The 532,532-nt window shown below is 42.0% G+C and overlaps 4 protein-coding genes and 1 long non-coding RNA gene across 8 annotated transcripts; 2 read left to right on the top strand and 3 right to left on the bottom strand.

Annotated features, from left to right (window-relative positions):
- Positions 1–43,067: 43,067 nt before the first annotated feature.
- Positions 43,068–51,596, top strand: CTSL (cathepsin L). The gene is made up of 8 exons (XM_074953158.1): positions 43,068–43,218; positions 45,652–45,787; positions 46,889–47,011; positions 47,098–47,253; positions 47,469–47,693; positions 49,428–49,596; positions 49,987–50,104; positions 51,214–51,596. The coding sequence occupies exons 2-8, from the start codon at positions 45,662–45,664 to the stop codon at positions 51,311–51,313; spliced, it is 1,017 nt and encodes a 338-aa protein (XP_074809259.1). The 5' UTR covers positions 43,068–43,218; positions 45,652–45,661; the 3' UTR covers positions 51,314–51,596.
- Positions 51,597–69,945: 18,349 nt separating this feature from the next.
- Positions 69,946–114,099, bottom strand: LOC141988227 (fructose-1,6-bisphosphatase isozyme 2). The gene is made up of 7 exons (XM_074954059.1): positions 113,779–114,099; positions 108,726–108,888; positions 107,519–107,611; positions 82,742–82,882; positions 81,235–81,372; positions 75,582–75,701; positions 69,946–70,680 (listed from the first exon to the last, which is right to left on the bottom strand). The coding sequence occupies exons 1-7, from the start codon at positions 113,949–113,951 to the stop codon at positions 70,486–70,488; spliced, it is 1,023 nt and encodes a 340-aa protein (XP_074810160.1). The 5' UTR covers positions 113,952–114,099; the 3' UTR covers positions 69,946–70,485.
- A 4,117-nt stretch (positions 114,100–118,216) lies between these two features.
- LOC141987635 (fructose-1,6-bisphosphatase 1) lies at positions 118,217–137,457 on the bottom strand. Of its 2 annotated transcripts, none has more exons than XM_074953156.1 (7): positions 137,160–137,457; positions 131,342–131,504; positions 128,999–129,091; positions 126,907–127,047; positions 125,418–125,555; positions 121,994–122,113; positions 118,217–119,200 (listed from the first exon to the last, which is right to left on the bottom strand). In XM_074953156.1, the coding sequence occupies exons 1-7, from the start codon at positions 137,327–137,329 to the stop codon at positions 119,009–119,011; spliced, it is 1,017 nt and encodes a 338-aa protein (XP_074809257.1). In that variant the 5' UTR covers positions 137,330–137,457; the 3' UTR covers positions 118,217–119,008. The 2 variants fall into 2 exon arrangements, with proteins under 2 accessions (XP_074809257.1, XP_074809258.1); XM_074953157.1 differs by lacking the exon at positions 137,160–137,457 and adding an exon at positions 136,989–137,106.
- On the top strand, positions 136,905–515,891 carry AOPEP (aminopeptidase O (putative)). 3 transcript variants are annotated; one of them, XM_074953152.1, is made up of 22 exons: positions 136,905–137,122; positions 138,447–138,511; positions 160,067–160,135; positions 177,045–177,149; positions 188,667–188,889; positions 191,627–191,747; positions 213,615–214,566; positions 224,866–225,032; positions 233,972–234,128; positions 243,412–243,660; positions 327,835–328,024; positions 329,460–329,566; positions 355,344–355,446; positions 355,567–355,674; positions 362,466–362,509; positions 382,922–382,982; positions 407,695–407,757; positions 408,419–408,502; positions 482,788–482,904; positions 508,522–508,608; positions 511,944–512,088; positions 515,755–515,891. In XM_074953152.1, exons 7-21 carry the CDS (start codon positions 213,764–213,766, stop codon positions 512,082–512,084), a joined length of 2,481 nt encoding a protein of 826 aa, XP_074809253.1. In that variant the 5' UTR covers positions 136,905–137,122; positions 138,447–138,511; positions 160,067–160,135; positions 177,045–177,149; positions 188,667–188,889; positions 191,627–191,747; positions 213,615–213,763; the 3' UTR covers positions 512,085–512,088; positions 515,755–515,891. The 3 variants fall into 3 exon arrangements, with proteins under 3 accessions (XP_074809253.1, XP_074809254.1, XP_074809255.1); XM_074953153.1 differs by lacking the exons at positions 188,667–188,889; positions 191,627–191,747; XM_074953154.1 differs by lacking the exons at positions 160,067–160,135; positions 188,667–188,889; positions 191,627–191,747.
- On the bottom strand, positions 210,537–229,817 carry LOC141987636 (uncharacterized). Its single transcript, XR_012639592.1, has 3 exons — positions 229,754–229,817; positions 212,124–212,305; positions 210,537–210,960 (listed from the first exon to the last, which is right to left on the bottom strand). It is a non-coding gene; the product is annotated as an uncharacterized LOC141987636 (long non-coding RNA).
- Positions 515,892–532,532: the final 16,641 nt, after the last annotated feature.

Genomic DNA, 532,532 nt, shown 5'->3' with positions numbered 1-532,532 from the left:
TCTTTTGCAAAACAACAAACGAAGCAATTTTCCCTTTAGTCTCCTTTTTGTTTGCACAGTGGAGACTAAAATAGAAAGTACAAGTCATCATAAAAAGAATCCCAGTCTTATTTATTATCGTCCAGTTGGCAAGTAGGGGGAACAAACACTAGTTAACGTCCCTTTTTATTAACGATAGCAGTTTTTCTAAATCCACGTTGCATCACTGGGTGAATTAGAGAGCTCTAGTACTTTAAAAATATGTAAATGTTTGTATTTTGTCTCTGCCTTTGCAATATATAGTTATTTTTATGAAGTTCTGCATTATCCACAGAGTTTGGAAGCTGAATGTTATGTATAAAGTAAGGTGTTTAACACAGGTGTTTAATTTACTAGCTAGGTGTATAACACTTCTGGGGCTAGGTGATACAGTGGGGTAGTGCACTAGTCTTCTGTCTGGAGACATGAGTGCAGCTATAGAATTGTGTCACAGGTAAATTATTGATGAACTCATCTTCAGCCTTGTCGCTGTCACTGAAAAGAGTTTGTAAGTATACATACACCAGTAGAGCTATATCAGCAAACTCCACCATCCCAATCCCTGGAGAGACAGCTTATACTGGCAAAAGGACTTTTTTTGCCAATATAATTGCATCTACACTTGGGTTTTGCTGGCATAGCTATGTCAGTTGAGGCTGTGATATTTTTCCACATTCCTGACTGACCTATACCAGCAAAAAATTTAAATATAACTCAAGCCTTAGATGCTAGTATATCTCAAGACCACTGTTAACCTCAGCACAGCCATAAGCAACATTGCAAGTAAGCAGAGAGGTGCATTCATGTAGGAGAGCTGCCTGCATTATTATGCCTGATCCTTTGCCAGTGATATTAGTCCCTCATACTAATGATCTCTTGGTGTTTCCCTTGCAAACCCCTTCTTTTAGAAGTTTAATATTCAACCATACCAGTTTGTTGTACGCTGAAAATGAACTTAGATGGTGCCAGATTCAGAGGTGATGTAAGACAGTCTACCCTGGGGTAACTTACACACAGGCAGCCTAGCCTGAGCATGTATAGAGAGAGGTCCTCTAACTTATCGCTTTGTACAACTTCCTATTAGTTGCTTTTCCTCTGTATTGCCATTTCTTGGAGTCCTTCAACATATTTAAGTTGTATACCTGTTTAAACTCCCTTGCAGCCATGTAAATGTGTAACTTACACAGTCTTTACACACCACCTATGAGTATGGCTCAACATCTCAGGCTTTTTGGAATTTATTTGGAGAATCTGAAGAAAAACAGTTAGCTCCCTTTTGTGTTAAAGTACAAAATCGAAACCAAAATTATTTCCCCTAAAATAATAGAGTTCTTGGGACTCAGAATCCTATTTGCTTGTTGCAAATTTCATTATGGCCATTAATATCTGTTGTGTACTAGCTACTTTACCTCCTTAGGAAAAAATAAACTGAGTTAATTCATTAAGCAAAGTACGTGCACTTGTGGCCACATTAGCAATACTATTTCCATTCATCTACAGAAGAAGAGAAATTTTGTACATAGAAGAAAACTACACCACTGCTCTCCACCCTCACCACTACAAAATTTATGGTCAAGATTTTAAAAAAAGTGCCCAGAGTTAGGCTCCTTAATCCATAAGTCTACACTTTCAAGTCACATTCCTACTTATCCTCCTTTGCCAAGCTTCATGTTGTCTCCTGTCTCCTTCGCTCCGCCAGTGCTCCCATTCTCATTCCTCCATTTATCAGAGTCTGATACAATTGCTTCCATGCCCTCCATGCAATCCCTCTGCATGGTACAACCTCCCTGGCCTTGTTTGCAAGGCCTATCCTGTCTGCATCGGACCCACTTCTACTGTGTTAGGAATCAAGTTGACTTGTATATAAATTGCTTGTTGTTATTCACCTAGCCTCACGCTCTACATGTTTGTCCATAAATTGCTCCTTGGGGAAGGAATCCTCTTTTTTTTTCCCTCACATGTTTTGACAGTGTCTAGCACACAGGCACTACTCATAATAAATAATATTTAGGCCCCTAAAAGTTCTGATTTTCAGAAGTGCTGAACACACAAGGACTTCAGTAGTTGCTGCTGGCTCTTCAATGCTGACCTTTATTGAAGTGCCTAAAGTAGATTTAGCAACCTAACTTGGGGCACAACACTTTAAAAAATATTTAACCTATATTTCTATGAGCACCATCACTCCTTGTCGTGTGTGTGTGTGTATATATATATATAATCACACATGGGAGTTATGGCAGACTGAAGTAGCATATGGGAAATGTCCTCCCCACTCTATTATTAGAGTTGATTATTTATATATTGTTATGCTTCTGTTAATTTCATCCTCTAGTTTTCCTAGTATGACTTATTTATCTCTCTCATTCAAGCCCTGATCCTGGAACTCCAGGAAGTCAATAGGCCTCCACGTGGGAGCAGAAGTTTGCCTACTGAGTCAGTTGCAGGATTGGGGCTTGAGGCTGTTTTTACCCTATGGAAACTATACTGGCATAGCTATGTTGGCATAACCCTGTAGTGTAGACAAAGCCTGTGACACAGATGGGCTTTTTCTGTCAATGTTGGAACACCACCTCCCAGAATGGAGTTAACTACATTGATGGGAAAGGATTCTTCAGTCAACATAGCTGAGTCTACACAGGGGTTAGTTTGGCATAGTTATACTGGTGAGGGGTGTGTTTAAAACAAAAACACAATCCTGACCAATGTACATATGCCATAATTTTTAAGTGTGGAATCTCTGAAGGGGCAGGGAGTTGTCTGACTTGTCGTCATGGGCAGTGCCAAGCACAGATGTGATGAACAGTTAATAACAGTATTAGTATTAGGCTAACCTTACAAGATACTGAGCGCCATCAACTCCAAATTCTTTGTTGAGAGATGGGGATGTGCATTCTGCACCTTGTAGAATCAGGCGTTTAGCGGGCTGTTAGTTATGTGGGGGGAGATTTTTTGTGTATCTATTGGCTAACATGGGGTAGAGTTTGGAGGAAAGCTAATCTTGGATAAAAGTATGGCTGTTTCCCTCAGTTGATTTCAGATTTTTTTAAAAAATGTTTTTATGGGCTTATACTTTATCTTGCTGAACCAGCCAGCTTTGTGCAGACAGGATATTTTCCTTTATTTCACCAAGCCCTTAGGTCCTGGCAATGGTGTGTTTCCATTTCCTGTGGACATAGCTCTGGGAGCATGCATCCATGGTCATCATGATGAATCTCTGGAATTTGCTTATTGCATCATTCCAAGTGCAAAAGTTGGTAGTTAGGAAAGTAATAGAAGTGAATCACAGTCATCAGATAGCAGTGGTCTGAATTACTTTCTGTAAATCATGTGCTGAATTAGTAATATTCAAAAAGGTATTGCTTCATAGTGCATTGTCCTGGAACTGCATTTTTTGACAGACTTGCTTAGTAAAGCAGTGCCAATGGATTGTATCTTCTTCACTTACTATTTTATTTCATTGCCATTGATTTTTCTTTTTCAAGTGAGCTCTGGTTTATAATACTAAAAATTATCTTTAAATTTGCAGATCATAACAATTAATACGTGTTGGATTTAATTTAAACATTAAACCATTACTTTGTGCTAAGTCATGTTGCCATAGTTACTGTAACTTGCAACCATCTTCTTTATAAATATTTGATCAGATTGTTCCTTACAGGTTTCAGAGTAGCAGTCGTGTTAGTCTGTAGTCACAAAAAGAACAGGAGGACTTGTGGCACCTTAGGGACTAACAGATTTATTTGAGCATAAGCTTTCATGAGCTACAGCTCACTTCATCGGATGCATTCAGTGAAGTGAGCTGTAGCTCATGAAAGCTTATGCTCAAATAAATTTGTTAGTCTCTGAGGTGCCACAAGTCCTCCTTTTCTTTTTGTTCCTTACAGTTAATTTTTATTACCTGAGGTCCTTGTTTTATATTTTTATTAGGAAGAAAGATTTCCCAAAGCAAAATCCATTTCTGTACAAGTCTGGCAAGTGTGCCTGCTCTGTAAATGACACATAATTTCAACTAATTTTGTGATTGTGCTTTATTAGCCAGATTCATATTTTGAATCATTGAAATCTAAAGCCTGGTATAATACATCTGTAGAGTGCAAAAAAGTGGCATTTTTATCCATAATTTATATCGAGAGGAGAAGCTGGGTGGTCTTGCTCAGTTTTAAGGCATGAGAATAAAGAAATGAAGATGTGAGGACACAATTTCACGAGTACACATGTCTACACAAATAATTAATATGATGTGTAGTTTAGTCTCTAACTGTTCTGCAAATATTTTAAATCAAAAGAAAAAATGCTCCTATTAATAGAAACACTGCTTCATTCATACAGAGAGTGCAGAGCTGTCCTGCCTTCTGCTTTTTTTTTATTTTACCAAGTTACCTCAATGGGTATTTTAAGTTTACAAATCACTCCAAGATTTTCTCTTATTGGTGCCTTACTCATATTTTGGATAGTGAGAGGGAATTGGTTAGGTGGTTTCCAGATCTTGTAGCCCCATGTCAGAACTGCTGAAGAAAGATTCAAATTCCAGTAGAAGTAGCTTCAGAATAGTTTATAATCTTTCATAAGGAAAGTGCTTTGAAGGATTGTTTCTGATCTGCACTGAACTGGTCTGCATGCTGTATGGATGTGCAGTTGGAGAAGGATCAGAATTCTTCTCTTTCACTACACCACTATAAATTCAGAGTACTCCATTGAACTCAGTGATTTTGCAACAGAGGGCAGAACTTTGGCTCATAGTTTTTACAATGGAAAAACTGCACTGACTCTGAATCACTCATTTAGAATATTTAAAAGTGCAGCTTTAGTTTTAAGACTTGTATTGTATGATTCATAATAAATAACCCAACTCTATATAGTTGAATCCTGCTAATGAAATACCTGAAGATGGATATTGAAGAGTACTTTATGTACTCATAATCCATTGTAATCAATGAACAAATGTGTTTGTAAAGCACAATATTAATGTAAGGTAAGCAAAGATCTTCATTCATCCACTAGCCCAATTTTCATTTTGCTTTCAAAATAAATAATCCAGGCAACAACCCGAATTTACAACACAGTTATTCCAGGGCCAAGATATATTCCAGACATTCTTGCTGTTATAAATGTTCCTATTTAATGAATGCATGAGAATTTGGATACTGAAGTATCTCACTGAGCATGTAGATATGCAAGAAAGCAAGCATTTCAGGCATAACCATTTTCTCTATGTAATCAACTTTTTGGAGATGTTGCTTTTGGGCCATGCAGCACTGCCCTGCACAGGGAGCTACAGGAAGCTCTGGTTAGTACTTCTGGTCACTTGCTAACCAAGCCAACCCACTGCCTTAAGGGTACAGTCTCCACTCTTGTAGTGCCTGATCTTACTCCCTATGGGAGTTTTGCTTAGTTTTGAAAGAAGTCCTGTTAATCCTCTTCAGTACCTGCAAATTATGCCCTCAAGTAATTGTGAGGACTGGAGAAAAAACAGGAGCATCCAGAAGGTCACCAAAATGAGGTCATTTTGGATGGAGGTGAGAAAAGACTTTTCTTCTTGAGCTATGGCAGTTTTAAATAATCAGCTGATACAACCCACAAACTGAAAGCAGCCACATGTTTTAGACTCCTTGTAACTCTGATGATTGAAAGAGAATTGTGAAATACTTTTTAAAAAGTGTATTTAACACATTTAAAATATGCCAGATTATCAGCAAAGGTACAGAACCAATTTACCTTAAATTACAGTCCAGTATGGGCAGTGACAGTGTGAACTTCCACACAGGAATGTACCTCAAAGCCAACAGGGAGTCGGAAATGTCTTGCATACATTTGTGTAGAGCAGTCTGGAATTGTGTGGTGGTGTAGGTAGGCATGGCAAGGAGTTCCGACTGCTTCATGTTCAGAGGAATTCATGCAGGTGTTTAGGCCTTCCACGTCCCTTGTCATGTTGCATTTTGAGCATCTCAGTAAATACAGATTTTAAGAATAAATTGCATTTACTGTTTAAAACAGTTAATACACTTATCTCTGAGTCCTGTGCATGGGCTCTCCGGAGCTGGAAAACCCACGGGGGAAAATTGGTGGGTGCTCTGCACCCACGGGCACCTCCCTGCCCCAGCTCACCTCCACCTCCTCCCCTGAGCACGCCTTCCCCACTTCTCCCCCTAGCTCCCAGCACTTGCTGCCGTGAAACAGCTGTTTCACGGCGTAACAAGCTGTGGGAAGGAGGGGGGAGGAGCGGGAATGCAGCATGCTCAGGGGAGGAGGCGGGGCTGGGGTGGGGATTTGGGGAAGGGGTTCAATAGGGGCAGGAAGGGGGCAGAGTTGGGGTGGAGACTGGGGAAGGGGTTAGAATGGGGGCAGGGCAGGGGCGCAAGCACCCCCTAGCACCATGAGAAGTTGGTGCCTATGGCCCTGTGTGAGGCTGCAAAGGTGGAACGGTCATGAAGGGGGTCTCGCCCTGCATTTTTGTGCATGACAAAAGGAGTCTCTTTTCTGGCTCCAAATAGGCCCAATTGAGGGTCTTGCTGAGAGGAGCAATTAAGTCCCATGTCAACATGGACCCACTGGCCCGAAGTCTCCACACAGGTGACGTGAAAGTGCAGCAGTTACAATTGCAGGCACAGAAAAACTGCGTTCCACAGGCTGGGAGTGTGAATTCTATGGCTCCTACTCATCGGTTCCCCTCACACAGTCGAAGCAGAAAGGGGTGAATTACTCACCTGCTGCTATTAGGTTAGTTAATTTCTCTAAAGATAACGTTTTCTGTTGTAAATAGTAAAATCCACCTGTTAATCGACTGAGATACTCAAAACGCAACATGTCTACACCATGAAAGTAAAACTGCATGTATTTCTAAGGATACTGTGATTACAAAGAACACGACACTTCCATGGTTAAACATCCAAACGGTACACTTGGTAATTATGACAATAGCTTTTAAATATTTTTCTATGTAAAAGTTCACACTGGGTGCTTAAAATGACTCTATGGTCAATAAATGTCTGACAAATACACCAAAAGAACCCACCATGTCCTGACCCTGTATATCAGGCGCCCAGGGCAAAACATACTTTGATACAAATGGCCACTCGGTCTCTGACTGAGTCATGCAGCAGCCGTTTAGAGCCACCACTGCAACACATGGTTGCGTTTATAATTAACAGGATTAAACACCGGAATGTTTTATGTCCTGCTACTTTGCCATTTGCTGCTGAGCAAAGTGTAATGATAAAATTTTTTAAATCAATCCATTAAACGGTTCACTACAGCTTAGCTTTGGTTAGGAACATTAAATAGAAGCACATGTGAGAGGTGAGTGACATCTCAGAATGTATGAAATATACTATATAGACCAGCCTTGTGTGTTCTTTGTGTATAACTGTGAGATTCCCTGCTGAACTATACTTATGTACATTAGAAGTGCGAGAAGTGGGAACCAGAAGATCTGAGTTCTACTCCTTCCTCTGTCACAGACTTGTAACGTGGCTTTTGGAAAGTCAGGTTTTTAAGAGAGACCCTGCCCAGCTGCCTTTTCCTATGGGAGCAGTTAGTCAAATCTTCCCACTTGGATGGTTGTGTATCCAGTATGCCGGCACTGCCATGTACTTACCCACCCAAACGTAGCATCTTTTTATGGGTTCACATTGTATCTGCAGAAAAGAGGCTGCTTTTTGAAAAGCTTGAGTGACATCCTAGCCTCACGTTAGTCAATTAGAGTTTTGCCACTGATGTCAGTGTGGACAAGATTTTACTTCTGGGTCCTAATCCTTCTGGGTCTTGATCCCTATGGGTCTCATTACTCCTTAGCTGTAAAATCCAGTTCACAATAATTTAGAGGTTTAAAACGTCTTAATTCCTGGCTGTTTGTAAAGCCCTCCGAGATCCCGTGTTATAGAATTGCGAAGTATCTTTCCCAAGTCCCCGTCTCTCTTAGCTCTGAAAGGTTGTGTAGTGCTCTAGTACCACTTTTTAACCCCGAGGTGGAGATGTTTCCATAGTGGACGAAGTTGTTTGTAAAGTTCTTTGGGGCCTTTCACAAGGGTTCTCTAATCCGTATCTCTAATTCACTGTAGTTGATTTGTCAGAGCTGCGCTTATGAGTTGGACAAGAGTTGGGAGGATATGAAAGGATAATGAATGGGCGCAGATGTGAAAAGTGGTGGTTTTTAAGGGGTCTGAATTTCCTTTGATAACAAGGGGCAAATTTTCAAAGGGACCTCAACCCAGCCTCTAACTTTGCACCTGCAAGTGCTGGGGCAACCAAAAGTCGGATTTGCATGTGCTTTAATTGATTTGCACCCACAAATGCCTTCTGCACTGGAAAGCAGTGTTGGGCTGTGCACTAAATCTTAAACCTGCACATTTAAAGACCATTCTTCAAAATCTGACACTACAATTGAGCCAGTTAGAGTGTGCCTTAGAGCCACAGCCATGCACTGGAGTGGAGAATGAGCTATGGCACCCAAGTAAGAGCCCTGGGGAGTGCTACCACTGTGTATTTCTCTCCAAACCCAACCAGTAGAGTTGGCAGGGCCCATGTTACTGTCGCCTCCTTAAATCTCATAATGTCACTTTGGGGCAGCTCAAGGCCTATCCAGGAGTAATCTTTGCACTGTGCCCACCCCACTGTAAAAGGGAATTAGGAGGAGAGCAGCCCAGTGAACCTGTTCACTACCCACACAGCGCCCAGTGCAATCTGATCCAAATCGCAGTTTAGACCATATGGTTGGTTAGAATATTTTCCTATATTTTTTCTGCATATCAGTGATCTAGGTGGGTCAAGTTACTCTGCTAAAGTTACTGTCACAGGCTTTGCAGTAGAGTAAATGATTAGAGTAAATGATGGCCTGCCACGAGACAGAGGCACATGACTGAAGTGAATGAGTTTAAATGTTTGCTTTGCAAAGCTGTTCTCCAAGAAATGTGGAATATCTCAAGTAATTCTGCTGATGCTGTTAAAGTGACATGTGTGTGATGCCTTCTGAGTCACTATGTTGTCACTTTTGACTGCTTGTTGCTAGGCATAGCATTGCAAAACAACCCCTATATTCTGATCACAGTGATGAATATTTCCATAATTATTATTTCTGTTGCAGTAGCCCCTGAGGACCCCAGAAAGGGATCAGGGCCCCATTGTGCTAGGCACTGGACAAACAAATAACATAAACAGTCCCTGCCCCAGATTGCTCACAAGCTAAAAATTAGAAAATGCATAATGAGGCATAAACTCACTAAAGGGCTGTGAAGAGAAGGTAACAAGACAGGTGCATTTCTAGAAATTATTAGTCCATAGTGATGTATAATCAGGGAACTGGCAATTTTCACAGCTGAGAAACAAATTCACAGCTTCCTGGAGTATAAGTCCAGAAGGGTATATTAGGTCATCTAGTCTGATCTCCTGTATATAACAGGCCATTAAATTGCATCCAGCTCTTCCTCAAGAGGAGTTCCTGTGGCTGCTCCACTGTAGGTGTCGGTGCGCCCCTGCGCCATTGTTCGTAGATTTTTACAGCAGTACCTGTATCGGCCATGCATGTGCGGAGCCTGCCTCACATACCAGTCTTGTCTTAATAGTGCACATGCGTGGCCGAACTCCTCAGTTCCTTCTCCACCATCCCGAGCCGGAGTCAGACCTACAGCAGACTCGTTAAAATTTTTTCTCTTATCCATTCTACGTCCTTTTTTCCCCTTACTTTAGCACTTTAGTTACTAGATAAGTTAATGGTTTTTAAAAAAATTTCGTTCCCGCTTGTTCCTCTCAGCCACCAGCTGACGCTAATATGCCTGGCTCCCCAGGATTTAAGTGGTGCACTACATGCAGGGACGCCATCCCTATCTCGGATGGTCACTTCAAGTGTATAAAATGTACTTCACTCCATGAAAGACTCAAGAACGACATTACTGTCTCCCGGTATCCAAACCCCTGCAAATAGGAAGAGACAATATAGATACCAACCTTATCAACTTCCATGCTACCCAATGTATACTCAACAAAGACCATATGAACAACAACATCCGTGACCAAGATATCAATGTCACTGCACCAATTCATCGGCTCCATGTCAACCCCATTCCACTAATCAGCAAATTTGAAGATGTGACCGACTGACGGTATAGAAAACATCATTCCTACTTCAGTGCCCATTTCCCCCCCATCCCTTTTCAGGGACCCCTCTCACAAACAACTGCTCCACCAAGAGGTGCATCACCTCCTCCAATTAGGAGCAGTACAACCGGCGCCTGACCAACAGAGAGGAAAAGGGTTCTACTCCCATTACTTTTTAACACAAAAGAAAACTGAGGGATGGTGACCCATTCTCGACCTCAGATGCCTCAATTAATTCTTTAAATAAAATTTTTAAAAAATACAAAATGGTGACTCCTGCGAGCATAATTCCAGCACTGGAGCAGGGAGATTGGATTTTCAGCCCTCGACCTGCAGGATGCTTATGTTCCTGTGACCATACATCCTGCCCACAGATGTTTTATTCACTTCATTCTGGGCTCACAACACTACCAGTACAGGGTACTACCTTTCAGCCTCTCGACTGCCCCTCGTGTCTTTTTCCAAACTCCTCACAGTTATAACAACTCATCTCAGAAGGCAGCGAATCATAATTTTTACTTACCTTGACAACTGCCTTTTTAAAGCCAGGACCCTCCAAGAAGCCATTCAATCCACACAATGGACAGTCCAATGTTTCCATGTTCTTGGCCTGCAAAAGAACAAAGAAAATCTTCACTCACTCCCACCCAACAACTGGAGTTCATAGCAGCACATTTTGACTCATGCAAAAGAATAGCATCTCTCCCACTCCACCTTTTTAGCACTATCAACCTTTTCGTTCCCAAGCTGTGCAACAGTTCACAAGTGGCTGCACGAGCTTGCCTACAACTCTGAGGCCACATGGCCTCTTGCACTTTGTAGTCAGGAACACTCACCTCTTCATGAGGTGTTTCCAAAGCCGGATTCCACTGTCTACAGATCAAGTAAGTGTCCATGGTCTGAACAAACTTTTATACATACCTCCCAGAGTCTAGGACTCCCTCCACTGGTGGACATTGCCTCACAACCTTTGCTACGGGTCCCCTTTCTACAGGACGTCCCATCGGTTGTCTTACTACAGACACATCCCTTACAGTATAGGGAGTACACATGCCCCAATACACTAGCCAGGGTCTTTTGTCTCCTGCCGAGACGACCTTCACATCAATGTCTAGAACTCTGAACGATACGCAATGCCTGCCTCCAATTGCTCCTTTCATACAAAACCAACATGTCAGGATAATGACCGACAGCATTGCCTACACCTTCTATGTAAACAGGCAACGTGAGGGGGGGCGTGATCCCACTCCCTTTGAACAGAAGCAATGAAACGATGGAATTGGTGTCTCGGACACAATGTCTGAATATCAGCTGCATACTTACCTGGCTCTCTCAATACCACTGTGACGACTTCAGCAGAAGATTTCCCATAGACCACGAATGGGAACTAAACGAGGAGATAGTACTAGACATATTCCACATGTGGGGATACCCAACCACAGACCTTTTTGCAACTGCAGCAAACAAGAAATGCCCAAGATTTTGTTCCAGAGTGGGACTAGGCAAACACTCCTCGGGGGATACGTTCATGTTCCCATGGAACACCGACCTAATGTATGCATTTCCCCGATACCACTCATACACAAATTATTGATAACAATACGAACACACCAAGCCAGGGTCCTAATGATAGCCCCACATGGCCCAGACAGGCATGATACCCCTTCCTTACCAAGATGTCGCTTTCCGCACCCATCTCACTACCCTCTGCCCGAATCTCTGGTCCCAACAACAGGGTCTACTACTCCACCCCAATTTAACCATGTTACATCTCAAGGTTTGGCTCCTTCATGGTTCTCTCATGCCGAGCGAACTTGCTCGGAACAGGTTCAAAATGTACTCCTCCTTAGCACAACAAATTCTACATGCACCACCTACCTTTATAACTGGACAAGATTTACACACTGGTGGGCTGTCACAAACGCCGCTCCTTTTTTCCGTGCCTCTCCCACTAATCCTCGACTATCTATTAGAGATTAAATTCTCTGGACTCTCCCTGAGTCCCATCAAACTCCACTTGACTGCAATTAGTGTTCTATGATGCCATCGATGATAGGACTATTTTTGCTCATCCCATTACTAAGTGATTGCTTAAGGGACCCCAAACCCTATATCCAGACATCAAACTGCCTAATCCATCTTGGGACCTCCTCTTAGTTTTAACATGCCTAACCCAAAACCATTTGAACCATTAGCCACATGTTCCCTCCTACATCTCTCTATGAAAACAGCATTTCTGGTAGCGATTGCCTGTGTGAGATGCACAAGAGAAATTGTAGCACTCATGGCACATCCGCTGTGCACCATATTTTTAAGGACAAAGTCACCCTATGCTTATTTCCTGAAATTCCCCAAAGGTGCACTCATCTTTCCGTGTCAATGAGCCTATCCATCTCCCTATCTTTTCCAAAACCACATGCAAATTCCTTTGAATCTATGATGCACACTTTGGACATGTGCAGATCTTTGTCCTCCTACTTCGACAGGACTAAAACCTTTAGGCGTTCCGACAAGCTATTCGTCCCCATTGCAGAATGCTCTAAGGGTTCATTTATCTGTAACCACCTACTTTCTAACTGGATCTAGAGTTGCATTTGTCTCTGTTATCAACTACAGAACGTGACTCCTCCTACCTTTATCAGGACTCGCTCCACCAGATCCATGGTGGCCTCAGTGACCTTTCTACATAACGTCCCCCTTTAAGGACATGTCCAGAGCTGCCATTTGGGCTTTTGAAAACACGTTTGCAAAACATTATGCTCTTACACAGGGACCCATCACCGATACACGTGTGGGCAGAGCTGTTCTATCTACTGCATTCCTTCCAGATCTGAAATCCCTACCTCCTTGAGAGATGCTGCTTTTCAGGCACCTACAGTGGAGCACCCACAGGTGTAGCCAGACAGACAGCCCTCCCCCCCCCCCCCTCATACCAGCATTGCTGGGAAACGGAAGCCAAAACCACAGGGCACTTAACATGAATTCCAGCACAGCCTTTGAAGCTGTGAGAAGCACAGGTGTGCTGCTACAATGTGCCTCTGGGAACATATACAACGACTGGGCTCACAGCAGGCAGAGGCGCTGTGACAGACATGGCTCTTAGCCCCTACTAAAACAGCATGATGCGCACACACCAACATCCTAGGTGGGAAAATATTTACCCTAATAAAAGGAATGTCCGGTAGTTGACACTTATTGTTTCTCTCCCTTGCAAGTGTAAACTACTCTTGCGAGAGCTGGCGTCACCCAGATAGACCAGCCCCAATTTGGCACAAGAAAGGAGAAAGAGAATAAAGGAGTACAGAGGTATAAGTAGGGGACCTACAGCACCATGATTTTTGAGTGCTTTTCACTATCTATCTGCTGGTCAGATAAGTGACAGCCTCCCAAGGCTTCTGCAGCTAAGAGGGTCCCTAAGCCTTGTCCCTTATTCGTCTTTCCGCGGAATTGAGTGACCGATCCTGGCTTGGCACCGCTGGAATCGAGAGATGCAAGGAGGGTAAGAAGCACCCACACCTGATCTATCTTTAGTGTACACATATTTTGAAATAGAGCTCTATACTTTGTTTTCTTTCTTTGGGATTGTAGCTTCAGTTTTGTAACTTGTTTGTGTGTGTAACATCTCTCCATTTAAATAAGTAGGCACTAGCAATTTTGTAACCACATGATTAGAATCTAGTTTAATAAATTTTGGTAACCATTTGTGCATAAGCCTGACTTGTTTCTCTGGTTTACTGTAAAGCAGCCAACACAATTAAAGAACCTCAGCCGTTTTGGCTATAAAGCCTGGCCATTAGGTGAGAGTACTAAGAGCCTAGCGTTGAGTTGTGCCGCCTCCACGGGGCAAACTCTTGGGGCACCTGTCAGTCAATCCTGACTGCCTGCTGCGAAGGAGCTCTGAGCTCTAGCAGTTAAAGTCACGGGTGTCGAGAGGCTCTTAGTGCTGCCATTGGGGCACCTGTCAGTGTTGACTGCCCGCTGCGAAGGAGCTCTGAGCTCTAGCAGTTAAAGTCATGGGTGGTTAGGACCTTGGGGCATCCGTCAGCCTAGCCCGGGCTGCCCGCCGCGAAGGGACAGTGCGTCCTAGCGGTTAAAGTCACGGATGGTATAAAACGGGCATAGCTGGCACCTCACCAAACATCTCTGGCCATCGGCTAACAACAGGGACACCTCTTGAAGAAGAGGAGGTTACTCACCTGTGCAGTAACTGACGTTCTTCGAGATGAGTGTCCCTGTGGGTGCTCCACTCCATACCTTCCTCCCCTCTACTTTGGAGCTGGGCAGCCCACCTCCCTGGTTTTCCAATAAGCCTGTCCTGCCGCTCTGAACAGCATGGTAAGGGGGTGGGGGGCAGGGGAGGGGTGGATAAGGGGCAGGAGGTTCCGGGGGGCAGTCAGGGGACAGGAAGCGGGTGGGGCACCAGAGGGGGTGGGGAGTCCTGGGGGGGGGGACAGGGAGTGGGAGGGGGTCCTGGGAGGGGACAAGGAGCAGGGGGGTTGGATGGGTTGGTGGTTCTGAGGGGGGCAGTCAGGGGGTGGGAAGTGGGAGGGGGGCGGGAGCCAGGCTGTTTGGGGAGGCACAGCCTTCCCGACCCAGCCCTCCATACCGTTTCACAACCCCAATGTGGCTCTCGGGCCAAAAAGTTTGCCAACCCCTGCTTTAAACAATTGTGGATGCTTGGCATGGTGGATGTTACACAGGCATCCCCATGAAATATAAGATTAGAGTCAGGGTTCTGATCCTGGCCATCAAGGCTCTTAATGGGAAACTCCCATAGGAATAGCCTCTCCCACCCATGCAGTAACTTCCATGGCAGATAATTCCATCATTCCTGCAGCGTGTATCAAGGTGCTCTTTGTCCTCTGACCACCCCTTCCCAGGACCCCCAACCCCTAAGCGTCCCCTGGACTCCACCCCATCTAACCCCCCTGCTCCTTGTCGCCCGACGGCCCCTAACCACCCCCCCAGGAACCCACCCCCATCCAACCCCCCGTTCCCCATCCCCTGACCGCCCCCCCACCAGAACCTCCACCCCATCCAACTGCCCCCTGCTCCCTGTCCCCTGACTGCTCCCTCCTGGGACCCCACCCCCTATCCAACAGCTCCCTGTCCCCTGTCTGCCCCGCCGGAACCCCCTGCCCCTTATCCAACCCCCTGGCCCCAGCCCCCTTACCATGCTGCTCACAGCAGCATGTCTGGGAGCCGCACTTCCCGGCCGGAGCCAGACGTCCTGCCCTGCAGGAGTGCCCCAGAGCGCTGCCTGCGCAGCTCGCTGAGGCTGCGGGGGAGGGGAGGGGCTGGGGGCTAGCTCAGGGGCCCGGCAGGACGGTCGGGCCATAGTTTGCCCACCTCTGGCTTAAAGGGTGGGCTGAACATTTTGAACTAGCTGAATATGTCAGGACTGCTGGTGTTGTTTTCAGCTATAGTATGTTGCAACAGTTGAGCCTGGAAGTTATAAATGAATGTGGATCACTGCAGCCAAATCATCATCAAACAGGCCTATGCGCTCAGCTGCTTGGAGAAGAAAGTACTGCTCACAGCTGTTGTTGTTTGGGAGTGTGGGAAGACCCTGAGGCTGTGAACTGCAGTCCTGCTCTCTGCTGTAAATCCTTACTGAAGAGTGACCTTCATTTGTGTGTGAATGTTAAAAGGAGTGTGGATTAGCAAAGTTCCGATGTATGTGTAAGCACATTAAGTTAAGGAGGAGATGTAATCTACAACAGTGGTTCTCAACCAGGCGTAAGTGTAGCAGGTACAGTTTTACAACAGGCTACACATAAAAAGCACTAGCGAAGCCAGTACAAGCTAAAATTTCATACAGACAGTGACTGTTTACTGCTCTATATAATATACCCTGAAATGTAAGTACAATATTTATGTTCCAGTTGATTTATTTTATAATTATATGGTAAAAATGAGAAAGCAATTTTTTCAGGAATAGTGTGCTGTGACACTTTTGTATGTTTAGGTCTGATTTTTGTAAGCAACTAGTTTTTAAATGAGGTGAAACTTGGGCGTACTCAAGACAAATCAGGTACCTGAAAGGGGTACAGTAGTCTAGAAAGGTTGAAAGCCTCTGGCCTAGAAGCTATAACTGGGCAAGAGGAGTTCCTGGTCCCAGGTACAGGCTGTTCATGATAGAATCATAGAACTGAAAGGGACCTCAAGAGGTCATCTAGTCCAGTCCCCTGCACTCAAGGCAGGACTAAGTATTATCTAGACCATCCCTGACAGGTGTTTGTCCAACCTGCTCTTAAAAATCCCCAGTGATGAAGATTCCACAACCTCCCTAGGCAATTTATTCCAGTGCTTAACAGCCCTGACAGTTAGGAAGTTTTTCCTAATGTCCAACCTAAACCGCCCTTGCTGCAATTTAAACCCATTGCTTCTTGTCCTATCCTCAGAGGTTAAGAAGAACAATTTTTCTCCCTCCTCCTTGTAGAAACCTTTTATGTGCTTGAAAACGGTTATCCTGTCTCCTCTGTCTTTTCTTCTCCAGACTAAACAAACCCAATTTTTTCAATCTACCCTCATAGGTCATGTTTTCTAGACCTTTAAGCATTTTTGTTGCTCTTCTCTGGACTTTCTCCAATTTGTCCACATCTTTCCTGAAATGTGGCGCCCAGAACTAGACACAATACTCCAGTTGAGGCCTAATCAGCGCAGAGTAGAGCGGAAGAATTACTTCTTGTGTATTGCTTACAATATTCCTGCTAGTGCATCCCAGAATGATGTTTGCTTTTTTTGCAACAGCATTACACTGTTGACTCATATTTACCTTGTGATCACTATGACCCCCAAATCCCTTTCCGCAGTACTCCTTCCTAGCAGTCATTTCCCATTTTGTATGTGTGCAACTGATTGAGCCTTCCTAAGTGGAGTACTTTGCATTTGTCCTTATTGAATTTCATCCTGTTTACTTCAGACCATTTCTCCAGTTTGTCCAGATCATTTTGAATTTTAATCCTATCCTCCAAAGCACTTGCCAACCCTTCCCAGCTTGGTATTATCCGCAAACTTTATAAGTGTACTCTATGCCATTATCTAAATCATTGATGAAGATATTAAACAGAACCGGACCCAGAACAGATCCCTGCAGGACCCACTCGCTACAGTCATGCATGACTAGTCTAGCATGACTGTAAACCACTGATAACTACTCTCTGGGAATGATTTTCCAACCAGTTTTGCACCCACCTTATAGTAGCTCCATCTAGGTTGCATTTCCCTAGTTTGTTTGAGAAGATCATGCGAGACAGTATCAAAAGCCTTACTAAAGTCTAGATATATTACATCTACCGCTTCCCCGCCCCCATCCACAAGGCTTGTTACCCTGTCAAAGAAAGTGATCAGGTTGGTTTGACACGATTTGTTCTTGACAAATCCATGCTGTCTGTTATTTACCACCTTATTATCTTCTAGGCATTTGCAAATTGTTTGCTTAATTATTTGCTCCATTATCTTTCCGGGTGCAGAAGTTAAGCTGCCCTGTCTGTAATTCCCCAGGTTGTCCTTATTTCCCTTTTTATAGATGGGTACTATATTTGCCCTTTTCCAGTCTTCTGGAATGTCTCCGGTCTTCCATGACTTTTCAAAGATAATTGCTAATGGCTCAGATATCTCCTCAGTCAGCTCCTTGAGTATTCTAGGATGCATTTCATCAGACTCTGGTGATTTGAAGACATCTAACTTGTCTAAGTAATTTTTGACTTGTTCTTTCCCTATTTTAGACTCTGACAACATGTCACTAATGGCCAGGAACAACCCAGCACTGGGGTCTTTATTGCTAGAGCAAGAATGTTAGATGATCACATTGCTTGAATCATCACCCCACATTCCATTACTTTACAAATATGTATGCATAAATGCTCATCCATCCTATGTGGAACCGGGTGAGTGCTTCCAAAAGTGATTTTAGTTCAAGTAGCATTACAAGGGGAAGCACTTACTCTGCTGCAAACTGCCACAACACGACTGAGACTATCCTATTTTTCACTGCCAACAAGCAGATCAGTAGCCAAGAAGGTTCCCTAGAAAAACTGTTGTGCCTGCCAGTTGAAGGGAGGTGTAAGGAAGAAAGAATTGGAGGAATTCTCGCCTCTATCCATTCCATTCTATCAGGAAGGTTCAGTCATTTACATTTCCTTGTCTTCCACCTCACCCAGCTGTTTCACAATTCTATTACTGGACCCGCCTTGGATGTCTCACTGACAGAAAGAATAATACCTCGCTCACACGGCACAACCAGCAGGAAATCTTCCCGTCTTCAGCAGAAAATGAGTCAGAGCAAAAGAGAACCGGGCAGAGAGAAAGGAAACATGAAGCTGTAGCAGGGCAGGCAAATGCAGATTTCTTACAGGTGGCAGGGCTTATCTGCACACCAGTAAAACCATGTCAAGGGACCCGGTTCCCCCACAGTTCAAATCTGAAGTATACACTGGATCTGTTTGGATTATCTAAAGCTTCAGCATCAGCACCATTTGGAAATACAGCTAAGGACCTGTCCTCACTACAAAATAGAATGGCTTGGTAACTGGAGCGTCCTCTACACCTAAAAGTTAGATCAACCTAGCTATGTTACTCAGGCCTGTGAAAAATTTCGAGTCCTGTGTGATATAGTTAAGTCATCCTAACCCCCAGTGTAGAAGCAGCGAGGTCGACGGTGGATTACTTACACTGATGGAAAAACCCCTTCCAACGATGTAGGAAGCTATCTACGTGACAGTGCTACGGCTGCAGCACCATAGCTGTGCTGCTCTAACCACTGTAGTATAGACATACCCTAGTCACCTACAGGCCTCTGCTTGTAGTGTAGAGGGGCTGATGGAGATCTACAGTGTGTGTGCAAGGATTGCAGGATCAGGCCCAATGGGGCATTTTTTTTGCTGATGATTAACTGGTTTTATTCTTCTTTCTGTGACTTCAATTAAAAAATAAATAAACTTGATTAGATGAGTGGTCTGTCTGTTTTGGAAAGCACTGAGTCTGAGGGATTAAGACTATGAGCTTTTTGGGGTATATCCTGAAATCGCATCATTAAAAGATTAAAGATCCTGCCAGAAATGTTCACCAAAACAAGCAGAGTTTCTGTTCAGTATTTGATCAACAATCGAATCATGCCCTGGATTACACAAGTAGTGGTGCCGGTCTGCAAATACAGCTCAGTTTCCTAATCAAATATACACAAATTTTGGTAACATAGAGCTGCTCAATTTTTTTTCAATACAAAAATGTTCATGGTATTCAAAATGTTTTGGATTTTTCATTGAATTGGAACATTTTGGTTTTGATTCAAACTGGAAAATTTGTTACAATTCAATTAGAACAAAAACTAAAAATTCCCATTCCGCTGATACAAAAATGAGAGATTTCTGCAAGGGAAACTTCAGGGCTATTTTCTCCTCTTTACTTACTATGATGGGTTTTCTCATTGGGGAGGTGATTTTGCCCCTCTAATTTTAGTAAGCCCTATATATCCAAAATGCCTGCTAGCTATTGTGTTTTCCTTTGATTTGATGAAAGTTTAGTTCTCCTCTGGGGTCTCCTCTGGGCTTTATCTTTGTTGTTTCACGGTTTACTAGTAAACAAATGTACAATGTATGTTTTGTACATATGATGAACTCTGAGTTTTGTTAGTCTATTTATTAAATCTCTAATGGGACAAGAAAGTCCATTTTTTTGTGCTAATTAGTGGAGTTCCACAGTAAGTATTGTATAAACCTGACTAGATGGAAAAGTTGATCTCATTTAATTTGCCTTTTCCCTCTAGTTATCAACAATGTCTTTTTCCTTAACTTCCTTTATTACAGCAGGACAGCTGGCATGTCCTCTACCCCTCTCCTTCCAGGATTTTATGGTGACTGTAATACACACACACATCTTTTTGTAGAAGTATCTGGTGTCTGCCACCTGAGGGCACTGCCTAGGTCTGTGGACTTCTCTAGACCATTACACCAGTGGAAACCCCTAATAGAGACATTATACATTTGCAGATTTCCCTCATCTAGACAAGCTCTGTCATGATTATTCTTGATTTGCTCTGACTGTCCTATTATTTGCCAGGTTGGGTGTGATGATGGATTTTCACAGTGATGTTGATGTCTGAGGATTTAGCAAACACTATAAGTGAACATGTATATGCAAGATCAAGCCAATACAAGAACTGCAAACCCTGTTACAAGTGGGACAAGATTGTCCATGACCATTGCAGGCTGCTGTGTCCTTGCATTGCACTGTTCATGTTTTTCACATAAAATGTTAATATGCTTTGTTTCAAAGCAGTTAACAGTAACATGACAAATCTGCCACCACCATGCTTTGTCATGGGCTATTCCTTCCCAGTTTCTGGGGTCAACCTGATATCCTTTAAAGTTTTTCTTCAGTGTGTCTTTATATCATTTGTACTGGGCAATATGAGAATGGTTGCCTTGCTTTAGCTGACCATAAAATATGGCCTTGGGTATTCAAGTCAGCCATATGAAAAAAATGCCAGATTAACGCAGTTGCACTTTTATGAACATGTTTTGAATGCTAGGCATCTGACAATGATTAAGGATTTCAATATTGGGAATTTTGTCCCCCCATCTGAGCTGTAAATAGACTGGAGACAATGCTTATGGACCTGATCATTTCCTAATGTGGTGGTGATATTTTGTCCACGTCTACAACCATACAGAAGTGTTGTAAGCATGACTGTCTGATAGACATTTTTCTTAGCGCTTATTTTGACACTCCTATCATTCCATAGGCAGTGTAATAGCATTCCAAGTGCAGAGCTGGTGTTGACTGTGTGATGGGTAACCTTATCAGTTGTGGCATTCTGTGACAGCATAGTCCCTCGGTAGCAAAACTTCTCCGTGGACTTAAGAGGAACATTGTTGACCTTCATAATGAGTAGACATGCGAAACCCTGGCACAGGTTGATACAGTATTTCATTTTTCTTTAGGCTGATTGTAAAATCAGAATGATTAACTGCACGAGTGAAATGATCAGTAATAAATTGAATGTCCTCAATCAGTGCACAGTCACCTGCAAATAAAAGCTCCTTTGTGAGTAAATCTGCCACTTTTGTGTCATCATGGAAGAGTTGCAGATTGAACAATTCCCCATCAGTGCAGAACTGGATGAATATTCCTCTGTCGTTGTCATGAAATGCAGCCATAAGCATAGCCAAAAAAAGGATGGAAAGGAGTGTGGGAGCCAGCACACAACCTTCATTTGTGCCATTGGTGACCAGAAAAAGGTCTGGTATCTCACCATTTTCCACCACTCTGGCCATCGTCGTATCATGGAAGGACTGAATGACAGAAATAAACCTTGCAGGGCACCCAAAGGTGAACAAAACTTTGCAGAGTCCCTGACAATTTAAAGAGTCAAAAGCTTTAGTAAGCCAATGAATACCACATAAAGACCATGGTTTTTGCTTGCAGCACTTTTCCTGAAGCCGATAGACTGTGAAGCTCATGTCTATAGTGCCCTGTCCTGACCAAAATCCACACTGAGACTTGGAGAGGATGATTTCCACAAGACAGGTGTTAAATCTATTCTATTTTCCCAGCAACAGACAGTAGGAAAATGCCTAGTGATTATCATAGTTTATTCTCTCACTCTTATGTTTACGGAGTGGACAACATTGGCATCCTTGAAATCCTGTGGCACCAACTCTAGCTCCCAGATAATGCAGAAGAGCCATGTGAGGTGCCTTGCAGTATGGTAGCCATGTGCTTTTCTCTGCTGGAATGCCATCCGGTCCTGGTTCTTTCCCTCCCTTGTGACACCTACTTGATTCCTGGGCGTGACACTTGGTTAACAACAGACTGCCCTGGCCTCCTAGATTTCTGTTGACTCATGTTTAATTGTGAGGATGTCCTTCCTCTTGTGAATGTTTTGAATCAATATTGAATCAAATTGACCTGCATGAGTAGTTGGTGAGGTTTGTTTTCAAAATCATGTTACTGTTAAAATGGTCTATGTAGTTGTATTCTACCTAGTGGCAGTCCGTGTTCAATTTCTCATCATGTTCTCACTCTGTTGGCAGTATTGGCTAGGAATAATGCTGACCTTGCTCTCTGGCTGGTAAAGGAGTGGTGGTGGTTTTCTGGATCCCATGGACTATTCTGTTGTCCTTTTGAAGCGGGAGGGATGGTGGCCACAACACATCTTGGAGGTGGACATGTAAAATAGTTTAAGGGACACCAGAAACCCTCCCCTAAAAAACTGAATACAAAATATCAAAAAATAGAAACAGGGGTAAAAACAGAAAAAGAAAAAGGAGAGAAAAAAACAGTAAATGTAGTGTTTCTCTATTTTGCAGACCAGTTTATATAACTGTTACTGGTAGCTAACGAAGCACTGTATCAATACTGAGGAGGAATCGAAGGTCAAACAGGGTGAGGGTTTGAGGTCTTGCAAGAAAACTGATTCCATGAACTGTCTGGTATCTGACTGTCTCTACCCCAGAGCTGAAAATAGCCCTTTCTTCCATTTTCTTAATCCAACCTAGAACCAAACCTATAGAAGCAGATACAGATCAGGGGAGTCCAATCTAAACCTCTCCATCTCTATCCCCTGACATTCAAATGGGTTTGGGGTCCTATCACTGGTTACCATCAGAGTGAAATATGCTAAAGTGCTGTTTTAGGGTGGGGGAGAGGATGGTTGGGTGGTGAAATACCCAAATTAGCTCCGAAGAAGTTAAAACCTCAATTTTGTGTGATTCAAAATACTCATATCCAGGTAGGATCATGTCTATTTCTTTACCCTCATTACAACATCCTTTTTTAGGAGACAAAAATTTGTAATGTTCATCAAGTTGACTACTGTTTAGTAGGGAATCTAATATAGCTGAGAAATGAGATTAAACAGATTTATACCCCCAGATGATGATCTAACAGGGATTCCTAGAGAACCCTGTTCCATGACACACTGAGTGACCTCGATTTCCATTGACCATAATGGAAGATGAGGGTGGCTCAGCACCTCCAATTGTGACAGGGACTTCTTAGGGAGAAACAACCAACACAGATAGCTTGGCAAGAGGAGTTACCTTCAATTTTATTGCCATTTCTTTCCAACAAGCGTAAGGATGATGTTGGGCTTTACATAAATTCTGTGCACTGTAGGGATTACTGGCAAAAAGGAGGGGTAAGCAAGATTACACAAAAGTGAGATGAATTCTCATTTGACAGCCACCGTAACTGTGCGGTCATGGGCAGAGAGAAGGGAGCAGGTTGCCGCCTGCTGCCACCTGACAGGATTTCAGCTACCATACCCTGTGTTTTTCAGTCAGTTGAACATCAGATTTGACCTATGCAGACATTTCCTTCTTGCAGAGAGGTGTATTTGAAGGACTCAATTCAGCAGCACAGACTAGATGATGACAAATCTGTTTCATGGCAACTTCTGAGGTTTCAACATTTGTTTTTGTTCCATATTGGAATGAAAACAAAACCTTAGGAATGTTTTTGGTAGACTGGAATTGTGTGGGAAGTGTGGGTGTTTGTTTTCTACAGCCAAGTCCTTAGGGCATTGGTTTGGGACATGGGAGACTGAAGTTCAAGTCTCAGCTCTGCACCAGAGTAGAGTTTTTTCCTCCTGTGCCAGGGCCCTAAGCACCAGGCTCTAAAGAGTGTCAGTCAGCTTCCTCTTCTGTACAATGAGATAGGGAAGTGTTATCTCTAAGAGATGTTGTGAGACTGAATTTAATTAATGTTTGTAAAGCTTATTGAGGTCCTCGGATGGCAGGTATTGCATTAGTGCCATTATCATTGATTATCATAATTCTGCTTCTGCCCCTGCGTTGAATCAGGAAAGACTGCAGCTACCTCCAAAGTACTGTACAGGATGTGCAGCTTCACCTAGAGTCCTACAGCATTGTGGAAAAGATGTGCAGAAACTGTACAGTTTCTAACACCGTAAGGGCCTGGCCTCTAGGAGCTACTGTAATAAAAGTAACAATGAGAGACAGACCACCATGAGATTTGGCTGGGACAATTTACAGAGCATCAAGGGAATGAAAAGAAGAAAATTGGTGCTATTTGCCTTATTAAATGTTTCTAGGAATGACTTGCACATAGGACCGAGACAGCTGTATCTCTTTCAACCTACTCTGATCTGAGACATTCTTCCTACCAGATGTTTCTAGGCTAACACCATTTGGATTTGTTGTTTTGTTTCCAGCTAGTAAGGAAAAGAGCCTAATTTTTCTGATGATTCAGCAGCAGTGCAGGTGCTGCTTTTTTAACCAATGCAAAGAGCAAACCATAAAAATCCAACCCCCTTCACAAACCAAGGGCCCAATCTTGCATTTCTTGCACATGGAACATGCCAGTTGGCTTCATGACTATTCTCTGGAATGCTTCCATAGGTTTCTTTCCTGAAAATCACAGAATTAAAAAAACATAATAATGCTGATCATTCTGTAACTGAAATGGAAAATGCTTTATCCAGTACAACAGCTAAGCTTCTTCATTAAAAGGACATTCTCCAGCCCCAATCCTCACCCTCAGAGCCCAAGGCCAACATAATTTAATTGAGGTTAAATTTAGGTGTCCTTACGCCAGAAGCAACAAACACAGGGACTGCAATGCCTGAACAGGTCCGTGCAGAGATCTATCTTCTGAGGAGCATGAGATGAGGAAGTGTGTGTGTTACACCAGTGCTTTGAGACCTACACTGGTTCTCCAGTTCAAGTTTCTGGTGTTGATGCTATCTCAGACACAGCTTTCCCTAGGTACTTCACCACAAGCAGCTACAGTTATGTACTTTTACATCTAGCAGCTCTCTGGCAGAGGGATGAGCTTTTCACTAGCACCCCCAAGTCTCTGGACCACCCTCCCAAAGGAGATCAGGAAGAGTCCTACCCACTCCATCTTCGGATCATGCTACAAGACTCACCCTCAGTAAAGCATCCACAGAGAACCAGAGCAAAAGAGAACTTGGCAGTGTGCCCACTAATCAGTAGCTAAAACAAAGGCTGGGGATCAGGCTGTTCAGATACCACTGTTTTGCTCTTGTACAGCAATTAAATACCAGGTACAGGCACATTGGGTATCCTCTCAGCTGGAGAGACGGACTGAGCTCTGTTTATGGTGAACTTTTTTTGACATAATACACTTGATTATTGGAAGAAACTACAGCACCTCAGCTTTTCTTCCAGCAATAGGAAATGAGTAGGTGAATTTTTGTGTAATGGTATTTATGCACTCATGATGCAGCCTCCTCGTGGCTTTAGTTACTAGTATGACGATTGTTCTTGCACTGTCTGTTGCCAGGCTTCTGAAGTAAGGGTGTGTGTGTGTGTGTGTGTGTGTGTGTGTGTGGCTCACTTGTACAACCCATGAAGTCATCTCAACTTTAAATGTTCATAATATAGCAAATGTAATAACACAAAGAGAGAAAGTGATTTAATGTTTACTTCTAGGTACTTGGACTCTGCCATGCACGGTAAAATTAACAACAGAGGGGTTTTCTGCTATTTTATAGAGGTCATTAGAGGTAGAGAGAACCAAACAGAATTTGAAGTCAAAGCACTCAGGAAGTGAGCTACTGGGTAGCTATTTATTCCTATACAAATACTGTCTCTTAAGCAGAATCCTTCTCAAAAGGAGCAATTTGGTTATTTAGTTTATCCCACTTTGTATAGGGTCTAGAAAGTATAACATCTTGGACAGTTTTGGATTCGATGATCATAAGTCTGCACTTTGCTTCTTCCTTTTTAAAGGTTTCAGAGTAGCAGCCGTGTTAGTCTGTATTCGCAAAAAGAAAAGGAGGACTTGTGGCACCTTAGAGACTAACAAATTTATTTGAGCATAAGCTTTTGTGAGCTACAGCTCACTTCATCGGATGCATGCAGTGGAAAATACAATGGGGAGATTTATATTACACACAGAGAACATGAAACAATGGGTGTTACCATACACACTGGAACGAGAGTGATCACTTAAGGTGAGCTATTACCAGCAGGAGAGTGGGGTGGGGGGGACCTTTTGTGGTGATAATCAAGGTGGGCCATTTCCAGCAGTTGACAAGAACATCTGAGGAACAGTGTGGGGTGGGGAGCGGAATAAACAAGGGGAAATAGTTTTACTTTGTGTAATGGCCCATCCACTCCCAGTCTCTATTCAAGCCTAAGTTAATTGTATCCAGTTTGCAAATTAATTCTTGATGTCTGATTTGTGTCCATTTATCTTCTTACGTAGAGACTGTCCAGTTTGGCCAATGTATATGGCAGAGGGGCATCTACCAATGTGATATATGCCATCATGTGCCAGCAATGCCCCTCTGCTATGTACATTGGTCAAACTGGACAGTCTCTACATAAAAGAATAAATGGACACAAATCAGACGTCAAGAACTACAACATTCAAAAATCAGTTGGAGAACACTTCAATCTCTTTGGTCACTCAATTACAGATCTAAAAGTTGTAATTCTTCAACAAAAAAACTTCAAAAACAGACTCCAAGGAGAGATTGAATTGGAATTAATTTGCAAACTGGATACACTTAACTTAGGCTTGAATAAAGACTGGGAGTGAATGGGTCATTACACAAAGTAAAACTATTTCCCCTTGTTTATTCCGCTCCCCCCCACCCCACCCCACCCCCACTGTTCCTCAGATGTTCTTGTCAATTGCTGGAAATGGCCAACCTTGATTATCACTACAAAAGGTCCATCCCCCCCCCTTTCCCCCCGTGGTCCCCCCCCCCCCCCCGCTCTCCTGCTGGTAATAGCTCACCTTAAGTGATCACTCTCGTTCCACAGTGTATGGTAACACCCATTGTTTCATGTTCTCTATGTATATAAATCTCCCCACTGTATTTTTCACTGAATACATCCGATGAAGTGGGCTGTAGCTCACGAAAGCTTATGCTCAAATAAATTAGTTAGTCTCTAAGGTGCCACAAGTACTCCTTTCCCTTTTTAAAGCATCTCTGGACATGCTAGAACCCCTGTCTAGTCAGATATAATGGGAAAGCACTCACCGTGTAGAGGTGGGGATTGGTGGTGCTGTGCTGTGGGGAAAGGAAGCTGTGTGGTATGTTCTCCACCCACCATAGACCTGTTCAGCCCCTCCATTAATTCTACACCACACCTGAGTTCTAGGGAGCTGGAGAGAGAATGTTGTGTGGCCTAAGGACAATGCTGTATTGGTGAGTAGCCTCTCTCCACAGCATGTTCCCAAGGAAAAACATCAGAACTACTGATGCAACTTCCACTCCTTCTCCAGGCTAGCCACACTCCCAGAATGAAGTATTGGTGATTGCCAGGCAGGTCCCTCCATTGGCTGCTCTGGATCTGTGCAGATGATGATGTCACTGCTGAGGGAAAGCCAAGAACAGCACAATGGCAACTGGGAACCGCAAGTACAATGTCAGATTTACATGTTTTTTTCTATGCATCTTAGGCTATATCCCCCACCCCTACTCACACATCCACTGGCCCACCCCTCCCCAGGGAATGTTGTGATGTACAGGTAACTCTACAACAACCCTACAACTTCATGGGTCTGTATGGCGTTACACATGGAAGGGACTATATGGCTGTGTTCTAGGATTAGTTCACTCATGAGCTTCCCTCTGCAGTAGGGAGAAGGGGAAACAAACCCTCTGACCTGCTCTAATTCCCAGTAGCTACCACCAATGAACTACACAGGCCTGCTGCATCTTTTGAATTTCACAGTTTATGTATTGCTGTAAGCTAAACTGACTGCATTTCCTGAGTACCTCAAATTCTCATTATCCTTGGGGATCACATGCTTAGTGAAAGTCTGGTACATTTCTGGTTAATGTGGTTTCCAGAAAGAGCCTACAGTTACTATGAACTGCAAGCTCCAGCTAAGGCGAATGACAAAATATTTAGTTATCTCTGCAATTACAGCCAACTGGCAGAAAAAAAATGATGGCAAATTTGCAAATGACCAAGCTACAGTGATCAAGTGACCTCTCTCCAACCATTCTTTGTAAAGCAAAGGTCAGAGAAGGCCGGAACAGAAAGTCATTCACAACTCAAAGCACCTGTGATGTTGTTTAAGAAAAACTGCTACAGACTCTTCAAGACAATGAAACCTATCAGCATTTGAAAGAAACTGAAGAACTCAACAATCTGAATACATAGAGTGCTTAAGTTCTCATGCTCTCAAATGGGAGATGACAGCTACCTCGTAGAAATAAATGTTTTTGATTTCTACAATGGGAAAGAGAAATTTCTGTCGATTAAAGGGAGATGTATTTTTTGCATTTCCTTCATTATTTGTAAATAAAATAAAAAGATAAAACAATACTTTTGCACAGGGCTTGGAGTGCATATTTCCAATGTGTTTTCCAATACTTGCATTTTTTCATGTTACGTAGGGGGAATAAAATAGTTTTTAATCAGTGATGGGTGTATAATGTAGTATGGTGTTTAAAAATCTATTATTTTTAATTGGAAACATTTTTTTTTACAGCCCATATTTTCAAATAGGCATGTACTCAAGTTTACTTTAGGTATGCAAATCCCCCAATGCATGCACACAAGGTGAATTTGCATGTACGCATGTTAGAGTACATGCACAGGTATGTGGTTGCCTAATGCCTAGACCCCAACTGGCATCCGCTTATTGAGGTGTTTGTGCACCTATACCAGGTGTGTCTCACCTTTGCTTTGCAAAGACTGTTTGCAGCCTGTTGGGGTAGTTGCTGTTCAAATACATAAAAAGACAAAGTCCCTACTGGAGGGGTGGGCAGGGACGATAAGAAATAAAGAGATCCCTGCAGCTTAGAAAAAAAGTAAAGATAAACTAGAGGAGTAGAATATCAACATGGAGCTTTCAAATAAGGAATATTCCATATTCTCCCAGGCTTCTGTAAAGGTATCTCTGCATTTGAGTATCTCTTTAAAAAAATACATTTTGAAGACCAATATTTGTTCACCCTACTTAAAGTTAGTACAGTGGCTGGGTACAGTACAAACCCAATGACAGAACACGTGTATTAGTTAAGTAGATGAGTCATCCAACAAGGTTGTGTAAAGATTTTTGTCCCAGCTATTTTAGAACACTCATCTGAGAAAAATGATTTAAGGCAGTAGATCGGAGACTGAAACGAGAAGCCCATACATTAAGGACTGCACTGGGAAGCAAAGATCTGCTAGGAGCAGTCTATCACTCTACATTTTTTCTCTCTTTTTGAACTGGTCAAGAAAGAAAGCAGCATAGACTTTTTCATTAATTAAATGTTTAAAGGCGACAGCAGCATAGTTCAGCAGTCTGCACACAGGGCTGGGAGCACGGATCACCTGAGTTCCACCAATGCTGACTCTAGTGCTGACTTACTGTGTGACTGGGTGGGCAAGTCTGCATCAGTTTGTCCACCTGTAAAATTGAGAAAACAACATATCTACCACTCAACATTCTTGTAAGGATTATTTCTTGAGCAGCAATACTGTGCTGGGAGCCATGCAGGACATGTAAGAAGATACAGTCCCTGTCCCAAGGAAGTTACACTCCAGTATAGACACAGATAAGACAGCCCCGACTTGTCTATCAGGTTCCAAAAGGAGTTTGAGGTGGAGTATGAGACTTTCAGAGGTCATCTTTGTGACTTTAATGTTTGCAATGTGATATGAAGCGCTGCATGAGTTCATTGAAATTATGATTGCCATATTAAAGAGAAAAGCTAGCAAGTCAATACTGTGGTGTATACAGCTATGTAAACTCATATTTGCTACAATTCAGTTTTATGTGTACTACACCTTTAAGTGGAAGGAGTTTCCCAGCCAACCTGCTGGGAGGCAGTGCTGCAAGCCAGTTGAGCATGGCTGCTGTGGAGTACACCGTATCTCAGTGGGGTGCGTTCTCTCACTCATAGGGAGGTTTATATTTGTTTTCTTTAATCTGAAATAAAAGCCACGCATACTAAAAGGGCAAATGTTGCAATTTGCTATGGAACGTATAACAAATATCAGAGTCATAGCTAGTTGCAACCAGATTTATTTCAACATGACCACTGCTCCTGGGAGAGCTCTGTCAACACACATGCATTTGGATGGTGAGAGACACAACTTCATTTTGTCCCCTACTCGCTTTCTGCGGCCTACTTCCCCTCTTTCCCGTGGGTGCTTGACCCCCAATCTGTCCCTGGCCCTGCCCCCACTCCACCCCTTCCATGAGGCCCCTGCCCCAACTCTGCCCCCTCCCTGCCCCTATTCCAACTCCTTCCCCAAATCCCCACCCGAGCCCCGCCTCCTTCCCTCATTGTGCCACGTTCCCACTCCACCCCCTCCCTCCTGGAGTGTGCTAACACTGCCAAACAGCTGTTTGGTGGCAGCTGGGCGGAAAGCGCTGGGAGGTTGGCGGAGGAGTGGGGATGTGGCATGCTCAGGGGAGGAGTGGAGCAAGAAGTGCAGAGCACCCACTAATTTTTCCCTGTGGGTGCTCCAGTCCCGGAGTACCCAAAGAGTCGGCACCTATGCTCTGAGGCTCTATCCGTACTAGCTAACGATGTAACTATTATATACGCTCTCATCTGACTTGCTTACAAGACACATGGTTGTGGTATATTCACCCAGATGCTTTTTTCAAAACACAACCATCTGTCAATTATGTTTGTACATCCACATCTACCATATGGACTCTGTTTGTATTCTGGAAAAATTGGGGTGGTTGTCCCATAGGGTATGTCTACACTGCAGCTGGGACCATGCTTCCCAACATGGGTAGACAGACCCATGCTAGCTGTGCTTTACCTAGGGTGCTAAAAATAGGATGGGGCAGCTCAGTCTAGCTGCCTGAGTACTTAGAGGGTCTGGGGTTGGTGGGTGGAGGGTGCTCAAGTGGCTAGAAAGAGTTGCTATGCTGTAATGCAGGCCTGTGCTACCCCTAGATACACAGCTATCCGATGAAGTGGGCTGTAGCTCACGAAAGCTTATGCTCAAATAAATTTGTTAGTCTCTAAGGTGCCACAAGTCTTCCTTTTCTTTTTGCGGATACAGACTAATACAGCTGCTACTCTGAAACCAGCTATTTTTAGTGCACTAACTGGAGCAGAACTAGTGCATGTCTATCAACCTGTGCTGGGAAACACCCTTCCCAGTTGCAGTATAGACATATCCTTCGGGACTCAGAAGGGACAGATTCAAATGCAGACCTGCACCAACCCAGGCTCCCCCAGTTTGAACCTCTACTTTCATTGCAGGGTGCAAAAACACCAGGACACAGATCTGTTCTAGTCATGCCCCCTTCCACCACCACTCCCATCTTCTCTGCCACAGCCAGACACTATTCCTGTGCCCTAGGGCTGGTGCGGAAGTGGTGCAGACCTAGTGGAGCTGGCACTGTTATGCTGGGAGTATTCTCCATGAAAGGATTTACATCTGTCCTAATGTCCCTTTGCACCAGCCTAGTCCTGGGAGAGCAATCAATCAGGCCCAGAATCCCTGGAAGACAGGAGCACACAACAAAAGAAAAAGTTATGATCTAGTTACAGGAAGATGACCTGTATCAGCCTAAAACCATTGGCAAAACTTGGTCAGTTGCCATAGTTGCTAGCCAAAGATAAAACATGTCATGTGTAGACACAAAACCATGTTTAGCGGCAACTGCCATTGATTTTGCTAAATACCTTTGAGGATCTTGTGTCTCCTGTTCAGCAAAGTACTTAAGCACCTGCAAAAGTGCTTTGCTGAATCGGAATGGACTTAGGCACATGCTGTTTCCAGCTACAACAAGTGGAATTTAAAAACAGTCCTGGCTTTCAAAGGAGAGGGATGCCTTCCTTTGTCCAGCCTTCTAGGTGCCACAGAGCACCCTTTCTCCCCCCCTTCCCCTGCCCCCTTTCAGTTTTAGAGGAGTTTGGCAGTAGATCATCATTTTATGCTTTGTAATGTCCTTTTAATCATTCCATGGTATTTACAGAGTTCAGTTTCAGAGCCTCCATATAGGGGAAACAACCCCAAAAAACCAGGAGAGGTAGAGATGGTGGTGGTATTTAGTAATAGAACAAAAACATTTATGCCAGACTGACAAAGCGCAAGGCAGATAAATCTTCAGCTGTTCGTCAAAAGATCTGCAGACACTGAGGAGCAGAGACAGTATGAAGCAGGGCCCAAAGACAAATGAAACAACAGTTAGTAAGCTCCAAAAACTGCACAATAAAGGAGTACTGGAAAGACAAACTGCTCTATTTCCTGGCCCCAGTCATCTGACATGGGTGTGTGTGTAACTTTGTATAGGCAGCACAAATGGCCCTTCTTCTCTGCAGTGTAGAAGAGTGTATAGCAGCCATAGGAGCTGTGCGTGGAATAGCCCAACCCCTTATTATTTTGCCCACCAATTAGGCCTAATGCCCAACCTACCAATTTTGGCTCATGAAGTTCCAGCTCTTCATCTTCTGTTTTCAACAGCCAAATTTCAACACTATCCTTGAATCTTATCAATTTGGCCTTTCTATTTAGACTAACCATTATTCTGTCTTCCTTTCATATCTTTTCTCATCCACATTTGTTACTTTAGGTTATTTGTAACATCTTATGAACTTTTATATACTTTTTACAGTTGAACTCACACTTTGGGTAAATGTATAGGTCTAATTTAGAATGTAAGCTCATTATGGCAGGAATCTGTCTGCCTACATGTCTGTAAAATGCCTGGCACAATTGTGAGCATGAAGTAAGAAATAATAATCATCCTATATAACAAATGTATGGACTAATAGAAAAATAAAAATACTGTTAGTGATATTTTGTTATCTGATTAGTATGAGCATGAGCCCTGCAAGTGTGGATCCTCAAATAACTTTTTCTTCTCCTCCTTGTGGTTTGAATCTGCAGTACTTACTTAGGCAAAACTCCCTTTAAGCCAATGAAAGCTTTTCCTGGGTACAGATAGAAAGATCAGGCCTTGGGTGCTTAATTCAAAATCACTTCAGTTCCAGATCTGTTTAATTTTCTCTTGTGTCAGTAACATAGCAAAAAGAGAGAAATCACCTGCTGTGCTGAGTTCCTGCGGGGGGGGGGGGAAAAGCACTAGTACTCTGTTTACGGGAAATCACTCTGCTTTGTGGTCTTTTCTGCTGTAAAAGCAATTTACCAAGAAGAAAAGCAGCATGTCCTGGAAGACACTCACATAAGCAATTTCAAAAAAGCTATGACTGAGGCGAGGTAATGCATAGTTGTAATGGAGCTGCTCTCTTAATGAGTGGGAGGGATGCAACTGAAATGCAGAGGAACGTCAGACAAATCACCAGTGCTGAGCCCAGTACATAACAACAGGTGCTGGAAAATGCTGGTGTAGGACAACACCTTGTGCTTATCAAAAGTGCCACAAGACCTTTAATAGCCACTCTGAAAAGACTGCAGAACTCATTTCCCAAAGTCTAAGCAGAAAAACTCCCACACAATCTATCTAGATTTTTATACGTTCATCCTACACCACAGTATCCGAGTGCCCGTAAACAGCATTTATCCACCTCGGAAGGCTAAAACAGAGGCAGCCCTGCCAAGACATTAGCCTACAGCTCCAGGGCGGGTAGACATTCAAAACTGTTTCTTAGCCATCAAAGCAAGGTAATGGAATATCACTGATCCAGTGAGCAGTGAAGAGGGAAACAGCCTTCAGTTCTATGTAGCTTAATAACATACTGCTCTAATAAGGCGTTTCTGAAGATAGTTTTCAAAATACTCTGCTTATCTGCACCAGGATCAAGTCATGCTATTTGCACTGTCCTTATCCTCTTTTAAATCCCTCCTTAGAACTCTCTCAGCCATGATACCTAAAAATTATAACTGTTTGGCACCAGTTTGACTGGAAACCACCTGGAACTGCTGAGGTAGTTCTGCTAACTGACACAGATGCATCCGATGAAGCGAGCTGTAGCTCACGAAAGCTTATGCTCAAATAAATTGGTTAGTCTCTAAGGTGCCACAAGTACTCCTTTTCTTTTTAAAGTCACATCTGTCTCTGCAACTTTGTCCTCTCAGTCAGTGGTGAATTAATGATGTAATATTATGCTAGACCAGTGGTTTTCAAACTTTTTGTATTGGTGACCCCTTTCACACAGCAAGCCTCTGAGTGAGACCTCCCTTATACATTAAAAACAGAGTGGAATTTAATTTAATGAGGTCTGGGAGCGGTCAGTCCCATGGAGCTGATAGCTCGCGACCCACATATAACCACCTCCGGAGAGGTCATGACCCCTAGTTTGAGAACCCCTGTGCTAGAAGGCATTGCATCACTAGTGACGGTGATGCCCACCTTCAAATGAACTGCAAAGCAGCTGTCTTGAACTCTTGTGGTCATTTAAGTATTTTACATAAAACAAAGGGGACTGAGCCTCCTGAACATGGTACCTCACTGACTCCAACAGGGCTTTGCACAGATAGTGGCTTTGCCTATGTGGAATTCTTTTCAGGATTGATGCCTCAGTCTCTACCTTCCCTCATTCACACAGATGTGGGTCCTAATTAATAAAGCACAGTGAGATCCTTGCAAAGAAGGTGCTATATCAGGGTAATGTATTCTTATATTTTAATAATGATATAATTACAGCAAGGGGGTATGATATTAGCTCTGTTTCCCTCGAGCAAGGAAAGCTTTAAATCAGGATTTAACTGAAAACGTGATGCTTCTTGGTACAGCCTCTAGCTCATGTGTCCTATGCTACTTCTTTCATAGGTTAACACTCAGGCTGTGCTATAGCCCTTTGAAGAATTTCAGGGGGGAGTAGTAAGATCCTTAAAGGGAGGGGGACAAAAAATGTTTTTTTTCCCTAGTATTCTTTTTCAGAAGGAATTTAGAGGATTTAACAGGTCTCTTAAGAGACAGAGAGGAAGAAGAGAACACAATCCAATGGGTTAGTAAAGAAGGAAAGCCATGCTTTGGTGTCCAGAATGAAATGGTAAGAAGTTCTATTTGCACAAGTGTTTACGAGTCATTTCTGGCACTTGTTAGGTGGTCTTTTCATTATTATTTTATTTTCACACTGATGATGGGTTTACAGTACCCAAGCTGTGTCCCAGATCAGTTCATAGGAAAATGATGCAAAGGCTGTAGACTTCAGCCTTTGGTGAGGGTCAAGAAAATGAGCACTGGCGAAGGAAGAGACGGAGGCTCAGAAAATGGACTTCCACCTGGTTAAGTCTGTAGCAACATGAGTAAACAAATATCCCAGTATGAGGTGACACTGAGTTCATTTGGGCTTGCCTGCAGTGCATAAAACTTCAGAAGAGTCCAAGTGAAAAGGGGCAAAATGCAGCCAGAACTACTATCTAGTCCACTGTGTTTCTTAAACACATTTAAACAAGGTTCTTGTTTTAAAAACGGGTACTGTGCATACCCTAAACTGGGCCCAAGCTGTATTAACTATTTTTTAATCCTGATGAAGTTTGGCTTGAACTTTATTTTTAAGAATAGCTTTAACACTGCTTAGCCCCATTCAGATGGCCAGTCAAACTGTTTTTATATACCAGTTTAGCAAGATGAATGTTTAAATATGATTCTTAAATGCAGCCCAGTGGCTAGTATAGACAGTTGTGTATACTAGTCTGGGCTGTATTTTTGCCTTTTGCATTTGGACTGTTTTGCTAACCAAGTTTACCCTAGGGGAAAAAATCCAATATGCATTGTAAACATCCCAAATAAAATCTAAGCACCAGGAGAGAAAATGCAGAGAAGTAGCAGAACAGTGAAGTGTCTAGGATTTCATTTTTAGATTGGGAAATAATTTGCCTAAATGAAGTTTGGAATTGTCCTAGTCACCCTCCTGAACTAACAATGATGTAATTTGATTCTAGTATTTCTTGGCAAACAATTTTCTGCAGGTCTGACTTCAACGTGCCATTGTCTTGTGGGGAAAGTTAACACTACAATACAAAGGGCTAGGAACATTTTTAACAAAAGCTTAAATTCGCTACCAAACATCACAAAAATAAATAGATTGCAGAAGAGGCCTAATTAAAGATTTTTTTTAAACGTTTCCTTGGCCCTTCCTTTATTTTATTTATTTATTTATTCCTTCTAAATTACTATGTGTAAATATTAACAGAGTACTAAGCAGAGTAAATATATATGTATTTTCATTCTATTACTGCTGCTATGGAACCACTGATGTTCTGATATCTGAGCTGCGGTGAGAATTGTTTCAGGGGGGCAAATATCTCCCTTGCAAAAATGGTCAAAGCACTCCTGTCCGAAATTGAAATTGGAAAATCTTGCGCACACAGAGGGATACACATTGCACAAGGTAGAACTCTGTGCTTAGAGCACAAAACTTATTTTGTGTTCAAGTCCCATTGTCAGCCCCCCCCCCGCCCCCCACTTACTTGTTTTAAGAATGAGGTTTTAAAAAATATCTAGCCCTGGATCTAAATTTTAGGACTGAGAGACTATTTTAAGATGTATGGGAGGTCTTTAGGACTAGATTTGTGTGAATGAAAACTTAAAGTGCCTAAAGTTGTTGCATCAAATGAACTCATAGGACCAGAAATTCAAACACAACTTGATAATTAGCTTCAGAATGTCATTCTTGTTTATACAGGGAGATTAGGAACTAAAGCAGGAGGGGATCATAAAGACAACAAGTAAAGTCACATGCTTTCATTGTGTGTCTCGGCTTGCATCAGAAAAGGTTGAAAACAGCCAAGAGATGCAATGAAGCAGCTCAGTTTGAGTAAATACAACTCTGGTTTTGGATAATTAGTTATATTTAATCAGTTTTAATCAGACAACTTTTTCCCTGCTCTTGGAGAAAAGTGTAAGTGCAGGGGGATAATTAGAGGTGCTGTTTTAAGTTCTCTGTGCTCCATGTTGCTGCTGTTTGTTTTTTCCTTAGCACCTGGGACCACAGTCATGGACCAGGGTCCCATTGTGCTAGGTGCTGTACAAACGCAGAACAAAAAGATAGTTGCATGCAATAGCCAAGGCACAAATCAGATGTAGTGTGCGATTATGCTGCAAACTTCGTGCCTGTATTCTCTATGACTCTGCTCTTCTGCCAGCCTACAGGTAATGTGCAACCCCATATTCGTATGAAAGGAACAAGAGATACAGAATTTATTTGAGGAGACCGCATCAATCAGTGGATAGAACAGGAGTCTAGAAGTCAGGAAACCAGTGTACTACTTTCAATTCTGCCACTAATTTCCTGTGGTCTTTTCTATACAAGAAACATCAGTGTAGTATTTTCACTGACTGTTTCATGCCATTTGTTCCACACTAGCCATGCTGAATCATTTTAACGACATCTGCAGTTTCACCCTGCATCCATCAGTGCTTTGCTGCACCATTTGACCCACAGACCATATCCAAGGGTTCCTGCTCTATTGGCATTGCACTTTGAAAATTTTCAATAGGATATTTCCATGGTGCAAGGGGACTTTGGGAAGGAGGGTCAAAATTAAGCTCTGTACTGGTAGGTGGCTTCCAGCTAAGTTGGTTCCTGCAGAGTGGAGAGCAGAAGCCCTGAACCCACTGTGTGCACATGTGGTGTATTTGCATCAAAAGAGGGGGAAGCAAACATTATTTACATGGTAAGTCCCTCCAGTGCAGAGACTTATGTGACCGTAGAAAAGTCCCTTCACCCCTCTGTGGCACAGTTTCCCCATTTGGCAGATGGGGATAGTAACAGGATTTTGGATAAGAGTTCTACTGTGCCACCGTACAGTGGCTCTCCAAAGTCAATGCCTCCAGTTGTTTTCTCGACCTGATTTTCATGAAAACTAACTCTTTAAAAAAAACAAAAAACAACCTTGATGCCATTTCACCTGGGTTACTTCTCCATCCAGTAGCTTCTGTTGTTTACCCTTCCTCATGTGCTCTGTTAATTAAGTTAGTGGTTGGGCTTTTATTAACTTAAAAACAATGCCTTCCCACCACCACCCATAATTACTAACCTCATTTGAGGGATTGCTTTCCAGTATGTCAGAGTGCCCTTAATTACTGCTGCTGCCCCAAGAATAACAGGACACAGACAAACAGGATTTTGTTTCTTCCACTGCAGCTGCCTACAACTGCTTGCTAAGTTAAGAGCAAGACTCATGAGTGTTTTGTGTATTTGAAATTGTTTTCTGCCCTCCTGTTTAAATTTTCATAAGCAAAATGTTGGGTTTGTTTTGGTTTTTTTGTTTAAATCCAAACAAGGGTACAAATGTTATACCATACCGTTCTGACAGCTTTGTCAGAACACTGTAAAACGCTTTAACAATAATCTATAGTTAATTCCGTACTTGGTCTTGATCTGAGCAGGTTTATGGATAACTCAGATCTGTTACCATAAAAATACATAAAAAGAAAAGGAGTACTTGTGGCACCTTAGAGACTAACCAACTGAGCTGTAGCTCACGAAAGCTCATGCTCAAATAAATTGGTTAGTCTCTAAGGTGCCACAAGTACTCCTTTTCTTTTTGCGAACACAGACTAACATGGCTGTTACTCTGAAACCATAAAAATACATGTTAATGCAAGAAAGTCAAGGGATGCAAAGGTTGCTTGAAGAAAACAATTCTCTTTAGCATAAGGAAACAGCACTTAATATTTTTAATTTCAAACGTTTCAGCATCGTGTTAATTTTCTTATTCCAAATCCATGAATTTCTGGGGCAGCGCAGCTGTTTACCATGATGTTTTTACCAACAGAGTTTCTCCACTTTCCTAACCTTACCACAATATGTATTATGCTAATGTGAATGTGTTATCGTCATAAATATTGCAGTATTTGAAAGTGATTATATATCAGAGGTAAATCAAAAGGGCAAGATGTACATATGTTTAACTCCAAGTATATGAGTAGTCCCAGGATCAGAGTAGTCCCCCTGACTAGGAAATTTAGCCTTTTATGTTACTTCTTTTTTTAAAAATTTAAAATAAAATCCCTATTCCCTTCAATGACATACCTCTCTCCTAGCAAACCCTAAAACAGTGGTTCTCAACCTTTCCTGACTACTGTATCTCTTTCAGAAGTCTGAAGCCCAAGCCCTGACACCTGGGGCTGAAGCATGTACCTTAGCCCTGCTTGCCACGCCCCAAGGATGGCCCTGCACTTGTGATCTCCTCTACAGCCCTCCTGTGGACCTCCCGAGGTTGCAATTCCTCCCCGAGGTTGAGAAACACTGAGAAACATGTACCCTGGTTGAGAACCACTGCCTAAAACACTACAACCCACCATGAGGCTAGGTTTCCTATGTGCACCTGCAATGCAAGCATTCCATTACATCATTTGTCAGCTGGTCTCACATCTCCTGAGCAGAAAAGGTATTCAGATGTAAAAGAAGCAAGCTCTACCTTCCGGCCTATTAGATAAATTGGAATGTGGTCCCTTTTATCTCTCACTCAGGGGAGTGGAAAGATTAATGATGAGTCTTCGTAGATCACAAGGCTATTTTAACAACAGTGAGAAGTGGATAATATTACTGACTTATCAGCTATGACGATGTCTCTGTAGCCAATGCTTAGAACCATATCTGATTTTTCAAATACAGATGCTGCTTTAATTCTCCAACCCAATAAGGATGCAGCTAATTTAATTATTGGTGCCCCATCTGAAAATCAATTCCAGAAGCTAATTAGTTCTGTTACCAGGGAGGGTACCCAAATAAAGAAACTTACCAGTGGGTGCTGGTAGCAATTGCAAAAGTTAAAGGGACACTATCAACTTTAAAAAAATTGTTTTTCCAATTTCCTATTAACGAGACAGTTTTCCTGGTTTTTGTGGGGTCTTTCATATGGCAATAAGGGAGAGGAAAATCAACTATTGTGGTTGTTTAAAAATTAAGAACATGTTATCTGAAACTACCTTTAACTCTTCTGAAATTTGGCTTTTAAAATTTCAAGTTGACAGTGCAAATATGTTTCCAGTCTGTTAACTCCTCTCGTCTCATATGCTTGTAACTTTCTCAAACATTCACCTTTTGGGGATGAAATTTTCCATGCTAGCTTTCGCCCTAGAGGAAAATTAAGCAAAATTCTTTCAAACGCTTTTGTGTTGTGTGCCAAAAATTTACTTTTACCCACTGAAAATCAAAATAAAACATGACCACTTTTTTCCTACACAAAAAACTTAAATTGTTTGACATTTTAAACTTAATGTGAAAGGTGCCCTTTAAAAAGGAGTGTATGCTTTGCTTAGTTTGAACAAATTTGAATGAATAGTAGTTTCCAGTGATTGGAAAAATCACTTCTCAGCTTTTTCAGTAGCATCTAATGAGGTCTAGACTACAAATAAACTTTCACTGAAATAATGAAACCAATTAGTCATTTTATTTATGTTTGGGTGTACACACTCTTGCTTCAGAATAAAATTTGCTAATGTTGATTTAGAAGAGAGTTTGTACATGTCATAAGTAAAAATGATATAAATCAAGTTTAAAAAAACAGTGTCCAACAGAGGTTTGCAACTGCCTAACTAAATTGCTTTAAAGACTCACCTTTAATTAAAACCGTGCAGCTTTGTTTGTAATCCAGACCTAAGGTTCTGAATTTAGCCACTGTCTTATGATAAAATAAGTGTTAACCCACAGACTTGCACTGAAATAAATAAATTGGTTTTAATACACTCCTTTTGTGAGTTCAGTGCAAGTTTCTGAGTAGACTAGTTCACACTTGTAGTCTAATGGAAACCTTTAGCATTGTTTGCCCAAATATTTTGGGGAAGTCTTGTGGTAGAGCAATGGCAGGAGATTTCCCTTCCAAAAAATGCCGGTGTAAATGCTACTTCTAACATCTTAATGTGCTTTATGTCCGATCAAGGCCCAACAACTCTAGAGACTGCTGCAGGGATAATTCATATAAAGAGGATTGCGAATGTGTTAATGAAACAAATAGTTAAATCCTCCCTTAAGTACTGCTTTATCAGGGAAAAAGGAGAATCACATATGATCTCTGCAATTTTTGCTGCATTGTGCAACATGATACCAACCTTAGGCTTTCATTAAAAAAATATATATATATTCTCAGGATCAATGGAAGATTGATCCAAAGCTTTGCCTGTATTGATGTTTATATGGAAAAAATTTGCACCTTTTCTTACCCCTCTTTTAGGGCTAGAAGATACCCTCCCACCCCAAGGTTGCATGTGCGTAAGTACTTTTGGAAATCTGAAATCTCCCACCATTTCTGTAGTGCAGCTTCTCCATCAGTGATGGCAACTCTATTAGGCTGGAATTTCTACCACCGCATGCAGGGTTAGAATACACTGCACAATATGGTAAAAATGTGTCCATCTACAGAAGATACCACTATTGCTATCATTAGGGGAGGAGTTGCACTATGGGGGGACAAAAACTTCAGTGTTGTTGCAGCCAAAAAGTCAAAAACAGTAATGTTAGCCTATGACTAGTTAGGGTTAGGAAATCTAGTGAAGGAAACTTCCAGCTATATAATGGGACAAACAAAAGTGTGTCCTCCCCACCCTATTTGTCTTGTATGGTGTGAACTGCAAAACTTAATAGGAACTATTGCATTCAATGGGACTACTCACCAGCTGGGTTGATCTGATCAAGGATAATTAATTGGTCTGGTTCTCATTTTAAAAGATTGTCAGTGCCACCCAGATCAATTAATGGAAACTTTTTTGTAATTTATAATAAAAATCCTAAACCATACTCATACATAAGAGTTTGCAGGATTGAGGGTGCTAAATTTACAATCTTTTATTCTTAATTACAGGGGTTTTAATACTCCATTAACTATTGGGACAGCTACTAATTGCTAAATATTTGTATTTTTCTAAGCAGTTCTATGTTTCACAGTAGAAAACCTATTTATTTTATTTTAGAGAGGCAAGGTAGGTGAGGTAATATCTTGTATTGGACCAGCTTCCATTGGTGAAAGAGACGAGCTTTATAGCTCTTCTTATTTTAGGAAATTTGTATACATATGTGACACTTCATTTTGGTACCTACTCAATCTTATATGATTTGGAGTTTCTTGGGGTCCTAATAACCTAAACAAGTCAATGTCATAACTTTTTTTATGTTTACTGTCCAATTGTTGCTCTATAATACATTATTAAAAGTGAATCAGTCTTCATGTTTGCTTAATATATGCTTTTATTTGTATGGTTTCAAAGCATTTTTTTTAAACGATATATTTAGGAAACTTCTAAACATTGTTTTCATTTTGTGTCAATGTATTTCATTGTTGTATCATTACCCTGCAATATTTATAGGACAGAGTCTGGCTTTATGTATGTATGTATGTAGCGTCAATGGCAAATGGTACCAGAAAAATGCTCTGGGAGTTCAATACTGATGCTGTAGAAGGAGCTGTCAATGAGAAACCAATAACACCTCCCCCCCGGCCCCCCAATTCACCCAATACTATAGCATGGCAAGATCAGATTCTAATTACTGTAACAATCAGTTTGTCTACTAAAACATGAGGCCCTAACCCTAGTTACTGTAAGAACAAGTGCTGTTCTTCGTGTACCTTTTCAGTCCTTTTAACAAATTTAAAACGTTTAATTAAAGCAAATGTTAAATTACATATTACACAGGTTAAGAAAAGTGTCTGTACATCTAGGTGTAGTGTTTACTTTTTAAAGCAGACATATTTGTAGATAATCTAATCAGATACATATAGTACATAATCAGCAATAACCCAACTTTAGGTGAATAAATTTAACAATACAGTTTAGATATTTTCATCCAAGTATTTGGGATGAAAATTTGTACAGAGAGTTGATTATGGAATGTATATATATCAATGAGTGAATATTGTTCCTTAGTAAGGGAGCATTGAGGCTTGGTTGTCCCTTAGTAGATATAATCCTATTACTAAGCAATTTTTTCTAGTGGTTGTGGGGACAATCTAAAGGAATTTTTTCCCTCACAAATTGCTGTTTAATTTCTTTTGCTACTCCCCTCGGCGTATTTGAAAAGCTTACACCTAATTTGTATCTTAGGTGAGTGTAGGGTTATGTTCTTTCCAGCAAGATCGCACTGGGCACGCGTGACACAGCGCACCACGGAACTGGCAGTCCTGAACCTTGCGGGGGCCGCCCCAGCCCTGCCCAGACCCTGTCGCAACCAATCGGAGCGCCGGGGCGGGCACAGCTGGGCAGACTATAACAGGGGCCCGGGCGCGGGGACCAGCGCTGCTGATGCTAATGCCCAGGCTGGGAGAACTTGGCAGGGTGCCTCAGGTGAGTCCCGCCGGCGCTCGCTTTGCAGCCAGCTGGGAGGCTCTAACGCCCCGTTAGCCCTGCTGGGGCTGCGTGTCCAGTGTCGGGGGAGGCCGGTGGAGGGGCTGCGGGTGAGTCCTAAGCCTCCTGTGGGGACCATCCCAGCGTCCTGCGTGCGGAGGCAGCAGAGGCGCTGGGTGGTTTGCGCGCTGCAGCTTGGTCCCTGGCGCTGGCGGGAGACAGTTTGAGCCGGTTGTGGGGGGAGAGGAGCTGCCTGCCCCTGTCTGATGGGCCAGGGAGAGCAAGCGGCACTTGCCTGTCATATTCCGCCTGGGGCTCGGGAGCGAGCTAACCTGGGGATCCCCCGGCCCCCTCCGTGCTGTGGGTGTCGGGGCGGGGGGGGCGGATCTAGGGGTGTCTGGGCCCCCTGTGCTGTGTCGGGGAGGGGGCGGATCTAGGGGTGTCTGGGCCCCCTGTGCTGTGTCGGGGAGGGGAGGGGAGGGGGCGGATCTAGGGGTGTCTGGGCCCCCCTGTGCTGTGTCGGGGAGGGCGGATCTAGGGGTGTCTGGGGCCCCCTGTGCTGAGTGTGACGGCGGGCACTGGAGGGGCCTGGGCACTGGCTAGCTGCAGTGTTCGGCTCATGCCCATTGCAAGGCCCGTATCTTGGCTCGGTAACACCCAGCAGTGACTGTAATTGGGACCCGCTCTTCCCGGCACTTCCTAGCTTATTCCTCCTCCAGCACCGCAGGCCGCCTAGGAGCCGGGCGCTGTGATTTCTGCTCCCCTCCTGCTCCCTGCGCTTTCCCTGGAAGCCGCTGTGGGCTCTGGCAGGGCTTGTTTGGCTGAACCCAGAGCACGATGCAGCTCTGCAGCTGCGGACCTGGGGCTCCCTATTGCCCTCTCCCCGACAGGCCCCAGCGGCGCCGCCCCGGGCTTGTTTACACAGCAGTGGCCTTCCCGAGCAGAATCCTTCCCTCCCCTGCCTTGGGTTTGCGACTGGTCTCCCAGGTCAGCAGTCATGTGAGTGGTCTCACGTGATGGATCAGTGGGGCTGCCCTTCCCAGCTGCTAGGGCGGGTGCCTCCTGCAAATCGCCCTCTCCCCTGGAGGAGATCCGTTTACAAGAGAGTCTGGCCCCTGCGGTGCCTCTAGGCGAGTAAGAGGCAGGGGAGATGGGCGCATGGAGGTAGCCCTTAGGACGGGACCCTCACCCTTGCCTCTGATCGCATCCCATAGTCTTATGATTTTGTAACTAGTTTCTGTGAGGAGAGCGGAAATGATTCCAGGAAAAGATGAGTCAGCTGTGCAGACAGGCTTCCCAGAGGCAGAAGCTTTCTATTTACTTACCGAAAATGTTCCTTTTTTCCCCCTATCCTGCAGTACCAGACAAAGCTCCCTATAACGAGCACAGTCACTGTTACATGCACTTAAAAGAACTAGTGTGGAAACCATAATGGGGAAAACCAAATTACAATGTGGTGTGAATCCTTTTCTCTTGCAGATAAAGGATGGGCATCCTACTGAAATGCAGTGATTGTCTGTTAACACCCTATTGATTGGATCTGGGTGAAAATTAGAAAAGGGAGAGAGAGACAAAGAGGGAAGGGCAGAAGTAATTGAAAGGGCTGTGAAGTGGGCCTGTGATTTAATAGACTTTCTATGGTGTGAAAATGTCCTGCAGCATCTCCCAGGATTGGTGGACCAAGTCTAGGCACCCCTCCAAGAAAAGAGAAAAGGAGTACTTGTGGCACCTTAGAGACTAACCAATTTATTTGAGCATAAGCTTTCGTGAGCTACAGCTCACTTCATCGTATGCATCCGATGAAGTGAGCTGTAGCTCACGAAAGCTTATGCTCAAATAAATTGGTTAGTCTCTAAGGTGCCACAAGTACTCCTTTTCTTTTTGCGAATACAGACTAACACGGCTGTTACTCTGAAACATGAAAAGAGAGTTCATACATCTCTAGTGCCCCATTATAAGGCGAGAAACCAGTTTTTTCACGTGGCATGAGTTAAGGAAGAAGTGGTTCTCTCCTCTTACATAACTGGCTCATAGAGGAGACATAACTGGTAATGACAGGTTTCAGAGTAGCAGCCGTGTTAGTCTGTATTCGCAAAAAGAAAAGGAGTACTTGTGGCACCTTAGAGACTAACCAATTTATTTGAGCATAAGCTTTCATGAACTACATGCATCCGATGAAGTGAGCTGTAGCTCACAAAAGCTTATGCTCAAATAAATTGGTTAGTCTCTAAGATGCCACAAGTACTCCTTTTCTTATAACTGGTAATGGCTTCAGCTTTGTGATACACACTCGAAATACGTCATTTTGAGTGATTTTTTTTTTCCGTTATTTGTCTCTGTATGTTACTAAGCAATCTTTCTACATAGAAACTTCTGATAAACAGAATCTTACATGTGAGAAATGGCTTAACTGATCTTGTTAACTTTTGGTAGACTTTCCAACATGAATATATATCTGGTCATATTTTCCCTGTGTTTGGGAATATCATTTGGTGCTCCAAGAATAGATCCTGTTTTGGATAACCACTGGAACCTGTGGAAGTCATGGCACACTAAGACCTACCATGAGGTGAGTATTTTGCAGAGGCAGACCCCACAGTATGGACATTTGCTTAGTACAGGAAATGGTAGGAACAGTAAAATGTAACCTAAAGGCTAGCACTTGGAACTGAGTGACTATTCCAAGCTCTGCTATTAACTCTCTAACCTTGGGAAAGGTACTCTATTTTCCCTGTCTGTAAAATGGATGTGTTTACTTATCTGAGGGTACTACTTCTACACTAGAATAAAAGACCCATGACAGGGCTGTGATTGGCCCAGGCCAGCTAACTCAGGCTTATGGCGCTAAAGATGGCGGTGTAGACATTCAGGCTGGGGCTGAAATCTTGCAAGGAGAATGGAAAGTGCTTAATTTGTAATGAAAGAGAGAGGGGCTGGGGCTGAAGCAATTATTTTTACATTCATAACGGATGCAGTAGGCCCAGAGGTGCTGGGGCTCAGCCCTGGCACAAATTAAGCACTGAGAGTGGGTCTCAGAGTCCAGGTTCCAGCCCAAGCCTGAATGTGTACACTACAATTTTTTGCCCTGCAGCCCTGGCCTCTGAGACTCATTACTGTGGGTTTTTTATTTCACTGTGGACATACCCTAACAGGAGTTAATGTTAAGAACTTTGCCATCCTTGTATGAAAGACAGCACAATAAGTAAAAGAAAAACACGTAAGCTATGTCTACACTTGCACTTTTGTTGGTATAACTTAGGTCGCTCAGAGGGCTGGTTTTTTCACACCCCTGAGTGATATAAGTTACACCAACAGAAGGGCCGGTGCGGACAGCACTGTTGGTGGGAGACTCTCTCCCACTGATATAGCTACCGCCACTCATTGGAGGTGGTTTAAATTATGTCAAAGGGAGAGCTCTCCTGTTGGCATAGAACAGCTATATGAGTGATCTTACAGCAGCACAGCTGCATTGGTACAGCTGTGCTGCTGTAAGCTTGCTAGTGTAGACATAGCCTTAGTTATCTGGACTATTGCAAGCAGTCTTCACCTTCCAGATTGCTTTGGACAAGAAAAAACCTAAAAATTGGTGTATTACTGTTTTCATTTGTTCTTTTACTCACGGAGAGAGGCCAAATTCCATTATCCAAATCACCTGTTCTCTGCCCTTTAGCGGGAAGAAGGCTGGAGGAGAATGGTATGGGAGAAGAACTTGAAAATGATTGAACTACATAATCTGGATCAGACAATGGGAAAACATAGCTACAGAATGGGAATGAATCAATTCGGTGACATGGTATGTATAGGGAAAGCCATAAAACTTGTTTTGTTAGTAGTGATATATAAGAGGATAAGAACTTACTTTTTTTTTCCTTCCTTCAGACTACTGAAGAGTTCAAGCAGCTGATGAATGGGTTCCAATATAAAAAATCAGAAAGGAAGTACAGAGGATCACAGTTCCTTGAACCCAACTTCCTGGAGGCACCAAAATCTGTAGACTGGAGGGAAAAGGGATATGTAACTCCAGTTAAAGACCAGGTATGTTGTCTTGTGTGTAACAACAAATAGGATGTGCATGTCTGTATGTTATGAGCACTGGAAGGATTTTGGTATTTTCACAAAGGTTGAAGTCCCTAATGAGCATGAATGAAGTGGGACTTGGATAATGGTATACTCATACATTTAGACTGCTGTGGTAACATGGACTACTACATTGCCTGTGCTAATGAGTAATTTTTCCTTTTCAACTTCAGGGTCAGTGTGGATCTTGTTGGGCATTTAGCACAACTGGTGCTCTTGAAGGGCAGCACTTCAGAAAAACTGGCAAGCTTGTCTCACTGAGTGAACAAAACCTTGTAGACTGCTCTCGCCCTGAAGGAAATCAAGGATGCAATGGTGGTCTCATGGATCAAGCTTTCCAGTATGTACAGGACAATGGAGGAATTGATTCAGAGGAATCCTACCCATACATTGCCAAGGTAAATGTAACTAGCTCCAGGCTAATCTGTTTTATCTGTACAGTGTGTCTTAAGTATAGAAACACAAGGTAAATATACAGGTTGAAATTTGGGGAAGGAAATATATTGACAGCTTTCAGAACAGATCTGTTCTTCCCTTCATAGTTGTCCCCCAAGCAAACTAGAATAGCTGCCCACCAGTTCCAAAATCAGTCAAAAGTATGAGAAAAGTGACCTCAAAGATTTTGGGCAAAAACCAAAGGCTCATCAGACCAGTTTTAAGAAGTGAATAGCAAAGCAAAGGGCCTTCCACTGATAATGCTCTGCTATCATGCCCCATACACTTATATAGCCAGAGATGTTAACTCCAGTTAATCTCAGATGCCACAACAATATGCATGACAGAAGCAGTCTGTCACGTAACCAGCACCCAAACAAGGTCGCTTTTATACAGATCAGAGCTGACTCTTCTGGGTGAAGTTCAGTTTCAGAAGACCTGATGCAGTACATCTCCTTGCAGTTAATACTGGTGAAGGGGCAATATCTGCATTCCAAGTTGTCTGCAGCAGTAGTCCCATGTAGAGAGCACGATAGTAATCCATCCTAGAAGTTAAAGGCATTCACAGATGACTGGCAAACTTCAGAAATAGCTGTAAATTGCCTAGCCAATTGTAGATGTTAGGTGCATAGCTTGTGAGCACTACATAGAAAGAAAAATGGGAGCAAGGAGACTTCTTGCCGCCAACACAACCTGGGATTCCGGAATATTGGATCAGACCTGTGCAGGTCACATATTGGGTTTTTAATTTAGGAAGAAGATTTTATGCTTGCAGCTTCACTTTAATTGTAAACTCCTTTGCTTGTTAAACATGTTGTCTCCAATTTTTGGTCTCATTGACACAGCAGAAAATGAACAAACCACATGACCCTCTTTCTATTAGATTAAAACTTTTTCCACGTCTCCTCAATTCCTAATTTGTCTAATGTGTCTCTGAAAGCACTTGCTCCTTCAAAAGAGTTATCTCTAATGTGTTTTGTGAAGTTCCTCGCACACCTGCTTTATTCTTTACAAAATAAGTAAAGAAAACTTTATAAAAAAAAGTTCAGGGACCTGCGTTCCTTATTGTGCATTGGGTGATCATGATGTTGCAAACCAAATGTTGACTTGGGTCTTGCCATGTAAGTAATGCAGGAACACACATCAGCTGTTTCGTTTCAAAGGACTTGACTTTCATACTGGCCATTCATTTCATAAGGTAAAGTTTTGTGCCCACAATTCATCATGCTTATCCTAACAGTTCATGCTCTATTCTGACAGTTATTGTAGGCACAAAAATGGATACCTTGTTGAAGAGTAGGTTCAAAATATAGTTGCAAAATGTGTAAGTCTACAAGTATGATATGTTAACTGCTTGAGAAAATGGGAGAAATCTAATGATCCTGTTGTCAAATCAATTTTGACAGCCCACACTCTGGCTACTTATAAATTAGCTGAGTGGATTTTTCATGATGTTTCTCTGAATGAATCTTGGTTAAAAGATCTGCATGAGACAACTGGGTCTCTCTTTCAGTCTCTTATTCTGAACTACTTAAGACTACATTGCTTAGTTCTTTTTGTTAAAGAAATGCACCAGGATTGGTTGTCAGACAGTTTCAAAATACCCAGCTAGACAAACTAAGCACAGAGTAGCTGGCAACACTTGCTAATCTAAATTAGAGAACTATGTAGTAACTCCAATTTCCTTTTTTGTCAAGGATGATGAAGACTGTATGTATAAGGCAGAGTACAATGCTGCTAATGATACTGGCTTTGTAGACATCCCACAAGGACGTGAAAAAGCACTCATGAAAGCAGTGGCATCTGTGGGTCCAGTCTCTGTGGCTATTGATGCAGGCCATTCATCATTCCAGTTTTATCAATCAGGTAGTGATTTGTTCACAGTTTATAAGATGACTTCATGTACTGTATCTAATGTTGCAGTACCGATGCGCGCAAAAAAAAAAAAAAAAAAAAAAAAAATCTGATGTTGCAGTCTGTACTTTAATTACTGATGCAAAAAAGTTTTGATCTGGAATTCAGGCGATCTGGGGTCAGTCTCCAACTCTGATACAGATTTCCTTTGTGATCTTGGACAAGTAATGTAACCTGTCCTTCGGTTTCCTCTCCAATGAAATGGGGAATAATGCTGAAATACCTTGCAGAAGAGATGTTTGACTGATTGTAAAACACACCATTGAGATCTAAAGACAGAAGATGTTCTAGAAATGCCTTTTTTTAAATCTTGGAGTCCTTACTTGAACTTGTATTTTCTAGGTATCTATTATGAGCCAGAGTGTAGCAGTGAGGACCTGGATCATGGCGTTCTGGTTGTAGGCTATGGCTTTGAGGGAGCAGATGAAGATGGGAAGAAGTACTGGATTGTTAAGAACAGGTGCAAAACTTCTGGGTATTTTCTTTCTATACAACACTCTTCAATCTCAGTCCATGGTTTTATAAAGTTGAGGGTGCAAATGGTTTGATTACATGTTCAAATGAATTAGTGTGGAAAGGTGCTATGATGCAGGGTAGGAGAAGTCCTGCAAATTTGACACAACTCCACAACCACCTTTATAAAACAAATGCCTCAGTTCTTACATAGGGGAAAGAAGTTATACCTTTTGGGTTCTTAATAAACTTGGCTTTAAGCAGCAAATTCATTCTAATGCATTTTGGACTGTTTAGATCATGACCTAAACTGGAACTGAAAACTAGCACAAAGTTGGGATACCCTTAAGTGTGGAGGAGATGCACTCGGGTTTCATATTTCGTGCAGATGGAAAAAGGACTGAGGACTGGCCTCTTGTGCTAGAATAGGAGGCAAAAATCTGACAGGTGAAAGACAGTGAGAGCCATGAAATCTTGGGTGGCTGGTCTTCTGCTTCCTCCAAGAGAGTACCCTCCCCATGGTTGTCTGCAGTCTTTTGGTGTACAGGCGAGTCTCCTCTTACGCTGGGGTTACGTTCTGTGGTCAGCGTGTAAAGCAAAAATCGCGTATAGTCAAAATTATATTGAGTGTAATGGTGGGCGGAATTGCCCGCACTACAGGTACAGTATTAAAATTGTTGTTTGTTCTTTTTTGGGGGGGCGGGGGTTGGTTTTGCTAACCGTGCAAAGCTGAATTCATGCATGTTAAATGCATGTAAGATGAGACTCGCCTGTATTGCTTTCTGGGAGGTCAGTTAGTGAAGTCAGTTATATACTCCACCACAGAATCAGAAGTATTGCCTTGCTAGTTCCATCCTTGGGCACCCATATCCGCTCCAGCCATACTGCTACTGGAAAGAGAGTCAAAGGGTTGCATTACAAGGTTCTGTGCTGTACTCTGGGTATCCTTGGCATACCATGCATCTTACCAATGGAGAGCATTTGTTACTTGGGCTTTTTCACAAAGCTGAAAGGTGGAAATTGCCATTCTAATCCATGGGACAAATGTAGATCTCAGTGCTAAACTCTCTTGCCTTACTGTTAAGGCTAACCATAATTTTTTCTTTTGTTTTCCAGCTGGGGTGAGAAGTGGGGTAACAAAGGATATATCTACATGGCTAAAGACAGGAGGAACCACTGTGGAATAGCTACAGCAGCTAGCTATCCACTAGTATAACTTACTGAGGGGGATTAAGTGTTTCACTGCAAGAGTGGTTTTAAACTGATTGACAAACCCATGTTAATACATGTGGTAGGATTTGTATCTTCCAAGATCCAACTTGCAAGTTTTATATGTTGGTGACAAGCCACTTGTTTAAATTAATGTAAATGTTAATATGTAAACAAGCTTGTAATATTGCTGGTTTGCAGACTGCTTAATTGATTGGATTCTTTTTTGAATTTTCCTTTTTTAACTGTAATGTGCACAAAGATTTACTTTTTAAATAAACACGCCAATTCCAACGTGTAAAGGTGACTTTGCTTTCCTTTATGTATAAATAAAGGAAATTTATGTATGTATAATTTATGTATGTATAAATTGATGATCATCTTAACCAAACCATGTACCCATCACTTTCACCATCCACTAAAATGTAGCTGAGTTTGGGAATTATTGCACCCAGCAATTATTCAAATGGTGTATAGTATGGTACACAACAGGACAGGAATATAATTGAAAAATACTGTATCCATTTGAAGTAAAGCTGATGTAGTGGGAGTGACCAAAACTTGGTATTTCATGTGGGACTCTGAATTTCTGTTTGAGAGTCAAGCAGGAGTTTTCATTACACTCAGACGTATTGAACAATTAATATGGCATATCAGTCATATGATCCAAGAGGAACAAATAATTAGGTTTATTGTACCTTTCACTAAATGTTTTTGTTATCATTGTAGTACTAAAATAGAGTTTTTTGGATTCACTTATGTATGCAAGCAGCGTCCCGTTCTGCTGCTGTAATTTAAGTGACCCATGAAGGAGCTCTTAAAAATCTGGACTTATGCCTTTCCCCTGGCCTTCGCCCTTTCTTTTTTGTGTGTTTATACTTCTTGTGGTATGTTAAAGTCCCTGAACGGTTTTAAAAATGAACTTCATTTTCCTTACACATATCAAGATTGTCAAATCTGATCTTCCCTGAGTTTGCTGAAAACCCCTTGGTGCTCTTGCCCCTTAACTGAAAGGACAGAGCTGTTGAAATAATAAACCATTCCTCTCCAAAATGTTTTTCTTTGGAGTTTTTAGGCTTTTCGGTGGCATTTACTGTAGCACCTCACAACCAGGAAGGGCTTTATCCTTACTATCCATGTAAAGTAAGGAAATATACTACATTTTACAGATGGGAACTTGAGCACAGAGAGTGACTTGCCAAGCTTACACAGGAAATCTAGCAGGAGTGGGAGTAGAACGTAGATTTCCTCAATCCTTGCTATAACCATGAGATCATCCTTTCTGGTGCCTGAATTCTCATTATGGGTCATACTAGTTTGCATTTAAACCCAGGTATAGGTTTGTGCTGGGGTGAAATATCAACAAGATTTCTGTCTTAAAATCCATTTTTCAGCGGATGCAATCAAACACATCAGAAAGTCCTAACATTACATTCCAAAACGTGGACGATGTATGTGAGTTTGCTTCTTCCATGTGGCAAAATTCCGCTCTACTCCACGCTGATTAGGCCTCAACTGGAGTCCTGTGTCCAGTTCTGGACGCCACATTTCAGGAAAGATGTGGACAAATTGGAGAAAGTCCAGAGAAGAGCACTAAAAGTGATTAAAGGTCTAGAAAACATGACCTATGAGGGAAGATTGAAAAAATTGGGTTTGTTTAGTTTGGAGAAGAGAAGACTGAGGGGTGGAAATAACTGTTTTCAAGCACATAAAAGGTTACAAGGAGGAGGGAGAAAAATTGTTCTTAACCTCTGAGGATAGGACAAGAAGCAATGGGCTTAAATTGCAGCAAGGACAGGTTAGGTTGGAAAAACCTAACTGTCAGCGTGGTTAAGCACTGGAATAAATTGCCTAGGGAGGTTGTGGAATCTCCATCATTGGGGATTTTTAAGAGCAGGTTGGACAAACACGTGTCAGGGATGGTCTAGAATGATAATACTTAGTCCTGCCTTGAGTGCAGGGGACTGGACTAGATGACCTCTCAAGGTCCCTTCCAGTTCTATGATTCTATGAAACAGGGAAATGGCTTACTGTGTAGTATATAATAAAAATATACTTTTTAACCTTTAAACTCAATTTTGAGTTTTAATTGTGGACTCATTATATATAAAAAAATTATGCAGTAAAATATACCATTCTGACATAACTTTAGATACACTTTCATATCCAAGCTTCAAAATTTACAACATGAAAATATAAGCTGGTTGAGAGCTGGGTGTGCATTGAGGTTCTCAATGGATGAGATATAAAGGTCCATATGCTTTCTAGTAATAGGAAAAACCAAGAACCTTTTGGTTCTTAATGGAACAATTGTATTGGAAACAAAATGTGAAATCGTAGTGTTTCTCCTATTAGGGCTTCCCCTTTCTCTTCAAGTTAGTTCTATATTGCTGACATAAGTGATGTCATCTAGTATGTATTGTGGTTTGCAGTGTTGGTGACACATTTCAGGTGTGTTGCCTGGATCTTGTACAATTAAAAGTAAAATCTACACTGCTGCAAAGCAGCTGAGGTTAATAATTGCAAAATGTATACAATGGAAAAGGTCAGACTCAATTTAGTGCTTGTCTACAGTGGGTCTCTGGCTACTGGTTCAAACCTTTAGTTCAGTTGCATTTTGCACTAGGCAGGGTAAGCTTGACAGGCATACCTTTGTTTGTACTTGTGTAGCAATATTAATAGCTAAGGATACGATTTAGTCAGAGGTCAGGGAAGTCACAGATTCTGTGACTTTACTGAACCTCTGTGACTTTGCTTCAGCTGACTTTGCTTGAGCTGGAGCTATACATCCTCCACCCGTGGCTTCGACCGGAGCCAGCGCTGTGTCCCCCTCATGCCCCCCCGCCCCATTTTCAGCAAGAGCTGTGTGCTCTGGGCCCACAGCATCAGTAGGGGCTGTGTTTCCCCCTACCCTTCACAGCTTCGGACGGGGCCGGAGCATTCTCCACCCTCCCACAGTTGCGGCTAGAGCCAGGGCCGTGCACCCCTTCTGCCCGCCCAAGCTTCGGTTGGTGCAGGAGTTGAGGCTGTGCGTTTCTGACCCTCAGCTTCAGCAGGAGCCGGAGCTGTGTGCCCTCTTCCTGGGGCTGTAGTGGAGGCTGGAGCCAGAGATATGCCACCCCTGTGGCAGTGGGGCTAGGGCTATCAGTCCCCTGCCAGGGGGCTCTAGCTATCATTCCCCCCAAAGCCCTCTCTCCCCCAGTTATTTTTAGGAAAAGTCTGACAGGTCACAGCTCCTGTGAATTTTTGTTTAGTGCCTGTGACCTGTCCGTAACTTTTACTAAAAATAACTGTGACAAAATCTTAACCTTGCTAATAGCTAAATATCTAAAGCTTAGTCTTCTCAGCATAAAGTCCATAAACAAGTACAAATTACCAACTAATATGTCACAGTGCCCAGATGTCTCATGAAAGAAGCCCACACATAAGGGAGCAGAGATGAAGTTGCTGTCGGGAACCCTCAACTCTGCATTTCTTGACTCTGCAGACAAAATTAGTCATAACGTATTAACAGTTCATTTTTATTTTCTGGGGAGGGCTGGGGGGGGTCTTAAGATGTGTATTTGATAGTACGTACTTCTTTCTCTAGTATTGCTAGACACCTCTTTGACTGTCCCACACTTAAACAGGTGAATAGCTTCAATTCAGACTTACCAAAATAATTTTCTGGGAGAAAAGCCATGAACAATATCAGTCCAAAGGCTGTTTTTTAAATCACTGAAACAGATTAGAAAGAAGTTCTTGGTCATATTTAATAAATCAGCTACTCTGTAAGAAGTCATTCTTCTTTTTTTTTTGGTTGGGGGGGGAGAAGAAACTTCGGAAACAAATTACCATACAAGTAAAGATCTCAAACAAAAGCCTCTATTTGAGGAACGTTCCATTCTATTAGGAAATGGTGGTGGTCTCTGTCTTCAAACTCAGGAGGGAGAAAGATGTCAAAATTAAAGTGAAGATCAAGATATGGCCTACGAAGATGAAGAGGAGTTGGAGCCCCTGCCAGCTAGGGTTAGCACACATCCGAGTTTTCCCGGACTTGACCTCTTTTTTGGTCCTCTGTTCTCCACCCATGAAGATTTTTGAAATATGAACAAATGTCTGTGATTTTTTCTTGCTTGTCCTTTTTCCAATGTCAATTCTGGTAGAACTGCAATTCCCAGCATGCCCCAATAGCAGCATGCACGTTTACTGGTTTGCCCCCCTTCTGTACTGTTTCTGGCAATGGCACTGCCTTCAGAGCTGGGCAGCCAGAGAGTGGCGGTTGCGGGCCCGGTACCCAGCTCTGAAGGCAATGCCACCACCACCAGCAGCTCAGAAATAAGGGTGGTAGTAGAAAGAAACTGTACCTCCCCCCCCTCCCCAGCAGTGTCTTCTATTTGGGAACTTGAAATATGGGTAACCCTACTGCCAACACCTCCAGTAGGCCATGCTGGCCTAGAGCTGGGAATGGACGGAGTCCCACAGAGTCAGTGCACAGAACCTTTGTACAGATGTCCCTGTTCTCCAGTGGATTTCTGAAAAATCAACTAGTTCTGGAGACTGAACATCCTGCTGTTTATTCCAGTCAGAAAGGACCCTCCCCACCTCAATCTGGTGAAAACACTAAGCTCCCTTCCAGGCGATTTCCCTTTGGAGGTGGCAGTTTGTCCCTTTGTGAGGAAAACGAGGCCAACTTATTTGCATAAGCCTCATTAACAGTGGTGCCAACTTTTGTGATTTTTTTTGTCACATCTCATGATATTTGGTGGTTAAGTTCTAGCACCAGAGTCATATGATTATGTGAGAATCTCAGCTTTCATTTAAAGAAAAAAAACCCTGAATGTCTGGCCCTTTCAGTTGTAGAAAACATGAGCCCTACAGGCTCAAAACCCAGAAGACAAAAAGACCCCCTAATTTTTTGAAAATTCCAAAAGTTTTCACACAGTCTAAATAGTTTTTTGGGGGAAAAGGGGCTGACTTTTGTACAGTTGACGCTGGCAATGCTGTGAGTTTAATTTTGTCTAGAGTCTTCCCAGTCTGAGAGTGTACCAGATCAGGCAATATAGAGGTTGGGAGACAATCTGGATTTACAACTGAATGGAGAGGATATGCCTTGATTCAGTGCACTGGGGGCCCACCACAAAGGCAACTGGGACTTGAATTGCTGTAAAATGTTGTGTGAGGGGAAGAGGTTTGTTGACCAGAAACACCAAGATTAATATAAACAGTCAGGTTTCAAAACTAGGATTTCACTGTGGTCAGAAGGAAGGAAACAATTTCTTCAGAAGTGTGTGTGTGTGTGTGTGTGTGTGTGTGTGGCGGGGGGGAGGGATGAGCAGAATGACTGTCAAAGAGGAGGGAGTGAAGGTGCTCAGAATTGATAATCCAGTTTTTTACATTTAAAATTGCGCACTCTAATCCAGTGAGACATCCTTTCATATGGATGGAATACCACCATGTCAGGAATATGGCCAGCCAAGTGGGTAATTCTAACCATTGAAATAAACATGTCCAATAACAACTTCAGCAGTGTGTCTGAATTTTAGCATTTAAACTGTATCATGTATGTGTAATTTGTATTTAAACATGCTGATAGAGATTTAATAGCAGTTATACAGCTGCTAAATGTCAGTAAGATCTGGTCTACACTACAGACCTATCTCAGTGTAACTACGACACTCAAGGGGCCAGAAAAATCCACACCACTGAGCGACGTAGTTATACTGACCTAACCCGCCCATGTAGACAACAGTATGTCGGCGGGACAGCTTCTCCCACTGACAGAGCTACCACCTCTTATGGAGCTGGATTAACTAAACCGACAGGAGAGCTCTCGCCTGTAGATTTAGACCTTAGACCATCTTCATTAAAGTGCTATGCAGCTGCACTGATGCAGCGTTTTAAGACCTATCTACGCTACCACTTCTGTCGGCATAACTTATGTCGCTCAGGGTGTGAAAAAACATCCCCCAAGCGGCAAAAGTTACATCGATAGAAGCTCTGGTGTGGACAGCTCTATGTTAGCAGGAGAGCGTCTCGTGCCAACATAGCTACCGCGGCTCGTGGAGGTGGTTTTATTATGTTGATGGGAGAGCTCTCTCCTGTCAGCATACAGTGGCTATATGAGCAATCTTACAACAGTTCAGCTGCACCAGTACAGCTGTGCCACTGTAAACTCACTAGTGTAGACGTGCCCTAAGTGTGTTAAATCCAATAATATGATTCCCTTATAATCCCCATAACTTATAAAGCAAATGAAAAGACTTTTTGGAAGCACTCGTTTAAAGTGTTAACTATGATCTCAAATAAATTTGTTAGTCTCTAAGGTGCCACAAGTACTCCTTTTCTTTTTTAATGGGATATAGTTGGTGGTCGGGAACTGTTCAGTCTCTTATCACTTGTCCCCTGCTGGATTGAGCAAACAAGCATTTTATGCAAAAAAAGCTCCTGATGTGTTTCCTGTTTATGTGTTAGTAAAAGCTTTAGTCACAAGACACATTTTGAAATATTTCAGTGTTAGTCAACATTTTTTTGTAGCTCCATGTTGCTAATGAGAGTTGAATTTGTTGTATTTGTTACATGTTGTATTATTTTTAAGTAATGGTAAAGTTTCTTCAACAAGAGGTCCTGTAGTCCATAAGCAAAATATATCCTTCAGGTCCTGTCTCCACAGTAGCAACCTGAGTGCTAGAGACACAGTTATACCACTTAAATATATGGTTTGGCCATAAAATGTAGACAGGGCTGAATCATGCTACAGACCTGCAGAAGGGAAATGTTGTGCAATGTTTCAGGAATGCATTCTTGGCTCAGTTCCATCTATGCTGCCAGAATGAGCTGTTTTAATTTTAATTGGGGGATAATTTATATTGCACCTGGCTTCTCAGAATTCTGGTAGTTACTGTGTAGATAGGACCTTTATTCTGAAGATCTCCCAAGAATACCACTTTCTGTGATCTACTCTATGAATGACTATTTTTTTTGTGGCTAGTGGCCACATAACCTATTGTATATGTTTTGTGGGTAGGCAAGATCATAAAAACAATTTAATGCTTCCATTCTCATGCATGAAGCAGCTTCTCTCAAAACTCCAATAACCAATTTATCTAAAAATCCTAACTATTCCCTCTCTCTTTACAAATAAATGCAGGAAATGTTTGCTCATCCTTTCTGTGCATGCTCAATACAACGTGACAAGTTCTTGCTTTTATGAACTGAGTTTAGTGCTCTTTCTTTGCTCATGCTGACCAGCTTATCACTTGACATTTACAAACTGATAAACAAGCTTATTTTCCCACTCCTGGATGAAATTAGGTGATCACTGAACTTTGTCTTCTTTCAAAGCATTCCAAGAAAACCCAGGTGCTACCATGACAAAATACTTGCTATCCAGTTTTGTCATGAACCTTAACCTCTGAACTCTGATTTGGGACAAGTTTTCTTACAAAAGCCCTTTTTGATGTTGCACAGTTTTCTAGTGAGTAATTAACCAGTGGTTCCTTATTAATTATTTTCTAGTGAATAAATGGACTTGAGGGAGTCTCAAGCAAACGTGGCCAGAGACAGAGACACAGCAATCAGAAGATGGTAGTTGTGTAATCACAATAGAAAAGGACTGTGGCAATGCTCCTGCTTGTAACAGCATTTGCTGTTTCCAATAATTTAGTAAATGTCCCCATAATAAATTCATAGTTATCCATCTTTATATTAAGTGTAACACTGATTATCATATTTTTAAATATTAATACTTATGGTGATTTCTGGATATTAACAGATCAAGCCTGCTGTAGTAATCATGTCACTATGCTTGCATTTTACTTTCTGGTTACCATTGCACTTTACTGACTCCTTGAACAGACTGAAAGCTCACTATGGACCTTTTCATTCCTGAATAAGAATTGGTCTCAATGTCCCTCACTCATTCTCTCCCTTTCTGGAGAAGAGAATAGCAATACATGCTACAAGCTGTTTTAAGGCACTGGCACTTACTGCATTTGCAAGAAGAAACTTGGGGTACCTAAAATACATAGATGAAAGGACAGCATTACACACAATTAAAGTGAGCAGTAATAGGGGAGACCTGCACCAGATATTTCTTAGCTGGTTGCAATTAATGAATGAATGGTAATATGAATGAATGTGGGTGGAAAGATAAGATTTGCTTCCAGGCCTGAATATGAAGTTTGCAAAAGTCCTCTCCAAAAAGGGGACTAATGTAATGCTACAGGTGGAGAGACTGATCTGAATAGATTTTGGTCATGTGAACTAAAGGAAACTAAGATTTAGCTTTCTTTTACACAGCCAATTTTGTTTTTCAGTGAACACATTAATTGCTCACATAGGGACATGCCCTTATTTTTTTGTTCTGTCCTCCTGCCTCCTTGGGAAGAGAACAAGCTCCAGGTGCATCTAGTAGGTTTCATGAGATGTGTGCCATGCACCAATTCTGGACCAGGGCATAGCCTGGGAAATTTATTCTGGGCACTAGTGATATGGAGTCCTTACCTGCAGCCTGGCAGTAGAGAGCTGTTCTGTGCAAACTCAGGGCCGCGGTAAACGCTGCAGTTTATGTATAACTGCTTTGTGGTGGTGAATAGCCTGTAGATGGGCAAAAAGTAGATCCACTATTCCTGCCCCTGTTTTTCTCGACCCCACTGCCAAAGTCCCTGTAAGCCTAGCGCTCTTGGCTCAGCAGAACTGCACTGGTTTCCCTGCTGTGAGAGGCTTCCATGGCCTAAAGTAAGATTTGCTCTCATATTTATAAAAGGAGACTATCAAAGATGTATAAAGTGCAGCAGAGAGCCACACTGTTCCACTTTTTCCTTCAATTACTCTAAGCTTCAGTAAAGTCTGAATGTGGCCCCTTAGCCTGTGTGTGGAAATCTTTGGTCACTTAAAAATAAATGGACTTGTGGCACCTTATAGTCTCTAAGGTGCCACAAGTACTACTTTTCTTTTTGTGGATACAGACTAACACAGCTGTTACTCTGAAACCTGTCATTAAAAATAAATGTTTTATCCTCTACTCTTCAGCAGGGATTTATTTAGGAAATAGCTAACCAGGGGAGTGGATTAGCTATACAAAGTTCTCAAAACTGCAGACTGAGGCTTGTGGTGTGTGATAACTGAGTTTAGGCAAAATAGCCTCCTAAACCAGAAGATGCTTGATATTTGCCTTTTCTTTAGATTGAGCAGTTTCCAAGAACCAGTTTTCATGCACATTTCTTTCTGTCAAATGTGAGCATACATTTTACTGTGTTATGGTAAATATTTTCAATCTTTTCCTGGAGCATTAAAATTTCACTTTCAGGCTGGGATTGGTCAAATGATGGAAATCACATGGTATTTCCCCGGCTCACTGATTGGTGTACCACATCACATGAGTTCAGAAATGCCAGCAGAAGCGATTTGAAACTTGTTTTCACGGCAATAGTGACTATCGTTTATTTGTTCTTTCTGTATCAAGTAGTGGGGAAAAAGGTCACTAACTTTTCTAAGGGTCATGAACCTTTGTTTCCTTGGTAACTGTTTAGAGTGCTTTAACAGTATTGTCAGCCCTCAAGAGTCAGGCCCTAAAAAATCAAGAGCCTGGCTTAAAAGTAAGGAGTTTATAAAATAATAACAAACACTGGGTTCTTCTCATTTGCCTTGCTGGTTCTGAGCATTTGGGGTTCATATTTTCAAGCTTTTCTTGGCAGCTATGAAGTCCACAAACCTGCTTTTTTTACACCTCCCTCCCCACCCAAAAAAGAGAGGAGAAAAAAAAAAGAAGAAAGAAACCTGAGATTCTTAAGTAATGAAATGGCTGCAGGAGCTGGGGTTTTAAGAACACCACCGAGTATTGTGAGGATTGGCTACACAGGGCTCATAACTGCACTCTTTTCCACACACCATTCTGAACTGGGAAGCAGTGGTCACAAATGTTGGAGAGTGTTAACTTATCAGCCGTGAGAGATGAAGCGGGAGAGCTCCCTCTCCCCCACCCTTCTTAGAAGACACCTCTAGGTAAGACTGATTGAGGGAGTGGTGTTGGAAGGAAGGTCTATCTCTGGGCCTATTTGGGGGAGGGGAGTTATGTGGGAAGGTTGGGTCCTCAGCTCTCTTGGTGGGTAGTTCTTTTTCTGTATGGCTAATTCAGATAAGCTTCAAGGCTTTCAGAAGCTTATCTGAAATGAACTCTATGTCTTTGGGCTCTCCATCACTAGATTTATATGCTATTTCCAGTGAGGAGGCTGGTTTACCGTATGCTCTTACACAAAGTCTAGCTGTGGTAAGAGTGGTTTCATTGTGTGAGTTTTGGAGCCATTACAATTATTGTTGTTGGTTTATGTATCATGGTGGCTGGAATGACTGTCTAAGGAGCAGTAGAGAAAGTCTTTTGTATATGTTGTGGTTTTAACATTCATACTGTGTGTTTTCCGATGGAGGGGCAGTGGAACAAATAAAACATTTTGAATAAACACAGTGGCTTTGAACACTGATAATTACCACAGCCTGAGACCTTCTCTGGGTAATTAATGCTGAAATGGGGCATCAGCTCTTCTCCTTGCAGCTGGTTATTAATCCTAAACTTCCCTGGGCTATGTTTGTTGCTTAAAGTCCACGAACTAAATGCAGTGCAGGTGGCCTCAGAATGACAGGCAGGTGCTGCTGAGTCATGAATGATTGTTAAAATACACAAGACAGATTTCTAAATGCTGCTGCTTCTCTCCCTGGTGTGAATTCATATTCCATCAGTTAGTTTTAGTCACAAGATTGAAAGCAAATTGACAAATCTAGATGATGGACTCTTTAAATCTTTTACTAGGCATTACTTTCAGTTATAAGGGATTTCTGAAAAAAAGACTTTCAATGGGGAGAGCTTTTAGAATGATACTGCCTGCGTTGGAACAACTCCTGGGCAGCACAGGTAAAGGGTTCTACCAAAATTTATTACAGAAATGCAATTATTATAACTACAGGTCCTGTGTGAGTTCCCTTCATGCATTCCTGCTGTTCCTATGTTGAAGTGTTTCAGACTGTGTGCTAAAGTAACATCACAAATTACTCTTCCAGTACAAGTGCACAATGTTGGTTGAGAGGTGCTCTTGGTACAGGTGGTAAGACTGCCAAGCTACAGATATGACAGTGCTACTAATTTTTCAGGAGATAATCAGCTGATAGTGATCTCTCTATTCTTTGCATCTTGAAAACAATTTGTATATATTAATTAGAGCTCATAACAACCTGCAGTATAGCTAAACAGGGCAAACTGAAGCAGAGAAGACATGTGATTTCCCTATGGTCCTACAGAAAATCAGGGCTTGTCTATGCTTAAAATGTTACAGTGGCACAGTTGTACTGCTGCAGCGTTTCAGTGGAGATGCTACCTATGCTGTTGGGAGGGATTCTCCTATTGGCATAGGTGATCCACCTTCCCAAGAGCAGTAGCGAGGTAGACAGAAGAATTCTTCTGTCCACCTAGTGCGACCTACATAGGGATTTAGGTAGGCTTAACTCCACTGCTTAGGGGTGCGGATTTTTCACACGGATTTTTCACACCCCTAACCAATGTAGTTAAACCAATCTAATTTTCTAGTGTAGACAAGGCTTGAGGGAACCTTTGGTTCCTGCCTCTTGAGTTGTGTTTGCAGACCATTAGACCACATTTCTCATGAAATATAGCACTGTATTTCAAAAAAAGCTCTGATTGTTCCCTAAGGTGCAGACAGGCAACTCCAAAGCACTTCAGTAGGAGTTTGATTTAGCATTTGTCTCAACTGAGATCAGATCCACATTGTCCTAGGTACTGTACAAACAGGGAGAGAGTACCTGCATCAGAGTCTGCAATCAAAACAGACAAGCCAGACAAAGGGTAGGAGGAGAAACAGGCACAAAGATGTAAAGCAATTTGCTGCCGGTCACGCAGCAGGCTACTAGGTTCTTTTAAAAGTATCACTTTAATAGGATTTTTACCTAAAAACCGCTAACTTTCTCTCTTCTACAGTTTAAATTTTATGTAAAGTCTAGTTTGCAAAGTGGCCCATTTCCTTTCATTTAACATTTCTGCAGTAATTTCATTTTAGCAACTCTCTCTTACGTTGAGGTAGCAAATAGTGGGAGGTTAAAAGCCAAAGGAAACAGTCAAGGCAGGAACAAAACAGGAAACCAAAGAATTAAAAGGGCAAAATGTTGATAGAATGACTCTAAACTAGGTGCACAAGGTGAATGGAGCATGTTTGTGTTCATCCTGGAGTTAGGTTTTTTAAAAATATGTGACATACAGAGCAACCAGGACCTCCATTTCAGTATGAGGTAAACTGACTTCTCTCTTTCCAGGGCATGTGCTGACAGTTCATTTGAGTTTAACAATGAATCAGTGAGACACACACAATCCTGCCCCGGGATGGGATTAGGCCTGCTGAGTGCATTCTTCCCCAAACAGGCACATAACTGAATGAGTAATTGAGTGGGTATTTTATCTCCACCAAAGAGCCTTCTGTTCAAGTGATAAACTGTTCCACTGGTGAGCTGCAAGGAGCTGACAAGAACATTTAGGTTTAGCTTCACTTAATATTGTGTAGACTTGAATTTTCATGGACTCCATCTAGTTTGAGCCTGTTCACACACTCGTTATGTTTATTAATCATTTTGACAAATTGTGCCGAATAGGCAGAGCTAGCAAAAGAGTTCCAGGAAACAGTCTTGCCTCAAAAGAAATGTGAAACAAACCTTTGCTAAATTTGGGCCAGATTGTCCCCTTCTCTGGGAGAAGTCCCATAGCAGGGGGTCTCGGAGGGAGGAAATCTTCCTGGGCCTCTCTACAGGACCATAACAGACCTGGTTTAAGGTAGCCTGATCTGTTTTTACTGAAACCAGGCTTCCTTAAAACAGGTAAGCATTATGGGTATAATTGGTTTAGCTGAACCAGTTTTGAAACCAGTTAGAAAATTTCCCCAAAGTAGATGTGCCTTTTGCAGATCCCCCTCATTGTCAGGTAAGGGGACAAGAGTTTCCCCCATCCTGTGGAAAATGCTGTGGATCTTGCCCTGAAATCTGGCAAATCCTTGGGGCTCTGTGGGAGGCCAGAATTATTTGCATGGAGATCCTGTGGCTCTGTTTTAGCTATGGCCTCTGGTATGTCTACACTGTACACTAAAAGAAAAGGAGTACTTGTGGCACCTTAGAGACTAACAAATTTATTTGAGCATAAGCTTTCGTGAACTACATCTCACTTCATTGGATACACTAAGCAAGGCTTTGACTCAGGTTTGAGCCCAAGCCCCACTTCCAACCACACAGAAATCGGTCTGACTCGGGTCAGCAAGCACGCAGCACCCGGACCCTAGGATAGTGCAGTATGGATGTGTTAGCATGGCTTTGAGACCCAGATCCAGCAATCCTATACCCAGGTTTACAATGCAGTGTGGATGTTCAAGTGCGGGCTTGTTAACACTGAGTCCACAAGCCTAGGGTTTATAATGCAATACAGACATTCCCTGGAGTCCATTGCTGGCTATCTGGCCATGGCTATCCCCAGGGAAATCAATGAAAAATATAACGCAGCCCTGGGCTTCAGTGGGGTTGCATCAAGGTATATTTCTAAACCCAATGTTCTAAAATGTGCCTCCACTTCAATAGTTTTTTCTTCAAATCCTAACCTGATTACGTTTGACTAATAGTGCCAGCATTTAAATGCTTCCAACTAGGCTTTGACTTTAACGGCTCACTGCAATGAATAGGCTGATAGATAGTAATGTTTGTTCTCTGCTACTGCTGTTGTCCAGCTGAAGACAGTTTTCTGCAGAGCTGGGATAAACGGCAGCAGTGTGTGAATAGACTGTGAAGGTTTCTGGCAGCAAAATTGTCTGAGAATCTCATGTTTCTCAAATAGAACCCACATCTTCTGATTCCTAGTCCTGTGATTTAGCCACAAGACAATCCTTCCCTTGCTGGAGAAGTATTATCCACTAAGAGAAATTTGCTCTCTTTTGCTTAATCAGGGGTATTTTCAGATTCTCAAATATCAAAGTGTTCAAATAGTTTTCTTGTTTTACTCCTGAAACAGGTTCTAACATGTATTGAAATTCTCTCTTCAAATTAAGTTGGACAACAGTAAGAAAAGCAGCTTAAAAAAACAAACAAACCACACATCGGATCCCAGCTACAATATAACAAATCTCGATTTTTGCATGTTGTTCCCAAAACTATAGCAAATATTTGTTGCAGCTGGACTCTGTTTTCTAAATATATTAAATTTAAAAGGACAAAGAAATATAGCAATAGGGATAAATGTACAAGTGCATCTTCAAGTAAATGTCTTAACTGTAGACATTTTCTGAGTTTGTTACTTGAAGCTGGTAGTTGCAAGTGTCAAAGCTTTACCTATTGTGTCATGTTGGTAGGTGGGTGAGCTGGAATACAATGCTTCTGTTTGCTGAAAAAGCTTGATCGCTTGACAGTGCCAAATGGACAGAGCTAACAAATATGATCAGCAAAAAAAGTGTTTACTGTATATAACAAATGGGTTTCCAATTTTTCCTGGCAGCCTTGAATAAGGCTGCATGTCCCTATTTGATTGGGTTTCAATTGCTAAATGTGGTCTCTCTGACGCTTTATTTATAAAGACCATGTCTGAGTTTCTTCAGCTGTCTGATGCACTCTCACATCCTGGCAACCAGCCATGGATAAGAGGTTGTGGCCCAGTGATATCAGGACTCTTGTGGAGTTACATGCAACACAGACTACCTGCATTCTGAGACCTGATCTACCCTTAAATTTTAAATTGACCTAGCTAAGTTGCTCAGGGATGTGAAAAATTCACTCCGTGGGTGATGTAGTAAAGCTGACCTAACCTCTGGTGTAGACACTGCAAGGTCAACAAAAGAGTTCTTCCACTGACCTAGATACCACTGCTTGGAGAGGTGGATTTACTACATTGATGGAAAAACACCTAGCAGTGTAGAAAGCATCTACAATACAGCTCTACAGCAGCTCGACTGCAGCACTGTAGACATAGTCTCAGCCAGAGTGCATGGTTTGTGTTCTCTCAAAATAACTCTCAGGACAATGTCTGAATTTGTATTTTGTTAGAAAGGGATACTTTCAATTCCAAACTCAAATCTGACATGTTGTTGACCTACGTACCCAGTGGTTTAAGAAGGATCTTGTCTCCCAGCTCATGGGTTAGAGGAGATTCCTGCGAGAGTAAAGAATGGATCCGTGTTGTTCCAGCATCCCAAATCTGCACACTCCTCCTTCCATCCTGTCCTCTGCAGCAGTGAGGACACGGTATGGCCATACCCCTCAGTTTATCCCTAGGTCCCACTATTGTCACTGATAATTCTCTTGATTTCGTGTGCCCGTGCTTCAGAAATAGTCTGTTATTTACAAGTCCTTAGTTTTCTATCTCTGGGATCTATGCATGTGGCATAACCTAATCAGCCAGTATTTTTGACTTTTTGAATCTACCTCAGAACAATTTCACCAGCTGAAGCTTTGTCTGCATTGGGAATCTGCCCTGATTCCAGCAACTGATGGCTAGTCACCAATGTAGAGGAAGGAGAGTTCAGTAATAAGGGTGCTAACAACTGGCCTCCAAGGCTTAATTTCTAATTTTTAATCTAAATTCCCCATCTCAGTTTAATCTCAGTTTTTAATCTCAGTTCCCCAAAATAGGGATAATAACACTTCTCTATCTAGTGGGATGTTGTGATGATGGACATATTAAAGATTGTGAAGTGCTAAGGTACTAGAGTAACAAGGAACATATAAAAACTAGAGAGAGAGAGTAGCTGCACCAGTTCAAATCCCAAATGTAGACAAGGAAAGCAAGAATTTACATCAGTGAAAATCAGAGGTTTGTTTTTTTTATCTACACATGGGATTTGCATTAGTGCAGCTACCAGTTGTTGAATTGGGGCAAATCCCAAATACAGACAAGGTCTCAATCTCTGTCTGTTACCAGTTAAACAATAATCCACAAATTGTGGGCTTTATCACCTAATAATTGCTACAAGACTGGAAGTTAAGAGCTTATAAAGTCCATTGTCCAGCATTGGATCCTCCAGTGGAAGAAGCTGGTAGCATGAATATGGTATGTGGCAAAGAATTTAGAGAGGTTAAGATGTGATCTGCACAGTTTTTGTAACAATTTAACTATATTGGTAAATCAGTGCAACCCCAAGTATGAATTCAGTTATACTGGTATGAAGGTGCTTATATCAGTAGAGTTTATTTGGGTATATCAATATAAGCACCTGTACACTGGTATAATTGAATTTGCACTAGCAGGCTGTACTGTGATATTATATTGGTTTCTAACCCAATATAGTTAAATCAGTACACACAGTTTTTGTACTTGCAGTTGTTTTTGTTTCTTTTGTTTAATTTTATTTTTTAAAACGGCAAGAGAATAATTCAGCAGGCGAAGAAGACAGCTAGATGTTCCAATGCAATGACTGAATAGAGCTTTTTACATAAATCAGTGCTTGCCTGAAATGGAAGCCAATTTGTCTGGTGAGATTTCATAGTATTCCAGTGAATAACAATGTTCTAAATTAGTGTATAATTACATTATAAATCTAATATGCTTCACCTTAAGGCCGCCTTGGTTATAACCTTAATGCTGTCATGACGATTTCTCAGTTCTCTCTGGCTACTTGCCCCTCTTATATCTCATAGAATTAAACACTGCTTAGGGTGCTCCAGGGTTGGTGGTGAGGAGGGGGAAGGCAGATAAGGAAGAGAAGTTGGAGCAACCAAGTACATGGTATAGATGTTGAGCCAAGGTTGTTTCCACTGCAATAGTAGAAGACGGCTCAATGGTATTAAAAAAAGGGGCGGGGGGGGGGGCAGAGTGGAGTCTTTGTTTTAAAATGCAGCTTTCAGCTGCAGCAGTAACAAGGTAACAGTCCTGAAATGTGGTAAGACTAGGGATGTGAATGTGTCTGTTTTCTACAGAACCCCTTCTCTCCTCTACTTTTGTTATATAGCTACTTTTGTTGAATATAGTATAGCTCTCAAGGTTACAGTTATAAAGAGGATCAATTGCACTTCTAGCTGAAGTCACAGTGGCTTACGTAATTAAAGTGGTTAAAACATTTCCATTCTAAATCTCATTTTTCAAGCCCTAGATTCTAGCCAAAGGGAAATTGTTCATAGTTCCAGGATAAACAGTTAAGCCATCTTTGAGAAAAAAGGCCAGACCCAAAATAATACTTTTCCCACTAGAAAACATTTTTGTAACGTTTTTCAAACAGTCCCAGTGTTGAAGTGTGTGGCAATAGAAAATTCAAATTTGGCATTGAAATGGTCCATAAGATGGAGAGAGAGAGCTTTCAATGTCCTGATGAAAATACCTTTTGATTTGGCTGAGATCTGAGAATCTGAAAATTGCAGCTCGTAGAGGCATAGTAGCACCATCAAAAAATCATAGGCAGTTTTAATAATTGTCTCCCTTCATGTTGAATAGAAGATGTGCATAGCTTGTTTAGGACTGACGAAAAAGGATGAATCCTGCCTCAGTAACTGTTCTCATCTGGAATGCAGGGGGGAGGCATCTATAGCTGCTGTCCTCTGGATTTTTGTGTTGTAGGGTGATACTGCACCTTAAAGTAATTGAGCAGTAGATGAGCTAGGGCTGATAGCTGCTTATTAGTTGAGTCTGTGAACTAAACATGGGTGTGGGGAGTGCTGCAGCACCCCCAGGTTTTGTGCCCAGGGTCCCAGCCACTGGCCCCGCGCCCCTGCCACCTGGGGTCCCGGCCCCATGCCCCTGTCGCCCAGGGTCCCGGCTGCCAGCCCTGCTACTGCCTGGGGGTTTGCTGCCGGCCCAGGGTCCCGCTCAGCCATGGCGTCCTGGCTGCCAGCTCTGCATGCGGGGTCTCGGCCACTGGGAGCCCGGGGGCTCCACTGTCGTCTCCAGGGTCTCGCCTGGCTGCTGGCCCTGCATCCATGATCCTGGATGCTTTACCCCTGTTGACGTCTCCCACACACACACACGCTCCCAGAGCCATGGTCCTGCTCCTGGCCCCAGCTCTAGGGAGCAGTGAGGGGTGTGGACAGTGGTAAGAGGGGTGCAGCTCATCATCCCGACTCCAAAAAGTGTTCCAGTGCCACTGGAACTAAACCCATGTTGGGTCCACGGATCATTTTTGTGGATTGCAGATCAGATGTGGATACAAATTTTGTATCCATGCAGGGCTCTCTATTTAAGAGTAATAGCTCGTGCCACTTTACAAATGGAGGTATTACATTTACTTTACTCATGCACATGTAAGTGAACTCGTTGAGTATAACTTTCCACTTGCAATGGTCTAAATGTGGACAAAAAGTCAAAATGAGGGATGAGAAGAAAAAGGTAGATCCAGACTCTTAAGATGAAATGTAGTACAGTCAGTGTCATGATAATACATGTGCAAGGCAATAATTTACGTTGATACATATGAGACGGGCACCTGGATATCAAGGTGATGGATGTACTAGAATTAGCTGGATAGATAAAGACCACGCCAGGTATGGCTGGAGGGGTAAAAGTAAGTATAAATCTGACATGAGAAATCTTTCATAAAGAAGGAGAGTTGAGATGTTGCAGTTGCTGTGTAGTAATAGCTTGTGTGAAATTACATGGGACTCTGGACAGAAGGGAAGTGGAAATGATTTCAAGCACCATATCAAGCATTCTTCCATTCCCAAGGAAAGGTAATTCAATTTTAATATTTAATAATTACCCAAGGCAAATATTATTTGGAACATAAACACACTCAGATCACAAGACTAGTGGTAGTATGAGGACTGACAAAATAATAATTGTCTCCAACGAAACCTCCAACAGATACACCGTCTCTAAATGAAATCTTGAATGTTGACATAAAAATGCTTTGTCTCAAAGAATGCCAGCCACTGCATTATCAGACACCTCGCTTAGATCAAATAGAGTGTAACCCAAACAATTCACTTCCTTTGTTAGTATTAAGCAAGTAGCTACTGTTAGTCTTAAAATTAGGACTTTGCTTTTACTCTTGTACTACAGAAATTGAGACTAACAAATGTTTGCACTTGTATTCCAGGGGAATTAAAACCTTCAGGAACAGTCTTCACTATTTCTATTTGTCAGTGAAAGGGGGAACTAATATCCCGGAAACCAAAGTCTTCTGATTGCTTCTCTTTCTGGAAAGTAATGTAGCAGGTGCGGGAGGAACATCTGGTGTGTGAATGCCATTAGCTGCTTTTCTGGTGTTTCTGCACACAAGCAAGGTATTCCTGCACATCATCCGGGGAACCAAGAATCAATGGGACTCTCTGGTGAATAGACTCAGGCTTCACATCCAGCACTGGCTCAGTCCCTGTGGTAGCCATCCCACCAGCCTGCTCAATGATAAAAGCCATGGGGTTGCACTCATAAAGGAGCCGGAGCTGTAAGAAAAGACAAAACACAGGACTGTTTGGGGGGAAATAACAACAAAGCGCTTCTCAGAACTTAAAACTATTGACCTTCCCTTTGTGATCTTGGCAAGCTTCTGCAAATCTCCCACTAGAGAATCTACCACAGTTCCATTGGGGTTAGCAATGATGGGAGCTCTGGTGTAGACCGTCTGCCAGTGTTTTAACCACTGTGTTCTTCAACTCTGTCTCTTTTACAGCCTCTCTTTATTCAACCTTCTTTCAGGGTTTCTTTAACAATAACGTCCCCACTATAAGCATCATATTGTGTCATGTTCCCATCTCCCATTGTGAGATTTTTAAAACTTTCTCTTCTGGCTTCCATTGCAGCTTCTGCAGAAGCTGTAGAAGAATGCAGTGACATTGCACTGAAGTATCAATATTCCAGTGGAATTTTAGCATTTCAGAGCTCAGGTATACAGTAGGTGGGACAGCACTGGCAATAGGTTTCGCCTGACTAACCAGGTTCTTGAGGCTGCAAGCTGCAGTGAAGTGGTTGAATTAGCAAAGATGACTCCTTCCCACAGGCCTTGTTTGTTATCTTGAAGCTTGGACAGTTTTGTTTGCTCAGGATATTTTGGAGTCTGAAACCTGATGCTGACATTCTCAAGTTTCAGGAGTTGACTGTACAACTGTGGCTAAACCTGTTACAGTGAGTGGAGTTCATGCAGACACTAACTCAATTTTTCCAAGTAACTATGGTTATTTTAGAAACGTATTTTCAGTTTAGTGTGAGGGGAATTAGGCCCCCAATACCTATTAATGTTAACAGAAATTTCAGCCTAGATTTTCAGACATCATTATAAAAATGTTCCAGTTTGAAAGCAAATACATTTGGGTCATGTCAAAAAACTCCAAGGTGCTGGAACTAGGGGGATGGGGATGTGGCAGCACCCCCTGGCTTGAAGTGGTTTCCATCATATACAGGGTTTACAGTTTGGTTCAATGGCACTCAGTACCCCCACTATAAAAATTGTTCCAACGCCGCTGAAAAAACTACAGTATGTAAAGGGGAATGAAAGGCTGGTGATTTAACAAGTTTCAGTTAATGGACTTGGTTTTGGGGGATCTGCTTGGATAAGACACTTACTTCTTCCTTCTGTGCCTCAGGTCTCCATCTGCAGACTAGAGATAATAATACTTTCCTATCTTACAGGCTTGTTAGGTATTGAGCCTATACAAATGTAAAGCACCCTCCCGAAAACATAATGTGCTTTGGGGAAATCGAGGTGTGTAATGGAATGCAATCAACCATGTAATAATTTCTGTGATCACCCCGTTTGCAGTAAAACCAGGGATTTCATACACCTAAGCAATGTACATAACATTAACTTTATTTCTGACTTATATTTAAAGTTTGTTTAAATGCCACTCTCAGTACACAATGTCCAGCTAACAAGTAACTTGGGGCAATGGCCTCTGTATTCTCTTTATGGCATGGTCAATTTGAAAAAGAAAACCTGCCACAAAACAGCAGTGGAGTCACTGCAGAATCATGTGGGGTTTGTCACTGCTTTGGTGTGACTGTAAACCTTAAGAATGCCATCCATCCGCCTCAACAGGTGGAAAACTAGATGGGACCAGCAGTGATTGGGATAGAACCAGTAGAAAGGGGAAGCAGAGCAGGCATTAGCTGGGGGGGGGGGAATGCAGGGGTGCCCCCTCCCCCCCCCCCGAGTCTCTATTAATTCATTAGCCAACCAGGAGAGGAAGGGAACTGATTGGTTCTTTGCTCTCCCCTTTCATTAATATTAAATCCCAGGCCAGGCCAGGCCTTGAGGAGCCTCTTTTTGCTCTATTTCAGAAACCCCTGCCACCTCCACCCCCTGTAACCATAGTTTAGGAGCTGTGTTTTACAGATACTACAGGTCTGACCGATCACCTGTTTTGGAGTCAAAAAGGAATTTTTTCTTCCCATTGTGGCCAAATTGGCATAGTCCAGTTTGGGGGGTTTTGTTTTTGTTTTGCCTTCCTCACGGCATCCTGGAGGCACAGTTAGGCTAAATAGGAATAGGATTTAGTAATTTGTGGTAGTATTTGGTAGGGATGTTAGTTTATTGCAACTTGTGGCTGGTTTCTAGTGTAATTAAAAGGAACGGTTCTGGGAATTTGCTGATGGGCCTTGTGCTCATGGGATAGACTAGGACCCTGTGTCCTACACAGGCTAAAGTCTTCCCGTTTTGGTACCCTCTGTCGCCCTCACAAGTGGATGGGGGTGGTGGGGGTAGGATTCAGAAGAGGAAGCTGAGTCTACCCTCAGTGTCGGGTTATATGGCAGAGGCTTTAACCTCGCACTGGAATTACGTACAGGCAGTTAAGTAAGAGCCTGGGTGACAGGGCAGATAGTGCCCCTCCCCTGTGTTGGGTTTAATAAAGTTGTGGTCTGCTGCCTAAAATTCATCCGTGTGTCTGTCCTCATTCACCACCATGTCCAGGTCAAAAGCATACTTCTTGCTTTTGTTCGAAAAGCTGACCTCATCCAAGCCTCCCTCCTTTGAATGAATTAACGTTTTGTAATTCATTAGAGCATTGTGAACATCAGATCAAAAAAAAAATTTGGTTAACATTTCCAGTTTAAAAACAGCATCTTCAAATAGGTTGATACTGTTTGTTTCAATATGAGAGACAAATATTAACTCTCATTATATATATTGAGCACTCTACACTCTTGTTTTTATCTTGACCTGTAGGGAGTGGCCTTTGTGCTATACTAGCCTGTTCATTTAGCATGCCCATCATGCACTTCAGCTCCAAAATCCATGGCGCAAATCCATCCCAGGTACAACGCCACAAATTTGCTCTCTCAGCACCCTGCCTATGCATTGGGGATGTTCACGGGGTAAAGGAGGATGACTGGGTAACAGTCGCCATGGTACTGTCTTTCCAACCGGAACAGCTGTGACTTTGGATGAATTGGTCAGTATGTACAAACCTACATGCTGAAGACAACACAAGTCTAGAAAAAGTGGTGGTGATCCTTTACCTCAAATTACAAGCCCTTTTCACTCTTAACTGAAAGTGACAGCCCCTTAATTTTTTTTTATAGTATAGCCATTAAAAGCAACCTCCCCTGCCCCCCCAGTATTAAAAACCGAAATCTTGGAAGCTGACTGAGAAAACAGTGCCTCCAAAATTCTCATTCCAGCACCTAAATACATCACCTTCACAGTACACCCAGGCTTCCTGAATGAAAGCCTTGAGCTAATTGTCACCTCTCCCTCTCCTCCATGGCAACACAATCCAAGTCAACCATTAGCTACTAGAGGCTAATTTACATGTGTAAACCCTTTAATTCCATATTTGTTCCTTGCTTTCTCTAAAGCTGTGAAATGAAATCACCTTGAAACTGCTATTGCCTTCCAAAAAGGAGCACAAAGTAAAGATTCAGCATCTTTTTTTTATAGTATCTGGCACAGCTGTTCACGTAAAATGAAGATCCCACATACACATACCCTTTGCTCAGAGGTCTAGAGCACAGTATGTATTTCACAATGTATGGTGTACGCTGCCTCTCGGTATATGCCTGCCAGTACCTTCAGGATGTCCCTTTTTTCCTGTCTCCTATCTCATTCACTTCACAGCTGGTTTATATAATTTCCAAATATAAAGACTTAACCTGAAAAAGAAAATCTGTAAAGCTGGTTCTCTCTCACACACGACCACCTCGCAAATTCTGTAATAAATGGCCAGTCCCTGCCAGAAGGCCTTTAACACTCAAACATTCTGAGCAAATCTGCCCCAGGAATCACATTACCTGGAATGGCTTAAAAACCAGTCTTGAAAATCATTACATAAGGAGGGGATTCCTGCAGTGCCACCATGGTGAGAACCCAGCTATTTCCCTACTTCCATCAATTCCTCTTTTTCAACAAGGACTTATTGATTGGCCTCTTCAGATGAGTTTTTAGTCCCCTGTCCCAAGGTGGTTTGTATAGTTGGACAGATTATAATCATCATGATGACAGCTTGGCTAATTCTGTGGGACAAAATATATTTGTCCACACCGGTCAAGGAAACAGTGCTTTCTAGCTCAGCTGTATTTAAACATGATTTCTGGTAGCACAGTGTTATTCAGTGAGGACAGGGCCGCGGAGTCAGTATAGCAGACCCAGTCTATGTACCATGAGACTCAGGCCTTGTCTACATGGTGGTGTAATGTGCTTTATGGGGGGTGTGATATCTAAAAGGCACTAATATGTTGCACATTAATTGGTCTGTGTGGATATTGGTGGTCCATACTAAAGATTCCCTAGTGCTTTTTAATGTAGTACTATTTCAAATAGCAGTACATGAAGGTGAATCAGCAGAATCTATATGGACCAATTAATGTGCAAGAGGTTAGTGTGCTTTACAAGTTACACCCCTGCCATTACTCCACCTTGTAGACAAGTCCTAAGTCCTACACTATTTTGAATACTTTCCCAGGGGAGCCATTGTGATGTTTCACTCTAGTGGTTGGCTCCAGTTACTATAACTGCTTGATCCTCACTACCAAGTAAAAAAACTATTTTTAGGTCAAATGGTAGAGGCCTGTGTGTTCAGTGCTGTGTTCCAGGTTCAATCCTCATTGGAGACTGTGAATCAAAAGTTGGCTCCACTGAAGGATGTGTGCATAGTTTGTAACACGATTGGTTTAAAAACACAAAAATAAGTGGGATGACTCTGAAAAGTCAGAAGTATGTTAGATGGGACCATTGTTGAGTTGGGCCAAATCTAATTTGTAAAAACTTTGACCTTAGTGTCCCTTAATATACTCCCAAACCAGCTCAAGAAAAGCTATATTTAAGCCATTGTGCATAAATTAGAACCATCTTAACACACTCTGGAAAAACAGCGGTATTAGGTACAGTAAGTTCAGAAGACAAACAGTTTACCTTTCCCTTAGGACTCTTCTGGTTAGCTGGGTACATGAATATCCCACCATACATCAGGGTGCGATGAACATCAGCCACCATCGAGCCCACATATCTAGAGCCATAGGGTGCACTGCCATCCTGTAAAACAGATGGAGACCTTGAAGCTAAAGCTGTTATATCTGCCAGGCTGGGTAGCTGGCAAAACTGCAATGTATCATTGCCCTCTTCATTTTGTTACAAGGCAGAAATCAAAATTCCTGACCACCCATGGGACACTCTAAATGTTGGCAGGCCTACAGTTTGACACACCCTTTCTCAAAAGGATAGTCTCTTGTAAAATGTAATAATGTCCATGCAACCCCAAAGTAGCTGCAGCAGTTTTTAAACTCTCCCTGGGTAGTATGAGCCACTCATGGTAACTTTGTGGCATCACACGTGTGTGCAATTTGAGTACATGAGAACCTCATGCCATCTTTCCACTTTCCCTGCTTGCTCTGTCTTGAGAGCCAACATGGACTGAGACTGGTGATAACCTTGCTTCCTCATGTGATCAGAAAAATGGGTGTAGTTAGGTGCTTCCAAGGATGGAGATTCAGGAAGAGCAGAGCAAGGGGGAATCTATCCTTCCGCTACACCCTGAGGATTCTTCTTGTTTTGCTCCCAAATAGGTGCTATGATTTTAGGATTGTTACAGACTTATTCTGGAGATTAGTTGAGGGACCGAGGATTATTTGAGAGTATGGTTTTGTTTGCTTTTAGCTTTTTGGAAGGCAGTTTATCACAGAAAATGTCATTTTTGGGAGAGAAGTAAGAAAATGTATGCCTATCAAACTTGACAGTGCCTATTTAAAATCTGGGGGACATGTGCTCCCCCAGTGCATCACCTCTGATCCCCTGCCTCTATCAGTATACACCTTCCAACTTCTGCAAGAAATGAGGCAGGGGTTTTACAGACAAATCTCCTTCATTGCACAATCCTTATTCATCCCCAGAGCCAGGTCCATCCTGTGTACTGAATGGGGTAAGTGGTCCTGTTGTTAAAAATAGTATGTGATCAAGTAATTTAAAGACTATATCACAATCCATAAGCACCAGGGAGCCAAATTCTGCACAGGCAGCCTTAAAAGAATAGGAAATGCCAGGATTCTATTCTAACTTTTGGGTGTCCTTTTTAAGAAGAAGAATTTTTGTGTATTAGGACATAGAGGACCACATTCCACTAGTGTGTTTGAGTTATGTGATGATCATAAGTACAGTATATGGGAATAGGAAGGACAGCTGGGAATCCTGCTTCCTCTATCAGGGTTTGGTTGTTTCCTACCATGATAGAAACATAACTGATACAGACGCAGCTGAAAGAGTGATCATGCTACAAATAATAGAAACTGCTTCATTTTAGTGCAGTTGTCATCTGCATCACAAGGATGTGGCAAACAGACAAAAGCAAACCTTTGACTTCCCTTTAGGAAAAAGACACTACATTCAGTGTTCACTTTAGTTTTCAAGATTTACTTCTTGTTTGATCCCTTATGATACAACCTGCCATTCTCACAGCTGCAGTTGAATATCTCGTATATTTCTCTTTCAGATGAGAAAGCTAATGTATGCTGCATGATGGCTGGAACAATGCCCAGATTTCCCTCTCAGACAAAGATAACAGACACATGAATGCCAGTGAAATAAATTTTTTCCTCTGACTAGACTCTCAGAAATGCCTAATTTGTATGTGCACCTGGAGAGCATTTGATATTGGCTCAGTGGGTCCTAATGAGAGGGAGAGATTTCCAAGATTCCAGCAGCATATGCATGACCACTGAGTACCCCCCTTTCCCCCACCCCCCCCAAACTGCTGCGATATTTTCAACAGTGGGGTGGCGGAAGCAGGCATCCGTGTATGCCAGCCTCACACTCGGTGCAGCCCACAGTATGTATTACAAGAGGCAGCAGTGCTGGCTACTGTGCCTCACAGAAAACTGGATGCCAAGTCCCCCACCCAAACTGCTGCTCTGACATGATGCTGCCATGGGCTATGAGCCACACCAAGCATCAGACCGTCACTCGCACAGATGCCCACTTCTGCCTCCCCACTGTTGGAAAAACTGTAGTATTAGCTAATTTTTCTATTTCCAAGCAGTCCGTGAAATCACGATTTTCACAGGGCCCTATTTACGAGTCTCTTATGCTTAAACCAAATGGATTAAAATGGTTCAAAACATGAAGGTCGTGTAACGTTTTCCCACAGTATTACATCAGCTTTCTCCTCAACCTCTGCTCATCTATTCATCTGTGTGGCACCTGTTTTCTTCTACAGAGGTATTGTTAGATGCACGGCTAGAAAGTAGATCTCCTAGGAAGGGGGACATAGCTCTGGCTTAAAGTAAAATTTGGTTTCCCTAGCTCTCTTCTTATGTACAAAACTTGTTTCCTCCATAACACTGCCCATAGTGGAGGGCATGTTAGAATCAGCATACTCCTTTACACACACTACAGGAAGCTCTTCAGATGGCAGCTTGCTATTCAAGCTTGAGTAGCAGACAGAGGTTTTGTGATGGTTAACAAGAGATTTAGGTTTACTCTGGACTTTTCCTCCCTCCCTGCATCCCCGCACCGTTGCCATGGAGAGTAGTCACATTCCAGAAGAGAGGGATTGGTCAAGGGCCCTTGCATTTGACTTTGAAGCAAGAAGTGTGCCCTTCTAAAGGAAGGTGAGATGCTGTGGTGGAACTGAAAAGAGAAAAGGGGTAATAGAGATCAATGGGACAGGAAAATGAAAGGTAATTGAAATAATTAGTTAACTAACTTAGTTACTAATATGGCCTAGCAAAGAATAAAAATATAATGTCGTTTTTGAAGCAATGTTCTATGTTTCATTTAGGAATCTTTGAGAAACAGTAGACAATTTTTCCTTCAGCCTCCTCTCCTGCCTCCAAACTTGGTATTGCCCAGGACCTTCATTTTTATCTTAGTTTTTGATTTTATATTTGCATTTTGTATCTGCATCTGTATGAGTGCATTTTTTGGCATCTAACTGTCTAATAACCTGATTTGCAGGCTCAGTCAAGTAGCAAGATGTCTAAAAGCCTTTGCATTTATGCCTGAGAAATTGTGCCTACAATTATTTGCATGTGCAACATTGCAGGCTGCTTTTCTGAATTAGGCCCTACATCTTGTTTGCTTCAACTTCAAGCTAATACAGCCTGAAAAGATTGTACAGGCAGAAGCTGCCTGTTTTTTCCGTTATTTTTTTAGGAGGCTCTCTGGAGCCCAAACCCTGCAGCAGGGATGAAGAAAGGCCTCTCTTCGAGTGGAAGTGATGGCACCATAATGGCTTGGGCCTTTCCTGAGGACCTGTTGGTCATGCTGAACTGCCCCTAGGTTTTTCTGATGTCAGCTAAATATTCAGTAATGACTGGGCTGAAACCTTTTATAGGACCTTCCCCAGAAGATGTGAGTAGTGACTGCATTGACACAGTATTACCTTTTAAAGTTTAAAAAAAAACCCTGCTGCTAACTAGATGTTTTAGTTTAGAAACATTTCCAGTAGCCATTCTGCAACAATAGCACAGAGGAAGGTCTTACCAATATGTTTTTGTAAATGAGGTTTGAAGTCCTGCAGGATTTATTGATACCGTATGATAGAACTGTGTGACAAGTTACAGATACTCCACAGAGGTGTTGACAGAGTGCTGGTGAAATGTCATTGGATTGCACTGTTTGATGTTTTTCTCACCCTTTGAAATTTAAATGTATGAAACATAATGATACATGGCGTTTCCTGGTTTGTTTGTTTTTGGGTAGCTTTGCTAATTGAACAAACAGTTTACACTTTTTTCAACTGTCAGGTGGCTTTATAAAAAGTAGGTTATGTTCTGATCTGGAGGATTGAAGGATTCATATATAAAGAAGCAATTTTCAGGAAGCAAGAAGGCTGTAAACTGGGTTCCACTTCCCTCAAAACTAGACTAAATTCCTCATTTCTGTTTCAAATAAAACCACAAACAGATGCACAGCTTTATAGTACAACATATCTCATAGTAACAACTTCGAGCAATAAAGCAGAGTTCTTGGGCAGACACAGAGCAAAACTACCCATTTTGTTCAGTGTAGCAAGATGTAAGTTTACAGCCTACCAAGAAGTCCTCACAGAAATATGACCTGCAACCTTATCTAAAGAGGTGATCCCATTGGACTTGACAAACTAAGCAGCATCAGTTTGTGCCAGTACTCGGACACGAGCTCTCCAAGCAAAACACATGGTGCTACAGTAGGGTTACCATATTTGAACATTCAAAAAAGAGGACACTCCACGGGGGGGGGTGGTATATTTGCTCGTGCCCCCCCTCCCCTTCCCCAACCCATTCCAACCCCTTCCCTAAAGTCCCCGCCCCAACTCCACCCCCTCCCTGCCCCATTGAATCCCTTTCCCAAATCTCCGGCCCCTCCTCCTCCCCTGAGCGTGCCGCGTTCCCCCTTCTCTCTCGAATGATCAACATTCGCTCTCTTTCTTGAATGATCAACTCTTCTTTAGGGAAAAATAATAATGGCAAAATCCTGGACGTTTTTAGATATTTAAAAATTCCTCCCAGACAGCAATTTAAGAACCAAAAAGCCGGACATGTCCGGGAAAATACGGATGTATGGTAACCCTAGGTACAGGAAGTAGCTAGCAAGTAGGCTCTTGTGCTACTGTGCCATTACTGAACCAGTGCCTCAGTATAGTGCTCTGGGGAAGTTTGCTACTGGATGCACTGACTTTTAGATGAGAAATAAATCAGACGTCTTCTTTCGCAAGAGTAGGGTTAATTCTAGCATCCTAACAAAATTCAAACTTGAGTAATTATAGTCGACCACATTTTGAAGTGACTTGTTGGACATACACAGACACATTTTCAAAGAACTTTTCAAAGCTGCACAGGCAAAATGTGTGCATGTACCTGTTCATCCTCACAAAGGGCTCAGTCATGCCTTATTAGGCACTGATCCATGCTGAAGGCATTGCAGGTGGGGAGTTCCAGAGGCAGCAGAATGTAGAGGGTAGCATGCCCTCAGCTATACCTGTTCAGGTGGTACAATGTACACCCAGTATGGGGGAAGGGGGGCATGGGCATGAGTCCACCTCTTTGCCTTTGGAGTTGTATTGTGCCCCATGAGGTGTTAGTCTTTGCACTTTGCATAGCATGGGATTTGCAACTGTACCCTGCTGCTGCACAAGGGTGCAACTGTGCGGGAGGATTTTTACACCCTGCCCTTCAATGCAACCTACTGAGCAGCAGTGAGAAATCTAGCCCAAAATGGATAATTGTGCATATTATTAATTTAGGTGCATATTCAAATATATTTGAAAATAGGTGCATGTCCAAATTTTGCATGCATAATTTCAGAGGTTCTTTAAAACTCTGGCTCTTATTATCTAGCACATCTTCCTCCAAACTATTACACAATGCCGATGAGTTTGGCTACCATAAAAGTTGAAGTTATAAAGAATTTTCAGAGTAGTGGAAACCAAAGTACTTTATCCATGTAGCCAGAATGTACCAGGTTGTAGATAATGTTGACAAGGAGTTTAATTCAGCGAAACAGTCAAACCTATCCTCCTCTTTGAGCCGTACTGTGCTCAAAGCAGCATGAGCCCTTGCTGCATTAACTGATTACAAAGCTGATATTTTCTCACCTCAGGGAATTTCTTCCTTTGTAAATACTCTGTCATCGCAGGATCAAAGTACTTAGCATAACCCTCATTGACACTGTAGATCTTCCCTTTCTTCTTGATTTTCACATCTTTATCCACCAGAACAAATTCACCAAGAGCCTACAGAAGAATGAGGTGCACCAATTACTAGCAGGAAGCAGGATACCTTGTATATACTCTATCAGAGATGCCACGCTAAAGGAAAGTTTGAAAGACTTTAGCACAATGTGGTCCTTTAATCAGCATTCATTTATATGACTTGTCATTGTTTCAAACAGATCACAAATAGGAAAGCTGCTTTAGGTACAGGAAGATTTGCCATATCTTCAGTGTGAACAAAAATAATCTCAGAAATAATTGTCATAAAATGAATACCAGTCCAGTATTATGAACCCCAAATCTTAAAAAATGAGTCAGACCTGAAAATGTCATGAGATTGGATCAAAATAATGAGATTTTTTTTTTTTACAATTGATTTTTGGGGGTAGTCTTTTGATTTTTGAACTGCCCCTGTGCACCCCCACTGTATGTATATGTTAACTAGAGTGTTGTTAACATCCCAAATATATTGAGTAAACTGATCTTGACCACTGCTGCGTGAGATCTCCCTGGCTGCCTGATGATTTGGAGCTTCCAGCTTCTCCCCAAACCTGAAAATTCTAATTAATTAATTCAGTGTCCTCCCTCAGCCCTCACATCAATTCTGTCCCCAGTCTGTCTGCTTGGTGTGATCTCTTCAGTAAGTTACTTTTAGAGCTTAGATATATTGGCCTTCACTGAAGTCAATGCACAATGGTTGGCCTCCATGGAGCCAAGATTTCGCCCATTAATTAAATAAAACCTTTATATTGTTACCTATCTTGTGCTGACTTTCCAAATGAGCCATCTCCTTTCTCCGACTCAAGTTCCTTGGACAATGCTGTCTGGGCTTCTGTTGTCCGATGTGGAGAAGCAGTCTGCAGTTTTATGGGCACTTTTTTTATTTGCAATATTTGAGTATGCAAGTCAAAGCACTCAAAGTAAAGCTATCTAACCTGCAGATGCAGTCAGGAAGTTAGGGATATAAGTGTGTATGAATTATACCCATAATTAGTATTTGCATTTGCTGAATTAAAAGCTAAACTGAGGCTCTTTATTTTTTTAAAGAGGGTGGGGCCCTTAATTGGAGGCAAAGGCACTGCCCATGATGAGTTTTCTTAAACATTTCCCAGTGTAGGGCTATGATGTAGTCTTAAGATGAATACACAGGGGCAAGGTCTCAATTTCTTCCCTTCCACGAATGGGACTGCAGTACTGCAGCCAAGGTGGTTTTGTATTACCAAGTATCAGTACGACAAGGACAGATTAAAATAGGACAAGCTCAAAAGGGAGAATGGCACAAATAATATTTTCTAGACCAGAGAGGAATGAGAAAATAAGTAAAGCCTAGCACATGAAATACGAAAAGGCAAAAAGAATGTATATAGTAATTAATATCTCGTGTATATACCGGATCTAGCATGAAGCAGTCCACTCCTTGCCCAGTAGAAAGAGCCACCAGGGTAGCACTGCCATACAAAGCATAGCCTGCTGCAACGATATTTTGACCTGGCTGCAAGGCATCCTTTTCAGAGGGCTCATCTTCTGTTGTCTGAGGAAAGAATTATCACGATATTGAAGGTTGAGATCTTAATGGAAAACAGTAAAAGCAGAACTCCAATTTAAATGAAAAACTGTTAAAATAACCAATGTCTTCTAGGGTTGCCAGGTGTCCAGTTTTCGACCAGAACACCCGGTCGAAAAGGGACCCTGGCGGCTCCGGTCAGCACCACCCACTGGGTCATTAAAAGTTGGGTCGGTGGCACAGCAGGGGCCCAGGGCTAAGGCAGGATCCCTGTCTGCCCTAGCTCCATGCAGCTCCCGGAAGCAGTCTCCAGGTCCCTGCAGCCCCTAGACTCATGGGTGGCCAGGGAGGCTCTGCGCGCTGCCCCCGCCCCGAGGGCCATCTCTACAGCTCCCATTGTCCTGGAACCACAACTAATGGGAGCTGTGGGAGTGGCACCTGCCTTAGTATGCACCTCTCCACAACAGCAAGCTTTGTTATTTATTATTGGTTTTGCATGCTGTGGTTTTAAAAATCAGTTTTCAGTCCTCTAGGACTTATTTATAAACCACCATACACGTTTATGGCATTATATAAATAACAATGTGAGTGTTCCTATTCAAGCCATGTAAAATGCTTAACTGTTTTTACAAACATTAATATTAAGCACCCTATGTACGGGGTACTATTTACTCTTCTTTAGAGTAACATCTTCTTTAGAGATCTATAAGCAACATGTGAGTTAAATTCGTAGATGGTATTGAACTGGCAGGAACTGCAAATGTCCATGAGGACAGAGACATAATTCAAAAGGACCTAAAGAGAGAGCAGAAAACAACAGCAGAAAAAAAGGCAAGATGATATATCAAGCTGGGCAATGACTATTCAAATGCTCTTATTCAATGAAAAGGAGAAACTTGAGAAGCTATAATGCTGAAAAAGACCTAAGGGTGATAGGGAACAACAAATTAGCATGAATTCATTATGCCATGTGACAGCAAGATAGACCAGTAGAATTTTGGGCTGTATTCACAGAAATGTCATATCATGGAGAAGAGAGGGGGTGTTGACATAGTCCTTCTCCATAGACTGTACCTAAAATTGCATTTATCTCTAGATACCACATTGACAGAAATATATTTACAGACTAGAGGGAGTTCAGAGAAAAACAACAAAAATTATCAGGGGCTGGAGGGCCTGACTTTAGAGAAAAGATTGAAAGAGAAATATTTACAGCTTGGCTAGGAAATGACAGAGGTAGGGACATAAGTCTATGAATGTTTTGAAGGGTGTTCAAATGGATACAAAAGCAGTAATTGTATTAAATTAATAAAGGGAAAATTTGGGCTAAACACTAGAAAAACTTGATAGACATATTAGACTTCGGAATAGTCTTCCTATGGGGAAGTGATGGGGCCCCATTGCTTGGGAGATTTAAAAGTCCACTGGACAAAACATTACAAGCTATACTTTAGTAGGACACACCAGTATTCTGGCAGGGATGCCGAGTAGTTGATATAATAATTTTTCCCCAATCTCTGAGATCTACGTTTTCTGACTCTGTGATAAATGCTGAGAATTGTTATTCTCTATGCTCATTCAGGGTGAAATAGTGCCATTGACTTCACTGGGGCCAGGATTTCATGCTGTCTCCCAAGTTTGCCAAAAAGTTTGTCAATTGTGGTGGCTTTTTTGTGATGACACCTGTTTAGTAGGAACTTGAACGAGACCTTTAGTCACAGTCCTGAGGTCCTCGTTTAGCTTTAACTCATTCCTGACTCAGCCAAACAAACTCCCATGGATTGGAATGGGATTTCATTAGTTTGAGTAGAAGCTGAACAACAACTTAAGGATTTCGCCCTAGCTAGGGTTGGTGAAAAATTTACTATTAAAATTGTTTTTCAATAGAAAATAGGGGTTTTGACTGTAACAGGGCCACCTGTCCCTTTAAGGGCCAGGAAGCCTTGGGCCAGTTAGCCCAGCCTTACCTGTGCAGGGTCTGAGACTTAAAAGGAGGAAGAAGAAGTAGGGAGTGAGTTCCCTGAAGAAGGCTGCTAGAAGTCCATGGAGAGGGGGAAGCAGGATGGATGGCTAGACCAGCTGAGGAAAAGTGCGGGTGGTGGTGGGGTGTCTCCTGTGGCTAGCTCCGAGGAGAGAGGGCAGATGTAGAGGAGAAAAACCTCTAAGAAGTAATAGGTCATGGGAAGCTGACTGAGGAGAAAACCCCAGCAGTTGAGAGCTGACAAGGGATGTGGGGCAAGAAGCTGAGCTCAAGCTAGGAAGAGGCACAAGAATGATTAAAGGATTAGAAAGCATGCCTTACAGTGATGGACTCGAGCTCAGTCTATTTATTTTAACAAAGAGAAAGTTAAGGGGTGACTTGATCAGTCTATAAGTATCTACATGGAGAACAAATATTTGTTAATGGGCTCTTCAGTCTCAGAGAGAAAGGAATTACATGATCCAATGGCTGGAAGTTGAAGTTAGACAAATTCAGACTGGAAATAAGTTGCAGATTTTAATGGTGAGAGTAATTAAGCACTGGGACTATTTACTTGATGGTCATGGTGGATTCTCCATCACTGACCATTTTTAAATCAAGATTGGATGTTTTTCTAAAAGATCTGCTGTACAATTCATTTTAGGGAAGTTCTATGGCCTATGTTATGCTAGAGGTCAGACTAGATGATCACAGTGGTCCCTTCTGGCCTTGGAATCTATGAAACTGGCTGAGGGCTACGGTCTGCCAGAGGCTTTTGGTAGGAGGTGTGACAAAGTTCCTGCTCTACCTTGGTGGGTCTTGCGCTTATTGGTGGATGTGCTCGCCTTGGGGCTTCACGGCAACCCTCAGCTTGGCCATTTTTCTGAATTCACAGTCCAGGTTGACTCCTCCTGTGTCTGACCAGGAGTTGGGAGGATTTGGGGGGAACCCGGGCCCGCCCTCTACTCCGGGTTCCAGCCCAGGGCCCTGTGGAATGCTGCTGTCTAGAGTGCCTCCTACAACGCCCAGACGAGTGGGAGAGCCCCTCCCTCGCTGCTGACAATCTGGTGGGGCCTATGGAGGAGGGTGTGGCGGAGATACCACCAGGCACGGGAGAGAGCCTGCCCCAGGGAGAATCCTCCCTCCCTTATGCCTCACCACCGTCCCGTCCCCCCCAAGCCCCTGAGCCATCGCCTTTACCCCCTGATACGACCCCTGCAAACCAGCCCCCAGATGATGCCATGGAGGGCTCGGCCCAAGTCCAGGGGAAGCGAGGCAAGCGGAAGGCTCGAGCTCCGCCTCATCTACCCAAGGCGGAGGGCCCCCGGAAGACCAGGATGGGGGGCACCGATGCCGAACCTTCCGCTTTGCCCACGAGTGCGTCCCATCCACCGGTGTTAGCTGGGAAAGACGTGGTAGCACCGGAAGGTAGTGTCTCCCCTCCACGGGAGACCCTCCCCTGCAAGACCCTCGAGGAAGCCCCTTCTGTCCTGACACTACCCGAAGTCCCCGTGAACCCCGAGGCAACCGTCGTGGCGATTGCCAGCGGGGGGAACTCCGGGGCGATGGAAAGTGTCCTCTCCTCCATGTTCGAGGAGATCGAGGCCCTAGATCTGACCCCGGTTGCCTAGGGGGAGGACAACCTTTTGCCAGCAAACCTCGATTTGGGCGACCTTACTCCATCCCTCTTTTCCCCATGCTCCCTCCCCCTAACTGCTGCTTCTGCTCCCACCTCTGAGGAGCCCCGGACTCCTCCATCGACCCGGCCGCTGACGGCACCCCGCTGACGACCACCGAGCCTGCTCAGGTGACAGCTGGCGCCACGCGGCCGGGACACGAGTCGCCAGGGGCACCCCCCGTTGGTGTGGAGCAATCGATTTCCTTCCCGGGCGGGGGCCCAACAGAAGATAATCCACCTCCTGATGCTGTGGCCGCTAAATCCACCATAGAGCCTACGCCCGGTATTACTGCGAGCTCCCTCCCTACCCCCTTAATCCTTGAGCCTGATCGGGAGGTGCCACCATCCAGCTGCTTGCCTCCCGAAACCCAGAACCTCGCCTCTGCCCCTGCCCCTACCCATATCCAGTCTACCTCCTGCGATGTTATCACCGCCCCCGGGGCTGTCTCCTTCCCTTTTCCAACTGATGACCCCCAGGGAGCGGTCTTTGCGTTCTCCTGCCCCGACCCATTAGGGGCTGCTATTTTCCCTCCACCGCCCCCTATCGCCCCAGGGTTTGAGGTGGGCCTAGAAGCTCCAGCCCATCAGGCACCCCGTCAGGGGTCCACACCCTGCTTGCCCGTTTTAGTGGGCCACGGGGCTGCACCAAGGGTCCCGCCGGGGAACAACCGGGAAACCGTAACCCCACCCCCCCATGAGCTGCGAGGAGAGCTGCGGAAGTTTTTAGAGGTTGTCCATGGCTCCCGCAACAAGGTACAGCTTGCTCTCCAGCGATGGGGGGATTTTTTTCAAATACTCCGGGCCACAAGGGCCTTCATGGGGGATGGTAAAGGGACGGGGAAGCAGGATGCCGCGGCCTACTGGCGGGTCCGCGTCTTCTGTGACCAATTACTCACCTACGGGATGGGCAGGGACTGTCGCGCGGCCCGCTGAGGGATGTGAGCGTCCCTGCCAGTGAGGATCCCCCCCGGGTGATGATACCTCTCACCATCGCAACATTGAACACCCGGGGTTGTAGGATGGCTCTCCGCAGGTCCCAGGTGCTCTCCTTCCTTTGGGAGGGAGGGTACTCTGTGATTTTCCTGCAGGAGACCCATATGGATCCAACCGCCAAAGATAGTTGGTGGCTGGAGTGGGGGGGCAGGGTCTACTTTAGCCATTCCACGATTCGGCAGGCTGGAGTGGCGACCCTGTTCTCCCCTGACCTACGGCCCGAGGTGCTAGGGGTTGCCGAGGCCGTGCAGGGTTGCCTGCTGCAACTCCAGGTCCGTATAGAGGGGCTCGTGGTTAATCTCGTTAACGTCTATGCCCTGACATTGGGCCCGGAGTGGCTGCAATTCTATCAGCAGGCATCCGCGTTCCTTGGCACCTTAGATTCTCACGAGTGCCTGGTCCGGGGAGGGGATTTTTATACCACCCTCGAGGAGCGAGACCGCTCGGGGACCGAGCAGTGCCCGGCTGCCGTGGACACCCTCCGGGAGATAGTTGAACATCACTCCCTAGTGGACATCTGGCATGACCACCACGCGGATGACACTTCCATGTTCACCTTTGTGCGGGTGGAAGCCCATCAGTCGAGCCACTCCCGGTTGGACCGCATTTATCTATCACGCTTCCATCTCTCACGAGCCCACTCCTCCAGCATTCGGCTGGCCCCATTTTCTGACCATCACTTAGCCACCGTGACAGCCTCCCTCTGTGCGGAGAGGCCGGAGCCGGCCTATTGGCATTTTAACAAGAGCCTGTTGGAGGATGAGGGCTTCGTGACGTCCTTCCGGGAATTCTGGCTGGCCTGGCGAGGGCAGCGGCGTGCCTTTCCCTCGGCGTGGCGATGGTGGGACCTGGGGAAGGTGCGCGCCCGGCTTTTCTGCCGCGACTACGCCCAGGGAACCAGCCGACGGAGAAATGCGGTGATAGAGCAGTTGGAACGGGAGGTCTTAGAGCTGGAGAGGTGTCTGGCCGCCAACCCCGAGGACCCGCTCCTCTGTGGAGCGTGCCGGGAGAAGCGGGATGAGCTCCAGGCCCTCGAAGACCATCGGGCCCAGGGCGCCTTTGTTAGATCCCGCATCCGCCTCCTTCGGGAGATGGATCGCGGCTCCCGCTTCTTCTATGCCCTGGAGAAAACGAGGGGGGCCAAGAAACACATCACCTGCCTCCTGGCAGAAGACGGCACCCCCCTCACGGAACCGGTGGAGATGTGTGGGAGGGCCCGAGCCTTCTACACAAGTCTTTTCTCCCCGGATCCGACCGACCCTAGCGCTTGCAGAGTGCTTTGGGAGGAGCTCCCTATGGTCAGTGTGAGCGACTGAGACTGGCTAGAGTTGCCTCTCACTCTGGCCGAGTTTTCGGAAGCCCTCCGTCATATGCCCACTAATAAGTCTCCAGGCATGGACGGGCTGACCGTGGAGTTCTACCGCGTGTTTTGGGACGTCCTTGGCCCAGACCTAGTCACCGTCTGGGCTGTCTCTCTGCAGAGCGGGGTCCTCCCTCTCTCGTGCAGGCAAGCTGTGCTTGCCTTATTGCCGAAGAAGGGGGACCTCCGCGATTTACGAAATTGGCGTCCCATCTTGCCCCTCAGCACAGACTACAAAATCGTAGCGAAAGCAATCTTGCTGCGGCTAGGGTCTGTGCTGGCGGATGTGATCCACCCAGACTAGACCTACACCGTCCCAGACCGCAGTATCTTTGATAACCTATTTCTGGTTCGGGACCTTTTGGAACTCGGGCATAGAGACGGTCTGTCGTTCGCCCTCCTGTCCCTAGATCAGGAGACGGCGTTTGATAGGGTGGACCATGGGTACCTCCTGAGCACTCTGCAGGTGTCTGGCTTCGGACCCCAGTTTGTGGGTTTTCTCCGGGTGCTGTACGCTTCCGCAGAGTGTCTGGTTAAGCTCAACTGGACCCTGACCGAACCGGTCAGCTTTGGGCGAGGAGTACGGCAGGGGTGCCCCCCTCTCGGGCCAGCTGTACGCTCTGGCGATCGAGCCCTTCCTCTGTCTCCTCCGCAGGAGGTTGACAGGGTTGGTGCTGCGGGAGCTGGAGCTGCGGCTGGCCCTGTCGGCGTACGCTGATGACGTGCTCCTCGTGATCCAGGACCCCGGCGGCTTGGCGCAGGTGGAGGCTTGCCAGGCCATCTATTCGGCTACTCTGATGTCTATCCCTCCGAGGGAGATTGCTGGTGCTTAATCAACTAGTCCTGTCCATGCTCTGGTACCGGCTCAACACCCTGGTCCCGGCCCCAGGTTTCCTGACCAACCTCCGGACATCGATTCTGGGGTTCTTTTGGTCAGGAACGCACTGGGCCCCATGGGGTCCTTCATCTATCCCTGAAGGAAGGAGGACAGGGACTGAAGTGTCTCCACACTCAGGTCCGTGTCTTCTGCCTCCAGGCCCTACAGAGGCTCCTCTATGGTGCAGGCAGTTCGGCGTGGAGCACACTGGCGCATGCCATCCTGCGCCGCATCCGAGGGCTCCGATATGACCGGCAGCTCTTTTATCTCCGTCCGGGACGTCTTCCGCGAGACCTCTCTGGGCTGCCGGTCTTGTACCAGGACCTCCTCCGGACTTGGAAACTGTTTTTAACGACCAGGTCCGTGGCGGCCACCGAGGGGGTAGATCTCCTCGCGGAGCCCCTGCTACACAACGCCCAGCTCCGTGCGCAGGTGGCGGAGTCCCGCTCGGTGCGCCAGAGCTTGATCCTGGCAGAAGTCACAAGAGTCGGAGACCTCCTGGACTACGACCGGGGAGACTGGCTGGATCCCGTGATGCTCGCGCGGCGCATGGGACTCTCCAGACCTCGTACCCCCCGGCACGTACTTCAGGAGGTGAAGGCCGCTTTGCCGCCCGCTGCTCAAGCTTACCTCGACCGGGTCCTGCTCGAGGGCACGCCCTGCCCACCCTCTACCCCAGGCCCGCCAGACTTTTTAATTGGACCCCTGCCCCGCAGATCCAATCGACCCCCCCCCCCAACCCCTTCACTGCGAGCCGGCTGCATGAGCTGCAGCCGGCACGCTTCCAAACTGCGCCAAGGAAACATCTATACACACTTGTGCTCCACACCCTTCACTCCCTCACCCTAGTGTCCCGCCCCAACACAAAGTGGCGAGACCTTCTGCCACCTTTGGAGGGTGAGCAGCCCCGGTGGGCCAGCCTATATTCCACCTTGGTTCCGAGGCCCATCGGGGACATCAGTTGGCGGCTCCTTCACGGAGCTGTGAGCATGGGCACGTACTTGGTGCGGTTCACCCCCCTCCCAGATACTTGTTCCTTTTGTGGTGTGAGGGAAACCCTGGCGCACGTATATCTGGAGTGCGCCAGGTTGCAGCCCCTGTTCCAGCTCCTCAGAAATCTCCTATTATGTTTTGGTTGCATTTTTCCTCTCATCTTTTTATTTATGCACTCCCCATCCGTGGCCTCACAAAGTCGTGGGATCTCCTAGTTAACCTCCTCCTGGCCCTGGCTAAAACGGCCATCTATAAAACCAGAGAGAGGAGGTTGGCCGATGGAGTTTCCTGTGACTGTGGGGCCATTTTCTGATCCTCGGTCCGTTCACGTATCGGGGCGGAGTTCCTCTGGGCGGCGTCCACCGACTCCCTTGATGCTTTTGAGGAGCGGTGGGTGCTGTCCGAGGTTCTCTGCTCAGTGTCCCCCTCCGGGTCCCTTTGTCTGACCCTTTGATTGGGGGAGAGAGTAAGGGACCCCAGCCCCAGCCCCAGCCATTGCTGCTGCGGACACCACCACCCTAGAGGGGTCCTTTCACGCGTGGGTGCACGTGGCCCCTCCCCCTCCCGGATTGTCCACCCCACAGCCTGCCCCTCTTGTTGGGTGCTTTCAGAAGAGGTAATTGTTGGTGACACTCGGGCGTGGTCCCAGGTAACTCGAGGGGGTGGCAGACCTTGAGAGTCGATGAAGCCCCCTCGCTCTGGGCTGCCAGATAACTCGGAAGGTGGAAGACCATGAGAGTCGAGGAAGCCCCCCACTCTGAGCCCGGGCAAGCTTGAACACTTCCCTCCCCTGAAGCTAATGAGAAAACAATTGTGATTGGTTGCTGTGTTACACATTGCATATGCTGCTGTTTTTACTTTGTAAGTGTGTTATGCAAATAAAAACATCTTTTGCTTCAAAAAAAAAAAATTACTCTCCTATAGCCATCTGTCCTGACCCTGTCACAGAGGATAGATCTGACCTGGTTGATTGGGGCCCAAGAGCAGGCAGTTAGGTAGTGAGACAGGCAGTTGTCACTGGGAGCCTTCCAGTAAGGAGGGAGGCTGAAGTCCCAGAGGGACCGAAGACTCTTGTTTTTGTTTTGATATTTTTCGACTTGGACTTAGGGACTCTGTTATCCTGGAAGGAATTGAATGCTTTATAGCGTGTTGGTTGGAGGGCCAGCCTGCTTCTACAGTAGGAGTAGACCGAAGTTCATTGTCAGGAAACTGAAGAAGAAGTGCCTCAACACCAGGTCTTACTGAGGGGATAGTGAGTCTGCTTTCTATGGAAATTTTGGACTTTGTTGAAAAACCAAACCTGAAAAGCTTGTGCCCTATGATGCGTTGTTGTGGCTGAGCAAGAGGGGAGACCATTGTGTATCAGAGGCGATGTAGTTCATCCAGGTTCACCCAACCAATAATGAGAATGGAGGCATGAAGCACTCAAACAACAACTCTCATGAGAACCAGGGCAGTATTTTCTAATCAAAATTTTTGGTTTTCAGCTAAAAGTTTTTGATGGAAAACTTTTGGATTTTTGGCTGAAAATCTTCAGTTTTTGATTTTTTTGCCATTCCCTGCACTGCCCCATTTTCTGACCAGTTCTACGCTGGTGAAGTATAGCAACTGTTTAAAAATATGTAGCAATCTGACAACTATTTACAGAAAGAAATGAAATCCCCTTAAGTAAGGGTGTGTGTGTGTGGTGGTTGTGGTGGTGGGTTATGGGATTTTTGTGGTTGGTGGATTGTTCTCAAATAAGAACAGACAAAATTAGCTACATGGCATATTATTCTCAATACCGAGACACAGCACCTTAATAGCTTCTGAGGACCTAAGACATCGTGTATGTTGTAATTTCCTATGAATGCATTCACATGTAGTCACATATTATGGACCCATGACAAAGAATTCATTTACCCGATTTGGTATGTTATAGCTAATTATGATTCAGTGCAGAGCAGCTCATTCAGAAAGATTACAGTGTACATAATGAATGCAAATTAATCAGAGTGCACATTTTAGATCCTTAATACTGACTATATGCTGCTAACTCTCTCCTAAATAATCTTTTTTCAAAAGCAGCTAGCTTGCCATGAACAGAATGTTTTTTTATGCTTTCACACCTTAAAACTTTCTGTTCTAAAATTGTATGCCTAGGGCGCACGCACATCTCAACATCAAAGCAATAATTGTCCACTATAGATTACTTGTGAAATTAAATCTAAAAAGCACATTTTATGTGCAGATTGTGAACAATATTACAAATGCCTAGCTTTCCTATACTCTCTTCCTTCCCCCACATTAAAAATGGCCAGGTGTGTGTGTGTGTTTGACCTGTGGGGGCCCCCCCTCAAAAGGCTTCTCATTCAGACCTTATATCCCTGGTGTTTATGTAAATAAATCTTATATGGAAGACTGTTTTCAAATACAGTATATTTATCTGAGACGATTGTTGCAGACCCATCACTAATGAATGCTTCCTCTCCCATCTACCCCCTAATAGTTCTGGGTGAGAAACTAAACAATGATGGGCTATTCTGAGAAAGCAAAGGAACTTCTCCCTAGGGAAATGGACGCTGTCCAGAATTCAGCTTGTTTTTCAATTCTTGTTCATGTCTGTGCTCTGAACAACCGAAGTGGGAAAGAAAGTTCAGTGTCAAACAAACTTCCACAAAGAAATGCAGATCTGTTCAAAGGTAAAAATAAAACGCTGGAAATGATGAGGTTATTTTTTTGGCTTTTTAAGACTGTAGAATAGTTCTGCCCTAGAGAAGTACAATAAAAAGTGAACCAGTGAATTAAAACAGACAGCAGAAGCCTGATAACAACCTTTGAGTGTTTTCCTTTCTTTTCCTTCAACAATATTTTGGCTATGGTATAGGGGATGTTTTAGCATAGGCTTCAAAATATCTGACTTCATAGAATCAAAGGTTTAAACTCTGGAAAAATCAGTTCAGCACTTCATTGTTTTGGTTTTTTAATAAGTTTCATGAGGTTTTAATGTATCTTTCAGAATATACCATACAAACTGAGTTTGAAATTTTTGTCATAAGTGACTTGCCCAAAGCCCGGGGGCGGGGGGGTGTCACTAAAAGAGCTGGGATTAGATTTTAGAGAATCCTGGTTCTCAGTCTTGCGTTCAGACTACTAAACTATGCCTCTCTTAGTAAAGCTCAATAATTATCATCTGCTGCCCTTTCCCCCTCTCTTTACCTCTCCTCTACTGGGGAAAAATGACATGCACTGTTAAACTGATGGATAGTGAGAGAACTCGTCTGGAGATCTTGACAATATTACAAAAAAGGCAGTGGAATGTCACAGGACAGCTGTAGTGTGAGAACTGTGGAGTGTAGACTCATGCAGGCTCTTGGGGGTATCAGGGGAGAAGAGATTGATTAGGCTGCTATGTTTCCCGAAAAATAATATTTTTCAGTTATGTTAAAAAGTGGGTTAAGCCACCACACTCCCAGGAGTTCACATATTACAACAGCATCAGTTATTATCTCTTAACAAACATACTACTTAACCTACACAGCGTCTCAACAGGATCTGACAGCTAAGGCCCTGGAAGTCAGTTTTAAAGGCACCTGATCTTTTGATTTAATCCAGATGGTCCACCCACCTATCCGCGCTTTGCTTCCTTAAAGCTTTTTCGTTTTGTTTATTTCTAAAACTCCACCAAAACAATATTCCTGCTGGTGAAAGGAGATTCAAGGGGAAGCAAGAGGATACCAGCATCATCCATTTATGAAGAGAGAAGAATGCAAGCAAAACCAAGAAGAAAAATAGAGTAAACAAATAACATGTTTCTTCTAGAGACTGCAGTACTGCATTTCTGCTACCAAGTGGGGCTGTGTGAGACTATAAATTAGGAGTGCTGTGCTATCCTAGATTTGTTTACAAGATTCAAGGTGGTATCTTCCAGTACTAAGTAGGCAGGCACTGTTAGTTTCCTCTGTTTCCTTGGATTCAAAAGAGACCCACAATGGTGGTAGTGTTGTCAACTTTCTAATTGCACAAAACAAAATACCCTAGCCCCACCCCTTCCCCAAGGCCCTGCCCCCCACTCACTACATTCCTCCTCCCTTGGTGGCTTGCTCTCCCACACCCTCACTCACTTTCACTGGCCTGGGGCATGGGGTAGGGGTGCGGGAGGGGTGAGGGCTCTGGGTTGGGGCCAGAAATGAGGGGTTCAGGGTGTGGGAGGGGGCTCTGGACTGGGGCAGGGAGTTGGGGCACAGGAGGAGGGGTGAGGACTCTGGGGTGGGGCTGGTGATGAGGGATTTGGGGTGCTGGAGGGAGCTCCAGGCTGGGGGGGGTGGGGCCAAGGGATTTGGAGTGCAGGGGTAGGTGAGGGCTCCGGCTGGAGGTGCAGGCCCTGGGGTTGGGCTAGGGTTGAGGGTTTGGGGTACGGGAGGGGGCTCAATCGGCTAGCATGTGGGGGAGGTGAGGGCTCCGGCTGTGGGTGAGGACTCTGGGATGGGGCCAGGGATGAGGGGTTCAGGGTGTGGGAGGGGGCTCTGGGCTGGGACGGGGGTTGGGATGCGGGGGAGGTGAGGGCTCTGGGGATGGGGCCAGGGATGAGGGGTTTAGGGTGCGGGAGTGCAGAGCTGGTACTTGGGGCGGGGGCAGTGCATGGAGCCCCATGGCCCCCCGCCTAGGAGCCAGACCTCCTGGCCACTTCCAGTGCACAGTGCGGTGCCAGGACAGGTAGGAATATCCTGCCTTAGACCTGCAGCACCGTTGACCCGACTTTTTTAACGGCCCAGTCGGCGGTGCTGACTAGAGCCATCAGGGTCCCTTTTCAACCAGGTGTTCCAGTCGAAAACCAGACACCTGGCAACCCTAAATGGTAGTGGTCATTCTGTCTTTACCTTCAAGAAAGAGGTACTTCTTTAAAGAGACTGCTCAAGATTCTAATGACTAGTGTTTCGTAGGAGAATCTGACCCTACAATTTGTTTCTTCTCAGCCTATCTCTTCCTTGCATCACTAAATCAGATTTTAGGGACGGGGAATGAAAAAATTAGTGTACCGATCTGGCTCAAACCATTCAGAAAGCCCTCTACATACCTTAAGGCCTTCTCTTATCAGTGAATTGTTATCTCAAATGGAGTTGCCTCCAGCTCTTGAAATATACGGAGGAACCTTTTAAAAGACTATTTTTTAAATACAGCCCTGCTTCCAGAAATATATGGCATGGTTACCAAATCAACACTGCAGTTATTTTTACATAACATGAACAACAATTGTTAAACGCCAACGACATTTGAATTCTGAAGATTATTAAAGTCCCTCTTGTCAATATGTAGGAAGCATGTTCATCCTTGTTGTGTGCTTGTACAGAACACTATTCATAAGGGGGAAAGATGTGGTCAAAGACTGGACTAGAAGCCAGAAGCTCTAATTCCAGCTCTGACACTCGCTTTCTCTGTGGCCTTGGCACATTACTTAGCCTGTTTGATGGTTCATTGTTCTAAAGATGCTGTCTCAGTCTATTAAAGTTCTAACTAGCTTTATAGCTTCTTTCCTAAAAGGAAGTCACTTCACAGTGTAAGCAGAGTCAGGATGGGCTCCACCCTGACATCTGGTGGTGAGGTGTGGCAAGTAGTGGAAAAGAACTTCAGGGGCTGATCTCAATTTGCATAGGCACACCCACCCCGCCTAGAATGAGGCCAGAACTGCCCAAATGGTCACTTTGGCTGTTGTGGGATCCCCAGTGTCTTTGTTATTGGGGCGGGAAGAGTAAATTGTTATTACCCTGATTATGGGAACTGTGCTTGGAACTGTACTTGGCCTTTTGTTATGATGGAGGGACTCACCATCAACTGAGTAGCACTCGCTAGGCAAGGGACATGGGTTCCAAAACTCTGTGAAGGGAGAGAGACTTGAGACAGGTATTAGTACCTGGTGGTGTGGGCCCCTTTGTGAGGGCCTGAAGCACCAATTGCACCTCTGTCTCTCTCCACTGTGGAATGTCAGAGCTAATGTTGGGTCTATTAAGAGTCTTGCTACAGGTACTGTGCTGCATTCACTTTGGCCTTATGGTGCACCAGCACTAAGGCCCCCACTACTATGAGCTGAAATCACTGAGAGCTGAAATCACTGAGCACTGTGTCAAGTAGTGGGGAGCCGGAAGATCTAGAGTGCAGTGGTGCTGTTCGTGAGACGGCGAGCTGTGCAGAGCGGAGCTGTTCGCGAGACGGCTAGCTGAGCAGAGCTGTTCGTGGGACGGCGAGCTGTGCAGAGTGGAGCCGTTCGTGAGACAGCGGTGTGATCGTGAGACGGCGAGCTGAGCCGAGCTGTTCGTGAGACGGCGAGCTGTGCAGAGGGAGCCGGTCGTGGTGGAGCGGAGTCGTTCGTGAGACAGCGGTGTGTTCGTGAGACGGCGAGCTGAGCCGGGCTGTTCGTGAGACAGCGAGCTGTGCCGAGCGGAGCCGGTCGTGGTGGAGCGGAGCCGTTCGTGAGACGGCAAGCTGAGCAGAGCTGTTCGTGAGACGGCGAGCTGTGCAGAGTGGAGCCGGTCGTGGTGGAGCGGAGCCGTTCGTGAGACAGAGTAGCAGAGCAGAGCCCTGTGGGGCAGTCAGCTTCAGGACACGTAAGGTACCCCTTACCTCTTTCCCCCACACACAGGCACATTTTAGCCAGACTGGGGAGTAACACTCTGCAGATGAACTTTTGAACTCTGGGGCTGGACTTTTTGGATTTTGGGTGATTTGAGGATTGCTGGACTCAAGAGACATTTGGGTTCTGGGACTCAAGAACCCGAGGGAAAGGGTGTGGCCCAATTTTCTGGGGTGGGTCTTTGCTCATGGTTTGGTTAATGAACACTAGTTGTGGTGTTTTCCCAATTTAATGCTGATGTCGTTTACCTCATGTTATTAAAGATTCTCTACTACACCGAGACTCCGTGCTTGCGAGAGGGGAAGTATTGCCTCTTCGAGGCGCCCAGGGGGTGTGTAAGATTTTCCCAGGTCACTGGGTGGGGGCTCGAGCCAGTTTTGTATTTGCTTTGATGAGAGGGAACCCCTGTGTACTGAACCCGGCCCTTGCTGCTATCAACTTGGCCTGGCAGAAGGGTTACATTTTTGGGGGCTCGTCCGGGATAAGACTGGGTCAGTACCCCTCGCAAGCACATCTTAGGTGAGTCATTAAATTGGGAAAACCCAGCATCTGGTTGTTGTTGTATTGATCTGTTATATTTGGGAAAGAAATTACAGTTTGTATAATGGCTCTACATTTGCTAGAGGATTGGTGCAGGGGGATGAATATTAACCCTAGGAACTGTGTCCTGGTGACCGGGGTGCCGGAGGTGTTCGATGAAGGCTCGATAGAGCCTACCTTAAGGGCATCCACTGAGTACCTGAGTAAGTGTAAAATGCGTGGGCGCATGTTTGTGAGGGAGGACGGAGATTTTGCGGTACTGTGTGAGCTGCCGTCGGCTGTGGACCCTCTACAGGTTCCAGGCACGATAGCAGTGGAAGATGGTGAGTGGAAGGTAATAACTACTGGGAGCCAGCCCTCACCAGCCCCTGCCTCTGACGTGGAGTTTTTAAAGAAAATGTCAGCCTTTTTGGGGAAAGAGGGGAAGACCCTGGCTGATATGCCGGGTCTGTTGGGCCTTGACCCAGGAGTCCCACCCCGGGAGGCTGCTCCATCACCTGATGAGTGGGTGAAGGCTTTGGGGCAAGCATTAGAGAAGGTTGTGCCACCCCACCCTGAGGCAAACCCCTATCGTAAACTAAGGTTGTTTTCTGGGGGTCCCACCCCAATACCTGGGGAGGAAGCATTTGAACCCTGGCTGGAACACACCACTGAAATGCTGCAGGAGTGGGCAGTACCTGATGCTGAAAAGAGAAGGCGACTAGTAGAGTGCCTCAGGGGGCCAGCCCTAGATGTGATTCGCACCCTGAAGCTCAGTAACCCTGGGGTCAAGGTAAAGGACTGCCTAGAGGCCCTTGATCATGCCTTTGGGAGAACCGAGGGCTCAGAGGATGTTTATTGCAAGTTCCTCAATGCCAGGCAACAAAAGGGAGAGAAAGTTTCTGCCTATATACAGAGGTTGGAGAAATTATTACAGAGAGCCATCATGAGGGGAGCAGTAGCGGTTGAGCAAATGGACCGGACTAGATTGACTCAGATTGTGAGAGGAATTCAATATCAGAACCCAATCCTTCTCCACCTTCGATTAAGGGAGCGCCAAGACAATCCACCAGGTTATTCTCGACTGATAAAAGAGGTCCGAGAGGAGGAAGAGAGGCAGGCAGCTGGTGAGGTTTGGGAGGTTCAGCCACCCCAGGCAACTGCCACAACATCCATACGAACACCCAAGGCGCTGATGGTGAATCCTCAAGAGGAACTTACCCAACGAGTGCAGGTCCTGACACAGAAAGTGGCTGAACTAGAGAATACTATCGATTCGGCAAAGACTTCAGGGTACAAGGAACCCCCCGTTACCACGGTCCAGAAGACTACATTTAGAACCTCTGCCCCACCCCGGCAACACGGGAAAGGGCAATCCTTCTTCTGCTACCGGTGTGGCCAGGATGGGCACATTGCTGCCAGGTGTCAGAATGCAGAGAATCCCCCGCTAGTATACCAAAAGCTGAGGACCACCTGGGGAAAGTCGGGAAACGGCCCCAGGGCCTGGGAAGGGAGCCGCCTAGGCCTGCAGGGTTTGGAGGCTCCCCTGCGAAGAACCATGCCACCCGAATCCCCCCAGGATTGATAGGACCTCGAGCAGAGGTCACTGTAAAGGTTGAAGGGACAGAATGTAGAGCAGTGCTTGACACGGGATCCCAAGTGACTATCATATTCCAGTCTTTCTACCAGCAGATACTTATGCATCTGCCTATACAGCCCTTGACAGGGCTTGGCCTATGTGGTCTCAGCATGGATGAATACCCATATCAGGGGTATGTCATTGTACACCTGGAATTCCCAGAAGAGATCGCTGGGGTAAGACAGGAGGTGGACACTGCAGCTTTAATATGCCCCGACCCTAAAGGTGTCTCTGATGTGTCCGTGCTAATAGGGACCAACTCCAGCCTCTTTAAGGTACTTGCAGATTACTGCAGACAACGAGCAGGGGACCAATACCTGAATACCTTGGTGATACACACACATTGTGCCGCAGCCTACAGAAAAATTGAGGACGCAAAAAGAGTGATGCCTGATTTGCCGGTGGGAGCACTGAGGTACGCAGGCCCGATCCCCTTAGTGGTGCCTGCAATGACAGAAAAGGAGGTGATTGTCATGAGTACCTGCCTGAAAGGCAGTAAGAGAACATTAGCAGTGGTAGAGAAGCCGACCGAGGGAGGGCTCCCTGAAGGAGTGCTGGTTCTTAGTGGAGTCATAACCCTACCTGCTGAAGCCCAGGAAGAGGTGACTATACTGATTGCTAATGAAACGAGTCGTGATATTTTTGTGAAGCAAGGACAAAAGATAGCAGACCTCTTTGAGCCTGAGTCAATTGTAACCCCCCAGTGGGAAACTCAAGTTCCAACGATAGACCCAGCAAAGTTTGACTTTGGAGATTCACCAGTGTCCGAGGAGTGGAAAGATCGCCTGAGGAAGAAACTTTGTGAAAGATCCAAGGTGTTCTCACTGCATGAGTGGGATGTGGGATGTGCAAAAGGAGTAGAACACAATATCAGACTACATGACTCTCGACCTTTCAGGGAGAGATCTAGGAAGATTGCACTCTCTGAGATGGAAGATGTGCGACATCATCTTCAGGAGCTGGCTGCGAATGGCATCATTACAGAGTCCCGCAGCCCATACGCCTCACCCATTGTGGTAGTCCGTAAAAAGAATGGGAAAATCCGGATGTGTATTGACTACCGCACCCTAAACAGCCGTACTGTGGTCGACCAGTACACTATGCCTCGAGTGCAAGATGCCTTAGACTGTTTGCTGGGAAGCCAGTGGTTCTCTGTGTTGGATCTTCGAAGTGGGTACTACCAGATCCCTCTGGGAGAAGAAGATAAGGAGAAGACAGCCTTCATCTGCCCATTAGGGTTTTATCAGTTCGAACGCATGCCCCAAGGGATTTCTGGAGCACCTGCCACCTTTCAACGTCTCATGGAGAGAGTTGTGGGAGACATGAATTTACTGCAAGTGTTAGTTTATTTGGATGACCTGATTGTGTTTGGAAGAACCTTAGAGGAGCATGAAGAAAGACTTCTTAAAGTGCTTGATAGGTTGGAGGATTATGGTCTGAAGCTTTCAATTGACAAATGCCAGTTCTGCAGAACCTCAGTGAAGTATGTGGGTCACATCGTGTCCCAAGAGGGTGTGAGTACTGATCCTGATAAAATAGAAGCACTCACTACATGGCCACGTCCAAGTAACTACAGAGAACTCAAGACCTTTCTCGGATTTAGTGGCTACTACCGCAGATTTGTGAAAAACTATGCTACAATTGTAAAGCCTCTGAATGATCTTACCAGGGGACATCAGTCCAGCAAGAACAAATCTAAGTCCAAGAATAAGGGGAGGTCCCCAAAGCCCCCCGTGCAGAGACACTATGGCCCATTTGAACCATTTGGGCCACGGTGGGATGAGAGATGTGAAAGGGCTTTTCGAGAAATCATTATTTGTCTAACTCATGCTCCAGTCCTAGTTTTTGCTGACCCAAGCAAACCATTTATCCTGCATACTGATGCCAGTTTGGAGGGTCTGGGAGCAGTCCTGTACCAGGAAGTGGAAGGCAAACATAAACCTGTAGCTTTTGCCAGCCGAGGATTGTCTGATAGTGAAACTCGCTATCCCACCCACAAGCTGGAATTTTTGGCCCTGAAATGGGCCGTCACTGAGAAATTTCGAGACTACTTGTATGGTGCTCAGTTCCAGGTGTGGACAGACAACAATCCACTGACTTATGTGTTAACAAGTGCTAAGCTGGATGCTACAGGGCAGAGATGGGTGGCCGCCTTGGCTAGCTATGAGTTCAGCATTCAGTACCGATCAGGGAGAAGCAATGTAGATGCAGATGCATTGTCCAGGCGTCCGCAGGCTCCAGAAGTTGCTGTGATACCCACAGATGGAGTGAGAGCTATTTGCAGTGTGAGTCGCCGAGAGCCAGAGGGCCGTGAGAGCCTTCAAGGATGTGTTGCAGAAGCTTTGGGCCTGCCCCCTGAATGCATGCCTTCTGCTTCAGTGAACTATATTGCATTGGACCAATCTCCTTTGCCCATGCTCAATGCGGCTGACTGGCAAGAAGCCCAGCGGCAAGATATTGACATTCGTGATACACTACTTGCCAAAAGGGAGGGGCGAAGCCCAGCTGCGGTTGTCCCACCTAACCCAGAGGGTAAACTACTATTGAGAGAATGGACCAAACTACAACTGATTCAGGGAGTGCTACACCGAATGACCACCGACTCTTTACAAAAACAACGAGCACAACTAGTGCTGCCAAAAAAGTACAGAGCCCTGGCCATGAGGGCCCTGCATGATGACTTTGGGCATTTAGGGATGGAGAGGACCCTGGAACTTATTCGTAGTAGGTTCTATTGGCCCCGAATGGCTGAAGATGTTCGCAGGAAATGTGAGACTTGCGCTCGATGTGTTCAAAGGAAAACTCTGCCCACGAGGGCTGCATATCTCAAGAACATCACCAGCAACAAACCTTTGGAATTGGTATGCATTGATTTCTTGTCTGTAGAGGTAGACAAGAGGAATGTTGGGAACATTCTAGTAGTGACTGACCATTTTACACGGTATGCACAGGCATATCCCACACGTGATCAGAGGGCCACCACCGTCGCTCGAGTATTGTGGGACAAATATTTCTCAGTCTATGGATTCCCGGCTCGGATACACTCTGATCAGGGGCGGGATTTTGAGAGTCACCTTCTGAAGGAGGTGCTGAAGATAGCAGGAATTAAAAAGTCTAGGACAACGCCTTATCACCCCCAAGGTGATCCTCAGCCAGAGAGGTTCAACCGAACCCTATTAGATATGTTGGGAACTTTGCGACCAGAGCAGAAGGCAACCTGGAGCCAGCATGTCGCATTTCTGGTGCATGCCTACAATGCCACAAAGAACGATGCTACGGGAGTCACCCCATATCTGTTGATGTTTGGGCGAGAACCAAGATTACCCATAGACTTGTGCTTTGGTGTATCAGAGGATGGAGATAGCTATGAAACTCACCAGCAATATGTATCCCAACTAAGAGAAAAGCTGCGGGATGCTTATCGCTTAGCTACCGCTGCAGCTCGGAAAAACGCAGACCGCAACAAACATCGATATGATGCTAGAGTGCGTTCGCAGGAGCTCCAGCCGGGGGACAGAGTCCTGCTGCGAAATTTGGGTATTGCTGGCAAACACAAGATAGCTGACAGATGGAAGGCAATACCTTACCTGGTGATGGAAAAGCTGGGAGATCTGCCAGTCTACAAGATCAAACCTGAAGACGGTCCAGGGCAAATAAAGACGGTGCATAGAAACCTTTTGCTCCCTGTGGGGGAATTGGTAAGCATCCCTTATGAGACGGGCCACGACAGGGCAGCCGGGCAGAACAGAGGGGCTAGACCAAAGCCGCCATCCAACACAGACAGCGGGCCCCGTGCAGCTAACTTACCCCTATTCTGCACATCTGAGAGTGAGTCTGAGGAGGAAGACACAACCCTGGTGTATCCTGGGATGGAGACAAGATTTCAGTCTCGATCAGCTGAACCAAACGAGAGTTTTCCCTCTTCCGCCCTAAACCCCATGGCGGAATTATTTAGGCCCATTGCTGACACCCCTGTGCCGCTGATGAGACCCCCGTGTGATGACACACACAGGTTATTGGCCAGTGGAGACACACAGGTAGAGGATGTCCTGGGCACCTTGGACCCTCCCGCGTTAGAACTAGGAGTGCAGGGGCCTACGCCAGTAGCCAAGGGACCCTCAAAGGAAGCCTCTCCATCCGTCAATCAAGAGGATGTTCCCCCTACCTCGGCAACAGAGAGTCTCAATAGACGAGACAGGGTGATAAGACCAGTAAAACGGTTGACTTATGATGCACCTGGGGTGACTAGTGAGGAGCCAATACATTTAGCACACAGGATTGTGGAAGCCAAAGTGGGCTTCCTGAGGCCCTTTGGAGGAAACCAATGAGTTGGTATAAAGGGAGTATGATTTGTCGGGACGCCAAATTCTCGGCTGGGGGGAGGATGTAAGCAGAGTCAGGATGGGCTCCACCCTGACATCTGGTGGTGAGGTGTGGCAAGTAGTGGAAAAGAACTTCAGGGGCTGATCTCAATTTGCATAGGCACACCCACCCCGCCTAGAATGAGGCCAGAACTGCCCAAATGGTCACTTTGGCTGTTGTGGGATCCCCAGTGTCTTTGTTATTGGGGCGGGAAGAGTAAATTGTTATTACCCTGATTATGGGAACTGTGCTTGGAACTGTACTTGGCCTTTTGTTATGATGGAGGGACTCACCATCAACTGAGTAGCACTCGCTAGGCAAGGGACATGGGTTCCAAAACTCTGTGAAGGGAGAGAGACTTGAGACAGGTATTAGTACCTGGTGGTGTGGGCCCCTTTGTGAGGGCCTGAAGCACCAATTGCACCTCTGTCTCTCTCCACTGTGGAATGTCAGAGCTAATGTTGGGTCTATTAAGAGTCTTGCTACAGGTACTGTGCTGCATTCACTTTGGCCTTATGGTGCACCAGCACTAAGGCCCCCACTACTATGAGCTGAAATCACTGAGAGCTGAAATCACTGAGCACTGTGTCAAGTAGTGGGGAGCCGGAAGATCTAGAGTGCAGTGGTGCTGTTCGTGAGACGGCGAGCTGTGCAGAGCGGAGCTGTTCGCGAGACGGCTAGCTGAGCAGAGCTGTTCGTGGGACGGCGAGCTGTGCAGAGTGGAGCCGTTCGTGAGACAGCGGTGTGATCGTGAGACGGCGAGCTGAGCCGAGCTGTTCGTGAGACGGCGAGCTGTGCAGAGGGAGCCGGTCGTGGTGGAGCGGAGTCGTTCGTGAGACAGCGGTGTGTTCGTGAGACGGCGAGCTGAGCCGGGCTGTTCGTGAGACAGCGAGCTGTGCCGAGCGGAGCCGGTCGTGGTGGAGCGGAGCCGTTCGTGAGACGGCAAGCTGAGCAGAGCTGTTCGTGAGACGGCGAGCTGTGCAGAGTGGAGCCGGTCGTGGTGGAGCGGAGCCGTTCGTGAGACAGAGTAGCAGAGCAGAGCCCTGTGGGGCAGTCAGCTTCAGGACACGTAAGGTACCCCTTACCTCTTTCCCCCACACACAGGCACATTTTAGCCAGACTGGGGAGTAACACTCTGCAGATGAACTTTTGAACTCTGGGGCTGGACTTTTTGGATTTTGGGTGATTTGAGGATTGCTGGACTCAAGAGACATTTGGGTTCTGGGACTCAAGAACCCGAGGGAAAGGGTGTGGCCCAATTTTCTGGGGTGGGTCTTTGCTCATGGTTTGGTTAATGAACACTAGTTGTGGTGTTTTCCCAATTTAATGCTGATGTCGTTTACCTCATGTTATTAAAGATTCTCTACTACACCGAGACTCCGTGCTTGCGAGAGGGGAAGTATTGCCTCTTCGAGGCGCCCAGGGGGTGTGTAAGATTTTCCCAGGTCACTGGGTGGGGGCTCGAGCCAGTTTTGTATTTGCTTTGATGAGAGGGAACCCCTGTGTACTGAACCCGGCCCTTGCTGCTATCAACTTGGCCTGGCAGAAGGGTTACAACAGAAATGTTTGAACTCTGGAGTGCCTTTGGGATCCAGGTTCAGGCAGTGACATGATGAGAAAATCATTCATATAATCAGAAGGGACCCCGTAAGTCTGGTAGCAGTTATGAATGGTCTTTTTAAGATGCCCTGATTTACTTCAAAATCCTTTCCATGGCAAAGATTATTTAAACTTGTTTAAACTGTTTTCTTTCCTAGATAGGTTTTCAGTCACTTGGGAGAGCATTTCATCTTTTTTTTTCTTTCATAAATGTCTGTTGCTGCAGAATTGCAAACACTTTTTATTACTTGGTTATTTTGATTTAGCTAATGGCTTTGAAGAAGGGCACTTTAGTAAAAATACCATAAAATCCTCCCATCTGAGAGGGTTGCATATTTAGCTAATTTATCCTGCTAAACTAGCACCTCAGTGGAAAGTAAGATGCTAAATAAAAAAGCTGTCTGTGCATAAATAGCCTTTCTAGTACCTGTGTGTACAGCATAGTTTTTTGTCTTTCAAGTGGGATTTGTTAAATTGTTCATGTAACTAAAATAAGTGCACTTGATCCTGTGGGTGGAATTTTTATCCTTTGGTTACATCTAATCTTTTGAGGGACTGAAGTAATTTTGTGTTGAGTATTGTAGGTTGGTCTTCATTAAGTAGTGATGTTTGCCCCTACATAGACTTTAATTCTAAAATGAGATGTCAGAAGGCACTCAGGTTTTGTTTGTTTATTTGTTTGAGAGAGAATGAGGAAAAATTGTAGAAAATGAATTGAAAACCTCATTGGTAAGTGGTTTTGAAAGGCCTTGCCATTACTTGGGGGAAAAAAGGAGTATTCTTAACTCCAGTTAGCCATTGTAGTTTTCACACAAATTACCAGCTGGACTTATATATAAGAGGGAGCTTATTCTTGAACTCAGCCTGTTAACTTGTGAAGACTATAGACTTCCTTGTCTTCATTAGGATTTTACCTCCAGATAGCTAACTGGAGTTAAGAACACTCCCTTCCCCCCTCCCCCCCCCCCAGTGAAGGCAAGGTCAAAGAGGGTTCTACTAAATATTTGCAATATGGTGCTCACGGTTATAAATTCAATAGACACCACATAGTTATTCCTGTTCTAAATGTAAGAGGTAATCATGGCACTTGCCTTCTGTTTTCTGAGCCTTTAGGATTCATGTTTTTAAGCATTTCTTTGCAAACATGAGAGCTGTAAACTTAAAAAAGAAAGAGAGAGAACTGAGTGACTGAGTGACTCGTGTAATCATATGATTCTGTGAGCTAAGGCTTTCATAAAAGCAACAAATATTGCAAGACTTGCAGTAAAATTGTGAGAACTGACATCATTCTATCTGTTGGCAAATGCTGGTAGTTAAATGGCTGCCACTCTGTGTAGCTCCCTAGTGGGAAAACAAACATTGTGAGTTGTGGAGATGGACAGGAACCAATATTCGAAACCTGAACATCCCTTAACTTTAAGTAGGTTTGCTTCTGCACCTTGACACTGGGCTCTTGCTCATCTCTACATCCCGTCCCCACCCAAACTCCAGCACTCACTGAAGTGTTGTGTGAGTTTACTGGAGTGAGTAAATAGGATTGATGTAGCTAACCAATTGCCTTATAATTAGAAGCCACTTTTGTCTTAATTACTCTGTGTGATATAGAAGGAAGTGCTGTGGCCCAAGAATTTCATGTGGACAATTAAGTGTGCTTCTTCCTAAAAATTCAGCCCATTATTTGATATATACCTCTGCCCCAATATAACACGACCCGATATAACACAAATTCAGATATAACGCGGTAAAGCAGTGCTCTGGGGGGGACAGGGCTCCGTGCTCAGGCGGATCAAAGCAAGTTCGATATAACACGATTTCACCAATAACACGGTAAGATTTTTTGGCTCCAGAGGACAGCGTTATATCGGGGTAGAGGTGTAAATATATCTTCATTGTATATTTATATCGCTGTCTCTTTAAAGCTCTGTTTATTCGAAAGACAGTGGGAATGAAAGTGGAGCGAGCTGATATATAGGAAATGTTTTGTTCTCGCCGGGTGAATCATACGCGAGATGATATATAGGAAATGTTTTGTTCTCACTGAGTGAATCATACTGTGTGTTTTGTTCATCAACATACCTTCTTGTAGATAGCAAATATCGTTCCTATTGATGCCAAGCAATCTATATTGGAAGAACCATCTAGTGGATCAAAGCACACCACATATTTACCCTAAAAAGAGAGATAAGAGGAGCATTAAATATGTTGACTTGCTGTATCTTTCTCCTTTGTTTGGTAAACACCATCTTTTTCTTACTACATTTAGATAACCAAATGCCCTTGACAAATCCAGACCAAATGTACAGTTGTAGTCTGTATAGCACATCACCGAAATGCAGAGAGAGAAAGGGCTTGCCCAGACAGCTGACAGAGTAACTACACAAAAGATCAGGAGTGAGGAAAGGGCATAGTGTGAAAGCAAAGGAACTGAGCGGTTTTGTTCCAGATGTGTCTTGGTTTATTGAACAAATTTTGTTTCAATTGTATTGTGAGCGGAATGAATGGATTTATGAAGCGAGGCTTGAGGGTAAGAAGGCAGGGATGGCTGGCTTTTGGAGGAGTACTAATCGAAATCCTGAACTGAGAATTAGTGGGACTGCATGTTAAATTAATGGAGGAGATATCATAATAGAAGATAATTTCCATACATCTGGAATCCCAGTAAGTAGCCATTTGTCCTCTTAGGGTAGTTAATTTAGAGCCCAGTTCGGACACCCTAGCTCAAACTGAGTAGCACTTTACGCCTTAGTCCTGGCTAAACATTCATGCAAACAAAAACAGGTCATGCCAATGTTCAGAAAAGGGTCAAAACATGATAGGATTGAATTGGGATCCCAATTTCACTAACATGCTCACAAATAATTATTCCCCCAGCTTTAATTATGAATCCTTTGAAAAGACTTCCTTACTTATTGAAAACTGCTCACCCAGTGTAACTAATCATTTAAGCAGTAGAATATTATGCAGATTCTCTGCTATTGCTTAGCAACTTGTGCCTTTTTGCTTTTTTACAGGTACCAGAGTAACAGCCGTGTTAGTCTGTATTCGCAAAAAGAAAAGGAGTACTTGTGGCACCTTAGAGACTAACCAATTTATTTGAGCATGAGCTTTCGTGAAGTGAGCTGTAGCTCACGAAAGCTCATGCTCAAATAAATTGGTTAGTCTCTAAGGTGCCACAAGTACTCCTTTTCTTTTTACAGGTAACAGTTCCTAAACCCTCTTTTCAATACTTGGAATAACAGCACCACCTGCTGCTAAATGAGAGAACACAGACATATGTACAGACCCTCTTGTCTTGTGGCGTGATAATGGCATCTTTATTCTCCTCTGAGACTAGGACACAGGTACCATAGGAGGACTGTAGCATGTTAATAACCAGAGAATTGGATAGCACATCCAGCTTCTTCACTTCATCACCAGTCACGTTCACAGTTCCTGCTATTCCATACCTAAAGAAAAGAGGATGTGTACATGGCAGTGAAAACACTAAGAAACCTCAAAGCAAAAAGACAGGCCTAAATTTTGACATGAACATTAAGACTTCAGAAAAGTGGTGACCGTGGCTTTTCCCTGCCAATCTCCCCCGCCTCCCCACACCTCACACATACATCCAAGTCTTTAAAATATCTCTGTAGATATCCATTCCTGGTGGTAAATGAAAATCTGCCCAAGAGAGGGAAAGATTGTGGCTTCAGTTCTGGGCTCTGCTGTGATCCCTTCATGGCAGTTCAGCCACTATAAAGTCACCTTAACTGATCTCTGAGGAATACCCCTGGCACCGGAATGGCCCTCCTCCATCCTCAACCCCCCGTCGTGCCCCCCCTCCGCCCCATAATGAGGCTCCAGCTGTAAGTGAGTGCTGGGGGAGGTAGCCAAAGGATGGAGGCTTGTTTGAGGAAGGAGAGTGTGTGGCCAGAGCCTATTCTGTGCCCCAGAGCAGCCATAGGGAGCCATTCAGCATCTCCATAAATTAGACCAGCCAGTAAGGAGTCTTTAACTTACATCTGTGGCCGGACAGATCCCTGTCCAGGCCCCAAATTCAGAGCCTGACAGACCTCGTTGAGCTACCTCCCTCTCTGAACTGCACCTCAGAATGAAGCTCTATGTATTGGACTAGATTAGACAGTGATGGCATTTCCATGATAAAACCCCTATTTTCAGAGATTTAGTTAGAATTTTTTTTTTTAAAGCAAAACTCTCAACTCGGAAAATAAATTTTTGATTTACTTTATCTGATTCAGAGACCAAGGAAAGCAAATAAGAGCCCCTGTGACAGCATTTTATTGCTCTCCTATAAAGCAAACACTTTTTTGATTTGTTTTAAAAAAGGGCAGGTAGCTAGTCCTCAAATGGACTATTCTCTCTCTCTCTTTCTCTCTCTCTCCTTAAAAAAAAATGTTTTAAAAATCTAAGTGTTTTTCCCTGTTGGAGCTCTTGTTGGGGGAACTATGTTACCCCTCCCTCTGTGTCTCCCTCTCCAACTCCCTCAGGATAGCATGATGAGTGTTGTTTTTTAAATACAGTACTGACCAAGATTTTCAAAAATTAAGTAGTGTTCTTGGGGTTCCTCAGTTTTTGGGTGCCCAGCTTGCTACCCACCCTCTGCAAAATTGGGCTCCCTTAAGGTGCCTCAAGTAGGGCTCCTCCCCCTAAAAGATGCCTAAAATCACTAGTCACGCTCAGAAATCCTGGCCACTTATTTTTAAGCTATGTTTGTCTGGGGAGCCTCACTGTTGACCATGGCCCTTAAACATAAGCAAGACTGCAGGGCACACTGTTATAGCTTCCCACAGGAAGATAAATGGTTGTATTCCTTGTGCACTCAACACTGATTAAAGTAACCAGGAGGTGCAAAGAATACGGCATCAAGCCCAGCATATTTATTAAGAATTCTTCACTTGCCGTCCAAGTGATTTGATCTTGCTCCCATCGCTGAAGTCAGTAGGGTTTAACCAAATGTGCTGCATACTTTGCTTTCTAAAATCAGAATGAGTACATGTTGCAGTTGGTTTAGGCTTCCTTTATAGAAAACAGAAGTAGGCTTCATGTCAAATTTTATATCGGACCCTAGCCATAATTTTAAAGAGATCCCAAATGGCACGCAAATTAATCAGTTTGGTAATATGCCTCACTAACGTTTTCCACATGCAAGCGCTTCTACTTCTTGTAATGACCCATATATACCACCAGATGGCTCCATTTTGCAGTCAATCAGTGACTGCACTTCAGCAAGAGTTGTTGATTCTTCATGGAAAAGTTATAGTTTGAAGATTTGCAAAATTTATTTCCCCTTGTTTTTAGGTAAATTTGCTTGAAGACAGGAGTTTTGTTTGTTAAATATCTGTCTGTTCCTGTTGCTTATTTTGCTACCACAATAATGTTTGTGACGACTTCAGTGGTTGCTGTGGAAATTACATCTGGGGCTGGGCGGGGGATTGTGAGGGGGAAGACAGACACACACGGATTATTTCACTCATCACAGAAATGCATCCACCCCTGAGATGGAATGGAGCAGCTGTTTTAATGTGTATAGTATTGGGATGGGAAGTGATCCCATCAAATCTATGTCCTTCCTTTTGTCTCCTTTGCCTCCTTTTCTTTTTTCCCAAGAATATGGGGGCCTGCTGCTGTCATCTCCACTGCCTCAGAGTCCATCACTTTCTCCCTGATGGGTTCTTTTCCTGGCACTGATGCCCTCAAGGAGTGTACTAGAGCCGCACTGGGGCATCTGCTATTGCACAGCAGCAACACCTGGCGAAGGAACTGCACTTATAACAATAAAAATATAACACGATAGGGAAGGAGCAGACCCCCTGAACTCACAGCATAGGATTGGAAGCTATGCTATCACAATGCATTGTTAGTGCCATGCTGAGGATTTCCGTGGAATTGGTTCAGCTCTCACTTGGTGGGAAGATTGCCACCAACAGAATCCACAGTGCTAATTCCTGCTGCACCTGGAAATATTCAGACTTTACAAAGGCCTGATATTAGTTAGGGAACAAGGGGTTGGAGCAGATAAATTCTTGTGAAACAAAGGTCATGTTTTCATGTGTTTGCCAACAGATGGCCAGATGCTAAAGCTAATAAGCAGAGTTCCCTATCTGATTGCTTCACTCTTTGCTTACGTACAAAACATTACCACAGCTGTCGCTCTAAAGCACTTTGTCACTCACAGCAGCTCTCTCTGTTGAGGGAAATAGTTGGAGACTCCCGCAGCTGAGGGAAGGGAAATAATGACCCATGAAATATGAGTACAATGATTTCTAAATGGGGTATTTTAAAGTCTTTCATAGTGACATTTCACTATTAAGATTGTTGGGGCATGCTACAATGTGCTGCTATAATTCCCAGTATGTGGTTTTATTAAATGATTATGTATGACCTACAGATGAGACTTATTTAGTTGATATAAAGACAGTGCAGCTCAGTAGGCTCACAATTAGTTGCAGAGCCCAACAACTGACTTCAGATCTGTATCCACTCCAAGATAATCTGCTCAGATTTCACATACGTAATGTATGATAAGTATTTTATTTTCAAAGAAACAAATGGCATTTGCCTCCTAACTGCCCTCTGTGTCTTTCAAAATTTTCTCCTTTGTTGGTGAATAGTTAACACTGACTTTTTGAAAGAAGCCACGCCATACCCTCTTATTTGGGAGAATTAGAAATGGCAGGCCTATTTAACTTCATCTGTCATTTAAAAAAAAAGTTTCTAGCCCTTTTTCATGTGAAGATAGCATTGAAAATATAAATTGATGTCAATCCTAGTGATTGATTTCAAACATATTGTCACTGACATTTCCTAAAGATCATGGCTGGTTGTATGACATGACTGATAATATCCATGGGACGTATGATTGCTGGATTATTTCCTGAAACTTTTGGTTTTCAAAAAGAGGCCTTCCTTCCTCAATATAATGGATGCTTCGGTTCTGAGGGAGGAATTGTAATGTTGAAACATTAGTCATGTCTCTTTTAGGTTAAGAATAAATTCTGTTTCTTATCTATATAATATTATTTGCTATGTATTTTAGGGTTTTAAAATTTGGAATGCCACAAAAGTTCCGAATGCAATTTTTCCTTTGTCATGTCAGTGAAAACAGTTTGGCTTTATTTAATATCAACAAAAGAGAGAGAGGGGAAAATGGTCTAGTGGTTACAGCACAGGAGAGTCAAGGATCTATTTCTGATTTGCCACTGACTCACTGTGAGACCTTGGGCAAATCGCCTAACTGCTCTATGAATTATATTTCCCATCTGTAAAATGGGGATAATGATACCTTCCTCACATGGTGCTGTGATGTTTGTCCTTTGCATTTCTACAGCATCCTTATTCAAGAATCTTAATTCATAGTTTGCAAAGTACTAGACATTCCTCTGCCATAGAGTATAAAGGAATAAACTGCTTAATGGAGTATTCTGCTACACATATAGCCACATCACTAACCCTTGGAATTAAGCGTACACACCATATATATATACACAAGAATATATTTAAATTATACATTTTATTAGATTTCTCTTCCTGCCTCCAGCCTCTATTGACACGTTGCTACTGAAGGACCAGCATCAGTGTCTATTTTGAGCCAATGCATGAAAAACAGGTCAGTTCATTTCAGACCGTTCCAAGACAATCCTCAATTCCCATCTTCTAATAGACCAGAAGCCAAACGAGCTGGTTGTGTTTGCCCTTCACATAGAGCCACACACCACTTTCAGGTGACTTTGACACCCGGGGGGGTGGGATACACACAAGAAGGGTAGTATATGTCCTCGTCTTAGTGCTGTTGAATCGTTATATTGTTAGTAATGTAGTTATGGATATGGACATCAGCATTCCCAAGGTAAACCCTGATTTTCCACAGTTCAGACGCTAGCTGTGACAATATGTTTGGACGATAGCAGAAGATATCTAAGTGTGATAGTCTGCAAATTTTCTAAGACTTAAAAATACACCAGTTCCACCATTTTAAAAAGATAAGATGAATAGGACAGGAAATAATGGAACTAGGTTTCTGTTTTGCTTTCATCTGACTGTTTTTAAACTGAAATTTTGCAGAACCACAGCTAGTCTCAGGTGACAATTCAGGAACAATTTTAAAATCCTCCATAAACACACTCCCCCTTCTGGCATATGCATAATTTCCAACCTCTGCTAGATTTTGGGCTCAGAATTCACACCTTCAGTTACGTGGTTTAAAAGAGGCCTATTGAATTTAAAGTGGGTGAATTTTTGAAAAAAATCACAAAACTTTTGCCCTTTCCCCAGTCTTCATGTGGAGGCAAATCCCTCTCCTCCTTCTCCCTTCCCCCATATGTCTAAACAGGACTTACATGTGGGCGAGGCCTGCCTTTCTGACTGCAGAGGAGATGGCCTTCACGGCAGTCAGCACTGAGTTGAGCAGCTGTGTCAGCTCCCCTGTAGCGCCTTTAACACGTCGCCCCTTTTCCATAACGTATCGGGTAAGGGTTAACATATCCGTTTCAAAGGGACTTCTGTCTGACATCTTCGTTGGCAAATAAAGTTTTTATCTTTTTAGTTAGAACCAGTTGCTTTCCTGCAACGTTGCTTCTCCTCAGTAGCTGTTGTATTTTAAGGAGATGCCGTTGGCTTGTTTCCTAGACACGGTATATTAAACTGTTCTTGAGCCCATGTGATTTAAATGCTTGAAATAGCTGTGCAGAGTCTGCCTGTTCTGTAGATCTCCCAGGGTGCATAAAAGCAGCATGGGAAAGAGAAAAACTACCCCCTCCCCCTTCTCCTCCACATATTTAATCTAGTGATTTGAAGACATAATACTATAGTCCTATTGCATGGAGAACAGTGAAAGGTTATTAGTATAGATGTCTTGCTAGCAAGTCAGTTAAGTGCCATTCAGCAGATAGGTAGGAGAACTCTCTGTAACAAAGACAAACTCGAATGAAATCTTGCCCCCGCTGACCATCTGAAAGATAAATCAGTTCACTTATTTGACATCCTCTTGACAAATTTCAAATGGAGAAAATATGCAACAGCGTTGTTGATACGCTAGTTCCTTATGCAGTAGATTCTGCTGCACGTCACACTGAGCACTCTGAATTCGGTACACTAGTGATCTCGCTTCCAGTACAACACAGACTAGGCAATTTAGCTGCGGGGTCAGTAGCTAAGTTTCAGTTTTTGAACGGGAAATTTTTCCCACAATGTTGTGGGGCTGGGCAGCAAAGATCAGTGCCAGGAGGCACCTGGTTTTTGCTGGCTATCCCACTTTGGTCTGCTTCTTCAGCTCCCTGGTCACAGAGGGCCTAGCTTTCAAAGGCATTTAGAGTCATAGCGCTAAAGGCCAGAAGGGGCCACCAGACAGTCTATCACAGGCCACCACCACCATTCAGCACTTGCACAATGTGCAGTGAAGTCAGTGGAAGTTGCATGGCCTCTCTTGGAGGCAGGAGCGCTGCAGAGTACTACACCTTTGAAAAATCACATTTTAAACGTGTCACTGTAAAAAAAGGGGCTAGTACTTAAAATACCTACCTCATACGGGTAGTGTGAGGCTTAGTTCATTGTCTCATGGGAACTGTTCTGGCATGCTAAATTATATAACTAGACACTACATGCTTAGCATATACACATCGATTTGCTACAAATTTTCTCTAGAGGTGTCTTATATTCCTTGTTAGCCTGCTGTGATCATGTTCAACTATCATTCTTTCTTAGTCCATGCTAACTTGTAATATCACAGAGCTGGTGCAGGTGAAAAGCACTGGTGAATTAAGGCCTGATATATGGCTAAGTAGTTATTTATTCAATAACTTACAAGAGCAAGTTAAACTTTAAGCATTTCTATACACCACAATTTTGCAACAATGTCACTAGATTGATTTTTAAATCAATGTTATTACACTGGTGCAACTTTTTTAATATAGACAGGCACTAACTTGCACCTGCATTACACTCGCTGCATGCTTGGACAGCCTTATGATTGTGAAGTGCTTTAAGATCTGATGAAAAAAACACTATATAAGAGCTAAGCAGTATTATTTGTTAGAATATTGCTGTGTGTGGACAGAGAAATGCAACTGAAATAGGACTGATAGCATAGATGCTCTGTAACCTAACAATTACACACGAGCTTATATTAACATTTTAATTACACATGGTATTGTTTTTCTCACTACAGATAAGATAGTAAGGACAAACTGAGTGTAGATGCAAAAAGCACATGGTATGAAAAAGTTAGCCCCAACTGTGAACTGTATAGTTACATTTCCTTACTTTTGTTAAGAAGAGCTGCAGTACTAGATAATGACTTGCAACTGAAATCTTTTTAACCTGTAGCATTTTAAGTTCCTGTTCACTTGATCAACTATCAGTACATAAATTAGGGATCTTTGTACAATTTAAAGCTTCTTAATCTCATCCTTTAAAAATCAAAAACTGACAATGCTACGTGACACTAAGGAGTAAGGGATAGATGCATACTGTATCTGGTAGACTTCAGCTCTTGGAATCTTTATCATATCTCTAAGGAAGGAGCATATGGAGTGGCAAATAGAGTTACTCAGATGAATCTCCTTAAGGTTTGAGTGCTAGCTATCAACTCTGTTACCTCTGTCCTCCAAGATGTTGATAATTTCCAGAATATTTTCTTCCATCTTTCATCTAGCACTAAAGCACATGAGTCAAACTAGGAGTGACTGATATTTTGGAGCATCTTTTGCCAGGCTGTAGGACTTTTCTTTCTTTGAAGAGGCTCCATATGAAGAGAAAAACCTAAAATATTTTGTTACTTGAGGAAGAGTGTGATTAAACTACTGCATATTCACAAGGGGACAGAGTTAAAGTTGTACATGCAGCCTTAAGCAGCAACTCTCAACCATTTCCATACTGGAATCCTTCTAACCCTAAACCTCTGTCCTGTCTAGCCAGAATCTTGCTGGGCCCATCCAACCACAGCCCATTTAGCAACACAGGAATGGCAGGATGGTTATGATCTGCCTCACCTGTTCCATTTATCCTAGGTTCAGAACCCCTCTATCTATATTTGTCCCCCCACTGGAATGGGGATAAAGTTCAGTGAACAATTCTAATCAAAAATTTGTTTTAGTTGGTTCAAAGGGTGTTGTTGAAGCTAATACAACCATTATTTGATCTTTTCTTTCAGGTGCAAAGTCCATTAAATCTTAAAGCAGGTAATAAATGTCAGTAACCTTTGTATTTATAAAATGAAAGGCAATAATCCAGCACTTATACACCCCTACAATACTGCATTAATTTCCACATAGGATTCTACTTGCAAGCTTTGAGATTTATTGTAGACAAGTGGTGGGTTCAGAGTGGAAACAAAGAGGCAGGATTAACTGGTGTTTAAGGCACAAGACTGGGTGTCAAGAAATCTGAGTCCTATTTGTGGTTCTGCCAAAGATGCACAAGGTCACATAGGAGAAGGTATTTAAGCTATATTGGTGGACAAAATAAGTGTTTAATACTGTGAATGATCAATACTGTTTAATATGGGGGAGGGGAATAAAACCACTCAGGTGTGCAATTATGTTCATAAAAATGCTTGAGGAGCCCTTAAGATAGAGGTGCTATAGAAAAGTACAGTAATTTAAAATATACATTAAAGCCTTGTCAAGATCCAGTTTGATAGGGTTAGTCTCTTGTTTTGCTTGACAATCACTACAAAAGAAGTGGTAATGATTCACATTTCTATTAGGATGGGGGCTACAGCTGCTTCTTAAACATGACATCCGTGGACCCTCTCCTCCCCTTTCCCCTCCAAATTTTAAATGTTAGTAGTTTGAGTTACATATATTGGCTGTAATCAGAGCTGATGACCTTTCACCAAATGCCAAAGTTCTTCAATGTCTTAGCAGAAGAGTAGCCAGTATGGCAATTGCAGCTAAAGATTTACACTCTGGTGAGAGTAATCTTTTCACTTCCATTCAGTATGAATGGCTAACTCTGCCAATGGAGTTATAAGTATCTTGCAGATTTTTCTGTAAATGGTTACAACAAATTTAAAAAGTGGTCAAGAACATGTGAGCTTTCATAGTAGCCCTGTATACTTTACAGCTAACATCTAGCCCTTAGTGTTGAACATTAACTTGTTAAAATGACAGTCTGTAGTGCCCCTCCTCCCCCAAAGAGAGAAAATCCCCCACTACCTAATCTAAAAACTGAACTGCTATGATTAGGCAGTACTGTCCTTCATTCTATAACCTTTACCTTCTTCCAGGGTGTAGTCTTTAAAAATAGATATGGGCCAGCTAGGAATTCCTGATGTAGTTCAGCATAAGACACAGCTAAGGAAATACTAAGAGGTACAGTACCCCTTCTACCTGTTGTTTCATGTGCATGGATTGGCTAGCCACTCTAATGCGAATTTTAAATATAAAAACCAAGGAGATACTTCTAAGCTTCATGTATCCTCGAGAGAGCTGGTAGGAGCTATGTCCTCAGCCTCTGTTTAGATTTAAAAACAATATGCTTACCCAAGGCTCTAGAGCCCCAACATTAATAAGGCAATGAAGTCTCAGCAGCATTAAGGAGCTATTTCAACAGGAACTCAGCCAGACACCTACAGAAAACCTGTTTGCACATCCACTTTAATCATGCTGGGAAGCATACCATTAGTCTTTTCCAAAAACAGTATCAGACACATCTTGCCATGTATCTGGAGGTCACCAAATTCAGACTATTTCAGACCAAGGGAGTAGGGAGAGCAAGTTCCAGAGAGTGTGAGCCCTCAGAATGCCCTGCCAGTTGCTCACTCTTATTTTTTGGGGGGGGGGGGGTCACTCATGTCCCGGTGCCACTGCTGTGGTCAGCAGGAAGAGGCACTTCCCTCAGGTAGGATGGTCCCAGGCTGTTGAGGGCTTTATTGGTTATAAACACACCCTACACTCTATCCAGGGACTGATGGACAGACAGTGAGGATTTTGAAGCACTCATACGAGCTCACCAATTAGCAGGGCAGTGGTTCTGGACAGTCTTAGTGGACTTATGGCTTTTCCGTGGCTTCACTAACAAACTACGCTTTGCTTTACACCAGCTATCATGATCCATGCTTTCAAGGTACCTCTAGGAACAATATCTGTGTCCTGGAACAAGTGTTTGTGGAATATCTAGATTAGCATTTACAAATGTTGCAACAGGACTGAAGATTCTAGTATTGACAAGACCCAATAAGTCAATCTACAAGGAAACTGCAGCCAGCCACCTGCAGGGAGAAATCTTTCAGAAAAGCTGTGGCATTCTTTAGCCCTGGAGGGAAATGGGATAGGGGGTGGGGGGTGTCTGTAGATGGCCACTTTATCTACAACACAAAACTTCTTTATCAAATATGGTGGATTTTGTGTGTAATTATGAGGTGAGAGAGGAAGCACACTGTTCCCTTAAAGTTTTGCTTTCAATGCCACAGTGGAAAAAATGCATTTTTGTTGCACATATTAAACGGTTTACTTTTGGATAAACACAATGAAAATATGGTTCTTTTGCTTTCCTACAATAGCTTAAGTCAGTAGTACTTCACAGTATGTTTGGTCCAATTGTAAGGCACTTCTTTGTACTGCAGCTATTTCACTTGGCTGAATGCTTCTTGACCATGTCAATGTATTCCTGCACATCATCAGGAGATCCCAGGGCAATAGGTGCTCTCTGGTGGATATCCTCAGGCACTATATCCAGCACTGCCTGGTTTCCTGTAGTAGCAATTCCCCCAGCCTTCTCAATTACAAAGGCCATGGGGTTACATTCATAGAGAAGCCTCAGCTGGAAGACAGAAGCCAAAATTAGAGTGATCAGTAGAGTACATTATTTCAGGATATTTTGTATAAAATGTATATCAAAGTTTTCTAGTATTAATCCTACTAAGTAGAAAAATCAGCAGTAAATATTTCATATTTAAATTACCTCTTGAAGCAAAGATCAAGCTTATATATGGTATCCTTTTTTCCTAGTATAGACCGTGATGTTTTGGCCATATTTGTCCCCATTTCCCACATGGTGAATATTATGTTGCCCCGTGCTCTTTATGGAGATTGTTCACCTTCCTGTTAAGTGCAGGCATGGTGCAGCACTTAGTGAATGCTGAGTACTATAGAGAAGTGGTTCTCAACCAGGGAGGCATAACTACCCTTGGGGGTATGTAGAGATCTTTCAGGGGGTACAACTCATCTAAATATTTGCATAGTTTAACAGGCTACATAAAAAGCACTAGCAAAGTCAGTACAAACTAAACTTTCATATAGACAAAATAAGCAAGCAATTTTTCAGTAATAGTGTGCCGTGACACTTCTATTGCTTACAAAATAAATACTTTGTGAGGTGAAACTTAGGGGTACACAAGACACAGCCTTCTGAAATGAGTACAGTAGTCTGGAAAGGTTGAAAACCACTGCTGTAGAGTGAGAGACTGTGTGCACAACACTTAACTATTCATTAATAAGTTTAAAAACAACCACAGGTCACTGAAGTTTGCATTGAGAAAAACCTCTGGTTGTGTCAGTTTGTGTAATGAGTAACTGCGTTTTATCTACAAGCTGAAGCAATAATTTCACCCAGAAGTTTTCAAAACAGATTAAAGTTTTGCTGAATAAACAGTTGTCCTCCCCTATTCTTGGGAGGAGAAAGGGGAAAGCAGAGAACAGAGCAGTCTGAGCACTACCAGTTCTGTAAGGATGGGAGGGTGGAGAACAAATGCAAGTGCCTATAGTCACTACACTTTCCCACAAGACCACCAGAGAGTGGTGGTAGAGAGTAGAGGAACAAGAAGTAGAACGGTTCTGCAAGCAATAGCTCCTTTAAGGCAGTGGCTCTCAACATTTCCAGATTATTGTACCCTTTTCAGGGGTCTGATTTGTTTTGTGTACCCTCAAGTTCCACCTCACTTAAAAAGTGCTTGCTTTCAAAACCAGACACAAAAATACAAAAGTGTCACAGCACACTATTACTGAAAAATTGCTTACTTATTTTGACTATTTAATTATAAAATCAATTAGAATATTGTACTTACATTTCAGTGTATAGTATATAGAGCAGTATAAACAAGTCATTGTCTTATGAAATTTGTTTGTAGTGACTTCGCTAGTGGTTTTTATGTAGCCTATTGTAAAACTAGGCAAATATCTAGATACGTTAATGTACCCACTGGAAGGTCTGTGTATCTCCAGAGGTATGTATACCCCTGGTTGAGAACCACTGCTTTAAAGCAGCTCCAGGAGATTATTTTAACAGCTGGAAGTTGAAGCTAGCCAATTTCAAACTGGAAATAGTGTACATTTTTACCAGTGAGTAATTAACTAGTTGAACAATTTACCAATCGCTGGCAATCTTTAAATCAAGATTGGATGTTTTTCTAAAAGATACGCATTAGGAATTAGTTTGGGGAAGTTCTGTGGCCTGTGTTATACAGGAAGTGAGATGAGATGTCACAATAGTCCAGGGGCGGGCAAACTTTTTGGCCTCAGGGCTGCAGTGTGTTTCTGAAATTGTATGGAGGGCCAGTTAGGGGAGGCTGTGCCTCCCCAAACAGCCAGGCATGGCCTGGCCCCCACCCCCTATCCGACCCCCCCACTTCACCCCCTGACGACCCCTGGGGACCCCTATCCCATTCCCTCCCCCCCTGCTCTCGGTCCCCTGACCAACCTCAGACCCCCTGCCCCTAACTGCCCCATCCAACCCCCCCACTCCTTCCTGACTGCCCCCCCCCCAGGACCCCTGCCCCATCCAGCAACCTCCGGACCCTTTCCCCTAACTGCTCCCCCACCCAATTCAACCCCCCTCTCCTTCCTGACTGCTCCCCCCAGGACCCCTGCCCCATCCACCCCCCCGCTCCCTAACTGCCCCCTGCCACCCCATCCAACCCCTCTTCTTCCTGATGGGACCCCTGCCCCCATTCAACTCCCATTCCCTGCCCTCTGACCACCCCAACCCCTATCCACACTCCTGACCGCCCCACGAACTCCCCTGCCCTCTATCTAACCCCCCCCCCCCATGCTGCCTGGAGCACCAGTGGCTGGCAGCATAGCTGCACCAGGACAGGCAGCCATGCTGCACGGAGCGCCGGGTCAGGCTGGGCTCTGCAGCCCCGCCACCCACAGCACTGTGCTGCTGCATGGCTGCAGGGGAGGGGGGACAGCCTCCTGGGCCAGGAGCTCAGGGGCTGCGCAGGACGGTCTCGTGGGCCGGATGTGGTGCGTGGGCTGTAGTTTGCCTACCTCTGCAATAGTCCCTTCTGACCTTGGAAGGTATGAATCTATGAAAGAGGCCAGGGGACTGGGAGAGACTAGGGGGTGGGAACCCATGGGCCTCTGGCACAACCAGGAGAGCAGCAGAGGAATCTCACAATGAGAGGGCAGAACTGACTGGTTTATTGGGGGAGCACCCAATTCTTAATGTGTTTTAATGCTACTTAAAAAAAAAAAATCCTGCAGTGTCAAACCATGGCAGTAGATATATTCTTGCAACTTGTGCACCATAAAACATTTAAAAACTGGCTGTTACATTGTAAAAATCTTACAATCAGACTACATACTTTCTAAAATTAGGTTAAATCATTTTTACCTTTCCTTTGGGGCTTTTGGAGTTGGCTGGATATAAAAAGATTCCTCCATACACCAGAGTACGATGTACATCAGCTACCATAGAACCTATATACCTCGCACCATACGGAGAGCTGCCATCCTGTATAAAGACATTTGATAAACAACCTTTGATTAAATCTTGTTAGCTTTTTTAGTGGTAATAACTTGGCTCTTGCATAGTGTTTTTCATCCATAGAACTCAAAGTAATTTACAAAGAAAGCTTAATTGTAGTCACCCTCATTTTACAGATGGGGAAAAACAGAGGTACTGGGCAAGTCATTTTGCATCAAAGTCATACAAAAGGTCAGTGGCAGAGATAAATATGACACAGGACTTCAGATTCCTAGTTCAGAGCCTTAAGCATGCTACCTTCACAGTACTGACAAGACAACGTTAGAAGCTAGAGTTGCTGTGTTCCATTGGGCAAAAACAAAATAAAACAGTGCTACCCCTAGCCCCTCTCCATCAAGTTGTGCCCACCAGATCACACCACTTCAGAGCTACAAGTTAAATCAGATCTATAGCAGAACCCATATTTTATGAACTAGCAGGGGGGGGATCAAATTCATAACTTGCAGCATCTCAAAATTGCAGTAGGTACCAGTGCACTGCACTTTCTTCTTGTCCTTCAAACCACTGCAAAGCAATTTCCAATGCACTGGAATCTGAAGGGCTGTTGACATTTGAGGTCACTATTACTATTAGTACTTCCACTTCCCTCCCCTCAACTCCCTCCTGTCAGGAAAAAATGGCTCAGAACTGATTGATTATTCATAAGGCTAGCGTTTGTCAATAGAGGTTTTATTATATTTTGCTCTATGGCAATGATCTCCAACCTTTATACCCAAGATCACTTTCTGAATTTAAGGGTAACCCAGGATCTACCCCACCCCCTCTACCCAGTCACTCGCTCCCCCCTACCCTCACTCACTTTCACCAGGCTGGGGCAGGAGGTTGGGAGGGGGTGTGGGCTCTGGGCTGGGGGGTTTTCAGTGTGGGAGGGGGCTCCGGGCAGGAGTTTGGGTGCAGGAGGGGTCTGAGGGTTGGAGTGCAGGAGGGAGTATGGGGCGCTAGCTCTGGGAGGGGGGCACTTACCTTGGGTGGTTCCCAATCGGTGGTGCAGTGGGGCTTGGCTCCACTCAAGCACATCAGCACCTCCTCCCTATCATGAGCCAGGCCACCCCTGCCAGCCAGTAGTGCACCATGTGGCCATGCTGCTCACAGAAGGGGCCAATGTGCCTCTGCAGCCCCTGGGGGAGGCACATGGCTCTGCAGACTGCCTGGCTCTGCAGGCACTGCCCCCACAGATCCCATTGGCCACAGCTCCCTGTTCCTGGCCAATGGGAGCTGCAGGAGCTGTATTTGCAGACAGGAGCAGTGTGTGGAGACCCCTGCCTCTCCCCCCACCCGCCCCCAGGGGTTGCGGGGGCATCCTGGCCACTTCAGGGAATGGTGTGGGGCTGTGGCCGGCAGGCAGACCTACTGCGCTGCCACGGCCGGAGATAGTGATTGACTGGGAGAGTCTCCAGGATCGATCCTTTCCCTCTGACATGATTAGGGGCAAGGAATTCCATATTCCCATCCTTCTGCCTCTTCATCATGATATCTGAATGGTGTCTAACTAGTCCCTTGGATCAAGAACAACCAGTGTGGCACTGGGCCCCACAGGTTGCTGTGGAGAGAGAAGTGTTGGTTTGGCTCAGATTAGTTTTCAGCTTTGCAGCAGGCACAGTGTGAAGTTGTACCATCTAACTTGCAGTTGGACTAGGCTTCCACTCTCAGAAACTAGAGGACTGAGCCAGAAGGCTGAAAGCTAGGTCATTTAGTTTTAAAGCTAGGCAGAGAGAAACTATAAAAGTTAGACAGATTTTCTTTAGGCTTTTTGTTCTCCTCTGGAAAATCTTCACAAACTAACAGTGAATGGCTTAGCAAGGAGATGTGGCACTTCCCCTCAGGGACACCAATTCAAAGAGGATTTGGGACAAAGAAAAAGGTTATCTAATTATCTGCTTGGAATGATTTGTTAGTAGCCTCTTTAGTTTTGTGAAATCTTCTGTTATTCCTCTCTGCTGAGAGGGCTCAAAGACTGAATGAGAATGGACACTTTCCTCCCATTCTTAGGGTGACTCTGCACTGCATCTGAGAACATGCTGCCCAGCTGGGGTAGACAGATGCTAGCGCTGCTTGATCAAACATGCTAAAAATAGTGATGTGACCAGGGGTGGCACACAGGTGGCAGCTTGGGCTAACCACCCAGCTACATACCCTGGCATCCAGCTAGGTTTGTAATTGGGTGGCTATCCCCAGCCACATTGCTATTTTTAGCATGCTAGCTCAAGTAGAGCTAGTGTGTATCTGTCTACCCTAGCTGGGAAGCACAGTCCCAGCTGCAGTGTAGATGTACTTTCAGAGATGGCTTTCTAGCTCAGAGACAGTGGGCAGTAAGGGGAAGCTTCAGTTTCAGATATCACACTCTAACGTGCATGTCTCCAAAGCGGTCAAGTGAGAACTAAATTTATTTTAAAACCCTATAAAAATCTACACAAAAAATATGCCTGTCTTTGAGATGGCATGTTGTATTGTAAAAAGAATTATGCCCTATTCTAGCTCTGACACAAGTTAAATAAAATCTTACTTTTTTTGTTAACTTAAGGTATTCATCAGGTAGTACTCAGCCAATGCAATTAGCACTGGACATAGATAAGATGTAAAGCCACCTGTTGTCACTAGGGTTCCCATGTGGGTTTTCTAACAGTGGGTGGTAGCTCTGGGGACCTGGCCAGACTCCATTCTGGGTAATTAAGGAGGAAGTTAACATCCAGTTGGGTACGACAGAGGGAATTTATCTTCGTTCTTATTGGCACCTATCAATTTCTGGCTTCATGGCAGGTATTCACAAAGCTTTAAAACAGACCCTGACATTTGAGTATCATAGAATATCAGAGTTGGAAGGGACCTCAGGAGGTCATCTAGTCCAACCCCCTGCTCAAAGCAGGACCGATCCCCAATTAAATCATCCCAGCCAGGGCTTTGTCAAGCCTGAGTAGTCCTTTAAGCGAGAGGATCTCATAGTCAGCTTCAAGCAGCGCTAAGAACAAGTCTTGTTTCCACACCCATTCAGAACTCCACTATATGAGAGAGGAAAAACCAAGCTCTGTAACTTTGTATAAAAACAGTCAGCCAGCTATGGTGGCTTACTGATCCACAAGAGGACTTCAGAGATCATGAAGTTAAACAAAGCCCAAGGAATAGTTGGTACACTTTGACTTCTACACTATTAGGGTTCAGTCTCGCCTAACTTTGGCATTTGACACCCTGCACGTATGCATGATAAGAGTGTAAAGTTTGAGGCACTGAATATTTGCTTATCTTAGAAAAATTTCTCTAGAAAGCGAACATTTACCTGAGGGAATTTCTTCTTTTTAAGATACTCTGTGACCGCAGGATCAAAATATGCAGCATAGCCCTCATTGAGACTGTAGATATTTCCTCTCTTTTTGATTTTCACATTCTTATCAACCAAAATGAATTCCCCAATCGCCTGACAATAATGAGAAAGCAAGTCAATAACTGTATGTATGTGTTCTTCACGAGACTAAAGGCAAGTGAATGCTACATACAATTTAGTGAAAACCTACTGCAGTTTTCATTTTCTTTTTACAATTCAGTACTTGGGGGGGGGGGGGGGGGGGGGGGGGGGGGGAGTACAGCTCTGTAGTCTTGGACCAAAAGTCTTGCTTACCCATAAGATACCCCATAAGCCCTGACTCATACAAGTTTCCTTCACTTGATCACTCCCCATCTCCAAAATTATTATCCTGTGCCAAGAGAATAGTTTGATGCATGTCCACTCAGTTCTTCGTTTTCTTTTTGCAACTGATAGCCAAGGTGCAATTGTGGGAGTTTTAGGGATTGTGAACACCTCTTCATTAGGAGCTGGACTGAGATTTCTAACTCAATTTGACTAGCCATGAGATGGTAACAAGTTTGACACTATTAGTCTGACCAGAATGAAAACAGTAACAAAGTGATGAAAGGATCTGTACATAGTTACCAAATGTTTAAGGTCTCTAGTCTCCACTGCAGTAAGTTTTCACATGTGTAGGGGAGAAAAAAAAACCTGTAAAGGGTCTCTGTTTCTAAACAAACAAAAAAGGTGGCAATACATGCAGACATTTAAACCATTACTATATAGAAAACATCAAATTCTACTTCCTTGAAGCTATTGCCATGGCACGTTCCAAACATGACTTACTATTAATAAAAGTGGCAAACCTGATTTACAATAGAATGGCTTTAAATTAAACTGAATCACTGCAGACAACTGCACTGTGTGATGTTAAATTGACTTTTGAATTCAAAAGTCAGATGACCAATAGCTTCTAGGATGTCAAACACATGTATACACACTCCATACTTACTCTTTTAAACAATCAGGATGTGATCTGTAAGCGTAAGAGAATATTAAATGTATTTCTGCATCTCTAGTCCACTAAAAGATTAAAGGTACTAGAGTTAAGGAATGTACTAAATTACAAGAGACAGTCTTCAGGGAAATTCTGCAAATGCAAAAGATGCTTAAGTATTCATCACATCAGGTGGCACATGATGTTTACTTGATTCTCTGACTAAACTATCAATTTTGAGTGGTCTTATTAATGACCACTATCTCCAGCAGAAGGGAAGAATGCCAGAAGCCTTTGGGGGTTTATCTATTCTATTTTTATAGGCGTATCAACTCCCATTGGCTCTCTTAAGAGTACTGCATCTTCAGATGTTAAGATTTAGTTTGGAAGCAGTTCTATATATTGATTCACTTAGGAAAAATTTGTTCTGGAATTTTGTTATCTTTACAAGAGCAAGCTATTCATATCAGATGTAGGCTCTCTTACCGGGTCAAGCATAAAACAGTTGACACCAGATTCAATGGCTAGCACCAGCATTGTAGCACTCCCATATAGGGCATAACCAGCTGCCACAAGATTACGTCCTGGCTGTAAAGCATCTTTCTCAGAAGGTTTCTCAGAGGAAGCCTGGAATAGGAAGGAAGAGTGTCAAGAATCTTTTTAAGCTAAAAATTCCCAGGATTCATCTATTTTATAAGCTTCATTTATTCACAGTAATAGAACCACAACAGCATGTGCTGCTATAACAGGCTACTAGTGCACGCCTTTGGAACACGAGGCCTAAGACAGCATGCCTTCAACTGCTGAAGAGCAGCAATAACATAATAGATATTTGTTTAAGCTTATTGCTAGAGTATGGTAACCAATTAAAGGGAAAAAAAAAATCTGTAGAGAAGTCTCTCCTTAAAACTCTGCTGTTCTGCAATGACGACAAAAACTTCACAACTGTTAGACTGCTAGTGTGTTGACACAATACTCGTCAGCATGATAGGCACTGATCTCATTGTTTCCTTGTTAATCCCCACTCCACCCCCAAATTATCTGTTCTCTGGTCATATACTATAGTAAGCTCTTTAAGGTAGGGACCACTTTTGTTCTGTGTTTGCACAGTGCCTACTATATTGGGGTCCTGGTCCATGACTAGGGCTCCTAGGTGCTATGGTTATACAAATAATTCATGATGAAAGCAAAGGAGACAAAGGCCCTGATCTGACAAAGCTCTTCTATACATGATTTAACTTTAAAGTACATTCATAAGAGCTTTCCTAGATCAGGGCCAAAAGAGAGAAGTCAAACGCTAGGGTGGAATGCAGGAAGTAGAAGAGATGGGGTAGAGATATGTACTGTCTTGAAAGTGATAATGAGTAAGGCTGACTTTCTGTGACCTTCGTGACTTCTGCAGTGTACAGTGTGCCTGGAGCAGTCTCAGACCCCAGCAGTGTTTGGGTGTGGGAGGGGGCAGGGGCATGGGAGAGGGTGAGGCAGGCTCTCAGTGGTGCTTACTCCGGGGGCTCCCCAGAAGCAGCAACATCCCCTTTGCTCAGCTGTTGGTGGAGGTGTGACCAGGCAGTTCTGTGCGCTGCCTCTGCCCAGAGCGCTGGCTTCGCAGCTCCCATTGGCTGGGAACTGTGGTGTCTGCTGCTGAGGGGGATGAGGTGCGGAGCCAGGTAGGTAGCCTGCCAGCCCTACCAACCCGCCTTCCCCTCACACCAGCAGAGGTCCCAGGCCTTGTGCCACCACCTGCACACCCTTCCCCCCACCACCCCCCCAACAGTTTTATTCCCTGGTATTTTTAATAAAATGTCTGACTTTTACTAAAAGTAACCGTGACTAAAATGTAGCCTTAATAATGAGTGCCTTCAATTTGATGCAGAAATCGGAGGCAGAATTTAAAAAACAAAAGTGGAACTTTAGTCATAATGTTTACAATTGACTAGTACCAAGAACTTGTTTTCTTTTGCTGCCGGGTGAAGTGAGCCCAAAAAAGTTACTTTCAGGTGCATCGAAACCTGGGTCAGGGTGGTTAAAGATGGACAGTGTGTCTTGTCTGAATTCACACAGTTGTTTCCATGGTTGAGAAATGTTAATCCTGTATTTCATATGCCTGCAAATGAGACTTCTCTCTTTCAGAATGAATTAGGCATGTTCATTTATAAGCAATGTTTCAGACTGAATCTTATCTGGGAAGCCTGTCCTCAGGCTGACAGGACTACTTGTACAAGATGGGAGAACTAGTTTCATTGAAGAATGCACATAACTCAGGTAGATGAGATTATTGTTCTGTTTGGTCTCAAGTTGTATGAGTAATTATGAAGCACTTAACTCCTGTTATCCTTGTCATTGTTAGAGGAATCTAACTGGCTAATTGAATATCAGTCAGGATTGCATGTATGTAGGTCTATTAACCAAGTGCTGTGTATCACTCAAAGGTATTGTGTAATCGAGCATTTGTAGATTTAGTTGGACTTCATTAAATCTTTGGATCCAACCTTATTCCATCATGAGCTGGTTAAGTGTGAAGAACTACTACCCCCCCCCCCCCCCCCGACTGTTTTAGCATGACAGCATCCCACTTTACCTTTCTGTAGATGGCAAAGATAGTTCCAATGGAAACAAGGCAGTCAATGTTAGAAGAGCCATCAAGAGGATCCATGCAGACTATATATTTACCCTGGAAAATAAAGACAGAGGAACTGGATTTAGTTAGTTGCCCCATCTACCCCAAATAAAAATGTTTTGCCACCTAATCTACTCAAGTTAATTTCTAGCCAAGAACAGTTTAAAGCTACGTCTACACTAGAAACTTCAAAGCGCTGCAGAGGAAGCGCTCCCATGGCAGTGCTTTGAAGTGTGTGTGGTGTCATGTGCGAGCCCTGGGAGAGAGCTCTCCCAGCACTCCTGGTAATCCACCTCCACCAGGAGAATAGCTCCAAGCACTGGGAGCACAGCTCCAAGCACTCTGAGCCTGTCCACACTAGCGCTTTAAAGCACTCAAACTTGCTGCGCTCAGGGGGTGAGCGCCCTATAAAAATATAAGTGTAGACAAGGTCTAAGGTAATGTTATGTAGCTATATTCTCAAGAAGGGGAATACTATTTTGATGGTTTATTTTTGGCTAAGTTTTTAGCACTGTCTAATTGCTTGAGCATCTGTATGAACAGAATTTGGGAAATGTTTAATTGAAAGAACAGATGATGTCACTGTTCTTGTAGTGGCATATGCAGTGCAGTGGAGTCTTGCTACAGGCACAAAGAAAAATACTGAAGCTAAAAGGTCGTCCTTTACGCATACATTGATGAGCTGTTATTTCTACACTTACAGTAAGCAGCAACTGTTAGGGAGGCCCTGCAAAACCTAGCACCCTAGCTGTTTTTTTACCTTTTCATCTTTTATAAAAAAAATTGTCTTAATTTACACAGTAGCATGAGAAACTGAGATCAGTTTTTGTTTAGGCTCAATTTGAGCCATTTAAAAAAAAACAACAATCACCTACCTGATCAAGAATAGCAACGCCTGAATAACGCACAGTGTACTTCAAAGAAACACCAAGCTGAGATTTGTTACACCTGCTCACACATCACACTGCCAATTTGTGGCTTTACCATACTGTTTTCCTAATTTAAAAAAAAAAAAAAAAATAAAAAAATTCCTCCTGCTGCTGCTGCGCGAAAGACTCAGACAAGGGATACCGACAAAGGGAAAGTTCTCTAATCCTTTACTTATAGTAATAAAGTTATTGTAGTTTGTAAGAGTAAAATAATTGAGGTGTTTAAGTGGATTGTATCCCTTTAATCATCATGATCGCAGTAGTGGATATAAGTCCAGCAATCCTTAATAGCAGTGCTGGCTCTTTAACAGGGGCAGTAATTCTGCTTTAGCTAGAGCACAGTAGCTCAGATTGAGCAGCAAAACGCTTTAACATGGAGTCTCAGCTAAAGGTTTTTTGTTTTTTTTTTTTTTTTTAAATTAAGGTGCTCCAGCATTGGGTCGTCTTAACCTTTTCAACTGGAGGTTCTGTTTAACTGGGACAAAAGGCACCAAAGTGTCCCAACAAAGCAAATTCTATTGTACTTTTCCGATTTGTTTTCCTAAAGAAATTTATCAAACCACCACCACAATTGTGGCATGGTCACATTAAAAGGAGTCCGGAGCAATTCACTAATACTGCTCTAACAAGTGTATACATTCCTGCAAATGCATATAAATAATGCAACTGCATAGGCCACATAATAAATTCAAAAACTTGTTTTTATTGATTATTTTATTTTTGAAGAGGCAGGAGAACACTAGTGGAAATTTAATATTTCCAGGAAAGACTACAAATCAGTAAAAAAACAAAAAAAAAAAAAACCACACAACACACACACACCCCACCACTTGTCCTACAATTAAATGACACTGTCAATTCTTTAAGTCAGTCCTGAAGTCCTCACTCAGACTTTGCTGAGTCATACTCCTATTGCCTTCAGTGAGAAATTTGCCTGAGGACGGACCTTTATGGATTGATCCATAAAAATAGTAATTCAGTGATTTACTAAAAATGCTATAGGAAGAGCCTGCTTGAGAACCATCTAGGGGAAAAAAAGAAAAAAAAAAAGCACACATGCAAATTGCTCCAGAGTTAAGGAAGTACAAACAATACAGAATTTAGGACCAAAGGGGGAAGAAAAGCTCAAAAAGTGTGGGAGCAGAACTGGAGGAAAGAAACCAGGTAGGAGTGAATGGAAAATGTAACTCAAATAGAGAGGGTTGAATATTCATTGAACAGATACAGGAAAATATTGGTAGTATCCAGAAAAACATGTATTTGGCTAACTGCCTTTGAAATCTTTAACTCCAGTTCAATTTTTACATATTTGAAGAAAAGTATTTGTAAAAGTTAACTTGAATCCAAGTATTGACAAGTTTTGTAAGTTACTAACCCTTTTTTCAGCATCTACTATTATAGCATTTTTGTTTTCTTCTGACACAATAACACATGTAGTGAACGATGACTTGAGCATGTTAATCACCAGGTCATTGGAAAGGACATCCAGCTTCTTTACTTGGTCTCCTGTCACATTGGTGGAACCAGCTATTCCATAGCTAAAGCAATGGAAAGAGATTCTCATGAGGAACAAAAATACAGTAGAACCTCAGTTACGAACACCCTGGGAATGGAGGTTGTTCGTAATTCTGAACATTGACTTAATACAGCTTTGAAACTTTACTATGCAGAAAAAAAATGCTGCTTTCCCTGTATTTTTTAGTAGTTTATGTTTAACACTGTACTATATTTGCTTTTTTTGGTCTGATTGTGTACTTCCAATCCAATGAGGTGTTTGGTTGACTGGTCAGTTCGTAACTCTGAGGTTCTATTGTATGGCATTTTGTAAGATTAGGAGCACTGCATCTGGCCCCTCCAACACTGGAGAGTTTACTTTATGCCATCATTGACCTCCATCTTCTATAACTTTTGGATGAGACTACAATTCCATTCAATTGTTTTGATCTAGTGGCCAGTGAACTGCCTGATTCCTCTTCCTCCCTCTATCCTGAAGATTGGAAATCTCAGAATGAAGGATCCTTTAACAGCCACTATTGTCTCAAGTCTACACGACACTCATAATTTAATACCAAAAATAGCATTTAAACATTATCTATAATTAGACAAGCTCTGCTGGAGTAGGTTAAGACTTAATTAAAAAGGACTAAAAATTGGTAGCCATGAATCCAGGTTCTTCAAGGTAATAGTTATGACTTGGGATTATCTGGGACTGCTTGTTCTTTCCTCCTGTAACATCTCTAAGTAAATCCTTGCTCTTAGCTTCAGCCAGCCTCATTCATGAGGCTTGTCTCTTGTGACCTCATTAGAGGTTAGTCAACCCTTATGGGTGTTCAGGGCTTTTGAATTACACCCACATCACCACGGCATCCTGGGGAATTTCCACAGCTGCCTCCCAGCACCTCCATCACAGGAGGGCAGCTTTATTTTACCTTAGGATGCATCAATTCTGCTAGTGGAAGCTTGCAGGAAACTTCCACTGAAGGTTCCCATCTTCCCCCCCCCGCCCTCTCCAGCTGTCTCCACCCATCTTCTGGCCTGCACAGACCCCAATGACACAGATATGGTAGGCACCATGCACCACTGAAACAAGCACTCATGCTCCTCCATGCCAAACTTTCTACAATGGGATGACAGGTGTTTTGTTCCCATCAGCAGGAGCTGGGAATTAACACTCTCGTACTGGCTATTTCTTAAATCTTGAAGGCAAATTACCATTGTTTTGTCCAGTCTGCACATTATTTGAAGTCAGTATGTCTTGATATTCAATTCTGCAATTTCCTTCTAACAAGCATGGTTAACAGAGCATTTCACAATAATTTCCTTCCATCCCCCACTGCTTCAAAAGATGAAGGCATGTGATAGTATTTCTCACCCATCTATTCATGACTTGAACAAAACACCTCAGTGGAAGATAATTTCCTGCCCAGACCAAGGCCAAGGGGAAAAGGAAAGTGCTTCCACCTCAGTCTCTAAACAAATTACACAGATACTGTATTAAGTGAAACTTCTGTAGCAGTTTTAAATTATAATGGTCAGACAAAGCTATCTGTGTCAGACAAGAAACATCCATAATTCAAATGGGTACAGTTCTCACATCTGTACATAAAGGTTTTTTTTTTTTTGAAAACACAAGAACATGGAAAAGTTCAATACACAGAAATTCTCCATGCTGGCTCACACACCGTTTTCAGCTGGCGTGAAAGTGCTGCAGTTGATCCCTGAGAGGCAGTAAGTAGGTTGAGGGAAGAATTCTTCTGTCAATCCAGCACTTTCTACACAGGTGTTACACTGGCAGAGCTACATCTCTCAGGATGTGGATATTTATCCGAGAGACATAGCTGTGCGAGCGTAAGGGTCCAGTGTTGATCAGCCCTATATTTGAAGTCAAGATAGCTAGTCATTTGTAAAATCCACTGAGAGGTTTTACTTCCATTTTACAGCAACTTTTTCACAACACAAGAAGTTTTGTCAATTTTCCTTTAGTGCTAACAAATTCATTTCCTAATTATAAAAAGGCTACTCTGTGTTGCTGGAGGCCTTTTGGTTAACATGTTTTCTATCATTTGCTGTAAGTTGTCAAATTAGTAAAGTTTCCATAAAATTGCTCACTAATGAAACAGGTCATTATTGTAGGCATTTCTAGAGAGCTGCTAAGTACAGTATCTGGCGAGTCATCAATATGCAAAATAATTAGAAGTAGGTTACAGTGCAGTAACTTCAGTTTATATTCATCATTACAAGAAAATAAGCACTAGCTTATTTCTGATGCTACCATGAAGCAGTTCACTGTAGTACTAGCTCTGATTGCTTAGATACTGACAAATCGCAGCTCCCCACAAGGACTGACAGTCTTATTCTTTCACAACTTCACATAACTCACCTTTTTTTCCTGACAGCATTATAAAAAAAAAAAAAGTTTTAATCAAACTGATTAAAGTGGTTCTAAGATATTAAATCAGACGGCAGTTGATAATTCAGCCATAAGTCAAGCTGTGTCTTCACATTCAAAAATTTGAAGCTGAAAAAAGTTTAATTGCACAAAGATTTTTATCATCAACTGAAGGCTCCTTTGAAGGCCACTTCATATCTTAGCTTCTGCCATATCAGTTATAGCAGAACACTAGCTGTGCTGTAGTTAAGGTAGCCCAACTCTGAGGGCTCTAAAATCTAGTTACTCTCCCTGCATTGAAATTGTCTTGTTCTCTTCTTTGAGAGTCAACACTATTGCATCTACCTTCAGTAAATACTCACTAGAGAGAGGAGGAACAATAGAGAGTTTTACAAAGTTAGATAAACGCTGAGAGCTTGTCTACATGGTGTGTTAGTTCGCCCCAGCTGGAGTGTAAATTCTAGTGCACGCCAGCATGCGGATACTTGCTGTATGTGTGGACCCTGCTGGCATGCACTAAAAGTTCCTTAGTACGTACTCACTTAAACATTAAGAAACTTAAGTGCATGCCAGCAGGGTCCACACAGAGAGCAAGTGTGAGACATGCTAGTGTGTATTAGAATTTACTCCCTACCTGGGATGCACTAATACCTCCATGTAGACATGTCTTTAGATGGAGTTTTGGAACTTCCAATCATTTGGTTTACCTGCCAAGCTCATAAAATTTGAAAGGTCATTTTACTTATTTTTACCATTATATTCTAGAGTCTAAATCTGAGGTTTTTTTAAAGTAAGATAACAGGTGATACTGACAGACCATTGAGTACAAATTTTTTTCCCTATTCCTTTAAGGTAGCTTTTTAGTGCTACATGACAAAATGCACTCAATATTATTTCCACAGAAGCATGAGCTGAACTGAGAGCCCAAGACCGAGAAATTAACATCCCTTTAGCATGTGAAAGAATGCACTACAATCCAAACAAAATTTGCATTTATAAAACTTCCGATTGGCTGTTAGTCACAACCCATAAAGATAGTAGTAACAAGAACAGGGACTACAACTGCAGACCATCTCTTGTCCTTGAGCTGTGTGCAGCTCTGCAAATGACAAGAGTTGCTTACTGTTTAACTCCTACATGCTCCAATATCCACAGCCAATGCGAGTTTCACCTAAAGAAGGAAGGGCAGGATATCTATAGTTATGAACAGGCATGGGAGAATTTGATTTTAATATAATTTGCCTAGGATCAAATTAAAAATGATTGTTATCTATTTAGATTTTCACAGTTGTGCTAAGCTTTTGTTTATAGATTTCAATTTTCACAACTGTAGAAAATTAGGGGGAGGACAGACAGTTATTTGATAGTCGATGTGGAGATTCAAAAAGTTACAGCTTTATAACCATTGACAAGTTGTCAACATCATATGTCAAAATATATAAAGTAAATATCCTTAAATCAAACTCTAATAAATTATTAGGCAAAGTAAAAAATGCTGTTTATCTGTAAATTTTGATCATCAGTGGAAGTTTTGTTGGTTTGTGTATACAATGAAATCAAAAAGTTTACCAATACTTGAATCTTTCCAAGCCTGGTTAATTATTAAATTGTTAAGTGTCTCTTGTATTAGCCTGCTTTTCCCCCAATATGCACATGATTGTCTCTTGCATCAGGAATTCTAAGATCACATCACTTTTTTTTAGTTGATGTATTTAAAAACCAGTGGTGAAGATGTTTGACAGATTAAAAAAAAAAAAGTAGAACCTGCTTGGACACAAATGAAAGGCTACTGAAAGTGAGCAATTGATAAAATGGCTTAAAGTTTAGAATTGCAGCATTAGTAGTTGGCTAGTATTTCAGCCATTTTAAAAGGGCAATAGGACTATTTTTCATTCACTGTCCAATCCCTCTGGAAGCTACAAGTTGAAACGTGCCCCATCTTCTTTCTTCTGAGTGAACTAGTTTGGATTACATTACTTAAATCCATTTAAAAACCAGAACTGAAGCTTCTGTTCATTAAGCTACAAAGGTTACATGGGTTTTGCAGACAAGGAAAGCAGGCAAACAGACTCTTTACATTTCCCTATCTTTTAAAGTTATGGTACAAACTGAAATGAGCAAGAAAACTCATAGGTGAGATTGAGCCAAGCACTTTTGTGTAAGAAGATTACCCTGAATTGTAAATACCACCAACCCTTTGAAGCAACTGCCACCCTCTGCCAAAACAGTAGGCTAGGAGGACAAAGGTTCAAACTTTAATTCTGAATTTGAACATCTCAAAATTCTCTTTTGAACAGGATACTAGTACTAATGCAGTCCAGTTGTTTTGTCTGCAAATATATCAATACTGAGCCATAAAGAGTCAGGTAATAAGCTTAAGTGTATATTATTCAGAAAAAGGTGGCAAGAATACTCAGCTAGGCAAAGTGTTGCCTAATTAACAGATTAACTAAGATGAAGCATTATATGTAATAGTGTCACAATGTATCCATGATAATGCAGCCTGTCAACACTGGGTTTGCCATACCTGGATGGCTATTTAAGTAGTACACACCTTCCTTCCTATGCTGTTTACACAGAGTCAATCCTAACTGTCAACTTAAGGTTCCTCCCCGTTGCCAATCCTTAAAGGCAATTTTAGTTTCATAAACAGAAAATGAGATTGGTCCTCCCAGGGTACCTTTGAGCTACGCTTCAGAGGACGGCAGTCCTGGTTTTTAGCTGGGTAGAAATCTTATTCCCAATAACCTCGCTTAGCCTAGGATTGCAATGAATGTTTGCAGGCCACCATAACGCCGCATGGTGCTTTACAGTTCCCTAAACGGCCGTCCCTGCGCTGAGGGCCCTACAGTGCGAGGCCCCAGTTCTGCAAAGCCCCACCGAACGGTGCTCTGCAGCAGGGGCGCCGGAACCGGGGGGCCCAGGGCCCCTTCCGTTTACTCGCCGTAAGCGGGGGGACGGGGAAATACCGCGCGGGAGGCGGGGTTTTTGCGGGGGGGGCGGGGAAGGAGAGAAGAGGCGGCGCCAGGGCGGGGTCTCGGTTGCGGCGCCGGTAGCGCCCCCACACTTTTAGGGAGTTTCCGCCGCTCCTGCCTGGGCGGGGCCTACCCCGGCGAAAGCAAGTTACGCTCACAGAGGCCCAGGAAGCCCTTCCCGCGCCGAGGTGGCGGACTCCCGCCCCTGGAGGTGCAATCCCGGCTGGGCTGTGGCGAGTGGCCGATCCCGTTCCTGCGGCAGAGGGGCCGGGCAGGGCGGCTCTGCCCCACGGTGAGCCCCGGCCTGGGCGCGGGGGCGGGCGACTCACAGGTGGGCGATGCCCGCCTTGCGCACGGCGGTGGAGATGGCCTTGACGGCGGTGCAGAGCGCGTTGAGCAGCTGGGTGAGCTCCCCGGTGCCCTGGGCCCGCCTCCCCTCCTCCATCACGAAGCGGGTCAGGGTGACGACGTTGGTGTCGAACGGGGACTGGTCCGTCATGGTGGCGGCAGCTGCGGGGCCGGGCGGGGAGACCGACTGCCACGGAGCTGCAGCGAGACCCACACACCACCCCCTCCGCTGCCGCCCGGGAACTTCACCAGCCGCGGGGCGAGGGAGTGTCCCGGCCCGGACCTATCGGCAGACGGGGCGGGGAGCAGCCGGCCCTCGGGATCCGCCCCCAAACCGGGGCTGCTTCCCTGTCACCACCTCTTCCCCACATCCTTCTCTCAGCCCCGCCCCTTGTCCCCTTTTACCTCTTAGCCCCGCCCGCGGGACCCACCTCCGCCCGCCTCCAAACCCGGGCTGCTTCCCCGGCAACCTCTTCCCCACATCCCTCCCTTCTCCCAGCCCGTCTCACCTTCCCTTCTTCCCGCTTTAGCCCCCACACGACGTGCCTCAGCCCCCCACTCATCTCTTCCGGGTGCTGGGCCCTTTCCCCTTCCCGCCTCATCCACTCCCCCCGCAACATCTCAGCCTCCCTCCTGTCCCTGGGGCTTTGCTTTGCTCTGCTCTCCTCGTTGCTCTGAATCGCTGCTCAGGGCCCAGGAGCCCCTAGAGAGGATGGGTTAGATATTGGAGATAAACTTATCCCCATTCACCTTCCCCAGCACACAGACACATGCATGGGTGGATATGTGGGAAAGCAATTGGTTAGTATATTCAAATTGAAGCACTTTTGGGGTGGGGGGTATGTAGGGTGACCAGATAGCAAGTGTAAAAAATCAGGACAGGGAGTTGGGGTAATAGGTGCCTATATAAGAAAAAGCCCCCAAAATCGGGACTGTCCCTACAAAATCGGGACATCTGGTCACCCTAGGGGTATGTGATAGGTTGTTACTTCATCTTCCCCTACAGAAAACCACCTTTAACTTTAATGGCATTAATAGAGAACAAGTGGAGATACTTCTACTGTACCAAAAAAAATCTAGATACAGCACATGACTGCTGCAAAATCCTAAATCTGGCATATGGATCCTGCTGGATCTTGGCAGTTTTTAGCCCCAAACTGTAAATTGTGCAATCTAAACAGAAAACAAATGTTGCCTCCCTTACTTCACTAGAAAAATACACTACATTAAATACAATTTAGCTGAAACATGTTGATTTCTTTCCCTAGACCTGAAGAAGAGTGAAAGCTCGAAAGCTTGTACCTTGCACCAGTAGAAGTTGGTTCAATAAAAGGTATTACCTCCTCTACTTGCCTTTATTAAAATTAAGGGAACTTCAGAGTTATACAGAATGGAAAAAAGGAATGATATTGACTGATGGGTTGGGTTTATGGTGTTTTTTCCTAATGGCAGTGGAAGCAATGAAAGGGATTAAGTGGGGGAGCAAAGACCGATTAGACAGGTGTCGTTTGGCTTCCTTTCCTATATAGATGGCATCTAAGATGAACTACTTTGACCTGAACAGAAAACACGCTGGTTTTTCCTCCTGGCTGGTCTTTAAGGCAAGCTGGGCACCCATCCAGGTCACTAACATTTTGGGCTAGCAACATTTTCTGAGAGATCAACCTTTGGCATCAGCAGGACATCTGGTTCACTCAGTTACTTTTATCTCCATTGCTCCATTCCAAGGACGCCTTGAGCTTTCATGCTTAAGGGCTATCTGAAATGATTTCAATATAGCTTGAGCACTAAAAGCCTCAACAATTGTAGAGCTGAGTAAAGACACCTGTATGGAAATGAAACCATAAAGAATATGAAGAGTAGATGGGGAGTGGAAGAGACAGGAAGAATGTGTGACAAAAATCATGAGAGTGAAGAAAGAGGCTTGTTACAGCCACTTTTGGGGTGCCAGTGTAGTTCAGTGAATGATTTTTTGATTTACCTCTTTGGAAACAACAAAGCAGGTCTCCCATATGTTTGTTGGCCTGGAACTCTCTTTCCGTTCTTCTTTCCTTTGTCCTAGCTTCCTTCCTCTCCCCCTGAATGGAGTGAAATCTGTCTTCTGGCCAGCCACCCTTCCCTGGAACCTGTGCTTTGGGGATGGGACCTAGAGAATGGGTTTTTCATGCCAAATGGCTTCTTTGAGCAGTATAACTCCTTTCAGAGTCGCAGAACCCCATGAAATGTAATGCCTTAGTTGGCTACCTGTCTAACTTACTTTTAATACCATCTCTGGGTTTTTTTGAGCTGCAAGGCCTGATATTTGATTGCTAAATATGGTTCTTGATCATAGCCAGAATAAGTTGATCTGGTGAATGCTTAATGAACTGGCCATAGTTCTGAAAAGGGGGTCTTAAAAATCCTTGCTGACAGTATAACTTAACAGAACCACCACATGCACTAGAGCTGCATCTGCAACTCTTATAGATGTAGCTCAGAGAATAATACTTGCAGCCAGATTAAGAGACTGGTTGGTTCAGTGGGTGAAACAAGCTTCATTCCCCAAATAAACTGCAGCACTAACCTACCGAAATACCATTATTGAAGGTACTCCGGTGCCATCATGATGTCAAATTACTACACAAACTGCTGATACCCAGTAAAAAGGAAAAGGTGAGAAATAAACTGTTTAAGGCTATGTCTATACTAGCACTTTTGTCGGTCAGGAGTGTGAACCCCTCCCTCCTGACAAAAGTTTAATCAACAAAAAGTGCTGGTGTAAACAGCACTGTGTCGTCAGAGAGCATCTCTCACCAACATAGAGCAGCTACACAGGAGACCTTACAGCTGCACAGCTGCAGCAGGACAGGTCCCTCAAATAATGGGTGATATGTGTATATAGACACCTATCAGCCCTAGGCTCAAAGAAGAAATTTTGTATATAAGTCAGGGTAGACACTATTCACAGTTTTTAAATATCAACAGTCCTATCTGTGGCACTTTCTAGACAGTCAATATAAATAATGAAGTATTGGAGTGATATGATTCCATTAGCTCAAGACCATGAGTAAAAATTGCTGCTGCATTCCAAATAAGCTGCAAATTTTCGAGGAGCTCTGTTGAAAGCTATACTCCAAGGGGAATGGAATGACAATAAGCTAAACTCATCATCAGGAGAGCAAGTGTTGCTGTGGTAAGGTTGTCAGAGGCTAAACAAGGGCTGAACCTACACAGGTTGCATAACAAGAAAAAAAAATTTTTTTTGAACCACATTCAACCTGATCTTTTTGTGCCATTGAAAAGGCATGGTCAGAAGCAATACCAACATTTGTAACCTGACTCATTACCTCCAAACAAATCCCTGCAGTAATCAGCAACATGATGCAAAAGAGAGCCTCTTCATAACAAGTTTCTACACAGCAACAAGATTTTTGAGTTCTATAAGGTTCACAGTGACTCAGCAAGCTGGTACTTTTCATGGGGACTGCATATTGTGCATCAGACTTTAAACTTTTGTTTAGCAAAAATAAGTCTCTGCACCTTGTGATAGCAGAGAAAACTCCCCAAATATAAACCAAGATAGTAATATCTGAGTGTACAGCCAGGCCGAAACATTAATTGCAAGAGAGGTGTGAACTGTCCTACCAAGTAGCAGACCTATAATTTCAAAGGAGTTAATTATGAACCTTGGTGATGACATTTTAAATGTCAACATGAACTATTTCACTGCTAATCAAAGTGCTCAAGAAACATGCTCATATAATACAGAACTGCACAATCTTATTTTTGCATCTCAAGTGGATGTTATTTGGGAGACTATTTTTTCCCTTCAAGTGTCATCCCTTCATATATACACTGAATTAACAAAGTGAGAGAGGGAGAGAGAAATCTCTGAGAAATGCTGCAGTTTGGTCACTTCACAGTGATGACAATTGTTCATTAACACCAACTGACTGGTATCTAAGGTTTAATGTGAACCATACTGAAGGGCAATTCCAGACACATCAGCAATATCCTTTTGTCACCAAACCAGCAATCTCTGGTCAGTTGTATGAAAAGCTGCTGTGAGAACCAGCAGGACCTAAATTACCAATTGATCTTGATATAAAACCCTCAGGGAAGATCATTCATCACATGGCCAAGCACAGGCTCAAGTCCAAATGTGCAAATCTCATACTGGAATCTCTGCAGGATGCCATTGGTGTCAAGTACACATAGAATTGAAGGTAAAAATCTTCAAAAGTGGGCACACATTTCTGCATGCAAAGACTTCATGTACAAACTTCCACTGGTAAGTGCACATGGGAGTCTTTGGATGCCTAGTTTGGGCATTGTCAGAGTGCACACACACTTGCGAAGTTTGGTCTTTTTATAGCCATTGTCTTGATCTCCAGAATGGGATATTTGAAACACTGGTAATCAGTCAGTATGCTAGTATCAAAAGATTCCTGAAAATAAGGGTGGACCTCAATGTGTTTACAAGTGATTGGTAGCCTCCATTTGCTAAGGGGTTGATTAAAGCCTTGAATAATGTATGGCAGCCACACTACTTGCTTTAAACAACAAAGAAGGTTGGACTCATAATTATGAATATGAAGGATCCCAGAAGATCATGAATATCCCCCTCAAAACTGACCAGGAACATTCTGGGAACCAGTGAGTCTCAGTAAAAAGGTCCAGAGAAATCACCACCCCATGCCAGTGCACCTTATTTGTGATGAATGTGGCAAATGCATCAATAACTAGCTGAAGGAGCTATCAGCAGTGTGATGCAGTCTGGATTAATCAGACTGTGCATTATCCAAAAAAGTTCAGACAGCAGTACTATGGCTTAGGATAAGTAACTTCTTTTAATCTCATTGATAGCACTCTGTGTATCTTCCTAAACTCTGAGTGAAATTGTGGCCCCATTGAAGTCAATGGCAAAACTCCCATAACTTCAGTGAGGCCCAAATTTCATCACTTGTATTTAAGGACATACTGCAGGTAGCTCTCCAGTTATCTAATCTCCAACAGTTTCAACTCCCACAGTTTATTAGGACAACATAGAAAGAGGGAAAGAAGAGGTACAGGAAAATTAGCAGTAATACTAAATAAAATGCTTGTCTGTTCTCTTCCAAACTGTCGACATGATGGGTGTGCATCCATCTGGCTTTTCATGTTTCACTTAGATTGTTATTGAACAATATCTAACATATGCATATGTTAAAGTAAAAGAACTCCCAAGTTTATAAGTGTTATGGGATTAAGTGGTTCCTCTGACAGTATCTATACATATCCTGGTCAAGAGAATGAGAAACTGATAGGTCAGTGGTTATCAGTTGGTTGATCACAGTCAGCTGTTCAATCCTGGAGACTCGTGATCTCCAGCTGTGGCAGGGCTGCCACTAAGGCAGGCTCCCTGCCTCCCCTGGCCCCATGCCGCTCCTGGAAGTGCCTAGCATACCCCCACAGCCCTTTGGGGAGGGGCAGGGGTCTCTGCACACTTCTCCTGCCTGCACGCACCGCCCCCTCAGCTCCCATTGGCTAGGAACGGGGAACTGTGGCCAATGGGAGCCGCAGTGGTGATGCCTGCAGAGAGGGGCAGTGCGCGGAGCCACGTGCCCCCCCAGAAGGGCGCGTTGGCACCTTCTGGGAGCGGCATGGGGCTGGGGCAGGCAGGGAGTGTGCCCTAGTCCTGCTGCACCACCAATCGGGAGCCACCCCAGCCCTGAGCCCCCTCCCGGAGCCAGCACCCCAAACCCCCTCCTACACCCTGAACCTCCTCCTGAACCCCAAGCCCTTGCCCCAGCCCATATCCCCCTTCCAGAGCCAGTACCCTACACCCCCTCCTGCACCCCAACCCTCTGCCACAACCCAGAGCCCCTCCGGCACCCAAATGCTGTCTCAGAGCTTGCATCCCCTCCTGCACCCCAGCCTGGAGCCCCCTCCCACACTGCAAATAACTTGGCCCCAGCCCAGAGCCTGCACCCCCTCCCGAACCCCAACCCCCTGCCCGTTGAAAGTGAGTGAGAGTGGAGGAGAGCGGGCGATGGAGAGAGGGGGGGATGGAGTGAGCGGGGCGGGGCCTTGGGGAAGGGGAGGGGAAGATCCTGAGTTGCACTTCAATTCAAAAAGTGATCTTGTGTGTAAAAAGGTTGGAGACCACTGAGACAGGTGAAGTGGAATGACAAAGGAAACCTTTGGAGTCTACTGCAGAGGTGTTTGCACTGGCCAAAGTGTCACGAGATTTTCAAAATATAAGACAAGCTTTTTATTCTAATCTTTATAAATCAGACATACAACTATATTGAAGACATGCAGTTACACCACTATAAAAGCAGTGAGTGAGATCAGAACTGGCACTGTGTGTTATGAAGAATTCTCTTCAGAAATCAGTAAGTTAAACATTTATTGAAAACAAGCTGTGGTATTGGGAGAGAAAGGTCAGTTCTGCTTGATTAAACATTACTGAATGAGTACACTTCTATATTACACAAAAAACCCCACAATGTTGTTTCGGAACAGATGGTGGTTCAGCCAACTGTGGTCATTAGGAAGAGTTATACCTTTACTTATCATATACATTTTGACAGGTTTCTAAGCTTTCTCTTTGCTTCATGTCCTGCCCCATGTCTCATTTTTGGACATGTGCATTTTTGGTGCTATTTTGGAAAAAAAAATTATTTCATACATTAGATTTAAATGAGTCAATATAGCTTTCATGCTTTCTCCTGATTTTTAGAGGAAAATGTGCTTTTTACACATCTAGTGTTGTTCTAAATAAAGTCTAATAAACAGGTGTACAAAGTCTGAATGACAGAAGAATAAAGTGTTGCATGCATTTTTAGAGAGGAACATTTTTATGGAGTTAATCTTTTGATAAATAAAGGCATTAAATAATTTACAAAATCTTAGTAACAGCAGAATAAAGTGGCAATACATATGTTAAGATGAATTTTTAGAGGAAAATATTTTATTTGCAGTTAGTACTTTTCTAAATAAAGCTGATTTAAACAATTGCACAAAGGTCAGAAGGTATTAGCGATTGAGAAACTATAACTATAGAGTTAGTTACAGACGCTCCCCGGGTTACGCAAGACCTGACTTACACAAATTCGCCCTTCCGGAAAAAGTTCCATAAGCCAGAAATAGGATTTTTGAGTTGCGGAAATTTTTGCGTAATGTACGGGTATATGTTTCCGACTTACGCAAAATTTGAGTTTTGCAAGGCTTTCTGGAATGGAACGATTGCGTAAGTCGGGGAGCGTCTGTACATATGGCAAGGGACAGCCACCTTTTAAAAGAGCAAGAAAGGGGGGGAAAAAGGCAGAGAGAAGAGTAAATAAAGCATCTTACCTCACAGACTGATACTGGCCAGCAGAATCCCGTGTTCTGGGAGCTTGCAACAAACTGTGCCTCCGTGGTTGAACCAAACAGAAGGTATTTAACCACAGGGTCTCTTGGGAAATCACACATCATAGAACATTAAAATGCATCACATTTTTCTGTGTCTTTCTGAACACAGCTCTTCATGGTTTTATCCACTGATATTTAATTTCCCATATTTTCCTGAGTCACTGAACACAGCACACGTTCCCAGAGTCACAGTGAACACTGCACTTTATTCATTGCAGCATATTCAAATGTAAATTAGAGCTAAAATACCAAACAAAAAGAGCATGCATTTCTTTATTAGGCTTTTGATAAAACCTATGTAAATTTAGCAGACAGCTAAATTCTGTACTAGGTATCAAACTCCTCTTTGTACATAACTGTAGGATTTGTCTTTTTAAAGAATGGTAGGCAGTCCCTTATGAAAGACATGCCTAACCTTTATACCAATTTTCCTTATTCCATTTACTTAAAGTTATGCATTTTTTCATAACCTTTTATATTTATTGGAAATTAGTACCTGTAGACTTTAGCTGCAAAGAGGCCTCTTAATTCAAACCCTGTAACACCAGTTTACAGGATATTATTTCAAAAGTGATTTTTGGGATCAGTATATTATCACCATCATTTGGCTTTACAATGAAAAAATAAAAGTTTAAAAAGACTTTTGTAACTGTGTGAAGGAGAGAGATAAAGACTGTCCCCACTAACACTCTTCGCTGAAGAAACATGTCTCCTGCAACCCCCCACTTTTTTTCAGTGGGTTTAGCAAAATAATTTTTTAATCACATGATAAAAATTAAATAAAATGAAAATTGACATCAAATGTTTTATATTGGAGCTATACATTACACCCTTGAGAGGCAAGAACTAGAAATTACTAAGTTTACATAAGTTCCCTAATTATCATTCTGCAATAGAGACAGGTCTTTGTTACACCTCAAATTTAGCAAAGTTTTGCCTAAACAAAGTGCATAGCATGCAAAATCCCCTCTAAAAATAGTTTGCACATATATAGTTTGTAATTTGTTTTTTATCCGAATTGGAACAAAATGCTTCAATTTTTTCAGCAAAATCGAATTTACAATTTTTTTTGATTGAGTAGAACATTCTATTTTGATAAATAACAGAATGTTTCATTCCTACTTTGACTTTTAAAATGTTTTAAAAATTTGAAATAAAGTCAGTTTGAAATGAAAAATCAAAACATTCTGTTCCAATACTGTAAAAATGGAATGCTTCATTTTGTTTTTTTCCTAAATAAAATTTCATTATAATCAACATGGTCCTCTCTAGATTTCCAAAAAACCAGCATTTTCAAACAGAAAAATCATAGAATCATGAAAAGAATGGCTGGAAGGGATCTCAAGAGGTCATCTAGTCCATCCCGCTGTCTGAGGCAGGAGCAAATATACCTATACCATCCCTGACAAGTGTTTGTTCCTCCTGTTCTTAAAAATCTCCAATGATGGGGATTCCACAGCCTTCCTTGGAAGGCTATTCCAGAATTTAGAAAGTTTTTCCTAATAGCCAACAAATCTCCCTTGCTACAGATTAAGCTGATTACATCTTGTCCTATCGTTGGTGGACACGGAGAACAATTGATCACTGTCCTCTTTGTAACAACCCTTAAAATAGTTGAAGATTTATCAGGTCCTCCCCCCTCAATTGTCTTTTCTTAAGACTAAACAAGCCAAGTTTTTTTTAAAATTTTCATCATAGATCAGGTTTTCTAAACCTTTCATAGTTGTTGTTCTCCTGTAGATTTTCTCGAATTTGTCATAAGAACAGAAGAATGGCAATACTGGGTCAGACCAAAGGTCCATCTAGCCCAGTCTCCTGTCTTCTGACAGTGGCCAATGTCAGACACCCCAGAGGGAATGAACAGAACAGTTAATCATCAAGTCATCCATCCCCTGTCACTCATTCCCAGCTTCTGGCAAACAGAGGCTAGGGACACCATCCTGCCCATCCTGGCTAATAGCTATTGATGGACCTATCCTCCAGGAACTTATCTAGTTCTTTTTTGAACCTTGTTATAGTCTTGGCCTTCACAACATCCTCTGGCAAGGAGTTCCACATGTTGACTATGTGTTTGTTTTAACCTGCTGCCTATTAATTTCATTTGGTGACCACTAGTTCCTGTTTCAGAGTAACAGCCGTGTTGGTCTGTATTCGCAAAAAAAAAGGAGTACTTGTGGCACCTTAGAGACTAACCAATTTATTTGAGCATAAGCTTTCGTTAGCTACAGCTCACTTCATCGGATGCATACTGTGGAAAATACAGAAGATGTTTTATACACACAAACCATGAAAAAATGGGTGTTTATCACTACAAAAGGTTTTCTTTCCCCCCACCTTACTCTTCTGTTGGTAATAGCTTATCTAAAGTGATCACTCTCCTTACAATGTGTATGATAATCAAGGTGGGCCATTTCCAGCACAAATCCAGGTTTTCTCCCCACCCCCCGACCCCCCGAACAAACCCACTCTCCTGTTGGTAATAGCTTATCTAAAGAGATCACTCTCCTTACAATGTGTATGATAATCAAGGTGGGCCATTTCCAGCACAAATCCAGGGTTTAACAAGAACGTCTGAGGGACAGTGGGGGGGCGGGGGAAGGAATAAACATGGGGAAATAGGTTACTTTTATAGTGACTCGACCATTCCCAGTCTTTATGCAAGCCTAAGTTAATTGTATCCAATTTGCAAATTAATTCCAATTCAGCAGTCTCTTGTTGGAGTCTGTTTTCAAAGTTTTTTTGTTGAAGGATAGTCACTCTGAGATCAGAAATCGAGTGACCAGAGAGATTGAAGTGTTCTCTGACTGGTTTTTGAATGTTATAATTCTTGACATCTGATTTGTGTCCATTTATTCTTTTACGTAGAGACTGTCCAGTTTGACCAATGTACATGGCAGAGGGGCATTGCTGGCACATGATGGCATATATCACATTGGTGGATGTGCAGGTGAACGAGCCTTTGATAGTGTGGCTGATGTTATTAGGCCCTGTGATGGTGTCCCCTGAATAGATATGTGGACACAGTTGGCAATGGGCTTTGTTGCAAGGATAGGTTCCTGGGTTAGTGGTTCTGTTGTGTGGTATGTGGTTGCTGGTGAGTATTCGCTTCAGGTTGGGGGACTGTCTGTAGGCAAGGACTGGCCTGTCTCCCAAGATTTGTGAGAGTGTTGGGTCATCCTTCAGGATAGGTTGTAGATCCTTGATAATGCGTTGGAGGGGTTTTAGTTGGGGGCTGAAGGTGACGGCTAGTGGCGTCCTGTTATTTTCTTTGTTAGCCTGTCCTGTAGTAGGTGACTTCTGGGAACTCTTCTGGCTCTATCAGTCTGTTTCTTCACTTCCGCAGGTAGGTACCGTAGTTGTAAGAATGCTTGATAGAGATGTTGTAGGTGTTTGTCTCTGTCTGAGGGGTTGGAGCAAATGCGGTTGTATTGCAGAGCTTGGCTGTAGATCATGGATCGTGTGGTGTGGTGTGGTCAGGGTGAAAGCTGGAGGTTCTTGTGTTATGAGAAGGAGTAAATAACACTTCCTTATTTACTTTCTCCAAACCAGTCATGATTTTTTAGACCTCTATCATATCCCTCCTTAGTCGTCTCTTTTCCAAGCTGAAAAGTCCCAGTCTTATTAATCTCTCCTCATACGGAAGCCATTCCATACCTCTTATAATTTTTGTTGCTGTTTTCTGAACCTTTTCCAATTCCAATATATCTTTTTTGAGATGGGGTGACCACATCTGCACGCAGTATTCAACGTGGGGGCGTACCATGGATTTATATAGAGGCAGTATGCTATTTTCTGTCTTATTGTCTATCCCTTTCTTAATGATTCCCAGCATTCTGTTTGCTTTTTTGACTGCCACTGCACATTGAATGGATGATTTCAGAGAACAATCCTCAATGACTCCAAGATCTCTTTCTTGAGTGGTAACAGCTAATTTAGACTCCATCATTTTATATGTATGCTTGGGATTAAGTTTTCCAATTTGAATTACTTTGCATTTATCAACACTGAATTTCATCTGCCATTTTGTTGCCCAGTTACGCAGTTTTGTGAGATCCTTTTTGTAGCTCTTTGCAGTCTGCCTGGGACTTGACTATCTTCAGTATTTTTGTATCATCTGAAAATTTTGTCACCTCACTGTTTACCCATTTTTACAGCTCATTTATGAATATGTTGAATAGGACTGGCCCCAGTACAGACCCCTGGGGAACACCACTATTTACCTCTCTCCATTCTGAAAACTGACCATTTATGCCTACCCTTTCTTTCCTATCTTTTAACCAGTTACCAATCCATGAGAGCGCCTTCCCTCTTATCCCATGACGGTTTACTTTGCTTAAGAGCCTTTTGAGAGGGACCTGTCAAAGGCTTTCTGAAAACCTAAGTTCACTATATCCACTGGATCCCCCTTGTCCACATGCTTGTTTACCCCCTCAAAGAATTCTAGTAGATTGGTAAGACATGATTTCCCTTTACAAAAACCATGTTGACTCTTCCCCAGTAAATTATGTTCATCTATGTGTCTGACAATTTTGTTCTTTACTATAGTTTCAACCAGTTTGCCGGGTTCTGAAGTCAGGTTTACTGGCCTATAACTGCTGGGATCACCTCTGGAGCCCTTTTTAAAAATTGGCGTCACATTAGCTATCCTCCAGTCATTTGGTACAGAATCTGATTTAAATGATAGGTTACAGACTATAGTTAGTAGTTCTGCAATTTCACATTTGAGTTCCTTCAGAACTCTAGGGCGAATACCATCTGGTCCTGATGACTTATTACTGTTGAGTTTATCAATTTGTTCAAAAACCTCTTCTAGTGACACCTCATTCTGGGACAATTCCTTAGATTTGTCACCTAATAAGAATAGCTCAGGTTTGGGAATCTCCCTCACATCCTCAGCCATGAAGACCGATGCAAAGAATTCATTTAGTTTATCGTCCTTGACTGCTCCTTTAACATCTCGATCATCCAGTGGCTCCACTGGTTGTTTAGCAGGTTTCCTGCTTCTGATGTACACAGATTTCCTAATGTGTGGCACCCACAATTGGACACAGGATTCCAGGTGAGGCCTCACCACTGCCGAGTGAAGCAGGAGAGTTACCTCCGTTTGTGTTATGTACAACAATCTTGTTGATAGAGCTCACAGTGATACTACCCTTTTTGGCAACTGCATCACATTGTTGGCTTCTGTTCAATTTATGATCCAGTATAACCCCCAGATCCTTTTCACCAGTACTGCCTAATCAGTTATTGTCAGTGACTGGGACATGGGTCATGTGTAGTGGTCAGAACAGGAGTCAGGCCAAAGCCAAGGGTCAGAGGCAGAGCAGGAGTTATGAGCCAGGAGTCAGAGCCCAGGGTCAGAACCAGAGTCAAATGCCAGAGCCAAGAGTCGGACCAGGGTTACCTGGAGTGGGACAAGGCAGGAGCTAATTCAAACATGGGCAAATGCTTTTGAGTAGCGATTGAACTGCTGCTGATGGGGTTAAGAGCTGGTCTGCAGGCTCATCCAACCAATCAGGCAGTGTTACAAATTAGGCAGCCATGCTTCAGGTCAGCTGGATACATTAGGTTGCCCAGAGACTGGCTCTACTCCAGGCTCTTCTTTCTGACAATTACTCCCCGTTTTGTATTTGTGCATTGGATTTTTCCTTCCTAAGTGTAGTACTTTGCACTTGTCATTATTGAACTTCATTTTGTTGATTTCAGACCAATTCTCCAATTTATCAAGATCATTTTTAATTCTAATCCTGTCCTCCACAGTGTTTGGAACCCCTCCCAGCTTTGTGTCATCTGCCAATTTTATACTCTCTGTGTACTCTCTGCTTTGTTATCTAAGTCTAAGGAAAATATTGAATAGTACTAGACCCAGGACAGATCCCTATATGACCCCATTAGACAAATCCTGGAGTGGTGGGTGAAATTCTGTGGCCTGCGTTGTGCAGGAGGTCAGACTAGATGATCATAATGGTCCCTTCTGACCTAAATATCTATGAATCCTTCCAGACTGACAGCGAACCGTTGAAAAAACATACTGAAAGAGTAATTATCAATCAGTAGTTTACCCATCAGTAATTTCATCTAGACCGCATTTTGGTAGTTTGCTTGTGAGAATGTCATATGGCACAGTGTCAAAAGCCTTACTAAAATCAAGATACATCAAGGCTGCTGCTTACCCACTCACTATCCATTAGACCAGTAATCGTGTCAAAGAAGGAAATTAGGTTGACTAGGCATGTAGCTATACTGGCTATTATTTATCTCCCTGTTATCCTCTAGGTATTTACAATTAATTGTTTAATAATTTAAAAAAGTGTTCTGTTGGAAAATTTTGACTATCTAATATCTCATTGCAAAATCAGTATAACAGTTGGCACTAACTGGCACCCTGTCAGCAATTTTTGCAGAGAAGCTGTGTTGGACTGGGTATTGTCCACAATAAATCATATAGAATTGACATTTGGAGAATTATTGACAACTGTGGTAACATGAAGTTTCTGATTTGATGAGAGCTGCATTGTGTATGACTCCTTAAGCTGAGGCAGCTAACCAATTTTGAAGAGACAGACCTATTTATATGCAAATAACTATTTTAATAGTTATTTGCAAGCCAAGAGGCTATGAGCACCATCATTGCCAGGAAGCATTGGAGATGGATTGGCCACGTGCTTCAGATGGAAACTGATTCCATCACCAGAGTGGCAATAAGATGGACACCTGAAGGCAGGTGAAAACGAGGCTGCCTGAAAACAACATGGTGAAGAGCTGTGGAAGCTGAGCTGAAAAACATGGGGCACAGCTGGGGAACCATTGAAAGACTTGCTAGAAACAGAGAGGCGTGGAGGAGCTTTGTCACTGTCCTAAATGCCAGAGGTGTAATGGGAACATCATCATGATGATGATCACCCATCTTGACTCAAAGGGTGATACATGTTTGAAGTGATACATGTTAACTGAAAGGAGATTAAAAACAGTCTATTCAGGGATAGGGTGACCTGACAGCAAGTGTGAAAAATCGGGACTGGGGTAATAGGAGCGTATGTAAGAAAAAGACCCAAAAATCAGGACTGTCCCTATAAAAGCGGGACACCTGGTCACCCTATTCAGGGAAGTTAATTTCCATTCAATATTGAATGAAACTGAATGTACAGTGGCAGAGGGGATGTCAATCTCAAGATCCATTTTAGAACTTCTCTTTGATTAGAAGTCAGTAGGTAATAAAGGTTGTTAACACCTAAACATCAGAGGGAGATACAGAGGAGCTGGGTTCTTCTCACTGTAGGAAATATTTGACCTCTGAAATAGAAATGCTTAGACAAAGTCTGAGAGTTTGACAGATTTCTGAACTCATAAAGGTAAGGATGTGATTTAGTGATGTAAGGCACTATATTGTAACTACAGTGTCTAACCTATTTCACTAGGCTGTTACCTAGATAAGGTTGCCAGTTTTGGTTAGACATATTCCTGGAGGTTTCATCACATGACATCATCTTTAATTAAAGATTCATCTTTAATTTCTGGAGACTCCAGGACAGTTCTGGAGGGTTGGCAATTCTAACCCAGACTCAAGGCTAGACATAAATTAATAGTTTTATCTGTTTTGCTTTTTCTCTTACTTTTAAAAGGTAAGCATTGCTTTCTTTAAGACACTTTGCCACTGCAGTTCATTCTTGAGGAAAATTAATTTCTGAACGCTGGTGAGAGGGAGAAGGTGACCGACACAGGATATTCAAACAAATGTGTAGGCCAGAAAGGTACAAATCCCATAAGATGCTGCCAGACAATGGCTGCTGTCAGGGGCAGTGGGACCATGAGGATTGTTGGGAATAAATAGTCTGGATAATAAACTACGCTCATAACCCTGCAAAGAGAATCCCTCCTATATAGAGTTAAAAGCACTTTTGTGGGAAATTTTGCACTGCCATTGTGTTATGTGAGTGAACAGAGGTTTTCACTCCTATCTGTCTATCTATCAACTTTCATTATTAATAAATTTGCATGATAGTTTATTTTTAAAATTTAGGAAAAACTGAAAATTCTATGTGGAGCACTGGTTAGTCTGTTCACCCTTAGAGCAATCAGGGCTTGGGTATAAAACAGCTGCCTAACTGCTGACAGTGACTTACAAAAGAGAATTTAAACTGCTTTTCATTATTGTAGAAAATTAACTTTAGAAATAGTCTAGTCCATTTGGATCTGTGAGTGGTTCATCTCCCCACATATGCTATTCTTTAACGAGCAGAATCAAGAGTTGTTTAAACTTTACACTGTCTTAAACGGTGGAAATTAGCTAATTCCCGATACTAAAGTATGAATTTGGTTGTAGATTATATCTTTATCTATGTTACGATGTTTAGTGGCTGTTCATCTTGCTTGTCCACGGTATATATTGTACCCAAGGTTGGATTAAGATACTCTGGGGCCCTGGACACATCTCACACCATTGCTTCTCCCCTCTTTGTTGTGGCAGGGGATGCCCATACAAGAGTTGTCTCTGAGTGGACTACCACTGCTTTTCTATGGGCATGTTGGGAACTCCGCCACTTCCTCTTTTCATGCAGGCTGCGTGGTCTGTCTTGCAGGACGGAGGGCTTATTTCCCACAACTAGCAGAGAACTCTGGTGGGGTTCAGCTGACCTGTGATCCTGTGATGGAGAGGTGCTGGTGGAAATATGGCCACACAGCTGACTCAACATCACCTCAAACATTTTATTACTAAGCTATATTGTAATTGGAAGTGCTCCTCCAGAAAAGTTATCTTCAGAGAAATGTTTTGTTGTGTTAAAAAAATTGATTCCCCATTGTTTCTTACTCCATCCTCTATCATTGCTTACCAGGCCCCAAGCAATAGATCTTTGCTGCACACTGTCCCTGACAACTGGAAACAGGAAGGTTTAGAACTGTGAAGTATAGGTAAGTCTTAGTCTGAAAACGCTGTAGGAGAAGGCTTTTGTACCTAATAATTAGGTATATTCTTGACAGCAAATCCTAGTTCAAGCTTCTTTCTCCACAGTACCACTAACTGGTATTTGGCTTATCTGTTCTACTTGTAAGTAGCTTGGAAACTGAGCGCCTACAAGCCCACTTCTTCTGAAGAGCAGGAAACCTTTTGCTGATTCTTGGCATATTTGTTAATATATACCCCATACAAAGTATATGACTAAAGATATTTAGATTCTTAGGCTGTTTCTGATACTTTTTTGATTGAGCAAAAATGTATATTAGTCTCAATAAATAGCTTTATAATTTCATTAACCTTAATGGCAAGTTTTTTTTATGTAGTGACTGATATCTTTATAAAATTGCTGGAAAAACTGGTTGTAAATCCAGCTTGTTGACTGCCTGTTCTGCAGCCATCTTCATATGCTATCCTCTATATGACCTTTGGCCTGTTCAGAAGGTCCAGATTTAAATTGATTTAAATCACTAGTCAGGAAGACTCGATTTAATCATGGTTGTCTACATAAAAGTGCATTCTTGTTGGTTGTTATAACCTTAATACATATTCTTCACAATGCAGAGATAGATGTAGGTTTCATTTTTAGAAGGTACACACTATACATTTTTAAACAGTGATTTATTTTGAAAACTTTTCAGATTAGTTTTAGAGCTATATCACAAAATGAATGATTGTTTGGTTATTTCATTTACCAAAGATAATTGAAGCAGATATTTATGAAGTCATTGGGAGGTGAACTATCTCCAATTCAACACAGACATTTAAAATTGTTTTATTTAACTAAAACAACATTAAGTATTCTGGATTTTTTTCTTCAACAGCAAACATATAATATTTTAACAAAACAAGTATATGTCCTTTGCTTCTCACATTTATCTCCAGACTTCTTCTCCTTGTCCAGATCTATTCCACCCCCAACAATCTTCTATTCATTGCACTTTTTGAAACTTTGCACTTTTAGAGAGAGGTAAGGGATTGACTGTGTACACAAATTTGCAGAGGGACAATAGAGTTGAGGTCTGTTATTTCTCACCGCTATATATTTATTTAAAACATTTTTTGCTGTTAACAAGTATGTTACCTCTGGAGACACAAATCCACAGTTTCAGAACTGCAATACTAAGCATCTCTGATGGTTTGTTCTAGACTGAGTACTGAGTCCCGTTGGGTAGATAGAAAGATGAACCTAAATAATCTATACAGAAGCCTCTGGAACCCCATAAAATTGGGTCCCTAATCCATGAATTATTGGAACTCATTTACAAAACTTTTCTTAAACATTACCTGAATATATTGTCTCATACTATCTAATTAGAATTTATAGTCCCTATTCCATGATGAGATATCTTTGAGCTATAATGTATCGTAATTAAAACTATCTTTAGCTAGGTTTTTTCCTCAAAAAGCATTTTATCAAAAAAAAAAATCTGATTTAAATAAAAAAAAATCGATCTTTTAAATTTTTTTTTAAAAAAATCATTGATTTTTATCCATCCTGGTCCAGTATATGATCTGCTGCTACTGATGTAGTACCATGTTAATGTCAGACAAGAAATTATTTGGAAGAGCACAACACACCAAACTGGAGATGCATTTTTTTCGATATATGGAAATGTATTGCCACACCATTAAAAGCTCTATTCTGCCATCATGTGGCACAGTCTCTCCCCTGTCCCCTCTTCTTTCTTTCTTTAACATAATTTAAGTTACATGGTTCCTTTGGATAAATCACAAAAAAATTGCATTCTGCTCTCGTAAAGAGAGAGGCATCATTGACAGCTTACGGGGTGAGGGGCACATCTCACCAATGAAGAGAGAAACATACATAATGAGGAACAATTCACCAGGTAGTATAGTGACCACAATCTAGTGCTCTCACACTTCCGTGAAGGTACTCAGATACTGCAGTGACGAGCATGGGCATAGATACACAGGTAAGGCACAAGATTTGGAGTCAGGAGATGTGAATTATTATTATTATTCTCACTTCTGTCACACACTTGCTGCCAGACCATGGGCAAATTACTCTGAACAGGAAGCCAGGGTTTCAATTTCTCCATCTGTAGTTAAAATATTTCATTAATTTACATAATGGCTATCACAATGGCTGGACACATTGAATAAGCCAACATCAGACATCCAGCACTTATAGTGGTTGTTATATGTAGATCTTAAAGCTATTCTCTCACTTTATAAAGTTATCATTATGAAGACTGTGGGCCAGATTCTGACCTTAGTTACACCCCTGTGCAGCTCTATGGAATAGGATTGCATGTGTGCTTCAGGGCAAAGTTTGACCTGAAGTATCTGTAAAACTCAGCACATTTCCAGGATGATACACACACCTCTTTAAAAAAGAGGAGTCTGCTAATCATGTAGATTTTCTCCTGCTCCTCCAGCTCCACTCAGTGCTAATATGAAGTTCTTCCCATCAAAGAATAGGACACAATTTCACGAAGGATTGTGATAAAATCATTTAAAAACTATAATGTATGAAAAATTAAATTTGGTGTTTAGTTATAGGCATTTCCATTTAAACAAAATCTCTTCAATTTAAAGTCTTGATTTTCCTTTCAGTTATAGAATCGCTTGGTTGCACAAGTTTACCACCAGGTGGCAATGCTCGTTTGTTCCAAGTTTCGCATAACAGTACACCAGCAGTCATTTGCCAGGCACACAAGACTGTTCCAAGCATCCACATTTTTCTTTTTCCTCAAAAGAGTTATCAAACCCTGTGCACTGGAGACCTCTTTAATACATGATGGTCCAAGTAAGAGGAAGAGTGAACATTATTATTATTATTGGCACCTTGGAGACTAACAATTTTATTTGAGCATAAGCTTTCATGAGCTACAGCTCACTTCATCGGATGCATCCGATGTTCACAATGTTCACATCCGATGGAGTGAGCTGTAGCTCACAAAAGCTTATGCTCAAATAAATTTGTTAGTCTCTAAGGTGCCACAAGTACTCCTTTTCTTTTTGCGAATACAGACTAACACGGCTGCTACTCTGAAACCTATTATTATTATTATTATTTATTTGTATTACTGTAATTCCTAGAATCCCTAGTTGTGGACCATGTAGCTCTGTAAAATGTTTGTTCCCTTATGAACATTTAATTTAGAGACAGGAGTAACAATTCAAGCATATCAGTGACATAAATTGATACATGGCAGATTCCTTCCTCTAGTAGATGTACTAATCTGAAAACATGTGAATGACATGTGACTGTTCAGTACACAGAAATGTTTTTTAAACTGTTATTTGTTTTGTTGAAATGGAACCATCTGTACTTCCGAATAACACTTTATTCATTGTACTCACTCTTCCGTTCCCTCTTCTTCTTTTATTGGATTCTTATTATGCTCCCACACTTTGCAAAAGATGGTGATATAGTGGCATTAATCTTTCCACTTTAGCTTTCTCAGAAACAGCCTAAAACAATGGCTCTTAGGTTCTTAGTGTGTTTCCAGAAAATGGTGATGAAATGTCATTAATCCTACCACTTTGGCACACGTTGTGCTTAGGTGGGTTTTGCTCAGGGATTTTCTTTGCGTTTCAAGCTGGGGTCTCCAAAGCAGTGGCAACCCAGCACATCTGTGCCTCTACTGCAGTTATGGGCAATAGCTTCAGTAGTCACTGTGCCCCCCTATACAGGGAGATAGGGAAGTATGGATCCATGTAGTCATGGATCTCCTTGTTACACCCTCTCTTCTTGCCAGGCCTGCTGCCAAGCCCACCCTTTGCATATTGCCCCAGTTGGACCGTCCTCTGGTATTCATTTAGGTGATGATAGGTGCACATAGGCTGCAGAAGTGCAGTGTGCAGATACAAAATTTGTATCTGCATCCGATCTGCAAATATGTGTGGATTTGCTGGGCTCCACTGAGCAGCCTGTCCCCCTTCCCACAAAAGTGGAACCACATAGTGCAATCAGTCTTTTTATATGTTCCATGGGGAAGGAGGGCAAGACTTGGTCTTTAGTGTATGTGGTTGTCTTGTGCTGGACACTGTGTGATCTGTTTACCTATGTTAAGGATTGTGTGTTTTGTGTAGTTCCACATCTATAGAATCTGTCCCTTGCTGCAGAATTTTGCTTGAGAATCTAGGTTTTCACTTAAAAAAAAAAAAAGGGTCTAGCCTTTTTGGTTGCAAAGAAAACCTTGAAAATGTCACCTGAATGTTAACTAATGCACTGTCATCTTCCTGAATCTGCAGACAGCCTAAAACAATGTCTTTGAGGCTCTCAGTGTGTCTAAAACTTGAGTTAGTCAATAAAATTTTAAACACTACTTAGCAGCTACTGTAGATGCATCTTAACACTCATTAAGTGGTGTTAGCTGGTCATGGGCAACCTGAGGTTGACTACTGCAAGCTAAAACAATTTAAGCAAGGGTTAAATTTAGGGCTTGTCTCCACTTGGATATTTACCAAAATAACTATTCTGGAATAATTATTTTGGTAAATGTCCGAGTGTAGACAAGCCTTCAGAGCATTTACATTATGGTTTTTCATTAAACTGATTTTAAATTGATCTGGTTAAACGAGTGCAACTTTTCTACAAGATAGTTAAGTCCCAAGCAGACGGCGAAGAGCTACAGAAGGATCTCACAAAACTGGGTGACTGGGCAACAAATTGGCAGATGAAATTCAGTGTTGATAAATGCAAAGTAATTCAAATTGGAAAACATAATCACAACTATACATATAAAATGATGGGGTCTAAATTAGCTGTTACCACTCAAGAAAGAGATTTAGGAGTCACTGTGGATAGTTCTCTGAAAACATCCATTCAATGTGCAGCAGTAGTCAAAAAAAGCAAACAGAATGTGGGGAATCATTAAGAAAGGGATAGGTAAGATGGAAAATACTATATTGCATCTATATAAATCCATGGTACACCCACATCTTGAATACTGCATGCAGATGTGGACACCTCATCTCAAAAAAGATATGTCGGAATTGGAAATGGTTCAGTAAAGGGCAACAAAAATTATTAGGGGTATGGAATGGCTTCCATATGAGGAGCTAGTAATAAGAGTGAGACTTTTCAGCTTGGAGAAAAGAGACAGCTAAGGAGGGATATAATAGACGTCTATAAAATCATGACTGGTGTGGAGAAAGTAAATAAGGAAGTGTTATTTATTCCTTCTCATAACACAAGAACTAGGGGACACCAAATGAAATTAATAGGCAGCAGGTTTAAAACAAACAAAAGGAAGTATTTTTTTCATACAACACACAGTCAACCTGTGGAACTCCTTGCCAGAGAATGTTGTGAAGGCCAAGACTATAACAGCTTTCAAAAAAGAACTAGATAAGTTCCTGGAGGATAGGTCCATCAATAGCTATTAGCCAGGATGGGCAGGGATGGTGTCCCTAGCCTCTGTTTGCCAGAAGCTGGGAATGAGTGACAGGGGATGGATGACTTGATGATTAACTGTTCTGTTCATTCCCTCTGGGGTGCCTGGCATTGGCCACTGTCAGAAGACAGGAGACTGGGCTAGATGGACCTTTGGTCTGACCCAGTATGGCCATTATTATGTTCTAGTATAGGTAGGGCCTAATTCATATTTGATGCTAGAAAGGAATAAGAAAAATAAGTGGCTGATAAACTTCTTGACTTCCTACCATTCCCCGTAAGGACAAAAACTGCAAGCAAGCCACAGGCTGCAGAGGGGATGGAAAACTCCTCTGAGTGCTTTTTTGGATACTTGCCATTCTATGAATACTTAATTATATATTTAAAGCAAAACAATTTTTTTCTCATATTTAGCTAAATTTTTTTTCACAAATACGGTCTTTTCTTGTCTACAATCTAAAGTCAGTTGTTTTGGAATCAGGAAAGGTCTTTGCTGCTTCATGTTCTTATTTCACCAGTAATCTCTTCATTTTTACTAATGGCATGCATTTAAATCCCTTTAAATATTAACAGTGGTGCCAGAGAATACAAGTTCAGCACATAAAGGCCTGTCTGAATTAGTACAGAATTTCTGAATAGGTGTGGGCTGTGGTTATTTTACTTTAAGTAAATGAACTTTGCTGCAGTAATATCCCATTACTACAGATCATATGTACTGCTGGAAAATAAATCAGCTTGTCAGCAAATCTGGGTGTTCTGACTTTACATACATTATACAAATATTTAACATGTGTGCCTTTGCTCTCCACTGTACTACTCTTGCTTGAATGGATTTTATACTACTCTTGCTAGCTAAAATACTGCAAATTGGCATGAAGAACAGGGTGATGCTGTAAGCCTTTTCATTCAGGGTGAGAGAGTCTGAGGATAGGACTGGGAGCCAGGCATTCTCAAATTTTAATGCTGTCTGTGACACTGATTCCGTGGAAGGCCCGTTTTATGGGTTGGTTTGGTGGTCACTTGATGGTGCCATGGCAGGAGCAGGGAGGATTTCTGGTGCTTGGAGGCTTGGCCACCTCAGGACTCTTGTCTAAAGCAAGTCCTAACCTAGCTCCACTTCTCTTACCTCCATGAACACTTCTCCTTTCCCACCCTGTGCTCCCACTATGAGCCACCTCTTTCCATTGCAGGTCCCAGCTGCTCTTTCATGCTGTGAACCAAGGAGCAGAGAGAGACAACCACAGAACCTAAACAACCAGGTACTTGAATTCAGGAACTGTGTCTGTAGGTAGGCAGTGTGGCCTCCCTCTCACGCTGACAGAGAGGAATCACTCCTTGCCCTCTGGTGGAAGCAGCCAGGCCAGGGCCACCCTTTGCACCAGAAGCAGAGGTTGTGGAACAGGAAGTATAAGATGTGAGACCTCTAGCTCAGTTGAGGGAGAGCCCAGGAAGGAGTTGGATGTCTCTGCTTTGCTGCTGGCCCTTGAGCCAGGGACTGAGCTGTACCAACCCCTGCCCCGGAGGAATTCTCCAAGGAGCTGCCGAGTACCCTGAGGAGCCTGAGGGCCCGTGAGCGACGAAGCCCTTCGAACAGATAGCGATAGGAAGTAGCCCAGAGAAACCAGACATTACTCTGGTTGTGTTTGCTGAATCCAGAGTCAGTGTGTTTTGGGAGGATCCCTGCTGACCCAGGGGAGGATTACTCGCCACTGGTAGGGCTTTGGGCTGGGACTTGGTGGAGTAGGTTGGGCCTGGGTCCTCCTACCCTCTGCTGCCAGCCCCACTCCTGGGTGGCAGCCTACCCACTTTAGGCCAGATGGCCTCCATTTGTTTGCTGTTTGCCTACCCAGGGAGCTGGGCCATAGACTGCAGTTGCTCTGCCCTGCCCAAAGGGCTTGAGCCTGACACTGTCTGCTCCAAAGATACAGCTGGGTTGAAGACTGATAATTGCCCTGTTCTGCCCCATTGGCACATACCATGCTAATTCCTTGTCAATTGGCCATCAGCCAATAGGTGGCATGGAGAGGTGGAGTGGCCTCCCTCCGAGGCTGATAGGGAGGAATCACTCCAAGCCACTACAGTGTCCGAGAAGGGACAAGGTCTTTGGTTGCCTGATATTAGGGCTATGTGAGGGATTTTAATAGAGATGGAAAGGAAGAGGAAGGACCCACAAACATGATACGAGAAAGGCACTCTCACAAGGCAGAGAAGAGTGTATTTCTCATACTATTAGTGTGCTAATATATAACCTCTCTAAAATTATTAGAATTTTGAAGCTTCCACAGCAAACTTCAGGCTTCATTTTCAGTAGGGGCCCCCTATGTATGTCCCTGCATATGGATTTAGGTACTTAACTGTAGGCATTCAAGTTTGAAAACTTAAGACTTTGTTTTGTGGAACTGAGTTTTGGTAACTATCAAAACTATTTTGGTACGAGTAGGACAATACTCACTCAATCTGTTACTAGTTGAATCATAGAATCGTAGGACTGGAAGGGACCTTGAGAGGTCATCTAGTCCAGACCCCTGCACTCATGGGAGGACTATGTAATAACTAGACCATCCCTGACAGGTGTTGTCTAACCTGCTCTTAAAAATCTCCAGGGATGGAGATTCCACAGCCTGCCTAGGCAATTTATTCCAGTGCTTAAGCACCCTGACAGGAAATTTTTCCTAATGTCCAACCTAAACCACCCTTGCTGCAATTTAAGTCCATTGCTTCTCATCCTATCCTCAGAGGTTAATGAGAACAAATTTTCTCCTTCCTGCTTGTAACAACCTTTTATGTACTTGAAAACGGTTATCGTGTCCCCTCTCAGACCTCTTTTTTTCTCCAGACTAAACAAATCCAGTTTTTTCAATCTTCCCTCATAGGTCATGTTTTCTAGACCTTTAATCATTTTTGTTGCTTCTTCTCTGGACTTTCTCCAATTTGTCCACATTTTTCCTGAAATGTCACACGCAGAACTGGACACAATACTCCAGTTGAGGTCTAATCACCACAGAGTAGAGTGCAAGAATTCTCGTGTCTTGCTTACAACACTCCTGCTAATACACCCCAGAATGATGTTTGCCTTTTTTTTTTTTTTGGCAACAGTGTTACACTGTTGATCCATATTTAGCTTGTGATCCACTACGACCCCAAGATCCCTTTCTGCAGTACTCCTTCATAGGTAGTCATTTCCCATTTTGTATATGATTGTTCCTTGCTAAGTGGAGTACTTTGCCTTTGTCCTTATTTAATTTCATCCCATTTATTTCAGATCATTTATCAAGTTTGTTCAGATAATTTTGAATTGTAATCCTATCCTCCATAACACCTGGAACCCCTCCCAACTTGGTATCATTTGCAAACTTTATATTTACTGTCTATGTCCGTATCTAAATCATCAATGAAGATACTGAACAGAACCTGCAGGACCCTACTCAATATGCCCTTCCAGCTTGACTGTGAACCACTGATAACTGCTCTCTGGGAAGAGTTCTCCAACCAGTTATGGACCCACTTTATAGTAGCTCCATCTAGGTTGTATTTCCCTAGTTTGTTTATGAGATGGTCATGTAAGACAGTATTAAAAGCCTTACTAAGTCAAGATATATCACATGTACTGCTTTCCCCCCATCCACAAGGCTTGTTACCCTGTCAAAGAAAGCTATTAGGTTGGTTTGACAAGATTTGCTCTTGACAAATCTATGCTGACTGTTAGTTATCAACTTATTATTTTCTAGGTGTTTGCAAATTCATTGCTGAATTATTTGCTCCATTATCTTCCTGGGTACTGAAGGTAAGATGACTGGTCTGTAATTCACCGGGTTGTCCTTATTTCCCTTTTTACAGATAACCACTATATTTGCCCTTTTCCAGTCCTCTGGAATCTCTCCCGCCTTCCATGACTCTTCAGAGATAATTGCTAATAGCTCAGATATCTCCTCAGTCAGCTCCTTGAGTATTCTAGGATGTATTTCATCAGGTGACTTGAAGATGTCTAACTTGTCTAAGTAATTTTTAACTTGTTCTTTCCCTATTTTAGCCTCTGATTCTACCTTATTTTCACTGGCATTCACTATGTTAGACATCCAATCACCACCAACCTTCTTGGTGAAAACCGAAACAAAAAAATCATTTAGCACTTCTGCCATTTCCTCATTTTTTCTGTTACTGTTTTTCCCGCCTCATGGAGTAATGGGTGTACCCTATCCTTGGTCTTTCTCTTGCTTCTAATGTATTTGTAGAATGTTTTCTTGTTACCCTTTATATCTCTAGTTTTGTGCTTTGGCCTTTCTAATTTCATTCCTATATCCTTGTGTTATTTGTTTATATTCATCCTTTGTAATTTGATCTAGTTTCCACTTTTTTGTAGGACTCTTTTTTGAGTTTCAGATCATTGAAGATCTCCTGGTTAAGCCAGGGTGGTCTCATGCCATACTTCTTTTCTTTCCCACACAGTGGGATTGTTGGCTCTTGTGCCCTTAATAACGTCTCTTTGAAAAACTGCCAACTGTCTTGAACTATTTTTCCCCTTAGATTTCCTTCTCATGGGATCTTACTTACCAACTCCCCAAGTTTGCTAAAGTCTGCCTTCTTGAAATCCATTGACTTTATTGTTCTGCATTCCCTCCTACCATTCCTTAGGATCATAAACTCTACCAGTTCATGATCACTTTCACCTCAGCTGCCTTCCACTTTCAAATTCTCAACTGGTTCCTCCCTGTTTGTCAAAATCAAATCTAAAACAGCCTCTCCCCTATTAGTTTTCTCCACCTTCTGAAATAAAAAATTGTCTCCAATACATTCCAAGAACTTGTTGGATAATATGTGCTCTGCTGTATTATTTCCCCAGCAGATGTCTGGGTAGTTGAAGTCCGCCATCACCACCAAGTCCTGTGCTTTGGATGATTTTGTTTAAAAAAAGCCTCATCCACCTCTTCTTCCTGGTTAGGTGGTCTGTAGTAGACCCCCTACTATGACATCACCCTTGTTTTTACCCCATTTATCCTTACTCAGAGACTTTCAACAAGTATTTCCATCTCAACCTCAATCCAAGTGTATACAATTTTAATATATAAGGCACACCAACACCTCCTCTCTTTTTCTCCTGCCTGTCCATCCTGAGTAAGCTGTACCAGTCTATACCAATGTTCCAGTCATGTGTATTATCCCACCAAGTCTTTGTGATGCCAACTGTGTCATAGTTGTGTTTATTAACTAGCATTTTGAGTTCGTTCTGCTTATTCTCCATACTTCTCGCATTAGTATACAGACATCTAAGATACTGATTTGATTTCCCCTCTGTGTTCTCTCTTGTCTCTCCCTTATCCCTGCTATAATGGCCCATGCTTCTCCCAGATTCTGACCCTTCTCCCAGGTCTCCATGTTTTTGATTTACCTGTAAGATTTTGTCGCCTGCCCTCAGTGAACCTAGTTTAAAGCCCTCTTCACAAGGTTAGCCAGTCTGTATCCAAATATGCTCTTCCCCTTCCTTGATAGGTGGGCCCCATCTCTCCTTAGCAGTCCTTCCTGGAACAGTATCCCATGATCAAGGAGGCCAAAGCCCTCCTGGCGACACCATCCTTGCATCTTGGAGATGAATGCCTGGCTACATCTGTCTCTGTCTGTGCTCCTACCCGGGACTGGAAGGCTCGAAGAGACCACCACCTGTACCACAAACTCCTTCACCATTACTTCGAGAGCCCTATAGTCACTTCTAATCTGCTCAGGGACATACCTCACAGTATCACTAGTGCCCCATGAATGAGTAGCATGGGGTAGCAGTCAGAGGGCTGGATGATCCTTGACGATCCCTCCATAACATCTTGGATATGGGCCCCAGCAGGCAGCACACCTCCCGAGATGCCATGTCAGACCGACAGATGGGTGCCTCCATCCCCCTCAGAAGAGAATCACTCACCACCACTACCCTATGTTTCCTTCTGGGAGTGGTGGCTGTGATCATCCTAGCCTTGGGGGTATGTGGCTTCTTCTCCTCCACCTTTGGGGGCAATTCCTCATTGCTTGTTGCCAGGGCAGCATAACGGTTCTTCATCACTATAGTGGGTGGGTTGGGAGTAGGGGTGGAGCACTGCCTGATGCCAGAAGTAACCAGCAGCCATTGTCCGCCCTGTGACAGAGCCATATCCTCCTCCCTCAGTGGCATGACAGCAGTCTTCTCTAGCTGGATAGCTTCCTCAGCCTTGGATGTCTGTCAGTACTGTCAGTGAATCCCTCATAGCGCAGTCCTCTCTAGCTGGATGCTCCTCAGCCTTGCCACCTCCTCCTGTAGCTCTGCCACCTGCTTCCTGAGAGATTCCACCAGCAGACACCTTTCACAATGGATAGTCCCCACAGTCTGGCTTTCTGAGTGGGAAATACAGGCCACAGTCTCTACAAATCTACCCTGGGATCTGGGTAGAGGTATCCATGGTCAAGTTCTCTGTCTGGATACAGGTGGAGGAGACAGGAGCAGTGTTGGCACTCGCAATGTAGCCCTTCATAACCATAGCAATTATATTACTATTCCCTCTTACAAGCTTCCCTGTTTGCAGTCCCCTGTTTGTGCAGTCCCCTTGGTGGTGTAGCCTCTGGCTTTTAAGGCCTTTTCTCCTAGGTAGGTCTTACCCTTTTGTTCAATCACACAGAGGGAGGGTGATCACAAGGCTGATTGAGGCTGATCAAGGATGATCCAGGGAACAAAGGCTCAAACAGTCCACAAAAACACTATCCCAACTGACCCTGTAACTTTAAATAACCTCAGACTAAGAGAGAGAAAAACACAAACAGTCAAACAAACTCACTCACCCCGAGAAGATTACTACTCGCATCTTATTCATTCAGCAGGGGGATCTCATTCTTCCCCCTCAAACTTCCCTGTTTGCAGTCTCCTGTTCACTAGCTCGCATGTGCATGCACGTTAGCATGCACAAGTAGGCTCTTTTTAATATGCAAAATGAGCAATTACATTCATAAGTGTCAGTTTGCACGTTATTGTCTGTTTTTTTGTGCAAATGCAGGTTCTTGCAGAAGCAGAGGCTATAATCGTTTTTGCAAGCATAATGTTGTTCCCTCCTTGGAAAAATTTGCCCCTAACTGCTACTTATGGGCTAGCTTATGCTTTAACAGTCTGCCTTCCGTAATGAGTGGTGCATAGCTTCACTGCTCCAGGAGCAGAAGAGGAAGATTCCTCAGAGCGACACAACGTTGGGAATGAGTAACCTGATGTGTGCCATCTCAGCAGTGCAGGCTGGCATGCTGAGGTGTAGAGTCTTCGTTCCAACCATTCCTTGCCCACTTGCTTGGATGGGAAGTAGTGGGAACGCAGTACCTGCTTACTCCTTTAAGGGAGGCTGCACAGTAATGTGAGGTGCGGAGAATTACTTTTCAGGCTGGGTCACAAAATGGTTCTGTATCTCCAGCTTCCCTGCAGACTGGAATGAAAGAACTGTGCCTGACAGGAGAAGTCTTCAAGGAGTAGGAAAATCAAGCACACAGACAAAAGGAAAATGCATAAATAGTAGGAACACTTTCTATTTAGCCAGCCTACATGACTGGTGCTCTCTTGTGACTCAGAGAGAACTGCAGAGCACTTTTAGACAAAGTTGGAGAGGCAAGTGGTTTGTGGAAAAAATACCTAATTTATGCCCTCTAATGATATCCAACTTCTCCATGCTATTTGGGTGGCCTACACCGCCTCCTATCTACCCCCCAAATATCCATTAGTGGAATAGTTTATTAATTACAGCCTTGCTACTGACATGCCATGACTTTGATTGATGATTAAAGAGCTGTTCTGTTAAATGTACCAGGCAACATAAGACTGAAATTACAGCTGTACTCTGAAAAGTAACAGCATAAAAAAAATAAGTCTTCTGGATTTCCAGTTTTGTCTCTTGATTCTGTTTCAAAAAATATTTTTAAACTATCTGCCCTGGAAATTTCAACCTGGACTCTAAAGGTCTGGCTGAGTTCTTTTTATTTCTGGATCATCACCAATGATCAAGATTCCACAGCTGGAACTTAGTTATCAATTCTGTGAATTGTACATGCCAAAAAAGATGCCAGCTCATTCGCCCAGAGCAGAATTGTGTGCAGTGCTAAGAATAAAAAGCAGTGAAAACTCATTTTACTTAGAAAAGTAAGCAAATAGACTGTGCATAGAAACAGGGAGTAGAACTCTGGAGGATTAAGAGATGCTATTTTAACATCTTCATTTTTCTTGAATTTTTTAATTGTCCATTGATTTCAGTGAAACAAAATGAAGTGGAATGGTGGTTGGTTTTCCCTGCACCCTGTGCTGAAGAACCAACTAGGAAAGGGTTATCATCTGATGTCTGTATGCTTGTTAATTACATAAAAAGGACAAAGACTACATGGAAATGGCAGCTAGCATTATCTGCCATGGATTAATATGTAATTTACAAATCCAAAATATTCTGTTCAAAGATCTACTATGTTATAGACACTGCAATTTTTTTCTTATGTGCACATGTTAAGACTCTCCCCCCACCCTCCCCCCCAAAATCAGGAGTATATAACACTGAAGGTTTCAAAATCCCTTTTGAAATTTCTAATTATTTCTAATAATTAGAGTGCAGCAGTTGATGGTTACCACAGTGATGGGATTGGTATAAGAACCCAAATACCAGAATAGAATGATTAGTAATGGAACAGTTATAGACTTAAAAAAAAAAGTGGTTGGGGGAGGCTTAGATTTTGTTTGTTTAACTTTACATTCCTAAATTAAAGTCAGGACAGTAAATTAGTGGCAAAAAGCTCTATCCACATTCTCTAGTAACATAAAATCTATAGTTCATAGCATGATTGACCATATCCCTGAGCAGCCAGTTTCACATTTAATCTTTCAGTGAAATTAAAAAGGAAAAATATTGGAGGCAACAATTATTGCATGTTATTGCGCAAATGCCAGTTTTCTTTATTCTGATACAATTATGAAAGTCAAAAGGTCAGGATATGAAATTCTAAGAACATCCCCATAGCTGATCAGTTAATCCTGGGAATGCATAACAAGGACTGCATAGTCAGTCATGAAATTTTAAAGAGCTACGGTAAATCTCTGTGCAAATATTGCCTTCATTTTTACAGTAAAGCAGTTGAGTGATATTCAGAATGATCACTTATCTCTATTCTGTAATCCATTTAACCCCTAGTGCACCTTGTTTTATACTCTTATTCCCTCTGCAATGGTCTTTATGGAAGAGAGAAGTAGAAGGGTTAAAAATTAAGATCACAGCCATTAACTCAAGTTTACTTCACATCAGCATTGCTCACCACAGGCTGAGTAATTGAATCATTCTCTAGTGAAAACATTTATCTGCAGCCCTCTGGTGCAGCTGCTTAACATGCCAGTTTGACATTGTTCAGAGTTCTGTCTCCAAGACCCCATTCCATTCTTGCTGCAGTTGATCAGAAATAATAAGCATGTGCCAAGCAAGAAGTGTACTTCCTATAAGCAAAAAGAAAAAAGAAAAGGAGTACTTGTGGCACCTTAGAGACTAACCAGTTTATTTGAGCATGAGCTTTCGTGAGCTACAGCTCACTTCATCGGATGCATAGCATATCGTGGAAACTGCAGAATACATGAAGTGAGCTGTAGCTCACGAAAGCTCATGCTCAAATAAACTGGTTAGTCTCTAAGGTGCCACAAGTACTCCTTTTCTTTTTTCTTTTTACGAATACAGACTAACACGGCTGTTACTCTGAAATCTGCTTCCTATAAGCAGTGACACAAGAAAATGAAAGCTAAGAGAACCAATTCATCATTACCTCTTTGAATTATAATGGGCATTCAGACATTTCTTATTCAAACTGTGTCTGCCAATTACATCTCCAGGAATGGGCAAAAGACTAAATTTTTTTCAGAAATCCTTTAAAAAATCCATTGCAACTCTCAGGTAAGCTTTCCAGAAAGTTTTATTAACCAAATCTCCCGAACTATTTACTTTTTCTATATTCCTTTCCCTGTCATTAGCAATTACAAAGATGCTACTACATAATTAGAAACTTTTTCATTAACCTCCTTTTGGCTGCTCAAATTCAGTGATTTTAAAAAAATCTGCTGTGCCATTATATTTGTGTGCCAGGTGCCTAACAGAATGTAGAGAAGATGGTTCCCTGTCCCACAGAGTTTACAATCTAGGCCCTGATCCTGCAATCTGATCCATACAGATGGATCTTCACACACATGTGGAATCCCATTAAGGTCAACAAGACTGAACAGACGCAGAAGTCCACCTCCTTGAATCAGATTGTAGGTTTGGGGCTTACATGGAAACATAATATAACAAATGACAGAGACAGATGAAAAATAGACTACAGGATCAATAAGGGAAAGGAAGTTCACAGGCACAAAAATAAGGTCATATGATTAAATGTGTAAAAAAAACCAAAACAGTAGCATACAAATAACTGTGATATAAGCCACAATGCTTCCTTCACATCAGTGGAAGGTAGCTATAATATATAAAAAAGAGAGCTGAATGGGGGCAAAACAAAGGGAGTGGCAGCTTTGCGAGATGCACCTCTCTATTGACCAGGCTGTGAACTCTTTATTCCCAATAGTGAGCAGCAACTTCCAGGAATAATCCCATTGACGTCAATGCAAACGACTCACTAGTGGGAATAAGGGGTTCACAATATGGCTTCACATGCGTGTGGTATGTTGGGGGACTCAGTGAGTAAAAGCAGGTATCTAGTGGAGAAGCAGCCAGCCTATACAGCATGCTCCCTGCAAAGGTATCTAAAGTCCACTATGACATAATGGTCTGCATTAATTAACTGCAGACGTTAATGTGGTGCGGACTAGCATTAATTCTCCATGCAAAGGATAGTATTGGGGGGCACAGTAGCTAACTCTGTCACCAGATGTGTTGGGGGAGCATCTGGAACGAAAATTGCTTTGTAGGTCTGGTTGAGGAACCATAACATGACACAGGTCTGTGCTTCCTGACTATCCCCAACCGATGCAGCCTCCCCGTTTCCCCTGCCAGGAAGCCTCCATCCCTGTGAAACTGGTGGGAATATATTACCAAAAAAATAATAATCCCCCATCTTTTTTCAGTAACTTTTCCTTTCTCATGTGTGTCATTCTATATGAGGAAAAGATGGGGCACACAAAGTGTAGATTTTGATGCTCCCCAAATCAGATATGATGAATAATTAGAGAGGAGACAGCTATCTTCTGTTTACACAGAAACACCTTGCCACTCATCAAAAATGACAGGAAAGGAAATAAAGAAGAAAATATGTGACAGGTTAATGGAGTTATAGTGGGATAACAGTTTTTAACCCTGTGCCTTACCCTCCAGAGGCTCTGCTTAAATTCACATCAGCAATGACATGGATTAATGAAGGAGTTGTTCTATTCCATCTACAGTGCTTATTTTGGAGAAATTTAATTTACATTAAAGATGTAAGGGAAAAAGGAAAATAATGAACTTATCACAATGTGATTGCTTATAGGAAAAAAACAGAAGGATAAGAGAGTACATATTACAGCAGGTGGGCACCAGCAATACTTTGGCTTAGAATTATGACAAACACTTATTTTTGAACGACTATGTGTCAAACTGGTCCTTAGGATTCTACAGTGGTATTTTCAGCTGAAAACTCAATACTATGAGGGCTACAAGACTAGATTCAGACTGGGTGTAGCAGATATTTGGAGCTTTCAACTGAAGTCAGTGGGAGTTGCATTTAATTACACGAGGACTGAATTTGATCCATATTATTGATTTAAGTATGTGATGATAACCTGTTTTACCAAAATTCAAACATGAACCCTAACCTAACCTTAATCTGATTTAAACACTGCTCCCTTGGCCTATCTCTGGTCTTAATACAATAGCACTATTATATTGAACAACACATTTTATCTTACCCCTGTGCTGTGAAAACAGAACTAATTCAAACTCTAAAGTGGACTGTTCGTGCACTGAATTTTTTGGTAAAGTACAAAAATTTTAAATTAAAAATTTTTCTTTTTTCTTTTTTTCTGCTGCTGAAGTACAACCTAGAAATATGCCAAAGGTTGTCATGTAATGTTCAGTAACATCATTATTCAAAATACTTTTTAACCTCTCCTAGTCATTGGTTGATAATTTTATTTCCTGGCATGACTGAGGCATGTAAAAATCTCCCAACAAAGACCAATGTTCATTTGTACGTGTAAAAATTCTAAATATGTGTCCAAATTTTAAAATTTCAGCATGTAGTTAATAGTCAAGTATATACAATTTTGTGTTACATCCCTGAATGGACTAGTAAAATCTATGGGACAGGAGGTAATATCTTTTACTGGACCAACTTCTGTTGGTGAAAGAGACAATCTTTTGAGCTTACACAGAGCCCTTCTTCAGGTTACTGCAATCAATAGTAAATTCTGTGAGCATTTTGTACTGCTTATATGTAAATGATACTTGTCTGTGTCATTAATATGGCCCTACCAAATTCACGGCCTTGAAGAATGCGTGTCAGACTGTGAAATCTGGTCTCTTGTGTGCTTTTACCCTATACTATACAGATTTCACAGGGGAGACCAACGTTTCTCAAATTGGGAGTCCTGACCCAAAAGGGAGTTGCGGGGGGGGGGGGGGGGAGGAGAGAGGAGTCGCAAGATTATTTTAGGGGGTTGCGGTATTGCCACCCTTACTTCAGCACTGCCTTCAGAGTTGGGCAGCTGGAGAGCGGTGGTTGTTGGCTGGGCACACAACTTTGAAGGCAGTGCCCCGCCAGCAGCAGCACAGAAGTAAGGGTGGCAATACCATACCATGCCATTCTTACTTCTGCGCTGCTGCTGGTGGCGGCACTGCCTTCTGAGTGGGCTCCTGGCCAGCAGCCGCTGCTCTCTGGCCGCCCAGCGCCACCACCAGCAGCAGCACAGAAGTAAGGGTGGCAGTACCACAGTCCCTCCTACAACAACCTCGAACCCCCCACATCTCCTTTTTGGGTCAGGACCCCTACAATTACAACTCTGTGAAATTTCAGATTTAAATATCTGAAATAATGAAATTTACAATTTTTAAAATCCTATAACTGTGAATTTGGTAGGGCCCTAATCATTAATTACTGAACACCACCTGAATCCCTGGGCCAAATTTATGAGCAAGGATGGATTATTTTAAAGTTCATTTTATATATTCATAAAGTATATTTTAAACAAATATACCTTAGTTTACCAAACATTTATTAAAGATTTCTTTCATGCTTCCCCCTCATTCATAAAATGACCTACATTGAAATGGATTCATAAGACCACTACTTTTTTCCTTCAAATACCTCCTTAAGACTGACCTCTGCTCTGATGCCTATAAGAAATCAGCCCATTAATGATGGCTTAAGGAATAGATGGGGACAATTTGACATGTTATTTTTAATAATAAAAGCACATATATACAAGTGATATGATTGTGTCTCTCTCTCCCCCAGAAGTTGTTGTATATCACTTGTCGTCTTTATGGCAAGATCTTTGGATCAAAGAGGGTGTCTTGTATTGTTTGTAGAGCACCTAGCAAAATGGGACTCAAATCCTTTGTGTGCTACTGCAGTATCAATATGTAGAAATTAAGGCATTGCTATGATAGCTATTGCCCTTTTCCAGCAGCTCAAGTGATACTAAAAAGGGTCTGTGATTACTACATGTTGTGATTGTGATTGGGTATACAAACCCTACACTGGGCAACAAGCAGTTGAGCTGCTTTGGGGTCAGCTAGCCTGGCCCCATCACACTTGCAAAAGATGCACAGACTGGAAGAGGAGTTGAAAAGAAGCAGAAGAGCGTCCTTGTGAGCAACCAGGGAAGAGAAAAGACTTCTAGCTTGCAGCTCCTGTGTTTTGTTTATGGACTATCCTGGAAGGGGAGAGACTTGGGACTGACCTGGCCAGAAGGCCAAGACACAAGAGGAGGCACCTGCCTCCCCAAGAGGGAGAGAGCTACCATGCCATGCCTGGCTGCGAAGAGATGTCAAGCGGTGAGCTGACCCCCATCACAGCCTCTGGGATAGACTTTGGACAATAGCCGAGTGGTAGGAAGTGGCCGAGGAAAGGCAGCCTTAATGTGCTCCTGGGTATCAGACCCTTGTGTCACCCTCATGGGGCCCAGTGCAATGGGAGGGCCCAAGTTCTCCCACCAAAAACCCCCTCTGCAGGCTGAAGGGCCAAAGCCCTGACTGCTAAACAATGCTCCCCAGGAACAAAGACTATCACACTTGTACACCATATTTGCCATGCATTCATCTAGACTAGGAATAAAAGTATGATGTTAGTACTTGACTAGTTTAGTACACGTTAAAGGTAGGGTGCCTTGTCTAGACTAGACTTTTAAAACATGTTAGCAAGTGGCTGCTAATGTGTGGTAACATCACAGCTTAAAGCCTAACCTAGGAAAGGATCACACCGTGCAAAGCACTGGAATTAAAGTAGCAGGATTCAGTTACAATCCAACTTAGAGTGGAAAAATACTGACATGTCTAATACTTCTGAAGGTTTTTTGCATTCAAATATGGTAGATTAGGTTCCTACTGCACCACGTCTAATATTTTGAAGTCATGTTAAATAGTAATTTGGGGCTTTGAATCTTTTAGATATGTAGTTCTGTAGATTTCATTTATTTGACTGTTTACATTTGCCTGAACTAAATATTTAAAATAGCCTTAAAGTGTGTGTGTGTTTGCTAGGGTGAGGGGAATGTTAGTTTTGTATATAAAGATAGAAGGAGAATTAAACTTGAAAATAGGAAAGATGGGAACCTTATTTACCAAATGTTACAGTATAATAGTGAAAGAGAAGGAAGGCCAGAAAACTTACAACTGGTAAAAGGGAATGGAACAGTAAGCAACTTGTACAGTTATCCCCAATGAATGAAATAAACAGTTTTCACCACTCTGCTCTATAGCCTGTTTTATTTGTGTCACATAAAATCTTTCCTTTTTCCTTTTACTTTTTTACTGATTTCTTTCTGATCCTGGAACAGTTCAGTCTAATAAATTGCAAAGCTGTTTGATGACTATGCTAGGTTCAAATCAAAATGTTAATCCTTACTTTTATTTGTGAGTGAATTGTGTCATGTTAGCATTTGTTATGGTTGACTGCACTACAGAGGGAAAAAAGTATTGTAAATTTTGATGCAGTGCAGCTACAAACCGTTATGTAAGTGTCACTTTTTAATTGGCTGGCTGTGTGCTTTTTTCTCTTGATCTATCTGAATGTTAGTAAATCATTTTGTGGTGGCATATGGTAGAGTGAGAATAAATTGTGTGTTTATATATCAATATTGTTCTTAGCAACAGTATATATCTTTATATTGTAAATAAGATAGTACAGTGGGTCGAGAGGTTTTATCACATGCACACTTAGTGTATAATATATATCAAATCACCTCAAGACATGTCACTTTTTGGTGGCTAGATATCACAATGGATTATTCACTGGTTTTTCATCTCTGTAGATCTAGGACCAAGTTCAGCTCTGAACTGGCTAGAAATCCAATGAAAACTCGTGTTTAGTCCAGGATTGAATTTGGCCCATAATCTCAAATTTTGTTTTTGTTAGCTCATAAATGAAGATTAGCTTGGTGGTCTCCTCACTGTCTCTGGTGGGTCTTCGTCTGCATCATACGTGAGGCAAGTAGGCAATGTGGCCATTCTTTCTCATTTGATCTCAAATGCAAGAAGAGTCCCAGCTTGAAAATTGTCATCTGAATGTCCAGTTGTAATATGTGTATCCAGGGATGAAATAAACACAAGAATATCCTTGATGTACAGATAACCTGGTGAGAAATCCAATGAAGGCTAGTGAGATTCCTGGAAGAAATAACAGAGCTCTTATTTAACATCATAATGGACTTCTCAAGATTCATTGTCCTGAGAGATCTGATCATCCACATAGACAACACATCTAACAGCATAGTTCGCTATTTCCTACTTACTGTAGATTTTTCTCAAGTTGTCTTCAGCATCACCCACAAAACTGAACACATGCTAGAGTTCATCTTTGGCATTGTTGTCCACTCTAACTGATCCAATCTGTCCTCTTGCAGAGACCATCACCTTCTAATTATAAAGATTAAATGAATCAATAATTTCCACTTTAGTGAATGAAGCTTCTAGAAAATGTCCAGAAGGAGTTGACAAACTAGCAGAACATTACAATCAACTGCTGACTGAAGCCATTGATTGCTCCCCAAAACCCCTTCCCTCATACCACCTCTGTAAATTACTGTGATTTTTCTGAACTCTACCTAGTGAAGCAAAAAACCAGTTGAGTGAAGTGCGTATGGGGCAAGATCCACTTGGCAACCCGTGAAATTCTCAAGATGCAACTTCATATTGTAGCAACACAACTCTTTCATCATAGCAAAACTTAGCATTTCTCCCTCCGGTGTTGGGACCTGGAGAAAATCAGTCCTATGATGGAGGTTTAATTTTTAATGTTTCCTTATTTACAGAGCAGGCCCTAGGGTTGGCCTTGAGGGTTCTTTAAACAAACAGACAAATTTCCTAACTCCCACTGGAGTACTTCCTCTTATGCTAGCTACTAATCGCCAGTAACCCTCTCTAACCCACACTGTGTTGGGAACCCAGGTCCCCACCCCAAACAGAAATAAACACAAGATTTCCCTTATAGAGAAAAACAATTCTTTACCTGGGAAGAACCTTTTCCCCTTGTGGCACACAGCTCTTTTGCAGCTTGCTTTTCATCCCTCCTCTCCCCGCTGTCTCCTAACTGTGATCAGTTTTTTAGAGATCACATGTTCGACTCTGGTGACCATAATTAAGCTCAGGTAACTTCTTTTGGTTCATAGGAAAAGGGGCTTTAAGACTGATATACCTGGCTTCAACCATCCTTTTAGATCTGTCAGATTTGACTTTGTCACACTATATACTGAACAGCCATAAAGAAAACTAAAGGGACATATGACACAACTGAATCCTTTGTGTCCCTCTCAGACACAGCTGCACCAGCTTGCTAAGCTGAGCAGAAGTGTTTCATACATCTCTAAAACTGACCTCCTGTCCTTCATGAAAAGTGAAGTCCAATGGGAAACACCTAGTCCCCTTGATAACTGAGATAACCTGTGCCTCCCTCAAAAAGGCAAACTATCAGTTATCCTAATGAATGCAGTACTCAGACCTTGGAGAAACCAACCCTTAAAACAGCCTCACTGAATGCCACCCACTCTCCAATCCCAATTTCTTTGGTAAAGTTTATTGAGACCCCCAAGCTCCAGCAATATCTGTCAAAATCTATATATATCACAGTCATGTTTCAGACCTGGCAATGGCACCAAAATGGTCCTGAGGAACATTGTCCGTTGTTCATGGCACTAAGGGACTACCTTCTTCTGCTCTTAAGCAACAAATCAGATTCTTTGTTGATATTGCTAGATCTCTCTGCATCCTTCAAAACCATGGATCATATATGGTACTGATGACAAGCAAACAAAATCTTATCTGAGAATGGCTCAGCACTGTGTAGGATGCACTTGTTCCTTTCATATAAGTTCCAGAGAGTCGAGATGGGCACCTGTTCCTTGTGAAAATTGTTAAATAGACAAATTATCACCATCATGCACTTCTGCATAACTGACAGTCCCTTCTCGAGACGCTCAGTACTGGAACAGCTGAAATGATGTGAATTACAAATAAGCCACGTTGTCAAAGCTGTTATTGGCACGAACAGACTGTGTAGTATCTGCTGGCACTGCACCCAACTCATGCCATGTTCTAAATCACTCTCATTAACTAAAACTCACCCACACAATCTTTAGCAAAAAAACACACGATCTGTAAAATACATACAGATGACTGTTCATGCGAATAGATTTATTGTTGTCAAAGGAAGAAATTTGTCACCTCTCTAAATTGTTACAGTCACACAGTATATAATTTAGGATAAATCTTTAAAGCCCATATACAATAATCCATCAGTGCTATGGCCTTTTAAAATGTGTATGAAATAAAAAATGTTGAAATTATTTATGAATGGAGCTACTGGTAAAGATTTGGCAAGGTTCACTTCATAAATAATCTGATAAATCATGGAAACAATGAATTACATTTGTACCAGTCAGAAGTGAACTAGTTAGGTTAGACTTAATATAATAATATTATTCTTAAAGTATAATTATTAATGATACTTTTGTTGTTTTCTTTCTTTCAGATGGATATCATTAAATATACAGATAGAAGTATGGGGATGGAGGACAGCATTACTTTATACTGCTGATGGAACTCTTTGAAGAAAAGAAATAGTCAGTATAAATAGGTAAAAGTTAGAAATCAGTTACACTTTATTGATGTAATTCTTGTAAATTTAATGTAATTCTAGGAAAGCTTCAAAAGAATGATACATTTGTACACTTGTTTGCATGTATATTACCTCTTTGGAGATAATTAACACATCATTAGAATCATAGAATCAAAGACTAAGCTCAGAAGGGACCATTATGATCGTCTAGTCTGACCTCCTGCACAACGCAGACCACAGAATCTCACCCACCCACTCCTGTAACAAACCCGTAACCTATGTCTGAGCTATTGAAGTTCTCAAATCGTGGTTAAAGACTTCAAGGTGTAGAGAATCCTCCAGCAAGTGACCTGTGCCCCACGTTGCAGAGGAAGGCGAAAAACCCCCAGGGCCTCTGCCAATCTGCCCTGGAGGAAAATTCCTTCCTGACCCCAAATATGGCGATCAGCTAAACCCTGAACATGTGAGCAAGACTCACCAGCCACACACCCAGGAAAGAATTCTCTGTAGTAACTCAGATCCCACCCTATCTAATATCCCATCACAGGCCATTGGGCATATTTACCACTAATAGTCAAAGATCAATTAATTGCCAAAATCATGTTATCCCATCATAGCATCCCCTCCATAAACTTATCAAGCTTAGTCTTGAAGCCAGATATGTCTTTTGCCCCCACTGCTCCCCTTGGAAGGCTGTTCCAGAACTTCACTCCTCTGATGGTTAGAAACCTTCATCTAATTTCAAGTCTAAACGTCCTGATGGCCAGTTTATATCCATTTGTTCTTGTGTCCACATTGGTATTGAACTTAAATAATTCCTCTCCCTCCCTGGTATTTATCCCTCTGATATATTTATAGAGAGCAATCATATCTCCCCTCAGCCTTCTTTTGGTTAGGCTAAACAAGCCAAGCTCCTTGAGTCTCCTTTCATAAGATAGGTTATCCATTCCTCAGATCATCCCAGTAGCCCTTCTCTGTACCTGTTCCAGTTTGAATTCATCCTTCTTAAACATGGGAGACCAGAACTGCACATAGTATTCCAGATGGGGTCTCACCAGTGCCTTGTATAACGGTACTAACACCTCCTTATCTCTACTGGAAATACCTCGCCTGATGCATCCCAAGACCGCATCAGCTTTTTTTCACGGCCATATCACATTGGCAGCTCATAGTCATCCTATGATCAACCAATATTCCGAGGTCCTTCTCCTCCTCTGTTACTTCCAACTGATGTGTCCCCAGTTTATAACAAAAATTCTTGTTATTAATCCCTAAATGCATGACATTGCACTTTTTCACTATTAAATTTTATCCTGTTACTATTACTCCAGTTTACAAGGTCATCCAGATCTTCCTAACTGATATCCCGGTCCTTCTCTGAATTGGCAGTACCTCCCAGCTTTGTGTCATCCACAAACTTTATTAGCACATTCCCACTTTTTGGGTCAACGTCAGTAATAAAAAGATTAAATAAGATTGGTCCCAAAACCGATCCCTGAGGAACTCCACTAGTAACCTCCCTCCAGCCTGACAGTTCACCCTTCAGTATGACCCTTTGCAGTCTCCCCTTTAACCAGTTCCTTATCCACCTTTCAATTTTCATATTGATCTCCATCTTTTCCAATTTAGCTAATAATTCCCCATTTGGAACCGTATCAGATGACTTACTGAAATCGAGGTAAATTAGATCCACTGCGTTTCCTTTATCTAAAAAATCTGTTACCTTCTCAAAGAAGGAGATACGGTTGGTTTGGCATGATCTGCCTTTTGTAAAACCATGTTGTATTTTGTCCCAATTACCATTGACCTCAATGTCCATAACTGCTTTCTCCCTCAATTTTTTCCCCCAATACCTTGCATGCTACACATGTCAAACTAACAGGCCTGCAGTTATCTGGATCACATTTTTTCCCTTTCTTAAAAATAGGAACTATGTTAGCAATTCTCTAGTCATACGGTACAACCCCTGAGTTTACAGATTCATTAAAAATTCTTGCTAATGGGCTTGCAGTTCATGTGCCAGTTCCTTTAACATTCTTCGATGAAGATTATCTGGGCCCCCCGGTTTTAGTACCATTAAGCTGTTCCAGTTTGGTTTCTACCTTGGATGTGGTAATATCTACCTCCATATCCTCATTCCCATTTATCATCCTACCATTATCCCTAAGCTCATTAAAGACTGAGGCAAAGTATTTGTTTAGATATTGGGGCATGCCTAGATTATCCTTAACCTCCACTCCATCCTCAGTGTTTAGCGGTCCCACTTCTTCTTTCTTTGTTTTCTTCTTATTTATATTGATATAGACTCTTTTACTATTGGTTTTAATTCCCTTTGCAAGGTCCAACTCTACATGGCTTTTGGCCTTTCTCACTTTATCCCTACATGTTCTGACCTCAATAAGGTAGCTTTCCTTGCTGATCTCTCCCATCTTCCTACTCCTTGTAGGCTTTCTGCTTTTTCTTAATCACCTCTCTGAGATGCTTGCTCATCCAGCTTGGTCTACAATTCCTGCCTATGAATTTTTTCCCTTTCTTGGGATGTAGGCTTCTGATAGTTTCTGCAACTTTGACTTGAAGTAATTCCAGGCCTCCTCCTGCCTTTAGATCCACAAGTTCTTTAGTCAAATCCACTTCCCTAGCTAATTTCCTTAATTTTTTAAAGTTAGCCCTTTTGAAATCAAAAACCCTAGTCACAGATCTATGTTTGTTTATCCTTCCATTTAGTTTGAACTGAATTAGCTCATGATCGCTTGAACCAAGGTTGTCCCCCATTTCTTCTATGAGGTCCTCACTACTCACCAGAACCAAATCTAAAATGGCATCTCCTCTTGTTTCAGCAACTACTTGATGAAGGAATCCATCAGCTATCGCATCGAGGAAAATCTGAACTCTATTATTATTATTACTAGCACTTGTCCTCCAGTCTATATCTGGGAAGTTAAAGTCTCCCATGATCATACAATTCCCATTAGTATTTACTTCATTAAAACCATTAAAGAGGTCCCTATCCATATCCAGATCAGATCCTGGTGGTCTACAGCACACCCCAAGCACTATCCCAGGGAGGCTCTAGTAGCTTTCTTCCCCAATGTGATTTTGCCCAGACAGACTCTGTCTTATCCATTCCATCAGTTCTTATTTCTTTACAGTCCACCTCATCATTGATATACAGTGCTACTCCACCACCTTTGCCTTTATTTCTGTCTTTCTTAAATAGCACATACCCTTCAATACCTGTACTCCAGTCATGACGACTGTTCCACCCTGTTTCCGTTATCCCTATAATATCTGGTTTCACTTCCTGCACCAGTAGCTCTAGTTCCTCCATTTTTTTACCTAGGCTTCTCGCATTGGTGTACAAACATCTTAATTTTTGCTGTTTGGCTTCGCTCACATTCTTTACCCGATTAGGAATGGACATTCTACCGCCAGTATCACCTATTAGACGGGTAACTACACTGCCCTTCCTCCTTATGTCCATTCTCCTACCTATGGCTGTATCCTTTCTTACTTCGTTTTCTTCCTTCTTAATGTTAAAATCCGGCGTGGAGATTACCTGGACGTCTCCCAACCATCTCCTCCAAATTCCTAGTTTAAAGCTCTCTTAGTCAGTTGTGCCAGTCTCCATCCTAGAAGTCTATTTCCCTCCCTACTAAGTTGAAGTCCATCCTGAGAGAACAGTCCTATGTCCATGAATGCCTCCCAGTGGCCATACATCCCAAAGCCTTCCTTATAGCACCACTGCCTGAGCCATATGTTGATCATCATAATCTTATCACACCTTTGTTGCCCTTTTCTAGGAACAGGCAGAATCCCACTGAAGATCACCTGAGCCTCGATTTCCTTAAGCATCTTCCCCAGCCTGGCATAGATGTATCCCTTGATACGTGTCAGTGAGAATCTAGCCATATCATTTGTTCCCACATGAAGGACAATCAGTGGATTCTTTCCCGTTCCCGTGAGGTATTAGGACAAAACCTAGACCTTGTTGTAAATTCAAGGAAAATTATCTTTAAGCATTTTCAGCATCTAATAATTTAGGGATTACAGTCTGTTAATTAATTCAGAATCCCCAGATTATATGTTTATTATATAATATGCCTTTTTTTGTTGTTCATGTCAACGCTTTTTGAAGAAGTGTTATTTCTTGGTAGTGTGACTTTTATCAGTAAATAGTGAATAATTTGAATCCCCTTTAAGAAGTCTTTTCTGAGATGTAAAGGTTCCACACGATGGAATTTCTATTTTTGATATTCCATGTGTTATGAAGGAGACCAGACTAGATTATCGTAATAGTCCTTTCTGGCTTAAAAGTCTATGATTCCACAAGATATATGCTAAATCAGGGCATTACACACTATTAAATCTAGTGCAAGAAATGTTACACTTTTGAGGCTTCCCCCCCACCCCCAACCTTAGGTGTTCTTATTCTTTTTAATCCACTTTGGTGTTCAAGGGAGCGAGGGAATGATTACATAGAACAGGCAGAGAGAATGAGAGGGATGCATAGTAAAGACTTTGCAAGCTCTCTCAATACACAATTCTGCCACTTATGAAAGCTTATGGCAGAGTCCTCCCAGTCAGTTCAAAATGCTAATTTAAGTTTAAAAAAAAAAAGGAAACTGCTTATTTTGGTAAGAAACATACACACACTTCCAGCTCTGAGGCCCACAGGGTGTATATCTGACTACCTAGGTTCATATATGGCACCAATTAGAATAATATCTGAGCATCTCATAAGTGTTTCAAAATTGAACTAACCATCTCTCTCTATTGTCCGCTTCCCAGTCTGTAGGAGTAAATAGCTTTATTCTATTGGTGTGTGTGGATGTGTTTGGCAAAATTATTGAGGAAAAGCTAAGCCAAAGCAACAGGCTTTGCATTTAGTTCTCAATGCAGTGAAATTAGTAGTCAGTCTTATCTTTTCTGGGAGTGAGTTCCATATTCTATTTTCAGCTTCTGTGCAAGTTATGACTCCTAAGAATCAATTTTTATACTCTGAGGGCAGATACCTCCGCCATTTTTAGGGCGAATTTTTCAAAGTGCTTCACTCTCCCTACCACATCACTTTCAAGTTACCTTTCATTGTTTCAAACAGCTCTTGAGTCCGAAGTTTATATTATTTCGGCACTTGTAGGAAATTGTAGTGATTCTTGCGTAGCCCACGTATTGTTCACATTTCAGACTGTGTTGTCTCACCAGCTCTCTTGATGTCTTCTTGTAGATGTTGAATAAGGTGATGTAAAAAGTTGAGCTTTGTGGGACTCTGTAGGGGGAGGGCTCTGGAAGAGGTGGAGCAGTTGCCCATAAGGACTTTATTTTGGTCTGAGAGAAATGACTTGAGCCATTACAGAGGATTTCTCTTCACCCATGGGACAGGAGTATTTGGTGATCAATGATATCAAATGCTGCGGAGATGCATCCAGCAGGATGAGGATGGCTCTATGTCTGTTGTCTATGGACAGGAAGAGGCCATCTGGCAGAACAACCAGAGCTGTCTTGCTACCGTGTTCTCTTCTGAGAGAGTTCCAAGAAAATGGCACCTGAGAGGTGACTATGAGGACTTGTTTTTGCCAGCTTCTTGATTAGCTTGCTTAGAAAAGGAAAGCTGAATACTAGGTGGTAGGCTGAGACATCTCTCAAGCTACTGAATGAAGATTTCTGTACTGTTGTTCAGACTATTGTGTGCTTCAGGGTTGGTGACATATTTCTTTGAAGGATATAGAGCAGGGAAATTTACAGCCTCACAGGGATTTCCATCCACAGCCACCTTCTCATACTTATGCAGCCCAAGCTACTTTAGCATAATCTTCCAGACTACAAAATTTTTACATAGTTCAGGGCAACTAACCTGTATTTCCCTTCAGTGGACCAGCAAGGGTACCCACTCACAGGCTTCTGTCTCCCCTGGCTGTCACCTCTCTTAGGTGGTGGAGACGAGGGTATTTCCAGGCTGAACAATTCCCTGCTTTCACTGTGTTATTCCCAATAAAATACACTCTGCCTAAGCAGGCCCACTTCACTTTATCTTCAGAGACTGCTTCTCTGAATTACCCTAGCATAATTTACAACTGGGACAATCATTATAAATTTACAACTAGGGCAATTATCTTCAGAGACTGCTTGCAGCTTGCTTAATTACCCCAGTTGTATAATTGCCCCAGCATAATTGCCCCAGTTGTAAATTACTACATAGTTCTTTCTAAGCAAGCATATTTTATTCTTAAGGTAAAAGCACTACAGATGAATAATAAAAGAGCCTACCTGCATGCTAATAAGCTTACGAGAGATCACCCTCTCCAACACGGGCTCTGGAAAGAGCACTCCTTCAAAACTCCATCCAGGGTTTTCCTGTGATTTGAAGTTCATCACACCCTTTGCTCAGAACTAGAAACTCTTATGTGGCCTTACTAGGCCAAAGTCCTTCCAACCGTTCCCTAAGGATTAGGATCCTCTGTGGATCAGCAGTCCTGTCTGTTTGCTGGATCAGAACAAAAATCTTGAGTCAGTTCACCACCTGGTTATTTATCCCAACATCCTGTCTTTGTCTGCAGCTCTCTCGAGAACCTTTTAAGAGATCAGGAATAGGTAATCAGCCAGGCAATGTGTCCCCTTCCTACGGTGAAGGGCTGATAACTAAAGAATTGTATTAGGGTACCCCCTCCTTGTAGAGAAGTTATATACAATCTCACAAAAACACATAACATTTTCATTTTTATACAATGGACCCCAAGGCATTAAACTTAATTCTGCAAGGGTTAATTTGATTCAGTAAGGTTTATTCAGAGTATTGCATATCTGTCATACAAAGTACTCTCTAGATTCCCCTACATGCTAATTATTCAGTTCTGATCTGCAATACTTTTTCTGTTCCTGGTCTTAATATTTGTTAGTGATGGAACACTCATAGTTCTGCAGGAAACTATTATATTAACCATATATATATTTACATTATTTGTGTATAATGGGTGTTAATCTGCCTCTTTTCAAAAAGAGCACTAAGGCCAAATGTAGAAACTATAGAGGTATTATGCTGTTGTTGGTCCCAGAGAAAGCCTTCACTTCCATGTTTCATAGATTCCAAGGCCAGAAGGGACCATTGTGATCATTCAGTCTGACCCCCTGTATAAAATAGGCCATAAAACTTCCCCAAAATAATTGCAAGAGCATATCTTTTAGAAAAACATCCAATCTTGATTTTAAAATTGCCAGTGATGGAGGATCCACCATGAATCCTTGGTAAATTGTTTGAGTGGTTAATTCCCCTCACAGTTAAAATTTACACCTCATTTCCAGTCTGAATTTGTCTAGCTTCAACTTCGAGCCATCAACTTTCTCTGCTAGGCTGAAGAGTCCACTATCAAATATTTGATCCCAATATAGGTACTTTGTTCCCAGAATAGATACTTGTTGACTGTAATCAAGTCACCTCATAATCTTCTCTTGTTAAGATAAATAGATTGAGCTCCTTGAGTCTAACTCATAAGATATGTTTTCTAATCCTTTAATCTTTATCATGGCTCTTCCTTCAATTCCCTCCAATTTATCCATGTCCTTCTTGAATTGTGGACACCAGAAATGGACACAGTATTCCAGTAGCGGTCACACCAGTGCCAAATACAGAGATGAAATAACTTCTCTACTCCTACTTGATATTCCCATTTATGCATCCCAGGATCACATTTGCCTTTCTGACCACAGAATTGCACTGGAAGTTCATGTTCTGCTGATTCTCCAGCCCCTCCCAATCTTTTTCTGAGTCACTGCTTCCCAGGATAGAATCCCCCATTGTATGGCTACATTCTTTGTTCCTAGCTGCATCCAGCTTACTAGCTGATCCAGATTTCTCTGTGTCAGTGACCTGTGCTCTTCATTATTTATCACTCCCCCAATTTTTGTGTCATCTGCAAACTTTATCTGTGATGATTTAATTTTTTCTTTCAGGTCATTGACAAAAACCGTCAGGCCAAAAACTGATCCCTCTGGGACTCCACTAGAAGCACACCTAGTCGATGATGATTTCCTGTTTACAATTACATTTGGACACCTATCAGTTAGGCATCTTTTAATCCATTTACTGTGTGCCATGTTACTTTTATATGTTCTATTTTTTTAATCAAAATGTTGTGTGGTATCAAGCCAAACACGTTCCAGAAGTCTATTTTATTAGCACCATTACCTTTATCAGCCAAACATGTAATCTCATAAAAAAGATACCATGTTACTTTGAAAGGATATATTTTGCATAAACCCATGTTCATTGGCATTAATTATTATTCTCCATTAATTTTTTATTAATTGACTCCAGTATCAGCTGCTCCATTATCTTGTTTGGGATTGATATCAGACTGACAGGCATATACTTATCGAGGCCATTCCTTTTACCAATATTTAAATTTCTTCCAGTTATCTGGAACTTCTCCAATGTTCCAAGACTCATTGAAAAGCAACATTAACAATCCAGCGAGCTTCTCAGTCAGCTCTTTTAAAACTCTTCGATCAAGTTATCTGGACCTGCTGATTTAAAAATGTCTAACTTTAGTAGCTGCTGTTTAACATCCTCCTGAGATACTAGTGGAATGGAAAGAATGTTATCATGCAATATGACTACACTACATCATCTGTTTCCAAATACAGAATAGAAATATATATTGAACACTTCTGCCTTTTTTGCATTATTTATGATAATTTTACCATTTCCATTTATTAATGGACCAATACCACTGTTAGGATACATTTTGCTCCTAATATACTTAAAAAAAAAATCTTATTCTCCTTAAGTCTGCTGACCGTAGAGTTCTCATTGTGTCCCTTTTCTTTCCTTATCAATTTTCTACAGTTCTGAGCTTCTGATTTATATTCATTACCATCAACTTCCCCTTTCTTCCATTTGTTTTAAATATAATTTTTATAGCTGCCTTCAGTTCCCTCTAAACCAGGTCAGTTTTTAAACAATACAGCCTTCTTTGATTGTCACTTTTTCGGCTCTTAAACAATTCCAAATTATCAGTTACACTTTTTTGTATTAAATTCTTCCTCCCAGCTGATTTGACTCTGAATTGTTTTCAGCTTTGTGAAAAACTGGCTTTTTAAAGCATCAAGTATATCTATCACTGCTCTGGACTTTACTGTGTTTGCACACTATAAATGTGATCACATTTTGATCACTTGTACCTAAGTTAATGTTAATTTTTAGTTCTGTGATCTGTTCCTCTTTATCTGTCAAGATGAGGTTTAATATAGAATTCCTCCATGTTGGATGCAACACTTCTGGAGTTAGGAAACTGTAATCTATAATATTTTGAAATTCCAAAGGTGCATTAGTACTGACAGCATGAGACCTCCAGGACATGACACTCACACCTAAGTCCCCAATGATCATGCATCTTTTATTCCCTACATGTTATAGAAAGGTAAATAAGGAACTGGTCATCCTGTTTCTTAGTAAAAAGAAAAAAGAAAAGGAGTACTTGTGGCACCTTAGAGACTAACCAGTTTATTTGAGCATGAGCTTTCGTGAGCTACAGCTCACTTCATCGGATGCATACCATATCGATATGCTATGCATCCGATGAAGTGAGCTGTAGCTCACGAAAGCTCATGCTCAAATAAACTGGTTAGTCTCTAAGGTGCCACAAGTACTCCTTTTCTTTTTTCTTTTTACGAATACAGACTAACACGGCTGTTACTCTGAAACCTGTTTCTTAGTGTGATTTGGTGGTCTGTAGCAGACACCAACTAATACCCCATCTTGTGCTTTATCTGTTTAGACACTAATCCATAAGCATTCAAAATAATTTTTTTCCAAGTCATCAGTGTAAACAGAAAATGCCATTTTTGACATAGAGTACCACTTACCCATCCCTTTTGCCCACTCAATCCTTCCTAAATAGGTAATAACTATCAATTTTAACATTCCAGTCATGTGAATCGTGCCACCAGGTTTCAGTAATACCAATAGATAGAATTTATGCTCATAAATGAGCAACTCCAGTTCCTTTTGTTTGTTACCCAGGCTTCTAGCACTGATGTATAGGCAATTCAAGAATTTCTTCTCTTTGTGTCCTTTGGTGCCCTGATTAATTTTGTTCTCAACATTTTGATTTTGTGCACAGCTCTTTTCTCTATGTACCCACCCCTTTTGTTATTAGTTTAACATCCTCCTGATTACTCTAGGCAGCCTGTCCCTGAGGAGAATGGTTCCCATTCTACTGAGGTAGAGGGAGGCCATCCATACTATACAGCCCCCTCTCTCCATAGAATGTTCCACCAAACCAAAATCATCCACCCTACACCACTTATCCAGCCAGGGGTTCACTTGCAGTACCTTCTGCCTTTTTTCTTCCTTTGCTTATGGGACAGGAAGGATCTCAGAGATTGCTTGGACGTTCTTCTTTAGCATGCTTCCTGGTTCCCTGAAGTAATCTATTATCTGTGAGATATCCAGTGATGCACTGTCATTATTGTCATTCTGAACCATCCCCAGTGGATGGCCTGTCAACTTTAGGATGCCAGGCACACCATCCTGTTGTCCACCTGTTCCTTGCAGATATTTCTCTATTCTTCTGAGTATTGTATCCCCTACAAGGATTGTGTGTCTTCCTTGGACAGTTGGAGAACTCTTTGTAGGCAACTTGTTTTTCTTACAGGTTGGGCAGAGCTGCCATCCACAGGTGTATCCTGTATATCTCTCTGTTCCCTTGGAAAAATTGGATTTTGAGAGAGATCTTTCAGAGTTTCCATGTTGAGGGCCTGGTATTGATTGTATTGACATTGAAACTTCTGGCTGTGTGGAATTCCTTCTGGTCCTCTTCTCTATGGTGGCCGCAGCCTGCCCATCCTTGTCTGTCTCCAGCCAACTAGAATGCTGCTGTGACCTCTTGCCTCTGTTGATTACAAACTGCCAGGCCTCCTCTCTGACTTCCTCTCTGTCTGACTATTTGGTGGTCAGCTCCTTTCTTCCTTTACCATAGGGTACTGATATTTCCCAAATCTGGCTGTCTGTGAACTCCTCAACTTCTCTGAGTCTCAATAGCATATCTGCTTGCCACCCACTTGTACTACGTGCACAGGCAGTCTCTTCTGGGTTCAGGCAGGAAAGAAAACGATGCACTTCATGGCAAAGGCCAGGATACTCTGTGTAGCTTTAAACCTGTTTATTCAACCCTGGACCAGATCTTTACCTTGAGATAGCTTTTCAAGAAGATGAAGACATTTAATAAGCTGGAGCAGCGCTTTGTATAGGCTTCCAGCAGGCTTTTGATTCAATGCATCGAGCAAGTTTGTGGAATACGATGAGGCAACTTGGTATCCCTGATCTCAAGCAGAAATAAGTATCTCACTGCAGCTTAGCATTGATCTCTAAGAGGGGAAGGGTTTAGGACACATCCCTGTCCTTGGCATCTCTCATTGGCCAGCTTATGTGGGTCACCATCTAGCATATGTGGTTTTGTGGATTACATCATAAGGCGCCTGCCTCTCCCCATTTATTGTATAAAGAGTTGAAGTGCCTAACTCAGGCTTTCTGGTTTGCAGTGTTGTTCCTGTGATTTTTCTGGGTGCCTAAAATTAGGCATCACAATGCTCAGCATCACAACACCTAAGTTCCTTTGTGGATCTGGATTGACAGAACTAATGAAAATCAACAACTTGCCAATTAGAAGCATCCCTTGGTAGCTGAGACTGAAGTGATAACTCCAGAAACCAATGAAAGAGCATTGCGATGAAGAGATGGGATGAGTGTGCCAGCAGATAATGAGTGAGTGATTGCTCCAAGGGTTTTCATTGGTTGTCAAAGTGAGTGAGTGAACGAAACATTCAATTAATGATTTGGAGAGGTTTTTATTTTTTGTATCCTACCCTTGTTTCAGTGAATTTTGGCTATCTCACAAAGCAACATTAGGGCTCTGTCTTAATGGACAAAAAGGAGGATGTTATCTTAACATGATTGAAAAGGCTCATCAGAACAGAGCTTGTTAGAGATAGATGAATTCTTCTCAAAGTCCAGATCATCATGAGTTGTTCCCGTTCATTTTGTTTGTTTCCAGACTCCCATTGGAGGGGATTAATTAGCCACTTACAATCAGTCCTCTGATGCCCAATTTGCCCCATCACCCAATGTGACAGGTCCTGCAGCACTTCCTTTGGAACTCTGTGGGAACTCATGTCACCTGCTGAAGTGCTAAGGGTTTGAAGGAAAGGATTCTGGAGAACATCTGGGAAAAAATAATTCCAAATGACTGAACTTGAGGTCATTTAGTTAGAACAGCTTCCTCTCAGGTTGAAGCGTAAACACTGAAGGAAGGACTAGTGTGCAGAACTGTTAAGTATACATTGTTGACCATATTTTCTCCTGTTGTGAATTGGCACAGCTCCACTGAAGTTGACAGAACTTCACCAGTTTTTATCAGTAGAGAATTTGGCCTTAGGACTTTCTGTGAATGCCAACAAGGCAGCACAAACTTCAAAAAAAATTTCAGCATGATGTGAAGGCCACCTTAATTTTTTTCAGTAGCTGAGCTATAAAGAGCAGTAAGTTGCACGAAGTGCAGAGACAGCTGTAGGAAGCCTTACTGAAGTACACACACTGTAGATGCACACAGTGTATTAGCTGTCACTTAACTGGAATGGTTCCTGAGAATATAGAGCAGAGATATCTTTGAGAGATGTCATGATAGCTGCTTGGATTTTTCACTACATGCATTTTTTTCTTTCTAACCATTTTCAAAACAAAACCTTTTGTATGTAAGGGATGGAGTGTTGCTTGCAGTTAGGACTCCTAACTCTAAGGCCAACGTTCTGATGCTGGCTTGCTGCATCAACTTGGGCATATCACTAAACATTTATTTGTCTCATTTTCCACATATAAAAATTTTACATAACAAAACACTTCTTTGAGTCTAGTAATAAGGCTAAATAAATTAATGATTGTAGATGACAGGTTAGGTTGTACATTGACTGAGGTTACAAGCTGAAGGACAATTGGTATGGGGATGAGATGGGGTTTAGGAAATGATTAATGGAGAGAAAATCCCTGATTTTTATTTATTTATGCCCACACATTAAATGTAGTCATAATCATATTAACTGTTTTTGCACTCTGATTCTACAAACGTAAATCTCATTGTTCCTTTTTAGTTTTACAGTTTAGCCTCTTTTCAAATCCCACCCTCTGCTTATAAACAACTATAGACATTAAGAAGAAAAGCAAAATGTCAGAAATGTGATAAACCATTCCACTAGCTGCTAATGTCATTGCTAAAAAACAAAAAACAAACAAAAAAATGTTGTTTAGCTATATTCTCACTCTTTTCCCCACTTACTATTTTTCTAGGTCTTTGCTGGCTAATCGTTACTAGTGGTGAAAAAAAAAATTGTGATGTGCACTTGTTCTCTAAAGAATGCTATTTCCTTAGGGTATGTCTACCCTACGAAATTAGGTCGAATTTATAGAAGTTGGTTTTTTAGAAATCGTTTTTATATAGTCGATTGTGTTTGTCCCCATACAAAATGCACTAAGTGCATTAACTCAGCTTCCACAGTACAGAGGCTAGCGTCGACTTCCGGAGCTTCGCACTCTGGGTAGCTATCCCACAGTTTCCGCAGTCTCCGCTGCCCATTGGAATTCTGGGTTGAGATTCCAATGCCTAAAGGGGCAAAAACATTGTCACAGGTAGTTCTGGGTACATGTCGTCAGGCTCTCCTTTCCTCCCTCCCTCCGTGAAAGCAAGGGCAGACAATCGTTTCGCGCCTTTTTTCCTGAGTTATCTGTGCAGACGCCATACCACGGCAAGCATGGTGCCTGCTCAGCTAACTGTCACCGTACGTCTCCTGGGTGCTGGCAGACGCGGTACTACATTGCTACACAGCAGCAGCAACCCATTTCCTTGTGGCAGCAGACAGTGCAATAGGCCTGATAACCATCGTCATCATGTCCGAGGTGCTCCTGGCCACCTCGGTAAGGTCGGTCAGGAGCGCCTGGGCAGACATGGGCGCAGGGACTAAAATAGGAGTGACTTGACCTGGTCATTCTCTTTAGTCCTGCCGGCAGTCCTATTATACCGTCTTCTGCCGAGCAGCCAGGAGATGAGGATGGCTAGCAATCCTACTGCACCGTCTGCTGCCAGCCAAAGATGTAAAAGATAGATGGAGTGGATCAAAACAAGAAATACACCAGATTTGTTTTGTATTCATTTGCTCCCTCCCTCCCTGAAATCAACGGTTGACAGTCATTTCGGTGAGGTCTGTCAGGGGCACCTTGAAAAGTTTAATGGAGATTCAGTCCTGCCTGAAATACCGGGGGGAAGGATAGCTCAGTGGGTTGAGCATTGGGGGTTCAATCCTTGAGGTGGCCATTCTGTGTGACAGTTGTTTTTGTTTCTCCTTGATGTTGATTTTAATTCTCTGTAAGCCAACCCTGTAAGCCATGTCATCAGTCGCCCCTCCCTCCGTCAGAGCAACGGCAGACAATCATTCCGTGCCTTTTTTCTGTGCAGATGCCATACCACGGCAAGCGTGGAGCCCGCTCAGATCACTTTGGCAATTAGGAGCACATTAAACACCACGCGCATTATCCAGCAGTAGATGCAGCACCAGAACCTGGAAAAGCGAAACCGGGTGAGTAGGCGACGTCAGCTCAGTGACGTGAGTGATGAGGACATGGACACAGACTTCTCTCAAAGCACGGCTCCTGGCAATGCGGGCATCATGGTGCTAATGGGGCAGGTTCATGCGGTGGAATGCCGATTCTGGACCCGGGAAACAAGACAGACTGGTGGGACTGCATAGTGTTGCAGGTCTGGGACGATTCGCATGCATAAGGGCACTTTCATGGAACTTTGTGACTTGCTTTCCGCTGCCCTGAGGCGCAAGAATACCAAGGTGAGAGCAGCCCTCACAGTTGAGAAGCGAGTGGCAATAGCCCTGTGGAAGCTTGCAACGCCAGACAGCTACCGGTCAGTCAGGAATCAATTTGGAGTGGGCAAATCTACTGTAGGGGCTGCTGTGATGCAAGTAGCCAACGCAATCAAAGATCTGCTGATATCAAGGGTAGTGACCCTGGGAAATGTGCAGGTCATAGTGGATGGCTTTGCTGCAATGGGATTCCCTAACTGTGGTGGGGCCACAGACGGAACCCATATCCCTATCTTGGCACCGGAGTACCAATCCGGCGAGTACATAAACCGCAAGGGGTACTTTTCAATAGTGCTGCAAGCACTGGTGGATCACAAGGGACGTTTCACCAACATAAACATGAGATGGCCGGGAAAGGTACATGACGCTCGCATCTTGAGGAACCCTGGTCTGTTTCGAAAGCTGTTTCAAAAAGCTTTATTCCCAGACCAGAAAGTAACGATTGGGGATGTTGAAATGCCTATAGTTATGCTTGGGGACCCAGCATACCCCTTAATGCCATGGCTCATGAAGCCGTACACAGGCAGCCTGGACAGTAGTCAGGAGCTGTTCAACTACAGGCGGAGCAAGTGCAGAATGGTGGTAGAATGTGCATTTGGACGTTTAAAAGTGCGCTGGCGCAGTTTACTGACTCAGACCTCAGTGAAACCAATATTCCTACTGTTATTACTGCTTGCTGTGCGCTCTGCAATATCTGTGAGAGTAAGGGGGAGACGTTTATCGGGGGGGTGGGAGGTTGAGGCAAATCGCCTGGCCGCTGGTTATGCACAGCCAGACACCAGGGCGGTTAGAAGAGCACAGGAGGGCGCGGTGTGCATCAGAGAAGCTTTGAAAACCAGTTTCATGACTGGCCAGGCTATGGTGTGAAAGTTCTGTTTGTTTCTCCTTGATGAACGCCCCCCCCACCCCACCCTTGGTTCACTCTACTTCCCTGTAGGCTAACCACCCTTCCCTCCTCCCTTTGATCACCTCTTGCAGAGGCAATAAAGTCATTGTTGCTTCACATTCATACGTTCTTTATTAATTCATCACATAAATAGGGGGATAACTGCCAAGGTAGCCCGGGAGGGGTGGTGGAGGAGGGAAACACTGGGAGGGGTGGTGGAGGAGGGAAGGACAAGGCCACACAGCACTTTAAAAGTTTAAAACTTTAAAACTTATTGAACGCCAGCCTTCTGTTGCTTGGGCAATGCTCTGGGGTGGAGTGGCTGGGTGGCCGTAGGTCCCCCCATCGTGTTCTTGGGCGTCTGGGTGAGGAGGCTATGGAACTCGGGGAGGAGGGCGGTTGGTTACACAGGAGCTGTAGTGGCCGTCTATGCTCCTGCTGCCTTTCCTGCAGCTCAACCATACGCTGGAGCATATTGGTTTGTTCCTCCAGCAGCCTCAGCTTTGAATCCTGCCTCCTCTCATCACACTGCCGCCACCTTTCAGCTTCAGCCCTCTCTTCAGCCTGCCACTTACTCTCTTCAGCCCTCCACTTCTCCTCCCGGCCATATTGTGCTTTCCTGCACTCTGACATTGTCTGCCTCCACTCATTTGTCTGTGCTCTGTCGGTGTGGGAGGACAGCGTGAGCTCAGAGAACATTTCATCGCGAGTGCGTTTTTTTCGCCTTCTGATCTTTGCTAGCCTCTGGGAAGGAGAAGATCCTGTGATCCTTGAAACACATGCAGCTGGTGGAGGAAAAAAAAAGGGGACAGTGGTATTTAAAAAGACACATTTTATAAAACAATGGGTACACTCTTTCATGGTAAACCTTGCTGTTAACATTACATACATAGCACATGTGCTTTTGTTACAAGGTCGCATTTTGCCTCCCCTCTCCCCGTGGCTAACAGCGGGGAACGATTCTGTTCAGCCACAGGCAAACAGCCCAGCAGGAACGGCCACCTCTGAATGTCCCCTTAAGAAAAGCACCCTATTTCAACCAGGTGACCATGAATGATATCACGCTCCTGAGGATAACACAGAGAGATAAAGAACAAATGTTGTTTGAACGCCAGCAAGCATACTGTGCAATGCTTTGCTCTGCAATGATTCCCGACTATGTGCTGCTGGCCTGGCGTGGTAAAGTGTCCTACCATGGTGGACGGAATAAGGCTGCCCTCCTCAGGAATAAGGCTGCCCTCCTTTTGCAAAGGCTTTGGGAATACATCCAAGAGAGCTTTGTGGAGATGTCCCTGGAGGATTTCCGCTCCATCCCCAGACACGTTAACAGACTTTTCCAGTAGCTGTGCTGGCTGCGAATGCCAGGGCAAATTAATCATTAAACATGCTTGCTTTTAAACCATGTATACTATTTAAAAAGGTACACTCACCAGAGGTCCCTTCTCCACCTGGCGGGTCTGGGAGGTAGCCTTGGGTGGGTTCTGGGGTACTGGCTCCAGGTCCAGAGTGAGAAACAGTTCCTGGCTGTCGGGAAAACCGATTTCTCCGCTTGCTTGCTATGAGCTATCTACAACCTCATCATCATCATCTTCCTCGTTCCCAAAACCTGCTTCCGTGTTGCCTCCATCTCCATTGAAGGAGTCAAACAACATGGTTGGGGTAGTGGTGGCTGAAACCCCTAAAATGGCATGCAGCTCATCATAGAAGCGGCATGTTTTGGGCTCTGACCCGGAGCGGCCGTTTGCCTCTCTGGTTTTCTGGTAGGCTTGCCTCAGCTCCTTAAGTTTCATGCGGCACTGCTTCGGGTCCCTGTTACGGCCTCTGTCCTTCATGCCCTGGGAGATTTTGACAAAGGTTTTGGCATTTCGAAAACTGGAACGGAGTTCTGATAGCACGGATTCCTCTCCCCATACAGCGATCAGATCCCGTACTTCCCGTTCGGTCCATGCTGGAGCTCTTTTACGATTCTGGGACTCCATCATGGTCACCTCTGCTAATGAGTTCTGCATGGTCACCTCTGCTGATGAGCTCTGCACTCACCTGCAGCTTGCCACGCTGGCCAAACAGGAAATGAAATTCAAAAGTTCGCGGGTTTTTTCCCGTCTTCCTGGCCAGTGCATCTGAGTTGAGAGTGCTGTCCAGAGCGGTCACAATGGAGCACTCTGGGATAGCTCCCGGAGGCCAATACCATCTAATTGCGTCCACAGTACCCCAACTTCTACCTGGCAAGGCCGATTTCAGCGCTAATCCCCTTGCCGGGGGTGGAGTAAGGAAATCAATTTTAAGAGCCCTTTAAGTCGAAAAAATGGACTTTGTTATGTGGACGGGTGCGGGGTTAAGTCGATTTAACGCTGCTAAATTCGACCTCAACTCTTAGTTTAGACCAGAGCTTAATTTCTAATGAATCACATGTCGGATATAAACAGGAATGATATTTTAACTTATTAAAAAGAACCTTACTGATAACCACAGTTACAGTTCAGGGAAATAAAGGTAATCTGGATTACAAACTGTTCTGTACAGTACCAAGAACAATGGAGACCTCTTGGCAGGAATGTATTTCAAACAACTAATGATGATGCTAGGAAAGTAGAGGACAAAGCTTGTTTAGAAGGGAAAGCACCATGTTATTTTAATCCTGGTCCAATACCATTAACTCCTATCAGGGATTTGCCTAACTGCCCGTGCTCTGGCCCCACAGTGGTGTCCATATTATCACTTGCCATGGAAGTTGAGTTGGTTGCATCCTTAAAACGTGTCCTAAATATGTCCATTGTCTTACTATATTTTATGCTTTAGATTGTTTGTTCTACTTAGAATTTCTGATGTTGCAAGAAATACTTTCCAATGGAGTCTGAAGATCTTCTGCAGGCATTTATTTTGGAATGAGTGGATCTTCTTATCAGTTTGTATTGTAGATTTCTATGACTCTGCTCTATAATTCGGGATAGACATGATGCCGCTGTTAAAAAATTGTATTTTTGTCAGTGACAATCATATTACTTTTACAAATTTTTTCAAGTTTATGAAAATTGTTTGCTTCTTTGACATTTAGCATAGTGTTGCCTTCATGGCACATCTCACTCCCTAGATAGATAAAATAGCTTACTTCTTCTAGTGGTTTTCATCCACTCTGATGTCCACTTTTGGGGACATAGATCGCCATGTATTTTTGTCTTCCCTTGCTATAGCTGTATTTGCCAAAAGCTGGGTCTTTTCTTCCATGAAGCCATGTGTTGAACTAAGCCGGACAGTATCGTCAGCAAAAACAAGCTAATCCGTATTGTGCTCTATCTTTTGCCTATAAAATTCCTCAGTTGCCTTCTGCAGTTACTTTCCTCATGACATAGTCTTTGACCAGTGCAGCAATAGTGGGGAAATAATACACTCTTGCCTTACTAGAATTGCCACTGGAAACCATTGGCTGATGTTATCACCGTCTCTGAATGCACATTTGGCATTGTATAGATCCTTGATTATTTTAATTATCTTTAAATTATTTTTGTATACCATAATTTTCCAAAGACCGTTTCTGTGTATGCTGTGAAAAGTCTTCTAGAAATCTATGAAATATATCACAAGAGATGCTTGCCATTCCACACTTTGTTCTCAGAGATATTATGGAACAACAGTATGGTCTGCACATGATCTCTTTTTAAAACTTGCTTGATTCTCTCCAAGCTGAAGGTCTATTTGCTTTTTGATATGTGCTGGAACTAGGGGTGCTAGGGATGCTGCACCCTCTGGCTTGAAGTGGTTTCCATCCTATACAAGGTTTACAGTTTGGTTCAATGGCTCTCAGTTCCCCCACTATAAAATTTGTTCCAGCGCCCTTGCATTCCAGAATGATGTTGCACATGAGTAATGTGATTCCTCCCCAATTATTGCAGTTGGTAGGTCACCCTTCTTTGGCAATTTTACTATGTGGTTTTTCTTCCAGTGGGTTGGGTTCTTTTCTTCGTTCCATAGTCTATCCCAAAACACAAGGAAAGTCTGCAGGACGTTTTGTCACTTGCTTTAAGCATCTCTCGAGTAATGTTTTCCTCTCCAGAGGCATTCCCATATTTCACTTTACTGATGATTTTTCTGACGTCTTCAATTGTAATATCTTCTAAATCAATATCAAGCTTTAGTAGTAGGTGTTTGTCACGTATTTCTAATAGTTCACATGTGCTTGGTCAGTTTAAAACAGCCTGAAAATGTTCTGGCCATCTTTTCTGTTGTTCTTGTTCTGTATTAAGTCTTTCCATCTGCATCTGTAACAGGGCCTCCAGTACTATTAACTGTTCGTCTTATACAAGGTTGTAATGTCACCTTTTTGGCTAGCATCTTCAGCATCTTGACATTTTCTATCTATATTTGCCCTTTTATCTCTTCTAGCACCCCTTTTTACCTCTCTAACTGGATCTCTATTTTTGCCACTTGCTTGTCTTTATGTGTCTTAGCATTCATGAATTTTTGCTTTACACTTTTTTTTTCTGCAGATGCCCAAGTAACATTGCTAATCCTTTTTTGAATTTGTTATTGTTAGAAAGCAGTTTTCCCACCCATCTTTGGTTTTCTTCAGTTACGTACATTAGAACACTGAACCTGTTCTTCAGTTGAAGCTGAAAAGGGCTTTTTGTATTTGGTCATTTAATTGTGCCTGGTGATGCATGGTCTTTGTTTTAACCTTCTTGATCTTCAGTTAAGTGATACAAAGGTTCTGATTGCTGCTGACCTCTGCTCCCCTGTATAAATACACATCTGCCAGTGAGCTGGGAAACTTTCTAGAAATGCAGAAATGATCTGTCTGGTACTCTGTAGTACCATGGGATAGGGGAGAGTTTCATGTTGCTTTATGAATTTCTTTATGAGGAAATAATATTCCACCCATCAGTAGGTTATTTCCTTCAAATTTCTATTAATCATTCACCATTTCATGTCCAAACCATTCTGCATTTGTCTGTAACTTTATCCAATCCATCATTGTTACTTCCACCTTTGTGTTAAAATTGCCCGTGGTCACTATATCATTTTTTGGGATCTTGATTAACACATCCTGTAACAAATAATAAAAATCCAGCAAGAGACTCATGCATATTAGGTTTTCTGCAGCTTTCTTCTAACCAGGTGTATTTTTTGGGGCGGGAGCGGGTTTGCAGACTTCTTTTTTTTAATGGAACAGTAGGAGTATCACTTGTTCTCTATTTTAATGCACCTTTTCTGGATTTGTGGTAGGATTACAGGAACCAGATACTAGACCTAAGATTTTCAGTACTCTTGCTCTGGAAAGTATTGGTGTCTGGATTTTTAAGGTGCAGTAGATGAGGCAAAATAGTTTCTCTTTAACTCTTTAACAGTTTCTCTTTAACAGTTTCTCTTTCTCTTTCTCTCTGGAATTTGGGTGATAGGGATTAAAACTTGGCTGAATCCAGCAAGAAGCAAGTGCTAGAGCTGGAATCTTTTTGTGGCATTGTCATACCAGCACGTAACGGGATCCAGACATTTTTTGGTGCAGTTGGAGCAGTTTCACTTGTTCTTGATTTAGGCAATGCAATGTGTGAGGGGATCCTGCTCTAGGGAGGTGCTGGATCAGGGATTTTGTGTCATTGTACATACACTTGTTCTCTTTTAGGCATCAGAACTTGGGGGAGTAGGCGCCAAATATTGACTGATTGGGGGCTGTACCCAGTCAGAGTGATGTTGGTGCAGTAAGAGCGGCTCCACATGTCCTCCATTTACACAGGGGAAGCTGAAGGACTGAGGCAAGAAAGTTGCAGGATCTGGAGGAACCCTCAGCCTGTCCTCCCCATGGGCTGCCTTCTTGGCAGGTGGGATAAGATGTGCTGCTTTGCGACAATCATGCTCTGAGTGCACTGTTTCTCAAACTGAGGGTCGAACCCCAGAGTGGCTCATGACCCCATTTTAATGGGGTCGCCAGGGCTAGCTTAGATTTGCTGGGGTCCAGGACCAAAGCCCAAGCCCATCTGCCCAGGGCTGAAGCCCAAGCCTCAGGGCTTCATCTCTGGGTAGCAGGGCTCAGGATATAGGCCCTCTGCCTGCGGTGAAAGCCCTTGGTCTTTGGCTTTGGCAGCAGAGCTCGAGTGGGCTCCTAATATGGTGGCTTTTATACATGATATATTCGTGAGGCAAAAATCTTTTTTTTTTTTTTCTAAATTGTCATGTACGACATTTTGGATCAAATGAAATGTGCAATTGCTTCTGTGCTAATTTTAGGCACCTAAAGTCAAAGTATTTATAATTAAGTTACTGTAAATTCTTTAAAAAGGTGTTACTGGTTTGTGTATTGTAAATGCCATATGCTTTCCAAAGCAAGATCACTTGGGAGGATTACATTTTTTGTTATTAAAATAGCAGTACATTGGAAACGTCTGTGCTTTTGAATCCTGTTAATTCTTGCTTTATTACTTTCTATTTTGAACTTGGAAAACACACATCTTTTATATTGCTCTGAAAGGATATATGAATACCATCAATTATTATGCTCTGATGAGAGTCTATGGAGAAATGAGAAATACGCTTTGGTTTGGAAGGATTTTGTATAATGTTTGTCTTGCCTTCTATATCGGTTAAGATAGTTTGTTTAAAAAACAGTGACAAGCGTCTCTTCTTTCTTGTACATGTGACTTTAGCTGATATAATCCAAAGTGGATTTGGTTTTCCTATGGCATTTGCTCACACAAAGAAGAACACATTAGGTCCCCAAAAATGTGACCTATATAAGGGAAACCATTGTTGGCACAGGATATGTCAGTAGCTGCACCAGAAAAAAGAGTAATAAAAGATTGCCAAGCACGAGGGATTCTTATAATGTACAATACTGACAAATATTTTAGGAGAGATTTACAAAAGCTGTTGAATAATAAAGGTTTAAATATGTATACATATCCTTGCAATTAAAATTTGCATACATTTTAACTCAGATTGTTTTGTTCCAATGGTATATAAAAATAATTGTGAATTTCTAGGAAATTGTCTTTCTTATCTAGATTAGTGAATAAAAGGCCACATCCTTTTAAAAAGTATAAGTTGTCACTTCTTCCTTTTAATATCTTGATAAAGAAAATGCTTACTAAATAGATCCAGGCAGATTTTTGGATTTCTTGGTTTCTGAAGTGTAAATTTTTATGGGATAAGAAGCTTTAAAAAACTGGTACCTTGATTTAAGGCAATATTCTCCCTTTCTAGTCCATACTGTAGATCTTTACTGCGAATTCTATGTATAAAATGAGTACAGAACTTCCACTGTATTACTGGAATTTGTGTGTAATATGAGTCTGGAAAATGCAGCAGAGATCCCTAGTGTAATTTGGGGAGATTTTGCCCTTGGATTGGTTGTTGGTATATAGTAAACATAACCGGTGATTTCTCCATCTATAGTTCAAAGACTTATTTCTAAGTTATCCTGTGTGTTCCTTTTGCTTCACTATTCCTCATTTTAGAACTTTTTTACAATAATTAGAACGGATAAGCCAACCACAGGGTTAGCCACACAAACTCCATTAAAGTCAGTGGGAGTTATGTGTCTAAATCCCTGATAGGCTTTGAAAATCTCAACCATGTAGCTCATGAAACATGTTAATGAATGAACTTAGAATCATAAAAACATCCATACAGACACTCTATTTTCTTCTAATCATACTAGATATCAAATAAACATCTAGAGATCTACTTGGATATGAACTGTTATAATTTTCAGTGAGTCAGGGTAGCTACCAAGTAGAAAATGTTATTAAAGGCTGCTTTATTCGTTAAAACTCCCACAATATTTTCATTATAGTCACTTTTTTGGGGAGGGTGGGATATTGCAATTTAATATCATAGCTATGAAATATACATTGAAACTAAAGACTGTTTAAAAATTAACAATTTCAAACTAAATCTGAATACTTCAAGCATCCTGCTGATCTAGGTACTTATGTAGCCCTTATCACTATGGAATCTGAGTTAATTTCTGTAACTGAAATGTAGTGGCCTAAAAGTAGGAAGTACTTCTATGTATTATACACCAGTGGTTTTCAAACTTTTTTTCTGGGGACCCAGTTGAAGAAAATTGTTGATGCCCGTGACCCAACAGAGCTGAGGATAAGGGGTTTGGGCTGTGGGAGGGGCTCAGGGCTGGGACAGAGGCTTGGGGTGTGGGATTGAGGGCTGTGGGGTGGGGCCGGAATGAGGGGTTCAGGATGTGGGAGGGGGTTCTGGGCTGGGGAAAAGGGGTTGGGGTGTGTGAGGGGATCAGGGCTCTGGGCTGGGGGTGCAAGCTCTGGGGTGGGGCAGGGGGTTGCGGTGTGCGAGGGGTGCAGGGCTCTGGGCTGGGGGTGCAGGCTCTGGGGTGGGGTCAGGGAGGAGGGGTTTGGGGTGCAGGAAGGGGTTCTGGGTTGGGGGGCTGAGGGCTGGGGTGTGGGAGGGGATCAGGACTCTGGACTAGGGGTGCAGGCTCTGGGGTGGAGCTGGGGATGAGGGGTTTGGGATGCAGGAAGGGGTTCTGGGTTTTGGGGGGGGGCTCAGGGCCGGGGCAGGGGATTGGGGCGCGGGGTTCGGCCATGGACTTACCTCCAGTGGCTCCCCGTCAGCGGCACAGCCGGGGTGCAGAGGGAGGCTTCCTGCCTGTCCTGGCACCGTGGACCGCGCTGCGCCCTGGAAGCAGCCAGCAGCAGGTCCGGTTCTTAGGCAGAGGCACGCAAGTGGCTTCGCGTGACTCTCACCCGCAGTCACTGCCCTTCCCCCCCCAGTTCCCATTGGCTGGGCTGGTGCTCAGGACGGGGGCAGCGCACGGAGTCCTGTGGCCCCCCCTGCGTAGAAGCTGGACCCACTGCTGGCCACTTCTGGGGCACAGCACGGTGTTGGAAAAGGTAGGCAGTAGTCTGCCTTAGCTGGGCAGCACTGCCAATGGGACTTTTAACTTTCTGGTCGGCGGTGCTGACCAGAGCAAGGCGACCCAATGCCTTACATGCCACGACCCAGTACTGGGTCCACAGTTTGAAAAACAGTTATACGCTATAATGGATCAAATCCTAATTGCTTTAGTAAGTCTATGCATTTGAAATGTGGCATTAATTGCAAGACTAATGACCAAATTGGGTTTAAAGATTAAGATTCTGTGATCTTGGTAAAACATTTGGGTAGATTCCTTCCCCACCCCCCTAACAAGGTAGCCTTCCTTGTCGGTAATTATGTACACAAGTGATTTTTCAAAAATTTTAGCAACAAGAATATCAAAGGACATAAGAGGAAAGGAAGTGTTTCTTGTGTTTGCCTTCCCTGATCCTCCCCCCAACCAGCACTTGAAGCAGCAGTACATTCTTGCCTCTGTTGCTCCTGCACTGTATGAAGATGATCCCAACATGCACCCCTGTAACTTCATGTATATATCTTTTCACCAGAGCCATAAAAGAGAGCAGCTAATGATTTTTTGCCCCTTTCATGAGGCTTTGAGCTGATGGTGTGGGCCAGCTGGTCCATCAACAAAAGTCTTTCAGTAGCATTTTTTTCTCCCCAAAGGTTTTATTGTTGAAATCAAGAGTGAACCACTTGTAACAAAGGAAACAAAAAGGTTTTATTAGCTCAGGCTACAACCCAGGCTTTTGTATGGCAGAGGAGCTCTTCCTCCTCAGAAATCTCTTGTCTAATAGGGAGCTCTTTTTTAGTGGGGGAGGGTGGGAAAGAGTAGTTATAGCAACCTGTATTATGAAGGCTACATGTGTTTCTCTTCTTAACCCCATGCTCTCAGATGCTTAATATGTTCTAAAACTACTTTTGGGGCTGTGATTTTACAGACTTGGTTTATTTTCCCCCAGTGAATTACTCTTTCTAAATTTCAGAGGGGTACCCGTGTTAGTCTGTATCAGCAAAAACAACGAGGAGTCCTTAGGGCACCTTAGAGACTAACAAATTTATTTGGGCATAAGCTTTCGTGGGCTAAAACCCACTTCATCAGATGCATGGAGTGAAAAATACAGTAAGCAGTAATATTACAGCACATGAAAAGCCTTACCAAGTGGGGGGGTCAGTGCTAACAAGGCCAGTGCAATCAAGGTGGATGTCGCCATTTCCAACAGTTGACAAGAAGGTGTATCAGCAGAGGGAAAATTACTTTTTGTAGTGATCCATCCACTCCCCGTCTTTATTCAGGCCTAATTTGATGGTGTCCAGTTTGCAAATTAATTCCAGTTCTGTAGTTTCTCTTTGAAATCTGTTTCTGAAGTTTTTTTGTTGAAGAATCTTCAAGAAATCTTGCCCCCAGCCTTGGCCCCCTTACCCCTGTCTGTGCCTCCCCCTGGGAGCCCAGCTCCTGGCCCTGGCTCCAGGGGTGCGGGCGGGGGATCACTGCATTAAAGGAACACTTAACATTCTAAAATTACTACTGTTATGGGGCTTTGTATTCCAGGACTATAGTGTTAGTCCCAGAGGAGCAGCTAATGAAGGCTAAGGCATATATCTAGAAGCACCTACATAAGTTTGTTGTTTTCCTTTTATTGGATGAATGTCCTGCCAAGACGACTACTAAAAAAAATTATCCCTATCAAAAGAACAGCAAGTGAAAATAGGGAACTATTTGAAACAACAAATACATACTGCATACATAGACCACCCATATACAATTTAAATACTTACAACACCTTTTTCATTTTATGTTTAAATGTTGTTAAAATGCACTGAGGCACAAAGAGTGACTATTGCTTCGAGGTTAGACAGGTAACTGAGAGTCAAGGCACTTGGTTTCAGTTATTGGTTCTGTTGTTGACTTTCTGTATGATCTTCAGCAAGTTGCTTCATCTCTCTGAGCCTCACTTTTCCAGTGGTCTAATACTTTTCAGCAGTGGTTCTCAAACATGGACTAAGAATAGTTCCAAGTGGTCCACAGGCTACTTCTGTGAGAACTTCAGGGTGTGATGTTCTGTGGATTTCCAAAAGGCTTTTTGACCAACAAAACTTAAATGCAAACGTAAAACAATCACCACATTTCTGCACCCACAAGAAGACTGCTTTAAAATTGCAGAAAGACAGAGCCATGTAGTTGCAAGCAATAAGGGGAAATTTGACAATGATAAATGTAAGGTTCCTACATCCAGGGAAAGGAAATGACCAACCAAGGTACAAAATGAGTGGGAGGGGATATAACAAAGCAGTCATAGCCATCACACTAAAGCCAGTTTAATTTTCATTTTGTCTCTCTAATACTGTCCATTTTCATGAAGTGAATGCTATAGTGGTCAGAAGGAAAGGTATTGAATTGGACTTTAGTGAAGAGGTGGTGGACTACAAGAGCATGTCTTTCTTAAGAGTTGTCTACAATAAGAAAATATTTCAGCTCTATTGCTTTAGAATACCTACCTCATAGCCATCTGTGCGGCTTAATTAGGAATTCTAGGGCTTCTGTTTTTACACATTTTCAGTGTTTACTTTTGGCTATATTATTGCCTTTTAATATCCTAGAGTTGCTTTTATTTGAATTGTACGTGTGCAGAGATAAGCAAAAAAAAAGTTGTTTAGAAATTAAATAAACCAAAAGATAAAAATGTGCTCATTTTTTTTACAAAAAATTTTCACTAATAGCTTGCCCCCCGTGTTACACTCTACATACCCAAACAAAACCACTTACAACTTACTTTGTGCATGCCCCAAAAGTTAAATGAAAGCGATATAGAGAAAGTGAAATGAAAGCGATATAGACTAATTTATAGCAAATAGTGAGAATTGGATCTGGGTTCTGTTGAAAGTCTGGTTTGTTTGTTTGTATTGTTGTAGCATCTAGGAGCTTACAATCTAAGTAGGATTTTTAAATAAACCTTACCACTTTCTGGTTGCTTGCTTGTTTTCCCTCTTCCCAGTGTTTGCCTATTAAATTCAAATTTTGGAAAATTAAGTTGTGATGATCAGGTGTTTTCTGTTTAGCTAGAAACCAGGCATGAAATTCTGGCTCACTTAATATTAATGCCAAAACTCCCACTGAATTCATGGGGCCAGAATTTCACTTCAGATTTCTGATAATTGATGACTAGCAAATGCTTGGAGCTGCTCTTATGAAGATTGGTATAAAAACATAATGCCATTATAAATTATTTGTCCTCTGTTATTTGTGCATCAGTGCCTTCTCTGTAATTAGTACACAGGATCATCTAAATGCTCAGGCTTTTGCTCTTATTGCCAGCCCACAGAATATCTTTATACAGCATGCTGTAATCTCATCTTCACATATGTATTCTCTGTATATACATATTGTTTACACAAGTGTAGTTTATTTTATGTCACTCTGTAAAATTTGGGCTGTTACAGGAAATAACAAAGCTGAAGCAAAACATTTTAACTTTACTACATAATTCTCTATGGGTGTCCAGTGTACAAAACGTCCCTGAAGTCAATGGAGCCCCTGACTGTTTACATAAGCAGAAAATTTGGCCCTGTACCTGAAATGTTATTTACACATATCTAAGACCTATGAACTAAGTACTATAGAGAAAAATCATCTGTGTTCAGGCAGACTCTCGGGATACCAGGAACTGTGCAATGCACATAGGTACAATAACACAATACATTTCTTGCCTGAGTCTTTCCATTCTTGTATCTGGAAACTCTAGAGGCACTTTAGGAAAATCTAGCCTCCATCTGTTAGTGATCAAGGCCCTCCTTAACACGTGAAAAAGTATTCAGAGCAACTGGGATCTTCTAGGAACTTAGGTCATCAGAACCTTGTAGGTGAGGAGGAAAATCTACCATGAATGCGTGCAATATTGTGGCCAATACCTGAGAAACCATTCCCCCACGCAGCTAACATCTCCAAATACTGACTGGTCTCAAACTTCCCATTGCTGAGCAATTTAACTGAGAAGCTTGCTGAAGCTTGATTCTAACTCCACCTATATACAATTAATGTTCTGAACTCCTCCCATTTAAGCTCCAGGCCAGTACATGGAAAGGAATTGGTGCTGTTGGTATTGGATGATCATCTCATGACTGGACAAGAGCCAGATACTCCTACTTATATTGCTGGACCTCTCTGCTGTATTTGATATTATCAAACCTGGAATTCTGTTGTCAGTTTTCAGAGTTGTCCAGTGGTTAGCAGAACTATGCTGATGTGGCTTCATTCATTCCTCTCAGACTTCACCTAGAGAGTCATGATGGACACCTTCTCCTCCAGCTCCAGAGGTGTTACCTGTGGAACCCTACTAGGATAAATGCCCTTCCCTGTTTTTCTTGTGTGCATGCTCTCTCTCTCTCTCTCTCTCTCTCTCTCTCTGAAGCACTCAAGGCATGTTGAGACAAAATGGACTGAAATGCTAGCAATATGCCGATGGCATTCAGCTCCGTATCACTTTCATATCAAATGCAAAGAGCATCACCCCGCACCTGTCTGATGTCTGATAACAGCAGGTGGTTGAAGAGAAGCTGGTAGAAGCTGAATACCTGAACAAATGTGGTGGTGATGGTGGGGAAAGGGAAGCACTTTAAAGAACTCACCCTGTTTTAACAGTGAGGGTTTCTGCCCTCAGATTACCAAGGAAGTCCATTGCCTTGCTTCTGGGTAACTTAATCACATAAGTAAAAAATGCCCTTTTTCATCTATGGCTGGAAAGAGGACACGGCCACCTCCTGTCAGAGCCGAATATAACCTCTGTGATCCACAGATATGTGACTTTGAGAGTTGATTGTTGTAATTCTCTGAACATCAGGGTCTGACCAAAAATCCGCAAAAAAGCTACCTTTGGTTCAGAATGTAGTAGCCTGTCTCTGTGTAAAACAAACTACCATGAGCACATCACCCCAGTGCTCTGTCTTCACCATCTCCCAGTTTAATACTGGGTCAAGTTTAAAGTTTCAGTTCTGTCCATCAGAATCCCAGGGTTGTCTCAAGTTACTTAAGGGACCACCTCACTCGGTGGGATCATGACTTTCAATAGCATCCACATTCCCCTGGAAAAATGGAACTGTCTTTGAGAGAGAGTCATGCACCGAAAATAGTGCATTCTCCATGATTGCCCCATGTAGCTGGAACTAACCCATGGAAGATATCAGGATGACTCTGAATCTCATCATCTTCAGAACAAAATATAGAACCTATTTCTTTGACCAGACTTCCCACAATAGCACTATATTTAAAAAACCCAAAGACCCAGAAACCCATACATACCAAATAAACTAAAGCCAGTCCTTGAAAGGAAGATGGAGACTGTGGTGAGGGGGATTGAGAAGGGGAGGAGAGGGAGTTTTGATGTGCATACTTTATAATTTTTGGAAGGTGCTCAAACCAGTTGCCTAAGTCATGGGGAGGGGCAAGACAAAAGCAATACACTTTCACCTTATTTACTTAGTCTTATAAGAGGAACTATATTAAAATTCGATATAAGATCATATGCAGAAATATAAGATTTTTGAGACGTGTGATCATATATGTCAACCTCAATTAACAGAAACATCTTAACCTGAATCCCCCCATTTTTATTTGCTGCATTGAAACATGTGACTGCCTTGAATCTGAGATTTCATGTCCTAAAATAATAATTTTTGTAAAAATGATTTAAATGGATTTAATTTTCATTCAAATGAACTTTACTCATACTTTAATTGAGTTTTATCGGTGCAGTGCTTTGGTTCCTCCTAACCTTGCTGTATGTAACAACTAATTACATAGTTAGAAATACATTAATAAATCCTCTAATTAAATGTTACCTTTTGTTTGTGTGCACTGAACTACAATGTTATTTTTATTATTGTAGGATTTTCTATGGTGCTTATCACCATAGTATCTGAGAATTTCACAGGCATTAATAAATTCATCTTAATGTCCCTGTCCCTGTCATTCTCACATTATAGGTGGAGAATTGAGGCACAGAGATTAAGATACTTGCCAAAAGTCTGTGGTAGAGTCAAGAACAAAACCCAGATTATGTGAGTCCCAGTGTAGTGCATTAATCATAAAATCAGTATTGCCACAATAGCATATAGAACTTTTTGTCTTTCCTGCTTGTATTTGCAGTCAGGCTTCAAGCCAAGGCATTGTACAGAGAAAGTGGTCATGGCTCTGGTCGCTCTCCTACAGTTCATAAACAAGGCCCATCCTCCATACTCATCCTGCTGGATGTGTCTGTGGCATTTGTTACCAATATTGACTAAATACTGTTGTTCTAGCTCTAAGATTCTGTTTATTTTTAAATAGAAGGCACATGGTGTTATGGTAATGGGGGCCATATGTGTATCTAGTTAAGCAGACCAACTAGGGTGGGGTAAAATGTTGAAGCCAAATTGGCAAAGTACTGAGCCAGATTTGCACTGGAATCTACTAGTGTAGGTCCCTACACTTGTGCAAAGGTGCATTTATTTCATTGTGACTCTGCATGGGCTCAGGAGTCTGTGCTAGTGGATTCCATGCAAGTTTGAGTTCTAAAAGAGCTAAATGTACATATAGGTTGCCTAAGTGGGTAACTAAAATGCTGTGGAGCATGATAACTGTTTGAGACTGTGTGAAGCATGTGATAACTGAGGAGGGTACAAGAGGCTGTAACTACCAGTAATGGAATTAAATGAAAGAAAAATAGGGAAAACTTCTCCCATGTGGAAATACTTGCAGGAGGGAGTTCAGGAAAGGAAATACAGTGAGGAATTTTGAGTGTCCTCCTAAATGTTCTCTGAGCATGGGGTTAGATATAGTTACACCCAGTATGAAATGAGCTGTCGTTCCATCCTCCCAGCTGTTTGTAATTACTTGGATCCTCCTAAGGAAAAGGCCTTGTGTGTTAACTTTGGGTTCCATGGCATGGTATAAGGTCTGTGCTAAAGGGGATCATGAGACATGCAATCAGGGCTTCCACTTGCTCTAGCTGTCCCCCAAACACCCCTTGGCCATGGGAGAAGGCCATGGAAAAGGTAATACAGCCCAATGCTATGTTACCTTGTTTTCTGGGCGGAAGTGTGGGGGGCAATTTAGTCCCTTCTTGGCCTTCCCCTTCCCCTTGGGATACCAATCAAATAGAGAGAGTACTCCATGGGTTCCCACAGAAGAGGGAAGGAGTAATAGAGGAATCTGATCCTGACCGCTATTTTTGCACAGACCGTGGGAGATCCACATACAAATCTCTCTAAGGTGTTCTGGACTAGTGAGGTATATAAGGCTGTGAAACAATATCCCAAGGGATGCCTCAACACTTTGGATATTTAAAAGAAACTAGACAAATGTTGTAGAGAATATTCCTATATTGGCAGAGAATGGGCTAGATGTCCTCATGATTCCCCACTTTCTTTAATTTCTAATCCCCAAAATATTTTGTGTCTTAGTTCAGTTTTTTAAAAGACTGAGGGTACGTCTACAGTACAAAATTATTTAGAAATTATTGTATTCGAATTTTCAGAACCGATTTTATACATGATTCCCAGTGGCTGCGAAACTTTCGTATGTGTAGTGCCACTTTCATGGAACTTTGTGACTTGCTATCCCCTGCCCTGAAGCGCAAAGACACCAAAATGAGAGCAGCCCTCGCAGTTGAGAAGCGAGTGGCCATAGCCCTGTGGAAGCTTGCAACGCCCGACAGCTACCGGTAAGTCGGGAATCAGTTTGGAGTGGGCAAATCTACTGTGCGGGCTGCTGTGCTACAAGTAGCCAACGCAATCATTGACCAGCTGCTATCAAGGGTAGTGACTTTGGGAAATGTGCAGACCATTTGGATGGCTTTAATGCACTGGAGTTCCCTAAGTGCATTAGACAGAACACATATCCCTATCTTGGTCCCGGAACACCGGGGCAGCCAGTACATAAACCGCAAGGGGTACTTTTCCATGGTGCTGCAAGCATTGGTGGATCACAAGGGACGTTTCACCGACATCAACGTGGGATGGCCGGGAAAGGTGCATGGCGCTCGCATCTTCAGGAACTCTGGTCTGTTTGAACAGTTGCAAGAAGGGACTTACTTCCCAGACCAGAAAATTACTAGTGGGGATGTTGAAGTGCCTATAGGTATCCTCTGGGACCCAGCCTGCCCCTTAATGCCATGGTCATAAAACCGTAAACAGGCACCCTGGACAGTAGTAAGGAGCAGTTCAACTATAAGCTGAGCAAGTGCAGAATGGTGGTAGAATGTGCTTTTGGATGTTTGAAAGCGCGCTGGCTCAGTTTACCGTCTCAGTTAGATCTCAGCACAACCAATATTCCAATTGTAATTGCTGCTTGTTGTGTGCTCTACAATATCTGTGAGAGTAATGGGGAGACGTTTATGGCAGGATGGAAGGTTGAGGCAACTCGCCTGGCGGTGAGGTTCGCACAGCCAGACAACAGGGCGATTAGAAGAGCACAGCAGGGCGCGCTGCGTATCAGAGAAGCATTGAAAGCCAGTTTCATGACTGGCCAGGGTACGGTGTGACAGTTGTGTTTGTTTCTCTTGAAGTTACCCGCCCCCTATATACATGAAAGGAAATAAAGTCACAATTGTTTAAAAAACGTTCTTTATTATTTGTTGCACAACACATTGAGAGAAATCAGAAGGTAGACCCGGGGGGGGGGGGGGGGAGGTATTGGGTTAGGGGGGTGGAGGAGGAGGGAAAGACAAGTCCAGAAACCAAATCAAAATTTCAGATATGCCAGCTTTCTGCTGCTTGTGCAATCCTCTGGGGTTGAGTGTGTGGGTCCCCGTAGCCTTCCCCTTTCCCCCCCGTGTCCTTGGGCGTCTGGGAGAGGAGGCTATGGAACTTGGGGAGGAGGGAGGGCGGTTATACAGGGGCTGCAGTGGCAGTCTGTGGTGTTGCTGCCTTTCCTGCATTGGATCCACCATACAGTGGAGCAAGTCAGTTTGCTCCCCATGAGCTTGACAATAGCTTTCTGCCTGTTCTCATCGCAAGCGTCCCTCCTCTCTTCGTGTTCATTTAACGCATTACGGGACTCGGCAATTGTTTGCCTCCATGCATTCAGCTGGGCCCTATCAGTGCGGGAGGACTGCATGAGCTTGGCGAACATGTTGTCCCGAGTTCGTTTTTTCTGCTTTCTAATCTGGACCAGCCTCTGGGACGGAGTAGATAGGGGCCGCGTTGAAACATTTGCACCTGCGGGAGCAGAAAAAGGGAGGGTAGTATTTTAAAAGATAACATTTTAGAGAACAAAGGGGACACTCTTTCTCAGTGAAACAGGCAATTCAGAGTACACAGCACATGTTCTTTCTGTACAAGGTCGCATTTTGCCTCTTATACTGCAGTGCCTGCCACTTTGGTGTGAATAAGCCATCACATGCGGTCGGGCAACAGAATTCAGCTTGCAGGCAGCCATGGTAAGCCCTTGGGGCATGCGGCGTTCTGCTTCTTCCGCATTCATTTCAATGCTTTCAAACTGCCGGGCCCCCTTTCCCATAACAAGCAATACCTGGTGGGTTTGCCATATAAAAGGAGGGCCTGCAGGCTCCCTGGGATGATTGCTTCGCACAACACCCCCTTTCCCCCCCCGCACCCACCACGTGGCTCCAATGAGGCTCTGAGCAGGGATGAGCCCTTTAAACTAAACGCAACCAGCTCAGTGCGAACAACCCACCCACCCACCTCGTGGCTCTGATCAGGCTCTCACTCACCAGAAGTGCCTTTTCCAGGGTCATGGAGCCCGCGTTGGGAGTGGGGGGAAGCTATTGGCTCCAGCGTGAAGACTAATTCCTGGCTAGGGGGGAAAACGGATTCCCCACTTGCCGTCTGTGCACTGTCGTCCTCCTCCTCCTCCAATAACTTATCCTCCTCGCTCCGTGCAACTCTCCCCTTGCAGGTGTCCATGGACAGTGGTGGGGTAGTGGTGGCGTCACCCCCCATAATTGCATGCAGCTCATGGTAGAAGCAGCATGTATGGGGATGTGACCCAGAGCACCCATTCACCTCCCTGGCTTTTTGGTACGCTTGCCTGAGCTCCTTGATTTTTGCATGACACTGTTCTGTGTCCCTGGAGTAGCCTCTTTCTGTCACGGCCCTGAAGACTTTAGCGTACTTATTCGCATTTCTTTTTTTGGAACGTTCTGCCATAACAGATTTGTCTCCACAACATGCGATGAGATTCAGTACCTGCCGTTCGGACCATGCTGGAGCTCGTCTGCAAATCTGGGACTGCGTGGTCTCTTGTGATGGTGGACTCTGCATGGTCGCCTGTGATGGTGGACTGTGCTGATGGTCTCCTGTGCTGATGGTGACCAAACAGGAAATGAAATTTAAAAGTGCCCCGGGCTTTTACTGCCTACCTGGTTAGTGCATCGGAGTTGAGAGTGTTGTCCAGAGCGGTCACAAGGGAGCTTTCCGGGATAGCTCCTGGAGGCCAATAACGTCGAATTACATCCACAGTACCTGTAACCCGGAACTGTGATCTCGATTTTAGCGTTACTCCACTTGCCGAGGTGGAGTACAGAAATCGGATTAAAGAGCCCTTTAAATAGAAAAAAACGGTTTGGTCATGTGGACGGAATCAGTTTTATTTCAAATTAACTCGGTTAATTCTGAAATTACCGCGTACTGTAGACCAGGCCTGAGTAATAGAGATGCAAAGTAGTAATCTTTGATATGAAAACAAAGCCAACCACCAAGTATATTTTGACAAATAAACCTAGAATGCACACAGAAATTCAAAGCTCATCCTGAGCAAGTCTGCCCTAGAGAAGCTGCACTACGAGTTTGAGCCAAGGTTTTCAGTTTCTTGTCTCTAAGGTTTCTTACTATATATTCAATAAATGGACAGAAATAGAACGTGCTAGAAAATATTCAGTTACAACAAACAAAACATCAGTGAGCTAAATGATTTTGTACAATCTGAATGTTGTCTCAATCACTATGTTGCAAAAACAAAGTATGTATTGGTTTAAAACTTCCATGAAGAACAAGAACTTCTGTCTTTTATTGCTACAGATGTTGATGCATTTTTATGTTTTTCTCCCTTGTATTGGTATTTGCATATTTTCCAGTGAGAAGACCTTTTGTTTGCCATAAGAAGGCTATTATCCAGAATGTTAATGGGTTTCCAGCTATTAAGATGTAATGATATACCTTGAGTATCTAACTATACATTTGAAAAATCTCCATGAGCAATCTCAGAGGAATACTTAGAATGCACTCCTGATAAATTGGCTCATTTTCTTGTAATTTACTAGAAGTGCTGATATGAAAGCAGTTCTAATATAGAAAGTACATTAATCCCTGGAGTTACATTGTATATATTAAATTATTACTCTCAAAGTATAAAACATATGAGGCCATTTAGCCTTCTTTCATACTTGTTACTTTAAATCACAGTAGAAAAATAATCGCTGTCATTTGAGGCAAGAAATTAGAAATGATATGTTTAGCATCTTTAAAAACAAGATATGCTGTAATGAAGTAAGTTTGATCTTGCATAAAAATGTATCTTTTTCAAAGGGTTGCCAGTGAAAAGAAAGTGTCATTAAGGAGGCTGTATCGTTAAAGCTCATTTCCTTTAGTTAACAAACTAATATTTTGATAAATCTGTTTACTTGGACATCTTCTACGATTGTCATATAGATTAGACTGCCTGCTGTTCTAGTTGCCAAATCCTGAAATCTTTTCTTGAGCAATATGCTTACTACCTCAGTATAAACAAAGGAATTCAATATTTGACCACAGAAATTCTAATAACTACAGCACAGTTATTTTTATTAACTTTTAGATACATCCATTTCAGAACACTTGTTTAAAATGTTCTTTGATTGTTTTCCCTTCTACAGAGGAAGAGAGAAGTGGTGGAACTGCAATTCACTACACTAACTTATATGAACCAATCGTTATTTATGCCACTGGGAGGCTGAAAGTCCTGGAAACATGTTATGTAACAAATGACAAAGAATTTGAAAGCCGTTGCCTAGCAAATTGGAACATGGAGACGAAGCTAGATCCCGCTAAGGATGACCTGCCCCTAATGGCCAACACACGCCACATGCTTGTAAAGCATTATGTATTGGACTTAGATGTGGATTTTAAAAGCCAAGTTATTGAAGGCACCATAGTTCTCTTTTTTGAGCCTGGGAGCCGATGCAAAAAAGGAGGCAGTGCTGGGGAAGGAGTCTGTCTTCCACAGTCAGATGAAACATTCAAAATTAGGGCATCTGAACCTTGTCACAGTCCTGTGACAAATGTAAGTGCCCGCTCATCTAAAACAGGATATAATGATTTTTCAGTCTGTGCTAAAGGTGAAAAAGATACTTCTGATAAAAATGGTAACCATAGCAACGGGGAACAGGCTTCTGGGATTTCTAGTTCAAAGAACTGCTGTGACATAGAGACTCATGGGAGTGAAGATTTTTTGCTGGTATTGGACTGCTGTGATTTATCTGTGTTAAAGGTCGAGGAGGTAGATGTTGCTGCTGTGCCAGGTATTGAAAAATTTACAAGGTCTGCCAAGCTAACTGATGCTGAAGAGCTGAGAAATCTTAGGAATCAGATTGTACATGAACTTGTGACTTTACCTGCGGATCATTGGAGGGAACAGCTATATTATTACACCCACTGCAGCCAGGCGCCTGGTTGTGGAGAGCTTCTGTTTTCCACTGGCACTTGGAGCTTGGAGATAAGTAAAGCAGAGGTTCAAGCACCAAGAGACTTTCCTCATGCCATAAGGATATGGTACAAAACAAAGCCAGAGGGAAGATCAGTTACATGGACCACAGACCAGAGTGGCAGGTATGTAACTATTGGCTCTACAGTTACACGTTAATTTTATATGCAGGGAGAGAAGAATTCAGAGTGATGCATTAAATGCATTAACTGTGCAAAGAAGATAAACATTCATTTTCACTGCTTTCTTTTCATCCTTAGTCTGAATTCTACTGGATCAGTAAAGTAGGTAAACTGAAGGGCAGACAAAACCCTAACAAGATTACATTCCTTAATCCTGGATCAAATGATTGCCTTTATCTAGCTTGCATATTCAGGACTGGAAGTAATGGATTGTATTGCATGTTGGGTAAAGGTGGTATGTGTCCAGGGGGAGGGGCAGAGAGTGCGATGAGGCAGTAGTGGGGGAAGAGAATGTATAAATGACAGATACGTTCACCTTAGTATTCTGCGTTCTTTTTCCTTCCTAGCATAAGAAACTGATCATATAGTATAACAATTGGTATCTGTAATACTGAATAGAATATCTCACAAACTAGCCTTTTGTCATTTATTAATTCTGTACTGAGTTTATAGTTAGAATCTATATTTCCTGTTTAGTCTCTCTTAACCAACTTTTAAAATCCCCTTTGTGCATAATATGAAATACATTGCTGATGGCAGGTAAATTGTGAGTTGCAATTTGAGTGGAGATTTGGTTGTTATATAGCATTGTAAATGTACATGACGCTGTACAGAGTACTTAAAGTTAGGTTTACAATTACATGAACTGTAATTTCATTGGATTGTGATATTTAAAATGGGATTTCAATAGTTTATTGGATTCTTCAGTGGAGATAGTTGAGAAATAACAAGAAATCTACTGTGCCATCAAGTTTGACGGTGCTAGGGAACCAGATTCCAGTAAACTCTTGTCACTCTTCCACAAAACAGAGACTGAGCGGTCAGTCAATCTCAGCCACACTAGTGGAAATTGAGTCACTTCATTGAAGTCAGAATTTGGCCCTCTAATTGTGCATAAAGCACTTGGACAATTTTAATACTGAACCTACTCAAGCTTTAAGCAAAGAGTGTGTTTGCTCATGTTCATTACTAATCAGTAGATAATTCTGGTCCCGAAGGAATATTCATTTGATGTGGCACCTTTATGAAGTGAGGTCATGCATTTTTTACCATTGTATTGAGTGAAGCATGAGGAGGTTGAGTTGCTTGTTATCCTACAAGTGTGTCAGTGGCTCTCTGTCCTTCATTTTAGCTTTTATAACTTTTTGGACACCAGGTAGCATCAGACTTTTTTAGAAGTGTTTTTTGGTTGTTATTCCAGGTTAATGTTTTGAACATTTGGGAAATTTTTATAGATTAAATCACTAAGTGCTCTTAGTTTTTAATCTTTCCCCCCCATTTGATTCCTAGGGATAGTAGTGAAGTTTTTGCTGCTTATATTTAGAAGCAGCTCATGGGAGTTGCACAGAAGTGTGAAGGCTTTTATGCTTCTGTAGAGTGGAAAAGATAATGTGGTGATCATTTTATCAGAAAGTTTGATGGAAACAGTCTATTGTAGCTTTGTTTTCTGTCTCTTGTAGGTTGATTTTTTAATTGCTGTATTCCAGAAACTATTTCCTATCACAAGTTTTCAGATCACAAAGAGTTATTAGAATCCTTATTTTCAAATGTTGTGAAATGAGATTTACAGATGATACATCTATAAATATAGGAATTAACTCCTTTCCCCACCACATAGAACTTTGTCATTATTTATTTTTTCTTTCTGTTTTCATTTAAAAAATAAAATCAATTAATAGTATATGGGGTGGGAGGAGTAATGGTACAGTGTTTTATTACTTCTACAATGCCACATATGTGCATGATGCTGTATAGGCAGACAAAATGTCAATCCTTTCTCCAAGGAGTTTACTGTCTAGGGTTCCAATCTTCCAAAAAATTGCTTGAATGAATATGAAGGAACAGACATTCTGTAGTCATTTCAAATGCAATATCTTCTAGTTTGTTTGTACAATGCTTTGAAGATGTAGTATTCAATAAATATTATATCACCTTTTTAAAAATTTTTTTAAATACTTTTGTTTCTGTCATGAGTCACAAAAAATCTATTTAAGCAGTGTGATTAGGATTAGTGGGCAGGATTCAGATGAGTATATGTGCAATGAAATTAAATACAGGCATAATGGGTTGCATTTCTTTTTTTACAAAGCAAGGCCTGAACACATGGAATTTCAGTGATTCACTGTTTAATACTTTGATACTAGAAAATGCATTAATGCTCACAGTAGGAGCTTCCATCCAGCCCCAGGACATTGGGTTTATATGGTAAAAACGGCTGCCTTTTTGCGGCTCCCTACAAGAGCAATAAATTATAGGGCAAAAAAGAGAAGCAGGCTTGCCTTTTTTTGTTCTTGCCTTTTCCCAGAAGTCTGCAACAGTATCCTTATTAAGATAAAAGTATGTATAAAACAAAATATCACTTGAAGTGTGGGAAAAGTGACCAGGGTCCCAATTCAGTGAGGCCTCCCAAGCTTTGAGGATGTGACTAGCCCCACTGAAGTCAGTGAGACTACTAACATACTTAATGTTATGCTCAAGTATTTCGTAGATTTAGGACCTATCAAAATCTCATTTTAGGATTCCATGCTTATTGTTTAAGTAAATGATTCCATATTAAATATAGTCAGTTTAAAAAAATTATGATTTTCACAACTGCCAGCTTTGCAAATTAAACCTGAAGTGTGAAAGTCCACACAGCTTCCTTCTGCCTTTACTCTTTGTCCACTCTAATAAAGAAATTTCAGTTGGAATTTATTTTACAATTCGGTTGATGTATACCTGCAGCAGAAATCACCTTACTTTCTCAGAACTGTTCTAGCAATAAAAAACCTTACTTTTCATAATAAAGGAGCAACAGGACTCTGAATACATACAAGTAACATATTTGTTGGGTCAAATGATAGCATTTTAGTCAGTTCTTCTGTCTATAATGACCATTTAAAATAAAACAAGGATATTCAGCATAATCTCTAGAACAGGGGTTCTCAGACTGTGGGTCAGGACCTCAAAGTGGGTCACGACCCCATTTTAATGGGGTCGCCAGGACTGGCTTAGATTTGCTGGGACCTGGGGGTAAAGCCAAAGCCCGTGCCCCTCTGCCTGGGACCGAAGCCCAAGCCCTGAGTGGCGGGCTCAGGTTACAGGCTCCCTGCCTGGGGCTGAAGCCTTTGGTCCTTGGCTTTGCCCTCTCACCCCGCCAGGGATGGTGGGACTCGGACTTTGGGCCCCCCCGCCCAGTGTGGCGGGACTTGGGTGGGCTCAGGCTTCGTTCCCCTCTCTTGGGGTCGTGTAGTAATTTTTGTTGTCAGAAGGGGGGTTGCGGTGCAATGAAATTTGAGAACCCTTGCTCTAGAACCAAGGAGTTCAAAAAGTTTGAAGTTTCTGGACTTATTCGAACCAAATTTATGGATCTTTTGAGATCACTTACAGCTAATTTTTTATGTAAAGTATTGGACAAAATGTTTTAAAAGCATTCTACCCCTTTTTGTCTTTGTGCAAGCTGTAAAGCTTGCTACTTTCAGCATAAATCTCTATTTTAATAATAATTATTATTAACAAATAATTCAGCAGAGGCTCTCAAGTGCATTACAAATATTAATTGATTCACACAGTTCCCCCTTTGATGTATATAAATTAGTGTTTCCCCTAGTTTACAGGTAGGTAAACTGATGTAGAATGAGATTGTGAGTACCTTAAGGTCACAGAAGAAGTCAGTGGCAGATCTGGGGATACTTAAGAGTCCTATTTCCCAGTTCTCTGCTCACATTGTTAGACCACAGTGCATCTACTGTAATAAGAGCCAAAGAATTAGTAGAAAAGTGCTGCAGAACCTTTTCAGAACTGAGTGGCTTGTGAGGAGCCTGAGGGCTGCATCTAATTCACAAATGGATTTACATGTAACTTTAAGCAGAGGTAAATGCATACAGTTTATGTTTACAGAGCACAGTAAATGTACATAGTACTCTACAAAACATGTAGAGAGGCAAAATGTGTTTGAGAGTTACATTGGAAGGAATGTTAAAAGGAAAGAGTAGCACTGCTTCTTTGCAACTGAAGGCTTTAAAGACAAAAACATTATGTGATGCAGGTAGGTTGCTAGGATGGTTGTTGCAGTTGTTCAGATTCATAACGGAAAAGAACTGCTGGCTGGTATTTCCAAAGAGAATGCTTCCAAATAGCAGTCCTCTTATGTAACTCTGGATATCTATTGTTTGTCAAGCATACTGGTATATAAAGAAATTCAGTAAGCTTCTCTCAAGAAATATGCATTGGAACATTGTGAGTCCGTCAATTCTAGATAAATCTTGTTCATCTCGTCTTTTGGGTTCAGTTTGTGATGTGTTTGCAAACATATTTCTGTCCCTTTGAAAGTGTCTGAACCTTTCATCAAATTAATTTTAAGGCCTGTCTGGATTTTTCAGCATAGGGATAACTGAAACACTTGGGAAATCTGAAAACAGAAAAGACATTCTGTTTCTCTTCATGACTGCACCCAAGACCTCTGGTCTTGTGGGAGCTGCAGACAAAGGCCCATGACTATCTTCTGCTCTCCTGGCATTTGCAGCCAAAGGTCTCTGCTCCACTCCTAATTTTAATATTTTAGATACTTGTAAGTAACATATTTCAGCATATATTATTATTATTATTCTTAAATAGTCAAGAAGTAGTTTCTGACTGATTAGACACGTGACATTATCATCACGGTTCCGAGTTAAAACATTGTTGAAATATATGCATACCTCCTAACATTTAAAGTTAATAAAGCTGGGGGAGGTTCTGCCCCTGTGGGGGTGGAAGACACCAGAGTTATGGTTTCAAAGCGAGCTTGCCCTGTACTTACCCCACAGAGGCAGCGTTGCAGCTCTTGTCCCATGGGACTGACTGGGCTTGGCCCCTGATGCACTGGTTGTAATGCCACTCAGGTTTGGCCCAGTGCCCCTGATGTGGGGGACAGGTGGGTTGCCAAGCCAGATTTGAGTGAGTGGACCTGCAACTGTATGTGCCAGGGGCCAAGTTTCAAGGCCTGTGCTGGGGAGCTGAGCCCAGTCAGGCCTGCAGGACAGGAGTGGCTTCAACTGGGTCAGGGTATTTTGTAGGTCAAAGCCAGTTGGTCCCACACAACCCAGGACTGTTGAGAGGTCTTTATACGGAGGCAGTGCACACTCAGAACTATAAGCTGTGTTTTGGGGCAGTCTATCTATAGAATCAAGCAGACACTATTTCATTGGTTTGCATTCTGAAGGATAGCTTCACAGCCAGAAAAGAGGATAGAAATTTAATCATTATTAAAAAAGAAAACTCAAATTCTGAAGAAATTTAGAGTCTACCATATGGCTGCAGGATGGTCTGTGGGTTGTGCACCAAATGAGAAATAGCTCTTTTCCATCATTCAATTAGACATTGTCATGGTTATAGGCCAGGCTTGGAACAACACTTTGAGTAGACTTAAAAAAATCTAAGAAGGGATATACTGATTCAAATAAAATGAGAGCCAACCCAAACCATGAACCAAAACATTTGGAAGTTTGGATTGATTCTGTAAAATATTCCTCTCTACTGGGTCCAAAATCTGGTTTGTGTCTAATGTGTCCCGGGCTTTTGATGATAGCCCTCAAAATCCAATATGAGGCTTAGCAGGTCTGCCAGTTGCTTATTGGGTAGATTGCTGTCTTCAAATCTGTCTAATCTAGCCAAGTGTTCATTTTCTGTATCTGCCTATTGTGGATTTCTGAAAAGGGAGAAGCATTCAGCCACTGAGCTTTTGTTCCCAAAGAAAGAAGGGGAGGGGAAGAGGAAGAGATAAGATGGAATTGGGGAGAGGAAGAAGGAACAAATTAGATTAGAAAGTTCTCTAATATAATTTTACTTGCTCTGATGCTGTGCTGAGGGTTTTAGGAATTCACAGTATTTTGGTAATATTTTTGATAATGATTTCTATGCAAATATTGGGGATATAAAAATACTGAAAAATATTTTTAAAAATGAAAAATGGATCAGTTTCAAATACTTTGAAACTAAAACAACATCAGAAATTTTTTCATGAAAATAGGTTTTCACTTTTTAAACGTCTCTAACTAGGATAATTTCCCACTCATTACCGCAAAAAAGGAATGCAATTAACAGGGTAGCCTTGCACACAAGCAAGATTAGTGAATAGAACCCCAGAGTCTAAGCAACTCTCAGACTGATTCCCACCACAGTTGCCACTGCTCACTCACTTCTGGAAGCAGAATCTGAGTGGGTTGCAGCTCATGTCCTATATTCCAAGCTCTCCAAATACATAAGAGTTTGAAGTTCTAGCAGTCATAAAGTTGGCCATTGTGGGTCACCCAGTACATATTTATTTTATCTCCTTTTCAAACCTTAGGCCCTTTACATTTTGCTGGGACCTGTCTTTCCATAGTAACTCAATCTCTGTGGTAACACCACGGTAGGAGCCACAGAGAACTGGACTGCCTAACTGCTTATCTCTCTTCTGTTCTCTAACTCCCCCTACTTCTGTTAGGAGTGGGGTCAGATAGATCATATAAATGTCTGAGGCTACCGAGGTAAGGAATTATAAAGAAAAAGAATGGCCAAGTGTGGGGGTGACTTGAAAATGTGATGGCTATGTGAACTTTAAGAGGGAGAAGAGACTATATTAAGAGAGGAAGAAGAGAGATACAGAAAGGATGGTGCGCTAGGGAGGAGGACAGAAAGCAGGAGAATTGCCATGTCTCTCACTAGCTGTGGTAATGGTAATTAAAAAAAATCAGTGTCTGATAACAGCAGTCTGGAACTGATGGTTATTTAACATAGACACTATGTGACATATCCTGTGTAGATAGCAGTTCCCTGATGCGGTAAGGGAAGTGCAGAACCATCATTTCAGGTCGAAATTCTGTATTTCTGGTCCACTCATCTGCTGGAATTGAGCAGCCCTGACCTAAAGTGGGGAATACTGCCAACTACAATATACTCTGTAATTGTATAGCACCATCACACTGCTGACATTTTAACACGTCTCTAATGTATATTAAGTACAGAAAAATAAATAGCAAAGAAAGTAAACGTGATTCAGAGGAATAGAAGGAACCCAATAATGCTTGATTTTGTTTTTCTAAAAATATGGACAAAACAGGTTAAAAATTTCATTGAAAGAAGAAAAAATATTTTTGTGTAAATCATGGCAGAGTTTTCCTTTTTGCAAATCTTCTAAACTCTTCCCTCTCTGACAGAATGAGACAGTTCAGTGTTAGTTGACACCTCAGCTAGTGCCAACCTGTCAATCAGCTAATCTCCAGGCGATTGTGCCATGAATATATGTATATCTAACAAGAAGCTGATGTAACTGTTGTTCTGACGTTCCCGCGCAAACTTTAATAGGGCTCTGTATGATCTGTTGCTATTTTCATGGCAGACTTTGACATATTTGAAGAAATTTTGTTTAGGAATGATAAGTTACTCAGTATATCCAGGGCTGTCCGTAGCGGGGCATGGGGTCCAGGACAAATCAGCCTCTCTTCGCTGGCATGCCTGGCCGCCACTTGCCCTCTTACACCCCCCCGACCCATCTACCGCTCTCCTCCTCGCCATCTGCCCACCTGCTGCTTGCCTCCTCACCCAGCTGCCTGCTGCTCGCCTCCTCGCCATCTGTCCGATGTGCCACCCGACCACTGCTCTCCTCCTCACCATCCACCCACCCGCCTGCCTCTGCACCCCCTTCCCGCCTCCTCACCCTCACCTCCTCACCTACCTGCCCGCCGCTTGCCTCCTCACCCCGCTTACCTGCCTGCCTCCCACCTAACCTCCCCACCCACCTCCTCACCTGAATATTGGGACAAATCGCGTCCCAATCATACATCGGTCAGGACGCTGGATAAAGGACTAAATATCAGGACAGTCCCAATTTTATCGAAAGGCGGGGCCCCCAAAGCACGGGGCCTGAGGCGGTCGCCCCGATTCGCCTTAACCAAGGGAGGGCTCTGAGTATATCTGAACAAAAATAGCATAAAAACAGCTATCGAAAAAATGGAAACCCTGGATTTACCAAATATCATAACCGTTCTCTAACTTTTCGACTTTCCTTTGTATGTGGGATCTAATTGTATATAATTGTTGCTATATTTATGTGCCAATTTAATATATCAAATACTTTAAAAATGAAGGTAAAGGTATTTGAAAATTAGAAACTGCACATGCACAATATGCTATTTTATTTTGTATTTATTTTCCATATTAGTAGCACAGGACTGGGAGCCTGGAGATTAGGTTCTATTCCCAGTTCCACCACTGAGCTGCTGTTTGACCTTGTGCAAGCCACTTTACTTCTCTGTACCTCTATTTTTTTTCTCCCATCCTTCGTTTGTTTTGTGTATTTAGATTATAAGCTCTTTGGGGCAGAGACTGATTCTTACTATGTGTTTTTACCATGCCTAGCACAATGGGGCCCCAATTTTGGTTGGGATGTCTGAGTACCAACCTAATCAGTTAAATATTAATAATAATGTATATGTACCAAATTATAGAGCTCCGTATATTAACCAGTAGAGAATAGGCTGATATTCAGATGATACTGGAATTCAGATGTCCTAATATCTGTGTGACATTTGGAATATGAGTATAGGGCCAGATCCTGGGGTCTGGGCTTTGTGTTCTCAGTACAGCTTATGTGTATGTGTGGGTGTAGCACAAAAGTGGGGGTAAGATCCCAGGCTTTAAGCTGCTGGTGGCAGTCTGGTACCCCAGCGTAAAGGATAGTGGCTTTCAACTGCTGTATGTTATGCCTACTGCCTGTGGGCCCAAGGGGTTTTTCAGCAGCTGGGGTTCACCAGCATGTAGGAACACATATGTTTTGCTGACTACCTGTGGGCCTAAGTGGCTGTTTTGGCAGATGGGGTTTGCCAGCAGGTAGGCACCCCCGATCTTCTCTTTGCCAGAGTTTGAGAGTGTGGGTTGGCAGGGAAGCCACTACAGTCATGCTGTACCACTCAAGGAGTTCCTCATGCTGGGAAATCCTCCAAGGGCCTCTTAGACCGGTTTGAGGCTAGTTTAGATCATTGGAGCAGAGCAAAACAGTCTTAGCAGGGCCAAGGCTCTGGCTAAAAATCTGAATATCAGCATTACCTTTCTCATAGGAATTCTTCCCTGGAGTACCTGGGCTCTCCTCCTACAATCCTGTGGTTTTTCTGTGGTTTCCATGTACCTGGAACCATCCTCTACTCCTTCTCTTTCCCCTTTGCCACAGATGCTATAGGGCTATTAACTAGTCTTCTACTTCTGAGATTTTTGGGGTGCAAAGAGTATCTTCTAGAGAGTAAGTGACCTGCCTGACAGGGCCAGCTCTAGGTTTTTTGCCGCCCCAAGCTCAAAATTTGCCACCCCAAGCTCAGGTGGGGCTGTAGCTCACAGGCGGCGCTGGAAGCGGAGGGAGTGATGTCACCTTCTCCCAGTGCCTGCGGGGGCTTTACCCCCTCCCCCACCCGGCTGCGCAGAGAAGCCCCAATATAAGGGGTGGCACAAGGCAGCGCAGCAGCCAGTGCACAGATGAAGCAGCGCAGCCCCGGCTCCCCGGCAGGACTCGCCCTCTCCTCCCCAGGTAGTGGCTGGGCCCTGGCAGCTCAACATCCCAGGGCTGGGGCTTCCCCTTCCCGCTGCGGCCGGGGGCGCGGTGCCCTCGCCCCGTCTAAGTGACTGGCTGGACGGTCCTGCTGGCCAGATGTGGCCTGGGGGCCATAATTTGCCCACCTCTACTTTAGGGCACACTTCAATCACATTTTCAAGCTTTTCTCTGCAATTATGAGGTTTGTAAATTTACTTTTTTTTTTGTAGTTGAAAACCGAGATTGTCACATAGTCACTTGTTTCTAGTAGTTGGTGGTTAAAGAAAAACACCAGGGATTGTGAGACTCATGATAAAATAGCGAGAGTTGGCAACAGTGTATTAGTGGTCATTCTGAAATTCTCACATTGGTCACTTGGGTTCACAATTCCCAGTGGCTGGGGAATTGTTGCCTGAGGTCCAAAGGTCATGGCATGAGCAAGGGAGCAGAAAGGATGGGAATATCTATGCTATTTTTTTTCTCTGCTGCCTCTTACATATAAATTAATCTGTTAGGATGGACAAAAGCAAAATTTCAAGGTTTGATATCTTGGTTGGTTCATATCATGTTAGGTTAAAACCCAGACAAAGTGAGATGTTGAAAACCAGTTAGTAGGTTTGAATTTCTTTTTATAATGGGAAGTTCTACTCAGCCTTCACTATTTCATGTTTTAGAGTAACAATGATGTTACTCTTGTTTTTATCTTTTTTCCCTCCCTATAGGCCATGTGTTTATACAATGGGGTCTCCAATAAACAACAGGGCCCTTTTTCCATGTCAGGAGCCACCGGTTGCCATGTCAACATGGCAAACCACAGTCCGAACAGCTTCTTGCTTTGTCGTCTTAATGAGTGGTGAAAATTCAGCAGAACCAGCACAACTTCAAGAAGGTGTAGTATATATATTCTTAATTATGTGTTGTACAAAATGATGCTAGCAAAGTGCCAGAAAGTAGTTTACAAAGATGGGTGCACATTATTATCTCCATTTTATAGAGAGGGAAATTAAGGTACAGGGAGGCCAAGTGACCTGCCCAAAGTCATGCAGCTGATGGGAGTACTTCGGTGTTCTAACTTCCCATCTGGTACCTCATCCACTGGAATATACTGGCATCTGTTTTTTTCAGGTGTAAACTTCACATAGCTCACTAACTGGCTTAGTTTCAATCAATCTATAGCTAAATATTTGGCAGATCAGCCCACAGACTGCTGAAGGCACTGATAATAGGATATAGATTTTTGGTTTGAGGTTGCCAGTTCAGTTTAGCAAGGGTGGTAGTGACTGAGGGTTGTTACCCATATCATAGCTGCTTGGTGAACAATGTGAAATGAGTTGATGATCTCAGTTTGGTGCCAACTGTCCATAAAAGATCTTCTTTATTTCCACTTCTTTTGGGACCAGTGCATGGCTCCCAGTGCTCACTACTGCCTACCTGCTTAGAGTTATGCAAGGTATATCTCAGTGCTGTCTTCCCTTTGTTTTTTGCTGCACTTCTTCATCACAGCCTCCATGCACAGTGTAAAGGGAAAAGCAAATGTAAGGTGGTGCCAAGCATGACTGCACAGAGGTAATTTCCCAGGGTTAGTTCTGAGCTGTCTTTGCATACTCCTAAGGTCAGTATTTGCGTGATTAAAAATTAATTGGGATTAATCATGCTGTTAAACAATAATAGAATATTATTTATTTAAATATTTTTGGGTGTTTTCTAGATTTCTAAATATATTGATTTCAATTACAACACTGAATACAAAGTGTACAGTGCTCGCTTTATATTTATTTTTGATTACAAATATTTGCACTGTAAAAACCAGAAGAAATCATATTTTTCAATTCACCTAATATAAGTACTGTAGTGCAATCTCTTTATCATGAAAGTTGAACTTACAAATGTAGAATTATGTACAAAAAATAACTGCATTAAAAATAAAAATGTAAAACTTTAGCGCCTACAAGTCCACTCAGTTCTACTTCAGCCAATTGCTCAGACAAACAAGTTTGGTTACAATTTTCAGGAGATAATGCTGCCTGCTTCTTGTTTACAATGTCACCTGAAAGTGAGAACAGAAGTTCGCATGGCACTGTTGTAGCTGGCATTGCAAGATATTTATGTGCCAGATGCGCTAAAGATTCATATGTCCCCTCATTCTTCAGCCACCATTCCAGAGGACAAGTGACCATGCTGATGATGGGTTCTGCTTGATAACGATCCAAAGCAGAGCAGACTGATGTATGTTCATTTTCATCATCTGAGTCAGATGCCACCAACAGAAGGTTGATTTTCTTTTTTGGTGGTTCGGGTTCTGTAGTTTCTGCATCTGAATGTTGCTCTTTTAAGACTTCTGAAAGCATGCTCCACACCTCATCCCTCTCAGATTTTGGACGGCACTTCAGATTCTTAAACCTTGGGTCAAGTGCTATTGCTATTTTTAGAAGTCTCACATTGGTACCTTCTTTGCATTTTGTCAAATCTACTGTGAAAGTGTTCTTAAAACGAACATGTGCTAAATCATCATCCAAGCCTGCTATAACATGAAATATATGGAAGAATACAAGTAAAACAGAACTGGAGACATACAATTCTCCCCCAAGGAGTTCAGTCACAAATTTAATTACCGCATTATTTTTTTAAGGCGCATCATCAGCATGGAAGCATGTCGTCTGGAATGGTGGTCGAAGCATGAAGGGGCATACAAATGTTTAGCACATCTGGCACGTAAATACCTTGCAACGCTGGCTGCAAAAGTCCCATGCAAATGCCTTTCTCACTTTCAGGTGATGTTGTAAATAAGAAGCAGGCAGCAGTATCTCTTTAAATATAAAAAACTTGTTTGTCTTAGTGATTGGCTGAACAAGAACTAGGACTGTGTGGACTTGTAAGCTCTAAAGTTTTGTGTTTTGTTTTTGAGTGCAGTTATGTAACAAAAAAATCTACATTTGTAAGTTACACTTTCACAATAAAGAGATTGCACTACAGTACAAGTGTATGAAGTGAATTTAAAAATACTATTTTGTTTATCATTTTTACAGTGCAAATATTTATAACAGAAATAATATAAAGTGAGCAGTGTACACTTTGTATTCTGTGTTATAATTGAAATCAAATATATTTGAAAATGTAGAAAAACATCCAAAAATATTTAATACATTTCAACTGGCATTCTATTGTTTAACAGTGCGATTAAAACTGTGATTAATTGCAGTTAACTCATGCGATTGACTAAAAAATAATTAATCGACAGCCCTCGTAAATACCACTTATAGGACTGAAGAAGCATTTTGATTTGCATATAGACAATCTAAAATCTTTAATAGCCATTCAATTTAGCTGGATATACTTTCTTTTTTTTAAAAATGGTTAAGTTTAAATGAATAACAGATAACAAGAAAAGCAACCAGACATAATAAAGCAACATTTTTTAAAGGAAGACCTGTGCTCTCAGGTGCATACCTACATTTGTATACGTGCAATTTTCATGGTTACATACAGAGGCTAGCTGATTGTGTATGCAAATGGATAGTTTCCTGAATAGCAGTTCTGGTAAATGGATATGCAAAAGCGTGCACCCAGTTGAGCACACATTTTTTGCAGGCCTCCTTTTTGAAAAATATGGCCCATACTATTATCATTTAGAAATACAGATGGGACAGATCAGTTTCTCAAACAACAATAATCATAAATCTCCCAGAATGTTGCACATTTAGGCATACATACATATTGAGGCATTTTAATAAGGTGTGAAAGTATTTTTGAAAATGGTAGTACATACTTTATGAAATGTTTGGAATGGGAAAAGTTTTTCACAGAGTTGATAAATTCCAGATACATTCAAAGTGTTCTGTAAGCCTTATGATCTCTAGGTTTTTTTCAGGGGTGTTTGAGATAGTAAGTGTCCAAGTCATTTAGCCTTGGATGGTGGGTGGATTTGTTATTCAACACTTAGCTGCTAACACTGGTTTCTTCCATCCCACATGCGTGCAGTACACAAACTTCTTTAATCAAAAAACACCTTTAGATCCATTTTGATTTATTTTTGAGCATCTGTATCTTGGGCACATTAGGGCTGCTATGATCCAGGGTTCTATACATTGCTCAGTATTTTTTTCCCTTTAAAGTAGTAAGATTTCCACACTCCCCTTTCATTCACTTAAATCCATGTAGAAATAATTTAATTCAAGATTAGTGTTACTACTGAGAAGAAATGTGACCATGGAGAAACACCTACTTTCCCTTTCATAGCTTGCAACCACAGCAGCTTGTTCTGCATTCAAGTCAGATTTCACAAGCTATGCAGGTTAGGTCAGTTCAGTAGTTGAGTCGGAGATCTCCAACATGCATCTGATACAAGTGCTGCAGCAAGTGCTGTTGCTGATTCATCAGAGTATCTGCAAAAAGAAAAGGAGTACTAGTGGCATCTTAGAGACTAACCAATTTATCTGAGCGCAAGCTTTTGTGAGCTACAGCTCACTTCATCGGATGAAGTGAGCTGTAGCTCACGAAAGCTTATGCTCAAATAAATTGGTTAGTCTCTAAGATGCCACTAGTACTCCTTTTCTTTTTGCGAATACAGACTAACACGGCTGCTACTCTGAAACCTATCAGAGTATCTGAGTATTGAATTAATAATGCAGCACTCAGGTGCTAGGGGGCACTCTGCTACTCTGTCTTCCAAATGAGATGTGAAATCAAGGTGCTGATCACTAGAAGTCACTAAAGATGTCTTGGAACTTTTCTGATGGGCAAGGCTCTTAATCCCAATTTCCCAGACAAATAATAATTTGGGTAATTACATTTTGTTTTGCTACGCTATTTTTAACTTTCTGAAAGTGTTGTGTAATGGTTTTATGCATTACTAAACATAACAGTGTTTCCTATCGGAAGTGGCTGAATTTCAGTGGTGGATGGAGTAACCCTGTGTATGTGTATGTGTGTAATATGTACCTCAGTTTGTATTTAAAACACTAAAGAATTATTTGTGGTGAAAGGTGCTATATAAATATAAGAAAATATTCCTTTTTATTAGGTCAGACGGTAAGATACACTGACACTCATATTTATTTTAGTTATAATGCACGAATTGGTACTCAAAACTGTTTTTATAACCATTTCAAAGACAGTTAATATGCATGAAGAAACAAAGTCATTATCTCATAGTTATTATTTGAAATACAAAAATAAATTGCTTTTTAAAATTTTCTTTTCCCACACTTATAAATAGATTGCACTTTTCCAGCCTTTTTTAACTGAGTCCTAAATAGATAACACGTGAGTTAGAAAATATCCAGTTTTATTTAATAGGCTTTTTGTTTTCGCAATTATGCAGCTATCAGGCATGATACAGTAAATACTTGTCTTACAGTTGTGAAGCAAATGTCCAGTTGGGAAATGGATCTTCAAAAATAACCTACTGGAAAATTGTTTAAAAGTATCATGGTTTTACAATCTGTTTGTACGTATAGGAAATAAGTAATTTTAAAGCACAGCTGATTTTAGGGATTCATAGATTCATAGATATTAAAGTCAGAATGGACCATTATGATCATCTAGTCCGACCCCCTGCACAACGCAGGCCACAGAATCTCACCCACCCATTCCTGCGAAAAAACCTCTCACCTGTGGGATGGGATAACGTGTGTGGGTGATTAGGAATCAGAAATTATGGGGCAGGTGCTCTTCCTCCATTTTCTGCAGGAAACGCCAGCTATTTTCCTTGTCTTGCCAGTGAGCCCTCACATAGCACAGAAATGTTTCAGTGACGTGGCGTGTTACTTGCACTACAAGGAGGAAGCCCTGTGCTGAGTTCATATGCATTGCTTTCTCTTTCCCTATAGGTGGTGCTGTTTCCAAGAGAGTCACATGAAGGCATTGGAGTGAGAGAGAGAGAGGAGAGCCACAAAAGGAATCAGTAGAAGGGGAAACACTGAAGATAAGGGAGGAGAGGAAAGATAAGGGAGAATAAGAAAGCAAGCGCAGGGAAAAGAGGGGAGACAGAGGAATTAGGAGGGACAAAAAGAAAAAAAATTAGAACAGGTGACAGACATTAAAAAAAAGGAAGAAAATGAGAAAGTAAGAGTGAAGGGGGGAAGAAGAAAACATGAGAAACAAATTATCTCTCCTACCAGTAACAGCTGTTCATGTTGGTTATTGGCAGGAAGCACTACCTGCATAAAGGCCAGTTCAGTCATCAGGAAACGTCAGGAACCACAATGGTGAAACCTCATTCGCCTCACAGCATGCTCTGAGACTTCTTGTCAATTTAGTCCATTCTGGGCTGCAAGTACATGAGACCCCTGACAGCCTTGTGAGCAGTGGACTGGGGTTCAGCAGCACCTATAAGCGTAATAGGAGCCTCAGGGTGGAGTGATGGGGATGTCCAGTGTAGGCATGGTCTCTACAGAACCTGCACGAAGAAAGGGCATGTGGGATAAGGGAGAAGAAGGTGTTGAATTTTGTAAATATGAATCTGTAGGTGTTTGCAAGCTCATGTGAAGAGAGAAACAAGTTTATTTTTGCCCTTCAGTCCCAATTTGGTGCTTGTTTTGAAGGCCCCCTGCCCTCTTTCAGGACTTGCTGCTGATCTTCTAGCTTTGTGAAGTTTGTTGGCCCTCAGATTGTGTGATCCACTCAGGGCGGAATGCTTTGCCCCCCTCTTGATGTGGAGGATGGTAGAATAAAACTACAAAAGTCAAAGCTCTCGACACTCCAGCATATGCAGAATACTGCTGCCCATCTCCTCTCACCTAAGAAGCAACATAAACATATCACCACCACGTTAGATTGCTAAGCTGTCTTCCCTTTCATTTCAGCATTCTATTTAAATTGCCGCCTTCTTTTAAAAACACTTCACAGTCTTGCTTACTCGAGTCTGCCTCACTGAATTTGTTTCTTACTATGCTCCTCTCCCTCACTCTGTTTTGTCCATCACTGGCCTTCTCTCTTTCCTGTTAGGAAATCTCCTCACTGTTGTGAGAGCCTTATTCTTTATAGGAGAAGGAGCCTTCACCCACTGCCGTCTGGAACAGTTTTCTGTCTCCCTGCCTCATAGACTCTCAGTCTTGTTTCAAAACTCAGCTGAAAATACATCACTTTCTCCCATTCCTGTCTTTCTTCCTTTTCTATTGTTTGACCTGGAAGTTGTACTCTTTATGTGAACTGTATGGAGCATTTTGGAATATTGTTTATGTGACAGATGCTACTCACAGTGAAGTATTGTGTTACGCTGCCTCCGGGTCTGCTCTTGTTCCCGTTGAAGTCCATGGCAAAAGCTCCCATTGGATTCATAGTGGGCAGGCTTGGCCACAGTTTACATTACTGGAGCTCTCAACATCAACCTTTTGAAATAATAAAATAAATGGTACTTCCCTGGATGGCCTCTTCCCATACATGGGCTTGTGCCTGCCATGGCTGGTTTTCAGCTTCCACAGGCTGGGATTTCAAAACATTTTTCCTTTGGCAGTAATAATTTATTTCCTCTTTGTTTCTAATTATGTTGTAGTGAACATGGCAGTCTCTGTTCACATATCAATGTTATCTGTGAGGTCAGCAAAGCTCTGGGAATGTTATATGTTTAACTTGTGATTCAGAGCCAACAAGAGCAGCTCATGTATTTTTCTGTGGTGGGGATCCCTAATCTGGCATGTTGAGTGTGCATATATTTAGGGTCAAATCCTGTCTTTTCCTCTGTGGAGGCTCCATTTGCAGTGGGACTGGTGGAGTTCTACTGCACAAGCAGGTGGGGGCAAAATTCCCAGCGGTCACGCAGGGAAGTGCTCATCTGACTTGTGACACGAAGCTCAGTGGTGGCCTTGCAGCACCATGCAGGGCCCAGAGATACACTATAGAACACCATTTCATCCCCCACCACCCCTGTACAGATGTGGGGTTGGGATATTATTATTCATATTTATTAAGGCAGTGTCTCTGGGCCAAGTGAGAATGGGCCCCATTGTGCTAGGCACTGTGCAGACACAGAGTAGTAGACGGTCCCTGTCCTGAAGTGCTTACAGTCTAAATAAACAAGACAGGGTGAAGGAAGGGGCACGATCCACAAACAGAGTGAAAATGTGATGGTGGCAAATGTCACATTAGTTCCATGTTATTTATTTATTTAGGTGGGTTTACTTAGAAGGGGATAAGGGGATGGAAAGAAAAGGAAAGGTCAGGGAGAAGAGGCTAAGAGGGGTAGGTGTGGAGTGAAGCTGAGGTGAAGAGACTGTGGGGGAGGGGGAGGGCTAGAACAAACAGTCAGTCAGCACAGGCCAGAGAAAGTCCAGACAAAGGTAGAAAGTTCTCTGAAAATTCAGTGATCCCTGCTTTGGCCGCTTATGTTCTTACAGATGGAGTCTCTGCAATTCCCCTCTCCCGCCTCCCCAGGCCACAAGGGAGAGGGCACCACTCCTAGTGCTCCCAGAGTGTGTGTGTGTAGGTTTCCCATGCACAGTTCGGGGTCCAGGAGGGTGCTGTGGAGAGGGGTGGCCCTGGCTGGCCCCACTCCTCGTTGTCCATTCCTTCCTGCCACCCACCCCCGATTTGGCTGCTAGTGCTTCTGCTTCTACTGTCTGGAGTCTCTCTATGCCTTGAGGGGGAGAATTGCCTCTTGTATTTGCTAGTACCTGGCCTGGCTACTAGGACAAGGCAATGGAAGATTATTTCTCCTTAGATTTTTCTTTAAAAAAAATGGTAGGGCTCCATAATTGTAACCCAAAGACTACTTTAAAAAAAACGGCTTGAGGTTGGCTTGCAGTTGCATGCCTATGTTAGCATTCAAAATTACCATGACTGCTCTACTCACAAATCAGATACACATGCAAGTATCTAATTAGACTGCTGCATATGAAATCACCCAATTTGTGTATGCAGCTGTGGTAACTGTATTTATAAATGTAGGTGAGTCCTTGCATGTGTGCCTAAGGTGCCTTTAACAATAATAGAAAAATAGCTAGGCAAAAGAAAAAAAAAAAGACCCTGTATGTAGGTTAGATCCATAAAAACTTCATGGCTCCCCAAAACAACTTTCTCCCACTTCTCTAAATGGACTCTGCTTAATTGTCCCTCTATACTAAGCTGATCTTCCTCTGGTAGACTCACTTCCTTTTTCCGTCTCCTCAGCTCCCAGATGGTCCCATAGGGCCAAATTCAGCACTCACACCAAAACTGAATCTGATTCTTGACTTCTCATTCACGTGCTGATGCATTGGACCATTTCAGATTGCCAGGCAGGGATCATAAGTGTTACTGTTTTTTATTAGACTTTAACAGTGTGCTCTGAGCTGTGCAGAACATACTGAAAACATGGTCCTTCCCCTAAGGAGTTTGCAATCTGAAGTAAACAAACTATACTGTTAAGACAAAAACAGCATTATGCAAGGCCATTGTTAAAGGACTGCAATCGATTTTTTTTACGTTAAAAAATGTCCTTTCTTAGAGGACCTAAGGATCCTGTTTGACTCCACTCATGATGGTAAGATTCAGTGTGTTGGACCATTGGTGTAGAATGTTTTCATGAGATTTACAGTCATACTGTTACAATGCTGGATTTAATTTTTGGTAGGTGCCTAGAATCTGAGGATAGCAGTGTGAATGTAAGTTTTTAGGTCTATATTATTTGCTAATGTCCCTTTCAATCTCCAAGGTAAGTAAGATATAACTATCATGTAGTAAACAATGTGCCTGAATAAAAACAAGTTCATTCCTTCTTGAACAACAACAACAACAAAAAAACAGTGAGGAGGTGGGAGGAGAGGTTTGGCTCAAAATCTCAAGTGCATTGAAATTCAAATTCTGGGAAATTGTTCTCTAACCTAGAAGGTAATTTGCTTTTTTTACTCATAGGTCTCTTAAGTTGGTACTATTATGTGACCATGCCAATGCCAGCATCCACCTTTACTATTGCTGTTGGGTGTTGGACAGAAGTTAAACAGGAATCCCACACAGCTGACGTCCAGATGAATAATGAGTTTTCCTCTCTGTTTTCAAGGGCCGATCTCAGGTTGGTGATTAGGATATTACTAAAAAATAAACATTTGAGTGAACATTCCATTTATTCTGTGAACCATGAAAGTGAATCGTCTTAGCAGAGGGACCACAGCAGAACATGTCTAATCAGAGTAGAAAGAAATCGTAGGCAAGTAAGTCCAGGGGCAAAGGATGGGCCAAGGGTGTGTTGCTTATGTAGAAAAAATTAGGTCAATGGAATATGACAATTAGTTTCTACATGTGTTCAGCCTAGTTAACAGAATATTTAAGCTCTGCACATTATCTCCTCTTCTATAACCGTCTGCTTTGCAAAATCCTGAAATCCTTTCTGTTTTCATTCAGTCAAGAACTGAATAAAAAGTTTCTTGCCTGTAAGATTGCTTTGTAGGTTACTCAAGCTGTTTTGGTTCCAGTTACTTCTGTTTCCATACGGATTGTGAATATGTCACTGCTTAAATACAGTAATCAGACTCTGCATATTGAGGATAAAATGGTGATTTCTTAAGGGGCTCTTAGGTTAAGCATTTCTGCTGGGTCAGTGCTCTGTTAATTCTAACAGCACTTCCTCGTGAAACTTTAGAGATGGAGCTTTTCTCTTTTTTTTCTTCTTCCCAAAAGTGAGATATGAAAAATAGTTTGAAACTTTGAAATTTTATGCATTTAGATAAGTTTTAGGAATCATTGCATGTTTACCTATTGTGACAGGGTCAGGCCAGATGGCTATAGGAGAGTAATTTTTTTAATTCCTGATTCTTTACGAGGTTTTTATTAAATATTGTGAAAGAGAGAAAAATTACATACATTACATAAATCAATACAAATATTACACGTTTATCCAATGTGACAGGGTCGGGCCAGACGGCTATAGGAGAGTAATTTTTTTTTTTTAAGCAAAAAAAGGTGTTTTTTTATTTGCATAACACAAGTACAAAACAAAACAACAGCATATGCAATGTGTAACACAGCAACCAATCACAATTGTTTTCTCATTAGCTTCAGGGGAGGGAAGTGTTCAAGCTTGCCTGGGCCCAGAGCGGGGGGCTTCCTTGACTCTCATGGTCTTCCACCCTTCCGAGTTACCTAGTGGTCCAGACCGAGGGGGCTTCATTGACTCTCAAGGTCTGCCACCCCCTCGAGTTACCTGGCACCACGCCCGAGTGTCACCAACAATTCCCTCCTCTGAAAGCACCCAACAAAAGGGGCAGCCTGTGGGGTGGACAAGCCGGGGGGGGGGGCACATGCACCCTCGTGTGAAAGGACCCTTCTAAGGTGGTGGTGTCCGCAGCAGCAATGGCTGGGGCTGGGGTCCCTTGCTCTCTCCCCCAATCAAAGGGTCAAAACTAAGGGAGCCAGACGGGGACACCGAGCAGAAAGCCTTGGACAGAGCCCACCGCTCCTCAAAAGCATCAAGGGAGTCAGTGGACGCCGCCCAGAGGAACTCCGCCCGGATACGTGAACAGACTGAGGATCGGAAAACGGCCCCACAGTCACAGGAAACTCCATCGGCCAACCTCCTCTCTCTGGTTTTATAGATGGCCGTTTTAGCCAGGGCCAGGAGGAGGTTAACTAGGAGATCCCACGACTTTGTGAGGCCACGGATTGGGAGTGCATAAATAAAAAGATGAGGGGAAAAATGCAACCGAAATATAATAAAAGATTTGTGAGGAGCCGGAACAGGGGCTGCAGCCTGGCGCACTCCAAATATATGTGCGCCAGGGTTTCCCTCACACCGCAAAAGGGACAAGTATCTGGGATGGGGTTGAACCATACCAAGTACGTGCCCGTGCTCACTGCTCCATGAAGGAGCCGCCAACTGATATCCCCGATGGGCCTCGGAACCAAGGTGGAATATAGGCTGGCCCACCGGGGCTGCTCACTCTCCAAAGGTGGCAGAAGGTCTCGCCACTTTGGGTTGGGGTGGGACACTAGGGTCAGGGCGTGAAGGGTGTGGAGCACGAGCGTGTAATGATGTTTCCTTGGTGAGGTTTGGAAGCATACCGGCTGCAGTTCATGCAGCCAGCTCGCCGTAAAGGGGTGAGGGGGTCGATTGGGTCTACGGGGCAGGGGTCCAATTAAAAGGTCTGGCAGGCCTGGGGTAGAGGGTGGGCAGGGCATGCCCGCGAGCAGGGCCCGGTCGAGGTAAGCTCGAGCAGCAGGCGGCAAAGCGGCCTTCACCTTCTGAAGTATGCGCCGGGGGTACGAGGTCAGGAGAGCCCCATGCGCCGAGCGAGCGTCAGGGGATCCAGCCAGTCTCCCCAGTCGTAGTTCAGGAGGTCTCCGACTCTCATGACTTCTGCCAGGATCAGGCTCTGGCGCACCGAGCGGGACTCTGCCACCTGCACATGGAGCTGGGGGTTGTGTAGCAGGGGCTCCGTGAGGAGATCTGCCCCCTCGATGGCCGCCACGGACCTGGTCGTTAAAAACCTTTTCCAAGTCTGGAGGAGGTCCTGGTAGAAGACCGGCAGCCTGGAGAGGTCTCACAGAAGACCTCCCGAACAGAGATAAAAGAGCTGCTGGTCATATCGGAGTCCTCGGATGCGGCGCAGGATGGCGTGCGCCAGTATGCTCCACACTGAACTGCCTGCACTATAAAGGAGCCTCTGTAGGGCCTGGAGGTGGAAGACGCAGACCTAAGTGTGCAGACGCTTCCGTCCCCGTCCTCCTTCCTTCAGGGGTAGATGAAGAACCCCTACAGGGGCCCAGTGCATTCTGACCAAAAGAACCCCAGAATCGATGTCTGGAGGTTGGTCAGGAAACCCGGGGCTGGGACCAGGGTGTTGAGCTGGTACCAGAGCTTGGACAGGACTAGTTGTTTAAGCATCAGCGCTCTCCCACGAAGGGAGAGACATCGGAGTAACCTCGTCCATTTCCGGAGCCGCTCTATCACCCCGCCCTCTAAATTTTCCCAGTTCTCCGGCGGAGAGGGAAGCATGGCAGAAAGGTAAATGCCAAGGTAGAGCATCGGACCCGCGCTCCACCGGATGGTCTGAAGCGCGGGTGGAAGGGAGCTCTCCTACCACCAATCCAGAGCTCTTGACCCAGTTGACCCGGGCAGAGGAGGCTGCCAAATAGATGGCCTGGCAAGCCTCCACCCGCGCCAAGTCGCCCGAGTCCTGGACCACGAGGAGCACGTCATCAGCGTACGCCGACAGGGCCAGCCGCAGCTCCAGCTCCCGCAGCACCAACCCTGTCAACCTCCTGCGGAGGAGACAGGGGAAGGGCTCGATCGCCAGAGCGTACAGCTGGCCCGAGAGGGGGCACCCCTGCCGTACTCCTCGCCCGAAGCTGACCGGTTCGGTCAGGGTCCAGTTGAGCTTAACCAGACACTCTGCGGAGGCATACAGCACCCGGAGAAAACCCACAAACTGGGGTCCGAAGCCAAATGCTCGCAGAGTGTTCAGGAGGTACCCATGGTCCACCCTATCGAACACCTTCTCCTGATCTAGGGACAGGAGCGCGAACGACAGACCGTCTCTACGCCCGAGTTCCAAAAGGTCCCGAACCAGAAATAGGTTATCAAAGATACTGCAGTCCGGGACGGTGTAGGTCTGGTCTGGGTGGATCACGTCTGCCAGCACAGACCCTAGCCGCAGCGAGATTGCTTTCACTACGATTTTGTAGTCCGTGCTGAGGAGCGAGACAGGACGCCAATTTCATAACTTGCGGAGGTCCCCCTTCTTCGGCAATAAGGCGAGCACAGCTCGCCTGCATGAGAGAGGGAGGACCCCGCTCTGCAGAGACTTGGCCCAGATGGTGACTAGGTCTGGGCCGAGGACGTCCCAAAACACGCAGTAGAACTCCACGGTCAGCCTGTCCATGCCTGGAGACTTATTAGTGGGCATACGACGGAGGGCTTCCGAGAACTCGGCCAGAGTGAGAGGCAACTCTAGCCATTTCGGTCGCTCATGCTGACCGTAGGGAGCTCCTCCCAGAGCACTCTGCAAGCACCAGGGTCGGTCGGATCCGGGGAGAAAAGGCTTGCGTAGAAGGCTCGGGCCCTCCCGCACATCTCCGCCGGTTCCGTGAGGGGGGTGCCGTCTTCTGCCAGGAGGCAGGTGACGTGTTTCTTGGCCCCCCTCGTTTTCTCCAGGGCATAGAAGAAGCAGGAGCCGCGATCCATCTCCCGAAGGAGGCGGATGCCGGATCGAACAAAGGCGCCCCGGGCCCGATGGTCCTCAAGGGCCCGGAGCTCCTCCCGCTTCTCCCGGCACACTCTGCAGAGGAGCAGGTCCTCGGGGCTGGCGGCCAGATGCCTCTCCAGCTCTAAGACCTCCCGTTCCAACTGCTCTATCGCCGCATTTCTCCGTCAGCTGGTGCCCCGGGTGTAGTCGAGGCAGAAAAGCCTGGCGTGCACCTTCCCCAGGTCCCACCATTGCCGCGCCGAGGGAAAGACACGCCGCTGCCCTCGCCAGGCCAGCCACAATTCCCAGAAGGACATCACGAAGCCCTCATCCTCCAACAGGTTGTTGGTAAAATGCCAATAGGGAGGGAGGCTGTCACGGTGGCTAGGTGATTGTCAGAAAATGGGGCCAGCCGAATGCTGGAGGAGTGGGCTTGTGAGAGATGGAAGCGTGATAAATAAATGCGGTCCAACCGGGAGTGGCTCGACCGATGGGCTTCCACCCGGACAAAGGTGAACGTGGAAGTGTCATCCGGGTGGTGGTCGCGCCAGATGTTTACTAGGGAGTGATGTTCAACTATCTTCTGGAGGGTGTCCAAAGCGGCTGGGCTCTGCTCGGTCCCTGAGCGGTCTCGCTCCTCGAGGGTAGTATTAAAATCCCCTCCCAGGACCAGGCACTCATGAGAATCTAAGGTGCTGAGGGAGGTAGACGCCTGCTGATAGAATTGCAGCCGCTCCGGGCCCAATGTCGGGGCATAGACATTAACGAGGTTAACCACGAGCCCCTCTATATGGACCCGGAGATGCACCAGGCGACCCAGCACGGCCTCGGCGACCCCTAGCACCTCGGGCCATAGGTCAGGGGAGAACAGGGTCGCCACTCCAGCCTGCCGAACCGTGGAATGGCTAAAGTAGACCCTGTTCCCCCATTCCAGCCGCCAACTATCTTCGGCAGTAGGATCCGTATGGATCTCCTGCAGGAAAATCACAGAGTACCCTCCCTCCCAAAGGAAGGAGAGCACCTGGGACCTGCGGAGAGCCATCCTACAACCCCGGGTGTTCAACGTTGCGATGGTGAGAGGTGTCATGGGGAGGGCCGGGGGGGATCCTCACTGGCAGGGACGCTCGCATCCCCCAGCGGGCCACACAACAGTCCTTGACCCATCCCGTAGGTGAGTAATTGGTCACGGAAGATGTGGACCCGCCAGTAGGCCGTGGCATCCTGCTTCACCGTCCCTTTACCTTCCCCCATGAGGGCCCTTGTGGCCCAGAGGATTTGAAAAAGTCCCCCCATCGCTGGAGAGCAAGCTGTACCTTGCTGCGGGAGCCACGGACATCCTCTAAAAACTTCCGCAGCTCTCCTCGCAGCTCATGGGGGGGTGGGGTTACAGTTTCCCAGTTGTTCCCCGGAGGCGCCCTTGGTGCAGCCCTGTGGCCCACTAAAACGGGCAAGCAGGGTGTGGACCCCTGACGGGGTGCCTGATGGGTTGGAGCTTCTAGGCCCACCTCAAGCCCTGGGGCGATAGGGGGCGGTGGAGGGAAAATAGCAGCCCCTAATGGGTCGGGGCAGGAGAACGCAAAGGCCGCTCCCTGGGGTTCATCGGTTGGAAAAGGGAAGGAGACAGCCCCGCGGGCAGCGATAACATCGCAGGAGGTAGACTGGATAGAGGCAGGGGCAGAGGCGAGGTTCTGGGTTTTGGGAGGCAAGTAGCTGGATGGTGGCATGTCCCGATCAGGCTCGAGGGTTAAGGGGGTAGGGAGGGAGCTCTCAGTGATACCGGGCGCAGGCTCTATGGTGGATTTAGCGGCCACAGCATCAGGAGGTGGATTATCTTCTGTTGGGTCCCCGCCTGGGAAGGAAGTCGATTGCTCCGCACCAACGGGGGGTGCCCCTGGCAACTCGTGTCCCGGCCGCGTGGCGCTGGCTGTCACCTGAGCAGGCTCGGTGGTTGTCAGCGGGGTGCCGTCAGCGGCCGGGTCAATGAAGGAGTCCAGGGGCTCCTCGGAGGTGGGAGCAGAAGCAGCAGTTAGGGGGAGGGAGCATGGGGAAAAGAGGGGTGGAGTGAGGTCGTGCAAATCGAGGTTTGCTGGCAAAAGGTCGTCCTCCCCCTGGGCGACCGGGGTCAGATCTAGGGCCTCGATCTCCTCGAACATGGAGGAGAGGACACTTTCCGTCACCCCGGGGTTCTCACCGCTGGCACCCGCCACGATGGTTGCCTCAGGGTTCACAGGGGCTTCGGGTAGTGTCAGGACAGAAGGGGCTTCCTCGAGGGTCTCGGAGGGGAGACACTATCCTCCGGTGCTACCACGTCTTTCCCGGCTAACACCGGTGGATGGGATGCACTCGTGGGCAAAGCGGAAGGTTCGGCTTGCGTGCCCCCCTTCCTGGTCTTCTGGGGGGCCTCCACCTCGGGTAAATGAGGCGGAGCTCGAGCCTTCCGCTTGCCTCACTTCCCCTGGACTAGGGCCCAGCCCTCCATGGCATCATCTGGGGGCTGGTTAGCAGGGGTCCTGTCAGGGGGTAAAGATGATGGCTCAGGGGCTTGGGGGGGGGGGGGATGGTGGGGCGGCATAAGGGAGGGAGGATTCTCCCTGGGGCAGGCTCTCTCCTACACCTGGTGGTATCTTTGCCACACCCTCCTCCATAGGCCCCACCAGATTGTCAGCAATGAGGGCGGGGTTCTCCCGCTCGTCTGGGCGTTGTGGGGGAGGTGCTCCTTGGGCCTGAGCGGGAGTAGCGGTGGTCCGAAGAAGAGGAGGGGCGGGTTCGGGTATCGGGCGGCCAGGGGCATCGGCAATGACGGGGCCGATGTCCTGCCGGGTCTCGGGGATCCCAGATGCCCCTCCTTGCCGGGCTAAGGGGCAGTCCCTCTGGACATGCCCTGACATGCGGCAGAGGTAGCACCGGGCTTCCCCCGTGGAGAAATACACCCAGTAACAGGCCCCCTGGTGGGGGACTAGGAAGGACCCCTCGCGCGCCTCTCCGTTACGCGCCGCCGACGGCAGTAGAAGCTGCACTTGCCGGCAGAAGGAAAAGATGTGACGGAGGGTGGGGTCCTTGCAGCCCAACGGGAGAGGGCTGATAACAGAAACAGGTTTTCCCAGGGTGGAAAGGGCGGGTAGCAGGGCAGCATTGGGGAGAAAAGGAGGGACAGAGGTCAGGACGAGGCAGACGCCCAGGTCCTCGAGCGGCTCTAGGGGGACAAACACCCCTTCCCCCACCGCCAGGCCCCTCTCCACCGCTTCCTGGGTGGCAGCCTCTGATGCTAAGAAGAAAACGACCTTCCCGTACATTTTGGAGGCCGCCACAATGGCCGAGGACCCTACCACCTTCGCCAACACCCGCACGTAGGTCTCCATGTGGGGCGAGGCGGGCACCAGAAGGCATCAGACACCGTGCTTCCTTGTCATGGTGGGAAAGGGGCCCTGGCCGCTATTGATGGTGGTGGAGGCGGCGGGCGGGGGGGCTGCCGCCGTCCGGGCATACATCCTGGGGGCTGAGGGAGGGACATCTGCAGAGTTGGTGGAGGGGGTTGCGGGGGAGGATGCCGTGGTCAGTGGCGGGGCTGCAGCAGTGGGGGTGGCCCCTGCCATGGAGGGCCTGGTGGTTTTAGCGGTGCCCTTCCCCTTCTTCTTGCCCTGGCCTTTCCCGCCGGCTGGGGGGGTTCCCTAGAGTCTGGGGAGGCGATGGGTATGGCAGCAGCGGAGGTCACCACGGTGCCCTCCATTGCCGATGCCCCAGCAGGGGCGGTGGCAGGTGATTAACAGGAGTTGGGGTCAGGTAGAAAGGGACAAGCTGTGGGGTGGACAATTCGGGGCGGGGGGAGGGGGCACATGAACCACCGTACGCTTGTCCAGAGAGTCGTGTTTGGTTGGCTGGTGCTTCTGGCCCACGGTGGAATCAGGGCGAGCAGCTGAGTCCAGAGGCAGATTAGACAGCCAGCAAAGATGGTAGAGTTGGGGGGGGGGGTGAAGATTGTAGTGTGGGGGTTGGGAGGACACAGATGGATCGGGGGGCAGCTCCGTGCCACACCCCCCGTGTCCCTACAAACACAGTTAAAACACAGTCAAGGCCTCCCCCCACACGAGAGCACAGTTCGAAAGTTTGTTTGTTTGAAAGTTTTTTGTTTGTACAGCACCTTTAGCACATAGTGGGAGCTATCAGACACATAATTATGATAATGCTGTCCCTATATATAAGGGAACATCAGCTGGCTATTTAGTCAATTACACTGGTTCTCAATAAAAAAGGGGAAAAGAGGCATAAATATGCCTCCTGTTATTTACAAGCAACTTTATAATCTATTTCCTTCTCATCCAAGTCATTAACCCCCTCTGGAGGTATTAATTTGCTGCTTCTTGATGTGAAAACGAAAACTGTTCATAACTTTTCTTTCCTCGTATTGCTCCAGGATTTCAAACATCTTTAATATTTTTTTCCATCAAACTTTATAAAGTGATGTTATTTTAAGATATTTTGATTGTAGGTGGCATAAAGTGAATATCTCATAAATAACTGGATACAAATGTAAGTTCCAGTTCAGATACCTGCACTTGAAGGAGTTGTATGTATTATTTGCTTTGCAAAGGATAGAAAGACACAAGGACACTGCCTGAAGGGAGACAGTGTTCACTAGCCAGCCCTCTGTAGAGTAACAATAGTTTCCAGAGTGGAGCGCCAAAGGTAGACAAGAGAAACATAAATCATGGGACAGTAGGTCAGGTACTGAACAATGAGCAGATATTTTGGTGAGAAGGACCGTAAGGAAGGATTCCTTAAAGAAGTGAATTTTAAAATGGGATTTATCTATTCTGATTTTGCTACCTGAGCACATTGAATTTCAAGCTCTAGATACATTGTACATTAAGATTGTACAAACTCATCTGAAATGTAAAATATATCCAATATATCTTAAAAGCAAACCTCCTAAAAAGAAAACCTTGTCAAATTTCAACTTCACTAATTGTGCTCTGACCTAGGTAAATTAACCAAGTAGATTTTTCACTACTGCATTGACATGAACAGTGTGAGCATACAAAGGAGCCAACTTTGCATGTGACTATCTGTAGCTCTATCTCCTTGATGTCTGCAGAAATTCCTCACCTCCTGCACACATATTTAACTACATGTATTTGTAATGTCCAACTAAACCGTTGTATTTTGTGGTGTTGTCAGGTTAATCGAAGGGAGCTGTGGTCATGTGGCATATCCTTGCCGTTTCCAAAATCCTGCTGCCAGTTCTCAGCTAGTCATTCCTCATCGAGTCTTTGCTCCATGGTGCCTTAAGGATCGTTGTGCAGAGATCCTTCTTGAGCTGATTCCTCAGTGCCTGTCAGCTGCTCATGCTATATTGGGTACCCACCCCTTTTCCAGGATTGATGTGTTGATAGTCCCTTCCAACTTTTCCAGTCTGGGAATGGCCAGGTACAGAAACTTCTCTAATATAATTATTTTGTTTTTCTGTGTATAACTTTCTTATTCTGCAGCATCATTTCACTGTTCTATACTGCGCCTCGGCCTGTCTACCAGTCAGACAGGGTAAGTTGGGGTATATCTGTGCAGTCCTTGGAAGAGAGCCTCCCAGCCTGGTTCAAAAGACTTGGGCTAGTGGGGCTCACCGTAGCTCTCTGAAAACAGCCGTACAGTTAGTGCTTTGAGGTTGCCTCACCTTCACAGCCCAGGCTCCAGCCCAAGCCACAACTTCAAAGCACTGCCTAGACAGCTATTTTTAGAGCTCTAGAGTCTGTCAGCCCCAGGCTGGGGGGTTCGCTTCTGTGGTCTGTGTAGACATACTCTTCATGGCCACATCTGCATTTGTCATCTGTGCTATTCCTCAAATGGCATGGGCAAAGTACTCACCCTTAGTCGTGAACCAGTTGCTCCCCTTTTAGACTTTGAAGGATACTCCTCTGGTGTGGTCAGCCTGTAATGATTTGAAAATTGAAAGCTTTCTTATATATTTTGTAGGCTATTAGACCAAATGATAGCAAGCCTTTATTTGTTCCTGCTTGCACTGGTGGAGTTAGTGTAAATAGCTGCAGCTGGATTCCTTTTATCTAGTAGGTAACAATGCCAGCTTCCCATCAGTACTAGCTTGCTCCACTATTCTCACTGAACTGATGTTATAGATATAATTTTGCTTCATGCAGTGACAGTTTATTTGCATCTCTTGTTATCTTTTTAATAAGGCATGGGGAAGGGAAATGTAAGCTTACTGAGCATTTGCATCTGAGTTTTTCCCCATTATCCAAATTAAATTTCATCTCTTTCCCATTCATTTCTATACTTTGATGTTTCTGTCATTTTAGGTGTTTTCTTCTGGTAATGTTTTCCCCATTATTTCTCAGCAAAACAAGGGCATATTAGAAAGCTGACTCATAAGCTTTATGGGGTTTGTGTGGTTTTATCTGGCCAAAACTACTAATCCTGAAAACAGAATAAGGCAAACTGTGACGACAGATATAAGCTAGTATTTATGGAGTTCATGGATATTTAAAAATTAATTATTTTGTTTATCTACAATATAATTTCAAATGATTTAACTATATGAAGTGTTTATCTGTAGAACAAACAAGGGAATACCTAGCAACTAAAATCCATCTTTTACCTTTACATTTTCTAAAGTCTGCTTAAATCAGTAAAGAGGCAATATTTGCAAACAGCAGAAGATCAAATGCTGCTGCTATTTGTATAGTGACGACTGTGTCTTAGATGCTTTTAGACCAATATAAAGACAAAGCACATAAGGATAGATATAAAGGGGCATGGCTTGGAGCAACGGTGTGTCCAGGTTGCTGTTGTGCTCCAGCAATCCTCACCAGCCAGTGAGACCCATAGGGGCTGTTGTTGGTCAGGTGTGAGTTAGAACAGGTCTCAACCAGCCTCCGGACAGGCTCCGAAGATTCTGCTTCTTAAGTTCATCTCCTTACCCCATATAGGTTTCTAATTTTTATTTCATTTTTTAATTTACCGTAGGAAAGCTTAGTTAAGTAGTGAATCTTGCATTTTGTTCTGTATTTTGCTGCACGAATACCTTATTCGTGTAGATTTATATTTACAGTTTGTGTGAAAAGGAGAGAATGTTTGTTTAATTTTGACCTCATTGTGTGCAGGAGGGGAAGAGAGAGAAATTTAGCTTCCATGTAATATTATATAGCTCATGGTATAGATTTGCTCTGTTTTATAAATATATTTTTTAAAAATGGAAAGTAAAGTTTAAGAATTAAATTATCTCTATTTGTTGTGTTCAATAAATGTCATCTCCACACCTCCATTCAACATTTTTAAGGGTCCGCAGATGAAAAAAGGATGAAAACCACTGCTATAGGGGAAAGGAAATATATAAATGTAAGTGGGGGAATAGTCCCGCTATTGTGGGGAACTTTTCTGGCTTCTGCACTACTCCAATGAAGTGGGCTAGCAAAAGGATCCAAGTCCTCGCTCCCACTTCCGTTACTGCTCCCAGGACAGGTCTGCTCTGCAGGCTGCTTCTGTGACTGCTCCCAGCACTGACCTGCTTCGTGGGCTGCTTTTCTGGCCCCTCTGGCTCTGGTTGCTGCAGCTCTGCTCCCAGGACAGGGTCTGCTTTCTCTGGGCTGCTTTCCTGGTCCCTCTGGATCTGGCACAGCTCTGCTCCGCAGCTTAGCTTGGGTCCGTGCTTTCTCCTTAGCTCAGCCCCACTCTGTCTGACCCAGGCAAATCCAGCTCACACGGAGGACGAGACCCCCCTGGCCTCCTGACTCCCTGATTAGCCTGCCCACCCTGTCATTCAGGCTGACCTGGAGCATTGGCCTCTCCCCATTGTTCCTGGGGACTATCAGCCTCAGGATCCTGATTTCCCATAGACCCTTCCCCTTTTGGTACTGGGAGTTAGCCAACCAAAACACCCCCACTGAATGTTAGTAAGGGGGCAACAGTCCCCTTACATAAAGTGAAGGAAGGAAAGGAGAGAGGGGTAGCCCAAAAGTTCTTGTGGACCTGATAATATCCTTGGGGAAATCAGAGCCTCCAATGCTGTATATCCCTTCCTCAGGGAAAAGATGCTCTTGGGCTAGTCCGTTGCAAAACCATCTGTGCTTATTTGGGTCATGTTTGGTGTATTCAAAATATAGCTATAATTGTGCCCTCTTTGTGGGGGAGATGAGAAAATTTGTGCTAATAATTCCTTATGCTTATTCTGTCTCTAATGGTTGTCAGTGCTAAGTGAGCCATATCCCTGATACAAGTAAATGATGAAAGAAAGGCCATGTGCATTTCTTGACAGTTTTCATTCAGGGGTTTGTCAAGCAAAGGACATCAATATTTTTTAAAAGAAATAGTTTTCAGTTATTTAAATTTCGGGTTATATTTGCACAGCAAAAGAAATGATAATGGGGCCCATAATAGTTTGCTTGTTCTTGTTCTGTGTGATTGTGCAAACTGAGGCCTGTGTACATTGCAAGTTGCTTTAATGGTTAATTCCTGCCCATTCCAATCATAATTACCTAAATAACTTACATTTAGGAGTAAAATAAGTGCAAAACCATACTCAGAACCTCAGAACAAGTTTGACTATTACCTTGAGTTATAAAGGGTGCTGTACCATTAATTTTTTATCTTCAGCATATCTGTTGTAGTATAAACATGACATAGCTTGCCAGCACAAAGAAACAGTTGTTTTGAGAATTCTAATTGTACTCCTGTCTGCCAGGGAAGGAAGCAGTCATAAATTTCAGTCATTATCTTAAGTATCTGGGCTTTACAGCATTTGGCATTTTTCTTTGTCTGTTCCTCATTAGCCTATAGTTACTTGGGTTTTCTACCCAAAGTACTTTATTTTACTTGAGGGGGATGTTACCCTACATTCCAGAATGGTATGAAATTATAACAATTCTTGCACAGAATGACTTAATTAGGAGCCTTAAGTTGTTCTCTTCCAGAGACATGGTGCAAATTCAGAAGAATTTTCCATAAAGACCTGCTGATGCCTTATGGGAAAAATTCTGGCTGAAAGACCATTTATTTTGCTCATTTTCTGTTCATGTCTTACCATGTTTTTAATTTACTATGGAGTTGTGTTGAAACAGGGGTATGATTGCTTAGAATAATATTCACAATAAGTGATTCAGTGGCATTTCTCCTGATTTCTATACCAGTATGAGAGGTGAATCTGGCCCAGATTCCCTCATTAGTAACATGTTAATCCCTATTAAAAAAAATTGTGACAAAGAATTATGGGCCAGATCTTTATAGGTATTTAAAAGCCTAAAAATGATTTAAATGTGAGTTAGGCACTTTTGAAAATCCCATTAGGTATCCGTCTGCATCTTTAGCAGCCATGTCTACAGATTCAGCTTCATTTTTCTTAAAGAATTGCTGGTGCCGATAGCAAGTTGAAGTACCATTCGTTCTGCTTAAAGACTATTCTGCCAAAGTCTCTTCCCTTGTTTATTTTTTTCTACTGAGGACATTTATATAAAAACCAAACATTTTCAGTAAGCATAACAGGGGAAGAGAGATGGGGAGAATGGTCTTGAAGGAGAAAGTTTTTTCAAAAATTTCAACAGGTTTTCTTAAAAAAATAAGTAGCTGCCCCTCCAACAGTGATAACAGAAGACATAACAATAAGTCTCCTAATTAGTTTTTTCCGTGAAAGGAGATCAGTTCCTCTTACCCTGAAAGGTGAGCACCATCCATGTACTCTGAGAGCCAAAAATCTAGTAGTCGTAAGCCAACAGGAATGACATCAAAGTTTGTACTGTAGCTGTGATTAAGATATCACAACCTAAAGATTTTAGCACTAAACTTTGCATACAGGAGCTGTGTCACCCATATGACTCGTCCCATTGAAGTCAGTAGGACTACTCATGTGAGCAAAGTAACACCCGTGTTTGCAGGATGTGGGCCAAAAACTTCTAGTGAAGAACAAGTTACACTGGTTTCATGGCTGTTTGTATTCTTCAAACCACTCTTTCAAATTCCCAGTCAATTTTTTCTTATTCAGTTTGCAATCCCTCCTTTTGATTAGATAGACAGGGATTAAATATGACCCTTCATTTGAGTAATAACTGTTCAATTAAGTATTTTGGAAGTTTCTGTAAGTCCTGGACACTCCATTGCAAAATAGCAAAGCCAGCTCCAAATAATATGTCTAAAAGACCGAGATTTGGTGAGAGGGCTCTCTGGATTTATTTAGTGGCCTGAGGCAGACATATGAACACTAGATTTGGGGCATTTGAGGGAGTTTGGTATCTATTTAAAGCATTCATTTTTTCCCCCCTAGAGGAATTGGTCAGTCTGGAGTTCATGGCACTCAGAGCTGCCCATTATCTATGCAGGGAGCTTTTAATGCTATCGGGTTGTCTCCCAGCCACATAGAAACTTAGCTCATGATCTTTCCATTCTCTCACCTTTTCTATCTGAACCCCATTTCTGAATGTGTCATCCTAGGAATTTGGATCCAGTTTTCAGTGCTATAGGATTTAGTGCTCTTTTAAATGACTAATATTTGGCTGTTTATGGGGTTTAAGCATATAATAAACACCTTTGTGCATTAATTCACCTTTGCTCTCCAGCTCCATGGTCTCTTCACTCTTGGGTTTGCCAAGATAACAAAATGATCCAAAGACTGTCTACAATGAAGCCACAGCAATGATGATAATAATTCAAAATGTGTGTCTACATCCCCAAATGCCAGCTTCCTCTGGGCTCCCGGAGTGCTTAACACCCCCACTCTGCCCCAGGCTCCACCCCCACCTGACCCCTTCCCCCAAGCTCCCACCCCTGCCCTACCTGTTCCCACCACCACTCCACCCTTGCCCCCCCTTTCTCCCAAGTCCCCATCCCTGCTCTACCTCGCCCTGCCTCTTCCCACCCAGTTCCACACCCTCCCCCAGTGCACCCCATCCCTGCACCTACCTCTACCGCCCAGTGCCTCCTGCATGCCGCAGAACAGCTGATCGTGGTGGGTGGGAAGTGCTAGGAGGGACCCGGAAGGAGATGATTGGCGGGGCTGCCGGTGGATGGGAGGCATTGGGGAGAGGGGGAGCAGCTTGGGCTCCCAGTGGGTGCTAAGCACTGGCTAATTCTTTTCTGTGGGTGCTCGAGCCCTGGAGCACCCACGGAGTTGATGCCTATGTCTACATCCCATATGTGTATGAACTCAGTGGTACTTAGACACTGAGAATGTTGACCTGGAATGGAAGGGTGTGTTACCCAAAATATTATCAAGCTAATTGCAACCATATTGTGTGCATTCAGCCACCATGAATTAATAAAATAGAACACTACCTAGTTAATAGTTAATTTGAACAAGCAGGGCTTCTGGAGGCAAGGTCAAATGCTAGCTGCAAACTTGCAGCCTCTGTTAATCTAAATGGGGAAAAAAAAGTCTGCAAATGAAGACTATAAACAAATAAAGACCCTGAGTTTTGGCCCCTTTAATATAAAAGCTTTTTATGTTTAAAATGTTTTGTTAATAAGTAGTTTAATAAAGTATTTTTTAAAGTGACCCAGTAGGGGTCACTATGAGCTGTTTGTTATGTAAAAATTTGTTATAAAAAAAAGAGTAAATAAAGTGTACTTTCAAGCTGTTCTCTGAAGCTATTTTGAAAGACTTTTTCCTGATACCACCTGAAGTAAAACAATTAAGTTACCACTGCTTTCAGTTCTGAAAACCCTGGGTAACAAGAACATCTTCTGCCTCTGAGCTGGCGCTTGGAGTGAAAATTGCTATCACCGCAATCAGTGTTCTCCTCCCACTTGTCAGTTTGGGATCAAAACAGGATTTGGAGTGCATCAGGCACAAGATATATCCTTACTATTATGCTGAGCTGGTTTGTTAGTCCATAAAGTTTTAACAGATGTCTCTTGAGCACAAACCCAAAATAGGTTGGAGTATGCAGCAATCACCTTTTGGTGCAACTAAAACATTGTTTGCTTGTTGATAGTATAGGAGTGAAATTGTGATATTTGAATTTGATGGTAGGGGATTATAGTGTTTGTTTTAAGTTGAAGAAAAGAAAGTTTAAAATATTCTTGTAATGGGGCACAGATTCACCCAGCTGCACCTCCTGCTGGCTGTCTAGGAATTAGCTCTTTTTACCAGCTCCGGAGCACCCTCTACTGGTGTCTTGCCATTGCTGGGCCCCATGTCCCTCCCAGACCCTGGTGCCCTTATAGCTGGGGTGCTGCCCCTCCAGGCAATACCCCACAGATCTGGGTTTCCCCTCCCCAGGGACCCTCCCCCTCCATCCCCACCTTGTCTCAGCCTATGGGCTACTGCCAGTCACCATCTAGCCTCCTTCTACTGGGGCCGACTGCAGTCCGTATAAGCCAGTCATCATAGGCAAGGGGGGTTTGGACCTGCTGCCGCTGCCTCTGCCTACCCCTTGGACTGCCCTCTGCAACCCCAGTACCTATTTGGCCTTCCACCAGGCCTGTGGCCTCAGGGGTTTCTAGGCTGCAGCTCCTCTGGCCTTCCCCCAGCCCTGCTCCACCTCAGGTATTCTGGTACACTCCCCAACAGCCAGGCCCATCTCTCTCCATAGCTAGAGGAGACTCCTTGTGCTCCTAGCCCACTGCCCTCTTATAAAGGCCAGCTGGGCCCTGATTAAGCTAGCAGCTGCCTGATTGGGGTGTTGCTCCCAGCTAAGGCTGCTTCTCCCAATCAGCCCCACTTTTCCTTCCCTGCCATAGCCCTCTCCCCGGTCTGTTTTAAGCCTTTTAAAGTAGGAGTGGGTGACCACCCCGCTACAATTCCAAACAGCATTTCAGGATTTTTTAAAAAGAATGATATACAGATTACTTACCTTTTATTAGCTCTTGTATAATTTCTTTTCAGGCTCTTGAAAATACAACTGGTTTCCATATGGTAAACATTTTTTTTTTCACTCAGTGAATATGTTTTCCTGTGTTTTGAATGGCACTGAAATTAAAATAGCTGTTTCTGTTTAAGCAACATTTCAAATTTTATATAAAATACTTTCCTAAATCAAATTTAATTTTTGTTTTTGTACCACCATCTTCAGTGGTATTAATTATGGTTTGTTTGTTTTTGTTTTTTTACTAGTGCAGAAAAGACAGGAGAGGAGACGCAATATACTAGGCGCTTGGTCACTCCAATGACATGGGCCTGTGATAGAGTGCTGAGGGCTTGCACTTGAGCCAGCAATCTGGTCATTATTAATTTTAATTAGGTTCCCCTGGAGAAGGCCTAATTAGACAGAGGTGTATTGATTACCAGGCCAGACTGGGGCTAGGGAGTCAATGAGCCAATAAGCCCATTAACAAGGAAGCTGTATAGAAGGGCACTGGAAGGAGTGCTCAGGAAGGCAGAGAGGGAGAGAAACAGAAAGACAGAAGGCTAGGAGAGCCTGACAAATAGAGTTCTCTGAGTAGAGACATGTCCCTCCCCACCTCCCTTTTGGAGAAGGGGTTAGAAAGTTCAGATACAGTGTGTAAAGTTGTAGAGACACTGCTGTGTATTGGTGGAGGGATTAAACAACTGTAAATAAGCTACACCGGGTGTTTATAAGCAAGAAGGTCTCAGAGCAGTCTGTGTTTGTGGATGAGATGAGTGTGGCATGTCGCCTTCTCACAGGGCCATATAAGTTGACGGTCACAAAATTAGCCTGAATTTTCAAACGGAACAAGTGATTTTTGGGTGCTTCAGTTCATGTGTTCCCTATGTGAGACATCTTAAGTCCTGAATTTCTTGAAAGTGCTGAGCACCTGTCTCTGAAAATCAGGCTTCTTTAAGCTATCTCATGTTAAACACCCAGAAACTGAGGTACCAAAAATCACTAGTCACTTCTGAAAATGTAGGCTGATATATTTTTCCTTTAGACTGGGACACACCCCAGACAATTTTTTTATTAACTATATTTTATCTACATACAAGATGAGTTTACAAATGTTTGACTGTTTCCCCCATACATCCTTCTTACCATAAATGCAATTAATATAGCTGTAGTATACTTTGTTCCTAACAAAGGATTGATTCTGCAAAGATTTAACCGTGTAACTTGACTCATGTCAGATGTCCCTTTTACTTCAGTGTGACAGCAGCAGCCCAAAGGACAGAACATCTCTTCACAGTACTTGGAAAGAAGATCTCTAAATATTTACATCTAGTCCAGTGCAAACAGAAATCTGTTATCTTGCATGGGTCCAGAACAGAGAGACACCACGACTTCAGCGTCATCCTGAATTAGTCCATCATCCATGGTTTTATTGCTGTTGAGTTGCCTGACCTGGGCTGCATCACACAGACACATGATTGTGGTTAAGACTGCAGTCCCAGCATTTAATCACCTTGTTCCCCAGGATATTCCATTTGCCACAGATCCACACCCAGGAAGGACATATCTGGATGTGGAATAACCATTCTGTTCTCTTCCAGACTCAAATGAAGAAAACTCACGCCAAACACAATACTTTGAGTGCATCCATTTTCTCTCTTATCCACAGAGAAGACTAACTTGGGCACCTTGCTAATCTGTAAACTGCCAGAAACCAAAGGATTATCACAAGAGTTGGCAGAAGCAGTCTGACATGCTGATAAAGGTCAAGACTCATTGTCTTGGGAGACTTCATATCGAGGCTGATGATGTTTCTGATTAAGTAAACTTCCTATCTTAATTCTTCACCTCGGGTTTCTCACAGGCAATCTCTGGACCCGCACACAACAGTTGCCCATGCCCTAGACTGAACCCTTGCACTGGAGATAGGAATAAGAAATGGAACCAATATTATATCCTGGTAAGACCTCTTCCTTTTCTAGGCAGTAATAAGAACACTCTCCCTTGAAGGGAAAAAGAACCATCACCATGTTCTGTCCTGATAACTCTTGAACTCTGCTAAATTCCAAAACTTGTTTTCAGAGTAGAAGAATTGGTGAAGCATTTCAACCAATCCCTGACTACTCTTCTAGACACACTAGTACCAAAGTGATGTCCCCCCTCCCAACACCTGCACAGATTGCCACAGATCTCAGGTGACATGCATCAGAGAAAGTGGGAAGAAAATTTGAGCATTGTTATCAGAAAACATATTCTGATGAGGACAGACTCAGACACAAAGTTTCTACAAATGTATGCCTCTGCCTGAAGGAGGCAAAGAGAGCTTACTTCTCCTGTGCCATAGACTGAGGAAAGTCGCACCCCACCAAGATGACTTACTTATCACGTTATTATCTTCTAGGTATTTGCAAATTGATTTCTTAATTATTTGCTCCATTATCTTTCCAGGTACTGAAGTTAAGATGACTGGTCTGAAATTCCTCAGGTTGTCCTTATTTCCCTTTTTATAGATGGACTCTATATTTGCCCTTTTCCAGGCCTCTGGAATCTCTCCCATCTTCCATGACTTTTCAAAGATAATCGCTAATGTCTCAGCTATCTCCTCAGTCAGCATCTTGAGTATTCTAGCATGTATTTCATCAGGTCCTGGTGACTTTACATCTCTTGCCCAAGTAATTTTTAACTTTTTTCCCTATTTTAGCCTCTGATTCTACCTCATTCTCACTGGCATTCACTATGTTGGATATCTCATCGCTAATAATCTTTTTGGGGAAAACTATCAGATATGATGAGTTTCACAATGAAGCTTGGACAAATCACAAATGCTTAGATCACTGCTACCAGGCCTATGTCCAATAGCATGGAATGTTTTTCTGACCAGGAAGATGTAAGAGGGTATTTTTTTACCAGCATGGCTATTTTGACATCCAAGATCAGTAAGGATTCTAACAGGATCCCATGGCTGCAAACCAATTTAACAATCTGGCTCTTCATAATGTGGGGAAGGGGACAGGGTGATACAGAGATATAGTTTTTTAACATGCTTCCTTCTTTGTCACTTCACTACTTGTTTTTCCTTGGTTCAACTTTGGCCAGCTGCTGTTTATCCAAGTGTTGATACACTTTAAAAACACTGGACTGTTTGATGTCAAGGATATGTAGGGTTGGGTTTTATCTACATTCTGCTGGTACTTCAGCCTGTTGCAATAGCTTGCCAAATATGAGAGAGAAGACTAATGTTTATAGGATTTTGAAGGTGGAAGTGCAGTTACCTATAATTGTTCTGCTCTATTCGGAACTGGTGAGGCCTCAGCTGGAGTACTGTGTCCGGTTTTGGGTGCCACACTTTAAGGAAGATATAGACAAATTACAGAGAGTCCAGAGGGGAGCAATAAAAATGGTAATAGGTGTAACCTCTGAAGAAAGGTTAAAATACTGGGCATGTTTTGGCTTGAGAAAAGAAGACTGAGGGGTACCTGATAACAGTTTTCAAATATCATAAGGGCTTCTATAAAGAGGACCACGATCAATTGTTCTTCATGTCCCTGAAGGCAGAACAAGAAGTAATTGGCTTAATCTGTGCAAGGGAGATTGAGGAAAATCTTGCTAACTCTAAGTATAGTTAAGTACTGGAATAAGTTACCAAGGGAGGTTTTGGAATCCCAATCACTGGAAGTTTTTAAGAACAAGTTAGACAAACCCCTGTCAGGGATGGTTTTGGTATACTTGGTCCTTTCTCAGTACAAGGGGATGGACTAGATGACTTCTCAAGGTCACTCTCCCTACATATCTACGATTTGATAATGACCTACAGGGTTCAGTCTGAGCGGAATGATCTCAACCATGTCAGGGCATTTCCATTCTTCCTTGTAGCTTCTTGGAGGCAGGAAAGGAGTATTTGGAGATCACTTGGTATCAAATACCACAGAAGGGTCTTGCACAATAACTATGGATGTACTTCCCTTGTATAAGGATAGCTGAAGGTCGTCCACCGGAGCAACAGGCGCTGTCTCTCTTGTACCAGGCCTAAGGTCCGCAGCCTGACTGAGAGGGATCCAGGATACTTATAGCCAAGAGGTGGCCCTGAAGAGGCTTTAGCTAGATGCTTCTTGCAAAAGTAAATTTATACAGAGGTTGTAGCTGTAAAGTCTCAGCTGTTTAGAGATGGCTTCTTAAGTACTGGTCAGATGATCATATATCTTAGGGCAAATAGGATTTTCCCTTCAAAGGAGATGCAGATAGTCTCTTTTTGTAGGGGTCTCAGGTGTTCTCTGCTCTCTTTTACCATCCTAGAAGGGCAAGGTTCAGAGTCACAGGTGGATTGCCATTACTTCAATCATAGAATCATAGAATAATAGAATATCAGGGTTGGAAGGGACCTCAGGAGGTCATCTAGTCCAACCCCCTGCTCAAAGCAGGACCGATCCCCAATTCAATCATCCCAGCCAGGGCTTTGTCAAGCCTGACCTTAAAAACTTCAAAGAAAGGAGATTCCACCACCTCCCTAGGTAACGCATTCCAGTGTTTCACCACCCTCCTAGTGAAAAAGTTTTTCCTCATATCCAACCTAAATCTCCCCCACTGCAACTTGAGACCATTACTCCTTGTTCTGTCATCTGCTACCACTGAGAACAGTTTAGAGCCATCCTCTTTGGAACCCCCTTTCAGGTAGTTGAAAGCAGCTATCAAATCCCCCCTCATTCTTCTCTTCCGTAGACTAAACATCCCCAGTTCCCTCAGCCTCTCCTCATAACTCATGTGTTCAATGATTACTACTTGTGAGTATGGATCAGATTCTTCGGATAAAGGTATTGCGTTCTTGGTCTTGCTTTTGGATAGTCATTCTCTGTGAAATAAAATGATAATTCCTCTCAGAAAGAAGTGCTGTATTCTGAGATTGAGTGGAGATGGTCCAGGTTTATAGACAATTAACGCTTGAGAAATGGGCTTCCTATTTTGTTTTGCGCTGTTTTTCAGCTGCCCTTGTATACTGTGCCCACCACCTGTGCCTGACAGCATGCTGCTGAGTTTCTGACCAGTCTGGTGATGAGCCTTATGAACACAGTGAAGCTGTCCTCCAGTATTTCATGAGCTGCGAAACAGAGAGTGAATCGGTTATGCCTTCCCTGCTGTATTCCATGGACACAAATAATTAAAGATTGCTGCTGGCAGTCACAGAGCAACTTGCCACAGTGGATTGTCGGTATTGGGCTAGAGAAATAAGTACTGTCTGGCGGGATCACATCATGATGCATGTATGGGACGATAAGCAGGGGCTGCAGAACTTTTGGATGCACAAGACAAATCCACCTTCATGGAACTGTGTGCAGAGCTCGCCCCAGCACTGTGGTGCAAGGACACCAGAATGAGAGAGGCCCTCACTGTGGAAAAATAAGTGGCAATTGCTGTGTGGAAGCTCGTAACCGCAGACTGCTACTGGGCAGTCACAGATCAGTTTGGGATTGGAAAGTCCATCATGGGGATTATGGTGATGCAAATTTGCAGGGCCATTAATTGCCTCCTGCTACAAAGGACTGTGACTCTTGGTAATGTGCAAGAAATAATTGATGGCTTTGAGGCAATGGATTCACTAACAGCAGCGGGGCGATAGATGGAATACGTATCCCAGTTTTGGCCCCTGATCATCTTGTGACGGAGTACATCAATCAGAAGGGCTACTTCTCCATGGTCTGGCAGGGGCTGGTGAATTACCGGGGCCATTTTACTGACATCAATGCAGGGTGGTCAGAGGAGGGATATGATGCACACATCTTTTGGAACACTGGACTGTATAGAAAGCTGCACACTGGGACATTATTTCCAGACCAGAAGATTCTAATGGGGGATGTGCAAATGCCCATGAACAAAGACAGTATGGTGAGTGCACTCACAGCCGTGAATCACAAAAGATACACAAACCCCTTTCTCACTGTCCCTGGGCTAGCACACAGGTTGGCACGAGTTCCAAATATGGTGAGTTTGGGGGCTGGGGAGGGTGGCAAGGGGGAAAGGGCAAGACAAAGGGTGGTTTATGAAGGGGGTTACTACAAGTGGTTAGGGAGACTATTCTGAATATTGGTATCCTTTTCCACAGACTAGGGTAATCGAACCTAATATCTTACTCCTCAGGGTAACCCAGGGCGGAAGGGTGCATCTCCTGCATGCATGTGCCTTCAGACCAGCTCCATACGCTGCTCGCTTGTGTGCTGCTCTCCAATAAGACAACATAACCAAGCGCAGTGTCTACACTGACACTCCATCACTCTAAGTATGTTGCAGAAAGTTCTATGCTGCGCATCGAGGTGGTTTTATTATGTTGGCATAGCAGGGGAGTTTCATTGGTGGGAGAATTTCAGTGTGTATACTCCACCGTTTTGTCGACAAAAGCTGATTTTGGTCAACAAAACTATGTAGGCCTTAGTAAGGCTTTTGATACTGTCTCACATGACTATCTCTTAAAGTAGGGAAAGACAACCTAGATGGAGCTATGATAAGGTGGGAACATAAATGGTTAGAAAACTGTTCCCAGAGCGTAATTATCAGTGATTCAGAGTCAAGCTGGAAGGGCATATCAAGTGGGGTCCCGCAGGGATCAGTTCTATGTCCGGTTCTGTTCAATATCTTCATCAGTGATTTTGATAATGGCACAGAGAGTACACTTATAATATTTGCGGACGATACCAAGCTGGGAGGGCTTGCAAGTGCTTTGGAGGATAGGATTAAAATTCAAAATGATCTGGACAAACTGGAGAAATGGTCTGTAGTAAATACGATGAAATTCAATAAGGACAAATGCGAAGTACTCCACTTAGCAAGGAACAATCATATACAAAATGGGAAATGACTACCTATGAAGGAGTATTGCAGAAATGGATCTGGGGATCGTAGTGCATCACAAGCTAAATAAGAGTCAACAGTGTAACACTGTTGCAAAAAAAAGCGAACATCATTCTGGGATGTATTTGCAGGGAAGCTGTAAGCAAGACACGAGAAGTAATTATTCCTTGTTATTCCATGGAGTATTGTGTCGAGTTCTGGGTGCCACATTTCAGGAAAGATGTGGATAAATTGGAGAAAGTCTATAGAGGAGCCACAAAAATGCTTAAAGCTCTAGAAAACATGACCTATGAGGGAAGAATGAAAAAATTGGATTTGTTTAGTCCAGAGAAGAGAAGACTGAGAGGGGACATAACAGTTTTCAAGTACATAAAAGGTTGCTACAAGGTGGAGGCAGAAAAATTGTTGTCCTTAATCTCTGAGGACAGGAAAAGAAGTAATGGGCTTAAATTGCAGAAAGGGCGGTTTGGGTTGGACATTAGGAAAAATTTCCTACCTGTCAGGGTGGTTAAGCACTGGAATAAATTGCCTAGGGAGGTTATGGAATCTCCATCGTTGGAGATTTTAAAGAGAAGGTTAGACAAACACTCGTCAGGGATGGTCTAGTTATTACATAGTCCTGCCATGAGTGCCATGGACTGGACTAGATGATCTCTCGAGGTCCAGTTCTATGATTCTATGATGGAATCCACGTGCCCTTGAAAAGCCCACATGGGGCTCAAATGCTATAATAAATGGGGTCCATATAAGTACCTAGTAGAATTTTATTTGTGTTCCAGGTATCTGTGTGTGTTAGCATTTTTGTGTTTTTTCACTGGCTTTTTTTAATGCTTCTGGAAGTCATTTATGGGGTCAAAATGATGCAAGATTTGATCATCTGGTGGTACTTCCTTTCCTGAATGGTAGAATAAGACCAAGAGAACACCAAATGTCAGTGTTTCAGACACATAAATGTTAACGGTGGGAAGCCTATTAAAATCATTTGAATTTATTGGTTCTGCCATAGACTCTAAATACACAAGCTTTGTAATTTTATGAGATGAATAAGGAATCATTCACCCCTTTTAATGTAGGACACATGAATTGTTGAAAGGAATCTTGGCTGGAGGTATTAGTTTCTGATATTTCTAAAGAGGTAAGACCCCTACATTGCAATTAGAACCACACTCAAGAAAATACACATCTTTATTTATTAAACAAACATTCTTTAATGGGCTCTTGTACAGAATGAAATAAACAGTGCATTGTATGGAATGGACCTCCTAATATGTCCTGCTAGTTTAAAGTAAAGTTTCAAGTTGGAACATGAAGTGTTCTTTTTTCCCTTGGCTTAAGTTATAGAAAATGTTATTTCTTCATTTAGTAATTGGATAGTTAATAGGGTTCTTTGTGATCCTACTGTAGAATAGTGGCTACATTTTATTAAATTCTGAGACTGGAATTATGGAGGCGCCCACTAGTGCCATTATAGTTAAGGGTGTCTCAGCATTTCCAATATAAACTCCTATTTCAGTGGTTTATAACTTGGCAATAAAAAATTTGTTTCCAGCTTAAACTTGGCATAAACCATTATAGTCACAGAGAAAGTTATATGTAATGTGTATAGATACAAAAATAATTTAAGTTGATAATTTTAAAAAAAATCTTTGGCTTTGTATGTGTCACGGAAGGATTAAAAAGCAAAAATAGCATCTTTAAAGAATAAATAAAAATAACTAAAACAGTAATTGTCAGCAGTGAGGATTAGCTAACATTTTGTATTGGCTGGAGAAAGAAGGATCAAGACTGACATGGTGACACTGAAACTAATTTTAAAAGTGATTTTTTTTGTGCAATATAGATCTGTAATATGATAAAAATGCTTTGTTATAGTTCAGTAGTGAAACTAGCCCATGCTATTGTTAATATGTATTCACAGCATACACTTTAACTCACTCTCTGAATCACAGTATGAGACTATTTTTACTACAATGAGCTGTTACATCATATGCCATAAATGGATAATAAGAATAATATATGAAGCATTAAAATGATTGGACATAATAAAAGTTTTGTTTGAGAGGGAAAAAAGAAATGCTCAAAGGAGCCTCATGCAGTTCCTGTCATGCAGTTGTGTCCTATGATACTTGCCATACCAGATTTTCTGTGCATTCTCAGCATCTCACAATGCATAATCACCCTCCTCATTGGCAGTCCCACCCTGGAAGCATCTTAACTAAATAGCAGACTACTGCCTTTGTTCACTTAGTGAAGTCTGCAGGATAAATGGTGCTTGCAGAAACAGCATGCCACATAGAGTAGCAGCCGTGTTAGATTGTATCCGCAAAAAGAACAGGAGTACTTGTGACACCTTAGAGACTAACAAATTTATTAGAGCATAAGCTTTTGTGGGCTACAGCCCACTTCATCGGATGCATAGAATGGAACATATAGTAAGAAGAAATATATATACATACAGATAAGTCGGAAGTTGCCATACAAACAGTGAGAGGCTAATTAGTTAAGATGAGCTATTATCAGCTGGAGAAAAACTTTTGAGTGATAATCAAAATGGTCCATTTAGACAGTTGACAAGAAGGTGTGAGGATACTTAACTTTAGGGAAATAGATTCAATATGTGTAATGACCCAGCCACTTCCAGTCTCTATTCAAACCGAAGTTAATGGTATCTAGTTTGCATATTAATTCAAGCTCAGCAGTTTCTCGTTGGAGTCTGTTTTTGAAGCTTTTCTCTTGCAAAATTGCCACCCTTAAATCTTTTACTGAGTGGCCAGAGAGGCTGAAGTGTTCTACCAGTTTTTGAATATTATGATTCCTGATGTCAGATTTGTGTCCATTTATTCTTTTGCGTAGAGACTGTCTGGTTTGGCCAATGTAGTTGGCAGAGGGGCATTGCTGGCACATGATGGCATATATCACATTGGTAGATGTGCAGGTGACCGAGCCTCTGATAGTGTGGCTGATGTGATTAGGTAGGAGAACACTTCAGCCTCTTGGGAGACAGACCAGTCCTCGCTTACAGACAGCCCCCCAACCTGAAGCAAATACTCGCCAGCAACCACACAACAAAAACACTAACCCAGTAACCTATCCTTGCAACAAAGCCCGATACCAACTCTGTCCACGTATTTATTCTAGTGACACCATCATAGGACCTAATCACATCAGCCACACTATCAGAGGCTCGTTCACCTGCACATCTACCAATGTGATATATTTGATAGCTATGTCATACGGGTCATGTGGAACCACAGGACCTATTTACTGTATGTAGATCACACTGTCCAACCAACTTGTGCTCCTCTGAAGATTTGGGGACTGTTGTGCAGAGATCTGTTTTAAGTTGTTCAAAGTGGGTGGAAAAATAACTAAAGTTTAGGTTGACCAGTTATATAAAACTGTAAAATAAGCAAAGGTTGAGAGCAGAAAGACAGTAGAAATAGGATGTGTTTAAGTTAAAAGCACTGATTAGGGGTCCCCGAGAAAACACAACTGTAACAGGTCAAGATGACGCTAGAAATGGAAGGAATTATCCTAGAAATGCTATAATTAGTGTAACTGAATAAGTATTCTGACTGGATCATTTTCATGAGAAGAGGTTGCCACCCCTTTCTGGACATGGCTTTTTTGAGGTTACTTGGTAACTTGTTTAGAAGCTTGCATACTCAATAGTTTGAAGGAGAGGGAGAGAGCTAAACCATCATAACCTCCACTACCATCAGGACCTACTATCAGACCATTGAGCATTTGTTTTTCTTGATCCTGAAAGTTGCCCTTACCAGGCAAGGCCAGAGATAGTGAACAGATGACATTACGAGCTCAATCAGGTTGGCTGAATCTTGAACAACATCTATGATGTGAACTTGAGGTCCTGCTAACGTTCTCTCCCTACTGTGTCATTTTCCTTCGCCACTTTTTCTTCTCTTTCCTATCTTCCTTGTTTTGTCTCCTGTCTAATAAGAGTCATGTTTAGCCAGCCAAGATAAATCTAACTTTTGAAGAACTGCTTTAATGAAAAAGGCAAGGTAAACACATTGCCTTAACATGCTGGTAAAAGTTTGCCAGGTTTTGGAGAGGGTGATAAAATCATGTGCTGTTCCTGTGATTTCTCCCCTCCTCCCCCCGCCCCAAAAGCTAGGTTGCAAATGAAAAAGACACAGACAGATTCTATTTTTTCCATCTCTTCTCTGTGTCTGTCTTGTTTTGTCTTAAAAAGAAACAGGATTGATTTCAACAGCCACTACTAGCTACAGACCATCTACCTAACCCTCTGTTTCCCCCTACAAGAATATTTAATACTATCTAGGGTTTCCCTGCATGGCGACACTTGGGAAAATTAATCTGAATTAACAAAAGTTGTGAATTTAAAGTGGATCATTTAAACTGCATCAAACCCCTGTGTGGACACTCTCATTCAGAATTAAAGTGGCCTTAATTCAGTTTAGAGTAATTCGCATTGAGGCCACTTTAATTTTGAATGAGGGTATGTCTACACTACGAAATTAGGTTGAATTTATAGAAGTTGGTTTTTTAGAAATTGTTTTTATATAGTCGATTGTGTGTGTCCCCACACAAAATGCTCTAAGTGCATTAAGTGCATTAACTCGGCAGAGTGCTTCCACAGTACCAGGGCTAGCGTCGACTTCTGGAGTGTTGCACTCTGGGTAGCTATCCCACAGTTCCCGCAGTCTCCGCTGCCCATTGGAATTCTGGGTTGAGATCCCAATGCCTGATGGGGCAAAAAACATTGTCGCGGGTGGTTCTGGGTACATGTCATCAGGTCCTCCCTCCCTCTGTGAAAGCAACGGCGGACAATCGTTTCGCGCCTTTTTTCCTGAGTTACCTGTGCAGACGCCATACCACGGCAAGCACGGAGCCCGCTCAGCTCACTGTCACCGTATGTCTCCTGGATGCTGGCAGACGCGGTACTGCATTGCTACACAGCAGCAGCAACCCATTGCCTTGTGGCAGCAGATGGTTCAATAGTCCTGAAAACCATCCTCATCGTGTCTGAGGTGCTCCTGGCCGCCTCGGTAAGGTTGGTCAGAAGCCCCTGGGCAGACATGAGTGCAGGGACTAAATTAGGAGTGACTTGACCAGGTCATTCTCTTTAGTCCTGCCGGCAGTCCTATTATACCGTCTTATGGTGAGCACGGAGGAGATGAGGATGGCTAGCAGTCCTATTGCACCATCTTCTGCCGAGCAGCCAGGAGATGTGGATGGCTTGCAGTTCTACTGCACCGTCTGCTGCTAGCCAAAGATGTAAAAGATAGATGGAGTGGATCAAAACAAGAAATAGACCAAATTTGTTTTGTATTCATTTGCTCCCCCATCCCTCCCTCCCTCCGTGAAATCAACGGCCAACAATCATTTTGGTGAGGTCTGTCAGGGGCACCTTGAAAACATTAATGGAGATTCAGTCCTGCCTGAAATACCAGAGGGAGGGATAGCTTAGTGGGTTGAGCATTGGCCTGCTAACCCCAGGGTTTTGAGTTCAATCCTTGAGGGGGCCATTCTGTATCACAGTTGTTTTTGTTTCTCCTTGATGTAAAGCCACCCCCCTTTGTTGATTTTAATTCCCTGTAAGCCATGTCATCAGTTGCCCCTCCCTCCATCAGAGCAATGGCAGACAATCGTTCCGCGCCTTTTTTCTGTGCAGACTCCATACCACAGCAAGCGTGGAGCCCGCTCAGATCACTTTGGCAATTAGGAGCACATTAAACACCATGCGCATTATCCAGCAGTAGATGCAGCACCAGAACCTGGCAAAGCGAAACCGGGTGAGTAGGCGATGTCAGCGCGGTGATGAGGACATGGACACAGACTTCTCTCAAAGCACGGGCCCTGGCAGTGCGGGCATCATGGTGCTAATGGGGCAGGTTCATGCGGTGGAACACCGATTCTGGACCCGGGAAACAAGCACAGACTGGTGGGACTGCATAGTGTTGCAGGTCTGGGATGATTCCCAGTGTCTGTGAAACTGTCGTATGTGTAAGGGCACTTTCATGGAACTTTGTGACTTGCTTTGCCCTGCCCTGAAGCGCATGAATACCAAGATGAGATCAATACTCCTCACAGTGGAGAAGTGAGTGGCAATAGTCCTGTGGAAGCTTGCAACGCCAGACAGCTACCGGTCAGTAGGGAATCTATTTGGAACGGGCAAATCTACTGTGGGGCTGCTGTGATGCAAGTAGCCAATGCAATCAAAGATCTGCTGATATCAAAGGTAGTGACCCTGGGAAATGTGCAGGTCATAGTGGATGGCTTTGCTGCAATGGGATTCCCTAACTGTGGTGGGGCCATAGACGGATCCCATATCCCTATCTTGGCACCGGAGCACCAAGCCGGTGAGTACATAAACCGCAAGGGGTACTTTTCAGTAGTGCTGCAAGCACTGGTGGATCACAAGGGACGTTTCACCAACATCAACGTGGGATGGCTGGGAAAGGTACATGACGTTCGCATCTTCAGGAACTCTGGTCTGTTTCAAAAGCTGCAGGAAAGGACTTTATTCCCAGACCAGAAAATAACGATTGGGGATGTTGAAATGCCTATAGTTATCCTTGGGGACCCAGCCTACCCCTTAATGCCATGGCTCATGGAGCCGTACACAGGCAGCCTGGACAGTAGTCAGGAGCTGTTCAACTACAGGCTGAGCAAGTGCAGAATGGTGGTAGAATGTGCATTTGGACGTTTAAAAGCACACTGGTGCAGTTTACTGACTCAGTTAGACCTCAGCGAAACCAATATTCCCACTGGTATTACTGTTTGCTGTGCGCTCCACAATATCTGTGAGAGTAAGGGGGAGACGTTAATGGTGGGGTGGGAGGTTGAGACAAATCGCCTGGCCGCTGGTTACGCACAGCCAGACACCAGGGTGGTTAGAAGAGCACAATAGGGCGAGGTGCGCAGCAGAGAAGCTTTGAAAACCAGTTTCATGACTGGCAGGCTACGGTGTGAAAGTTCTGTTTGTTTCTCCTTGATGAAAACCCCCGCCCCTTGGTTCACTCTACTTCCCTGTAAGCTAACCACCCTCCCCTCCTCCCTTCGATCACCACTTGCAGAGGCAATAAAGTTATTGTTGCTTCACATTCATGCATTCTTTATTAATTCATCACATAAATAGGGGGATAACTGCCAAGGTAGCCTGGGAGGGGTGGTGGAGGAGGGAAGGACAAGGCCACACAGCGCTTTAAAAGTTGAAAACTTCAAAACTTATTGAATGCCAGCCTTCTGTTGCTTGGGCAATGCTCTGGGGTGGAGTGACTGGGTGGCCAGAGGCCCCCCCACCACGTTCTTGGGCGTCTGGGTGAGGAGGCTATGGAACTTGAGGAGGAGGGTGGTTGGTTACACAGGGGCTGTAGCGGCGGTCTGTGCTCTTGCTGCCTTTCCTGTAGCTCAACCATATGCTGGAGCATATTAGTTTGATCCTCCAGCAGCCTCAGCATTGAATCCTGCCTCCTCTCATCATGCTGCCGCCACCTTTCAGCTTCAGATCTCTCTTCAGCCTGCCACTTACACACCTCAGCCCGTCACCTCTCCTCCTGGTCATTTTGTGCTTTCCTGCATTCTGACATTGTCTGTGCTCTGTCAGTGTGGGAGGACAGCATGAGCTTAGAGAACATTTCATCGCGAGTGCGTTTTTGTCGTCTTCTAATCTTCACTAGCCTCTGGGAAGGAGAAGATCCTTGAAACACATGCAATGGTATTTAAAAAGACACATTTTATATAACAATGGGTACACTGTTTCACAGTAAACCTTGCTGTTAATATTACATACACAGCACATGTGCTTTCATTCCAAGGCCGCATTTTGCCTCCCCCCACCACTTGGCTGGCCCCTCCCCGTGGCTAACAGTGGGAAACATTTCTGTTCAGCCACAGGCAAACAGCTCAGCAGGAACAGGCACCTCTGAATGTCCCCTTAAGAAAAGCACCCTATATCAACCAGGTGACCATGAATGATATCACTCTCCTGAGGTTAACACAGAGAGATAAAGAACGGATGTTGTTTGAATGCCAGCAAACATACACTGCAATGCTTTGTCCTACAATGATTCCCGAGTACGTGCTACTGGCCTGGAGTGGTAAAGTGTCCTACCATGGTGGACGGAATAAGGCTGCCCTCCCCAGAAACCTTTTGCAAAGGCTTTGGGAGTACATCCAGGAGAGCTGCAAATGCCAGGGCAAATTAATCATTAAACATGCTTGCTTTTAAACCATGTATACTATTTTAAAAGGTACACTCACCAGAGGTCCCTTCTCCGCCTGGCGGGTCCGGGAGGCAGCCTTGGGTGGGTTCAGGGCGTACTGGCTCCAGGTCCAGGGTGAGAAACAGTTCCTGGCTGTCGGGAAAACCGGTTTCTCCGCTTGCTTGCTGTGAGCTATCTACAACCTCATCATCATCATCTTCCTCGTTCCCAAAACCTGCTTCCGTGTTGCCTCCATCTCCACTGAAGGAGTCAAACAACACGGCTGGGGTTGTGGTGGCTGAACCCCCTAAAATGGCATGCAGCTCATCATAGAAGCGGCATGTTTGGGGCTCTGACCCGGAGCGGCCGTTTGCCTCTCTGGTTTTCTGGTAGGCTTGCCTCAGCTCCTTCAGTTTCACGCGGCACTGCTTCGGGTCCCTGTTATGGCCTCTGTCCTTCATGCCCTGGGAGATTTTGACAAAGGTTTTGGCATTTCGAAAACTGGAACGGAGTTCTGATAGCACGGATTCCTCTCCCCATACAGCGATCAGATCCCGTACCTCCCATTCGGTCCATGCTGGAGCTCTTTTACGATTCTGGGACTCCATCATAGTCACCTCTGCTGATGAGCTTTGCATGGTCATCTCTGCTCATGAGCTCTGCACTCACCTGCAGCTTGCCACACTGGCCAAACAGGAAAATGAAATTCAAAAGTTCACGGATCTTTTCCTGTCTTCCTGGCCAGTGCATCTGAGTTGAGAGTGCTGTCCAGAGCAGTCACAATGGAGCACTCCCGGAGGCCAATACCATCTAATTGCATCCACAGTACCCCAAATTTGACCCGGCAAGGCCGATTTCAGTGCTAATCCCCTTGTCGGCGGTGGAGTAGAGAAATCAATTTTAAGTGCCCTTTAAGTTGAAAAAAAGGGCTTTGTCGTGTGGACGTGTGCAGGGTTAAATTAATTTAACGCTGCTAAATTCGACCTCAACTCCTAGCGTAGACCAGGGCTGAGTGTCTCCACACTGATGTTTAATGCAGTTTAACGAATCCTCTTGAAATTCACACCTTTACTTAATTCAGATTAATTTTCCTGAGTGTCGCCAAGTAGAGAAGCCTTAAGGATTCCCCCCATAAAAGTTCATACAACTAAAGGAGCATGGAATAAAGACAATTATTAAAGTGAGGTTTTACTAAATTTTAAGTTTCAAATACTTTGTTTCCCCCTTGTTCTGTGTATTTAATGCATAATGCAGTAGGAGGTGCCTTTTACTGCATGTGCAATTTACCTAAAGACTGACTCAAACTGTACATGTTACATATTTTCTATGGAATGAGGTAGGGATCCTGCTTCCTTCAAAATGTGATCAAATGGTTTGTCATAGGGTTCAACAAATATTTTAACAGGACACAAAATTGCACATGCATGAATACTCACTACATTCCCTTTTGCTTTAGGATGTTAAAATTAGATTGTTGTTAAAAAGATCCCCAGAACATTCATGATGATCTTAACTCATATGACTTGCCCAAATTAAAACTGATTTTCACCAGGACACTGATTGTCTCTATTTGTATAGGTACTCGCAGATTCATAGATTATAAAACCAGAAGGAACCATTATGATCATCTAATCTGACTTCCTGTATGACACAGGCCATAAAACAGGGGCAATCAATTATTTCTTGGTCAAGGTATAGTCAAGGTTCAGACTCCAGAGACAAAAATAATAACAATAATGATAATAAGTAAATAAAAAGATTTCACAGACCATTCAAAAGCGTCTGGTGGTCTGGATTTGGCCTGTGGTCTACCTATTGACTACCCCTGCCATACGATTTACTTGAATTAATTCCTGTTTGATCTAGAGCATATCTTTTTGAAAAACATCCAATTTTGATTTAAAAACATCCAGTCATGGAGATATACGACAACCCTTTGTAAGTTGTTCCAAGGACTAATTACCTTCACTCTTAAAAATGTATACCTTATTTCAAGCCTGAATTTGTCCAGGTTCAACTTCTAGCCATTGGTTCTTGTTATACCTTATCCTTCTCTTTGTTAAGATAAACAGATTGAGCTCCTTGAATCTTTCACTATACAGTATGTTTTCCAATCCTTTAATCATTTTTGTGACTCTTCTCTGAATGCTCTTCAATTTATCAACATCCTTCTTGAATTGTGGACATCAGAACTGGACATAGTATTCTAATAGTGGTCACACTACTGCCAAATACAGATGTAATATAACCTTCCTACTCACTGTTCCCCTATTTATACATCTAAGGATTGAATTAGCTCATTAGTGTCTCACTGGGAATTTGTTAATTGATTATCCACCATGACCTCCAAGTCTTTTTCAGAGTCATTCCTTCCCAGGATAGAACTCTGTATCTGGGGGCGTGTGGCCTGCATTCTTTGTTCCTAGATGTATGGCCTTACATTTGGCCATATTACAACGCATATTGTTTGTTTGCTCACCAATTATCAAGTGATCCAGATTGCTCGGTGCTAGTGCCCTTTTCTCTTCATTATTTACCATTCCCCCAATCTTTGTGTCATATGCAAACTTTATCAGTTATCATTTTTTGTTTTCTTTTAGGTCACTGATAAAAATGTTAAATAGTATAGGGCTATTAACTGATCCTAAAGGACCCCAATTGAAACATGCTTGCTCAAAGATAATTCTCTATTTGCATTTACGTTTTGAGACCTATCCGTTAGCCAGTTTTTAATCCATTTAATGTGTGCCATGATGATTTTTTATTGTTCTAGTTTCTTAATCAAAGTGTTGTGTGGTCAAGTCAAGTCAAATACCTTCCAGAAGTCTAAGTATATTACATCAATGCTATTATCTTTAGCAGCCAAACTTATGATCTCATCAAAATAAAATATCAAACCTATTTTTCATAGTCTATAAATCCATTTTGATTGACATTAATTATATTATTTTTCTTCAATTCTTTATTAATCAAGTCCTTTATCAGCCATTCCATTATTTTTCCTGAGATTGGTGTCAGGTTGACAGGCTCATAATTACTTGGCTTGTCCCATTTACTCTCTCTCAATATTGGGAGAATGTTTACTTTCTTCCAGTACTCTGGAACTTCCCCAGCATTCCACAACTTCTTAAAAAACAACATTAATGTTCCAGAGAGCTCCCCAGCAAGCTTTTGTAAAACTTTTGGGTGTCTGTTATCTCGACCTGCTGATATAAAAATGACTATTTTTAGTAGATGCTGTTTAATATCCTTCTGAGTTACTGTTGGAATGGAATTAAAAGTATTTCCATCATAATCATATGAACACATTCTCTTGTTTTTTCCCAAATACAAAGCAGAAATATTTATTGAACACATCTGCCTTTTCTGGATTATTATTGACAGTTCTATCATTTCCATCTAGTAATGGACCAGTACTATTGTTAGGATTCCTTTTGTTCCTAATATACTTAAAAAAACCCATTCTTATTGTCCTTAATTCTGCTGGCCATAGAGTTGTCCTTTTGCTTCCTTTATCAATTGACTATAATTCATAGCTTGTGATTTATATTGATTATTATCAACTTCCTCTTTCTTATGCTTGTTTTACTTTTTAAAGCCGCTTTCCCTTCCCTCTAAGCCCTTTTTTTAAATCCAGTCTGGCCTTCTTCCTTATGGCTTTTTTTGACATCTAGTAAAAAGTTCATAAACAATTCCCAGTTATTCACATCTGTTTAGATTCATTCTCCCATAATTGTTTTCAGCTTTGTGAGATTAGTCTTTTTAAAGCACCAAGTATATATTACCTATCTGGATTTTATTTTCTTTGCACATTACAAATGTTATCAAGTCATGATCACTTGTAAATGAACTACGCTAATTTTTAGTTCTGTGATCAATTCCTCATTATCTGTCAAGCTGAGATCTAATATGGAATTTCCTGGTACCTACAACCCTCATCACCATGGCACATGTGCACCTTACAGTCATGAATAGATTTTATTCTCCAACACTCCTGTGAAGTACGGCACTATGATTATTACTGTTTTACAGATGAGAAAGTGGGGGTCAGGGTGGATTAAGATCAATCTATTCAAAGACACAAAGGAGAGATACTAACTCTCCCAAGTTACTTGTCCAAGGTTACTCACAAAGTCTGTGGCTAAGCAAGGAATTGAATGGAGGTCTTCAGTGCCTTATCTATTGGACAGTCATTTCTGCCCTCTCCTTATCTTTGATCTAAGGGGCTATTGCCCTGCCAAGCTTTGAACTTGTACTCACAGTTTCTGGCCTTCTACTAGTGTGTACTTTCTTTCTCTCTCTCAAAAATATATATATACGTTTTCCATTTTACTCTCCTTATTCTCAAAAACATTAGAACTGTTTTCACTCAAGCTTTTAAAAAAATCACCTCTAGTCTTGGAAAATTTCTTTTCCACAGCTGGAAGTTTGAGGATATTATAAGCAACAGAAAAAAGTTTTCAGAATGAAAATGCTTGGGAAACCTTAGTCTATAGAGGGCATAACAGGTGTACCCTGGAAATTCATGTAATTGCCTGTGTTATCACATTTCTGTGGCATTTTCTGCAGTAAGAAATTCTTCCACCTCTTTTTGGGAGCTTGTTTAAAAATGTGGTTAGGTTTTTGGAAAAATGTCTGATTTTTATTCCATTCAGCCCATATTGTAACATAAATTGTATTAGTTCAGTCCAAGAAGACATTGTTAATTACCACCCAAGTTCAATAGAATATTTTTTCTGGCTGGAGCTAATGGTGCCAGAAGCACTTCCTTATCTAGCAGTGTTAAGTCATGCATCTGGCTGTCTGGTTTGGTTCAATGAAAGCAGCAAACCTTAGTTTGTTTTTCAGTTCCCTGCTCAGCTAGGAACTCATTTAGTCCAGTGAGATTACAGTGAAGGACACTTTAGTATTGTGTGCTTGTAACTGTGTGTGTCATGACCACTTTTCTAAGTATTTGTTTTTAAAGTTAAGGTTGGAATATAAACTGAGCTCATACTGACAGCAGCAGTGCTAGCATTTGGCAAGACAGAATTTGACACTCTCCAAAAATAATTGCTTGGAGACAAATATTAATCTATAGCTCTTGTAGAGCTCTTGGGTTTTGACCACCTTGGTTAAAGGCCAGCTCTGAGTCCTGTTGTGTTTAACTATTGCAGGTGTTCTACAAGTGTCTGATTTACAGTTCACAAGAGTAGCTCTAGTGGTTTATGTAGGTTCAGAACGGTGCCCATCACCATGGTACATAAATACCTCCCCCAAATGAAGTGGACGTATATATGTAATTCTCTCTCCTCCGCAATCTGTGGGGATTAGACTTGTTTTTCAAACATTCAAATTAAAGCTGAGGTAGAACTTTAGCCTTTCTCTGAATTTCTTTGCATTTGTAGCTTTATATCAGAATCATCTTTATACAAAGAAACACATGTGCTACACTTCTAAGTAGGGCTGTCAAGCAATAAAAAAAATTAATTGCGATTAATAAAAATTAATTGCGCGATTAATCGCACTGTTAATAATAGAATCCCATTTATTCAAATATTTTTGGATGTTTTCTACATTTTCAAATATATTGATTTCAATTACAACACAGAATACAAAGTGTACAGTGCTTACTTTATATTTATTTTTTATTACAAATATTTGCACCTTAAAAAACAAAAGAAATAATATTTTTCAATTCACCGAATGCAAGTATTGTAGTACAATCTCTTTATCATGAAAGTTGAACTTACAAATGTAGAATTATGTACAAAAAAACTGCTGCATTCAAAAATAAAACAATGTAAAACTTTAGAGCCTGCAAGCCTAGTCAGTCCGACTTCTTGTTCAGCCAATCGCTCAGACAAACAAGTTTGTTTACATTTGCAGGAGATAATGCTGCCCGCTTCTTGTTTACAGTGTCACCTGAAAGTCAGAACAGGCATTCTCGTGGCACTGTTGTAGCTGGCGTCACAAGATATTTACGTGCCAGATGCGCTAAAGATTCATATGTTCCTTCATTCTTTAACCACCATTCCAGGGGTCATGCATCCATGCTGATGACGGATTCTACTTAATAAAAATCCAAAGCAGCTTTCTTTTTTGGTGGTTTGGGTTCTGTAGTTTCCTCATCAGAGTGTTGCTCTTTTAAGACTTCTGAGAGCATGCTCCACCCCTCATGCCTCTCCGATTTTGGAAGGCACTTCGGATTCTTAAACCTTGGGTTGAGTACTGTAGCTATCTTTAGAAATCTCATATTAGTAACTTCTTTGTGTTTTGTCAAATCTGCAGTGAAAGTGTTCTTAAAATGAACATGTGGTGAGTCATCATCCGAGACTGCTATAACATGAAATAAATGGCAGAATGTGGATAAAACAGAACAGGGGACTCCCGCAAGGAGTTCAGTCACAAATTTAATTAAGACACTTTTTTTAACGAGTGTCATCAGCATGGAAGCATGTCCTCTGGAATGGTGGCCGAAGCATGAAGGGGCATCTGAATGTTTAGCATATCTGGCACGTAAATACCTTGCAATGCCAGCTACAAAAGTGCCATGCAAATGCTTGTTCTCACTTTCTGGTGACATTGTAAATAAGAAGAGGGCAGCATTATCTCCTGTAAATGTAAACAAACTTGTTTGTCTTAGAGGTTGGCTGAACAAGAAGTAGGACAGAGTGGACTTGGAGGCTCTGAAGTTTTACATTGTTTTGCTTTTGAGTGCAGTTACGTAACAAAAAAAATTCAACATTTGTAAGTTTTACTTTCATGACAAAGAGATTGCACTACAGTACTTCTATGAGGTGAATTAAAAGATACTATTTCTTTTGTTTATAATTTTTACAGTGCAGATATTTATAATAAAAATAATATACACTTTGATTTCAGTTACAACACAGAATACAATATATATGAAAATGTAGAAAAACGGGTGAGTTGAGAGCGTTCTGTGTGGGGCAGTCTGGGTGCGGGTGGCTCAGTGGGGGATCCGGGTGTGATGGGGATCTGGATGCAAAGGGGCTTGTTGGAGGGTTCTGGGTGCAACGGTAATAGGACTCTGCAGGGGGGGTCCAGGTGAAGGTGGTTGGGGCTCAGCAGGGTGGGGATCGGGTGCAGGTGGCTCGTTGGGGTAGTCCAGGTGCAGGGGGAGTGGGGCTCATCAGCATGGAAGCATGTCTGTAATGGTGGCCGAAGCATGAAGGGACATACGGATGTTTAGAATATCTGGCATGTAAATACCTTGCAATGCTGGCTACAAAAGCGCCATGCGAACGTCTGTTCTTACTTTCAGGTGACATTGTAAATAAGAAGCAGGTAGCATTATCTCCCGTAAATGTAAACAAGTTTGTTTGTCTTAGTTTTTGGCCAAACAAGACGTAGGACTGAGTGGACTTGTAGAATCTAATTTTTTGCATTGTTTTGTTTTTGACTGCAGTTGTGTAACAAAAAAAAAAAATCTACATTTGTAAGTTGCAGTTTCATGATAGAGATTACACTACAGTATTTGAATGAGGTGAATTGAAAAATACTATTTCTTTTGTTTATTATTTTTACAGTGCAGATATTTGTAATAAAAATAATAATATAAAGTGAGCACTGTACACTTTGTATTCTGTGTTTTGTAATTGAAATCAATATATTTGAAAATGTATTAAAATCTGAAATATTTAATAAATTTTACTTGGTATTCTATTCTTTAACAGAGCAATTAAAACTGTGATTAATCGCAATTAATTTTTTTAACTGCGATAATATTTCTTGAGTTAATTGCGTGAGTTAACTGTGATTAATCAGCAGCCCTAATCAGCCCCCATTGTGGGAGGTGCTACAGAACTCCATAGGAGTATGTGCCTCCTTCCTACAGATTATCATATTGCAGTGTTTTGGAGTCTGAACTTGCAAGATGAAGGCAGCTGAACTACTGTATTTCTAACATTTATAAATTTTAGGATTACATTCTGTCATGGGATATGCATGTAGTTTCTGTTGACTTGCAGGTGAACTGGCTACATGTGGATCAAAAGCATTGCTTGGACTTTACTAGTAACTGCTTGCACATTGCAGTCTTGGGTGGTTTTGAGGTCCTGAACTCACTGAAGTGAATGGAATGTGAGGAATCTCAGCACCTTGCAAGCCCATTGTCATGATCCTGATGCTGCCTTGAGGGCAAATGTTGATTGCAGCCAATTACCCACTGTTTCTTTATACTTTAAGATTATTTGAATAGCCTACAGAAGGCCTGGGGATCTTTTAAAAGAAGTCTGCATGAAAATACTGAAATGTCTTTCAACTTTAAAAACAAACCCTAATACCATAAAAATTTTACTTCAACCTGTGAGGTAAACTTGAAATCCTCATGAGACTATGCATCACACCATCACTTCATTTGCAGTTCTTTTCATTTTTCCTTGCACATGGCTTGTTTGAATGGATTCATAGGACTATTGTTTGGTTTCAAAAGCACCTGTATATTTCTAATATTGGTCCCTTTCCAACCCCATCCTTTCCCTCCCTTGTAACAAAGTAACATTCAAAACAAAAAAACTGATGTGAGCAAATTCAGGTCTATGATGCAGAAGATTGTCAAGTGGATGCAAGGAGCATGAAATGTTTACAAGCAAAAGAAAGAGCTCCAGATAAGATTTATACCTCTCCTGTCTGGATTTGGTTGAGGTCCTTCTGTTGATTGTGTTCCTTTTCCTCCCAACCACCCACCCCCACCCCAATCCCAATTAAGTGCAATTGCCAGGGGTAATTTACGTGTGTAACAGACATGGCCTTTACATCTAGCAAAATATAGAGATGAATCATTGACCATGGCGCAAGTATTTGAAACACTCCTTCCCCGCCCAAAAGTACATGAAGAAAGCCAAATAGAAAAGGAAAGAAAGCGGAAATTAATGTAGGCTGGAAATTATGCAAATAGAGCATTTAGAACACAGACTGAGAAGTGATGAACAATAGTTCATTCACTGCAATGAATTGTTTTTGTTATAGCTATCCATTTTTGCCCTGTTTCTCCATGGGCTTTCCCAAATATAAATATATATAGGCCAGTTTGTAGTACCAACATTCCTACTGACACATTCTTTGGCAGGAGAAAGACCATTGTATCACAGCCATCTTCCACGTACAATGGAACCATTTTTCTGTTGGCAATTAAAAATAACCCCTCCCCCATCATCACCACTACCACCACCCCAACTTCCTATGCCACCATAATGTGTTGATAACATTTTTATATAGAGTGGTTAGTAGCTTGGTATATGTTAGTTGGTACTTCCTCATTAAACTCCCATGCAATATAATTTGCACCTCATAGAATTTTACAACACTTCAGAACCAGCTTATATGTCAAAGAATATGAGAATCCTGCAGCAAATTCTCAGTCAATTCTGCTGAAGAAGTGCTTGTTTGTTACGGACAAAATCAGCTGTTAGGGCTTTGGCTTTTCATAACTCAGTAGGTATAATGACCTCTAGTCATAGAATTTCACCCTTTTGGAACATTTAGACTGACTTTCTTTAGGTGCTTAATGATTTGCTCATTGCCTGTGATCATGGATCCTTCATCCTGCTTGACCTTAGTGTAGCTTTTGATCTTATTGATCACTGTATCTTCTTTGAAAACCTCTAGCAAGAGGCCTGTATTTCTAGCACTTTTCTGTCCCCTTTCAAATTCTGTGCCTCTACTTCATTTTTACATCATCCCTTTCTTCTTATCCCTTCCCTGTGGTCTCTCTTCTCCACATACTGTATAATCCGTTGCTGAATTTGATCTCTGAGAATCAGTTTTTCTCTCAACACACAGTCTCTCTATTTCCCATCTATTTGCCACTCTTGACTTTGTCATTTTTTTGGTATCATAACTTTCTACTAGGCACTGGTGAATGGATTTCTTGAAGTCCGAATGACAGATATTTCACAGAGTTCAGAAATTCCTGCAGGATTTGAACAGAATAGTGCTGGGGCTCTCCATAGTTGAAGGACCCCATAATAGGATGCCTCCAAGATAGAGGAAATGGGAATTGTTGGAAAGTTTGTGGGAGAGGTGAGAGCATTGGTTGTGTTGGGAGTCAGTGGTGGAGACGTGAACAATCCTTATTCAATCCTGAGAAAAAGGTTTGGGGATGGATGGACCTTTAGGCTTAGGAGGGGATGTGTATTTTTAGTTTAGTTTTAATTTTTCTTTGAGAGGCATTGTATCAAGAGCTTTGGAGAATGAAGTCTCATTTTCACAGAAGTGTTAGGATATGGAGAGTACAAGCTTTCATACATTGTCTTGCCAGTATGCCTCAAACTGTGACCTGGAGGATCTACTCTGAGGGTAAAGAAGGTATTAATTAAGGTATTAATAATTAATTTTATAATTTGGAAACTGCACTGAGACCACCAAACTTATTTCACAAGTCACTGAACCGTTGTCAGCTGGTAACTATTGACCTAGGCTAGATTTAAAGCAGGGACCTAGAAATAAAATGCTTCTCAGCATCCTACTGCCAGTCCTGTGAGTCATCCAGTCCTCTTCTTCCCACTGACCATAAACTTGCTATTAGTTTTTATTTTTTTTACAAACTGATTTCACATATCACAAAATGTAATAATTTGAGCACTGCCTACTAACCTTGTACATGCAGCAAAATGTGTCCAGTGTTGCTCCAACTGGAAGCATTGTGGCATTCACCAGGAGGTAAAGGGAAGCAACAGAGGGTTTCACATTCCTGAACATGGTTGCTGCATGCAAGTACTCAGTTAATTTGATCAACACACAATGACAAATGCTACCTCCATTGGTAGATCTGGGCTTGCTATAATGCCTTATAAGAATGGTCATACTGGGTCAGACCAAAGGTCCATCTAGCCCAGTATCCTGTCTTCCGACAGTGGCCAATGCCAGGTACTTCAGAGGGAATGAACAGAACAGGTAATCATCAAGTGATCTATCCCCTGTCACCCATTCCCAGCTTCTGGCAAACAGCTGCTAGAGACATCATCCCTGCACGTGCTGACTAATAGCCATTGATGGATCTTTCCTCCATGAATTTGCCTAGTTGATTTTTGAACCCTGTTATAATCTTGGCTTTCACAACATTCTCTGGCAAAGAGTTCCACAAGTTGATTCTGCGTTTTGTGAAAAAATACTTCCTTTTGTTTGTTTTAAACCTGCTGCCTATTAATTTCATTTGGTGACCCCTAGTTCTTGTGCTATGAGAAGGAGTAAATAACGCTTCCTTATTTACTTTCTCCACTGCAGTCATGAAGTTATACCAGGGATTAATCTGGCTGAGTTTCTCTATACAGGAGATTTAAAATATAAACACATTAGGAATAATTGAAGTAAAAATTAATGCTGCTCTCTAATTATTTTTAAAATTGGTCTGTATATAAGTGGGTTATGGGGAAAAGAAAACTTCTTTGAGTGGTTGCAGAGGTATACTCCACTCAGATGGCATGTGCCCAGAACTCTGAAGCTGGAAAACTTTGCTTAGCAATACCCATAAAGGCGGTGCTAGTGCCCTCAGGCCCCCATAGCCCTTCCCATTGCTATTAAGGGCAGCTCCGCCTCAACTCCCCTCAGTTCCTTCTCACCACCTGCGGCTTGAGGCAGAGCATTGTATGTGGTTTTTGCCGCACAGTTGTGTTGTCATCTCAGTTTTCTATTTTATTTGTTTATAGTTAGTACCCTTAGTATTAGATTGGTTAGTAGTTTAATAGTTTGTTTTTTCGTGGTGCAATGTCTTTACTGGCTTTGAAGAACACTCTTGTGCGGGGTAGTCCTTTGTAATGGAGATCCCCATATTCAGTGCTTATTGTGTCTGGGAGAGGAGCATATTAAGAAGAAGTGCTCCATGCGGAAGTCCTTCAAAAGGAGGACACAGGTGGCTAGAGACTTACCTTGAAGCAGTACCTTATGAAGCAAACCATGGACCCTGTTTCAGTGCTGGGGTCAGATTGTCCAGCCCCTCAGAGGGCTTTGGTGCAGCTGCAAGATTCTGACGTTTATCCAAAGAGAAGAAGAGATGTTTTTGTTCCTCTCCTCCCCCGAGAAAGAAGATGCATAAAGTTGACTGTAGTCATTCTAAGGCTAGGGGAAATTCTTATCTTCTTAGAAGAGGAGTGCAAGCCAGCACTGGGGTTCCTCAAGTACACAGGATGAAGCAGGGCTGTCTACATGCTCTTCGGTACCAAGGCACATCATTCCAGCAACTCCAGTACTGTCAGCTCCAATACTGTCAGTACTGTCAGATGTCAGCTCCAGTACTGTCAGTGGGGCTGGGTTCCTACTGGTCATCAATGCCATATCCCTTTCCTCAGTGGCATTCATGGAACTGTTGGGATGTCACTTGATCTTCAGGGTCTCCTTCCATAGCTCATTCCAGGGCAAATTCTATGAATCCTCCTGCTGTCTCAAGTCCTGACCCAACTAGGCTGAAGATGTGTGGTGAGGTTGCTCCTGCTGAGCTGGTTCAGTCTGAGCCTTTATTGCAGGAGCAAGTAGGGTCTCAGCAGATCCCTTTGGCCCTTTTTCCCTCTTCATCTTTACTGAATGTTGCTGGGGAAGATGTGTATTCCATGACCCACCCTCCATTCCCTCTACATCGTAGTCTCCAGTCTTAGATTCCATGCAAAATAACTGAGAGGAGTTGGGTTGGAGCTGCCCTTAAACAGCCATGGGAGGGGCTTCTAAGGCCGGGGGTATGAGCACCACCTTGATGGGTACTGAGAAGCAATTTTTTTTCCCGCTTCTGTGCACTGGGCACATGCATACCTGAGCGGAATACATGTTGCACCCACATCTTGAAGAACAACAGTTACAGTACAAGTAGGTAACCATTTTTGTTCATTGACCTACCCCTACATTTGTTAGAGAGATTGCATTGAGGTTTGGGTAAAGCTTGAAGGTTATATTTGAGAGAGCCATTGTCCTTTAACTTTGTGTTAGCTCACAACTACCAATGCCCAAATGAAAGAGAGAATGTGGGGCAAAGACCTAAAATGAAAGCAAAGACAAATTAATCAGGAAGATTAAAATACAGAGGGATTAATTTCTTTAGAATAAATAAATGCTTATAATTTTAATTTAATTCAGACTGTAAATAAGGCATAAATTTTTAAGAAAGAGACTAATTACCATGGGAAAATTTAATAAGGGTCATGCTGGATTATCCCTAACAATTTTTAAATCAAGATCGAATGTTTTTTTCTAAAAGATCTGCTCTAGGAATTATTTTGGGGAAGTTCTATGACCTATGTTTATACAGGAGGTCACACTAGATGATCACAATGGTCTCCTTTGGCTTTGAAATCTATGAATCTCATAATTCTGTATTTCTAGGCCAGCAAAAGTGAAAACAACCAGTCTGTGTGGGGCAGAAATAAATGTGGGTCTAAAATGATAAAAAGGTGTAATATTGTTTCAGAACCAATTTCTGTGCTTTAAAACTGTGTACAAACTCTTTCCCTTCCCCCAATATTGTTATATCAAACAAACAATTTAAATATCAAGGTTGATTGCCTCACATACTTTCCTTCATCCCATCCCATCCCATCCCATTCCATCTGAAGCTGGCAACCTGTTGATTCACAAAAGGTAATCCAGAATCCACAGAAAGTTAAGGTGGTGAGTCCTTTGAGAGGATGAGCTGACAGGAGCCACTTTTGTGGCCTTTGTGATTTTTGTTGTGACAGAAACAAGGAGTGCGAAGAGGCACTTATGGTTACAAGAGATAAGTGCTGTATTAGTAATGACCTAGAAGTAACATAGCTAATCAGCTCTACACGTTGTATGTAGTGAGACCTATAGTATTAACTGTTAATATTTTCAAATTCTAACATACAGTAGAACCTCACAGTACAGACACCTTGGGAATGAAGGTTGTCCTTAACTCTGAAATGTTCATAACTCAGAATAAAATGCAGCCTCAGCTCTAGCAGTTCACATTCTGAGCCATGTTCCAGAGGCAGCTAGGCAGCTTCTTTCCCTGGCCCAGGCAAGCTTGTGTCCTCTTCCCAGCCGGTCTTTCAAAGATGCAGATAAACTAGAATAAGAACTGCTCTTGCAATAAAGAATTATTTGATGTATATTTTGTTTGCTGTATTTTTTGGGTCTGACTCTTAGTTGATGTAAACCAGTGGCGCTCCACCAGTTTACAAGAGTTGAAGATTTTAGCCTGCTATGTAAAGACAAAACACTAATCTGAAAAGAGGGTATGTTTAGTTTTATTTTTGCTCCTCTGCTAAAGAACTCAAATTACTGGGGTCATATTCCTCGGCTAGTTACAGTAGTATAAATGTATTTTAACTCTACTTAACTCAATCAGATTTATACAGGTAAAACAGAATAAAATTTGGCCCACAAATTACTTTGCGGACTTGTTCACACAGATGTTTTATTTAGATTGGAAGGTTTTAAGATTACTTTCCAAAAGCTTTATGTTTTTATATATTTATATTAATTAAAGCAGCCCATTTCAATCCAGGGTTTTTGTTTATACATTGTTAATGTATATTTTCAGAAGCAATTTATTTAAACATGTAAAGGCCATTAAGGGAAAGTTTTCAGAGATGATGAGTATAACAGTATGTCTTCATTAAAGAAACAATTTATAAAACAGAGAATGTTAACGTTTTATAACTTTTTTTAACCTAGGAATTTTTATTTCTCCAGTCTGTTTTTAATTCAGTTGTTCAAATTATGTGAATACATTTTTGTTCTACTATTTGCACTGTATATTCTTGCTGTTTGCACACTGGTTTTTTACAGTTATTGTGTGTTTGATTCTCTTTTCTTTCATGATCAGTTGATGCTTATTATGCTGAAAATGTCTTTTCAATGCTTCATTAACCTTCACTTGAGTAATGCTGCAGTATCTATTCTGACAGTTCGATAGAGGGCTTATCATCTCTTGTATAACAGGGCATAAAATAAGCACAAGTGATTTCACATTTTATAAACAGTCCATTAATGTAACTGAACCAAATGGAAAATTTCAAAAAGGGACTTTTTTGGAGAATCTTGGTATTTTGTCATAGTTAATTGCATAATGTAAACTAAAAATACCAAAGTTAGTCAACAAGCAGTGCATCAGTACAATGCTATGGTTGTGGTTTTTGTTATGCATTTACATATCAGGAAATTTGAATTAGTAATTGGCAACTGGTAAAAATGAACATTTGAACTATTAATAAAGCACAACCTATTATAGTTATCTTTCTGTGCACCTTAAAATGATTTTGTTTTAAAAATATTTCTTGAACGTAACTGAAATGGGGGAAGGTAAGTGGCAACATTTCAAAGAAAGTGGGTTAATAAATGTACCAAACAACTTTTCAGTGTCTACAGTGTAGCTTCTTCTTAAAATAGTCAAACCTTAACTGATTTTTTTAATCCTTTCCATATGTTTGACGTTAAGGGTGGGTTATAATTTTTATGCAGCATTCAGCTCAGTACTTTAGATTTCTAAAGATCTGGCATCTCATAACAGAGGAACTATTTAATTAAGGTAACTGAACTGAAACATTGTATTTAATCTCTTGTTTTTATATTATAAATTGCTAATGAATATGGTGCTTAAACAGTTTTGAAAGCAAAAACTCAATTCTTTTTCTGCATTTTAAAGATAAGAGCTGCATTTTATTTTCATTTCTTCTCTCCAGTCCTATATTTTGTGTCTTAAATATGATCTCTTCTTACCAGAGTGATGGAAGGGTTTGTTCTCTTTTAATTTGTGGCAGCTGCATTTATTTATAGGCTCTTATTTGTAGGCTTTTGCAGTAATTTGACCTAAAATGGACAGATGTGGTAACTCCTATATAAAAACTCATTCCAAACAGTCTAGCCTACTGCCAGACAGGAATGCCAAACATGTCAAAGCACAATTTTTTCTCAACAATAACCACCTTGAAAGCAGGGGAAGAAACAGGCCTCCCAGTACTATGAGATGATCCAGAAGAAGTTATCAAGTTTTTGGCATTTTATTTCAGGTTCCCAGTACTAAAAATTAAGTTCATGTATGAATCAAATTATCATGACAGTTATGCATTAAAAACTATGCAAACCATGAAAATATATTTTTAATATCCTCTGATTTATTTCTTCTTGTGAAGTTGAGCATAGTTTTCTTGTGAGTGAAGCAGAGATTACTTAAAATACTGATGGCACGAAAACCTGAAAAGAAAACTGTTAATGAAGAAAACTGCTGGTATCCTTTTAGCTCAGTGTACTGATGTTGCATACTCTTTTCCTCTCTACATTTGTAATCCACATGCAGAGTTATGGATAATACTGTATCTGTCTCATAAAGAACAAAAAAGTTTTTTTATTCTTGATGTAACATGATTAATATTTGATAATTGTTTTTGATAAATTCCATGGAAGTTGAAGTGTCTGAAAGCAGGATTTGTAAATCAGTTTTAAAAAATATTGTTCCCTAATTGTTTCTGCCAAGGCCTGATCCTACTGTTTTGCTTAACAGTCTGAGCTTCCATTAGCTTTAGCAGGAGTCGAATGTGCTCAGAATTTTGCAGGAGGTGCTGAGCACTCCTCAGATCCCTATCTTTAGTTTGTGGCAAACTAGGAAATTTGATGTACCATGACCAGCTTGGGAAGCTTTGATTATTAAGGTGCCTGTTCTGCTCTCTTGCGCTCTATTGACATTAATTGGCATCACATATTCACAGAGAAGAAAAAGTATTCAATTGTCTGTGATTTAGACCAGTGGTTCTCAACCAGGAGTACGTAGACCCCAGAGAGTATGCAGAGGTCTACCGAGGGTACATTGACTCATCCAGATATTTGCTTATATACAAAACAGGTGACATAAAAAACACTAGCAAAGTTAGTACAAACTAAAATTTCATAGACTATGATTTGTTTATACTGCTCTGTATACTATGTACTGAAATGTAAGTACAATATTTGTATTCCAATTGATTTATTTTATAGTTATAGGGCAAAATGAGAAAGTAAGCAATTTTTCAATAATAGTGTGCTGTGACACTTTTGTATTTTTATGTCTGATTTTGGATGTTTTTAAGTGAGGTGAAACTTGGGGGTATATAAGACAAATCAAACGCTTGAAAGGGGTCCAGTAGTGTGGAAAGGTTGAGAGCCATTGATTTAGAAAGCCCAGTGATGTTATTTTTGAAACCTTTAGGGTGGTTGTATTCTGGCTTCAGATTTTCTTCACAGGTTCCCAGTGACGTCAGTGGGAGGTACACTTTCATACCTGGAAAACCATAGCCCTTTGTTTTTACCTACATTACATATGGAATAATGCTTAGATTACGAAGGTTATAGGAGCCACAAAAATACCTAAAAAAGAAATAGATGGATTGCCTAAAAATATAAGGGGCTTTATTTAACAGTAATTTTTACCACCATGTGGCTCAAATTGCAAGGAATTTTGAGGATGCTGATTTTGTTTCTTAATAAGGTGACAGACTTAGTTAGTCCCTGATTAAGTTTATAAATTCAGTTTTTATTTGGATTAAAAAACCCCCAAACTTTAAATTTAAAACGTCTCAGTGGATCGATGGATATGCTAGAAAGCTTGGCTTGTGCTCTATATCTTTTGCATACCCAGACATAATCAAGCACAAATTATCCAGATCTGAATGTAATACTGTTGTGCTATAATCTTATTGTGAAGGTAATGACATAATATCACATTAGAAAAATGGCTGTATTACATTAGGGTTTTTTCAGTCTGCTGGTTGGTTTCTTTTCATTGTGATTAGATTTTGCTTCTACCATTCAAAGTTGATAAGAGAATAAGTCCTTCCTGTTTTTAAAGTATTACCATACAGATTTTTTTTCTGGCTATATATTTGAATTTGTTAAAAATGTCAGATATTTTAAAAATTGTATTCAAGAATATTCTCAAACCATGTTAACCTTTTGTTAGTCTCTTGTTTTTTTCTACATATTTGCAATACATTGCCTTGTAATTTAGAACAGTCAACTTTATGTGGTTTTATTCTTGGCTGGAATGAGCTTAAATTTTGGGCGACATAACAGGTGTGTGTTTGGGGTTTTTTGGAAGGGAACATCAGTGTTATATCTGCCAAACTGCATATACTTTGTGTTGCATGTACAATAAAAGCTACAAATAATATGTAATGGCTAAGTTGACCACTTTGTCAACTGGCTGAGGGCATAGAGCGGTGTTGCCAGCAGCTGGTGATTTGCAGGGGGATAGACTTTGGGGACTTGGCCCTTTCTATCCATGTTGTGATGGGCATTGTAGAAAAATTCTAAGCATCAGCCTAGGTATTTAAATGTAGGGCCAGATTCTCTCATGAGTGACGCATTGTATTACTGAGATCTGGCTGGATGATGCAGCTGACCCTGCTCTAACCTGATGTAGCTTTTGCCGGACAAGGACTTGTTTCTGAACGATTCAAGAGAAGGTGGGTGAGGGAATATAGATGTGCTCTTTGCATCTGACCTCAAGTAGAGGTGGGGCCTACTTCCAAGTTTGTTTAATTTTTATGCGCCCATCTTGTGTACAAGTTCTCAGGATGAGATTCAACTTGTGATTGTGTTGGTGTTCTGACCACTTCACACCACTTCAAGTTTCCCATCTGAGTTGACTGAGTACTGGTCTGGTGAAGTTGGAGTTATTTTGGCTTATTGTTCTGAGTGACTACAACGTCTGTGCTGCTATTGATTATTTGTAATCCATTTTACGGTCACCATGAAAGTTATGGGGCTATCAAAGATATTTTTTTGTCTGACAGAAGTTGGTGGGTATCCTCTGGTTTTTAGCTGAGAGACCGGAGTAAAAATAAAGGAAGTGGTATGCCTGCCTTTATTGTGGTCATATCACCACCTTCTTATGATTGACGACAGGCAACTTATGCTCTCATCAATGCACTGAGTGCATCTTTGTTGGTTCATCTTTGGAGACTTATGGACAAAGTGTACTTCTAGAATTGTCTAGGGAAGTAGTTGTTCAACTGTTGGACCTTTTTGCTGATGGCCTTAAACACAAATAACTAGTTCCTAGTCATCCCCTCATATCATGTGGTTCTTGCAGGTCACCTTGGTTTAGGGTGACTAGATGACCCGATTTTTGGGTCTTTTTCTTATATAGGCTCCTGTTACCCCCCCACCCCGTCCCGATTTTTCACACTTGCTGTCTGGTCACCCTACCTTGGTTGATAGATGAACTGTGAAATATTAAGAATATAGGGACGCAGTTGTCATACTTTGAGTGACTATGGTATTAGAAGTTCTGTGCCATAGCTGTGATGGAGGCCAAGAAAGCTTTTTGCGGGTTTTTTTTCCCTTATTTCCCTCCCCTCCCCCCCCAATCATATTAATGACATTTAGATAAATAGAACTGTTTCCAGTAGTGTGCAGTGTGTTGAAGCCAGACTGTCTTTGCTTGATTACGGAATCCACAAACCCTCAGTGTGAAAAAATTTCCAAACATTTTGCAGATGGATTAGGTTGGTTGCCTCTATGCTATTAGGGTCATGCCAAGAAGGGACAGATGCTCTCTGGTTGAATTTGTAAAGTGTTGCCTATTGGGATTCTGGAAGTCCTGGGAGAGCAGCCACCGACAAACTGTGAGATGGACCCGTGTCCTGTGAAAACCAATGCAAAAGGTGCTGGACCCACTATTGACAGGATTATCATAGTAATTCACATCATTAGCATTAACCAGGTCCTAGACTGTGTAGGGCTTTATAGATTATTTTAAGACCGCTTCTCCCTCTGTGTACCCATTTTCAACACTTCAGAAACACTCAGATTAACAATCCTTATATTACATCTACTAGCCTGGTGGCCTTGTCTCTGGAACTCTCTCCATTGGTTATCTGCCAGAGTCCAAATGCACAGAGCACATTGCAAAGTCCATCAGTTTGCCCAGGCCTTTGCCCAAGAGAGGTTTTGGACACGAGTTTCTTCTCTGAGTGCTTCATGCATCCATTACATTGTAGGTGGGTGCGTGCCTTGTGTACCAATGGCTGAGAGTTTTCCTTAGTGGTACCAATAGGGACAGCCCCGCGCATCCCTCATCTCTTGCTGTGAAGCAGAGTATAATGGGTGGAATTGCCCCAAATCTCCCTCAGTTTCTTCTCACCGTCCATGGTCAGAGCATTAGTATTCCTTGTGAACTACTTACCCAGTGGTACTCTTTCGTCCATGGACATCAAAAACTTATTTTTGTTTTCTCATTTTATTATTTTCATTATATGTTTAATTGTCTCTTATTTTATTTTAGAGACTAACAAATTTATTTGAGCATAAGCTTTCGTGAGCTATAGCTCACTTCATCGGATGCATGCAGTGGAAAATACAGTGGGGAGATTTATATACACAGAGAACATGAAACAATGGGTGTTACCATACACACTATAACAAGAGTGATCAGGTAAGGTGAGCTGTTACCAGCAGGAGAGCCGGGGGGGGGTGGAGGGGAGGAAACCTTTTGTAGTGATAATCAAGGTGGGCCATTTCCAGCAGTTGACAAGAATGTGTGAGGAACAGTGGGGGGGGGGGGGAATAAACATGGGGAAATAGTTTTAGTTTGTGTAATGACACATCCACTCCCAGTCTTTATTCAAGACTAAATTAATTGTATCCAGTTTGCAAATTAATTCCAATTCAGCAGTCTCTCATTGGAGTCTGTTTCTGAAGGTTTTTTTTGAAGAATTGCCACTTTTAGGTCTGTAATCAAGTGACCAAAGAGATTGAAGTGTTCTCCGACTGGTTTTTGAATGTTATAATTCTTGACGTCTGATTTGTGTCCATTTATGCTTTTACGTAGAGTTACTGGAATTAATTTGCATAGCTGAATGTAGAGGATACACACTGCTCAGCTGCAATCCAGAATGTGATCCTTAATATCAGGAAACCTTCCATGAGAGCTATTTACCTAAGTAAGTGGAAACATATTTTTCCACCTGGTCAGCCTCCCATGATGTGTGTCTGACTTGGACAAAAATTCAAATGACCCTGGACTGTCTTCTGAAACTCAAGGAGTCAGGTTAGGTGTTACCTCCGTTAGGATGCATCTAGTGGCCATCTCAGCATGGTTTTTGCTTACCCCATCATGACCAGATTCCTGAGGGGACTACATAGATTGTTTCCCTCATCAGAGACACAGGACTTCTGGGGCTGTAAACTTGGTATTGTCTGCCTTTATGGACCCTCCCTGTGTGCTGTTGGCATCAAGCTTGTTTTTACGCCAGTCAGTGAAGATAGCATTTTTGGTGGTCATCACCTCTATCAGGTGAACTGAATGCACTGATCACTGATTCATTGGATATCGTTTTTTGTAAGGACACCATGCAGCTGAGACTACACCCCAAGTTACTCTTGAAAGTGATTTCTGACTTCCTCCTGACTCTCTTTATCTACTTGTCAGCATTCTTCCTGAAACCCCATTTGCACAGGGATGAATGAAGGCTCCACACCCTAGACATTCATCGAGCATTAGCATTTTACCTAGATAGGACTAAGCCCTTTTGAGTCTCATCCCAGCTCTCTGTTTCATATGCAGAATGTGTGAGGAGTCAAATCACTACTCAAAGATTCTCAAAATGGATCACGAGTACATTACAATGTGTTACTCTGCCACAGGGATAATACCTCTTGACAGACTCACATTGCACTTGACCAGAGCTCAGTTGACCTCAGAAGCATTTGTGGTGCATGTCCCAGTTATGGACATCTGCAGATCAGCAATGTGGTCCTTGATCCACACTTTCACCCAACATTACACACTATTAGCACAATCAAGAGAGGATCGAAATGTAGGCACGGTAGACTTACAGTCCCTCTTCCGATAAGACTCCAAGCCCCACTGCCTAGGGTAACAGCTTGGGAGTCACTTACAGTGTAGTGGACATATGCAAGCTCTCAAAGAAGAAAAAAATGTTACTTACCTTTTCTGTAACTGTTGTTCCTCAAGATGTGTTGCATATATCTATTATACAACCCAGCTTCCTTGCCCGATGCATTCGACTCTACCATTGGATTCTGATATGAAGGAACTGAAGGGTGTGTGGCAACTCTGCCCTTTATATCCTTTCTTTGCATCATGAGCAGTTCAGGGATGGGTTGGGCTGCCTCATGAGTTCCGCTGTGAAATATCTCTGGCACCAGTACACAAGGCATCCACACGCCTATGGTATATGGACATATGCAACATATCTGAAAGAACAACAGCTACCGAAAGGCAAGTAACCATTTTTAACTTGTGTCTAAATAGCTAGCTGGGGATGGTGGTCACTTGTAGTCTAGGACCTGATCTAGCTCTCTTTAAGTCTAAGTCAATGGAAAGATTCCCATTCATGTCAGTTGGAGTTAGATAAACCCTTTTTCTGGGGATTATATGCCACGTGCCATTCATTCATGTCAGTTACTCTAGAATCTTTTTTAAATTGTAAATTCGTCCAGAAGTTTATGTGATAATTGTTTTATACATGCATGTTTTATAAAAAAAAAAAATCTGGTCTCTTATGCATGCACATGTCCCACTGAAACAAGAAGAGCCACATGCATGCATCTGAGGGCAGAATTTAGCTCTAAGCATTTTATCAAGCTAGTATACTGTATGAATTTAATTTTCTATTGTTTTCCAGCATGGGATTTTCCAAAAGCACTCTGAATATTGACAAACTCCACCTTGTATTCTGGGACTGTAGATGTTTCCCAGTAAGTTTTCCAGCTCTCTTTCTTCCTCTTTATTCAGGTTCCACCTTTGCAGCCAGACCAGCAAAATGCATCACTGTCATGAGACCACAGTTAATCAAGCATAGTGGTATGATCGACATCTTATGGCTTACAAACAAAATTATCACACCTGTGATACATCTAGTCCCCATAGCTCTAAAGAGCAGGAATCAATTGGCATCTGTGTCTCCTACATAACAGCACATTTGTCCTGTTGCTGCTTTGCTAACAGGGCCAGCTTGAAATTCATTCTATGTCAAATTACTGAATACCACTACGGCATCACATTTAAAGTAAGAGACTTGGACAGTAACATGTTTATAATCTAAACCCTTCCTGTTTTTCAGTTTTAGAGCTGCTGGCATATTTTCATTTTGCCAGTCAAATGAATGAGTTCAAGGTATGCTGCTGTTGTGCGCACCAACCAAAGGATTATTTTTTTATTTGGTCTGTTTGTTATGGAAATGCCAGCTAAACAAATAAACAAGTCTCATCAGTTTGGGGGGACAGATGGTGGAGAGTTCATGTTCTGGCTTTGCTGCTGATTTGGTGTTTGTCCTTGAACATCAGCTTCATTTAACCTCTTTTCACATCAGTTTACACAGCTGTAGATTGGATAGAGGGTATGTGTATTTGCAAGTGCTTGGGAATCCTCAGATATTTAAAAAACTACTTAATGGATCAGCAAATTAATAAAAATAATCACCTCCACTGGAAAAAGCAATGCTGCATGACATTCTGAATAAACAGTTTTGCAGAATTGATTAGGACTTCACCTTTTTATTGACATCTTAAACCCAGATCCTGTCTTCAAATGCACACATGGCTCTCATTGATTTCAGTAGGAGATGTATCTGAGAGAAGATTATGACCCTTAGAAAAGTTTAATATTGATAGTTCTTGACCTCACTCCTTTTGTGCGTCCCTGTGCATCTATACTTAAACATGGTGCTGTATAGATTTTGTTTTGTTTTACATTAGATTAGCACCTGACATTTCCCAGAGTGTTTTGGTTGATAATCTTCCTTGTGAGTATCAGAACTACATGAAAAAGGAAACTGTTAAAATCTTTTATGGCTTGATTATAGGGGTATCACACTGGGGACCCAGTCTACACCAGCCTGTGCACTGGGAGTCCCAAGACAATTCTCCGTTCTTGACCTTTAACATAATAAATGTGTGAAAATAGTAATAAATGCAAACACAGGCACTCGTATTGCACTGCTCTCATATACATCCAACTAGCACCTGTTCTTAGATACGGGATCAAGCTGTACAAAAGAAGAAAGTTGAAGGAAGCAATTGGTAGTTCAGAATCATGTTGCAGATGAAGAGCCAGTTCCTTTGTGTAACTGCTGTTTTGCATTGCCTCCCATTTAGCACTAAGATAAGTGAAAGATGGAAGGAGAACCACAGAATTGAAGGTCAGTAAGGCTATGTCTACCCTGCCCTGCAGTTTGAACTGTGGGAGTGTGAATAGCAGTGCACACCAAAATGCTGCACTGTAACTCACTTGTGTGGACATGAGCGTGAACAAAAAGGTTCCTGGTTTGCATTAAAATGATCCTGTTTGAAGAGGTTTCAGAGTAGCAGCCGTGTTAGTCTGTATTCGCAAAAAGAAAAGGAGTACTTGTGGCACCTTAGAGACTAACCAATTTATTTGAGCATAAGCTTTCGTGAGCTACAGCTCACTTCATCGGATGCAAGTGAGCTGTAGCTCACGAAAGCTTATGCTCAAATAAATTGGTTAGTCTCTAAGGTGCCACAAGTACTCCTTTTCTTTTTGTTTGAAGAGGATTACATTAACGTGAACTGGGAACCTTTTAGTTCACTCCTGCAGCACTCATACAGTGGAATTATAGCACGGCGCTTTGCTACGTACTGCTTTTCACCCCCATAGGCTGAATTGCAGGACATTGTAGACAAGACCAAAGTTTCTTCCAAATCTGGGTCATCTGAGGCAGGGGACGGGCAACAGTTCACTGAAACATTGTTTGGTATCCAAAATCCTGTGCTAGGCCTCTTTGACAACACTTTGTAGTAACTGTTAGGAACTGGCAGCTTTGATTTTTCTTTTACTTGCAGTAGTTATCATTGCTTTAAAACAATGTAGTATTCCTGCTGCACAGGAATATGTTGATGACATCCTGAAAATCCCACTATAAAAAAGAACTCCTTTTCTCCCTCACTACCCTACTCAGGGAAATAAATGACTGTGCTCAGTATTTACCCATTAAACTTGAAAGCACTTTGAGAACATAAAGACACCTATGCTGACACCATAATTCTAGCTATGTGTCAGTGAGCTCGCTTACTTCTGCTAATATGGTAGTTTCATATGACCTTGGTTCATCTTGCTATCTTTAGCTTTGCTATCTTAAGCTGTGGGAAAAGATGTCATACTCCTATTGTAATACATTTGAGCCTGATCCTACTCCCATTGAACTCAATAGGGATGATGGCATTGACTTCAATGAGAACAGGATCAGTTCCTTAATATGCAATTCTTTTGACATTTTTCAGTTTTTGTTTTAAACCTGTCCTTTTTTTATCATCCACTTAGAAACCATCCTTTCTTGATCACATAATTTTCAAACTTCTTAACATAAGAAACATAAGAATGGCCATACTGGGTCAGACCAAAGGTCCATCTAGCCCAGCATCTTTTCTTCTGACAGTGGCCAATGCTAGGCGCCCCAGAGGAAATGAACAGAACAGGTAATCACCAAGTGATCCATCCCCTGTTGCTTATTCCCAACTTCTGGCAAACTGCCCATCCTGCTAATAGCCATTGATGGACCTATCCTCCATGAACTTATCTAGTTCTTTTTTGAACCTTGTTATAGTCTTGGCCTTCACAACATCCTCTGGCAAGGAGTTCCACACGTTGACTGTGCGTTGTGTGAAAAAATACTTCCTTTTGTTTGTTTTAAACCTGCTGCCTATTAATTTCATTTGGTGACCCCCTAGTTCTTGTGTTATGAGAAGGAGTAAATAACACTTCCTTATTTACTTTCTCCACGCCAGTCATGGTTTTATAGACCTCTATCATATCCCTCCTTAGTCGTCTCTTTTCCAAGCTGAAAAGTCCCAGTCTTATTAATCTCTCCTCATATGGCAGCCATTCCATATCCCTAATAATTTTTGTTGCCCTTTTCTGAACCTTTTCCAATTCCAATCTATCTTTTTTGAGATGGGCCGACCACATCTGCATGCGCTATTCAAGATGTGGGTGTACCATGGATTTATATCAAGATTCTTCATATCTGAATGTGATGCATACACACAGTTCTTAATGGTGAGGGATTTTAATCTTCACAGTGACAATAAATCTGATACATTCCTCAGGCAGTGACATCCACTTCTTGATATTTTGATCCCTTCTTATTCATTGCAGAGATTGCTTGATTTAAGAATGTAGAGCTGGTGTCTGTTGTTATCACTAATGCGCAAATGTCAAGCCAGAATTCTGACCAACTTTGCCATTCCCTTTCAGCTAATCTTCATAGTCTGCTTATTCAGGCTTTAACCAGTTTTAGGCCTCCTTGGCAATAGATTGTCTCTCTTTTATGTTATACTGAAAACTATTCAGATTTTCATTATTTTTCCATTTGATAAATAAATATAAAGAGAGAAGACTATTTGGAGTTGACTGACTTGCAGTGCCCTAACATGTCTGTGATGTGACCAACATTTAGCTGCTTGGTAGCATACATGAAGAATATTCATTATACATTTGACTAAAGAATGTGTTAGAGAGGAAAAAAGAAAACTTTAAAAAGCTCAAGGGTAAGCTTCATTGGCTAGTAGCGACAGTACTGTCACGGTGAAGCTTTTGGTTTGATTCCCTGGTTTGGACTCACTTCTGCTGTGGAGGCAGTAATAAAGCAGATAAAATGGGAGGGATTCCTAGGGTTTTACCAGGCCTCAGAGAAACTTCTTTCCTATTTAAAAAAAAAAAAAAAAGTTGCATGTGGCTACTTTCTCTTTTCTTTTCCACTGCTAATTTTTGTTGAGGTTTTTATTTTACAGCATAGAATCCTCTGGTGAACCAGGTACTTCCAGATCATCTTCTATCCTTTTATGTATATTCATCAGGGGTAGAGATGAGGGAGGGAAATAATTAAGTACTGAATCCTGTGGCTTTAGAGAGATCACTTAACCTTAAAATAAAGGTGGTAATACTTCCCTCCCAAACCAGATTAATTCATATTTGTAGAGCAATCTGGAGATAAAAGGGGCTATTTGCAATAGTGGTTGTTTTTTATTTGATTTTTGGTATGTTTCTTTAGGAAAGAGAGTTTTTTGATGTCTGAAAGGAATAAACAGTTCTTTATAACTTTCTTCATGTATATTAGTACATAGTACAGTAATATTTATTTAGAAAAGCTGATATATTACACATTTGTAAAGCATCCTTCATGATGATGTCTGAGCTTCCAACAAAATTAAAAATACCTCAGTTACCCTCTAAAAAGAACCCTCCTTCACCTGAACTCCCATTGTGTTTGAATTCTTGTGCTTTAATGTCAGTTTGCTGTATTTTTATACTTATTATTTTCCTATATTATTCTGTTGCAATTAGGGCTGTAGATTAATCGCAGTTAACTCATGCTATTAACTCAAAAAAATTAATCGTAATTAATCTCACTGTAAACAATAGAATACCAATTGAAATTTATTAAATATTTTTGGATGTTTTTCTACATTTTGAAATATATAGATTTCAATTACAACACAGAATACAAAGTGTACAGTGCTCACTTCATATTTTTGATTACAAATATTTGCACTGTAAAAATGATAAACGAAAGATAGTATTTTTCAATTCACCTCATACAAGTACTGTAGTGCAATCTCTTTATCATGAAAGTGCAGTTTACAAATGTAGTTTTTTTGTTACATAACTGCACTAAAAAACCAAACAATGTACAACTTTAGAGCCTACAAGTCCACTCAGTCCTACTTCTTGTTCAGCCAATCACTAAGAGAAACAAGTTTGTTTACATTTATAGGCGATAATGCTGCCCACTTCTTAATTACAGTGTGACCTGAAAGTGAGAACAGGCATTTGCATAGCACTGTTGTAACATCGCTAGATATTTACATGCCAGATGCGCTAAAGATGCATATGCCTCTTCATGCTTCAGCTATCTTTGCAGAGGACATGTTTCCATGCCGATGATGCTCATTGAAAAAATAATGCATTAATTAAATTTGTGATTGAACTCCTTGGGGAAAATTTTATGTCTCCTGCTCCATCTCACCCTCATTCTGTCATATATTTCATACTATAACAGTCTTGGATGATGACCCAGCACATGTTCGTTTTAAGAATACTTTCACTGCAAATTTGACAAAATGCAAAGAAGATACCAATGTGAAATTTCTAAAGATAGTTATAGCACTCAGCCCAAGATTTAAGAATCTGAAGTGCCTTCCAAAATCTGAGAGGGATGAGTTGTGGAGCATGCTTTCAGAAGTCTTAAAAGAGCAACACTCTGACTACATTTACACTACAGCCAGGATCAATGCTCTGAGATTGATCTACCGGCGGTCGATTTAGCGAGTTTAGTGAAGACCTGCCAAATTGACAGCAGATCACTCTCCAGTCGACCCAGGTACTCTACCCCTGATGAGAAGAGGAAGGTAAGTTGGTAAGGTAAGTGTAGACCCCGCGGTAACTTGACCTAAGGTCCCATTGGCTGGGAACGGCGAACTGTGGCCAGTGGGAACTGTGGGGTTCCATGCCTGCGAATGCTGCAGGTAAACAAAACGTCCCAGCCCGCTAACGGCTTACAGTGATGGGCCAGGAGCCAAAGTTTGCCGACCCCTCATCTACAATGACAGTGTATTAGATATTCAATTCAATAGAGCTTAAAATCATCAACTTTTGGTGTAGACCTGTTGATAAGCTGACCCCCACTCTTTGATGCTTAACGTTTTTACCAAAAAAAAAAAAAAAAGCTTATGAATGAGTATGTACGGTAAATAGTATTCTGTTATTGTTTAACAGTGCGATTAATCATTAATTTTTTTAACCGCGCGATTAATCGTGATTGATTTTTTTAATCGCTTGACAGCCCTAATTGCAATGTTTTGTTTTATTTCTGAAAGAGAGAGAGTAAAAAATTATCACTCAACTTCAAAAATATTTGGGTTAATTTTACTGTGTAAGCTTCTAGCCAAGGTAGGTTAAAAGGAAACTATTATAGTCACCATTCTATTTTGAGAGCTCAGTGAAGAAATTCTTAAATGAAGTATTTCTTCCCAGTATATTTAGATGAGGAATGGTATTTTACTTTTACAGAGAAATAGTAGCTTGGAGCACATAAAAACTTCAGAGTGAATTGTTCTAAATTTTAGTCTCAGAGTACAGTAGTTTGTCCTTTCATAATTGGATAGCAGTTTTTGTGCTTTTGGATCATTAAATTTGATTGGACATGTAAAAAACATTTGTTTATTTTTGCAAATATTGGTGCAAGATACATTGCTGTGTGAGTTGTGTACTCATGCATGTTCTCTTTCTCTCCATTTATGGTGGTTGTTATTTTTAATAGAAAAGCTGTGGCTCATTGGGCCTAATTTGGATCTCATCTACATCCTTTGAATCAGGAGTTTTACTCTAACGAAATCATTGGTGTTATACCTATGTAAGTGGCTGGTCCTTTAAAAGCCCAGAAGCAGCTGCGATGTTTCAGAGAACAGTTTCTGCTGTTTCTTTTTGTTTCTGCTGACGAGGTCATTGGGAATTGGCGGGAATACCACAATGGAGCCTTGGATTTTGAGGGGCGGGGTGGAATTTATTAGATTGTTAATAGGAAACCCCTTTTGCTTTGGTTCCTGAATTTTCTTGGTCTCCTGGGTGATAAAGGGAGTAGTTGATTTCCTTTCTGTCACTAGTTAGATTTATCCATTTGCTGGCCTGCTGGCGGGGTCTGGATTGTGATGGCTGCCTATTGGCCTCCAACTCTAGTTTGTGTTGAAGTTGACCAGTAAAGCCCTGTCTACCTGAGGGACCGCCTTTCTCCCTGTGTGATGCTAGCATAGCTGAGACTAATAGAGGGGCTCAATCTGGAGGCCTCTTGGTAAGTAAGAAGAATGGTGGGAAATTCCCTTTGATTGTCCCTCAACTGTGGAATTCACTCCCTACAATGGTCAAAAATAACCTAATTTTGTTGACCACTATGGCATGCTGTAAATCCCACCTTTTGAACAGGTAATGGATGAGGAGTGAGCAGTGGAATATTGGGGCTTTTGCATTAATTTGATGGATGGGGAGATTTTACAGTATTTTTCTTGCTGACTGGTTGTTTTATGTGGGTGGGTTTATTGCTATTTTAGTTTACGAGGATTGTACTTTTAATTGATGGCAAATCAGCTAGGACCTGGGGTAGGTCTATTTTATGTTGTTTAAACCAATATAAATAAGTGACAGGTTTCAGAGTAGCAGCCGTGTTAGTCTGTATTTGCAAAAAGAAAAGGAGTACTTGTGGCACCTTAGAGACTAACCAATTTATTTGAGCATAAGCTTTCGTGAGCTACAGCTCACTTCATCGAATGCATCCGATGAAGTGAGCTGTAGCTCACGAAAGTTTATGCTCAAATAAATTTGTTAGTCTCTAAGGTGCCACAAGTACTCCTTTTCTTTTTATAAATAAGTGAGAGCTCATTTGGGCCTTTTGTACTCTTTGTTAAAAATAAATGAATTTGCACCCATATCAGAATAGTCTAAAAATGTTAAGTACCTTATCATTTTTACCTTTCCACTAATTTCAATGGATTGAGCCCAAAGTTAGCAATTGATTTTCTTGTGACCTCATTTCCAAATGGGCCCAGTGTAAAAAAAATCTTGGATGAAAAAAATTAGGATGTTTTTTGAGGATCCCAGAAAGTCATTTTAAACATCTGGTACAAGTTGTCCAAAGTTCTGAATTACTGTGCATAATTACATGTTAATATTTATAGATTTCTAAAATTAGCATTCTTTATTATAAATAACTTAACAGTATGTAATATTCTGTCAATCATATATTATTTCTCATCTCATCTATATGTAGAAGATGAGCCTAAATTGAATTCTTGCCCAAGAAGTCTTTGAACAGTTCTTACTTGAAACCTTTTAGCTCTGACTGTATGTTAAATTCATTGGTTAGCTGTTTGGGTATTTCTTTTTCCGGATTTCAGTTCCTTCACTTGGTAAAAAACAGTGCTAGTTTTATAGGTTCATTTCTTAGTCCACGTTATGAAACTGTTTCACTTGGTCTTGGTCTTGGTCCATGCAAGACCAAAGTGTCTTTGGTCTTGCATGGACATAATTAGCAGTTTCTGCTAAGAATAGCTCCAAGGCTATATTCAGGTTAGTGTTGAAACTTTAGCAGAGAAATTTAGGGAATTCACTACAATTTCCTTTCCTACTTGCAGCATACATAACTTTTTTGGGGAGGGGAATGGTTAATTAGTTTAATACATACTACAGTATCAGGAGTACATCTTTGGTATGAACACCAACTTGGGAGTAGTGGGTATGATGCGTTGACATTGTATCTGTGACATAATTTTGAATAGTTCTGTTATTTCTAGTATAGATAAAATGATGTTCTTGATCCATGAAATATAGCTAATTCAGTTCAAACTGAACAGAAGGATTAACAAAAATAAATCTGCAACTAGGGTTTTTGATTTCAAAAGGGTTGACTTTCAAAAATTAAGGAAATTAGTTAGGGAAGTGGATTGGACTGAAGAATTTATGGATCTAAAGATAGAAGATGCCTGGGATTATTTTAAATCAAAGCTGCAGAAGCTATCGGAAGCCTGCATCCCAAGAAAGGGGAAAAAATTCATAGGCAGGAGTTGTAGACCAAGCTGGATGAGCAAGCATCTCAGAGAGGTGATTAAGAAAAAGCAGAAAGCATACAGGGAGTGGAAGAACGGAGGGATCAGCAAGGAAAGCTACCTTATTGAGGTGAGAACATGTAGGGATAAAGTGAGACAGGCTAAATGTCAAGTAGAGTTGGACCTTGCAAAGGGAATTAAAACCAATAGTAAAAGGTTCTATAGCCATATAAATAAGAAGAAAACAAAGAAACAAGAAGTGGGACCGCTAAACACAGAGGATGGAATGGAGGTCAAGGATAATCTAGGCATGGCCCAATATCTAAACAAATACTTTGCCTCAGTCGTTAATAAGACTAAAGAGGATCTTAGGGATAATGGTAGCATGACAAATGGGAATGAGGATATGGAGGTAGATATTACCATATCTGAGGTAGAAGAGAAACTCAAACAGCTTAATGGGACTAAATCGGGGGGCCCAGATAATCTTCATCCAAGAATATTAAAGGAATTGGCACATGAAATTGCAAGCCCATTAGCAAGAATTTTTAATGAATCTGTAAACTCAGGGGTTGTTCCGTATGATTGGAGAATTGCTAACATAGTTCCTATTTTTAAGAAAGGGAAAAAAAGTGATCCGGGTAATTATAGGCCTGTTAGTTTGACATCTGTAGTATGCAAGGTCTTGGAAAAAATTTTGAAGGAGAAGGTAGTTAAGGACATTGAAGTCAATGGTAAATGGGACAAAATACAACATGGTTTTACAAAAGGTAGATCGTGCCAAACCAACCTGATCTCCTTCTTTGAGAAAGTAACAGATTTTTTAGACAAAGGAAACGCAGTGGATCTAATTTACCTAGATTTCAGTAAGGCGTTTGATACTGTGCCACATGGGGAATTATTAGTTAAATTGGGTAAGATGGGGATCAATAGGAAAATTGAAAGGTAGATAAGGAATTGGTTAAAGGGGAGACTACAACGGGTCCTACTGAAAGGTGGACTGTCAGGCTGGAGGGAGGTTACCAGTGGAGTTCCTCAAGGATCGGTTTTGGGACGAATCTTATGTAATCTTTTTATTACTGACCTCGGCACAAAAAGTGGGAGTGTGCTAATAAAGTTTGCGGATGATACAAAGCTGGGAGGTATTGCCAATTTAGAGAAGGACAGGGATATCCTACAGGAGGATCTGGATGACCTTGTAAACTGGAGTAATAGTAATAGGATGAAATTTAATAGTGAGAAGTGTAAGGTCATGCATTTAGGGATTAATAACAAGAATTTTAGTTATAAGCTGGGGACGCATCAATTAGAAGTAACGGAGGAGGAGAAGGACCTTGGAGTATTGGTTGACCTCAGGATGACTATGAGCCGCCAATGTGATATGGCCGTGAAAAAAGCTAATGCGGTCTTGGGATGCATCAGGAGAGGTATTTCCAGTAGGGATAAGGAGGTTTTAGTACCGTTATACAAGGCACTGGTGAGACCTCACCTGGAATACTGTGTGCAGTTCTGGTCTCCCATGTTTAAGAAGGATGAATTCAAACTGGAACAGGTACTGAGAAGGGCTACTAGGATGATCCGAGGAATGGAAAACTTGTCTTATGAAAGGAGACTCAAGGAGCTTGGCTTGTTTAGCCTAACTAAAAGAAGGTTGAGGGGAGATATGCTTGCTCTCTATAAATATATCAGAGGGATAAATACCGGAGAGGGAGAGGAATTATTTAAGCTCAGTATCAATATGGACACAAGAACAAATGGATATAAACTGGTGACCAGGAAATTTAGACTAGAAATTAGACGAAGGTTTCTAACCATCAGAGGAGTGAAGTTTTGGAACAGCCTTCCAAGGGAAGCAGTGGGGGCAAAAGACATATCTGGCTTTAAGATTAAACTCGATAAGTTTATGGAGGAGATGGTATGATGGGATAACATGGTTTTGGTAATTAAATATTCATGGTAAATAGGCCCAATGGCCTGTGATGGGATATTAGATGGGGTGGGATCTGAGATACCCAGAAAAGAATTTTCTGTAGTATCTGGCTGATGAATCTTGCCCATATGCTCAGGGTTTAGCTGATCATAGAATCATAGAATATCAGGGTTGGAAGGGACCTCATCTAGTCCAACCCCCTGCTCAAAGCAGGACCAATCCCCAATTAAATCATCCCAGCCAGGGCTTTGTCAAGCCTGACCTTAAAAACTTCTAAGGAAGGAGATTCTACCACCTCCCTAGGTAATGCATTCCAGTGTTTCACCACCCTCCGAGTGAAAAAGTTTTTCCTAATATCCAACCTAAACCTCCCCCACTGCAACTTGAGACCATTACTCCTTGTCCTGTCATCTTCTACCACTGAGAATAGTCTAGAACCATCCTCTTTGGAACCACCTCTCAGGTAGTTGAAAGCAGCTATCAAATCCCCCCTCATTCTTCTCTTCTGCAGATTAAACGGTCCCAGTTCCCTCAGCCTCTCCTCATAAGTCATGTGTTCCAGACCCCTAATCATTTTTGTTGCCCTTCGCTGGACTCTCTCCAATTTTTCCACATCCTTCTTGTAGTGTGGGGCCCAAAACTGGACACAGTACTCCAGATGAGGCTCACCAATGTCGAATAGAGGGGAACGATCACGTCCCTCGATCTGCTGGCTATGCCCCTACTTATACATCCCAAATGCCATTGGCCTTCTTGGCAACAAGGGCACACTGTTGACTCATATCCAGCTTCTCGTCCACTGTCACCCCTAGGTCCTTTTCCGCAGAACTGCTGCCTAGCCATTCGGTCCCCAGTCTGTAGCGGTGCATTGGATTCTTCCGTCCTAAGTGCAGGACCCTGCACTTATCCTTGTTGAACCTCATCAGATTTCTTTTGGCCCAATCCTCCAATTTGATTGCCATATTTGGGGTTGAAGGAATTTTCCTCCAGGGCAGATTGGAAGAGGCCCTGGAGGTTTTTCGCCTTCCTCTGTAGCATGGGGCACGGGTCACTTGCTGGAGGATTCTCTGCTCCTTGAAGTCTTTAAACCATGATTTGAGGACTTCAGTAGCACAGACATAGGTGAGAGGTTTTTTGCAGGAGCGGTGGGTGAAATTCTGTGGCCTGCATTGTGCAGGAGGTCAGACTAGATGATCATAATGGTCCCTTCTGACCTAAATATCTATGAATCTAATCTATGAATCTAATATATAATCTAATTATATATTAAGGTATTACAAATCATTTAACTACCTACTTAATGTATTTAAGCTATACCTTTTCTGCATTTACCCTATCTATTAACCTACCCACTTTACCTACTGTGCTTTTTTATGGTTTTGTAGGGAAAACACCTAGTGAAACTATTCAGCTCTCAGGAAAACTAACCTCCTTAGTCATCAGGTCTCTCTAATTCTCAAAGGTTAGCACAAGATGGTATTTAGCAAAATAAGAGAATTTCAGGTGAATGGCTCATTCACAGAAAATGTCTTTTTTCATGAAAGCATAAAGAATTTCCCCAAATTTTTCTTTCTGGGATTACAAAGTCCTATCATGAGCTTTTTGAGTGGAACAAAGTAACATGCACTGGAGGTGAGTGGTTCCTAGAAGTGCCCAAAAAACTCACAAGATTGCTTTATTAATCCTGAAAGAGAAAATGGTTGTCTACCCCACTTTGTATGAGAACTGTGATTCCCTTTTTCTATCTCTACCACATGTAGCAGGATGGCTTACAATCTGCTATAAAGAATTAAGAGCCCCTTATTTGTCCTTCTAGGTATAGAGGAGTAAAATCAAGAATGGTGAGAGATTGTGAGCTATGACGGAGAAGCTTGATTGCTGTAAAATTGAGATGGAGTGGGGAAAGTGTCAGGAAAATGCAGCAGGGGAAAAAGTGTTGGGAAAATGCAGCAGCTTGACGAGAACAGAAGATAGGCCAGAAGGGGACTTCAGAGCATTCAGAGCAATCTTAATGCCTGATCCTGCACATGTTTATTCCAGGTGTAGTGTGTAGTACTGTGATTAGTAGAAAGAACGAAGAGTACTTGTGGCACCTTAGAGACTAACACATTTATTTGAGCATAAGCTTTGTGGGCTAAAGCCCACTTCATCAGATGCATGCAGTGGAAAATACACTAGGAAAATATATATACATACAGAGAACATGAAAAAATGGGGGTGGCCATACCAACTCTAACAAGAGTATTCAATTAAGGTGGGCTATTATCAGCAGGAGAAAAAAAACTTTTGTAGTGATAATCAGGATGGCCCATTTCAAACAGCTGACAAGAAGGTGTGAGTAACAATAGGGTAAAAATTAGCATGGGGAAATAGTTTTTAGTTTGTGTAATGACTCATCCACTCCCAGTCTTTATTCAAGCCTAATTTAATGGTGTCCAGTTTGCAAATTAATTCCAGTTCTGCAATTTCTCGTTGGAGTCTGTTTTTGAAGGTTTTTTTGTTGAATAATTGAGACTTTTAGGTCTGTAATTGAGTGTCCAGGGAGGTTGAAGTGTTCTCTGACTGGTTTTATCAAGTGTTCTTACAACTACAATACCCACCTGCTGAAGTGAAGAAACAGATTGACAGAGCGAGAAGAGTACCCAGAAGTCACCTACTACAGGACAGGCTCAACAAAGAAAGTAACAGAGCGCCACTAGCCATTACCTTCAGCCCCCAACTAAAACCTCTCCAGCGCATAATCAGAGATATACAACCTATCCTGAAGGACTATCCCTCACTCTCACAGATCTTGAGAGACAGGCCAGTCCTCGCTTACAGACAGCCCCCCAACCTGAAACAAATACTCACCAGCAACCACACACCACACAACAAAAACACTAACCCAGGAACCTATCCTTGCAACAAAGCCCGTTGCCAACTCTGTCCACATATCTATTCAAGGGACACCATCATAGGACCTAATCACATCTGCCACACTATCAGAGGCTCATTCACCTGCACATCTACCAATGTGATATGTGCTATCATGTGCCAACAATGCCCCTCTGCCATGTACATTGGCCAAACCGGACAATCTCTACGCAAAAGAATAAATGGACACATATCAGATGTCAAGAATTATGACATTCAAAAACCAGTCGGAGAACACTTCAGCCTCCCTGGACACTCAATTTCAGACCTAAAAGTCGCAATTATTCAACAAAAAAACTTCAAAAACAGACTCCAACGAGAAACTGCAGAACTGGAATTAATTTGCAAACTGGACACCACTAAATTAGGCTTGAATAAAGACTGGGAGTGGATGAGTCATTACACAGACTAAAAACCATTTCCCCATGCTAACTTCTGCATTTGTCACAAAATCATGCTGAGGCAGTTCATCTGCTAGGAATATAGTACATGTTGGTGGATTGCCTCAGCAGGCAATTTGTATATGACCTCATGTGGTCCATCAATGAAGATGTGAATCAAATGATATTCCTCAAGTGGGGTCTTCCTGTTTTCTTTATTGGCAAAAAGGTTTATGCAGGAAGTGTCATCATTTCTGTTCCAAAAAGGCTCAGAGTCCAGGATCCATTCTGTATTCAATCCTGATTCGATAGTTCTCTGGCCTTCTCCATGCATACTGTCTGATTCCATTAATGCTCAGAATTCTTAGGAATCTCAAGCAGAACTCTACCAAGGTAATCATGGTAGCCCTAGTCTGGGTGAGGCAACTTTGGTGCCCAGAACCCCTAAAATCTCTCTATCTAGCCTCTGTTACACTTACATCTGTGACCAGACCTGACATCTCAGAATTATGGCCAAGTCCTTCATCTCATGGCGTGGATGTTAGTTGGTGGACCTACTCAGAGATAACATGTTTGTCAGAGGTTCAAAACATCCCCATCTATAATAGAAACGACTTTACCGGGCACGCTTATTCTGCTAAGTGGAAGAGCAGTCTGGACTCAACAGTGCCAATTTTCACCTTCTCAAACACAGATTCCAGATATTTTAGATCATCCTCTGAAACAAAAACTTTGGACTATCAGTGAACTGAGAAAAGAAAAGGAGTACTTGTGGCACCTTAGAGACTAACCAATTTATTTGAGCATGAGCTTTCGTGAGCTACAGCTCACTTCATCGGATGCTGTAGCTCACGAAAGCTCATGCTCAAATAAATTGGTTAGTCTCTAAGGTGCCACAAGTACTCCTTTTCTTTTTGCGAATACAGACTAACACAGCTGTTACTCTGAAACCAGTGAACTGAGAGTTCATCTAGAAGCTATGCTGGTGGTTCATTCTCCAGTTCACAGATATTCAACATGCTCTCACCCCACAGAGGCTAGATTATTAGAGAAATTATGAGGGTTTACCCTTCAGTTACAGACCCTATCCATCCCTCTGATCTAAATATTGTTTGAGCGGGGATGATAGGACCACCATATGAATCTTTGCGCACATGCGCCCGGTTTCACCTTTCCATTAAATAGCCTTCTTGGTAGCAATATCGTGAGCCAGAAGTTTGGGGGAGTTAAAAGCTTTGATGGTAGGTCCCTGGAATACAATTTTTCATAAGGACAGAGTGTCCATTGAGACACCACCCAAAAAGTCAACGGAAAATAGTGTCTGATATCCATTTAAATCAGATTATTCACCTTTCAATATTCTTTCCAAAAGCACTTTTGAACAAAGATGTCTATAGAAAACTGTACAGAATTCAGAGCATTCTCCAGACTTCATAGCCAATGGAGACAGGCTGGGACAAAACAGAGACTCTCTAACTGGATGTTGGCCAATATTAAATGTTGCTTCAAATTGGCTAATATAATCCCACAATAAAAGGTCACAACTCACTCCACTAGAGCACAAGTAACCTCTGTCGCTTCTCTGAGAAATGTACCAGTCATAGACATTTGAAGGGCAGCTGCATGGTCTTCAGTACACGCGCACCTAGCGCTATCCTACTGTAGAGTCATCCAGATCTGTCACAAACTTAGGTATAGCTGACCTACAGTCATTATTTAGGTAGACTACTAGTACTCACCTCCTGCAAGTAGATCATTGCTTGGGAGTTGCCAACAATGGAATACACGTATGGGCAAGCACTCAAAAGCTATGTCTACTCTACAAGCTAGGGGTATGTTTCCCAGCTTGTGCAGACATACTGTACTCATGCTAGCTCTCATTTGAGCTAGCATGCTGAAAATAGTAGAGTAGCCATGGTAGTGTGGGCAGCAGAAGCAGCAGCCTGCACTAGCAGTACTGAATAGAAACTCACCTGAACCGCATGGGTATGTACTTGAGGCTGCTAGCATAAGCTGCTGCTGCCCATACTACCATGGCTACACTACTATTTTTATTGTGCTGGGTCAGAAGAAAGTTAGCATGAGCATGTGTACACAACTTGGGAATTGCCCTCCTACTTCATAGTGTAGATGCAGTCACAGAAGAAGAAAGAGGGTAGCTGTGTTAGTCTGTATCTAGAAGAAGAAATGGTTACTTATCCTACAGTAGCTGTGGCTCTTTGAGATGTGTGTTGTCTATGTTCTACAACCTGCTTCTCATCCCTGCTACTATGGAGTCATCAAGATTCAGTAATGAAGGACCTGAGGGGTAGTTGGGGTGGCTATGCCTGTTATGTGCTTAGTTGGGGGCACGACGACACATGCAGGGCACAGATGTGACACTGCTGACCAAATAATCCATATTGAGTACAGTGGGTGTAAGCACACGAGTAGTGGAATATCTGCCAACCTGTTCTTAGAGGGACAGCTACCATTAACCAAAATGCAAATACTGAAAATACAACAGAAAAACATATTAAAATATCAGCAAACTCCATTATAGTTAGTTGGATTTTTATTTTAATCATTTTTTTATCAGACCTTTAGACTTGAGGTTAGCCGAGCTGACTATGTGCTCATGGTTTTAAAAGTGAGCTGCCAGGATTTTGTGTATTCTGTGCATCTGCAGATAGTTATGCACCTCGCAGTGCAGTTTGGATCTCAGCTAAACTCTACAGGGGGCCCAGCATGGCAGAGAAAAAAAAAAAGGCGGGGCGTGTGAGTGCAGTACCTCCCTGTGGATGGAACATGTTGAGTCCAAAGAGGCAAGTGTAGCAACCCTGTGGCCTGGCCTGGGAAAGATTCCTGTTCTCCACTGCCTTGCAGAACCAGTAATGCATAGTACTCTTGACTGGTGTTTCTGCTCATGTATTTGATTTAACAGAATTTATGTGTAATCTTAACAATAACACATATATTTTACATTTATAACAAAATATTTACAGAGAAACAGCTCCTCTATTCAGCAGCCAAGAGCTGAGTTCAGAATTCGGTGTTTCCTTTGTAACTGATGAAGACATTATAGCTACCCTAAAACAGTGCAGGGAGGGCTGCTTAATTTAGCTACAATGTCAGCAGCTGTTGCAGAGCAAACATGGAATCCTATACTAAGTTCCTGGCAAATAAGTTAAAGGGAAACTGATTTAAAACTATTTAAAAACTATTTTTGCTGGTGATTTAATAGTGAGAAGAAAGGAGGAACAGGAGCAGGTGAACATTATACTGTAAGTCTGTTGTGTTACATATGGCATTATTTTCTGACGAAGGGGCCATAGGCATTGAAGACAGGATTCTTAACAAAATTATGTTTATGCACTGAGCAGTTATCTATTGAAAAAAAAAGCATACTAGATGCGGAACAATTGTTAATTCAAGTGTTTTAAATCATAGACCATACAACAGAATCAATGGTTACTGCTTATATTTGCTGTTGACTGTTCCTTACAGTGTTCTAGGAATGGGTTTTAAATTTGGACAAGTCCTGTAGTTGTCTGTCTTCTTAATAACAAAATATTTCCAGTGGTGCCAGATTACAGATATTTGTTTCTTTGAAAGGCAAATAAGTCTCCACCTGAGGCATTTAGTATGTCTCTCTGGTGATAATAAAGCCAAGTTGTCATAAATATAAAGGGAAGGATAAACACCTTTAAATCCCTCCTGGCCAGAGGAAAAACCCTTTCACCTGTAAAGGGTTAAGAAGCTAGGATAACCTCGCTGGCACCTGACCACAATGACCAATGAGGAGACAAGATACTTTCAAAGCTGGGGGGCAGGGGGGGGGGAGAAACAAAGGGTTCTCTCTGTCTGTTTTTTGTTTTTGCCCAGACCAGAGCAGGAATGCAGGTTAGAACTCCTGTAAAGGGCTAATAAGCAATCTAGTTAGATATGCATTAGATTCTGTTTTGTTTAAATGGCTGATAAAATAAGTTGTGCTGAATGGAATGTATGCTCCTGTTTTTGTGTCTTTTTGTAACTTAAGGTTTTGCCTAGAGGGATTCTCTATGTTTTGAATCTGATTATCCTGTAAGGTATTTACCATCCTGATTTTACAGAGGTGATTCTTTTACTTTTTCTTCAATTAAAATTCTTCTTTTAAGAACCTGATTGCTTTTTCATTGTTCTTAAGATCCAAGGGTTTGGGTCTGTGTTCACCTATGCAAATTGGTGAAAATTTTTATCAAGCCTTCCCCAGGAAAGGGGGTGTAGAGTTTGGGAGGATTTTGGGGTGGGGAGCGGGAAAGACGTTTCCAAGTGGGCTCTTTCCCTGTTATATATTTATTAGACGCTTGGTGGTGGCAGCAATAAAGTCCAAGGGCAAAAGGTAAAATAGTTTGTATCTTGGGGAAGTTTTAACCTAAGCTGGTAAAAATAAGCTTAGGGGGTTTTTCATGCAGGTCCCCACATCTGTACCCTAGAGTTCAGAGTGGGGAAGGAACCTTGACACAAGTGCATTAGATTTACACCAGTGTAACTGAGGGATGAATTTTACTCCACAATGCATATGTATTCTGTCAATGATTTGAAAAAATAAACACTTTAAAAAAATCACTCACCAATAAATTCCCTACAAAAATACATCTTCTATCTTCAAGGCTACTCATCCAAATGTGATATAAATGTGTATGCAGTCACTGAGAGTTTAAATAGCTTCATATTATAAATGTTCAAAATATGAGTAGTAAAGAAACAAAATTTCAGGATATGATAAAAATGAGATCCAATGTAATGATTTATATTCTGGATGGAAAATATGCAACAGATTTTACCAGTTAGATAGCCAGTATTTACCTCCTCCTATTAGAGTTGATGATGCTTCTGGAAAATGATAAGTATGTTTTTCTAATGAACTCTTACAAGTGTTTCTTAATCCTACACAGCTATAAGGGAGGTAGGAATGGCGAGAGAGAGAGGATCTAGGGTGTGGGCTGAGCAGTCCTCAGAAAGGAACATTGGGAGGGGTCAAGTTTGGGGAGATGGCTTGGGCTGATTTTTTTTTATTGTTTTATTTTGAATTCTTTCTTGAATAAAACCAAACTACAGAAAGTGGTAACAGTCCCTCTCCTGAAATTAGTAAAATATGTGTTAATACAATCTTTATTCTAATCTTTCATTTGCCAGATATAGAATCTGACATTTAAAAAAAATACTCGTCAACTTCAAAGTTCTTCTTTACTTTCATAGTTTTATTATATAGATTCACAGAACACTAGATAACAGAACGCTACAAACCTTTTGAAACCTACAAAAGATTTGACAGAGGCAACAGTATTTTAGTACAGTGGGATTTACTTCTATTTGAAACAGCTGAAAAATGCAGGTAAATATAGTCTGCATTAATATACTATAAAGCAGGTAAAGGAATTGCTCAGTCATTAAATGACTGATACAGGTTTGAAGATGCATGCAAAACTAAATTAGATTAAAAATGAAACAAAAACTAATAGCAGTTGGCACTCACTATTACTAGACAGACAAGTTAAGCGTTTCTTTAGACATCTCCTGCCTTAGACATCTGCAGTTTAACTGCTCTTAGTGATATAATCAGAGAACGGTGGCTAGAGCTCTTGTATGATACATACAGTAATTCACATGCACACAGCCACTTTGTTTTCACTGGTTATAACTCATAATGTCATTTGATCTCATTTTTCCACCAACTTAATAAATGAAACTCTGTCCCAAACAGAATCTTCATTTCTATTTATTTTCTTTTTCTACTTTGAAAGCAATCTTCCTAAAAAGAGGAAAAATGACTACATTGCAAGGAATTTAATGTTCCAAAACACTTTGTTTACAATTTTGTTGAACTATTAAGCATTTTTTCTGTGGAGAGTATATTGTTCTAGCTTTAGTCTTTATAATACTGTTCTGTTTAATATTGTATGATCTGTGGGCTGCCACAAAGTTGTTACAAATTGGAAGGCTGATATAACATGAAATGAGGCACCTCTCCTGAATGTTGCTTTTGTTCTGTATTTAACAAATTAGTATGTTGACATTTATCACTGATGGATTTCATTATTTGCTGAAAGGGTTTTAGGAGGTTTGACACCATGAATGGTTTGTCCTACAGACTTTTGAGAATTGATAAAGACATCTTTGTTCTTTGTGCAAAAAGCACAACAGATATCTTATTGACTGACACACAAAAAAGGAAGGCTTGAATAGCTGCTGCACAAAATAAACTAAGAAAATAATTTGGGGGCCATTACTTATTCTTCTACGTTGTTCTCTCTCTTTTTTGTTGTACCTCGTTAATCAAAATAATAAGTAGTAGTGGATGCTTATTCAGTAAATTGAAAGCATCCATTTCACACCATATGCAGTTCACGTATTGTTTATAGAAGTTGATAAAAATAAGAAAAACAAACAATGCATGTTACCAGGATTGGTGTGTTACAAAAATAGGCTCTGGCAATAGAGATCTAAGGTAAGAAATATAGTGTGTTATGAAATCTGTAACTACATGCAAAGGGTAAAAGTCTAACAGAATTAGTATATACTGAACGGAGTATGGAATATCAAAATGGATTTAGACAGCACTGAAGTCAGGCCTTTTGTGATTTCCTTTATGTGGAAGAAGAGGGCTAAAAAGCAGATTCTTAGGCCCCGAGTCTTAAAAGCCTGAAGTTGCAGGTGCTGTTACATATGACCAAAATTTATACATCAGATGCGATAGTTAGACAGCTTCATCCTAAATTGTGGACCATTTACGTCCACAATTATTTGTGGTTTTTTTACTGAAAAATATTAGGAATGTAAAGTCATGTTTTTCCTTTTATTGTTGGATGACTTCTTGGATGACGCAAAGTATTTTTGGAGCTTTCTCAGTCCTCAGTTGATGATGATGATATGGGAATGAGAGCTTTTCTCCCAAACTTTTAGTTAAATAAGTATTAACAAAAACAAATAATTTGAAACAGTTGAAATAAAAATTACTTCCTCCTTCAACCAAGTTTCACTTCCTTGCTTCTTATGATGTAGTAATCCTAGAAGTTCTCCAGTCAACCATGGGATCTTTAAGGGTGAAAAACAAGCCGAATCCTTCCTCTTGGCTCTTTTTGTGTTGGTGTATTGGTGGGGTTGTAGGGGGAGCTGCTTTCACACTTTTTCTTCTCTATCATAAAGAAGTAAAGAATGGCACAAATTCCATTTTTTTTCCTTGTGCAGGTCACCGTTGAGACCCCTTTCAAAATCAGGCCTCCTTGAATAAATTTTCACTGAATATGGAGAAGCAGATACATTTTGCCCCTGTTGTCTGGCTATTTATCTCACTAAATTATTCACACTTTGGCTCCCAGCTCTGTTAATATTTGTCAGAAGCTCCAGAATGTAACCAGGAAATCCATGGCTTCCAGAAAGAGCCATGCTGGAAAGCTACAAATAATGAAATTCATCCATGATCAAATAACATCCATCAATGACAAACATCAGCATTCAGACTGGAAATGAGAAACACCATTAGAGACTGTTCATCATATTTATCATTTTAGCAAGAGTACAAAGAATAGTTTGAAGATTCTGTGAAGGGACAAGTGCAATGTGTGCATTTCAAATATAAGGTTTCTAGTTTGTGCAGAGCTAGTGCATGTCTGTCCATCCAGTCTGAGAAGTACGTTCGCAGCTGAAGTGTAGACATACTCTTAAGAAGTGATCTTTGTCTTTATTTTGGTACGACTAAATTTACAAGTTACGTAAATGAATGAGAAGAAATATTAACTAATAATATTAAGTGAGAATTTCCAAACGGTTAGTTTTGCAGCTTGAATGTTCTTTACCAGCTATGTGTGGAATAATGTAGCAATCTACACCCTTTTTTGGTTTGGAAATAATGTTAACTTAATATCAGCAGTGTTGTGTATTTGGCTGTCGTTGTAATAGAACCTTGTTGTTGCTATGGCAACTGAGTTAGATTATTAGGGGATAGCCCAGCCAGTTTTGGCTGGGTTTTGGTTAGTTCAGTGTGTGGCAATAAATGGCTGCTTTTAAGGTTAACAGCTCTCTGTCTCCAGTGATTTCTTCCTAAAACTGTTGCCCCCAAGGATATAGCAAGCAATATGTATGGCAATCATTCCACATGAAATCTGGGAGGGCTCTATCCTCAGGGGTATGGTCCTAATTCTGCACTTAGATGTGTGCATACAACTCACATTGAGGTAAGTGGGAACATTATACATTCATCTCAGGGTACAGTTTGCCCCTGCATCTCAGATGGGACACTTCTGCCTCTGGAGACCCTTAGTGCTACTTCTTGTGTCAGCTAGAGCAGAGGTGTTTCAAATTCAGCCATACTCTGCATCAGTTACTTTCCCTGTAAACAAACAAACAAACAAAAAAAGGACAGCAAAATATTACAAAGATGCAGTGGATCTGAGATAATATTGGCAGAGAAATCTTAGCTTTGGGAATATTCAGACATTTTAGTGCATAATTTCTCAGCCTCATCATTGCAGTAAGAAGTAGATTTTGCATTCCATTTCCCTGTTTGTTTCTTTAAGAAAGAAAATTGGGCACTTGTAAGTTCCTTGCTTGGAAGTACTTGGCATGCGGTGAAATTTAGTGGTATTTCCTACTGCGAATACTCAGTGCAGGAACATTAGTGACATTGATTCAAAACCAATTCTTTTCAGATTTAGCAAAATGGGTAGTCCTCGCTGAGGGCTAGCTGACTGCCGATTGTGAAGTTTAAAAGTTGTACCTTTTTTTAATCATTTGTATGAGCAAAATGTAGAAAGATTATTTTACAATGAGACAATTATTTATGAAATCATCATTCCAAAAAGACTCAAGGGATTTCCCTTACACGTCCCAAAAAGTAATTTCAGTAACATAATCCTGTCCTTCACCACATTCTGCCAGATCAAGCATGGAAACATTTAGCCTCTAAAATATTTTTCTTTAGAAAGTTGACACATACGTTTATACTGTAAACCATTTTACAGGACTGTGCTGCACTCCGTTACTATTTTGTTCACCTCTCTCCACCCACAGGACCATCCATTTGCTGCCCTCCATAGATCCTGTGAGCACAGAGTGCCTTTAAATGCTGTGGTACTATTCTTACACTGAAGGGAGAATATTATGCAGGAAAAGTCCTTTGTGCTATGTAGCTCTCCTCTGTGATACATATTTGTAAAAGCATGGAGAGGGACTGGCATCACTATATGGATCCATATGCTTAAACCCACAGAGAGCCCTCATCTGTCCCTACAGCCTCTCTGTGACAAGTGTTAGGGTTTGAAGGATGATTTCTATTTCTGGACCCCATTCGTAGTCAAGCTTTACTGTTGGGTAGGTGGAAAGGAAGTGGCATTTGGCGCCCAAAGTTCATATTGAAATGGTCCCAAGATGAGGTGGTTTGTTCAAAACCAACACCTGAATCACAGGGACCAAGCTGAACCAGAAACCTAAAATATGGTGTCATTTCACCCTGGTTTTAACTTGACTCGTCTTTTGAATAAGAGCATTTCCAAAGATATAGTTTATTACCGTGTTGGATGTTATTGAATGGTCTTTGACAGCATAACATCAATAGGTAAGTTATAATGTACTATGATTATAATAAAATTTACAGAAAGCTTTTTTTCTGGTACCATCAATATGTGGGAGAAAGAGCTTTTGAAACAAATGAGTAGCCCTATTATGGGTCTGATTGTTCTAGGATGTTCTTGTCTAAGGCGCATGAGGTCAGGGCCTAAGAGTGGCCTGGAAAAACTTCTGTGTGAAAGAATTTTGAGAGCTCTTGCCTTGCTATTGTACATTGTCCAGACAGTAGGAGAACTGATCCTTGAAAGGAGGCTGGAGCATCAAAACTGAATACATATTTAAGAAGAAGAAAGAAAAATGTTTCATTTCTGGTAAGATTGGTGCATGATTTAAATGCCCTAAGATTTTGCTATGTGTGGTTTGTTACGTGTAGTTTAGTTGGCTATTTAAAGACAGTGTTTGTTTTAGTCACTATAACAGTACTTTTTACACTTGCGGTCTTGAGATAAAGGACCCTATTTTCAAATATGGACTCCTTACTAGAAGATTCAGTCCTGTATATGGGATTGAATGTCCTTTTAAGGTGCACATGTCTCTATATTAGATTAATAGAGATCATCATCCATGATACAGCAGGATTTCCTGATACAGTGTAAGAAGGAAAAATACATTTCTCAGGTTTTTTGTTGTTGTTTGGTTTGGTTTTTTGTGTGTGGCTAGGCTAGAAGTCTAATTTTTAAAAGCTTAGGGCTAAATTTTCAAAGTGTTGGGTAGACTTTTAACTGTGTTGACTTCCTTTATCTTTGAAATGAATCATATGGTTGAAATCACAGCCAGAATTTTGCACGTATATCCTTTATGAAGTGCACTTTGTTAGTCTTTCATTTGTGTTCAGAAAAAAGGGTGTTAAATGAAGCAAGGGGTGTTAAATTCAGGGGGACTAGCTTGATTGTGTGGGATGTTTCAGTTCTCTTTTGTGCATCTCTTTTATTGCTCTTCTGGGAATGCATCAAAATTTATTTTATCAAATGAGACTTTATGTCCATTTCAGCTAAAGCTAATCTGATTAGTCCTTCTATGGGCATTAGGAGAGCTGTCCTGGCATATAAAAATTATATTTTGTCAGCTCTCATAAATGTTTCCAATATGGCTTAGTTTATTACTGTTAATCAGGGGGTTCTTGAGTTACCCCCGTTCCTGAAGAAAAATTGCAGAATTCTCTGTATAAATAATGTTTGGAAGAATCAAACCCATGGCTGATTTGTAAAGCCAAAGTCATTTTAAACTCAGATTAAAAGCTATTCAAGTTATATATACAACAACTGCAGTATAAATATAGAGTCACACAAACAGTGACTTCTCCTTTTAAGCAAGGATTTACCTTTAGTCTGTTCATTGAGTATCCAAGGAAAATGGATAATCTGGATGTTACTGAAAGGGAGTAACCAGAAACCTCCTGCAAACGCTGCTGATTTTCAGGTCTTACTCTCTGAATTTAGGTTCACGTCTCTTTTTCTCTCCATTTGTTCATCTTCTACAAAGCTTCATGCCAAATATCTAATTTATACCATATTTATCAATAAGAAAGGCAGCCTGTTTTGAGTAAGATAACCCAAATGTAGGGTGACCATATTTCCCTGTGCTGAATACGGGACACCTTGTAAAATGGCTCATATTCAGCAGCAATCAATCAGAACTATTCAGTAGCCCCCCCAACATGCTATAAAAACTCCAGAGCCCAGTAGGGAAAGAGGGGCCTCAGGAGTTCAGGGGTGGAGGGAAGGCGGCCTCCAGGATACCCCTTCACGTGTACTGCAGTTTGGGATGGCAACATTCCCGGTGCCCCCAACTCTGCCTATGGACTCAGGGGGCTTCTGCCTCATAGAGAGCACCGGGGATCCAAGATTCAGCCCTGCAGCTCCTGCCTTCAGCCTCACAGAGGTCGCCAGGGCTCAGGCATTCAGCCACACAGCTCCAGCTTCAGCCCGTGGCGGGTGCTAGGAATCAGGGCTTCAGTCCTCCCATGGCTCTGGCTTCAGCCCTGCGGCCGGTGCTAGGAATCAGGGTTTTAACACAGACACATTCACACCCCGCGGCTCCAGCTTCAGCCCCACGGTGGGTGCCGGAGATCGGGGCTTCAGTCCCCCCCGTGACTCCAGCTTCTGCCTCATGGAGGGTGCTGGGAATTGGGGTTGCAGCCCTACAGGGGGCACTGGGGCTCAGGGTCTGGGTTTCAGCATCAGCGCCCAGTGACCCCCTGAAAGTGCTTGCAGACCCTAATTGAGAACCCCTGCTTAAGGTTTCACATGGCGAGGGGTGACACACACCCCTAATCCCTCACACACAGGGCTGCCTCTCGTCCTACCTGACGTGTCATCTTCCTGTCTCTCCACCCAGCCTGAGGCAACCATGTGCTCTCACTGACGAGCCACCGCCTGCCTGCACTCACTTGCCAGCCACAAACAAGACATGGCTGGGCTGCACTGACTGACCACTGACTGACCAGCAGGGGGAGTAGAAAACACAGGATAATTTGCCCATTTTTTAAAAAAAGGGCGGGACACCTGCAATAGGGCTTAAAATACGGGAGTATCCTCTTGAAAACGGGACGGATGGTCACCCTACGAAGACCTGTATAAAAGCTCAAATAATCTGATTTTGTGCAGGGAACTAAGTGGGGATGGAATTCACACTTGACAATCTTTGGGCAGGCTGCCCCTCTATGGTTTGGGGTTTGAATGCTGGATTCATTTAGTCATGGAGCCTGTGGCCATACTGCCAGCCTATAATGAACTGAAGCAGAGCACACACTCTTGGCATGCAAGGGTTGCAGAGACCATTTTTCTGTCTAGCGTCTGCCTTGCTCTGCCCTTGCACAGCACCACAATGTGGTTTATGTGGTACAGAGAGATGTGTCAGCTGGCTGCACCAGAGTGACTTTTACCCATAAAATGAGTGACTTGTTGGTTCCATGGTTTGAATTTCTGGAAAGAAACCTGTTTCTGTGTAGTCAGCTTTTGTTTATATTCCCAGTCTGATGTTTCTAATGTTCTAAAAGCCACCGCCTGCCTCCACAACATCTCATTTGGCATCACTATATATCCTTAGGCTTTGGGCAAAGGGGTGGAGTACAGTGTAAATGCCTGCAGATCAAGATAGGGAGAATTGTTCTCATCAGTAGTTGTTTAACACACTGTATAAAATGTACAGGTAATACAGGAGATTGTAGGTACTGGTCAGGTACCATGTTACTCTATGATACTAGAAAGATGGATCACAACAGCAAACTGACAGTCAAAGACAGACTTGAATAAAAATAACACTGGAAGAAGATTGTTCCCTGCATCACTTACCTGGGAAATTGTAGATTACATACAGTGATATTCAAAAACTAATGAGAAGTTGGATTTTCTTACAGATTACATTTAAACAGATGCTGTCACTTTGAATTTCTAATTGACTAATTTTTACAAATTCCAGTTTCGGGTAGAGCAATCTTTAAAAAGCACATTCTGATGATTTTTTAAAATACTCCTTTAAAAATATTTTAAAGGGATTAATTTTATTCCTCTGATTATTTTAATAAGGGTTTTCCACAAAAGGATAAACTAACTAGTTCATTAAATAGCAGAGAGTGAAATTGACTGTACACAAGGTGCTGAACAAAATTTTTATTCTTTAACTTCTTTCAATTATAGTGATCGTGGGTGTTCATTTTAATGATAGAAGGTGCAAAATTTTCAAGTAGAGATGTTATTTTCCAGTTGATGGAGTGGAGGGTCCCCTTTAAGGATCTCTTCTGTTATCTTGATAAATAAGTGAGAAGTTACACCTATAACTCTGTATATTATATGAGAATTTTTCTCTGAATCCCATCTATTCAAGCTTCAAAAAGGGTGGGACAAGTCTGTTAGAAATGTGCTTTGCACACTGTCAGATCACTAACTAAAGAGCTACTAATTAAGTGTACACATGTGCAGTAAACTAGAGTCCATGTGTCTGCTCTTTTCCTGTTGACTACAAATTGCATGAGAACAGTCAGCGATGGTACATTTCTGCAGCTATGTTCTAATGGGCACCTCTATATAATTAGTCTGGAGACAAAGTTGTACAGAATTGCTGACAGAGAAATGGCTTCTCAGCTAGTTAGACTACTGCTCTGATCTCTGTCCCTCTTGGAAGCCTTTTATTTGTTGAAGAAAATGTAAGCATTTGTTAAGGAAATCCAAGTGGGCAAATTTTGATGACTTCAGTACACAACAAGGACAATCAAGTCTAATGAAGGAAAGTGTATCTCTGCTGCTCAGACCAAATGAAAAATAATTATTTCCCTTTGGGGCCAATTCTCCATTCCTATGTGTCATACTTGTCCCCTCATACCATACTTTTTGTCTTCATATTCCACATACTGTAGCTTAGTTGGGAGAGGCAGACCTCATTCAATCAAATTATGTGGAAATCAAACTTCTGACGGTTGTGATTCTGGCCAGAATAAAGCCCTTTTTGTTTGAAAAGTGTACACAAGAATGTACTTGTTGAAAGCAAGTCATTAATTTCTTTTTCTATAATGGGCATTGGGAACCACTCCAGCTTTCTGGGAATGATTGCTGTATTTTTTGTTCACTGGGTATGGCTACCAGTGCTTCTTACCACACCCGTACAACCTGTTCTGGCCTGCTGGCAGAAGTTACTTGCAAATTGAGCCAACAAATTTTCAAGTGAAAACCTTCAGAACCCTTCAGGTTCTGTATAGGTTGGGCAGAGTGGGTCAGGTCTTAATGTAATTGCAGAAGTGAATTAACTGTTCTCATCCCCAACTCAGATCAAGTTCTTCTTTTCCACATAAGGGAAGAGAAGGTTAAATTCCTGTAACTGTTGGATGGCAAGTGTGACAGTTTGGATCACAGAAAACCCCTTGGGAACTGCCAACTGATGTGCTGAGACTACCCCTGAGCTGTTTCCTCTGCCAGCTTGGGCCTTCAGAACACTGCCTGGTTTGAGCTAGACACGCTTTCCTGCTGCAAACCCAGACCCAGGTCTGAACCACGTCCCCTGAACGCTGCAGGCTTAACTGAAAACAGCTTAAGAAGTGTTCCGGTCTCCAACACTCAGATGCCCAACTCCCAATGGGGTCCAAACCGCAAATAAGTCCGTTTAAAGCTTATACAGGGTAAACTCATAAATTGTTCTATAACACTGATAGAGAGATATATGCACAGCTGTTTGCCCCCCCCCCCAGGTATTAATACATACTCTGGGTTAATTAATAAGTAAAAAATGATTTTATTAAATACAAAAAGTAGGATTTAAGTGTTCCAAGTAGTAACAGACAGAACAAAGTGAATTACCAAGCAAAATAAAATAAAACACGCAAGCCTATGCCTAATATAGTAAGAAAGTTATTACAGATGAAACCTCACCCTCAGAGATGTTCCAGTAAGCTTCTTTTACAGACTACCCTCCTTCTAGTCTGGGTCCAGCAATCAGTCACACCCCCGTGGTTACTGTCCTTTGTTCCAGTTTCTTTCAGGTATCCTTTCAGTGTGGAGAGGCTATCTCTTGAGCCAGCTGAAGACCAGATGGAGGAGTCTCCCAGGGGCTTAAATAGATTTCCTCTTGTGGGTGGACACCCCTCCCTCCCCCTGTGTAGAATCCCAGCCACAAGATGGAGTTTTGGAGTCACATGGGCAAGTCACGTGTCCATGCATGACTCAGAACTTACAGGCAGCAGCCATTGTTCACATGCAACTTTGAACATCCTCAGGTAGACTTCTTATGTGGATTGGAGTCTTCCAAGATCTATTGTCTGTTAAGTGTTTCTTGATTGGGCACTTAACTTGCAATTTCTTTAAGCTGACCAAATGCCTTACTAAGGTTGCTTAAAATCAGCCAAGTACACAGCCAATATTCATAACTTCGAGTACAAAAATGATACATGCATACAAATAGGATGAATATATTCAGTAGATCATAACCTTTGCAGAGATGTGTTACATGGCATGTCTAGCATAAAACATATTCCAGTTATGTCATATTTATTTTCATAAGCATATTTCCATAAAGCATTATGCGGTGCAATGTTACAGTGAGGAATGGCCATAACTTTTTCTTCTCTGTTAAATGCATATTTTAGATTGACATATGACAGCACAATGATGTATGTTGTAGACTGCAGCTCAAGAGCCAGTTAGAAAACCCGCTCTTAGACCAGGGCTTGTGTCTGACTGTATCGGAGTTCTGGCCCCTGAAGACCAGAGACAGTAGTAGTTTGAGAGGTGTCTGGGGAAAGTGAAAGAACTAACCAAAACAGATAGTGAGTAAGAGGAAGATGGGCCTGGGCAATAGTTCGTGTCTAAAAGGGGGAAGGAGTAGAAAAGGCCAGGCCTTTAATCCATGTAGGGGCCCAAGACCAAGAGCCTTGTACAGTGTGTGGGGCAAGGCTCCCCTCTCTCCCAGCCAGGCCAGACTGGTGTTTGGGGTAGTTAGACTCGTGGGAAATTTAAAGAAGAAAATGATCAGATGACTGGGTGACTCAAAAAGGAGACTTCAAACTCTTTCAATCAGAGAGAGTTCATAGGCCAGGGAGGCCAAGACTTAAAGGGAGACAGTCCCAGAAGGAAGGCTGTGGAAACTTAACCTTGGACTAAAGGGGAGAGACCAGGGAGGGCAGGACTGGAACTACACAGTCCCATGAAGGAGGGCTTTGGACCCTCAACTTAGGGATGGACGGAAAGATGAATGCAAAGCAGGGCACCAAAGGAACTGCAGAGGCTCCGGGTGGTTGTCTGCCCAATGCTAATTGTAGGAGGCACAGGTGCCGACTTTCCAAAGTGCCAGGGGGTGCTTGAACCCCGGCTCTGCTCCAGGCCCTACCCCCACTTCACCCCTTCCCCCAAGGCCCCACCCCCGCCTGGCCTCTTCTCGCCCAGTTCTGCCCCCTCCCCCAAGCACGCCACATCCTCTTTCCTCCCCGCTCAGCCTTCTGCACACCACAAAACAGCTGATCATGGTGGGCAGGAAGGAGAGGGAGGCACTAATATGCAGTGCCTGCCGGTGGGCGGGAGACATTGGTGGGGTGCGGGAGAACTGACAGGAGGGCTGCTGGTGAGTGCTCAGCACCCACCATTTTTTACCTGTGGGTGCTCCAGCCCCGGACCACCCATGGAGTCGGCACCTGTGGTAGGAGGGGTGCTTCTAAGCATGTCCCCTTGCTGTGTGGAGTGCCACTGCTGTCCTCTGTCTCATATTCTCCTCAGGTTCCTGGAAATAATCCACTCACACCCGAGTCTTTAAAAACAATATTCCCCCTCTTTTGGAGTCTGATTTATTAAACATAGTCCAGTTCCCAAAAGAGAATCTTTTTGCTCACCCCTAGGCTGAGGACCCCAAAGCCCTCTTTCCTGGGACTGTGTGGTTTCAGGCCTGACCACCCTGACCTATGTAGTCTCTCTGACTTGGGTTGATGCCTTCTTTCTGAGTCACCCACCCTGTCATCTGACCTCTCCCTTGACGTTTCTAGTGGGTCTAATTACCCCAAACACTAGTCTGGGCTGGCTGGGAGAGAGGGGAGCCTTGTGCCACTCACTCAGAAAGGATCCTGGTCCCAGGCCCTAAAGGAACAGCAGTCTGGGCTTTCATACTCCTTCATCTCACCCCACCCCCACCCCCCAGACACTAACTATTGCCCAGGACCATCTTCCTCTCAGTGTCCATTTTAATTACTGCTTCGGGCCTTTCCTGGACACCTGGAACACGATAGCTTGCCTCTTAAACAGCCTCCTCTGGTCTTAAATGGCTAGCACCCCATTACATTGACCTTGAGGAAAGAGATTGTCCAGACACACTGCTGTTCAACATGTTATGTAGTCTGGTTATAAATAAGAAGCTTTATTTTCATTCTTACTGACAACGTGAGAATATGTATGTAGTGCAGTTGTAGCCGTGTCAGTCTCATAATATTAGAGAGACAAGGAGGGTGTGGAGCTCTGTGTGGCTCAAAAGCTTGTCTCTCTCACCAACAAAAGTTGGTCCTATAAAAGGTATTACCTCACCCCCCTTGTCTCTCTAATATGAAACCATGTCATCCATCCTTCAAGAGAAAATGAGAAAAGCTGACAGCATAGGGATCAGAAGGCTGAGAAAGTGCAGACACCTATTTGAATGATGTTGGGACTCTGGTTTGGAGAAAAAAATCTCACATGTGTTAGCTGTTAACTGTTAAACCAGTGTAACATCTTCAAAATATGACAACAGGTGAAGGCAGACAACTAAATATTGACAAATTTTGTAAGTGCTTGTATACAATTGCTAGAAGTATAATAAGAAGGGTAAACTTGAGTGCCTGGTATTAAATAAGGATATAGATATCACAGGCATCCCAAAAACATGGTGGAATGATGATAATCAAGGGGACATGGTAATACCAGGGTACAAAATATATAGAAACAACAGAGTATGTCGTGCTCGTGAGGGAGTGGCACTATAAGTGAAAGAAAGCATAGTCAAATATAGGAAATATCTAAATTAAATAAATCCAACTCTACCGTAGAATCTCTGCAGATAAAAATTCCATGCTTGAATAATGAGAGTATAGCAGTAGAATATACTACTGCCCACCTGACCAGGATGGTGACAGTGATTGTGAAATGCTCAGGGAGATTGTAAAGAGGCTACAAAAACAGAAAACCCAGTGATAATGGGGGAATTCAACTATCCTCATATTGACTGGGTACATGTTACCTTAGGGCAGAATGCAGAGATAATATTTCTAGACACCATTAATAATGGCTTCTTGGAGCAACTAGTTCTGGAACCCACAAAGGGAGAGGCAATTCCTGATTTAGTCCTAAATTGAGCATAAGATCTCGTCCAAGACATGAATATAACTGAACCGCTCGGTAAAAGTGACCATAATGTAAAAACATTTAACGAGTTTGTGCAGGAAAAAATACCAAAGAAACCCACCACAGTAGCATTTAACTTCACAAAGGGGAATTATGCAGAAAATGAGGAAGCTGATTAAACAGAAGCAAACAGGAACAGTCACAAGAGTGAAATGTCTGCAAGCTGCATAGAAATTTTTTTAAAACACCATAATAGAGTCTCAAACTAAGTGTATGTCCCAAAGGACAAAATAAAACAACAACAGAGGATCAAAAAATGCCACCATGGATAAATAACAGAGTAAAAGAGATGGTTAGAGACAAAAAGACATCCTTTTAAAAATTGGAAGTCACATTCTACTGAGGAAAATAGAAAGGAGCATGAACTCTGGCAAGTCACGTGTGAAACTATAATTAGGCAGACCAAAAAAGATTTTGAAGAGCAACTGGCAAAAGACCCAAAAACTAAGAGCAAAAAAATTTGTAATGGATGATCAAGGTGGTAAAGGAGCATTCGAGGTAGAAAAGGCCATTGTGGAGAAGCTAAATGTATTCCTTTGCATTGATCTTCACTGCAGAGGATGTGAGGGAGATTTCCATACCTGAGCCATTCTTTTCAGGTGACAAATCTGAGGAACTGTCCCTGATTGAGTTGTCAGTAGAGGAGGTTCTGGAACAAATCGATGAATTAAACAGTAATAAGTCGCCAGGACTAGATGGTATTCACCGAAGAGATCTGAAGGAGCTCAGATATGAAACTGTAGAACTACTGTCTGTAGTATGTAATCTATCACTTAAATCAGCCTCTGTACCAGATAACTGAAGAATAGCTAATGTAACACTGATTTTTTTAAAAAAAGGCTCCAGAGGTGATCCAGACAATTATAGGCCAGTAAGCCTCAGTCCCGGAGAAACTGGTTGAAATGAAAAGAACAGAATTATCAGACACATAGATGAACACAGTATGTTGGGGAAGAGTCAAGATGGCTTTGTAAGGGGAAATCATGTCTTACCAATTGATTAGAATTCTTTGAGGGTGTCAGTAAGCATGTAGACAAGGGTGATCCAGTTGATAGTGTATTTGGACTTTCAGAGAGCCTTTGACAAGGTCCCACACCAAAGACCCCTACGCCAAGTAAGCAGTCATGGGATAAGAGGGAAGGTCCTCTCAGGGATCACTAACTGCTTAAAAGATAGGAAACAACGGGTAGGAATAAATAGTCAGTTTTAACAGTGGAGAGAAGTAAATAGCAGGATTCCCCAAGGATCTGTACTGTGACCAGTAAATGATCTGGAAAAGGGCGTGAACAGTGAGATGGCAAAGTTTGCAGATGACACAAAGTTACTCAAGATAGTTTAGTCCAAAGCAGACTGTGAAGAGTTACAAAAGGATTTCACTGAACTTCATGACTGGGCAACAAAATGGCAGATTAAATTAAATGTTGATAAATGCAAAATAGTGCACTTTGGAAAACATAATGCCAACTATACAGACAAAATGATGAGGTCTAAGTTACCTGTTACCACTCAAGAAAGAGATCTTGGAGTCATCATAGATAATTCTTTGAAAATATCTGCTCAATGTACAGCAGAATGTTAGCAATCATTAGGACGGGGTAGATAAAAAAACAGAAAATATCATAATTCCACTGTATAAATCCCTGGTACGCCCACACTTAGAATACTGCATGCAGTTTTGGTTGCCCCATCTCAAAAAAGACATATTGGAATTGGAAAAGGTACCAAGAAAGGCAACAAAAATGATTAGGAATATGGAACAGCTTCCATACAAGGAAGGATTAAAAAGACTGGGACAGTTCAGCTGAGAAAAGAAATGACTAAGGGGGAATGTGCTAGAGATCTATAAACTCATGACTGGTGTGAAGAAAGTGAATAAGGAAATGTTATTTACTCCTTCACATAACACAAGAACCAGGGATCACTCAATGAAATTAATAGGCAGCAAATTTAAAGCAAACATAAGAAAGTACTTCTTCATACAATGCATAGTCAATCTTTGGAACTCATTGCCAAGGGATGTTGTGCAGGCCAAAACTATAACTGGGTTAAAAAAATTGGATAAATTCATGGAGGATAGGACCATCAATGCGTATTATTGAAAATGATCAGGAACACAACCCCATGCTCTGGGTGTCCCTAAACTTCTGACTGCCAGAAGCTGGGACTGGATGAGAGGGCATGGATCACCTGAAAATTGCCCTGTTCTGTTCATTCCCTCTGGAATGGTCATTGTTGGAAGACAGGATCCTGGGCTAGATGGACCTCACCCAGTATGGCTATTCTAAGACATTTTTTTGAATATTTATTTTCTGTTTATCTTACTGGTTATTCTATTTCATGTTTTAGCAGTATGGGCCAAACCCTATGATAGTCCCTATTGTGTTAGTTAAGAGCTTTGCCTGAATGCCTGAAAAGAAACTGCAGAATTTTGACTGATCAGAGATGAAATATTTTCAGTTTGAAAATATCATTGATAGGGAAAGTCCATTGTTCTAAGTAACAGCACAGGTCAGGAATAATGTATATCTCCTTTACTCAACACATTTCCCTGAAAGAAAAACAACTGAGTTGGAGATCGTTCATTGTCTGAAGGCTGACTGCCCATACTTACAGCATGATAATAGTTAAGATGACATGATATTGCTGACAAAGTTGGTGCTGGAATATGTCAGGTGAAGAAGTCCAGCATATTAGTACAAACCTTAGGAGTTGGTGGCAAATGTGAAGATTGTACTCATTCGGGAATGTAGTGTTCAGACACATTTGCACCTCATGGGCTAAAATGCTGGATTGTATCCTAGAATGTAGACATCAAGAGCTCCTGACAACGGGTACCAAACCTTGAGCTTAGAATCAGTAAATCATGTTGATGACAAGGGTACAACATTCATATCCTTGATGGAAAATTCTGTTGGACTACTAGATGTTACAACCTTGTCATCATCCCTGTTATCCTAGGCTTCACATGGAGCATTGTTGTATTTATCAAGCCCTTCGGGAATGATACTGGTAGTAAAAAATGTAGGTAATATTGATGAGTACAGCTGACATCCCACATAATCTGACAGAATGTAGTGTCTTGTGAGATTAAGGGGGCCTAAATATATGGTCTTCAAATATATGCTGGAAAGCTAGAATTTCTCTAAGGTAAATACATGGCACTATAGTTGAAGACTCAGACTTCTTCCTGGATCAGTAGGCACTGGAAGTTCTGTGGAGGCTACATGTTCAGCCTTTAGAAAAAGTGAGGTTAGGATAAACAAGCACCCTATATTACTCTGTGGTTGCACATCTGACAGTCTCAGGAGTGGGGTTGATAAACTGTAGAGGGGAATTATGTGATGCCCTAAACTGGAAGAACAGCTGGCATGATGACAGCAAGCAAAATAAAGGGGAGGATTTGAGGTATTCTCAGAGAAAGGGGGGCAAGGTGAGCACAAATACTCTAAAATGAAATTCTGCTCCTACACACCTTTATTTTCCATTCGTTTAGAAAGCTTCACATTTTCCTTTTGGACAGAATCTGCCTTGAATATATTTCCTCGCCAAAAAAATTAATTAATTATTTTTTCCACAAAAGATGCATATTGCCAAAGTGTGACCTTCCTGTTATTTAAGTAACTTAGAATAGAAACTGTGACACTGGGAAATAAAAGTTATACCTTTATTTCCCTATATATGTTTAGTAGATACTTAAAAAGCATACCCTAATCTGAGCCTGTTTATAAGGCATGAAGTTACCCTTGTTTTGTTTAGCCAAATGGTCGAAACGCTGTCAACAGTATGTCTGGAATGTTATTTACTTGATACATTTCTGTGGTTTTTCTTTGTAGGACTGCACATGCCACAGCTAGGGATCATTTACTTAAAAATGGCCAAAGCAATACCCCCAAGTTGCAGTTATTCTTCTCAACAGGGGCTTGGTAATCAAATGGAGTGTCTCATCATGTTCAGCAGCTTCTGTGCTTTTTTCCTCTCCCTTTTTTGTTGTTGTTCTTGATAATCTGAGTTGATTTTTGTAGAGATTTGGAGAAGTGCTATTTATTCTTGCTCTTTGTTCTCTGTAACTTGATTCCTTTACTAGTACTTCAGCTTTTTTGCAATGTGTGTTGTGATACTAGCTGATCTGAGTGCATTTAACCTGCTTTTTTGAACTATTATTATTTTAGAAGATGATGATTATTGTATGGGTCTTTTGTTGTTGTTGTGTGTTTAACCACAAGCCATGGTGTTTTAAATTAAGATGTCAGATCCAGACATGTAGATTAAGTGCAAGAGAACAGTGGGTGTTTTAACGTTTCTAACGGAAGGGTATGGCAGGTTGGAGAAGATCTTTGATTACTAGAATCTGCTTCTTGGAAATGTCGTAAGGCCATTTGGCCCCTGTTCAGGAGGTGAGACTTACCTCTAAAACTTGCTGTTCTTTACCATTATGCTGCATCACCTCAGACTGTATGGATCTTGGAAAACGTTTGGGATATGGATTAGGTGGAGGCAGAGGATACCTGAAATTAGAAGGGAAATACTGGATGTTGATCCATATCTATAGGGTTGCCAACCCTCCCGGTTTTGCCAGGAGTCTCTCAGAATTTGGCTCCATCTCCTGGAGGCCACTGAAGCCAAACCGGGAGATTTTCTGGCCGCTAAAAGTCTGGCTGTGCAGCAGGGCTAAGGCAGGCTCCCTACCTGACCTGGTCCCACACCATTCCCTGAAGTGGCCAGTACGATCCTGCGACCACTGGCAGGGGTCAGGGAGCTCCACAAGCTGCCCCTGCCCGCAGGTACTGCCCCCGGAGCTTCCTCTGGCCACAGTTCCCATTTCTGTGGAGTCAGTGCTCGGGGAGCGGGTAGCATGCAGGGACCCCTGCCTCCCTCCCGGGGACCATAGGAACATGCTGGCCACTTCTGGGAGTGGCGTGGGGCCAGGGCAGGCAGGGAGCCTACCTTAGCCCTGCTGCGGCGCTGACCAGGAGCCACCTGAGGTAAGCGCCACCTGGTCAGAGCCCTCACCCCCTCCCACACTCCAATCCCCTGTCCCAGCCCTGAGCCCCATCCCAGAGCCTATACCTCACACCCCAACCCGCTCCCCAGCCCTGACCCCTTCCAGCACCCAAACTCTCTCCCAGAGCTCTCACCCCTCCCGCACCCCAATCCCCTGTCCCAGCCCTGAGCCCCCTCCCAAAGCCAATACCACATACCCCACCCCCGTCCCCCAGCCCTGACCCCCCTCCAACACCCAAACTCCCTCCCAGAGCTTGCACCCCGCACCTCCGCCTACATCCCAACCCCCTGCCCCAGGCTTAGCCTGGAGCTCCCCCCACATTCCAAACCCCTGCCCCAGCCCGGTGAAAGTGATTGAGGGTGGGGGAGAGTGAGCAATGGAGGGGGGGAGGCCTCAAAGAAGGGCCGGTCTGGGGCAGGGAAGGGGCAGGGCAAGAATGTTTGGGTTAGTGTGATTACTGTTGACAACCCTACATATGTATGAAAGGAGCCTAGCTCTGTCCCTTTTCCAGGCCCATTTGTAGCACTGGCAGCACTGTGCTGGTAATTCTCCTTTAATCCCTTGGATCATAATCACCTCGAGCCAAATTCTGCCACCCTTACTCACACCAAGAAGCACCTTATTACAAGAGTAGTTAAGTAACTTTACTGGAGCATTGAATTTCTTCTTGACAAAAGTGTAGATGAAGCTGTCTCAGAAAGCAGAGCACAGCAGCCATAATTTGCAATACAATTTAAGCATTTTCCTTAGTGAATTATACCGCATAAAGCATGTTTCCCCAACTCCTCCCCCATCAGACCAGACCTTCCCTTAGTACAGGGGTTCTGTTATATTCAATGGGGAGTGGTGGGACTATGCAGACTGGGGAAGAACACACCACGTATCTACATTTCCCTTCTGCCTTCCCCCAACTGTATCCAATGAAGTGAGCTGTAGCTCACGAAAGCTTATGCTCAAATAAATTTGTTAGTCTCTAAGGTGCCACAAGTACTCCTGTTCTTTTTGCGAATACAGACTAACACGGCTGCTACTCTGAAACCTGTCATGTGGTAAAGGGCTTTCTGCTTCCCTGTGCACCTCATAGAGTGATTGAAGCATAGGGCTATTAGACTGTATCATGTTTGTTAACTTGTCTGGATTGTAACAAATCAAATATGGCTTGTATGTGTGTGCTTTATCCTACATGCTTTTTGTTGCCTTTGGATAGCAACGTGTTTTCTTTTGAAACCATTTTTGCTGTATTTATTTCCTACTTTGATCATTTTACTGATAAATACCTCCTGTCTGTATTCACACCTGCTCTTCTTTTATTATCCTAGCTTAAATATAAATGCTTCCACTGAAATAAATCAGCCTTGTAATTTGAAAAATGTAAAACTTTGGTTTAAGTTACTTATTACAGGTAATATATGTTTGATGGTTGAATATGAAAAAACTGCTTGGCAGAATTTTAGCTTGAATCTCTGCCAGACAACATTAAAGTGCAACCTAATTCCCAAAAACGCCCAAGCTGTCATGACCTAACATGCATATAGTAATAACAGGCTGATAAGGCTAATAAAGTCTACATATTACTATAGCCATGCAATGCATGCTGTAACAGGACTATAATGTGTTTTGTCCTTCATATTATGCAGCCCACACATCATCTTCCTGTCACAGAGCGTATTAACTGGAGGGAGCCATCTCTGTGGAACACGTCTGTGCCATGAAATTGCTCATGCTTGGTTTGGACTGGCCATTGGTGCTCGTGATTGGACTGAAGAATGGATAAGTGAAGGGTTTGCTACTTACTTGGAAGATGTATTTTGGGCAGTAGCACAACAGGTACGAAGACAGATCACCATTCTGTTTTATAATGTAGAAATTAAGATGCTCTCTAACTGAATGCCTTAGTATTAAATGGAAGGAAATTACTATAAATCTATATTTAAAAGTAGTACGTTCTGAGGCTACGTCTGTTAGAATGCAGATTCCAGCAGCACTATAAATTGGTTTAAAATTCCTTACTTCCACACCTAACCACACTGAACATGAACCTTTTCAAAGGTATAGGTCATTGCATTATAAGAGCTGAAACATATTTTCTCAATGATCATCGACCCAAAGACCCACTACTCAAAATTGCCCAATTTCTCCCAATCCATTGCTCTTTTTTGTCCTTTCCACCCATCTAATCATCTTTCCCATATCTGAGCACCACTTAAGTCAACAACACCATGTGGTCATGTGGAGTCCATCAGTATCCAAGGACGCTTCTGGGCTGGGACTCTATTTTTGTTTGTTTTGTAAAGTACCAGGCACATATATGGCACTATATAAAATCATTACCACCACCACATCTAGATTTCTAGAGAGAGAAAGATAGATGCAGGCCCTGCCCAACTGCCTTCCCTTCCCATCCTCAAACTGTTCTCTGATCCCCATCTTTACTATCACTCCTCTGTTACAAGCTGCTTCTATTCATTGCCTCTAGTCTGTTTTGAGCCAGCTGAAAGCATTTGCTCTGTAGCAGATCTTGCAGAACTGGCAGGGAATGGGCAACAAAAATCACAACTGGATGATTTTATTCCTATTAATTTACAAGGCTATAAAAAGTATTTCTTTTTTAATCATTGGGTAATTTTGTTGCTGTATATTAATGGTGTTATAAATATACTCTATATTACATCACAGTAACTGCAGCTCAGACTGCAAGAGTAGTGTAGTTCAAGAGAATGTCAAATTTTATTTCCATAAGGAGAAATCAGAAGTTAATTCATTTGTATCCAACAAATTGGCATATCATTAGCAACCATCACTGTAAATATGCTTTTGGTAGAGGGGAAATACAACAGGGAGCTTTCACCAGCAAAGCAGAAATAGTAGGAAAGAGGAGTGAAATCAGGACACAAAACAGCTTTCTGCTTTCAAGGCTGGGAAGAATAAAGATGCAGCCAGAACTGATATGCCAGGTATCTGTACTGTATGCCCAGTTCACTTATTGCCAATCTCTGAGGAGAAAACAACCTGCCTATCTCCCTCCTCAGGCAGAAATATTTAACTGACTATTGATTTGATGCTCCCAGTGAGGCTCCTGTTTTCCCTGTGCTGGTCTTAACCCTTTGTAAAGCTTGCATTTTTCAACAAGGGTGCGGATGTTTGTGCCATCCTCTGCTCCTCCTACATATTAAAGGGAAACAAAACAAGTCTTTCCATCAGAAAATTATTGACCATTGGGGAAAACAACAAACAATGAACTACGTATTTTTATACTAAGCAGCTGCCACATGACGAAGCAAGAGAGCAGCAGGAGTTGAAAGCTTTGCTGCGCTGGCGACGGCTCAGAGATGAGGTGCAGAACTCTAAAGAAGAGCTGCAAGTATTAAGGTAAAAATACAATGGCATATTCTTTTCCTTTGCACATGTGCTCTCTCTCTCCCTCCTGCCCATTTTCCCCCCCTGCATCCATCCTTCCATTCCCCTCCAAAGGAAATACACCCAAATCATCTGATTACATCTACTGCATTTCCTTATTTCTTTCTGAGGAAAAAAGATACCCTAATTAACTTGAACTAGGTTTCTCCTCTTCTGCATTTATGTGAATTTTTTTTAAAGGCTTCAAAAATGTGGGTTTGTGTTTGATATAAAATGTTTCTAAACATTTTATAAGTGCTTCTGTTCAGGAAAATAGCAAGAGGCCGTTTCCTGAACAAAGTTCCTTGTTTAAAGCCATAATAGTTGCTTTATATTGTGGTTGAAGACAAGCACAAAGACGAGGTACAGTATCTAACTCAGTGGTTTTCAAACTTTTTTTCTGGCGACCTAGTTGAAGAAAATTGTTGATGCCCGCGACCCAACAGAGCTGGGCATGAGGGGTTTTGGATGTGGGAGGGGCTCAGGGCTGAGGCAGAGAGTTGGGGTGAGGGGGTGATGGCTGCAGTGTGGAGCCGGGAATGAGGGGTTCACGGTGTGGGAGGGGACTCATGGCTGGGGCAGGGGGTTGGGATGTGGGAGGGGGTCAGGGCTCAGGGCTGGGGGTGCAAGCTCTGGGGTGGGGCTGGGGATGAGAGGTTTGGGTTGCAGGAGGGGGCTATGGGTTTTGGGGGGCTCAGGGCTGGGGCAGGGGATTGGGGTGTCTCCTGGTCAGCGGCACAGTGGGGGTGCAGAGGCAGGCTTCCTGCCTATCCTGGCACCGCAGATCGCGCTGCATCCCGGAAGTGGCCAGCAGCAGGTCTGGCTCTTAGGCAGAGATGCGTAAGTGGCTCTGCGCAGCTTCCCCCTGCAGGCATCGCCGCCCCCCACCCCCCCAGCTCCCATTGGCTGGGAACTGTGTGGAACCAATGCTCGGGGCTGAGGCAGCGTGCGGAGCCCTGTGGCCCACCCCCTTTGGAGCTGGACCTGCTGCTGGCTGCTTCTGGGGCACAGCGTGGTGTCGGAACAGGTAGGGACTAGCTTGCCTTAGCTGGGCAGCACCGCCGACGGGACTTTTAATGTCCCAGTCACCAGTGCTGACCAGAGCCGCCGCGACCCAGTGCCTTCCGTTCCGTGACCCACGGTTTGAAAACCACTGATCTAACCCTCAGGCTGAATAAAGTCTTAAAAACCAAAGGACAAAGCGTAATAAAATGTATATAAATATCCTTTGCGTAGTAATATCTGAGATTTTGGGGGTTTTGTCCCAGGCATTGAGGCTAACAATAGACATGTCAAAGAAGGGGGCTCTTGCCTCACTAACGATGGCACAAAAACTGTGGGGTTGTTTTGATGGGTTTCTTGGGGGTTTGTGATGTTCTTGGGATAACTGGAGGAGTTGTCTAACTTTTCCACAATGCACAGCTTTTCTCACCACACCCTGTAGCCAAAAAAAATAAGGCATGCCAGTTCCACCTCCCATTAGCCCTATGCTGCCCCACATGTCAGCTTGTAGGATATGATTTAGAGTATTGTAAACGACACACCTTTTCACTAGGACCTGAGAGCTTTTCCCTCTTGGACTCCTGCGGTTCACAAGAAGCAGAAAAAGTTCTACCTTTTAGACTCATGTTGTCCCAGTCAGTGTTATGCTCCAGGCTGTCTCACCAGCTCTGCATAACTTTACTCTCTTTAATAGCTGCTTTGATGCTTACTGATGAATTGTACATCGGACTTGTAAGCAGGGTGAGACAAGTTACACATTTGCAAGTATGCAGTTTGATGATAGGTACAAACACAAAAGCAAGCCTTATCACTAGCTACCATACAGCTGCTACCAACAAAGCTGCTGATTACCAGTTTATATTTTTAGACTAGGAACCTGGCTTCTGGTGATAGGTGGCTTATCTGGATATTTGCTTTCCTTTGTTTCAGTGTTAAGGAATCATGTTTGTCTTGTTTTACATTAATTATACAAGTGTTGCTTTTTAAAAACGTGTGTGTGTGGGGGGGGTGTACACATGTAGAGTAACCAACCAATTTTTTTTGTAAGGGCCAAAATGCTGTCTCCCATTTGACACCAGAGAAGAGTTTATTTGTCTTATCTTTTGCCCTCTGCTCCCCTTCTCCCTGGGATATCCCAGTCTCTCTATATCTTCCATTCTGCTTGCCTTTCACACAGTGGTATTCCCATATTAATGTGAAACAATCATTAATCATTTCTCCTCACAGACTCTGTCACTTATTACATGTTACAGGGTAGGTGCCATAAAAGCAACTCATTGGTCTGGTGATCATTCCTGTCTCTTCGATTTCTATGGCTCATTTAAACTGTTGTCAAAGACATTTTAGTGGACACAGCAGGATTTAAATGTTTGCTGCTGCTTACTGTATAGCCTGCAGTAGGTCTCCATTGTTCTTTTTTATTGTTTATTCTGTATTGTCCCTTTCTTTAAGTATCTGTCTGTGTAGATCCCACTGTAAGTGTGCATGTGACTTACACACGTAAGATCAGAGTCTTTTGACACATGCATGTGCCCTGTGCTTCCTCATGCTCCTATGTGAGGACATAACAGGGAGTGACCTCAACCCCCTACTTCCCTCTTGCTGCCCATGATATTGAGACGAAATCCAGCAGTGTCCAACCTGCTGCTCCTTCGAGTTAGCAGATTCTTCTACTGGATTGTCATCTGCCTCACTGGTAGGGAATTGCTTCAAAACCCCTACTATGATGAATTTGAAGCCCCTCCTACCCCAGAAAACAGACATTCCCCCTGTATTTATCCACCTATACCATGTGGTTAAGTGTTCAGCACTCCCTTCTGATATGCAGGCTTCAAACCCTGTCCATCATGCAAAGCCTGATCCTGCTAACTGACGGCCACACCAGATGCTGGTTATCTGGGCAAAAGCCACATGCTAGACTGGTGCATGATATGTCTCTCCTTTTCATCAAAGATGCCCATCATAAGTTCCACTTGCTGGAGCAGCTGATAAAGGTCTCTTCGGACCCTGACTAAGCAAATACTGAGGCTGATCAGGTATCAAAAAAATCAATGTCCGTCAATGCCCCTTCCTGCAGAGGTATGACACTGAAAGCTGGTGCTGACAGACCCTCAATGTTGAGAAAAGAACTGGGGATCTATACTCCAGCCCCATACTGGGAACACTGACACCCATGGCAGTGAAGTTCAGTGCCGATAGAGGATGTTCTGAGCATAGGAGCTGAGACTCTAGGCACAGCACGGTATCATCCCTCAAAGAGAGGCCAAAGCATACCTTCAGGGATAAGCCCACTAAGCATCATACAAAAATAAGAGCTAGTGAAGTTGAATTGGTTATACTTGCAGTACTGGCGAAGCATACCTCAGGAACTGACTCCATGAGCAATGATGACCATGCAGAAACTGATGTGAACTCCATTAGAATCACTCATGGTACTGGAAGACATCCTACTGGAGGAGCCACATATACCCCAATGATGAACCTGGCACCGAGACCACTGCCAGCACTGGAATAGAGCCCAGTACTGAGAACACCATATGCCTTGGTACTGCCTTGGGAGAAAGTACTGTCTCTTTCCTGTCACCAGGTCACATTTTCTGACCATCATCAAGCAGAAATCCATCTCCCTCAAGGTCATCAGGGACCCAGTGGAAAGACCTGGAATCTCTTCTTTCAGGGCTCTGGCACAGCTTTACTTTGACTGGCAATGGACTGGCCACCACCATGCAAGGCAACCATATCTTTATGGCTTGCCACCATGGCCATATTGAAGGCATATTGAAAAGCGTCATCTCAGGCTTCCAGGAGGTTGATTCCCTTCTCACTCCAGAAAACTTAGAAGATCACATTCTCCAGCAACATCCCTAGACAGACCACTGACATCAGGCAGGGAGGAATGTCGCGCATCATCAGACATAGTATTGGGACAGCAACACCATCCCCCTTAGCCTCTCAAGAACTTCACTTCATTTTTGCCAGATGAAGCAGTAACTAGCTTTCCAAGAGGTGTTAATGAGGATAGCAGACATTTTGAACATTCAGTCTTCAGTGATACAGGAGAAGTCCCATAAATTATTTGATATCCTGACTGCATTGGATCCTGCTGGAATTGCTCTTCCAATTAAAAAAAGGGATACTCAACCCTGTTAAATCCTTCTTGGCAGACACCTACCACAGCAAAAAGGTTTGTTAAATGGTACCAAGTCCCACAGAAAGGATTTGAACATTTTTATGTTCAACCCAGCCTGGGCTTGTGAGTTGTCTCTGCAGTGCAGGAGAAATCTAGCTCCAACAAGAGCACCCCAAGGGAGAAAGAAAAAAATAAAATTGACCTTTCTGGAAAGAAAGCTTACTTCTCCACTTCCCTGGAACTCTCTATAAGTACAACTTTTTAACACTGGACAGTGTCATCCTTCTTAGCCAAACTTCTACCAGATAGTAGGGAAGAGTTTCAGGACATAATCAGTGAGGACCATTTAGTAGCTAAAACTGCTCTGCAGGTGGCCACGGACACCTCAGACACTAGTCAGATACATGGCTAGAGCTATAAAATGCAAAGAGCCTTGTGTTTAATACCGTCAGGCATCCCCAGGGAGGTGCAAGCTGCAATACAAGACCTGCCCTTCGAAATAATTGAATATTTAGCAAATGCTTTACATTCCATTAAAGATTTGAGGGCCACCCTGTGCACCTTGGGGATTTGCATACCAGACCTCTATTGTAAGTCTTACAAGTATCAGACTCATAAAGTATGCTCGTCTTCTTCCTTCTCTGTATCACACTCCCCACCTGCTGCAAGACAGCAGATTTGATGGGGTTGTTGGGAGCCATATCCAAATCAGTCCAGGACAGAATGTATTCTTTGGAAGTCACCTTGTCCGTTTCCACCAGGCTTGGTCTTCCACCACATCTGACAGATGGATGTAAGAGATCATAATTCATATCTACCCCATCAAATTCCAATCCTTGCCCCCCAGCCATCCCTTTTCAAGGATACTTTTCTACAAACAGAAGTTGCCTTGTTTCGTCATCTAGAAGCCACAGATGAGGTACTGCAGGATTAGAATGGAAGAGGCTTCTGGTCCTGATATTTCCATATTCTGAAGAAGAAAGGGGGTCTTCATCCTATCATAGACCTGGGAAGACTGAACAAATGCATATGCTGTCTTAGATTCAGGATGGTAATCCTTGCCTCCATTATTCCATCCCTTCAGGCTCAGGACTGGTTCATGGCTCTTGCCTAATAGGATGTGTATTTTCATTCACTCAACTCGCAGGAAATACCTGAGGTTCACAGTAGGGCCAACCATTACCAGTACAACGTACTGTCATTCAGACTCTCCATAGAATGGTGAGATAAAATGACATACCTAAGGAGGAGAGGCATCCACAACTACTTGTACCTAGGCAACTGGCTGATCAAAGGCAGGAGACCACCACACCCCTGGAATACATCCTCTTCCTGTTTGCCCACCTGGCCCTCTTGGTGAACTATAAGAAGTCATCTCTCACTCCATGAGAGATAATAGGAATTAATAGGAGCCATGATCAACTCGTGGTCAGTAGAAGTATAGCTACTCGAGGACAGGTCTCTGTCCCTGCAGTCAATACTGAACTAAATAATATCAGATCCAACCATGGTGGTATGGACTTGCCTTGGAATGCTAGGTCATATGTCAGCATGAACATATGTGACATCATGTGCCAGACTTCACCCGTGGCCTCTGTAACTCTGGCTGAGGTCAGTCTATTCCCCATCAAGACATCAGATGAATGATAAGGTCATAGTCCCACCTTATGTCATCTTGGAACTGAACTGGTAGCTAGACTCCAAGAATGTATGAAGAGGAATACCATTCTCTGCCCCTCCTCCCACAATGACACTAATCATGGATGCATTAGTAACCAGTTGGGGAACTCATCTGAACCATCTCCAGATGCAAGGGACTTAGTTACAGGATGACATGAAATTTGACACAAACATCTTGGAGCTCAGAACTATCAGGCTTCCATGCATGACATTTATCTTTGTTCTATGAAATTAAATTCTGCAATGCAGATCTTGACAGAAAATACATCTAATTTGTACTATATTAACAAGCAAGGAGAAACCTGATCATTACCCCTGTGCCAAGAAGCTATCAAGCTATGGATGTGGTGTCACTAGCATGGAATAACCCCAATAGCTCTTCACCTTCCAGGAGTCAGCAACAACCTGGTGGATTTCTTGCAGACAATCAGAGTCATTAACCAGGAATCCACACTGGCTGCAATATCTTGAAGTAACCATTCTTTCCCTCTCATTGTTAAAGTGGAACTTTCACACTGAAAAACTCCTAAAACATAGAACACCAGTTTCTATTTCAGAGATAAAACTGGAACCAGGATCGGGATCTAAATTTTTAAAGATTGTCACTATCTCTACAATTGGCCAAAACAAAATCATCATTCTGAGTACCCGCAGATTAATTTGGAGAAGGGAATTAAAAAATTGGTTTGGAGAAGGGAATTAAAAAATGGGTTGAGAACTTTACCAAATGGTCTTTAGATCCCTTAAAATAGCTGTGATCCCATTTGTGGTTGTTGCAGAATCTTAATGTGCAGTAGCTTGGCCATTGTGGTGTGCCACCCTTGGCAGTACTCCAAAAACTGGAATTTAATCATTAGCCAAATATAGAGTACTGTTGTCTTGCACCTTCAAGCATAAGATCTTAGTACGCTTACTATTAACTTGTATAGCTACACAATAATATTCGTAATCATGCAATTATCCTGTCCTTTATTATATCTAGCCACAGAATTAGTCTGGATAACCTCCTGCATGAGCAAATTCCCCTGGTAAGCTACACAGTGTGTAAGAAGTATTTAATTTCATTGGTTCTAAAAGTGCTGCTTTTCAGGTTCAGATTTCTTCTTAATCTTGATGTATAAAACAGGGTAAAAGGAAGAACTAATCAGATTTCATAATGCCAACCTACCATCATAAATTGGATACCTTGGTGAAGTCCCCACTGACTTATTTTTGTGTTAATAAATATAGCTTTTGCAATTATAGTTCATTATATGTAAGTCCTACAATGCCTATAGCATTTTTTATCTTCAGATCTTTTCAGTCTTCACCACATATTTCTTAAATTGTGATGACCAAACTTAGACCCATTAGGTATAGACTGAGATAATCTAACCTATTTGCCTTTTTAGCTGCGGATATGCACCAGTCAAGCATTTTCATTGACTTATGATAACAGAGAGTATGGTGGAGCTGTCAGTGTTGAATGGGTGGAAGAGGAAAGGGAGGTCAGAAGTTATGTTTTTCACCATGTTGAGTTTGAGTTGGCACTAAGACATCCAAGAAGAGATGTCATTCAAAGACAGTTAAAGATGCAAGTCTGACCAAAGGGGGAGAATTCAGGGTCAGAGAGGCAGATCTGTGCATCACCTGCATAGAGGGGGATGTTAATGAGTGTTGCTTTGAAAATCTAATTAAGTTCCATCCAATTATCACTTTTGTCTGTTTTTATTAGTATTTTCAAAAAGCTAAAAGTGATGAGACCTTTATGTTCACATAAGTCCTTTCTCAATTGTATTTCATCTCCTCTTACTTGATTCATCAGTTAAGTCTATAGAACTGTGATATTGCAACCATTTCCATGACTGCAGACCACAATGGGGTTTTGTGTGTGTTTGAAGGATCGATCAGAATGAAATCCTGAGTTGTGTGTGTGAAAGAGAACTCTTATTCAATTATGATTACACTCCTTGCTAATGTAGCAAGGAGGCTGCTGAAAATTTCTGGTATAGTCTGTTGTTTTTAGTTTACATGTCCTCTTTACATGTTTTTAGTTCACATGTCCTAATATGAAAATCCACACTTTAAAACCACAACAGATGGTAGCAGAAGTTTGCCACTCATGACAACATGATGGGGTGGTTATTGCAAAGATCCCTGGGCAGCAATAAACTGAGTTAATCTTGACCACTGTGACAAAGTTCCTCCTCTACCTTGGAGGGTCTTGCGCCTATTGGCGGATTTGCTCACCTTGGAGCTTCACGGCAGCCCTTAGTTTGGCCGTTTTTGTGACCCAACAGTCCAGGTCAACGACTCCTGTGTCTGACCAGGAGTTGGGAGGTTTGGGGGGAACCTGGGCCCGCCTTCTATTCCAGGTTCCAGCCCAGGGCCCTGTGGAATGCAGTGGTCTAGAGTGCTTCCTGGAACAGCTGTGCGACAGCTACAACTCCCTGGGCTACTTCCCCATGGCCTCCTCCCAACACCTTCTTTATTCTCACCATAGGACCTTCCTCCTGATGTCTGATAATGCTTGTACTCCTCAGTCCTCGAACAGTATGCATTCTCACTCTCAGCTCCTAGCGCATCTTGCTCCCAGCTCCTTACACACGCACCACAAACTGAAGTGAGCTCCTTTTTAAACCCAGGTGCCCTAATTAGCCTGCTTTAATTGATTCTAGCAGCTTCTTGATTGGCTGCAGGTGTTCTAATCAGCCTGTCGGTCTTAATTGTCTCCAGAAGGTTCCTGGTTGTTCTGGAACCTTCCCTGTTACCTTACCCAGGGAAAAGGGACCTACTTAGCCTGGGGCTAATAGATCTGCCTTCTGTTACTCTCCTGTAGCCATCTGGCCCAACCCTGTCACCACCTATCCAGTAGTAGCCATTGGCTACTCTAATCCATTCAAGTTCTTTTACCACATGTGTGTCTGTGTTGGCGATTCCACGAGGTCAAGGATGATCTCTTTCACAGGTGTTTATTTTTTATGGGTCCTTCAATGATTGAAGAGTCCGATCCTTGAGCCACAAACTCATTGGCAAACATTGCAGGTGGTGTTGGAATTCAGGTTTGGGCCGCGATTGCTGTGTGACAGTTGTTTGTCTTTTTGGGCTTTTTTCTGCAACCAGGGCAAGGTGATTTTCCTCAAAAATGAATATTCCCTGTCTGACAAGTCTTTGCCAGTTATCCCTGTCCTGGACTACTGTCTCCCAGTGTGTGGTGTCAATGCCACATCTCTTGATGTTTATTTTGAGGATGTCTTTAAAGCGTTTCTTTTGGCCTCCCCATTTCCTTTCTCCTTTGGTGACTTGGGTGTACAGCAGTTGTTCTGGTAAGCATACATCAGGCATGTGCACACAGTGCCCACTCCATCTTAGCTGGTTCTGGATAATCAGGGCCTCAACACTGAAGATACTGGCCTCTGTGAGGACACTGGCATTAGTGCAGTGAACTTTATGTTGAGGATCTTCCAAAGAAAATGCTGGTGCTGACATTCCAGGTTTTTCAGGCGTTTTCTATAGATCACCCAAGTCTCACAGCTGTAGAAGAGAGTTGGGATTACCACCGCTTTATAAACTAGAAGTCTAGTGTGTGTTCTGATGTTGTGATGTTGAACACCCGGTGTGACTGTTGAACACCCAAAGGCAAGGCTGGCGCAGCGGATTCTGTGTTGAATCTTGACATCGATGTCTGCCCTCTGTTAGAGATGGCTGCCAAGATAGGCAAAGTATTCTGGTTTCCACTTCTTCTCTGTCAATGTAGATCTATCTTGCTGGGTCTGGTGATTGACTGGGAGCTGGCTGGTGGAGAACTTTTGTTTTGCTGATGTTCAGAGTTAGTCCTACGCTTTTGTAAGCTTCAGAGAAGCAATTAAGGGCTGTTTATAGATCCTCCTTTGAGTGTGCAACTACAGCACAATCATCTGCACACTGGAGTTCGGTTATTGTTGCTGATATTACTTTAGTTGTGGCACAGAGAAGGGAAAGGTTGAAGAGGTTGCCGTCAATCCGATGTTGGATGCCAATGCCCTGTGGTAAACGGTCTTGGGCTAACATTTTCATAGCTGCTAAGAAAATGGAGAAAAAGGTGTGTGCCAATACACAACCTTGTTTTACATTCGTTTGGATGACAAAGGGCTCAGAGGTAGAGCCACTGCACAGGATGGAGGCAGTCATCTGGTCATGGTGGAATCTTACAATGGTGATAAATTTGCTTGGGCAGCCAAACTTCAACATGATTTTCCACAGAGCCTCATGGTTGACAGAGTCAAAGGCTTTGGTCACATCGATAAAGGCCATATACAGCTCCTAGTATTGTTCTTGACATTTTTTCTGGATCTGCCTGGCTGATCCGGTGGTGCCTCAAGATGGTCTGAAGCCACACTGGGACTCTGGAAGTACTTCCTCTGCAAGAGGGAGCAGGTGATTCAGTAAGAATCTAGCAAGAATCTTCCCAGTGATGGAGACAAGGGCAATGCCTCAATAGTTGCCACAGTCGCCCCTGTTAGCATTACATAAGTCAGCGGGGATTTCTTCGGAGCACCAGATTTCTTCGGAGAAGCAAATGAAGCTTGTTAGTCAGTGCTTCTTCCCCTACTTTCAGTACTTTAGCTGGTATGCCATCAGGACCCGGTGCTTTTTTGTTCTTCATTTGTTTAATTGCTTTGCCATCCTCCTCAGGTGTTTGTGGGTTGGCAAGAGTTTCCCAGATTGGGTGCTGTGGATGGAGTTGACGGTGTCGTCAGTCACAGTCATTTTACCACATGTATCACTTTAGTAAATGAGTGTCCTCCAGCATAGGCACTGACTCCGTGGGTGCTCCAAGGGTGAAGTACCCATGAAAATTTTTTTTGCAGGTGCTTAGTACCCACCAGCAGCCAAGCTCCCTCATATCCCCTAGCGCCTCCCACCCACCAGTAGCCCCCCCCAATCAACTTCTCCCCCTCCGTCCCAGCACCTCCTGAGTGCCACGATCAGCTGTTCAGCAGCGTGCAGGAGGCTCTGGGAGAGAGGGGACTTGGCGTCCTCCGGGGAGGGGGTGGGAAGAGCCAGGGTAGAGGCGGGCGGGGCGGGAAGAGCTGGGATGGGGGTGTGACCTTGGGGGAAGAGGTGGGGCCAGGGGAAGAGTGGGGGCTTGGAGGAAGGGTTGGAGTTGGCATGGGCCTCGGGTGGAGGGGGGTCATGCACCCTCTGGGTAGAGAGGAAGTTGGCACCTATGCATTCCAGTAATACCTTAAGAAACATGGTTAACATCTGTCATATGTTTGTTCTCGTATCCTCTCCTTAGGGAAAGAAGTGTGTACAATGAAGAGTTTAGTTTTGGATTTTTTTTTAAAATTTATATATATACACACACACACACACACACAGATGCATGTTTGTTAGAGAATGCAAGGTCAAAAAATGTGCCTTGAATTTGGAGTGGAATGTGTTATGGTTTTGTGATGGTCTTAGTTCTTCTTCAAGAGGTGTCCCTGTGGGTGCTCCACTGTAGGTGTTGGTGCGCCCTTGTGCGATTGTTCAGAGATTTTTACAGCACTACCTGTATCGGCCACGCATGCGCGGAGCCTGCCTCACATACCAGTCTTGTCTTAATAGTGTGTATGCACTGCCGAACTCCTCAGTTCCTTCTCTACCATCCCCAGCCTGAGTTGGACCTATAGCAGACTCATTTAAAATTTTTTCTCTTTCCCATTCTACATCCTTTTTTTCCCCCTTACTTTAGCACTCTAGTTACTAGATAAGTTCATCCCTTTAAAAAAAAAATTCATTCCCGCTTCTTCCTCTCAGCCTCCAGCCGACACTAATATGCCTGGCTCCCCAGGATTTAAGCGGTGCACTACATGCAGGGACGCCACCCCTATCTCGGATGGTCACTCCAAGTGTATAAAATGCCTGGGGGAGTCCTTCATTCCTCAAAAATGTGTCCATTGTTTCAAATTAAAATCCAGGGCACGTAAAGACAGAGAACTCCTACTGAAAATGATTCTTGGGCAGAAGTCACTAGAACCTGCTTCTCACCCAGGTACGGGCTCCTCAGTGAACCGCAGCCCTCCCGCCTCCAAAAAGGACAAAAAAAAAAAAAAGAAAACGCCTGCCTCCCTCAGCCAGAAGGGAAACATTGCAAGCAAAAAGGTCAGTGAGCAGGTCTATTTCTTCTATGTAGACCTTCCCCCGGCTCAGCACCTTTGATGTGCTGGTTCCCCTGGCATCACGCTAATCCCACCTGTGACTGTGGAGACAACGCAAGCTCCCAGTGCTGAGGCTTCAGGCTTCAAGTTGCCTGCCTCTCTCATGGCACTATCCGGCACCGCAATGGACACGGTGCCAGCATAGAGGACCTTGCCAGAACAGACCTGGGCTGCGCTTACCTTCCTGGCACCACCAACCTCAGCGCATGCATTGAGCGTTATGGTGCAGAGAACGTCGGTGCCGAACGACCCTCCAGTGCTGCAGGCACTCTTAACGGACGGTTTATTTCACACAAGCTCTCCGGCATCGCAGTTCACTCATTCACCGGACCTACAGGTGTCACCTAACCTACAGTTACCTCTACTTGACACCTATTTTTCTCCGGACATTTGCATGCGGTCCGGACACCTGTCTCCGGCTGTATCTCACTTTTCTAGTGATGAGGCAGCCATAGTGCAGGGAGACTTTTCACCACACAAGTTCTCCCAGTCACAGAGCCAAATCAGCACTGGTCACAGAAAATCTAGGTCTTCGTTCATCAAAGACCTCCCTCCCTGGTATACAAACCCTTGGATGGCACCACCTATGCCCTTCCCCAGTCAGTGGCAATATGGTGTCCGTGGGCACCATATAAGCGATTCCACTATGATCACCCAGATGCCAAAAATAGGAGGAATGCCACCTCACCACCACCAGTGCATATGGCTACGAATGAGACACAACAACAAGCTGTTACTCCACACTTCGATGAACACACTACACATGCTTCCCCAACCCTTGTCAAGCCCGTATCCACTCATGATGAGGCTATACTGCCTCCTCCACCAACACTGTCGGATGACTTCTTAAAATTTCAAGACCTCTTCAAAAGAGTCGCCAATGAGTTGAGAATTAATCTGGAGGAAGTTTTGTGAAAATCAACATGAGTTGACTGACATCCTGCAACCTTCTTTCACATCCAAGATTGCCTTACCTATAAATCCTGCCATTATGAATCCTGCCAAAACCATATGGCAGACACCAGCTACTAGCACACCTACCTGTAAGTGAGCTGACCGGAAATATTTTATTCCTTCTAAAGGGTCTGTGTTCCTTTTACTCACCCAGTGCTAAACTCATTGGTAGTAGAGGTAGCTAACCAAAAGAACAAACACCAATTCCCAGGTCTACCCCAACTGATAGACAGTAAAAGGCTGGACCTGCTTGGTCGTAAACTCTGTGCTTCATCCACATTACAGTTCCGGATATCTAATTATGCGACCATTCTGGCAAAATTTGACCACAGAAATTATGAGAAACTCATGGACTTTATTGATGACATTCCAGAGGGCAAAAAACCATCAGTTTAAAGCCATAGTCTCTGATGGACAAATAATCTCCCATACTGCACTACAAGCTACGCTTGATGTTGCTAACAGAGCTGCGAGATCCACTGCTACAGCAGTAGTGACGCATCGAGCTTCATGGCTCTCATCCTCTTCTTTTCCTTGCAAGGTTCAGAATACCATCAAAGATCTCCCTTTTGATGGTGGAAAAACTATTTGCCAGTAACACGAACAATGTGCTTCACTCCATGAAGGACTTGAGACATTACGGTCTCTCGGTATCCAAACGGCTGCAAATAGGAGGAGACAATATAGATACCAACCTTATCAACATCCACGCTACCCAACGGTGTCATAGACCATATGAACAATAACGTCAGTGACCAAGATGTCAACAAAAAAAAAAAATGAGGAGTACTTGTGGCACCTTAGAGACTAACAAATTTATTTGGGCATAAGCTTTCGTGGGCTAAAACCCACTTCATCAGATGCATGCAGGGGAAAATACAGTAGGAAGATACCTATACACAGAGAATATGAAAAAATGGGTGTTGCCATACCAACTGTAACGAGACCAATTAATTAAGGTGGAATATTATCAGCAGGAGAAAAAAAACTTTTGTAGTGATAATCAGGATGGTCCATTTCAAACAGTTGACAAGAAGGTGTGAGTAACAGTAGGGGAAATATTAGCATGGGGAAATATTAGCATAGTTTTTAGTTTGTGTAATGACTCATCCACTCCCAGTCTTTATTCAAGCCTAATTTAATGGTGTCCAGTTTGCAAATTAATTCCATTTCTGCAGTTTCTCGTTGGAGTCTGTTTTTGAAGTTTTTTTGTTGAATAATTGCGACTTTTAGGTCAGTAATTGAGTGACCAGGGCGGTTGAAGTGTTCTCCGACTGGTTTTTGAATGTTACAATTCTTGACATCTGATTTGTGTCCATTTATTCTTTTGCATAGAGATTGTCCGGTTTGGCCAATGTACATGGCAGAGGGGCATTATTGGCACATGATGGCATATATCACATTGGTAGATGTGCAGGTGAACGAGCCTCTTATGGTGTGGCTGATGTGATTAGGTCCTATGATGGTGTCCCTTGAATAGATATGTGGACAGAGTTGGCAACGGGCTTTGTTGCAAGGATAGGTTCCTGGTTAGTGTTTTTGTTGTGTGGTGTGTGGTTGCTGGTGAGTATTTGTTTCAGGTTGGGGGGCTGTCTGTAAGCGAGGACTGGCCCATCTCCCAAGATCTGTGAGAGTGAGGGATCATCCTTCAGGATAGGTTGTAGATCCTTGATGATGTGCTGGAGAGGTTTAAGTTGGGGGCTGAAGGTGATGGCTAGTGGCATTCTGTTACTTTCTTTGTTGGGCCTGTCCTGTAGTAGGTGACTTCTGGGTATTCTTCTGGCTCTGTCAATCTGTTTCTTCACTTCAGCAGGTGGGTACTGTAGTTTTAAGAATGCTTGATAGAGATCTTTTAGGTGTTTGTCTCTGTCTGAGGGATTGGAGCAAATGTGGTTGTATCTTAGAGCTTGGCTGTAGACAATGGATCGTGTAGATCTACAAAAACACTAACCCAGGAACTTATCCCTGCAACAAAGCCCGTTGCCAACTCTGTCAACATATCTATTATTCATCAAGAATTACAACATTCAAAAACCAGTCGGAGAACACTTCAACCTCCCTGGTCTCTCAATTTTAGACCTAAAAGTCGCATTTCTCCAACAAAAAAACTTCAGAAACAGACTCCAATGAGAAACTGCAGAACTGGAATTAATTTGCAAACTGGACACCATTAAATTAGGCTCAGATAAAGACTGGGAGTGGTTGGGTCATTACGCAAAGTAAAAACAATTTCCCCATGCTAATTTTCCCCCCCTAGTGTTACTCACACCTTCTTGTCAACTGTTTGAAATGGGCCATCCTGATTATCAGTACAAAAGGTTTTTTTCTCCTGCTGATAATATTCCACCTTAATTAATTGGTCTCGTTACAGTTGGTATGGCAACACCCATTTTTTCATATTCTCTGTGTATAGGTATCTTCCTACTGTATTTTCCCCTGCATGCATTTGATGAAGTGGGTTTTAGCCCACGAAAGCTTATGCCCAAATAAATTTGTTAGTCTCTAAGGTGCCACAAATACTCGTTTTTTTTTACTGATACAGACTAACATGGTTACCACTCTTGGTTGCCGCACCAATTCATTGGTTCTATGTTGACCCCCTCCCACTAATAAGCAAATTTGAAGATGTGACCAAGGGTATAGAAAACATCATCCCTACTTCAGTGCCCATTTTCTCTCCCTCCTCCCCCCGCCCCCGTGTCCCTTTTCAGGGACTCCTCTCACGAACAACTGCTCCACCAAGAGGTGCATCACCATCTCCAATTAGGAGCAGTACAACCAGCGCCTGACCAACATAGAGGAAAAGGGTTCTACTCCCATTACTTTTTAACACAAAAGAAAACTGGGGGATGGCAACCCATTCTCGACCTCAGATGCCTCAATAAATTCTTTAAATAAAATAAAAAAAAAAATACAAAATGGTGACTCTTACAACCATAATTCCAGCACTGGAGCAGGGAGATTGGGTTTCATCTCTCGACCTGCAGGATGCTTATGTTCCTATGACCATACATCCTGCCCACAGACGTTTTATTTGCTTCGTTCTGGGCCCACAACACTACCAGTACAGATTCCTAACTTTTGGCCTCTCGACTGTGCCTCGTGTCTTTTCCAAACTCCTCGCAGTCATAACAGCTCATCTCAGAAGGCAGCGAATCATAATTTTTACTTACCTCAACAACTGCCTTTTCAAAGCCAGGACCCTCCAAGAAGCCATTCAGTCCACACAATGGACGGTTCAATGTTTCCATACTCTTGGCCTGTGAATGAATAAAGAAAATCTTCACTCACTCCCACCCAACAACTGGAGTTCATAGGAGCACATTTTGACTCATGCAAAAGAATAGCATCTCTCTCACTCCACCTTTTTAGCACTATCAACCTTTTTGTTCCCAAGCTGTACAACAGTCCACAAGTGGCTGCATGAGCTTGCCTACAACTCTGAGGCCACATGGCCTCTTGCACTTTGTAGTCAGGATCGCTTGCCTCTTCATGAGGTGTTTCCAAAGCTGGATTCCACTGTCTACAGACTGAATGTCCATGGTCTGAACAAACGTTTATACGTACCTCCCAGAGTCTAGGACTCCCTCCACTGGTGGACATTGCCTCCCAACCTTTGCTCAGGGGTCCCCTTTCAACAGGACATCCCGTCGGTTGTCCTAACTACAGACGCATCCCTTACAGTATAGAGAGTACACATGCCCCAATACACTACCCAGGGTCTTTCATCTCCTGCCAAGACCTCCCTTCACATCAACGTCTAGAACTCTGAGCGATACGCAATGCCTGCCTCCAATTTCTGCCTTTCATACAAAACCAACATGTCAGGATAATGACCGACAATATTGCCTGCATGTTCTATGTAAACAGGCAGGGAGTGGGGGTGCAATCTCACTCCCTTTGAACAGAAGGGATGAAATGATGGAACTGGGGTCTCAGACAAAATGGGAACTAAATGAGGATACAGTACTAGACATACTAGGATACTCAATCACAGACCTTTTTGCAACTGCAGCAAACAAGAAATGCCCAAGATTTTGTTCCAGAGTGGGACTAGGCAAACACTCCTCAGGGGATACGTTCATGTTCCCATGGAACACCGACCTAATGTATGCATTTCCCCGATACCACTCATACACAAATTATTGATAAAAATATGAACACACCAAGCCAGGGTCCTAATGATAGCCCCACATGGCCCAGACAGGCATGATACCCCTTCCTTACTAAGATGTCGCCTTCTGCACCCATCCCATTACCCTCCGCCCGAATCTCTGGTCCCAACAACAGGGTCTACTACTCCACCCCAATTTAACCATATTACACCTCAAGGTTTGGCTCCTTCATGGTTCTCTCATGCTGAGCGAACTTGCTCAGAGCAGGTTCAAAATGTACTCCTTCTTAGCACAACAAATTCTACATGCACCACCTGCCTTCATAACTGGACAAGATTTACACACTGGTGGGTTTTCACAAACACCACTCCCTTTTCCCATGCTTCTCCTGCTAATCCTCTACTATCTGTTAGAGATTAAATTCTCTGGACTCTCCCTGAGTCCCATCAAACTCCACTTGACTGCAGTTACAGTGTTCTATGATGCCATCGACAATAGGACTATCTTTGCTCATCCCATTACTAAGTGATTCCTTAAGGGACCGCAAACCCTATACCCAGGCATCAAACCGCCTAATCCATCTTGGGACCTCCCCTTAGTCTTAACATGCTGTCATAAATATAAAGGGAAGGGTAACCACCTTTCTGCATACAGTGCTATAAAATCCCTCCTGGCCAGAGGCAAAAGCCTTTCACCTGTAAAGAAGCTAAGATAACCTTGCTGGCACCTGACCAAGATGACCAATGAGGAGACCAGATACTTTCAAAGCTGGAAGCGGGGGGAACAAAGGGTCTGTCTGTTTGTGTGATGCTTTTGCCGGGAACAGAACAGGAATGGAGTATTAGAACTTGTTTGTAAGTAATCTAGCAGAAATGCATTAGATTTCCTTTTGTTTAAATGGCTGGTAAATAAGCTGTGCTGAATGGAATGTATACTCCTGTTTTTGTGTCTTTTTGTAACTTAAGGTTTTGCCTAGAGGGATTCTCTATGTTTGGAATCTGATTACCCTGTAAGGTATTTACCATCCTGATTTTACAGAGGTGATTCTTTTACTTTTTCTTTAATTAAAATTCTTCTTTTAAGATCCTGATTGCTTTTTCATTGTTCTTAAGATCCAAAGGGTTGGGTCTGTGTTCATCTATGGTGAGGATTGGTGAGGATTTTTATCAAGCCTTCCCCAGGAAAGGGGGTGTAGGGCTTGGGGGGATATTTTGGAGGGAAGACGTCTCCAAGTGGGCTCTTTCCCTGTTCTTTGTTTAACATGCTTGGTGGTGGCAGCATAGGGTTCAAGGACAAGGCAAAGTTTGTACCTTAAGGAAGTTTTTAATCCGAGCTGGTAAGAATAATCTTAGGGGGTCTTTCATGCAGGTCCCCACATCTGTACCCTAGAGTTCAGAGTGGGGAAGGAACCTTGACACATGCCTAACCCAAAACCATTTGAACCATTAGCCGCATGTTCCCTCCTACATCTCTCTATGAAAGCTGCATTTCTGGTAGCCATTGCCTGTGCAAGATGCACAGGAGAAATTGCAGTACTCATGGTAGATCCGCCATACTCCATATTTTTTAAGGACAAAGACACCCTGCACTTACTCCCCTGAAATTTTCATCTTTCCATGTCAACGAACCTATCCATCTCCCTATCTTTTCCAAAACCACATGCAAATTCCTTTGAATCTACGATGCACACTTTGGATGTGCACAGAGTTTTGTCCTTCTACTTCGACAGGACTAAAACCTTTAGGCGTTCCGACAAGCTATTCATCCCCATTGCAGAACGCTCTAAGGGCTCATTTATCTCTAACCACTGACTTTCCAACTGGATCTCAAGTTGCATTTGTCTCTGTTATCAACTACAGAACGTGAGTCCTCCTACTTTTATCAGGACTCACTCCACCAGATCCATAGCGGCCTCAGTGACCTTTCTACATAACGTCCCCCTTTAAGGTCATGTCCAGAGCTGCCATTTGGGCTTTTGAAAATATGTTTGCAAAACAGTATGCTCTTACACAGGGACCCATCACCGATACACATGTGGGCAGAGCTGTTCTATCTACTGTATTCCTTCCAGACTCCTTGAGAGATACTGCTTTTCAGGCACCTACAGTGGAGCACCCACAGGGACACCTCTTGAAGAAGAAGAGGAGGTTACTCACCTGTGCAGTAACTGACATTCTTCGAGATGAGTGTCCCTGTGGGTGCTCCACTCCCCACCTTCCTCCCCTCAACTTCGGAGCTGGGGCAGCCTCCATTGTAGAGAAGGAACTGAGGAGTTGGGCCGTGCATGCGCACTATTAAGACATGGCTGGTATGTGAGGCAGGCTCCGCACATGCGTGGCTGATACGGGTACTGCTGTAAAAATCTCCGAACAACGGTGCAGGGGCGCACCGACACCTACAGCGGAGCACCCACAGGGACACTCATCTCAAAGAATGTCAGTTACTGCACAGGTGAGTAACCTCCTCTTTCTGTAGGGATTCATTCCACAGTTCTAGGTTGACCCCTGAAAAAACTCTGTCTCTTCAATGGATGACCTTTATCCTTATTGTAGAGAGTTCCATTGTGCTAGAAGAACAAAACTGTCAACTAGAGTCTTCATCCTGGAGCTTTCGATGGCCTTTTTTAATATCCTTGGCCCAGGCCATTGAGGACCAAAACCTTGTTTCAATATTCTGTGGGAAGTCAGAGTCAGGGGTGCAGGATTGCTTTGTTGTGTTCATGGTCATCTGCTTTGCTCAGACAATGTGCTGCAACCTTCTGCACCAGTTGGACTTTCCTAAGTGTTGAGGGCTTCTGGTATGTTGCAGTGCTGTAGTCCAGCTGAGAAGTGATGAAGGCTTGAATAACTAACACTGGGTCATCATGCACCAAGATGGGATGGTGTCTCCTAGCCCAGTGGCTTTCAACCTTTCCATACTACTGTACCCCTTTCAGTAGTCTGATTTGTCTTGCGTACCCCCAAGTTTCACTTCACTTAAAAACTACTTGCTTATACAATCAGACATAAAAATACAAAAGTGTCACAGCACATTATTACTGAAAAAATGCTTACCTTTTCATTTTACCATATAATTATAAAATAAATCAATTGGAATATAAATATTGTACTTATATTTCAGTGTATAGCATATAGAGCAATATAAACGAGTCATTGTCTGTATGAAGTTTTGGTTTTTACTGACTCTGCTGGTGCTCTTTATGTAGCCTGTTGTAAAACTGAGCCGATATCTAAATGAGTTGATGTACCCCCTGGAAGACCTCTGCGTACCCCAGGGTTACACAGGCCCCGGGTTGAGAACCACTGTCCTAGCTAACCAGAGATGATAAAGTGTTACTCATGATTAAGATAAAGATTCTGTCATGGATATTTTTAGTAAAACTCAGGCACAGGTCGTGGGCAATAAACAAACATTCATGGAAGCCCGCGACCTGTCCCAGAGTTTTACTGATAATCTTGGGGTAGGAGGGGAGGAAGGACAAATAGAGCACTTCTGGGGACTTGCAGCTGCTCCTGCGGCAGGGGCTGACTGCTGCTGCTCCAGCCCGAGGGGGGCTGATCCAACCCCAGCCACCGCTCCAGCAGGCGCAGGGACATTCCGTTGGGCCTGCAGCCAACTACTGGTTAGCTGTTCCGGTGAGCCTGGGGCTGACTGCCTGTCAACTAATGTTCCCTCTAAATTTTTACATCCATGTGCGGAATGAATTTTGTTACGTGAACCAATATGGAGCTGATGAATGGCAGGGATGGGGCCGAGGGGTTCAGATTGTGGGAAGGGGCTCAGGGCTGGGGAAGAGGGTTGGCGGTGCTCTGGGGTGGGGCCAGGGATGAGGTTTGGGGTGCAGGCTGCCCCAGGGCTGTGGCAGGGAGAGAGGACTCCCCCCAGCCCTCTCCCGCTGCAGGAGCCCAGGGCTAGTGGAGAGCCCCTCTCCCTAGCCACGGCAGCTCTGGGGCCAGGGGTAGAGATGCCTCTCCCTGATGCAGCCCTGCATGCCCCCTACCTCTCTCTTCTCCAGTCCAGGTCCCTGTGGCTATGTGCCTGCATGGCTATTGATAGCCTGCTGCACAGCCACGCAGCTTAGAGGGAATTTAGTTCTCAGCTGTTCCAGCCCCAGGGGCCCTGACCCAACCCCAGCCGCTGCTCTAGCTGTTCCCCAGAAGTCACAGAGGTCCTGGAAAGTTACGGCATCTGTGACCTCCGTGATAGAATAGGATCCTTACTCAAGATGCAGCTATGTGGGAGTTTAGCATCAGTGAAAAGTCTTGGAGCATTCCTTAAGCTACAGACTGAATTGACCAATTGTGGGTGTGTACCTTCAACCAAAGGAGACTGCATCATGACTGTAAACTCTTCAGAATGCTTTCCTCTGTCCACCACTATCACCTCTGTCTTGCCCAGGGTTAGCTTCAACCAGCTCTTGTTCATCCATGACCCAATCTGATCCAAGCCCTTGGCTATCTTGGTGGTAGTGGTATGATTGTATGTGGGGAAGGATGGGTAGAATTGTGTGTCCTCTACATATTTCTGGTCCTTGAGTCCAGGTCACCTGACCAGTTCACCTAGTGGCTGTATGTAGATGTTGAATAGGACCAGACTGAGAATTGATCCTCGTGGGACCCAGGAATTTTCGGATGAAATGGGGTTTCATTAGAAAATGCCAATTAATCAAACCTGAAATGTGTCACAAAAACACATTTTGGGTTTGATGAACTTCTGCTGAACCACAGGCATGTTTCTGTTAGAAAATGGGGACTGTCTTTTGATTTACAATAATTCCTAGTTCTGTATGAAATGTAATGCTCTGAATACTTGCATATTAAAAATGATTTTAGGTTAGATGGACCGCTGGTTCCCAAACTTTACTAGATCATTACCAGCTGCTTGAAAAATTGATGTTTGAAGTACCACATGCCTATTTCTCCTTTTTGTGCATGTTTATTTTAGGCATTAATAGGCTTACCTTAAGTACTCATGGACTCACGAGTAAAATAAATGCCTGAAGAAGCTTAAAATGTTAGGGCTATCCAAAAAACAAGAATACAGTTCAGTGAAAAATTGTGAGGGTTTGATATTTGTTTTCTTTCTGATGTGGAGTAAAACCAAAAATAAAATAGAGAGCAAGACAGAGACCTCCCCAGAATAGCCAAGATTACCTTGGATGTAAGAGAGCAAGGTTGAAGTCCTGCTCAGGATCAGGCAAAGCAAGGACTTGAGCCTCAGTCTCTCCCATCCCAGGTGAGTGCCCTAACCCAGTGGTTCTCAAGCAGGGGTCTGCCTCCCACTGGGGAGGCTGCGAGCCATTTCAGAGGGTCTGCCAGGCGTCCCATGGGGCTGAAGCTCTGAGGCTCCGGGGTTCCAAGCCCTGGCAGAAGCCGCCCTGCAGGGATGAAGCCCTGAGCCCCCCAACCGTGTGGAGCTAAAGCTCCGAGCCACCCCCCACCCCAAAGAGCTAAAGCCCTGAGCCTCCCGCTGACATTTTTGGTATGCCACTTAAGTACATTCAATGGGTTCATTTTTTTTTTTAACTTGTCTAATTTAAGTTTGAAGTTCTTGCTAATTCTAATCTTGATTACTGTTGAATTTGAGCCAAATTTCAGTCTGGTTCTCTTTTTACAAAATTTAAATCAAGAAAAATACAAAGCATTTTGACAAGTATCGGGGGTAGCCGTATTAGTCTGTATCCACAAAACAAGAAGAAGTCCAGTGGCACCTTAAAGACTAACAGATTTATCTGGGCATAAGTTTCATGGGTAAAAAACCCACTTCTTCAGATGCATGGAGTGAAAATTACAGATGCAGACATTATATACAAAGCATTTTGAGTAGCTTTCGGAGAAAACAAAGGAAGTGCCATTAATGAGAAGGGTGTGTGTTTGTGTGTAAAATGGAAGGCAGCTCAGAGGGGGAAAGAGGTAGAGAGTTGGGGGTGTCTTGGCTGGAAGTTAGGGGCATTACCTGGGTATCAGGCAGTTTCAGCTCCATGAAGCCTTTTTTGCTTCTCCGCTGGTCTGACTCCCAATCAAGCAAGGCCCCGCCCCCTGGTTGCTTGCAGTCTGGGCAAATTGCACAAGGGTTCATCCTGCTCTGAGAAGATTCCAACTGCAGCAGACCAGCTTGCTCCTGAAGAGCCAGGCCTGCATCTAGGCTTTTATTCAGCAGACCGACCAATCATCCCCATCCCCAACTTCCCTGCAGAGACAGGAGAGAATTCCCCATGTGTCCCCTGCTTTGCAGCCTAGCAGGGGTCAGGCTGCAGCCTCTGTAAGGCACAGGTTACAGATGGAGCATGCTCTGCAGCAGCTTCCTGGAGCACGCCCTTTAAGTCTTGTGAGTCCTTGCAGCTGCAAGTTTTGCCTACACTCTGAACTAGCACTGTATGCATGTTCTTGTTCAGAAAAAAGGAGCTCCGGTGATGTGGCATAGGCCTTTGCAAGTTTGCCTCATGACTTGAGCTGTGCAATGTGGCACAAGCTGAAGGCTAGGCTCAGTAGAAATCCAGCTCGCTATGCACTAGATCAGAGCACAGTGCCCATCTGCACAGCCACAGTGCACAACACACGGCTAATAAAACTACTGTGCCGGCATTGTTGGTGAATGTTGTTTCCCCATTATGGCTAAAATTGTCCACACACATGCATTTTGTTTCACAACCACTTTCTGGCAAGCTGCAGCTCATGCAACCACTGTTGATTTGAAACTGAACAATTTCTTTTCAACAGTGTCTGGTATACCACTTACAACATTCTCCTGTACCACAGTTTGGGAGTCATTGAGATAGGTTGTATTACGGAATTATGTGAATTATGGAATGTGGATTAAGTTCTGTTTTTTTAATTGTTCTTAAATACACATGCACACACTTTATGGGAGGGGATGGCTCAGAGGACTAGTAATGAGATATGTCCCTTTCATCTTTTGGTGAATAATGACTGGTTATTAGTAAGCAAAAATATTTATTGTCTGTTCATTGGATTAAGTAAAATTAGCTGCTTGTATTCATCTTTCTTGGCAATCAAAGCAGAGACCAAGGTTTAAATAGGTATCGAGACTTGACTCTTAGAGTTGGTCCCTCAGAGACATATTAATGGTGTTTAAAAGGAAGCTTGGAGTGCTGCTGCCTGTGCTGTCCCTATTTTGTGGAGGGGAAAAATAGGGCTGAAGTTTCCAGAACTGCTTGTTTGCCACCTTTCGCTCGTACTAAAACTATATTTAAAGTCTCCAGAATTTTTTTCAGTCATGTTGATAGACTCCTAAAGAAGTGCTGTCTAGTCCTCCTTGGCTACCCTGTGTGGGACCTCTTGGAAAGAAGTTTGAAGGCGAGGAAGAATTAGTACTTCAGTACTGTGGCTGTGGTATGGAAGACCCCATTTACAGAGGAGGGGGAAATTTTGCATAATTTGTCTTTAGTTTTTCTTCTCTGTGATTAAACTTATAGGACTGCTAGGCACTAATAACTAGTATAGACTTCCGTCGTGCCTATTGAGGCTTGGCAATCTGAAGACCCAGTACTAAAGAGTTAACATAGTTTGAATTTGTTCTGGATATTACTGTCTGTCTGACTGAGAATCCCCAAGGCTCTGTGTGGCAGGCTCTCTCTTTCAAAGCTCCGGTTGTTTTTTGCTGACATGCACACAAAGTGACAAACCAAAGAAGAAAAAGAATGGAAGGCTTATACTTTTCTGTAGTGTATTAAATGTAGATGAAAGAGGCCATTCATTCTTGCAGGTGTAGTCTTGTGAGCTGTTAAGCTGTGTTCAGGTATGAAAAGTGAAATATGTAGCCGGGTGTAATGAGTTCAATATCCTTCCTTCCCATATACCTCCATCTCAAATATCTGTCTTTTTTTGTCTGCCTTTGTTCATAATGTAACACTGCTGTCTACGTAGTATCTCCTAATTAAATACCATGCAATATGATGTCACGTCTGGGAGGGAAGAGCAAGTACTATATCCCAGCTTAGTGTTGGCTTTCAGTTTAACCTCAGCTGTTTGAGCAGCCACACACAAAATCACATTAGAGGGATACATTTCTTGTTATTTCTACTTCTTTTCACATTAGCTAAGCTATTTCAGGGATTCTCAACCTTTTTCTTTCAGAGCCCCCCTCCCCCAACATGCAATAAAAACTGCAGAGCCAGAGGAAGGGAGGCTCCGGGCTTCAGCCTCAGGGGGGTGCTTCTGTCCTGCAGGGCTGGGGCGGGGGGGCGCTCAGGAGCCCCGTGGGATGGAAGGCTTGAGGGTTTTGCCCCACAGGATGGGTTCTCAGCGCTTTAGCACCTTGGGGTGGGGGGTGGCTTGGGGCTTTAGCTCTGTAGGGGCAGTTTAGGGCTTCAGTCCCATGGGGCAGCTTCTGTCAGGGCTCAGGGTACCAGAGCTCAAGGCTTCAGTCCCGTGGGGTGCCAGAGCTCAGGGCTTCCTCCCTGCAGGGCACCAGAACTCCAAGCTTCAGGCCCAGGGCTCCAAGTGGCCTTGCTTGGCAGACCCCCTGAAATGGCTCACAGTCCCGCAGTGGGCTGCGGACCTCCAGCTGAGAACCGCTAAGCTATTTAGCACAAATTCAATTCCAGTGTAGAATGGAGACTAATGCACTAGTGAGTAGTGACTGAAGATACCAACCTATTATCATCATTTTGGGCAATGAAAGTTTGTAATGCATTAGTTCTTTACTCACTTATCAAAAATTTAATTGATTTGCAATCATTTTAGGCCAAACAAAGAGAACACAGGAGAAGTGAGTGAGTCTGGAACATGCATAATCAAACATGGTCTTAATGCAGAAAAAATCTTCATGCAGGTTCATTACTTGAAGGTAAGAGTGCGAAACTGACCTAACTGAAGCTGATGTTACTAACACATTTTATAAACACTTATTTTTGTGTATTCTTTAATTAATAGCATCATCTTTGTCTTTGGTACTGATTTCTTCCAGGGCTATTTCCTTCTGCAATCTCTAGCCAAGAGAATTGGAGAGGCTACATATTTTGAATTTTTAAGAAAGTTTGTGCAGAAGTTTCATGGACAACTGATCCTTTCTCAGGTACTCTGCTGGTGCTTGTTGCCCAGTTTTTGAAAAATAAGTGACTTTTATTTTCTGTTTGACTATTTAAATCACTGCTTTTGGAAATTTAAAATGTGGATAGGACATAGGACACCGAGTCAGGAAACTTGGATTCTGTTTTAAGCTCCAACACGAACTCCGTTTTTCCTAAAGCAAGTCACACATCACTTCTGTGCCCCATTTTCCCAATCTGTAAAATGGAGATGATATTTACTGTCCTTTATATACTTGGAACTTTGCATAAAAAGTGTTCTACAAGTGATATGTATGTATGTATTATTATTATTCAGCACTTCATGGCAACAAGAGGTATAAATTGAGATCATCCTGCTCCAGAAGTACAGACCTCTGCAACTTTAACTAAATATAAATTCCCATTAGCTGTTAGCAGTAAAAACTAAATACTATGTATATACTGGAAGGATACAATCCTACTCCCTTGAGGTCAGTGGCAAATATTCCATTGAAATCAATGGAAACAGAAATTGGTTCTTAGTGTAATTGATATGAGATACTGTATCTGATCTTATAATAGTATATACTGTTTTGTGCAGTCATCACTGTGGCGTTGTCTGAGTGCCTTGAAGTTGCATTGCTGTCAGACTGACTCATGTGCACCCATTTATTCAGGTTCGAGTACCTGTATCAGACTTTGATATGATCAAGATAATTTCATCTAAATACATTGAAGGTGGCATGGGAACAAACCCTGCATTTATATTTGTTGCTTTGGACTTTCAAGATTCTGGACTTGTATGTGTATTTGGAACATTGCAAGCACATTGCAGCAGTTATGTGCTGAGTTAAACTGGGTAATCAGCAAGTGCAGGAAAAATAGTGACTGCTAAAGGTGGCCTTAAGATTCACTCTGAAAGGAGATGATTCTTTTTAAAGCCAGGCCCGAAGAAGGGAAGAGACTTGCTGCCTAACTGCTAACTATTTCTATGCAGAGTTACAAGTCTTTGCTGCAGCCAAAGAAGAAAGCTGGGGAAAGCTATTCCATGACTCTAACTGCTCCAGTAAAAGAACAAGCTAGTAGTACTTATACCCATTCTTTAGTCTTGTGTACATTAGGTGCAGCTCTACCTCTTGAGGGAACATTGGGCACCCTAAGGTAGATAAGGTTCCCACTGCTTGCAGCTGTTTTGAATACCAGGTCAATTGGACTTCCTTGGAGAAGTTTTAATTGGCACAGAGTAAAAAATACCAATCACTGTGGAAGACTTGTCTACACTAGGGCTACCAAGTTGTGAACACCAGTGCTCTAGTGTTAGCACCAGCTGGAAGCTTTTTTGGAAATTATAGCAAGAAAGCAAAAAGCTGGCTAATGCCCTTAATTTGACTGCAGGAAAAGTATTGGATTGGGGTACAAAAAGTCAGCCTTGTTGCAGTTAGATCTACTAGCCTGACAGGAAATCAATTAAGTTAGTGGATTGCATAAATATTGCAAAATGTGGGAAGGTCCCAATGCATTAAGCTATTAGTCATCCTAGCCAGATCATATTGCGGTGGTAGTACTAATTTACTAGTAATCTCCCCTCTCACTCCAATGCTCTGCAGTAAAATGTGAATTGGTAATGTATCCAGCTGTTCTCTCACAAACTGAAACATTTCATACTTGTTCTCATCCCAGAAGCAAATGTTTGTTGTAGTTTGATAAAAATTTGTTGAGCCATTTTTGAGTTGAGAGTGAATGTCATTTTTCATCTAAGATTTCTCAAGACTCATTTTTTGAATATAATTAATTCAAAGAAGACTTTGTTTTAAAACTTCAGACTTGGCCATGTGATTAGTCAAGATTGAGAAACGTGCTTTTCTTTGTTTGAAGATATTTGATTTTGAAATAATAAAGTTATGGATGTTTTCTTAAAAATGCATCAATCAGAGTGTATTTTCTTACACCAGAAAGACACACTAAAGTTTGATCCTTTGAACAGTCAGGAGCGTCTATGTTTGGGAATCAGAGGTGGTTGGAATGAGCCACAATGCCATTGCAACACTTCTGGTACTTTCTCAGAAGTTCATTGGGGGCCAAAGCCGAAGTTACTGGAAGGACTGAGTAGGAGTTAGATCTTACCCGTAGGTAGCAATCAGTGTACATTTCTAGACACACATAAGTAGTATTTTCTATTGGTCCATCTTTGTTGTATAACTATGTAATAAAAATGCAAGGAGGCAGAGTTATGGTTAATCTGAATTTCTTGACTCTGTGTATTGAGAATCTCAACTTCAGTGTTTCAGTTGTGTAGGTATTTGGCATTTAATTGTAGCTAGGCATACATGATATTAGAAGTAATTAATTAAAACTTTCTACCAACTTTTCTTATTCAGGTTCTTTCTTGAATAAGTACTGTATTCTGTCACCACTGAAGCAATAAGAGGTTTAAAACAAAGGCACAAGTGGTAAATTTAAATGTTGTGTTGTTCTACTTTTACCTTGTCCAAAACAATTGTAAGCGTTCCCAGCATTAAGAGTTCTGAGGAAGAGAGAAAGTAAAAACTCACAGTGCAAATAATTATCTACTTTCTGAATACAAGTCTTGTTTTCAGTGATATTTGTAGTATTTTTCCTAGATGAGAGCTGCAGGTGCAAGGAAATGACTTCAGATGTGAAACATTAATCAGTTTGCTTTTTTCCCTTCATTTTGATTGCCAGTGCTTAGTATGTTTTTAATCGTAGTTTTTGTTTATTTTAGTTGAAGTAGCAACAGATGAGTAAAGCAAGTCTGGAATCTTTTAGCAGGATTTAAAAATAAATCTTCTGTTTTACTTTCTATGGGAGAATTCATTTAGTAGCTGCTTTGAATTAAAATTTTAGAATGAATGGAGTGATATAGAAATAAATAGAAATGAGTACAAGTTCCTGATTTCACTCGTGCAATTAATTGTACTATTTAATTTGGTGGTGGAAAAAGAACACACTAGGAATCAAGTTGTTTGCAAAGTTTCATTTTCATATAGTTCCATCTGCTATAGTAATAGCCAGGACCTGTACTACTCCCCCATTCTGCTTCGGTTCTAATTTGGTGTGGCACAAAAACAGTCTTGCTTAAAAACAAACAACTCTTTTTAAATCCCAGATTTTGTTATGACAAAGTTTTAAAAGGCAAACTTTCAGTGAATAGAGACCTAGGTGTACGTATATACATATGTACACACATATGCACACTTAGGTATACCCATACAGTTACCCCAATTTTGTATAATAAGTGGGTATCTACACCTGCAAGTTAATAGTTATGTGTCTGTCTTCCACATTTGTATGAGCAAATGGGCAAGTTGGAGGTGGAAATGTAGACATGCCGGTGTCTGAGCATTTTTGTGCATAGACACTTCTGGATTGCTTTTCAAAGAAATCGGGGTCTAAAATGTATTTATACTCTTTGGCCCCAGTCCTGAAAGCTTTTCCATGTTTGAAGACCCTGAGCTTGAGTGAATACCCATTGATGTCAATGGGGCTGGACATAGGCTCAGGGGACCCCCTGTGCAGAGCAGATTGCAGGATTGGAGCCTTTGTTTGCTTTTTGCACTTAATTCTGGTTGGAACACAGAAATAGATGTCAGTTTCACTTAAGTCCAGTTAGTTTCATATTCTGATTCTCACATTCACTAACACATTGTTGCCATTTTTTGATTGCTAATACTGTGAAGGGAATGTTTATATTCAAGCACAACCTATTGAAATTAAAACTTAATGAAATAATCTATTAAAATCAAGTTTTATCAAAATCTTTCTAAAGCAAAACCTACATTTTAGTTCTAAAATATTTGAGTATCATTTTAAATCTAATTAATCAAGTTATGCTATGCTTGTAGACTACTTTGATTATCTTCCGGTTCATTGCTTTTTAAAGACTTCTTTCTCTGCACATATGCTTGCTATAAACTCTGTGAACATTCACTTTATTTATAATCATACACACAAAAACTATGTTAAAAACATTATTAAGATTGCAAAGTCAAACACTCAAAAGTTAGGAAAAGCAAGAATTAAGGTTGCCTGGATCATTTCCTAACTATTGAGTGCTTGACTTTGCAACCGTAATAATGTTGTTTTAATTTAATGTTTTGTGTCTAATTTTCTACATTTTAAAAAAAAGCTGAAAAAACATAAATTCCATTGTATGGCATCATCTTGACATCCACATGAGTAATCAGTATGGTAGGACTCACCAGCCAGATCTCTGCTGCTTGAGCTAATAGAGTAACTAATAGCAGTAAAAAGAAAAGGAGTACTTGTGGCACCTTAGAGACTAACCAATTTATTTGAGCATAAGCTTTCGTGAGCTACAGCTCACTTCATCGGCATCCGATGAAGTGAGCTGTAGCTCACGAAAGCTTATGCTCAAATAAATTGGTTAGTCTCTAAGGTGCCACAAGTACTCCTTTTCTTTTTGCGAATACAGACTAACACGGCTGTTACTCTGAAACCTGTAATAGCAGTAAAAGACTGCAAATCTGTGTGGATGGCACTAGAGGGGAAGGAGACACACTTTGCTAGTGAGTTTCACAGATATTTGCAGACAGCAGAGGAATGGTGAGATTCATGAATTCTGGCTCTGGAAAGGAATGTGCTCTGGTGATCACAGACCGTTCTGTCCTCTACCTCCAACTTGGCCTTTTCCCTATCCTGTCTCTTCTCCACCTCTGGCTCCTCATCCCAGTCAATTCTCTTTACCTAGCCAGTCCCCAGACTTCTCTTCTCAGTCCCAGACTCCTTAAACACCAGTCCCAGTTATCCACCAGCACCCTGGCTCCTCAGCAGATCTGTCTTCTTTATACACCAACACCTTCATCCAGCTCCACTGGTACCCAATCTCCTTGCCCAGCCACTTCTAGCCTTCCTCTTGGCTCCTCATCCCATTCAGTCTTCCCTCACTTACTGACTTGCAGTCCCCGCTCCACCTGTTTCCTTCTCTGGCTCCCAGTCACAGTTTACCACACCATAGTGGTTCTCAAACTTTTGTACTGGTGACCTCTTTCACATAGCAAGCCTCTGAGTGCGACCCCCTTTATAAATTAAAAACACTTTTTAATATATTTAACACCATTATAAATGCTGGAGGCAAAGTGGGGTTTGGGATGGAGGCTGACAGCTCGTGATCCCCCATATAATAACCTTGTGACCCCCTGAGGGGTCCCGACCCCCAGTTTGAGAACTCCTGCCCTAGGGAAATGGGTGGTGCCTTTATCACCACCTACTGTAGAATATAGTGTAGATGCTAATTTGTGGTTACCCTTCTTTGTAGTTCTAAATACCTATCTTTAGAACCCTGAAATACATGCATTATAAACTTCAATTCTAAATCAAATATTTGTATAATACTTACAGAACAATAGAAGCATCCTAATTTCAAGGAAGATTGTAAAATGATAGCTATTGCTTTATTGTTAATAGATGGATATGCATTGTCTTTCTTCTTCTTAATTTCCTCTCATTATCTTCTTGGAAAACCAAGAAGAGCCAGAATCAAAAAGTAGAGATTTTTGTCTCACAGTAACTGAGACTATAATATATACAATGTGAAAACACTAGTAGGACAAGAGATATCAGCTAATAATAGGTTATAAAACACTGATGAGATAGCAGATCAAGGGATCTGGCTAGATTAACATTTGAAGTTACTCAATGCCATTTATATAGAATGAATACTTTCAGTCAGATTTGTATCATCCCTGTCACAGCTGTAACGATGCCAAAAAATGGTAAAATCTTTTGGACAAAAGTACTGACCTGGCTTGAATTTGACCTTATTTAAAGTGGAAAGGTTTATTCCATTACTGATGCTTTGAACTATGTACTCCCTCTCCTTTAACAATGTGATCAGTATTCAGCAAAACAGGGTCATTATTGAATACCCCCGTTCTCTAGGAATCAAACTTTCTGCCTTCAATACAAAGCTCTTTGCCAAGGGAGCAAGAGCTCACTTTCCGGAATCATACTAAGCAATCTGTTCTGCAATGCACAGCATCACTAGGCTAATAGACCTGTCCCCAGTAAGATACTTTTAATATTAACAAACTTGATTTACTGCTAGTTAAAAATAGACGGTAAAAATGGAGAGTTATTTTTAATAATGCTTCTCTCCTGAAAACTACTTGTGGGAGCCCAAGTAGTTAGTGTGTTGTATCAAAGTGATTGTTATAAAGACTGAGATTATGTTTAAAGAGATGAGTGCCAGAATACCTCTGGTATGCCAAGGGTAACTTTATAAAGAGAATGAACTGTATTATTCTAGGCAGGGCTGGTTGCAACACCTATTATTAAGGTTGCCTGACACTTCAAGGATGTGCCTTTTTTGGGGAAAAAAGTATGTGAATATGTAATTAAAGACTATATCATAATGCAGACACACCAGGAAGCCAAAGTAAGGTTGCACAGGCAGCCTTAATTTCAGCATTTCTTAACTTTTCCTAAGTTTTGAGTGCTAGAATTTGCAACCTTAATTAAAGTTCTTTAAAGCACAACTGTTGTTGTGTGCAATAGATTCAATAAAGACAGAATGTAAGATTGTGTTAAAACAGTGAGCAGTGTTTTCAGGTTCTTTTTCTTCTAACTTGTAAAACCTTTCAGCTTGACTGGGTTGGAAAACTGACAGACAAAATATATATTGTCTAAACAATTGAACAAAGTAATAATATAGATGAGACATAAATTTCTTCCTTATCGTTCTCCTATCTGCAGCTGTTTAAATTCTATTGCTAGTGACATAGACAGACTGTAATCTTTTATAGAGATATTCATTGTGGTGCTTTTGTTCCTTTTCCAGGATTTTCTTTACATGCTGCTGGAGGACATCCCAGAACAAAAAGGGTATGTGAGAATCAGGTTAGAAAAGATAAAGAAAGGGGAGTAAAAATCAGCAGTAAATACGAGTTGTGCCAACTGGAGATGTCAGCAGGGGGGTTCTAATATCACACACACACCCTGACAGGAAAGGTAAGCATAAAGCTATGTTAATACTGAGGATACATCACACTTATGTAGCACCTAAACATTAAAGAATTAGGTGCCTGACTGTCTTATACACCCTTGAACATTTTCCCCCAATTGACTCGCCCAAGCTTACACAAGGAAGTCTGTACCAGAGCTTTGAATAATCTCTGTTCTGTACTTTAGCTACAAAATCACCCATCCGTAAAACCATATAACTGCCAGTGTCCAAATACTGGGTCAAATTTTTCTATCCTTACTCAAGTACAAGTACAGCGTACTCCATGAGTAATCCCCATTGTCTCCTCCTCGAATAATCCCCATTGTCTCCAGTGGGACTTCTTGAGGAGTAAGGTACTGTTCAAGGTGTGTAAGGGGATCAGAAGCTGACTCATAGTTATATAATGGATAACAGCAGTTCAGCCTGCAACAAACAAAAAACTGATCTTGTGAAAACTAAACAGAAGGTGTTGCTTGGTATTTTAGACAGCCAAAGGAAAAACAGAAATGGAAGAAATATTGTTGCCTATAGCTGGTAAAGCCTATTGGCCAAGGTAGCTCTCTGAGATATTTGCACAAATCCCACTGTTGTCAGTGAAAGTTGCATACATGTATCTGAATGTCAGTGTCCCTTCATACGGTCAATTAATTTTTCCATTTATAAATTGTCATAACTGCTTGGTTCACTGTTTAATCAGAAGGTCTGGAAGTCTTAATTCTAATTTCTTGCACTCTTGTTCTTGTATATTCAGCTGCTAAAAGTATCTGAGAAACTTCAGATTAAACCTGCTTCATAATGAGCAGTATGTTAGATCCAGTATCAACATTACAAAGTCTCTCAGGAGTTTTATACCTCATGATAGGGGGAGTAATAATTTGATAACTAGTGTGTCTTTCCAACTGCCAACTCTCAACCATTGTTGAGAACACAAGTTAGAAATATTGCCAAGTTTTATCAAGTTTGAAGTGTTTTATAAAAAATGTTTACGTTTCAACCAAGAAAAATGATATTACCAAGCGCCCTTTTTTTCCTTTTTGGTGTCATTGACTTTTATTTTCCATAGTCATAAATATGGAGGAGAGAGAATGATGTATTTTATTGTAAAAGGGTTAATTATTCCATAAGGTCCTGTAAAATATTTGGGAGCTGGTTTGACCATAAACTGCTTTGTTTTTTGCAAGGTGGTCAAAATAAAATGTTTGAATCATTTTACTGATCACAGTTCTGCTGTGTATTCGAAATAAAGGGCCAGTACACTCTGCACGCTGGATGAGACATATGACTTTTGCCAGTCTGTTCCACCCCCTACCGTATTTTCATGGCCTAGGATCATTGGAGATAATAGAGTGAGGGAGATAAAGGGGATGTCCCCTGTTGACCACCAACAAACATTTGCATTAGCATCTTGACAATTATCATATTTTCAGTTGAATGCAAGTCAACTACCAAAGAGGTATGTGTAGTAAATGTAGTGTAGGGGGATACGTGTTCTTAAATACATGGACATTTTGTAGATCCTGGCTTTTCAAAGGTTATGTATTTGCTTCACACCTTGGAGAGTCCAAGAAAAGATGATGGAAATGAAACTTTCAATTTCTGCTATTCTTTCATATCCCAGAACTTGTGAGCTACTGAGCATCCTCATTTCCCATGTAAGTCAGGATGTTTAAGTACCTTGTAAGGTGGGTCCCCCAAAGGCATTGTGAATGTGCTACTTTTCTGTAACCCAGGGGTTAAATATTAGCTATTTACAAATTGTCTCTAACTAGATTATTTGTTATGTGGCATCATGAGTTTAGTGTCTAGCAGAAAAAGATATGACATGCTCCAATGGTGGGAAGTTGAAGCTTGACAAATTTAGACTGGAAATCAGGCATACATTTTAAACAGTGAGAATAATTAACCATTGAAAGATTTTACCAAAGGTCATGGTGGACTCTCCATCTCTGACAATTTTTGAAACAAGATTGCATGTTTTTCTAAAAGATCTGCTCTAGCAATTATTTTGAGGGAGTTCTATGGCCTGTGCTATACCAGAGGTCAGACTAGATGATCACAGTGGTCTGGCTTTGGAATCTATGAATCTGGTCCAGACTCTTTTTTTTTTTTTTTTTAAACCTTTCCAAAAATACCTCAGGAATAATACTTTTATAAATAACGAGAAGTGGTTTTCTAGCTCAAAAATGGTCAGGAAAAACAAAAAGTCTAGTTAGGGAAGTTAGTTCATTTTAATGACATTAAAATACCCAGATTTCTTGTTAAACCCTCTTTTTTCCATTTCTCACTTTTCCTATTCTTAGACTTGGTACAAAGTGTTATTTGAACAAGGAAACCAATTTTCGATCTAGATATGTGCCAAGATATTTCACTTTTAGTAAGATCACTGCAAATGAAGTATGGCTCCAGTTGCTCTTGCATACCCCTATGGAATGTAAAGGCAGAATTTCAGATTCATGGTAATCTATTTTGTAACCAGACGTATGATATACCTGAATTTGTCTACTGCCAAAATCACACTGGGTGCAGAGATCAGTGCTAACGCCAAGAATAACAAAAGGTCATCTGTACATAGAGCAGGCTTTTATTCCTTGTGTGTTGTAATGATGCTTTTCTGTTACTGGACATTCTCTGTTATGATTTGTATATACCTTCATAACTAGGGTAAAAGAGCAAGGGCAGAAGGGGATTCATTATTCTTCCAAAATTAAATTTGTCTAAACATCTTCCATTGATGAATGTTTCATCACACATGATTTCCAGGATTGAAATGAAATGCATTTAAACATAAGAGCTAAATCTAAAAAGCCTCTTTGCACAAAAATGGCAGATCTACCCAACTCAATCAAATATCATTTTAATACTAAGAAAAGCCCCTTAGTTGGATGGTATTAAACACCCATATTAAGCTCCTAATGTTTGTCCTGAAGTGGTGGCCCTTATAAAAATGCTTAATAGTATAAATTTAGGCCAAACTCCTGCCCCCACTTCTGCCCGTACTGTCGACAATAGTGTTTACTGGTGTAACTGAGAACAGAATTTGGTCTATTGTAGATTTTGGCAATGAGAATTCCTGGATTATCATTGGCTGAAAAAGTCATATGACAACATGGCAATTTTATATAGTTTATATGTTGGAATAATGCTAATTATTTTTCTGTTATTGGGTACATCAGGTGAGGTCTAAAGCACTCTTGCACCAAAGTTTGAGTTTCCCTCCAGTATAGGAGGGCTTTAATTTTTAGTTACAGATAATTTTTCAACTGATACCCGTTGATCAGCAACTGCATCGAAGAGACTCTTCTCCATTCAGATGCAGCCTCCCAAGTGACATCCCCATTGATTTTGTCTTCCTTTCAGACCTACAAGAGATCGTTTCAACGTGTATTTATACTTATGCATATAGAGTACAGACTCTGCACACCCAGCTAGCGTGGGTATAAATAGCAGCGTAAGTGGTGCGCCATGGCTTATGTGAGTAGAATTTCCTACACATCTGACCCCTCAGGGTATGTACCCTACATAGCTTTCTACACACCCAAGCACATCTACACTTCTATTTTTAGCAGTGTAGTGTCCTGCTGCCTCCTCACTGCCAAAGCCTTTCCCTGCTACAATGAAAGGCTCCAGCAATGAGGAAAAGCTCTGGCAGCTCTCCAGTGCTGGAGCCTTTGCCCACTGCCTGCCCCTTCCAGAGCCTTTCCTTGCCACAGTGAAAGGTGCCGCTGGAGTTTTCCCTGATGTCTCCACGTTTCTGGAGCCTTTCACTGCCACAGTGACAACTGTGAACACAGCCTGCCTTTCACTGCAGCGTGTAGCTACACGTGTAGTACTGTGGTAGTGTGGACATAGCATAAGTGCCTGGTTTAGAGGACTGCTCCTCTGAAGGGAGCTTTGCTATTGAAAACTCTTCTCCAGGGCAATGTCCTCTGACAGACCATGGCAGGAGGAGGCCAGGACCAGATAGGGTAGAGGACATTATATATTTGCAGGCTCCTTGGTCTGCCTCTTTTCTGCTAAGGAACTTTTTGTATGAAGGACTAAGGGCCAGAGAAACTAACAGATGTCTAAGGGTATGACTACATCAGTGGAAGAGATTTTTTCTGTTGATGTGGGTAATCCATCTCTCCAAGAGGAGGTAGCTAGGTCAGTGGAAGAATCCTTCTGTTGACCTAGCCATATCTACACTATGGGTAAGGTCGACCTATGTACTATGCTTAGGGCACAGAATTTTTCACAGCCTTCAGTGTGAAAAAACCTAGTGTAGCTAGGTTGATCTAAGTTTTAGGTAAGACCAGGCCTTAATATCAGTGCCTGCCTCAGTCTGCCGAGTCTGCCCTCCTGAGCTTTCCTGTTTAGTGTGGACTGGTATGTCCCGGAGGCTCAGGTTGTCTTGGCCTTCCCCCAGCAAACCTGAAATGCTTCTCACACATGATTGAAGCATCTTATTTTCTTCTGTTTAACTTCAAAATCCACTACTATCATTTAAAAAAAACAAAAACAAAAACAAAAAAAACCCCTGCTTTCTCTTGTACCTGTGCATTATACTGCACTAAATTTGATCAAAACTCCCAGTAGCCTTGTTGCCTTCAGGACTCGTGATCTTTAGCCCCAAATGTAAATTGATCCTATTCATATCTGAGCAACATATGAGCCATACAAAATCTCAGTGTTTTTAAACCCCTGTTACAGAGGGTATGTTTCATCAGCTCCAGATAAATCAGAATAGCAGTTGCTTGAGCTCTGTGTGACTAGTCTTCTTGAGTAATTAACTTCTATTACTTTTGAGTATTGGTTTGGGGTTTGGTTTTTTTTGCTTTTTATTATTTTATTTGCTTCAGCAAAACAAATACAAAATAAAAAGTAAAGCTACATTTTCCATAATATACTACAGAGTAAGTATAGCTTATAACTTTATTTGTAACTTTAATAACTATGACCTAGTAACCACCTTCAGTGTCTCCATAAATTTCCAATTTTTCAACATACGTGTCCAGACAAGTAGATCCTGTCTCCTAGATTTTTATTAACTTACTTTCTTGGATTAGAAAACTGCTAGTCATGATGAGGGAGATTTTTCAAAGGCACAACTGACTAATAGGCATGTAACTGCCAATGAAAATATTTGAAAATCTCCCTCAAAATGTCTTATTTCCTCCAATTTTTCTGTAAATTACTGTACATATGCTGATTGTAAAAAATAATCCTTCAGGACAACTCGGCGGGTAGTAGTAAAAATCACTGATCTTGGATTTGCTCCTTTTTGGATTTCTGCCTAGTCATGTTACCAGAATAATTTATCTTGAAAATGGTTATGTCAAAGAATTTGTACATCCAGTTGAAGAAATAAAAAGACATACTTATACAGTATTTTCAATTGGATATGGCAGACTTCTTATCCTCCTTTAGTAAACTGTTATATATTTGTAATGTGCACTTTTAACAGCTGCCATGTTCCACCACAGGGGTGGCTGCATTTCCTTGTTAGTGAAGTGATTGCTATATGTAAAGTTTGTAAAGTGCTTTGGGATGAAAGTCTGCTATTTAAAGCCTTTTTATGATAATACTAATTCTGATTAATAATTGTATTACAGTAGTATCTAGGGACCTCATCTTAGATTGGGGCCTCATTCTGTTGGGGCAAGTACACATTAATAGATCATCCCTAGTTCGAGGCTTTTACAGTCTAAATTGATAGACAAAGGATAGGTAAAAGGAAGTATTACCTCCATTTTACAGAAGGGGAACCTGGTATATGGAGATTGTGACTTGCCCAAGATCTCACAGGAATTCTGTGGCAGAGCTGAGAAGTGAACCCAAGTCCCAGTCTAGTACCTTAGCCACAAGACCACCCATCGTCTTTTCTTTTGTCCCAGTTCAGGAAGTCATTTAAGCACGAAACTTAAATGACTTCGTATCAATGGGATTTAAACATGTGGTAAGTGTCCTCTCTGAATAGGGATGCTTTTCTGAATTGATTTCAGAGTGGTAGCCTTGTTAGTCTGTATCAGCAAAAACAACGAGGAGTCCTTGTGGCACCTTAGGGCTTGTCTACATTACCCGGTGGATCAACAGGCTGCAATCGATCCAGTGGGGGTCAATTTATCGCGTCTAGTCTAGAAGTGATAAATCGACTGCCGAGCGCTCTCCCGTTGATTCCAGTACTCCACCAGGGCATGAGGCACAAGCGGAGTCGATGGGAGAGCATCAGCCGTCTACTTACTGCAGTGAAGACACCGTAGCTGAAGTTGCGTAACTTAGATCGCTTTCCCTCCCCTCCCCCGCAGTGTGGACCAAGCCTTAGAGATTAACAAATGTATTTGGGCATAAGTTTTCGAGGGCTAAAACCCACTTCATCAGATGCATCGAATTGAGGGTTCTATAAATATCATGGTGTATGTGCTTCCTCTAAGATGTCGTTTGTGCTGCAGTAATCTATGTGTAATATGTTGCTAATATGTTCTAAAACTAATGGAGACAAGGCATGTTCTACTTTAACATGTGCTATCTGGATTAATTGAAATGTGGGGGGAGCCCAAATCAAAAGGATTGGCCATGGTAGTAATGTTTAAAAATAGGCAGCATTAGAGTTTCAGTACAATCTGAGCAACTTCTTAGCTTCATTTTTTTCCCTAGATTAGTATGGTGGCTGAACAGTGTCATAAACTCATTTCAAAGACAGTGTTTTGAAATGTCCTGCTGCTGGCTCTGAACTCAGAGAAAGCTAAACTAAGACATAGGCCCTGTAAAGCTGCTGCACATGAAATGTCATTATTTTGCATTGATTTTTACAAGAAAATCTTACCCTTATAGTATGGCTGTTCTCTAAAAGCTGCTGTAAAATTGTCATTATGGGGTTCTGTGTTTATTGTCTGTTAATGAAAACCAGATCAAATATACTCTATTTACAAGTAAGAGGGTTTTTTTCCCTAACTCAGTTAGGGAATCTAAAAGTCAGTTTGTACTCTTTCTGACTTTTGCAACAGCGGTAATAAAGATTCTGCAGTTGGAATGTTGTCAGTAATTCTGATGATGATGCATGAGATATAACAGTATCCAGCTCACTTTCTTCGAATGCTGTGTTGATTCTGCAGTGTTAACAAGATTGAGGAAAAAAGTAAAAATTTTAATTTAATCTGTAAAAATAAAGACAATAGATTTAACCCATAATATATATATGGAAGGCAAATCTGTTGAATTAGAAGGTACCAATTTTACAGTCACTTTTCTGATCACAACTATACTTGGCTATCTTCTTAGAAACAGAAAAAAGGCAAATATTGGGCATGAAATGAAATCAATATGTAAAATTAGAAATAACATAATAGGGAACCTTCAGCCGTCTCAATTAACCAGCCTGAAATTCAAGTTAATAATTGTATACACTGTAATTTCTTTAATAAACTGTATTGCTTCCCACTTACTTCAATGTTCTGAATTTATCTGTCTCAGAATAGTATTTATTATTTAATTTTTCATAATAAAACACTTGTATTATATTGCATCCTAAATTTCTACATAATGCAACAATATAGGATCATGTAGGTGTACATAATTGCAAACAATAGCTCTGATTATTGTGGATTATCCAAACCACAGGAGTTGAAGGTGAGGTCTGAATGCTGGAATCATGTTAGCACCAGTGACAGATAGAAAGGGCATGCTGAGTCTAAGGGACCTAACAGTTAAATGCTCTAAACCCAAAAGATGTGAACAAATAGCCAGGGACTTTTAAAAGCTGGTCAAATCTGGTTTTAAATAATTAACCTAAATGTAGAATGCTACCTTGTACAAATGTAGTGCCTATGTTTAATGTACTCTTGGTTATCTGTGAAAAAAAATCAATTTCCGTAATGATCGGACATGCAGAATTGTAATTTCTTGAAAGTTCAGGCTGGCTAAGTGGAAATGCTTTCGTTTGACTGCTGTGATTATTTGAACCACATGATCTGAGCAAAAAATATCTGTTCATAGCACAGTCTGTTGTCTTATAAGTTAAAAGAAAATTTTAGTACAGGTAAGCAATACTTCTATTGATTTGGGGGGATATCTTTGCCTGTGCCTGAGTTCATCCCTCTCCTTAATGCTGCTAAACCACTCTGCCTTGGGGTGAATTTATCCCTGAACTTTTGAAGAAAAGTTTTTTTTTGCTGTGGAATGTACCAGATTGCTCTCACTAGCATGTATTATCAAAACATTTTCTCGGGAGTGAATGGCCATGGATTCCCACCACAAAAGGCTTCATCCCCTTTCACCATCCTGTGCAAATAACTAAAGCATAGCAGACAAGCTTTCAAATAGTATGGCATGAAACAGAAATACATCTATACTTCTTTAATTTCATCCACCTTGCTCCCTTTTTCCCTAGTTCCTTCCCATTAATTTCTAGAGATGATTAGCATGCTGTGATATCCCAGGTATTTGGGAATGCCCTAGCTACTGAAAGACACAAAGTGACAAATCTGAGAAAGGATTCTCTTATGGGTAAGGCATTAGGAGATCTGGGTTCAATTCCTGGCTCTGCCATAGACTTCCTATGTGATGGTGAGGACATTAGTCAGGATCAGCTTGTGAACCTCCTATTCATATTGTTGAACGGATATGAGTAGTCCATTGACTTCCCCTTTGGGACAGAATCTGCCACCTTTAGTCACAGTGAACAGTACTTTATTCATCAAAGAGTCACACTGATTTCAGTGGGACTTTCTGCACAATAATGTATTATGCATTGTGAGTGAGGGTGGCAGAATCTCATCTGGATTCTCAGAGTATGCGTGTCTCAGTTCCGCCTATGAGGAATGGTGATAATAATACTTTCCTACCTCATAGGGGTGTTGTGAGAGTAAATTCATAAATACTTGGGAGCAGCAGCACCAACTTTCTAATGTGCTGGGATGTGCGCGACACCCTGGCTCTGCCCCAGGCCCCACTCCCACTCCACCCCTTCCCCCAAACCCCTGCCCCTTCCCCCCCCACCATGCCCTGCCCCCACTCCACGCCTTAAACCCTACCCTGCCCTGTCTCTTCCTGCTCCATTTCACCCTCTTCCCCAAGCACGCCCTGCCTTCTCTCCTCCCCCCCCCCCAAGCCCTTCCTGCACACCGCAGAACAGCTGATCTGCAGCGGGCAGGAGACCCTGGGAGAGATAGGGAGGTTATGATCAGCGAATGGTAGGGGGGAGGAGAGCTGGCTGCCGGTGGGTGCTCAGCACCCACCATTTTTTTCCTCCTATGCTCGGGAGTCATTTTTTGCCTCCTATGCTTGGGAGGCACTGAGATGTGATGGTGCGCAGGTGAAGTCATGTAAGCCAGAAATTCTGAAAGCAAAGTCTTTCCTCTTACATTTTCTTTGGTTTGTTGCATCTAACTCAAGAAGTAACCTATATGTCTGGAAAAGTGCTACAGTTATAAACAGTAACATCAACAACTAAAGCCTTTGGCCATTCCAAGATTTCTTTTTCTTTTTAACTTGGCTAGTTACCTAAATATTTATGAGCAGTCAAGGTGTTTCCCTTATGTTGCAAAGCAGTTAAGATACAGACTGTGAATAATGGCTCCTTGGATCTATTCCAGTCTCTGCCTCCGACTTTTAATGTCGAGGAGTGACCCCTAGTTCTTGTATTAAGGGGAGGGGTAGCACTTTTTCTCCACACCATGCATGATTTTATAAACCTCTATCATATCTCCCTGCTGAACAGTCCCATTCTTTTTAATCTCTTTTTGTATGGAAGCTGTTCCATGCCTCTGATCATTTTTGTTTGCACTCTCTGTATTACCAATTTTAATATATCTTTTTTGAGATGAGGTGAACTGCATGCAGTATTCAAGGGTGGGCATACCATGGATTTAAATAGTGGCATTATGTTTTTTTCTGTTTTATTATCTATTCCTTTCCTGGTGGTTCCTAACCTTCTGCTAGCTTTTTTGACTGCCATTGCACATTGAGTGGATGTTTTCAGAGAAATGTCCATGATGAGTTTCTTAAGTGATAACAGGTAATTTAGACTCCATCATTTTGTATGTATAATTGGGATTACATGCATTACTTTGCATTTATCAACATTGAATTTCATCTACCATTTTCTTGCCTAATCACCAACTTTAGTGAGATCCCTTTGTAACTCTTCGCAGTCAGCTTTGGGCTTAACTATTTTAAGTAATTTTGTATCGTTTGCAAACTTTGCTGCCTCACTGCTTACCTCTTTTCCTAGATAATTTATGAATATGTTGTACAGTACTGGTTCCAGTATAGATTTTTGGGAGACCCTGCTATTTACCTCTCTTAGTTGTGAAAATTGACCATTTATTCTTACCCTCTGTTGCCTATCTTTTAACCAGTTACTGATCCATGAGATGATCTTCCCACTTATCCCATGACTGCTTACTTTGCTTAAGAACCTTTGGTGAGGGACCTTGTCAGAGGCTTTCTGAAAGTCCAAGTACAAGTGGATCACCTTTGTCCACTTGCTTGTTGGCACTCTCAAAGAATTTGAGTAGATTGGTGAGGCCAATCTACAAAGGCCATGTCAATTCTTCCCCAATGTATCGTGTTTATCTATGTATGTAATCATTCTGTGCTATATTATAGTTTCAATTTCCCTGGGACTGAAGTTAGGCTTGCTGGCCTGAAATTGCTTGGATCACCTCTGGAGCCTTTTTTGAAAATTGATGTAACATTACCTACCCTCCAGTCATCTGGTACAGAGGTTGATTTAAGCAATGGGTTACATACTACAGTTAGTAGTTCTGCAATTTCACATTTGAGTTCCTTCAGAACTCTTGGGTGAATACCATCTAGTCCTGGTGACTTTTATTACTATTTAATTTAACAGTGTGTTCCAAAACCACCTCTATCGTACCTCAAATAGGGACAATTCCTCAGATTGGTCATCTGAAAAGAATGGCTGAGGTGAGGGGATTTCCCCCACATCTTCTGCAATGACAACTGAGGCAAAGAATTCATTTGGCTTCTCTACAATGGTCTTCACTTCCTTCCCTGAGAGTTTGACAGATTTCATGCTTCTGATATATGTAAAAAAAAAAATTTGCTGTTCATTTTTTTTTTGTCTTTCGGTAGTTGCTCTTAAAATTCTTTCTTGGCCTGTCTTATTGTACTTTTATACTTGACTTGCCAGAGTTTATGCTCCTTTCTATTTTCCTCACTAGGATTTTATTTCCAGTTTTTAAATTATGCCTTTTTGCCTCTAACTGCCTCTTTTATTATGCTTTTTAGCCACAGTGGTGTCTTACTGGGTTTTTTTATTTGGGGTATACATTTAGTTTACTCTATTATGGTGTTTTGAAATAGTCTCCATGCAGCTCACAGGTATTTCACCCTTGTGAAGTGTATCTTTTAATTTCCATTTAACTAGCTTCCTCCTTTTTGTGTTGGTCCTCGGTTTGAACTTAGATGCTACTGTGATGGGTTTCTTTAGCATTTTTTCCCCCTACAAGGATGTTAAATTTAATTACATTATGGTTGCTATGACTGTGTGGCTCTGCTATATTCACCTCTTGGACCAGATCTTATGCTCAGTATAAGACTAAATCAAGATTGCCTCACCCTTGAGGGTTCTGGGACAAGCAGTCTGATAACTTTTCTGTGTCTCAGTTTTCCTAACTGGGTGTAACAATATGTATCTGTGTCATAGAAATGTGGAGAAAATTAATGGCCTCTGCTCCTCTCCAGGAACAGTCTGTACCTCCTTCTTGCCACCCAGCCCACTGCTGAGGTGGTGAATCCACCCTCGCTCCCCCAGGAAGAAGCATGCTGGATGCCTGGCACAACATCGTTCATGAGCACCCGAAATCCCTCACTGGGGAACTCCCCAACCCAGCATGCAAGAGAGGAACGATGAGCCCAGTTCAGTCCCTCTAGCCCAGCCTGTGTTTGGCCCCCAAACTCCATGCAGGAGATGTCCCAGTTTTCACCGTTCTCCCCTCTTGTCAGGGGAAGGGGAAGGGCAAGGGCAAGAAGACATGTCCACAGGCAGTAATGTTTGCCCTCTTCTCGGGAAATTTGACCAGGTTTTTTGTTCATTTTCTCTTTTTACAAACCATTTTAGCTCTGTGTTCGATGTATGTCTGTAAATAAAGTTTACTGTTCACTTCACTGGCATAGTCACTGTGATATTTCTCACACGTTTGGGATGGGTCAGCAGGATTCACAGCATGCCTGTGATTTCTGTAAATGTGTGGTGTCAAAGAAATGCATTGAATCCTGTCCTTTCCATCCCTTCCCCCCCACATCTGTGAATTTCCTAGTGTGAAACAAACAAAACAAACATACAAAAAAACCCAAATCAGGCTTCATGAACTAAGCTGTGAAATAACTGTTGCTGCCCAAAGCACCAGAATGCTTTGTTAATTACTTAATTGACAATACAGAGAAAGGGAACAAAAGGAAATTAACAGTGAAGATACTTAACATTGAATAAAGAAAAGGAGTACTTGTGGCACCTTAGAGACTATCCAATTTATTTGAGCATAAGCTTTCGTAGCTCACGAAAGCTTATGCTCAAATAAATTGGTTAGTCTCTAAGGTGCCACAAGTACTCCTTTTCTTTTTGCGAATAAAGACTAACACGGCTGTTACTCTGAAACTTAACATTGAATGATGGCTTTCCTGATCTACTCCTCCCCTACTCCAACCAAAGGGTAACCACTTGCAAAGGGAGTACTAATGCATAGTAGCTAATAAGTGCTGTGAGCAATGGTGTGAGAAAACATTGTGAAGAAAGTATGTGTGAAGGCCCTCCAAAAATCTTTCAGAATTGTTGTTACATTACTTTAACAATGCTTAAGTGCTGCCCATAAAGAATCCTGAACAGGTTAACATATAAAAAAATTTGCTCAGTGATATCAGTAAAGTGCGTATACGCACAGTCATTGCAGTACAAAACCATGGCAAAGGTGTTAACCCTGAGGGCCCTCACTCAAATGTCTTCTTTCAGTTTGGGCATGTCTACACTGGCAAAGTTACAGTGCCACTCAGAGAGTGCTGAAGGAAAACCACTGTTGTGTGTTCACACTGACAGCTGGCTGCGCAATAGCATGTTCACACTTGCGGTGCTATTCGGAGCGGTGCACTCTGGGCTGCTATCCCACAGAGTACCTCTTTCTCTTTTGCCACTAAGACATGTGGGAAGGCGGAAGGGGTCGCGGGGCATCCTGGGTCCTGTCCCAGTACCCTGTGATGCATTGGTTCTCATCCCAGCAATCCCTGTGCTTCCATCCACATTTGGCTCCATCTTTCAATTGTTTGTGTACTGCACGCCCTGCCTCTTCCTGGCTGGTGGAATCGATCCAGAGCTGTTGACAAGAATGCTGCTCGCACTGACCAATGCGTCACGAGTGGCAATGGAGTTATTCCTTAAACTACAAAGGCAAGAGGCGTGCGACATTGATCTCACCACATCTAGTAGCTATGACACGAGATTACTTGGGCATTCACAGAGGTGCTGACCACAATGGAACATCGCTTTTGGGTTCAGGAAACAAGCACTGAGTGGTGGGATCACATTGTGATGCACGTCTGGGATGACGAGCAGTGGCTGCAGAACTTTTGCATGAGAAAAGCCACATTCATGGGACTGTGTGATGAGCTCGTACCAACCCCTGCGGCACAAGGACATGAGAATGAGAGCTGCCAGGTTGCTGGAGAAGCGTGTGGTGATTGTGATCCTGCGAGACCCCACTTACCCCTTAATGCCGTGGCTCATGAAGCCATACACGGGGCATCTTGACAGCAGCAAGGAGCAGTTCAACAACAGGCTGAGCAAGTGCAGAATGACTGTGGAGTATGCATTCGGCCGTTTAAAAGCCCACTGGCAATGCCTGTATGGGAAGCTGGACATGGCTGATGGCAATATTCCTATTCTTATAGCCGTGTGCTGTACGCTCCATAATATTTGTGAAGGGAAGGGTGAAAGCTTCACTCAGGGCTGGACTACAGAGGCTCAGTGCCTGGAGGCTGAGTTTGAACAGCCGGAGACCAGAGCTATTAGAGGGGCACAGTGCGGGGCCATAAGGATCAGGGATGCTTTGAGGCAGCAATTTGAAGCTGAAAGCCGCTAATATTTGTTGCTATGCTCGGGATTGCAGTGCTTGTAATGGTAGGAGGTGAATGGTGCACATGATGGAAGAAGGGGCCTTAACATAATTTTATGTTGCTTTGCAGTGCTCTTTTTGCTTTCACTTAATAGAATAAAGAATAAACACAATTATTTTACTGAAAGATAACAACCAGAGGAGAGAGTCAAATGAAAAAAATCATCAACAGGGAGGGGGAGGGGGGAATGGAAGGAATGTGGAAATGGAAGGTCTCAAGACGATGAGGGGTCCCGGGATGACTACAGATTTGTGTATGTCCAGGGATCATATCCAACCTTCTCCTTTGGAGTACGATGCAGCGGGTGCTGTACTTCAGCAGGGCCAAACTGAAGATGGATGGGTGTTGAGTGCAGTGAGTAGTGGGAGTCCACACTGCTGGACTGTGAGGAGTGGAATGCTGCAGGTGGAGAGTGGAGCCAAGAGGTTGATAAGAGTGTGTTGGTGGTGTGTGGGGGAGCGCATGGGAAAAAGTTTTGTGACAGCGGCTGCAGGGGAGGGCGGGCATGGAGCTGCTCGGTTTGAAGAGCTTGTATCGCCTGGAGCGTGTCCGCTTGGTGTTCCATAACGTTTGAGCCGCTCTGTGGCTTCTTTCTGGTGTGCCGAATTCTCCTTTCGGTACCTCTTCTTGTTGTCCCGCCACTCCTTCAGTTCCTTTTTCTTGGCAGCGCAGTGCATCATAACATCACGCATAAAGTCCTCCTTAGTTCTTCTTGGACACTTTCTAATTCTTCGCAACCATTCTGCCACCGATAACAAAGAGGGAGGCAGTGCTCCCAAGGTCATCTCTGTGAAGTTTAAATGCAACATTTTACAGAAGCAGTATTGTTTGCGACACAGACAACACTGTTTCAGTGCTTTAAAACACAGCCTGTACTCACACACCTGTCACTAACTGGCTGACCCCAGGCAAGCACACATAAGCCACAAGACCCCCAAAATGGTGAGTAGCCACAGGGACAGGGTAAATCACTGTTCCCAGACCCTGCTGTACACTTGGGCGCTTGGGCAGAGCCAGCACTGTAGGGGCGGCCTGTTAATCATTCCTGTCCCCACACTTTCAACAGGAGGTGATCACTATGGAAGATATCTCACTGCTGAGGGTGAGCAGGGAATCAAGGAAGGGTCTTCTCCAAGCCTGTGGCTTCCGTCCTGGCCCCTAAGCAGCTAGCCTGTGTGCAGCTATGGTGTCCCCCTTCCCCGCCCCCCCCAATGAAGGTACAGTGGTGTGGGAAACTTACCATTAATGGGGCAAGAAAAAAAGCAGCTCTGTTGAGGAACCTGCTGGAGCGGATTGCCCAGTATCTCAACAAGAGTTTCCTGCAGATCTCTGAGGGAGATTCCTGTGAAGTAAGGGAGTGTATCAACAGCCTGTTCTGCCGCTCAAACTAGGCTTGAGGTAGGAGACAAGCCTACTTTCTGCAACCCTCCTGCCCCCAACAACTCGCTTCAGCAATTCCCAAAATCAGATCCACTTACCAGGGGCCTCCTCTCTTGTTTGCGCTTCGCCAAGCTCTGCCTGCTGTGACTGGTTAGGCTCCTCCGGGGTAGAAAAGAGCTCCTGACTGCATGCATCTCTGGCTTCCGAGTCATCCTCTGCCTCTGGTTCCCCTCCCCCCTTCATCCAAGATAGCCTCCTCCTGGCTCGGTCCACTCTCGGCTGGCAGCAAAGCCAATGAAGTATCCACAGGGGACTTGTTCCAAAGACAAGCTGTCCATCACATGGCATGGAAAAACCTCAGAATTCTGTCCAAAGGCATGTCCCTGCATATCTTGCTGAGTCGTAAGGCGTGTCTGCCTTCTCACAATGGGTCAGTTGTATAGCTGATGGTCCTTAATGGGCCATCAAGCAGGCTAGGCAGAGCTGACACCGAGTTGTCTGGGGTGTCGCCGAGAAGCATAGCATAAGTTTGAAATACAGACAGTATAGAGCCAATATTCATAACTTTAACTACAAAAAAGATACACACATATAGATAGCATAATCATAACCAGCAAACCATAACCTTGTCTTAGACACCTCATATGACCCCCTTTATATAAGATTTGGTGCCACTACAGGACCTTGGTTGCAACAATGATCTATATGGTCCCAGTTCAAGTCAATAACGTCACAGTAGGTATCATAATTCCTTCTGCTGGAGCGCAGCTGGGACTGGACAGCCTCCTCTTCCCAAATGCCAATGAGGTCCAGCAGCTCGGCAGAGCTCCAAGCAGGGGATTGCCTGGTGCGTGGAGCAGGCATGGCCACCTGGAAAGATGCGCTGAGACCACTGCATGCATCACTGAGCAAACAGGAAGGCGACTTTCAAATTTGCAAAGGAATGTATGGGGTGGGGCTGCAGGTTGGTTACCTGAGGGCAGGGCAGTAGAGTTCAAACTGATGGCCAGAGAGGTGAGAACAGGCATTGTGGGACACTTCCCAGTGGCCAATCACAGTGATGTAATCACCACGGTGTCTACACTGGCAGCGCAGCACTGTAGCCACAGTGCAGAAAGCTCTATGCCTCTCGTCGAGGTGGTTTTTTTAGCACACTGTATCTGCACAGTTTCTGCGCACTAAGTGATTTGGCAGTGTGTACACCTCAGGAGTTACAGCATTCAAAGCTGCTTTACTGCGCACAAACTTGCCAGTGTAGGCGGGGCCTAAGGCTCTGTCTACACTACGCACCTTTTAGTGACACAGCTGTGCTGCTACAGCCATGCTGCTAAAATGTGCACAGAGTAGCCACTCCTTTTTGACAGGAAAGAGCTCTCTTCCCGAAAAAAAAAATTCCACCCCCAATGAGAAGCGGTAGCTTTGTCAGCAGGAGAGCTCTCCCGCCAACAAAGCACGGTTCACACCAGTGGTTTTGATCGGTAAAACTTATGTAGTTCGTGTGTATGTTTTTTTCACACCCCTGAACAACAAAAGTTTGACCGATGAAAGTCCAGTGTAGAGACAGCTTTAGACCAGGTGTGGGGACCAACCTCTGTTGATGAGAGAGACAAGCTTTCAAGCTACATAGAGCTCTTCCTCAAGTTTAGGAAAAAGAACGAGGAGTACTTGTGACACCTTAGAGACTAACAAATTTATTTGAGCATAAGCTTTCGTGGGCTAAAGCCCACTTCATCAGATGCATGCAGTGGAAAATACACTAGGAAAATATATATACATACAGAGAACATGAAAAAATGGGGGTGGCCATACCAACTCTAACGAGACTCATCGATTAAGGTGGTCTATTATCAGCAGGAGAAAAAAAACTTTTGTAGTGATAATCAGGATGGCCCATTTCAAACAGTTGACAAGAAGGTGTGAGTAACAGTAGGGGGAAAATTAGCATGGGGAAATAGTTTTTAGTTTGTGTAATGACTCATCCACTCCCAGTCTTTATTCAAGCCTAATTTAATGGTGTCCAGTTTGCAAATTAATTCCATTTCTGCAGTTTCTCGTTGGAGTCTGTTTTTGAAGTTTTTTTGTTGAATAATTGCTACTTTTAGGTCAGTAATTGAGTGACCAGGGCGGTTGAAGTGTTCTCTGACTGGTTTTTGAATGTTATAATTCTTAACATCTGATTTGTGTCCATTTATTCTTTTGCGTAGAGACTGTCCGGTTTGGCCAATGTACATGGCAAAGGGGCATTGCTGGCACATGATGGCATATATCACATTGGTAGATGTGCAGGTGAACAAGCCTCTGATAGTGTGGCTGATGTGATTAGGTCCTATGATAGTGTCCCTTGAATAGATATGTGGACAGAGTTGGCAATGGGCTTTGTTGCAAGGATAGGTTCCTGGGTTAGTGTTTTTGTTGTGTGGTGTGTGGTTGCTGGTGAGTATTTGCTTCAGATTGGGGGGCTGTCTGTAAGTGAGGACTGGCCTGTCTCCCAAGATCTGTGAGAGTGAGGGATCGTCCTTCAGGATAGGATGTAGATCCTTGATGATGCGCTGGAGAGGTTTTAGTTGGGGGCTGAAGGTGACGGCTAGTGGCATTCTGTTACTTTCTTTGTTGGGCCTGTCCTGTAGTAGGTGACTTCTGGGTACTCTTCTCATTCTGTCAAGCTGTTTCTTTACTTCAGCAGGTGGGTATTGTAGTTGTAAAATGCTTGATAGAGATCTTGTAGGTATTTGTCTCTGTCTGAGGGGTTGGAGCAAATGCGGTTGTATCTTAGAGCTTGGCTGTAGACAATGGATTGTGTGGTGTGATCTGGATGAAAGCTGGAGGCATGTAGGTAAGTATAGCAGTCAGTAGGTTTCCGGTGTAGGGTAGTGTTTACGTGACCATCACTTACTAGCACTGTAGTGCTAATTTTTCCCCTACTGTTACTCACACCTTCTTGTCAACTGTTTGAAATGGGCCATCCTAATTATCACTACAAAATTTTTTTTTCCTGCTGATAATAGCCCACCTTAATCAATGAGTCTCGTTTGAGTTGATATGGCAACACCCATTTTTTCATGTTCTGTGTGTGTGTGTGTGTGTGTGTGTGTGTATATCTTCCTATTGTATTTTCAACTGCATGCATCTGATGAAGTGAGCTTTAGCCCACGAAAGCTTATGCTCAAAATAAATTTGTTAGTCTCTAAGGTGATATCAGCGTTTTTTTTGCTGATACAGACTAACACGGCTACTACTCTGAAGTTCAGGAAAGGCATTCAGAGTGTCACAGCTAAATACAAGATCAACAGATAGCATAAGTAGTTAGCACATATTTTAAGGGACCATTCAAGGTGAATGTGTGCTAACTACTTATGCTACACTATCTGTTGCCAGCTTCCAAAGGACAATAGCCACCCACTTTCGCACTTTCTGAAAATGAGTGGTCTGGAGCTGGAGGGTTGGTGCAAGATGCTCGCACAATTCCGTGAAGGTCTGCTTCCTCATTCAGATGTTCTGTAGCAAATGGTCTTCATCCCAGGTTTCCAACATTATGTGGTCCCACCACACCATGCTAGTTCTCTAGGACTAGAAGCAGCACTCCCCACATGGGCATACTGTTGTAATCCCAGCATTCAACATGTGTTCCATGTTACCCCAGTGGATTTTTATTTACCCTTTTGATCAGCCATCTTAGGCATCTCCAATTTTTCTGGGCCCATTCTGTCCAGCATCTGGTACTGGACTGCATGAACATTTGTCCTACAAGCTGAAGCAGAATCATACCATCAGGGATTTGCTCCATGTCTTCAGTGAAGTTTGGCAGAAGGGAGAGATGATCAGAAGTTGCCATCGACAAATGTGGCATACAGTACCAGCTACATGTAGCAAGGCAGTTCCCAGAGTGTCTCCTGTGACAGAAAGGACTGTGGGATATTGTCCTTGAAATAGTAGCACTACCATCACATATTGAAAATGGGCAGTGTGGGTATGAGTATATGCCTGTGCACAGTGTACAACTGTGACTAGCACAGCATATGTGGATGCTCAGTATGGGTACCGGGGCACGTGTGCTAGCAATACATGGACAAGTATCCAGGGAAGCATGCAAGCGTACATGTAACTTAAGATGCAAATTTAGGTCCTCATCATACAAATACTTACGTACTTGAGTAACTCAGTCCCACTGAGTTCAAATGTAACAGATTGTTTCCTTTCTTAGCAGTTATGGTTTCAGAGTGCATTGTGAGTTTACTCATAAATGTTATGAGGGAAAGAAGCAGGTGCAGAAAAGCTGACATCCAAATATATATACTTACCAACTTTAAGGAGGATTTAAGTCCGGCAGTACATTTTAAAGTCCATACATCTAAGGCAGTTCAGACTTCATGTCAGTTTTAACTCTGGCATTTTTTCCTTTCATTTTGATTGCTCCCTCAATAAAATACTGATTTTGACAATCTCCAGTTAATTTTGCTCCCTCTGTTTCTTTCTCGGAAAAGAGAAACAGAAAAGCCACACAAACAGAACCACAGAGCACCTGTTCATGCTTATGTGTTTCATAAATGCAGCTTAGCTTCTTGCACTTTTTCTGTCAGCTTTCATAATCACTGAATTAATCATTTTAGTTTGAAAAACATAGAATCAGATCTGTCTTAATTTGCAAGTGTCATCTCTGGTAATGTTAATTAAAAAGAACAAGAACTGAATTATAAACTACTGCTTAGTCTACAAGGTTTTTATTCTATTTTTACATGTTTTTCTCTGGAAAATATACATATTTGTGTATGTATGTTCCATGAAACAAGCTTAATTTTATTTTAAAGGTACGGACTGTCGGTTGAAAATATCATCGGGGCCTGGCTTGACACTTCTGGAATACCAAAGGTAAATGCAAAGTATCTTTTCTCAATAGATTTCAGACAATGACTGTTTGTTCAAATCCCTGCCTCTACAATCACAGGTATGACACAAAATAAATCTCTGTTTTGATGACATTTGCTCTGCATGCCTTTATACTGTATAAATGGGACTCACCTTTTTGTTAGTTACAGTTTTATCCATTGCAAATAAGCTGCCAAAAGAAAAATCTTTGAAACCTTATTTTATTATTAAACATTGTGATCACTGGAAAGTGTGCTGTAAGGTATTGTAATGAGATGCACTACATGTAAGAACATTGTTTGCCTATGTCAATTTGTGAATTACTGTGACAGCCACACTGACAGCAGAAATGTCAATAAATATGAAATTATCTGTACTTCGATATTTCATGAATGTTGAGTATGATCACAGATCTTCCCAATCTGTTACGTGAATTATGTGTGTTATAGAGAAGTCCCACCTCTGCTCTAGTTACGGTTGAGCATCACTTCTCTTGAAAGGTTGACTATTGTAAGTTCTCTAAAATCTGCACGATTATTCAGATTGAATTTGCTGTGCCTCTTGAGGGTGATTGGTTGTGTTAGTGGTCCAAATTTGTGGTCATTTGAGCCAGGGTCTCCTGAGAGTCAGCTTAAAAAAACATTTTACAAAATCACCTGGTTCTTCTAACTCTTTTTGTGCACACCTCAGGCTCAGCCTCTGGCTCTGATTCTTCCCAAACTGACCTCAGTTGCTTGGGATTTATCTAAACTAGTTCATGGTACTCACTGTCCCCTTGGGGAAGCAATATTGAAAAAGGTTTTAAGGGTAAAGTTTGTAACTCCAGGTCAGCACATGCCAAACTGAAGTGCCTACAAAAAGTGAAATGCATGTGTACAGCAAGATTAGGGCTCTGTGGAAGCCAGAAGGTTTGCAGGCAAGGTATCTCAGTAATTAGGCGGCTCAGGGTGACTATCACTGCTCATTGAACATGAGCTGCACCCATGCACCATGAATTTGAGCCCTACCATTGGCAGCTTTGAGAAAATGTATTATGTATGTTCCTTGCCCTTTTGCCTGCATTCTGCAGGGGTGCATTTTGGAAGTTTTACCCTGAAACCAAGACATTTTAAAGTACTCTAAAATCCACATGCAGATTCTGATTTTACTTTAGAAGTATTGTCAAGGAAATCAGCATTAATTAAATAGAGGGAAGATGAAGGACTATAGTAATCAATTAGGGTAATGTAATCATAACTCATACTCTTCATGGGTTTCCTGAACAATGGAACTGAGTGTGATCAAAAGAAAGCGAATTGTTGGGTCATTTGTTCAAGGTGTTTCTGATAGACAGGTCCCCTAACATGAGCTGCTCATAACATTTTCAGATTCTTATCACCTTTTTGGTCCTGACCTATGGAATATTGGGTGTAATGGTGATTTTGGAGCAGTGGGGATGGGGAGGAATGCGGGGGTGCTAGAGCAGTGCAGCAGTTGGTAGGGTATAGGATGGCGGCTTTGCCTCTCTGCTAACCTTCATCCTTAGGGCTGTGCTCTGCCATAGCTACTGAGCTGCCAGCACACACCCTAAACAATTACTCTTATTAGTGCAAGAAATCATCTAAACACTGTTTTTGAAAACCCTCTTCAATGACCAGAGTTCTGCTGAAGAAAAATGTAGTTTTGCTTTGGTTCCTCAATGATTAAGGATTTTTGCTCTCTAGGAACTCAGAAACATGGACACCAGAACTATAAGGAGAAAAAATTGGGCACCTTCCCCTTCAGAAGGGAAGTAGAACCATCTGTGCCCTCCTCCTCCTCCCTCTCTCCCTACAAATACCCCCTACCCACATAGTTCCTCCCGGTTCCATCTCCACAAGGCTGAGGAAGGGGGCTCGTGGGCTCCCCTTTCCTTCACTGCTCCCTGATCAATGAAAGAACCCAGAACTCCCTCCCTTCCCCATGCTGACTTCAACCATAGGGAAAGGGCTCCAGGCTCACTCCTCTCTTTGACGCAGCTGTTCCTAGGGGGAAAGGGTGGTTGCAGAGCAGCACAGGAGTATGTGGGGAAGAAAGGAAGGAAGATCAGAGTTGCACAGTGTGGGATCTAGGAAGGCTTCAGCTCTTCCCCCAAACTCTAGATCTCTATTACCCGCCCCCCCTGCATTTCTCTCCCTGTTTCATTATATGTTCCCACAGTGCTGAGGCCATGATGGGAAAAGTGATGAAGCAAGTTCAGTGCATGGCGTGAACACACACTGCTGAGAGTGAGTGGAGAGCTGAGAACAGAAAAACGCTACATCGGGGGGGCAAACTTTTTGACCTGAGACCCGCATCGGGTTTCTGAAATTGTATGGAGGGCTGGTTAGGGAAGGCTGTGCCTCCCCAAACAGCCAGGCATGGCCCGGCCCCCGCCCCCTATCCGACCCCCGCCGACCCCAGCCACATCCACCCCCGCTGCTCTCTGTCCGCTGACCGCCCCCGGACTCCCTGCCCCATCCAACCTCCCCTCTCCTTCCTGACTGCCCCCCGGGACCCCTGCCTCATCCAACAACCCTTCTCTCTGACCGCGCCTGGACCCACCGCCACTAACTGCCCCCCACTGCCCCATCCAACCCCCCTCTCCTTCCTGACTGCCCCTCCGGGACCCCTGTCCCATCCACTCCCCCCCCCGCTCCCTATTACCTGACTGCCTCCAGAACCCCCGCCCCTGACTGCCCCCCCACCAGCCCCACCCAACTCCTCCTCTCCTTCCTGACTGCCCCTCTGGGACCCATGCTCCCATTCAACTCCCCTGTTCCCCGCCCTGACTGCACCGACCCCTATCCACACCCCTGGCCACCCCCCAAACTCTCTTGCCCTCTATCCAACCCCCGCCCCCGCTCCCTGCCCCCTTACCATGCTGCCTGGAGCACCGGTAGCTGGCGGCGCGGCTGCACTAGGACAGGCAGCCGTGCCATGCAGCACTGAGCACCAGGTCAGGCCGTGGCTCTGCAGCTGTGCTGCCCTAGGAGCTCGCAGCCCCGCTGCCCAGAGCATTGCGCCAGCAGTGCAGTGAGCTGAAGCTCTGGGGGAGGGGAAACTGCAGGGGAGGGGCCGGGGGCAAGCTTCCCAGGCCAGGAGCTCAGGGGCCGGGTAGGATGGTCCCACGGGCCGGATGTGGCCCGCCAGCCGTAGTTTGCCCACCTCTGCGCTAGATCCATGGCACAGGCATACAATGAAGACACTGGGGTGGGGAATGGAATGGGGAAGTTAGATGCCTGGCACTGTACGCAGCACTGAAACTCATATTTGGGAGTTGAGAACATGCTCAGGGCATGCACCAAGCATATTGTGCTGAAACCAAGTGAGGAGCTGAGAACAGGCCTACTCAGTGCATGGTGTTTGGCCACAAGCACTGGAACCAAGGGAGGGGAGATAAGAACATCCAGTGAGATGAGTGAATCAGTTCACACCTTTCAGAACTTGTTTTGAGGCTGTATTCATCTTAACTGGGTATTCTCTTTTAGCTAAGAACATCTAATTTAGATGAATGGGCCACTTCCCACCTCTCTGATCCTCCTATACTGCTAAGAGTAAGTTGTAGCTGCAGACTTAGGGTTTGTCTACACTACGAAATTAGGTCAATTTTATAGAAGTCGATTTTTAGAATTCGATTTTATACAGTCGATTGCATATGTCCACACTAAGCTCATTAAGTCGGCGGAGTGCGTCCTCACTACAGTGGCTAGCATCAACTTATGGAGCGGTGCACTGTGGGTAGCTATCCCACAGTTCCTGCAGTCTGCGCCGCCCATTGGAATTCTGGGTTAAGCTCCCAATGCCTGATGGGGCCAAAACATTGTCCCGGGTGGTTTTGGGTATATGTCATCAGTTGCCCCTCCCTCCGTGAAAGCAACAGCAGACAATCATTTTGCGCCTTTTTTCCTGGGTTACCCGTGCAGATGCCATACCATGGCAAGCATGGAGCCCGCTCAGCTCACCGTCACCGCTGCTGTTGTGGGCAAGTCTACTGTGGGGGCTGTTGTGATCCAAGTAGCCAATGCAATCATTTATGTTCTGTTATCAAGGGTAGTGACTCTGGGAAATGTGCGTGCCTTTTTAGATTTTAGGTGCATCACATTCCTGTCCTTTGTTGCTGGTGAAGAAGTCTTGCAGCTGTACATTCCAGTCCGGTCGGCGCTGTAACACCCCATACCACTTCTATGGTTGACACATGTAACAGCTCCAGGGCTCTTGCTCTTTTGCCTTGGCTGAGGTACCTTGCCCTACCAGGATCTCCAAGCATTCGACACAGAAGCACCTGCAGCAGCTAGCATTGCTACACAGCAGCAGCTTTTGTGTGCCTTCGCAGCAGACAGTGAAGTAGGACTGCTAGTCATCCTCGTTCATGGTGTATGGTTCCACCGCTTCCACTGCAACTCTGCTTTCCTGCAACTCTGCAGCAGACGGTGAAGTAGGACTGGTAGCTGTCCTCGTCGGACATGTAGCTTGGCTGGGGATTCTGGGAAAGTCTTCCCAGCCCAGCTCCTAGCAACCTCCTGGGCATGGTGTTCAGCTCCACTGCTTCTGCTGCAACACTGCTCTCCTGTGAGCTGGAGGCTTCTGCCTCAGGCTGCTCTCCTAGCTGGCAGCACCGCACAGTCACACCTACCCCAGCCTACCCCTTGTTCCCATGGCTCATGAAACCTGGACAGTAGTAAGGAGCAGTTCAACCATAGGCTGAGCAAGTGCAGAATGATGGTAGAATGTGCCTTTGGACGTTTAAAAGCTTGCTGGTGCTGTTGGTCAGACCTCAGCGCAACCAGCATTCCCACTGTTATTGCTGCTTGCTGTATGCTCCATAATATCTGTGAGAGTAGGGGGGGAGACATTTATGGCAGGGTGGGAGGTTGAGGCAAATCACCTGGTGTCCGATTTTGAGCAGCCAGACACCAGGACGATTAGAAGAGCACAGCAAGGCGCGCTGTGCATCAGAGAGGCTTTGAAAACCAGTTTCATGACTGGCCAGGCTTCGGTGTGACAGTTGTGTGTGTTTCTCCTTGATGCAAACCTGCCCACTTCGTTGATTTTAATTCCCTGTAAGCCAACCAAATCCCCTCTTTGAAATAAAGTATCTATTGTTTTGAAACCATGCATTCTTTATTAATTAAAAAAAAATCAGATAACGGGGCTTTTCCTGTGTACCTGGCTAGTGCATCAGAGTTCAAAGTGCTGTCCAGAGCAGTAACTACACTTCCCTAATTTAACAGTATCTCCTACAAAAAACAACATATTTTTGATTTTGTGATTTTTCTTTTTAAACACCTAGGAACTTCACTGACAAAATAGAAAAGGAGTACTTGTGGCACCTTAGAGACTAACCAATTTATTTGAGCATGAGCTTTCATGAGCTACAGCTCACTTCATCGGATGCTGTAGCTCACGAAAGCTCATGCTCAAATAAATTGGTTAGTCTCTAAGGTGCCACAAGTACTCCTTTTCTTTTTGTGAATACAGACTAACACGGCTGTTACTCTGAAACTGACAAAATACTTTAACACAGAGATAAGGTTGTCCAGGGAGTGCCTGGTGCCCTTCCAAAACATTAAGTCCAACTGCATTCAAACCTCTGAAAACCAGGAAATACACAGTTAAAAAAAACATCAGTTCCACAACACAATCTTAACTCTGCCCTCTTTGAGCAATGCCCCTAACATGCCATTAACACACATACTAGCACTCAGCCTTTTTAGATGCTGCAGAACATGAAGGGAACAGTGTACATGAGCACTGTATGACAAATTGTTAACATCTTCTCTTTGCTAAGGCAAAGCTGGGGTTAGGTCAGGAGTAGCAAGGTGGAGCTATCTACACCTGGCCTATGCTCATACTGAGTCTACTCCACGCAAATCACTCCAGGCTTGCTAAATGGTATAGTCCCTTCATCAGGCTGCTGACGATCCCTATGATAAGATTACTCCTGTCATCACTACTGATACAACCTGCAGAACTCGGCACTGAAATGAGACATACTTGATGTTTCAAGGAACATATGCATCTCTCCTCATATCATAGAATTGTAGGACAGAAGGGGACCTCTAGAGGTCATCTAGTCCACTCCCCTGCATGTCCACTCATGGCAGCACTACATAACTAGACCATCCCTGGCAGGTGTTTGTCTAACCTGCTCTTAAAAATCTCCAATGATGGAGATTCCACAATGTCCCTAAGCAATTTATTCCAGTGCTTAAATACCCTGACAGTTAGGAAGTTTTTCCTAATGTCCAACCTAAACCAGCCTTTAAACCTGCAATTTAAGTCCATTGCTGCTTCTCTTGCCTCCTTGTAACAACCTTTATTGTACTTGAAAACTGTTATCATGTGTCCCCCCCTTAATCGTCGCTTCTCCAGACTAGACAAACCCAATTGTTTCAATTTTCCCTCATACGTCATGTTTTCTAGACCTTTAATAATTGTTGTTATTTCTCTGGACTTTCTCCAGTTTGTCCACATCTTTCCTGAAACGTGGTGCCCTGAACCGGACATAATACTCCAGTTGAGGCCTAATCAGTGCATAGTTGATCGGAAGAATTACTTCTTGTGTCTTGCTTACAACACTCCTGCTAATACATCCCAGAATGAAGTTGACTCATATTTAGCCTGTGATCCACTATGACCCCCAGATCCCTTTCCACAGTACTCTTTCCTAGGCAGCCATTTCCCATTTTGTATATGTGCAAGTGATTGTTCCTTGCTAAGTGGAGTACTTTGCATTTGTCCTTATTGAATTTCATCCTATTTATGTCCGACCATTTCTTCAATTTGTCCAGATCATTTTGAATTTTATTTATGTCCTCCAAAGCACTAGAAACCCCTCCCAGCTTGGTATATTCTGCAAGCTTTAAAAGTGTACTCTATGCTATTATCTAAATCATTGATGAAAATATTAAACAGAACCGGACCCAGAACTAATCCCTGTGGGACCCTACTTGATATGCCCTTCCAGCTTGACTGTGGACCACTGATAACTACTCTCTGGGGATGGATTTCTAACCAGTTTATTTCTCTAGTTTGTTTATGAGACAGTATCAAAAGCCATACTAAAGTCAAGATATACCACATCTACCACTTCCTGCTAATCTACAAAACTTGTTACCCTGTCAAAGAAAGCTATTAAATTGGTATGACAGATTTATTCTTGACAAATCCATGCTGCCCACTACTTATCACCTTATTCTCTTATAGATGTTTGCAAATTGATTGCTTAATTATTTGCTCCATTATCTTTCTGGGTACTGAGGTTAAGCTGACTGGTCTGTAATTCTCTCGGTTATCATTATTTCACTTTTTATAAATTGGCACTATATTTGTCCTTTTTCAGTCCTCTGTAATCTCTCCCATTTTCCATGACTTTACAAAGGTAATCACTAATGGCTCAGATATCTTCTTAGTCAGCTTCTTGAGTATTCTAGGGTGTATTTCAGCAGACCCTGATGACTTGAAGACATTTAACTTGTCTAAGTAACTTTTAACTTGTTTTTCCCTATTTCAGCCTCTGATCCTATCTCATTTTCAATGGCATTCACCGTGTTAGACATCCAGTCGCTACTAATCTTTTTGGTCATTTAGCACTACTGCTATTACCACATTTTCTGTTATTGTTTTGTGACAACTCTTCCAACCTGCTCTAACTAATCCCTCTAACTTTCAGTACAACTCTGCCTAACGTGAACACAGCTGGAGAGCATGCAAATACATACTGGAATTCAAATACAATGTAAACAATGGCACATTCTCTTTGTTTCTTCCTGTCAATTTATGAGAGTAGCTTTACTGAACCATTCCCAGTGGCTATTGCCAGCTCCATGGAGCAGAGTTAAGGTTGCATTGTGGAGGTGGCACATACCTTAAGTCTTCATTTCTGGGTTTTCAGAGCTGAACTCAATGTTCTGGAAGGGCAGGAGGCACCACCGGGCAAGTTTAAATCTGAATTAACAAAGTTTCTTGTCAGTGAATTTAGAGAGCATTATGTAGAAACTTCAGGCATGGTACCAAGCCAGTGACTTTTCAGACTCTTCTGCAAAGTTTGCTGTAAAGGATTATGACTTGATTAGGAATAACAGCAGGCATATTTAGCTGAGTTTCGTATTCCACACAGCAAACAAGAAGGTTGCTTTGTAGAACAGTTATCCAGATGGATGGAGAAAAAAGTGTTGTTAATTGTGCGCCATTGAGTCAGCACATCAATAATCAGCCACTAAATGGTTTGTGGAATTTTACTTCTATCCATCACCGTAAAGATTGTTCTGAGTGTGACACCAAAAATTACGGAAAAAGGTGGGGAGTAAAATGAAGCAAAAGAAATCTATAATACTTTTGATTGGTGTGAAAACTGAGCTGCATATGTCTTCCTAACTATGATTAGTACTTAAGAATATCCAGAACTGCTAGCAAGTCATTTCAGTATCTGTTGCAAGAGCCTACATAGGCAAAACCTGTGGTAAAAATATTTACAAATCCAGCAGAGTCTAAATTACTATAGATTGTCTTTAAAGACCAAAGAGATTTCAGATGTTCTGTAAAAAACAACGCCAGCTAAAATGATACTGGTTTACTATTCTTTCTTCCTTTGAGAACAGCACACTGACCTCTTCCCGCTCTCACTCTTTTCCATCAATAACTTTTTTGATGATTTACCCTTTTTGCCTTCAGCAATTCTCACGCTCTTGCAGGAACTGGTTTCCACTTTAGTGAAAGAAGCTGGAGTTCCTGTCATTCAGTGAATAGGACACCTTAGTTAGTGAGAGGTCAATTTTGCAAGTTGAGGATCCTCAATTCACACTGAAGTCAAGGGATCTGAGGGTGCTCAGCATTTCACAAGATGTTAGTAACTTGTATTATAAATTATAATCTAAAGCTACTCATATATTATGTTAGAACTGATTTAGTAGTAGTTTAGACAGTTTTCATTTTGGGGCAAATTGTAGCCTGGCTAGTGTGCTGGCACAGGGCTGTATGGGGACACAAACCACCCCCTTATGTCCTTGTGTTGGCTACATGGATCATGGCTAGCAGCACAGAAGTGGAACCAGGCTCTGTAGAATTGTTGTGTTCTCTTCCATATGAATACGTGGAACTAAAGTTCCATTCCCATCAGCCCCAATTGACTGGGTGACAATGCTACTCCAGGCTGTCAGGCAGTATGTACTGCTGGAATGGGTATAGGCTCAGAGCAGTTTAATCCCTCCCATGAGCATTAAAGGGATCAAGAGGGAGTTTGTGACTCTCACCACCATGATGCGCCAGTTGCTCCCGATTCTGGCTACGTAATTATCTCACAATCTGACCCATTCTGCTTTTAATTTTTATTTTGCCAACACAATATTAAAAACATTGAAATACAGTGTAATATTTTAAGTCATTCATAAACCTGATAATCTGAGAGCTCTCACAAAATTCTGAGTGCCCCAGCTCTAAGTTCCCACTGCACAAAAAAGCCAGCAGTGTTGCTGATAATATTAAACAGATCATATTAGAGTGCTTGACATCACTCAGGATAAAACATATAATGCATCAGTAGATATTTATTTGGAGGAAACATAAAGTGAGAATGCCCAAATTATCATCATATTTTGGTCATACATAAAATCTAAAGCTGTATTGCAAATATGGGGAAAACTACTTTGCCAGCAACACCTGGCACAGCTTCCAACTTCTAGTAGTCCAGGGTTAGTGTGTGTCCTACTGCTTATTCTGATTTAGTAAAATGGCTCCTTCATCTTTCTTCCATGTTTTTATAATTTTTATAGTGGATCTAGTTGTTGCCAGTTTATTTGATTTTTTTCTTTTATTGGTTTCCATTCAGGAAACCCACATCAGCCGCAGAATACAGAGAAGATTACAAAAAGACTTCACTATCCCAGGTAGTTTACAGTATTATCCACTAAAATGGGTTTAAGATTTTTCCTCCAGGATTATCCTAACATACAACCTGCAGGCACTTAATATTCTATGGAATTTGTTATTACACATCCAAGAAGCACCTCCAGAGATTACTTTTTTTTTCCTATTCAAAATCTTCATGCCAGTGTCCATCTTAAGAAACTCGGCTGGGTAGTTGTGCAAGTGGTGGAGAGGAATGAATACCAGGATGTGGATGTGGCCCTACTGAGGTGTCTTCATCCCACTGGAAGAATTAGCCTTTTGTATCCCTTACAATTCTCTACCATGAAGCAGAGGACTGGAAATCTGTGTAGTGGAAGCTTCTCTATTTCTGCCATTGGCCTACAACCAGCATGCTATCCCAAATCCTGCCCCTACAGTCTTTGCACAGGACCACAGAGATTTGGCACTACAGTCATGTAAAATATAACTAGCAAAACTTGAATACTAGCAAATCTCCATTAGTATTACACCCATAATAAAACCTGAAGAAAAGCTCTGTGTAAGCTCAAAAGCTTGTCGCTCTCGCTAACAGAAGTTGGTCCAATAAAATATATTACCTCAATGACCTTGTCTCACCCATAATAAAGTCATTCTGTGCGTCCTCTAATTTGTAACCACTAGTTTCTGATCTCACATGCACTTGTGTAAATCAAGTCTTATAACAGAGGATGTGTTGTAATGACTGGCCTATCCTGTCTGATGTGGAAGAATTCCACAGAACAGCATGACTATCTTCTGGCTACAAAACAACATAATAGAGTACATGTGATGAATGTACATATTTCTGCAGCACCCACTCATTTTCTGAATAATTTTTTCCAGAAACATACCGTGGCTGTGTTAAATAAGGTCAAACATACTGGGTTGTTGAATTTGCCACTTATCAGATCGAGCATCAGCAGTCTTCAGGATGTACTGAAGTTTCAGAAGTGAGTCACCACAGGACTGTAGCAGCTTTTCTTCCTGTGCTAGGCTAATAATGACTTAAAACCCGTAACTTTGGTCAATGAGTTAAGCTGACATGTAGTGGAATGAGAAGCACTCAGCAGCTTTTGGAGCTGGAAAGCATGTATAAGTCCACTCAGTACCCCCCCACCACCTCTGCCACTACTGGATTGCTCTCTAACGTATATTTTCTTGTGGTTTTTATCTTGTCTAGTTTTAAATGTCTTAGGTGATGGGGCCTCCACACCTTTCTTAGGACCATAGTCTGATAGAGCTTGTTGTCGATGAAGATTTCCCTATAGTTGCAGCATTTTTTTTCTTTGTAATCTGATTACTCTACTTAGAACTTCTTATTACTCCCTAAATAAATAATGCTTTTAAAAATATATATAAACAGTTATCTTTACCCACCCTCAACTCTCCTTAGCTGTTGTTTAGACAACCAATGTATAAGATGATCCCTACACCCCTTTAATTGTTTTGTTCACTAGTCTGAACACCCTCCAATTTGTCTCCATTTTCTCCTGTTCCTGTTGAAATTGAATTCTTGCTTAGTACAGGAAAAATACCATTATTTATTGGTAAGATACTATGCGTGAAACTCTAACTTGCTGTTTCATGATGAAGTGATCATCCTCAGTGTCACATTAAATTAAAATATCTCTTTCTCAGTCAAAATATGTAGCCAATATGCTCTTTCATGACACATTTTCCATTAGTACTTGAACTGGATATATTTAAGTGGTGAGATATGTTCCTTAAATGAAATTTGAAATTTTTATGTAATCACAAGACTACGTGACCTGTGGCTGAATCATGATCAGTGGAACTAGAGGCTATGTCTACACTACAAGGACTACAGTGGCACAGCTGCAGCACTATAGCTATGCCACAGTAGCGCTGCAGTATAGACACTTCCTACAGTGACAGAAGGAGCTTTTCCGTCAATGTAGGTAATCCACCTCCCTGAGCAGTGGTAACTAGGTCTGTGGAAGAATTCTTCCATTGACCTGGCTGTGTCTACAACACTGGGTAGATCAGCTTAACTGTGGCGCTGAGGGTGTGAATTTTTACACACCCCTGAACAACATAGTTAGCTTGATCTAAATGTTAAGTGTAGGCCAGAGCCAGAGGGTCCATGTTCCCCGGAAGAACTGTTATGGGTGAGACAGCAGGGGAACTGAGAAACTAATGGAGTTAGGCTAGAAGAAACACAGCTATGTAGACAGAGTAGTGCACGGAGTCTAATAAAATTCTACTTGTTCAACTTATCCTGTATTCAGCTTCGCTCTTTGCTAACAATACAGTGGCCAAAACAGCAAATACCACAATCAGATTGCGTGCGTTGACAGTACCCTTCTTCCTGCTCCCTCACCCTCTTGCCCATCTTGTCTCTTTCTGTTCCTACTTAGGACTTGATTCCACATTTGCTCTACTTGATTCCAGTATGCAGTACTCCACATGAGTGGCAGAATAGAGCCACTAATTCTGAATGAACAACTGAACATAAACTCCTCCTAGAGACTATTAAGAATTGTGCCATGTTTGTTTTAGTCTTTTTAAACCTTTGTTTCCTTAGAATTATAGAATATCAGGGTTGGAAGGGACCTCAGGAGATCATCTAGTCCAACCCTCTGCTCAAAGCAGGACCAATCCCCAATTTTTGCCCCAGATCCCAAATGGCCCCCTCAAGGATTGAACTCACAACCCTGGGTTTAGCAGGTCAATGCTCAAACCACTGAGCTATCCTTCCACCTACTTTTCCTCTGCTGGTTTTGTTTCTTAGCTGAAAATGCTTTTCAGTAGCATTCACAATTATATGGGATTCTATGCATAATCTGTCATTTAAGATCCATTTTCTAGTGTTGTTTGTAAATGAATATACCATGTGCACACTGCTCTCCAAAGATGTAAGGTCAAGAAAATTCTTCCACTAGTTGATATTCGTTTATTCATGGTTGTTAAGGTTCTTTATTTTCTACATGTTCTTGCTATTTTCTACATGGTTTAGATTATTTCAGCAAGTATCTGGTTTTGTATCTGGCTGGCTCTTAGACTGTCCAGCTTGAGGGCCAAACTTCATGAGCCAGTTAAACAATCCAGGAAAAATATAAATTGTGAAATGCCAAAAATTGATGTAAGGAATGTCTTTCATTGGTTATATAAACTTTTGGGGGATGTTACAGCAATACCTTTATTTACTATGAATAATAGGTTGTTACTAAGGCCAGTTCCTGGCTGTTGTCCCACTTACAAACTTTATAGATTTCCTGTTTCCTATTACTAAGAGAGAATGATGACTAAGGGGCTCTTAGGATAGACTGCATAGATGATGCATCATAAATTAGTAGTTAACAGTCAATTACTAACAAACTGACCAAATCCAAATGCCATTAAAAAGGAGTGCTCCCCTTACACCTCTAGAAGATAGTTATCATTTGTTTATCTAAGTTTTACAGTGTGTATAGACAGGCATTCAGCAAAGAAGTAACTCCTTCAGGGTCAGTGTTTCCACTGAACTATGTAACTTAATCCTTGGTATTTCTTGTCATGTTTTATCTCTAAGATTTCTGTCTGAATGTGATATTTGTAAATATTTGATGGGGAAGGCAACAAACAACTGAAATCCTCTCCATTTGTGCCGGTCAGGTACATGAGTAGGCATTGGCAATATGGACTTCTGCTTAGTAGACAAAGTTTATTCAACCCCATGATTTGGCATAGGGTTTTTAGATTTTTTTCACTCTGTGAAGATGAATAGTGACTCTGTTAGATTCATTTCAAATCTTGTGAGTACTGGTCCCAAGAATAACATGCTGTTGCTTTAATGCTCAAACTTGCTACATAACTAACCTCAAACTATTTTTTGGCCTAACAGAACACGGAGACGTGTGCATGCATTTTCAAATCACTGCGGAGTATATAATTGATATTTTGAGATATAATCTGAAGAAATCTTAATTGCTAATTTATATGTGAAAAATACTTAAGCTTGGTGATAGATATCGTTTGAAAAATAGATAGTTGCCTTCAAGAATAATGGTCACCTTGGGATACTAAACTGTTTGCAGAGTGGGAAATTAAATGATCCTTAAAATGCTCTTAATGTATTTAAATTAGTGTAGGTCAATACAATAAATTGGCTAGTTGAATCTCTAATAATAATAAGGATGAAACAAACCTTTAAAAATAAAATTCTTTGGTGGTCTGTCGTTTCAGAAATTAGAAGTTCTGTTAACACTCCATCTCATTTTCAGCCATCTAAATAATACTCAGGTGGATGAGATTTTGTGATGTATAGAAATGCACTGAAACAAATTGTAGCATATTGTAAGGTGCATAGAGCCAGATGAATCGTGAACAGAAACAGACCAAGATAGATTGTGCAAACAAAACGTTTCTATACACTGTTACTCTTGATCATGCCCTTTTAAAGGGATATGAAGACAATAACCAAGTCAATTAACTACTGTATATGAAGAATTTGATGCAGGCAATATTATTTTATATTTGGCAAGTTATCATTATGTAAAGTATACTGTAGGTAAATGTTAATTTTGTAGGTAAGCCTTACATTGATCTGAATTAAAGATGGTTCTTCACATACAGTGTAATTTTATGAATTTCACTTACATGTTTCTACCGATTGTACTTAAGGTACTAATAGGGTAGGATCCAGAAATGGACATATTTTGTTTATTGAGTGGTTTAGACATAATTATAAATAAATATAAAAAATGCCCCAGACTTGAATTTTAGAGTGTTAAGATGTACGTTATATCATACAAAGTTTAAAAAAATCTGGTGTAATTTTGGAGAAATTTAAAATAATATGCCATTTTGATTCTCTGCTGTATTCTGATCATTATTGCATATGATTTTATAATAGAAAATTATGTATGGAAGTGCCACCTGATGTGCTGGCATCCCACCAGCCTGGGTCCCCTCCCCCACTCTGTGCTGCTATGTCAGGCTCTCAAGCCCCCCTCTCCAGCACACACACAGGCAGGGACACACCCAGCTGTATAATAACACAGAGTCCGCAGTCAGCTCTGTGTGGGAGGGCTCAGCTCAGGGAATTGCCCAGCGCTCTGGTGCATACCCCCTCTGGAGTGTAAATCCAAAATTATATTGTCTTGCACTGTATAGAGATCTACATAGCGTAAGCTCATGAAATTCGCCCTCTCTCTCAATGTGAAGGAAGTTATGCACAGCTTTTTGCCTCCAGCCCCAGTTATGAATTGCACAAACTGGGTTTTGGAATAAACAAGAAACGAGTTTATTAACTACAAAAGTTAAATTTTAAGTGATAAGGGATAGCAAACAGAACAAAGCAGATTACTGAGCAAAATAAACAAACATGCACCCTAAGCTTAATTCACTAAAGAAACTGGTTACAAATAGTAATTTCTCACCCTAAATGTTGTTTAAGGCAGGTTGCAGAGTTTCTGCAGCTTAGAGTTCCAGAAATTTCTCTTCACAGGCTAGACCTCTGTCTCAGCCCGGGTCCCAGTCCTTTCTTCCCAGATCAGTCTTGGGTGTTTACCGCAGTCATCCTGGGTGGGGATTCAGTGAAGAACTGGCGACCTTGATTAATTCACTCTCCAGCCTTAAATATAATTTACATATGGCGGGAATCTTTTGTTTCCCTGTTTGATCTCTACCCTCCTTCTTCAGTGGAAAAGTACCAGCAGTGTCCAAGGTGGTATTTCATACCAAGTGACATCATCACATGACCTTGCAGTGTTAAATGACAGGTTTCAGAGTAACAGCCGTGTTAGTCTGTATTCGCAAAAAGAAAAGGAGTACTTGTGGCACCTTAGAGACTAACCAATTTATTTGAGCATAAGCTTTCGTGAGTTACAGCTCACTTCATTGGATGCATACTGTGGAAAGTGTAGAATTTTATTTGAGCATAAGCTTTCGTGAGCTACAGCTCACTTCATCCACAGTATGCATCCGATGAAGTGAGCTGTAGCTCACGAAAGCTTATGCTCAAATTGGTTAGTCTCTAAGGTGCCACAAGTACTCCTTTTCTTTTTGCAGTGTTAAAGCAACCATGAGATAAGGCTTATTTGTAATGTCCACAGGAAGGAACTACAGGAAGATGGGAGATCAGCATCTTTAAAGACCCATTGTCTTTCCTAATAGCCCATCCAGGCTGATAGATTACTGTCTGGTGGGTGTTCCCCAGGTATAACCATAGTTGTAATTGTTACATACTCAATATTCCTAACTCCAGATACAGAAATGATACATTGGATAATCACATTCAGTAAATCATAACCTTTCCAATGATATCTCACAAGACCCATCTTGCTTAAAATACATCTTAGTTATGCCATATTCATATCATAAGCATATTTCTATAAAGAATATGGGGCGTAACATCACAGAGGGTCTTTTGGTTAATGCACAGAATCTAATTAATGGTTATAACACAGACTCCCTATGTGACCTGAGCAATCACTTAGGCTAAAATTTGCAAATATGGTGCTGATGTTAGGCACCTAAACTCATTTAGATTAATAAATGAGTTCACCTCACCTCTGAAAATCAAGTGCCTAATATAGATTTAGGTGTTCAACCTTAGCTGCCATGTTTGAAAATGTTGCCCTTAACTTCTTTGTGCCTCAGTTTCCATATCCTTGATTAGAAAGTGCTAGAGAAGTAAGAAGTAGTTTTAGTTATTATGCCAAAAAATTCACACCCATGAATACTAAATGAGACTCCTTAGTATAAATCACTGGCTTCAGTTTAGTGACCTGCTAAAAACTTCAAGTATTGTTTAATCCAGGGGTCGGCAACCTTTGGCACATGGCCCATCAGGGTAAGTTTGTTTACCTGCAGCGTCTGCAGGTTCGGCCGATCGCAGCTTCCACTGGCCATGGTTCACTGTCCCAGGCAAATGGGGGCTGCGGGAAGGGCGACCAGCACATCCCTCGGCCCGTGCTGCTTCCCGCAGTCCCCATTGGCCTGGGACGGCGAACTGCAGCCAGTGGGAGCTGCGATCGGCCGAACCTGCAGATGCTGCAGGTAAACAAACCAGCCCAGCCTGCCAGGAGCTTTCCCTGGCGGGCCGTGTGCCAAAGGTTGCCGATCCCTGCTCTAACATAAATCAGAAACAGTAAGATTCTCATCTCTCCCTTTCAGTTTTCTTACAGTATAATATATATACAACAGAGAACAAAAAGGTACATAAACCTGAATGAGTAACTGCAAAAGGCCTGAAGGGGAAGTTTATTTTAAATATTTTTTTTCATTTCTAATATAAATGTGAACTGAATTCCTAAGATTTGTACATTAGAATATGTTATTTATGACAAGTTTAATAAAGCTCTAAAAGCTCTTTGTGGTTCCCTTTTCTGTTAATCGCACTGCTGAGCACAAAAGCTGTGTTATGTGGAGAATGACTGGGCTTATCCCTAGTTATGTTTGGTATCTAAAGAACAATAAGAGTTTGCTGCCTGGCTGATCAGTGCTGGATCAAATTCACATTCCCAAGCTCCCACTCTCCCACCTACATATGCAGGGGGTGGAAACATAGCAAAGAGTGGGAGGACAGGTCCTTTTTTTGCAGAGATTTTTAGCTGAGGCTCTCCTAATATGGTTGCAGCTGGGACTGTGTAGCATTAAACGTTGATTTTAATCCATTGCTTGCAAAAACATCCTAAGAAAAACACAGAGATTAGCAGCCAATTAATTCTTACTTTGCCCATTGTTTTCCTTGGCCAACTGAAACAATTCATAGAGGATTTAAATAGTGTGTGAGTTACCTTGCAAACAAACAGCTTTTCTTTTAGGATAATTATAGCAGTAGCCTTCCAAACATAGCCCAAATCTTTAAAGTTTAGAATAACACTTAGTGTTTCCATCTCTTTTGACATTTGTTTCAGCATATAAAATAATAAAAATCAAGAGCTGCTTTGGAAAATAATATGCCAGCTATTTTTAGTGTAGAGGTGTAGAAGTGGTAGGTGTGGAAAATAAAATACTACCTTTCCAAAGCTCTGGGCATCCATCCCCATTGAGCCAGGATATTTAAAAGGTGTGTGTTTGTGAAGCTCAGGAGAGAAGGGTATTCAAGCATTTTATGAACTACTATTACAGGCCACATCAAGTACAGTTCTCATCTGTCTCATAGATGGCCAAGAATTTTTTTCCCCATCCTTCATTTTTCAGGCTATGAATCTGGTCTTGGATAATTGCTCAATAGGCAGACATGTCAATCCATCCCTACCTGGGAACCCTCTCTCTGATGGCCTGGCTACTAATAGAGTGGCTTGTAACACAGATATGAAGGGGAATTTTCAAAGGTGGTGATCTGAGTGTTCTAGAAGGGGTTTTGAAAATACATCCACAACATTGTCTGCTTTGTCAGGCTTCTGTCTTTCTCCTCAGATGAGTGCACAGGAAGAAGGATTTTCAGGAAGAGCAAGTCTGGCCTGAAAGTGGTACGTGTACATAGGAATGTGCACAAGGGAGGATACTGGTCACATCATGCTAGCAGTGAGAGAGAGCAACAACAAAGAGTCTCTTGAAGGGCACAGGTGTTCACAGGGACTTACAATAACTGAGGCTCCCTGCATGGAATCTGGACAGCCATATCTCCCAGAATATGGGTATGTTCAAGAGCTGCTTGATCTCAAATACAGAAAACCGTCCACCACCAGAGCTTACAGGGACACTTGGAGGACATGTTTCAGAGTAACAGCCGTGTTAGTCTGTATTCACAAAAAGAAAAGGAGTACTTGTGGCACCTTAGAGACTAACAAATTTATTTGAGCATAAGCTTTCGTGAGCTACAGCTCACTTCATCGGATGCATACTGTGGAAAGTATAGAAGATCTTTTTATACACACAGAGCATGAAAAAATGGGTGTTTACCACTACAAAAGGTTTTCTCTCCCCCCACCCCACTCTCCTGCTGGTAATAGCTTATCTAAAGTGATCAGTCTCCTTACAATGTGTATGATAATCAAGTTGGGCCATTTCCAGCACAAATCCAGGTTTTCTCCCCCCCCCCCTTTCCACAGTATGCATCCGATGAAGTGAGCTGTAGCTCACGAAAGCTTATGCTCAAATAAATTGGTTAGTCTCTAAGGTGCCATAAGTACTCCTTTTCTTTTTGGAGGACATGGTATGTTTGGTGCATGAGGTCGAAATTGAACTCCCCTGAGACAGTCCACATAAAATATTGTGGATTTCCTTCGTTTTGATTTTTATAATGGTCTGAGCTGTAGTTCATTGGAAGTCTCAGCCCAAGGGTACCATTCATCTCCTCCTTTCCAGTTCTAGCCTGCTTCTTCAGTCACAGCTCCCAAATTCTGAAAGCAACATGATTTCAAAGCCCCTAAATCCAATGCCCAATGGAACACTGGAGCCTCAATTTAGTATTTGAAACTATTATTAAATCACCTTGTGAGCCATTGGGTAAGGGATCCCATGTATTTTCTGACTCTAAAGTTTGCTTCTTTTTTTTTTGGCTATCATGAGAGTTAGAGTGTTTGTGAATGTTAGGCCTTTTTCCATCAAGCAGCCTGAAGTCCACACCAGCTGGTGCTGAGGCCATAGCTTGTCTTTGTTCTTAAGAGAAATTAATCTTCCAATTTAAACTAGTCAAAATCTCTTTGTCTTTTTTTTAATCTCAAATCCATTCATGTCTTGGAAAAACAATTACAGACTTGGGGTAAAATCCTGACTCCACTGACATCAATGGGAAAACACCTACTGACTTCATTGAAACCAGGATTTCACCCTTTAAATGCAGTCAGGACAGTAAAGTTCTACTTCCACAGAACTTGAACAAAATTGGAAGTTCAATGATGTCTTGGTATTATACTGAGCGATGCAAAATCTTGTGTTTTAGGAGGATGAAGCCAAATATCTTCCAAGCTTACAGGGCATCTCACCAAGATTCTCTCGAAAGTATAGATGCCATTGCAGAATTGTGACTCTAAAACCTTTACAGTTCTCTCTGTCTCTTCTGTGCGCTATAGCTTTACTATGTACCTTTTTATAACTGTATGTATAATGTACTTGGGAGCATTTATAATGCTGATAAAGAATTGGGGTAATTGAGAGGAAAATCAGACCTCAGGTCTCTAGAGATGAGGCTGGAAGGTCAGACTCAACTGGTCCACCTGTCCCTTTCTTCCACTTTGCAAAAGATCTTCTGAAATTCATTTACAGGAAACAGTTTTACACTTTCCTCTTCAGTTCTTTTCCTCCCCACGTCTTCTAGTCTCTGAAAGCTATTGACAAGTCAGAGAGTATTTAAATGGAGTTCACCTTAGGTAGGATGACTTTTTTAGTTTATCAATATTGAATGTTTCTGCATCAGAGATCCTAGACAAGTGGAAGCTGGAGACAATGTGGTTACAATATGTAAAGGGAAGTACATGTCAATGAAAGTCTTCTATTGATTCAGAAAATGTCATTAGTAGCAATCACAGCTTGAACAGTTCAAAGCAAGTTCCGCCATCTCCATTTAAAGTTAAGCAAACCTCTGCAATACAGATGTATCCTACAGTGTTCTAAACCATCCTAAATGTACATTTTATGTGTGGGTTCAGGCCTGGTTTTAAGCACTGGTTTTTAAGCTAAGCCACCAGGTATAAGGAGGCTTCAGAATATTAGGGACATTTTGCACCCAGTTGATTAAATGCTGCATCTCTACCCATATATTTCAAAATCCAGTTATGCTTTCATCATACTACTGAAAGTGCAAAGGATTCTAGCATACTTTTAGATGGGTGGGTAATTGTGTCAAATCTTGTCATTATCTAGGACAGCTCTGCTTGGGATCTGAGAGTCCTTCTAATTGAAGGTCCTTCTAATTGAAAAATGAAACATAGGACTGGTTTGTCCCCTTCATTTCTGGAGCTACATGGGATTGTGAGAGTGTCACGGAGTCCCCGGGCGATGCTCTGGAACTGCTCCCTACGAAGCCAGTCAGGAATCTGGGGGAAGTCTTCTTTCTGTGAGCAGACTGTCTTCAGGACACACAGCTCACACAACTTCCACCTTCCTGGGTCTGACCTCAGAGCATTCAGCATCCTCTGCCCCTCCGTGCACTTCCCACAGTGACTCCACCCAGGCGGGGTGCTGGGGAAGCCAGAGGGTCCTGCACCCCAACTTCACAGTCAGACATGACTCTCAGCCAGCTAGTAAAACAGAGGTTTATTAGATGACAGGAACATGGTCTAAAACAGAGCTTGTAGGTGCAAAGAACAGGACCCCTCAGCCAGGTCCATTTTGTGGGGCCAGTGAGCCAGACAACCACGTCTGCACTTCATTCCATGTCCCCAGCCAGCCCCAAACTGAAACTCTCTCCAGCCCCTCCTCCTCTGGGCTTTGTCCCTTTCCCGGGCCAGGAGGGCACCTGATTCCTTTGTTCTCCAACTCTTTAGCTCTCACCTTGCAGGGGGCAGGCCATCAGCTGCCGGAAACAGGGTGTTGGCCATTCACTGTGTCCAAACCCCTGCACACACCTGCCCTCTAGGGCTCTGCAACGACCATGCACCCTTATCCCACCACCTAGATACTTAAGAACTGCATGGGGGAAACTGAGGCACCCCCACAATATTCAGAGGAAACATTAAGAACAGTCCTGCTTCGTCACAGGGGGTATGAAGGAGTAGAGCAGGTGGCAAGCTGTTCTCACTATCTTTCACTATATCTATGGATTTCCAAGTCTGATAAGGAGTTAAATCTGTCTGAAGCACCATTAAGTCTAGTTAATGGTTGACTAGACAGATGGTGTGCTGTGACCATTGCTTATTACTCTCATCATAATCCTCTCACAGTTGCCTTGTGCTTATCCTTCTGTTTGTTATATCAACGTGTTATCTCTTATCTTATGCTTAGATTGCAAGCTTGTTGGGGTAGGGGCTACTTGAGTTATGGTGTGTACCGCAGCTAGCACAATGGGACCCCAACTCCTTATTCGGCCCTCCAGGTGCTAGTGCAATACAAACAATAATAACAATAATTCCTGTTGAGTTCCCCTCAATGGCTGTGCAGCCATTAGGGGGCAGAGGGGAGTCAGCCTGCATGTCTTTGCATGTCTAGGGTTTTTCCTCCTGGTATCTACGCGTTTGGGAGATTGTCTCCTCTGCAAATCCATTTCTTTAGAACAGGGGTTCTCAAACCGGGGGGGTCTGGACCCCTCAGGGGGTCGCGAGGTTATTACATGGAGGGTTGCGAGCTGTCAGCCTCCATCCCAAACCCTGCTTAGCCGCCAGCATTTATAATGGTGTTAAATATATTTTAAAGTGTTTTTAATTTATAAGAGGGGTCGCACTCAGAGGCTTGCTATGTGAAAGGGGTCACCAGTACAAAAGTTTGAGAACCACTGCTTTAGAATCTCTCTCTCCTGGTGGGGAAGAAGGTGTGATTGTTTGAATAACTTCAGGTTTCTTGATGCCTGTGACACTTGTCTTCCCACAACTTTCTCTGTGGGAGGGGATGATCTAACTCAGAAACTGATCTAACGTTGTTGAATTCTTTAAAGTGGTTGCACTTATTCCAGGAACATATTTTTCTTTGTTTACTTTTATGTTTTTGATCATCCTCTTTTTGAATCACGATATAATATTCTTTCTCCATTTGAATGCACAGGAAGCTAAAGAGTTACTTTATGGCAACTTTCAGAGTGGCAGACCTGTTGTGTTTTTACAAAACAGAAATGCTACGTCAATGCACTTTTTAAGGAGCCCTGTTGTGGGTGTGAAAAAAAGGGCTGAAATAAGATTTTTCCACTGTGATATCTCTTCTAAGAAGTTCTCCTTTGTGTAATACTTCATGGCAAAGTTGCTTCTATTTAAAGTATGGAGTTTGATCTTGGCTTTGATCTGAAGCTTTTGATCTTGAAAGAAGGATGTTGTGGCAATAAAGCAAAAAAGGGTAGGACAGACTTTTTTTTGTTGTTTAAAGGAAAGTGATAAAGTTAAAGGGATACTGTCAAGATTTAGTAGGCACTAATGTGACCTGCCTTACTTTACTTACATCTGTTTTCAGAGTCCATCCAATTCTATATGTGGGAGGGTTTGCTAAAACAAATGCTTTGATGCTCCTTTTTCTTTTCAGAAAGCACAGATTTCTATTTCAAGCTTTCAAGGAATTGTTATACTAAGTAAAAATTATTTTTAAAAGATTGAAAATACCTTTCCAAGATCTTTTTGATTGAACCAGATGTGATTAATTTACAGAGTCACCCTTTTGTACGTGTTGTATTTAACATTGAAAATTATGAAAGCATAAACAAAATCCCTACTTGTGAATTTTCAGTGTTCAACTTTTTCTGGCCCAAGTTGCTTGATTTTGCCTTTACTCAGAATTCACATTGGACTTAAGCTTTGCTGAACTGGTATCTTTAAGTCCATCCCTATTAATAAAACACCTAAATATGTGGTTAAATTCCATGTGTAATTTAACTATCTGCTTGAGATCTTTGCTGAGGTAGAGGTGATTTGCTGAATTGGGACCTAAATGAGGAGTTTGCTGTGCTGTGATATGACTAATGCTATGGAAGGATGGTAAGCAAAAAGGGAACTCAGATCTTGCGTTAAAAATGCACTTCAGAGTCTCCGAGGGAGTCACCTGACATAATTTTGGATTCCTTTGAGGTCAAAGAAAACTATTGAAAAATTATCTTAAATACTGAATAGAGTCCTAATCTGTTCCTTGAGATATTGTGGCTTACGGTGGGCAGAGGAGGAGAAAATACCTGAAAACCTTCCTCCGGAATAGGATAGGAAGCAGTCCAAACTGAAGCACTCCACCCCCAAAAAATGTTGAGGTAGTTCAGATCTGGTAGTTCAGTTTGGGAAAATTGGGTCTGTCTTTCTAATGGGCTGAACTACAACACCCATTCATGAATGCCAGCAGAATGCTGGGATAGTTTGGATCTGGATCCAGAAATCATGACTCAGCTCTTGTCTTTATAATGAGCTAAACCAGATCACCCAATATCAATACCCCATATAACTTTAAGGAAGTTTGAATCTGCACCCATATGCATGCACTCATATGCATATACCCAGGTCCATTTCTAATATATATGATCCTTTATCCTGGAGTTTAAAACCAAAAGGTCCTGGAGATGCTTCGGACACTACAGTGAATTTAACCATTTAAATATTTTATGGAGGAAAAGGTTTCCATAGGGAAAAATCAAATTGTTGTGCCACAGTGCTGGACAAATTAAGAGCTGTGATCTCTCCACACCTTTAAGTGGTGGGTTAACGGCTCACTCCAGTCTCTATACCTTTAAGGCAGGCTCCTCCTCTCCGTCTCAGCTCTAAGAGACTGGCGCACAGGGGAAGGAGGGGCAAGGGCACCCCCTTAGGTGTTTCATTTCCTAAGGAGGTTTCTAGTGCTGCTCTGCTGAAAGAGGGAGGCAGGGCTCACTCCCATCAGCCTGGGGATGCATCGCAGAGAGGAGAGGGACAATACAAAATACATAAATACATGCAAAACAGACTGGCCGGTGCTACTCACCAAACCGACAGCAGCCACAGCAAAATAACAAATGCCGGCCGCGTGTGCCGTGGGAAGCAGCAAGCTGAGCGGGGGGGAGCTGCTGAAGAGAAGTGGGATCTCAGTGCAGATCTCAAATCAAGGTAAACCCCTCCTCTTAGCCCCCACCCCCCAAAAAAAATTAAAAAGCGTTAAGACTTTTGTAAGTGGCTGGGAGGGAAAAGCCTGTGCTTTGCTGTGCAGGGGGAAATCTGAGAGATCAAAGTTTTGCATCAGATCAGGGAGGCTGTATTTGGAGGGGAGGGAGCAGGAAAAAGTGGAGCCTATTTAAAAAGGGCAATCTCGAAAACCTGAATAAACATGCACTTTGTTTCCCTTTTAGCCTTTGCTGGAAGAGTGTCAGTCTTGGGACCAGTGTCGATTAGTCCAGCAAGTGAATGATGAGGTGAGGAGAACGCTTTCATTTTCATCTCTTAATTATTCATGTTTACTGTTCTCACCTCTGTCCTTGCAAAGCTGCCTCCTGCCAGGTTTCCCACCTGATCCCCTCTTCCTGTGTTACTTTTAAAATAATTAGTTTGTTTATAAAAGGAGAATATAAACGTGTTTATAAATATATAAGGTGTATTATTATTATTTATTAAATAATAACTACCTGATCATTTAAAACATGCATTGCTGTTCAGGAACAACAGTTGAGTGGGTGGCGGTTATTTGAAGCCAGGTTGTAAGAAATAGAGAGTAGAGACTTTCCCTAGGATTTTTGCACACACAATGATAACTTTCGGCTTGGCATCAACCATGCTTTCTTTACGCTAAAAAACTTAAGCTGAACAAAGCTTGTTTAAATAGAGAGCAAAAAGGAAAATATGCTGCATATGATGAAGGGAAACAAACCCACTTTGACTATGCACAAGTGTCTAACTGGATTACTTAAGAGCATGTCATTCTAGACTGGAAAAGTGTTATGTTTTTTTTCCTTTTTCTTTCCAATGAAGCAATGGAAAAATATGTCTTCAATCTGTTTATAGTTTCTTACTCATGCTGGGTAGCTGCACTCAGGTCTCATCTTCCTCTTAAAAAAGCACTATGGTTTTGAACTGCAGGTCACAAAATGGATTCAAGCAAACCAGAGAGCCAGAAAAAGGACCAAAAGGAAACGAAGGCAGGATGAAGTGGCTTTCCGAAAGGTATGGGTTCCTGATGTGCATTTATGTGATGGAATAAAAGGAAGCACATTCTAAACATTTTCAAGGGACACACTTTAAAACATTCAAAGAACTATATTCTTCTACTATGCTGACTACACAGAAAAGAACACCATGAATTGGTAAAGTTTGAACGTCTGTGTGTTTGCTATGTAGAGAAACTACACTCATATTTAATAAAGAGAGCGAAAGGCATTTTGAAGAAGAAAGATAAGAACTCTTTACTTAGGAAATGCTATAGTACTTGAAAGGTTATCGACAGTTACTGTGATATTTATTTGCCAATGAAAAGACATGTTAAACTACAGTTAACTGAAAAACATTGTTTTTCTCTTTTGAGAGCAGGTTAATAGAAAATGTAGGGGGTGTCCCTGGGCAATTAGATAAATACAAGATGTATAGAAATAAATGTTGTGACTGCATTGCTGACACTTTATTTTAACGTGTGGTTTGAAAGCATCTTCCATTTGTAGTGGAGAGGGGTTCCTGAAAACACGATTGCACTGGCTTGGTGTTTACTCCTAAAAATTCTTTACAAAAGGGTGGGTTGTTTTGTTTTTTGTTTTGTTTTGCTTACATAGTCAAAATTAATTCCAAAGATTCTTAACCCTGTGATTTTGGGTAAATAATTTTGCTTTAAGGCTACTATAATTTTAAACATTTAATTTACAGTGTAGCAAGATAAGTAACAAGCTGACTTTTCTATTCAATAGCTCTTCTTTGCTGTTTTTGTGTGTGGTTTTTTTTTTTAAATTGCTATCTAGAACACAAAGCAATAATGAGTAAAAATTCATTTGGAAATGAATAACCAGAACCAGGAAAAATTTTTTTTTCTCACTTTGGATTTACTGTCTGTTTTTAATTTTAATATTGTTTTAAAATCTTTGTTAGCTTTAAAGAATTAAAATAGCAGTGTTATTTTGCTTCTTCTACAATGCTTCTAGAACGTATGATGAATCATTGCTGATTCTGTAGCCAAATTCTTGTTGATAGCACGGCTGCCAACTACTGGGATGTGTTGCCTTAGTATGGGCATTGCAGTATTTGACAAATGTCTTCAAAGTACATTATTGTGCGCAGGTGATATACCAGCTTCATGGTGAACTAAAGGATGCAATTTGGTAATTTCAAAATGAATTGGAGAAAAATGAATAAATTAATGTATTTTGTAACTGGGGATTCATGAGATAGTAAAGGAATAATGTATGCATTTGTATGGATTAGTCTGTGAACCTATAATTTACAAGCTTCTGCTCTAAAAGGAAATATCAATAAGTTCTACCAAATATTTAATTTCCTATCATACTGCACGTTTACATGAGGGGTGTGTATATGTGTGTGTATACACATATGTCTGAAAAACATTGCATATTTAGAGTGGTTTTGTGTGCTCCAGGTATGATGGAGGTTTACATGATGCTAGTGACTTTTTACATTTGTGTGTAAACAAGCCCGTAGGAATGCGCGAGGTGCTGTATAAAAATCAAGCACCACTCTAAAATAGTAGATGTAAAAATAATCCAAAGAATTGCTAGTTTTGTTTTTGTTTTTGAATGGTCATTGTAAGTATAAGAGAATTGACATTTGAAACAAAAGTAATTGGAAATGTACGCACTCTCTTCCTATGTCCATAAATATGAGTGATTCCTGGTCCATCCCTCCCATGGCCAGCTGAGATTCAAAGTGCTGTAGCTGGCATACTCAGCCCCAAAAGAAGGAAAGACGTGCTTTTCAGTGACCTGCTGTTTGATACAAGAACAGACTCCACAAGGCCTGGAGGGTGGAGTCCCATCTACTTTTCAGCCAGAAGGGTGTTAGCTGCAATGTTGAACATTGAGATGAGGCTGGGAACTTGAAGAGGACAAAAAGGGATTCTTTGAGACTCCGGTCCCAGCTATAGTATGCTAAGGAACTGAGTTTAAACTTGGTTCAAGCTAAAATAGTTTCCAACAAAATTTGGCCAAACTATATTAAAACAGTGTTCTAGACTTTTGGCTGTGTCCATGCTGGCATGCCAAACCATATTAGAAACAGTTTCAAATGAGTTTAAGTAATATTTCCTACGATGGATAAAAGTTCAGTGTAGAGGGAGGGGCCTTGAAGAAAGGGAGGGCTGTAATGAGCCTGGAATGGAGGAGGGAGATGAGGAGAAGGGCTGGTTATGTACGCGTCACAAGTGTAGTTAAAACAAGGTTACTGAATGTATTTCACCAGAACTTGAAAATGAGCTACATATTGATCTTGCATATCTGTCAGAGCATACAACTAAACTTTTTAATGTAACTTCTAAACTTTTAATTCTATGCTGTCTGACTGTCCCCTGCCCATTACTTTCATTTCTTTATAATTGTGATAGGATAAGCACATTTCCTCTACTGGATGAGTAGCTTTATCGTTACCACCCCATATATGACACCACAAAATCAAAGCAGCTGCTCGTTCTTATGATCTTTGTGGAATAAGGGAAAAAGAAAAGTTATGGAGTTGTTGAAAACTGGCAGTGAGTTGCAGTAATTAGGCACCAAGCTGCATTTTTGAGAGCTAAGTTTTGAGGCACTGGCTATAAATATTTTTAAATGAATTTCTGAAGATAACAAATGCTGGATATGGGCTGTAGAAACTAGTAGTACTAACTGCAATTAAGTGGACCGCAGAACAGCGGGGAAGCTCGTCTAGAACTGTGGTGCTGCTCTGCACAGTGGAGCAGCTCACAATGAATCAAGGCAACATAATGAGTGACCCTAGGTGAGAGCCAGCTCCCAGAGTAGTAATTAAAAGTTCTCTCCCCCCCTCCCACTGCGCCTTCTTGTACTATCTTAATGTTACATTTCATTTGTTTTCCTCACAAATTTCTTTCATCCGTTTTGTTTCCCCTCTTGTTCTAGCTCTTCTCTTTGCTCAGAGACCCTTTTGTCTAATGTTTTACCATTTGTGCAATATTTTCACCTCCTCTAGTTCTTTTTTTATCCTCTTTATTTCTTTTCCTCATCTCTTTTCTCCTTCTTCCTTTTCAGTGTCCTGTGCTGCCACTTATATTTTCCCCATTTACTTTTAGTCCCCTTTTTTGCCTTTTTATGTCTTGTCTCGAGTTCTTTGCCTTTCCTCCCCCTTTTCCCTTATTAATGTTAATCCATTGCCACTCCCCTTTGGTCCTATGATGTCCTCCTTCTCCCCCCTTCAGTTTCCTCCTCCTACCTGTTCTGACACCCTTCCCCCCCCCTCCCCTCTTCTCCCATTAAATCTTACTATTTTGCTGTCTCTTATTCTAATCAATGGGCAGTGGAGCAGATCCAGCAGATTAGTAGTGTGGATATTACAGGCATGTGCACAGCGGAGCAATATTTTCGTGGGAAAGTGGTGGGATGAAATAAGGAGGGTGAGACAGGACTAAAAAAAAAAGTTGATAATTAGTTAATATTGTAATATGCTTTGAATGTGAAAAGTCTGATGGAAGTGGTAAATATTATTATTTTGGGCTGTGCCTATTTAGAGAAGAAGGCCACTTCTCTTGCCAATTCTAAGTACTACACAGAAGAAAACAGCATTGTAGTCAGACTAATAGAGTCGTCATATGCATGTGATCTGCATCTACAGGGGAATTGAAAGGGAAAAATACTCTTTATTAGTAGGCTAGTTAAATTCTGCATGTGTATTGCCCCTAAATTTCAGCATCAGTGATGCCACTGATAGCTGGAGTTCAATATTAAAAATGAAGTATGTAAACTCCTTTTGGAAAGCAGTGAACAGCTTATGAGTAGGAGAATCAGTGCCCTAAAAGGGAGTAAATAAGCAATGGTTTTTTAAGGGCACTGAAATAAAAATATATACATTTACAATATATAAAGGCGGCTTAATTATCCCAATTATCTAAGTTGCATTTCCCTTGTTTTTTCATAGTGTTTTTAGTTTTTTCTTCTGTTGAGACTTAGGGATAAGTCAACTTTTGCAAAGTAATTTCAGCTGTTTCCTTATAAATCTTTGTTTTCATCTGTGTAAAGCAATTCCTGCTGGTTACTAATACATTATGGTCTTTTATTTTTTTGTTGTTTTTATTTTACTGATCTTTCACTTTCTTTTTGCTCTAATAATGATCAGTAACATTTCAAACCCTGATAATGTGAGCAAAACTGACTGTTTTGAAACAGTTGGTTAAGTTTCTAATAAAAGCAAAACCTGAATATGTGCTGATGGTGCTAAACGTTATAGCTTTCTCATCCTTTACTCAATTGTGCGTTTGTTGTTAATGGCTGAAAGAGAAGAAATAAGTCCTTTAACTGTTTTAATATATGAGTTGTGGTTTTAAATTTTTAAGTGCAAAGGGGTTACAAAACCTCACAAATAAAACAAAAATGTGTTGAAAGAGGCACAATATCACTAAAGCATTTACCAAGAATGACATGTATGTATGTGTGTGTAGCTCTTTCTCTCATTATTAAATAGTGTGTGTGTGTAAATCTATATTTATAAAGTGTTTAATGTTAAGGATTTTAATTGAATCCACAAAACTAAGAAGTTCAGAATTAAGGCTGCTCTGAACTTGGATACCCATACAGTGCCGTTAACGCCCCCCCCGGCCAAAAAAGAGTGTAAAGAACTTACACTGAGAATTCTGTGGAGTCCACTATGTATCGGTTCAGAAGAAATGATACCATACCAAATTATGCCATTATTACAGAACCCTGCAGGATCTGCAAAGACTAACAGCTTTCATTGATTACGTATAATCTTTCATTCCATAGCCAAACAGAGAAAGATAACTCAGTTGTCAGATTTCTGCAATACCTCATACTCGTTAACTGTGTTACAGCGAATGCTGTGAATATGCTATTACATATCAGTTTTCCAGCATAGTCATAATCCTCATGTATATCTCTATATTTCTCTGTACTACGCACGCATGGATGTAATTACTGCTCATTAAAATTAAATATTTTAGGATTTCACTTCCCATCTTGCTAAAAATACCCATTTTAATGGACTTGTTTGCAAAATTTAGTTTTAAAAAATAACGCTTTTTTGGAATTATAATAAAGACAATATCAAAATAGCCTGCTTCTTTACAGTGACTCTAATAGCATCAAAATGGGCAAGAAGATACCATGTGTTTAAATATGTATTTTTTAATTTGAATACAACTATTGATGGAGCCTTAACAAAAAGTGAGCCTGATTCTGACCTCAGTTGCACCTTATATGGAATAGTGTTGATATCAGAATGTATTAGTTTCATTTTGAATAGTGGACCTCATTGTTAGTGTCTAAGCATGATCACATAGGATAAACCAGGTGTCACATTAATTTTCATAGACCTCTTAATTATTATTGATGATGTCAGTGAGGTGAATAATTCCCAGTAGCCACATTTTTGGAGTGTTGAAAACAACTCTTCACTGTGTGCATGATGCAGTAGTTCCCCTCCCCAGTCCAAGATGACCATTACTAAATTGGGAGAACACAGGCTAGCATAGCCATGTGTTGAAATAGTTTACAGATAATTACATCCCTGGTAATTACAGCAGTTCATTGCTAACAGTCATCCCTCCTGTGTAGTGAAAGATTAAGGTCACTTTAATGTAAAACACAAGGTTTGTGTAGTTTATTTAAAAAAAAAAAAAAAGCTGTTTTAGAGGTTATTTAATTTATAGAAGAAATTAGTTGCACTTTTGTGGCAGAACACCTTTATTTGGCAATAATTCTCATTGGAGGCATTTTAATGAGCTAACCTTTGTGTACGTTATCATATGATACTAATAGGATGCATTATTTTAGTAGCACCCACTAATACCACTATAGCTTAAGTTCTGGCATTATTTCCATGTATAAATCCTTGTTTTAGGTGGCTGATACTTGGCAAGCTACATATTAGCCCAGCCTTTATTTTTTATAAAATGTGGAAGGAGAAAATGTGGAAAAAACATTTGTTCTTTCCAAAATGTAGAATAAGAAAAAGGATTGGACTGTTTTGAGTGCCTTTCAAGCAGGGTGGATTTGATTTAAATCACTAGTCAGGCAGACTGGATTTAATCATGGATTTCTACATAAAAGTACATTCTTGTTGGTTGTTATAACCTTAATGTATATTCTTCACACCTCAGATATAGATGTAGGTTTCATTTTTAGAAGGTATACACTATATATTTTTAAAGTGATTTATTTTGAAAACTTTTCAGATTAGTTTTACAGCTATATCAGAAAATGAATGATGGTTTGGTTATTGCATTTACCAAAGGTAATTCAAGCACATACTTATGAAGTCATTGGGATGTGAACTATTCAGTTCAACAGGTTAATCATTAGTATTTGGAGGATTTTCTTGCCATGCTGCATTAGGAGGGGAACATCACCGGACAGACATTTAAATTGTTTTATTTAACTAAAACAACAAGGTTATGTATTCAACAACAAATATATAATCTTTTAACAAAACAAGCATATGAATTTTTGAATTTAGTTAAGCATTCAAGTCTTTTAAAATCAGGTTTGTTTTTGTTAAAATTGTTTTGAACTGAAGTAGTTAAATGAATTATTTAAAAAAACAAAAACAAATTAAATCGACTATGTCAGCCAGGTCAACATGAGAAACCGAAAATATTGGCTTCAGCAGCTAACTCAGTCATCTTCATCTTCATTTGCCTGTTCGTTCATAATCTGGAAAAGAAAAACAAGATATCCTGCTTTTTCAGATCCCAAACAATTTCTCATTTTGGAATGAATTAGTCCAAAGGAAGAAAATATTCTTTCTACGCTGGCAGAAGAAGTTACAGCGGTTAAAAGTGAAATTATCACTTCAACAGTCTCTGAATCCAAGTCCTTAAGTGACTTCCACTGGTTCACTATGACTTTCTTTAAAACATCATTAGCAAACATATATTTCTTGACTGGTTCACCCTTAGCTCTGAAGTTTATTATAGTTGGCATTATGGAGGGATGATTGCTGGATGTCCATGTGATAGCCAACTCCTCTTCTTCAGCAGAATTGTAACTTAAGTAAGGTTTGACCCTAGTGCCGAGTATTGAGCATATTTGCAAGAAAATGAGCTGGAGATAGTGCTTGTCCCATTTGTTTTTTTAATGCTTGTAATTTAACTCTGTTGTTGCATATTTCTCTTTTTTTAAGATCTCACTCAGTTCCTTCCAAATTTCAACAGCGTCCGCAATAAAACAGCTATTTCCCTGCATTTTGTTCAAGGCTACAGAAATGCGCTTCAGGGTACTCAGCATATGTTCAACATTTCTCTTAAGCCCAATGTTGAGAACTTTGGCTGTGACAATGCCATCTATTTTTTTACGATTTTGTTCACCAACTGTCATCAGATTAGGCCAGTTCTTGTTATAGTGCTCAAAACAGTCCACTACTGAGTTGCCTCGCACGTCTTGTGGGAGAGTTAGCTTGGTTTCTCCCACTTTTTTCAGAGCAGCTGCTGCAAAGTGGTTGTTACGGAAGTATTTTGCAATTTCAACAATATTAGCCTTTATTTCTGGAACACTGAAGTCTTTGGCTAGGAGGTGCATCAAATGAGCACTGCAACCGTATGTTGTTAGCTTTAGACTCTCTTCACTCTCTCCTAAATGTCTTCTCATCTTGGATACATTTGAAGCATTGTCTGTGACCAAGCTGCATACTAGACATTTTAATTTTTTTTCTACAGTTTGTTATAGCTTTTACTGCTACTTCTTGTAAGTAGTCTGTGTGTGCATTTCCTGATGTATCAATTGTTTCTGTAAGGAAGACATTCCCTTCTTCTGCTGTCACACAAGCACATACAACGGGATCATTGTGGACATTGCTCCACCCATCAAGACTCAGGTTAACAATTCCACCCTCTAGACCTTTTGCATACTGCTCAATTTCTCTGTCATATACTTTATCCAGCAATTTGCCTGCAACATCTGCTCTGTTGGGTGGACTGTATCCTGGTCTTAATGACTGAACCATGTTAATGAAGTGTGGGTTCTCACTCGTATGGAAAGGAGAGTTTGTTGCATAAACAAACTGGGCAATTTTTTTCATCAGTTGCCTCTTTTTGTAATCTGCTGGTTCTTATCACAAACTTATGGTTGTTTCTGGATGATTGAGATCTTTTTTTTCTTTTTGCTGTAGATGATATACTGTGGCTATGTGACATACATGATGTGACTGAAACACTATCATTGGCAGATAACTCTGAAACTATAGAAAATGGTGATCTTGAAGGTGGATAGTCTTCAGAATTCTGTATGTTGAGGATGGATTCTTCTAAACAAAATAAGTCAATGCAGTTATTTAATTATTATTACCATACTGCTCATTTAGTATTACTCATTGCATTCACGGACGCTGGATACTAGTTTAACGGTGAAATTGTAAAAGGAAGGTTCGCCTATTTCAGCTACTTATTTTTTATCACCACTGCATCTAAAATGATAGTACCATAGAGTAACAACTATATTTTTTGCTCAAATGTCGAGAATTCAAGAATAGGTCAGAGGGGAGACAGGCAGTCCTTAAGAAAGAAGTATGAAATAAAAAAGTTTACCAACCTGAAGATCCTGCATGTTCAGACATGTTCCTTTCATCATCTTCAACGCAGCTTCCTCCTGAGAAGGAACACTTCTCATGATGCTGTTTCATTCAGGTAACCGGGCCTTGCATTTCTTTGTTGCACTGTTTGCATTTTGCATGCATGCCTGTCTTACTCCCAGGTAGAGGAACTTCATTAAAATATTCCCAAATTGGGTCTCTTTTACGGCCTGCTGCCATTGTAGGTTTTCCCTTCTAGTGAGAGAGTGGTATGGTAGATCTCAAATCAGTGAAGGCTACACTCAGAAAGACCTCAAGACTTCTGGAATATGCTGTTCAAACAGTTTCACTTTTGTTCCTACTGCCTGTCCCTCCCTTCTCACCTTTATCTCCAGACTTCTTCTCCTTGTGCAGATCTATTCCACCCCGAACAATCTTCTATTCTTTGCACTTTTAGAGAGAGGTAAGGGATTGACTCTGTGTACAGAAATGTGCAGAAGGACAATAGAATTGAGGTCTGTTATTTCTCATCTCTATCTATTTATTTTATTTCTTTAAAAACATTTTTGCTGTTTAACAAGCATGTTATCTCTGGAGACACAAATCCACAGTTTGAGAACTGCAAAACTAAGCATCTCTGATGATATCTTCTAGACTGAGCACTGAGTCCCATTGGGTAGATAGAAAGATTAACCTAAATAATCTATACAGAAGCCCCTGGAACCCCATAAGATTGGGTCCCTAATCCATGAACTATTGGAACTCATTTACAAAACTTTTCTTAAACATTACCTGAATATATTGTCTTGTACTATAAAATTAGAATTTATAATCCCTATTCCATGATGAGATACATTATAGCTCAAAGATATCTTAATTAAAACTATCTTTAGCTAGGTTTTTTCCTTAAAAAGCATTTTATCAAAAAAATCCAATTTAAATAAAAAAAATCCAATTTTTTTTTAAATCACTGGTTTTTATCCACCCTGCTTTCAAGTTTCTCCTTTCCCTCTAGTGTTTTTATAATTAATTCTGAGTAGAATTTTTGCTGGTTTTGGGTCTAGAGGGAAAACTGTTACTTTTGGTGCATTTTAGAAACTAGAATGACATACTTATTACGTTTGGGAAACATTTGGTGAGCTACATTCTCACACTCCATAATTTTTCTTCCCCCGAAACTTCATAAGAAGTTTTAGAATGCAGACTCATGCATGGCAGTTGAATAATCCACATGATTTAAATGTCCCTGAGTTCTTATTGATGTGATTGACTGTAATGACTCTAAAGGAGTCTTAGTGGTTTGGCTCAAAAATATGCTTTATTTCAGTATTTTATTTAATACGTTTTGTCAGAAATAAGCTTAACCTTTTTATGGTTGTTTTTAGCTGTTACCCTCATTATCTGTCTCTCATCTGTTTATATTTTGTTCACGTATTGTAAAAATACATGTATAATAGTGTGGAAGGATGGATATTATTTTAAATGTATGAGCACAGAAGGCAGAGTACAAAGCTTTTAATAAAGACACTCAAAAGATTATGGAAGTTCTTAAATCTGCCTTTTGATGGTTATAGTCTTAGGAATAGGCAATGATACCAAACATAACATGACAAAATATCATGGCCAAATAAAAACTGTAAAAAAAAAAAAAAAAAAACTATTGGAGGAGGAGAAGAAGAGGAATGAATTGCAAGACAGAATAAAATAGTGTTCTTTGTTAGTGTATGCTGTGTATTAAACACACTGGGTCAAATTCTCAAATGTGGGTATTTTGTAATTTATGCATACACTTTCCTCCACATATCTTGCTTTTGTTGATGCAGATTGTAGGATTGCTCAGATAGTCACCAGTTGCATCCACAATTATCCAGACTCTACATGTATATGAGCTGCTCTCAAATTTTGTGTGCCTAATGTAGGTTCCTGCATTTTAAAATTGAACCCCCAGGTATCTCAAAATTGTGCATGAAAAGCTGCAAATCTATTGAGGGAAGTTTTCTCTTGATATTAATGAGTTCTTTGAATTAAAATTATGTGATGTCACCAGAGCACTTCACAGCTGCCTTATGTGGGTGCAAGTTTTCTTTCACATTTTACTGTTAAGCAAAGTCCTGACCCTGCACTGAGCTCCTCCCAGACAGACGTGATGTCCTCACAGACCTCTACAACATCAAGACCTAAAATATTACTGTTTTCGTTCTCTGTGCTTTTGATAGGGCAAACCACTGGAAATGGTAATATTGTACCTCTTGATAAAAAGATACAAAAATTTGTTTTTACTTGTGCTCACTGTGCATCTGGTTATGACATAATATCCTCTTAAATCTCTTATTTAGTGGGGTGTTCCAGTTTACAACACTTTGAATTTTCACTGAAAGTGTTTTAATTTATAATTTTTTTTATTTATGAATTGTGTCCTTCCATATGGTTCACAGCACATTGCAAAATATGGTAAACACACACAAGCTCATACAGTGCCATGTCTTTCAGTTGTGGACATAAAAAGAACTTTCATTACAATCAGTTGCTCCCATTCTTCTTAGACAAATGTCTGGGAAAAGAGATGGGCTTTACATTGAGCCCAGAAGGCCAGTGAACTTGTTGCTCATGCTTTCTCATCCATATTGCAAACAGAAATGAAGTCAAGCTACAGAGTTTTAAACATTTCCATGTTTGAGAGCCTGTTTGTTTTCAAAGAAGTGATGACTAACTCGTTACCAACTTTGCAATATAAGTCTTTGTTTTTGTTAATATTTAAGAGATTTCTCTACATTTTGTCTGGACTTCTGAGGAAGCCAGTGGAGCTACTAACCTGCTTAAAGTTAGGTATAGGTTTAAGTGTTTTGCTGAATCAGGGCTTTCATTATCCATCCTCAAGGTCCTCTTTATAAGCCACTATTTTTCTGATTAAAGATGAGATTTGGCTTCCCCTAATTACCTGGAGATGTCTCTACTGAGAGATGTGAAATGTTCTTTTATTCCATAGCACAGAGAAAACTGTTGGGTAGGATGAGGAGGGGCATATCGTTTTCTTCTATCTTGTTGATGTCTCCCTCATCATAGTTGCTGGACTCGTGTATTTCCACTCCTGGACCTCCCAGGACTTGTATGTTTCTGCTGTCATAGCAATTCTGCCTCATGGAGCCTGAGTAGACTCTCTCTTCACAACTCCTGCTAGTTTAGGGAGCATAAAACCAAAGAAGTGGAATTAACTATAGATTTCCCACCGCCACCCAGAAAGCTTAATCTGAACAGTTTTCAGTATAGCTTTGTACAGGAGAACCTCAGTTATGAACTGACCAGTCAACCACACTCCTCATTTCCAGAAGTACACAATCAGGCAGTAGCAGAGATCCAGAAAAAAAGCAAATACAGTACTTCACCGTGTTAAACATAAACTACTTTAAAAAAAGGAGGGGGGGGGGGAAGCAGCATTTTTCTTCTGCATAGTAGAGTTTCAAAGCCCTGGTCTACGCTGGGGGGGTGGGGATCAATCTAAGTTACGCAGCTTCAGCTACGTGAATAACGTAGCTGAAGTCAACGTACTTAGATCGACTTACCGTGGTGTCTCCACCGTGGTGAGTCGACTGCTGCTGCTCCCCTGTCGACTCTGCCAATGCCTCTCATGGTGCTGGAGTACAGGAGTCGATGGGATAGTGCTCGGGGGTCGATTTATCACATCTAATCTAGACGTGATAAATCGATCCCTGCTGGATCGATTGCTGCCTGCCAATCCGGCAGGTAGTGAAGACATACCCAAAGCTGTATTAAGTCAATGTTCAGTTGTAAACTTTTGAAAGAACAACCATAACATTTTGTTCAGAGTTACAAACATTTCAGAGTTGTGAACAACCTCCATTCCCGAGCTGTTCGTAACTCTGAAGTTCTGCTGTAAATAATTTGCAGATAATTATTATTTAAGAGATTTAGCCTCTTTTGCTCACAGAATGTCTGTGAAATCACATTTTCTTTGAACGTGATAGCTATTCTAACTAACTTGACAATTTTTTCCCATTTTTATTAAACTTTACAGACTGACAATATTTGATACTTAGCTATTGAAAAATCAAGCTTTGTTGGTTAGTTGTACTAGGTTACATAAGTCACAGGCCATTGTTTCTGTTTCCTGATTGGATGAGTATAACTACCTCTTGGGCTTTGACTCTTACTGAGTCAAATGTGAATTTTAGAATGTTTGTTTGAATTCTCTTCCTTTCTGGACCAGAGAAATTTTGCACAGGACATATTTCCTAGGAAACTTAGGCTACTAGGTACAGAGTTCCATATAAAATATACCACTTCCAATACAAATACTCAAATTCATGAGTTCAACATGCATTTTCCTCAAGAATTCATGTATATAAAGCTTGAATGTTCACAGACAGCAAAGAGCGGTGAGTTTGGCTGAAGTGAATTTGTCTTTAAAAGTGAACAAATACAGAAAGTGTATTTTGCAGCAATTGCCCAACTCAGGTATTTATTGAACCATACTCTTATTATAATACAGAATGTTCTCTTACTTGATGGTACCTATTATAAAGTTGATCAGGGAATTATAACGTTTAAACTGCTTCTAAAGCAAATTTTATTCCTCACCCATTGATCAATAGTGGGGGAGAATCACTGGATCATGACAAAATGCATTTCCATATCAATTGTGCTACTTCTGGTTTATGTCAACAGTGACTACCATCATCAAATTATTAAAATAAATCAAGAATCTTCCTGGCTTTTCAGTATAGCATATGTATATATATATGCTATACTGAAAAGCCAGAAAGATTCTTATATGCACAGGGCAAGAAGCTTTATATATATATATATATAAATAGTAGTACTGTGATGCATTGTATCTTTTAATACAATAATACCTTGCATTTCCTTAGAGGCTTCCATCAGGGGATCACAAAGCATATATCTGTCTAAGGTACTTACATGGCCTGCATTAGTATCTGAGTGCCTTACAATCATTTAACATACTTTTCCTCACAACACCCTGGAAAATAGGGAATTACTATTATCCTGGTTTTACAGAAGGGGAACTGAGGCACAGAGATATTAAGTGTATGACTACACTGGAACGTCCGCCCAGGGTGAGTTGAACTCGGGTAAGCAGACCTTGGGTTTGTTAATCTATGGCTTGAGCATCTATACTAATTTATAACCCCGGGTTAGGAATTGTTGAACCCTGGGTCCCAACCTGGGTGTCCAGCATCTACACTTCATTATGTGAGTCTGAGTCCGGTCAGCCGTAACCCAGACTTCCTAGCACCCTTCCAAAATGTGGCTACTCTAGCTTTTTGTTTGTGGTGCAATGTAGGAAAATTTGAATGACCACCAAACTTGCCTGTCCAGAGGACAACGAAAGTCAACCCATGGTATTGTGGGATACTTTTGACAGACTTCCAGAGCATGAGTCCAGTGTGGCTGTGTCACGGAGTCACCGGGGCGATGCCATGGAACTACGCCATACAAAGCCAGGCTGGCACTCTGGGGGAGCATGCCTCCTCTCTCTGAGCATATTGTCGCCAGGGCAAGAAGCTTACACAGCTTCAACCTTCTTGGGTCTGATCTTGGAGCATTCAGCATCCCATTCCACACTGTGCGCTTCCCACAGCGAATCCGCCCAGGTGGGCCTCCTGGGGAAGCCGGAGGGCCCTGCATCCCAACTCCACAGTCAGCAGTGACTCTCAGTGAGCCAGTAAAACAGAAGGTTTATTAGTCAACAGGAACACAGAACTTGTTAGCACAGAAATCGGTGGCTTTCAGCCAAGTCCCTGGACTTCCCCTCTTCCATTTCCCCCAAGCAGATGCCCAGCTTCCAGTGACCTGACTTCAGACACCCCTGTTGTTCCTCCTCCTTGTCTTTTTTTCGCTTCCCTGGGAAAGAGTTACCTGGTTGCATCCCCCTCCTGGGTCTCAGATTATGAAGGGCGCCAGCCATAGCGTACGTGCAGGCAGCTGGAGCAGCCTCATCTGCCCCAGATGTCTCAGCCAAAGTCACACACCCCTATTCCTACCACTTGAGGTATTGGTGCAGCACACAGGAAAGCTGAGGCACACACAGTATTCATGCAAAACAGTAAAACTCCCATAGGCTCAACAGTAAGACTTACTTGGGCTCACATGCAACATAGCAAGGGAAAATCTCCGCTTCGTCAGAGGCTGCATCTACACCACAAAGCAAAAGGTCTTGAACCCTAGGTCCCGGCTTGACTCAGGCTCAGGCCCTCCATCCTGTGGGGTCCTGATTCCCTGGGTTCGAGTCCTGGGTAAGTGCGATTCCTCTGTAGAGGGAAGAAGAGTTAGGTTTGAGCCTGAGTTCGAACCCTGGACTTACACTGGTGTAGACATATCCTAAGTGACTTACCTGTTGTCACATAGAAAGCCTGTGGTAGAGCAAGGAATTGAATCCAGGTCTCTCAAGTCTAAGGCAAGTGACCAAACCCCTGGATCATCCTTTCTCTCCTAATTTGTTCCACACGTTAATTAATTAAGCTACAGAATGCCCCTGTGAGGTAGGTAATAATTATGAATTCAGCTTTACACCTGGAGACACTGAAACACAGAGTGATAGGTTTGTCCAAAGTCACACAGTGAGTCTGTACTTATGCTACAGTGAGAATATAATAAAACATACTGACCTTTTATTTATTAAGTTTGGTAATTTTGGCTATAAGGGTTGAAGATAAACTGTTGTATTTATACATATTTTTAGGGGTTATAATTTATTTTTTGTCCAAAGTATCTAAAGGATTGGATAGGCACTTATATTACTTGTAATAGAAATTGAAATAAAAGAATACATGATAAAATGTATTAAATACTTGTTGGAATGTAAATAGTTTTAATATTAAAACTGCCAGGCATAGTGGAGTTTGTTGTTGGGGATGGGAAAGAGTCAGAAAAGAGCCAGAAATATCTAAGGGCGTGGCTACACTTGCAGATGTAGAGTGCTTTGAGTTAAACCAGCCCTCGGAGATGGTAGCAGGGAAAGCGCTGCTGTCACACTGTCAGCTGCAAGCGCAGTGGCGTGGCCACATTTGCGGCACTTGCAGCAGCATTGGGAGCAGTGCATTATGGGCAACTATCCCACAGAGCCCCTCTCCCCATTCTGGCACTGTGGCTTATGGGAAGGGGGAGGGACGAGGCATTCTGGGTCCTGTCCCAATGCCCCATCATGCATCGCTTCGCATCCCAGCAATTCCTGTGCTTCCATCCACATTTAGTGCCATCTTTCAAAGTTTTTTGTACTGCACACTCTGTCTTCCCTTTCGGTCTGCAGGAATGGATCCTGAACTTGTGAGGAATATGTTGATGGGTCTCGCCGGCACGTCACAAATTGCAGTCGAGTTACTCCTTACAACTGTTACAAACTGACAGTGATGAGTCTGACAATGATGTCGACTAGCATAACGCATACGACACGAGATTGCTTGTGGCATTCACAGACATGCTCACCACAGTGGAACGCCACTTTTGGGCTCGGGAAACCAGCACTGAGTGGTGGAATCACATCGTCATGCAAGTCTGGGATGACGAGCAGTGGCTGCACTTTCGGATGAGGAACTTTCGGATGAGGAAAGCCACTTTCATGGGACTGTGTGCTGAGCTCACCCCCATCCTGCGGCACAGGGACACAAGATTGAGAGCTGCCCTGCTGATGGAGAAGCGGATGGCTATTGCAGTCTGAAAGCTGGCAACTCCAGACAGCTACCGATTGGTCGCTAACCAGTTTGGAGTGGGAAAATCGACCGCTGGAATTGTGTTGATGCAAGTTTGCAGGGCCATTAATCGCATCCTGCTCAGAAGAACTGTGACTTTGGGCAACATGCGTGACATTGTGGCTGACTTTGCACAAATGGGTTTCCCTAACTGCGGAGGGGTGATAGATGGGACGCATATTCCAATTCTGGCACCAGACCACTTAGTCTCCGAGTACATAAATCAGAAGGGGTATTTCTGTATGGTTCTCGAGGCGCTTGTGGTTCACTGTGGGCGTTTCATGGACATTAACGCAGGCTGGTCCGGAAAGATGCATGACGCACACATCTTTTGGAACACTGGCCTGTTTAGGAAGCTGCAAGCAGGGACTTTCTTCCCAGACCAGAAGATCACCATCGGGGAAGTTGAAATGCCCATTGTGATCCTTAGAGACCCCGCCTACCCCTTAAAGCCATGGCTCACATACAAGCCAGGGCAACTTGACAGCAGCAAGGAGTGGTTCAACAACAGGCAGAGCAAGTGCAGAATGACTGTGGATTATGCTTTTGGCCGTCTGTATGGGAAGCTGGACATGGCTGATGACAACATCCCCATGGTTACAGCTGCATGCTCTATCCTTCGTAGCATTTGTGAAGGGAAGGGTGAAAGGCATGGACCACAGAGATTGAACACCTGGAGGCTGAATTTGAACAGCCAGAGACCAGGGCTATTAGAGGTGCCCAGCGCAGGGCTATAAGGATTAGGAATGCCTTGGGGGAGCAATTCGATGCTGAAAGCCATCAGTAATGTTTGGTGCCCTGCACAGGAGTGAAGTGCAGTGGTTCCAATGTTAGTAGGCATCTGTGTTTGCTGCGTATGATGCACTGACTTGCAGTGCCTGTTGCTTTCCTGGGCTACAGTATCTTTTACTTAGTGCAATAAAGAATGTTTTCAAAGCCAAAAAATTCATTTATTGAAAAGAAACACAACTGCTGGGGAAACAGAAATGGCATGACACATCTGTGCTGTGTGGGAGGAGGGAAGAGGGCGGGGTTGGGAACGGGGAAAATCACAGATTTGCGTATGTTCTGTTATCACATTCAGCCTTCCTGTGTGGAGTGCTGTGCAATGAGTGCTGCCCTTCAGGCTGGCTAAAATGCATGGTGATGAGGGTTGAGTGGAGTGGGTAAGGGTTGTAGTTTGCAGGGCTGGGTGGTGAAGCTACAGGTGTTGGAGGCAGCTGGTGGTGGTAAGAAACCGGATGCTGGGGGAAGTGGGTTGGTGGTAACATGGGGGCACAAGGGAAAGAGTTTTGGGAGAAGGGCTGCAGGGTGCCTCTTTTCAGTCTCCCGCCACTCCTGTACTTTTTGATTTTCAGTAAGGGACTGCTGCATGACTTCATTGGGGTTGGTTCTGTGCCTTGGGGAGAGCCAACAGCTGCAGAGGGTCCCTATACTGAACACTGTCCCCACATTTTCCACAGGATGAGCTCGTCCTGGAAGATATCTTGCTGCTGAGGGTGACCTGGGAAGCAAGGGAGGGTCTTCTACTACAATGCTGCTTTCATCTTGGTCCTTATGCCGCTTGCCTGTATGCAGCAATGGTCCCGCCCGGGCCCCTCATGGCACAGTGGCGCAGACATGTTAGCCTTACTGGGACCAGGAGCAGAGTAGCTTTGCAAAGGAACCTGCGCAGCTGGATTGCCCCGTTTCTGCATGAGACCTTTGAAGAGCTTACTGAGGCCGATTACCATGATGTGAGAGAGCACATCAATGCCCTATTCCACACCTAGGCATGCACGCAGCCCTAACCCTCCTCGCCCCAAGAGCCCGCACCAAACAGCTACCTTTCCAAAATAAAAGCCACTTACCGGGCACCTCCTCTGCCATTTGTTCTTCCCTAAGCACCATCCGCTACGACTGGCTACCTTCCTCCTGACTTGAAAACCGCTCCTGGCTGCATGCATGTAGGGATGCTGAGCCGTCCTCTGGCTCTGGGCCCCCTTCCTCCTCAGCACCCCTGCTCCCGCTTTTCTCCTCCTGCCTTGTTGAACTCTGTGCTGCTATGGACTCTGAAGTGTCCATGGTGGTCTTCGGAGTGGAGGTGGGGTCTCCCCCAAGTATTGCGTCCAGCTCTTTATAGAAACGGCAGGTCACAGGGGCAGCACTGGAGCAGCGGTTTGCCTCACGGGCTTTGTGGTAGGCATTCTGCAACTCCTTGACCTTAACCCTGCACTGCACTGTGTCCTGGTCATGGCCCCTTTCCATCATGGCCCTTGATATCTGCCCGTAGGTATCGTGATTCCTACGGCTGGAGCGCAGCTGGGACTGGACAGCTTCCTCCCCGCAAACACTGATGAGGTCCAGCACCTCGCCATTGCTCCGTACTGGGGATTGCCTGGCACGTGGAGGCATGGTCACCTGGAAAGATTCGCTATGAGCACTCCGCACCTGGCTGAGCAAACAGGAAGGGGATTTTCAAAATTCCCAGGGAATTTAAAGGGTGGATCTGACTGTTGGTCACCTGAGGGCAGGGCAGTAGAGTTCAAAGTGATGACCAAAGTGGCTAGAACAGGCACTGTGGGACACTTCTGGAGGCTGATCTGAGTGCATTAATAGACCAAGGCGTCCACACTGGCACAGTGGTGCTCCAGCTGGGACACAGCAAGTTTTATGCTTATTGTGGAGGTGGATTACCAGGAGCGCTCCAGCTGCAGAGTCCGGGCACTCTGTGTGCCTTGCCAGTGTGGACACCTCAGGAGTTGGAGTGCATTAAATCAGCCCTGGGCGCCCTATCTTGCAAGTGTAGACAAGGCCTAAGTGCATGCAAATGAACTGGGGCTGGGCATAGAAGGGAGATTTAAGAGGAAGAGTCATGACATACCAAATAAGGGGAAGCTAAGGGCGGGAAGGATAGATATATTTTAATAATCCTATACTGTATAAAATTATATACTTCTCCCAAGTAATGGCTCGTGTCTTACAAATACATAAAATAGAAATATACACGTTGGGATTTTGGTAATGTGAATGTCTTGTGATTTTATGTAACTCCTTCCTCAGTTGATTTTGCAGCCTTACAGTAAGTTAGAGGCACATATTATTCCTTTTTTAAATCATCAGAGGGTTAAAATTCATCATAAGTAGTTGGTCAGACTATTAGACTTTTTTTTAGTTTCCTGTACAGTTTTTTAGGGACATAGAGAGGGCTGAAAACAAGCCTTTTTTTTTTTTTTTTTTTTTTCAGGGTGTCTTTCATATCTTGCACTTGTTTTCAATCCGTTATAGCCTGTGAGCATCCTGTATAGGAATTTGTTTGAAGTATGTTTTTTAAAAGGGTGTAATACCACTGATGTAGATAGCGTGCAGGCTGTAAGTCTTTTCATTTGTTTTCTCTTGTCCAAAGCATTGAGACAGGAAGCATTCTTAGAATTATTTTTAGATTTTTAAAAAGTCAACCTTGATTCCCTCACGTAACAGTAATCCTTTGGTCAGCCCTAAAAGAAGTAGTATTTACTTGGATTGCTCTTTGTATGGCGTACTATGCGTATATTTTTAGCTGGGGGTGGGGTAGGGTGGGGCGGGGCAGTTTGTCTTTTGCGTAGTTATTGTGTTACTTTATTTCAGTTCTTTCACATTTCAACTGGTATGGTATCAATCATCTTTCTTGTCCTGGATCTAAATCAAACACAATATGTGGTTTGGATCATTGTAATCCAGTGGGGTGATTATTGTTAAAACCCCACATCACTTGCTTGCTCTGTAATCAAATACCATCTTCCCTGGAAACTGCACCTTGACATGGTGTGAAGAAATGTGTGTTCCAATGACCACAAGAGTTATGCCGGTTTGAGTTTTAATTGCTGCTAGGGCCAGACAGGTAAAAGGTAGGGATCAGACAAAAAGCAGTCCACTGGTCTTCCAGGTTGGGGTTGAGCGATAGGCAAATAGCCTATTCTCATAAAATAATAATAATAATCATTTTTTTATAGACACCCTGTAAGGTAGCCATCCCTGCAAACAGCATGAGAACCAGGAATGGGGGAGATTTCTTTGTTCCCTAATTGACATGTGATGGTGCAGAAAGGATTCAGATTCAGAATCCTCCTCTGCATGTGTTTCTTCACTTTTATTGTGGAGAAAGGATGGCCTAAAAGGTTGAAACACAGGATGGGGAGTTCCAAATTTTATTCTTGGCTTTTGCCACTTAATTTCCTTTGTAACTTTGGGAAATATGATCCCAGCATGCCGCCTGAATCAATGCACCATGTGAAAGTGTACTCAACTGCATTTTGTACAGAGGCAGTGGAGCTGCTGCTGCTTTAGCTGATGTGTCCCACCCCTTGAATCCCTTGATGGATCTGTGTTGCTCCTTAGCCTTCTTCCCCCAAATCCATTTCTTGGATTGTAGCACAGTGAGCCTTCACAGACCTGTACTCTGTGATGTTCACTGAGTGCAGACTAACTGAATTAGGTTCTTCTTTCCTCTCTATCGCATGCAGCAGAGCCACACCAGGCTCTCAGAGGGAGGAGCAGCATTTGCTTTTTTGCCTCAGTTTCTGCCTTTTTAAAATGAGAAGAATAGTTAACTACCTGTGAGGCTAAATGAGTGTTTATAAAGCATAGCAAGATTGATGGGTTGAAAGATGTGCATGAGTCGAGAGCATTGCTTTTTGCTCAAAAAGATGACAAGTGGTTAGAGGGTACAGGAAAACATTACTTGATTGTAGTCCCAAACTCCATTGTTTTAGTAGTTCATTTAAATTGTTCTGCAGTGCAATCAGTTATTTCCAAATCATGAATTAACCAATGTTTGATTGCATCTCCTAGCAGCATTGCACACTACGGTGTGTCAATTCCGCTTCTCCCAAATCATCCGAAAGCTTATTTATCTGAAGATTTTTTTTAAATATTCCTGAATAAACTGGGGTTGTACCATATTTGATTGAGTGACAAAAAGAGAACACTAGCCCACAGAGTCTACCAAGAAAAGAGTTGCTTTTGGAGAGTATTTTGTGTACTGAGTTTTAATTTCCCATAACACTTTGAGTGCGTCTGTGAAATGTTTATGAAAAACTGATTATGGACATAGCAATGTGAACTCTGGGTTGTTCACATGCAGGTTAAAAAATAAAGTAGTTTGGCATTCATGGAATAAAGAAAGAACTGGAAAACTAAGAGAGAGGTTGGATAAAGGTATGGTAGTGTTGATTTATTATATTTACAGATACACTAGTTTGTTGGGAAAATACAAGTAAGTGACAAAATGGAGAGTGCCTAAACCAATGGTTTTCAAACTGTAGCCCATGGACGCTGGAGGGTCCCACAGATTATGTCTAAGATTTCCAAAGGAGTCTGTACCTCCATTTGAAATTTTTTAGGGGTCCACAAATGAAAAAAGGTTGAAAACAACTGGCCTAAACAATTAAACCATCATCAGCATGAATAACTTATTTAACAACACTTGCTAATTCATTCAGTGTCTTGGCTAAGAAGGAGAGAAGAGGAGGTGAGTGGGGGAAAGGAATTGCAAAAAAGGAAAGTTGAAGGGTTTTTTTGTTTGTTTTTGGTCAGATGCCTGCCTATTCCACTGGGAAGGCTTCTGTTCTCATCTGGGAGTATTACAACTGGCCCTATTGTTGGCCTGCTGAATGCTCCAAAGTAGGGCATAAAAGTAAACTAGCTTCGAGTTACAGGTAAGAAGAATTTGGCAGCTTAATTATGTTGTGTTGTGTTGTTAATGCTAAGCGATTGGGTGTAGGGAGAGGGTAAAGAGAAAATATGTAAAGCTAAAGATGCCTTTACAAGGATGTCCTTGATATATTATAAACTAGTACGGTGCAAATGGCTTTTTTCCAGATTATTGAATTTATTACCATCTTGGCTTAGTTAGAGCTATGGGAGTGCATGGGATGGTTTGTTGCAGCCCTGACTCTTTCCAAAGTACTGGCAAAGATTTAACAGTCACCCAGCTGAGTGCCCCCAAGGGTTTGAGCTGAAATTCTGACTTTCATATTAAATTAGGCACGGTTACAAGACAAGAATTATTTGAAGTTTTTATGAAGCATGTTACTGTCAGAACAAGCAGCTGGGATACAAAACATTCTAATGTATGTTTTCTTTGTTGGGTCCAAAATGTAGCCAGGCTACAGAAAGTTTTATTTGTGGAATGAGTTGAAGGGGCTTTGTCAAGATGATATTGTTCCACTCTTTAAAAAAACCACACAAAAAAACCCCTCTTATTTTCTTCGTAATTATTTGCAGCACTTTACTCTCTCTCTCGCACAACCCCACACACATGCGCGCGCACACACCCTGATGTGCTATACACCTGGATCATTTTTCGTGTGGACTTGCTGGCTACTGAATTTTAAAATGCTTTGGCCAGTTTCTTCCTTTGTGGCATTGGGAGTGGCCATCTCATACCAGCTAAAATGGAGTGTTTGTTGTCTGTTCTCTATGTGTATCATGAAAATTGTGTTACTGTGTTGTGGAGTTGTTCCTGCCAACATGGTAGGTTCCACTGGATTTTTTGCATCACTGTGCTAATGAAAACCCTGGGGTGAAATGGTACTTCTGCTGTACATTGGGCACAACATTAGATTAAATTTGGAAATGATCCATTCTCTTACTACTACACTTTTTTTTTTATTTAGCACCAAAAATATGCTATGCATTAGAGGTGTTAGATGAGACAGTGGTCGACATTAGATAACACAAGGTTGTTAGAAAACACAGTGGTAAAAATGCCAAAGCAGAATTTACATTAGTGCTACGGCCACCAGAGGGGCTCCACCAGTGTTAGCCAGAGTCAGTAACTTTGGGGATTGAAAGCTGGTGTGTACACAACCCATTGGCTCTCAGCCTCCTCATTGTGCTGCACCAGTGTTAGCAGTAGTGGGTAATTCTGGGGAATGAGACCTAACCTTTAAGCCTATCCACTGCACTGCTCATCAAGTTCAGTCGTCTTGTCTTTGCATTCAACCCTGTACATCACACATCCCCTGCCTGCATTTCTGACTTGGTCTCCTTCCCTATTTCCCTCCCTCCTTCCCTCACCTATCTCAATACCCTGTGTGTGTTCTTCTCTCAGAAAGGGGTCACCTGGGGAGGGGGGCGTGAATCCAGTACTGATTGGGGGGTGCTCAGATTTAAAATTTGTATTAAAGCTAATGTTAAAATTATATAATACACAGGCTAAGGAAAGAGTGTCTGTACATCTGGGTATAGTGCTTAGATTATCCACAAATACAAAGTTTAGTTTTAATCTCTTAAGATACATATAGTACATAATCTACCATAACTGAACTTTAGGTTAATAAATGTAACAATGCTGTTTAGATATTAGCATCCAAGTATTCAGGTTCATCACTCATGAAAGTGCTGAAGGCCATGTAATTAACATACAGTTAAGCTATGTCCCTTGTCTGATTCATATCTCTTCCAAGCACTCACTTCTACTGTCTTGCATCTGAGAAGAGATGGAGGAGTAAAGAGATTTGTTTGTTTGTTTGTTGTATGGGACCATCAAGGTGTGGGCATGTCTTTCTCCGCTGAATAGTCATGTGTTGTTATTGTTGTAACCCGTGTCCTTCCTCTTCTTGTCCTTCCCTCTGACCTCATTTCTGTCTGGTTTTGACCCACACTTGTCGTGTAATGTCAGATCTAGAGAGTTTCCATTCCTCAGTAGCAACCGAAGTCAGTCGCTTCAGATGCCAAAGGGTCTGTCAAATTATCTTTTGGTGAGGATAGGTGGCCTTAAAATTGAATCTCTTCTGGGTGAAATAAAAGATAGGGCAAGGCATATACTGTAATGGATCTCTCAGGATGGCTTGTGTAGTGTAGAGGACCCCATTGGAGAAAGAGTTGCTCTCTTGAATGTAATCTGTTTCCAGTCTAAATATTTTCAAAGTATGCTAGCAGTTCTGATAACAGGACTGACTGGCTGAAAGGAATGATATGACAAAAGCCTTTCAGCTCTTGGTTTGAAAACAGCCAAGACTGGTAATGGCCAAAAGTAATTGCGTCTGATGGCTGTTCATCTATGTGAAATAAGTCACTTGTCTTCATCCAGTTCATAATAGACAGGAGACCATGTTAAAAAAAAAGTCACAATCATAGATGGTATTAATTGGAATCCTTGTTGGCTGTTTCAGCAAAGACCAACAATGAGATAGATATGAAGATACCTAAATGTGGCCCCCTCTTTCAGGGTGAGGTTGTGTGTTGGTACCTGGTATGTAGATATCGGTGTTCTGTAGATAAAAGATCTAGGTCTTTTTGTGAGCATTAAATTCACTTCCATCGAAAAGAAAAAAGTTATAATCATTTCTCTGCTTTTTTTAATTTAGTTTTTACTCTCCTTATGGAACTAGAAATCTGCATTTCAAACTGGAAGGAAAGGTATGCTTTAATTGACACAAGATATAATGGCTGAGCACATGGTACAGAAACCACTTCAATTTGAGTGGTGAACGGGAGAGTTGTTATCTCAAAAGTGAATCCAATGAAGAGCCATTAACATTGCAGCTGACAGACAGAAGGGGTTGTTTCACTCGGAGCAAGTGTTGAAATAATGATTTTTTAATCTAATTAAAATGTACACAAGAAAGAGAGGGAACCCACTAAGTCTAACTGATAATGAAGGTTTACAATCAACCTGAGAGGTAGCTAAGAGCTGATAAGAGAAGCCAGTCATTACCTCAGAGAGGATGGAGGACAGGCCAGAAGAGTTTAAATAGAAAAAAACACAATGTGCTTGTGCTCTCTGTCTTCCCTCCCACCCAACATAGGCGATACAGGGTTTAGATGAGAATTGAGTTGTAATAATAATAGTTTAACAAAACAAGCATATGACTTTTTGAATTTAATTAAACATTCTAGTTTTTTTTAAAATCAGGTTTGTTTTAAAATTGTTTTTAACTAAAATAGTTAAATGAAATATTAAAAAAAAAATAGACTGTCAGCCAGGTCAACATGAATTAAAATATTGGATTCGGCAGCTAACTCAGTCGTCTTCACCTTCATTTTTCTGTTTGTTCATAATCTGGAAAAGAAAAACAAGATTTCCTGCTTTTTCAGGTCCCAAACGATTTCTCATTTTAGAATGAATTAGTCCAAAGGAGGAAAATATTCTTTCTACGCTGGCAGAAGAAGCTACTGCTGTTAAAAGTGAAATTATCACTTCAACAGTCTCTGAATCCAAGTCCTTAAGTGACTTCCACCAGTTCACTTTCTTTAAAACATCATCAGCAAACATATTTCTTGACTGGCTCACCCTTAGCTTTGAAGTTTATTATAGTTGGCATTATGGAGGGATGATTGCTGGATGTCCATGTGATAGCCAACTCCTCTTCTTCAGCAGAATTGTAACTTAAGTAAGGTTTGACCCTAGTGCCGAGTATTGAGCATATCTGCAAGAAAATGAGCTGGAGATAGTGCTTGTCCCATTTGTTTTTTTAATGCTTGTAATTTAACTCTGTTGTTGCATATTTCTCTTTTTTTAAGATCTCACTCAGTTCCTTCCAAATTTCAACAGCATCCGCAATAAAACAGCTATTTCCCTGCATTTTGTTCAAGGCTACAGAAATAGGCTTCAGGGTACTCAGCATGTGTTCAACATTTCTCTTAAGCCCAATGTTGAGAACTTTGGCTGTGACAGTGCCATCTATTTTTTTACAATTTTGTTCACCAACTGTCATCAGATTAGGCCAGTTCTTGATACTGTGTTCAAAACAGTCCACTACTGAGTTGCCTCGCACGTCTTGTGGGAGAGTTAGCTTGGTTTCTCCCACTTTTTTCAGAGCAGCTGCTGCAAAGTGGTTGTTACGGAAGTATTTTGCAATTTCAACAATATTAGCCTTTATTTCTGGAACACTGAAGTCTTTGGCTAGGAGGTGCATCAAATGAGCACTGCAACCGTATGTTGTTAGCTTTAGACTCTCTTCACTCTCTCCTAAATGTCTTCTCATCTTGGATACATCTGAAGCATTGTCTGTGACCAAGCTGCATACTAGACATTTTAATTTTTTTTCTACAGTTTGTTATAGCTTTTACTGCTACTTCTTGTAAGTAGTCTGTTGTGTGTGCATTTCCTGATGTATCAATTGTTTCTGTAAGGAAGACATTCCCTTCTTCTGTTGTCACACAAGCACATACAACGGGATCATTGTGAACATTGCTCCACCCATCAAGACTCAGGTTAACAATTCCACCCTCTAGACCTTTTGCACACTGCTCAATTTCTCTGTCATACACTTTATCCAGCAGTTTGCCTGCAACATCTGCTCTGTTGGGTGGACTGTATCCTGGTCTTAATGACTGAACCATGTTAATGAAGTGTGGGTTCTCACTCGTATGGAAAGGAGAGTTTGTTGCATAAACAAACTGGGCAATTTTTTTCATCAATTGCCTCTTTTTGTAATCTGCTGGTTCTTATCACAAACTTATGGTTGTTTCTGGATGATGGAGATCTTTTTTTTCTTTTTGCTGTAGATGATATACTGTGGCTATGTGACATACATGATGTGACTGAAACACTATCATTGGCAGATAACTCTGAAACTATAGAAAATGGTGATCTTGAAGGTGGATAGTCTTCAGAATTCTGTATGTTGAGGATGGATTCTTCTAAACAAAATAAGTCAATGCAGTTATTTAATTATTATTACCATACTGCTCATTTAGTATTACTCATTGCATTCACGGACACTCGATACTAGTTTAACGGTGAAATTGTAAAAAAGAAGATCCGCCTATTTCAGCTACTTATTTTTTATCACCACTACATCTAAAATGATAGTACCATAGAGTAACAACTATATTTTTTGCTCAAATGTCGAGAATTCAAGAATAGGTCAGAGGGGAGACAGGCAGTCCTTAAGAAAGAAGTATGAAATAAAAAAGTTTACCAACCTGAAGATCCTGCATGTTCAGACATGTTCCTTTCATCATCTTCAACGCAGCTTCCTCCTGAGAAGGAACACTTCTCATGATGCTGTTTCATTCAGGTAACCGGGCCTTGCATTTCTTCGTTGCACTGTTTGCATTTTGCGCGCATGCCTCTCTTACTCCCAGGTAGAGGAATTTCATTAAAATATTCCCAAATTGGGTCTCTTTTACGGCCTGCTGCCATTGTAGGTTTTCCCTTCTAGTGAGAGAGTGGTATGGTAGATCTCAAATCAGTGAAGGCTACACTCAGAAAGACCTCAAGACTTCTGGAATATGCTGCTCAAACAGTTTCACTTTTGTTCCTACTGCCTGTCCCTCCCTTCTCACCTTTATCTCCAGACTTCTTCTCCTTGTGCAGATCTATTCCACCCCGAACAATCTTCTATTCATTGAACTTTTTGAAACTTTGCACTTTTAGAGAGAGGTAAGGGATTGACTCTGTGTACAGAAATGTGCAGAAGGACAATAGAATTGAGGTCTGTTATTTCTCACCTCTATCTATTTATTTTATTTCTTTAAAAACATTTTTGCTGTTTAACAAGCATGTTATCTCTGGAGACACAAATCCACAGTTTGAGAACTGCAAAACTAAGCATCTCTGATGATATCTTCTAGACTGAGCACTGAGTCCCATTGGGTAGATAGAAAGATTAACCTAAATAATCTATACAGAAGCCCCTGGAATCCCATAAGATTGGGTCCCTAATCCATGAACTATTGGAACTCATTTACAAAACTCTTCTTAAACATTACCTGAATATATTGTCTTGTACTATAAAATTAGAATTTATAATCCCTGTTCCATGATGAGATGTCTTTGAGCTACACCGCTACCCTGATATAACTCGGTCCTCGGGAGAGAAAAAAATCTCACCACGTTATAGGTGAGACCGCATTATATTGAACTTGCTTCTCCCTCTCCCTCCCCCGCCATTCCTGACCACCCCCTCCAGAGACCCCCTGTCCCTAATCACCCCCAGGACCCTTCCCAACACCCCGGCTCCCTGTCCCCTGACTGCTCCAAGCCCTATCCACACCCCCTGCCCCTTGACAGGCATTCACCGGTAGTGGCAGGAAGCAGAGCACTGCGGCCCCAGCCCACTCCACTCCTCCACCTCCCAGCCGCGGCTCTCCGCTTCCCGCCACTGGTGAGTGCGGGGAGGTTGGGGAAAGGACATCCTCCGCACTCACCGATGGTGGGAAGCGGAGCTCAGCCCGCTCCACTTTCCTTGCCCCGGCCCCAGCCGTGTTGCGGGGGGTGGGGGTGGGTTGGGGAAAGGTCCTGCACTCACCTGTAGCGGGAAGCAGAGCGCCGTGGCTGGGAGCTGGTGGAGTGGAGTGGGCTGGGGCCGGGCTGCTCCACTTCCGCCGCTGCTGGTGTGTGAGTGTGGGGGGGATCCCATCCCCCAAGCCCCCTCCCTCGAGCGACACAGCTGGGGCCGGGGCAAGGGAAGCGGAGCGGGCTGCTCCTGGCCCCCCGCTAATCCCCTGGGCCACTCTGGAACTGTGGGGCCCCCAAAAGTGCCGCCCCAGCTCCTGCTTCCCAGACTCTGGGGGCGGGGGAGCCCCTAACCGTCCCGGAGACCCTCTGCCCCTTATCCAATGCCCCGGCCCGGCACCCTTAACGCGCTGCTCAGAGCAGCATGCCAGAGGTTTACCACGTTGTATGCGAACCCGCGTTATATCAGGGTAGAGGTGTATAATGTATCTTTCTTTAGCTCATTTTTTTTTCCTCAAAAAGCATTTTATCAAAAAATCCAATTTAAATAAAAAAAATCAAAATTTTTATTTTTTTTTAAATAATTGATTTTTTTATCCGTCCTGCCTTGTAAACAAGTTAAAAAAATTTTAAAATTGTTTCCTGAGTTGCTCCAGGACTAACTAACTTATAACATAACATACAGCAAAAAGCAGACTTGATAAACTGGCTATTCCCATTATTAATATAATTAAATGGGAAAGACGTTAAAAACAAACTGCACAGTCTGATTGTGACTTGGCAGTTTCAGTTGCCCTGCATTTATGTAAGTGACATTCAATTTTGAGATCACTGAGCAGTTAGAAGACTCATTACTGTAAACAACAATGCTTTTTAGTGTGATTATAGCAGCATGGAAGCTTCTAGAAGGAGTTAGTTAACATTTAAAAATGAAGCAAAGAAATGAAGTAACTGTGAAATAATGCAACATGATACTTTCTTTCTGATGTGATAGATTTCAAAAGGACTTTATTTTATATGGAGATAAGTGAGACCTCACATTATATTGTCACCAATAGTTTTAAAGATCTTTTCTTTCATCAGATATTAAATTTGCAAGTAGTCTGCCAAATTATCACAGTGGAGTGTGTTCCAAGTTACTGAACTTGTCTTCTGCCCTAAATGAATTAACAAACCAATCATTTTGGGGAACTAGGGATGTGCTTCAGGGCCAAAATGAACTGTTAAGTGCTCAGTGCATCATAGGAATTGTGTTCTTCATTGACCATTTAAAGTAGAACTGTTAAGAAAATTCCTTCTTGGAATCTATAGAGAAGCAGACATGCCTGCCTCCCTAAGTCTGGACCAGACAGCACTGACATTTCAGCCTAGAGAACAATTTGTGTTCACAATCCTTCCTATTGTATGAATGTCGATGACAGACAGACTGACTCCTAGAAGCTGGAGATTGCAGAGCCTCTCCTGATGCCACGTGCAAGTACATTTTTGTATTCATATTGTTGTGAAATTCAGCTTGCTATGCCAAAGGGATTTAGTTGAAATCGACCTACTCTACTATGAAGAAAAAAGAAAAGGAGTACTTGTGGCACCCTAGAGACTAACCAGGTTATTTGAGCATGAGCTTTCGTGAGCTACAGCTCACTTCATCGGATGCATAGCATATCGTGGAAACTGCAGAAGACATTATATACACACAGAGACCATGAAACAAAACTTCCTCCCACCCCACTGTCCTGCTGCTAACAGCTTATCTAAAGTGATCATCAAGGAAGGCCATTTCCAGCACAAATCCAGGTTTTCTCACCCTTCCCCCCCCCCCCCACAGACACACATACAAACTCACTCTCCTGCTGGTAATAGCCCATCCCTCTTTGAAACCTCTCTTTATAATGCGCATGATAATCAAGGTGGGTCATTTCCAGCACTAATGGTGAGAAAACCTGGATTAGTGCTGGAAATGACCCACCTTGATTATCATGCGCATTATAAAGAGAGGTTTCAAAGAGGGATGGGCTATTACCAGCAGGAGAGTGAGTTTGTATGTGTGTCTGTGGGGGGGGGGGGAAGGGTGAGAAAACCTGGATTTGTGCTGGAAATGGCCTTCCTTGATGATCACTTTAGATAAGCTGTTAGCAGCAGGACAGTGGGGTGGGAGGAAGTTTTGTTTCATGGTCTCTGTGTGTATATAATGTCTTCTGCAGTTTCCATGATATGCTATGCATCCGATGAAGTGAGCTGTAGCTCACGAAAGCTCATGCTCAAATAAACTGGTTAGTCTCTAAGGTGCCACAAGTACTCCTTTTCTTTTTTTCTTTTTACGAATACAGACTAACACGGCTGTTACTCTGAAACCTACTCTACTATGCGCTTTTTGATTCAACAATTTTCACCTCTTCAGATGAATGCAGTACCATTTTCCCCAGGTTTTAGTGAACTAGTTGACTGCTAATGGCACAAATAAAACAGAATTTAAACAATATTTGAGACATAAATATTATATTTCAGAATTGATAGCAGATTTTGCAGCTTGTTTAAACTAGTTATAGTGTGGTTGCATATAAAGAAGATTAGAGATCCAGGACTTTTAAAAAAGATTGATTTTGACCATTGAAAAAATGAGACTATCCTCTTTAGCTTTTGGTGAAGAGAAGCTGTTACAAAGGTGTTGTGTTTCAGTAAATAAACATTTACCCTTAATGTTTAGCTGACTTTCCTCTGAGTAATCCATTATGCATTATTAAAAACTCCCCAGTATGGCGTAGGTATATCAGAATGCTTATGCAGTTACATGGATCAATATTTTATAAACTCATTTTCCACATTAATGCACAAAGGTAGATGAATAGAAGGAAATGTGTTGATATTGGTGCAAAATCTCAAAAAACAACACTGTAGAACAACAGTTGTATATCAGCATTAAGGAAAATGTGTCTTGAAGAATTAATCTGGCTCCTGTAAATAGATCCGAATTTTTTTAAATGAAATTGTTACTTTGTGATTTTGTATCGGGAAGGGACCTAATCCTAAAATCCTTGCTCATGTGACATTGATGTGAGGAGCATCATAGGATGGGCCTTCATATCAAACTCAGCTGCAAACCTCTTTAGCCAACACTATACAAACTTCAGTGTTTCCAGCTGTGGTAGTGCCACAGCTTTTTACTTTTTTTTCCTTGTTAAAACCACAGTTGGCTAGTCAGCATCATAAATTCTGTAATATATCAGAGTGTATTAATTACATGTTTGAAATGGGCATTCCTTGCATATTTTTTCTTTTCTTTTTTGCCTAGACAATTGTATACTGAGCCTTTGAAAGTCATTGACGTAATTTTCAGTTAACTGAAGGAATGTACACCATTCAAACTACCGCACCCAATCTGTTTAAGAGGACAATATTTTTTGTGTCTACATGCCCTTCAGTATTTAGGGGAGGAAGATTTGGGGTTGAAGTCAGTTTATAGAGGAAAAATACAAGTCTAAGCTTTTATTGTTTGAGAGGTCAGAATGTTTAGGCTAAAGCAGAATGCTAAAGGATCTATGGAAAACCTGCAAGGTAAGGAAAAGCATGAGCTTCTTAAAAGAAACAGCATTATTATTACTAATTATTTGAATTATGGGAGCTTCTAAGAGCCCTAGTTAAGAATCATGCCTCCATTGTGCCAGGTGCTGTACAGACAAGTAATAGAGAAGAGTCCCTTCCCCATAGACTGTACAGGTCTAGCATAGACCTCAAACTTAAGAGAAGCTCTCTTATTTTTGAAATTGCTGATGGGTTTCTTAATTATGGAGTGAAAATTTATATAGATTGCATTTTTATGCAATAAAAATCCCAAATGAAAATGCTATATTTTGAGGCCAGTATTTTAAGAAAACGCATATTTGTGATCTAAACATTGAAATTGTAACAGTTCTTTTAACTTGTTTTAATAAAAAAAAAATTAAAAAGCAGCAGCTTTGGCGCTGTTCTTTTATTCTGTCAAGTGTTACCATTTAAAAATGTTTTCAGAGGATTATAATTTGATGGCTGCTAAAATGTGGCATAAAGAGAGAAATGGATAGGGTTTTTGTTCCTTTATTATTGGCTGGTATTGCCTACCCTGCTTGAGTCCTTGTCTACTGTGTGCTGGCACCCCTGCAGACTTACTTCTCTGTCGGTGAAACTTTTTTGTTTTTTCTCTCTCCAGCCCATTTACCTCCAGAGCAACTAACCTGGGATAAGAACACACACACACATCTTGGGCTTGGGGCAGTGAAGTATGCCTTTAATCCTAAACTTCCAAGAGGAACAATTTTGCCCATAATAAACCTACTCACATGTTCCAGCAGTGGACTTGCCCATGATTTCCATGTGAGATGATTTCCTTTCCAGGCTTCTTGCCGCACTACTCACAGGTGGTCACACACAAACTTCACATGACAGTGAGGACATAGTGTAGACAGAGCTTCCTTTGGAGCATGACCTTTGTTTCTCAAAAAGAATGCTAGGGGCTATTGCCACAGCAAAACGAGCCCTTCTTTGAAGAGTCAAGCATTGCCCCACACTCAAGGTTTGAGGGCCAAATCATCAGATACACTGGACCAGCACTTGACCCTCCTATGAGCGGGACATAGGTTCTTTCTGCTATCTTTCCGTCCTGCTGATCCTGAAGTCATTTGGTGCCAAACCAGTACGGCCCCCTGGATTAGGGCTTCACTACCTTGTGCTGGTGGTGATAGTCCCCAAGAGACCATTCCTACCACCGAGGATCACTCCGGGGACCTGGAGTGTGTAGCACAGAGGAAACAGCCAGATCCTGAAGTCTTTTTACTCAGGTTTTTATTCTTTACTGAGGATTTGGACCAAATATATCGCTGGTTTGAATTCCCTCCTCTCCCTTTCCTGTAAGTTAGGCCTTGTCTACACTAGGGGGGTAAGTTGTCCTAAGTTACGTAACTCCAGCTTTGTGAATAATGTAGTTGGAGTCGACGTAGCTTAGGTTGACTTACTGTGGTGTCTACACTGCGGTGTGTCCAGAGGGCTCTCCCATCCACTTACCTTACGCTTTTCATTCCGGTGGAGTACCAGAGTTGACGGGAGAGCGATCTGCGGTCAATTTTAGTGGGTCTTCACTAGACCCACTAAATCGACCCTAAGTGCATCGATCGCAGCAGCGTCGATCCCCAGTAAGTGTAGACATGCCCTAACGAAACAGTACCTTTCATATGCTCTATGATTGTATTCAGAGTAAAATGACTAATGCATACCATATTGTTGATCCATTATCCATATGATTGCTAATAAGTGTTTAGAGCATAGGCCATTACCAGGCACTGTTACATTGAGGATTAATAGGAATGTAGTTACATTTTGATGGGTCTGTTGATCTGATTTGAACTCTTAATACTAAATGTCAATAAATTTTTTTCTTTTTTTAAGGAAAAAAAATTACCTTTACAAAAGAAGAGAGAGGAAATTAAATCATAAAACTTTATTTAAAATAATATTAATGGTCTCATGCAAGATCTTCAAAGCTAAGAAATTCAGAGTTCAGGTTGGAAACTCAGTCCTTTGCTTTTCCTGTTTGTTATTGCAGGAGTCTCCGTATAATATAGTGCATGTGGAGGGGGCTGTCACATGCTTTGTGTGTTGCAATCCATAAAAACAGTGCAGTTACGGTAAGGACAAAGTTTCAGCCCTAACTGATGCTCCTTACTCTTGTCAGACATGTAAATATTAAGGGCCACATTTTAGAACATGGGCACAATAGATGTCTTCATAAAGCTGGACACTAAGATTGCAGTCCTACAATGAGCTCAGCATGGACTCACCTTTATGCTCATGGCAAACCCCAGGGACTGCTCACATGGCGCTTACTGCAGGATCAGGTCCTAACTGTGTAACCAGGCTACAAGTTTGCTGAGTGCCATCAGCTTCCAGTGAAATTAGTGGGAAATGCACAGTGGTTAGCAGAATGTGTATCATATATATATCACATATAGCTATTAGCTCATGTAAATGCAAGTTTTTGCAAGCGAGTGCATGTTCATTTGTCTTGAGCTGCAGCCACGGAACTTATGTTTGCATATTTTAAATTTTTTTTGTGGCTTACATTTGCTTGCTTTGTGAGCTCGGTCTGTAAAATGCAGTAGTGTTGTGCCATCTGTATTGTTTGAGCACTGAGCCAAGGACTTTTTGTTTCATCTGTGATTCACATTTTGCTGCAATGATTCAGTGCTCCATAAACCATTGAAATGTACTGCTTTGTATAAGCCAGCATATAGTACTTCGTGCGACAAATAGCTGCCTGTGTTGTCAGGATATCCTGGCAATATGGTAGCAGTAAATTTATTTAACTCAAAGTAAAAATTTTCGGAATTATCATTTTCAATTTAAAAAATATTACTTAACTATGTGCTTCATAACAAACTCTCGGCTGACTTAAAATAATGCAACCCAGACACTTCTGTGAGGTTGCACAGAGTTTGAGTGTAGAATTTGGCCCTCTACATGTATTGATAAGGAACACTTGTCATTTTGTGATCATTTTGCTCATTGTTTCAATTTATGGTGCCCATAGTGTTGTATCCTGGCACAGGCAAGACAAATAACTTTCTAAATTACAAGGCCATATAACTGTCCTACACAACAGTAAACTAAATGTAATTTTTTTTTAAATTAATATGCTATTTTTTTCTTCGGGAAATTTGTTCAGCAAGTGAATAGCATAGAACAGGAATGTGACTGAAAGTCAGTCACTGCTGGTTCATTATTTGTGCCCTGCATAGTATAATGGCTGAATGTTATATAGGCAAATTATGGATTTCATGTCATTACATCACACTGAAAATTCAAAGGAAAGGGACAGTTACTAACGTAAAGGGAATGAAGGTCAGGACGGAAGTAGTAGAGGAGACTAGTCCTTATCTGAACTAATTGTTGATGCCCTTATGGCAAGTGATACTGACAGTCAAAGCATAGTGGGAGATCTGCGTTCAAATTGGGCTTGGAGAAGAGTAAAATAACTTTGCCTCAAGGTTAGTGGGTGTTCATCCACATCACAGAACTATTGCTTAATCTGGCAGTTTTGGAAGTATCTGTTCAGGAAAGGCATGAGGGTGATGCTAATGTGGCAGGCCCAGAAGTGCTTTAGCAGAGTTGTTTGATTATGCTCACTTTTTGTGGTTCTTACAGGCATTTTCAGTTCCTCACTTTCATAAAAAGCAATATTGTGCAAGTCAGACCACCGGTAGATGAGGGGAAAAAGATAAAAGGCCAAGTCACCCAGTAAACCACACTCCAAAGTAAAATGAATTCTGGTATCTGGCTGGCTAACAAATACAAGATCAAACATCTGTGTGCCAGATATACAAGATACTGTGTGCGCCACTGCTGAGTTGCCTGCACAAGATGCTATTTTCTTTATTTTAGGCAGATTTGGAAGGGGATCTATTGGGGGGGCAAGTCAATATTACATTTCAGACTCAACATTTTTCTTTTTTCAAAGTGTGCTTTTTTTCCACCTCCTTTCTTCTAGGGGCTTTTCCCTACTCCATTATGATGTGGTTCTGAATTCTGTGCCCTAGAGTTTGTTTAATTAGGTAGCCAGGACAGCCCACTGGACAGCACATCATTGCAATTAAGTACCTTTCCTGATAGTCTTGCAGATGCTCCCCTGGTGTTTACAGTCTTCATTGTAAACTGTGCAGTGTTTATAAGCTCTGCAGGGGCAACTGTGGAGCTTCCAAGCTGTGTTCCTGTCTCTGCAGAGCTAAGCCCCAGGGTGACTCCTGAGCCTCAGCAAAGTAGGCAGCTCCCTCCATGGCCCTTTTTCTCTAGCAGCCCTCCTCTCGTGTGTCTGAATGAGCAGTGGCTGCTCCCTGGGTCTTGAGCAAGTGTCTGAGAGGTTGGGGAAGGCAGAGAGATGGAGTTTAAAATTTCTTCAGAATTTCCAGTCCCAGTGGAATTCTAAATCTCCGTGAGCCTCATTAAAGCCATGCCCTACGAACTCCCTTACCTCAGGATAAGTGTCAACAGTTTTTCATCTTGAAAATCTTTAGTTAGTGAAATGGTTCCTTAGTATGCACCCCAAATGTTACTGACCCTTCACAAATCTGCCTCTCTCTACTTACCAGCTTTTGCTTGATTATTCCACCCATGTCCCTTCCCAATCACCCAATAATACCAGCTACCCCCGCCCCCGTTTGTTTGTTTCTCTTACATCAGTCTTCACAAGCAGCCATCCTGAACTCATCCATAAGTCCACTACTACTGCCTCCTTCAAATTCCTTCTCAAATACTCATTTTTATCATCAGCCCCACAAGAAATTAGCCTCCTGTTAAACTATAGTAGAAATAGCTAGGCCAAGGGCCAGTTAGGGATAGTGTGTATGTATAATGGGGAGGGGAGTTGACTGTATGTTAAATCTCTCCCCTGCCATTCCCAATTGGGACTCTTCATTTGTGGATTATCCTTTTAGGGGCAGGGATTTCTTTCTTTGTGCATGGACAGTGCCTAGCATATTGTGAGTGCTCCCATGATACCAGCAATACATAAATTTTTTTATATAAAAATGTGCATGTGCGAGGAGGGGTTGGTATCATTAGATGCAGGAGAAGTGGAGCCCAGTGCTTGCGTTGGGGCCTGTGAATAGTTGCTAATGTTCAGAAGTTGGCAGTGTCCAGATAAGGGTGAGGTGTTCGGGAGTTTGCTGGTGACTTGTGTACATTACAGTGAGGACTTAACCAAACATTCACTACTTGATGATGTCACTCCCTCTGTGAGGGAGCTACTGTTATCTAGAGCGGAGTGGAAAATGACTTTCCTGTCCTGTGAGAATTTTTGAGATTTTGAAGAGTTTTCCCATTCTGAATTGGGATGAAAAGTCAAAATCTCAAAACTTAAATGAGCCAACAAGCTGATGAAATTTTCAGATCAGGTTCATCTTAGTGTTTTGTTTCAGTGATTTTTGAAATGTTTTATTTCAATTTTGACCTTTTAAACATTTTTCCCCTTTTTTTAGTATATGTTAACTAAAATTTCTGAACTAAAAGTAATTTAAAATAAAAAAAACTAACCTTTTTCTAACACGTCAAAGCGAGATGTTTCAAAATTGTCAAGTTGGAGGGGAGGGGGGTTCAATTTTTTCAGAGAGCGCGCTAGGATTAGTTTCTTACTCTTAACCTGTTAGGTACTGCTGCCTCTTATGCTGTGCTGGCCACTCACCAGAGGAGTTGGCTCAGCTGCAGGCAGCTGACTGGTAGGAGTTCACTATGTTGCCATCAGCAGTAGCTTAGGTGGCACTGCCCTCTACAGCTATAACCTAAATTGGTTCCCTTACAGAAGTAAGGGACCTATGGCTACAGGATTTCTGGACCCCAGAAATCAAGCCTGCATCACTGTTAGGGAGCTGGAAATAGCTTGTGATCTTTTCAACTGATTTTTTCTAAGCTTTCAAGCCTAGTGATTCACATTGCTTTATGATCTCAAGTTTTCTTTACAAAGAAAAGAACTAGAAACTTTTCTTTTCCAGTGAAAATTTAGATTGTCCTTTACATTGCTTGGTCTCTCAATGTAGGGGCGGGTCTTAGCTGTGAGCTTTGGGACATCTCTGCTGAAACATCATGTTTCCCACTTACACATGAGATGCTTGGGAAGAAATGAGTTGCCTGTCAGGAGCAGATTTTTTTTTTTTTTTTTTGTCTCTAACATTTGTGAAATTGTGTGCGTGCTCTCTCTTTTGCGCGCTCGCTCTTTCTTTTGTTGCCTCCCATGGAATTTCTCTGTGGATAGGACTCTGAATATTTCATAGATAAAAAATAAAGATTTTATTAAGATTCACAGTTGGAAAAATATTTTTGTTTTATTTAAAGGACAATGGTGTGTTAGTGCTAACATTCCAAACTTCACTGCTCTTAAAAGTCAAACCATACTAACCAAATGGCATAAATGTTATGCCACTGGTATGAATTGTCTAAAATCAGCTTATGGGTAGCAGATATCTTGTGGTGATTTTTACTTTCAGAGGGAATTAAAACCATTTGGATTCTGTTTCTGTCTTTGTTAATTTATAGACTTGTGTTTGCCTCTCATTTACTCTGAAGTTACTAGCCTCTTTCTCTGGCTTTTGCTGTTTTGTACAACAGCATCCCTTTTATCCCTTGAGGGAAAAGAATACTGAACATGGGGAATAAATGAGGGGTTAGTATCCCTATAACTTCTGCTATGGATTGGCATAATGATGATGACAAAAGAATACTTTGCACATATTATTATAATTACTATTATGAAACACTCTTCAGCTTCAAAATGCTGTACAAACATCAACTAATTAATCCTTTACCTGCCATTGCCAAGATTTTCATGAGCTAAATAGTGTTGTCATTTGAAACCTCAGGTTCGTTAACCCACTTTCCTGTTTTCTGTGATTTTTTTTTTTTCTTCTCACAAACTGTTGAATACTACTTGCCTATTTATTTTCTAGGTTCCATGTTTTTTTTCCAGGGAGGAGGGTGTTCTTTGTGTACTAGTAGAGTCCTGTGAACTGCAGATATATCTTTGTAATGGGCTTACAACTCTCAAGCTTTGTGTCATGCTGACCTTCTTTCTATAGACTGGATGCCCTTACCTTAGGACACTCCTACGCTTGGAACTTTCCTACCTACATCATTGTCACTCTTACATGGATCTGAGAAGTCACTGTAGAGCTGGGCAGGTTGCTTCCGGACTTACATTGCAGTGTAGACATATCCTGAGACTCATGGCTGCAGGGTTTTTTTTTATTGCAGTGCAGACATATCCATAGAGGTCATGTCTGTGCTGCACACTTAGCCCAAGTCTGTGGGACCTGCGCTTGTAGACTCAGTGTTTCCAAGTCCATGCTTGAGTGTTCACACTTCCCTCTAAACCTGGGTTTACAATTGCTGAACCCACATCACTCAGCCTTGCTAACACATCCATACTGCGTATGCACACCTTTTGACTCAGGTCTGCCACTTCACCTGCATCCACGTTACAAAGTGACAGGGTTTGGACTCAGATCTCAGCTCTGACCCCTACTAGTGTTGTAGCAACCAGGCAAGGTACTAACAAACTTCAACAGGACTTTATTTTTAAAGTGGAAACCTCTTTACCAAGCTGCTGCTGCACCCTCGGTAGCTCTCAGTCCGCCTCCTCAACTCCCCCCCCCCTTCCTGTTTCCTGTCCTTTCAGACTCCCAACAGCCAGTGCTCCCAGTTCTAATAATTACAAGCATCATCGAAACACCACATTCCCTCCTCTCTTAAGAAACTCTCCCAATTAAAATAAACATTGTTGTTCTAACCACAGGAACCAATATGAAAGTCGATAGGTGTAAGGTCCCTTCTTCTCTATGATTTTAAGAGGAGCTGTGAATTTATGGTCCCCTTTGCGTAAAATTCCAGGTTTTCATATTCTAACGAAGGAACCACACTCAAACTTTGGTTCCTTAGCCCCGTGCCGCTTGTCTGTGAAAGCTTAGATGTTGCTTAGTTCTGTTCAACTGTTTTTCTCACATCATCCTCGTTTGGGGCATCAGGTCGTGCCTTTAACAATCCAGCAATGTTCAGTTTAGTATTCTTCTGTTTCCCATGCAGTAACTCTGCGGGTGATCTTTGCATTGTGGCATGTCGTGTAGCCCGGTATGCTTCCAAGAAATCAGTACTGAAGGTTATCCACAATCGTCCTTCCAGTTTAGCCATTTGCAAACTCTCTTTCAAACTTCTGTTAAACTGTTCGATTTCCCCATTGGCTTGAGGGTAATGTAGGGATGACCTTCTGTGTAAAATGTTCCTCTGTGCTAGAAAAGTTTCAAACTCCAGGGAAGTAAATTGACTACCATTATCTGAAACCAGTTCTTTGGGGTTACCTTCCCTGCTAAAAACTGAAGAGAGGAACTTAATTACTGTAGCAGAAGAGATTTGCGATGTAAACGCTACCTGAGGCCATTTACTGAAATAGTCTATTAAAGTGATGGCATAACAGCAGTCACTTGGAGCAGTATCAAAGGGTCCTACAATGTCAATTGCCACTTTTTCTCATGCAGATTCAGGAAGAGGAACAGGCTGTAATGGAGGGGTACATGTCACTGCTGTCTTATCATGCATTTGGCAAGTGACACAGGATTTTATGAGTGCTTCAGTTTGAGAGTTCATCCCTGGCCACCAATACAGATCCCGTAGTCGTTGTTTGGTTCTGACAATTCCTTGATGATTATCGTGTGCCAGGTGTATGAGTTTTGACTGTAATTCTTCTGGCACAAGTAGCCGGTGTGTATCTCGTAGCACACAGCCATCTAGCAAAGAACGTTCATCCCAAACTCTAAAATAAGGCAGCAAAACTGGGTCAAAGTTTTTAGGGTTACTGGGCCATCTCTTTGTCAGAAATTCCCGTAGTTTTTGTTGAATTGTACACGCTGAACAAGCAGCTTGAAATTGTTCTTTTGTAACTGCAGTAAGAGTGCTTGTAATAAGCGCAACTACTACATCCTCATCCTCTGGTGGACCATCTGGTGAAGGCAAAGGCAGGCGAGAAGGGCAATCAGAGACCACATTTTGGTTTCCAGGCTTATATTCCAGTTCATCATTGAAAGAGAGTGGTCTTGCAGACCATCTAGCAATAAGATATCCTGCTTTTCCTAGTCGTTTTGTGGTGAGCAACGTCGTCAAAGGGCTGTGGTCTGTGCGCAACTTGAACGTGCAGCCCCACAGGTAAGTTCTCCATTTTTCAGTAGTTCAGACACAAGCAAGTGCTTCTTTTTCAACTGTAGAATATTTCCTCTCAGCATTACTTAGTGTCCTTGAAGCAATTGCAACAGTCCTCTCTGTGTTGTCCTCATACAGTTGTGTGAGAACAGCCCCAAGTCCATAATCAGAAGCATCAGTAGTTACAATTGTGGACAATGCAGCAGTGAATAGTGCAAATACTGGACTATGTACAATCAAGTCTTTCACCATTTCAAAACTAGCTTGTGCATCCGTTGTCCACACTAAGGTTGAACTTCTCCATAGTAATTCTCGTAATGGTTCAATGACAGAAGTGTAACTGGGAATGAATTTTGCATACCAGGAGGTAAGACCCAAGAAGGAACGTAAGGTTTGCAAATCTGAGCATTTGAAATTGCCAGGATATGATCTGGATCAGGTTTTAGTCCAGCCTGTGAAATTGCATGCCCCAGAAAGAGAGTTCAGTTTGTCTAAATTTGCATTTGGACCTATTGAGCTGGAGGCCTGCTTTGCTGATGGAGTTTAGTACAGACTGCAGGTTATTGTCATGCTCCTCAGAAGTATTTCCAAACACGATAATATCATCCAGATAGCACTGAACTCCATGTTGATTCTTCAGAATCAGTGACATCATTTTTTAGAAGGCACATGGGGCAGATGCGAGACCATATGGAACACATTTAAAACGAAATAGTCCCTCACGTGTAATAAATGTTGTGAAATCTCTGCTATCTTCATGCAACATAACCTGGTAGTATGTGGTCTGCAAATCAAGAGTAGAAAACATCTTTGCTCCACGGAGTTCTGCAAATACTTCTTTTATGTGAGGAAGAGGATGGCTGTCAATCACAATAGCTTTATTTGGCTCCCTTAAGTCCACACAAAGGTGAATGCCTCCACCCTTCTGCATCACTACTATAGGTGAAACCCATTCCGAGGAGTCAGTCTCTTCAATAATGTCCTTTTGAACAAGTTTTCTAAGTTCCTCTGAAACAGCTTCCCTGACTGAAAATGGTAAGCGCTGTAACGTCTGTCATACAGGCATCACATTATTCCACATTTTAACTTTATGCAGAAACCCATAAGCACAGCTGAGTTTCTCCTTAACCTGGTGTTGGGTCCCAGCTGAAACTGGTGTATGCACCGCAAGAGTGCTTTGCTGAGGAAGATCAATTCGTCCATTAACTACCCTGAGATTTAAAGCAGCCAATAAATCTCTGCAAAGGATAGGAGTGTCTTTGTGGACAATGTAGAACTCTGCAGTTACACAGCAATCACCAAACGTAACTATTGCTGGCAGGCAGCCATGTACTGGAATATGGTTTTTGAAATAGCACACCAAGTGAAGTTTGGGTTCAGTAAGAGGCACATCTTTAAAGTAATGCAAATAGCTGCAATCAGGTAGTCTAGATACTGCTGAGCCAGTGTCCAACATTAGCTGGATAGAGTGTGATTTGCCTGAGGGTATGGCAGAAACATTTACAGTGCACTTTATTTGTTCTGGAATATGTGTAGTAGTGATTTTTGTCCACGCTCAGCACGGTAACATCTGGCATTGTAATTGCATGCACCTGTTGAGTGAACTGGCTGCTCAACATACTTTAGCAAAATGCCCAATCTTTTTACAATGATTGCACTGAGCTACTTTTGCCGTACATCCTGTGTAGCTTGCAAGGTGTTGTGGGGATCCACAGCGAAAGCATGCTTTTGCTGTATTTTGAATTTGCTGATTCGGTGGTTTTCCATTAGTTTTCCTCTTGTAATCTTTTGTCTGCAGCGATAATGAACTTTTCTGCAAAGGAGTCACAGCCTTGACTGTGCCTCCTGTATCCACGCTCATTATTTTGGCTCCAGCTGTAGCTGACTCAATCTGAGTAGCAATGGTTATTGCTTTTTCTAGTGTAAATTATGGTTCTAGAAGTAAGTGTTCTCTTACACGAAGCATGTTTGTTTTCTCAATGAGCTGGTCTCTAATCATCTCGTCTCTCGTATTCCCAAAGTCACAAGTTACAATCAGACTCCTCAGGGAAGCAATATACTGCATTATAGTCTCCTCTGTTTTCTGCTCACGCTGGTGAAATCTGTAGCGATTAGCTACTACATTCACTTTTGGCACAAAAAAGTTCTTTAATGCAGTGAGTGCAATCTCATATTTATCATCTGCAAGGGGAAAAGTGTAAATATACGTTGCCCTTCTGCTCCAAGGCAGTGGATTAGCAGAGCACGCTTTCTTACTTAAGAAATCTCTGTAGCAGTGGTTGCAAGCAGATAAGTCTCAAACATATGGATCCAGGCAGTAAAAGCAATTGGAGGCTCACCTGGGCTTTCCAGAAAGGGTGCAGGTGGGTTCAGAGGCAGAAGATCCATCCTCGTCGCCAAAATGTTGTAGCAACCAGGCAAGGTACTAACAAATTTCAACAGGACTTTATTTTTAAAGTGGAAACCTCTTTACCAAGCTGCTGCTGCACCCTCCGTAGCTCTCACTCCGCTTCCTCAACTTCCCCCCACCTCCTTCCTGTTTCTTGTCCTTTCAGGCTCCCAACAGCCAGTGCTCCCAGTTCTAATAATTACAAGCAGCATCTAAACACCACAGCTGGAGACCTAGGACCCAGGTCTTCAGTGCTTGCTGATCTAAGGCAGATGGATTTGTGTGTGGAGGGAAGACTGGCTTGGACTCAAACCTGAATCAGAGCCCGGTGTTAGCATGCAATGCAGACATTCCCAGAGTGTATGTCTGTAATTGAGGAGAGGGGAATCCATTGATCTCAGATGGAGAAAACTTTGCTTATTGAAGGGTTAATAACTTCGTAATCCTACCATCACTGCATGGTGTTTCAAAAACTTATGAGTAAGACAATCCCCTGACCATAGACTTGGTTTTTTTACACCTTTACTTAGAAGAAGGTAATATGAGAAAGTAAGATCAGCAGATGCTAATGTGTTTGTGAAAGTTTCACAAATGGTGATCAGACTCCAATCAGGGCTTTAGCTGAAGGGAAGCTCTGAGACTCAATGTTACAGTACAGATAGCATGAGAGGGCAGAAGGGAAAGGACACTCAATTCTTCCCAGCAGTTAGCATTGAGCTGCTATTTATGAATAAAGTTATAGCAGGAGTAAGATTCAGTGCCCTGACTTGATTTGTCTATCAAGCATGGTATTCCATAATTAATAGGTTAGTAGATTTAGTGCTTTAAATTTAGGATATATTGAATCAGATACTCTTGACCTCTTTGAAAGAATTGAGAGTAAGATCCAGTCTGCCCCATATTGTCTGTTTTTTAAACTGAAAATAGTCTACAAAGTGGGATTCTATAGAATTCTAAAGAACTTAGAGTATGATATTTGTGTGGGTGTAATATAGAGCCAGGATTGTTTTTCAGACGGTCTTGTACTTCTATTTAAAACACAGGTGGAAATGGCTACCAGTTAGTTTATGTACAATACTTGTCTCATAATCTGGTAATTTGCAGTCTTCAATTAAATGTGCTGTGTGCGCATCATTAGTTAAGTTTGATTATTCTTAATAATGAAAAGGAACCCATTCATTTAATTTACGTAAACGTAACATAAAATTTTATTTTTAATTTATTTTTGCTTCATCTGATTTGCAGCTGTGATGATTATAATGCAGTGATAAGTGTAGCATGATTTACTTAATGAAATCAGGCCAACCTACAGCTAGTTTTCTGTTTGGGAAAACCTTATCAGGCAGGGCTTTTAATACATTTTTGTTACTCTATTTTAGCAGTCATCTGTTCCACTATGTGCTCCAACATATGGAGAGGGTATGATATTATACAGTATGATATTTTTAGAGACTATGAACAAACTAAGAAATTTTTTGATGGCAGCTCATCGCTGCAAGAACCTAAATGTCTGTGTCTACCAAAGGATCGTTTTCAGGCCTAAATATATATGCAATGTCTCTTCTGCTCCATTGATAACAAGTTTAGCTCAGCCAGCATGCACCATTCAAGGACAGAGGAATCTGCATTGTCTTAACTCACTTACACGGATAAATTAAATTTTAAGATTTGTTTAATGTACCAGGGACGTTCCTCCATCCCTGACTTCTTAGTAGAAGAGAAAATATAATCTTTCTGCTATCCTTTCATCCATCCAGCCATCCTTCCATCCAATTATCTATCTAATGTGTCCATCAAATCAATTAAAATCTGTACCTAAACATTTTTGTTTTGATTTCCCATACTTTGGGGGCAGATCTTCAGCTGGTGTTGCAGCTATAGCAGTTTATACCAGCTGAGGATCTGCCCCCAGCGAATTTCAGTGTTCACAATTTTTAGAAATTGTACCAGAGCTTAGAAGTTTCGATGGCTCAAAGGATTTTTTTTTTTATTCTTGTGTCTTACATGCTTCTGCTAAAAGGGTATATATTTCAGAACCCAGAAGAGGCAGGAGTGGTTTGCTCAGTTTAAGCACTCTCAACTCCCATTGTTTTCATTTTGCTTGGTTACTAATCATTGTTCATTATAGCTGATCAAAACTTTTTCATCAAAACTTATTTTTGACCAAAAAAGGCCCTGTTTTAAAATGAAAAAATTTATGGAAAATTTCCATTTTGTTTGAAAATGTCCAGTTTCTCAATGAAAACCCCCCAAATCAAAAATGTTCATGCTTTTGTTGTTGGTTTAAGAAAAGAAAAATTCCACTGGGGGGGGGGGGGAAGAAATGTTTTTCTTTCTTTGAGAATTGCTCATGGTAAATACCATTTTACAACTAGCTCCACAAATCATGGCATGGCACATTTGGACAGAAGCCACATTTAGCCAATCATGTCAGAAGCATGCATCAGAGAGTAGCATTCAGCCCAGTAGCAACAGCAAAAGCATAAACTCTTTCCTTTTGTTCTCAGAGGATCTTATTCTCCAGGTTGCTGAGCACCTCCCAAAAGAGGCTGAGAGTTCTTGACTCTTACTGACTTCACTAGAAGTGAAATACTCTCAGCACCATGCTGAACTGGACTCAACAATTACTTAATGTTGCCAAAGTTTTTCTGTCATAAAGTGATGATTTCCTAGAGAAGGCAAGAGAGCAGGGAGAACACAGATTTCTTTTGATTTATTAATGGCTCAAGAAACTTTTAAAAAGTGTCTGCTCTGTCTATATTCAAAGGAACGTGGACTGCAGATTTTTGGGGGTGGATGGACGGACACTGAGCATTTAAAAGTCTGGTAATGAACAATTAAGGGGGGGATAGACAAATATTCAAATACACTCACAGTTCATACCAACTCTTAAATGTGAAAGAGTAAAGTAAAAATGTGGCGCATAGGAGCTTCACAGGATCCTCATTCGCCCACCCCATACCACCAATAAGGAGAAGCCTGGGAACAGTCCGTTATTTTTATTTCCCTTCCTGATTCTCTGCCTTCCTTCTGGCAGCTTCTTACAGCATCTAGATTCATTCCTTCGTTATTTTTTGTAATGATCTAGACTGTGACTTGCAGCTCTTTAGAGATTCCACATATGGCTGCAGTCTGAATGTTAACCAACTTATTAAAAACATAAACTCAATTTTACCTCAAGGCTCTTTTCCCAGTTAAAGTGCAATGAGATTTCACAGTACAGATTTATTACAGTTGTCAATTTTTCCATATCTCCATCACAATATAATAATAGGTGCTACACAAACTAAGGTACTTAAAGTGCATTACAAATATAGCTAGGAGTCTATTCAGCCACTTCTGAGGTGGAGTTTGACACTGTTTAACAATGCACATTAATAATGCACAGCTTATTTAGGTCAGAGTAAAAAGAAAACTGTATCCAATGAAAATAATAAGGGGAATTTATAGAGGCAGATTGTCATTACCCAGACTGGAGTTGATAAGGACGTTGTCAGGCATAACAACCCTACTCTTGCAAATAGTGCATTGAGCTCTTACACAAACATGAATTGTTAGACCCCTCATATTTTTGTTTCATTTGAAAACGTGGCACAGCATGTCCAAGAGCAGAGTACAAAGTGCCCATGCTGGGGCATAGGGTCAGTACTGATCCAAGGGTTATTTGCGATATCATTATATCTTACTTAAGTCTTGTTTACCTTGCTGCCTTTATAGAATGTGGTAGATCTGTTGTAATCTGTATACCATACACTTGGTGATCACTCTTGTCATCTAAAATTATTATCTTATTTATGGGCTATGAATAAATAAATAAGAGTTTTAGCCAGCTGAAACTCTTGAGTTTCTGATTCTCAAGAAATGTTGATATTTTGGAATTTGGGTTTATTTTGATTGGACCAATTTTTTTTTTAAATTCCTCATGGACTGGAAATTAAAAAAAAAATGTTTTGGAAATAATGACACATGGTGTTTCCAAGATGAAATATGCTTCCCAGGACTGGCAGATGCTGACTGAAATTAACAGTGGTGAAACTGACAATGTCGATTTCAGTCAGTATCTGTCAGGGATCCCAGATTCTGTGGCCACCTGACTCCCAAGCTGCCTGCTCAGGAGTTGGGAGCCCAGCTGGTCTGGAAGCCTGGGGTTCACAGCCTGGGGGAGTCTACATAGCCCCAGAGCCTAAGACCCTGGGAGTTCATGTCACAACCTCCTGGCTCTGTGGTTGGTATCCTGGAAGACCTGAGAGTCCAACTCAAGTTGGAGTTCTCAGAGCTTCCAGACTCCCTGCAGCGGAGCTGGGAGCCCAGACTCTGAGAGCCCTGGCTTGAGCCAGGGCTGCCAGGCTCTAGGCTCCATGGCCAGGAGCCTGGAAGCCCTGAGGGATCCCCAGGGTTTCCTGGCTCCACAGCAGGGAGCCTGGAATCCCTGGCATGGTATAGCTGCCCTGGAACCATGGAGCCTGAAAGCCTGGGATCCCCAGTCATGGGGAAAGCTGCGTGGCAGGGCTGCCCAGAAACCACAGACCAGGATAGTGCACTTGGTGGGGCTGCCCCAGAGCCAGGGACCCTGGAAGTCTGGGGTCTCTAGCAGCCCACCAGGTGAGCTGAAAGGAAACCAGACAGGGTTCTGATGGATCCCCTGCCTTTGATTTGGCAAAAGTTCATTGGACCAAACTACTCTTTTGGAGAAGTTTCAGGCTCAACTAATTTGGCATTTTCTGATCAGCTCAGGCTGTGGATCATTTGTAGTAAAGAAGTTATTTTTTCCCCTTCAAAAGTGCAAGGTGTGAATTAATCTGTAATCTTAATACTGATTGAATTTGCAGGGTGTTTCTCTGAGATTTTTGTCATGGCTAAACAGTATGAACCTCCAGGAATATGCTGTAGCAGTCCTTGTGAGAATACCTCTGAAACAAATGAAGATATATCCAGTTCAGTTGCCCTGTATGTGGAAAACCCCTAGGGCTGTTCCCCTCCCCCTATTTAAATGTTTTGGTTTGGCTAGAGTGTATTATTTCATATTTCCCTTAGAATTGTTTCTTTGTTCTGCTTTGTAGTGTTGACGTACAGTAACATTTTATGTCAGTAGCCCTAGTGTCAGTGGTGACTTTGAGAAACAGTTCCTGATGATCTCTTCTCCTTGCTCCAAACACAGTGCTAGGATCCCCATAAGTTTCTCCCTTTAGCTTGCCTCCTTTGTGACGTGATCTGTCTTCTGAGCCTTTCAGTGTTGTGTCTTACGTGGGTGGGTAAATGGGCGTTTCTGCTTATTGGAAGATTTCCTGGCCTGTTACACTCTTCTTCCTTAGGCGAGAGAGGCTAACTTTGGAGCTTAAACCTGATCACCCCTAGATAATGGGGCAAGCCACTAGAATAACAATTTAAAATTATTCTGTAACTTCTCTACTTTTTCTGTTCTGAATTGTTTTACAGCAGTGGCTGCATTTTGGAAGTGGGTAAAATGATACAATGAAACTTGTGCAAAGTGAAGCTCCGCTGTATTCTTTGGGTTTATTTTAAAATCCCTTCTGGATGAAAGAGATGAATGGATCTGGAGGACTGGTTAAAGGATAACGTGGAGCCTTCCACCTCTAGGTTGTTCGTTGGAAGAAAGTATGGACCAAAAGTTGTCATCATCTTATTGATATTTGCATGAAATGAACTTTGTGAACAGGCATCCACAAATCGCTACCGTAACTGGCACCATTGGTGGCAGTCTGTGGAGAAACCAAGAGGTAAAGCAGTTGGATGAAGTGGTCTGAGGGCTTCTTACCCTATGATTGCCCCTGCTTCACCTCTACTGAGGATAAGTCTGGCACCTATATTTAATTTATGGCAATATCCTCTGAGTAATTTTAAACCTATGTTGATAGCATTTTAGACTAGCTTAAAAAAACAAACTTTTTTTTCTGGTTTTATGGTGGAGATCACTGTTTGCAAGTGACTCAATTCACCAGCAGCGGGTTTAACCTCTTACTGCCTTTAGCGAGGGAGCCTTTGATTGGACAGTGGGGAACGAGAGAAGTCAAAAATGCATATGTGGCAAGGAAGGGTGTTGCACCCCCCCCCATTCTGTTCTCTGCTTAGCCATTGGCTGGGCAAAGGGAGATGGGCCCAGATTGGCTGCTGGTTGCCCCCGCCAATTGCCCATTTAAACTAAGCCTCCTACAATATGTCTGCACTGTGGTTTAAAACCCCCAGCAGACTCAGATCCCCAGGTCTACAGACTTGGTCTTGTGGGCTTGTACAACGGTGCTAAGAACAGACAGGTGGAGGGCTTCAGAGTCCAAGCTCCACCCCAACGCTGTTTTGTTAATCACCATTGAGTATTCTCCAGCTGTAATGCTGGAAACAAATCACTTTCAAATATCAGAAGTAGCCTTCGGTGTTTCCTAGATAGTTGAATCTCACAACATTGTGCTGGTTTTTTGAAGGAGGAGGACTGAGGTCACTTGTTTGTTTGTTTGTTTGTTTAGGCTTTAAGGAACACTGGTTTCTTCCCAGTGCAAGATGTGAACTGTATACATTTAAATACTTGTTTTAAAGTAAATCCGTCATTTTACTTGCCTCATGCTCCATTTAGGTCTGTAGTAAATTATGCATTGAAATGAAATTCCTGATGTGCATTTAAACTGTTGCATTTAAAAGAAAAGTCAAATCAGTATTTTAATATTGAAGTAGACCAGTACAATTCTTTTTTCCTTATTAAGAAAATAATCATGTGAGTTGACCTCCATGTTAGGTTAGGTAAGTAGTGCTCTTTATTTAGCTCTTGCAAAGAGGGTGGAGACATTATGGTAAAAAAAAACAAGGTGACTCCTTTTGCTGCTGCTGTTTTGAGAATAGAAAAAAGTGGTTTCCTCACTAGTACTGTAGCTGTTTCTGTGTGGGAGTACTCTGTGCCACGACAGAGCTTCATTGAGTTCCAGGGGGCTCTGCGTGGCTGCAGGGGTCTGACCACATGGTACTCTGTGTAGGATTGGGGCCTAAGTGAGGATTTAAATTCTGCATGCAGTTGGGTCAAACTCTTTGCAAGGTCAGCTCTCCCTTTGGGAGATGACTGGAAAGAAAAGAATGGTTTTGAATGCTGCTGACTCAGAAAAATCACTACTGCATAGTGACAGGTAGGTGAAATGTACTCATGTAATTGAATTCCACGGTAGTATTACAGAGTGGAATATGAGTTCATGAGGATACAGATTGGGCCCATTGGCCAGTGGTACCCCAGCTGAGAACCAGGCGACTCTCTCTGAGCTCTCTAATATCTGCCTCTTGAATGCTCCTGTCCTTGCTGACCAATCTAATTACATATAAATGTAAATATACATTGTCTGCATCTTATCCTGGCTTCAGATTGTCAGCTGCAAAGAGCCAGAAGTCTGGCTTTTTATTGGGTGTTGAGCCACTCCAGCAAATAGCATATGTCATTAGTGAAGGGACAACAAAAATAGAGCTTAGCAACAGCTAGCAGGCTTCTGGCACTTGAGTTTTACAGGCAGAATTTGTCTGCTAAAATAAATCTTCTATAAGGCTGCCTCTTTGCCTCTTGCCCCATAACACACACAAGGAAAGACTGTTTCAGAACCTAGTTAAAGAAGGCATAAAATAATTAAGGTATTTGTCTGAAACTGGGGGTTATTTGGAGGAGGGGGGCAATATTGCTGTTAGGCTATTGTACAATGCCTAGGGCTCTTTTGGCGGTTTCTCACTAACAGTTCTTTTGAATTTCGTGTTAAGGCAGTTGGCAAAATTGGAAATGGATGACGTCTGCTGTTGTATAGAAGGAGATCCTGGACATTTAAAAATTCTTCTCCTAATTAGTTGGTGTGATATTTTTTTAAACGTAAAGTTAATTTTTAACCCCAGAGTGTTTACTGGTAATAAAATATTAAAAGTTGAAGCCATTTCACTCCAGAAATCACAGAACTAGAAATGACTGCTTTGAGGTGTGGAAGGGCCTGAAACAATGAAACTTTGTTCCCATGGCTGTCTGCTATACAGACCCGTCACAGAAGTGAGATACAAGTGTCATCAGTTTCAATATTGTTTGCTCTTTATAAAAAGTGGGTAACATCCCATGGCATATTATTAAATATGTTTTTTATTTGTTGAAAAATGGGAGAGTACCAGACAAAGTTGTCTTTCTTTTCAGATTAAAAAAGTTCTAGATACTTAACTTCTCATTCAGTAATTTCTGGCTTTACCTATTGAAAATACCATGTCTGTATTTTGTGGGGGAATATAGACTGTTGTAGTACAGTAATTGTTATGATGCTTTGATAACATATGTATGAACCCATGGGTTCAGTGAATAATTAGATTTAAGAACTTTGGCTGCACATTTTCACTATGTAAAGGGTTTAAACATTTGAGTTCTGAGTTTTTGTCTAATAGAATCTATACTTTGTAATCGGAATCGCAAAGCACATTTTATATTTGTAGCTATTTTTTTGTTATGGTTGTCAGTTGTCTTTGGATAAATACGTAGGCCAAAATTCAGCAGTGATATCTATGGTGGTTTTGGGGGGGAAATTGGTCAGAAGAATAGGTGTAAGTGGTGACTGGGGCTCCTCGGTGCTACAATGATAAAAATAATAATAAAGAACTTAACTTACACACCATGGGGAGGGAGTTGCAGGAAAAGCAAGTAACATCTGGGAATAAGATAAGAGGGAGAGAGGTGCTTTATTTTACCCCATCCTGTTGTTTGCTTTTTAGTTGCTAACTTATACCTCCATTTTTGTCACTGCTGAATTTGGTTCATATTAGGTATATAACTTTAATGTTTACCTTAAATATGCTTGAGTCCATTTTCTGCTGGTAAATATGACTTTACCCACAGATTTTGTTTTCCGATTCTGTTGAATAGCAATCTAATGAATAAAATGCAATCTAGCAGGAAGTAATAAGTGAGGCTTCTAGGAGATATAATATGTCTCTGATATCAACTGTGTAAAAGGTAAGTACTTAAATGCCTTTTTTGAAACCATGAATTATTTCCTTTACATTTTTTTTTTTTGTTGTCTCCCAGGAAGACCTGTGAGAATCTAGTCTTAGAAATGTAAAAATACAATAGTTCTTTTGAACAATCAAACAGAAGGGATCGTTTGTTCCTGTTGGCTTGATTGCTTTTATTCTTTGGTTTATAGTATGGATAACTAGTTATAAATGCAGTGCCAAATAAGTTTGAACCCTGTATAGCTCATGTGAATTGAGAGTTCCTCTTGCTACCTATGCCTGAGTCCATCAATTTGCTGCCAGCCTGCCCCCTCAGAAGGTTTAGCAAACTTTTGTTACCTGTTTGTGTGGCTCTGTGGCCAATGGTAACCCCCTTCCATGGACTGAGAAAACTGGGGAGAGAAACTGAAGAGTTTCTTTCCAGGTTCAAGTGGGTAGGGAGCAGTTAGCGGCTTCAGGCTCTGCCATGACCTGCTGGTACTGATATTAGTGAGAATGGTCCTCTGACTACCGGCTCAGGTATGTACTGCTGCTTTGCGCTTTCTAGAAGAACAAAGCTCTCTCTGGTAACATAGGCTACTGCTGTGGAAAAGTGTTCCTGAGAGCGATGATCCTTAAATCCTGCAGGAACCACGTACTTTGAGAAAGAGGCTCGGTAATATGTTTCACTGTTGCTTAAGGCTTGTATGGCTCTTCTTCTTTGAACTAAAATAGTTCTTTTGTGACATGAAGCAGCTTGACATTGCTTTACTCTGACCACCATTCTAAATTATCCTGGCTTGCATTCCTGAGAGGAAAACTGTTGTTTACGTCAAGTGTTACAAAGCATGGCATAGCTTAAATGTTGAGGGAAAGCCGTAGCCATGAAAGCAATAGTCTAGTTTCATAAGCACTGTGTGTAATGTCACCCGGGTGGGACTGTGCCTTTTTATAGTTCCTTTGATCTTGTCTGTCTCTTGGACTCAACACAAACATTGCATTTACAGTCATAGCTACACGAATTATCCCCAAAACGATGTGATTGTCATGAGATTAAATCACCCGCTGCGATTAGCAGTTTATGAATTCTGAATGCTTCTCTCACAATGCTTCTCTCACAGACAAAAGTAGTTCTTTCAAAATACACTTGGAAAAACGAAGGGCGTGATGTTACTTCAAGTGAATGAATATGCATAGCTGTCTTAATCAGAGATCATAAAATGTTAGGGGATCATGCTAGAAATCGCTGTAGCATGTCTTCTGTATAAACAGGGTGCATAGTTCCGTCTTGTTAAGCATATTTTCTGCTAATTAGATGGCCCACATGAAAAATAATATTCACCTTATTTGAAAAAAAAATACAACTATCAGAAAGGTATGTTTGAAAAATATTACATAGATATTCTGTATACTACATTATAAACATAGAAGGCAGTTTTGGTTCATCTCACTTATAGCATTTTCCATGAATTAATTTGTTCTATGAATTTTTCAGATAATAGATAATAGAACCTTTTCCTGTATTTTAATGTGTAACTTACAGGGAGACTTTAGATTTTTACTGTGATTTTTTTGTTTTGTTTTTTGTTTCTTTGTTTCTAGGAGTGCAGCTAGCTTCACCTTAGAATATTTCCTGAACTTGTGTTCATTTCTTGTTTTAATAGGAAAGATGTAAAAAGATTCTGTAATTTTATCATCTGTGGACAGCAGCAAGTTCGTATGAATAACCACTGAAATGACACTGTCAAGTCACTGAGTAAAAAGCAACAAAACTTAAACGTTGAGTGTTCTTGGGATAGTTTGGGATTCCCGTAATGATGATTAGTTTTAAAGTGGAGGCAGTGCAGATAATTACACCTTTTAAAAAATGGAAGCCATTCCTTACCAGCCACCTTGTGCCTTCTTGAATAAAGACAACTGTGTACCCATGTCATGGTAGCAGTTTGTTTATACATAGGATATCTCCCCACCAGTATCCAGAGGGAGTAGCCCACATCCAAGGGCAGAACTTACCCACTGGATAAAATTCCTTACTGATCAAACTTTATTGGTGTTCCCCCTTGCAATGAATTTGGCCTGCTGTGTTTTAGTTCTTTTATTTATTTACCTTTGGTTTTGAAAAGAACAATATTGGGGAGAATACTGAAGTTAAGAAGTCTCCTGCAAGGAGACTCAGTTCCTTGTGTATAATTCAGTTGTTAGTTCTAGATAACTTGGCAGTGTCCCCTTCTAAATGGAACAGTTGCCTTTGTATTATAGATATTGACACAAGTCCATGTGTAATAGTGGGGCAGATTCATGTCATATTTTCATGTTCTTAGTTCACGTTTAGTAATGAGAGAGAATAGTATTCAGCTACCTATTTTTTGTGAATTTTTAGGTGTATTTTTGTTCTCTACCGTCTGTTATCTCTGTATGTTCTTGATCAAAAGATCCTCTGTTTAGAGGAGTAGGTAGCACACCAGTTTTCTGAAGTAAAAAGCACAGTCAAGCAATCCTACACTGAAAAAGTTTTCTGGTTTTCACCTAGTCATACTAAGAGAACTGACAGTCACAGAACTCACTGGAAAACCAGATAGCAATTAAACTTTGAATGTTGGGGTCCATCAGCAGAAAGCTGTAATCAGACTGTAGCATGAGGAACATACCAAGGATATTTAGCATGCATGAGGATCTGAATTCTTTTCGTGCTTTAGTTTCTAGGCAATATGAACAAATTTGAAAATTTAATGAAATGGATAAATAACATCATAGTATAAATTCCTTGTGTAATGGTAGCTTAAGTAAACAAGGTTTCAACATAACCAGACTATGTTGCGAATCTGGTCGTTGAACCTTAAGGCCGGTAGTCGTGAGCAAGTAGATACTTCATCTTTCTGTACACTGTTCAGGAACAGCTAAGTTAATTTAAGCTTCCTGAGTGGAAACAAAATCATACTTAAATGAGATTAGGAGAAGCCTGCAATGAGAGTTCTTATTGCAAATGTTCTAGACATTTATTTTAAATTACTGTTTTCAAAAAGAGATTTTTAAAAAAATGTGTTTAGCACTCTTGAACAGTGTCATATTCAAAGAGCTGGAGTCTGAAGGGCTCTATCCACAGAATGGATAGATCAAGGACAGCAGCAGTGAAAGCTTCCAGCACACTCCCCCTTACACTGATCTATAAGGACCACCTATAGAGAGAGGTGGTAGAATTCGATTTCCATGTCCATTCAATCCTGATGACCTCAACGATGCCAATTGTGGTGGCAACTTTTGTGATATGGACACCTTTTTCTAGGAACTGAACTGAGACAACCAACTCATTTCACATAGTTAGGGTATTTTTTGGTTTTGTTTTGTTTTTAATGTTCCATTCCTGCAGAATGGAAGGGTATGTAGAGAATGGCTCTTAAGCTCCATTGTAAATGTTTAAACCTCTCCTTTCCATTTGGTAAATCTTTTTTGTATACAGAAGTATAGGCCAGAAGTACACTCATGATTTTTTTATAAAGTTGGAAATACATTGACACAATGAATGCGCTTCCCGTAAATCAGAAGAAAAGATTTCCACAACATACAAGTATCCTGTGAGCTTCTAAATCTCACTTAGCTAATTCCAGCGAAGAATGGTGGAAAACAAGGCAATAAAGGACCCCATCCTGCCATTGCTACATGAGAAAAATTGAAGTCAATGGAGATTTGATGGAATAGAAACTTCAGAATTGGGTCCAAAATTTGGATATAACTGGACAACTTATTTCATTTGTCAGTGGCACTGAATTATTGTAAAAACATGTTTTGTTTTGTTTCAGTATTTTGAAAAAATGGAACTTGCAAGTGTTCTGCACTGTTAATCAATGGCCTGTTGGCATTCTTGTTCTAAAGCTCTGTTTTCAAGGCTCGCCCATTCACATCTGGCTGTTTTAAATCACAAAAGCTGAAACATAGAGCACGTATTTGCCAATCCTGCTACAAATTGTTTTTACAAAATAGTTAGAGCTGATAGCCTGGTTTCAAGTTACTAGAAACGTTCTTATAATACAGATCTTTCCATGTCGAATTTTACATCAAAAATGTTTTTAAAATAAATTCCCATAGAACACTGGTTCTTCATGTTGACTATGTAATTACCTCTTGCTACTTTCCAAAAATCTTGGCAGTTCTATTTAGACTTAGAAAATAAACCTGTGTATGCGGTACAAAATGTCTTTTTTTATGTATGTATACATTTGTAAATGTGATTCGGAATCATTTTGTACTGATCTGCACATATGTTGTGCATAGAAGATCATTTTTCTGTATTTAATAAAGACTTGTAGCCCATGTAGGTAAATTCAATATCCCTAAGCAGGAATAGACCAAATGGTTTCAGCTGTCCGCAATAATAAAAGCCATGAAAAAGATGGTTTGGGTATATTCCATGTTAACTTGAATAGGTTTGAACAAGACACAGTTGTTCATGGCACTTTGTTTTATGTTTATGCTCTGTAATGTTTACATGCTTGGGCTTTGCTCTGAAACTTTAAAACCAAAGGAAGAATATTAAATGTAAAAACAGATTGAAATGATCATAAAGTGTATATGTTAAAATAGTTATTCATTATCAGGTACTGTGTGACCAACCCTGTAGTCCTTATGCATACAACAATCTCATTCAAGGAATTTTCCCTGAGTGCGGACTGCAGAATCAGGCTTATTATATCTTATATATTTTAATGTATAAATCTGATGTAAAGTAGTTACAATCTAGTTAAAAATAGTGATATGTATTATTTAGACTGTTTGTTTTTTCCAACCAGTAACTAAATTACTAGATATTCCATTTAATGTAATGAAAAATTATAACAGCTTACTCACTCCAAATCTTTTAGTAACAAAGAACTTGGGTATGTCCTCCTTTTTTGTATTATTGGTTTCTATTCTATATTGTCAGAAGGTGGATTCTCTGAAGTTTTCTCGAAAAGATTTTATCCTTAAATTGGTTCTATTCAGGAGATTACAGTGTTTGTAGAATCTCATAATGATCTATTTAAGGGATTACTTTGAAAAAGTTGTCTTCCTTGTTCTTTTAGGGTTTAAATGTAATGGTTTTCTTTTTCTCAATAATGGCGTATCCTGTTTATACCAGTTACATAAGTAATGCAAATCTGTGTCTGTTTTGTACATTGGTCTTCACTATTTTCCTCCTTACAAAATATTTCTTTCTGAGACTTGTTGTGAAGGGGAAATGCTAAGTACTAAGCAGAAATTGTACACAGTAGATTGACCTAAACAGTCATTTCTTTTGTTGCACTATTTAGATAATAATTCAAATATGTAACGGTAAAAATATGCTGCCAGTTAATTTACCCCTAGATTTGCAGAGCTGTACAATCTGTGAAACTTAATGTATAGTCATTCTCTTTAGCAATAGGAATGCTGCCTTGCTCCTCAGTAGCAGCACCTATGAACACGCAAATAATAGAACACAAATGTAGACAGCCTTTCGAATGCTAAAATAAAGCTGTCCATTAGTTTGTCTAATATTATTATTATGTTATGCGATATAAATTGAATTGTGAAAAACACACATGATGAATTAATATAGTTGTAAAATTAAACCATGTTACCATGAGTAATAGTATTCTGTCATTGATTTGGATACGTTGTTTTCATGCTTGACCTTCCTGCTAGTATTTTTCTTGATTCATGGTAAGGTAATTCTACATCTGTCTATCTAGTCTAATTTTATCTCTCTACAGTATCTAGGTACTTATATGCCACTTGTCCCAGTAATATCTGAGTACCTTTGTCAAATAGTTCCTCATTGTAGAATATTTGATATATCGCTTCATATGGGAAGTAGGAGTAAATGGATTCTTCATCATGATGGGGTGAAGTACTACTGTTTTTATTTGTATCTATTGCTATTTAATGACTTTAATATCTGCTGTGAATTTGAAACTTGAGAAAGCTTATTAATTTCTTTAGATTCTAAAATCCGGTGCTCTGACTCGTGATTAAGACCGTGACTCACTTAGAATGGACAGCAAGGTCTTTTCTTGGTTTTGAATACTGAAGGATAGCTCTGTTTTAAAATGTATTTTTCTTCTTGTGTTAAAATTATCTGAACAACAGCAAACCCTCATTTGTGCATCAAAATCTCAATATAGTGCGCGCGCGCGCGCTCTCTCTCTCTCTCTCTCTCTCTCTCTCTCTCTCTCTCTCTCTCTCTCTCTCTCTCTCTCTCTCTCTCTCTCTCTCTCTCTCTCTATATATATATATATATATATATATATATATATATATATATATATATATATAACTCTATAGAATGCATGGTGATTGTAATTTGAATTCTTAGTTACTAAACTTTCAACTGCAAATAGCACAAATCAGTTTTGGGGTTGTCTTTCTCCTGTTTCCATTTATGTCAGTTTATCCTGTACCCATGCACTTGCACTGGAATCCATTATATGCTCTATGGAGTGGCACAGAGAATTTGACTCCAGAATTGAAATAGAAATTTCATTTGTTGATATCTAAGTGCTAAGTGACAGAGTGTCTCGTACAATGGTTGCGTGTGAGTCTCTAATTCGCATATATAGTTATGTACATTCTCAAATATCCACTTTGTGACTGTAATTTAGTTGCCAGTATTCAGTTCAGCTCTCCATCTCTTAAACTAAGTTTCAAAAGTAACTTTCTCAGGGAAGTATTCAGTTACATTTTAGTTAATAAAATAGCAAATCCAGAAAATGCAAGGAAAAGTCAAAAACCAGAAGCGAGTTTCAGCTTTAGCTACACTGAAATGTTGGGAAAAAAATACTATGGCTTTGAAATCTGATAAAAGGGTAGAATGTGTAAAGACTTTGTAGGCAGAAAATGTCATTTTATCAATGGATACCCCCCCCCAGCATTTTTTTTGCCTTTTGTTGAATTTCATACAGCACAAGAAAACCTCTTTGTTCCCCTCAAACCTGTGCCAAACTCCAATTTTTCAAGAAAACTTTATCTCAAAATAAATGTTTCATGGTTTTTCTCTCTTTTTTTAAAAAAGGTCAGTGTGAAATCTAGTCAACTTCAAAACATAAGTTAACCTGCAACTCATAAAAATATCCAGCAACTTTTGATTTATTGCCCTTAACAGTAGCAAGTATGACCAAATGGGGGGGGGGGGGGCGGGGAGATGGGGCATTCAGGAAATAATTTGCTAAAAGCCAACATTATATTTCCCCATGATTTTCAGGACTCATCATTCAGACTCACCAGCTACTGGTCTATGTGAACATGAAAAAAGTTTTTCAAATCTGTGTAATGTAGCTAAAGCTAATCCTTCTTACTGCATGTCCCCTACAGACCTGCCCCATGTTCTTTCTCATATGCTTCTGTGATCTGTATGCCAGTATCATTATGATACATACTGAGTGTCATACAGAGCAGATGCTGGTGAGTTTGGACATTAGGACTTGTAAAAGAAGGGGGGGAAATGTAAGTTTTAAAACACAATCTGCATTCCCCATTCCATCTAGTGCATACAGTAGAAAATGGTAGTTACTGGATTGTTTGTTAAGCACGTACAGATTATTGTAGGGATCCAGAACTACAGATACTTGGTATATAAAGTAAGCCATTAAAATAAAGTAAAGGTCACTCTTGCCTTTTTTTTTTTTTTTAAATGCACATCTGCATTAGCTTCTTTATCTCCCAACCCCTCCACTCATGGAGAACTAAGAAAATAGTGAGGGCTTGCCTGAAAGGGGTATAGTGTGGAATAGATAAAAGGGAAAATAAATCTTTCCAGACAGAACCAATCTCTACCACTGCATTGGACTCAAGGAGCTTTATGAAACTCAAAATGCATGATTCTGTAACACTGCATTTCCCCCCTTCCAGTCCCACCCTACCCCAGTTCTTTTTCTAGAGACAGGTATTTAGGAGCTCTGGATCCGTGTTGTTTTAGTCCATATAGGAAAATTCCAGGGCAGCCAGCAAAGCAGTCACTCTAATTATTTTTGTTTTTATTTTATTTGGGCCAATTATTTTTCTCCATGAAGATTTATTTAGAACTGTAACACTGGAAATGAAAGGGCTGGTTATTAACATGTGCTATGTTAATGATGCAGACTTGATTTGGTTAAAGCCTGTTGTTTTATTCACTCTTCCATGCTGACTCCCTCTGAGCGGAGATTGATACTGTGCATCAGTCTGTTGAGAAACCATGCAGACCAATCCTTCTGGTTTTAGTGTAAACACATGGGAGTTGGTACGCTGCTGGTACTCTGTCAGCACTAAATTACAAAATACATTTTACTGGCATGCCATGTTTGTTTTTTTTAATTTTATTCAAATTGAAATTGTACATAAATCTTGGCACAACAATTCAAAATTATAAAGAATATGTGCTACAACTACCAGCCCACCACTGGTAAACTTCAGAGTCTTTACAAAACATATCAAATTTTAAAATGAAAGGTTAAATTTATCCTGTGTGTATTTCCTTGAAGGCAATAGAATTGCACCTGCGATGAATTTAGCTCATAATCTCCATTAATGAACAATATCTTTTTGTCACAGTGGGCAAGGTGGTATTGTTTCCCCTGGGAATGGTAATGTTTAAATTAAAGATTCATATGCGTTTGCCTCCTTTAGTGTGCCTCCTTTAGTGTGTTGAGCACTGGACAAAGTCTTTACCCTTTGTTGTTGTTGCCATTAGAATTGAAGAATGTGTTGAAACTAGCTTGTACCATGTTTAAATGCTGAAATTAAACCTTCTAATTAACATAATTACTGGGTGAGAGATGACTGTCCTAAGAAAGAACTGAATATGGAGGGTGTGGAGGGGAAGGAGGGAAAGGGAGAGGTAGAATTTGATCACTAGCAGCAATCTGTAATTTCAATGGTGGAGCAACTACAGGACTGTTTTGGAATTGGTTTTGGATTGAGAAGAAGGGCTTATGCATTTAGTATGAGTAGAATATTATCAGGCACACAAGGTGTTGTCAGGTGAAAGGATTCTAAGCCAGCCAGCTGACTGGAATGCTGAGCATTAGTAAGTAAGGCTTTTTTTCCCCACAGGCTTGTGGTGGTGGTGGTTTTTAAACCTGCATGTCTACAGTGTCACATGCCATACCGATACCTGCTGTTCCTTATTACAGAACCTGTTTTGAATATCAGTAAACTTCCATTCGCATCCTCTTTCTTTTCTCCCACTTCCCCAAAGCAATTATTAGAAGAAAAATATTAGTTTGACTATCAGTTGTTTGTTTCAATGGCATTTTTTTTATGAAAGAAAACACCATCAATTTTGTGGAGTCTAAGAGTAATATTAAAGTAATAAGATTTAAACTTGGGTATATGCTCTTCCCTCTTGCCCTTTTTCCCCATTCCCAATAATTTTTAATATATGAGCAGCTTGGTTGTAAGGCATTTGAAAGGTATTTATAAACGGCTTCAAAATTAAGTGTGCATTGAAGTTGCTGGTACCATCTTGGGTATCCATATCACGGTTAAGATTCATTTAGCAAATTACTTTGGGGACACATTTTATATGCAACTTTCTTAAGAAGACTTTGCAGAAATTCATCTCTGGTTAACTTTTTAATGAATAAGATACCTAAATATATATGTAAATATCCCTACATTTCTAAATGGATCTCTTTCAAGAGCTGGTTAGGTCTTCTTGGCATAATCTAAGACATAGTTTCCATTTTGTTCTTCATTAAAGTGAATATCTTGTCTTATGTAGAGGTATATTTGACCAGTATCTCAATCTGTAACAAATATTCACAATGATCAAAACCAGAAATAGCATTTGACAATTGATTTAGATAGCTGATCTGAAAGAGAATTTAATTTCCTATTGGCAGAAAATTGGTCTGATACCAACCCAGAAGTGTTCAAGCATAAAAATCTATGCTCAAATAATGAGATTGCCAAGTAAACTGAGGAGAAGTTAGAGAACTCAGAGAACACTGCTTCCCCCATACCATTATGGTACAGATGTTTGTGATTATTGTGGACCTAACTTTCAGCAGTACGGAGTATCTGCAGTTCCCATTTACTTCTGCAAGATTTGTAAGTGCTCAGCACATTTGACAACTGGGTTCTGTGTGTATAAGAGAGTGCTTCACAGGGGTTTGATATTGAAGTCAATGAGAGCAGTGCACAAAATGGCTTCAAGCTCTAATATACTGTTATATGTATGGAAGTGGAAGTTAAGAATAAGGAGATACTGTTGTAAACTTGTATAGAAGTTAATAAATCCAGTAAGGTTCTACAGAAATTAAGCACAGCTTTATAGAAATTACTCTAAAAATCTAATTTGAATAGAAAATAATAGCCTTTCTATAACATTTTAAGCCAGTTTGTAGAGATAATTATAGCCATACTGTAACATTCTACAGTAGGAATTAATAATTTCTTATTAAATCCTGTAATTCCTTTCCAAAATGGGCACTGCAGGGGCCCAATCCTGCAAACTTTTATACTCATGTATAGTTCCATTCCTTTCAGTTGAACTGCTCGTCCACATGTTTAAGCATTTGCAGGATTGTGCCCATATTTTGCAGTGTCTTTGGTTTGGTTCTTTTTATTATTTTTGTTTCTTTGTTTGGTTTTATTACACAAACAAAAGGTAAAAGCAGCTGATTAATTGGATGTTACCAAGAAAATGTATCCATTTCAGCTTCCTAACTTACCATGTATTTCCCAATTTTTAATAAAACACATAAATATGTATGTGCTAAGTACATATATTTATGATTTTTTAAATGTTTGTTTAAATGTTTGTTTAAATGTACAATTTTACTATGCATATTAAAAATGCACTAGGAAACATTGCTTTGTGAAGTAAATACAGTGCATGTATCTTACTAGGGCCATTTTCAAAGTTTAGTGCCTTAACAGCCTTTATTTTTCAATATACTAAAAATAATTAGACGAATCACATAGTAATAATTTTCTAAATTTGATTCTTTGTAAATTAGATTTTTGGTTATACATGCTCAGAAAATCCGTCTTAAACCAGTAAGCTTTCATGGATGTTTTCTTTTCAATAATGTTTTAAAAAATAATCACTCTGAGGCTGAGAACTTTTTTGCCAAGTTTCTTCCTGAATGGAACTTTTATAGTTGAGTTATTAACACCTGAGAATTGAGGTTTGTAATGGAAACTTCAACTCTGTTTTAACCATAGCTGCACAAATGCATCTGAAAAGGAACTTATGAGGCCTTCCTTCACTACTATAACTAGTCACTGACCATATGTCAACACCGCAAAAACAAACAAACAAGCAAATAAATAAATAAAAACCAACCCTGCAACAGCGAGTCTCAGAGCCAGGGTCTACAGACTCAGGCTCACTCTACGGCGCTAACAGCAGCAGTGTAGATTTAGACATTCCCACTTGGGCTGGAGCCAGTTTAGAGGAGCGCGCTCTTATTTGCTTTCTGAGACATAAATCTGTTGAATGATTTTGAGCACATAGACTCTGGAAATAGAGAGTGTGCCTGTAAAGAAAATAAGGCTTCATTTCAGATGTTTGGCTTCAGGCATTATCAACGATAGGACGAGTTTAAGATGAACACGTTAATAAGTGATTGCTTGGATTACAGTGTTTAAACTTTTCTGTGACTGAATTGCATGCTTTGTCACTGTGCACAATGTTTTTAATTCCTTCTAAAACCTACTGTTCAATCAACATTTTCCATTAGTAGTTAAGCTTCTGAATTACCAATGAAATACAGTACTTAATTCAGGGGCTAGTCAGCCAATAGTACACAAATAATGCTCAACTACTGTGCAATCAGCCTGCTGTTCCCTGCATTGTCTGCTCATCTTTGAATGTTTTATTTTTACATTTGTGTGTAAGTTGAGCACTTAAGGGCCTGATCATATTACTCCTTATACAAGTAAGTTTCCCTTTGAAGTTAATGGGAGGGTTTTTTTTGCATAAGGAGCATGGATTGGACTATAAATCAGCAATTTCTCCCCCCACATATTGTTTCATTACAGTCAGGAAAAAACATTATTTGGAGGAATTTCGGTCATAGCAAGTGATCTTAAAAATAAATAAATAAAATCTTCATTCAGGTTGATAGTCTCCTGTGTTTTATTGATATGATTTGCTAGTACTCGTTTACTTACCATGAGTTTAGAGGGTGGCCCATAGTAATTTAATGCCTCATCCTGTTCCACATAAAACTTTTCTGAATTAAGCCAGGGTATAAAATGTCTGGAATGGGATCCAAAGGTACACAGAGTAGGAGTGGAATACAGGACACTGTAAGCTTTACACATATTACATCACTCTACTGAATGGAAAATAGTGTGAGGGAGTGAAGGGCAGGCAGTGAGTTTAATTATTTTCATATGCATTTTGCAGAATAAATAACTTTAATATTAAGGCGGGAGTTTGTATGTTCTTGTTTTTCTCAGCCAGAGTCCCATCCTGAACTTCTGTGTTCAGTTTGTGGTCATTTATGATATTTTGGGCAATCATCCTGAGTAATCCAATACTAAAAACTCTCTAACAAAGGAAGGACATAACAGATGTTCTGGCGTTTGACTTAGAAAGGCTTGGTGAGAAAACTATTGAGAGGGCGTACTTGAAACAGAATGAACTAGAACCTGAGTCCATTTCAGTAGGAAAATTTTGTTTGCCAAATCTGGAAATGCAATTGCAAGGGTTTGTACTCGATGTAAATATGCTCAAGGATAAGTGACAGAGGTGTAAATGAATGTAAGGTGTATGTCTAAATAAAGGGAAAGAAAAACAATTCTGGAAAAAGATTCACTTGATAGATAAATCAAATAGTGCTTTAAAATGAAAGTGTATAGACTTTTGTGATAAGTAGGTGTGTGCGCATATGTAAGAGAGACTTGCAGGAATTTATTGGATATATTTTTGAAATATGAAAAATTACACTTGTCTTTGTGTGTTCATATGCCTATATACTAAATATGGGGAATAAATAATGACCTCTGTTTTATAAGTACTTTTAATAGACCACAGAGCTCTGCTGATATTCCCAACCCTGAGAGTGAAAATAGAGTAGATTTTGGCATCTCAAACGGCATATGTTCTGTGGAATCTTCATGATCAAATTCATCAGTTTTTAATGTAATATAACACACTTTTAAAGTGCATTTTCTGCTGCTATCCCTTCTCTTCCCCTTGCTCCCAAGTCCTTTTTTGTGTTTCCTCACTTTGATTGCTACTGTCACTAAAACTACCTGTAAAATGTACGTTTCCAGAGTCACAAAGTGTTGAGTTTTAACTATTTTTCACTAAAAACAATTCAGAAGCTGATTCTCTAGTGTAATTCCATTAATGTTAATGGAGTAGCACCAGTGTAAAACTGCATTAGTGGGCAAAGAATCATGTCCATTATCAGGAGCTAAAAGTAATTATTAAAGGCATATCTCTATGGAGAAACTGCTATGGAAACCCATAGTCTAACCCATAAAAGACCAACTCCTGCCCACCTTTAATATTGGAGAGATTTTCATCTGAGTAAGGTAAGCAGAATTGGGCCCAGTGTCCCATTTATATTCTATTACTTGATACCCAGTAACGGCCATTTTTAAACCCTCAGTGTTCCAAATGTCTTACCTTTAGTACTTAAAAAATAAAAAAATTCTAGCCCTCCTCCTAGACTAACAATGTACAAAACCCAACTCAAACTGTTAAACTTCTCTTTGCACTACGGGAATTTTAAAATAGCCAAGTCAAATCACAATTTTGGTCTAGCAAATTTCAGCCTGGATTAAATGTTTATGGCTGAATTATTAAACCTCAAAAAGAGAGGTGTGGAGCAGAGATTCTGGCAGATACACCCTTGCAGTTACAATGTTAACATCAGCCAAACCCACTATATGTAATAGCACTGGGCCCGATAAGACTATTACACAACACTTGCCTAAATGTCCTCTGATCCACCACAATGAGTAAGTACCAGATATGTTTGTCTCCCATTTCCCATATGTTTTTAATCCTGAATAAAAAGTAATGGATCTGCCTACACATACACTATGTGTGATATACAGAATAATCGGTGTGAAATGTATATGTATAGAATAGACATTAAAAGTTTAGCCTATTGTCTTTGAAATGGAATTACTATGCTCAAGGGTAAAGTTATGATGAAATGTTTCTTTGTGAAAAGCAGGGCTGGGGAAAAAACGCCATATAACCTGACTGAACCTGCATTAGAAGCCACCTGGTTTCCATTCTGCTGGCTCAGCACTTTATTAGATCATATAGGTTTAATCATTTATGACATTTCAATGCACTTAGATTAGATTGCAGATGTTGAATTTCTTCTTAAATGGATCTTCCCTCCATTAAGTAAATTATTGAAAAATATTTTGTACCATGGCTTAAGAAGAAGGTATTTCAGCTTACAAGGTGGTAGCAACTGCTGGCCTTTTAAAAACATTACAGGTCATGCCTAGTGACGATATCAACAAGATGTACCAAATTAGGGATTGTAGAAACGTATTTACATTGCTAATTCTAACCAGTTCAAAGTACTGGTAAGATGAAATCCTTGTGTTGTCACCTTTCTGGAGACTACGACATCCCACTACGTTCTCCTTTTTTCCCCTGTTGTTTTAATGCTACTCTCTTAAAAATACTTTTTTGCAATGTTTAAGAAAAATAACTTTAATTTTTCAGATGTGAATATTGGTTGATTTTCTTGGGGGGGGGGGGGAAGGGTGAAATGGATCTTTACAATTAATTAATTAATGTAAATTTCTATAAAAAAAAATGTTAAGACCCTGATTCTGTAGAGGACATCTGCATGTGCTTACCTTTAAGCATATGAGTAGTCCCAGTAGCTTTGTTGGATCGAGGCCTAAGACGTTTAAAAGATGTACAGCATTGATTATGGAAGTGCAAACTGATTAATCAATATTAGAATTTATGGCCAGATTTTCAAAAGAGCACGGTTCCCATTTAGGATCCTCCATGAAGTGGGCGCATTTTGAAAAGGGCTCAGCACTCAGCAGCTTCCCATTGACTCAGTGGGAACAGTGGGTGCTGATCTCTTTTGAAAATCTGGCCCTTACAGGTTGCTCTTTTTAAAATGTCAAATAATTTCCTTTAATATGGTTACCAGGGTTACATTGCTAATAATGTTGCACACTTGAGAGAAAATTGTAATTGAGAACCTTTCAAGGCACCCCAGTGGCCACCATAAAATGCAACTGTATGTAAGGTTTTTGGTTGCTTGTATATTGACAATTGCACTATGTTTAACATCCAGCATACTTTATCCTCTTCATTTGAAAGGGAGCATTGAAAGTCTTTGAGAGCAAGATTATTATGTTTGTGTTGCATACATAATTTTGTACTATTCTTCTGGTTACAAGCCCTTCACCCAGCAATATGTTCATATGGATAAAGGAGACAGAATAAATCATATTGAGTTGTTCTGGCAGATAATACCTTTAGAACAATAAATTATGTAAGACTGTCTCCTTCAAAAAATGAAAACTTTGATGTTACAGATCTGAAAGTAATTGGAAAACTCATGCAAACGTATTCTTAGTCAAATAAAAAACTCAAATATGCCAAATTTGTCATATTTACTTGTAGCTAGTGATAGAAGATCTTTTAGTTGTAACAAAATTGATATTTCTAAATGCATCATATATTGACTTTTGATGGTGTATATTTCATTATTTTCTTCAAGGAGTTTGACAGTAATCTTTGGCTATTAATATTTTATGGGAACAACAACAAAAATGTCAGTACATTCCCCATTTTAAAAAAAATTGGGGGAACACAAAAAATCTGTTTGTTAAACAAAGGTCAGGATACTCTGAGAAGTGCTTGAGAAAGCCACCCACGATGGGGGGATATATTCCATTAGAGCTAGTTTACAGTAGATGAGGCTGTGCTATAGAGACGAACATTTATCATATTTCTTAATGGTAGTTAAGAACATTAACAATATAGAGTATTCACATTATTTTTTAGAGGTGGGAAGGATTGTCCAGTTATATTTTAAGATGTTCTGAATTATAACCAAACTGATTTTTTCTACATCAGGCATTTTGTAAACAGTGACCTAAACTGTGCGCTTCTTCAATTTTGTTGGTCTCTGAAATAGGCCTTTCTTAATTTTGTGATTCAGTTCAAAGCATTTTTTTGGTCAGCTGTAGATTTCATATATGTTTCTGTGCATTAATCCAACTACAGACTAGCTCTCTCAGAATTAGAATTTCTTAAATTACGTTGTACCACAACATACTAGTTTAACAGCTGTTTGTGTGTGTGGAGGTTTTTATTGAATTTGCATGCTATTTGATATTGAGCATATTTTAGTCCCTGAAGGAAAATCGCCTGTTTTCATTTAAAAGAAGTGACTGCACAGAGAAACAGCATTTAAGAATATTGTTTAAGGTAAACTGTGACCAGGTCTGTCTAAATTTGTTTGTTAAATCAGTAGTATCTTGAATTCTCAGTCTTATTTCTTCTGCACATTGTGAGGAGGGAGAGATTTGTTTTAAGAAAGTTTTTGTTTAATTGCAACCAGCAGAAAACAACCCCAAAGGCAAATTGTCCGTACAGAGAGTTTACTACTCAAGAGTCTTGCTTTTTTTTTTTTTTTTTTGGTTTGGTTGGCTGGTTCAGAGTAGAGGCTGAGAGAGGCCCTATAAATCTTTTCTGTTGGACCAGTAGCAGTGCTTTCTTATCTGCGTTTAATGAGGAAACTCCATTCACTAACAAAGCTGTGGATTGGTTTTTTTCTTATGCAAAAGATGGGGAGGAATTCTGTTTAACTTTGGGAAATCTTTTAAAAAAAAAATTTTTTTTTTTTTTAAAAGACATTTTCTGGGACTGCCTTCAACCAAGGAAACACCGCTGGATTCCATTGTGTTTCTGAAACGAAAAACCTTCTCCATATAATTTTCAAAGGTCAAATAGCTTTAATTCTGTTTTGGCCGTGTTTGTGTTGAATTTCAGCCAGCATTCTCCACTGTACAGTAGTGACTTTTTTCCTTTCCCCCTTGTTTTCACTCAGTATAAACAGTTCCTTGCTGTAGTAACATAGACAAATATAGCAGAGGACTCTTTTCTGGGAGAAGAGTCTCCCCATGCATTTCTTAACCATTTTTGGGAAGAATTGATCTATCTGTGTATGAGAGAGAGGGAGGCAGTAGCTGTAAATTGAAGTGACATCATATGTATTACTTCCATTGATCCGCTTTTAGACTACAGCCAGGACAAAAGGAAATGGCATCAGGGAGGAAGTATGCTCATTTAGGCACAGATCCCAGTGTGATAATGGAGTAATAATAGAAATCACGCCACTGTCAATCGGTTGCTGCATTAGTCCGAGGCGCATTTCCCCTCCAAGGAGGCTTTCAATGACTTCATTCAAGTGTAGGCTGAAGCAAACGGGATATTCAGCATACCAGCTGTACTACTTTAGTGATTTGTATCCTGGCTTAGGGGTGCAGCGCAAGCAGTGGTGCTGTGGATGCTCAAATGCATATATCGTTGTCACATTTCATGGCTGTGAAAGGTCAGTAGTCAAATGTTTTCAATGACATTTTTCTAGTAAAAATGGTGAATCTGGCATTTATTGCATTATTCTAATGGGGGAATTGACAAATAGTCTTTTTAGTGTGGGTGGTCTTCTGGGATGTGGGGCCGATGACCTTATAGCTACACTGAGAGAGCTTTGAAGAGGCAAGATTCATTGTCGTTTTTACAGGCTATGGGTGACGTTCAGAAAATTCATATTCTATTCCAAGGAGCTTTGTGGAAACTTTTTAAAAACTATTAAAAGTTCTGAGATTTACTTGTAGTACAGTATCCTATTTGGAGCATTACTGAATTATAGTTTGCTGTGGATAAAATACAAGATAGCTGTTTTCCCTTGTCCCCAGATGTTTAGTAAACATTGAATCTCATTATTTAGAGCAGGAGTGCATGTGTAAGCTACTTCAGTGACAACCTACAGTTGTAGTTTTCTGGACAAATATTGTCTCTTCCATTTGATTGTGTCCCTTTTTTTCCTCTTTGGTCTCTTTCAAATACAAAATCAGTTTTGGCATGCCACATCCTTTCAAAATTGTGTTTCAAAGTTAAAGGTCTAATTGTACAAACTTTAAAAGCCAGTGCACCAGTTCACGAACAAGAAGCAATATTTAATACACTATCTGAAAAGAAAAGCAAAAGTATTCAGTACCTTGGTAGAGGTAGTGCAAACAGCAACTTCAAAAGCAAGACAAGCAAAATAAGATTCACAATATTGGGAAAATGACCTTCTAGCTGGGATATTGTTTAGTTATGTGGAACATTACAAAAAAGCTCCAGTGTGCTTGATCACAACATATTAATTCATTCCCTTTTTGTAGTATTTGTACAGTGAAGTACAATCAGCCAAAAAGCCCTGGGAAAGGAACTTGATTTCTAAGGGTTTTGGGGGTAGGGGGTTGGGACTAGAACTGTCTGCTTTAAAATATATGTACATGATGTTGTATCTGTCATCACCATACTACCTCTTCACCAACTGGTAGCATTAGATTCACATTGTAAATAGTGTTTTAATTCTGACCACATTTTCTGGTGTAAGATTTCTCTTTTAACAACCACATCAGACTGAGCATTTTTGTGTGACATATATTCCGTTATTTGTCAGAAAATTTTTGCTTTTTAATGCAGAAAACTGTTTTTATTTTTGTCCAGGTAGAAATAGACAGTGGCACTGTAAAATTTTGCCTTCCCATATTTTGCTGTTGCTATATCGTATATTTCTACTGATGATGATGTACTCAATATACAGTCAGAGAATTTGATTTCTCGGAAGTTAAAATGTTTTTCTGGTACTTAAAGTGCAATTTGTTACTACTGTTGTTTAACATTTATATTGTGTTAGCACCAAGAAGCCAGCCAGGCCAGGGTCCCATTGTACCAGGTGCTGTACAAATATATGGAAAATGATAGTCCCTGTCCCAAAAAGCTCACAGGCTAAAACACAAGACACAACAGGTGAATGAGACAAACATTTGGATCAGGGTTGGGGATGGGGGAGACAAGGTAAGAAACAAGAATAGGATGTTCACAGTTGATTAGACATCTGTATATTTATTTACCAAGTGTGAGGTTTTCTGAAATTATAAAAAGGTCTTTAAAACAAAAAAGAGAGAAAATAGTTGGTTTACCAAATAATGTAATTCATGCCATTCCATTTGGGAAAAACAAGGAATCTATATACAAATTGGGGATTTTTGTAATAGTTTTTGCAATTAAGCTTTGTGGAGCTTTCCTTATCTTGAAGCAAGCTACATGTCATGTTAGGGAGAGCCCTTTTATTAAGGGGGAAAAAAACCAAGGGAGTATGTTTGCGCTCCCAGCATTTTAGTTCAAATGAATAAGAAAGGACAAAATGTTATAGCTGTGCCCACTTGGTGCCACTTTAGTTGGGTCTGTCAGCATTTCCTCCGTTAATGCCTCTACCTGCTGCTCTAAACACTCGGTTTAGTAGCTCATAATGTGGCCTTAAATTATGCTGTGAGCTGTAACCTGGCCTACAGGGTCCCATCCCAGGGACTTAGAACGTTGGGAAAAGAAGAAGTTACAAGTTTCAGTTGTTTTTTTCTGTGTGCTCAAATGTAATATAAATTTTAAACTGTAATTCTCAAAATGCAGCACAGTGAGGTAAATTACGGAAATGATTATTGCCTTACCTCTGGATTTCTTTGCTTCTGTTGGCCTAAATCAGATTCCCCAGCATTATTTTAAATAATAACACTTTGTGTGTGAATTCATATTACAGATATGGTGAAAAACCTTAAAAAATAAAACAAAACCACAACTACCTGCAGTTTCTAAAAGCTAAGGGTGGCCTTATTATCCTTCTGTTTAGCAGTGAAAGCTTTCTAAATAAGTGCATGGTGTTCTGCAGCATTTCAAATTTTATTAGCATTCAAAATAAATTCAGTTTCCAAGCAGAACCAATTCCCAGACGTCTTTCCTGTCTGCTGTGTCTCCCACCCCCTCCCCCGGCCACTTGAAGCAGCTGCTCTTGGAATAAACAATAAACATTTCAGTGGGCATTTTAGTGGGTGACTTTACATTGAAATATTAATAACATTTATTTTCATTTATTACTGTTTTTAACTTTATTTTCCTTGCAGTTGGCAGGTTTGAGTGTTACTTTGAAAATATTCCAATTAGAACAAGTGAGTAGGTTGTGGCTTTTTTCAAACCCTGAGAATACAGCTTTAATAATAAAAGAATGCATTGTAAGGAAAATAAATTGTAAAAATGCTAGTGATTTATGTCCCTTCTTATTAGCATCTGATTTATGTGCTAATGCCAAGCGATGTCAGTCTGAGAGTGAAGATAATGTCTCATTGCTTGTTTAGCTGGTGATATCTGCCAAAGCTTTACAGGTTAAGATTTGAGCAGAAAATTCTCGATTGCTTCATGGTCTTTGAGCAGAAAATTCTCAATTGCTTCATGGTCTTGTTGCCAGAGTGCTGTTTTTTGGTATGCAAGGGGCTGTTTTAAAAACAAAAGAAACATTTAGGAATTCTCTGACACTTGTATCCCTCCAAGGAGTCCAAGGCAAAGTGAGAGGGAACTTTTTTTCATCTCAGGCTAATTGTAAGGTAAGGGCTTGTGTAGTCCAAGCAATCAACCTTGGCTGCAGTTTCTTTCATGAGAAGAAGATGAAAGTAATGTTCTTTATGTCTGCCTTTGGCTGGCACCTGGGAAGCTTAAGAAGGCAGGGTGGAGTGGTGGGCAGCGCAGAAGCAGGAGAAGGCCTTAGACCGAAAGGGAGACTGTGACCTTAAATTGGGACAAAAGTGGAATTAGGGTGGAAGCAGTATGATTTTTGTCCTTTAATAATCTGCAAAATGTTAGAACTGAGTAGTGGTGGGTTTGTATTTTGCATGCAAGAATTAAAGTTGATGATGTGTGGTTTTTTTTCTTTTTCCCCTTTTGGTGTCCCAGAATGGAGAACATGGGTGTGTGGGGGAGGGTGGGGGGTGGAGGGAAGCATTTGAGTGAATTAGGAGCCTGTGATAGAACTTTCAGAACCCTGAATTTCCAGTATGTTTCCTGGCAGCTAATGTGTATTCTTACTTTGTGCTTTCCGTGAATTATTTATTTGTTCGTCCGATAAGCCTATTAAATGAAGCACTTAAGCACTCACTACATCAGGCATCTTGCGCTTTTTCTCTTCAGGCTACCTGTGGTTCATCTAAAAAATGTTACATTTTGGAATCAGGAACAGCTGCTAAATATATATACACAATAGGTACATAGACATTATATCTTTCCCTTCTTTTTGGTATGAGAATGGATAACTTATGACTCTTTGCACTAGAAATGTGCTGTCACAGTCTTAATTTTGCTGCATGCCACTTATTTATACCGTGTTTCTTTGTACACTGCAGGAATACAGTGAAATTGTTTATATAACAAATCAGCAGACCCCTGGTGTAGTTAAACATTCATATGTCTGGTGGCCTCCTGAAGTGATGCACTATAAATTATCCTTTTGTTTCTACCACCACCAAGCCTCCACAAAATGGAATTACTTAGCATATGTATTCCATAAGGAACAGAGCCTATTAAGCCAAGATAATGTTTGAATAAGAAAACATGATTTTGATCTGATCTAAATATAGAAATGAAAAGCCATGGAAAATGAGTCTTAACGAGGCCCCAGAACAGAGTCTTTCAAAATACAGACAACATGAACTCTGAGGTTTTTCCAAAGTCAACTAGCTCTTCATCAACTACTAGGTCAGCATTTCAAACACATGCTAGAATTACACAGGTTATCCTAGCGTTGTTGTCTTTGGTCTGTGTCAGTTTAATTGCTTAGTAAGCAGTTTTATTCTTATGATACATGTATTTTACTCTTAGCTTCTCCCGGACCAGCTGGTCTTACTTCTGGAATCTCTGTTGGAGGAGAAGATGTTATGTCTCAGAATTCTACAATGCTTAGAGAAAACATACCACCTTGATGAGCAGGATGCAGAGGTAATTCATTAACAGTCCCACTGCAATATTAAAAAGAGTCATTGTGCTATTGACTAGGAATATTGACATTCCATTAGGACCCAGGGCTATTCCAGCTTCTTTTTCCATTAGAGAATTCTAAAATTGTGTGCATATGCACTACTGAAGAAGCAACAGGTACAGAATGCCTGCCTTACTCTGTATTTCTCTGTGAATATGTGTGATATTAGTGAATATCATGTGTAAGCTAATATGTTTGCATACTATAGTTAGACTATCTAAAATAATTAGTACAGCCAGTTTGCATAGCCTCCACTATGTGTGTACATGTGAACAGTACGCGTGCCTTTAAGAGGTATGCGCACACAAATGTTAAAACTGCTTAATTCATATATACATATTGTATACTGGAACTTGTAGGATTTTGATAAGGTGTCAGACTTCAGAATGAGACCATTCATGTTTGTTTTGGTCTAAATTTCTTGTTCCACTTGATCAGCTCATTGTTTGCCTTTAGCTAGCACTCAGGCCTCACTTACATAATATAAAATTGTGCTTTTATGAGAGAGTAAAATGACTTCTGTGTTCATGGGATATGAGTTCCAAGGAGCAACTAGATCTTTATAGCTGCATCTGTTAATTGCAGTATGTGTTTACAAAAAGAAAAGGAGTACTTGCGAATACAGACTAACACGGCTGTTACTCTGAAACCTGTCAGTATGTGTTTAAACAGTCATGGGAGAAATTATTATTTACATGATGATATAGATGTGCATAGCACTTTACAGACAAAAATAAGGACACAATCCTTACTCCAAGGGCTTGCAAACTTAGGGGCCTGATCCTGTAAACACTTACTGTGGGGCATGGTGTTAACTGTGGGGTCAGCGATCACTTAGTGCTTAAGGTTTCTGCAAGAGCTGTGCTTTATTCTGTGTCCAGTTTCAACTGGCTCTGCCTAATAAGATGTTCACAGTGCCTCGCCCAGACACTCTGTCTGGGAACCACAGCCATTAAAGCACAATTCCCATACCATATCGTCCCTTCTAATCCAAAACTTAATAACACTTACTACTACTGTGCAGTAGTCCCATTGACTTAGCAGGCTGAGAGAATTTAAGTTAATAGGACTGCTCATGGTAGTAAGCAGTATTCACAACAGTAAATGTTCTCAGGCTCTGGACCCCAAGTAGACAGTGTCCAGAGAAAGCACATTTGGGAGAAGATGGAGGAAATGAAACCAATCCAGGAAATATGCATTGTGTAGATGCTGGTTAGATGTTCATAAACAAAAAATAGTTATTGAGGAGAATATATTCATACCAGTATAATGAAGGAGCACTGTTAAACTTAACATATTTGACTCCTATTTAATTAAAAACTGCCATGAACACCCCAGAAGGTCACTGTGCATCGTTTATCATGTATAATTGAAATTTTATGGTAGTAATTAAAATGGAAGGAAAAAGTGAAATCTGGCTCATGTTTGTTACAAGAAAATGGCTAGGTAGACGTAGTATGTTTTAGAGCCCTGTATAAATCCAAACATTAATTTAAAAACTCCAAACTGCAGTCTAGCCTTTTTCAAAAAAACTCTGCCAGGTGACATTTCAACAGTTGCTATTTATTTCAGCTTTTTATTTTTTGTTTATCAGAGTTTCCAAGTGCCAGACTTATTTTCAATTAGTATTCAAACAGACTTTTCTATTTATAGGAATTAGGATCTATTTTAATCACAGATGAATGCCAATGAAATGTCAGGAGTTCTATAATGGGAAGAGGAATAACTAGGGAGGTAGGATCAAAGCGGGAGCCCTAGTGTTTCTATTTCATGCCAGTGAATTGTGAGCTACTAGACCTTGGGTTTAGGGTTGTTTTGTTTTGTTTGTTTTTCCTCCTTAAACTACATAAATTCATGGGGGTTGGTTTTTTTGGTAGCTTTACTTAACTGCACACCAATGATCTTTCATATTTTTTCTCTATTTGCAACAAAATTATGACCTCAACAAAAGAAGCATAATCTCTGTTTTATTGTACAAGGTGAAACCAAGGGCTTAACAGACCTTTAAGAAGTACAACTAAGATAACATTACCATTAGAGTTTTACCAGTCATCAGATCAGAGACACGTACAGTCCTTTAAAGGGAATGTTAGTTTACACACTGTCACATACCTAAGGAAGGGACCTTTCATGTTTCAAACTACAGTAAGTGCAGAGCAGAGTTTCTTTATAAAGACACTGGGACATGGAATTGCAGGATTCCAATCCAAGCTTTTAGCTGAGCTGTTAGCGTCTAAGTCTGATTAGCTGGGACATTAATCTGTTATAGTTAAACCTACGTAGTTACAGGATCTCAAATACTTCTATTAACAAAACTTCACAATGTGAGTATTAGAAATGTAAGCATTCAAAATTGCAGACATAGAAGTAAAAAGAAAGCGGTTAATGTCACAGTTTTTATTAAGGATCTTTTTTGTATGTAGAAAATTGTCATTTCCTCAGTAAAGTACACTAACTTCTTAATTATTAAGAAGTAATTATTTCCAGTTACATTAATTCTTGTGCTGGAGATTAGCCATGATCAGACCAACAGTGTACTAAACTGGTATAATTCTTTAAAACAGGCATGGCACATGGATCCTACTGTTAGCAGAAATTGTCAATGGAACATCCAGTACACCTTTCTTAGTACTGTAGGTAGCAAAGTGACCTCACTCTAGCAACAGAAGGAATATAAAAATATTAATTTCTCCTGCTAGTAAACTAAAGCCATATCTATACTTACAAGTTTACAGTGGCACAGCCACATTATGCCTATGGGAGAGAGCTCTCCCATTGACATAAAACCAGCTTAATGAGCGCTGGTAGCTATGTCGGTAGGAGAGCATCTCCCACCGACATAGAGCTGTACACACAAGCGCTTATGCCAGTGAAATTTATATCACTCGGGGGTGTTTTTTTCACATCCCTGAGCTACAAAAGTTTTGCTGACATAAGTGCTAGTGTAGACATGGCCTTATGTGTATGTATGTATCCATTTCAGATTTTGTATTGCTGAGGCAAGGAGTCTGTGGCAAGGAGTCTGAATAATCTCACCTCAGTCAGCATTGTGGAGAAATGGGTAACGGGGGAGAACAGAGAAGACAAAATGCCTCTGGCAGCTTTCATCACTCTGGGCAGATTGAGATAAAACACATTTTTCTCAGTCTCTCTCTCTTTTTTTTTTTTTTTTTTTTTAAGACTGTGGTGTTCTTTATAAAGATTGCTGCTTTGATACTTCAGCACAGCAGCATTCAACATAACACTGAAACCAGTACAGAAGCAGAAAGGGAATATATTGTACAATAAGGTCTCGAGTCCAGTGTGTATGGAGATTGGGAGCGCAGGCATTAAGCCTGTTTTGGCCGTGAACTGCTCTTTAGCTCGCTCACATGTATAATACAGACTTCCCTGACATATATCTCATTGGAGATGTAAATCTCTTTCCTGAATTTCAGAAACACTGCAGGTGAACTGATGATTATTGCTTAGCCTTTCACCATATAAGAGAACAGCGCAGACCATTCCTTCCAGCTTCTGTTTCTTGAAGCCTTTATACACATTTGTGAAGCATTAACCTTCCTTTTTCCAGTTGAACATGCTTTCTGTTCCAGCCAACATTTCTCTTCTAAACTTGCACTTGCACACTGTACTGTATCGAATCAGAGAAGTGTGGGACTGGAAGGGACCTCAATGCAGTCCAGTCCCCTGCACTCAAAGCAGGACTAAGTAATAACTTATTATTACTTATTATGACCATACCTGACAGGTGTTTCTCTAACCTATTGTTAAAAACCTCCAATATTATGTCTAGGTAAGTTCCTGTGAGATATAAACTGCTATGAAATGGGTCATTTCCTTGTGCAGTATTGTTCTCACCTCCCCACTGTGCAGCACTTGGGTGTCTGGGGTTTTCAGCCTTGGGGTCAAACATGATTCCAAAAAGACCAAGGGGCCAGAATCAGTACTTGGGGGAGATTATCTGCCTTGTTCTCTTCCCTTTTTTGCCACTTGGGCAACTCAAAAGGAGCAGGTGCCACCCACAAGTCCCATACGCCAGGAAATCCCCAGCAGGGAAAGTCCTCATGTGGCACTGAGCTAACATAACTGGCTCCTATGTCTCCCTCCTTACAGCTTCTCATGGGGCACATTGGGGGTAGGAAACGGCTGTGCTGGAGTGAACTGTACTTCAGTTATCTCCAGCTCGTTTATAGTCCCTCAGGGACTGCAGCTGTTTGGCAACAGCTAGAGCAAGACCTAGGCTGCTCTAAACTGTGCTGGGGCAGAGTATTGAGGAAGCTGTAAGTAGCTGATGGTTCTCAGCTTCTCTTTTCCCCCCTCTCCTGCATGTCTGTGTAGCAGAGTGGAGCTGGCCTTTGCAAGGCACTATGCTAGACTCAGCAGAACCAGCCAAGCTCCTGCCTTGCTCTCACTGGGGCTGCCACAGCCCAGCTGGTAAGCAAGCAACGGAGCTACCAGAGCTACACTCCTCCCTGCTGGGGCAGAAGGGTGTTGAGCAGCTGCAACAGGAAAGAGAAAGCAGCTGCTCAGAGTACTCCCAGCTCACATGGAGCTGCTCCTGAGGCTGCAGGGGCAACAGTGGGAGGCAGTGACCCCTATCAGCTCCACACAGGAATGGGCTGATTTAAACACCAATCAGGGAATATGTTGTAATTTCATAATCATATATGCATAATACAATTGCCCTTGACTGCCATTGTTGGACACTGTCTCCAGGGCCAGATGTGGGACACGGCTGGTCTAGTGGCATATCACTAATCATAAGTCACGCTACCCTAAGACCTTGCATGGTCTAGGATGCTTGCTTAACTGTACTAACAGTATATCCCTCCTATTTGTGTAGTGCACATTTACAGTAAATAATGATTTCATTGCAATAATATTTCCCACGTCCAGTTTAAACATAGGGAAGTTTGGAGAAGGCACAGTAATCAAAAACCTGTACCTTTGTTTTCCAGGTATTAAGTGCAGTAACATGAAATGTATGAAATAAGCATGTAAAATACATCTTTAAAAACCATTTCAGAGAGTTGTAGTGTCTTCTACATTCTAAGCTTTTTATACCATCATCATCTTTCAGTGATTCAGCTGCCCCAATGTAGCTCCTCTTTGCAGTTATGCAGGTGAGAGCCAATTACATGGAAGAATTATTCTGCTGCCTCTCCTTCCCTCTCTTCTTGCCATATTGCTTCCTGCAAGGTGATAAGGCAGTTGTTGGTCAGAGTACATGTCCCATGACTGCCTGTGGTGTATCATGGGAGATGAAGTTCCGCAGGGGCGTACAGCCAATAGAGGAGAATGGGGACATAAGGGCATAAAACTATAACTCTCATGAGGCAATCCAGCAGCATAGCTGTATCAAAATATTTTCATTTTCAGGGATTCAGATTTTGACAAAAATATCAACATTTTCTACCAGAAGTAGACACTTATTAAAAAAATTTAGCTTAGTGAAAAACTCAATTTTACATAGAAAAACAATTTTTCTAGATTTTTAAAGGCTTAAATTAGAGCCTTAGACGTTTATGGCCAAAGTTTTTAGTGGGCCTTCTTAATTCCACAATACTTGTGGTTGCGTGCTCTAGTTTGCATACACAAATGAATATCCTGGCACATACAATAGGCATGATTTTACAGACCGCTGTACTGGGGGTCAGAAGCTGTTTTCTTGTAAGCCCCCAAACAAGCAAATGAAGCAGCTCAGTGTGGACTGTGCAGACGGATTGAATACAGCATCCAAGAGACTTCCAGGATGGCCAAAATCCTTTGTTCCCTTTAGTTCTGCTTGTGTCGTATTCTCCTTCTGGGCTGAGGCTTCAGCTGATAGAATTATAGAGAGAGCTGGCTGAGCTCCCTAGACATATATTCTAAGCACTGATGACTTTATGGATGAGTATTGCAGAATTTAGTTGTAGGGTGCATAAAGCTGCAGTCTCCTAACCATGCTTCAGGTTTAAGGGATATTTTGGGAACTGTTTGTTCCTTATTAGATCTCCTAACCCAGGGGTCGGCAGCCTTTCAGAAGTAGTGTGCTAAGTCTTCATTTATTCACTTTAATTTAAGGTTTCACGTGCCGGTAATACATTTTAATGTTTTTTAGAAGGGGTCTCTCTTGTAGTCTATATATTATATAACTAAACTATTGTTGTATTGTAAACTAAACAAGGTTTTCAAAATGTTTAAGAAGCTTCATTTAAAATTAAATTAAAATGTTGATCTTATGCCGCTGGCCCGCTCAGCCCGCTGCTGGTCTGGGGTTCCGTTCATCTAGGCCGGCAGCGGGCTTAGCAAGGCCTGCGGCTGGGACCCTGGCTGGCAAGGGGCCGGCAGCCAGAACCCCAGACCGGCAGTGGGCTGAGCGGCTCAGCCTGCTGCCCCTCAGGGGTTCCATCCGCTGGCTCCTGCCAGCTGGGATCCCAGCTGCCAGACCCGCTCAGCCCGTTGCTGGTCTGGGGTCCCGGCCCTGCCCACATACAGTGGGTACCTACCTTCTCCCTGGTTCTGGCCATTCTCTTCCCCTCTCTCTCTGCACTGAGCTGAGGGTGGCAGTGCACTGAGCACAGGGCTGGGGGTGAAGGAGCAGGCTGGGGGTTGGGGTGTAGGGTCTGGCCAGGAGCTAGAATGAGGGAGGGGGCTCAGGATTGGGGCAGGAGGTTTGGGTGCAGAGCGCTTACCTGGGCAGCTCCCATTTGGTGGGAGGGGTGCAGGTGGGGATCTGCAGGGGGGAGGTGCAGGAGCTCCCATTTGGTGCTCGGGGTGGGGGTGGGGATGTGGGGGGTGCACGAGTCAGGATGTGGGGGGGTGCATGGGGTGGGGCGGCTGGGGATGTGGGGGGGTGCAAGAGTGAGGGCAGAGGGCTGAGGGCATATGAGGGGGGTGCAGGTGTCAGGGCATGGGTGTGGGGGGCCTGGGTATGTGTGGGGGTGCCAGAGTCAGGGCTGGGGTTGTGGGGGGGTGAAGGAGTCAAGCAGAGGGCTGGGTGTGTGTGAGGGGGGTACAGGTCTCAGGGCAGGGCCCTTGGGGGTGTGTGGGGCTGCAGGGCTCAGGGCAGAGAGCTGGGGGTGTGTGTGTGTGTGTGTGTGTGTGTGGGGTCAGGGCAGAGGGTGTGGGCTGGGGTCGTGGGGTGCTCACGGCAGGTGGCTGGAGGGGATATGCCCCGCTTCCCCAAGGCCCTGCCCCCTGCTTCTTCTCTGCCTCCGCCAGGAGCAGCGAGCAAGCTGACTCCGCTGCTCCCCCACCCCCTCCCTCGCAAGGGCCATCAGCTGAGGGAGGGAGGGAGGGACGGAGAGGAGGAGGAGGTGCAGGAACCCAGCACACTGCGGGAAGAGGCAGGGGAGCCGGCAAGACCAAGCTTCTGCCCCCTGCCCCTTGCCTCTTGACCCTGGCAGGCAGCAGCGTACCATTAAAAATGGGCTCGCGTGCCGTCTTTGGCACGTGTGCCATAGGTTGCCGACCCCTGTCCTAACCCAATCATATGCCCTTTCTTTTCTCCCATAGCATAGTTAGATTGGGTTACGTGGGGTTCCCCCTCTCCTGTTTTTGAGGAAGTTGCTATACAGAAATCTATAGTCTGTACTCGTAGTAACCAAACCACAGAAAAAGCATTTTTTCCCTTCATTTGTCAATTATTTCCTGCGTACAGTTGCCTTTTATTTGTAATCACAAAACAATGGGCCACCACTTTATTGCTGTTTCTGCTTTAAAAGTCACACTTCCATGAGACTAGGAAAAAATATTGACCTACCATTACAACTGGCTGAAGTCTCACAATTCTTTGAGACTGTTAACTTAACAATAAATATCATCTAGCCTGTATGCATGCATGGGCTTGCTTGTTCTTAGAGAGTATTATGTTTTATGTACCAGCCATTGTGTTTAAAATTTGGGAAGAGAGGATAGATTGGCTTGAAAGGAGAGGGAAAAACAACAAACCTACTTTTGTTGTGCAGAAGCTGGGACTTTCCAGGTGCACCCACTGCCCAAGGTCAGTTAATATTTTTTAAACCCTAATAACCTTGACAGTCTCTCTTTTGATATACTTGTGTAGGCTGAACATGTATGTTTGAGCATAGTCTTCTGAGAAAACCAAGTTTAGAAGTTTCACTAAAAGAATTTGAATAATTTAGTTACAAACATATTGACACTAGGGTGACCAGGTGTCTGGTTTTGGACCAGACCACCCGGTTAAAAAGGGATCCTGGCAGCTCTGGTAAGGACCCCTGACCAAGCTGTTGACTGTCCGGTTGGCGGCGCCACTGTGCCGCGCAGCGGGGCTGGCAGGCTCCCTGGTCAGGAAGCAGTCGGCATCTCTGGCTCCTACCCTTAAGGGCGGTTGAGGGGGTTCATGTGCTGCCCCATCCTCCGCCTGCAGGCGCAGCTCCCATTGGTTGGGTCAGGGCAGGGGAGGAACTAGCGTGAGTGTGGTGCACGGGTGCTCAGCGGGCAAATGTTGAGGGGTTACGTGGCACGCACCTCTTCCGCTGCTGCCTGGCTCTCTTCTCCTCGCGTGGCTGGGCTCAAGCTGCGGTGCATGCCCTGCGGTGAACCGCAGTCTATCTGTTGCCCCATCGCCGGCACCCAGGAGTTTAAGGTATGTTTATCCCTGTCTCCGAGTGCTGGGAATGGGGCTGCACCCCATCCCCCTCACTGCATCCCTCCCCGTCCCAGCCCCCCCACACTTGCATCACTGTGTCCCTCCTTGTCACAGCCCCCCAGACCCCCATCCCCCCATCACTACATCCCTCCCCATCCCAGCCCCTCGCACCTCCATCACTGCATATCTTCCTATCCCAGCCCCCCACACTCCCAGCCTCCCATCATTGCATCCCTCCCCGTCCTGTCCTGCCCCCCCACACCTACCCATCCCAGCCCTCTACCCCTTACAGCACTCTCCCATCAATCCTCGCCACCTCCCAGAGCTGCAACCCCCCTGTCCCTCACCCCCCACAGCCCTGTACTCCATTCACCTCCATACACTGTTGCACTCCCATTATATCCCTGTACATCCCTGTGCCCCCCACATCATCAGGCACCTGTAGCCTTCTGCCTCCCCCTGCATCCCCATCCACCCCACATACTCCACCACACTCCCTCCTCTCTCCTTAACTGCCCCCTCTCATCCCCACCCTGCTCTTGTCCTTGGCCTCTTTCCCTCCCCATCCTCTCTCCTCCACCACCACCGCTTTTCCTCTCCAGCCCACCTTCCTGCCTTCCCGGCTGGGTGATTTAGGCAGCCTCTGGAAAAGTGTATGAAAAAGTCTCTGTGTAGGCAAGTGTGTGCATGCATGCATTGTATGCGTGTAAGAGACTGTGTGTCTTTGTGTGTATTGCTGCATGTGTGTATACCTGTGTGAACAAAATTTGCAGCCTAACTCTTTGACTTTTATTCCTTTTGCTGGCTTGCACACACACAAAAATTGATGACAAAATATGTGTGAATTCATTTCATAACAAGTTTTTTAAAAGAAAAGTGAACTCTAAAAGAAATGTATTATTTCTTAAAAAATTAATGTTGACTAGTAATTGCAGAAGAGCCAGTGTATCATACATTTCTCCCTACCTTTGTCTAGCTGAATTATAAACTCTTTGTTGCAGACTCTCTCTTTTTAATTGTATGTCCAGCACCTACCACTCTGGAGTCCTGATCTTAGATGGGGTCTCTAGGAACTAAACAACAATTGTAATATTAAATAATGTGGAAGTCGATGTGTTAGTGCATGCTAGATGTGTACACATGAATAGACATGTCTATCTGCATGTAGGTGTGGGAGTCAGTTTCTACAGATTTATTTATATAGGTATCTGGACAGGTGTGCATTTCTGTGGTTATGCTCTATGGATTTATATTTGGGCTTCAGGAGTGGGCCTTTAATGGACTTATTGCAGCTGTAATAATGTGTGGTCCTGATTCCACACATAAAATTACAATAACTTTAGTGAACAGAAGACATGGAGCTGGTTATGAAAAATGGGAAGAGGGGAGGGAAAGAATCATGAAAACCTTTGTGAAATTTCATTTTTTTTAAAAATTACTCTTTTGACTATTTTGCTGCCGGCTCTAGCATCCTGTAACAAATAAAACCTGAACTTAGCATAATACATCTGTCAAAACAATAAATATGCCTGTTTGGGCCTTGCAGTGAAAATGAGCATGTGAGGGCAGGGGAGAGAGCAAGCGATGGAGTGAGTGCGGGGGGGGGGGGGGGCATGGGAAGGGGTAGGGGGCATGTCATCAGGGAAGGGGCAGGGCAGCAGGCGGGGCAAAGGTGTTAGGTATTCTGGAATTAGAAAGTTGCCAACCCTAATTGAGATAGTCGAGAAAGCTTACAGCTGTGTTTCACAAACAGTAATCGGTAATAAGCAGCCTTCTTATTAAGCTATTTCCACAATTAGCTTTCTTGGTTCTTTATTCTAGATGGGGACAGGGATGGCCTATAAAACCAAAAGACCAGAGGCCATGGAAACAAGTCTACAGAGCAATAACAAAGGTGATACGACAGAGAGATCTGTCTACAAAACCATTTAGGTATGCTACAGAACAGAGGAATGGATAGGTGGGATTCTGTCAGTTCTATATGATGCTGAAGTGATGCATCTAGAACTGTATTTTATGTCCTGGTGAATTATGGTAGATTTGGTGATACAAAAAGTGGAATTTAGATTAAACCAACAGTTTCATGCTACATTTCCCCACTACCTTCACTGGAGAGTTTGTTTTTCTTTCCTTCCTGCCTACAGAACTGGCTTACTTTTTTGTAATGTATGCTGCCTGCGTAGCAGATAGAAATTGTTTTGTTAGTTTTTCTTGCCTCAGCAAATTGGTTGAAATGCTATTCAGCTCATAACTCTTCCCCTTTATTTCAAGATCATAAGGTGGTAGATTTTGGGGAGAAGAGAAAGGGGCGAGACTGTAACTCTGTTTGCAGAAAATGTGAGTGTAATGAGTTAAGATCGTATCCTACGTCATGTGGGTGGCATATTGCCATTTTTATACAACTGCTTCATTGTACATGAAGTCTGCCTGTGAAACCAAGGCCATAAAGTGGTGGCATCCTATTTCACTGACAGAGATCCAGTCGCTAATAAAAACCATACAAGGTGTTTGGTGTCCTAAAAATAGTGAGAATTATGTTTAGAACAAAATAATTTCAGCCCATAGATCTTTCCTAAATCATAAAATACTGGCAGATGTAAAAGTACAGATGAACTACAACGCAATATCTATCTCTCTACTTCCCTCCAGATGATTAAGTTAAGCTCATTCTTGTCCTCTATTATCCAGCTGTCCTGCAGGTTGTCATTGAGCATTGTTAGAAAGCACCCTTGTAGAACACAGCTCTATATTGTAAAACTTCTTGGAGAATAGGAATTGGTCAGGAAAGGTCTGACCATGTTGCTAGACTAACGAAAGAGGGAATTAGCATACTTTCTTTTCAGAATAGTTCCCCGGCTAACTCTCAGTCTCTGAGTATGCTTGGGGCTTTGGCGAAAATGGTTCAGTAGCCCTGTGCACCATACATTTGTACCTTTTAATACTATATATAAAACTTGCAGATTTCTGTCATCAGGTTGCAAATACCTCCACACAGCCTGCTTAAGGACAAGAAGTCCCAGTTCCTAGCTATCTTAACTGGGCCAAGGTCATGTTGGACTGCAGAGCAAAACACTGGAGTGTTTCGTATTGTATCATTGCAGATAACTGGGGAAATATCTATACGACACTTGTACTGAGCCTGTGTCTTAGAGATGAGATCCTCACATTGAATTGAGGCAGAGGAGGGGAATATGCAGTTTGGTCTAATGCCCACATTGCCTAAATTTTCTTTCTCTTTAAAACGGGAGGCAAAATAAAATCTGTGGTATTTAAATTTAGAGCCGTTAGATTAAAGCAGCTTTCTGTTTTATTCTGTATTTAAACATATGGGACCAAATTAATCCCTGGTGTAATTCCAATTGAAATCAGTGGAGTTGTATAATCTTCTGGAGGCTGCAGTGAGTGGGAAAAGAAAATTGAAAAAGTAGTTTCTGATAACATACCTTTCACTTTCCAAAGATGAGGCTCAGGACATTGCAGAGCTGGGTGTGAGGCAAGAAAATTGGAATAGGATGAAGAAAAAGGCTTCCAGTAATGACAATGGGAATGTCCCTTGGGTTGACTGGCTCTCATGTCTGCCACAGCGGAGTTGATGTGTTGGGATGAATTTGTAAGCTTGCCCAAAGGATAATCTAACTCAACACCAGTAGCTATTATTTGGGCTTGTTTTGTTGCTGCATGAAAAGTATGGGGGCTTTTCCAGCCACTTGAGAAGTACACAAAATTCTGGAATCAGCATTCGCTCTCCTAGGTACATGTTTAGAGTGCAAGATTTATTGGGTGCTCAAAATAGCATTTCCCCAATCAGCAGCCCTCCCTCATTCCCTAGGAGCTCCAGGAGCCAACAGCTGTGCATGTTTGTTCCAAGTGATTTCATTTGCTGCTGGGTGGCATTAGTGAAATGTTCCAGGCTCCTTATTGGCGCATTATACTATGTCGTCCACTATTTTTCTAATTGTTTTGAGCTCTTAATTTGCTCCTCCTCTGGCAGCCCAACAGCACAGTGAGATTTGGAAAGTGGGGAGCAGATTGAAAGAGAGATGTAAATATGGAATTGTTTTCTATTTGTTCTTTATCCAAAGCAGCAAAGAAAGAGAATGTTGGTGCTTAGTTCCATTTTTCTAAAACCTGCCATATGAGGAGGTGACTAAGGTGAAGAGGTCCCCTGAAATTCTAAAATTTGTCCTGGTTGTTTTTTTTTTTTTTTTTTTTTGGTAAGGTGCTTTTGCTATATTTGATTGTTTATACAATGCTGAAGGGCAGTAAAGGAAGAAATAGCGCTGTAATACAAACTGCCTGGCCTTGTCATAAAATCTAAAAGGTTATAGTATTGGTATATATGTGATGGCCTTTACACATTTGCCAGGATGTTAAGGAGGATATAGTGTTGAGAAACACAAACAAGTGCCTTCAACTGTCTGGATTTGTGTTTCCTGATTGTTGCAGCTTAAGACTGTAGCCGTATTTGTGCTTTTAATGGAACACTCTCTCTTAATGCAGTAATTGACACAACTCTTTACTTGGAGAAATTTCTAAAGATAAATTTTATTAGAAATTACTATTTTTAATGTTTGATGGCTTGCTTTGTGCCTTTTCATTTCTCTGTTAAATGTTGGCTGTAGATCCTGGTTATCTCTGGACAATACCACAGAGCAGGAAAATCTGTCACACTCAAAGAACATAAGATCTAGGTAGAATGAGGAATGGGTCAGATCAAAATTGCTAACCACAGTTAGTCCTGACGTCATTACCTTAGCCAGAAATAAACCACTCACAACCCCATCTCCCTATTGCCTAGTAACTGACTAACTTCCTAATATGTGGGTACAGTTTTGTCCTCACTAGGGTTTTGCTACATTTCTTTCCCTGTCCAAAGGAGTTAAAATGGTGGGGTTACGATGCCTCAGAGAGGAATTTTGCTGTATTCTACCTGGGGTAAGAGTCTTTGGAAATATCAAGTGTGAGTGAGTGAGCGATGCAAAACTGGAAACCTCCGAATAAAACCCTGTTGTTCTGACTTCAGTACAGGGTGCATGCATCTACTGAGTTTACAGCATAAAATGATACTTCCCTTAAGGTTGATTTCCTTATGGTGTGTGTATATGAGAGGTATCACATTGACATGCTTGGACACTGAAGTCCTCTGTCAACCAGGTCTTTATGGAGTCTCCGGCTTTCCCTTTTTGAAGTGGAGTAGAGTATTTGATTTTTATGATTTTATTTTATTTGGTAGGGTTATGAGATGAAGGGGGTGAAGTGTCGAGAGTGTCATTCTTACAGTGGAAATCCTTTTGGAAGAGGAAGGTTTTGCAGCATTTCCTAAAGGTGATCAGACTCTGGATTCATGTGATCTCTTCTGGAGGTGGTTCTATAGCCAGATCCCCATGATTGAGAAGGCTTTGTCCCCAGCTCTCTCATGCTTTGTCCTGGACTTTGTGATCTGCATTGTACCAGAGGAGCATGGTTGTCGTGTTGGTTTATAGATCAGAATTTGATTTTTAATGTAGCTGGGGCTTGATGCATTCCCTGTTTTGAAAATTAGGACTAAAGTCTTAAAGTAGGAGCCAGTGGAGGGACATGAAATAGGCAGCCACATTCTTTATTGGCTGCAGCTTGTGCATCCTCTTCATGTTTCACTTCCAATTCAGTGAATTATAGTAATGAAGCCAGAGGTGACACATGCATGGACCAAGGGGAGGAAGGGACAAAGTTTCCTAGCAAAGTGGAAGTTAAAGAAGGTATTTTTAGATACTGATACTACCTAGTCATCAAACCTACACATTGGTGTAACCAAAGGAATGACGTGCTGGCCAGTTGGTACTTGAAGTCGTTTTTCTCTTTATTGACTGGGACATAAAACTTCTTCTATTTGCAGTTTTTAAAAACTTGAATAATAATTAGAGAGAACATAGTGGGTGAGATAATATCTTCTTTGGGCCAACTTCTGTTGGTGAAAGAGACAAGCTTTTGAGTTACACATGTTCTTCAGGTCAGGGAAAGGTATTCATGTCAGCTAAATACAAGGTGGAACAGAATGTTTAGCATAAAGTAGTTAACACATTCTAAGGAACCATTCAAGGTGAAGTGGCCCGTTAATACCTCTGCAGTCACAGGGCAAAAAAGGGGGGCCAGTGGCTTACAGATGATTGTAAGAAGCCATAAATCCAGTCTCTTTATTAAGACCATTATTTTTAGTGTCTAGCAAAGTTATGAATTTAAGCTCTCGGGCTCATCTTATGAAGGTGTTGTGCAGGCTTACTTTGAGGATGAGGACTGAGAGGTCCGATATGGAGTGATCATTCTGTGAAAAGTGTTCGCCCACAGGTGATACGGTGTTTTAGTCTTACCATTTTTCTGTGTGAGTTCATTTGAGAGCATAGTGATGGTCTGGTTTTGCCAATATAGTTGTTATTGGGGAATTCAGTGCGCTGAATAACATACACCATACATGTGATAGGCATGTGTAGGACCCATGGATCTTCAAAAGTGTGTTGTGGGGGTATTGATCATAGTAGCAGTGGAAATAAATCAACAGCTTTTGCACCTGTTGTATTGGTAGGGTCTGATGTATGAGGAGCTTGGTGAGGTTGATGAGTTGTTTGAAGCCAGAAGAGGAGAAAGATTTCAGGAAAGATTTCTTTCAGGATGTGGTGCCCATCTAGTATGGATTGTGATTGTTCAATTATACCCTGTAGGTACTAGTGTGGGGTGGTAGGTGACAACTAGGGTTGTGCAGTTGAAGGTTTTTTCCCCTGTATTGATGCATATTCTCTTTGGGTATTTGGGTCACCCATTCCATGATGTGATCTAATTCTCTGGTAGAATGTTCTTTTTTCGTGGAGGCGGTTTTGAGTGTGTTAAGGTGTGTACCCTGGATTTTCTTCTCGGAGCATATTCTGCGGTATCTGAGGGCCTAGTTTTAGATAACAGATTTCTTGTTGTTACTGGATCTATGGATATAAGTTTGGTAATCTAGGGGTTTCTTGTTTATAGTTGTCTGTAGCGTTCCATTGTTGAAGCTCATCGTGGTTTCCAGGAAGTTGATGCTGGTGCAGGAGTGTCCTAGAGAGAGTTTGGTGGATGGGTGATGTTTGTTGAAGTTGTAGTGGAAACCTATGGGGGAGTTTAAGTCATCTGTCGAGAGGGTGAAAATATTATCGCTGTATCTCAGGTATATCAATGATTTCAGAAATTCTTCCTCAAAGTGGCCCCTGAAAAGGTTGATGTATTAGGGAGCCATCCTACTACCCATGGCTGTTCCCATAATTTGGAGAAAGTGTTTGTTGTTGAATGTAACATTGTTATGGGTGAGGATGAAATGGATAAGTTTAGCGATGTGTTTGAGGGGGATATCTGAATGTTGTCCATGTCTTGTAGATATTTGAGACAGGCAGCTATTCATCACTGTGAGGATGTTGTTGTATAGGGAGGTGACATCCATGGTGGCAAGGATGGTGTTCATAGGGAGGTTGTTAATGTTTCTGTAGGAGGTCGGTTGTGTCCTGGAGGAAGCTGGCCCTTTGTGTGATAAGTGTTTCGAGGATGGTTTCTATGAATTCTGATATTCCTTCAGTGATCGTTGTGGCCTGATATGATGGGTCTGCCTGGGGTGGCTTCTTGGGGCATGAGCTTGTATTTTGATTTGTTTGGGCAAGGATTTGATGATAGCCTTAAATTTTTGAGTGAACTGTAGTGTGGGGTCCTCTTTGATTTCTTTATAGTAGGTGGTGTCAGTTGTCGGTTCAACCTTGTATTTAGCTGTAATGCTGTGAGTACCTTTCCTAGACCTGGAGAAGATCTTGGTGTAGTTTGGAAGCTTGTCTCTTTTGCCAACAGGAGTTGGTCTAATAAAATATATTACCTCACCTGCCTGTGTCTCTAATATCCTGGGACCACCCTAGCTACAGCAACACTTAAAAAAAAATTGGTAGTTTAAGGGTCATGGGCATTACTCCATATGCTAGAGAATTAGACAGTGGGTACCTGTCCCACTGCAGCACGCATATATATATAATATATGTGTGTATATGTATATGTATATGTGTGTGTGTGTGTGTGTGTGTGTGTATATATATATATATATATATATATATATATATATATGTGTGTGTGTATATGTATATGTATGTGTGTGTGTGTGTATGTGTGTATATATATATATATATATATATATATATATATATATATATATATATATATATATATATATATATACACTTGATTCAGAAGTTGGAGGCATCACCTCAGAGCTGATGAATTATAGGTTGATGGTCAGACTTACTATGGCTGAGAAATTGAGCCCTGGGCAGTTTCAGCTATAATAGTAAAATCAGAGGGGGAGATGGAGTTTAGATTAGCTTTGTCGTTCTCCATTAGCTAAGTGGGGCAGGGTTCTTGCCCATACTCTGCAGTGTGATGTGTAGGAGAGGAAGTCTTTGGTCTGCAGTGGTGTATGAAGGACCACTATATAGAAGGTGACTCCAAAAGCCAATGGCACCGCAGCAAAACAAGATTAAACAAATATTTCCAGAACAGCTTTAGAAGGGGGAGCTGATTACATCTTTTCAGCCATCTCCAGCCACTTACACACAAACATCCTGAACGAGCAAGACTGAAAATGAGAGAGGGAGGAAAGCATTTGGTTCAAGTACAAGAGTATTTGTTTTTAACTAAAGGTTATTTTTAAAAAACGTTTTTCAGTTGGCATGCTGTGTTAAACATATCACAGGCATTGTGATATAGAAGACTTGCTCTGTATGAGGGAGATTATGGCACCATAAATGGAAACACAATGGGAAAAGCCTTTACGCATAGCAGGGGAACTCTCTCTTCCCACAGTTGTTGAAGCTGCTGCACTAATCAGTGTTTGTACTGGTTTTTTGCCCTGTTCTTCTCTGAGCTTGCTATATATCACTAGCCTATCATCACTTTATCTGCGTACAATGAAAGATGAACAAAAGCATTGCAGTCATGTCCTGTTGTATGTCAGAATTTAATGAAACACAGAGAGAATAGGCAGACTGAAAGGACATTTGGGGATTACAAAATTACATGTTTTAACTTAGTCACTTACTTACAATGAAAGCTTTGACACCATAAGAAAGGCATAGTCTGTGCCACCGGAAGGATTAGGCCCAGCTTCTTAATTCCTATTACCTTTCCCACCCTCCTTTTCAAACCTTCTTTTATTAACACAAATGTCATTGATTACAGATACAACTTGCCTGAGGAAGGAGCGTCTGGCCATATAATTCTGTGTTTTCTTTGTCTGAACCATAGTATTTACTCAAATGCAAAGAAGGTGGGGTTTGTTTTTTCTAAATCAATCCCACAGCTCCTAGTACGTGCTTTATTGCCATGGTAGAAGGGGTGGCAAGGTTGTCCTGAAATGCTTTCTGCTACTAGCAGGGTGGTCACCCCGCCTTTCTGGGTGTATCGTAGATGAAGAGATGAAAGCAGTAACTCACTCAACTCCTCAAACTTTCTGGGTTTTTACAAGTGGCATTTGGTTCAATTCCTAGGTTTCCATGTTTTATTGGGAGGAAAGCAAGCACTGGGGGGGGGGGGGGGGGGTGTCAGCACATGCACAAAGACAGCAGTAGAACTGAAACTGAAATGTTATGTACAGAGTGGGGGAGTTACCTGAAGTAACTTAATACAGTTTCTGTTAAACCAAGAATGGGTTCTATGACTATCTTTCATCTGGTAAGATTCTGTTGTATTAACTGGAAGTGGCTGAACACTAAAAATCAAGTTGGTGAGGCAGAAGGATAGGAAATAAATCTATATTTATGGGACCAAATATTTAAAGAGGCCTCAACCCTGCCGCTCTTTGCAGGCACAATTAATTTTGTGAGCAAGTGACGCCATTTAGTTGAACAACCCGATTTTTGGATGCCATTGCATAGATAGATGTCTCAGTGCTTTCGGTTGTGCCCAGAACCTGCAATTGACTGAGGGTGCAAAAACAATTTGTTTTTGAAAAGTTTGCTCATAAAGAAAAAAAATCAAATGAAAATATCTAAATAGAGCATTGTGGGGAAAGCTGCTGCCACCCACACTTTAGCTGCTCAGTAGAGAGAGGCCTTCACTGTCTAGGGCTGTCTGTCAATCGCACACCTATCAGCAGCATTTAATTTGCTTAGGAAGACAAATCAAAAAGGATTCAGAAACGTAAAGGAATAAGTGAGTGTGCTAATTAGCACATTACTGTTGTTAACATTAGTTAGCTGAAAGGGCTGGTTTTCTGTTGAGATTCTGTATTCAGTGTATAAGCATTCTCTTCTAACAACTTTATATATCTAAGGTCTTATACTACATAGTTCTCTAGCTCTCTTTAAAATTGGAAATTAAAGAAGGATTGCACGTTCGATTAGCAAAGCTGTATTAGCACAGTACTTCATTAATAACCAAATTGTGATTTGCTGGGTTATCAGTGGGCTTAGATATTCTTATTGCAAGATTCTGGAAAAATTGTGCAGTGATCCAAGTTGAAAATTAATGAAGTGTGACAACTGAGCAGCACAATCCAAATCTCAAACTCTGAGTGCAAAACGCCTTGGTGCATTCATTGAGGGCCCAGTTCTGCCAACCGTACTCACAAGGCACTCTCATTGATCGAGGTACTATTTAGCTTGAGTAAAGTGGGCAGAATCAGGCTCTAAAGAAGAAAAAATACTGCATCTGTCAAGGGAGCTGCCCAGGCCCTGATATCACCACTTCTGCAGGCAGAGCTACCTTGGATTCTGTGTCCCTGTAGCACGTGGCCTTAGAAGCACTGCTGGAGGGGAGAGGGGACAATTGGTTATGTCTGCCCAGCTACATTATTCTCATCCCAGGCCTTCAGAACAAGTTATGCCTTGGCCCACACTCCTCTAATGAGGAGGGGGCCTGGGATGGGAGACAAGAAGCTGGAGCTCTTGTGGGGAGGGCCATTGTGAGGGAGCTGGAGCATCTGCTGGGTTCAAAGACAGGGTGATGAGATGTATGTGCGTCTAAGGCTTAATATTGTAATGAATTTCGTCCACTTATCTAACTGTGGGAAAAGCAGCCTTAACATAGCAGAGCCCTGTTGTAGCCAGCGGACTTGCTAACACTGCTGCCTCTTAAGGGCTAAGGGTGTCATGAGGTACCATCACACAGGAAGTTTTGGGAACTCTAAGCTAATGAGATCTTTTCCATGGTCCTGTATTTGTGCCATGACTGTTATATTTGGATGAATGGCATTATTGATAATGAAGCTATGGTCTTTTCTACTTCCCTGTCACTAGAAAGTGTGGTTGTGCTTTAAGGCAAGGAAATGGAGCCCGACAGTATTAATTGAACTTTATTGACATTGTGAGGTCCCCAGGGATAGACCCCTATTAAAGACTATCTTGCTGCTGAGATGTATTTGGCCCTGAAGTGTCTTCAGTGGGAGTGTTATGATTCAGAATAATAATTACCAGCACTGTGTAGAGTCCGAGGTCTTTTGTCCAAAGTACACGATGACTGAAACTGCTAGGTAGTTTCCCTGCTTGTACTTCTTAATGACAAACTGTGGGGCACATAGTATTCTCCAACTGCAGAATCACTGACAAAAGAATGATGAATACGTTCTGTTTGCATTTAATACGATTTTGTCTAGTAAGAATAATTTAGCACATTGCTGAGCTGATACGCTGTCAATGCAATTGTAGCACACACGTGATCCGTATATTATTATCAAACCACCTCCTTCAGAGCTGATTCAGCATCACTGAAAATCTTACTGAGGAGTACATTTCCGCTGAAATTGGATTTGCATGCTAAAAGCCCTGAGTCTGAGTACCAAATACTAATGTTCATTTGAAAAACCCAAACCTTACAGCATGAAACCTAGTGGGTGCAACTACTTAGTTAAATTCTAAAATAGCTCAGATGGCTGCTCTTTTAAATTGAAAGTGGGTAGAAGGATATAGAAAAATCATTAAATCATTAACGATATTTTGTTACAGTAATGGGGCAAATTGTGGGGACTTTTCTAAACCATACGTTTTCTGCCCTAAACAATTGTAAAAACTATTTTTAAATCCAAAACGTGAGTCTGCGGCACTCAGCAGTGTTCACTAATTATCCCTGAATCCAATTTATGAGGAGCTAGGAAGAGAGAATTATGCTGAAAGGAAATAAATAATTTCAGATGGAAGAAATCTGGGATGATCTAATCAACAGACCAGCATTCCAGGGCTCCAGAGATATCCAGCTTCCTCCTCATTAATTAAAAATAAATCCATTGTTTGATTAGTTGCAAAAGTTCTTTGTATTTCTCCTTCTGCAAGAAGACTGAAGTCTGCAAAGATTCTCTAGCTCCAGTTGTCCATTATATTTACAGTGGACTTATCTGTGGTTAGTTACTGTAGTATTTATAGTTTTGATTAACTTTTCATCTCACATGCATTTAGTGTAGTTGAACACATGGTTGGTAAATATCTTAAGTCTTTTTGGTCCAAGTTATGTTCTGTTTGGAACTTTAGTTGGACAATAATACTAACTAAAAGTGTACTCAAGTTTAAAAAAAGCTCTGTTTTCTAGAGTCTCAAAGCATGTTTTTGTTCTGAGATTTAGATTTGTTGTCTCCTGGAGCTTTTTTAATTGGATCCAGCTATTAGCAATATTTACTCATTTCCCCTGAAGCGAGTCTCCATTCTGCAGACCAAAGGCTTAGTACAAACTTTTTAGATTTTTTTTTGTTTTTATTAAAATGCATGGTCTAAATTACTTGCTTTCTAAATCTTATTTGCAAGCCTCAGAGGTAAAATATTTTCTGTATGTATGTTTCCTTGTTTGCATGTGTATAATGGAGCTCTCAGTGACCTCAATCATTACAATATATTGTATAAGCTGTGTGTGTACTTTAACTATGCCTGTCTGGCCATTGTTTGATTTTTGTAATCATTTGGAAGGTAGGTGGGTTTCAAATAGTAAAAGTGATTGCTTCACTTCAAGGACTGTTTGAGATGGTCTAAAAATGTTGTCTTCAAAATAAAGACGTCATTGGCAAGCTGCTGGTCATTCAGCATTCTTGAAAATCAGGGCACTTACAAATTTTCTTACTATATTTATATTAGTAATAACTTTGATTTAAGAATTTATTTTTATGTTATAAGCTTTTTTTTTTTTTGTGGGTTTGAAAATAAACTAATCAGTGTCACTGGTTTCTAGTCAGTTTTACTTTCAAGTTCATTTGCACTAGCAAAATGCTACAGTGTTTGGATTGTGAACAGCACTGCAGGGCATTATCCATTTGTCTAAAAATTAGAATTTTTAAATAAAATGAACATTTCTATTGGTCTTAGTTTTTTTAAGCTCTCTCTGACTTTTTCTTTTTTTATACAAAGCTTTAAATTTGTGGCTTAATACAACCCTGACAGCAGCATCCATTTAAGACATTGGTCTTCAGGCTAGCAAAACAAAACAAAATAACCCTCCACTCCGATAATTTTGTTTGATTAATAAATTGAAATGGTATGTTTTCAGATGACATATCTGTAACAGTCCCTGAACCCAAATTGTGCTGACAAAATTGTGGGATGCTTTGCAAAGTCCATATTATAAATACAGGAAATTTTCAGCTTTTGAATGGAAAATTGGTAGACCCTTCAGCGTAATCCATAATGCCAATTGGAAGGGAAAAACATTTTTAGTAGCTCAAGATGATCCATCAAGAACCTGATCTCCTACAAGACCTGCAGCCAGTCCTACAGCCCCCAAACCACTTTTTCTCCCTCCTCCTGAGCATCAGGCAGCAGTTGAGACAGTTAGTCAAAAGGACAACCATAAACTTCAATTTTGAGGCTGAAAAAATAAATTACATTCCAGAGTTTGGCATGTAGGTCCTGCAGCTGCCAAACCCAGACCCAGTGTTTGTGCGTGGTTACAGGTGTTATTTCAGAGCTGGAGTACATAAAAGGGCCGGACAAAGTAAAGCACAATCAGCTCTGCCAGCAGCAACTGGAAGAGTTGCTATAAATTACTTTTCAGGGTCAGTTTGTGCTGAATATGGTATAACTAGCCAAAAAAACATATGGTGCATCTCTCTGAGCCATGCAGAAGAGCACAGAGAAATGTGTAGAGTGAGAAGGGAGAGTCTGACATGGCTCTCGATATGAGAAAGAGTAGTGAATTCTTATTTTCACCCATGAGTCTTTGCTTCCCCTTTCCCTCTTCCTTTGCACCAGGGAGGGATGGATACAGAAGAGCCTACACAGGATAGAGTATGGTTACTTCTGTCCCACCACAAACGACTGAGTTTTCAATATTTCTTTTTATATATGTTCATTAAAGTGCCCATAAACATAATCCATTAATTATGCAGCAAAGCGGTCTTGTCTGCTTTAAGTGTTGGATGGAAAGCAAGGAACTGAAGGATTTTTTTCTCTCCTTCATATGTGCACAAAACTCTTAATGTGAGAGGGATTAGCACATGATCTATACTAGAAAAATTACCTGTTGCTGTATTAATCTGAACTGCTGCTGAATATGGTTTAGTTGCAATGGTGGTTTAGGACAAACTACATTTGGTGCCATGTTACAAAAAGACTCGATCAGTACATGCTCAAAGCAAGCCTTAACTCCTCTTGTGGCTAAACCATCTTCAGCTGCATCCACTGTTTACTGGCATCCACTACATATGATGGATTAGAAAGCAGGTGGGAATGATCGAAATATTGTATTTGAAAAAGCACTAATAATGACTGGTTCTCCTGCAGTTTGAAAGTGCCTTTTCGGCTTTGTGAAAACAGGAGGCGAACATGCAATCTGAGGATAACAGACATGTTGATTCTACCCCGACTGGTGATTCTCTGCACCTCAGTTTTGGAAAACAGCCATAATTTCTACTGATCCTGAGAATGAAAGAAACAAATGTGTGCCGTCCCAATTCTCACACAGCTCCTATCTTTTTTTCTAAATATATTAACTGAGGCTTAGTGCCAAAAGCAAAAACCCTTTGTAGGAAGCAATAGTCTAAGGAAACAGATGCAATTTAATTGTTCCAAGTTTTTTTCAGATGTGGCTGATGATCAAATGATAAGTATATACTAGCAAGAGATACATATAACAGACAACATGGTTAAAATAGTATGTAAGACATGAAAAATACATATCACAATAAGCACCTCTTTTCTTTCATACAGCCAGAGAGTTCGTTCTGCATGTAAGATTCTAATATTTTTAGCTTGTCAGCAGTAACTTTTAAGAAACAGACTACATCCCCATTACACAATTAGTCTTTTTATTGTTTGTTTTATATATTTATTACTAGTTGTTTAATAAATGAGCCCAAACACCTACCCCCCAGCCCTGAGTTTCCTAGATCCCTTATAATCAGAAGCTGTATTCCAGCAGTTTTATGGAAGCAGCCACACAGTGAAGAAATCAAGGACACAAGGAGAATTTTTCCAAAGCCTGTGACCATTCACTTGTTAATTATTTTAATGAGACTGTCAATTCAGTTATATAAGCCTCCGAAATTCCTTCCTGTGATGTAAAGCTGATGATGGGTGACTGCTGAATCCTTAGAAGTTCAGAATTGTATCCCTTGCTGTAGTAATGGTAAAGGGTGAACAAAGAGTTGTAGAGATTGTAGGGGCTTTAAGGAATAGCCTGCATCAACTTGAAATTGACTAAAACATCCTCTTCTACCTCCAAATTGCTCCCAAGAAAGACCTGTTTCCAGCTTTCACTTTCTGATTTTTTATCGGTAAATCTGTCTTTAAGAAGTGATTTGTGCTAGATTAGTAGATAATTATATAATTTAGACTCAACCTGCCAAAAATATTGAAACTACTTACATTTTATTATTACTGCAAAAACGGATTCTTATATACTGCCTCTCCCTTGAAAGGCAGTAAAAGTACTACAAATAGTTTTTTAATGCTTTCTTTTTGAGCGAATGCTGTGCCAATAATAGAATATAAAATGTTTGACTGCTCATTGAGTATAATTGAAAAAGCCATGATGCAGTGTAAGATGACACTTAAAGCCACAGAAGTGAATGGTTAAAAACACATCAAAAAGGCATCAAAATGCAAGGAAATATAAAGCATGCCAAAGCTTTGTAAAGAAGCTGCATTTGAAAGCTGTACTGGCCATATTACCCATTTTAGTAGCAATATTATTTGCTAGCACTTTGCATAAGCCAATAACTAGTTTCACTGAAATGCATTCGGTACAGCAAATCAGCAACTTGAGCATAAGTAGATGTTTGACGCATTCTGCAATCTGTACTGGCAAAACGTTTGTTTACTGACATGTAAATTATTTGTTTCATGTTTTCTCATTTACCTCTGATCCTTTTCATCCCAGGACAGATGCAGCACTTGTCCCCCAGATACAATTTGCACAAAACTGTGTTTTAGCCTCATGCCCCTAGGTTAGACACTTGCCTAAAGGAAATAATGCAATTGTATCTTATGTCTGCTTCCAGAGCTTTGAAGCAATAATTTCCTCTTTTGTAAAAGTAGAAAAGAAAAGGAAAAAAGGATTTATTTATTCTAATGCTAAGTCTAACTTTTTAAAAGTAGTTTTGTAGAATAATAGTTGTCATTTTGAAAATAACAAACTCTCACTGATTCAATGGGTTTAAACTGGGATTGGGATTGGTTTGAGAGTTACAGGTGCTTGTTTTTCGAGATATGTTGGGGTCCAAAAATCCTACTAGAGATGCACATTTTATTTTTAGTGTGTCAGATGAGTATTAATGATCTAATGCTTTATAGAGGCACATGACTCAATGCTCTAAACAGCATCTGCCCTTAAAATAGGAACTTCATTTGTGTCCATATTTAGGGGCACGCAGATTTTAAGCAAGATTAGCAAGGCCTACTGAAGTACTTGAAAATGTTTCACAAACTGCCATTCCTCTAAAACACTTTAAAAAAATTGTAGTTGAGTGACATTGTATCAAGTGCGTATTTACACCGACACAGTATGCATGTTTAATATTTATTTTCCTTTTCCAAAGGTTCGACATCGGTGGTGTGAACTTGTTGTTAAACACAAATATACAACAAGATACGCTGAGGTTGAGAAATTCCTCAAGGAAGATCAGGTCAGTTTAATTTATTAATATTTTCAAAATAATCACCCTGTGTTGCGTCAGAGTATAAACTGATTTTAACTTACTCTCTAGCTGTGAATTGTCTGATATCTGAATCTGATTCACAGAGTAACTGCTTTGCATCTGAGACCTACACTACCGGGCTTTTATAATATTCACAAGTAGTTTCCAAGGTCCTGTCTTTCTAGGCAAAAGATGCTGGTTTTACAATGGTGGTTAAGCAATTTAAACTCTGTTTCAGCCAAACTAGGTTAATGAATGTGGATGGAGCAAAACCTTGTTATAATCAAGTTAACAGTCCAGGTTATAGCTCAGGGAGAAATTTAGGCTGGAACATAGTTTTATAACTAGGTTAAGCCTCAACTACATTTAATCCATGCTTAACCATAGTTGTAAAATTCTTGCTCAGTTGTTGATGAGGTCAAAGAATCCTACCTCTTGTATATATTACATATATGCAGTAGGTCCTAAATCAGGGATGGGTAAACTTTTTGGCCCGAGGGCCACATGGGGGTTGTGCAACTGTATGGAGGGCAGGGTAGGGAAGGCTGTGCCTCCCCGAACAGCCTGGCTCCCGCCCCCTATCCTCTCCCTCCCACTTCCTGCTCCCAACTGCCCCCCTCAGCACCCCCAACCCATCCAACCCCTACTGCTCCTTGTCCCCTGTCCTCCTCCCCCCTGGCTCCCTATCCATCCCCCTGTCCCCTGACTGCCCCGACCCCTATCCACCCCACTGTCCCCCGACAGGCCCCCAGGACTCCCATCCAGCTCCCCCCCCCCCCGTTCCCTGCCCCCTTACCATGCTGCTCAGAGCAGCGGCGTGGCTACGTGGGAGGAGGGACAGCAGGGGAGGGGCCAGGGGCTAGCCTCCCCGGCTGGGAGCTCAAGGGGTGGGCAGAACGGTCCCGCGGGCTGTAGTTTGCCCACCTCTGGCCTAAATCATTCTGTTCTGACAATATCACTCACATTTATTTTTACTTACAATTTTTAACTTAAATATGTACATGCATCCTCCCAACACACACACACACACACACACACACTCTGACATTATTGGTGCTGCTACATTCAGTATACTACATTATAACAATTCACACTTTATTTGCAACATATGAGATTTTTTTTAATGGTTGATCAGACAACATGTTGTATTTTTCATGACAATAGATTGCAACTTTGTCTTGCTGCAGCAGTGTAGCTCTTGTTAGTCTCGTGAACACTATCTTCTAGATCTAGATTACACTTCTAATATGCATGAGAAGCCAGAGAACTAGTCCAAAATCCCCAGCAAACCATTTGTTCTGATAAACGTATATTTTAGACAAAACCCTCTATGTTAACAGGGGTTTGTGTATTGTGCACGTTTTAATTATTATATAAAGCAGTGGTCCTCAAACTTTTGTACTGGTGATCCCTTTCACATAGCCTCTGAGTGCAACCCCCCTATTAAATTAAAAACACTTTTTTTATATGTTTAACACCATTATAAATACTGGAGGCAACCCCCCATGTAATAACCTCACGACCCCCGGTTTGAGAACCCCTGATATAAAGGGATGCAATTTCAGATACATGAAAGCTGTCCTATCAGCCTCTGGTAGGCAAACAAAAAGCAACTGTATCCTTCAGCTCTCTGGTAAAAGCCAAGTTGAACAGCAATATATTTAGAATGGTGATTATGCCAAATAAGGATCAACGTATTTCTGCTGTGTAAGGAAAGAATTTTTGAAATCATAACTGCAGAGTTTTTAAGCTGCTATCTTTGAGATCCTTTTTTTTTTAATTTACTCCAGCAGGGTGTACAGTTTGTGGCACAACTAAGTTCTGAAATGATTACATGTGAAATCAAAGCACTTTCTTGGCCTTACTGATCACAAAAGAACGTCGTTATTTTAAAAGTCTGCAGAAAATATAAATGTGACTAATCCAGTTTGGGATAACAGAAAACCAGTGTTTACTGCATTTTAATGTTTGAAATTTGGGTGAAATTATTACAGCTGTGCAAAAACGGGATATTTCATTTTGTGGAGGATTTTGATATTTCAAAATTGGGTTTCATTCTTATTTGGAATAAACCCCAAATATTTAGAAATTCTCTGTGAAAAGGAATGGAACTCTGGTTCCAGGATACTCTGCCTGCTAAGGAGCTGAGCCCACAGAAGCTCTAGGGTCTTCAGTTCCAAGACAAACAACATTGTCCACAAACACTTTTTAATTTTGCCAAATTGACCAGTTCTGATGGTAAAATCCTGAGGATAATTTCTAGAGCTGGTTGAAAAAAAAAATGTTTCAAGAAATATTAAATTAAAGTATATATTTTCTAGTGGTAACTTTATTCTTCTTTTTGGCACTAGATGGTATGTTACATTGCATGAAATTACATTAACTGGACATTTGTAAAAACTCCGATCAACAAAAGGGGACTGAGTTTGCAAAGCCACACTTGTAATTGCAGCCTACGCTTATGTCAGTAGACACATTGTGATCAGATAAGGTTGCCAGATCAGGACCAGTGTCAATCTAGCTCAAGTGATTTGCATCTTCAGAAAAGGATATGGTAACCAAGGGTGAAATCTTGGGTCCATTGACTTCAGTCAGGCCAAGATTTCATCCCATAATTTTCCTTCCCGATTGAGACTCTCAAAATCAGCATTAGGGAGAGCTTTGCCTTTTCCTACCAGTCCAGAGTTGTAACTGCTGTATGTGCATCCACTTGAAGGAACCAGCCTGAAACAGAAACCCATAATTTTCAATTGATTTCAGTTAACAAAATTAAGTCGGCATCTCAGAATGGATTGTGTCAATTGATATATACCAGTGACCATTCTCCATTCCTGCATTTGGAAATGTCCCATCTGGGAAAGAAAATCAACTAAAGACCATTCAGATTTCTGTCATCTTAGAGGAAAGGCAAATTGCCCGCTCATGAGACATTTGGAAACCGCTCAGTTGGTGGCTGAGAGAGAACAAAAACTTCAACCTGAAAAGCAGAGGAAGAAACAGCAGAAAAGCATTTTCCTGACACAATATGCTGACTCTAGCTGATTATCAATCTCTAGAGTAAATGTTCTTTTGGTAACATACTTAATGCAACATCGACAATCCTCCTCTGATTGAATAGTCTCCAAGAGAGACGCACAGACAGAGAACTGTATTTTGGAGAAAAAAATATATACCTGTTAAAGGAAAAATTGCTTTGTACATGAAATGAGATTGGGTACTATATGCGTGGTGTTGGGAGCTGTGTGAAACAAGCTTGTCTTTAAAAACAAGCCAGCTAGCTATAATTGGTTATGGAATGAATGGGTGTTTTCTTCCTCTTGCAGGCTATGGGTGTTTATCTGTATGGAGAATTAATGGTGAATGAAGATGCAAAACAACAGGAACTTGCATATAAATGCTTTGCTGCAACACAAAAACAAATGGATGTGTCCTCAGCCAAAGTGGTGGCAGAGATGTTATTCTGAAGAGGTGATTTTTCTTGATTAAAGTATTTAATCCTCAACCTGCTCTTTAGTGAGAGAATACACACAGCTCAGTGAATAAACTCTGGCACAATGTGGAATTTGCTGATATTCAGCTCGAAGAATCACTCATTAAATTTCTTGCATGTTTTTTCCCCCCCCACACTGTTGCTGGAGCAGTGACATTGATGCACAAGGTATCTAGTTGAGGAGCATAAAGAAGAGATTTTTGTACTAAGACACATCTACATTTACAACGCTTCTCAAACATGGCTGCACTCACACCTAACAGTCGCAAATAGAAAATGTGATATGAACTTGATAGGGGATGGCAAGTAGTAGAGTTTAACGAAATCATACACTTACAAACTAGTTGTCCAGCGTAGTTCTGGCATGATTCAAATTAGCGTGGCTTACATGCTTTTGAGTATTTTGTGTGAGGTAGTTAAGATTAGTGTTGGTTATGCTAGGAAGTACCTGTTTATAAAGATAACTGTTTTATAGCTTTATTTCAATTTGCTTCTGGTTCTGCTTGAAATTAGTGGCTAAGGGACAAAAGTAGAAGTCCTCTCACAAACATGGGTGAAAAAAAGCAAAATTGCAAGTAAAGTATAAACACATAGAATACAGTCATTTTCTTACTGGTTGTAAACTGGCCTTTTACACCAAATACTATATAGATAGTGACATATTCCCTTCTTATTTGAATACCCTGAGGATACTCTGTGCCGGGTGTTTGCACATGCATGTTTAACCCATAGTCAATTAGGTTTGGTATGAAGATCCTTTCCAGTACAGCATACCTCAGATTTTTGTGTAATGATATAAGCCATCTGACAGACTGTTTTCCTTGGTTGTTCACATAACTTTACAGTTGATTTGTGGTAACAAGACAACTAGTTAGCAAAAACATTGCTCGGTATTTAGTACTGAACAGGACCCCTTGATTTGTCTTCCCGTCAAGCCTGTACAGGTAGGCAATGCTTGAAATTAGGCTCTATTTGAGTTTGTGGCATTCATTTATATGGACTAGGAGAGTGGTTCTCAACTGGGGATCTGTGAGTCCTTTCAGGGGGGCTGCAGAGCCCCGTTGCTGAAACCCAGTACCCTGAGCCCCAGCACTGAAGCTGGTGGCCCCTCCACCCCCACCAGGAGTGGCATGGGGCTGAAGCCAGTGGGGCCCCCCCCAAGCCCCTGAAGCTGGAAGCTGCACTGGGAGCCCCTGCACCCTGAGTGGCTTTCAAACTTTGAACTGAGTCCCCCCTTTGAGTTATTTTTTTGCTTGCGTTCCCCCACAGCCCAGACAGGCAGTGTGGCCTCCTGAGTGAGTCAGGGGGTGGAGGTGGTGCTCCCTCCCTGGACCCTGCTATGCGGAACTGGCTGGAGCCTGGCCAGCCCTTGCCTACCTAAAAAGAAGTAAAACTGTGCCTCTCGGGAGACCCCCGTCACCCCTGCTGGGCCCTACAGTGTTTTCACTGTATCTGGCCTAGTCCAGGGGTTCGCAACCTTTTTCTTGCTGAGGTCCCCTTCAACAAGTTATTCATGAATAGCACTGTTCTTCTGGTACATAGTGCTGATGCCTGCCAAGAAACCTGTGGTGGGTTTGGAATAGGCTTAGATTGCCAGCATACCAGTTATAGGGGGGTCTTGCTTTATAAAACAGGTAGGAGACCAACTACAAAATGTTTGCATGCGCAGTCATGTTCAGATCATCTATGCTGAGAACCACCTACCAAACCCCAAACAAAAAAACACTATAAATGTCTTAGCCTATTTGTAATGGTTTCAAATGTTTTTAACTGCACCAAAGGCCAGAAATATGCAGATAGATTGGTTTGGTCTGCTGCAATATATGGTGGTCTCTACCCAGAGTCTCTTAAGTAGCTAGGAAAGTTTTATTAAGGTAAAAAGGTTCAAATTAATATAACTCCCTTGGTGATTGCCTTTGTGTAACTTCCCTATGCTAGTTAGTGCATGTGTTCTATCAGCAGTCTAGGATTAGCATTAGACATTTCTGAAATGTCAAACAGGTCATCTAAATAAAATTATTTAATCAGCTACCTGAAGGAGATGAGATCTTAAAGATACTGTCACAGAATGTAAATCTAATATCTTAAGCGCTATCATTTTAAACCTGATCGGGTAATGGGAGAGAGACTACACAAGTGTCCCGCAATGTTGTGGCTGTTTGGGTTCCTGGCATGCTGATTTGTGATTTAAGATTAAAATCACATTGCCAGGGATTACCACATAACCATGACCGTGCCGCATGTGTGAGATAGGATTTTCATAATAGGCATTGGAATCCTCTACAAAAAAAATTTCAAACAAAAGGAGAAAATTCACCATTGAAGACCCTCATCTGATCTTTCGTTATGCTGAGACGAAGACCTCTCTAATGAGGTGCAGAGCTTAGCTGATTGGTGAACAGTGATTGATTTCCTCTTTGTTCACAGTGGCTAAGTTCTGCACCTGCAGAGAAGGTGAGATGGGAAACTACTTAAAAGTCAACCTACCCTGTTTGCTGGCTGATGTACTTGGTTGGGGTATAGTTTTATAGTATGTGTGAAATATAGTTTGCAGAGCATAAGAGATGGTAGAGACTTGGAAAAGAACAGACTTTTCCTGTTGCAAATGTAAGAAATGCACTGTAAACTATCAGGTTTGGCTACAAGCAAAGAGCCAGTCAATAAATCTGAAAGATTTATACAGATTGTAATGTAATCTCAATCCTTTTCTAAAAGTTGGAGGCAAATATGTTGTTTGTTCTAAACCAACTTAAGTCTGTAAAGCTATGCTTTATAAAGTTTTAGCCAGTGATTTCTCTATGCTTATTGCTTAGCAATGTGTATTGTTTGCAGGAAATGATTGTTTACGGCTGCTGCTGTTCCAGATTGTTGATGGACCCGTCCTCCGGTGCCTACTGAGCTGATATCAGTTCTGATTTTACATACTGGCTCAGTTCAGCAGGAACAGGAGTCGAGCCCTAAAGCAAAATGATGTGCCTATGAAAAGTGTAACTTTTTCTGTCTGAAACCAAATCTAGTACAGATTGTGATACTGTGCTTTTGAACACATGAGGTGTTCTAAGGAAGAAAAGCTTCCTCACTATTGTGTAGAGAACTCCTGGGTTTTTTTTCTTTTAGTAGAACACAGGTATGTAGTTAGTTACACAGTCTGCTTGTATCACTGTTTTCACTTCAGCTCTTCCCAACAAATTATCTTGTCTCCTCGTTCTGATATTCTAATGGCCATAGCACCAAAGTAGGGTGAAACTGTAGGCATCTACAGTCTCTCTTGTCTATGCACCAATGTGACTCTGTATGGTAATAATAGGAGTAACTTTGCTCCTGCATTGTGCGAAGACTAGTTAACACGACACTTCGAGACCTGTGATAGAACACGTGACATTCACATGACTATTAAGTAATTCCCATTCATAACTGTCTTACTATAAATACCAGATGGTGTAATTCAGCTCCATTGAGCTATGTAGATTTACACCAGCTAAGCATCTGGCCTCTAATTCGGTGACAAACAGTAAGTTTTTAAATATAAAGAGGGAACCCCCGTCCTTTGAAAAAAATGGGACAGTTAAGAATACAAAGAGAGCCTTTACAAGCATTCCTTTATGGTGACACTGTTATAAATTTTACTACTGCTTCTGTTGCAGGAGAGATCACAGAAAAAATCTTAATATATCTACAACTAAATCCTGGTAGTAACAGGATTTCATTGAACCTGGTAGACATCAAAGGAAGAATTGTGTGCCTGCTAAAACAATCAGCTGACAAACATTTACCTCTCAGCATTTATCTTTTCAAGAGGCTTTTTGCTACCAAGCGTGTAAGTAGAAAGCACCAACTGCTCCTCTCCACCCCTCAAAAAAAAGACATTATTGTGGTTCTGGCTAGTTAGGTAGCACAAGACACTTGATGACCATTATTTATTGTATGGTGTTATGACAATTCTGTATTCCAAATACCAAAACAGCTTAAGTCCACATACAAAAAGGGGTTGAGAAGAGAACTGTTGATTTGAAGAAACACTTTGTACACACTTTAGCAAAGGGGCATTGCTGAAATTAGACTCGGTTTCACACTAAACACAGCAACCAATAGCAAACAGCATGAAAGTTTCTGCCATACCACTCCCCTTTAAGGGAAATTAAGTGGATTTCTTGGAGAGACTTCTACCATTCCAAGGAAGGTTTAGGTCAAGGGTGAGTGTTGTTTTTAATGTATTATTTGGTATAGAGATCCTAATCTGACAGACTAGAAGAAATTCAGTTATTTTCGTCATGGAGTAGACTGGACTGAAAACAATTGCCACTAAAAGCAGGATTGGTTTTCTTTACGACTAGATATACTTAGTGTAAAAAAGGGCATACTTTCCATTACTGAAAACTCTCTTTTTTTCTCCTCATGGATTGCTTCATTTGTACCGTAGAGGTGTCAAATGTAACTCCTCTCAATGCAAAGACTACTGGAGTGATTCCTGGACACTTCCAAAATTGATCTTTTCATGGAACTGGACCCTTAAAAATGGGAGAGGGGGGCAAATATTTACCTTGTAAAATGTTTTCCCACAATTTTTATAATAATAAATTATGTGTGGTTTAACTATTTCCATTGCTTAGTGGTTAGGCACATTAGTACATTTATAATGATAAAATAATCTGACTTTTACTCTAAATGGAAACTGAGTTAGTTAATGAGTATTGATGGAAATAAATGCAACACAGTGGGGGAATTAAAAAAAAAAAAAAAAAACCCCGCTTGCACAAAGCTTATAAACAGTGCTCTGCTGGTAACTGATTCAGTAGTGTGCTCAAACACAATGGAGCATAGCTACTCTTTTCCCTACATTCTCTGTACCACACCAAAATTCAGAAACAGATTTTTAATTACCTGGGTTATATTCAGTCAGCAGTTCAGACTGGGATAAGAATTAGGAAGCTGTCTAATAGCATACTGAGTTACTGCTATGGCTTCTAATATAGTTTTCCCCACAGAGGTAGTGACTAAGGGATCCTATTCATAAAAGAGCTATGCCCCAGTTCACAGGTTTTTTGCAGAGGCCAGTAAGGTAGAACAAGTACAAATACTTGTTCTTGGTGCTTTCATTGTGTACGGGGAAAGAACTCAGAGTTGAATAAGGCACTCAAAGGCTAACCAAAAATGAAACATGAATCAATCACCAGTCCTGGACAGTTTGTATCCAATCATAATAAAAGTAAATTACAAACTAAAAGTGTTTTTGAGCCTTGTTTGGATCTTGATATATAAAAGTTGTCTCAAGTTTTCCCTCTCTCAAACAACCTGTTTTTTCCTGCTTGCTTGTGATACTGGAAATAACAACTTTACTTCTCTCTCTCTGCTGGAGGGTCTTACCCAGGTATTAAGAGCACCTGACGGTGATGTCATATGTACTGCAGCTTTCCCTGCCACCAGCTGAGGAAAAGAGGGACAATATAAGAATTCGTTGGAGGTGAAAGAACTGCAGCACATTTTATAGTTTCCTCTGATATTACACTTCATGTCCTCCAAACATCTCACCCAGAACCAAGCAAAAAAGAAGAAAGTGACAACCTGTTTCAAAAGCAATCCAAAACAGATATTGTTTGGGGGAAACAAGTTAGAGTAAACAGCAGGACAGGGACAAAACGTTTTTTCCTTTACAGTTCACCTTAGAGTGGATCTGGCAATCCGGTTAATGGTCAAACTGTCACTGAAGTGAGATTCAAGCGGAGGATTTGCACCAAGGGGGAAGGGCACATTTTAGCCCATCTAGTAGGAAACGGATATTCACAACAATGCTGGAGTGACTGAGACCAAGCTACAATATCATTAAAAGTCAGCGTAACAAAAGAATGCCCACAACCATGGCCTTTCAAATAAAACACATCCACAACCTCCCCTTTCCCCTCTAACAACTCGATAGATCTGATTGTAGACCTAACCAAATTGTGTAACAGAGTATGTACAGGACTGCAACACAGTTCAACAACATGATCGTAATGTGGTTCAGTCTAATCTAGAATGGCAAACTCACACCAAGTGTTAACACGGGACTACAACGTTACATGATGGTCATCATCCCGGACTGCAGTCGACTAGCTTGTGCAGACAGGTCTACCGCCACCTATGCCAGACCTTGACCAATAATGGAAACATGTGATGATTTCTGTTAAAGTACCAAATAAGCACTTACTTCTTAGCCTGGGCAATGTAGGTAGGGAACAGTGCTACATAAGGTGGATAGCAAACTGGGTACAGAGGAAGCAAAGATTATGGCATTGCGTCACATGCATTGTAGCTTGATTCAAGTACAGGAGCTATAGCTTTTCCACTGGTATGTTAATTTTCTTGAGTGTGACATCTACAGTGTGATAGCATTTACTGCTGACTTCAAATTGGACATACAATTAATACTTGAATGGAACAGCTGCTTAACATGTTTTCATTTTTTTTTAAACAGAGGATTGATATGACTAGTGATTTTAATGTGAGAAAATGTAAAATGCATGTTGGCTCTAAATAGCATACACTGACCCTTCTGTTGCTAGATGAAAAATAGAATGCAGTGAATGAAAAAATTAGATTCAGGTTAGCAATGGCATGTGTATACTACAGTTATACACTTTTCCCCAGAATTTACCCTTCTTGTAGACGTGTGCTCCAGAGAGTCAGCTTTCATTAATTTAAAAAAAAAAAAAAAAAAAAAGCATTAAGCCCTTTTAGTCGCAGATATAACCTCAAAAATATAAACCAGGCGTAACCAGTGATCATCTGAATCGGCAAAGAGCCTGAAAGAATGAGAGAGGAGTGAATAACCCTAGTCAACACTTGGGGCCCCATGGACTTTGCAATTGTGTAGCTGTGCAATTTGGCATGTTTCAATGCTACCACAAAAATAATAATTTTGGTTCCATACTTTATTTTGCTGCAGCCAGATTCCTAACATTTTATTTTCTATCTCACTGCCCTTGTGGGATGTGCCTGCAGCTCCCTCTTGCTCTACATCTTTCCCCTCAAGAGAGAATTAATTGCATGACAGTACATGTTCTATATAATCAAGAAGAAGAGTGGGGGAGGGAGTCAGAGCTAGAGTCCAGTTCACAGATAGGGTGCAGGAGGCAAAGATGGGGGTTAGCAGTTAAGTCCCAGGAAACTGAGAAAATGAATGAATGAAGTTGACTACAAGCTCCCACTTTCTCTGAGCTGGCCTTCCCAGACAACAGTGCAATTGCTGAAGCAAGGAGAACACAGTGAAATATTCAAGTATCAAAAATCATTCATGAATTGAACATCACTAAGTGTTTTCAGCTATGAGCCAAAGTTAAATATATACATGTGCGTTAGGATGTGGCACAATTCAAATGGCAATGAAGAGTACGCCATGGAGATACAATAAATAGTCCCAATGTGCAGCCCAGGCAGTACACAAGGCCGTGGGTATGAAGACGGAAACCCACTGCTCAGTTGCAGCAAAAAGACTGATGAGATTTTAGGCACCATCAAAAAGATTACAAAGAAAAGACAAGTTTCAGAGTAACAGCCGTGTTAGTCTGTATTCGCAAAAAGAAAAGGAGTACTTGTGGCACCTTAGAGACTAACCAATTTATTTGAGCATAAGCTTTCGTGAGCTACAGCTCACTTCATCGGATGCATACTGTGGAAAATACAGAAGATGTTTTTATACACACAAACCACCCATTTTTTCATGGTTTGTGTGTATAAAAACTACACTATTTTGTTCTACAAAAACTACAGTTGAGGAACTATTTTACCAAAATTCAAAGGTGGGAAAGAAGAAACAGGTGATTATTTGAGCATTGACAACATGTTTGTGTATATAAATTGGATTGCATTCCTAACTACATGCACATGATTAAATAGCTTGTCAAAAATCAAGATTAGGCACTGGTTAACATTGATTCTTCCCACCTTCTATACAGATGGACATTCTGTTGCCTAAAAGGGTCAAGGAGATGCCACTTTTTGAATGCGTATCAAAGGTCCATTGGACAGCCCTCATGTTTTTCCTTTCAACGAAGGAAATTTATGTAGAAACTTCAAGTAACATTAATGTTCTAAGAGATGTAAGAAAATTCAGGATTAGAATCTGAAACACCGTCCTTAACTAGCACTGTTATGCCTGGCTGTTGCAGGGGAATATTTGAACAGTGGGTGTTGGCACATCCCATATGTGCTCAAATACTGTTGTGCAATGGGAGCAAGCTAATCCTTTTGTGTTGAGAGATGTATTTTCCTGGGGCATATTACTGGCCGTGAATCCACCAAAGCTGCTAGTGTCAAAATAAAAAGGAATATCCATGCTTTCAGTGGGGTTTTTTGGTATGTATGATTTAAAAGACAGGAATAGATGTACATGAAATTGATGTACCTCAAACATGTAAATTTTGATGTACTATAAGATATAAATACTAAATGGAAAAATTCTTACCAATAATCTCCTTTCATCTCCCACAAGACATCTCCTCTCCACACTGCAGCTGTCAAAGGGGGGTCCAAAGTTGCCGTGCTGCATGCGCTAGCCACCCCTCTTCCCCCCAGCTTGGTGTCAGATGAGTCATTCCAATGCTGCATAGAACTCATAGAAAGATATTAGTAACTTCAGTGGGAACACAACTATGTATAACTGGCATGTGGCCAGCAGCTCCAGATAGATTACTCATTAAGCCAATGAAATTTGACCCAGAGAGGAGAAGAAAGGGTTAAGAAAAAGATCTGCTCGCCACTGCTGAAAACAGGCAAGAAAAACAGCCAGGGGACCAAAAGAAACAGTAGCAACTAAACTAAACTTGCCAACTGACTGCTGCCACGGAGGCAGAGAATCTGGCGGCAAGCAGGAGCAGGACACGTGGTCAGTGCATGTAGCACTGCAACTTTGGCCCGCCTCTGTGAGCTGCAGCGTGGAGAGGAGCAGCCCAGATGTCTCAGAATTGTGAGCGACACTAGACTACAGAAAATATGTCTGCTGAAGTTCTGCATTATTTAAATAATTTTAAAATCACCTCAGCATGTAAGAGCTTTACATTGTCTCTAATTTAACTGCATCCCCCTCATCCTTTGAACAAAATACGCTGTTTCAGCGATTTTAAAGGATAGGACTATCATTCTATCCAAACAAACACTAACACGGAAGATATGGACTCATTTTTTACTCACATACTTTCCTCTATAAATACAGGCCTTGACATTTTAAAATCACATTCAATTAATATACTTTTTATTTTAAGCATTCTTTTATGAAATAATGATAAAATATCAACCACAGTGCTGCAATCTCTAGCATGCCTGATGGACATTTGATGGAGTTCCCTACCAACAGGCAAATTTTTTTTATAAAGATTGAGAGATTGTTAGTTTCCAGAGACCTTTAACTACTGTCCCCCACTCAGCAGCACCAATGCTGGTATAAGAGAGAAGAGAATTAGGCCCAGAGTTTTAAACCTGGTGTTAAATATAATAAAAACAAAAACAGGCTACCAAAAATAATTATTGAATCATCAAAATGTTAACATGCCTAAGCTGAGTCTTGTCAAAATTTAAGCCCCAACCCAGCAAAGACTTCAGCATGTGCACAATTGACTCATGTGACTAGTCCCTATTGAAATCTCTGGGACTACTGAGTGAGTGATCTAATGCACATGCATAAGACCTTACAAGATTGAGGTTTTAAATGATAATTTTCTGAATCAAGGACCATATCTTTTTATTAGATCTTGTCTGTATTAAAAGTTGCATAGGTTTCACTAAAGAGATGCTTCTAAGTGGATTTATTTAAACCAGCACAAACCACACAGGTTTGCACTGGTTTAACTAAGCTGATTTACCTTTAGTAAAACTGGAGCAATTTTTAATACAGACAAGGCTTTTGTTTCTGTAAAGCACACAATACATTGAGTGTGTTGTAAAAATAATAGTAATAAATAAAAGTGTCCTCTTGCTTGTGTAATATGCATTTTTTGCCAAAGGAAAAGGTTAAGATGTCTAAGAAAAACAATGTAGTTGTAGCCATATCGGTCCCAGGATATTAGAGAGAGACAAGGTAAGTGAGGTAATATCTTTTATTGGACCTTGTGTTGTCATCTTGTCTCTCTCTCACCAACAGGAGTTGGTCCAATAAATGATATTACCTCACCCATTTTGTCTCTCAAAAAGATACAGGGCATTTTCACAGCAGTTTGGAGGTTAGCTATATTTATTAGAATGTGAATAAAGCTTGATTGCATATTTTCTAGGCAAAATAATGGCCACTATCCCAGCCTGTCATCAGCTGCCAGAAAACATGCTCCCCTATTTAGAGAATATAAAAATGTTTAAAAATTAACTCTTTGTGTGTTAATTTGATGTGGTGTTTGCTACTGCTATAATCTTGGCTACTTTCTTTTCCTAACAGTTAACTAACCAGAAAGCAGGATTTCATCTTCAGCATGCCATTAGGTTTATATTGGTTGATATTTCAGAATTAAAGTATCAGTCACAACACCATTAAATAGCTAAAAGAGCAAATACTGTTCATACTCAAAATGGCTTTTTCTCCCTCACACTCATTCTCTTGGACATCATTGCAGCCTTCCACCTTGTGGAGTATTCACTATCTCCTTAGTTCTGCAGCCATGATTTTTTTTCTCTTCTTGGATGTTTGATTCCACATATCAAACTCCTCCATCCGCTTGGTAGTAGCTCTGCCTCTGCACAAGGCCCCCTCTTCTAAGGCAACCTAAAAGGTTTCATTCTTGAATCTGGTTTCTGCACAATTTCTTATGCTTGATTATATTTATGTCCCCTTCCTTTGTCTTTCTGTCACTTTTACATGATGATACTCAGTTCTGTATATTTTGGTATTTTTAATACCCAGCCCTTTTAACCTTCTCTCTTCCTGATCTCATCAATTAAACTGTAATCTCAATTTCTTTCAACTACTTCTTAAAAAGTTACCTGAGGCAACAAAGGTAATCCTCAAATCCAGTTCTTTATTTTATATCCTCTTTTCAACTCAGACCTTCCATTTGCCTCTGGCTATAACCTTGGCATTATCCTTAACTCTCTTCTTCTTCTGCAGCTCCTATTTTAGCAAATCAACCTAGCTGCATTTCTACAACGTTGCCCATGTAAGAGTCTATCAGCTCTACCTGTGCTAAAACCATCACTACCTTTGTCTCCTCAGCTTGACTATTACAAGGCCCCTTTTTATGGTCTTCCTAATTTTCAAGCTCTATAAAACGTAGGAAGGAAGGAGGATAAGATAATAGGAAACCACCATTCTTGGAAAACTATAAGAACAAATGTTATTAACCTAGCTGGCTCTTTTGTCCAGAGTGCACCACACCAACGATGGGATGGGATGGGATGTTAGATGGGGTAGGATCTGAGTTACCCAGGAAAGAATTTTCTGTAGTATCTGGCTGGTGAATCTTGCCCATATGCTCAGGGTTTAGCTGATCACCATATTTGGGGTCGGAAAGGAATTTTCCTCCAGGGCAGATTGGAAGAGGCCCTGGAGGTTTTTCGCCTTCCTCCGTAGCATGGGGCATGGGTCACTTGCTGGAGGATTCTCTGCTCCTTGAAGTCTTTAAACCACGATTTGAGGACTTCAATAGCTCAGACATAGGTGAGAGGTATTTCGCAGGAGTGGGGTGGGTGAAATTCTGTGGCCTGCGTTGTGCAGGAGGTCAGACTAGATGATCATAATGGTCCCTTCTGACCTTAGTATCTATGAATCTATGAACTAGTGCCAGTAGCAGCTCTACAAAGAAAGTGATGCCTTGAAAAGCAATTGCTGTCCAGCAAGCAGTGGGGTTCAGTGCCGCAATCCTGAATGCAGCTGTCATTATGAAGGCAATAGCATCCAGTACCAGGAGCACAGTATCCTAGCTGGTAAAATCACCAGCTTAATCAGGCATTTCCCCCCCGCTGCCGCTTATTACCCCAAAACACTGTCAGCACAATAATCAGTTTAGCAATAAAAGGCTTTGGGCATAGTTTTCAGAGGTGCTGAGAACTCCCATTACTCCAACAGGCGTTAGTGCTCAGCACCTCTGAAATATCAGAGATTTGTCCGTAGGTCTGATGGAAGAAAATATGGCTGATTGACCAGGAGAAGTGTGAGAAACAATAGCACTACAGAAAGGATACCATGAGAAAGGATACTCATCGTCATTTCTTCCCCCACCCCATGTCCATTACTGTATTTTGAAACAGTTGTTGGGGAGCTAGCAAATCTCCCTCAGGTACAGCTCATACCTGAGTGATTTACCATTACTGGGCTGCCCGAACATTTAACCTTTAAACAAGGGAAAGCAGTTTACGAATAACTACCCAAATTATTTCCCTCAAACAGTGTCAGAGATTTTACAGAGATTTTTACAAGAGAGTTATGTTTTTCAGGCATCTGAGAAAATCCTGCTAGCTGAGGCCTGAAGTGAAGTTGAGTTAAAAACAGGCTGTGTGGTTGGATTTTTATGAGAGGAAAATCTATTATGTGAAGGATCCTATTAAAAAGTTAGGCCTGAATCTCAACCCATGTCTATTTTTGTATATAAGTTCTTTGATTTTATTCTGCAGTGTTTGTATAACTTTCTGGAATTTTATCTGTAAAATAAATGATCCTATTTAAAGTGACTGGATCTATTGTTGGTGCAAACAGGCCAATCCACAGAGAAGGGTTCCTGTCTCTATCCCATCATCCAGGGAGGCAGAGAGAACCAGTTGTAGAACAACCCCTGTCTTAGGTTCTCAAGGACTTAAAGAATAACTGGATGGGGAATTGAGCTTGTGGGTGCAATATATTCATATTGGGAGTGTTCTTTGTATCGGCATCGTGCCTAGCAGGCCCCATCATGGACCTAGACCACACTGCACTAGGCACTGAACAAACACTAGTTAAGTAAATGTCTGGAGTTGCTCTGTGTTAACATAGTGAATGGAGGTGAGGAGAGACCCAGATCAAGAAATGTTTGTGACAGATTTTTAACAGTGAGGGTAATTAACCGCTAGAACAATTTAATTGGGGTTGTGGTGGATTCTTCATCACTTTGAAGTCTTTAAAACAAGACTGGACATCTTTCTAAAAGATATGCTATAACTCAATCAGAAGCTATGGGCTTCATGCAGAAATTGCTGGATGAGGTTCTAAGGTCTATATTTTGGCATTCAAATCTATGATATACTAAATATCAGCAAGCACTGATATCTCACAGAAATAGTACCGTAAAGGACAAAGAAATCACAGACAAGGAAAACTGAAGCTTGATGGTGTCTAACTATTATTTTCTTTGTGTCATATTTGAAGGAGAGACTTAATGGTCTCTATGAAGACAGAGCCTATATTTTGCCCTATCTTCAGAAGAGATGATAATTTTATGACTATCCAGAAACTTGCAATTGATGCTTTGGTTTGCCTGTGTCCAGCAGTAGTTTCCATCTTCAGCAGTAATGCCAGAGTGTATCCAAGTACCCCTTTCAGCTGTTTCTCTAATGGAATTTGATAGTAGCTTTTCAGTACTCTATTTTCAGACAACTCATGCTAGTATGGAAGTGATGCACAACAACAGGATTAAGAATGCAAAACACTAGTAATCTCTTCAGAAAACTGTAATACAGACAGGAGGGCTCAGATCCTCATCTTTAGTTATGAATTAGATTGGAATAGGTGGGAGCAGTCAGATTTTTGGACAGTTTATAAGAGTAGAGAGTTAGAGAATCATTAGAGAGCCCCGAGCCACTGCAAAAAAGAGAAACCCATTGCTCATACCTGACTCAAAATTCATTTTAAAGAACTTTTTACAGAAACTGCACGGAAGAGGCAAAAGACAAGTGTAAATGAACCTGTTTTCTTGGTTCATAGTGAACCTACAGGCTCAGAAGATAAAGGGAAAACAATGTATAGTGAACAAGTTTCGAATCTATATTTCGCTAGCACAGGTTGACCCGTTAGATACAAATGAGAAGTTCAGTGAAACTGTAAGCATGGTGGTTTGAGAAGTGGGAGGACAACTAAGTGGGGGGCAGTCATTAGGCTCAAGAGCACAAGGAGAGCTCAGTTTACATCAAGCTGGAAATGCGTGTCTGCAAAAGCTGCCAAACATTTTGGTGCATGACCGTATTGTCCTATCTGACTCAATAGCTGAGTGTTGTGGTGGGCATTTTCAAGGAAGAGATAGCCAGATTAGTTGAATAGTCCTGTGCATTTCTAAGGACATAATATAGGATTTTTCCCATTCCTTGAGGCTGCTGTGGTTAATTGTCTAATAAGTTATTTTCCAGTCAGATATCAGTGCTGCGATTACAATATATAGGCAATCAGCCAAATCTCAGGCAATAATGAAGCTACCAAGTTTTATTTTGTTTTTTTTAACTCTCTCCCAGTACATAACATTATTTAAGGCAAAATCTGTACCTGGTAGGACTAACTACATTACTGAAACTTTCTGCCAACTCACAATATTCCAGTTTTTGTTTCAGAAGTTGATAGTGATCCAGTGCTTATGCCTACTTGGCTCTGGGACCTTGGCCATTAAAAGGACCAATCACTTTAAGTACACTTAAGCCCTTCAAAAGGGGTTCATGAGGTTTATTCCTTTCCTGTAGTCAGACAGATGGTTAAAGGAAGATGGCCAATGCAAGCAAGGGAAACTCCTTTCTGGCACTTGCTGTTGAACAGACCACCCCACAGCAAATTCCCAGAATAAGATACTCCCTGCTAAGGCAGTAATTGAAACTGCAACCATGAGCTTATCTTTTGAAAGTTCAGACAAGCAGTTGGAAGAAAAAATACACCACAGTGTACAAATGCTAGCCAGATAGGTAGGTGGACTTAAACAGGCCCACATATGAATGTTGTTATGAATCATGGGAAAGATGAAGCCTCAAGCACCTGGCAGTGTAGCTACAGATGCTATGATTTCTCCCCCCACAAAGAAAAAAATTTGTTTTTATAACCCAACTAGCAATTACAGACTGCATGGAAGAGGTAAAAATGTACATTTTAAATTCTCTAAATCCTCTAAATTCAAGAACACAGATAGCATTAGGTGCTGTGGAGTGAGAATACTGTATTTGTACCTTATTTCTAGAGTCACTACAAAGCACTGCAGTACTCGCAGCCTTTTACAGACCTGTGAAGTAGAAGAGGACTAAGACTGAGTTAGGGTTTCTCATCTTGCTGCATTTTATTTGAGCCACATGAATCAATAAATGCTTGGTTCCTTATGTAGCATTAGTTAGTGATCCATAGGTCATCAGCATTTTACCCGCTTGGTTGAAAAAGCTTGTGAAAAAGCTTAAAAATTGGTCTGATTTTCACAGCTTTTGTGGTAAAGTTGCCTGGTCACTTCTGCTGAGAATTTCATCCTAAACTTGTAAAACTCTGCAAAATTATTTTGGTTTATAGCTAAATAAAACAAAAATGGTATAAGTCTCAGATTCCTTTTCCAGCTGTCCTATGCACCATCCATTCACTTCACACTCATGCTATGCAGCTTTAAGCTCTAATGGACACACATTTTCTCCTATATGGTAGTTTCCCTGGCTTATCTTGAAAAGAGATTCTGTCTCCATATGTTCTGGGAACTGTAACTCAAATACTCTCCTGTCTGCCCAGCTAATGAGGTCAGAACAACTCCTTATATAACAAACTATGTATAGAACTAACAGGACATACATTAGATGGAATGAAAACTAGCTCACTGATAGGTCTCAAAATTAGTTGTTCGTGGGGAGACAACAATGAGTGGGGCCATTTCTAGCGGAATTGCTTAGGGATTGGTTCTTGGGCCAAAGCTATTAATTTTTTTATCAGTGATCTAGCCATGATACAACATTTTTGCTGGTAAAGTTTGCAGATGATTGGTGAGCCAACAGGTTACTGTTACAGTGTGACCTGAGTTATCTGGTTAAATGGTCACAATCCAAAAAAATACGTTTTAATACAGCCAAATGCAGGGTAATACACCTGGGAACAAAGAATGCAAGCTATACCTACTGGATGGGGAACCATCTTAGAAAGCAGTGATTCAGAGAAGGACTCCACAATGCAAAGTGGGCAGATAGGGTGCGTCTCAAAGTGCAACACGAGCACTGTCTGATACCTCCAGCTGAGTACACTAGCATGGGCTCAATGCACATTTATACATATTTAGGGGTTTTAAGTGTGTGGGGATTGGTGGGTGGGTTGGGCAACAACACATGGCAGAACATGTGTCAAGTCTGCAGTGTAGACATACCCTGTAACAGCTACATGAGGCTACATCATGACCCCAAATCTGGGCCGATAGTGAAAGTTAGATCATAAGCAAACAGTGTGAATGAGCAGTAAAAATACCATAACAGCGATGCTGACTAAAGCACAAGGAGACCTCTGCACTTGCATTCCTTTTAAAGTCACAGGTGGCACTCAGAGATTTTTTTTCCCCTCTTCTAACGTTTTCCAGGTCTAGCTGACCCCAACGTGCACTAAATAAGAATTTTTGTGCCAAACCTGTGATTCTTCATACATGAAGTATTCTCAAAGTAGGATGAAGTAAACCTTTCTGCACTGGTTTTATCATCCTACCTGTTATGGTTTTTGTGTAGCAAAAAAAGCCACTAAAAAGGTAATGGGATCAGTTAGACCCCTCAATGTTAGTCAATGGGAAATATGAAAGGACTACGCTTCCTGAGTCTTTGGGGGGGGGTCTCTTGTACCCCAAACACATTCAAAAAAATTAAACAAAACATGATAGGCAAACCACTGTCTCTTCAAGTATTCTCAGCCTATGATGATGACAATCTGTTACCACTGGGGTTTTGTCTGTTGTGGTTTTAGTGTAGCAAAAGAGGTCACTGAAAAGTTATTTTGGCCAGTTAGATCCCAAATCTATTATGCAGGTATTCAGCATCAGATTGTTTTTATTATGAGGAAGCAGTTATATGATATGATTATATGACTCTTTCAGCATTGTTTATAGCTAAGGTTACATTTTAGTCATGCGTATTTTTAGTAAAAGTCATGGACAGGTCACCGACAGTAAACAAAAATTCTCAGCCCCTGACCTGTCCATGACTTTTACTATATACCCCTAACTAAAACTTGGGCCGGGAGATCGCAGGTGCTCTGGGGAGGCCAGCTGGGGGTGCTGCAGGTACTGAGGTGGGGAACACCCCCCCAGTAAGGGCACCCCAACTCCCTGCCCCAGCCCTGAGCCCCCTCCCACCCAAACTGCTGCCCCAGGGGCTGCCCAGCTCGGGCAGCCCCTGTACCAGCACTGGACACTGCAGAAGTCACCAAGGAGGTCACAGAAAGTCACGGAATCCCTGCTCTCCATGATAGACACACAGCCTTATTCGTAGCATCATAGTTTCAGCAGTTTTTGATTTTCAAATAAAATGCACCAACATAGTCTTGGGGGTCTGAGAGACCTCAGATAACATTTGCCTTATGTATCATCACAATTGTCCAGCAAAGTGAGTTTCTTTGAAGATAACACTGTCAAACTTATTTTCTGGGACGCTTACTCTTGTTAGGAAGAATTTCTGGGGAAGCCACAATTGTCAGATACATTTTCTGGCAGCCCACACTTGACAGATGCTGTAGCTGTTGCAAAGACTCGCTGTTATGGGACAAAGACTGGTATTGAACATGCACATTGAATGTCTGAATGCATATATTGTTTGGATTTTGTTGAACCACAAATGGTATAATAAATCTTTGCGTAAGGCCCGGATGTTTCTCAGTGACCTGGGTACAGAAATAGTGAAACTACTGGTGCAGGAAAGGAACACTGCAGCCTTGCCTCAGGCTGCTAGGAAAGCAGTGTCTAGCGTGCTGGGTACTGATCCAAAGCCTGAGAAACGGGGAAGATGCTACATCTGTTCCAGAAAAATACATCAAAAATGTGCAATGTCTAAAACTTTGTATGTTCAGAACACGTCACCTACTTGCTCCATTCATTCAAAGTAGTAGGACATTTCCTGTCTGTGTACTCCTTTTGTGCCTTTTATATTGTTTCTGTGTCTAACTATTTTCATTGTCTAAACATGAGGTCAATTAGACCCCCAACACAATTCTGTTCAGTGTACTTCTGAATCTAGAAAAGTTTTAACTTGTTCATTGTTTTTATAGTTCACTGGTTACAATAAAGCCAGATTTAAATGCATCACGTTTTTTTCCAATTTTGACTCAGTCCAACAGCAAGGTTAAAAGCATCTTAAAAAACAGTAAACCTTTTTCATAATATTTAAACCATGTAACCCTTTTTAAGAAACCAATATTTGAGAATAGGAATGATTTCTCACTGCTTTCTATTTTCTTTCCCTAGCCTTTACTGCAGATTACCTACCTACCTGAGTCAACCTACCATTATTTGACAGGATATTATAGGTTCCTTTAAAAAGCAAGGAGGAATTATTTTAGATTTTGATATATTGCAGTGACAGAACTGTGAAAGGTGGTGTTTCACCTTCTTGCAGTTCACCTCCAGCAACCTTAGAATACTGATGAATATTATACTCTTAGTATGGACCAAGTAATTCTGAATCTAGAACGTGTAGTAACACACTTCTTTTAGATTTGTTTTTAAAGTTTATATATATAATCCAGATTGAACATGTGTAAGCACAAAATAAGGGTTGAGTAAGGCCACAGAAAACAAGATCCAGCAAAAGACTCAGGAGGAAAGCAAACAAAACAAAACAAACAAAAAACTTTCTTTGTTGAAAGACAAATTAATTTTAGATTCCTTGTCATATAAGGAAGAACATTCCTCACATTTGTTCCCACTGGACAAATTCCTTGGATGATTTTTTTTTTTTTTTTTGTCAACAGCGACAGCCTCCTTAGTTTCAGATCTATTTCATGCCTTTCGGAAGCAATACCTAGGAAGATGAAAACTAGAATGCCTGTTTTTCTTATGTGTATACCTTGCTCCTAATAAGTGAAAAGATGCAACAGCCAACAGTTCACTATTGATTTTTCTTTTTTATTTAAAAAGTGCTCTTGAACCAAATAAACTCTTTGCTAAATCTTTACTATTGCTGCATCTGCTCTGAAACAAATACCATGAGCACTTTAATAAATGGATTAGAAGACGAGGGAATGGTCTATATCAAGGGCAGGCAAACTTTTTGGCCTGAGGGCCACATCGGTTTTCCAAAATTGTATGGAGGGCCGGTTAGGGGAGGCGGTCTTCCCCCAAACATCCAGGTGTGACCCAGCCCCTGCCTCCAATCCGACCCACACCGCTTCTCGCCCCCCTAGGACTCCTGCCCCATCCAACTCCCCCGTCCCAACTATCCCCGGACGCTCCACCCCTGCATGCCCCCTGCCACCCCATCCAACCCCCCCACAATTCCTGACTGCCCCCCCAGGACCCCTGCCCCATCCAACCCCCCTGTTCCCCACCCTCTGACCCTCCCCGACCTCTATCCACACCCCTGACCACACCCTGAATTCCCCTGCCCTCTAGCCAACCCCCCATCCTCCTTACCGTGCTGTCTGGAACACCAGTGGCTGGCGGTGCTACAGCCATGCCGCCCAGAGCACCGGCTCAGGCCACAGCTCTGCAACTTCGCTGCCCAGCTGCCCAGAGCATTGCGCCGGCGGTGCAGCGCACTGAGGCTGCGGGGGAGGGGGAACAGCAGGGGAGGGGCCAGGGACTAGCCTCCCGGGCCAGGAGCTCAGGGGCCGGGCAGGAGGGTCCCGCAGGCCGTAGTTTGGCCCATGGGCCGTAGTTTGCCCACCTCTGGTCTACACTATACCGTTAAGTCGACAAGAGAGGCTGGTCTACACGATACATTTAGGTCGATGAGAGAGGCGTAAGACTTATGTCAGTGTAGTTAGGGTGACACAGTGTCTGTGTAGACACTGTGTTCCTTACATGGATTGTTGGCTGTCTTGTCAATTTCATGGCAGAAGCTGTGAAATTGACAAGAAAGCTGGGCAGCTAGAGCCCAGCTGCGCCCCCGCTCTCTTGGAGTGCAGAGTGGCTGGACCTTGCTCCCAGCTGGGAGCCGGGGCGAGAAGCCTGGTTGCCTCCTGCTCCGCCACTGGGAGCCAGGCAGCCTGGCGCCTTTTAGGGAACAGGGTTGAGAAGCCAGAGCAGCTGGACCCTGCTCTCCAGGACTTAGAAGCCCTGGGCGGCTTCCTGCCGACTCCTGGTGGGGAACGGGGAGGCAAGACGCCCCGGGCGGCTTCCCCCCCACTCCAAGTGGGGTGAGAAGCCTTGGGTGGCTTCCCCCCTGCTCCTGGTGGGGAATGGGGACCTGAGGAGCTGCCAGTGAAGCTGAGAGACTGGGCTTTCAGCTCCCCACACTGTCCCTCTTAGGTCAGTGGAAGTGCTCCTGGTGAGGATGTGCACCACTGACCCAAGGAGGGTAGTGTGGACATGCACCACCACAGTAATTACTGCAGTGGCTGTAGGTCGATCTAATATAGGTATAATAG

The sequence above is a fragment of the Natator depressus genome, chromosome 5 (assembly GCF_965152275.1).
Source record: "Natator depressus isolate rNatDep1 chromosome 5, rNatDep2.hap1, whole genome shotgun sequence".
NCBI classification, from domain to species: domain Eukaryota; kingdom Metazoa; phylum Chordata; order Testudines; family Cheloniidae; genus Natator; species Natator depressus.
This window is presented reverse-complemented; position numbering and strand designations above follow the sequence as displayed.

What these genes read in the sequence shown, in the direction of transcription:
- LOC141988227 (XM_074954059.1), bottom strand. Translation starts at nt 113,951, where the DNA reads ATGTCAGACAGAAGTCCCTTTGAAACGGATATGTTAACCCTTACCCGA. An exon ending in TCACGCCACAAGACAAGAGG is followed by an intron (nt 107,612 to 108,725) that starts GTCTGTACATAT and finishes CTCTCTTTTTAG; the next exon opens with GGTAAATATGTGGTGTGCTT. An exon ending in AGAAGAGTCCTAAGGGAAAG is followed by an intron (nt 70,681 to 75,581) that starts GTAAACTGTTTG and finishes CTTTTCTTACAG; the next exon opens with CTCCGGCTCCTTTATGAGTG.
- AOPEP (XM_074953154.1), top strand. Translation starts at nt 213,764, where the DNA reads ATGGAGACGAAGCTAGATCCCGCTAAGGATGACCTGCCCCTAATGGCC. An exon ending in ATGAAGTGGCTTTCCGAAAG is followed by an intron (nt 408,503 to 482,787) that starts GTATGGGTTCCT and finishes TTTTACTCTTAG; the next exon opens with CTTCTCCCGGACCAGCTGGT. An exon ending in TTGATGAGCAGGATGCAGAG is followed by an intron (nt 482,905 to 508,521) that starts GTAATTCATTAA and finishes CCTTTTCCAAAG; the next exon opens with GTTCGACATCGGTGGTGTGA.
- LOC141987635 (XM_074953156.1), bottom strand. Translation starts at nt 137,329, where the DNA reads ATGACGGACCAGTCCCCGTTCGACACCAACGTCGTCACCCTGACCCGC. An exon ending in TCTTTGCCATCTACAGAAAG is followed by an intron (nt 127,048 to 128,998) that starts GTAAAGTGGGAT and finishes TTCCTATTCCAG; the next exon opens with GCTTCCTCTGAGAAACCTTC. An exon ending in AAAAGAAGAAATTCCCTCAG is followed by an intron (nt 122,114 to 125,417) that starts GTAAATGTTCGC and finishes GTCTTTATACAG; the next exon opens with GATGGCAGCTCTCCGTATGG.
- CTSL (XM_074953158.1), top strand. Translation starts at nt 45,662, where the DNA reads ATGAATATATATCTGGTCATATTTTCCCTGTGTTTGGGAATATCATTT. An exon ending in TGAATCAATTCGGTGACATG is followed by an intron (nt 47,012 to 47,097) that starts GTATGTATAGGG and finishes TCCTTCCTTCAG; the next exon opens with ACTACTGAAGAGTTCAAGCA. An exon ending in CCTACCCATACATTGCCAAG is followed by an intron (nt 47,694 to 49,427) that starts GTAAATGTAACT and finishes TTTTTTGTCAAG; the next exon opens with GATGATGAAGACTGTATGTA.